Source organism: Cryphonectria parasitica (assembly GCF_011745365.1).
Source record: "Cryphonectria parasitica EP155 unplaced genomic scaffold M406scaffold_1, whole genome shotgun sequence".
NCBI lineage: Eukaryota > Fungi > Ascomycota > Sordariomycetes > Diaporthales > Cryphonectriaceae > Cryphonectria > Cryphonectria parasitica.
The window spans coordinates 6816234-7353898 of NW_024468909.1; the positions used below are offsets into that span (position 1 = coordinate 6816234).

Consider the following 537665-nt stretch of genomic DNA (forward strand, 5'->3'; position numbering starts at 1 on the left):
GGGACGGCACCGCTACAGCCCACCCACACAAATACACAGCACCACAGCACAACAACACTGCAGCAGGAAGCTCAGCACGGCGCAGCTCAGCTCAGCCCAGCCCAGCTCAGCTCAACCAAGCAAATAATCCCCTCCAAGCCAGAGCAGAGAGGCAGATCAGAGCAGGGTAGTATAGACCACAGCACAAGGGTTTGACGTTGAACAGACGCCGACACGGACAGCCTGACTGGCCTCGACAGCTGCTGTTGCTCCTCCTTCTCGTCCTTCTCCTTCTTCCTGCCGCCCGCCAACACGTCATCGGTTACCTTGATCAACTGCCACCTGCCTAGACACCGTCTCGACTCTGGCGGAGCCTGTTTCCGTCTCTTCCTCTTCGTCAAGACGACTGATAGATCTGGGCTCTCATCTTGAACCGAAGCCCACCAGGACAAGCTCGAACCGTTCCTTCCACGACCCCTGATTCTTTTTTCCTTCTTTCTCACCCTCGTTGACTTCCTCGACCTTGTTCAACCGCCCCCATCTTTTCAGATACACTCTCGCCTCTAACGTCGCGACCGTACACGACCCTTATTCCAAGACCGAACCCCCCCCCCCCCTTCCCCACGGCGCCGATAAACCTTTCGCTTGCGACAGCTCTCCCTCTACACAACATACATACCATTGTCACGCACTGGCTTAACTGGGAATTTGCCCTGCGCATCACCACCTGGGGCTCCGAGTGCCTGCGGCGGCCACCTTGTACAGCGCAGACCACACCTCGTCGCAAACGTCTTCTCAGGCTCAGAGCTGTTCCGATACTCCTAAGTGGTAGACATGTCTGGTAAGCCCCAATCCCTGATTTATACTTCTGTCGGCAGCCCAGTTGGACTTGGTACACGTGCCCGTCGACTGCAGGTTTCCTCTCCCTTCACGATTACGAGTCGGCGTCTCCACGCCTGTCTTGAGCAACACCAAATGGACCTCTCCTGCGCGTGGACTTGCCCGCGATTTTCTCTGGTTCTGGACGGACAAATTCATTATTGCTGTGGTCCTCGGATTGACTGGAATTGCAGGCCTTACAAAGAACGATGATGCTTTCATCAACCAATTCGTCGCGTGTGTAACCCCTGTTGTTCCCTACATAGGTGTATACCGTCCTGCTCTAAGTGTTTACCTTGCTGACGCTCGTCATTCGTTGTGTATTCAGGTCGGGCGAAGTCTCCCAGCTGAGGGAGAATGTTATCGCCGTTGACGCGACATACTATCTTGCTCGCATCCGCGAGAAGGAGCCGCTCGTTACCGCCCTGGGTGGCCTCTTGGCTGCCGAAAAGAACATCAACGAAGACCTGGATCAGTGGAAGACCAACGACACGACGCCCTTCTTTATATTCGATGGTTGTCCTGTCAAGGGCGAGTATGAGCAGTCAGCGAAGATTGGCCGTGAAGCCATTGCGGGTGCCGACGCCGCTTGGGCTCTCTACTCCAACGGCGAGGCGCAGCCAGCCGTCGAAGGCTTTGGCTTCTGGTCTGGTACGGAGACTGCTCGCCCCTGTCCTAAGGCGCTCGCTGACGATTAGCGTTAGGTGCCTACCCCTTGCAGTCACTCTATCCTCTCCTCCAGTCCATCCTGAGGAAGCGCGATCTCCACTTCATGGTAGCACCATTCAAGGCTGCTGCACAGGTAAGGGTTCCGTTTAAGTACACAGTGACCCGCAGATCATTCCCTCTGACCATCGCCAGATTGCGTACTTTTCCAAAAACGAAATCATGTGTGGGGCCATCATGGGTTCTCGCGAGCTTCTACTCTACCCCATCAAGGACCATGTGATACAAGATGTCGACTGGGATGAAGGAAAGTTCAGTGCTGTCGCCAGAGAGGTGTTGATGGGTCAGCTGGGCGTCGACGAGTCAATATTCGTTGATGCGCTTCTCATCACTGGCTCTTCCTTCCTTCCCCCCTTCCCGGCCCGCGCTCAACCCCAGCAGCCCTCCAATACTGTGCGGGACGCTGTTAACATGCTCAGGGCCAATGCTAAACATGTGAAACAGCTTTGCAGTTCTTTCGACGATGTCCTTCTGAAGGAACAGCCTGATTGGTTTGAGAAGTTCTGCAAAGCGCGCATGATTGTTAAGCACTTCGTCTACATCGCAGAGAGTGGTGCTGTCGAGGTTGAGAGCTATGATGCCCTGACCGCGGATTCGCATGAATACTTGGGTATCAGGCTTCCCGAAGAGCTTTTCCACTACCTCGAGTTCGGTCTCGTTGGGCCGCAACTGCCCAGCTGGATCGTCCATAGTCAGACGACAGTCCTGCCGACGCTCGATGGGATCGCATCGCCCGAGTACAGACACCTCGTCCTGAGTCGCCTTTTGCCCATCAGAGAGCTAGCATTAGGGCTTGTGGTGCCCCGGCTGAACAGGGGACTGCATTACAAGGATATCGAGGTGAAAGCTTGGTTCGCAGACGCGCAGCCGACGACCATACGCAACAGTACCTTCCGGGCTCCCAGCCCAAAGGTCGCCACCTGGGATATCGAGGAGAAGGTGGTGGCTCAGCAATTCTCTACGTGGGGCTTCACAGCACCAGCTGCTAAGGATCGTGCTGGGTCCCTGGCGTTCGAGATCCTGTCACTCCAGAAGCCCGAGTTCGCCAAGAACACCGTCGCTACATCTAACAGCAAATCAAGGACGGACTCGTCACATCATCTCGTGTCATCCGTCATCTGGCGATTCCTTCATCTCAGGGACTACATCAACGACTCCCACGAGTTGACGTCGTGGGGCAAGGCCCTGGCCACGGCCATGACTGAGGTTGAGCCAACCGTGAAGAAGAACCCCAAGGTACCGGGTTTATACGAGGCGCTCCTGCTTGCCTTCGAACTCATCAGGTTCGACCAGCTCAACGCTCGGCCGCGCCAGGATGAAGTGGCGAACGGCGACGTGGAAGGGCCTGTGGTGCTGGTCAGCCGCTGTGCTGTCCTGCTTAAGCTGAGACACCAGGCTATCGGCTATACTGGTCCCCTGCGGAAGGATCTGCTCGCCTACCTGTCGCAAATGTCTGCTGTTCGAGAAGCAGACCGAGATCTGGTGGATGCTATCACTGCCCACCTGCTCCTCAACAATAAGTCCGAGAGACTTCGAGAGCCGATGGAGTATTTCGACATCGGCAATGCGTAAGTTACAACTCAGCCCAGAAGTGACTGCTGCACAGCAGGTTCCCACAGATACTGACGGCTGCGCGCAGGCTCCCCTTCGCCAACAGAAATTACAGCGCCGCTATGGGTGTTGCGGTCAGAACATACCTCGAGCAGAAGGCAAACGAGGATGGTGATTTCCGCGACATCGACTCAATCTCAAAGGCGTACTTCCCAAAGGCGACCAACTTCCGGGAAGACATCGAGATCTTCCGTGACTTTTTCGACGCCCTTGTGACTGGCATCAAAACCTTGGACCGTCAGGAGATGAGTACCCAGGATGCCTGGGTTGAGGCCAACGAGTATCTCCAGAAATTGGCGTAGAGGCCTCGCCTGGCAGGTACAGTGACCAGGCATCTAGAGCAACAGCTTCGGCGGAGCATTTCACAGCTCTAGAATAGTTCATACGGTTTTCGTGCCCTGCAATCGCTACGCACAATGAATGACGACCGAGACAGCCGTCATGCTGGCCACGGCATTGGCAGAAGTGGCTAGCAGCGAAGACTGAGAGCCCTGAACGAAGAAACAAACCAAGATGATGAAGCATTCGAAAGAGATGAGAGTTATTTGTTGGCGAGGGCACACTTTGAACTTAACCAAGTTCCAACATTTGGCAGTTTTTTTTAGCGAGTGCCCAGGTAGACGGTGTCTTGATTATGGTGGTGAGAGCTCAAGGCCTAGTTGTTTACTGTGGTGTAGTGTCTGCTAGACGAACCTGTCTGATGGGATGGTTCATTGTCTGCATAAAGACTGAACGAACACTCGCAGTGGGACGTATGGCCACAATAGCGGCGGCCGCGGCGGCAGCAGCAGCAGAGCCAGATTATCCCCAAAGAAAAGATTATTTTTTGATGGTGCTGCATGATTTTGTTTGTTCCACCTCTCTAACGAGGATGTCAATGCCAATCGCCGTCAAGGAGACGTTGTCGAGTGACTCATTTGGACAGTAATCATATATATATGCGCGGATATGAATTGATTTGTTGGGGTCCGAGCCACTATTCACCCTTCTAGGGAGACCAGTGGCGTACAGAAACCCTCCCTGCGGATCCGGATGCCCTCCCCAATCCTCTGTACCCTTTTCAATATGTCTGGGGAGGTCCACTGCTGGGTGCCTGCCCTTTAAATAAATAGCAGTAAAGTACGCGCAATAAAAGCTTCCGCTGGCTTGCGCAAGTCTGTTCATGATCCACCCACCTACTTGTAAAACGACAAGAAAATAGAAAACGATAGTAAGGGGTGTGCAATACGACCTGGCTACGTCCATAAGCATTCGTTAAATCAGAAGTCGTCGCTTAATGGGTCTGGGAAAATTTATTCCATCCGAAGAGCTCTGTTCTTCGTCCCTTTGAGAAGACTCGCCGAAGCTGCGAATTTTATCGAGAAGGTGACTGCGGAAATAGCGTTGATCAGTTAAGCACGACTTTAGTTTGCATATACTCAGATACTGTCGAAAAAGAATAGGGTAAACACAAATATTTGTCTCTCTCTCTCTCTCTCTCTCTTTTAATTAAAAAAGAAAAAGCATATTTCTATATGCTTTTAACACCCACCCCCCCTAGAAGAATAAAAGGCAGGACAATGGGGGAAATGGGAAAGATGAAAACGGGAGAGGGGGGGTGGGTGGGGGGAAAGACATCCAGAGAAGGGGAGGGAAAACGGAATGGTAACAAAATCACAGTTCATTTAATAGTATGAACAAAAGCTGCGAGACATGGCTGCTATCCGGCCGAATAGGAAGAAAGAGATGAAATATACGTACTTGATAGGCAGGTGACCTCTGGTTCCTTCAGTAAGGGCGAGGTTCACTTTCTCAGCGCGGCTCTCGTGGTCTTTGAAATGCTTGGCGATCAGGTCCCTTCCATCCGCCTCTTCAGCGGAGCGAACGATATAATTACAGCCGTCCTCTTCGCATTTCCAGGTGCCATTGGGACCACTCGGAGACATGGATGGTATCTTGTCGGTATGAACAACAATTTTCATAGTCTCTTTGAAGATTGACGGTGGTGGACGCGAGGTTATCGATACACTCGGAATCTCTGACTCATCCTCTTCGCTGCTATCGATGACTGCGTCCTCCTCTTCATCTTCGTTCTCGTCAGTGTCATGATAATTTGAAGTTTTGCTCTGTTTGGGGGGCCGGCCCTCTTCATCGTCGTCGTCATCACCATCATCGTCGTACGCGATTGGCCTCTTGACACCAGTAGTAGGTCGCAGGCCAGAGATCCGAGGTGTTCCAGGATAGTGCTTGCCAGCGTGGGACGGAGACGAGGCGACAGGAGGTATGCGAGCCTTAGGAACTCCCGAGTGCTTGCTCTTCTTCCGCCGGACAAGCTTGGATGCCACGTTCTCTGCTGTCACGTGCTCGGGTCTCCAGGGCTTGTCGCGGTGCTCCTTAAGCCACAGGAAAAAGGGACTCTTATACCACTTAGAAGGAAGACTTGCGGCAAGTTGCTTCGCATAAAAGTGAGTGACTTCGCTGGCCATGGGGTATAGCATAGAGCATTTGAGATACAATTTCGAATGCACGGTGTTATGCTTGACTTTCCTTACATCCCCGCCAACGTCCGCTAATATTTCCTCTACAAGCTCCTTGAGCTGGTGCACGGGATCCTGTGGCACTTCGTTCGATGGTTTATCAGCTTGTTCGATCGCTGAAGGAGTGGTGCTTTCCGCTGGAGAGATGGGGGGCGGCGGAGTAGGGGCAAACGGTACCCGCGCTGGTAGAGGGGGGTGAATAGGTGTTTCAGTCCGAGTGGTTGATGACGGCCATCGAGTCGCAACCTGCCCCTTGATATCAGCCTCTTGGCTCTGCCTGCTTGCGCGAGACTTGCTTCGTCGGGTACGATCTGACTCTATTGGCGATATATGCAGAGGGAGCTGATGGGTATCGTCTTGGAGCTCTTGTTTGGTTATAGCATCTGGGGAGGAGCTTGGTTCCTTAGCAGATGGCTCGAGCACCTTCTTCGTAGCCACATCCACTAACTTCCTGACAATATCCTGATAAACTATTAGCAATGCTATAGCAAACATGCGAGAGCGGCGTTCGTACTTTGTTCATGCTAGACATCCATTTCGCAAAAGACGTTCCATTCCATTGAAAGTCCAAGGCTTTGGAAAAGTGGGCGAGAAGGAAGGATGCATGTTTTCGACAGCGGTCTTTGGCTTCCAAGAGCGTAACACCATCGCCCACTTTAACGGCGTACTTGTTCGGGATCAGTATCCTAGTAAATACTCGGTTGGACTTGCAAAATACATACCTGAAACAATAAGTCATCAATAGGCAACTGCTGCCATGTAGCCCGTTTGCTCTTGGCCGCCCACTTCTGTGCGTCTTCATAGGCGAATAGCACCGAGTAGTAGAGGTCTATCCCCTCGCAGACAGTCTCATACATCGATTCATACTCAGGAGCAGGGTTGATCTCGAACCACCCCGTCTTCCCAGCTGCCCATATGCTCGTCGGCCCATTGCTGATGGCATACATCGTGCTCGATGGGATTTCAATATAAGTATCCTTCAAAGCATAATTACGCACTGGAAAGAAGAAAAACTGCAGTTAGCAAAGATATAGCCAAATATATCAGTATCTTCGGAAGAGGAGGCACATACAGCATTGCTTTTGATCTGGCTCTGCCATATCGACATCAAGCTTTCCTCGAATAACAAAAGGGCCCTCGAGATCAACATTACAGACGTTGGCAATGTCAAGCTGACCCGTTGTCTCGTTCTTATGGTAGACGACGGCATCGTTCAGCACGAAGCAGATCCAACTGTCGGAATGCTGCCCAGGCTTGACGGGTTTGAGCACGTGTGTTTCAGGAAGGTATTGAATGTGACTGAGGTCGACTGAAGCGACAGTGGAATTCGATGCGCGTCTCGGACGACCTCGAGGGCGCCCTGGACCGCGCGGACGACCTGGACCGCGCGGACGACCTGGACCGCGGGACCTCCCTGGCGGACGACCCATGGTAGGTGAGGCTCAAATGTGCGAGATCAAAGGCGGCGTCGGCGGTGCGGCGTCGGCGGTAGGCACGGTTTAGGATTGGAAGGCAAGTCGACAACCGATGAGATGCGAGAGAAAGCTTTGGATCCGTGGATGTAGCAATGAAGAAAGGCGCGGTTGGGGAGTGGAAGGCGAAATGGGTTGTAACGAAAGAGGTGGAAGTTGTGTGTGTGTGATCACAAGGTGGGAATGGGGAAACGCGACCGCGAAATGTAGCACCGCGGCAGTAAAGAGGTCCATATAGTGGGCGGTTGCTGCAGGGAGTCAGTCTGTAGTACATGCCTTGTTGTACTGAGTACCTGACTTGGAATCCAAATCCCCCCAGGATTAAGCAGCGCAGTAGCCTTGTACCCCACATTGTACAAGTACATACTACTTATGACAGAGTCTCCACTCCTAACGGTACCTTGCACTATGTAGTCTTCGCAGCTTGAGACAGGCGCCCAATCGATAAGCAGCCTCCCTGTCAACGCCCGCGCTCCAACAATTCAATTCCCTGCAAAGAAAATCCGCGCGCAGAACTGCAGGTCCTGCAGGTGGCTGCATTCCCTCTCTTCTTTTCCTTGCCTCCTCTTTTCCTTTTTCTTCTTTTTGTCTTTTCTCTCTCTCCCCCCCAGCTTTCCTCTCAGTCCTATTGTCGCCTTGGCCTTTCCTGTTCATCAGTCTTGTACTTTGACTCTCTTCTCGCCCCGAGAAGGGTAGGCTGAGCCTTATGAAGGCAAGGCGATTTCTCAAGATGGCGACAGAAAGTGTTCTCGACGGCGTCTTCGGTAAGCCCAGCTCCAAGCTCCCAAATGGGATCTTCTCGATTCTCTATCCCACTGCCAGGCTCACTACCAATGACGAATGTCCCAATAAGCCACTACTGACCCTGCTTCGCATCTTGGGGGGGAAACAGCCATCAACAAGCCCTACGGCATGTCCTCCGCCCAGGTCATCCGTGACTGCAAGACTTACTTCAACCCCTCCGTCCTCTTCCAACCCATGCTCGCGCAGATGCGCGCTGACCGCGCCAAGGAGGACCGCTATCAGCAGCGCCGACGACGAAAGGTCAAGCAGGCTATTGAGGTCAAAATGGGCCACGGCGGCACCCTGGATCCCATGGCTACGGGCGTGCTGATCCTGGGTGTCGGCAAGGGCACCAAGGCCCTACAAGGCTTTCTAGGCTGCACCAAGACGTACGAGACGGTGGTGGTCTTTGGGGCGTCGTCCGACTCGTACGACCGGTGCGGACACCTCCTCAAGAAGAGACCGTACGATCACATCACGCGCGAGAAGGTAGAGGAGGCCCTCGACTCATTCCGCGGGACCTACCAACAGATGCCCCCCCTCTTCTCGGCCCTCAAGATGGAGGGAAAGCCCTTGTACGAGTATGCGCGCGAGGGCAAGCCGATCCCGCGCGAAATCCAGACCAGGGAGGTCACCGTCACCGATGTCGAGATTTTGGAGTGGTATGAACCCGGCACGCACGAGCACCACTGGCCTACGCAGGAGGCCACCGCCGCGGAGAAGCAGTACGCCGAGCAGCTGTGGCGTGTCGAGAAGCAGCAGGTCGAAGGCAAGAAGATGACGGAGGAGGAGGAAGAGGCCGACACCCAGGCGATCGCGGAGCACAACGATCTCAAACGCAAATTCGAGGAGAGGCAGGATGAGCTGGTCGTTGAGCGCCAGTCCAAGAAGAATAGGAATAAGCAGCAGAATCAACAAGCCAACGGCGAAGCCACGTCCCCCGTTATGTCCGGTGCCCTGGGCGAGCTGCCGCCCAAGGGCAAGGGTTCCGACCTCGTCCCGCCCGTCACCCCCGGCACGCCACCGCCATGGAAGGACAAGGGCCCCCCAGCCGTCAGGATACGCATGACGGGTACCTCTGGCTTCTACGTCCGGTCGTTCGCGCACGACCTGGGCGAGAAGGTGGGATCGGCTGGTCTGATGGCGGAGCTGGTGCGCAATCGGCAGGGCGACTTCGTGCTGGGGACCGAGAACTGCCTCGAGTACGACGACCTAGCCAAGGGCGAGGACGTGTGGAGCCCGAAGCTCAAGGACATGCTGCGGAGGTGGAACCAGCCTGGCGGCATCAAGGGTGGGGAGAAGGAGGCACAGCAGAAAGTCGGCGAGGAGGAGGAGGCGGCAGCGGCAAAGAAGGGGAAGAGCAGGGCTGAGAGCCCCCAACGGTCAACATCTCCCAAGGCTGAGAGCACCTCTAAGCAGGCAGAGGAGGAGGCCGGAACCGAGACTACGTCACAAGCAGCAAGCCCCAAGGCCGACAGCAGTTCCAAGACGGAGCCGGACGCTGCGCTCCCTGCTTAGGCGAGTGATGAGTCTTGGGTGTCTCTCGCATGAGCGGCGGCAGCGGCAACAGTGAAGTTGCCCTATTTTATGACAACGATCACCCCCAGTAATCTTGTTGAAAATACCACCAAATTCCTTAATGCACGCACTTCTCCTCTTGTTGGGCTGGCAGCGAAGGAAAGCTAATCTTCTGCTTCCACAATACTTCGCAAGTCTTGAACAAGAGTGCAAATTGAAGAAAGGAAGAAGGAAGCCCCCTCGACTCCGGAAATGCATTCTTTTGCTACATGACCAACTGATCGCGTAGTGTGCGATTATCATCCATTGTCCTAACGTTTTTCCAACTCCATTCAACGCCTTGATACCATGTATCCAATCTATGCAAGTCTCGTCACGTCGTAAATCGTCGGGGCCGCAGTAGAGGTATCAACCCAATTCGCGCTTGCTGGGGAAGAAAGGGGGGGGGGGGGAAATAAAGGTAATGCAGCTGAAGCATCGAAAACCAAAACCATCATCTTCTCATCATCACCACGACTCCCACCCCCGGTCAAATTATAATATCATCTGCGCTCCTCCAGCTCGTTTATAACGACCTCCTCTTTCAGGAGGTTTCTCGCCCTCTCGATCCTCCCCATGGCGCTCTCCAGCCTTTGCAGCCGGCGCCCCTTGTCCTTGTCCCTCCTCTCCAGCTCCCCGACTCTCTCCTCCAGCTGGGCGCGCGCCCTCCGCTCTGTGGCGACCATCTCATTGGCCTGCTCAAATAGGGTGACGCTCAGCTCCTCGACCTCACGGCTCGTGTCGTTCAGCTTTCCTTCCGCGGCGAGGCGCATGCCATGCTCCCTTGTCAGGGCATCCAGCAGGTCATCGGTGGAGGGGGGCGGAGAGGCGCCCGGCGTGTAGGAGAGAGTCTGGCCGCTCGAGAGGGACAGGGACAGCGGGGACTTGGGGGTCAGCAGGGCCGAGGTGCTATAACCCTTGGCGTGGCTCGGAGCGACGCCTCCGCTCGGGGGCGGGGTCGGGAGTAGGTTGGAGGTGCTGTAGCTCTGCTGGTGGCCCGGATTCGGCACCGCCTTCAGGTTGGGTGTGGACTTGCGGCTCAGCAGGGCGGAGATCCTGTTGGTGGCCGCGGTGGCGAAGCTCGAGACGCCGGCAGAGGGGCTCCCGGTGATGAGTCTTGGCGGCGAGGTCGGGGTCTGCACTGTGGGTGTCTGTGGTGTGACGCTGCCTTGACGCTCCCTCTGCAGGTCCCTGCGCAGCGTCGATAGCTCGTCCTCATAGTCGGCCCAGCGGTCGACGGCGGCGGTGGCCTTGGTATTGAGCAGGCGGATTTGGGCCTGCAGCTCGTCAATCTGGCGCTGGGCGGCGTGGAGAGCGGCTGCGGTAGTCGTCTCGTCGGCGTCGTGACCAGCCAGGGAGGAGTTGGCAGTCGGGTTGAAGGTGAGGGAGAGGTCGTTGCCGCATTTTGGACAACACGGAATTGTGCTAAGCCGTGGTGGTGGTAGGACCGGCATGGTAAGGGTCATGGTGCTTGACATCTTGTACGTGAAGAGATAGATGGTGTTGCTGCCCGTGGGCTGGTCGTTTGGGTGATAGTAGATTGGTCGAGGGCCCGCAAGGGGTGACAAAGGAGAGGGGGTCTGGGTATTATGGAGTTGCTGTCGATGATGGTGGTGTTTCCCCGGCTGGTTTGCTTGTTATAAAAGGAAAAGGTGAGACTGTCGCGTGGCACTGGCACTGCGGCCGTCCAGACTCGGTCTCAATTTTGTCTTTGGACGGTGACGGTGGCGTTGGCGTTGGAATGAACATGTGGGTGTAGTATTCTCCTGTGCTGACGGGGCCTCACCCCCTCCTTCGCGTCACTGGTCGAATCGTGTCGTTTTCGTCGCTGCCGTGGCTGCTCATTCACCACATCATGGAGTAAAGGACTGAGCAGAAGAGGACGAAGATCAATTGCATCGTGTTCGTTCGTGCGTTGAGTGTGTTTGTCGTCTTTGGTGCCTGACCGGAGGGACTCGGACCAACTGGAAGTTGGAGATAAAAATAAAAATAAAGAACAAAAGGGCAGCATTTAGGTTGTCCAGGGGTTGAGTTAGCAAGGCTGGGGAGGCGGAGGGAGGGCTGCCCTGTGTAGGGATGCCAGGTGCTAGGCTCTTGGATTCTGGGGCCCTGAACCCCAAGGGTCTACAGGGGTCTGTAGCGCCTGGCGAGATGCAGGATGTACGCTCCACGCTCCGTAGTCATCATCCAATTCAGCGGAGAACTGCGCCCCGCACCCTCTTTCTGGGCCTAAGCCCCTGGTTCCCTGCCCCTGGCGCGTGTGTGCCTTGGATAGTACTATGGTGTTGCCTCTGCTGTACGTACTTACCCAGTGACATGTATGGCATATATTTTGGGGCTCAAGCCCTGTCATTCAACTCTGGACGATTTCAAAACAATTCAAGGGTCAAGATGTGCCCACCACAAACGGAGACAACAACAGCATCGCTTTCGCGAGCAAAGTGCCGACAATTCTAATTTTCTCCATCCGTGGTCCATCAAAAATCTACATGTCCAATTGACTGGTCGTGTGGCCACTGCCAATTTTTCTCGTTGCAAGGGATCAGCGCTGCGGCTTGATTATCAGCCGTTGATCTTCAGGCACAAGAATGCAACCTTGAAAAAGGGAGAGAGGGCTCAGAGACTCAGTCAGTCTCGGTCTCGGAGTTTAAAATCTGCGACAAAGCCTTCCCCTTCCTCTCTTCCTCTCTTTTCACACACAGGAAGGGAGAGCGCCACGCTGGCACCAAAGCTGGCACCAAGCTGAGGCCATCACGTCTATCTCTTCTCATCTGAAACCCGAACCTGATCATGCGGCTGCTGCTTGTCCGTTCATCGTACCATTCTTGCCCCGACAGGGCACCATTGACTACGGGTCTGGAACAGCTGTCATTGTTTCACAATATTCCTCGGCTCTGAAGGGAAAAGACAAGTGTGAGGGAGGCAGACAGCAACGCAAGAGAAGATGGAGAAGAGACGAGTGTAGTCAAAATAAGATGAGATGCGATGTCAGGTTCACTACGGAGGAAGAAAAGACGAACGTGTTCATGTCCAGGCCATAACTGAGCAGGGACACAAGCAACTTTTATCTAGCCGTTCAGCTGAGCCTCAAGGGCGCCACCGTACCGAGCCCCAGCAACCGGTAAGGCGTCCAATATCTTTCGAATCTCAGCCAGGTCCTCCTCGCTCAGCTGCACATCTGTGCAGTTTTGGACCACCTGCTCGACCTTGCTTGCACCTGGCAGCGGGAGGATCTTCTTTCCCTGGTATTTCGTCCACGCGATCGCCACGGCAGCGAGCGGCAGCCCTTTGCGGTCGGCGATCTGCTTGACCGCATCGACCAGCTTGAGGTTCTGACTGAACACATCAGGCTGAAACCGTGGGAACCGGAGGCGCGCGTCGGTCGGATCCATATCCTCCCGCCTGCTGATCTGCCCTGTGAGAAAGCCACGGCCGACGGGGCTGTAGGCGACGATGGGAATGTCGACTATGAATCCTCTTGTCAATATTGATTCACCAGCAGTCGAGAAGAGCTTCTATCCATCTTTGAAAAGGGACAGTCACACTTACGCTCCTCACATGCATCTACGATGCCGTTCGTCAGGGGATCTGTTGTGAATAGGCTCAGCTCGATCTCTACCGCCGCGATCTCCGTGATCTTTGCAGCCCGGCGGATCGTCTTCTCGCTGACCTCGCTCAGCCCGACGCCCCCAATCTTGCCCTCCGACACCAGCGCGGCCAGTGTGCCGACGCTCTCCTCGATGGGCACCTTGGGGTCCACTCGGCCCATCTGGAACACGTCAATCTTCTTGCACCCGTCAAGGACCCTGAGCGCGGTGTCGACCGCCGCGCGGATCGCCTCAGGGCTCCCCGTCGGCGTGAACGTCGACATGTCGTACGCGCCCTTGATGGAAAGGACAACCTTGTCTGCGTCCTCTGGGTACTGGCTGAAGTAGTACTTCAGCAGGTGCAGCGAGTTGTGGTCTGGGCTGCCGTAGAAGAGGCCCTGGGCAGAAAAGAAACCTGGTTAGAGCTGTCTGTCTCTCTGCCTCTGGGTGTGTGTGTTTATGTGTGTTTATGTGTGACACAAGAGGGCCTGCTCTCTTACCCCGTTCCAGAAGTTTGCGCCATGCTCGAGCGATGCCTTCATCACCTTAGCTGCTGCTGGGAGGTCCAGCTTCTTCCATGGAAAGGTGAGACCTGCTAGTGGTGTCAGCTCGTGGTCATCATCATCAGAACGTTACCAAGGCCACCAGGTAGGGTGTGACTTGCTCATCATGCCAAAGCCGACGGGGCCGACCGCCTTGCCGGCGATGGTGATCTGGGAAGCCATGTTGGGATGGGATGTGTTGTGTGGAGTGGAAAAGTGCCAGTTTGTTGTTAGAAATGATCCAAGTGCTGTCTCGCCTTGACTGTTTGAAGTCTCATCTCGTCGAGGGTGCTCATAATTCCTGGAAGATGCTGTCTATTTATCCTCCCTCCTTTCTCGAGCATTGCTGCGCGAGACTGCAACACACCGCACGATGGCCACTGTTGATGAAGCTGTTGTTCCCTCTGGTGTCTGGAATTAGGACGATTATTTGCGCCTATGTCCATTTCGCGCCGAACAGAAGGTCGAAGCTCTGGGCAAAAATAGGACGCCGTAGGCTCTTTGACTTCCTGGCTGACGCTTCTTGACCCCGAAATCCATGACAGGATGGGAATGGCTTATGGCATCAATGCGGGATAATTAATTACACCTTGCTGTTAATGCACTACTGTGAAGCATGCCTGCTCCCACTATGGTAGTATGTTCGTAGTATGTCTCTCTCTCTCTCTCTCTGAATCCGGGCAACGGTCATGGACCCGGTTGTGGACTTAAGGGGGGTTGCCGTGACGTTGATGGTGCTATCTCCGGGAGCGAACAGCGACATCGCTTGGAGTCCACTCCGAGCGTATAGATTTAAAGAAAAGGGCGAAGGGGAAGAGTTCACAAAAATCAAAGACAGTTCCTCTTTCTTTTGCTATGGGGTGCTTTTTTATCTGTGTCATCGCCTGTTATCATTACTGATCAGTAAGCAGAGAGTGTTTGCGAAGCAAGAACATGGAATGATCAAATGCAGTCCATCTGCAAAGAACTTTTGGAGATTGCCCAACATCCTGTTTCATACTTGAAGGCAAATACATTCGCCCTCTTACAGCGTGTTTTGTTTCTGGCTGAAGATGAAGAAGAGAGGTTTCTTGAAACCCTTTGGTTTATGATATAGAATACTATAAAATGAGAGAGCATTAGGTAACAACAACATGGCAGAGGCACATAGACATATTTCCACAAGGTGACTTGACCGACACTCCTAATTGATAAATCAAAGTCGGTAATATAGAAATGCGAACCCTCCACGACCAATGTGAAGGCCGTTTGCCTACGCCCCTCAAAGACACGACTCGTATTTGTTGAAAAGAGAAGATCCCATCATACGCACTGTTCATGCGCGCGCTTGCTTGTTGGGAAAGCCGGTGCTTAGCTGAAAATGTCGGCCGAGTCATTGGGGCTAAGGTTGACGACGAGTTCGCGATCGGAGGCGTAACAGGGTTAACAGGAGGGGGAGTCATGGTGTGCATTGATTAGTGTGTTTGCGTGTGTGCGCGCGCTTCGGAGTGATGCGACGCCAGCATGGAGATTTGCATGTCACACAATAGCACATTGATGCATATGGTGCATTGTGTTGTAGGGGTGAATGAGGCTGAGTGAGGCGCCCTGGTTTCCTCAGCTGGCCCAGGGCTGTCTAGTGAAGGTACTTATATAGTATGTAGTATTTACAGTAACCCCTACACGTGGAAAACCCTTGTTATTGCACACGGATCATCTGTGGAGGCCGGTCCACGAGGCCATAACAAGGTACCAGGGCCTTTTCTCGGGACTCAAACTTGTCGGCCCTTGTCTGTTCGGATGCGAGGACATCAATAATACTGCGCATAGTTAAGGAAAGAGTCTACGCAAGCACCTGGCCCCTGGCGCGACCAGCTGAGCGCCATCGCCGCAGGATTTTGCCTCACCAGGGCTTAGGCCCGCATGCTTAGAGTAGAGGCGGATCTGTGCCTTGCATTGCTAGTTGGGAAACGGCCTGACCGGGTCTTTCTAGAACTCTTCTTTGGTGTCAGAGATGATTGGAGCTTTCTTGGGAGCTGTTTTTTCTTCACTGTGTTCTTTTGTTCTTTTGTTCTTATTGTTTCGTTTCGGTTTCTCCAGCTTCTGAATACTGGAGCATCAGTGTTGGATGGGCAGCCAGGGTAATAACTCCCGTGTCTATTTGTAAATACTCTTCAGAAGTATGACAAACAATATCTGAGTATGCCCTCTGGCTGATTGAGTACTTCTGCCCACGTCAGAACACAAGTCTGAGGACGCTTCTGTCTTTCTAGTGTATTCATTCAGACTGGTCTCTGTTAGGGCCTTATTCTAAACAGAGTTGGGAAGTGGGCGCCATCGATTTGGGTCCCGACAGACTACTGTAGTACAGACTACTGTAGTACAGCAGCATCTTCAGATGCCCCTGACACTAGGTAGTACTTGGTATGGTATATTCGAGACAATTTGTCAATTGTCGTGATTCTCCGTGCACTTCCTCGAGTCACGCAGGAACGACTAGAGCAGCTTGTACTCACATTGAAGAAGAATCTTCTCGATCTTGAGGAGCCTTGAAGTGTCCAAGCGCAAGGAGACGAGTGGAGTCTAACATCGTCCATGAGGCCCAGGCTGGGCAGCAGAAAGCGAATATATAAAAGAGACAAGCTTCAGCCTTGATCATGGACAGCATACCTAGCCATCTTCAGTCACTCACTCCAGAGGGGGAATAATAACATACAATCTTTTATCCATACACCGTCACTTAGACACACTCGTGCCTCATCGGCAAGCACCACTTGACGCATCTACCTACCGGCAACGCCGTTCACACCAGCACTCACTCCTTCACAAGACCAACTTTCACTCCAGATCCAACTAAAGTCTCTTCCTCTCTCTCTCTCTCTCTCTCTCTCTCTCTTTCAATCTCAAAAAAGATACCTCTTCAAAATGAAGACCACAATCATCGCCATCGTTGCCGCCGCCACCCTCACCTCGGCCGTCCCCCTCCTCCAGCCGCGGTCCAACTCAGGCAAGATGACCTACTACGCTCCGGGTCTGGGCGCCTGCGGTGCAACGAACACCAATGCCGACATGATCGTTGCCGTCCCCTCGATCGTGTACGGGACTTACGCCAACCCGAACTCATCGCCGGTGTGCAAGAAGACGGTGACCATCACGGCGGGCAGCACGTCGGTGAAGGCGGCCATCACGGACCGGTGTGCGGGCTGTGGGGCCAGCGATATCGATGTCTCGCCTGCTGTGTTTAAAAAATTTGGGGACGAGAGTTTGGGCAAGATTGCCGTCACCTGGGTCATCAACTAGAGGAGGGCCATTCTTCTTTCTTTTGTTGGTTTCTCTTCTTTTTTCTTCTTCTTCTTTCTGGTTCATTGCCTTCGGGCGTTTATGATGATGATGACAATATCTATGACTATGAGGGAACAAGAGTTATTGATCATAGACATGCGAATTGTGAAACAAGGGTGTATACTTTACTTAGATATAGTACATGGATATTTATAGAGGCGCAGGCGCGCCAGACGATGGAATGTTGCAACACATATACATGTCTAGATCGTATATGACATGATCTCGGCGCCGATATACTTTTGACAAGTACAACGGTGTTTTTATTTTCTATTGTTCCTGATCTAGTTATAGAGAATAACCATTCTGATCCTTACAACATAATCCTCTTTGTTAATGATCTCGAGAAAAAAATGTGCCTGACGATCCTCCCCAGATATGTATGCACAATAGGGTATGTATAAATATTCTTATGATTTACGTATAGTATTATGCACCCTGGTCCACATCGCCGAGTCCATACTCGGTATTGAGATTACGCAATCCGAGGACGACGCTTCGCCGAGGTCCTGGCCGTGATTGAACAACACAGGCTGCAAATAAAAAAAGGGGGTGGAGGGGGGGAGGATCACAGAGTCGTTTTGTTTATGGATATACTGGGGAAGGGAAAAGAAAAAAGAGAGAAAAGAACGAAACAAAAAAGAGAGAAAGGCCAGGGGAAATGGTAGGGAAAACAGTTCTGGCGCTGTTCGCAGGACCGATCTGGCCCTTTCGGCCGACGTTTTAGCTTCAATGCGCTCAAGCCTCAAGTTCGATCCTGGGGGGAGGATGGCCCTCCGCCTCTCTCCCTCCCACCCCACCTGTTCCGTTTGGATCGGAAAGGCTCGCGTGATAACCTTGTGTGAATCGCACGGTCGGCCAAGGCCCAGGGTGATGGGGCAGTGGATGGGCCAACCCCCCCAGGCGACGTTGCAGGGCGCCGATATCTCGGGCGAGGAATCGAATAAATGAAGCACAACGGTCTCCTGACCTACGCCGGAACGGTGAAGGGCTGCCGCGTCATGGCCCTCCTTTTTCTCCCTGCTCCCTTGCCGTTGTGCCGTTTTCCTCCACGGTTTTGCAGCTCTTTTATTCAAGTACTGCGAAGGGGTAAAAATAGTCGTTGGACGGATGAGTCTTTTTCCTTGATTCGTTTTTGATGTGTCTTGTCCAGCCTCCTATGTACGCGTTCACTCCGCCACTAAAAGTACTGCAATGACTTATTCCTTTTTTCTACGATGTAACTAAGTTTTTAGTACTTCGGCAGTTCTCATAGTAAAAGAGCAAGGAAAAGCATGGGGCGTTGTGGCCAAGAAAAAAGTTTACCTTTGTTTCGCCATGACTAGCCCCCCCCCTATCCCCCCCCCTCCGCCCATACAAGCCCCGTTTTCCATGGACCGGCACGATGGGCTAAGCAGCAGATCCACATCTGGAATATGTGGGCGTCAGGTCGGAATAGGTAATGACATGCTGGTGTAGCTCTCTATGGTACAGAAATAACATAGACTACGTACTATACAGTATATACTTGCAGTCTCGGATCTCCGAGGCTTGCTTGACCAGAATTGCAGGCATGCCATTCTTACGTTTTTTTTCGTTGTTTTGTTTTGTTTCTTGTCTCTTTCCGTCTTTCTCTAATCTCATCAGCGTCATGCGTGGCGATCAATGACCAGGGGGGATTTTTTTTCTTTCTTTTGCTAGTTGTAGGTAAGTAGTTGGGAATAGGTAGGTCGTGACTTGTAAGTATAAAATGTTGGTGATCCCCTCTTGTCTCTCAAGAGAAGATCGTCGGGCCATGAGTCTTGCTTCCTTCCTCCTCATCCACCACCCTCGCTCACTTCCCTCTTCCTCTCTCTAAATAAATACAAACCTCCCCACGGTCATTACTGCAACGACAACGACGACCGTCATGTCGTCCACACCCTCTGCGGCCCGCCTGGCCCTGGGTGTGCTGGGTGCGGCCCTCGTGGCACCCACCCGGGCCCAGCTCTGGAACAAGACGATCCAGACGACGTACGGCCCCGTCTCGGGCTACAAGTACTTTGACGAGTCGGTGCTCGAGGACTTCTTCGGCACGACCGAGTCGACGGTCACGGCGTTCCTGGGCATTCCCTTTGCCGCAGACACGTCGTACCAGAACCGGTGGAAGCCCCCCCAGCCGCGTGAGGTCTGGAACGAGACCCTCGTGGCCGACACCTGGGGCGCGCCGTGTCCCAGCAAGGGCACCGCCGGGTACAGCGAGGACTGCCTCAACCTCAACATCTGGACGTCGGCCAACTCGTCCGACGACAAGCTGCCCGTCATCGTGTGGAACCAGGGCAGCGACGAGACCTCCAACGACGCCTGGTGGTACGGCGGCGGCATGGCCCAGCAGCACGACGTGATTGTCGTCACCTTCAACCGCCGCGACGACGCCTTTGGCTACCTGGCCCACCCGGAGCTCAACGCCGAGTCCCTGGCCGAGAACGGCCACAACTCGTCCGGCAACTACGGCGTGCTCGACCACCTTGAGTGCCTCAAGTGGGTGCAGAAGAACATTGCCAACTTTGGCGGCGACCCGGACCGCGTCACCATCCAGGGCCAGAGCTTCGGCTCCTCCCAGGTGTACCACGCCGTCAACAGCATCCTCTTCAAGGGCCTGTTCCACGCCGCCATCTCCGAGTCCGGCATCCACACCCCCTATAACCCCTGGGTTGCCGGCCTGGCCACCTCGTACGTCAACATGAGCATGGCCATCGAGCACGGCCTCAACTACACCACCTACCACAACGCCACCTCCATCGCCGAGCTGCGCGAGCTGTCCGTCGACGACCTGCTCGACGGCTCCCAGGACCGCATCCCCACCGACGAGCTGTGGTGGGTCACGGCCATCTGGTGCGGCTACCCTCTCATCTTCAAGCCCGTCCTCGACGGCTATGTCCTGCCTGAGAAGTACATCGAGCAGGCCCTCGCCGGCCCGGCCAACGATGTGCCCCTGATCACGGGCGGCACCAAGGACGAGAACGGCGCCTCGCCCACCAACGACTTCACCCCCGACGAGGTCACCCTCTGGAACACCCTGCGCATGGGCAACCTGAGCACCGACTACTTCCGCTACTACGCCGTCGGCAACACCTCCACCAACGCCAGCGAGACCTTCAACGCTGGCACCACCGACGCCGGCACCGTCTCGCAGTGGCTGTACGCCCAGGACTGGGTGCTCAAGTCCAACGCCACCTCGCCCATCTACACCTACGCCTGGGACCACGCCCCGCCAGGCCAGGACTCGGGCGCCTTCCACCAGTCCGAGATCATGTACACCCTCAACGCCCTGTACGCCAACAATGACACCTACCCCTTCACCGAGTACGACTACTACGTCCAGAGCATGATGTCCGCCTACTGGGCCAACTTTGCCAAGACCGGCAACCCCAACGACGGCGGCTCCTACAGCAACGGCTCCTACGAGCTGCCCTACTGGGCCCCCAACGACGGTGTCACCCGCCAGATCATGCGCCTTGGTGATGGCTTTGCCAACCGCACCCTCACCCAGGTGGATGAGCAGGTCGACCTCTGGATCGATTACTACGCCCAGCAGGTTCCCTTCTAAGGGAGTGGAGCGGTGGCACTGGCGTTGTTTGGCTTCTCTCCCCACCTTTTCTTCTGTCTCTTGTTGTGGTGCAGATCGAGTACTTGATTGTCTGTTGTCTTGGGGCGTCGAATTTCTTTTTTTGGTGTAGATAGTAGAAGATGAGAAAAATCTGTGTGTATATGCTACCGTCAATGTCGATACCATCTTGTTGTCAACAACAAGAAATATCTGTTTCTCACATCGTGAAAAGAAAAGTAAATTTTCCCCCACAGTGTCTCTCTCTCTCTCTCTCACGTCCGATCCTGACAGGATAAACACACGACACACAAGACCTGCGTCCGAAAGGTAGCAGTTGCACGAGGCCAAGGTGCTGCTGCTGTTGCTGCGGCCGCTGCTGTGCCTCACGCCGCTCAGCAAGATGGTGTCTGTTGCCGTCGCCATCTCGCAGCTAGCCACCGGTGTCGATCAAAAATTGAGTCCTTGTTGGGAGTTATGAGAGAGAACAAATGATGAATGCTGTTGTAAGAGAGAAAAAGAAGAGAATGGAGGATATCCATTGATGTAGCAAAGGTAGCAATATACAAAAAAAAAAGAGAGCACGTTCATACGTACTCAAGAAAGCAATCAAGCCAAAAACTAAGGAAGAACCGTAAAGGTTTCTGTTCCCAATCTCCCTGGTCAACTCCGTTCTAATGCCCAAGCCTGAGAAGGGCAGTGCCTTGAGAGGGTGAAAACACGCCAGAACCTCGTCAATGATGGCCAAGAGGCAGCAAAATTCCAACCCGCAAACTCCAGCCAACTTGATCACGTTTTCCATCACAACACAGCCTCCACATTAATTAAAAATGCAGTTACCTCTGCGTATCCCGCGCCTTCTTGTCCTTTTCCTCCTCTTCTCTGGGTTTTAATTTTACAGGGTCTCATGTTCCTGACCGTCCCGTAGAAATTTAGCCTCATGTGTAGCACGAGACTCGCCGCTCCACTCCGAAACCTTGGAGAGCTTGGTCTCCAGACAAGGATTCATCGGGTCCAACTAGAACCGGCCGCTCTGCCGGTAAGGATGGTTCGGGTGGGTGGCGTTGGTAGGCGTCGGCGTGCTCCCTGAAGGTGGAAACATCTCGGGATTCTCTGCGAGCAGGTCATCCAGGTAGGCGCTGGGCGCCCGTCCGCCAGCCGGTGCGTTGAGATTGACACTGCTCGTGCTGTGGCCCATCGGTGACCGCTGAGGGCCAAAGTCGGGTGACTCGGTGAGGGGCTGAGCCGACAGCCTGTGTGCATGCCCTCGCGAATCCGGTCGCAGGTTGTTCAGGCTGATCGAGGAGCCGTCGCCGCCGTCGACATTGTGCGGGGAGGACGATTGACCGGCGGCGTAGAACCCAGCGGGCAGGAAGCGCGAGTCTCGGTAGGTCGAGTTCCGGTTGGGAGCATCACGGTACGTCGAGTCGCGAGGATTCGCGCCGGCCACAGCGGTAGGCGAGAAGAACAAGTTCGTTTGAGACGGCGTCGCCGACGGGACGGGGCCTCTGTTGGTCCTGCGCACGCCTCTGCCAGAGCCCACGTTCTGTGCCGAGCCGGATTCGTGATCGGTATACTTGTAGAAAGGCGCGGGAGGGGTCGGAAATGGTGTCTTGTCGTTGGCAAGGTGTTGTGCCATCGCAGCCTTCTCGACCGAGCGGTGCAGCAGACAGGCGATGATGGCGCGCCAGAGCAGGATGGCGAGACCGAATGCGCCGAGAATGGCGCCCACAGCAATGAAGACGGTACCATCGGGCATGGTGGACGTCTGCATGTATGGGGCATCCTTCGTAGGAGGCACGCTCGGCGCGGGATAAGTGGGAATGGCAGTTCCGTCGCTGTCGGACCCGCTCGAGGTGCTCAGCGTTGGCATGTCAGAGTTCGCAGAAGCTGTGGTGCTTGTGGAGAGGCCAGGCATGGATGCCGACGTCGTGGTCGTGTCATCGTCGCTACTGGTAGACGAGGTGGATGTTGTGGTTGACGTTGTCGATGTGTCGGTGCTGGTGGCGGATGTGGCGGCTGTCGTTGTTGCTGCTGCTGCTGTCGTTGTATCTGCATCGGTAGCACTGGTCGTCGTGGTGTCTGCTGCGAAGGATCCCGCAGTGAAGAGTGTCAACGAGACAACGGTTGAGAGAAGCAGCGAGCGCTTCAGGGAGAAACGTGAGGCCCTCATCTTGCGGTGGTTTTGGCCGGCTTGCCGAGATCTGCCTGAGGTGAAGCGGAGAGAGAGGAGGCCAATCCTTCCTTAGCAACAGAAAAAGCAGGTTGAGTGGTTATGACGATATTCACACAGCCCAACACGAGAAAGCTGAAGCACGCTGTGAACGCCCCAGAGCGGATATTTTTCTTAGTCGTACTCGTGTCGCGTGGCTGGGGGATGGTCTCTCTCTCTCTCTCTCTCTCTCTCTCTCTCTCTCTCTCTCTCTCTCTTTTTCTGCGCTTTGCAAGGCAGCAAGGCAGCCGAGGGAAGCGGAAGTCTAAAGTGGAGTGTGCCTTGGCTCGTCCTCTTAAGTGGTACGAAGCAGGAGAAGTGGAATCAAAAAGAGCGTAATGCTGATGCTGTAGCTAAGTCACCACGAGTCACGAACAAAACTCCAGAAATGCCGAAGATGATGATGATGATGTGGTCGTTTCAACTCACGGCGCGTGTTCGAGAGCGACTTTGTGGATGCAAAAGGGAAGGAAATGAGAAGGCATGAAAGAGCTGGATGAAGTCAGGCGAAGGAGGAGGACCAGGAGGATCGAAAGTGGAGGAAGAATTGAGATCCGCAGAGTGCAGACGCCCAGATCTGCGCCCCAGCATAGCAACAGCCCTGACATGGCAGAGACAGACACTGCAGGGACCCAGGGCAGACAGAACAGGACCCCTCTGAACTTGAAGGGTCACGAACAATACGGGGCCCATGACAAGGCTAGATTCGTAGTAGAAAGGGGGGGACGATCCTTTCAAAGGGTCAAATTTACCCCTGTCAGCCTGCCAGTGCGAACCATCCTAGATCTGGGTAGCGCTGCATCTTTTTTCTCCAGCAACACAATACGGGAAAATGATACATGGTACTTTCTTCCTGCAAGCCGCTAGTCTTTCGATGGTTCTGTAGAAGATGTACAATAGATCAAGGTACTACAGTATATTATTCGTTCTGAAGTGTTGTGTTGTAACACATAGATGGCGAAACTCACTTTGGATACATCATATACATATATATATAGATCTATATGTCCTGCATACGTATGTTATCATGAGAGGGGCTAGGTTTGTCTATGCCGCGCGTTATGCCATCATGCCGGGCCGAGGGTACACAAGGGCTGCGTGGGTAACCTCACTTAGGTATGGACAGGCTGGGCAGTAGCAGTAGCAACAACAGCGCCTGACCTGCCCAGAGGGTTCGCCTGCCATTAGCGCTTGCAGCTGCCACTAAACTCTTGGCCCTCTTCCCCTCCCCCCACACCTCTCGGCCCCCTGTTCCCGCTGCCTGCCGCTGCCCCGTCAAAGTTGGAATTTACCGGGGGTGAATTTTCCTTGAGCTTTGCGATTTGGATCAAGCCCGTCACTTGGAACAACATCTCAAGTGACAACCAACTTTGCACTCAAAGGATCTTCGCGATACATATGCAAAATGGGTGTCGCAAAGACGACCAGGAAATTTGCTGTCAGTGATTTAATCTCCCATGCTCCCCTTTCTCCTCTCCCTTGTCGTGAAGCATCGTCAAACTGACCCAGCTTTTTTGGGCCCCTCCAGCAAACTAAGCGCATCATCGGCAAACGGGATGCACGGCTCAAGGAGAATAAGGACAAGGCCGACATCGTCCAGGAGACCAAGAAGAAGGCCACCGCAAATGGCGAGCTGAGTAGGTTCTCCACGGTTCTCTTGGATAGCCGCCGGAGCCAAGGTCTATGCTGACGAGAGTGTCGAAAAGTCCGCGAGGTGCCCCAGGCACCGTCGTCCATGTTCTTCCAGCACAATACGGCCCTCGTACCTCCCTATCAGGTCCTCGTCGATACCAACTTCCTGTCCCATACCGTCTCTCGGAAGATCGAGTTGCTCGAAGGCATGATGGACGCACTGTACGCAAAGTGCGAGGTTCTGATCACCTCGTGTGTTATGGCTGGTACGTGTTTCTTTTTGTTGTTGTAAGTGCTCCAAAGCACACAAGGATACTGACAAGATCGCTGCAGAGTTGGAGAAGCTTGGGCCCAAATATCGGATTGCCCTTCGTATCGCCCGCGACGAACGGTGGAAGCGCCTCCCCTGCGAGTCCGTCCACAGCGGAACCTACGCCGACGATTGCATCGTCGACAGGTGCATGAAGCACCGCATCTACATTGTCGCCACAAACGACCGAGACCTGAAGCGTCGTCTTCGCAAGATTCCCGGTGTGCCAATTATGAGCGTCGGCCGGGGCAAATATGTCATTGAGAGACTGCCAGATGCTCCTTCAACCTGAGCTGCTCGGCCTGCGGTCCAAGTTGTCAAATCGTTGGCATTCGGCTTCAAGACGGTATATCTTGACGCAATTGTCATATGACTTCCACACAGAGCAGTCATCTCGAATATCTCCAAGGTCCTCGCTGGCAAGTGGGCATTGCCGACGTCGAGAGACGTGGTCCGAGGGTTGTGCCAAGGGACCGGGTACTGCGCCCGCCCACCTGGCTCCTTCGCTTTTCAAACACACCGGGTTCTGCCGCGACCGCCCTTTTCGCGTAACACGTCTAGCTATCAACGGAAGTTAATCCAGCTGGCCTTTCTCTGAAGTCCTCGAAAGAAGGGCGGCGGTGGTAGTGCTACTGAGCAGAGGGGCCCCTCCCTCTGCCTGCCTCTGGTCAGGATACCTCACAGGGATTTTGAAGACGTCTATCGCTCTATAGTTAGGGATGAGCAAGTTGATGGCTTCGTAGACGAGGGAGTCTGGGAACACGACTGCTCCACTAAGAGTTGTTCTCTAACACTGTCAAATAGCAGGCTCCAGGTACGAGGCGAAGAAAAATCTATTAAAGATTTCCAGTACACAGCTCGGGCTACGGCAGCTGAGGAAATTGAGTTAATCTAATTCGAAAAGCGCTAAAGAACGTGCATGTTTTTGATTTTGGTAAAAGCTGGTCAGCTGGATAACAACCAAAATACTCCCCTGTTTGTAGGCAGAACGTTGAATCCAAGCATTCCTACTACTGCGTCAATACTGCGGCTGCCTGCTAGGCACTATATGACTTTAAATTAGCAGCTGACTAAGAAAACTCTCCACCCTCTCTCACATCAGGCTCACTATTAAAGCCTAACTTGATTCTGTCTCTTCATTAACGTTGAGATCCTTACCACTAACACTCGGAGACTCCAATCGCTCAAGAGAACACCCTCTCTCGGAAGAGAACACAGTGTACTCGGCCAAATTGTCCCGAGGCCATCCATATATCTTACGCTGCATACTGTTCTCGGACTTCTCGACAACAAGACTCCATGAGTCTTAGAGACGACGCATCGGACTCTCACGTTTATATTCATCTTCTTATTTTTATTTCTATAGATATATGAGTGAACGACTAAGTGACTGACCGACTGAATGTCTTGATCACTTCACCGACTCGAGGGAGAGAGACTTTCCGTCATGGAGATAGACACACCCATGAGGGTATCGCCTGGCAGCTCCGGCCCGTCGACCTCGAACACCGATACCGTCCCAACCACCAAGAGGTCGAGGGTGCTTCTCTCATGTGCGCCATGTCGGATGTCGAAGCTGAAGTGTGACCGGGGAGTGTGAGTAGTAATGTCTTGGTTCCCTCGCCTTTACTATCTCTATAGAGACATGGAAAGGAAATTACTGTGGGATGACCATGTTTTATCGCGCTTGTGGCCAAACGGATTATTACATGATAGTCCATACCTCCCACGCCAAAAGCCCAAAGATCATATCCCTCCTCCTCCTCATCAATTCTCATAATAGAAATGGCTTACACAGCAAGAAAGAAGAAGAATTGACTAACAAATCCTTCCAACAAAAAAGTCCCTGCTCCCAATGCCTCAAGAAGGCCCGGCCATCCGCCTGCGTCTATGCCCCTAAGCCAGTGCGCAATAGACCCCCCAAGAGCATGTCTGCGCGGCTCAAGAGACTCGAGGGCATGGTGAGAGGCATGATCGACGAGGAGGGCAACATCACCACCAGCGCCCCCACCACTACCACCAAGGTCTCGCCGCAACAATCATCGCGAAGTGCTGCCGTAGCGGGGCCACCCGAGAAGGAGGGCAATGGTGCCGGTGTAGGCACGACGGCGGACGAGGCGGCCGGTGGCATGGTCGTCTCGGCCAGCGGAGCGCGGGGAGGCAGCATGGCTTATGTGGGTGCTACGCACTTCATGGCCATGCTGGACGATGTCTGTAACCCCCACCCCTTTTCTCTTTCTCCTCCTCCTTTGTGGCTTCATTTACGAGAGGAAAGGCCCCCGTCATGTTTATTTTATTTTTATGTAGAAAGGTTGGCTGACTGAGAATTTATCCTTTTCTAGATCGAGGACCTCAAGAGCTATTTTGACGACGACGACGACTGGCCGGTTGAGGATGACTCGGCGGATCCCACGCCCGAGGCGGACTCGCCCGAGCTGTTGATGGTGAACACGGTGGCCCCGCGGAGCAAGCAGGATCTGCTCGCCCTGCTGCCGCCGAGAGGCATTGCCGACAGGCTGGTGATGCGGTATTTCAGCTCGGGCTCGGCTTCTCAGCGTACGTTGGGGACTTTCATTTTTGGCCGTCTTGTAGGGAATTGTTTTCTCTTCATGATACTGATTTGGCAGTCACGTACAGATATCGTCCACAAGCCCACCTTTGTCAAAAGGGTAAGGTCAAATACTATTTCCCTTGGATCCTGAATACCACTAGGACTGGGAAGAGACCGAAAGCTGACAACGGGGCACCAGTACACCGAGTTCGCGAACAATACTGCATCTTCAGCCATAGACATGGACTGGCTTGCTCTGCTCTTCATGGTCTTCTCACTCGGTATCTTCTTCTCGTCCTTCTCGGCGCCTCAGTAAGTTTTCCCTTCTTCTTCCTCTGCCTAGATTACACCAAGCTTGGTGAGCGTAGGACCTACACACCTTACGAGGCTCGCAAAGGGGATCACGGCTACCCAACCGCTTTTTCTAGTCGGAGTCTCACACTCATCAGTTGCATGGATAATTGGCTCATCAAATTCAATAGCGAACTCGCCCTCGATGACACCCCGCTCACGCCAACCCAGCGGTTCCGCCAGTATCGAAATGCAGCAGGCTGGGCGCTGACGACGTCCTCCCGCAGCGATGGCCGCTACAGCTACTCCTCGCCTGCGACGTCCACCTGCGCGCCCTTCCTGCTTTACGTCGAGTCCGAGTTCCTCATCAACCGCGTCTCGCACATGAACTGCTACCTGCTGTCAGGCGTGTGCATACGTATCATGCTGAAGATGGGCCTGCATCGAGACCCATCTAAGCTGCCGGGGGCGCAGCTCAGTGCATACGACGCCGAGATGCGGCGCCGGCTGTGGAACCTGGCCATCCAGATCGACCTGATGGTGAGTTTCCACCTGGGACTGCCAAGCATGATCCACGGGATCGAGAGTGACACGTTGCCGCCCCACAACCTGCTGGACGAGGACTTTGACGAGGACACGGTCGAGATGCCGCCCGAGAGGACGTCCACCGACTATACGCACATGACGTACCCCATTTACAAATCCTCCATCTGCAAGGTATTTGGGGAGGTGGCGCGCCAGGCACACTCCCTGACCGTGCCGACCTATGCAGAGGTCATGGAGATCGACGGCCTGCTGGAGGAGAGGTGGGCGGCGATCCCAAGCTTCATGAAGGTCCGCCCGCTGGACACGTGCATCACAGACTCACCGTTCCAGGTTATACAAAGGTTCGGCCTCGGAGGTCTATACCAAAAGGCCCGCTGTGTCCTGCACAGGCGGTACCTGGTCGAGAAAGACCCGAAGCCAGAGCACGATTACTCGCGGCGGGTCTGCGTGCTGGGTGCGCTCGCGCTCCTCGAGTACCAGAACACCTTGTTCGAGGCAACGAAGCCAGGCCGTCTTCTGGCCCAGAACGGCTGGTTTGTCTCCAGCCTAGCCATGCATGATTTTTTGCTGGGTGCCATGATTGTCTACCTCATACTGCAGAACGAGACGTACAACGAGCCCGGTGGAGAGTACGACCTGAGGGATAAGCATACGCCCCTGCCGAACAGGCAACAGCTGCTGGAGCTGCTCAAAAGATCACACAGCATATGGAAAGAGGTAGCTCTTGAGAATCCAGAGCTGAAGAAGGCACCAGAGGTGCTCGAGACCATGTTCCGCAAACTTGCGCAGAGCCCTAGGGCTCAAAGAGGGACGTTGTCCCCGGCTGACGGCCGGCGGGAGCCAACCACAAGGCCTTGGACAAGAACTGGATTTGCGGTGGCTAATTCTGGGACAAGCGGTCAGTTGTGCCCCCCCCCCCCCCCAAAAAAAAAAGACAGATCTCATGCGGGAAACCGTCTGTCCCTACTCCAAAGCTAGAACATATCAGCACGTGGTGCTGTGCCAACCCCCGTAGGAACCAAGGCTGACACAAAGTGAAAACCTCAGAAATGTCCTCATCCGCAGCTCTGTCCAGCGCGGTGCAGAGCTCGCCCGAGTCGCAAGTTCCATTATTAAGGGATGGCTTCATACCAACCCCTACAATAGCAAATGCTGGGCCCGACGCAGGCTGGCTTCCAGGAGCAATGGAAACAGTAGACTGGGTAAGCAATGAAAATCCCAGACACCCTCGACACATGGGCGAGGCCGACAGAGCAGCGCTGCGAGCAATTCCGCTGACCGCATCTCACTTGGCAGGCTTCGTTAGAAAATGCCATCCGGGCCAACGCCAATGTGGAGCCGTCATCCACTACACAGTGGCTTGGACACGACATGTCCTTTGACCAGATCAATTTTGCAGACCCTGACTTTATGGACGGACCCTTCCAGCCGGGTCCATAATTCGAAGTGTGTGGCCTGGTGGCCTGCGGGGCTACTGGATTTCCAGGCCACCCACTTGGCCAGCAGAGAGGGATAGATCGTATTTTTGACGGCGAATTGGGCGACCTGGCGATGCTGGAGCATGGCCGACGGGGCGAGAGGCGTCTTTCTGACCCGAGGATCCTTCCAAGTAGGTTAAGTCCAGGAGTAGTCGTGTGAACCCGATCGGAAGGGAGCTTGTACGCCAACTGGCTTGGGGTTAGAGCTCGTTTACTATTATTTGATTGCCATGTCAAACGTGAAGGAGCCGCAGTGAAGAGCACCCAAATCACTTCTTTGATCGAACGCGATATATACCAGAATCCGGGGGTCGAAGCCTGCCTATACGTGGACCATAGTAGTCGGAACGACGCGTAGAACTGCCCGAAGACGTTACATCCAGCCCACAAGGCCCGGCAGCAGCAGCAGCAGCAGCAGCAGCAGCAGCAGGAGCAATAGCACTAGAAATTCAGAGTCCACCTTGCCAGTCGTGATCTTAGACGTATCGCGCTGCCCAAAGCTGTGGGTGGGTTCAAGCAAAAATTGGACTTAGTTCTCTAGGCGCGCAAGCAAAAACCTTTGTCAGCCTCCCCCACGGGGGGAGGTTCGGTAGGGTCAGCTATTCGAGCAGCGGCTTGGCCCCCTGAACAGTATAGAGGGGGAAGAATTGCTGCAGTCCCATGTGGTCCCATGCGGTCCCCCAGGGACCAAAGCTTGTTCCCTACGCCGTGGTAGTGGTAGCAGGGCGGTGGAAAGAATGTTAGTTGTGGGCTACATAGTATCTCAATTCTTACCTAAGTTCCAAGAGCGACAGACGATCGGTCATTGCAGTCTGAGGGCTACGGCTATCGCACCTGCACACATCCGCGGAGAAGCAGAGTGCGAGTTTTTGCCGATAGATGTCCCATGACGGCATGGGGTTTCCGCAGTCCCTGCTTGAAAAGTGCCATAAATGGCGTTACTTCAGCCGACCTTGTACGTAACAGAAAAGAGGGGCTCGGGGGAGGGGGAGAGGGAGAGGGGCTCTCGTCAGGCATGCTTACCACATAGCCACGGTGTGCAATGCGCTGTAGAGGTCCAGAATGGCCCTCCACTAGAGGAGGAGCCCGCACTAGCAGTGTTCCAGCCGACTAGACCTCTCCAAGTCTCGAAGTTTCCGTCCCGCTGGGCCCCAAGGTGCCCGACGGTTTTGGATGCTTGGGATGGCGGCCCACGGGCCTGAGAAGCGAGAAGGAAGCTGCTTCTGTTTTTCTCCCCCTTTCGCATTTGGTGCCAAATTGTCAATAGTATGAGGGTCTCACACCGACGGATGGTAGCTTGGGGCCAATGCGTTCAGGTGCGGTAAACAAGGGTGAGGCTGAGACCCTTTACTCGTGTCCCTGCCTTGGTTGTGATGGTGGAGGGGGAGCAGCAGCAGCAGCAGCAGTAGGAGAAGGAGGAGGAGGAGGAGGAGGGAGGGAGGGAGAGGTTGGTCGTGGTGGTATTGTGCAAGATTTGACACTTGAAAAATCTCTCGACGAGAGGAGGTACCACGCGCAGTGACGTTGGGATGACGAGATGCCACCCACCTTTTCTGAAGTTTACTGTCGTTCTTTCCTTTTCTCTTCCCTGCAGTAACTGTTGAGGTGGGGTGCGGAAGGTGCGGTTGGCCACACAGGATGCCAGGTGGTTTGGATAGCCCGTGCGGTTCTGCTCCTACATAAGGTCAAAAAAGCTTGGCGGGGCTTTTGCTCCAGGGCCCCCAGCTGGGCGGCAAATCAGAGAGAGGCTTGGTACTCCCTAGGCGCCCGAAGAGGAAACATTTCGTTAGGTAAGATATGTCCTGGTCTGGCATATGTCACCGAAGTAGGTGCAGTTCCAATGGTTACAAAGTTGACGAGGGTACGTGCTATAGTATAGGCCGTCATTTGGTACCACGGCATTCGCATGCACCATCAGTTTCCGATTTATGACAGACACAGGAAAGCCCTGCCCAAACAAAAACTGCCTGGCGTGCCTTAGCCTGTCTTGCCTGATTTGACCTCAATGCAGATGGAGCCAAATAGAACAGTAATAAAAGAGTTGAGATGCGAAAGAAAACGTTCCTTTTCAGGCTCTCGAAATCCGGTGCCAATGACAGCGCGTCCCGAGGCGCATGGAGACACAGAAAATTTTTTCGTCTTTTCTCCAAGTACGATATCAATCAAAATCCGAACCAAGCCCCTATGACCAACGGCTGGATTCTTTTACCTAATGACCTCGCACTTTGGACAAGTGACTCAACTACCATGTTTGGTGCTTTCATAGCTGCTTCGGAACGCCGAGCTCGCAGGTTTTCGCTATCATCTAGAACGAGCCACACGGCCTGTGTGGCGGGATATAATACAATTTGTTGGCCAATATTATTGAGCACCTTGACAGGCGCAACCAACAACGGTGCATGAGACGGATTTTGGCGGGCACAAACCAGTCTGCATTTGTTAGAGCATAGAAGTGCTGACCACCTCGTGTACTTACATACCTACTACCTGGTAATTACGCGGTGCTACTGCATGTCCTGTATTAGCCTGCAGCCCCAAAGGCTCAAAGGGGTCCCTTCCCTCCACCTCACGCTAGGGTCCAACGAAGAACTAAGACAACTACGATGGGCAGGAAAGAACGAGGCCATTCTCCTTCCGTCGATTTTGCATTTGATCACACCGGTGCTTATCTTCCCCTGCATTTGGAACACAGCATGAATTTTCTTATCTTGTCTCACACTACCTTCTTCCCTGCTGCGGCTCACCAGACCAGACCAGCGCCAAGACAGACCAAACACCACACGACCTCACACAAAAACAGGCCAAAAAAAAAGAGAAAGAAACAGAAAAAGCGATGATCTCGACTGACAACATGCACCCAACACACAGCAACCCAGCATCGCCCCCCCTGCGGACGGACTAACCCCGACTTCGACAGCCGGGCCTACTTCTCTACTAGCTAATCATGTACGATTAGCATGACACCTGCTGCTGTAGAAAATGGCGGCGCGCGGAGTACCCACCCCACTGCCCACTTTAGCTTATCCTTTTCCTTATCCTCCGCATTACGGAACTCTTGAGTCGCAGGGTGCATGGTGGTTTTACCACTATGGCATGTACGTACTTGGTCGCAGCAAAAGGTACTTGGGTACGACAGTACTTGCAGCACCTGTCCTATTGTACTTTTATATGTACAGTACTTAGTACGCGCAGGCGTCGCAGTACCTTGACGGATCATAGTCCACATCCCGTCCTTGCTCCACGTTTTCGGCGGATCTTGCCTTTGAAGACCCTCACTCGCACGGGAAGACTTTTTCACTTTCTTATGCTATCCTGTTTTGCTCCCTCTCTTATCTCTCTCTTACTCTCCCACTCTCTCGCCTCGTGTCTTTGAGTGTTTCTCTTCCTCCCTCTATAGCTTATGACGGAGGCGCCGTGAGCCGAGACACCGAACAACAAAGCAGAAGGAAAAGGACGGATCCAGACCAGACCATTGCGCAGCACCCAACTCTTACAACTGCTCGTCACCAGACCGTCAACACGAGGACGACCCTGGCCAACGACCGCCTCGTCTCTTATCTTTTCTCGGCTCCTCGTAGCCGGATCTAGAGTCGGCCGACTACCTCGCGCATACCCCTTGCCGGTGTCCGTCCCCGGCGGTCGACATCACTAATAACACAAAAAACACAAGACCATTGGGAAACACCCCTGGAAGGCCAGAACCAGCAGGCCAGACGCAAGCACGAGCATCCGCAAACCATCAACAAATAGGCAGGCAGATCGACAGCCACTTTTGCCCCCTCAGCTTTCCCGGCCTGTCAACCTGCACGCTCCTTTGGGGATCCCTCACCGGTCCCGGCCGGATCACCGCGAAATCTTCCGAGAGGACGCTGAGGACCAGCATCATTCGCTGATAGCGTGGCCCCAGCACTCTGTGGCTCCTGACGACCTGCCCTGCACCGCATAGTTGCACTGCACTGCGCTTCGCTGCATTACGCTGGATCCTCTTGAGATAACGCTCCCTATTCATCCGGAAAGCGTCCTCCTGGTCCCCAGCAGGGCCCCAAGCCAGCCCCCATCCCCTCGGACCACGCCTATTCTCTGGACGTCCCGATTGGGCTCTTCCACCAGGTTACCGTCGCCAGTGGATCTGCCGTTTGTCTTCGTCGTTAACCCTTTTCTCTTACCCCATACTTTTTAACGGGGTCTTCCGTTGGCTGCTGTGGACCTGCGAGTAACTAATTGTCCGCACTCGCCCTGTCACCCTCCTCGCCCTCACCTTACGCCTACTACTAATACCTGCCGTATCTGCCCCGGCCACCGCATTGGGCGCCATCATCCGTCCTGCTGCTTGCTTGCTTGGCTTGCTGCTGTCGCAAACCATTGACACTGCCCACGGCTGCTCACTTTTGTGACCTGCATATAATCACCCTTGTTGTGCCTGCACCCTCCGATTGTACCTGACCTGCACGGGCCTCGAAGAAGTAATATAGCTAACCTACCTGGTACGTGACAATCCCTTGCAACCTTCTCCCTGACCGGGCACCTTTCCCCCTCTTTCGTCCTTCCTGCAGCTATTCTTTTTTTCTTTTTCTTGTTGTTTGTCACAGGTGACATCAGCCTGCACCTCTTATCTCGGTCCTTGTTGTGCCCCTGGAAGACGCCGGTCTCCCTACGTTACACAAGGAGGCGTCTGCTCCCCCTGATCGATCTGATGTGATCTCCTCCCCCCCCCCCCCCCTTTCACCTTCTTCGTTCCTGATACCCCAAGCTCAAGCCAGAGAGCACTGCCAAGGCGGTTACTGTTCCCGTAAGGGCCAAAGTGTGTGCACCGTGGCAGAATTATCCCCAATACTTTTTCTCCCTTCCATTCATCCATCCATCCAGGCGGTGCTTTCTCTTGCCCCGCATTCGTCTCCAGATATCACTGGCCCGCTAATGCGCACTGCAGGAGAGGAGGCATTTCGCTGCAGGACAGCACGAGTCCGTATTAGACATCTTTGGGTGCCACAGCCCGCAAATCATCAACCCACAAGTATCAGTCTAGATCCTATCAGGGTCTGTAGGTGTGTGGGCGGGTGACAACGGGACGTACGTACTCTGTGTGGTAACAGGGTCACTTTCCGGGGTGCGCTAATAAGCTTTCGGCCGCATAAAGCATCTGGCGTTACCTTATCTTTCCCTTTCTTCGCACGTCGCTCGTCGACCCGGGACTCTCCTCACGCTATATGACCTGCCCTGCTCGGCTGCTTTAAACCTGGGGAAAAATCGCCTCCCTGATTGCCTCTCAACAAGCCTGGCAACTAACTCTCTTGCGTCGATCTGAACTTACTCGACGGGCAGGTCACAAGACGTCTCTCACGTCCCTCTGTTTCTTCCCCGCCGCAATATTGCCATTGGCAAAGTTCCCTCTCATCGCCGAGCCACAGATACTAGCGCTGTCCAAGCGAGGAATTTCTTGGGATCGTGGCAGATAGCCAGTCGTGCCTCACTGGGCTGAGAAGGGTGCTGGGCTTGGTTCCTTTCAGGAATGGCCATCTGCTCAACAAAATCCGAGATGCCTCATGCAGAGCTCCCCGTGAGGCCTGCGCAGCACAACACCGCCCAGCCGCTGAGCATCCCCATAAGGACCAAGCCAAATGACGAGCGGAGACACAAGCACTCGAGGTCGTCCTACTCGGACGCAGGGTCCCTGCTCAGCTCGCGGAACAATTCCCTGACGTTTCACCGTCCTGCGAAGCGGTCTATGCCTACGCCCAACAAGACAATCGCCATCATCAATGCCGGTGGTCGTCAGGCCGCCTCAGTGATCCGCGTGGCCACAGCTGTCGGGTATCATGTTCGGGCCCAGATGCGGAACATGGACGGCATCATTGCGACCGAGATCGCAACAAATCCAAACGTTACCCTGTTCCAGGGGGAGCTCTACACGAGACACGGGCCCAAGTCTGAAGGCGCGGACCTAACACAGGATGGACCCATCTCCGGCATCGGGATCAATCATGCTCTCATCTCGGAGCTGTTCCGTGGTGCCCAGCTGGCTTTCATCAACACTACCTTCTACGGCAACGAGGTGGAGATCGGACTGTGTCTGGCAGATGCTGCCAAGAAGGCGGGCATACAGCACTACATTTATTCTTCCATGCCAGACCACCACGCCTACAATGACGCCTGGCCTAGTTTACCACTTTGGGCGTCCAAGCACAAGGTTGAAGAGTACGTCAGGAAGATCGGTCTTCCAGCAACTTTTGTGTACACGGGCATTTACAACAACAACTTCACCAGCCTGCTTTTCCCCCTTTTCTGCATGGACCTGCAGGAAGACGGCTCCTTCGTGTGGCAGGCTCCCTTCCACCCAGACGTCAAGCTGCCGTGGCTCGACGCAGAGCACGATATGGGCCCTGCGATACTGCAGGTCTTCAAGGATGGCGTGGGGAAATGGGGTGGGAAGCGTATAGCACTCGCCTGGGAAATGCTGTCTCCACGAGAGGCTTGCGAGCAGTTCGCCAACGGCGTTGGTCGCAAGGTCACATATGTCAGGGGCGAGATCGAGATCAAGGTCAAGATCCCAGATGGCTACAGGGTACAGCTTGAGGCTCTGGAGAAACTGTTCCTCCTCGGCGGTGACGATCCTGCGAAACAACCACCGTACTTTGGCGACCGTGCGCTGGAGGAAAGCTGCCCAGCCGTCGCTATGGAGTTGTGGGAAGGTCCTCGAGGCCTAGAGGAGTATGCAAGAGAAACCTTCCCGTTAGAGGAGAGCGCCAACGGCAAGACCTGGATGGACAGTGCTGCCTTGGGTCTTGGCCAGAGCGAGGAGGATTTTGTACTGGTCGGGTCGCCGACTAGGGGCCAGCCAGACGAGGAGTATGACAGCGAAGAAGAAGATGACGGCCTCACCATGAGGGTGTCTGCGAGAGGTGATCAAGAATGGCTTGCGTAATGAAACTATCTTACCGAACTTGAGGCAGAAACTCGGAAATCACTCACTGCACCTCAACACGCAGATAAGAGTGGCAACCGCGGGGGTTCTGGACTTAACGGCAGTTTGAACCTCAGCACAGGGGGTCTTCTGTGCATCACGCATTCCGTTCTTCACCAACAGCCCCCCTCCCCCCCTTCCTCTCCCCAAACCCCCTTTGAGAAAGCGGGCGGGCCGCAACGGAACGTCGGAAATGGCGAGGATGCTTTATGATTCCTGGACGAAGTTCAATGACGATCGATACCCAACAAATCTGAACGGCATTCTACGCACAGCCTCCGCACTAGGTCAGACGGACAAGGTGTCACACACCACAGGGAGAAAGACGAAGAGGGTTTGCTGGTGATGCACCACAACACGGCGCATGCTCACCCATTCTGATCATCACATTTACAATCATGGCGGACGGCGTTTTCAGAGCCGCGCGCTCGGCATTCGGAAATTATGGCTCTCCAAAACAAAAACAAAAATGGTGTCGGGGCTGGCAAAAAGATTTAGGAATCGGGCCGGCGGGTATAGACTTCGGTCGCGACCTTGGACGAAGTTTAATTGATTTAGGTCTTGTTTCTATCTGTCCAAACAGCTTACAGAGATATCTGCTCCTATGATACTGGTGCCAGGGCCAATTTTAGGTATTTGTGTAATGGAAGATTATGGATATCCATTCTTGTCTAGACCATGCACGAGCAGCAATGTTTTTGAGATAAGCCATTCCTCTTAGTATAGTATCAATGCCTCAGGAGCATGGCTCGTGGAATTCAGGAACAGTGTACTCAAAAGGGCCCGCCTCGAGCTGTGATGAGCACCGCCGACGACCCTTGTCTACCCAATCAATGTTTATTACAAGCCGTACTTGCGGCCTATGTACGTGGCGTATTAATTGCGCGCAGCAGCACCAAGCATGCCAGGGGACGTATTGCCACCCTCTTTTGTCTAAGTTTGTTGGTATCAACCTTTGTGTTCCCCAGCGCCGCCCCCCCCCCCCACCCCCCTGGGGCGATCGTCACAGAATTATTAAAGATTTTCTGAAGCAAGCAACCTCCAATCCGAGGAATCCACCAGTATGCCTGTCCGGTGTTCAAAAGGGACCAAATCTTTTCACCACATCTTAGGGTGCGTATACAGAGGTCAAACCCCCCCCCCCCCCCCTCTACAGACCAGTCCTTATTTAGAACTTCCCGATGGCCAGGTTCCCGAGCATCTCGCGGCCGGTGACCCAGGTGGTGCGCCACAGGGTGGGGAAGTCGAGAGTGCTGCTCAGGCCGTCGGCAAAGCCGAAGAAGAGCATGGGAGGGATCCAGCCGCGGGCGTACTCGAGGGCAAAGCAGCCCTCGGGCATGCGGTACTGCTTGGCGGTGCCGCGGACAAGGTGGTGTACGCTGCCCTGGGGGTAGACTTCGGGCTCGTACTCGCCGGGGACGTAGGCGAGCTGCTCGCCTGAGAGGATGTGGAAGTAGTCGTCGGCTGTGTGGCGGCCTGTGTGGCCTTCTGTTCCTACGGCGGTGCCGAAGATGATGAGGTACTCGGTGACGCCTGATAATCTTGTGTTATTTTTTTTATTTTTTTTTGGCCGAAATCAAGAAGAAAGAGAAGGAAAAAGAAATAGGTTTGAAGGTTTGGTTTGCCGCGTGCTCTCGGGGATGGGGGCCAGATAGGAAGAGAAAGGTAGAAGGAGGAGGGAGAGAGGAAGATTACATACTCGCGTGGATGATGTACATGGCGCCCATGGCACCGCCGGCGTTGTTAAAGACCCATTCCTCGTCCAGATTCACATGGGCCGCGGTGCTGGGCTGGGTGTGCAGCTCGTCGACAATGTATTTGACGACGGAGCGCGTATCGTTGCCGTGGGCCGCGATGCCGCGGCGGGCGAGATCGTGCAGGTGGTCTGGGTGGAAGATGTAGAAGGACTCGAGGTGGCCGTCGAGGAAGTAGAACAGGGGGCTGAGCAGGCCCACGAGGAGGGCGAGCAGGGTGAGGACGCGAGCCATTGTTTGGTTTTGTTTTCTATGGTAGCACGTTGTTGAATTAGCTTTTACTTTGGACTCGGTCTTTTCGTCTTTTCTTCTATTTTGAATCCTCTTCTTTCCTCCTTTGCTTTCTAACAACCTCTTGAAACGGGTGCTGTATGTCGTATGGAGGAGAATAGGACAAGCGACTAACAAACAATTGGTGCGCCGCGGTGTGATCGTGCAGGAGGATACTGCTTTGGTAAGATGGTGGTGGTGGCGGTAGTGGTGGTGTACTGATGTGGTGGTGTGTGATGGGCAATGTAGGATGGGCGGTGTGCTGCTGTGAATAAAGGACCCCTACAGATTTTTGGATTTTTTGGCGTCATCTCCTGCTTGTCCGGACAGGGGAGAGGTACCAGAGCTTCTAAAGCTTCTTTCCTATTGCAGGGTCCCTACAGTCACCCTATCCTTATCTAATCTGTTGCCCTGGCGGGTCAGGTACACTGACGTGGTACCAAAGCCACGGGAATACTTGCGTAGCGCCATAGTAAGTTAGTGGTGGTTTTCCTCGAGGGCCCCGCTAAAATTTCCCTAGCTGCTGCGTTTGCCAAACGACATCACTGTTTTCGACCACCATCTTGGAATCGTTGTACAGTTCGGTCTCGTAACGTCCGTCCTTTTAACGCCCGGCTTGCGATCACAGAGCACTACATCTCTACGCAAACCAATTGCACTCCTCATCAATGGCAGCGACCGCCTCGATCGTGCTGCCAGGCCAGCTCCTCGGCCCCGCCAACAGATATCGCCCCGGCCCAGGCGTGCATCTCCACGAGTCCAACCTGTACAGCTCCCTCCTCGGCGCAGTTATTGTCTCTGAGCCCGACTCCTCTTCGAAGTCGTCGGCAACGAACAGAGGTCCCGCAAAGCGGCTGACCAAGATCACGGCTTCCCTCCACAGCAGCAGCGGTACTGGCGCCGCGGCAAGCGAGCTCCCCACCATCTCAGTCAGCCGCTCCGTGACGCCCAAGAGGCAGCGTGAGGTCCTGCCACAGGTCGGGAACGTGGTGCTGTGCCGTGTCACGCGCATCACCCCACGCCAGGCCGTCGCTTCCATCCTGGTCTGCGGCGAGACGGTCCTGGAAGCCGAGTGGCAGGGCGTAATCCGCGTGCAGGACGCGCGGGCCACAGAGAAGGATCGGGTCAAGGTTTATGAGAGCTTCAGGCCGGGGGACATTGTGCGGGCCTCGGTGGTGAGTCTTTCCCACTTTTTTTCCTTTATTCAATGGTTGTTGTGTGTGGGGCAGGGGCGATTACTGATGATGGACGTATGGGGGTGTGTGCAGATCTCCCTTGGTGACCAGGCAAATTATTATTTGTCTACGGCGAGCAACGAGTTTGGCGTCATTATGGCGGTTAGTGAGGCTGGCAATGCCATGTACCCGGTCTCGTGGAAGGAATACAAGGATCCGGAAACCGGACTGAGCGAGGCGAGGAAGGTCGCGAAGCCGTACTGAGGCTGGGACGAGTCATCAGGAGACCGAGACTTTGACCGTCAAACGAGTTCGTCGAAGACTGGCGAGGACGGCGAAGTGCCTTTTGTGTAGACCAAAGCATCCTCGAAAGACCACGCCGCCGTGTTGAGATAGCTTCCAACACCCCTTCGATTGGCGTACACGCTCTGTGCGGCGCGGGTTGTGACGCGGCCGCAGAAGGGGACAAAGTGAAGCGCCCATCGCAGATGTTGTCTGGTCTATAGTCCCTGGCACAAGCAGAGGCTTTGTCGTTGCCGCCGTGATTCAGAGAATTCAAAAGGTCCCTGGGGCGGAGGGCAGGACAAGGTCCATGTCAGCACTGCTGCCAAGCAGCGAGGTTCTGATTGTGTGATTGGGGGAAAGCATTCAATCCTCATCACCTCACCTCACCCACTAGCTACTTCTGGTTGTGTACGACCGGCAAGTGGCTTCGGACTATGGACTCAAGGTGCCAGGGCGGCATAGAGGATATGCCCTTTCTCGAATCGCAGAAGAGGCGAGGATTGCATGTCACATAAGTCCAGGGGATATCTATAGATCCACCTCGAAAGGCAGGCCTCCCCATAGAGGAATGTTCAAACGTGCAGACTCCAGCAGGAGAAAGGGCTGTGGACTCCAGACCCTTAGAGCAAAACTAAAAGTATCAACATGACCAATTTATACCTCGCTTGCTTTTTCTCCGCTTTCGGCCGGGAGTACATGAGATTGAAGGCTGTTCGATATAAGGGCACACCGTCAACGGAAAATATGAATAGACCTTCGTCTCAAGTTCATTCTCAAAGCAACAAGAACATTACTTATCGTCTGCTTTCTAATGGAGTCTGTTATAATCTTCTTCGGCATCATTTGCGTCTGTTAACGCAACAGAAGATTGCTATATTCAATCCCATTCAAATGAGCTTGTCTAAGACTGCCTATATCCCTGGTACTTACAGGGGCATTTTAGGTTCAACTGGGTTTACATGCGATAGCTTGTATACTGGTTGGCTTTCATAAGCAATGCACGAAATCTGTTGCGGAGACTATGTTGAGACCCTTACTACTCTTCACTCTTATACATTTACCCCCCCCCCCCCCCAACCCTCCCCCGGACTTCTTTTGTGATTAGGGAAAACAGCTAAGAATACGAACCAAAAACCAAAACCGTGAGCATCGCATCATCTGACACGTCGACGAATCCTCAGCATTTCCTTACGAACTCCGTCTGACACCGCACTTTGAGAAACGGAAATGAGACTAGAGTTCCGTATCTTCCATACATACCGACTTCCGGAGAATTCGGTGCTGACACGGAAGCGGTCCAACAAGTACCGAAATCTGACATGCAGCTCGAAATCCGTTCCGACCCTGGAACAATGCTGGTTCGCTTTCGCTTGTGGGACTAGAGAAATTCGACAGATCCCCAAGTCGGATCTCGGGCCTGACGTTGGGATCCTGCGTGAGTAAGACTTATGGCGGATCTGAGACGCCACCCCGGGCCTTGCCTGGAGCGGGTCATAGGTCTCGTATCTTGCGGTCTGGCTTTTTTCACGCACACACAAGACTTGCTGTTGTGACATGGGGCAAGCTGGCTGCTCAGTCATACCATGGTGATGACCAAAGATAAAGAGTTGTCTGTTTTGGTTAGCAGAAAACTACGTTACACATCCATATAGTGCTGATGATTCTTCTTGTTGGTGTTACTGAGACAAGGTCAGATGTTCGGTCTATTCATCCGAACCTCTCCTTGCATGTATCCCTCTCGGGCGTGTGCAGACCCTGTCTAACACGGCGTGTTTTGTATTCTTTGGATGCCGTCTTAGCCGATCGATAGGCCTTGTTTCGCTGATTACTGTAGCAGTCGTCAAGGGAGATAAGACAGGTAGAGAACTGAAGCTGTTCATTTATTCATGTCTGCTTTTCAGTTTCGAGAAGAGGCACGGTCGTAAGTGGCTGGTAGGTAACGATGGACAAGATTGATTTTCATCAGGTTAATCTGTCTGTCAAACACGATTGGGAAAATGATGCAGAAGGTGGTAGATAGTAACAGCGGCAATATTCAATTAGAGAGATCCACTGTCTAACGGCTTTTGACTCTTTTTTTCTTTCTTTTTTCTTCTTTTCTCTTTTTTTTTTTTTTTTGACTGATAACAACAAAGTCCACGCCCTTGTCAACGGAGACCGGCTGGCATCATGGACCGGATCCCGATTCTTGAAGTTGACCAGGAAGCAATCCTCCCTCGCTCTCGGTCCCGTAATGTACAGGGAGGATTTCAAAATATTGAAAGGCCCAGAACATCTTCTGAACTTATATCCACCCCCTCCCCCTCCCCAAAGTCCTCTTCCTTCTTTCCATCCGAAGTTTGCTTACTACTCTAAGTCAATCGTACTATCTGTACATGCGGCTTTACCGGAGATATACGCAGGATCCTAGTTCCTAGCTCGGATCGGTACAGACCCGCTGTGGATCTCGCCCGAGAGACAAGAAGAAAATGTCTTGGTGGTGGGAAGCCAAGTTGAAAGCCAAGTCTGCACAAGGGCAAATGATTATGTATGCATCGAGCTGGCGGTTCTTCGTCCCCTGTTTAAGTCAAGCCACAGATTGTCCGACGGAGTTTATCACAATTCAAGTCGAGTAGTGATGACAGACCACACGCAAGAACCACTTCGCCATTGTCATTCTATGCATGTGGGTTTCTTCTTTGCCATGGAGTTACTTCACCCAATCCGACCTCCGTTCCACCCCTCAAGTATTGGTCCTCACACCTTGAGAGAAGGAAGGGCAGAGAGCACAACCAAAAAGACTCTGGGGTGAACATTTGAAGTTCTTGTAGCATGCTTTAGATTTCCATGACTTTTCCACTTCCTTACACCCATGTGGGCATCGCCACACTTACACAACTTTCCTTGGGCGTCATACATGCATAGCTCCGAGAGGGTCCCTAAGTCACAAAGGGATCTAGGCAGCGTACGGGAATACCACAGCGTCTTTGGGGGGGGGGGGTGACCGCCTTCTCGCTAGCCACTTTGCCTCTTACATTAGCGCGCCAACGACAACGGCAGGAGAACATTTGAAGCACATTTCGACCGGATTCCGGGGTTTACGGAACATAAGTTCCTATATACGGCCGTGGGGGAAACAGAAGCGTCAGAGATTCTTCCAGTACCGTCATTTGCCATCCCCGCCACGACTCCCTTTCCCCTCCACTCTCCATATCAAACAGACAAGTCGGTGAATCCGATCTGGCGGTGGACTTTGTTTATCAATCCTGCGAAGGAAGACGAAGCTTTATTTTCGCTTTCTCGCTCTGCCCATAGTCAATATATTGTATCCGCATCGGCACCGAACACACTTTCTTTTTTGAACTGCATTTTCCGAAGGGCCTATACTGTCCTGGTTCAATACACCGACATCCATTAACAATTTCCGTTTGCCTCTCCGCTTGTCGGTCGCTCGTTTGCTTCGGTTAAGTAATCTTGGCTTTTTTTTTTTTTTTTTTTTTGCTCTCTTCTACATATTTTTCAGAACACCAAAGCTCTCATCTGATCGCGTGTGTCTCGAGCCTTGCCGATCTGAATTGAGCCCTGGATGAGAGAGCCCAACGTGCTTTGATCGATTCCTGGCAAAGGCGAAAGGTGGAAAGGAAATCGCCGGCCACATTGACATTATTGCGCAGCATTTTGGCATCCACCCAAATACACACATCATGGCACCGTCAACACCTCCACCACCACTGAGATCAAGGCCCAGCGCGGCGAGTGTGGCCAGTTATGACAGGTTCAGACAGCCCGACGACCCTCTGGCGCGGGTGAACTCGCAGGGGTCTGAACGGGACGAGATCGAGGACGAGGTCGCGGTTGCCGAGGCAGCATTCGAGGGACGCACTTTGGAAGGTGCCAACAAGGAGGATCCTGCTGCTGCTGCTGCTGCTGCCACTGCTGCCACTGTTGCTGACAATGACGACTATGACGACGGGTTCCCGGACAACGATCGTTCTGAAACCGACAGCGGGTTTGAAAAGGAAAAGGACAGAGTGGACCAAGACATCGAGGAGCGACACAACGTCCAGCGCATGCAGAGCTGCGCAACTGATGTGACCGCCACCACCCAGGCGACAGGACATGCTGTTGGGGAGGACGACAAGAAGAAGACCTGGTCCCAGAGGCTCAACCCGCTGAAGTGGGGCGCCATACCGCCTGTGCCCGAGGAGAGGGAGGTGTCACACGAATACCAGGCCAGCTTTTTCAGCAAGCTCTTCTTCACGTGGCAAGGGCCGCTCATGCGCACCGGCTACAGGCGGCCCCTGCAGCAGAACGACGTCTGGAAGGTGAACCCGGACCGCACTGTGCAGAAGATGACCGATGCGGTCGAGGCAGCCTTCCACAGACGCGTCGCCAAGGGCCAAAAGCACGCGCTCGTCAGGGCCATCAACGAGGTTTTTTTCAAAGAGTTCTGGTTGGGCGGTTTATGTCAGCTCTTGGCCACCCTGTTCCAGGTCTTTGCGCCTTTTACGCTGCGGTACCTGATCGCCTATGCGACCGAGGCCTACGAGGCCGCGGCAACGGGGTCACCACAGCCCAATATTGGCAAGGGCATTGGCTTGGTCTTTGGCGTCACCTTCATGCAGATCTGCCAGACCCTTTGCACCAACCACTTCATCTATAGGGGCATGTTGGTGGGCGGTCAGGCCAGAGCGGCCCTCATCAGCCTGATCTACGCAAAGTCCATGGTTGTTTCGGGGCGGGCTAGGGCAGGAGGACTGGCCTTGGCCGACAGCCCTGGGAACGCGACGAACGGCACAGAGGAAGGGGAAGCAACAGCCCAGGACAAGGCGGGAAAGAAGAGCAAGAAGAGCAAGAAGGGTGAGAAAGGTGGACCACCAGGCAAGGCTGGGGTCATGGGCGATGGCATCGGCTGGGGCAATGGTCGTGTCGTCAGCCTGATGAGCGTCGACACCTACCGTGTCGACCAGGCCTGCGGTCTCTTCCACATGGTCTGGACGGCTCCGATCTCGTGTGTCATCACCCTGGTTTTGTTGCTCATCAACCTATCCTACAGTGCCCTCTCCGGCTTCGCTCTTCTGGTTATCGGACTGCCGCTTCTCACCAAGTCTATCAAGAGTCTGTTCCGCCGTCGACAGGGTATCAACAAGATCACTGATCAACGCGTCAGCCTGACCCAGGAGATCCTTCAAGCGGTCCGCTTCGTCAAGTATTTCGGCTGGGAGAGCTCGTTCCTCAACCGCCTGAGCGAACTACGCGGCAAGGAGATCGGCATGATCCAGAGGCTCATGGCGATCCGGAACGGCATCATGGCCGTGTCCATCTCGCTGCCCATTTTTGCATCCATGCTCTCCTTCATCACCTTCACCCTGTCGCACCACGGCCTGGAGGCATCCACTGTGTTCTCGTCTCTAGCCCTGTTCAACGGCCTGCGGGTGCCTCTGAACTTACTGCCCCTGGTTATTGGACAGGTCACGGATGCGTGGAATTCCCTGAAGCGCATCCAGGAGTACCTGCTTCTCGAGGAGCAGACAGATGAGGCTACATTTGACCCCGAGGCTGTCGACGCTGTCGAGCTACGGCATGCTTCATTCACATGGGAGAGAACACCGACACAGGATCTAGACAAGATCTCTGCGATGGCCGGGCCAGGAGGAAAGAAGAACGGAGACAAGAAGGCCGAGAAGAAGGCTGCCAAGGCCAAGAACGCCACAGCGCCGGATGAACAGGGAAGCGTGGATGGAGATGGCGAGAAAGTCATCGAGGACCGCGAGCCTTTCAAATTGAAGGATCTCAACTTTGGCATCGGGAGGAACGAGCTCGTGGCTGTCATCGGCACAGTCGGCAGTGGCAAGACTTCGCTTCTCGCTGCCCTTGCAGGCGATATGCGCAGGACGAATGGAGAAGCCGTCTTGGGCGCCTCGAGGGCCTTTTGTCCCCAATCGGCTTGGATTCAGAACTCTACAGTCAAGGAGAACATCTTGTTCGGCAAACCCATGGACCGCTCGTGGTATAAGCAGGTCATCAAAGCGTAAGTATTTTTTCCACTCCCCACATCTCCCTGGCCAGTCTCATTATTCTACTTTTCTGGCCATATCCCATCCGCTGCCACTGACTGATATTCGTTACAGGTGCGCCCTCCAACCTGATCTTGACATGCTGCCCAGTGGCGACGCTACCGAGATAGGTGAGAGAGGTATCACGATCTCTGGTGGTCAGAAGCAGAGACTCAATATTGCACGTGCTATCTACTTTGACGCCGATATCATTCTCATGGACGACCCTCTCAGCGCCGTGGACGCCCATGTCGGTCGGCACATCTTCGACAACGCAATCCTGGGCCTGCTCAAAGACAAGTGTCGGATCCTCGCCACTCATCAGCTGTGGGTCCTGAATCGGTGTGATCGCATCATCTGGATGGACCAGGGCAAGATCCAGGCCATCGACACCTTTGACAATCTGATGAGGGACAACACTGGGTTTCAACAGCTTATGGAGTCGACTGCCGTCGAGGAGAAGAGGGAGGAGGGCGAGGGAATAACCCAGGCTGTCGACGCCAATGACACCAAGGGCAAGAAAAAGAAGAAAGCCAAGGGTCTCATGCAGAGCGAGGAGCGTGCCGTCTCTACCGTTCCGTGGTCTGTCTACCTTGACTTTTTACGGGCATCCGGAAGTGTTCTCAACGGACCGCTCGTCCTCGGGGTCCTCGTGATCGCGCAGGCATCCAACGTCATCAGCGGCTTGTGGCTCTCCTGGTGGACCTCGAACAAGTACGACCTCAGCATGGGAACATATATTGGCATCTATGCCGGCCTGGGTGCCTGCCAGGCAACCCTCATGTTTTCCTTCATGGTCTCCCTCACCGTGGTGGGCACCCGCGCCTCTAAGACTATGCTACGCCTGGCCATCACGCGAGCCCTGCGCGCCCCCATGTCCTTTTTCGACACAACACCCCTGGGCCGCATCACAAACCGCTTCTCGAGAGACGTCGATGTCATGGACAACTCCTTGTCGGATGCTATGCGCATGTACTTCTTCTCTGTTTCGGGCATCCTGTCCACCTTTGCCCTTATCATTGCGTTCTTCCATTATTTTGCCATCGCCCTGGTTCCGATGTTTTTCTTGTTCCTCTTTGCGACGTCTTTCTATCGTGCCTCTGCGCGCGAGATCAAGCGGTTTGAAGCTGTTCTTCGGTCAAACGTGTTTGCCAGGTTTGGCGAAGGCCTCAGCGGTGTAAGTGCCACTTTGAAATTATATCATTCTTTGGAAAGTCTGTTAGGAGGGGGGGAGAGAGAGACAAATAACTGATTTCCATCATACAGGTGGCGACCATCCGTGCATATGGCCTCAAGGATCGCTTCATCGAGGAACTTCGTGTTGCCATCGACGAGATGAACGCAGCTTACTATCTCACCTTCAGCAACCAGCGGTGGCTGTCAGTGCGGCTTGATGCTGTCGGCAACGCCTTGGTATTTACCACAGGCATCCTCGTGGTCACGTCTCGGTTCAGCGTAGCCCCCTCGATCGGCGGTCTCGTGCTTAGCTACATCCTGGCCACCGTGCAGATGATCCAGTTCACAGTGCGACAGCTCGCTGAGGTCGAGAACGGCATGAACTCTGTGGAGCGGCTGCGGTACTACGGCACGCAGCTCGAAGAGGAGGCGCCGCTGCACACGATCGAGGTGCGGCCGACGTGGCCCGAGAAGGGTGAGATCGTCTTCGATAATGTCGAGATGCGCTACCGCGACGGCCTGCCCCTGGTCCTTAAGGGGCTGGACATGCACGTACGCGGAGGAGAACGCATCGGAATTGTCGGCAGGACGGGCGCCGGCAAGTCGAGCATCATGTCGACGCTGTTCCGCCTCGTGGAGATCAGCGCCGGCCACATCACGATCGACGGCGTCGACATCTCGACCGTCGGGCTCAACGACCTGCGCAAGAGGCTCGCCATCATCCCTCAGGACCCTACCCTCTTCCGCGGCACGGTGCGGAGCAACCTGGACCCATTCCACGAGCACACCGACCTCGCGCTGTGGTCCGCGCTCCGCCAGGCCGACCTGGTGCCCAAGGATGCAGAGCTAAGCGGCGCCTCCAACACGGGCCGTGATCCGAGTCGCATCCACCTCGACACCGTGGTCGAGGAGGATGGACTCAACTTCTCCCTGGGCCAGCGGCAGCTCATGGCGCTGGCCCGGGCCCTCGTCCGCGGCAGCCAGATCATCGTGTGCGACGAGGCCACCTCCAGCGTCGACATGGACACCGACGACAAGATTCAGGCCACCATCGCGAGCGGGTCCCGCGGCAAGACGCTTCTGTGCATTGCACACAGGCTGCGCACCATCATCGGGTACGACCGCATCTGTGTTATGGACCAGGGCCGTATTGCTGAGCTAGACTCGCCGCTTGCCTTGTGGAAGATGGAGGGGGGCATCTTCCGGGGGATGTGCGAGAGGAGCGGGATCCGGATGGAGGATATCAGTGGTGCGAGGGAGGATCTTAAATTAGCAGAGGGTGAGAATGGGGAGAGTGCTGGGACTGATGATGTGGTCGATGAGAAGAAGGACGAGTGAAGGAGAAGATGGCATCAAGATCATTCTCAACGAAGGGAAAGAGCAGACATGCATAATGATGAGGGGAGGGCAAAGAAAGAGTATGTGCATAACGTGACCTAAACGGCCCATATAAAGCTCGAGGTCCGATCGGATATACATAAAAGGATATTGTCATGGTTCATAACTGGCACTTCTGGGCCCGGAGGGGAGAAAACGCATTATAGGGGTTTAGGAGGGAGATGATTCAGAAATCTAGGAAAGGACATTTAGCCTTTGGTCAAGACAGAAGGTCGAAAACGAAGTACATATATGAATGGGTTGTGAATCCCTTTTTGTGGAGTGCATTCGTCAGTCCGTTCTCATGTGCAGCAGATAGCAGTGATATGCAGAGCAAGCTGGACACCGAAATTGATAGCATATTCTAGCCAATGGGTGTGATTTGTATCAGCAGGATGTTGCTAGTTCTAGCTGACTGAAAGAATGGGTGTTCCGTCTCTACTATATGATATTTTCCTTTGTACGTAATTATTTGTTCGCGCAGTTACTGTTATGTTACTCACTCCATTCTTAGATTCAGCACAAGAGCAACAAGTATTGAACCCTGAACATTATCGTGAAGGTCCCTTTTATCACTCCTATTTAGTATGCTTGCCTCGAGAAGTCAGCTTGACTCGTTAGGCGCCCACGGAAGAAGGCATTCCATCCCGAGTAACAGTATCCGAGTCAGTAGGACGTAGCTCGTGTCTCTCTACTAACTTGAAACCAGACCGTATTTTAGGGGTCTACCACATCATACGATGTAGTTTTTTTTTTCCCTTTCATCGGTGAAGGGACTGGGACTCCTGACCCTGTCGACTCGTCAGTAAACATCAGGGCTGACCAGCTTCACTCGCCGGGATCACCATGGAATCCATGCTACGCAAAGGGTTGGGTGGTTTAAAGTTGCCCCATGCGCAACCCCACAATGCAGCCTCACTGGCATCGATCTGGGATTCTCGCGTTGATGCCCATCAAGTAAATATCCATTCAAGGGTTGCCGTTTGTGTGGGTCCAAGTCGCATTGAGTATTGAGAAAAATATCGAGAGATCGTCCTCGGGCTTCATGCTCATCTTGCTTGGACATTCATGCCCGGCCGGCGGCGGGGGGGGGGGGGGGGGGAAACACCCCTTGTGGGCAGGGAAGGTCAAACTGGCCTGAATGGCGGTAAAGGGATCATCAGTTGCGTAAAAATCATGGTGGGCGAATTCGGCATTGTTGTTTGTGCAACGGCTGAGATGTTTAGGTATAAGAGGGAAGTGGTGTTCTACTCTGCCTTTCTTTTGACCGTGTGTAGACTTCAGGAGTCTGCGCCCACTTGGAATCACTTGTATCAATTATTACATTGTCTCTGGAACCACCGCTGTCCCTTTTGCCATGGCACCAAACACCTTCCTCAAACACGTGAGGCTCCACGCCGTCGAAATCTCTGGAGAGTTTGCAGGAACATTTCTGTTCCTGCTGATGGCACTCTCCGCGGCGCAAGTGGCCAACTCTGACACTTCTCACGTGGGGGACGGCGTCCATCCTGGGGACATCAATCTCACGCAGCTTCTGTATATCAGCCTTGCGTTTGGGTTCTCCCTGGCCGTCAATGTTTCCATCTTTGCCAGAGTTAGCGGTGGCCTCTTCAATCCCGCTGTAAGTCTCTTGAGAAGGTTTTGCTGATTATCAGCATATAATTAGTTCCCTACAGGCTTGTTAAACTCAACTGGAAACATCTTGACTGACATGAACTATCCAAGGTCACCCTAGGAATGTGCCTTGTGGGCAAAGTGGCCTGGATCAAAGGCATCTTCCTAGCCGCCGGCCAGGTCCTCGGAGCTGTCGTCGCATCTCTCCTCGTCAAGATCATGTTCCCAGGCACCTATGTCATCCAGACCAAGCTCGGCCATGGCGCCTCGCCCCTCCAGGGCCTGCTCATCGAGGCTTTCCTTACCATGCAGCTGATGCTTGCCATCTACTTCATGGCCGTTGAGAAGCATGAGGGCAACGCGTTGGCGGCACTCGTCATTGGCTTTGCACTTTTCGTGGCTGAGTATGTCTATGCCCCTTTGGAAAACTCTCTCTCTCTCTCCGTATGAAAATGGAGTTTCGGACCGTCTTGCTGATTTCTGAAACTTCTTTCTTTTCCTTTACCTAGATTGCCTGGTATCTATTACACCGGTGGCTCTCTTAACCCGGCAAGAACTTTTGGCCCGGACCTGGTCATGCTCGACTTTGGCAGTACTCACTGGATCTACTGGCTGGGCCCTCTTCTAGGTAAGTAGTGTTATTTATCTCGACTAAGATCCGCTCGGGTCCGCACTAAGCCAAATGATGCTAATATCTATTTCCCCCAGGTGCTACTCTGGCTGCTGGATTCTACAGATTCATCAAGCTTCTGCAGCTTGAATCTGCTGAGGCATATGAAGATGCTGAAAGAGAGCCACTCTTGCCTTAGAACACGTCAAAGTTTCTATATGGTGGTACAAACTAGAAGGACTTCAGATTCCTCGCCGTGCTATGTTAAAGGATTGGAAGGAATACTGGCACTGAGTACTCAGACGGTGACATCTCTTGCAAGTGGCTTTATCGCTTTTCTCAGAGTGTGCAGGTTTAACAAGAGAGAGAGCAACAAGAGACATAAGTGGTACGAGGTGACAATGTAATGTTTCAAGTTTGGTATCTAGGTACTTAGTAAGGAAGATTTGGTAGACGGAATTTCTTCTTCTCCTGGTAGTATTGGAATATACAGACAATGTGCGTTGCTGTGTTCAAGGGTTCTGCGTCCCAAGACTCCTTGAGGCCTATTTTCCCCAATCAGTTTATCTTGGGCAAAAGAGAGAGAGAGATACGACAGCTTTCCTGCGAACGTGTTAGCACAACAATTCAGTTATCCGTTGTGCAGCAATGGTACTCACATTGACCCTTAGTTCTCGTTGCTTCTCCTGACAGCACATGTGCATTTTAGGGTCTTAAGACTGAAACTCTATTAAATCCATCAAGAGGCTAACACTATGCATAGTCAGATCTTTTGGCTCCTGAGACTGTATTACTTCACGCCAAATAAGGGTTTGCTCCTTGCCTTGGATGTTTTACCAGTTCCTAAAGCATTGACGAGTATAAAAACCATGACCTCTGCTGCACACCCCTGAAAATGACCCTTGACATGTCTGCCACAGCAGGTCACACATCCAACCCCCCAACATCTCAACACCGCTCAAGTCCTCCCAATCTAGATCTTGACCATGCCTGTTAGATATGCCCCCACCGCTGCTGATCAAAAGCTGATGACACCGTGCGTCATGCTGTAGTGAGGCGCAGCAAGTGAGTAGTTGAATCTTGTGAGTCACCAAAGAGATCAATTTACACAGGTGTGAGATTCTTATTATGCGACAGCTAAAAGGAGTGACCACTCCCTGCTGACTGGAAGGGACAATGGCCTATATAGCTGCGTAGACGGTCGGACTCACACACTTTATCATCTTGTACATGCATGAGCCGCAGCGTCCACATTCGGGTTGGGTTGAAGGCGGACAAAGGGAATCAGCCACTTCGTTTATATTCTTCCTGTCCTCTGAGGAATTAATTACAGTTCAGCTGAACATTTGTTTCAGGGTCTGCAATTTCATTGCATCTTGAAGAATTATTAGTGAGGTCACAATTCAAGCGTAATCAATTACTACAAGATTGTGACTTTCTCCAGAGCAGACACCTCCCCTAATCAATTTACTTGATCCTCAACTGCATTAATTGATGATGAAAAATATTGGGAGCTCCAGCACCACCAAAGGCACAACAATAAAAGATCAATAACACCAACAACAATGCACTTCCTGGACTGTCCAGCAGAGCTACGCCAGGCCATCCTGTCTCACCTCCTACCCAACGAAGTCCGCGCCACAGGCTCCATCTCCAAACCCTCAGCCGTCCTCCCCCTCCTCCTCTCATGCAAGACGATCCGGTCCGACGTCCAGGAGCTCTGCGCCTCCTGGACCCCGACCTTCCGCGTCGACCGGCCGCAGGACATAGCGGGCGTCCTGAAGACCTGTCGCCAAGGCAATGGAGGACCTGTCGAAGCAGCACCAGACACGATCCGGCTCCGCCTCTTCGCAGAGACAAAGATCAAGTATAGCAAGTACGGGAATAGCCACTGGTTCGCAAGCACCGGCGAAACGATCATTGGGCCGTGGGTCGAGGCTGTCGACGACTGCCTCGTGCCGAAGACGACAACGACGACGACGACGACAACGTCGAAAGCCCACACCATCAAAACCATCATCATCGACTTGACGCCCGCACCGGTGTGGATGGAACAAGACCGACCCGACTGGGTCCGGGCCACCGTCATTGACAGGCGCTGCAAGCTCCTGTTCGGCACCTGCGCGTCTCTCATCGCGCAGCTGTTCGCGGCGCTGTCCGAGAAATTCGACGACGAGGCCGGCGTCACCATCCAGCTGGGCGGCGAGGTGGGGTGGAAGTGCCGGTCCGAGGTGGACCAGATCGACGCGCTGGTGGGGGTCGATGGGGACAAGAGGTACGACGCCAACGAACTCGACATGATGAAGCCTCCGGGGTGGCGCTGCGCGAGGACCAACAGGAGCGTGACGTTTGCTGGGTCCTGGCTGCGCGGGGGAAAGGACAACCCGATCCACTTGTCTCTACCGCACATCAGCCGTCGCTGGGGCGTTCCGACGAAGCTGGGAGGGGGAAGCAGCAGCAGTAGTATTAATATCCCAGGGTCGGAGTGCGAACTCAAGCGACGGCGCAGGCTCCTGGCGAAGAAGGATGGTGATGGGCTGGAATCCCCTCATCTTGGACTGGACGCGTGCGGCGTTCTGGAGCCTGTGGACTGGAGTCAGGACTCGATCACGTCGTATTATAAGGTGGCTCGTGAGGACGAGAGGGCAGCGAGGGATGTGTTGGGCCGGGTACTTGCCCTTGCTGTGGAGAGCAAGCAGCTGTGCGGCGGCGACAGCATACTTTGGTATGATTTCCCGCGGGCGGTGAGAGAGAGGCGGAGGTTGGTCCATCTTCTTGCTAGTGACTTGGGACTGGCGAGTGAGAGTGTAGACGAGCAAGGGGAGAGGTTTGTGAGAATCACTCTTTGAGTGATCTGGGATAAATGTCTTCTAAGTCTATTCTATTGGGGGGGGGGGGGGTATTGAGTCTACTAGGTCCCATCTTGTTGTCTCTCTTCTGTGTCCTGTTGGGTCCAAAACTATCCAATCTGTCCGTCTTCAGGCAAGATGCCTTCCTCAAAAATAAGAAGCAAAAAATAACCAAACAGCTTTCTAAAGGATCGTATCAAGTACTGTCTGACCCCCCCTTGCCAGACACCCGTACCCGCCGGACAGCTAATTTCCGACAGCGCCATACAAATACCAACATCCTCACTTACATATTATTTCCTCAATATTGAAGCTATTCAGAAACTGTTTTGATAGATAGATAGCCCTTTAATTGACGAATCTATTGATATACTTATATCTATGCCTGGACGCCTTATGACGCAATTCTGGCAATGCCGGAAGCTAATATCTGTTCCTTCCTGTCTTCATATCCATGATCCTTTTCCTTCAACAATCTTCTACCTCAAGCAAGCCACAATGCCTTCCCACGCCTGGAATGAGGAGAATATGGCTGATGCCCTCTTCGATATTATAGATAACCATTTATCTTTACGAAAATCAGCCAAGAAACACGGAATCGCCCCCCAAACGCTGTCAGATCGGCTGCATGCAGGGTCCTCAGTTCAAGAAGCAAAGCAACCTCAACAACGCCTTTCTACTACTGAGGAAAAGAAGATATCGAGATGAATCATCAAGCAGGAGAGCCTAGGATATGCTCCATCAGCTTCTGCTGTGCGTGGTGTTGTAGGAGCCCTCCTCAAGCAGAAGGGAGATCTCAATGCCCTTGGCTGCAAATGGATAGAGGGCTTCAAGAAGAGAAATCCTCAAATTCGCCATAAAATAGGCACTCGCCAGGAAGCCACCAGATACGATGCCTTCACCCCGAAAGCTGTTAATTAGTATTTCGACATTCGCGAGAAGGAATATGGGTGGATTGAGCTACAGCTTACAGTGAATGTGGATAAGGGTGGCATTATGACTGGATATAGTAAATTTCTATGGAATCCTCATCTCAGAGCTCCTGAACTGATACTTTTGATAGGCCTGAACTCGCTGGTCCTTGGATCCTCTGAAAAAAAGAAGGCATTCCTCAAAAGCAGCCAGGACAGAAGCTGGGTTACTCTCATTGAAAGCTGTACAGCTACAAGCCAGCTTCTCAACCCAGGCATCATCTTCAAGAGCAAAGATCTTTAAAAACAGTGGTTTTCTGAAGACATGGAGCAGTCTGTGCCAACCTGGCGCATGATTACCGATCAAAACAGCTGGACAAGCAATGAAATCGCAGTAGCATGGCTTGAGGATCTTTTCCTTCTTCAGATGAATAATCTCCGTGAGAATGATATATCTCGAGCTATCCTCCTTATTCTAGATGGCTATAATAGCTATACATCAGTAAGTTAAGATCTTTTGAAGCTCAAGATAGTATTTCTCGAGGATAATGTGCTGATATAAAACAGCCGGAGTTCATAGCTTCTTGCTACTTGAATAACGTTTTCCTTTGCTTTCTCCCCGCATACACCTCCTACAGCCTCCAGCCACTAGATAACAGCATATTTGCTGTACTGAAAGCAGCCTATCGGAAAGAACTTCAAAAGTTGCAAGATCTCACAAACTCAGCCCCTGTTAACAAGATCAACTTTCTACAGTGTCTCATTACAGCCAGAGCAGCAATTACTTCTAAAGTAGTAAAAGGAGAATGGAAACATAGTAGCAATTATCCAATTAATCGCTATAAAGCCCTATCTCATGAGGAAATCCAGGAGGATAAGCAAAAACGAGGAGCAGATGAGTTGGAGGAGAACGAGGAGAATGAGCCCATTTCCCATGAGTTTATTACTGCTATAGGCCGAGACCGAAGCTACAACGAACGCAGCAAGTTGAGGAGGATCGCAAATCACCTTGAAGATCTCCAAGCTGAGGTTATCTTGCTCCAACAGCGAAATGCCTCCCTTAAGGCTTAGAACGAGGCTATTTCGAAGACCCGAAAGCGCAAGAAGATCCCCAATCCTAACAAACGCTTTATGACTATTTCAGAGGCACTTTCGGCTGGAGAAGAGGCCAACACAGCCCAGGAAGAGGATGGTTTGCCTGCTGAGGATATTGTGGAGGTTCAAGACGAGGTTGACGAGGAGGACTCTGAGGACGATAATGCAGACATTCCACGTAAGGATTCACCACCAATTCGTCGATCTTCTGGGCGGACTAGCCGTATGCCAACTAGATATTTGGAATGAGGAAATTTAGATCATTTCGATGATATATTTATTATTATTATACGATTTGAAGTGAATTATTTCTATATACTTGAAAAGGTGGCAATTGTGTGGGCCATTTCGCATTTTAGTGTCCGGCGGGTACGGGTGTCCGGCAAGGGGGGGTCAGACAGTACTCCTGACAAAAACACGTTCGTATAACCCAACGTACGCTTTTTCGTTGTCTTTGTTTCCCCTTCTCCGAGTCGCTGAATATAAAAGGAAGGGAAAGGAAGAGGAAAAACAAGGAATAAACCCGCTTCAATCTGTCACACACACACACACACACACACACACACACACACACACACACACACACACACATCCTCTCTCACACTCAACACGCCATTATACTATACTACCCCCAGCATCACTCCTCTGCCCATCCCGAGTGGCGCTCCTCGGCCGCCCAAAAATCCTCCTCCTCTGTGTAGAGTTAGAGTCCATCGTCCGGCTCCTGTCCAGCGGCCCCAGCATATCCACGCTCGAGGCATGAGAGCTGCTGCTGTTCGCGGCGGCCTCCTCGCGCAGCACCTGCAGCCTGGCTAGGTTGGTAGCGGCGGGGTCCTTGCGGGACTCAAACACATCGCCAAAGTCAGGCACCCTGTTCTCGTACAGCCTGGCGCGGGACTCGGCACGGCGCCTGCGGGTGGCCTCGGCCGCATCGCTCCAGTTGGAAGACGACTGCGACCTGAGCTCGTGGATGCTGCCGTTGTCCCCTCCCCTGGGGAACCCTTCGTTCTTGGGTCCGATCACAGGGCTTTGGCCTTCGACGGCGGCCGCATCGCTGCTGGGGAACGGCCCTCCTCCCGTGGTTTGTTGTTGTTGGTTGGGCGGGCTGATGGGGACATAGTAGAATGGGTACTCCTTGGCACCACCAGGTTGGGCCTTGCGGGGGCCCTCGATACCCAGTTCCGTCATCTGGTGCATGAGCTCGGCGGCGAATTTGTTGTGGCGTTGGAGGCGGAGCAGCTCGTTCTGGAAGTTGGACTTGTGGAAGAAGATGATGTTCAGGGTGACGGAGTAGACCTCGTCGATGGTGCGGACCTCGCTGATGATCTGGGGCTGGTAGTCGCGCTTGTTCTCGAGCACAAAATCCAGCATGCGCGCCTTGAGTTCGTCAACCAGGGCGCTGGGAGTGCCGAAGCGCAGCTTGAGCTCGATGGGGTCCGCGAGACCGCTGCTTCGTCGCTGGTTGAGGATGAAGAGGGTGTTGAGCAGAGAGTTGGGAGCTTGCACGACTGGAAAAAGGGAGGGTTCTTTGTGTTAGTGATACCAAGAATTATATATATATATATATATCGTCATGAATCCAAACAACTTCTTTTTCAGGAGGGTGCAAGTACTCACTATGTCCTTCCATTTTCTTGAACTCGGTGTAGAGAAGAGAGATCTCCATGACATAATAATCATCACCAGTGCCCAGGGAACCGGTGTTGCCGTAGACAGTAACGCGATCGCCCACATCAAAAGGATGTTTGACAAAGACGAAAATGATGGACTGCAGAAACTCCTGCGCCGTCGCCTGCAGCATCCAGGACAGACCAAGAATCGTGGTACCGCTCGTGCCCAGGGCCGAGGCCGCGGACCCGGAGATGATGGAGATGAAGACGATGGCGGCGATGATGAAGATGATGAAGAGAAAGACCTGATCCAGCTTCTTGATGACCGAGTCCAGGTCCTTGAGCGAGGCGGCGATGGCCTTCTTCTCGAGGTGGATCTCGTTGCACACCAGCTCGAGCTCCTCGACCGAGATGTCCCCGTTCAGGTCCTGGTCAAAGATGCCAAAGCAGGCCTCTGCGTCCTCGGGCGCGGCAAAGGCCTCCTTGAGGTCGTCCAGGGTGATGGTCTCGGCACCGTCGCGCACAAAGGTGCGGTAGATGCGGCGCGCCAGGATGTGCGAGTTGTGTGTGTTGCGCATCAGCTCCAGCACCACCTTGCGCGGGTGCCCGCTCGCCATGACCTTGCGGCCCGTGAGGTCGCCAGCCACCCTTCCTGCCGCCTTGCCGATGTTGTTCAGGGCCAGACGGGCATTCTGCTGCACCATCCTGAGCGGCGTCTTGGCCCCAGACGGACCGCCGTTGGCCTCGGTCCACTCTGGGTCGTCTGTGACCAACTTGAGCTTGGAGTACTCGTACAGGCGCACCAGGTAGTCGATGTTGATCCTGTTCTGCTCGATCCTCGACGCGTAGGTCCGCACATGGAACGAGGTCGCGATCCACTGGATCAGGATCTTCTCGGCAAAGTTGCTGGTGGCCAGCACAAACAGGGCAATGATGACCTTCCAGACGACGTCGATCCAGAGGATGTAAGGGGGGTCGTCGCTGGACCCACCACCCCCGCTGCGGTGATTGTCGGTGATGGGCTTGAAGGAGCAGATCAGTCCCAGGAGCCACAGGAAAGCCGCCGTCGGCATCTCCATCTGTCTGCCAATATCCTTCCACTTCTTGTGGTTGCTCGAGCCAATCACCTTGGCCACTGTGCCAAACGACAAAGGCATCGTGGCTACGATGATACGGCTTGCCCAAATGCTGCACCACACAATCTCGAGCCATATGCCGAACCATAGCAGCTGGAGGCCGCCTGCTCCTCCAATGGTTGTGTCGCCATTGAGTGCAAATTTGGCCAACAGGATCGGTGTGAGAAGAATAGCAGCCACAGGGATGGCCTATAAGAAGTTTTAGAAAAGCGAATCCTCACCAATAGAAAAAAGTGTGTTTGTTGTGGGAGGAGGAGGAGGAGAGAGAGAGAGAGAGAGAGAGAGAGAGAGAGAGAGAGAGAAAACTTACATAAACAAAATATCGGATGATTCTTGGAAACCTCTTGATCTCGTTAAAGAGCTTGCGCACAAGGGTCGCCTTCTCTGGGGGTTTCGTCGTAGGAATTTGAGGCTCCCTCGTCAGAGTGTCAAAGGCATCCTCTGGCGGGGCCTCTGGGCGATGCCTGCGACTCAAGGACTTGGATCTGCGGCGCGAGCCCTCCCGCTCTCTCTTCTCCTCGTTGCTGGCGAGACGCTCGGCCCGCAGCAGCTCGAGGTCATCCATGAGACGGGTCGCATTTTCCTGCGACTCGGACTGGTTCAAGGTGTTTGTGTCTTGATAGAAAGGGTCAGCCGAGTCAGGGCTCTGGCGGGCGGCCATGGTAATGGGAACAGTGGTTTTGGTGACGAGGAGGATGGCGAAAAGGAGAAAGAGAAGGACGAGGAGTAGGACAAAGACCGAGACATGTATCAAGACAAGGAACGAGAGCAGGACGTAGTTGTGCAACCTCAGGAGGTGAACAAGTGAGAGAGCATGAGTAGGCGTGGTGTGAGGTTACTCATTTCTCCTGGGATGATATAGATACTGCTATAATAGAATAGCCAATACATGGATGATGGGGGTGGGGAGGGGAGGTGTGCGTGAAGGATAAAGACACGCGCACGACACACGCACACACATACACACGGGTTGTATGTGGAGCGTCCTCTGGGACGGGTGGGGAATTGAACTTACGGCTCATCAGAAGGCTCGGATCAGCCTTCTCGCTGGTGTCGACGTGTACCGGGGACGTCATGGCGGGCGAGGTTCAACCGGAGCCAGACGGCGGTATACTGTGGTACTGTACAGTGATAGTACAGTACAGTACAAAGAAATTGTATGTCTCGGTTGCAAAGAAAACCCTAGACGACCGACCGACCGACCGCCTTTGGGCTACATGGGCCCGATGTGTTGATGTGTGTGTGTGTGTGTGTGTGTGTTTCGTAATGCTCTCCCCGCCAGTCGATAGAGGCTCCCACCCTCTTTTCCTTTCAGATTCAGGTTTAGACCATAGGCAGGACAAGAGCTGAGACCGACCTCAACAAGCAAGGCGGATGACGATCAATTCCAGACGCGATGAATTCGACACACAAAAGGGTCCACGTCTCTGGCGGGTCTCGACTGTTGAAAGCTCCACAAGTAAAGGACTGGCCTTATGAGCGAGGGACTCGAAATAGATCCAGTTTGTAGTGGAGAGAGCGTTTCCCACTGGGCTGGGATCCGTTGTGTTTGTGTACTGAGTAAGTTGAGAGAGAGAGAGAGAGAGACGGAGTGTGTGAGTGACGTAGTTCTTTTCGGGAAGCCGTCAGTCGATATCATCAAGATGAATTCTGAACAAAATGCTGAGTTAGTTGAAGTTGTTCTTCTCTTCTTTCCTTAGTCACCTCTCTCTCTGTATGATGGGACTTCGTGTACGCTCACACAGTATCGGAAAATAGATTGGAGCTTACTTACACAGGAGACACTGACAAAAGGAGAAGAAGAAAAGGCAGGAAGATGGGTTCGGGTGGATCTTCATGTCGCAAGTTGAAGCAGGACGAAAGAGCTGCATCCATCCCCAAAGCACCGAAAACCCATTTCACCAGTCAACTATGGTCTCTTGCCTCCCACCTGAAATTTAGTACGCAGATCAACCAAACTAGAGACCCTTTTTTTTTTCTTTCTCTTCTTGACAAGATCCATTTCCTCTGGGCAAAAGTCTTGGTGGCTCCTTCGGCTGGTAGTCCAGCCCTGCATATTCTTTTCTTCTTTCTTTTCTATTTTTTTTTTTTTTTTTTTTTTTTTTTTTTTTAATTTACCCCCTGACATCCAAGATTCAGGGCCAGTAAGAATGCACGAGTCGATCACTTGCTGTTATCAAAGGAGAAGGACTGCCAAGGCCGGAGACAAAAAGGTCGTAGTTCGCCTTGGCATGTGTGAGTGTGGGTGGCGTCCAGTAGGTGCGGCCCCTGCAGTGGTACGGCCATACCTAGAGCAATAAGACCAAAAACAAAATAGCAAGACCAGGAGGAAAACCCTTAAAGCATTCTCTCTCTCTCTCTGCCGCGTGGGGGTGCACACACATATAAAACGGTCCACACGCGGTTCAGGATCCGAACCTATCCGGCCCTATTATTCTTCGAGGAGAAGGAGAGAAGATTTTTTCTCTTTTTGGCGGTGTGTGTGAGAGTGTAAGTGTGTGTGCGCGCAACGAGTGGCGAGAGCCGTATGTAAGTAATGGCAATGTTGACCAGGAAATTGTTTCAACAAGCACAAAAGATACAGTATCGAGATCCGCTCCAGGCACACTCAGGGCAGCCAAGTGACGTGTCAGAATGTCGTTATTCAAAGCGTAAAAGCTCAGGATATGGGCAAGGGTGGGGCGAGGTGGCGGCGGCCTCTCGACAGGTTCCCCCAAGCGAGATATGAGATAAGCGATAAAGTTACTCGAGATCGACCATCCACACTCTGCAAGACATGTGATTCACCGCCCAAGATAATCCCTCCTCCACTTTGCAACCAAAAATCAAATGATGGGATGTGGACGTGAACACTGATTTACGCTTGTATGATTGTTGATAGAAAAACTTCGGTACGAATGTACGTATGTATAGACACTTTTCTTTCTTCTCAGATCTTCTTTCTTGCCCTTCATTTCCTCGCCGTAGGAATTGTTTCCCCGAATACGCACGTCTTGATCCGATCTCTGGATCAAAACCCTCGTATCTCCTAACGGTACGTACAGTACGTACAGTCCGCCTCCCAGGACCCCTGCCGCGGCTGACGTCAAGTGGACGACGGCGCTCGGAACGACAAAAAGTTTCTCTGGAGCCTCTGGAGCCTCGAATCCAGCCGCTAGACACTTTAGCTGTCTTGGCGTTTCCACGGGTTGGCCAACTTTGAGAGACAGAGAGAGAAGGTGCCCCCTTAAAGAAAAAAAGACACCTTGTCAAGTTGGTATTGTTATTAATCTGAGTGATTGAAATTGACTGTGGTGGGAAGAGGGAGAGAGAGATAGGTATTGTGACATTCTCCTTTTATTGCAGTGAGAATAGCAATTCAGGTGCAGCAGACATGGCAAATCTTTCATGACCCACACAGAACAGAGAGAAAGGAAGAACGAAAAAAAAAAAAAAAGAATACCAAAATCTGGGGACTCCAAGATCCAGGACGATGTCTTGCTTCTATCCCGCAGTTCCAGAACCCTCTCGTTCTCCAGAGGGTGGGTCTCGCTGTAAGCAGAGAATCAGGAGTATCTACCACCTGTATGTACTCTGATCGGAGCTGGAAAAGAGAGAGAGATGAAGTTGATCTGTGGTTTTTTTTTGGACAACGCAGAATATTTATCGCAACTTAAACATGTAATAACTTACAAAGAAGTGAACCTCTGTTCTTTTCCCTCTCTTTGAAGTGGTAACACCCAGACTCGCAACCAAGACAAAATTGATCGCGTCAGGTTGGTATTCCCCGACGGTCTGGAATGGATAGTGTGCGAGACAGCACAAAACACGCCACAACACATACGCGCGCCCAGACATACAAAAACGCCAGCCGGCCAAGTGTGTCTTTGACGATCTCCATCCAGCCGGAGGATCGTTACCGGGAAGAGATGGGCTGCCACGGATCCCCGGCAGCAAGTGCTGTTGTCACTGAGTTGACAAGGGATCCCCCGAGAATTTTCAGGTGCCCAAGGTTCTACTCGTGATGCCGTGCCTACTTCTCTTCTTACATGAGTAAAGATCGTAGCTTCATTCTATGTGCGCTCCAGAAATTTAAAGGCCACACCCACACACACTCTCTCTATGCACGGTACAATACAATCCATCCATCCACCCACCCAGAATGAACATCTCGATCAGTCTTGATCATATGCAGAATGTCTCCACAGAAACCAAAAGGCCTAGCAACACGCCGCCGTCTTGCCAAGATCCCCCTTCGGAGCACTCGACAGACGCAAGTGTCTAGGACTGTTCCTCATCTGTGTTCCGTTTCCATGCAAAGACTTGTTGTTGTTACACGACCTCCCAACTGTCTTGGATCGCGGCGCCTAAGACAATGATATTCCATTTCTTCCCCCCTCGCTCGTCTACTCAAACGAGACGCTCCAGTCCTCCCCAATCGCTGCACCAACCCTCCTCACCACGGCGAAGGCAGCCTTACCCTTGGCAGCTGCGGTATAGTCCACCTGTGCGCTCCAGGTCTTCCCGTCTGCCCCCGTAATCGTGACCTCGTTCTTGCTGGCCCAGGTCGCTGGTGCGCCCACGACAATGATCTTGTCCACGGTCACGTTCTTCATGTTCTTGAGCCACTCGCCTGGCTTGATGGACTTGGTATCACGGCCCTCCGCGTCCTTGGACGTCAGGCTGTTTCCATCAAGCACGAAAGTCCGATGGATGTATTGGCCCTGCTCAAAATCAAACGAGTCACCGTCGTCCGTATACAGCTCGCCTGCAGCCTGGCCGCCAGACTTGGGCATGGTGATGACGAGGGTGTAGTCGTCCCACCTCATCAGCGCAGTGGACCTGCGAGGTCTGTCGCGGCGCGCAAAGATGTGGCCGCCCTGCATGAGTAGGGGGATCTTGTCCAGTGGTGCAGAGATCGTGACTTCCTTGCCCTTGGAAGTGGGTACGATCTCGTAAGTGAAGTAATCGTAGTAAACTTCGTCGTCCGGAATGTAGATATTGGTGGACTCCTTGTCCTGCTCGACAATAGGCTTGACGAGCAGGCCCGTGTTACCAACAAACATTTGATCATCAATGGCCAGACCACCCTCGTCCGAGGGGTGGGTGTAGAACATGGGACGCACGATCGGGGAGCTATCCTTGTGAGCCTGGTAGAAAGCTGTGTACCATGATGGCAGCAGGCTGTACCGGAGGCGTAGGGCCGAAGTGACCATGGCGGTGTAGGGTTCGCCGATCAGGTAAGGCTCACGGCGGCGTGCATCAATGTGGGCGTGGCCGCGGAAGAACGGGTAGAAGGCACCGGCCTGGAACCAGCGGACCTGAAGGTCTGCATCCGGGTTGCCAAAGAAGCCACCGACATCCGCGCCTGCGAAGGGGAAGCCAGAAATACCCTGGGCTAGGATCATGGGAATTGAAGCACCGAGATGGTCCCAGGAAGCTTGGTTGTCACCCGTCCACATGGCACCAAGGCGCTGCGAACCGGCATAGAAGGAGCGGGTGAGCACGAATGGTCGGCGCAGCTCTCCCTTCTTGCGCGAGAGGAGGGCCTCATATGTGGCGTTGTGGAAGGTCATGCCATTGATGTTGTGCAGGTCACGATGCTCCCAGCCTCCGTGGTGAATGTTGTCCTTGGGCATGGTGACCTCTGGTCCGTTGAACACTGAGGGCTCGTTCATGTCATTCCACACCCATGTGTTCTCCATAGTGCCCTTGAAAGCGCTATATTGAAAGAGCGACTTCCACCATTTGATGGCCTCGGGGTTGAAGCAGTCGACCCAATGAGAGGAGCCAGGCCAGCACCAGCCCTCATAAATGTTGCCATCTTTGTTATGGACGGCCAGATCCTTGGACTTGAGCTGGGAGACCACCGAGTAGTCGTTCTCATTCTTGATGTGTGGGTCAATGATGGTGACCAGCTTCCGCCCACTGGCGTCCAGCTGCTTGCCCATGCCGATAGGATCCTTGAACATATGGTTATCCCAGGTGAAGTACTTCTTGCCATCAGTGTACTCGATGTCAAGCCAGATGACGTCGTATGGGATCTTGAACTTGTCCATCTTACGATCAACGTCCTTCACATCGTCGTCGGACACGTAGTTCCAGCGGCACTGGTGGTATCCAATGGCAAATTCCTGAGGCATGGCGGTGGTACCAGTGAGCTCGCCGTAACTCCTGGTGAGGTCCTGAGGAGTCGGGCCAAGGAAGACGAAGACATCCAGAAGACCGCTTTCAGAGATCCAGTGGGTATTGGTGGTCGTCTTGGAAGGGGCGCCGATGGCGAGAGGGTTCTTGGTCCCTTTCTCCTTGGTGATGTCGACCCAGGTCTCTGCACCGCTTAGCCAGAAGACGCCGACCGATGAGTCCTTCTTGTGAGCCTGCATGAAAGGGATGGCTCCGTAGAGGGTCATGGGGCTGTTGAGGATGTACTCAAAGACATCCGAATTGTACAGCCTGTACGGCTCCTCGAAGTTACCCTCGCCACCACGGGTCTCCCTCAGTGACAAGGGTCCGGTATGCTCTGGAATGCCGAAGACGTGGTCGTAACCCACAAAGGAAATATCAAGAGCGACACTCTCCGGGCCACGAGGCTTCGAGTCGGTATTGCCACCGAACTTCTCGTCCCACCAGGTGCTCTCATCCTCACCCTTGGGCTCTTCCTCTTTCTTCTCGCCCTCTGCATCGGTCTCGCCCTCCTTCTTCTCCGGCTCAGGCTTGTCGACCTTGGGCCTCCAGTGCTCCAGATTCAACAGACCCCGGTCGTTGAGCTTGACCTGGGAGCTGCCATCCCTCCTGAAGTCGACACTGAAGGGAGAAAACTTGATGGCGGCCTCGAACTTGGCGTCAGGTCCGTACTGGACGGTCGTCTGCGTCTTGTCCTCGAATACGACCTTGGCCTCCTTGTCAAGCGCCGTGCCACCGACGATGGCCCACTTCTCGGCTTCATTGTATCGTTCCTTGCGGGCTTGGCTGTTGTGTCGGAGCTCGATCTCCCCCTTTTGCCTCTTCTCTTCGTCCACTGTAACGCGGGCGACCCCGGACTGCAGGAAGGACACGGTAATGGGCAATCGGACAGTGTCACCCTGTGCGTTGATAGTCTTGAGGATGACGGCCTGCAATTGACCATCTTTGAAAGATGTGGACTCGGGGAGGATCTTGTAGGGTGTTTCCCAGGACGCCGATCCTAATGCGTTATCTGCGTAGGCTCGATTTCGTTTGCAGAAGCCGGACTGGTCGCATTTCTTAAAATCATGTTCCTTGACCGTGACTGGAGGAGAGTCGTCTTGTCAGTCGGATCACATCAAGCAGCTCGGGTTTGGGTTACTGAATATAGAGATCATACCGGCAGGGGCGATCAAGGAGCAGATGATAGCAAGGAAGCAGAAGTAGGCTGTCCACCTTTGGGACAGCCGTGGGACGAGCATGGCTGGCAAGTGACGCCGTCAAACGGCACTTTGTCGAAAACGCCCCAGAAAACCGACGGAGGGGAACCAGAGCAAGTAAGTTAAAAAGGAAAGCTAGGCTATGCGACACTGCACTTCAAGAATCGTCTCCTGTCAATTGTCTTCTAGACAATTTGTCACAGGAGGTTTGGAAATTGGTCTTGAATTGAAGAGATTCTCTTCCAGGCAACCATCAAGACTTGGTGCCAAGAGAGGATAGATGTTGTTTAGTTGTCGAGGTTCAAGCTGGCCGTTATCGAAGGTCCGTGTTCAAGCTGTCCTTCCACTATTACGGTACGTAGCACAGGGCAGGCAAGAACCTAAAACCCTTGGGCCCCTGCTCTGCTGCTGGCTCCAAGACCCTAACCCACCACCGCCATTTACCGTTGCACCTAGAAACGGTCGCTCACGCCCGCCAGTCGATCGAACCTCTTTTATTATCTTTATGGACCGAGTGGAGGAATTCTTGGCTTGCTTCTTGGAATGTGACGTGGTTGAGCTACTACTGTATGCTCATGGACACTCTGAGTTGTTCTTGAGTAATCTGTAACCATTCTTCACGAGGTCCTGCTGTCCGGATTCGAAGCCCAGCCTTGGATTGCTTCCTTCCTCTCTTCCAACACGACTTCGCCCCTCACACACACATACACTCTCAGGTTTGGTAGCTTGGCACCAGGATAGCTGCGTGGGCAAGGAGGCCATGGTGAATCAACCCGAGGTGGAGGATTGGCAGCATAGAGTCCAAGCCTCACATCGAACCAGCAGTGGTGCAGCAAGCCTGGAAGAAGGAGGAGACATGCAAGGCCAACAAAGCCCTGCAGGGTCCAGGGCCAGGCCGGGGGCAGCGGCTGCTGGTGCCCGTGGCAGCGACAACAACAAGCCCACTACTAGGCCCAGGCCCAAGCTGGTGCCCCCACCTCCACTGGTCGCCATGCTACTGGCTCTCGTAGCCGGTGTCCTTTTTCGAAATTTCTTCTACAGTTCTGGCACATCCCAGGTCTTCAACCTCTCAACCACCAAGCCACCCACTTCTGTTGTCTTCGAGACTCTCACAACTACCGTCACCGAGACCTTCTCTTCTGTTCCTACTACAGAATCAATCCAGAAATCCACAATGTCTGCCAGCGAGCAAACGTGAGTCCCTTTTGTTTCACCAAGTCTTGTCATACCAATTCCTCCCCCCATCCGCCTTAAGCGCCTACATGATGCTCTGCAGCACCTTGAGGAACACACAATTGGCTGACATACCTTCTATAGCTTCATTGCCATCAAGCCTGATGGTGTCCAGGTATGCATATTGAACACTCACCCAGCTGTCTAGGGCGTTGTGTCGAAACTAATACCATTTTCCGTAGCGTGGCCTCGTTGGACCCATCATCCAGCGCTTCGAGCAGCGTGGGTATGTTATCTCGCCATACTACCTTGACTGAAGGCTTCAGTCCGATTGCAGTGACATTCATGTACTGACAGCATTTGATTTCCAGCTACAAGCTCGCTGCCATCAAGCTCGTCACTCCCTCCAAGGAGCACCTCGAGACTCACTGTCCGTGAAAGCTGCCAAAACCCCTTTGCGAAGCTACCCCGCCATCGCCGCCCCACCAAAAGGTTTCTGCTGACCGCCTTTCAGACGCCGACCTCAAGGAGAAGCCCTTCTTCCCTGGTCTGCTGTCCTGTATGTCTATATTGCCAATTACACCCCTATGGAGGCTGCGTGCACAGCTAACAATGCCGAATAGACATGATGAGCGGCCCCATCTGCGCCATGGTCTGGGAGGGCCGTGATGCCGTCAAGACTGGCCGTGGTACGTACAAGGATCCAACCCATCCCTAAGAGCAGCTATTTGTATACTCCTGAACTTTGAGACTTGTCTAACAAACCACTCGTACAGTCCTCCTCGGCGCCACCAACCCCCTGGCTTCCGCCCCCGGCACCATCCGTGGCGACTTCTCCATTGACGTCGGCCGCAACGTCTGCCACGGCTCCGACAGCGTCGAGAACGCCCAGAAGGAGATCGCCCTCTGGTTCAAGGATGGCGAGGTGGTCAGCTACAAGGCTGCCCAGTTCGACTGGGTCTATGAGAAGGCTTAAATTGGCTAGACTGTGACGATCTAGTGCCTTCTTAGGAGCCGGATAGAAAAGGGACGGGATACAAAAAAAAAATAACAAAAGAATCTCGAAGTCATAAGCAGGACAACAAACAACAAGATTTTGCTGGGAGCGTAATGATATTGTCCCAGTCTGCCTGTTATTTTCTGGATGCAACACCTCGTATTCTGGCAAACAACCCAGCAAACCAGGGTGTAGCCCAGAGGCTGCCCACTATTCGTACCGGCAGTAGGGCCTTCGTAATCGCATAAGCCAGCGCCACCTCGACGACGATCTTGTACTTGCCATCCGGACTCTCCCACCGGTCCATGACAGTCTCCTGCTCCTCCCCCTCCTCCCCCTTGCCCAACTGCCGTCCCTCCTCCTGTTCATCAAATCCAAACCAGCCCTTCCGCCGAAAGTACCGCTCAAACCGCGCCATTCCGTCCCGCACGTAGCCCCCATAGTGGCCCAGCATGTAGTCAAGCGGCACATAGTCCGTGTAGTGGAACAGGCCGAACAGGGCGAACAGCGGGACGATGGCGGTCAGCTCGTGCAGGACCAGGAAGGCGGCGACGTGGGAGACGGGGGCATTGCGCAGGGCGGTTGTGTAGCGCTGCATAGAGCGCGGGAGGCGGGCCAGGACGCGGTTGGCGCGGTCGGAGGTCTGCGGCGAGGTGGGGGGTTTGTTGGTGCTGTTGTTGTATCTTCTTCTTCTTGTGAGCATGTTGCTGAGGCGGGTGCGCGGGGAGCCGTGGGAGGAGAGGGTGGGCGCGGTCGTGGGCGGGCGTAGAGATGGTGGGAGGCGTAGCTTTGGCATCTTGGTAAAGGGGGGTTCTCTAGAATTGACCTTCAAGACTTTCCCAAGATGATGGGAAAGGAGGGCTGGACGAGGGAAGGGAAGGGAGGGGGTTGACGTTTGTCTGTTGCTCTGCGGTGGAATTGAAAGGAATAGCTGCAAGTTTTCCAGCATGCGCTGTAGTGGATTAGCTGTAGTACTTGGTACTTACTTCTCAGTAGTACGTAAGTAAATAGGCGCTACGTGGGGTCCAGCTCAACTACAGACATGATGTCGCAGGCGCAACTACGAGGCTTGGAAATGATTGCATGAAGAAGATTCAGATTCAGAACGAGGTAGAAGAAATGATTTTCTTTGTTGATATTCGGACTTGTCATCTTGAGCTACAGTACGTTGTCGCGACTAACGATGGGGCTCAGTCTATAACAAGGTCAATGTCGGCGAAGATTGCCTCAACTGTTTCCGACCCGCGGTGCGAACGGAGCTCAAGTGCAGTAGACAGCCTCGGGAAACATCGCTCAGCGCTCAGCTTGGTATAGATTGAGATGGGGCAGAGAAAGAATATAAAGGGGGGGGAAGGAAAAAAAAGGAAATACGAAAGCTTATGATTATACGCATACCATAGTCCTGCCCGTCTCCCGAGAGGAGTCAGTGTCTCCACGCTCACCTAACTTACTCAACTGTGACTTTGGCTCACGATGGCCACGCCGGCTTCACCTGCTCCCCAGAATAATGCACGAGAAGACAACGAATGGTTCTTTGCAGGGCTAGCCTCCTCCTATCCAGACATAACCGACTCGAGCGAGCCCTACTTCAAGCTAGCCTGGCCCCAACCGCGCCAACATCGTCAAAGAGGAGGGACAAGGGAAGGGGAAGGAGGTGGTGGTGACGATGGCCCTCCTCCTCCACCCCCTCTTCCAGGCTGCAAGGTCTTCCACCCAAAGCAGAAGCATTCTCGCCGGGAAGGTGGAGGCGGAGGAGATGAAGGAGATGAAGAAGGATGCCCCGTTGTGTCAGCACAGGAGATCGACCTAGACGCAGCAGCAGGCGAGGATGCCTGGGTCATGAGGGAACAGGTCCTCGTCTTCCAGTACAAGGGCCGCTTCCACGCCGTCGACCACGCCTGTCCGCACCGGGCCTACAGCCTGTCGTGGGGCCGGCCGTTTGACATTGAGGACGCGGGGAGGGTGCTGGGGCGGGGGATCCGGTGTCGGGGCCACAGCTATGCGTTTGAGCTGTCGACGGGGGCGGGGGACCGGGGGGATTATCGCCTGGGGGTCTGGGAGGTCCAGTTGCGGCGGCCTTGTAGGACCAGGGCTGCTGCTGGTGACGAAGATGAGACGGGGGAGGAGAAAGAGGTTTGGATTAAGAGGAGGGGGATGTGAGCCTTGAGTTGGGCCTGTAAACTGGCTAATCTAGGAACTTGTGTGAAGCCTCTCTGGATATGATGCTGGTGAAAGAACATGTCAATATTGACAGGTCCATCGCAAGGGAGCCAGAATAACGAGTCAGTTGAGCCCTTTTAGGAAAGGACAAGATTCACATAGTTCACAATAGTAAGAATAGTCCAAGCATGTATGCAATGCCTTGGGTAAGTAAGTAGATAATCTGCAAGCCGACTCTGCTATTCTTGTCCGCTCAGCATCAGCGGAACAAGGGGATACTCACAACCGACCCCATGTCACGGAACGAATTCCGGGACCCTCCAGAAACGACATGGTCCTCTCATAGTTGTCTTTTCTAGGAATGGCAAAAGGACGCCATCCAAGAAACGTGGCGTCCCCCCCGTGTGCGAATGGAAAAGAGAGCTGAGCCCAATTCAGCCGCACACGATGCCAAGTTCGGACCCGCTCTGCACCCAAGCCCTTTTACCACCATGATAATGAATGCCGAAACGTTTCTTCCACTTCGTGTGGCGGTGTTGTCACCTTTCTTCTCCTTTTGAAGGTGATGGTTGAAGCTACGAAAGCCATACTCACCTTGTCTCTGCGGCGAGCGCTGATGATGATCATGCGGAATTGTTGAGAGCCTGGGAATGAGCTGCCTTCCGCCCACCCATCTTTGCACTCGACTCTGATTTACACAAACCAAAGCAAGGGGAGGGAGCTGAGGGGAGAGAACTCGTGGCAGCCTTGTTTCAAGAACAGCAGTTTGTCCTTGCGCCCTTTCCTAGCTGTATTGCCCCTTTCTCTACTTCCGGCTTTTCGAAGCCCCAAGGTGGAAGAAAGGCATGGCCACCCTCCCGCCCGGCTGGGTATCCGACTACGACGGCAAGCGATGGTTCTATATCTACGAGGCGACCAACCACACCCAGTACACCTTCCCCAAGGAAGGCGACGAGTGGCCCGACTTTGCAGGCTTCAGCGGCATCGCTCTGGATCATGTCGTGATACCCACCGGCGAGCTGCTACCGGAGGAGAGGCTCGAGAGCGAGAGGCAAGTGAAGAGAAGCGGGACAAGAGAAACGACGGTCGCTGCTTCGGGAGGCAAGAGCACGAGAGAAAGGACCCAAGAGAATGACGATGAATGTGGCGGGACTATCGACTTTTGTAATTTTGGGTATTTTGGTCCTGGTGCTTGGGACGATGTCGCTAGCACGGCGCAGCAGGAAGAGGAGCAGGGAGACGATTCAGTGGCAGCAGCAAGGGCTCGAACATCATTGAGCAGCGTTACTCCTCCTACAACAAGTGCTGGGGTGGTCACCCCGCCTCCTGCCTCTGTCAGCGAGCTCTCCACGGGGACCATGACATTCAATAAGAGCGACATGTCCGTGCCCGACGGTGCAGGACCGCAGAGCTCAAGGACGAGACGCCCAAAGCACCCTGCCGAGACAGAGCCGACCAGGCCGTTCGACCAGACGGCAGACAGCAGCCAGGCCCACGATGACGAACCGCAACCACAACTACAACCAACACCGGACAGCATCCCGATGCTAGACGGCAGAGAGGTCATACCACCGCCCCTCGGAAGGGTTCCGGAGCTCGTGAGTGAGTCGACGGCGCTCTGCGCGGAGGAGACCAATCCGCCGCCAGTGGAGCTGCCCGACACTGCGGCGACGTGGTTGGAGCCTGTGCCAGTGCCTAATCTGGAGAATCAATATCCTGTTGAATTGCCGGCTGCTGAGAGGAGCCCAGGGGACGAGAAGGATTTTCCAGTGAAGGAGCGAAGTTCGCAGAGGGGCTCTGACGAGCATCGTACCGTGACGGTTCAGGCTGAGCTGGAGGGCAGGCCTCTCGACGCATACCAGCAAAAGTCGTTCGGGCCACCTGTAGGAGGAGGAGTGCCTGGTGGTCGCACGTCTGAGCCACCGTCAAGAGTGAACACTCGCACGGATCTCCCATCACAACGAGCCCAAGTCCCCATGATTCCACCAAAGCTGCCACTGGAGCAGGAGCCACCCCATACGAAGCCAGCCCTCTCTCTACATACACAACACGGGTTCCGACAGTCGACATTTCCCACAGCGGCGCAAATCAGCCACGTCCCTTCAGTGTTGAGACCCGGTCCTCGGCGGTCAAGTCAACCACCTGTTCCCAGCAGAGGGTCGACAAGTCCACCAGCAGCAGGATCAGAGCCCACACCCACTCTGGCCCCCTCAGGACTTGGCGGCGATGAAAAGTATAGAGCCTTTCAACCCTCTAGGCCACCGCAGGTCCCGGCTGGGAGGAGAGGACATTCTCAGTCTCTCGTCGTGAGTAAATTTGAGGGAGAAGGGTTTGTGATGCCGAGCCCAGACGACCATGTGCGACCACTTCGTTTACCGCAGCGTACTCACTTCTCTTCGGGTGAAAGCCCGCCGTTATCGCCACCTCAGCCGCTTGGTCTTACGCACCAAGCCTGTGTCTCTGGTACACCAACAGCAAGGATGTCCCTGAGACCCGGGCCTCATCCACCCTCACAGCCGTGGAATGTGCCGTCGATGGAGAAAGAGGGAGGGCAAACCTCACCAGAGCGCTATGTTCTGGTGAACAGAGCGCAGGTCCCTCCCGCGCCCGTCGGGATCCCACAGCGGCCCTCTGGCTTTCTCAAGATGTCTTCAGAGCCGTCGAGAAGCAAACCTCATGTGCCAGCGGAGCTCTCGCCTCCGTTGCATGCCGCAGCATCCGAATCTCCCTCGGTACTCGATAGTCCTCGTCAAGCAGACCAAACTCCTGCAGCAAGGACGCCAGACGCCGAGAACGTTGCCCCCGAGCCCTCCCCAAAAACATTCACGTCCTTTGCAGACCTTGATCTACAGTCCCCGCGCACCAAAAAGCTGAAAGACGTGTTCAGCCGACAGGCGTTGAAGCGGATTGTGAAAAAAGATAAGGAAGCTCGGGAGGCAGAAGCAGCAGGGCCCAATCAAGTGCTGGACGAGGCAGAGTCTAGCGATTCCGCGCATGCGTATATACCACCAAAAGGGCCACGGGAGGTCGCGCCGGAGTGGAGCTGGGGACACGCAGAGTAGTAAGCTTTGATATTAGCTAGAGAGGAGGGACTTGGAGATGTCGCATTGCTGCCGCGCGGGACGAAACAGTCGACAAGGGAAAGTAGGGCTGAGGAAAGGGGGGAGGGGGGGCGTATGAGGCTGAACTATAAAGCTGCGAGCTCGGATGCAAGCTGTATGGGTATCAATTCAGTTGTCAAGAATCTATGCATCTAGGGTTTGGGCTTGCCTGGTCTCTTTCGAAGGCTGCTCGGCCTGAGCCGTCATCATGCCATCTTCATTTTTGCCTCCTGCCGCCTTCGCCCGACCCTTTGCTCTGCCGTCCTCCTTCATCTTGTTGTTCTTCTGACGATTGCCGTGCATCTGCTCACGCTTCTGTTGCTTACGCGCGGCCCGGTCCACAGCACCAATCACCTTTTGCTCGTTGCCAATGGGCCACTTCGCTGCTGCAGCAGCCTCGTCCTCCTCGGTCCACTCGCGCGGCAGGATCGCAAAGACTAGGTAGGAGGTGTGAGCCTTGATCTCTGCCTCGCCGCGGGTGACGAGGCGTCCTTGCATAAAGGGCTTGACGGCTGTATCCTTGTTTTCCTCCTCGACAGCTCCGACCTTCCCATGGGTCCCGTTCACATGGGTCGCTGCAGATTGCGTTCTTGCGTCACCCTTCTTCGTACTGACTTCATCATCGTCATCATCGTCATCCTCAACCTTCTTGTGACTATGCTGGGCCAGCATCTTGGCATTGTGCTCCGCAGCCTTGACCTCGATCTCCTTCAGCCTCTCCAATGCCTCGGAGACATCCTTAGGCGCCTGTTGCATGCCCCGTTCAGAAACGATATTCAGGCCGATCTTCTCACGGAATACCTGGACGCGTTTGTGCGAGATCTCAACCATCTCAATGTCGACCCAGCCAAGCTTGCGCATCTCCGACACCGTGCGCGTGACTTGCTCGATGCAGGGCGAGAACGTGCAAATATAAGCGCTTTTGTTGGGGTTGAGAGGGGAGATCCACTCCTCCTGTCGACCTTCCACGCCCTCCATCTCATTTCCCGTCTTGGGCCTTCTTCTTGACAAGTGAGGCAGCGCCAGCCATGGTGCCGGCAGGTCGAGAAACACTGCGTCGGCCTCGGGGCTCTTGCCGTCCACCAGAAAGCCTTCGTTATAGACGTCGCGGTGGTTGAGCTCAACCAGACTGCTCAGTCCATGCTCTTGCAGCTCCTTTTTCATCTTCTCGAAGCGCTGCTCATGAAACTCGAAGCTGAATACCTTGCCCGTGGGCTGGGGCTCGTCGTGGTAGCCGGTGCAACCATCGTAGACAGCCCGCGCCGACGCGTGCGTAAAGCTGCCAGAGCCGGAACCCGCCTCGATGAGCCTCGTGCCCGGCCGTGCCCGTATCCGCTGGAGAACATAGCTGTAATCGGGGGTGTAGACAACCTGTGTGCGGTGGGGAAGACTGCTTGTCCATATCTCAGGCGTGGGCGGGAGGATGTGGATGAATCCGCTCTTCGCGGCGGTTGTATTGCCCTTCTGCTGCTGCTTTTGTGCGGGCACCTGCTGCATCGTTTCTTGTTCTTGTTCCTCTTCGTCTTCCTTCTCTGCGGTTGCTGCTTGAGTCTGTTCAGTTGCTGTGTGGTCCTGGGCCTCAGCCGCCTTGGCTGGCTCGTCTGGTTCGCTCTTGGTTCGCTTCTCACCCTCGTCACTGGCGTCTCGCTTGCGCTTGAGCTCTGTATATCCACCTTCTACGTGGCCATTCCTATTCTCGGAGCTATGCAGTGCAGAATCTTCTCCCTCCTTTTTGATCTGCTGTTGGTCGTTCTTCTTCTTGCGGCCTCGCGAGCCCGTGTCGACATTGGAAGCGCGGACCTGGGAGCCCCATGGGATACCAATCAACGTCGAGTGCGGAAACGAGCCGAATCGCGTGTTGAGGACGTGTCCCTCCTTGTAGCCATCGTGTTCGCCTTGGGACTGCCGAAGGTAGACGGGGACGAGGTCGTCTTTGGCGAGCTGGACGATTGCCAGCGTATTCGCCCTGGTTACGGAACCCGGGTGGAGGAATGGAGACTCCTTTTGCAGCATGTCGTCTGCCTCATTGGCAAGTGCTGGTTTTGTAATGGATGGTTTTTGCCTTATTTCTTCCATGGTTCCAATTTGCGCATGAATAGGTAATTCGATTAGGACAGTCCAGTCACGAAATGATTACTTGGTATTCGACCATGTTTGGAAGTCTTATCTGAAAATTTTCTAATCTGCGATAAGGCTGCAAGGTAGCACAGGTACTTTACATGCAAGGCTATTGCGGGGTAGCCCCTCGAAAAGCCAGGGGCGGGGGGGGGGGCTCGACTGCCACTTCTCTCTTTGCTGTGTAGTACCTTCCCGAGAGTTTTGCTCTCAAAGGAACCTTCCAATTCCTCTTTCTCATCTACCGTTTACCAAAGTCAAAGGGAGAAATTCTTCCAGGCAGGATGTACACCAAAAGAGACAGCACATCATCAGTTTCACAGACGTGCTGGCTGACGCCTGTCAGAGGCCACTGAGGAATCAATTGCAACTATTCTGAACCATCGTCAAACTTACGCAAAGATGCTTACTTGATCTTAACACGCTCAATTAAGATGTCAAGATGCGACATCCCTTCCATCCTTGGCGCTGTTTGACACTTAATGGTTAGCAGCCTTTTTGACTGTCACCACCACCCTTTATTGGGGGGCATTGTTCTTTTTTGGAGGCATGATTGCAAATCATGGACCTAATTTGAGCATCGGAAGCTGCAGGTGTGCAGGATTCTAGGCTTGAATCATGCGATGCGATGCGACCTTCGATGCGACCACCACTCTTGGGGCATGGACAGCGCTTCCAGGTCAGCCACAGACACATATCTATCAGAACCTAACCATGCAGCAGCTCCCTCGCTCCGCTACCGTTGTGGAAGGGAAAATTCCCGGTTCAGAGCAGCATGTCTGGCCCTTTCTCGGATCTTTTTCACTACGAAGCATGATCGACGATCGTCAACGGCAAGCAGTCTCTCTTCCTTCCCCAGGAACTCTTGTTCCAGAAGGCTTGGCTAGCTTGGCCAAGTGTCTAACCAGCGGGTTGCTAACGTTGCGGCGGGAACCAAGACAATGCCAAGTTGCTGCCAAGCTGCGGAAGAAGATTATCAGCAATTGCATCAAAGGGACTTCAGCATTGATTACCTGCGTATCAATACAAAACATTGGAACGTCACACTTGTGCGATCGTCCACAGCCTGTGGAGCAGCATCCAGTGTACAGCTAATACAGTGTGTATGGCTGAGCTCTGCTGGTGGCCTCTCGAATTTTGATGCCGCCCATGGCTGTGCATAAAACGGGCGTCTGCGGCGAGTCAAATATTGGGCGATCCTGCAAGTCACATAGCTCTGCAACATCGGTGCTCGGTAGCCCCTGACTGCCGGTACCCAGCAAGACAAGCTCGTTCGCCAAGGGGTATTTTCCTCAGGGGTCCAGCGGCTGCGTGGGGCCAACAACTAGGCGACCAGCATGACATTGATTGATTGATTGACCTCTTAGCCCTCTCTTCTATGGAACCCACCTGTTCTGCTAGAGACTGGGGCCTCCTACCCAGCACAGGGCCATCTGGGGCCACGGATTGGACACCCACATCTGCGCGCAGCGGCCGCCCGCCCCTCCTCAACTCTGTCTCCCTTTAGGAGCATGACGATGACATAGTGTCGCGTTGCACCTGGGATTTGGTCCCGCGACGTTGCGTTTTCGTCCCGCATGAAACAGCCGCCCAATCCATCACCTCATGTGGAGGGGGCCAGAGGAGAACCAGAGAGCTGAATCTGGCTGTGACATCAATCACGCCCCCTGGAATCTTGCTGGTGTCCAACGAGGTCGCAGGAAGCTCAAATGAAGCTTGTCACCGCTATTCGACCCCCCTCCACATGAGTTCCCCACGACGAAGCTCGTCACATATGCGGGCGCAAACTGAGCAAGCACGCCAGAGAGCCAACCGACCCGGGGCGCGGCGACCAAGTGGCAAAGCCTAAGAGGCCTCATTCGTCCACGTTGAGGATTGTGTCTCCTTGATTCACATACCTTGTTTTCTATGCATGGTGCATAGAGCACCAAAGGCACCTAACCACGTCTGTTGCTGCAGCAGAATATGGATCCATGCCTACGACGGCCAATTGCCTGACTACCAACTCACTGAAGCTCCCTGGTCCCTGCCCCAGATTATTCTCGCGGGTGCTACTACTTTGTCGGGTTAATACGAACAAGCTACAACATGGCGGGAAATTGACTATGGCTAACGGATCATGTGTGCCGTTCGGGTAAGTTCGTGGTTGTGGTCGTGGCAGTCCTGGTTGGCCTGTCTTGGTTCCCTCCCCGGGTCTTCTCATTTGATCTTGACAGCCACAATGTTTCAAAGTATTATCTATGGGCAGGCCCAGGAGACGCCAGCAAGGCGAGCTCTCCTGTGAGCTTCTGCCAGCCAGCCAGCGTTGCCAGCGTTGCCAAATTGGTCCATCACTCCAGGCTAGGACTGCATGCTGGCTGCAGCAGCAGTCATAAGCCCCAGTGGATTTAGACTATACCATAATTCAATACACCTTGCTTGATGCAGTGCGGTCTAGAGCCAGCATGTTCCAAGGGCCCACCATGGTGGAGAGCTACCCCTCCATGGCGTGGCTCGGCTCCTCCACGGGCCAAAGCAAGCTTCACGTCAACTTTCCTTGGAAAGTGCTCAGGAAACAAGCTCCCCCCCCCCTTTGTGTTGTGTTTCTTGTTGCCACAGTGTCCTGCCAGGGTTGCGAAAGAGAGGAGAGGAAGAAAGAAAGTAAACAAGTTTGGGTCTCCACTTCCTGAACTGTTCACATCTTCGACAGAATACGAGAGCAGCGGCAATTGTCGGTCCCCCCCCCCCCCAAAAGTACCATAGTATTGAGTTTTGGGGGAGGGGGGCCGATGGCGCGGTTGTAGGAGGGGTTCGCAGAGCGAGGCCTATGATGGCATGGTCTGAGTTCCACGACCCTTCGAAACTCGTACGGCTGCAGATCTAGATCCATCCACAGCCCCAGGAGGAGGGCACAACAGGCACCGGGCGATCAGTCCTGTCACCGTCTACCGAGCCAGGCGAGCTTCGTGCTCTCCTTGTATCCCACTCACACACGCACACAATGACAATGCACATACGATCAACGGCCGCGTCAAGCACGCTTGCACACTCTGTAACCGCCCCAATTGGCCCCCTTCCCCCCTTGGATCTTTCAGCTCTGTACCATCAGGCCATTGCAGCCACTCCCGCAGGAACGCGGGATGACGATGATGTGTGTGTTAAACTTGGGAGGGTGGGAGGAGTGGTAGGTCAAGCTCTCCACGACCAGTGGACCCGAGGGTCCGTCCACGCCCCCGACCCTCAAGGTGCCTCGTTATAGGTTCTGGCACGGCGCGAGGGGTTGCTCAGAGTGGAGCCCACATTACGTCTTTCAACTGGCTGGGGGCCACTGCGGCGTCATCCCTGGATCTTTCATCATGAGCATGAAGCTAAAGCATGATTGCCCATCCCCAGCGTAGCAACTAGAGGGGCAGTGCTTCGTGTGTTTACACCGACCAGGTCCCAAACCAGGGCCTCCACTCGAGCGTCTCACCCTCCAAGGAGAGAGGGAGACACACACAGGGTGCCGCACATGTCAGAGGTGGTGGGGATGCAGCTTAGGTAGTAGAAACAAGGGCAAAAAGGAGAAGAGGGGTCGTCCCTCCTCGGAGAGGACTTTTGATTATATATAGCTCCTTCCCCCTCCCTCCTCACCCCTCAGTATCGTTTTCTTGACTTCTCATCCACCCTCATAACAACAAAACTGCTACCAAATCTTCTACTTCTTCATCCAAACTATCATTCAAAATGGGTTTCTTCGACTTCGGTACGCTTCCCTCCCAGCCCTCTTCATCCTCTATCGACGCCTCATCCACCCCTCTCCTCTCCTCCTTGCCCCCTTCTCCCACCCACCCACGCACCCACCCACGCACAAGAACATGTTACAACCTCCTCAGTTGGTGAGGGTTGGATACAGGAAGCCCAGTGCTGACAACCCGCAATAGGCAGTGCCAAGGAGCAGAGCGATGCCTGGGAGAGCGGTGAGCCCCCCAAGCACGAGGCCTCCCTCCTGAACGAGTCTCTGGGTGCCGCCGCTGGCTTCGCTGCCATGCGCGCCTACGAGAACAAGCAGCGTTCTGAGGGCAAGCCCGTCTCCCACGGTGTTGCCAAGGAGATCCTCGCCGGTCTTGCTGCCGGTGAGGCCGAGCGCCTCATCCAGACCAAGGGTGCCGACTTTGTCGACACCGAGAAGGCCAAGTGGGAGGCCAAGCGTCACGCCGAGAAGCTGTACGACTCTCAGTACGCTGACAAGGACGAGTGGCACCCGTAAGTTTAAAACCCCAAGCCTCGTCCCCTTTTACCACTGAGTTGTGAATCATCGCAACTTCTTTGTGGTTATTGCAATATCAGTCATGCTGACCAGGTGGTGTTTCCCCTTTACACAGTGACCACGACTCTCAGTTCAACTACTAAGCGATCCACTCGATCGCTGCGCCGATGTAAGCCGATGAGTGGAACAAAGAGAGAACATCTTCCCACACGCCCATCGCAGTGGCGCTGATGATGCGGACGCAAGTACTTGGAAGGAAAATCGTTCCTGAGATATGGCGGAACCTCGATAGCTAGCGCGGAGCACATCAAAAGCAGGTAGAGAGAATCCAAAAGAAATGATCTTTCCCCTGATATTACTTTGTTTCGAAAGAATGTCTTGTGCTGTGACTTGTGTGCGTATGCTGGCCTCTTGTCATGAATACTCCATGAGAGAGTTACGCTCTGCCTATAGTTTCAGACACTTTAAACCAGTCCCGTTATATATGATTTGAGCATGAATAAAGGTATGATAAGAAGGCAGTACCATCAAATGCCACACGACTTGACTATATATATTAATGGTCTATTTCCTATTTCCTAATTACGACCTTCTTGCTCTCATCAGACGAAGATAGACCTAGATCAATATTATCCCATTGGCTCAGACCTGCTCTCCAACCACCAACCGTCTCGGCCGGCCACCACACCACAGGTAACTGCAAATGTCCACTCCACACAAGTAACAATGCTGTGGTCTCTCGTTGAAACTAATCACCTCATAGAAACAGCACACGGCTAGGATAAGCAGACATGTACCAAAGCCTCCCAGGAAGAGGGCGGCCATATCTCCAGCTGCAGCAGACATTGTTAGGACCAGTCGGCAAGCTTTCTTCCAAACGCATGAAAGAAATCCTATGTTAACGGGGGGTTTACCGAGGAATAATTATGATAATGTATTCACGATTGTCAAGTTGAGAGTGGGCAATACGTTGGCTTGGGTTTTTATCTTCTAGGAGACAAGCCAGCTTGTGCTAATTATGGGTTATCTTGATTCCAGTGGTTTAGAGAGCTCATGAGTTAGAGAGCTCATGAGTCTGCAAGAGTCACATACTGGGTTTGCTCTGGGAGAATCTGACTCGTCTTGACGGTCTTTACTGTCAAACAATTTAGATGGGTCCTGCATAATTAACGTCGATATGACCAAGGACAAGCAATAGCTCTAGAACATCAGGACAGTCAGGGTCAAAATGTACATGTAGCTGGGAGACAGCCCTACATATCACACCCTCTATGCTGTTGTCGTTGACTGCCTACTTGAGCACTTAGCTATGGCTGTTTCCCTGGTGAACGCTGTTGTGGTTAAACACGATCATCCACGGATTCTTTCAGTTGTTGATTACACATTGTGAATACTGCTGCAATATTATTCTGAGAGAGTGCTTCCCACAGCTTATGGATGGATATCAGTGTATCACCCAGCAGATCTTCCAAGCCAGGGACGACACATACAGGTTGTTCCCCAGGGCCGACAGACAATGCGGGTTTGGTCTTTTATGACGAGCAGGATGCAGCAATATCAAGCGGTTCAAACATCCGCGCTGAGTCCGGCTGCGCCTCTTGACCCCTCATCGGAAAAAATGTTTATAAGCGCTTATCTAATATACTGGCATCATGGGATAGTAGAGCCTGGCTTTTCGTAGACACTATTGACTTTTGTATACCTTAGTTGCTACTTATCCATCCAAGTAAAACGGCAACCAAGCCTCCATTTGACAGTGACAGTGACAGGTATTCATATATAACGGTATGCTTCATTTCTTGATAACAATAATCCTTTGTCAACTGCATATTGCTTTACCTACTTAGCTACTCACTCATCACCACAGACTCTATGAAGGAACTCTCGTGCACTCAGTATCAATAGTCAAAACGGCTGGGACAAAGGGGAAAAAATGGCCCCGCTGGCATATCTATCCGAGTATCACCATTGTCAATTCTGCCAGGGCATGGTCATAGATTTCGAAAATACCCACCACCCCTCGTCAACAGACCTGAAAGCCCCACGGGGAACCTTCTTCTTCGAGCCCAACCTGGCCACCTTGCTCGCCGCGCAATCCGTTTGTTCGCTGGCCAGGTGGCTGTGCGGAACATGGTCAGCCTCCAACTCATATGCGCGTCGAGACCGGTGGGAGGAGCTGCAGACTCGCAGCGCTGACATCCTCCTCATCGGCGGAGGGGATCTGGAGGAGATCTATGTCGGCCTGTGGTACCCCGGGGTGTCTGTTGATGTTGGCGGGTACTTCACAGGCATACGATCTGGCTACATGTCATTGTTTGCCGCCGTCGGTGAGGATTGTTATTTCTTTGACGTGACAAGGACCCCGGGCAGGATTTATACGGAGACATGGCTGAATGAATCTGAATCACTGCTAATAAATCAACGTTTCTCAAGGGAGTGGCTCTGACAAGTTTGTCACCTGCCGACCTATCAATCCATCTCCAGGATCGGACGAGACGCTTGCTCTCTCACGAAGCTGGGCAGAACAATGCTTTGAGCACCATGAGAAATGCCCTAAACCAAGCCCATCATTCATGCCCAGAATGATACTAGAAGTAAGTAGAGGGAGACGCTTTGCTGTTCCTGCCAACGAAACTGGTCATGTAATGCCCGAGGTACTCCAAGCTGACCGCAGCCTGGTGAAACGATGATGTCCCAGTGTACGAGGACCACCGCTGGCTACCAAGCAGCCATCCGCTTCCCATCCCCAACAGCCCCAGCGCCCTATCTCGCCCTCAGCTACTGCTGGGGCGGCGACCAGCCTCACAAGACAACACGCAGCAGGCTGGCCTCGGAGCAAGTAGGCCTGCTGTGGGACACCCTGCCGGCCTCCATCCAGGACGCGATCGTGGTCACCCTCAGCCTAGGGTACCGCTTCCTGTGGGTCGACAGCTTGTGCATCGTCCAGGACGACAACCTCGACAAGCAGCGGCAGATCGCCCTCATGCCCCAGATTTACCACAACGCTGCCATCACCATCGTGGCAGCGCGGGCCGAGAGGGCTGTGGACGGTTTCCTCCATCCACACCCTTCTTCTTCTTCTTCTTCCTCTTCTTCTTCTTCTTCTTCTTCTTCTTCTTCCTCCTCCTCCCCCTCGTCTTCCACCACTGCCGCACCGGAACAACAACAACAAGAACTGGCCGTCAAGCTCCCCTTCCGCTTCCCCAAGGACTTCGCCACGACAGACGGCGCCAGAATCGGCCCCGTGTACACAGCCAACGCCCAGACGGCAGACCGGCCAGAGCCCACCGACTACCGCGGCTGGTGTCTCCAGGAAGCCTTCCTCTCGTCGCGCGTGCTCGAGTTCGCCACCAACAACGTAAACTGGTGCTGCGCCACGCAGTTCGGCGCCGACAAGCCCACCGACGGCTGGAAGGCCTCGGGCCACGAGCCCCAGCTCCGCGCGCAGTTCAGCATCCAGCGGCTCCAGCAGCAGTACCCCGGCCACCAGCAGCAACAAAGCCACGGCCGCGACCGCTGGCTGTTTGGCCTCAGCAGGGGCGAGCACGAGTTCTACCAGCTGGTGGAGAAGTACTCGCGGCGGCACCTGACGGACCCTCGGGACCGCATCCTGGCCATCTCGGGCATCGCCGACATGATGCGTGCGGCGAGCGACGGCGGCGCCTACAAGGCCGGCCACTGGACGCGCACGCTGCAGCGGTGGCTGCTCTGGCGCATCGACGTGCGGGCACGCAGGGCGCGGCCCGGTGCGTACCAGGGCCCGTCCTGGTCGTGGGCCGGCGTCAACGGCCCCGTCGAGTTCATCCTTGCGCGGTTCGAAATGGACCTGGGGGACGAGGCCGCCATGGGTCTCGAGGTGAACGTCAGGCTCGTCGACGAGGAGGCGCCGTGCGGTGCGGTTCATGAGGGCCGCGTCACGGGGTCGGGGAAGATGCTTCGTGCTTTGTGGTCGTGGCGACAGGCTGAGCCGCGCCATTCCCTGCACAGGGTGTCGTTGTTGCCGGCAACACGAGAGGGATCGTCTTGCACAGACGGACACGGCGTCGAGCAGATCCCCATGCTGCAGATGTTTCCTGACGCTCTCGAGAGCGACAGGCCCGACGGCAACGTGGTGCTGCCTGGCGCGCAACAAACCCAGAACTTGGACGGGGACGACGCCTCGTGGTTTCCTGTCCATCTTCTGCTCCTCGGCACTATCAACGAGACATCCGGCGCCAACGAGCTGAACGGCCCGCTGGGGCTCGTCCTTCGCGGGCTCGATCCACCTTGTACTCCTGCAGCAGCAGCTGCTGATGGTGGTAGTGCTGCCCCTGTTGTCAAGCGGTACTCACGCCTTGGGGTCTTCACCACGCACCGCACCAAGAACCCACATGGCATGCCCAAAAAGGGAGCACAGGTCGACGAGTATCTTCAGGGTCTATTCAGTTCCCTGGAACCAGAGAAGTTTGAGATCGTCTAGAGTTTTAGGTCAGTACCGGTGGCCTCTATGACTGGGTTTGTATCAAAGATGACAGTGTGTCATCAACGGGTTTGGAAAGTTAGTTGTAGCTGAGCACAGTCAAAGGCACTTTTTCAAAGGCGTCACTGTGCGTGGTTCAAGCTGTGGTCAGGTCAAGCAAATCCGAAGCAAAAAGGAACTTGGACAACCGTGGTGCAAGATGGATATAAGAGAACTTTTCTCGTTTGCATTCGACAGAAAAAACCCGGCACAAGTCTCGCTATATACACACCTTGACACGCTAGCTAATCCAATCTACTACCTATGGATAGACATGAAAGACTGTTGACAGACAGATAGACAGATAGACCAGACGTAAACCAGTGGTGACATGACCTGGAACAGATGCCACAGACCTTCTCCCAACCCTTGAGCCGACAAGCAGCGCGCATGATACCCGCTCTGTCGACGAGAACGAGGAGGATGACGATCTGACATCTGGCAGCAGGCTTGCAGCAGAGATGCGGGCACAAAAACAACCACCAACAGACCCCAGGTACAGAATCAAAAGAGAAACTACAGCGAGCCCCGGTTTTTACACCGGACTCGAGGGATCCTTGTTGCTACCCTGGCTGCTTCCGCTTCCGCTGTGCATACTACCGCCAGAACCAGAGCCGGACGCGAACCCAGAACCACAGCCAGAACCCTTGCGCAAGACTCCAGCGCCTGACGAAAAGGGCGGGAATCCAGGAGGACTCCGCATTCCGCCGGTGGGCTTGGAATACTGCGCGAAAGGGCTCGGGTTGCCAGAGTGCGACTGCGGAGGCAGAAATGGTGGAGCGTTGACGTTGATGGAGCTGCCGCCCGACACGTTGCCCGTGATGTTGGCCCCATTCAAGTTCCAAGTACTGGTGTTCTTGGAGGCGCCACTGTTATTTCCGCCCTCGTCATCCTCATTTGTCGACTGAGTGAACCCAGAGACGTCGCTCAGCATCGATGAAGAGCGCCCTCTAGACTTGTGACGCATCGGCATGCCACCGGGAGGACCTTGATACTGCTGGTAGGGGGGCTGCGCGTACAGTGGGTTGACAGTCGTATTCCCAGCGAGTGTCGCTGCGGGAAGAGCGGCTGCAGGCGATGGGGACCAGAGAGGATTCTGCGCATACTGCGGCCACTGCGCTGCAGCAGCAGCAGCAGCATTATTATTGAAGACCGCAGGATCCTGACGCTCGTAGTAAGCTGGATAGTCGGGCTGCTTGAAGGTCTTGAGAACACTGTCAAGCATGGCGGACAGGTTGCCCGCCTCCTGCTGCTTCTCCTGGTTGCGGGCGAGCGCAAGCGCCAGTCGCTGGGCAAAATCCTTTTCTCTGCGGGCCACTTCTCCCTCGAAGCTGGTCGTGTCCTGTCGACGGCGCTCGGCCTCGTCGAGACCCCGGGCATTGGCGTCTGTGATCCGTGCATGTTCGCCGTCGACCTTGGTGAGGCGAGCAGCGATCTTGTTCCGCTTGGCACCCAGGCTTGTCTGCTCATCGTCCAGAGACTTGGTCTCGTGTTCCATGGACGACTTGAAGCGCTTGAAAGCTGTACGAGCCTGGTCGAACTGGCCCTTCTCCGAGTTGTACTGGCCCTGCTTCTCCCGATATCCGGCCAGCACCTCCTCCGGGATCGTCTGCAGCTCCTTGAGCAGTCCCTGGAGCTCCTCCATAGCCTGCTCTGCCTGCTTCTGCTGCGTCGTGTTCTGCGCCACCTTCTGCCTCAGCCTGTCATCCGAACCGCCGGCTGACTGTACCTGCGAGGTCAACCTGTCAATGTCCTTCTTGACCGCATTCGTCTTCCGGTTGTTCTCCTTCCGGGAAGACTTGAGCTTGGCCTTCTCGTCGCTCAGCTTGGCCTCCAGGCCGGCAATCGAGGTCCTCAGGGTAGTGGCGGGAGACTCGTGTCGATACTGCGAGCGTGGCGCTCCAGCAACCTTGGCCACGTCGGCGTCCTTGGTCTTAGCTGGTATGGTCCTAATACTAGTCGAGAAGATCACCTCGTCCGTACGTGTGCTCACGAACTCGCATTCGTAGTTAGACATGGGTGTCAGCCCGTAGATGTCGCCTGTCCACCTCGTACCCGCTGATCCGTCCTCCTCTCCGCTGTCCACCGGGAGGATGCGTGTCGGCTGCCAGATAGCATGATTCACCCTGACATAAAAAGGCTTGGTCTTGTCGATATAAGACGGGCCCTTTCCACTGACATCGTCCTCGCTGTCTTCGGGGGGAGGCAGATCGGGGAAGTGACTGGTGTTGAAGCAAAACTCGTCACAGCCAACATAGCAGATCCAAATCTGTCCAGACTGCGTGTAGAAGGGTGCGTTGCCCAGGTTGTGAATGTCGGTTGCGTTAGAGCCGGCAGACTCCTGCGTCGCTTGTGACAACTCGTATTCCTTGACCATGACGATCTTGGTGCTCGCCAAAGCTGCCCAGAGAGGCTGTCGAATGCGTACTTGATGACTCTGTTTCCTCCGTTTCTTTGTGGACGCCGCTGAGCTCGCCGCCTGCCTATTCGGATCCATCTCTGCTGGTGTCAGCCCGCCCTCGGCGGCAGCCTGTTCCACCACAAGAATGGGTGTTTTGGCAGCTTCTGGGTCGGACTGACTCTGGGACAGCAGATCGCGCTTCTCCCGCCGCAGATACCAGTCCCTCACGTAGCGAACGAGTCCTTGAACGAGTATGTGAATAGCCAAAATGCTCCGAAACAGACCCCTTGGCACCTTTCTCCCGTACGAACTGGGTGCTGCAGGCTCCAGGGGGTCGTCGCTGTCGGGCGTGCTCCATGACGTCCCCAGCAGCGTCCTGAAATTGGACGAATACCTGCTGAGGGCCTGGTGTTGACCAAAATGATTGAATAAGATCACACCGACGCATAAGAATATCTTGTGTGTGGTCCCTCCTCTCGAGCTCGCCCCGCCCCCCAGGGTCATGGCGACCACCACCTGCGCGAACTCCAGTATGAGGTCCTGTAGTGGCATGAACGCAAAGACGATCAGGAAGAACAGGTCAAGCCCAACAAGGGTCCACAGGTTCGGGGCGCCGAAGCCATCAAAGATCTCGGTGACGCTCAGGCCAGAGTTTGTGGTGGGCGGCGGGACAAAGGTCAGCAGGGTAAAGAGGGTGTAGATGCTGGAGAGGGCGAAGGGGGACAGCTGCATGAGGATGATGAGGATAGCGATGGTGTCATGCAGGGGGCAGGACCGGAGGACGCTGAAGGCCAGGTCGATCGGGCCCGTGTCACGATGGACATTGGTGTTCTTGGCGGCGTTGACATCGATACGGCGGTGGGCGTCCTCGGCCGCTGCGGAGGAGGAGGTGGTGGTGGTGGTGGAGGATGGGATGGCGGAGATGGAAAAGGAATCGGAGGAAGAGGTCTCAGAATAGGCAGCTAGAGAGGGGCGCCTGAGGCTGTCGGCGGACATGATGTCGTCGGTACTGTGGTTGTGATGCTTTGCGTAACCGTTGACATTCCCATTTCCGTTTGCATGAGCACTAGGGATCGACGGCAAGGGGGAAGGAGGCGGCGGGGGAGCGGCGCTGTCGAGAGAAGACAGAGACTGGTGGGCAGCGGTGTGAGGCTGAGGCTGAGAAGCAGAGTTGGAGTGGAGGTTGTGCCTTGGGGGGCCATCGAGACGGATCTCGTTCCTGCTCTTTTTCTTGTTGATGATGCGCTTTCCCGGACCTACCAGTCCATTCTCGTGTCTCTGATCGCGATTGTTGGCCGCTCCCTGCTGTCGCTTGGCCGAGGAGGCACGAGGCATACGACGTCCTGCCCTCGCCCTTCTTCTGCTGGAGCCCAGAACACAAGAGTCCCGAGGCCAGCAAGAGGCAAGATCGAACAAGGAGCCTGGTCCTTCGTCCTGTATCCCCTCCTTCTTCTCGTCGTCTTCCCACCACCAGCAGCGGTGGCTTCCAGGGAAGGGAAAAGTATGGGCTAGACTTGCTTCGCGGCAGCAGGAGGAATGTGCTTTCCCACCTCGCTCAGCTCAAGGCCGACTCGGGTTGGCACAAAAGAGGGTGAGCGGGATGGTGCGAGCTTAGACATGCGATCTGCCTGCTTCGTCTTCGTTTCTTTTTTGGGGGGGTCGGTCCCGTCACCAGCCGGTCCACTCGAGTTTCGTGCGTGTCTGCTTGTATTCCTTGTGGATGTGTGGGTGGGGGTGTGCTTGTATATTTGTGCTCGCTGGTTGTCGGTGTTGGTTATTGTTGATCGACAGGTAAAAGGAGAGACAAGAAGAAGAAGAAAAAAGGCGACAAAGATTAAGGTTGATTGCTGAACTGAAAGCAGTATCGATTGCGTGTCGCTGCAGTCGTAGTAGAAGGGAAAATCGGGAATCAGGGGTAAAGGAAGAAGAGGTGAGGTGAGATGCGTAAGACGTGATGGAGGGAAAGAAAGCAGTGCAAGCTGCAAAGGGCGTGCCCTCCCCTCGAGAAAAGCGTTGTGAGATTTTGGGAGGGAGGATTGGGGCGTATGTGCCTTTTGGTTGCAGGTACCGCCCTGAGCCTTTGGTGGTTCAGTGCTTAGGACTAAGTTCGGTGGTTGAAAAAACCAGAGGACGAAACGTTAGAGTAAGCATGAATGGCACATGAACTATGGGCAGGCGTGACGAGGAGCCTGGGGTTGGATTAGGGGATACGCAGGTACACGCTTCGTACAGTGTCAGGTCGGCAGTCCTCTTTCAGGCGGCCGTGGTGGGGCTCAATGGTCCTCTAGGCGGGGTGGGGGCCTGAAGATTCAGAAGGGGAGACCCGCCACTCTCTCTACTCTCCCAGAGTCAGTCGGTTTCTTAGGGCGAATGCCTCCTCCTCAAGGATCTACCAACAAAGCTTTTTATGACGATCGCTTCATCACGATAACACTACTCTATTTAGTCTATTTATTGATACCTACTATGTATGATATTTATTTCAGCATTGGATGATAAAATGAGACAGGTGGTCAAAGATGATTGCTTTTCCTTCTGTTTTTTGTCAGTGAAAATCTAATTTTCCCCTCGGGACTGCTTTGTCGTCGTTGTCCTGCTGACAAGGTGGATTAGTACCATAATCATACTATAATAATAGCGCTGTACCATGTACCTGTGAAGTAGCTTAAACGGCCATGTGAATTATAGGGGAGGGTATGCTGCTAATTCCGTGCGCTCTGGCGCTTCCTCTTCAGTGGGTCAGTCATCTCGCACTGTCCCCCTCGTCCCTTGCTAACATGGCCCTGGAAACGGCCATCCATGACAGCTGGGCGAGCGCCGCACGGGAACGCTGGTAACGGCATTCAATGCCTTGATGGCCGCCCGCCCTGTGCTGGACTGGGACTCCATAGCCATGACTCGATATTCAGACATGCACTCACAAGCTTTTGGGCAACGTCGGCAGTGGTTCAAAGATTGCATAATAACGTCACAGCTAACACGACTAGACTTGAAAGGATTTTCCCCCCTTCATTGCAGACTTTTTTTTCTTCACTTTTCCTTTCTATTGTTCTTTGTTTATATCTTTTCTGCTTGGGTATTATGACTTCTTTTTTTTTTTTTTTTTTGGGACATTAGTTTAGCTCCTCATCCACCTTTTTCCCTTCTTTCCTGTGGTTGCTGTTGCTGTTGCTTTGGTGATTGCATGTGACCACTTGTAATCGTCGATGCCTGAGTGTATTCAAGGCACAAGCGGTCGCCTGGTGTCATCATCCATGGATTTTGACTTGGCATTCAAGCCAGCCACCAGAGTAAACACCTCGGATCCAGCCGGTCGTACTGGCTGGAGTGTTGGAGAGCGGGGACGGGAGGAGAGCATGTCTAATGGATGGGACGGGGTGCTCACTCATCCTTAAAAGCACACTCAGACCTTTGCGGTCGCGTCTTGCCCCATATGGTACTCACCACTGTCTATCAGTATTCATTGCAGCAAGATAGTGTCCAATGAACTGCCAATAGTTGCCTGCATCCCTCTGTACTCACATAGTTAGACACACCTCCTCGTGCACACACCACTACGTCGTGGGTTGCCGTTGAGCCTCAGCTTTTCCAGGGTCTCGCTACATGTGTAGCATTCGTGTTTACTTTGTGTGTGAACCGTGTTGGGGGCGCAATGAGCGAGAAGGTAGAAGTTCCCAGGTGAAGAGAGAGGGTTTATTCTTGGTTGATTGCCGCGGACAATTTAGCCCATGAAGCGCCAGCCAGGCTGTACTGCTGCTGCTGCTGCTGCGTATGTATGTATGTACATACTATAGTACACTACTTCCTGCAGATAGGATGATCACTAACCAGATTCCCCAGGTTTTCGGCAGGGGTACTTTGGCGTAACGTTTTGTGGTCCTGTGCCAACCTTGATTGAAAGATGGATGGACGGGTGTGGCAGGTGAGGGGGGGGGGGCCGTGGAGGGGGGTTGATATTTACAGCACTAAGATTCCTCTATCAGCGGATAAGACTGGACAAACCTGATGGATTGATGCTGGAAACAAAAGACGAAAATGAAAGACAGAGAAGAGCTCACATGTCACCATGGAATAATATTACTATGGTACATGAATGTTCTGGCGCTAGAGGAGAGACGATATCGACTGCAACGCTCCGGAGGCCGACCAGTCGCGGATCAATGGCTTCTTCCAAGTTTCTTCCCACCCCCAGTCGTCCCGGCCTCAAGCTGTAACCTAACTGGGCCATATCACACAAACACACATGGTCTAGACCAGTGACGATCATTCCCATGCCGTCTTACGCTTGGCTGATGTTGACAAGTGATTGCTGGGTGCTGACGTTACTATACTATGTTGTAATCAATGAACGGGGAAAGGTCTCTCCTGTATTATCATTGTCAATGTGCATATTCAAGCCATGGGTGATGCCGAGAGACATCTGGTTCTTTATCTCTGTAGTCTCATACAATCCTGCGTTCCAAGATCTGCAGAATTCTCACGACCCCGCTGCATCTCCATCGAATACACATGCCCCTCCTGTCATAGTATATATACCTTTAATTAGACTAGGTTGATAAATAAATAGAATCAATAAAAAAAGGTTCAAATATTCCCGACGAATGTCCGCCGGGGCCAAAAAAAAAAAAAAAGGAAAAGAAAAGGGCCCAAGCCCATGAACTCCCCATTCTCACAAAATCCCCACAAATTGTGACATGCCCAGCAAATCATACACTTTGCCATCAGTGGGCGCTGCAGGGACGATCTCTTGGTGCTCGGCACTTGACCGGGCCCAAAAACTGTGGATGAATTTGGTACAGTGGTGTGGTGGTGGGATGGCCGAAAACGGGATGTGCATAGTACGGTGTCGAAAAGAAGCGGTACTACCATTGGTACGTGCCGTAAAAGTCATCAAGAGTTATCGTCCCCATGGGTCAATGCACGTCTCTCTGGCACACGCACGCATGCACACACACACACACACACACACACACACAACAAGCTTTCCCATTAGACTTACCTTGGCGTGGCCTTGTTCGCCATCTTAGTGTCATCCTCCCTGCCACACTCACCCCCCGGGCCTTGAGTACAACGGTTGGTTGGCTTTTGATCGTTGTCCCCCAACCGTCGGACCAGAGACCAGAAAAACAAGGCTTCAACCAGGCGCCAATGTGTATACTCAATTGCTTAGGCGAAAACGAAATCTCACACCGCCACCAAGTTTGTACAGTATACTATGGTACCAGGCGCCCCCTCCCCCTAGATGATGGCCAACATGTGCCCTGATGCAAATCGACCAATGTGGGCGGTGACGTCTCTCATTTTCCCTTTTCTGACCCTCCTCAAACCCAATTTTTCGAGCAGCACTCGCTCGACTGCTCCAAATCATCCCAGCATTGCTCAACAGCCGCCCTCGGCGCGTGGGAAATCAACCCTACCTCCCGTCAGTAGCGTCGCAATATATGGTTTTCTGTAGGTACTATGGTAGTAAGCCCTGCACCCCAGTACCATTCTCTCCTCGGTACTGGTGCCCGCCCTAATGCATTCCCCCTTCGATTGCAGCAATCTGACAGGCGCGGCAAATACTTTTCTCTGCCTCTCTCTGCCTCTCTTTCTCTCCTTCTCCCTTCTCTCTCTCATCCACCTTCCTGAAGGGAACCCTCTCATGCAAATATCTACTGGTTCTTGTCGTGTTTCTTTCCCAATCGGCTCCCCTCCCCTCCACACCGACCAATGCCAAGCCCCTCCCCCAAAAACCGAATCATCACGCGCAAAAGTTATTTTTCATATTGTCTGTCTTTAGACATGTCTGATAGGCGCCCTCATCTATGTAAAACCAGCCGTGCCATCTTTCCACTAGGCAACGGTGCCCTCCCCCCCTTCTCTACTACCCCTGGTGTGAAGTGATTGGTCTTAGCCAAGCTGGCTGCGTCGTCATCTCGTGACGATAATCCCCCATATGCACCATGGCGATCAAGACCTCCGGTGTCGCCCTTATCAATTTTATATTATATGAGTCTTCCTTGAGCGTAAGCCTTTTCCGCGGGGTAAGGGCCCTGCCGCCTCCGGGTTTCCTCTCACTTGCTTGGCCAGCGAGAGGGAGAGGCCCACCACAGCAATAGCAATCACATGTAACGGAGGTTTAGGATTCCCGGCCGCCCAACCCGTCGATCGCGTTGGAGCCGAGGATCGGAAAACATCCCCGCCGGCACTTGTATCTACATGGCGTATAGTATGTATTTCTTCCTCTTCCTGGGGTTGGGATACCGTGGTCCTATTCTCATCTTTGTGTGCTTTTCTGGGGTGGTTGAGTGTGCTTGCATCTTGAAGGATGAGATGGGCTCAGGACCAATCGATTGCGCCTGCAAAGTGTGAATCAGGGCCTCGTAGACGGAATTGTCCTGGAAGTAAGGACTGACAGATCCCGTGTTGATTCCAAGGATATAAGAATCAAGATATCTGTAACTGCATAGCACATACAATGCGTTTATAGCAGTAGACTGACGCGAAGAATGCAAAGAGACAAGGAAATCAGGGTTAGTCAGTGCTCAATCAAGCAAGTAACTGACGCTTTGGATCGAACATCATGGTTTTGGTTTTTTTTCGAGGATATCGACAACCCTCCTCTGCTGTTCTCTCTTTTGTTTCTTCCAGGCATATACCATTATCAAGCTGAGATGTTACCGTCTCCACCGTGTCTGCATGTCTCACACCTAGGATCCTACCATGACCCATCTATCCCGCCCCAGTCAGACATATATGAATAGACATCTACCTGACAACTTGCTCTTGAAGACGCCACTTTGCTGGACGGTCGTGCGCCCTTATATCTTCTTGAACCAGTCAGCCGACCTCTAGCAACAGCAGAGAGGCCAGACGAAGAGTACAATGACTCCCGCGGTGGGTACATGTCGACCCTGCTTCCTTTCTCCTCTCCCGCCACCGATGTTTAATTTCCCTGGCTCAAAAGTCCCATTGGATCGAGGTATGTATGTATGCATATGTATGTACTTAAGATGTGATCTGCACCCCCCCCCCCCCCAAGAGGCGAGACACACCAAAGCATGCACCGTCCATTTAGTTGCAACCCCACAAGTCAGCCACCTCCGTCCGCCCCCGATCGGCAGTGCGAGCTGAAGCGCAAGGCCCTCTCCTGGCCCGGCATGGTTGCTTCTAATGCACTCTCTATCCGCTTCTGTGGCGCGATGGGGGGCCACTCGCATCTCCTCTTCCCACCCCTCATTCTGAGACAAAGGACGACGATTATGTTGCAAGGCCGCTTGTACCCTTCAGCTTGAGGAAGGACGCCAATGCACGTCTCTCGTATCCACACGGGCAGAGAATTGATCAATCAGGCTCTCCCGCCACCCACGAGCGGGGGGATGGTTGAAGATGGCAGTACGGCGGGCGGCATGTATGGTACGATTTGCGAACAAGGGACCGTGACCCCTTCTCTTCCTCTTCCTCTGTTTTTCCCCCTCACCATTCGCTGGCTCGTCATTGCGTCCACGAGAATGAAGGCGACGGAGAAGCTGGGGGGGGGGGGGTTGTGTTGTTTAGAGACAGGAGGTGATAGGGTAGTACCATACCAAGACCACTCTGGCACCACATAGACAAGAGACAAGTGGGAAAACCCTGTAGGGACAAAGAAGAAGAAAAAAGAAAAGAAAAAAAACGACCAGAGGATAGACAGTAGAAAAGGAATAATCAGATGCACATAACTGAATGATAGCTCACCAACAGCACCAGAGCCCGCTGGTGCTTCGTGACCTGAGCCCTCGTCATTTTGTCCCTCCTGCTATTCATGACCACTATACTGTCAACTCTTGTATGTCTGTCCTCACCTGTCCTGTTCAGACCAGAACCCCCCAATCTGGCTCCATGGTGAACTCTTGCTTTCGAAGATTGACACGAACAAAAAAAGATATGCCTGTTTCTTGACGAACAAAAGGCGAGTAGATAGACAACCATAAATGGGAATATATTCCTACAAGCAGAACGACAATGGCCCCTCTCCCCCTTCATCCTCTGCTCCCGGTCCGTTGAAGGCCTGCTGATTCTGCTGTGTCGTTTCCGACAATAAGTTAAGTGACAAAGTGTTCCAGAACTTCAGCCAAACATGTGATCATGTGATGATTCTTAGTAGAAATGATTGGGTCCAGAGCCATGTCTCTTACGCCTCCATAATCAGACCCTGTTTCCACCTTCAATCAGCATCGTAGATCCACCCCCACCAACCCCGAAGGAAAAAGAAAGAAAGAGAAAACCCACGTAACGAACATAGGAACCACGCATCCGCAAGATGGGCATACGCACTCCAACCAACCAGCCTGTCGCCGAAGGAACAAGATCTCTTTCTCCCCCGCCCCCCCTTCTCCTCCTCCCTTAATCACATCTCGCTTTCGTTTGTAAGAACCAGATCCAGAACACCGGGTTTGCCACCCACCAAATCCGACAACCAAAAGTAGCGCAAGATTCCAAAGCAGCGCGCCCACGCCAAAACCGACTGATGAAAGTGCAAAACGACTTTATCGACCCGAGAATTCGGATTCAGGCAATGCCTTCTTGTCCTTCCGGGCCTTGATAGCCACCTCCGTCATGAGGTGAATGTGGTCAGATGGGAAGTGGTAGTGGGGGAATCCAGGTACCCTCCTCAGATATTCCATGTCAGGTGGGCCCAAGACCGAGATGACCTCCAGACAGTTGCTTGAGTACCAGATGTAGTCAATCACGCCGTTAAATGTGGGCACGTAGTTTGTGAACGGTATCTCGTCTGGTGTGCCGTTCAGGGCCGAGTATGACGACCTGAGGTGGAAGGGGTGCTCAATGCCATCACGTGTAAAGACACCATATTGACGCCCACCAAAGTCTGCGTGATCCGGTGCGACCCGCCCCTTCGACAGAAGCTCGTACACAGAACTGTCGTTAGGAGAGTTGTAGTCACCACAGATCAAGACCGGAAGATCGGTGTTGTTCCGGTATTCCTGCGACGGTGCTGGCTCGGGCATCACATCCTGCTCATCCTCGTCGGCTGCGAGCTGGATGAACTTCTTGTCGCGGCATGCCGGCCACCGAGCATACTTCTCTCCAAACTTGGTGACATTCTCCATGAGGATAGCCGTCTGGATGAGCTTCACATCTGCCAGCTCGGGCTCCCAGGCCAAATGCGCATTCGCCACAATCATCCTTGCTCCAGTCTGCCGGCTCTCGAAGAAGCAAATCATGCCGATGTTGTCCTTGGGCATGACACGGTTGAAGATGTCGTGGTGAGTCTTCATGTCAGGCCGGTTGATTGCGATGGTAGAGAAATCAATGACCTGCTTGTCTAGGAGGATGTACTTCTTCGCCTTGTAGAAGACTGCACAACCATCGACCGCGTTGGCCTCCTTGTCGTACATGACTTTAGCCTTAGTCCTGGAGAATTGCACCCCCTTGTAGCCGTCTGCGGCGAGCTCCGGGCTCAAAACCTCCCGCATAGCATCGACAGACACCTCCTGCAGACACACGATGTCGGCATCGCGTTCCCTGATTTCTTGGAGAATGCCATCCTTCCGAAAATCCCATGCAAGGGCTCCGCTTGGAGTGTATCCATAGACGTTGGTAGTAGAGTACTTCTCGCAGAGGATGTTCCAGGTGAGGACCTTGATGCGTTCCAGGGAAGGCGAGACGTCCTCATTGAGGACAATAAGTGGTCGTGGGTTTGGCGGAAGGGGTACTACAACAATCATAAGTGTTAGTAATTTGATGTGATACTCTTTTTCCTCTTTACTTTGTGCTTACCCTTTGCCTGCTCGCGAAGGAGAGAGATCAAGCTCTTGGTGCCCTTCTCCATCAGTTCCTGCTTCAACTCTGCCTCAAGAGGGTTTCCTTCAATGCCGAGGATTTCCAGGTTGAAGAGAGAGCCCAGTTCGTACGGGAGCGTTTGAATTTGGTTGTCAAAGAGTAAGAGCTGTTTCAGGGAGGTACACATGCCCAACTCAGGGGGGATTTCTGCAATCTGGTTGTGTGACAGTTCCAGCAGGGTCAGTTTCCTGAGCTGGCCCAGTGCTGGGGGCACGTGCGAGAGCTTGTTCGACGCAAGATAGAGCTCCTTGAGGAAGGCGTAGTGATCAAACAGCTCAGGCGAGAGATGCCGCACACCCTGGCCGCTCAAGTCCATGTTGAACCACTCCTGCCGCTGGTCTGTCTTCTCGACCATATGAGGGCGCCTTACGCCTTGCTCGTCATCAGCATCGACTACGTTGTTGGTAGTGGTCGCAGCAACAGAGGGGCCTATGCCTCTGTTCTCAGCCGCCTTTAGCCGTGCAAAGTAGTGGCCACTGTGCTGCTCGTTCATGGCTGTGTGCGCCCTCTCCGCCTCTTTGTGTAGCCGGAGCTGCAGCGCCCACTCCTCGTTGATCTGCTGGGCCTGGCCACCTCTTGTCGTGCCGGGGTGGCCGTTGGGAATGTTGTTGGACGAGTAGGGGCTCGCATTCGGTATTATGCCACTGGAGTAGCCGGAGGCATGGCCCATGGATGCACCATGGCCCGTGTGGTCGGGCTGGATGCCTTGATGGTGTGACGGATGGGTGTATTGCGTCGAGGCATTGGAGGGGTGGTTGTAGAGCATCTGCATGGAGCGTGATGCGGCATTGGACCCGCCATTGAGCCGGGAGTTGGGCCCCGGCTGGTGACCGGTGCTGTACATGCCTTGGACGGATCGACCTGGCGAGCCCCGATCGGAAGGATTGGAGCCTGGGCGGGGGCTTGGGGAAACGTGGCTGAGGAGGGTGTTCAGAAGAGTCTGGTCGGCAAGCGAATTCTTGGGGGGAGGCTGTGCGTAGAGGAAGTTTCCGAGGTGCTGCTGGAGATATTGATAACCATCTGCCATCTAGCTATCGTAGATGCGAGCTGCGGGTCGGACCAGGCAGGTATGTTTGGCAGCAGGGTGGTGGGTTCTCGTCGTCTTGGTAGCTCTGCAGCTCATGTAAAGTGTGGATTGAGCAATGCTGTGGTCGGCGCCGGCGCATGGATTTCGACGAAGGGAGCCTCTAGCGTGGAAAGTCGGGCAAGCGGGCAAGCGGGCGAAGAGCAAAATGACGATCTTCCTCTTCTCTTGATCAACGTTTCATCGATGCCGACGCGAGGGGCAAGATCGAGCTCCGAATATACAGGGCCGACCGAAGGTGGCCTGTCGAGAAAGGAGGGGTCGGGGTGACCGAGTCGCTCGGGCGTCGCAACAGCTGACTGACTTGGAGAGGCAAGCTGGGCAGTGCGGTGGAGCTTCTTGGGGACAGACGCAAACGGGGTGCGGGTACACCAAGCCAACAGCAGTGGACGAACGGGTCCCTCCGAGGAATTTTTTTTTTTTGGTTTGGTTTTCTGGACTGGGTTGTGATCGTATCACAGAACAAGAACTGTGTGTGAGGAAGAAAGTCAGTCCTGGTCTGGGGTGGAACAAAGGGATCATAAGGGGGGCCTGGAGAAGGTCTTGGGCGGGTTAAGGGTCGGGACCAGGGCGGATTTGTTGACGAGGATGGAGGGGCTGAAGACGGGCCTGCTCGAGCCCAGGGAGGGTGATTGAGGGTTGAGGTATGACTCACCCATATGAATGAAGGGGCACAGTGACCGAAAATACTGTATGAGATTGTCAATGGATACTGGATGCGAAGGATATGGAGGGGATGGTTGTTGATGTTGGTGGTGGTGGTGGTGTGCTATGCTCTGGCTGCCATCACCTCTATCTGTCGATGGCAGGGGTTGGAAGCTCAGGAGGTCCGCACGCAGACATGGTCCGTGCGCCGAGGCCCACGTGACGCTCACCCGTCTCGATGATGCTATTTGACCTGGATACGGCAGAGGCGCTCTGTCGTTCTCCTCAAGCTCTCTCATTGACTGCAGAGGTAGAGACTCGCAATGCTGCAAGATGAGTACAGCTTTCTCAGACGATGTAGTCCAAGGGCTGTCGCAAAGATCTAAGGCGTAATTGAACCTGCGTTTTGGCCTCAGGTATTAGTACAGAATCAATAGCAATATTCACTCCGCTACAGCTCTCTAATTGTCTCTGCACCATCCAGGGCGATAAGATCTTCTCATCTATACACTGAGAGACAGGACACATTACAATTCCATGCTGGGAATTTGGATCACGATGCTGACGGCGGTCTCAGCTAAAAGTGGAGAGGAGGATCGCAAAGGAGAGAAGAGGATCCTATGGCCACGTTTCTCAAAGCCAGTCAGGTACAGTCAGATACTGCACACCATGAGAGGATGCTGCTCCCGCAGTGACTGCAAGTGGTATATGAACCCCCTACGAGGAGCCCTTTTTATTTTACTTTCATGGTATGTATATATTGAATAGGAACTAAGTCCGTCCTAGCACTGCCATGGCCAACCAATGCCTGGCCACAGTTATGCATAGTACACACTATTCTAGTAGTACTATGGTATGTACTATAGTATTACATAAATATCCATGGTGGCACTCACATCACCGGATAAGTACCACTGTAATCTGGAGTATGTTTTTGTACACTCCTCAATAAGGCTCAATTGGGGAAGATCAAGGCATATCTAAGGAGCTACATTACTTCAATCGGAGGGAATCTTCATTGTCTCCGTTCTTATACCGCAATAGTACAGGCGGCAGAAAGGGAGAAGGGAGGGGGGGGCCAAGGTTCCAGTCACCTGCCAGACTGCAGGCTGCAGTGAGAGAGCGCCATAAGGCTGACGCGGCCTCGACGGATGGTACATCATTAGCAAAGTGTCCTCCTGTGTGGTATGTGGTAGGTTGTATAGTACTGCATGGAGTAGTATGTATGCATGTAGTAATTGATCAGTTTTGCAGTATGTCTGCGTCGGGGCGCCCGTCAATGGGCACCACCATGTAACGCAATCTACAACAGAGGAGTCATGTCTGCTCATAGCCGGCTTCTATGATCGGGTCTCAAGGAGAAGTAATCACGTAGGTATGCTGCATCGTGAGCATCTTTGTCTTCCTGTAGCCGTTCAAGCCTGAATCTTCAGCCGGCAGTAGTAAAATACTAAGCCTAGCCAGGCTCGGTCAGCAAATCTCAGTTTGGGAGAGAACATGGGAGATGTAAGAGGGGTAAAAGAGAAGGAAAAGAGATCGCTAATGCGGGGAGAACTTGCACAGGTTGAACCAGATTCCTGGGAACCCCAAGAATGAAAAGTCCAAAACAAACGGCGAGGAATTGCACGTGTTTGTCTAGGACTAGGACTCACTAGCTGTAACCGAAGGCTGACCATCCGCTGATCTAGGCTGACCTCCCTTCGGGCACTAGAGCGAGACTGGTAAACTGTCACGGATCAACAGGCTCAACCAATGCTTGGACCGGTGGCCTGGAACGAGAGGGCGCATGTCCAATCGACTGGCGCAGGCCCTTGGGTCGTGGTGTTGGGGTGGCTATTTGACAGAAACAACCCTGGGCAAAAAGGGCGAAAAGAGCAAAGAGAAAGATGCGCTACTGTGCCATCATCTGTAGCCGACCGCCTCTGCCAGGGCGGCGTACGCCTCCCCCTCGTCTCCCCCCCACCAACAGCATCTGCCCTGGGCCCTTGTTCCACATGTGAGTGTTGCTTCTCCCCCGCATTACTCCGTAACGAGCTCCCATCTCGATATTGGCCCGTTCCCCCCCAGCCACAAACGGGAAGAGGAAGAGGGCAAGGAGGGAGGAGAAAAAGGGGGGGTTGCCGCCGAAGCTTCCTCGCAGGAGGACGGAGGGGTTTACCTGGGGCGGATTGGGCAGGAACCCATTTAGTGAGACACCGAACCGGATGGCGCGTGAAAACATGGTCGCGCCTGCGTTACGATGTATAAAAGGCAGTAGCCGTCGTTCTTGCCCTCCCTCCAGTCTCGCGGGGTCTAAATTTTGCAACTGTTACTGGGGCCATTCCTGCCCGTCCACTAGTTTTCATCCCGTCATTTTTTTTCTCTCTCCTACTACTCATTGTCAGTGGAGCCGGACTGGGTCGAGCCACTCCGCAGCCTGTGGCTGTCTATCAATCTATTTTTCTATCCGTCCGCCTGTCTATCTGCCCGAGGCCTGTGTGGTCTGTGTGTAAGAAAGAGAAAGAGAGAAAGAAAGAGAGAGAGAGAGAGAAGAGAGGGAGAGAGAAAGAGAAAGAGAGTGTGTGTGGCCGCACAAGAAGCGAGCGAGCGATATCGGTTGTCTGCCTTCCCCTGTAACGTTTCAAATCGAAGCAGATTGCGACAGCCCGCGAGTCGAACACCGCAAAGGGGACATCTGCAGGACTGGACCCAACAAGAAGGTCATCACCCGCCCGTCATCTCGATAGCATGCAGGCCGCGCGACTCGCAGGGCCCCCACACAGAAGATCGCATCCGGGGAAGCAACCCGCATGTCGAGCATTTGAGCATTGAGCATCCAAACAAGGACAGGGTGTTCGGGACATTCTATTCACGACACCACGGCCCGTGGATGAAGGGGGCTGCCTCAATCCCACACGACTCTACCCCCTGGCTCCTGCGCGCGAAATCGTCTTGTTTCTCCGTCTCATCGAAAAAAAGCCTTCCGCAGGGCTCGAGCGGCACTTTTAGGTAAGCAGCATCTGCAAATTCGATCTTACTGAGTTCTATCACGTGCAAGCAGTCCGAGTACGCATTCTCGCCTTCTTTCTTAAGACAAGCAGGCGGTACGGTCAAAGGGTGGCGCATCAGAGGTAGTCACTCGGTCGAGGTGCACCTGATGGGCGATCCTATGTACTACTTACTGCCTTGTGGAAGAATGCCTGCTCTGTGCTGGCTAAACGACGTGTTCGAAAACCGAAGGTGGACATTTCCCCAATCTTAAAAGGAGTTTTAGCCAGGCGACTGTGTCCACACGCCAGCACTTTTACAAGTGGGTGTACTGTGTGTGTCTGTGTCTGTGTGTGCCGTCTGTGTAGGATTGACACCTTTGACACCTCTGCACCTCTGATTACTGTACTAGGACATATCCGCACCCTCCCGTCCTACCGTCATATTATGTCTCATCTACTACTACTATTCCTCCTATCTGTCCCTCGTCCTTTCTGCTTGTCTTTTCTTCTCTTCTCTTCTGTTCTATTCTATTCTCTCTCCTGCACACAGCACAGATCCACCTCTAGAGCCGAAGTGGTCGCTATCCCCTTAGTACTGACGCCTCCTAATAGTACATGACTCAGGCAGTATAGGTCGTAAGGTGCTAGGTTGCCTACTGTGTCGTCTATCCATCCTAGACGGCCCCCACGGAGATGGTCCCAAGGCGGGCGCTTGAGGGGACCCATATGGGCACCGAGATCACTATTGGCCCATCAATTGTTGGCTCGCTTAAGTCACGTCAGACCCAGCGGTGGGTGGAGAGACAGAGAGAGAGAGAAGGAGAACAAAGAAGACAAAATAAAAAGACGATAACAGGAGAAGGGGGTTAAGAATGGAATACGCGTGGGGCTTTGCAGCAAGTCGGCGGCCATTTCCGGGCGAGATCGCAGCCAGTTCGAGATCCAGAGCGACCCCCTCACAGGCCCTCTTCCTCCCAAAAAAGAACAAGAACAAGAACCAGCAGCCCCAATTGAGGGCATCGAACGAGGAGGGCGAAATGGACCCTTCAGAACACGAATACTGCACATGTAACAAGGGCGAACACGAGGGAGAGAAGGCAGATAACGTGCCACGAAGCGCCGACGCAGCCTCAGCATCGCCTCCAAAGGAAGGAGAAGGAAGAGGGGAGGAAGGAGAGGGACAAGGAAGTGACCAGGTAGTCAGCACCTATCCTGCCCCGCCCGACGGGGTGTCTCGTGTCAGACCCCCCTTGCCAAAGGTCCCTGGACCTGGACCTGACCCTGAACCTGCAAGTCCTGCTGCCTTGGTCGGCGGCCCTGCATCCGCTTCCGCTGCCGCCTCCTGTCTGCCATCTTCTGGATCTCCATCAAACTCCACCCCGGTGTGCGCCTCCTGCAACAAACCACCTGCAGACACCGGCAGCCTCCTTTCCGCCTCTACTACTACTACTACTACTAACACGACTACTGCTGCGGTCTCTTCTTCCTCCTCCTCCTTCTTCCACCATCCACAGAACCAGGCCCAAGCCGGCGATGAGCAGCGACGGAGCCAGAGGCTTGAGAACCACCACCAACATCACCCACGCCGCCAGTCTCACCCAGATCCTGCCAGGGACCCCCGCCAGCTCCTCATCCCACATCCTTATCCGCACTCTGGTGCCCCTCTGACCCCTGTGTACTCTGTCAGGGAGTATCGAGCAATCCGTAGGGCTCAGCGCAGCAACAGGCTCAGCGCGCCGACGGCTTTGCCTACACTAACACCGACGCTGACATCGACATCGACATCGACGACCACGACCGCATTCCCCTCCGCTTCTGGATCCTTGGATCGCGAGCGCCTTCGCAGCCCGAGACAACAGCACAATGCGATGGCCGGCGACAGCACCTTACGCTCCCAAAGCGTGAGCGCCACCACCACCTCGCTGAGCAACCGCACCGTCAACGACCTCGCCTCCGCCTCGAGGGATGACGATGACGCCTCCACCAGGTCCCGCCAGGGCTCGCCCAGGAAGCCGTTTGTCACCAAGAGCAACGGTCGCACCTACCTCTCCGACGAGACCCTACCATATCCCCTCCCCGTGGACCTCCATGAACTTCATCGCCAGTCCCTGCGCACCCTCCTCCTCTTCCAGCTTTTTGGCGGGCCCGTCTGCTCTCCAGCTCTTGTCAAACACCCGCCCACACGCGTGCTCGACCTGGCCTGCGGGTATGGTTTCTGGAGCATGATGTGCCACTCGTACTTCTCCCGCAAGGGCTATTCCAATATCTCGTTTACCGGTCTCGACATCGCACCCCTTGGCGGGATAGCTGGCGTACCTGGTCCCGGCAGCGCGGTTCCTCCGACAATGCTTAAGGACAGGGGCTCTGCATCCTCAGCAACTGGCAACTGGGCAGAACAGCCGCCAGATAAAAAGATGAAGTGGGAATTTGTCCAGCACGACATGCGCATCCTGCCACTACCGTTTCCCGACGATGAGTTCGACCTCGTCATGTGTAAGGAGCTGTCTCTGGTCAACAAACTGACCCAGTTCCAAGATCTCATGGATGAGTTCCAGCGCATTCTCAAGCCGGGTGGCGTCCTCGAGGCCTGGGACTGCGACCACCCCATTCGTATGCTCAGACCACACGTGCCAGACACGCCCACGACGACTACGGGGCCCAAGGCCTTTGAACACGAGCCGGGTTCCTCGACGAACAACAATGGCAGCGACTCATCCAACGGCGGCGGCAGCAAAAAGAACGAACAAGAGAACCAGGTCACCGAGCTCGGCGCCTACTTCCTGGGCAACAACACACCGCTCTCAGGACCACAGAACAACTACCTGATCGAGTACAACAGCTGGATCAACAAGTATCTCGAGTCGCAACAGCTGCTCAGCTGGCCGTGCGCCAACATCGGCTCGTACTTCCTCCAGGAACCTCTGCTCACCGGGTTCGGCTTCAAGCGTCTGGCCATCCCGCTCACAGAGGTGCGGTGGGAGCGGGAGGGCGTGGGCGGTGTTGTTACCAAGGACGGCAAGAGCTACGTCGACACGGGCAAGGCTGTAGGGCGGGCCACAAGCAAGGCCCACAGCGGTGACAACTGTGACGGGGACAAGAAGGGCAGGATCCTAGGCTCGGCACAGCTGGCACTCAGACAGACCGCGCTGCAGACGGTGCTGGGCTTCATCGAGGGCATGGAGCCGTCGCTACGGAAGGTGAGCGGCAAGAAGCAGGACGAGTGGGACACCTGGATGGGCAAGCTTATGAAAGAGCTCGTCGAGAACGACGGGGCGAACTGGGGCGAGTGTCTTGAAGTGGGGGCGTGGTGGGCTATGAAGATGAAGGACCCTCCGGCATGAAAGTTGCATCACATGCCGCCTTGTGATGCTAACGTTGGTGTGGTGCGGGCGGGTCTATCAACCATCTCTCTGGATTTCCCCATCTATCGCCTATCGAGCCCCGTCCAGCGGTTTTCATCCCAAGCGCACGTGTACGCCTTGCAGACTTCACTTTTGTTTCCTCCCCCCCCCCCCCCCCATCACGACCATAAATGTCCGCCGTGACATTTCATACCCCATCATAGCGCTTCCTCAGCGTGCGATACCTTTTCAGGTAATACCTGTATATATTGAGCACACATCTGTCAGCTACGTTGAACTCATCGCCGCATTTCATTGCAGCCATGCGCGCATGTTGGATTCGTTTATTATTAGAGAAGGACCGGTTCAGACTTGGGTGGTCAAGGGCATTTTGGAATTGTTCTTTTGCATGAGTTTCTTTTTTTTTTTCTTCTTTTTTCTTCTCCGACCGTCCCAGGCATTGGACAATTCATTTGGTACTACTCGTAAAACGTGGCGTCGGCTCTCGCTGTCCACAAATACCCCATCATCACGAAAGGGGAGAACGGTACACTTGCTCATGTGTGTATGGAGAGCTTTCTCCTGAAGGTGCACTCGAAACAATGACCCTGTACACATGCTTGCGGCACACACATCGTAGCCCGCCGTCGTCGGAAACCTGCAGCATGCAATATGCACGAGCCAGCATAGTAATGCAGATCCTGTCTCTGCCGTGGTCTCTGTGTCACAGCGGGAAGGATCTCGGGGCGGGACCGAGCGACGAACGTGCTTTTTTGGTTTTGTCTCGGGCCCTCCAGGGGGAGAGATAAAGGGGGGAGACCCCCCGGGGGAGGGGGGGGCAGGCCGAAGCAACGCGACCTGATCCACACCTCAGGAATTCCGCATTCCTGTTTGTGTATACATTTGTGCTTTTTTTTTTTTGCTTCTTCAATCGGTCGGGATGGGTCGTAGTGCTTGTTGCCGCGCAGATGAATGTGACCGTGTGATCGTGGAGGGAGAGATGGAAGGAAAGGGGAGAGGAGAGATATATAAACAGCCTAAGTGAGGGTCGCAACTCACAGCGCCTCGATTTCTGCCGGATTTCGCTGTCAGTTTCGACATGTCCAGCATACTTGAAACAAGCCATCGGATCCCTGGTGTTGTGTGTAAGGGGAGAGAAAAGGGGGGAAGGGGTGGGGGGGATGTGGATAGACTGACCCTTTTGCACGAACCTAGCCCTTTCAATCCCTTTCTTGATAGCCTCCTCATCGCGGAGTCCAGCATTGGCCATGAAGGCCTTGTGTAACCGTGGACGGAAGTAGTCGAAACCCTGGGGGTATTCTCTGCCAAGGTTGAGGAGCTCTGCAAAGGGGGTTGGTTCCATGGCATCAGTCTCTATTCTGCTCCTTGACCTTTTCTTATTATTCCTTTCCTCCTCTCTCGCGCGTATCGCGGTTTGGTGGTGTCTCGATGCGACTCCTCAGAAGTGCTCTGGGCCATGTCGAGGGAACCAGAACTGTTTGCTCTGCGGGGGTCTCTATACCTTTGTAGACTGCGATGACCTCGTGCCTGAGCTCTGGGTTGATTGGAGGAGGCATTGTGCTTGTCACGGGTGCACTGCGACAGGCATTGTTCATTGGGAGATGTCAGGAGAGAGAGCAGGTAGATAGAAGGTCAATGGACAATCGTACAGACGATGGTTTGGGCTATGACGCCACAGCTCTTCTTATCTTATCGGCCATAATTCCCAGGGTCTCTGGGGAACCTTCTGAGAGCCGAGCTCGCATTTCCTATTTCGCCATCTACTACTTACTGAGTACTTCACTTCCCAAGGGACGGTCTCAAACAGCGACGGTCAACTTGTATATATGCTACTCGTTCAAGCCTGAGGATTTCCTTTTACGTCTTATTTAATTGGCAGCTTCTGTTTTTAATTCATTAAATATTGCCATACCAGCAGGCCTCCCTCACTATATCCTCGTCCACGATGCCCCCTCGAGCGGCCCTCCCGCCCCTCCTCCTCCCCCTCCCGACCCGGGGCCGGATCACGACACCTGCCTCCTCCGCCACCCGCGCCCTCGTCTCCACCCTCAAGAACACTCCCAGCTCGACGATACCAGACCCTCCACCGCCACCACCGTCGAGATGGCTGTCTGACCTCCGCGCACGCATAGGGAAATGCATCATATTCGGCTGCTCGCCGGCGCAGGTCGCCGATGCCGGCAAGGTTCTGGGCGCGCTGGCGGCGGAGTGGAGGGCGCTGGTGGCGGGGAGCGAGGGGTTTCTGACGGGTGGGAGAAGGGGCTTGGAGGGGCAGCAGGTTGTTTGGGGAGAGCAGGACAGCTTTGTACGTTGCACAAAGAGAAGAAACCAAAAAAAAAAAAAAAAAAAAGCGAGGCAAAGAGAACATCGATGGATGACCTGTAAGAACGAGCAAGATGCTGACAGTTGTGTGCGCGCCGTTCCAGCAACACGTCAACAACGTAACCTACATCCGCTACGCCGAGTCCTCCCGCGTCAATTGGGCGACTAACTTCGCCGTCCGCGTCGACCCGGCCCACCGGCGCCAGTGGGCGGGCCTGATGACCCCTGACGGCATCGGCCTCATCATGAAGAGCATCAAGGCCGACTTCAAGTTTCCCCTCACCTATCCAGACCGCATCTCCGTCTACCACAAGCTGCGCCACCCGCCTTTGTCGTCATCGTCGTCCCTGGTGCTGGACGCCGTGGTGCTCTCGCACAAGCACAGGCGGGTCGCGGCGCGCATCGAGGAGGACGTCGTCATCTACGACTACGAGGCTGCAGGCAAGACGGCGATGCCGACGTTCATGCGGGATGTGCTGGAGGAGACGTTTGCCAGTCAGGAGGCGGAGCGGGCGAGGGTGACGAGGCGGATCTGGGAGCTGATCGGCGCCGTGGAGAGGCTCGAGAAGGCGACGTGGGACAGACCAGATGCGAAGGAGGATCTGGGCGCAGCCGGGGGAGCGAAATGAAGTCTGGAGACGAGACATTATAGGCTGCCGTGCCCCGAGCACCAATCATCAGCGCCGGCAAGAAACGCCTGGACCTGCTTCATGTCCTCACGACCATTCCTAAAATCATCTGTTTGCTCGACCCTGTCCCTGGTGCCAGACAGACTCCCACACTCCGTCGCTGCTCCAGTCAAGACTGTTTGAGACTTGGGAGACCGCAACGACATTCTCATCTCTCACCAATTCACAACTATTCGATTCATGGTCCTTATACGTGTGGAACTACAACGTCAGTTCGGCGAATGGTCAGGCTCGTGCTCGTCTGTTGCTGCTTCAGCTCACAGTGGACAGCATACGGCTCTTGCCTCTGCCTCTGCCTTGACCGACTGAAATCAAAGTGATAGGGGAAATGAATGCAAGGACGAAATCGACACGGAGAGCCTCTATGCGGATACTGAGTCTTTTGCGCCATCGTTCTCGTTTCGAATTCTTTTGCCGTTTTGGCTCCTACCCAAGCAGCAAGTGCGTACACAATAGCGAGCGTGCAAAGAAACAGGCAGGCGCAGCTACTGTAGGACCGTGGCTACTGTAAGCGCTAAACAGAGGCAAAGGCCGGGCCGATACTGTACGGGGGCAACTGAGGAGGGCCGTACCTGTCGTGAGCCTCGCTCCGAAGTTGGACCCAACGTAGTGTTGGGTGCTCAGACGACGTCGTTCTCGTTTCGTTGCTACGTCATCGCGACCATGGCAACCGTTGCGATAATGATGAAAATAGCTGTCTCTGGCTCGCGGATCATGGACCTTGACGAAGTTATGTAGAACCTGCTATGTAGAGCCTGCTGATGTCGTCTATAGAAGGAATATGATCAGAACTCACTCATCCCTCCACCACGAGCACGGTCTCGCGCAAACGCTTTCTGTTGCTCCTTCGCACCCCCTCATAGCCTTTTCATCTCGAGTGTCTATGCCAGTGGACCCATCGATGCCCAATTTGAGTCCCCAATGTTCGTCAAGTTTTTCAGCTTCTTGCCTCCTCCCACCCCCTTACATCTCGGAAGCCCCCGCCCGCCTTCCATACACTGGTTCTCGAGCCGGGCCGTTATGCCAGCGAATTTGTTGTAATCATCGCGAGTCCTAGCGGGCATAGACTTTCAAGACATGGCCAAATCAGAGCATATAAGAGGACGCATCATCCTAGAATTGTCATGGTTGACATTTGACCAAGAATTGTCAAGAAGGCTTGCAGGTCCTCCGTCATACTCTCCAACTGTCAGACAAGTCAACTACACCAAGCTACTACGACTTTGTTCTTGTAGAACTTGACGTGGAGGATATCATTGGCTGGCCAAGACCCAGCTCGAAAAGCCAAATATGTAACTTGGCCTGGCAATGCTGATTACCAAAGATAATACCGCTACTACGCTACTACGCAGACTTTGTGTAACAATCTGATATCGATATATACGTTTATCACTGGTTATCAAGATGTTATGACAAAAGCTTATCGATGTGCTCAAAAATAAACTTTTACCTGACAGCATCTAACAAAATCCACTAAATATCTATACTCAATGTTGCTGGATGCTATGGTACTTTCCCATCAGGTTTTTTCTTAATTTCGGCTTAATCCAGGTGAGTTTCTGGCCATGCTGGAGGTTTACATAATCGGCTTCACGACAGTGGTAATATCACATTGCAGGCTTTGGTACTTTTGGCAGCGCAGAGTCGTTACCAAGTTGGCGAAGACAACATACCCCTCAAAAATGACAAAACATTGCGTTTCTTGCAAGTTGTTGCAAAGACTCTAATTCCTTTCGGCTTGCCCGGGCAGTAAGAGATCTTGGAATGTTCTAGAACTCATAAGGCTGAAGAGAAAAGGGGCAAAATGGTACAGAAATACTCGCAAACATCAGTTGAGGCTCTGGTGTTCTGAAGGATAGGAGGAGATGCACGCTGAAAGTGCAGCTGAGAAGCTACTCAAGGTGAGATAATGCGAGGATCTGTGAGGATTCGGAGAGTCTGACTTACTAAGTTCTGAATAATTATGTCAAACTTTTCTGTGCTAGCTCTAGATGCATCAGCCAGTGCATCCAGACTCTCGTCCCAGGCCTGAAAGATGTAATTGGGTTAACCCGATCCATCGAAGTTTTGAAACGGGCTCTTTGTCTATGGAGGAGTGAATGGTAGAGAAATAGCAAATTCTGTTTCATTAGGCTTATTAATTAAGCTGTAAAAGTTCCAAAAGCCACAGAGGATTTCTTTTCCTACCGAAAGGCTCATTATTGGGTTAATTTGAGAAGCATGAATTCTGTTGCCTATTGCCTTGCGGCTAATATCTATGTCTAAGTCTAATTCTATGTCTATATCGGTCCGTGAATGCTGATGGCACCCCTCCTCCCGAGCTGACATCCGTCAGACCTCTGCTCACCCTCTCGGGCCATCTTGCATCCGACCCCCTGAGCAGACACCAAAGAAAAGTAAAGGAGGAGAAGAATGAGGAGATAGAGGGAAAGAAGGAAAAAAAAAAAAAAAAGGAAAAAAAGTGCAGGTATCCTCTGCCAAAAATCATGTTAGGCACCAGAGTGGTGGTAACCGCCGTCGGGGTCCCATTCAGGAGCCCAGGTATCCTGTCCCCACCCATAACTGGTGCCGCCCGTGTCGTACTCGGTCCCTGCCGGGTTCATATGACCAGCAGCATAGGCGGAGCCCGAGGCAGAGGCAGACTGACTGGCAGCATCTCCGTAGTACTGCTCCTGCATCTTTTCGGCCTCGAGCATGTCCATCTCGGCCTTGAGCTCCTGGTAGGCGGACGTCAGGGTCTGGTTGAGCAGCTCGGCCTGCTGCACCTGCTGCTCGAGCTCCCGCAGCCTCTGCTCGCGGCGCTCGCGGTATGCCCTCTGGGTGTTTCGGTTCTTGGCCCTTCGCCTCTGGTGCTCTCAAGGTTAGAATTACTGCAGTAGAATCCTGAAATGTCCCACTGGAGGAGGGGAGAGGAGAGCGTGAAGACTCACTGAGTTTTGCTCTTCCTCTCGGCTCGAATCACCCTTCTTCTTTTTGGGCTCTTTTAATTTCTTGGACATTGAGTCCGAAGTAGAGTTCTTGAACGGATCGCTGCCGCGTCCAGAACTACCCCCGTACTTGCTCGATCCGGGCATGGTGGGAGGTGCAATAATAATAATAATAATGATACAGATGTATGCTGTCGACTTGACTCTGATAAGTCGGGTTGTGTCTTGTTTAAAACAACGCAGGCAGGCATGTTTATGCTCGACCACCTTGTCTTTATAAAATAATCTTTGGAACGTCGACGTTGAATGCTTATATACGAAAATATCGACATCGAGCCATCCCTCTCATATGACGGACGCTACAAGAAGACGGAATCCAAATGTTCGCCGAGCTCTTGACATAATTATCCAGATGGCTCCGGCGAAGACCGACGACTGACTCTCCTTGTACAGCCTCAAACCTTATTGACAAAACACTAACACTATTCTCTCTCTCTTGTCTCTCTGTTTCGCAAAAGGTGTCGGGGGGATTTGGGCTATGGAGCCATGATGACAACCGCAGGGCGGGCATCAACCCAAAAAGGACTGCAAAGCCCCGTCATACTTACTACTCATCAGGAAGAGGGGGGGGGGGGTGGAGGAGAAGGAGACCTTGTAGAGGATGATTTCTCATCTTTCGGTCTGGGCTTTTCTTTCTTCCTTCTCCTGCTCTATGGAATGCGGTTCTCGACGCGGAACAACGGAAGGGAAGAGGGGGGGGGGGGAAGGGGAGTAGTTAGAGCCTGCGCCTCACATGTCATTATACCCTGTGGGCTTGAATGCCCTCTCTTGCTTAAGAGTTTTTGTGGGGAGGGTTGACTTAGGTATGAGAAGATGATGACCCATCACCCTACAAAGAGACCGTTTGAATTCTGCCTGGTGATTCAGCTGAACGGCGTATTGGTCTGGGGAAGACCCTAGAACGTTATGCTGCTGATGGAATAAATTTCCATGTTTGGCGGTAGCTGGATCGAAATACTGGGGAATAACGGAGAATTTTCGGGGCCTCTTACCAATATTAACACCCCTGGCCGCAGTATGGCGGCTTTTGGGCGTTTTTTTCTTTTCTTCTTCCAAAAACTTCAATCTTCCCCTTTCCTTGGGGGCTAACAATCACCCTGTGCCTTACTAATGCAGCCGAAGCTGCATGTCAACGCCTTGTGAATTCTCCCAATGCCATGATTCCTTGGCAGAATGCATATGTAATCAATTAAAAATTGACAGAGTCGGGAATTGGAAATGATATTCAGCCCTGGTGGTGCCACACTTACTCTTTTAAGGATTTTTCTTGGAAAATAATTATGGCGTATCGAGTTTCCTTAGTGCTCGCTGAATATTTTAGTTCTGACGTGCGGAAGGGAAGGGAAAGAAGAAGAACAAGACTAAAAAGAAGAAAAAGAATAAAAACTGAAGGGACACAGCTCACATGGCTCTCACAAGGTTTCCAATCCTTTGTAAGACCTGACCGATCATCTCTATGGGATCTAGAAGATCGTTATTGGTCTGAGCCGGCCCGTCGTGGTGGCACTGCGTCTGACATTCAGGTCTGTGTGACCAGGCGGGCCCATACGCGGGCTTAACACGGAAGTAAAGATCATTCTCTCATACTAATAATGTGGGGCTCTAGGGAAAATATAATCATTTTTGTTTCCTTTTTGGTGTTTCGCGCCTTTCCTCTCTCTCTCTCTCTCTCTCTCTCTCTCTCTCTCTTTCTTCGTCGTCGGCACGGGAGGATTAGAAGGAAGCAGGGCGAAGTTGACAAGTTGAGAGAAAGCCATCGTGTCTGTCTGCCTTGATCATTATCTATGTGCATTGCCCTTTATTTTCTTTCCTTTTTTTGTGACCCGGTCGGTCCGAATGGGAATGTCATGTGGGTCGAAAGCGTGTTTGATATAGTACTAAAAACAAAGTCTGGCCTCTCGTCGACAACATCCCCCCTCCCCCTCCTTTTCGGATTTCTTGGATGATTCCATCAGGGGCTCAACTTTGTCGTCATGGGGGTATAGAAGTGATTACTGTAACTTGTGTTGTCGGACGAGAATGCACCTTGTGGGGGCCCTCCATGTCAGAGTAAATTCCCGTCCCCACGGCACTGGGCCTGCAGCCGCAGCCGCAGCTGCAGTTTCGTTCCACACGCGAGGCTTCTCACCAGCCTCATCTCAAGGCAGCAACTTAGATGTGGTCTAAAATAACAACAATTCCAGACTATAGTCGTAAGCCAGATCCTTGGCGGCACACACTACGTACTTGTCATGCACTTGGAGAAACTAGTCCCGTTGAGATGGATTTCCTCCAGATGTGTTTGGGGCCGTGTTCTTATTCGATCGATCATTGGGCTTTTGTTTTATTCTTTTTCTTTTTCTTGATGCCCTGATCAGGAGTAAGCCTGATGATGACGACAAAGAGGACGAGCATGGTTGTTTTGAATCATTTCTCAATTCCCCCCCCCCCCCCTCCCCCTCCATCATAATAGTTTACACACACATACACACATGAAAGTATACAATTCTTCCTCAAGTCACAGACCATCATATCGTCATGCTCATGCACCACCTCGTTCAAAGTCAAGCCAGCCAAAGTCCGGCTCCCCTGCAAGAAGGGTGTTCATCTCAGCCTCAAACAGCTCATTGGAGAAGGCCGCCTCGGCGTCTGCGTGGGATGGTCCCCCTTCATGTGCCTTCCAGAATGGCCCGGCCCCTCCAGCCATTCCTTGTTGTTGTTGTTGTTGTTGTTGTTGTTGTTGTTGCTGCTGCTGCTGTTGCTGTTGATGTGCTGCCTTGTTATTTTGCGCAGAAGAAGACACTGCAGTGAGCCTTGGGTCGATGACAGCGTCATCCACCACATCCGACAAGTGTATGCCATCGGACAGGTCCATGTACGCCGACACGGACGCCCTGGCCAGAATAGACGAGGCTGAGGACGAATCGCCAGGGGTGAGCGGGCCGTCGCCCGAGCTGCTGGCGCTGTCGCTCCCTCCAGACCCTGCTGCTGTTCCTGCGCCTGCTCCTGCTCCCCCAGCAGCGGCGGCGGCGGCGGCGGCGGCGGCAACTGCAGCAAGAGGCCCGGCGTATTGCTGCAGGCCCTGGTTCCACCTCGTGCTGGTGGGCCAGGCCTTGTGCAGGTCGCCCAGGACCTGCAGACACCGCAGCGACATCTCCTCAGCCCTGCCCGCGACGCGTGGGCACAGCTGCGGGTACCTCGTCAGGTAGGCGGCGAGCGAGCCACAGATGTACACACAAAAGACGAGGATGGCGGGGAACCCCTCGCTGCCGCTGCTGCTGCCGCTGCCGCCGCCATCGCGAGACACGGCGCGCACGGCCGAGAAGGCCTCGATCTGCTCGTACAGCTCGAGCACGTTGGAGAAGAGCTCGGCCGACATGGTGGCCCAGAAGCCGTCGGGGGCGGTCTTGGTCCTGGGCGAGACGGTGCCGTGCGGGTTGTTGACGCTGAACAGGATCTCGTCCAGGTAGATGCGCCGCTCCACGATGGCGCTGACGCGCAGCACCATGGACATGCTCAGGTAGGCCAGGTGCATCTGCTCCTCGCGCCAGCCGCGCAGGTTCCAGAGGGACCACCTGTGCCGCGGCGGGAGGGAGGCCTCGAAGGCCTGCAGCTGCTGGGTGAGGACCTGGTACTCGCTCTCTGGCTCCCAGGGGCACGCGCCGCCGGATTTTAGGTCGGAGCGGCATGCGCGCCTTGCTACGTGGCCCCAGAGGTTGTGCGCCTGAATCAGGCTTGCAAAGAGGCATTGGTAGTTGTTGTTGTTATTTTGCTGCTCCTGTTGCGCTTCTTCTTCTTCTTCTTCTTCTTCTTCTTGTTGTTGTTCATCTCCTATGTCCATTGCCGTTCCCTCATCCTCCCTTCGCCTCTGTTTCTCTCGTTGTTGTTCCTCTTCCTTGCGAAACGGAGGCGTGCCGGGAAGGGCGGACCTTGCAGCAGGGTGCACCCCAAAGGCAAAAGCATGCTCGTCGCAGGGGAGCCGGGCGGTGATATCCTCTGGCGGGAAAGGCATGGGCGAGCTGTAGCCGGCCTGCAGGTTCTCCTGGCTGTGGATCATCCAGAAGGTTCTCCTGGCGGACTCGGCGCGGATGACCTGTTCGGCTGGGGCCCCTGGGGGCAGGGCGTAGGTCTCCTCGCGGTGCAGCTTGAGAATCGAGGCCATGCGCACGGCGACGCCCATGTCCATGGAGCTGCGGTCCCTCTCGCCGTCGCCCCACTCCGAGATGGCCAGCAGGAAGAAGGCCTGCGTGCGGTCCAGGGTCGGCCTGTACATGTGCGAAGGAGCCATCGCCCTGGCCATGTGCAAGAAGTTCTCGGTGGCAAGGGTGGAGCCTCCATAGCGGCGGACCAGGCACGGGGTGAAGCGGGCCGAGATGCTGAGGATGCAGCTGAGGAGGAAGGGGCTGACGGTGTTGAGGTTGCGAGACACGGACTCGAGGAAGATGGACTTGGGGAGGAAGCCCAGTTGGAAGTAGGACGAGACGAATACCCGGCACCCAGCCACAATTTCCTGGTGTGGTGGGAAGGAGGAGGAGGAGGAGGAGGAGGAGGAGGATGCGGAGGGAAATGCATCCGGCATCACCGACGGCGCTTGTTGATGTTGGTGGTGGTGTTGTTGTTGTCGGTGGTGGCTGAGACTGACGTGAGCCGGGAGGCTGTTGTTGTAGAGGTGGTGGTGTGTAGTATTACTCAGAAGAGACGATGATGGGTGGTGAAGGTGGTGAGGATGGTAGCTATTGCTGTTGCTGCTGCTGCTGCTGCTGCTGCTGCTGCTCCTGCTGTTGTTTGTGCCTGTCGTGCTACTGCTATTGCTGTGACGATTGTTTGATCCGGATGACCCAGTCATCGATGCTGCTGAAAGAAGTTTCGTCCTCCCAGGATCAAGAGGAGAATCAAGAGGAAGGGAGGATCCGGTCGGCAGTCCATGAACCTCAGCAGAGGAGGAAGGGCGCATATGGTGGTTTCCAACACCGTGCAGCCCAGGTGTGCCTCTAGACGAAGACGAAGACGATACACTTAGCCTGTGTGAGGCTGGTCGCCTGCGAAAGTCTCTGTCGACATCCTTCTCTCCCCTCGTTGGAAAGGTACACTCTGCAGCAGCCTTGGCCCCGGAAGAGCGACACGCCTCGCAGGGCGCCTGGCAGTCAGGTCCGTGTACACACTTGGTCCGCAGTCTCCTGCATCGTCGACAAGCCACGGTGCCCCGTCGTCGTGGAGGAGCAGTGGCTGCTGTTGGCGTTGCTACAGCGGCAGTAGATGATGGAGGACGAGGAGCAGCTTTGTGATCGCTGGGTGTTGTTGTCGTCGTGGTTGTTGGTGTGACGGGAGACTGGAGGGGGGAAGGGAGCGAGTTGGCCACGAGGATGCTCCCGGCCATCTCTGGGGACGAAACCCCTTCCTGAAGTTCTAATTTTGCCCTCATGGCTTCTTTTTCTTTTCCTATTTTGCTTTTCTCTCTTTTTTCCTTGATGACGATATATGAAAGTAAGAAAGAAAGTAAGGAAGTAGAAACAGCAGATGGTAGGAAGGAGAAAAGAACCAGTCAACGAATTACCACCCACTTTCTTCGAGATGAATAAATTATTACAGTTGAATAAAACAACTAGGTATAGTTGAGAAAACTAGAAAAGAAGAAACGGATTACATGTTCCCATTAAAGAGAAAGGACGCCCCCCAATTCTGCCCCCCGCGCGAAGGGTTCCCGCAAGTGAAGCCGAACCGGACCGGGAGCAATACTGCGGAGTGATAGAGTCGTCGATGGTGGAGACCGCAGGTAACAAGCGGAGCGCCGCCGAGGGCACGTCCATGCGAAAGCAACGATCCGGGGGTGCCACTTAATTTCCCCACAGCGAGGAGAAGGGAAAGGTTACCCTCCCCATGCCTCCCCCCTCTCTCCTTGTCTATAGACTATCATCGCTTGTCGATCACCGATATCAGGAAGAGGGGGTAGGACGTTATCTTGATAGCGAGAAACTGCGTAGTTTGTGCTCACGTAACCTTGAAACTCGACGACATGATTCGTGAGGGTCGGTTCATGATACGAAATAACGCTTGGGGGGAGACCTTGGAAACCGGAGGCGGCCGGGAGATTTAGTGAAGCCCACATTTAATCAATGACCACATTTATTGATTCATAACCTTGAGGAATCTGCCAGTAAAAAGAACTGCTTTTATCGACAAGGGCGTGTTTTGGGGTATTTCTATTGTTGCATCGGGGCGGCGGCCTGTCGTCCAACTTGTCTGGTGGTTACATTCTCTGTCCCTCTCTTTCTTGTTTCCCACACCATGCGTGAATCATTAGTGGCCTCGGTTTCTGGCTGGTCAGAGTAAAGTAGTGGCTAAAGGGCTGACCTTCGTCCTGTTTCCCCTCCGTGATCGCTTTGATCGCTATCGTACTCCGCGAGTTCATCATCTTATCAACCAAGTTTCTGATTGGCACGCGGGGGCTCTGATTCGAGCCCGAGGAACCGAGCAAATTGTTTGACTAAGTGCATGACTACTTGAGCCATGGTACACAAGTAAAGGCGTTCGTCATTGGTGATAAGCTCACAGCCAAGACATCTCCCGTTTATTCTCGCCGATCCGGCCTCTTGTTGTCTTTTCTCTGTCTATTTCCTGCTCTCTGTCTCTTCTTCTTCTTCTTCTTCTTCTTCTTTTACCTCCTCCCCCTCTCTCTCTGTCCGCAACTGCGCAACAACAGGGAATGAGGGAGGAACTGTAAGCTGGGTTCATTCTTATTATGTTCACCACAGCCAGGATTGGATCAAAAACCCAGCCAACCGGCTCCACATACCATTCCTGGACCCTCGTCTTCTACCTTGCTTCTCGATCACGAGCTAAGACTCTAGTGCGGAGAAGAGACAAGCGAGCGACATCGCAACAGTGCTAGGCCAGGTCCATGTCATGTCATTTCTCACCCGCGCCAGGGGATTCTTCAGTTGTTCTGCCAAGAGATTCCACACAGCCCTGCGAACTACTGTAGGCACTAACTAAGACCCCAAAGCCAATTCCCAGTTCCCCCCTTGCAACGCCCTGTCAGCTGTCAGCTGAATGGTGGAATCAGCATGAGGGCGCCGTTGAAAGTCGTTGACCAGGGAGTAAGAAGTCTCCATCAAACCACATTCACAAAAAAAAAAGGTGAGAGAAACAAGAGGAAGGATAGATGATGTGCGAGACTTTGGGGCGAGAGAGAGAGAAAGAGAAGACATGACCTTTTCGAGAGGTTGGGTTATTAGTTATTTTATCATCTCACGAGGTCTTCCATCTTTCGAGCACACGGATCCTACTATCTACATGTTGGACAAAGAATAAATGCATATGTACAGCATTAAGTCAATTTGCTTAAACTTTGCACAACGAAGCGAAACTACATAGATCCGTATCTCGGTCGACATCGGAGATCTCCTATCTCCAATCCATTCTTAATAGCTCACGCAGGACGCTATCGCCATGAACCAGACCGCCCACCCGTTGTATAGTACTACGCGTACCGCACTACTTAAAAGGTGTACTCAGGGATGTCGATGGTACCAATCACCCAGGTAACACCGCCGTCGCTGGAGCTCATCGAACCAGTGGCTCCTAGGCCCAGGTACAAGGTGTCGATATAGTCAGGGTCCGCACCGCTCAGGACGATCTCGGCATTGATCCACTCTGGTGTGAACGAACTGGTCAGTAGCGTGTTTCTCCTTTCTTAACTTGGCCCTTTCATATTTGTTCAACGGAGTGGATGCTGTGGCGGAAGCGGCTTGCCGCTGGAGGCACGGCAGGAACGGAGAGTTCTAAACTGGGTTCTACTGCAATAATTCCTGTACGGGGATTGGTCGAAGGTCACGTGAGGAGGTACCTCCAGAGAACTACCCCTGTTCCATAGCGCTTGATGAGGAGGAAAAGGAGGAAAGTGTAGCATCGTGCCTTCCTAATCTGGAAGGAAATCGTAGAAAAGGTAGTTCAGGCAAGAGCGCTGCAGGCTACAGCGCTGCAGGCAGCGCTGCAGGCAGGGAGGTCCAGGGGATCTCCCCCTGGTAGTTAACTGAAGCTCTTCAAAATGAAGATCTTGAATAATGCCTTTCAATATAAATAAACTGAAGCTATTCAGATATTTCTGTTAGTTGCTCTTATCATTAGTTCTATTAAGTTTGCTGAATAGCCTGCTACAGTAAATGCTAGCTATAGTAAGTACTAGCTATATGCCAGCCGAATGTGCCTGCTACATATATATTCACTCACCTTTCTTTCCATCTAATAGAAAAATCTGCTATGAAATAAACAAATAAACAAACAAACAAACAAACAAATCTACAAACTACTTAGCAGAGCTCTTAAACTATCATTGCTATCAACATCTATTCAAAGTATATTTCAATGAACTTATTGCTTAGCTAAGTCTAGAATACACTCTATTTCAGTATACCTATTATCTCTGCTTATTATGAGTATACTCAATTTCGATGCACTCTTTACTAGCTTTCGTTACAAGTGCACTTAATTTCAGTATACTCTCTACTAGCTTTCGTTACAAGCGCGCTCTGCTCGAGTATATCTATTACTGCTCTTAATTATGAGTGCTCTTTCAATAGATCCTACTAATATTGTGATAATATATAGGCTCAATATATTAGCTGCTATAGGCCAATGCTCATCTAACCCTCCTCGCCCTCCTGGCAGCAGTGAACAGAATCCTTTCCAGCCCTATCAGGCTGATCAACCTAATATTACCAGCTACAATAGCAATCAGGAAATAATTTACAATTGCAAGGCTTCCGGAGCTACTCAATGATGCTGCAACTATAGCAAGATCAAGTCTATTGCACGCTTTCAGAAGAAGAAAGGCTGCAGAGAGCCAGCTATCAACTATCAGAAGTATTGTAATAAACAGAACTTCTTACAGATTTGGTTTCTATGCTATATTCCCCATCCACAGATTTCTAATATTTTGATAGAAAGCATCAAACACTGTATATCGAGTTCTTTCTGCTATTATCAGGAGAAGCACAGCAGCAGCAGAGCTATTCTTCCCAGAGAATGCTAATTCAGCATTCAGGCTGCTTATAAGGCCCCTTCATCCTATCCAAGAAGAGATTGTAATTGCACCTAGTTCTCATTCTCTTTCCCCAACCCCTTCTCCTCGAGACTGAGAACGGAGCATTCTACAGGCTGCTTCTATGAATTAGCTAGGTAAGCAGCTGCCCCTTTCTCCTGCACTTGCTTATTCTTCTGCACCTGCCCTTCCTCTTTCTCAGTCTAGCCTGGATCATCCCTCTGCTATGAACCAGCTAAGCAGAATATTTCATTGCTGTAATCAGATTGAGAGCTATACACCAGCTGAGCAGCATGCCCATAATCAATGCATACAAGATCAGCATTAGCATCGGGTTCAGCGCTGCTAGAGCAAGATTCCTGATCTCACTCCCTCTTCACAGGAATATCTCTTACAGAAGCCTGCTCCAGATAGAAGCTTAATAATCAGCAGCGCTAGCAATAATAACAAGAATCCATAGTTTGAGTATTCTATCTGCAGCCTTTATTATCATCCCCAACTCTGCTGCTCTAATAAGCTGAATATCTGCTGTATCTGCTATAATTAGAACAAGGATATCTGGAATAATAATACGCCTATAGTCTGTATTCAATGCAGCAGGGAGCTTCCCTTGGTAGACTTTCTATGCTATGAGCAGCATATGAATATCTGCATAAAGTATTCATCTTTTCCTTTCTCTCTATCTGCAGATTCAGCCTTTATACTATCTTCTAGCGCAGGCCAGCTTATTTAGCTAATATCTGCTGCTTGCTATAAACGCTCTCAAGCCTCTGATCAATCCTTTAATCAGCCAGAAGAGATATCTCAGTTCCTTCAATGCAGCGATCCGAGATTTGATAATAATCTTGCGCTGCTTATACTCTAGCCCGAAGAGATAGATCTCATCCAAGCCTTCCAGAGTGCAATAGATGAAGAAGCTTAATATAAGATCTGCAGCTGCTGTAATTATTGCTAGTTTTGCTTCGAGATTCAATAGAATAGGATCTATAGAGCTTGCTATAAGCTTGATAATAAGAAAGATGATAAGCTGCTCAACTTCTTCTTGCATGAAAACAGCTTGAGCTTTAGCATGGTTTCTGCTAATCTTTCTGAAGCTATGCAAGTTGAGAAGTAGCTATTTGCTCGGGTTTATATCTTTATTGATTGCTATTTGATCCAGGGCTAGCAGTATCGATATAGCAAGCACTGCATCAGCTTTCTTCAAGATATTACTCATCTCTTCCAACAGCTCCCTCATCTGCTCAAAAAGGCAGATCTCCTAATCCTTCAGCCTTGCAATGCTCAGAATAAGCTTCATGTTATGCAAGCATATAAGAAGGAAATGAGAGTCCGCTGCAAGGTAGTGGAGATCTGGCTGCAATTCCTTATAGCTAATTATAGCAAATATAGCAATCTCCAGTTGAACTACAAGCAGCTTGCTCAGCTACTCAAGAATAAGAATGTGATCAATGAATGTACAATCATTGAGATTAATAATGAAACAGCTGTACTACAGCTATCTAATAACGAGAAGAAGAATAAAGAGAAGGCTTTTGAGAAGATTGCTGCTGCTCCTAATGTTATTGCTATCCACTCGAATCTGCACCATCTTTATCAGCAGCTCTCAGGCCGAGATTTGCAGCTCAAGCAGCTTCCTATGCATCCCGAGAAGCCTTCTATGCAGAATTTCATCAAGATGCTAAGCATCCAGTCCATCTTTTTAAGCAATCTGAATTATCGTATAGCTCTGTTCAACCTTGCAGTGCCTATGCTTTTTCCAGAAGCTAAAAGCGAGTTTACTAAGCTTCGCATATGCAAGTGTACATTCAAGCAGTAAGCATACTATGCAATTCTCTACAAGAATGGATAGTTTGCTTAGTATTCTTGTTTTAACTTTATAGTTTTTAATATACTAATAAGAGCAGATATCAATAAGAAGAGCAATTTCTTTATTAATTGCTCTAATTATATCTTGCTAACATTTAATACTATTGATATATTCAAGAAGGCTCTTAAGAGAGATGGATCTAAGGCTTGTGTTATTCTTAACTCTATTATTCGCTCAGCTAATAAGCTAAAGAGCACTTGTTTCTTCTGGAACCAGGCTAGGAACGAGTTGCAATTTCTCTGCTGTGCGCTCAAGTATCTGCATATCTTCATCACTGCCTCTGCAGCTGATCTGCACTGGGAGTTGCTAGCTCGTATAATGCCACAATATCGAGAGTAGCTATAAGCTGATAATAAGAGCAAGATGATCATTATGCATCAAAATCTAAAGAAGAACTCTTATATCGCTGCTTACTACTTTCATATCAGATTTCAGATCTTCTTCAATAAGTATCTGTTCAAGAAGTTGAAGATCAAAGCTTACTAGCAGCGCTATGAGTAGCAAGGCTGAGGAAGTACTCATATTCACAGCCTTTACTGAATCAAAGCTATAATACAGGCCTCTAATAAGGAATTTCTCAGCAATATCCAGAAAGAAGAGTTTGTAAGAGCTTAAAGCTTTCACATTACTGCCTATAACTCAGAGCCTGCTCACTAGCTATCCCCTTACAAAGCTAACCCCTTAGCATTCAAGCCTAGCAAGGATATTATATTCAGCATACTTTCTCGCATTATCAACCATATACAGCAATACTAGTGCTCTAAAGCTTACTGCCTCCGCTAGTATAAGCTTCCTGATAGCAAGTAAGCAGAGAACAAGCTCTGCTGCTTCTACTACGAATGCATTCTCTGCAAGATTGCTGCTATAATTACTGAAATCAATAAGCAGAAGAATCCGCCTTAAAAGGTGTTTAACAGCATTCGAAACAACAGCTGCATAAACAATTATATCCGGGGCATTACGATAGCCTAGCTAGCTAATACAGATATAGCGCCATGCACTTCTTTGCAAGCTGTAATCAATTACATCGCTAAATACTGCTTCAAAGCTGAGATAAAGACTTAGCTATACAAGAAAATAATATTCAAGTTGATTTCTAAAATCAATTATGCAAAGCTTATAATATCTCTAATTGCTAAGATAATGAATAAGCTTCTCTCTGAATAAGACTAGCTAGCTATAAAGATTACTCATCACTTGCTCAGCCTCTCTCTCATTCAGTGCAATCACTAGTTCATCAATATAAATTGCTATTCACCTAATCAACATAAGAGCTCCCTTGCAGTCCTTAATGCTAATAATCAGATCTGAGATTTCAAGCTTCTCTATTAGAAGTATTATAAGCGCTATACTATCTGAGAGAATCTTACATACTTTGATTTTCTCTTCAAGATCAACTATATTAGAGTACAGTAAATATAATTCAGTTCTACAGCTAAGCCTTGAGTTTTGAACTATTTCCCTTAGTATTCTCTTAAGAGCTTCTTGCCAGACTTCAAAAGCTTTGCTTGCATCAAGCTAATGCTTAACTATTCCTTTAGAAACTACTATTATCTCAAGAAGATCGATAGCATATCCTTTCCAATCTTCAGCAAAGCTTTCGAGCACTGCCTTGCTATCTACAATCACCCTAATAACTACTATAGCACAACAGAAATAAATGCATTGGAGAAGAGCTTTGAGAAGGATCCTGATGCTGCATAGATGAATCTTAAGGCTGCTGATTGGAATATATTAGCTGCAGAGCTTTCCAACTGTGCTATTGAGATTAACAATATCGAGATTCTCAGCAACTGCTCTATTGATCTCAACTATAATTGGAGTTCTTATATTGATTGATATTCTAATCTCTGGAATATGCAAACTAACTTCTGAAAGAATCTTCAAGCTATCTTGCATATTCCAGCATCAGCAGACTAATTACAATCAGAGTTTGCTATCCTGAATCTAAATACTTAGCAGCACTTGCTGTATACTATTATTATAGATTACTAGAAGGAATGCTTTGAGCATGATTATTATGGGGATAGCATGATTTGCAATTCAGATTATCAGCTTCTATTGTAGGTTAATGAACAAGAGAGCATAGAAAAGTTTTACACGTTGAAGGTTATCACTGCAGCTATGCAGAGAGCTTTGAATAGGTTCGCCTATCCTTACAAGATAGTTATAAAAGCTGCATCTACTGATATTGCTGCTAATGCTATCAATGGCCAGACAATTCATTCTCTCTATCAGATTCCTGTTACAAATATAATAGAGCTTAATAATCTTACTATTAGCAAGGCTACGAATATCTGTAATAAGCTTCGCTATATTGAATACTTCATTATTAATAAGAAGTTAATAATCTTATACAAGCTTTTAATATAGATCAACTACTGCTTTCGCTAGATCTTCAAGTGCAATCACATCTTTAGTAGCTGCTATATTATCCTGTTAAGCAATTTCTATCAGCTATCTCCAGTAATAGCGAAGCCTTTCTTTTCTTACAAGAAAAATCTCTCAAACTTTATAGATAAGGCTAGCTGAATAGCATATCTCGAGTTCAAGAAGATTATCAAATTAATCGAGATTATGCAGCAAGCAGGCGCAAGCTAGGCTTCTTTTCATAATGCGCTCGAGAGCTTCCGAACTAACAAGCCTACTGAGAAGAACTGGAAAACCCTCTTATTCCGCATATCTACTTCTCTGTCTCTGGATAAGGTAAAGCGCTTTAATGATGCTCTGCGCATCTATTTTACCAATGCTGAGATTGTTGAGTACAATATGATTCATCTGGAACATCTCAATAGGCTTGTGATCCAGAGTATTGCTATCAATACAGAACTACAGGCGCATACGGTTTCTTCTTGAGATGCTAGCAATCTGCACAACTCTTTGCTGCTCTGTATTAGTGCTAAAGTTATACTTATGGATAATATATGGATTGATGTTAGCTTAGTGAATAGTGTTATCAGCACTGTTTATAATATTATTTAGTTTGCTGAGATTGAGGATTCTTGCAAATACCAGCCTTTTGTTATACTTGTTAAGATGAATAGCTATTCTGAGCTATGCTGCTTCTCAGAGAATCACGAGATCCCTTTCAATATAGTTCTCATCTTTCTTGCTTATTAGGACTTTCTCAAGGGAAATGCTTCTTGCTTGTATACTCAGTTTCCGTTAATCATTGTATATGCTATTACTGTATACAAATTGCAGAGCTCTATGCTGAACTAGGCTGTGATGAATATCTCTTTCAAGAACTTTGCGCCTGGTCTGATATATGTGGCAGTATCTTGCATAACTTGTCTGAAAGGGCTGATGTTTGATGAGCCCTTTTATCTTTCTAATCTCTGTATTAAGAAGGACTAGGTAGGAGCTTGCTGTGCTAGGGATTATCAGAGACGAAAGGATGCAGGCTAGCTCTTCAAGCCTCGCTTAGCTGCTCACTCTCAGCAGTTCCAGCCCCAGCAACTGCAGTCTTCCCAGTATAGTGGCAGCCTAGCAGTTGATGATGCTCAGTAGAGGCTGGAGAATCTTTATAACTAGCTTAGGTAGCATATATAAAGGTTTTGAAGCATCTTAATTGATAATGCTTTTCTCTAATACTCTGAGCTCTAGATCTCATATTAAGATTATACCAAAGATAGTATATATATATTTGTACTCGTTTCTTTATAAATTTAAGGCTGTATTGCAACTATATGCATTTATAACTGCTTCATATCATGCATATACTAGATTTAAGTATACTTATTACTATTTTATATTATAAGTATATTAGATTTCAGTGTACTTGCTACTGCTTCATATTACAAGTATACTAGATTCCAGTGCACTCTCAACTGCCTTATATTACGAGTGCATATAGCTTGGAAGCTTTCAAGCCTTGCCAAGTGGAGTAAATAAACACCCCTCCTCCTCTCTCTTTGCATTTTTAGAAATCTTAGTCTTTCCTTCCTTTCTTAATAATAATACCTATATTAATGCATTTATTTATTATGCTTTTCAGATACTCAAATTATTAATTATTACATTGTTATCAGATTGATTATTATATCTTTATTACAAGCTGCATCAGAAGCTGTTTTTGGATCAGCTTAAGGTAGTATGCTTCTCTTAATGCAGCTTCCTCTCTCTTCGCATCATTAAGCTGGCTGGCTAATGCATTTCTGTCTGCAGGCTTAATTGCTTAGGAGGCGATCTATGCTTCTCTTGAAGCTATACAGGAGTAGTTCTCTAAGGGCACCCTGCTTATCAATACTCAAGTTGTTAAATTGATAGCAGCTACTGCAATTAGACTACTTATAGTCAATTCGATGTATTGCAAGAGCCTGGAAGGCTTTAGCTTCCTATATAGCACTTCAGCAGTAATGAAGAATTTGATTTCAGCTCTTATCCAAGCTTCTAGCATATTAGCTTTGATTCTGTATTAATGCTATACTCAGAGATATAAGCTCTGGATGGATTGTATGGTTGTATTCTGCAGCATAGTTGATTCTATTCCTCTCTGTGCTAACTGCTACTATAGCAGAGGAACGGATTGTTGCTTGTAGGATCTACAGATGCGAGATGATTCTCAGGGATCCCAGATTCTATATGTAACAGTTGCGCAAGCAGAGGCTCTCGAGCTTCTGGAGGAGGATTAATCATTCAGCGAGACTCAATCCCTTGCTGGATAGGCACTTGTAGAGCACCTCTGCTGTTAGGCTGAAGCCCTTAGTAATGGAGACTGTGGTTATCTGATATAGGCGCTGGTGAGGAAGATAAAGCTCACTGGGAAGGAAGAGGATGATCATACAGCGGTAGAGAGGGAGGAGCAGCAGCAGCAGGAGGAGGAGGAGCAGCAGGAGGAGGAGCAGCAGGAGAAGAATGTTGCAATGCTAGATATAAGCTGCAACCTCTTCATGGGAGACGAGAAGAGCTAAGGCGAGAAAGGAGAGTCTTCGGAGGCGCATGCTTCTATTGTTCGCACATCTGAACTGCCTGCCTGTAAAGAGGAAGCATATCTTAACAACGCTTCTGTGAGGAACTCAGCTGATATTGAGCTTGAGATAGCTTCTCTCCAGCTGGCTTCTCTTGAGAAGGCTACTTCTCAGCCTAGCGATGATGAAAGCTGGTTGTGCAATCAAGATGATAAATTTGCTGAGTTATCTATCTTTGCTTCAAGCTTAGCTCTGGTTCTCATTTACAGCTCTGGCTCTCTTCCTCCTTTCGAGATCAGCTCTATGCAACCTCAAAGGAGGCTAGGCTAGATGTTGCTTGCAAGCTAGATGCGGAAGGAGTGATGCTAATATCAAGAGCCTGTATATCATCAGTCTGTATATAGTTGCTTTTCTGTTGTTGCTTTCTATTGTTGCTTTCTGTTATCTGCTTTTCTATTTATTTCATATATTCCACTATTATGTACTCTTTGAAGTGCTAAGTAGCAAGCTGAATGAGATTGCTAAATGATGATTATTGCACTATTTCCCTTGAGAAGATATATGAAGACTGCTTAATTGATAAATATCATCAGAAAGGGTGGCTATATAGATAGCTATGTGAGCAGCTATCAGAAAAATAAGCCCTATTTGCTGGAGAATATAGAAAAAAAAAAAGTTGAATCGAAATCGAAATTTCAAGTCCAGGATAAGTTTGTAAGATGCATTCATCATTCGATCGTATTAAGAGTGCACTATAATAAGATGCACTCATCACTCGATCATATTAAGAGTGCACTGTAATAAGATACACTCGTTACTCGTACCAATCAAGAGTACATAGAACTCTTCCAGTCCAGCCGTACCCTCCAGTAGCAGGCTGCTTTCGTTACAGCATCCACTCCGTTAATCCCTTAACCATTCCAGCTGGCAATTAAATAATAAAAACAGGGCTGGCAATTGAATATAAAAACAGTGGCTGGCAATTGAATGAGCCCCCTAGGATATAGATTTAAATATACGAAAAAATTTGGTGTACTCCCCAGAGCGTGCGGAGGGCTGTAGTATACCAAATTTAGTGGAACGGTTTCGTATATTTTATCTCTTTCCCCTCCGTCTTTCCCGTCGGAAGAAAGATAAGATAATGGGCACCATTTATAAAGCAGACATGGATCCGTAGATATGGATAACGACAACTTACGATGAGCTGGCACCGTACCGCAGTTGGTAGCGGCACACTCCACGGCTGAGCCCCAACCCTCGGCGTACCCGTCGCTGGTCGACAGCGTCGACACGACGGCGCCGTTGAGGGAGACTGTCTGGGTGTAGTTTCCGGTGGACGAGTCATATTGGTCTAATCGTGAGAAACGGTCAGAGTGGGTTCCGTGAACTACGTATGAAAGACTCGATACAGCCCGGAGGGTTTCCGTTGCTAAACAGAAGAAAGAAGAGAAGATTACTCACAGAGCATGGTCACCTCTTGGGCAGTCGCGGCTGCGTGGGTTTCTCCTTCGATCACCTCTTGCGATGTGGCTGTAGTAATCGTTCAAGTCAATTCAGCGCACGTTCAATTTTGTTGACGGACTAAAGGAGAGAATCACGTACGGCTAGTCTCCTTGAGCGTATAGGCAAAGACGCTCCAGGTGGTATCTGTGCATTCCTGTAATAAGTAGCAATTGTTAGTCTTTTCTCTTCTGATTGAGTTATGACTGTCTGACAAAGATAAAAAATATTGGCCCGATAGAATATAAGGTACGAATATATAAAGCCAGGAGGACAGGTGAACATACATAACAATCCGCAATGCTCTGAATCAGATCGCCATCGGACCTGCATTAGTAGTGTCAGCACTCGAATCTCCCTGCGGTAGTTCATTAACCATGAGAAACACTGGACCAACTTACGTTCCCATGCCAACCCACAGAGAGAGGTCCCCTTCGTTGCCTGACGGGGCATCGGGCAGGATGAGGGTGGCCGTGGCTGACGTGATGTATGTGCCCGAGGACGTGGGCCCAGTGCTGAAGAATGGTCCGTCGGCAGCCTTGACGGCCACTGCAGCAGCCGCGAGGACGGAGAGAACTTGAGCACGAGAAGGCATTGTGTTGTATGTGTGTGCGTGTTGCTCCTTATTGACTGTTATTAATTAGTGTAAAGATTGGGATGTTTCAACCGTGTTGACTAGACTGAGAGAGAGAAAGAGAACAGAAACCACTTTACATTTATAGACTGGCGATCCCCTCTATCGAATATATGTATATGCTCAACAAGCATCGATGACGTCTAGCATCAGAATACAGGAGCCCCTTTCTCTTTGATATCATGCGGTTCCCAACATAATCTACGTGTTAATCAACCCCAGCCCGATGCTCTCCATTGGCGGCAATTCCTGGTCTGCCTCACACGCCTCGCTATGCGTCTATCGTTCCATCGTATGTCACAACTGCGGCGAGAGGTCGCCCGTGGATGGCTCAAGGAGGCTAGATGCTTCCTGACCTGGTTGGTGGTAGTGGATTACAGCTATAGCGCTGTGCCCATGTATACTCTTATAAGAAGCAAGATTTTATTACTATATACCAACAATGTTGCTTTCTGGTTCGCATGGATGCCCGGAAGCCTGGGAGCCACACAGGACGTGTTGCTCATGGAGGGGGCAGCAGCCACAGCTACTGTCGGCAAATGCAAAGCTGGGGAGGATTTCCCCAGATCTGCATGCATTAAGCGAAGGAGACGTTGCAGCGCAAGTACCGCCGACCCCTCCCTCCCTCCCTGAAAGGGGGACAAGTCAAAGTTACAAGAGGTTTAGTGCTATTTTCCCTCCAATCGGACAACCAACGTTTTGGCTTAGTCGGGCCATATTTGGTAAGTTATGATTTTCATATACAGTTAAATGCTGTTTGATTCTGGATGTGCAATGCGACATGCTGCAGTGATCGGTCTGCGGTACATGATTACGAGCGAATCCAAACGCTGGCCATCCTGGACGTACATGGTAGATATGCGCTTAAGCCCCGTGGACTGGTCCAGCCCGTTGAACAGTCACTCTCCAGGCGCCAACGACCTTCGCCGTTTGGAAAAGATCAATGCCATTCAAAGGACAAGACTCCCTTTAAAGTACATCATCCCGAAGGCTACTTAGCATTACTACCCAGTCAAAAGAGAAAAGGAGTTGAGTTCGGCACAGGATGCTCGTAGTGGTCGAAGGCAGGGGGCGAGATTCACGAAGGATTGTACCTAGAGTACGAAAACGAATGCTCGCAGGTGAACATATCTGCTCCATATAGACCTTATCCCATCTTTCTCAAAAAGAGGGAGAGGTACAAAGGTTGGAATGCAAGATGGTCAACCAATTCCAGAGCAAGTAGTGCTTTTTCATCAATTGAACTCTTCTATCCCCACTCCCTGCAGAGATGGAGTAAAATTTCTGCCCAAAAAAGGCGAATTTGGTCTAGTTATTCGTGCAGTGACAAGCCGCATGTTTGTCGCCACCAGCTTGCGATTTTTTGATGCCACTTACAACCATCCTCCAGGCACATGAATCTCGCTCAGAAGGACATCTCATGGAGTGAGCCAGATACAGATATCGTACGTGGCAACGTCGTCATAGGTTCCCTTCCCGTCGTCCCAGGAGGCACAAAGCCCGGCCTCTTGGGACCCGCGGCGCGCTCCCATGTACTCGAGATCTGATAACACTCGCTGTCCGTGCGCGTCCGACCCCAGCCCGTTCTGTCGACATGGAAGATGGTCTTTTTCAAGAAGTGGGGGTTCCTCCTGTCTTCTGCATCCTTCGTTACCTACCTACCTGGTGTCCTTTGATGTGTCCAGCGAGGTCTCCCGGAAGCTTCTGGATAGTCTCCAAACGGAAGCACTATGATGAAAGACAAATGGGGCTTTCAAGACAAGCCAGAGGCCAAGTTTGATCCGTGGCATCGAGAGCCGAATCTGAGTGCGATCGGCGTGGTTTCCTTCTGATCGAACATGACCTCTTAGATGCCTTGCATCCCACTCTGGACAGAGAACAGAATCGCGAATCTCACTTTCAACGATTGTATGAGCAGCGATTTAACTTTTGATGCCTTACCGCAAATGGAAACACCTCTTCGATGGGTAGGTATTGTTTCCTTCAAGCATGGTCATGAGTGAAACGGGACGGCGTGTGCAGAACCTGCTGAGTGCGCAGACCACCTTGCATGCGCAGCCAAGACACATCGAGCCCAGCGACGAGCTTAGGGAAATATCTCTTGCTTGGATCTACTGTCATGAGCCAGAATTATTAAGAAAGAAAAAAAGGAGCGCAGGATTTAACATCTCGAAAGAGGGGGGGGGGGGACGACGCCTCGACGTCACCCTGCGCAATATCTCAAACCTTGAGACCAATCACCTCATGGTTCTCAGACAACGTGCAAGACATCGTCACGACCAGATAGGTCTACATTTCTTGAGGAAGCTTCCACTCTTTTCAACGTACAAGAAGGGGCCGCATGGACTTCTGTCATGGTTTGGAAATGTTGCAATGATATAGCAGTGAGGAAAGCTGACCCCTCCCACCCTCCCTCTCCTTACAAAGCAAAGTTGTGTAACCAAGTCGCCTTGATCAGAGTTTTAGGTGCTGAAGAGTGACCGAGCAAATATTTTGCCATGAGGTTGTGACTTCTCAGGTTCGGTATTGAGTACCATTGTATGATACGTTTTGTTTCTTTCAGTCTTTCCCTCCCAGGTTACTTAACAGTCCTTGCCCAAGCAGAGAGGTCCGTCATACTCTCACTCTTGCCCCGCGCACAATCTTTCGACAACTTGTTCATATTTGAGCAGCCTCTCATGCTTTCAATGTATTTCCTACTGCATATTGCAAAAGACATTCGAGCTGGCACTCTTGCCTTTTTCTTCTTCTTCTTCTTTTTCTGCCCCTCTTTTGTTCTTTTGAAGAGGGAAAAGAGGGGGTTCTGCCTACAGGGCGTGTTATCGCTTATCCGCCGTGGTGGTTCCAGTGGCACATCGCGTCATGAGCTGCTGTAGTTGCGTTACAGGCGGGCCGGCCCTGGAGCTGATCCTCCTACTTATCTGCCTACAAGCTTTATGCCAGAGTGCTGACAAACTCAACGTCGCAAATACCTCCACTGGGAATCATTTCTCATCGTCATCGTCATCTATTTTGGCCTCGAACCTGGTCTTATTCTTCCGGTCCTCATGCTCAGATAACCTCACTCTCTGAACTCGCTCATCTGATTGATTTGATTTGCCTTTTTTTGCTCGGCTGCTGCGATGACTCTGGTACGATACGACAAGTTCCCGCCCAACAGGACCCTCAAGGGCCACAAGCTCCTCACGACCCTGGGCGAGTCCTTCAAACCCTCGGATGAGGAGGTGGCTCTCATCAAGAAAAAGTATCCGGACCTGCAGGTCCAAGTCGGAAACACAGGGAAGGATCTCTCCAAGGACGAGTGGAAGGACGTGACGATCCTACTCACGGGCTACAGCCGCGAATTCCTGCCGGAGAAGGACGACGTGCCCAAGCTGCAGTACGTGCAGCTCTCGTCGGCCGGAGCGAACGCGATTGTCTCGGATCCGTTGTATACGGATACAGATGTGGCATTCTGTACTGCGAATGGGGTTCACGGGTGAGGCTTGTCCACTGCTAGAGAGGGTTTTGTTGTTACTGACGGACGGGGAATACCCGCTGACTGATCAGCCCCCAAATATCCGAATGGATCATCGCAACATTTTTGTCTTTCCAACATCACAGTGAGTGAGAGTGAGCCTCGAGATGGCTTTTCTTGTTCCTGTTTCTTCGCACAGTCAGCTGATCAGCGAGTCATTTCCAAGTTCCCGCCTACCTGCACAAGCAGAAACAAGGCAAGTGGATTCGAGGCACTGAGCCCATTGTTGATGCAGTCCAGCAGAGAGTGTGAGTCTTGACACCGGCGTCTCCAAGGATACACGAAAAGAAAATCCACACGAGCCGTTGACTGACTATTCGCACAGAGGCATCTTGGGCTACGGCAGCATCGGCCGCCAAACGGCACGCGTGGCTAAAGCAATGGGCATGGACGTCTACGCATACACGCTGCACGAGCGCAAGACCCCGGAATCCAAGAAGGACAACTCGTACACACCGCCTGGGCTCGGCGACCCGGACGGCGCCTTACCCTCCAAGTGGTTCTACGGTGAGAGCACCGAGGAGCTGCACGAGTTTCTCGGGTCCGGCTTGGACCTGCTGGTCGTCGCGCTGCCCCTGACGCCCAAGACCACGGGCTTGATCGGCACGCCCGAGTTTAAAGTGCTGTCGGCCAAGAAGACCTTTGTGTCCAACATTGCCCGCGGGCCCATCATCAAGACGGACGACCTGATTGAGGCGCTGGAGGGCGAGGTCATTCGCGGGGCCGCGCTGGACGTGACGGACCCGGAGCCTCTGCCGAATGGACATCCTCTCTGGAGCGCCAAGAATGTGCTCGTCACGCCGCATGTCAGCGGTGCTTCTACCCACTACTTTGATCGGGTCTGGGGCATTGTGAAGCTGAACCTGGAGCAGCTGAGCCAGGGTAAAGAGCTTACGAATAAGGTCAACCGGAAGGAGGGATATTAAGGGGAAAATGAGAATCATTTTTCCCATTCTCATTTCCCCCCTCTTCTTTTCCTTAGAGTGAATGATAGCTGCGGAGGAATGGAAAGGATGGGCATTCCATGTAGATAGGGTCTCTAAACTACGGTGTGCGACTTGGGCGTTGGCCCATCGACAGATAAAGGCCCTCGGCAATTATAGCAAGATCTACTGAGGTGCATCCTTGAGCGCTGGATCTGGGGTCTGAGCAATATGGCCTGAAGACACCACTGCAACCGCACGGGGGTGTGTCTGTGGGCAGCAGTCCAAACCACTGCAATTCGTTCGCTGGTAGGTTCCATCAATTCTCGGAACTGGCCTTGTCCATCGGATCACTGCGCAGCCTTCCATGAGCAAAAGAGGTTTGCATTCTTGGATTTTTACTTTTGCACTTCTTAGATAGACTTTTGAGCAGAAAAGCTCGAGTATTCATCCTACACGCTCTTTGTATACAGACTTGGGACCGGCCGGAGACGGCGAGAACGATTCGGAACCCGCGACAAAAATGCGACAAAAAGTGATTCGGCCCGGACTTGAACCGAGGACCTATGGTGTTGACAATGGACTACATTTTAATGTGGATCCAATGTTAAACCATTGTGATAACCAACTACACCACCGAACCAGGTTGGAACCATTTCTGATGTCTCAATTTCGAATTCAATAACTATATTCTCAATATCAACACCTACGAAGTATCATGCAGTGAGGCTAGTGAAAAATGCCAGAAATGATTTACGATGATATGAATCCTGCCAGTTTGCGCTTGAACAAGGCATGTATTCCGGTAGGTCAATTAACCCTTCCTTGGATCCCAGGCTCTGCTGCCTTTTGTTACCTTGATCTTTGTTTTATTCCTCAACAACGACATCGCGAAGGTATATCACTTCTTAGCCTTACGAAAGCTCTTCCTCGGTTGCTATTTTTTCATGTAAGATTTCCGCTTGCGATGTTCTACACGGATGACCCATTCCTAGCCTGTGCAAGAGGGAAAGGAGGGGGGGGGGGACGTAAAAAAAAAGGAGAAGCGCGGCAAGGTGAGTTATTCTGACTCGACCCATTGTACAAGTGCTAATAGTGTGTCTATTCTCGAAACGGCGCTGATTATCATCGTCTAGAAGACGAAGGGCCAGGATACCGAGATGGAGGACGCTCCGGCCTGCTCCGGCCGCCGCCGCCTTGGCCCCGCCCGCCGGGGCCGAAGAGACCTCTCTCTCTTCCCCCTTCCTTTCGCTTCCTATCCTTTCCTTTCCACTCCGTTCTTCTTCTTCTTCTTCTTCTTTTCTTTTGAAAAATATTAAAAAAAATGAAAGAGGAAGATGATATCATTGACATTGTTAGTTATTCTCCATGCAAATGTTCTAACTTTGAGCCAACATTCAAGTGACACAAGAGATGGACCGAAGTATAATATTGCCTTCCACTTTCCCCCCCTCGTTCTCCCTCTCTATCATTGTAATATCCGTATCTTGGACTGATGTAGAAGGTGGCTCATGTTGACCCTCAGACTATTGTTCATCTTGCTATATAAATCATTTTTATGATTCCGAGATAAGTTGAGTCTGCATTCACTCGTACCTGATCTTATATGTTATGGTTGACCCTCCATCATGTGTAGCTTCTAGTCTTCCTTGATAACCTTACATACATTCGGCTTTCACGGCCGTATTATCCTTTCTGCTCCACCAATGTGACTGCTCAAACACTACCATCCAAGTGTAGCAGCCCCTGAAGACTGCATCAGCAGCATCCGTGACCATGAAATGAGGGCGCTTTCCGACCTTCATGATACGGGCATGTCTAGTGTCCCTAGTACATTCATGCTGTGGTGGTCAGATGATCTGAACGGGACCCTCGGCCCCTCTTTTCTCACCTCTTTCTACCGTACGACTTTAGCTAGTCCCCGACTCTCCGTTGAGGTTCTGACAGAGGTGGCAACATGGCGCTCGACTGCCGTCTCGAGTATGCAGTCCCGTCCCTGCATTACCACCCCCCCATTGTCTTTGTGTTCAACCCATTCATGCGGGTTGACCTGCAGGCGATACTCAACTCGCAGACCGACCCGCGTCTTGTTCTTCCTAACCCCGACTTGACCCGCAATCCGGTGCCCTCTTCAGTTGTGGGGGGTCACGGTTGTCGGGAGCCGATGGAGGGGGGAGGGGTGGTTTTCCTTAAACTGTCCCAGTGATACCACACGATTACTTATCTAGGACTGGACGCTTACGCGGTGCGATAAGTCTTTCATTCATACTGGCGTTCCAGGAGGTAATTAAGCCGTTTTCGATGTCAACGGAGCAGCAGATGTTGGCAAGGGCCCTCTTTTTCTTTCATGCTTCCCGAATGATTGATGTTGATGTTCCTGTTGTGGGTCCATCTGTCTGTCTGTGGATGGGTGAAGCCGGCTATCTCTCTGCACATCACCATTTCTTGTGCATTTCCGATGCAGGAACCTGTGTATGTGTATACGGCTCTCTCGGAATTTGCCATTCAAGCCCATAATTCATCTGCAGGCTGTGCTGGGACATTCGGGTCAAGTCGGATATTACAGCGGATCAGGTAGACATCTCAAATCCATATTCTCAAGACCAGAAACAGAATAACCAGGAGGGGGGAATAACAATAATGAAACTTCACAAATCAAAATGGAAAATACAAGATTCGTCACGCTTGTTTGCTTCAATTTTTGGAAGAAAACTGGGTATCGTTAAATATGACAACAAGCCGCCCGTGGATGTACGCCAGATCCCAACATGTGAACAAAAAGAAGACAAAATAACCGCCGGCCTTCCTCACAAATGCATGGCTGCCAACAGAACAGATGAACCCTCATGATGACCTAAACATCCTCCTCCTCTTAGTCGTCATCGTCGTCGTCGTTACACCTCAAATTTGACCTCGTTCGAGACACTCCACTCCTGCTTCACCACGATATTGCCATTGCCACCACCAACACCCGCTGCTCCTCCTCCTCCTCTACCACCTCCACCATCACCACCTCCGCCCTCGACCGGCGATATGGCCATGTCCGAATTGGGATTGCCTTCCTTGGTGCTCTCGTCCGAGTCACGATTCCCACCGCCCGAAACCTCCGCCTGGTACTGATAATCATTGTACGTCGTGGCGATCAGCTCCTGGATATCAATCGGCATGTCGTCCTTGGAGCACAGGCCCATCTCGTAGTGGTACTGCAGCACCGTCGGCGGCACGGCAATGGCCGACGACCGCCCGCGCTTCCGCCGCGAACTGCGCCCCACGGTCGTGGACTCGCTCGTGTTGTTGTAGACGCCGGCCTGCGGGGACAGCGGGGCGATGTTCTCGCGGGTTCCGGTGGAGGAGTAGCGGCTGGTGCCTTTGCCCAGGAGCGGGCGGAGCAGCGGCACGCAGGCGAGGGTGACTGCCAGGGAGGGCTCGACCACGGACATGAGGATGAAGGGGACGCCGCTGTAGGTGATGTCCTCGTAGTCCATTGTGGTGAGAAAGGCGAGGCGGACGACCGAGGCGATACAGGTTCTGATAGGAGGCTTGTTAGCAAAACTGATATCACAAAGCCAAGGTGTTTCCAATAAACGTAGGAACAGTGAAAACAGCCTGACTTACAAGAATCCCACAGCAAAAGTCGCCACCAGCCCGGCCTTCCGGAGAAAAGGCAGTTTCAGCCCGGTCAGGCTGGGAATGGGCAGGGCCAGGACCATCAGGTCAGTCACAAGATTCAGCACACCGTAGATGCCAAAGACGGCCTTCTGGCTGCCGCAGTGGCCCGGTATGTCCAGGTACCAGTTGTGCTGGATCGGCTGGCAGATGAGGAGGGTGCACAGAACGGCCGAGAGGGCGAGGAGGCCGACAAAGGCGCAGGTGATTTTGGAGGCCACGGTGAGGCGGGAGAGGGGAAAGACCTTGACGTAGAGGAGGAGGAGGGACATTTTGGAGACGCTGATGCTGAGGGTCCAGAAGATCTCGAGAGGCATGCTGATCTAGAGAATGTGGGCAGTCAGCGGTTGTGTTTTGTGATATACAACATGCAAGTATTTCTACTCAACTCACAATGTGATAATTGACAATGACTTGTTCGCCAAATGCGGCGACGACGTCTAATCGGTGCCACCCGAAGCCGCCATATAATGTTTCTGTAATAACAATGCACGTCAGCCTCGTTACATCCGAACAGGCCATGGAATACATCCTCGCTCTCTCTCTCTCTCTCTCTCTCTCTCTCTCTCAAACTCATTGATCACTGACCTAATATACCTGTTGTGGCCATACCAACAGTCATAAGCTGTGCACATGGAAAACAATTAGCTACCATCCATTGATGGATCATCTAAATTTGGTGAGGTCACATACCCATGCGAATAGGATCAGGTAGTCTGCCGCGTCCAGCTTCCGGTTCGCGATCCTCCGTGCTGCCAACCTCAAAATAACAGCAATGGTTGGTATGATGGCAAACACGACCGAGCAGACCAGCAGGGCGATCTGGCCCGTCTTGACCAGTGGTATCCGCAACATCTTGACTCTCTTCTCCCCCCCAGCAGTCGTCGAAGGGGAAAGGGTGATTGAGAGAGAAGTATGTGTGTTTGTGTGTGTGTGTGTGTGTGTGTGTGTGTGTGTGTGTGTGTGTGTGTGTGTATGTGAGTGAGTAGGCGAGAGGAAGGAAGGGGTAAGAGAGAGCGAGGGAGAGATGGAGGAATAGAGAGAGAAGGAAGTTGTTTTGAGCCTCTCCACCAGGACACCTTGCGATCCTGAAGATCCCAGGTGTCAAGGCTTCATCGACAGGAGAGACGTCAAAGTATTCAAGGACAGACAAGGAACGAGAGCTCTGGCCGCGATTTTGTACATCTTTGTGAGCGGCACTCTATAATGGGGGGGGGTGGCGGGGTGGGGGGGGGGGTTACAACCAGGGGAAGGGAAAGTAGTTCGAACGAGCCCCGATGGTAAATGCGAGGAGATACGTATATGACGGTAATGTGAGCACACATATAACACACATATGCATACAAACTCTCTCTAATATGTTGAGGCTACTTGGAAGAATAGCAAGTCGTAACATGCCTCGGCCATGGGCTCTGCAGGTGTCAATCGTGACAGGAGACATACCCCCACGGGGGGGTAAGGGGAGCCACCACCTAATTACCCTTCGGCCCAGCCCCCGTTTTGGCAGGATGGGCAATGACTTGCATACGCGAGCAAGATATTCTTTTACTGTGTGACGCCGCGCTACCCCTCCTTCAACCAATACCTTTGAGCATCCTCTTTCGGTAGCCGAAAACCTGCAGATTTAGTTGAGATGGGTTGGGGTTTAGGGTGGACACATCAGATCATCGCTTGCATACTGAACCATAAAGTTTGACAGAGACAGAGGACGAGATTGTGTTGTTGGGGGAAATGTATATGATTACTTAACATGACATGGATTTTCTGGATCATCATCGACCCTCTCTCAGCACAATAAATAATGATATGAAAAGTTGCCGGGTATAATAAACCGTGGCCCCCCTCCAGACCCTTGAATTCATGAATCTGGACACGCCTGGCCATTATCTACCGTGTGCCTCCACAAAAAGGGAAGGTAAAGTCGGCTTCTTGATAAAGACAACGCCGATATCAAAACCCCAGCACCAAAAGCGCCTACGTACTCACTCACCCCAAACTGTCCCTCCTCCTCCTCTTCCTCTTCAACACCCACTCATCCACCCACTCATCCACCCACCATCCCACTCACACTCACTCCATTCTTTCTCCTTTGCAATAGCGGAAGTTACCACTAGCACTATTGCGGCCAAGACTTGCCCCTGGGGCTACTTTCGGCATGTAAGGTCGATCGCGGGGCCGGAGCACACCACACACAACGGTCGCCTGCGAGGTCGATCATGCAGTCAGTTAGGTGCGGTAGATATGCTAACTAGATTCGTTAATTCATACACAGATTCGAGGTCGACACCAATCAAGAGTCACGATACCATACACGGGCAGCTCGGGAGAATTCGATGAAAGGGGACAATGTGGTGACCGTGACCCAACCACATCAAACACCACACGCAACACGCAGGTGTCCTGTAATGGTGGCAATGCGGCGACACACTCAATCAGTTAGTATGAATCTTTTACTCTCATGCTGCTGGTGGTGGTGGGACTGGAAATTATTCTCCTCCTCCCTCTTCTCTCACATTCGAAAGATCCAGAAGTGTAACCCTCCCTCCCCTACCTTTTTTTTTTTTTTTTTTTTTTTTTGCAGATCGTCCTAAACATAGAAGAGGTAGACATTGAAGACGATTCGGCATGTAACCGTGATCCTCCTCCCGCTTTTGAGTCAGCAGTTCAGTGGGCACTGGGTGTTGTGATGAGGTATTATACGATAAAGAAGCACTGCAAGTGGGTCTTGTAACACCAGAGAGCAGGTTCATAAGCGAGCGGTGTGCTGCAACTGTTTGGCTGGAGAACCGGAGGTATGGTACCGCCGTCAATTAGTCAGTCAGTCTCTCTCGCTGTCTCTCTCTCTCTCTCTTTCTATCTCTCTCAATCTCCTCTTTGCACACAAGTGGTCGCGCGCGCGCGCGCATAAGTCTCTCTGCCTCCCTCCCATTTTGTAGAGGAATACTACGGTTTCAATATTGATAGCGCCGAGCCGCCGTCACTTGCAGGCCCAGCCAACCAGCCCGGGCGGGCCCCAAGGCAAAAAGTGGATTAGAACGTCCCCAGCCGTCTATCTTGGATGGTACTGTAGGCGGGGTGGCAAGGCCTTTTCTGGGCGTCGGCCGGGTGCACCTGCTCGTATGTGTCTCCTCTCTCTCTCTCTCTCTCTCTCTCTCTCTCTCTCTCTCTCTCTCTGTGTGTGTGTGTGTGTGTGGAAATACCATCGTACGTACTATGGTACAGCCGCGTGCTGGCCCGTCTCGGGGTGGGGTTCGTTTTCTTCACTTCCTGAAAGATGTTTGGGGAAAAGAGCGCGACTGGTCACGAGAGGCGGAGGCGAGATCGGAGGCTTCTGAGTTTGCGAGTTCCGGTGTGTCTGCAATGAGTGATCCACTTGGGGTTTTGGGATATTGACGATACTATTGCCACAGGAGAATTGATTCACAGCACATACGCGTCTTATGTTGTACCTGCCTGTGAGGCCCACACTGGGCTGGAGGAAACTGTCCGCTGATCGACGTCTTCTTGTTCGGAAAAAAGCTGTGGCTGCATCTTCTGCATGATGAGATGTCATAACTCATCTCTTTTTTGTTTTCAAGCGCGCACACCCAGCATCAAGAAAGAAAAAAAGTCGATCGCAGCTGTTTCAGGAAATTCACCCAGAGACTGTCGAGTTTTCCATATCATCCGCCCATCTGTCGTTGCTGTGAGCCAGCAGCCCGGCCCTATCAGGGAATAACATGAATGCCTTCCATTACCACCTTCTCAAGTCAGCCACGGCCGGGCTCGCAAACTGGACGCAAAGGAAGGACAGTTTGGGTAGATTATTCACTGCGTGGTGATGGCACATCCATTCCTTCCTCTCTAGACCTCGTGTGGACTGATGCTGCACTCTAATCGTGTCGACACTGGGGCAGCTCGCCACCGTGTGCTTTGTACAACAGGCCCTCTCTCTCTTTTCTTTCTATTCCCGCTCTGGATTCCTATGCCACAGCAGAAAGAAGAGATACCCCAACACCCACACACCAAGAAGAACCAGGGCCTGCGCAGGCGCAAAGACAGCCCCCCGCACCAAGACGAAGCCGCTGACCAGAGTGAAAACCACAGGGACGAGCAGCAGCGGCTTGTAAGGGCGGCGGAGCTGGGGCTCGCGGAACCTGAGGACCACGGCGCCCAGGACGGTGAGGAAGAAGAAGGTGTACTCGCCCAGCCCGTTGAAGGTGACGAGGGAGCGGAAGTCGCCGAGAAAGATGAAGAGGGCGGAGAGGAGGGTGTTGAGGAGGATGGCGTTGAGAGGGGCGTCGGAGCCTGACTTGTCTGTGTGGTCCTGAGCCTCCTCCTCCTGCTCGGTCGATCCTGCTGGGCCTATCTTCCCCACGGCGGCGAAGAGGCTGGGGAGCCAGTTTGCGTTGGCTGCTGCGACTGCCATCCGGCCCGCAACGAACGAGTTGCCTAAAAGAGAGCCGGCGACGACGAGGCAGATCAGAACAGCGGCGACAATGCCGAACCCGCGACCGAGGAGACGAGCGATGGCCGTCTGCAGTATTCTCCTTGTCAGCAAACATGTTTGAAAGATCCTTGTGTATACATATACTTGTATATTAGAGTTATTCTTGCAGGCTTAGTTCAAGACGTACCACGGCAACGCTGTCTGTGGTGGACACCACATCCCACGGCAGCAGGATGTAATACGCCGCATTCGCGGCGAGAAAACACAACACAATCGTCGGTATGGCGGTGTTGATGGCAAGAGGCAGCTGCTTGACGGGGTTGGACAGCTCGGCAGAGACGTAGATGCCCTTCTCCCAGCCAGAATACGCCCAGAGCGCCCCGTACAGCGCCGCCGAGAGGTGGCCCAGCAGTTCCCAGGTGCTGACGTCCTGCCAGTGGATGACGAGGCCGCCTTTGTCGCCCGGCGTGATGACGGTGTCGCGGTCCGCAAACCAGTTCCTCTTGTGCCAGTCGCCACCACCTACGCTGTTGTTGTCATCCGGGTGGGCGAGGTGGAGGAAGAGGACCACGATGCCGGCCAGGACGACACCGAAGATGCTCAGGAACTTGGTGCCGACGAAGAAGTTGTTGAGCCGGGTGCTGGCTCGGGTGCTGATGGAGTTGGCCAGGTTCATGACGGCCATGATCAGGACGGACAGGAGCTTGTGCGAGAGGCTGGCGGCCTGGTCTGTGACGCCGGCGGCGGAGAAGATGCTCTCGACGAAGACGATGCTCAGGATGGCCAGGGTTGCAGGCTGTGATGATGATTGTGTGAGTATGTGTGAAGAAAAAAGGGAGAGATGTTGTCCTTGTTTCAAGGTTGTGTGTATATACACATAAGATATGTACATACCATGATGGCGACGACCCAAGTCCACGCAGCCAAGTGACCCCAGACGTCACCGTATATATACTTTAAGTAAGGTTGTACACCTCCTGTAGGGGATAGAGAGAGATTAGAATGCCAACATCATACACACATACATACTCCTCACACACACACTCTCTCTCTCTTCCAGGACAGTAACATACCCTCACCAGGAATCGCCGTCCCAAGCTCCGTCATCGTGCTCGCTCCCGTCCAGGCCAGGATCCCGCCCACCAGCCAAACAACCAGCGCCACTCCAGGCGACGGCACATTGGTGTCGATGGACCCAGGGGATGTGAAGATGCCGCTGCCAATGACGATGGAGATGATGATGGCGAATGCATCCAGCGCACCTAGATTCCGCGCGAAGGGGGTGGTGGTGGTGGTGGTGGTGGTGGTGGTGCTCCGGTCGGTCGGCGCGGCGTCGGCAGGGGGTTCTGGGCCTGTGCCGTAGTGCGCGTCTCTGCCTCCTGCTACATCGCTCAAGAGGGGCGTGGATGATGGGTCTGTTGACGCCAGGCTCGACGCCATTTTGTGGGAGAGGAAAGGAGAAAAAGAAAAGAACCTGGCTCGATGGCTCGCAGGGCGGCGTGGTGGCTTGTGAAGTTGTGTTGTGTGTCAAAGCTACCGTGCCATCTTTTCATGACGAGAGAGAGATTTTATTTTCATCAGTCTCTCTCGCTGAGGCCGCGGTCCAGGGCTGCAGGGCTCCACGTTCCAGGAATCCCGCTCCTCCGGCCCGTGGGTCGTCTCAGGTGCCCTCGAGATAATTCAACTTCATTTGAGTCTATCTTTGCTATTAGAATATAGATGGTGAGCCAAGTTCTTGTATTGTTGTTATATTTGAGTTTTACAATGCATTTCAATACATCATCTGCAAGCCGTAACATGACCTGGGAATGTGTACCCCATGCAACTTCACCATGTGCATTGCACAATAGCTCCAACGTGTCTCCTTCTGCTCACGACAGAGCTCAAATGAGAAGATAACAGGAAGATGAAGAGAGAGGACCAAATAACAAACAAATGAAAAGGAAAAAGAGAAATAGAGAGAAATAACACAGAGACCAAAAAAAAAAAAAAAAAAAAAAAAAAAAAAAAAAAAAGAGGACAAAAAGAGGACAAAAAGAAAGAAAAAACACGTACAACACTGGGTATTCGCCAATGGTCACCCACTTGACTACTAATCCAGCCCTTAGCGGCTTATTTAGGGGAGAGCAGACGGGATCCCAAGTTCTCCGCTAGGTATGGTCGTACGTGCAAATAAATGTTGGTTCATGATTTATAACAGTGGCCTTCTTTCCCTCATCCTTTTCTTTTGGTTGTTGTCCCATTTAACGGCACACAGTGATATGTGAGGTCGACTCGGAAAGAATGCGATATAAGTACGACTTTTGACATTGTCATAGGCCACTTCAAGTACTCACACAAGCTCTTAGTCTCGGCTGTGAGATCAAACCCACTCTTCCTAATATATATGCATTTGACAGCAAACCGTACTTTATTTCTTACTCCACTACCAGGACCCTGTATCCCATTCCCTCTCATTCATCTCTCCTCTGCTGTCGATTGTCCTCGCTCTTCCTCCCCTGCAGGATTTTTCAAAGTTCCAGCTCAACTGCCGCCTTATTCTGATTCTCACCATTGGCAGACTCGTCGTCAACGTAATCAGCCAGCCTCTCCATAAGCTCTTCAACACTAATTTCCTCGTCCATCTCCTCTGCATGGTGCCTCCCATGCTTATGAGGCGGGATGAGGACACGGGCAGGCAGGTGAATCGCACCGTTCTTCGCAATTACATCCTGCGTAGCGATCGGGATATACCCATTCACCTTGACCCGGATAAAGCCACCAAGCCGGGCTACATCGATAGCAATATTCTTGTCGCCCAGCAACGTCGGGACGTCAAGGTGGGTGTGACCACGGCCGACGTCCTGGCGCGCGCCGGCCTCCTCGTCGCTGTCGTCGTCGTCGTCGTCGCCGCCACTGTCTGAGCTCGAATAGTACGCGTCTGAGTAAACAATCTCGTTGGGGACGACGTGGTACTTGAGCAACGCCTTGAGATATCCGAGGCCTTTGTGCGTGTTGAACAGGAAGGCATTGGCGGCCGGGCCGAGCTTGGCGAAGGCGCCGTTGTCGGGCGCGAAGACAGTGCTGCCGGTCAACTTGATGCCGTGGATGTAGCTAGTGAAGTTGGTCTTCTCAAATGCCAGGAGAAGGGTCGAGAATCTTGAGGGGAACAGCGTGAGCGCCCGGCCGACATTGGGTGGAGGGACCAGAATACTCTTGACTGCGTGGATGACTCCATTCGTAGCCGGCTGTTGAATTTTTCCCCATCCTTATTAGCAGGCATGTTCATCTTAGAAGGGGAATAACAAGTAGTTTTCAGAGACAGATACGTACAAGGTTCAAACCGACAACCTTGCTGTAGAAGTTCACCCGGATACCAGACAAGATGCCGACGCTCGTCCTCAGCCTCTGGGGCTTGTCTCCAAGCAGGGGCTCCTCCAGAGCAGTCGGCAGGGTGTGCGTGACCAGTACCCGACCCGCTGGATACAGGCCCAGCCCGATATGGTACTTGAGCACCGCCTCGACAAAGTCCTTGGAGGGCTTGTGGTCCTCGGGGATGTGCTCAAAGGCCTTGTCGATGGGGACGAAAAGGGTGTAGTTTGCCGAGGTGCTGTTGAGGATCTCGACAATGTCCTCGTAGTCGTCAACCAGCGCCTTGAACTTGGTCGTGTACTTGCTCTTGCTGATGAGCTGGTAGATGGTCTCGTTGGGCTTGTGCTTGTGCCTGTGCCCGCCGTGGTGAGGTCTATCCATCATGGCATCGAGGCTATACTCCTCTTCCTCATCGAAAAGGGATTCGAATTCAGTCTCCAGGCGGCCCTTGATATCGTTCACGGCATCCTCGACACCGGTGGACCATGTGTCCACCACATCGTGGATGGACGAGGTGACTGCATCTGCCGATGACAGCCAGTCCAGCCAGGAGACGTCGTCGTGAGACTGCTCCTCATGGACAGGAAGCTGGGCAAATACTTGAGCGTCGGGGACGACGAAGCCGCTGGCCAGAGCGGCGAACGGTAACAACGTAGCGGTCTTCATTGTTTTTTGGTCAGTTGGTCGGTCGGTCTGCTGGATGACCTGCAGAGATTCTCTGTTCAGCAGAGACAAACAAAGGTGTATGTAGCTTCAAGACTCCCCTGTGAGAGTCGAGTCGCAATGTAAACCCAATCGTGTGTCAATCAGTTTCACTGTCTGCATAAGTACTTGAGTAAGTACTTAAAGAGGTGCAAGAGTGGTCTGACGTGTACAGTGTGACGTGACGTCAGGGGCAGTTGCAGCCGTACGTTCCGGGAAGGATGAATGTTTGTTCTTTATTGCTTGGCTCTTTCCGCAATCAAGTGTTTAATGGATTTTATGGATGTGTTGATATCAATGCGACCTCGACGCTCGGAGACATAGCAAGGAACTTGAGAATTCAAAAATGGGGTGCATGCGGTGGGCCGTCCTTTCAGTGGTCTACCATCATGCCTATGTCTGCGGCAAGATAATTGAGACTTACGACAGCGATGATGGCATCACTCTCAAGCTTTCGTGAGCCATCGATTCGTTTCACCTTGTCGGGCCGCGCGATTGGACTGCACAGCTCAGGCTAACAGCCGCCACCTGCTCCTCGGGGTGATGAATAGCCCGGCCCCGAGGTCTTGTCCCAACATCCTTTGATGCGTTTTTGATACTGATGGCGTTAGAGAGCTCACATCCCTCCATCAAGGTTTGCCTGTCAGCATTGCATGGGTTGGCTGACGCCTGTTTATCTTTATACGCGTAATTTGCAAATCTCTCTGGCTGCCTGGGTAGTAATCATATGTTCAACTATGAGTTGATAGGTATTTGTATTCTCGATATTACTTGCGTATCTCAACTTGAATGAAACTTTTGAAGAATAATTGCAATGATAATCCCAAGATTATTTGTACCTGTCTCCAGTGCTGCATTAATACGCGCCCTTCTGTAATGAAACTTTCAATTCAATTGTATAATTATGGGTTATTGTCTTGCGTCTCTCCGAAACCGAAAGTCGGCATCGTGTTCTTAGGAATTGTGTACAATATGGCTATCCTTAGAATCAGCCATTTCATGAAAGATCCACCAGAATATCCTCGTAGTATTCGTCCTTTGGTATCTATATTTATTTCCCAATCTCTTCCAATCCTTGGGTCTAGCATAAAGGTACAAAAGTAATAATCAATATCCCTAGGTGCCATCTACGTGCTAATCATAAGAATGACCCCTCATTCTCGCTCTCCCACCATCCCCTGAACACCTTGAGCCTCTCTGTCCGCTCCCTCGCAAGCCTCCTTCCCGTATCCGTCTTCATCATCCCCTCCAAGAGCTCCAACTTCTCAACAAAGTGCTCAATAGCCCCGTCCAGCCCGTCGTCCCTCCCCTTGGCCCCCGTGTAGGCAAAGCACCTCGCAATGCCCACAGCCCCGATGGCGTCCAGCCGGTCCGCATCTTGCACGATGGCCAGCTCCGGGATCGCGGCGATCTTGTCCAGGATCTTCTGAGGGTCCTTCTTCTCGGTGGAAAAAGACACGTGCAGCACGAGGTCCTGCACGCGGTCTGCCAGGTCTGCGGCCGCGCCCATTGCCAGGAGCTCGTCACGGACCAGAGTGGTGGGGTCTTGGCCGGGCTGTAGGTACTTCTTGTCGCCCACGTCGTGGAGGAGGGCGCCGAGGGTGACGAGGTTGTCGTCGTATTGGATCCTCCTCATGCCTGCTTGGTTCTGTGCGGGTTTGGCGCTCTGCTCTTCTTTCAGGATGAGCCTCGCCAGGTTCAGGACCCTCTGGATGTGCTTGTAGTCGTGCGACGCGTCGTATCGGGACATGTAGACCTCAACATATTTCTCCACTCTGTCAGTCAGGTTTTGCATTGATATCGTTGCCTTGTCGTCGTTGGACGTTGACTGGATTTGGGATTGACCCGGGGCTTGACTGGTGCTGGACATCCCGTGAGCTGTTGCCCACAATTCTCACAAATTGATTGTTTCTGTGTGGGATCTTGTGATGTTGAGCCACTTTTTGTATTTGTGGGAGTAATCTCCTTGCAAAAAGAAGTCGTGGGTGAATCGGATGAGCTGTGAGTATAAGGGAAAGCTTTGACGCGCCGAGCTCGCATTTGTGATTTCACGGGCAGCAATTGAATTCTGCTCGGTAGGCGCGATGCTGTAACCCTAGAGCAAACCCTGACCAATCCGTGTCACTACTTTCATTCCAGCCCTTTCTTCATCCAATGTTCATCTATTGCGATATCTTATAAATAAGAGAGGTGTAGTTCCGTAAAATAGGCGAAACAGTTTGAATCTTGTTTCCTGCCTTCCTTGGGACTTACAGAGTGTCTCCGTGCCACTTCCCGTTCTCTTCGGCGGACTAAACGTACTCTCAACCTCTTCTCCTGTCCCCCCCCCCCCCCCAATTTTAGTCCACCCAGCTCATTGCTTCTTGGTCCCAGCGACAGCCTCGTACTCACCCACTGGTATCTTCATGCCATGTGCATCCTGGTACTTGGAGACCTCAGCTGGCTTCCATCCTCCCCTGGCCAGCATCTCCCCATCAGCCAGCCGGAAGACCTCGACCTTGAGCGGCCGGCAGCACTTGATCATCTCCTTCTCGCTGTCGCTCCCGAAACCCCACAGCGACAAATCTCCGCCAGGACAGGTGCCTTTTGGTTGTTTTGGTAAGCACACGGTCAGCCCACAGAGTCTAAAGATGATCTCCACCCGCACAAGACAGGGAGAATAAAAGGGACAACACCGTAAGTGGACAACATACTCAGCGCCATAAGAACGTCTTGCTCAGCCAGGAATTCAATAAAGTCTCCTTTCTCCGCAGGACAAGGGCTCATAAAGTACCGCCCCTTCTTGTCCAAGCCGGTCACCTGAAACACATTAAGCACATCATGCACATCCGACTCGCACAGGCCAAACGGCAGCACGGCCCGCGTCAGGTTCGAGTGGCAGTGGAAGTCGTACGTCTGGCCGGACAGGACGGTGTTGATGTACGGGTCGCAGCGGGTGCCGAGCAGGTCGTGCACGCGCCCGCCGTGCTCGTCTTCGCCGTACCAGGCGAGGCTGTCGGCGAGGATGGTCACCAGGGGCCGCACGTAGGGCAGGCAGGACCAGAGACGGTCGTGGGTTGTGACGTGGGCGGCGTGGAGCTGTCTGGTGCGGCTGGCCCAGAAGCGCTCGCGAGGGTTGTGGGCGTTCCAGATGTTGAGGTCCCCTTGTTGTTGTGGGTGGTCAGTGTGAGTTGATGTCTTTATTTTCCACTCTCCTTTCCGGCCAGCGGCATCTCAATAATGCTTTCCTTCTTTTTCTTCCTCCTCCTCCTCATCATTCTGCCGATACAAGGTAGACTTCTGGTAATCTGGGTCTTTACTCACCAACCTGCGCACCCTCGGGCGTGCTGATTCTGATAATGGATCCGGCTGGAGCTTTCCACGCCCTGCCTGACCGGATCGGGAGCGTAAATGTCTCGATGAGCTCTCGAGGGGCCTTTTGCACGCTGTTGTAGAGAACCTCATCCACGGTCAAGGGCGAGCCTGCGGAGGGCAGATATGCCGGCACCGGCGTAGGGACGGGCTTCCTCGATCGGAGGCGCTCTGCGTCGTTGCTCTTATTGTCCATGATTGCTGAACGTGGGGGTTTGCAAAAAAAGAGCAAGAGGAAAACTTGAGAATGGCCGTACAGTAAAGTACAGATTCTATCTACACAAGAAAGAGGGGATGGATGTGAGAAGAGCAGGCCATGTCAAGCACTGAGAGTTCCGAAGAAGAAATGCAGAGAAAATCAACATGACTCCGGCTTTGGAAACCGGCACGAACATCGGTGCGCAATGGTCTCCTGCTGAGCGCCGTACCTAGCCGCGGTATGGAGCTCTTGACAAATAGATATTCATGAACCCACCGAGTGAAAACCGCCTAGAAGATGGCTCAGCTCGGATGGATGGTTTGTTAATCATACTCATCAGTATCATCTGCTCCCAGCATTGACTTCTGTATCTGGAACCTGGGTTCATGAGGTACGTAGCACTCGGGACAGGGACATGCTTAGGTGAACTCATCGTGGTGGGTGCTGCCATGATTAGTGATCAAAAGATGTCAGAACCATATCAAATTGAGACGCAAATTACTTGAGATAGTACAGCTAGACGGCCATGTCTCAGCCTTGGGTGTGAAGGAGTGAAGAAGATAAGTAGATTAAGAGTCGTGTGACTTCTGCAGGCGTGCAGTAAGTGGTCCGTCCCAACGATGAAATACGTGCAACCAGTAGTGCAGTGAGAAAATGATCCCGTTTAGGTGCTGTCAGTACTGTTTTAGGGTTGAGGCCGGGACGGGCTTGCTGCTGTTCCCGTCGGCTAATAGTGGACGTGCCCCTACAAATATCCCACGTCATAGGTGCGCTTAGGGGCACGTTACCGGGGGTTTCTAGAAGGTAATACATAAGTAATTTTCTCTCTCTTTGTTTCGAGATGGATGTCTCGGAGCTTAAAGCGTTGCGCTGTGTGTGTCAGAGCAGAAGAGAGTCACGACCTTTGAAAGAATTAGCTAAAATAAAAATTTTAACCTCGTCCCTACTCTCTATTCTGTCAGAATCTCACCTCCGAGTACGGAGAACTTTTACTTGTCACATGTAAGAGCATCTCTTTCGTACAGTAATCTTTATTTACTAAAGAGCAGAGACACAATACTTTATTTGTTTGTTGTCACCCTCAGTACTTGGAAAAAGAAGACCAAGAACAAGAAGCCACAACATTATGGCATCACCTCGTCCCCTGCGAATAGGCTACGTGCCAGAACACTTCTCCACCCCCATCCACTTTGCCAAAAAGTACTACGGCCTGGATGCAGACCTCGTGCCTTTCCCCTCGGGGACGGGCCACATGATCACCTCTCTGCGCTCAGGCGAGATTGACGTCGGCATCGGCCTGACTGAGGCCTGGGTCGCCGGCTTGGGCAAGGAGGATGTCCAGGGTGATGGCGGTTACAAGATTGTCGGCACCTTTGTCGAGACACCACTCTGTAGGTGATATAATTTGTCAACCCTCCTTTGTTTCTTTCTGGCCGAGTATACTTGTCTGGCTAACCTGGCTTCTCTTTCCCCTCCTGCACAGGCTGGGCTGTTTCTACTGGCGCCGCGAGGACCGACGTCACGGATGTAGCCTCGTTGAAGGGCACCAAGATCGGTGTCTCGAGGCTTGGCTCAGGGTCCTACGTGATGGGTTTCGTCCTCGCAGATCAACAGGGCTGGCTGTCGTCGCCACCCTCGTCCTCATCATCCGCTGCTGCTGCTACTGCTGCTGCTACCACCGGCCCCTACTCGCAGGCCGTCGTCCTGAACACCTTTGAGAACCTGCGCAGGGCCGTCAACTCTGGCGAGGCCGACTTCTTCATGTGGGAGCACTTCACCTCCAAGCGCTACTACGATGCCGGCGAGATCCGCAAGGTGGGCGAGATCTACACGCCCTGGAGCAGCTGGAAGATTGTGGTGAGCACCTCGCTCGTCCCCACTGCTGCCGGCGATGACGGGCTGGATGAGCGGGTGCGCGACTTGTTCAGGAGGCTGGACCAGGGCATCAAGCACTTCAACGAGAACGGGGAGGAGGCGGTGCGGTACATCAGTACCGAGCTGGACTACTCTGAGGAGGACGCACGGGAGTGGATCAAGACAGTGCGGTTCCCTGTGAGCACGGAGGGTGTGGATGTCAAGGTTGTTGGGAACACGGTTGGGGTGCTGCGGAAGGCTGGAGTGCTCTTTGAGGGGAGAGGGATGGAGCCTGGCGTGATGATTGCGAAGCAGCGGTGATCGAGGGGGACAGGGACAGGGCAGGGCAAGACAGCACACCGGATGAGAGGGTGCAAGGAGGCGCGAGCCGTAGTTCAACGACAACTTATTTTTTCTTGAGCCGAGTCAATGTGAATGGCCTTCATCAACAGCCAGTTGTCATGGCCACCAACCTCTGTATTTGGCTACACCATAACTTTCGCATCAAGAAGAAGGTCCCACCAGCCAAAGGGTAAACCAGTCAATCATCGCTCTAAGGCTTTGCTCCTTGCACCACCCTACACACACGCCATCAGTCTTCTGTAATGTCTGGTCTCAAGCACCACCGCGGTGGGATGGATGAACAAGTAGATGGACAAGATAACTCACTCTGGTAGGGGTCTTCAGGGTCGCCCTTGACAGCAAAACCATGGCCCACGCCATAGAAAAGCTGAATATGATACCGCTTGTTGTCCCTCTGGAGGATACCCTGCGCCTTGTTCCTCGACTCGGCCGGGAACGCATGGTCATTCTCGGCGCACGACAACAAAAGCGGATCTGTTATGTAAAGTGAAAAAATAAGCACACGATCAGCATAGACTCCCGTCGATCTTTCTGCTCACTTCTCCGAAACAGAGGCCAGGGAAGAAGCAAAAGAAGGAAAAAGATCAAGCGTACGCTTTAAGCTTGTAAAGTGCTCCTCCTTCAGCGCCGTGGGGTGCGCAAACGCCCCCGCAGAGACGCGGTCCCCAGCCAGCACGTCGCATACGAACGGCGCGCCAAAACAATAGCCCGTGCATGCGTACTTGGTCCCCTCGCCGCCGTACTTGGTTTTGACCGCGTCGACCCAGCCGGGGACGTTCTCGGTGGCGAAGGTGAAGTGCTTTGAGCGCCAGGCGGCGTGGTCGAATCCTTCGGGGAGGGGGTCATTCTTGGTCTTGCGGTACTTGGAGATGGGGTCCTGTAGACTGGTTAAAATGGCTTGATCTTTTTCTTCTTCTGTATATAGAAAGAAAGGGGGGGGGGGTCCTGGTTATACGCCTCTGAAGTAGTCCATTCCCAGCGTCAGAAACCCAGCGTCGGCGAAACCGTCCATGAGCAGCTGGGCATTGTTTGACATGCCCCAGACATCTGGGAAGTACAGCACCACATGACCATTGGCCTTCTCTGGCACGGGCGTCGCGATGTAGGTTGGCGTCTCGTGCAGGGTCTCTATTTTCCCGCGGGGTGTGCCCTTGTGGATTGTGCCGAGCCAGCAGCATGGCCCGGGGGGTTGGGCCAGGTAGCCCTCATCGCCGCCTTTTGCAGCCGACATTTTCCGTCTGTTTGTTCTTTTGAGCGTGTCTTTTCTTTATGTCAAGTATTTCAAGTAGTTAAGTGTTATCAGGCGGTGATGGTGACGAGGTTGAGATGATCTTGAGTTTGATGCGGGGTTCGGTTTTCTGGCTGGGGCAGTGGATTGTGTGCCGTCATTCCGGGCTTCAAGCACGATAGGCAAGGCGTTCAACACATACTTACTGCATTTCATTATTGGGCTTGTACGATACCCAATATTCTCACTTTATCTGACCTCCTTTTATTTTCAGATTTGATTCAAGTTATAGGGGAAGCATATCAGCCTTGGTATTTCCACCGGTATTACAGTGCTGGCTCCCAGATGCCTGCACGACAATACCCTCTCTCATTGCTCGAATAGACGTGATGCACAGAAGATAAGAAGCCATTGCTGGTAAACATCGAGTAAAGCCTCTGATTATATTAGGCCTTAAGAAGGTTATCATCTACTCGAATCACTTTGATACTCTTTGGAAGAAGAATGGCTCTTTTTCCCAGCTGGGTGTCGAGATGTAGATGGAAGGAGTTTCATCACTGCCTCTCATCTTACCAGTCTTACATAAAACACTCTCCATATGGGGCTATCTGTTGACATGGCTCCTCTCATAAGCTTATTGCCATAAACAAGTTTTGATCGCTGCAGAAGTTGTTCGGCCCATAAGTTAACAGAGGTGGCAGGAACTGCATGATCTGTTCTCTGTCCAGCTTTTTGGAGTGGATTGTATTAGAAATCATACACCTGGAAGATCTATGGCATCAAGGCATGAGATATTTTATGCGCTGGAGCATAGAACCACTAATATAAGCAGATGTGTGGATATTTGTCTTGTGTGTAATAGTTTTACAACCTCTCGCCTGTATGATTTGACCACTCCCCTCAGCCATCACTTATCATGTTAGAAAGCACATGAGAAGAGGGATGTTCTTCCTAACTTCCCAGGAAATTGATCATAGAGACAAGATATTCATCTTCAGAATGAATATTCTTTCTGACTCCTTTCTTCTCTTTCTTTGTTGTTGGTTGGGGGTGGTGGGTTTTTATACGAGATTCGACTTGGCTTCAAGGTTGGATCCTGGTACGATAATGTAGCGTTCCAAGGTTGGGACGCCGTTTTATCTTGGATCTGGAACACAAACCGGGTCAAGTGGGAATTGAAGCGAACAAGGACGAGAAGACGGATTTCAAGAAATAACAAGGAAAGAATCGAATTAAAAGCAGATTTAAGAGATCGTGTTCCAGCATCAATCAATCATCACCAACAAGCCCTAACCCTGTTGCTGACATGCTTTTCCACATACCGTATAAGTGGGCAGTCGCCTTCTCAAGGCAGCCAGCGCTCGCTGTTCCCAAGCAGTTTAGGCGATGACAACAACCAACAACCAACTAAGTCAACCGACCAACCTCTCACAACAATTCACAACCGTGTGTGCCTCTCTTTCTCCCCATCTGGGGCCATGGCCGACCCCGAAAACGCCGGCTATCGCTTGCTCTCTTTCGAATACAAGCAGCCTGTCAAGGAGGCAGAGCCACTCGGACCTGTGGACATAACCGACACCACACCCAAGAGTGCGACGACTACTCCTCCACCTGCAACCAAGGAATTGCCCTCTCTATCTTCCCTCATGGCATCTCTACAAGAGATTGACGGTTCCATCAATCACGAACAAGAGACCAAGGTCAAAGCCACTGCAGAGGAGCCCACCGCTGCTTCTGCTGTTGTTGAGGAGGGCTCAGATGACTCGGGCGTGGCCCCCCCAGCTGTCTCCCTGCTGACAGAGTTCCACCTTTTCGGAGACCTACCCACCGAGCTGAGGCTCAAGATATGGGACCTCACCTTCCTGCCCAGAGTTGTCGAACTGCGTCCGACGCGGCCCAACTACTCACCAAGCCACGACGATGGCCGACGCCCACAGGTAAAGTTCTCTCTCTCTCTCTCTCTCATACACATACACTCACACATATTCAACTCTTTCTCTTTCTCTTTTGCAGTCCGCGAAACCCCTTCGTGGATGTATGTATGTATGTATGCACGTATCTGTAAATGAACTCCCCTACTAACGACTACCACCAACAACCAACAGTGGCAGTCCGGTTGCTCCAACCCAGCTGCCCTGTCCGTATGCGCCGAGGCGCGCGCCATGGCCCTGGAACACTTCCGCACCGCCTTCCCCCTAGCCTGCATCACCTCCACCCCAGCCCAGTCGCCAGACCCTCTGAACCCCTACCTGCGGTACTCCGCAGGCGGCGACACGGGCCACTACAGCTTCACCGGCCCCAGCGCAGACGGGCGGGCACGCCTCCTGCGGCGCACGCTGTATGTCTCCCCTGACGAGGACACCGTGTGTCTCCTGGGCCAGGACTCGGACTTTGCGCGCCTGTCACATGTCATGCGCTTGTTCCAGGAGGCGGACCCAAAAGGGTTGGGCATCGCGCGCCTGGGGCTGAGTGTGCGGGGCTGGGGCTACGGGGGGTCGGCGGTCATGATGAAGGGGCTGGGGCGGACGATCCTGCGGGACCTGGAGCAGCTTGTGCTGTTCATGTACGGCGAGCACAAGCCGCCGCCCGAGTGGAGGGAAAGGGGGGCTGCTTTGGGTGGTGAGCAGCTCGAGGCGTTCAGGAGGACGGGCAACTGCTGCGAGCTGGTTCCCTGCGAGGGGAGCAGCGCGTGGCTGGCGTATAAGGTCTGGTCGGGCGGCAAGGGCAGGCAGTTTTGGGACGATGACGGGAACATCTTGCGGGTGGGGAGGAATGAGATTAGGATTATGGATTTGGAGTTCAAGGATGGATGGTGATGAGAATGAATGATGGCAATGCATTGTTTGGTCAATCCTATTTTGTTTAATTTCATTTGATACGTATTTATGTAGCAAAAAGCGTCAGATAGCATGATTCCACAGCGTCGCAAGCACGGTCACTTCATCCTTCAATTCGTTCGATATGTCATCTCTTTTTGGAAGATGAAAAGACTAAGAGTTTACGATTTCCACCCCCTTTCTTAGGGTTCTTGGGAACCTGTCATGATGAATACCATTGAGGAACCATGCAATGTATGTAGGCTGTAGTGCATTGGAGTTTGGTATTCTTTTTTTCTTTTCTTCTTTTTGCCCATAGTCATGGTCCCTCAGTAGACTGGCTCGTCGGTACATATCGTACATAACATCTTTTAGATCGTTTTTGGTGTCATCCTTGCTAGGATCTTCTCGCGAGCAATCCTGCTTGCAACGTCACCACCATGCTGCAGCGAGACGGCCCCGACGATGGCAAACAGTGTCGTTGCAAGGACGACGTCGATACCGGATGATTTCAGATTCTCAGGCTAAACAAGGAGGCACAGCAGGTTAGTGGAGGGGCTGAAGAAGAAGACAACCGGAGGGACCACAGCGAGGAAGAAGGGGAGGAGGAGGCTGAACGAACAATTCTAGGTTTCCACCGCATAACCTTGTCCAGCTGGGTCTTGATGCCCACTCTTGCCAGTTCATCCACAGACATGAAATCCGTCGGCCTGTTCACACTGAGCTTGTCGACGTTCCGCAGGGCAGGTGACTCGAAATGGTCCCGTCTCCAGGGGTCATCAAGGTATTTCTCCACCGTCCCCGGTCGGGTCATGATGGTATTCATGGTCTCGACAACCAATATCTGTCGACCTGTGTCAAACAAGAGAGATTCAAAGTCAGCACACGCGCAGACACACACGCATTGCCAATCAGAGCACAAACTCCCCATCCCGAACCAGCCCGCCGTCATACACGCGCAAAAGGTAGGTAGGCCTTACCAAAGAATGCCAATCTCGTGTTAAATCCTCTCCGACCGTAGTCAAAGCTCTTATGTGTGATGGCCAACCACCTCAGCTCCTCCGGGAGCATCTTGGACCCGTTCCTTCCCAGAAAGCGCTCGTAGAAGTCGTCCAGCTTGGCCGGGTCATTGTTCACGTGCCATATCGCTCTGCGCGGGTCCCTGATCGGATTGAGGGAGAAGCCGTGTCGGCCCTTCAGCCTCTCTGGTGTGTAGGACCATCTCGGTCTCGCTTCCTGCAGGTCTGCTTCGGATACTGGCTCGTTGAGAGGATCATCTCGCTCTCGTAGCGCGGTGGGTGCGCGGGCGAGGTCGTGGCTCGCCCGACATGCTGGTCGTTGATTCACTGCCGAGACGCGCAGTGGTCGGAGGCATTGCCTGGTTGTTGACCAGGCTGATCGTGAAGGATTGAGCGCCATGAAGACTGTGGGCTGGTGCAGGAGAGAGGTGGGCGCATCCTCTCCTGGTCGGCGTTGGGGGGGGGGAAGGGGAGGAGGAGAAAATGGAAAGCAGAAGCAGTGACATCTTGAGACGAAACTGCTCGACGATTGGGATGCGCCACAAGTAACTTTTTCAGGTGGGTCCCTCACCAGCCTTGGTTAGCTCCAAGAACAGGGGTGGTGACCACTCGCTGTGGAGGCAGCAGATAGCGCCCTGGAGGAAGCACTGAGCACTGAAAGAGAACCACTAGACCATTGGACCACTAGAAGCACGGACCAATCAGCCCTGCAGGCCTGGCACATAGCGGGACCCACAACAGCCACAGCAGGCCTGCAAGCCTCTTTCTCACATCTCTTGTCGCGATGTGACGCGCCTGCAACCTAGCCGTCTCACTGCTACCGCGTCGCAGACTGTCAATCAAATCCTCCTGGCATTTCCCCTCAACAAAAAGACCAATCCAATTCTTGATGGATTTCAGTCTATTGCTAATATTACAGCCACCATGATGCACTCATAGCATCCTATTTTTTGGGCTTCATATCACGAATTCTCTTTATTGTCTTGCGTCTTGGTTGCTTTCTTGTTCTTGGTGTCCCAATGATGGCTTCTTCTGGGACCTTTCCTGGCTCAACGCCCACCAAGCAGCAATGCAGTGTGGCCCTTCTCGACAAGCTTGCAGGTGTGCTCCCAAAAGGTTACAAGTTCACTGTTCATCACCTCTCGACCCCTCCTACCAAGACCGACGCTCTCTGCTCAGCACCACCGGGCGCTCGTCCTGACCGAACGTATCGCGAGTCGCACTTTTTGGCCGTCAGCATCGATGCCTCAGCGAAGCCCCGAGACCGATCCATGCCCTCGAGTCTGCCCTCCTCACCTCTGACTCCTAGCTCGCCGAGCGACAACAACCCCAGACAGGTTCTCGTGCTTGCTCTCGAGGTCTTTATCTTCACTACAGCCTGGTCCAGCACCTTCTTTGTCTCCAAGGCTGACTCCACCGGCTACCTACACCTTCTCGATCTGCCCAAGGGGACGCCCTCTCCGATTCGCGAAGTGAGCTCTGCTTTCATATCATGCCTTGTCGAGGAGCGTCGGCGCAACAATGCCCAGACTGTCGTCAGTCTATTTGCTCGAGCCCAGAATCAGTACTTATTTCCTGGAAGCGTGGACAACAAAGGGAAGCACGTCCTGGACGACCGGGGACTTGTGAGATGGTGGTGTCGCGTGCTGGATTCAGTGATGGAGGGGCAGGGTACGCATGAGGACGCCCTCTTTCGCCCCTCCCGTAGTAAGAAGGGCAGCTGGGAAGAGAAGAAGGCCTACCTCGTCGTCCCTGGGCTGGACAACTACGAGTCGCGTGCCTTCCTACCGCGAACACCGAGCGCCGCCTCCAATTGGTCTCTCTGCCACCCTCTCGAGCGCATATCACATTTTGCCAGGGAGTACGACTGGGTGCCCCCTAGATGTCTGGTTCCCAAGTTCCCCGATGATCCCAAAGCGCGATACTGCGATGAGCTGGACCTCGAGGCCTCCAAGTCGGCGCAATATGAGGACAAGGGCCTGTGGCGGAGTGTGACGACCATGGATCGGTTCTGGGAGATGATGGCGTTCCGGCAAGAGTGTTCAGGCGGACACATGACTGGTTTTCTCTGGCTTGTACTCGAGCCGAGCGGCTGGGGCGAGGCGAACGGAGTCGCCTCTGCTGCCGAGTCCCTGCTCACGCCGAGAACCTCGTTTGATGGCTCGGTCCAGCTTCCGGTGACACCACCCAGGAGACGGGAAGGGATTGCAGCTACGACACCTAAATCGAGCCCGTTGAAGATGGAAGCTACGCCAAAGTCAGGGCAACAGAGCCTATCCAAAGGTGGCTCGTCTGCAAAGCCATCCAAGAAGACCTCCCTCAGGGGGCCAATCCGGTCTCGTCTGCCGCGCATCAAGAAGCATGCGCGCAACTATGTCCCAAACATACCAGAGTCGACAACTTACTACTACTGGCCGCCAGAAGGAAGAGGCACGCGCATTGTCGCTGAAGCCGATTACAAGCGATCAGTCGATCTGCTCACAAAGCTGGATTTCGAGACTCTTGAGCTGGCAGTTGCGAGCTCCAGGAGGTGGACCAGCGAGGTCGGTGGCGGTCAAAAGTGGGCGCTGGACGTCGTAGGCCAACGGCCGCTTCCTCCCGCGGCCAACGCACCAAGTGGAACCGTGCATGATATGGCCGGTCTTGTGCGTAGAAAGCCCAAGGCCCACGACACACGCAGCGCGGTCGAGACCGTCCATGCTGAAGTTGGAGCTGGTGGAGGCGCTTCGGGGTCGTCCCCTGGATCGGCGGCTGTCACCTTGCTCACTGCTAGGAAGAAGTCAGAAAACAGCGTGGACAGTTCTGCACTGGGCCTAACTACTCCTCCTACTCGGAGAACCAGTGCGGCTGCAGACTCGGATACCTCAGCAGTCAGTGTTCTTGTGCCACGCAAGAAACGCAAGGAGTCCCTCCCTGACGAGCCTGCGCTGGCTACTCCTGCTGCTGTTGCTGGCGACGCAACGAACACAGAAGTCTCGCGCAGTGAGACACCAGCTGTGAACATATTGGGTAGTGGGTTGGTGCGCAAGAAACCCAAGCTTGCATGAATATGTGATCGTCTGCATAGGCGTCACGTACCTTTTGATGGAAACTGGATTGAGGAAAGGGGTTTTGGATTTCCTTACTAGACCAGTAGAGATACCCAACATTAAACTGGTAGTCATAAGTAAGGGGAGTTGCTACAATAATTGGCGCTGGTTCGTACTCAAAAGAAGAGAACAATGCTTTGTCCTGGAAGAGGCTCATTGAATCTCATTTGCTAATGGCCCTTGTTCTGTCTTGTGTTACTTTCCAACCTCTCTATATGGGGTATCTTGAGCCGCGATAAACATAACTAGAGATGGACCGGAATCTCGCCCTTATATCCTCCTCCGCTTGGCGCTCCGTCCATCGCCATCCCTCGCCGCCGCAGCAAGCTCGGCCAACCTAGCCCTCACCGCATTCTGCACCTCTTTCAGCAGCACCTTCTCGCCTATCCTGACATCCAGAGCCATCATCTTACGGTCCAGGGACCCTCCTGCCGCCATGCCGCTCTCCTCCCTCTTCCTGCTCTTTTCCTCCTCGTAGAGCGCCACGTCCTGCTCCAGCGTGGTGCCGTACTGCCGCGCCCTCTCGTCCAGCGCGGCCGCGAGGGCCGAGTAGATGGCTTTATCCCTCGCGACCTTGTCAGGCACGGCGGCGGGCCTGACCTTCTTGACAACCTTCATGACCTCCTTCATCTGCCCGAGCAGGTCCTCGGGCACGGCGGCCGTGGTCGTGACCTCGGCAACGCGGCCCTCGGCGTCCGGGTCCGCGGCGCCGCGCTCGAGCACGAAGGCGTCTTCCTCGACCAGCAGCGCCTCGTCGTCGCCCAGCTGGGCCAGGACGCCGTCCCAGTCGTCGTCGCTGGCGAGCGCAAAGCCCAGCTGGGCGCGCAGGGCGGCGAGCACGCGGTCCCAGGCGAGGTCGACCAGGTCCCAGCGGCGGTGGGCGGCTGTCACGTAGCCGTACCGCCGCAGCAGCTCGCCGTTGCTGAGGGGGCCGTAGTAGTTGAGGATCTCCTCGCCGCGGCGGATGGGCCGCAGGGCGGTGGCGGCCAGGGCGTCGTCGCCGTGCTCGATGTGGGCGTTGAAGGAGGCGTCGGCGTTGAGGATGTCGGCCATGGGGACCATGCCTAGCAGGGTGCGTCCCTCGCGGTCCTCGACCCAGCCGTCGTCCTCCTCCGCTGCTGCTGCTGCTGCTGCTTCGTCATCGTTCCCGTGTTCGTTTTCGTTTTCGTCATCGTCCTTTTCCAGGTCGAAGGCGTACGCCATGATTACGCTGCCCATCCTGAACCCGAGCTGCACCAGGTCGTCGTCGCTCAGAAGCCTCTGCTCCGGCCCAGGTGGGAAGAAGACGTCCTCGTGCGCGCGGATGACGGGCAGGATTTTGGTCCGGATCATGTCCTCTGCCTCCTCGCGCCCTACTTTGGCTGCCACGGGGCTCGCCTGCAGGGCCGCCAGCTCGTCGGCCGACCAGAACATGGGGGTGCTGAAGGCGGAGGGGCCTGCGGGGAGGACGTCTAGGTAGGGTTTCCAGGTGGAGTTGGGGCCCTGCAGGTGCTCGTGGATCAGGATCAGGATGAGGGTCGTCCACGAGTCTTGCTGGTGGGCGCCATCGTCATCAGAAGAGGAGTCAGAGTCGTCATCCATGTCGTGGTCCTCATCGTCCTTGGCATGGGCCTGCGTCGTTGGGTCGAATACCTCTGGTAGCCTCTTGACCAATGAGGACGTCTCCCTGCTGATGATGGATGCGCGGGGGATTGTGAAGAGGGTCGTATCTGCGGGAATGTCTGCAGTCGCGACTGTTTGTAGGTGAACCTGGTCAGCTAGATGCGAACAAGAAGTCTCCGTTTTGTACTACAAGTTTGCCACTTACTTATGCCTCGACCTGCGCCCCTGCTCCTCAGGTCCTGAATTTCGATGTCATCGTGGAAAGTCGTGCCTGGCTGGCTCTTGAACCAAGCCAGAAAATTGACAGTCTGCTTTTCAAATAATGGGTCTGTCATCTTCGAAATGGAGAGTGAGAGGCCCTAGCCTGTTCTGTGATTCCCGATAATATTGGCACTCTTGTGGATTGGGAAGAGGGAAGGAATCATGACCTCTCAAGGCGGTGATGGTTTTTGAGTGTGGCGATGAGTGAGTGACTTTGGGGGATTGGGTGAGCCAACAGGGTTCGGCCGTTTGAGAGTTTTTGATGTTGGCCCGTGCATCTCCCCCAACAACAGGGGTTTTCGTTCCCATTGAGTGACGAATGTTGATCATGATTGATTCTTTTTCACGATCTTGTCAACAATTTTTTCTTTCTTTTTCGCCTTTTCTCTGCTATATCATTCCATTGCGAATGATTTTAATAATATATAGTTCAGTTAATTTGAATCTGATGTGCTGCATTGCAAGAATGTACTGACACCTCCCTCACCTTACCCCCCAAAAAACAGCCTTTCTGAGTGAAGGGTGAGAGGGAAGAAGTGAAAGAGGAACACGAAAAGACAGAAAAGAAAAAGAGAGAGAGAGAGAGAGAGAAATAGAAGCTTTCCAGAATGCCGGGCTCAGGGAGTGACAGTTTGGAACAAGTAAAATGTGCCATGACCCGTTGTGCCAGTCATACGATGCGTATTTGGTCATCCAACGCTAACAGGGCGGCGTCCACTGCCTTATCTACGTCTGACCAAGAGGGCTATTCTGTGGTAATCGGATAGGCTTCAATCCTCGCATTGCACAGGTACGGCATTCAGTATGATTTCAGCCACTCTCTGTGGTCCCTCATATCGAAAATATGTGTATTGAGTTTTGTGACCTAGAGCATGGTATGATTAACTCGGAGACGATCTTCAACACGTAGAACCTGTCCCTTATTCATTCTTAGAACGCCCAAAAGGAGGCTCTGGCATCATTCCCTTCCATATCCATGACGAATCCTCTCCAGTGTGTGGTATCTAACCTTCTTTCCCTTAAGGACGTCTGGCTGGTGATGAATCTCATCACTCATCCTTTTCAATCGTGAAGCTCCAGGTTGTTCATCTCGACAACGAGGTCCTCAACACCTGTGCATCCATCATCCATCTCCATGTCTCCATCAAGATCTCCCTGTCCCTCGTGATGAGTCTTGATCTCACCATCTCGGGCAACCTCCAGGCCATCCTCTGGAGCGAAGCGGACAAACCAGGTGGGAGTGTCGTCCTGGTCCATCAGCATCGATGCATCGTTCTGCATGTTCTCGTCTTCGCATCCGTCCATGCCAACTTTCTGAGCCCACAGAGGGTAGCCATCGATGTTATCCAGAGCCTCCCTAGACTTGGCCAACACGAAGGCGCCCGCCTCGGCACCTTGCATCGAGAAGATGCGTCTCAGCCGCTGATCGGCCGTGACCATGGTCGGCACTTTGGCCAAGGCTCTGAAAAAGACCACGAGGCAGGGGAGCCTGCCATCGAGGGCGCCGCTGCGGATGCGAAGGGCGAGACGCAGGACAGAAGGGGCACAGCGGACACGGGGGCGCTGCATGACAATGGCAATGAACGCCGAGATGACATCCTTGAGCTGCTTCTTAACGTGCTCGTTCATGTGGAAACCGCCCTTTCCACCACGGCGGAGCAGCTCTTGAAGCTCCTCTTCAAGCTTGATGAGGCTGTCGATGTGTGCGTCTGCAGAAGTAGATGAGGGCAGGCTGGTGGTCGTCTTGGGCAGCTTCACCTTCTTGTCAAAAAAAGGAGTTCGAGCGTGGTGCTCGCGACGGCTGTGGCCTTGGCCTGAGGCCTTGCGCGTGTTGGGAGCGGGCTTCTTGACGCGCGCCATTGTTGATGTCTGTTTTTTGGTGTCTTGTACACTTGGTGTCAGATGGGGCTTGGGAGCGATGGGGAAATGCGTTACTTACGGTACAGTTTAGAGAGATGTCTGTTGAAGGGTCTCGATGGGTGGCTGAGGAGGAGTTGTGAAGGCCAGAAAGTGGCCGAGAGAAGGCGGGAGGCTGTTTGAGAGAATGAGAGGGGATTTTCTGAGGGAGAAAATGTGGAAGGGAAGGCGAGAGCGTTCCAGATGAGAACGGCCTCAGTAGGAGAGATGTTCTCCTAGTAGGAGGAATGTATGAAAGAGAGAGAGAGTGTGTGTGAGTGACCAGTAGAAAACAGATGGGTTGAGCAGGAGAGGTCGACTGAATAGAAGAAACGTGCAGGCGGTTGAATTGGCTTACGCTGGAGAGGAAACAGGTGTTAGGTAGGCTCCTGAAAGGATTCAAAACAACGGAATATAGTGTAGTTGCTCTGAGGGCGGCTGGAGGCGACAGACAGACAAGCCAGCCAATGATGTCGATAGCGATGGTGTCGATGACAACGACTGAGGAGGCTCCCAACAGCACCTCATGAACATCTCACACGTCTACCAAGCCTCTGGAATCAACGACATACTAAGACCCTAAGCAAGCCAGAATTTGGAGTCTTGATACCTACCTTAACCTCTGCGGCCCCCCCGGCCCCCCTCCAAGAGCTGTAGGTTCACTCCTAAGGGTCATAAATTAGCCTGCTTGGCTATTTGAGCACTACCTAGGCATCTGATGCATGAGATTCATCTTGGTCTTTACCACAATTCTTTAAGGCTGTGGTAGCCTGGTCACTACTTCAGAAGCTAGGAGATGGGCAGTTGCTTCGTCTGAAGAATCTAATCAATGTCAATTCAATGCCTAACTCTGTGAGTTTCATTGTGCATGATTCTCTGCTTCCCTTTTGTCTCCATCTCCATCTCTCCCCGCCCCCCTCGCTCTTCCCTTTCTCTGTTGTAACAATCTGATTCTCGGTCTTCTCTCAGATGCAGATGTGGCCCTTTTCGCTGATAACCTCAATTTCCAAAATAAGCATGCCACATAGTGTTTTGAAGTTTCAGGAGTGAACATTGAAAATAATGAACGTGTCCTTGTGTCTGACGTTTTTGCAAAGTTGGCTTGAACAATCCCAAAACTATTCGATCTGAACGCCTCAACGTAATAGCGGATAGTCGCACATCTCAACTCATTCATTTTGACTCAGAACATCATGGTGTCTCCTGGAAAGGTGTCAGTGCGGCAGGCCACGAGTAAAACGTTTTCATTCCGACTAAGGAATGTGCAAGTCTTTTGTAGAAAATTGATGCAAACTTCTAGTAATTGTAGGAGTGACAGGAATTGTTAAGAAGCAGTTTCGACTTGAAGTTTCCGGGTGAACAAGTGTCATTGGTTACTTGTCGGGCTTGTGTGCGCCAGCTCAAGGGAATCTCAATGCATCGTGAAGTCAAATTGAAAAGACCCCATAACCCTCAGTGGCTGCCCATGTGACTTGGCATGCATACGTACATCATATGCACGGTCAGTATCACTGCATACGATGCTTGTCACCCTCAGATCTCTATTGTTCCGATAGGAAGTGATTTGCCAAGGTTTCGCTTTGGACGTGCGCTTGCCAAGACTTGTGTGGGCTCTGAGTCTTGGCGGCCTGGGACTTTTCCTCTTCTTCTACAACTAGCAGCATGCGAGGATACTTCGGAAAAAGAGCAATCGCTTTATCTGAACATTTTGGCCCTGATTATTTGTGTGTTCTTTCAATGTCGTTGATCTATAGCTGGTATTCCCTGAATTGAGTGTACCTGTCACATTCTTGGCGTGTCGCCCAGACGTTACAACGAAAAGCTTGACCTCACATGCGAGGGTCCTTGGGGAAAAGAACAATCGCTTTATCTGAACATTCTGGCCCATAATATTGCATGATTATTGTGTGTTGTTGATCTACAGCTGGTATCACCTGGATCGTGTATACATGTCACATTCTTGGCACGTCGCCCAGACGTTGCAACGAAAAGCTTGACCTCATATGCGAGACTCCCCCAGTCTTGGCCTTGTCACAACACTCAATTTTCATGGAATTGAAGGTTTGCTAAAGCTTCATCTGACTCGGACTCGTAGTAATTACTATGCCAATGCGGTATGTGTAAGGACCAGCTCTTGAGGTATCGGGCCTATGCCTTGCACAGACCTCTCGTCCCGTGCTCAAGATCAATGCCGAGCTTATGCCGCGAGCAAATTCAGGACGAGCTTTTGCTCGGTAGCTACTAAGTACTAGTAATGAGTTTGTTAACATGCATAGTAAACTATAGTAAACTCCTTGCTAGGATGTTTCAGTATGGCATGGCGTTGAGCTCAGATATGTTCAGACGAACCACTGCCCTAATACCCTACCATCTTGGGAACCTTGTTCAATATTCGGGAAGCATTCTCAAGTAATATGTGTCCAATTTCCAGACTCATCTAACTATGTCTTTTCCTCCTCTCTTTCTCTCTCTTTCTCTCTCTCTCTCTCTCTCTCACACACACACACACACTCTCTCTCTCTCTCTCTCTCTCCCAGCTAGGCAGCTCAGTAAAACAGATAGATCTACAAGGCTCTCTTACCTGGCAATCAGCTGGCAATCCTCCCATCCAAGATCTGTCCACGTCGCGCGGCAACGGTGATCTCGAGAGGTCCCACTAAGATTCGTCATCTCCTGTCGTCTCGATGAGGCAATGCAAAGTTGCGCTGTTTGTGGGGTTATGAGCAAATAGTAGCTGTCAAATGGCCAGTCGGATGAATACCAACTAGGAAGTTCAGCGGCAAAGCTCAGTTAGCCTTGCGGTTTTCTCCCCGCAAACAACAGGAGAATTCAGGCCAGTGTAGGGCATAATCTCGCCATCTTTCGTTCCTTGGTCAATATTGCAGCTTGCAGGAGGAAGTGGGGGGGGGGGGGGAGGGTAATTAGTGTGTGTGGAAAGGAGGGGGGACAGAGAGGGGGGTTTAGAAGGGCGGGTGCCGTGCCGTAGGGTGGCAAGTACAGTAATTATAGTATATTGTGTGGACGGGTTGCAGAAGATCTTCGTCACATCCCGCATATCACGGATTCTGATTTGCATAAATGTTTGTGTGCCATATGACTGTCACACCGCAGGCCGACATTGAGCGCTTGACACTTTCTCGATGCCCACCTGGGAAATTCATCAGCAAACCGTAACGTTCTCCAAGCCGTGTGTCCGAAGCCTCCAGCCAGTCTATCCAGCCGTAGAGGTGTCGTCCTCCAGCCTGCGTCCTACCCACCCTACTTGGGCAATCAACTCGTACCACGAGATCAGGAGTTGTTGGCCATCTCGGCATTCACTCGGACAGTGCGGCAAAAGCGGCACTAAGAGGAGGGATGACATGCACAACACGGTCTCGGCATAAACGGCGTGAGAATAAAAGTTGTTGACCGCATTTTTAATTTATGGGCCATAAACAAAAGCATTTTGTGCTCTGATGGGATGGAATTTAGACTATTGAGTTCTTTCGGTTCGGAACATACGGCTCACATGTTGTACCGTCCTTTTCAGTGGTTCACCCGTCTAAAGTAGATTCTTCAAAGGGAGAAGAAAGAAGGAAGAAAGATAAGGGGAAAAGGCATAAGAAAACATAAAATTACGAGTCAAGAAACTTGGATCTCCTTTACTGACGTAATGCAATTCTGAGATGGATTTTCATTCCAGGAAAACGCCTGTCAGTGGCCTATTCTGGAGTATGGTTGCAGTCATGACGATCGAGCGTTGCAGTGCCTCGATGGCCTAGTTATTCTACAGTAGCTGCTAAAAGTCCACGCGGCCAGACCACAACAACCCGGCCAACAGACGCTCAGGCTTATGCAGTAATTAAACTGCCTTCGGCCGACCGATGGAGTTGGTCCACCACCTCTTCGCCTTGATTATTGTGTGCACCCTAAATACCCCCCCTTTCTTCCCCTTCTCCCCCCTGCTTACTTGTCTTCATGGGTTGTCCTCCTTCTTTGCGGGGAATAAGGAATATCCTCTTTAGCTTCCGCAGAAGCTGAGTGCCCTGGTCCTAGTCTGTAAACCAAACCCGAGCCAACTACAATAGGCACGATCTCCTCAGGTACGGTCCGGCGACTTGCAAAAGGTATCATCGGCGCTTGTACGCCTTGAGCACTTGAACACGACGCGGGGGGGGGAAGCAACAAACGTCCTATAAATAAGTCCCAACATGAAATCGTCACCTGACCGGTATACATAAGTACACCACGCAAATCACTACCCAAATCGAGCAGCTCCCCAGACCTTGGACATACTCTATTCAACGCCGAGATATTTGCGGACCTAACTCTTTTTCTTCTCTTCTTGAGAGATGCAGGATTCACAACTCCAAGGGGTGGCCGGCTGGGGCTCATCGTGATCATTTTCTCCACGAATAAATCACATACAGCAGATTTGATCGATCCCCCTTTGTGATTAGCCACCGTTGCAGTCTGTGACATCATGCTGGGTTCTCCACTATTCGACTTAGACCTTTTTTTCTTCTTTCTGTTCTTCTTTTTAACATATTATTACGCGTGTTGGTTATTGTAAACGAGGTGCACGTCTGCGGAGCTGCTGCACCCTGTGAACCGAGTTGGGCCGACTTCTGGTTCTCTGTCCATCCATCGTCGCACGGACATGTCTTGCTTTTCATACCCGCCCAATAACAGACAGGGTTTCTCCATTCTTTTCTCAAGGAAGGCGAGTCTGCGATAATTTACCCTTGTTCTGCACCATAACACTTCATCTTTGGCGTCATGCCCATCCCATGTATGTACCATACTAGTGGATGGATGGATAAGACGGGATGGGTGGACACGAGGGGACTTGGCCTTGGGTAGTAGGAGGGCGGCTCATGTCATTTCCTCTCGTGTCGTAGCAAATCCACCCTCCTTCCATCAGAACTGATCATCCCGCTGGGACCGGACTCTTTCTGCCGAGATGAGTGACTTGTTGTTGTGTTACAGTGTCTCTCCTTTGGGGTCACTGCTCCCTGTTAAGTGACTGACTATTTACCATGGTCTGCGAGATTCCTTCGTGAGTATATAAAGACTGAACATCTCCTCGAGAGTTCTCGTTTTCGTCCTCTCACCATATTGCCCGATGTGCTGCCCACCTTGCCACTGCTCAGCCCTTCATTCCACAGCAGAGCCAAGCTCCATCACCTCTTGTCGTCGTCAGTCCTTGTTATAGTACAATACTATAACAGCCATTGCCATGTATTCACAGGAAGCACTCTTTGCGTTGGGCCTGCTTCAGGCAGTGCCTCTTGCCCTGGCAGCCCCTGCTCCTCAGTAAGTTCCTTCTTTTGATATAATCCGTAGGTGTCTCTGAAGCAACAACAAGCCTCGACACCTTGCGAGAAGAGGAAAAAGAAACCAAAAGAAGACCCGATCTAGCAAGCTAACCATACTCCTCCTCTAGGATGGGAGACTATGGTGAGAACTCGGGCTCGGTGGGCGGAGTCGACCCGCCCATCCCAACCGTGACGGCGCCGACTGGCTCGCTGTACGGCAGCTCAGACCTGCTGGGCGGCATCGCAGCCGAGCCAGACACCAGCTCGTCCGCCGAGTCGGCAGAGGTGGCCAACCCAGAGTACGTCAACGGCCAGGGCGCCGACAACAAGCTCGGCCTGTACCTGGACTTCAACAGCGTGGAGGCGCCCCAGCCGGTGCGAGGCGGCTACGGCGCCACGGACCCGGGCCCGCGCACGTACTACTACGAGCGCATCAACCCGGACGTGTACGCCATCCCGGGCACCGACAGCGGCGACGTGGCGCAGGCCATGTGGCCGCTGGGCCTGTCGCACAACCGGCAGGGCTCGGACGTGGGTGCCGGTTGGGCGCGCCAGGAGAACATCGAGGTCCTGCCCGGCGCGACGGCCATGGCGGGCGTCGACATGCGGCTGGGCCCTTATGCCTACCGCGAGCTGCACTGGCACACGGCCAACGAGTGGTCGCTGGTGCTGCGAGGGTGCGTGCGCGTCTCGTCGGTCAACACGGCCGGGGCGAGCTTTGTGGATGATGTGTGCGAGGGCGATGTGTGGTATTTCCCGTCTGGGGTGCCGCATAGCATCCAGGCTTTTGACGAAGGGGTTGAGTTCTTGCTTGTGTTTGACGACGGTGCGTTTAGTGAGGATGAGACGTTCTTGGTGTCCGAGATGTTCCTGCGGACGCCCATCAGCGTGTTGTCCAAGAACTTTGAGGCGGACCCGAGTGCCTTTAACGACATCCCACAGGATGAGTTATATGTAAGTGATGCCACTGATGGCGAATTGCTCTGGATTATTTGTGGAGAGATTGCTAACCTTTTGATTGTCAAAGATCTTCAACGGAACACCTCAGCCGACGACCATCGATGACACCCAAAATATCACCTCTTCTGCCGGGTCTCTAGACGGCACCAACATGTCTCAGACCTACCACTGGTCCCAGCAGGAACCCTACCAGGTGCCCGGAGGCTCCGTCAAGATCATTGACCCCACCACATTCCCTGTGGCGTCCCAGTTCTCCGCAGCTCTGGTGACGGTGCAACCTGGCGCGATGCGCGAGATCCACTGGCATACGACGTCGGCCGAGTGGAACTACTTCCTACAAGGGTCGGCGCGCATCACCGTGTTCCAGGCGCCCGAGGCAGCACGCACCTTTGACTTCACGGCTGGCAGCGTTGGGTACATCCCACAGGCGGCATCGCACTATGTCGAGAACACGGGCGACGAGGATGTCATCTTCCTCGAGGTGCTGCAGGCCACCAAGTTTAGTGATGTCAGCGCGGCGCAGTGGTTGGCCCTGACCCCGAAGCAGGTCGTGCAGGACCATCTGCACCTGCCGGAGAGCGTGTGGGACAATCTGCCCAAGGAGAAGGCGTACATCAAGCAGGGGCCGACCAACATGACGGCGCTGGCGACGGCTGTGATTGGTGATGGGAGCAGCTCGAGCTCGAGCACGGCGGCGTCCACGGCCACGGCCACGGCTACAGCTTCGGCGGCTGCCAAGGCTAGGTCTCTTGAGGATGGAGCGGTGGAGGAGACGAGGAGGACGGTTACCTTCTTTGCCTGATTAATGACGGTGGTCGTTTTGAAGGCTGGCTGACTGACTGACACATGGTTGGCACAATAAGATTATTAGCAACATATATTGAAACCGGTTGTATTCTTGGCGAGTATGGTATACCCTTTTGTACATAACTATTTATGAACATGAAATTTCATTTTTTTCTATCTTATAACTATTTAGGCATTCGTCCTATAAAGACTAGGATTATGCAATATGGATTATGTCTCCTAGTCTGTCGTGTCAACCAAAAGCAACAGACTTGAGAGTACAGTGCTCCGCAACAATCAAACAATAAAAAGCAACTGTCTTATCTCGACAGAAGAAGAACATGTGTAACGCCAAGCCAACTTCTCAAACATTGTGGTAAACCACCAACTTTGTTTGGGTTACTAGAGTCTAAGCCTCGTTAATTGTCTTGGACTGACTTGTTGAGAACCTACTTCTAGTTAATATATGCAGCCAAGTTCTGAGAGACTGGCGATCCTCTTTTCTTTTCGCACACGTAGCACAGCTCCACTCTGGAAAGTTACACGTTATCGCTTACAGTGTGCCCCAGCCTGCAGTGACCTGCCGACAAAGGAAATACCAAGATAAATGAAGACATTGATTTCCCTCTTTGGCTTCGTGCATGGTTGGCACATTCCGAGCGGATCATTTGTGTGTGCAACCCCATTTTAATTTCTTCATTTTTTGAAACTTTCACACTATATAAGGAGCCAGCTCAACCCTCTCCTCCCTTCCTCCCCAAGGAATCGTATTTAAATGACAAGAGATAAAAAAAAATCCTTAATATCAAGAGGAAGAGGAAAAAAAAGGAGAAGAGGCCCCAGCGAGGACCCTTTCTCCCGTAGCGCGCACCCCACAGACGGGTTGCCCCGCGCTAAAGAAGCCTAGCAAGCCTAGGAGCGAGCTGAGGAGGAGCCAAGCAGCACTAAATTGAAAAAGAAGCTGAGAGCTTTTCCTCATCAAGCTCGATTAGGCTTGATAAGAGCAGTGTCGATCGTCATCGTCAAGTCAGTCAGTCAACCCTCACTTTTTTCTCTCTCTCTCTCTCTCTCTCTTTCTTGACACCCTTTCCCAACAAACTCATTTTACTTGGTACAACATAAAAACCACAATCATCACTAGACACTTTTGCCAAGTGCCATGATAAGAGGACGTCTCTACTCTCACATTGCTCAGCTCTCACGACCTGCCACTGGCTTGATTCGGTCCCACCTTGTTGACACCACCAACAGCAGAACCAATAGCAGCAGCATCAGCAGTATCAGCGCCATCAGCAGCATCAGCAGCCACAGCATCATCCACCTCCCAATCAACGCACGACGGGACTGCAGCTCGCACTCACACTGCCACAATAAAACCAACCCTTCCTCCAGCTCCACCACCACCAGCACCCTGCAAAGTCGCCAGCTCAGCACCATGAGCGAGAAAGAAATGTCGCAATACCTCAAAGAGACGCACGATCGCGTCTTCGAACACAACACGCGCTGGGCCGCCGAGAAGCGCGCAGCGGACCCAGACTTCTTCTCGCGCCTCACGGCCGGCCAGTCGCCCGACTACCTCTGGATCGGGTGCAGCGACTCGCGCATCCCCGCCGAGCAGATCACAGGCCTGGAGCCCGGCGAGGCCTTTGTGCACCGCAACATCGCCAACCTGGTGTGCAACGTCGACCTCAACGCCATGGCGGTGCTTAACTATGCCGTCGAGCACCTCGGCGTCAAGCACATTGTCGTGTGCGGCCACTACGGCTGCGGCGGCGTCAAGGCTGCCATGACCCCCAAGGACCTGGGCCTGCTCAACCCCTGGCTGCGCAACATCCGCGACGTCTATCGCCTGCACGAGAAGGAGCTGGACACCATCGCCGACGAAAATGCCCGCTACGACCGCCTCGTCGAGCTGAACGTCATTGAGCAGTGCAGGAACGTCATGAAGACCGCCGCCGTCCAGAAGAGCTACAGCGAGAAGCAGTTCCCTATCGTCCACGGCTGGGTCTTTGGCTTCAAGGATGGCCTGCTCAAGGACCTCAAGTTTGACTTTGCCTCCACCCTCAAGGACATCCAGAAGATCTACAACCTGACCGACTAGGCGTCGTTTGAGGGGTGTGGGTCGGCTGGCCCTCCTGCAGGAGAAGAGAGAGAGGAGGGGGCCACAACAGAAAAAGAAGGAGAAGAGAGGAAGAGCAAAAAGAAGAAGGAGGGGAACCGGAGGACGATAACAATCATTGTTTCCCGAGTGAGGACGTATTTGGTTGGTAACTGACAGCAGAGATAGAGAGAGAGAGAGAGAGGAAGAGAGAAATGGTTGTCGCCATCAGGCAGATGACAAGGGATTCTCCCGTTGTGGGACCTCCTTGCCCAGCGATACGATCCGGCCATCGGGCACCGAAGATGAAGGAGGGCCACCACAGGTTTCTTGACATGGTCCGAATAATCAGGCGAGGCTTTACAATTCGATAGATCAGTTCAGTGATTTCAACTGCCGACTAGTCCAATGCGTACTGCTTGCAGGCATACACACACCACCTTCACCTGACATTTCCCGTGACTCGCTCCAACAGTATCAAAGAACAATATCCAAGATGTTCACTCCCCTGATAATTCATGGCCCTTTTTAATCCTTCTTTTTCTCTTCTTTCTTGTCTCCGCTATGGTCGATATTTCCGATCTGGAGCGTTTGAGCTGAATTACGCAGTTGAAGGTTCCCTATGTCGCAACCGCAAGGACAGAGAGCAGAGAGGGTGGGGGGTGTTTTTTTTTTGGGGGGGGGGGCATGGAAATAGGAAAAAACGAACGAATGATTTTCGTGACATGAGAATTAAGCCTGAGCCTCGAGTTTATTTGGTTTCGCTGTTTTAATGGAATTGATTAGAAATATGATATAACAGCTAGAGGATCTGTTACTGTCTTATACTTAGTATCTTCCCACGCCGTATACGCCCCTTTATTCAATCCTTGCGAAGAACTCTGCTTAAGCTCTAAAGCCTCACCTTCCAGCTGTTTGTCCACATAGCGCCTTCCTCGGGGAAAACCAAGTTTTGTAGCGTCTGCTTGAGGCAGTGCAGTGTGCATAAGTAGCGCATCATACGTGGCGGCTTAGCAAGAAGAGGGGTTCTTCTGCAACATATAAGCGAATAACATTCAGCCAGGCTCAGGGATCGAAATGCCTTCCACAATCTTACCTGCCACATCTACTCGGCTTTTGCATTTGCATTCATCTGAAAATCAGCCTTACATCTACTCATTTCTTGCATAAGCTCATTATGGACATGACCATCTCGGATAAGGAGATCTCCCTGGCTACAGCTAGCGCCTTGTACTCAGGCGTACCACTCGAGCTCAACAAAACCAATTCATTCCGTCTGCTCGAAGTCCTGCCAGGCGGTCCCGGTGACCCTGTCGCCGTCCATTTACTCGAAAGTGATCTCAGCAAAGGCCCCAAATATGAGGCAGTCTCTTATACATGGGGCGATCCGTCCACAAAGCAGGTTATCCAAGTTGAGCGTTCATGGACGAGCAGCAACACAGACGCCTTGCAACCTGCGACCACCAGCTTCGAGGTCACGGTCAACTGCTACAATGCCATCCGCCGCCTCCGCAGCGCCGCAGAGAAACGGGTCCTCTGGATAGACGCCATTTGTATCGATCAGAGATCCACCCGGGAAAAGACCCATCAGCTTAGTATCATGGCGCAAATCTATAGCAGTGCTTCGCAGGTGCTGGTACATCTTGGGGAGGCTGCCGATGATAGCGACGCGGTGATGGACTGGATCAATGAGCTTTATGAGCCTTCTGACTACGGTCAATTGTCAGACAGCTCTAGTCGCTATCAGCCAGATAATGAGCTTATCCACAAGTTCCTATGTCGCCCTTGGTTTCACCGCATTTGGGTGCTGCAAGAGATCGCGCACGCGACGTCAGCGACTGTGTACTGCGGCAGCAAGGAGTCGAGCTGGGCAAGTCTTCAGAATTTCAAGCAATGGGGTATCTCGTCAGGTTCCTTTTCGACAAATCCTTTTATCGATGGCACATTCAGAAAAGATAGATTTTACAATCTTCCCGCAGCGTTCCGCCACTCCAAGGATATTCGATATGGCTCGTTCTCGCAACGTCTAATGGGGAAATTGGCGGAAACCAGACACTGCCAGGCCTCGGATCCCAGGGACAAGCTATTTGCCATTCTGCCACTTCTGGACCTAGAAACAAGAGTAGCTGCTGAGACGGAGAATTGGCGGTTGAAAGATCCCGAACAACAGCAGAGTGACAGGAATAAGCTGGCAGACAAGAAAATACTTGATTATCGTCTTCCGGTGTCGAAGGTCTTCACAGAATTAAGCCTGTACCTGCAAGAAAATCTCGGCGTGGCCTCTATCCTTGCAAAAGCAGGAGGGTCATATCAGTTACCAGGGCTACCTTCATGGGCGCTGAGCTGGGAGATGGGGAGGCAGCCAAGAGCTCTGACTGATACTCGCCACTACATGCCTCAAGGTAGGCAGGAATGGACTGCTTCGTGGCTCGAGGATGATGGCTTGACGAGCCCCACCAAACTCGAATTAAGGGCAGCCCGCCTCGGCACTATATGCGCGGTGGGTATTAAATGTGACATAGGAGAGGGCATATTTCCTCTGGCACAATGGAGAAGGCTGGTGAGGGAACACAAGCCCGAGTATCTCACCGCGACCTTTGCCTCACAGTACACTCGGCGGCCTTGGCTCTCGGCATTCACACTGTTATTATCTCACGATAACGCCGTCTACGATAAACCTCTCATGGCAGTCCTTGATGCTGTGTGGAAGCACTACGCGAGCGAGGAAGAAGGTGCTGATTTTGTGGAGATGGAAGCGAACCCAACCGTGCTAGGGAGAAGAGGAGGGAGAAGGGACAAAGGGCTTGATATGGGACAGCCCGCGGAGAAGCAATCCCTGATCGCCAAACTTAGGTCTATAGTGGCGAGCGGAGGAAGCCCTGCACAGATTTCCAAAAGGATGATCCTCGCCTGCGAGGGCCGAAGTCTGGTGCTCACGGACACGGGGCTCATGGGCCTCGCTATCAACGACGCAAAGGTTGGCGATGTCCTTTATGCAGATCTAAAATTGCATCGCGCATTTACATTTAGACGATGTGAGACACCACGTGCGGTGGATCCCCTAAGCAACAACTTTACGCTCGTTGGCGATTGCTATGTTCATCGAGCTTCGTCGGCAGATCGTTTCTGGCCCTCGGATGGCGACGAGACAGAAGTTAGAAAGCTGGTGAGAAGTTGGATAGATCAGGAGGAGAAGAGGTACAGCAGAGAGGAAGACATCGTTATTTGGTAGTTGTTCATGCACATGACTGCTTGTTTTTAGTGCCTTCTATTCCAAACAACTTTTGACAAAACCTCATCTCCATCTGAAATGGGAAACATAATATTGAAATTGATCTATGTCAGTGGCATCCAGCAGTACCCAGGTCATATCATGTACCAGGAAGCAGGCATAGTATAGGACTCAATGATGCTGATCAGACATGTCCATTGCTGTGTCAATCTCCTCCTTGACTTACTGATCAATTTATCCTATCTGTTATCTATACTTTAAATTTTGGATCTAACTTTGAGTTTCTTTATGTTTATATTGCTGATCAGCAGACCCTAAGGTGCTGTAAGAGGCTCCTTCATTAGCTATTTCCGACCCGCGCTTATACGCTATCGACAGCCACTTCTTCATCTCCTTTCCGTCCATATTGCTATACGCATCTTCTTCCAGGCCAGGGCCGCTGTACGTTATTAGAGGCTCTGTTATAGGGTCTTTCTGCTCTGCAGTGCTGTGCGAGATGGCCCAAGGTGGCCTAGCCGATGTGAATGCGGGCGCACCATGACAGCCCCTCGCGTGATTTTCGCCTCAGCTTCGTTATCTCATCAGGCCACCTTGGACACCATTCACAGCGGGGCCAGCCCTCACCGAGCCGTATCGCGCGCAAGACACAGGTAGGGAAGGAAGAAGTCCAAAGTACAAGAAGGGGACTCTGGCGAGGCGAATCCATTTTATATTTGCGGGATATCGGGCTGTTCTACAGTCAAGTAACCACTACACCACACGCCCTCGGATCATAAGCACAGGTTCTGGCTAGATCTATAGAGCTAGGTCAATATATTCATCCTGATTCGCATGGCATCCACCCTATATCCATTAATTGACAAAGAGCCATAACCTCCTAGCTCTTGCAGCCACCATGTGCAGGTTCATTGTCAGAGCGGGACCAAAGACTCCTTGTCAGAGTGTTTCTCTGCAGCCCCAACATAATGCCTTTGTGGTTGATGACTATGATCTTTGCTACAGAGCCTAATACAATAGCCACTTTGTTCTCCTCAGCACACTGCAAACTTGGTGGAGTTCATGATGCAATTCGACCATAGTACCAGATGCACAACTGGTGCATGCCTCAACCTCGACCATGGTATCCTTGAAAGACAAGCCACACTAATAAGAGCATTGTGCTTTAGGTTCAATGTAGATTGTGAGAATACTCATCCTCAAAATGCGCTCAGTCCCTTACTTCTGTCATCCTCGATCCTAAAGACTTGCTCTCCTTGTAGCTGCATCTCCATTGTCATTCCCTCGTCTCTTTTCCATTTCAGTAACAACAGTCTGATAATCTGTACCAAAAAACCGGTCGAGAGCAGGATCTCTCTTGTTAGACGCCTAAGACTCTTCAGGGATTTCAGATTTCGACCAGGGCGCCAGGTTACTTCATAACTTCTATACAGCGCTGGCTTGCCTGTGTCAGACCTGGCAGCCTCGTTTTCTCTGAATATGGCATACGCAGACAGCAACAGAGATATGCCCGAGCAAGATGTAAACAAACCAATGAACATGGACATCTACAAGGACTTCATGCAACTCCCCTCGAGAAGGAACTTCCGACCCAAGACTTTGGAACAGTGCACGTACCTCATCGCGAGCGACCATAAGGACCTCCCCTTCGCAGAAGTTGAGTACTGGGGCCACTGCAGCGACTTTCTCCACACGGACAAACAGGGTCGGAGGTGGATCTCGTCCCTATCCGAGTTCATCACAAGGGCACTGTTCGAGCTGCGCATCCAGACACAGGAGGGGACGGGGACCTCGTACGAGTTCTATCACTTGTTGGTCGCGTACGGCGTGGAGGGGCGCTATGAATGCCTGCACAGGACGGACGAGGCCTTTCACAGGGCCGTCCGGGCCTACGAGCGCGCCTGGCGCCTCCAGCAGGAGCAGGCGTGCGTGTTGCAGTTCCGGTTCCAGTGGTGCCTGCGCCCAACGCTCTTCCACGTGCCTGGGCCGGCGCAGAATGTGACCAGCTACCTTCTCGACCGTTCCCTTCGCGGCAAAGGCTTCAGCATCAAGTACGATGATGACGACTTGGCGATCCGCCATAATGCCCTCGAGAATGATTTGGAGAGGAGTGAGGTCGACGACTCAGCAATAGGCCCCAAGATGCCCACGCCTCGACGTCCAGCCGCAGCATTGACAGTCAACATGGATGCCGTCACCCCTTGGCCAAATAATATCACGCCTCCGAACACTGCTGGTGTTCTTCCGAGCGCGTTACCAACAATACCCACTAAGGGCTCCGCCAACAGCAGTTTCCTTCCCAAATACGCCAATTCTTTCGGCAAGAACATCTCCAAGATCAGCAGCAGCGTGCGCTATGCCGTCTCCAGCAGTGCCCGTTCACACAGAGACACGGAGGCGGTCCTGCAGAGTCTCGGGTCCGAGATCAAGTATGGCGGTCTTCACAACCTCGACGGCATGTTGCCGGCCATGAACTCGCCCTCTGCAGACGAGTGGGCGGCCTGCTGCAGTATTTTCCCCCACCTCGTGCCCAGCCAGCTCGCACTGGAGCCAAAAGCCCGCTCGATCCGGTTCCCTTCCTCCAGGCTCGCTGTCACCCCGCCTCAGTTCTACAGCGCGGTCAGGATCCTCCAGGGCACCGGCGGGCTCCTCAGCCACGACATGGGGCTTGGGAAGACGCATACTGTCCTGGCGGCCGTGGCTCTCAAGGCACTGGTCGCTGCGTCCAAGGGCCGTTGTCTGCGCGACTGGGGGTCTCCGTTTGCACACCATCACCTCCCCATGGGCGCCAAGGATAGAATGCAGCAGCAGCAGCAGCAGCAGCAGCAGCAACAACAACAACAACAACAACAACAACAACAACAACAACAACAACAATGTCCAAGCCAGCGGGAGCGTCCTGGTGATGTGGTGTGCTACTGCGTGCCGGACGGGCTTACCAGGAGGATCGCGGAACTGCTGCGGCCTGGGGCGTCTCTTATTCAGGTGCCTGGAGCGATGATGGCGGGCTGGACCAAGGCGATCGAGGCTGCCGAGTTCAGGCCCTCTGTCTACAATTTTGTCGTCGTCTCGCAGGGCGCTGAGGTTTCATCACACCTCAAGCGCAGCCTGGACAGCTTCAAGGACAAGTTCAAGATGGGCGCCGTGACCAAGAAGGAGGTGGTCCGGAACACGTTCGATCTCGAGTGGACCAGCCATGCGACGCTTGAGTCGGTGGGCTCGATCATTTTTCTTGTATCGCACGGCGACGAATCCTTTTTTCGGACTTTTCAGCATCGTCCTAATAACCTGCGCCCGCGCCCGCACCCCAAGTGTGTTTTCGAGCGCGAGACTGTCTATGCAGCTCCGGTGGGCTTGACTCTGATCGATGAGGCTCATCTTCCTGGCATTTACGACCGAGGGCGTGCTCCTATGATATTGGCAATGTAAGTAGTTTCTCATAAGCGAGAAGACGGTTCCCTCCTCCTTTCAGGACTGAATACAGATGGAAAAAAAGATGTGTTGCTAACTTTCTTTGTTCTTTCTTTCTCTCTCACAGGATTCACAAATTCATTCTCGACGCCAACATTTGGCTTGTCACAGGCACCCCCTTTGGAGATACAGGTATTGAGAACATCGTGTTCCCAATGCAACTTATCGACGTCTTCCGACACTCTCGCATGCCCAATCTCGTCACGCTCTACAACAAGGCACTGGAAAAAGGAGACAAGAGACACACCCGCGCGTTCGAGGATGAATTCCAAGCCATTTTCAGCCCGGAGATGGTCGTGCGCTTCTCACACAGCTCCTTGTTCCTCGGCCAGCCCGTCTCGAGCATCCAGACCGTCCAGCCCCGAATCGTCTCGGCGCCCACACCCAAGGCCTTCAGGGCGCACGTCCAGAGACTCGCCGACACCGCCAGACAACACAGCAGCACCGCGAATCTCGGCCACGCAGGCCTGCTCGACAAGATCCCCAAGCGGCTCCTCGACGAGCTCTACTTTGTCTCCCTGTTCCCAGCCGCGGCACGGCTCCTCAACGACGGCACGCTCAAAGTGCACGACGCGCACATGCGCAGCTCCATCCGCGCCCTGGACGACAGGACCCAGATCCTGCGTCTCCCCGACGTGCAGCGGTTCTGGAAGACGGTCGGGCGCGACAGCCCCAAGCTGCGCCTCCTCCTGGCCGAGATCGACCGAGCCAATGCAGACGTGCGCCCCCGCCCTGCACCAGCCAGCACCACGCCCGCCCGGTTCCAGAAGGGCCCTGTCGACCACGACCTCGTGCTGAAGAAGGTGGTCGTCCTGGCGCCCACGGTGGCCAGCGCGGTGTTCCTGTACGCGTACCTCAGACAAGAGCCGGCGCTCCGCCCCAGGGCCATCGAGCCCGTGCTCTACCACGAAGACCTCTCGCGCGGCCAGCGCGCCCGCGTCGAGGACGACTTCAACAGCCTCGACCGCGGGCGGAGCGCGGCGCGGCGGGCGCGCACCTTTGTGGCGACCATGGCCGGCGCCGCGGCGGGCTTGAACCTGCAGGTGGCTAACTACCAGGTGCTGACGAGCCCGTGTGCCGGGGCGGCGCAGCTGGCGCAGGCGTTTGCGAGGACGAACCGCGCGGGCCAGCCTTTGCCTGTGGAGCACTGTGTGCTTGTTTTGGATGATAGTCCTGTGGATCGGGTTCATCTGGCTGGGCTGGCGCAGCAGGAGATTGGGTCGGATCCTTTTGATGTGGCGCAGGCGCTGGAGATTCGCAAGGAGGGTTGAGGAGGAGGAGGAGGAGGAGGAGGAGGAGGAGGAGGAGGAGGGGATGAGGAGGGGATGAGGTCTCTTAGGTTGAGAAAAGAAGAGTTGTTGGAAAGGATAAGCTGAGTATCGGAGTTTCCTTTGTTATTCAACTTTGTGTTTAGTTGAGTTGCTAACATGAATCTTTCAGTCTTGACATTGATTATACGTTATAAGTCTTCCGCCTTTTGAGATTTCCAGAGAGGAATAGAGTATATTGACTTTGGAAACAAGAGTAGTGATTGGAGAACAACACAAATTGTTCAGTCTTCAGGTAAGCCTTTTTCATTTTCTGCAAGAGTTACTACAAGTCGTGACAAGATATACTGCACATCATACTATATTTTATATATACAATATATACATTGTTTTCTTTCATGAAAAGAACATTAGACATAACTCTTAGTTAAACTACTTCTTGCAGTCCAGTTGTTGAAGCAACACACGGTCCAACATGACAAGCCTAATTTAATAGACGGGCAGCAGGAACGAGTCCAGGTCATAATCCCAGAACTCAATACTGGCCTCGTCATAGACACACTCCATGGTGGTGCCGTTGTTGGCCCAGTAGGGGCGCAGCGGGTACAGGCAGATCTGCTGGTTCTGGCCGACATTGTCGCCCTGCAGCACGGTGGCGTTGAGGGTGTCGGGGGCGTTGCCGTTCTCGACCCAGTCGATGAGCACGGCCAGGTTGGTCTGGGGCCAGGGCCCGTTGGGCTCGTAGGTGTTGGGGGCGCAGTGGGAGCCGCCGGGGACGAGGAAGAGGCGGTAGAAATCCTGGGTGGCGGCGACGCTGTCGTTGTACGAGGCGCCGGGGTTCATGACCTGGCGCACCGAGTTCCAGTAGCGGATGGACGAGTCGGTGGGGATGCTGTAGTCGGACTCGCCGTGGTAGTGGATGATCTTGGTGCCGGCGTTGTTGATGGGCGACAGGTCGGGCCAGTTGGTCATCAGGCTGTCCTGGTACTCGTTCCAGCCCTGGTAGATCCAGTCGCGGAGCGTCGAGTAGGTCACGTTGTCGAGGTTGGGCAGGTTGTCGCCGACCGTCAGCTCGAGGAGGACCTCGACAAAGGAGCCGCCCAGCGAGGTCACGTCCAGCTCCCACTCGCCCGTCTCGGTGTTGTAGGTGGTCTCGGCGTCTGTGTAGGTCGAGGTAGGCGTGTACGAGAAGTACACCCGCTTGCCGTCGTCGTCGTGCAGGCCGTCGATGATCTTTTGCGCCACGGCGATGCCCTCGGCGGACACGGTGCCGTTCTGGGCCGGCGTGCTGCCGCCGCCATACTGTCTCTTGCCGAAGCCACCGCTGGAGGCAGCACAGTAGTAAGGGAGACCCAGGGTGGCGCTGATGTTGTAGTTGGCCACGCACAGGTCGTTGCGGGACACGACGCCGTCCAGTCTGCCGTCGAGGCCGTCGCAGTTGGCAATGGTCTCGTTCATGATCTTCTCCAGCTCGCAGGGCGGAGGATAGTAGTCCAGCGTCTGCTCGACCACGTTGGAGTACAAGTGCTGCACCTGCTGGAAGGCGAAGCGGAAGGCCGGGGCGCCGATGGCTGCGCCGTCGTAGGCGTCGCCGAACCGCTGGCCTTGGCTCCAGCCCTCACGACCACCCTCGGAGCAACCCTGTTTGATGAGAGAATATGTGTCAGTAATCATGTATATATTTATAACTAAAAGAGAGAGAGAGAGAGAGAGAGAGAGAGAGAATAGGGAATAATTTACCTGGTAGTACGTGTACAGCTTGGTACCGTTCATCTCAAAAAAGTTCTGGGTAAATGCTCTCCCGACCAGACTCAACTCCCGGATGGCCTGGTACCCAAACATGTACACATTCTGCCAGTCCACAGTGCCGTTCTCGACCAGGAACGTGGAGATGGCATTCTCCTGGTAGATGCCAAAGCCACCATCCGTCTGGCCCGACACGGCGCCGTACATGACGCCACCGGGCAGAGAGCCCAGGGCGGAGTTGATGGCATAGCCTCCTCCGCCCGTGGACAGCCAGCGGTTCTGGAAGTTGGCGGGCGACGGCAGCCACAGCGTGAGCAGCACAGAGTCGTCGCGGCCGTCGTGGCTGTAGGTGAAGGTCACGTTGCAGTAGTCGAAGTTGGCGGCAGGGAAGAAGTTGGAGTCGGTGGGGCCCACGGTGTAGTTGGTGACCGGGTTGGCGGTGACGCTGTCGCTGTTGATGGTTAGGCCGACGTAGTCGTAGAAGCCGCTTGCTGGGAGGTGGGCTGCGACGTAGGACGAGGTGCACACGTCGTCGAGGGTGGCGACGGCATGGGCTCCTGTCGCCGACATGGCCAGCGCCGTGGCGACCACGAGGGCCTTCCGCGACATTTGCCGTTGGCTCATGGTAGAGAAAGTGTAGAGAGCAAAAGAGAGCCACACACACAGAGAGAGAGAGAGAGGGTAGTGATGGGATGAGCGAAGACGCAATAACAACAAGGAACGACGGAGCGTTCGTTTGAAAAGTGTCGTTATCGTGGACTTGAGGGCCTCTTGGTCTTTCTTCGTCTACTCTCTCCTACTTCTCTCTCTCTTTTCTCTTCATTGGAGATGGAATCATCCTGCAGAGGGCATCTCGTTTATATACTTCTGACCGACACGGAACCCAAAAAAGGTTGGACAATCCCCATGCTCGGTGTAAACAGCATTGCCAGGCCCCCAGCTCGGCCGAGATGAGAGGGAGAATGACAAGAGAGGAGGGGGTCCCATGGATGGTGGGTGCAGTAGCACCATACATTTTGCCATCAAAGTATACTGTACTATACCACGATATCATGCAGTACTTGGTATTTCCTTTTACTGCGACGGAGACCAAGAGACGAGGATCGACAGCCCGACCCGTCTAGCTAACGCGTCCACCCATGTCCACATCCTTGACGTAGTGAGGAACGGACCAGAGACCCGCTTCTGGTGGTCGACGGCAGAGGAAGCCCTGCGTAGACAGCTGCGCCGGGGCGGAGTCCAGAAATACTCCCCTGAGGTAGTCCTTCCTATGATGCTCTACCTGTTCCTGCTTTTCTTTCTACTATGGCATTCTTCTCTTCCGATTTCCCTGCAGCTGCCATCTTGCACGATGTCATGTTTCCACCCCCCACGGGGAACACGGCAGAACGGCATGATGGACAGGGAATTGGGGGCGAGGAGATGTCCACTTCCCCCCTCCAACTTCCAGGTTTGGGACATTGCCGAGCGGTATCACTTCTGGTCATGACAAAAGCAATCAGGCCTCTTGGTCTACATCATTCTCCTCCTTGTCCTCTCCTCAAGAGCGCACGGTCAATGTCCAGAAACATCCAGCGGCGTTGTCTTTTAGATCCGAAGCCCAGCCAGCTTACACATGCGTGCCGGAAAACAAGTTAGCCTCTCAAAGCACGTGCGGACAAAGGCGCCCTTCTAGTCTCCGTTCACTATGCCAGTATAGTGTGTAGTATGGTTTGGACACTTCTGCCAGCCTCCGAGGCCCCCTTCCAAGGGTCACATAGCTCCTCAATCTCCGCTGTCCCCTTTCCCCTCCGTCTCCCCCAGATGTAGAAGCCGAAATCGTGGGGTTTTGCTGGAAGGAGATCGTGGGGAGAGGGAAAAAAAACATGGGGAAGAGGACCTGGAAGAAGTGCTAGAAGGCTGTCAGAGTGGATAATAAGTTGGTGTGTTGGTGGTTAGTTCTGCGGCTGGAATCAATAGTGTGAGGATTGTTGAATCATTTTCGAATCGGAGTTACTGCAGGAATGGCCAGCTTTGGAGAAGACGGACGACGGTCTGGACTTGAATCGTGGTCTTGTCCTGCAAGTCCTCCCGTCTTCTTGGCTATTTGGTTCGCCTCTATCCTCGGTGCGGGTCGTCCAAAGGTTGGGTCACATTGCAGAAGGGGTTCCATACCCAGGCAAGCAAGAGCTTAATTACTGTATCCCCAACAACGTTCATGCGCGCGCTCGCCCCCAGTGTTTTGCCCCTACCCCTTTTTCTTTTAGAGTTATTTTTTGTTTGTCCTTTTCTCTCTCTGTCAAAGCTTGGCCCCGATGTTTCCGTCTGTTCTAATCTTTCGTCTTTCTTAACTTTCTTTTTGTTTGTTTTTTTGTTTTGTTTCTTTTTACACCGACCATTGGGTTCCACTATGGTCTATCGCAGCGGAGACGTCAACTGGTTTCTTGTTTCTCCACCTACAGTAGAAACACTCCCCGTGTGGATGTCTTGTCGGTCCCTATCATTTCACCGTACCGCGCGCTATAACTATGGTACACTTCTTGGTGACACATGCACATATCCTTACTATGTTGGAGCGTGCAGATCTTCGTCCCCGCCCCCCTTCCACCTGTCTAAACTGCATGTCTGCAGGCGATAGAGCGTTGTTCGATACTATTATAAGAACTCTGAAGCCGTCACCACCTGCTCAGAACGTCGTGGTCGATACTACCACACCTTTTTCTGTGTACATGGGCTCGGCTGAGATGAGATGCGATGTGCATGCGGTGCCTTGCAGCCCGCCACCCCTCACCCCTGGACTTATAGCGCCCTGCACATAACATGCGCATTCGGAGATCGTTGTGCCACATAGAGTACTACCTTAGCATACTGTGGTAAGTTCTTTGTGTGTAATGTAAAGGAGAGATAGCAGGGTATCTCAACTGCCTCTGCGTCTTGCACTGCAATGCTGGCTGCAGGTAAGGCGTGGTGAGCTGGCTGGCTAGCTGGTTTGATTACTTAGGTAGTCCTCCTCTCATGGGTGGACAGGGTGCATTCATTCCGTCTTCCGAGCCACGAGATGTGATTGAGACTTCACCCAGTACATATCAAAGAGTGCAGAACATAAAGAGTTTGGTCGTTTTATTTGGCGAATCTTGATGTTGTGGCGCTGCTCGATGATTCGTCAATACATACGCAAATCTGACCTCGGAGTAAGCACAAACTATACAGGCGACTGTTACACAAGAGAGACAAGTAAGAAAAAGGGTATACACGATCTAAATGGATGAGTTACGTACACCTCATCTTTACGACTCCCCTCACTGGCTGGCCACAGGTGAAAAAAAAAAAAAAATGCCACAATATCGAGTCGCTGAGATGACATTTGCAGTGCACTCTCCAATCCTTACTCCTCCAAGTAACAGTAGATCCACCTTACTCAGCCGTAGACGATACCAGACCAGCTTCTCCGCACTCGCGAACCAGGTAAACCACATGGAGCACATGCAAACAATAGTATTCACAAAGCCCGACGGTGTTTTCGTCCTCCTGATATCTGAATGTTCAACTTTTGTATACACCAGCCCAGCCCAATTTATCCAACTCAAGAGCCCTCGTTTACTCTCCTATAACTCCCAACCAACCGAGGCTCCCCCCCCCCCTCGACGGACCCTTGCTCCCTCCCTCCTAGACTCCCCAACATCAACATCATGGCCGGCGTAGACTCTCAAGCCTGGAAGACCCGTGTGGCCGAAAAACGCAGACAGCGTGACGATCTGATCCCCAAGGCATGGAGGCTGCCCTCGAGCGCGGTGCAGGACCTCAAGCAGCCGCTGGAGACGTCGAGGAACAACCTCATCGAGCTCGACATTGTGCGCCGCTCGGGGCTCCTGACGGCGAGAGAGCTCCACATCACGGAGGCGTACAGCGTGTCTCAGCTCCTGCAGGCGCTTCGCTCGGAGGAACTCACGTCGCTAGAGGTGACGGTGGCTTATTGCAAGAGGGCTGCCATCGCGCAACAGCTGGTCTGTCTTCTCTCTCTCTCTCTCTCTCTCTCTCTCTATCCTGGCTAACATGACAACCAAAATGACAATGCAGACATCCTGTCTCACCGAGATCTTCTTTCAAGAAGCGCAGGAAAGGGCTCGTCATCTAGACAATACCCTCCGAGAGCGAGGACAGCCCGTGGGCCCGCTGCACGGCCTGCCTATCAGCATCAAGGACTCCTTCCAGGTCCGCGGTGTCGAGGCGACGCTGGGCTTTGTCGACTACCTCGACCATGGGCCCTCGCAGGAGAACTCGTGCCTGGTTGACGTGCTCCTTGCGCAGGGGGCGGTGCTATTTTGCAAAACGAACATTCCTCAGACGCTCATGGTTTGTGTTTTGGTTTTTACTTTTCTTTCTCTTCTCTCTCTCTCTGGCATCCTGCTCTCCCTCATGTGTCTGTTTCTGAGAAAGAACCCCCTCATATTTACTGATCTTTTTCTGTTTCTCCAGACGGCAGACTCGGACAATAATGTCTTTGGGAGGACCTTGAATCCGTGGAATACCAGTTTGACCGCAGGAGGCTCGAGTGGTGGCGAGGGTGCCCTCGTAGCCTTCCGAGGCTCGCCACTTGGTGTTGGCACAGATGTCGCTGGTATATACCCACCCTTTTCTGTCCCTCCTCTTCCCTTTATCCCTCTCTTCTCCCTCTATATCTTCCTGAACTGATACATACACATGTACGCACCAAAAAAACAAAAGGCTCCATCCGCATCCCCTCTTTATGCTGTGGTCTATACGGCCTCAAACCCACCGCCTCCCGCGTCCCCTACGGAAAACAAGCCCCCCTCGGCGACCCAGGCCTCCACACCGTCACCGCCTCCGCAGGCCCCCTCTCGCACGACCTGAACGCCCTGGAGATCTTCATGCAGGCCGTCCTCGACGCCAGGCCCGCCCTGCTCGACGCCACAGCCCTCGACATCCCCTGGCGCCACGCCAGCACGATTCCCCCGACAACAAAACAGCCCCTGCGCCTCGGCCTCCTCGCCGAGGACCCTCTGTTCCCCTTGCACCCCACCGTCCGAAACACCCTCGCAGAAGCAGCCGACCGTCTCCGCCGCGCAGGCCACGAGATCGTCCCGCTCACGTCGCAGGAGGGCCTCGTCGCCCCGAGCTACGACGCCGCGTTCCAGATGTTCGGCCTCGACAGGACCGCCATGAACACCGTCGCCCGCGGCGGCGAGCCCTTTGTGGGGTCCATCGTGGCGAGCAGGGGGGTTATGCGCGAGGTCCAGTGGGATCGGACGGTCGTGCCTGACACGAGGACGATGAGGAAGAAGAAGGAGGAGGAGGAGGAGGAGGGTGGGAATGGGGGCGGTGGGGGGACCGAGGACAGGCTGGGGCGGCTGGCGGTGCTGCATGTGAAGCGGGCTGAGATGCAGGAGGCCTGGCGGCGGGTCTGGGTTGGGAGGAGGTTGGATGCTGTGGTTGGGCCGGGGGCGCAGAGCACGGCGGTCGAGCATGATCAGTATGGGGCCGCGCCTTATACGGGGCTTTGGAATTTTCTGGATGTGAGTTTTTGGAAGGGTTCATGGTTTATTCTCGTTCTTTTTGGTTTTGGTTAAGATTGCTGACTTGATGGGGGCCGTCGTGGTTTGTTTCAGTATCCGGCTTGTGTGCTGCCTTTTGGAAGGGCCACCAAGGCTCATCTTTCAGGGACATTTGAGAAGAAGGCTGGGTCTACAGGCCCTGCATGTGAGTCTTTCCTGATTTTATTCATTTGCTTTCTCTTTTGGAAAGTTCTTGTTTGTTCCTGGTAAGCAATGCTGATGTCTTTTGCTGGGCAGATAACCTGGACAACCTCCAAGGGGCACCGCTCTCTATCCAGATATCGACCACACGCATGCGGGACGAGGAGTGTCTTGCCATTGCCAAGGTGATTGATGAATGCTTGAACGGCAGAGGCCAGAATGGTAGTGTCAAGGTGGCCAAAATATGATCATGTTCTTGCTGTATTTGGTTCCATGACAAGTTGTCTATGTTTAGATCAACACTACCAGGGCATATTTCTCATTGGAGCAAGACTATAAATGGATACAAAAGACATTATGAACAGCAATCTGGGCATCATATTCTTGCAGTATTGAGTTTCGTCTCTTTTTCTAATTCATAAGTGGAGTATGAACATCCTATCTAGACGAGGCCGTGCCATGACGGCACTACAAGTTTCACAGTATCAACATGGAAAGGTTCTTTCTACACAACGCCCCATCAACACCAAAGGAAAAGCTTCCTTGCAAAGGCTGAAAAATGAATGCCCTTCCTCCCCCTCATTTCCTCCCCCCCGGTCCACCAGCACCAGCCGCCTGCATACGAGCCATCATCTCCTCCATAAACTTAACCATCCCTTGCGCCCCATCCGGCCCCAGCATCACATTATTCATAGCCACCGACTCCGCCGCCTCCTTCTGCGCCCGCGCATGCATCCCCTCCTCACACTTCTTCAGCAGCGGGCTCAGCGCCGCCTGAAACCCCTTCCTCCGGCCGCCCACCGCCGTCCATGCCTCCCCCACCGCCCTGGACACGTCCAGCGCGTCCAGCATGGCCAGGTTGACGCCCTCGCCCGACGGCAGCATGACGTGGGCCGCGTCGCCGATCAGCGTGGCGTGGGGCCGGTGGTCCCAGCGGTGGTCCTGGGGCAGCGCCACCAGCTGCGCAGCCTGCAGCCGGCCCTGCTCGCCCTGTGCTTTTATCTGCTCGTCAAAGGCGAGGCCGACAAAGTCCTTGATCTTGTCGCCGTGCGCCCCGAGCAGCGCCTCGTCGCCGAGGACACGCTGCTTCGCCTCGGCCAGCGGGATGGTCCCCAGCGCCTGGGCGGCTTCGTTGCCCGCCCGCGCGCCGTTGATCGACAGCACCACGTACGCGCAGTCGCGCACGCCGCGCATCGAGCACAACATGTGCCGGTTGCCCAGGCAGAGGAACATGCCGCGCCCCGTGTACTCGGACCACTCTGGGAACCGGCTGCTGAAGGACGGGATCACGAGGGGGAACCACTGCACGCCGCTGAGCTCGACCTTGGCCTGGCTGAGCAACGGCCGCACCTTGGACCACGCACCGTCGGCGCCGATGACGAGGTCGTACCACTCCGTCGTGGGCGTGGTGTCTTCTTCTTCTTTCTGCAGCCCTTGCTGGCCGTCCTTCTCGGTTGTTCTTGTTGTTGTTGTTGTGTGTCTCTTCTGCGTCGTCACCAGAACCGCCTGACCCTCCTCGCCTGTCGTCGTGCCGTCCACAGGCGCGTTCTCCACCTTGACGACCTTGGTCCCCCACTGCACGCACCCCTCGGGCAGCGCCCCCAGCAGCAGGCGTGTGATGTTATTGCGTGCAATCTCAGGCCGCCACGACTTGTCCTCTTGCGATTTGGCCGAGTCAGAGTGCACAACCGCACCGCTCATGTCTGTGAGGACCATGCTGTCCTCGCAGTCTGTGGTGTAGGGCAGGAACTGGTCGAAGAGGCCACAGGCGCGGATGGCGTCCAGGCCCGACCCATCGTGCAGGTCGAGGGAGCCAGAGGGCTCGTCGAGCTGGGCCTCGGTGGGCCGGGGCCGGAGCTCGTAGATTGTGAAGGGAATGTTGCGCTGGGAAAGGAGGACGCCGAGGGTGAGAGCGCCAGGGCCGCCGCCTGCTATGGCGATCCTAGGTTGGTTGGCTGCGGACGTGTTGGTGTTGGTCTTGTCGGCCATCTTGTTTGTGGTGTGTGTGTATTTGTGTGTGTGTGTGTGTGTGTGTGTGTGTGTGTGTGTGTGTGTGTGTGTGTGTGTGTATATTTGTGTGTGTGTGTGTTCAGGTAATCATGTGTTGTGCGTGGTGAAGGCTTCTAAAGAAAAGGTTGGTGAAGAGTAGTAATCCTTGTGTGTGTGTGTGACTGTTTGATGAGAACATCGAGGTACGAGGACCAGATCAAGGTCGAAAGCAACATCTTTATACAAATTCTGGAGCCATCTGCCTAGTTTCCATCATGGTCAAGACTATTCATTTCATCACAGGCTTATGCCCCCTCGGGGGAAGCCGGCCAGGACGAAGGCCCCGAACCGCAAGCGTTGTCAGCCGTGCATCACGGAGGTTTCGGAAGATTCGGTGGATTCGGACAATTCGGGTACTTCGGCAACGAACGCCTCCAAGGTCAACACATAAGCGAGCTGCCGTGTGATTGGTACAAGTGTTTCTTGTGATTGCTAGAGGTCCCAGACGTCGTAACTTAAGAGCTCCTCAGGTGTGGTTTTTTTTTTTTTGCTTCAAAACATATTCTTTCTCTCTCCCTCTCTTTTTCTTTCTTTCCCTTCTTCGAATACCACCTCTTGACCATGTACTACCACTACCCCTCATGCCTGCTTCAGCCGTCTTCTCGCTGTGAGGAAGCTTCAACGAGGCGCCAAAGAGCCTGGTCCGTACTGTTTTTACCCCACGTTCCCTCCAGATGAACGCTCACTGGCGAGGTGCCATGTTCCTTGTGGTTGTGTGTATGCTTTGGTATGTGTGTGAGAGAGGGAGAGTGTGGCCTATCCCGTTCGTATTCGTAATGGATCGATTGGCACCCCTGACTCCGGACTTATACGGAACAGCGAGTTTCGCCGTCTTAGTGTTGTTGACTCATTAGAAAAATAAAATAAAAATCATAGTCGGGCCCGACAGTTTTTACTTTCCAGTAAAGCAAGGCAAGCCGGAGCTGGGTGAGCTCGGCAGAAACGTATTTATCCGAGAGTTGATGTTGCTAAAGAGACAGGAAAATCAGTTGCAGCAAGGCAACGCTTGTCGCTTCGTCTTACATCATATATTAAAGGCCATCTGGCTGAAGATGCCTCAGCAGCTCTCCGACCTCTGTATCGATCTTGTTGACATGGTTCATCAGCAAGGCCGTCTTTGCAGCAGCCGCCTCGCGCTTTTTCTCCTCTTCTTTGATCGCTTGTTTCAAACTCGCAAGCTCGTCGTTATTCGGGCATGGTGCGACCTGACCGCCGCTGGCGGTGTTGGGCCTGTTGATCAGTTTCGTAACGGCGCCTTCCAGCCCCTTGATGGAAGCGCTCCACTTGTCTAACTCGTTCGTATTTTTGTTCAGTTGCTTGTTGAGCTCCTTGATTCGGACTTTGGACGCGTCGATCTCCTTCTCCGCCGTGTCCAAGCGCGCGTTCGTGTCCCTCTGGTATGGGGTGAACATCTCTCTGAAGCTCGTCTCGATCTGGATGACCTTCTCAGTCACCGAGGCCATCGTGGGGAGGCTCTGGATCTTCTTGTTGACCATGTTCTCCATGTTGCGCTGGATCGTGGCGTCGTGTGATGGGGACGGGCTCTTGGGCGTCTGGGGCGCGTCGAACGTCGTCTTGACAAATCTCGGCCCCTGCGCCTCGAGCGCGCTGAGGCGGTCCATGATGTCTCTCGTGGAAGGAGTGTTCATGGCTGTAGACGCGTATAATGTGCCCTCGAGCATAGCGAGGCGATGTTCCACCCGTGCGATGGCTGGCTCGGCCCCGACACTCGTTTCCCCTTCTCCCGGCGGGTCTGAAGGCCTCCCCTCGTGCTCGAGAGCTGCCACCCTTGCTTCCAGCCCGCGCAGATCGTCTTCTCCCGCGTATGGCTTCGTTACTGTTGAACGGGATGGCACCTCGACGGGCGGAGCGGTCTGCAGAAGAACCAGCCTGTTCTCGAGAGAACCAAGTTTGGCCTGTAACCCCTGCAAAGTCTCCGTGTAAGCAGCTATCGTGGACAGTTTCGTCTCTAGAGACGCAATCATGGCTTGTGCATTCTCTGCATCCCTTGTCCGCTGGGTTTCTGTCTCTGCCAGCCTCTTCTCGAACGAGGCCAGCTTTTGCAAAGGGTCTGTGCTCGCAGCAGCCTTTTCCTGGATCTCGGCTCTCTGTAGCGCAGCATTCTCCTTCTCAAGCTGCTCAATCCGTTGCCGCAGTCTCGCTACCACGTCCTCCTCCCCCCCTGCCAGGAGCTCCCCGGGAGACGGCGTGGGAGTCTTGTCCTGGCTGGCACAACTGCGGATTCTATACGTGTTCTCTACAGAAGGGGCCCTGCCACCGTCCGACGAGGGAGGAACACGCTGCGCCTTGGAAACGTCCTCGGCCTTGCCTGGTGTCTGACCTGCCTGCCTCGCGGCCTCCACCTCAGAGTTGACCGACGAAGCGGCCACGGCATCGAGCGCGGCCGCAGCACTACCACCAGAAGATGGCTCCCGCCTGTGAGAGGGGCCAGGGCTGGGTGTGGGCACGTGCACGGACGTACGCTTTGGGCCCGGTTGGTCTCCGTCCCAACTGCCCTGTGGAGATCTCGACCTCTTGCGCGAGGGTCGCCAGGTAGAGGCAGGAGGACGCGAGCGTGGGCGGTCGAGTATGGCGGCCGAGTCCATCTGCAGAAACGTGCCAGCCGCGTTTGCGAGGTAGCTCTCCACCCTGTGGAACGCCGCGGAACCTCCTCTATGTGGGCGCGGGGCAGCTCCTCGGGTCTCGACGTAGTCGATCCAAAGGTCGGCGGCCTTGGTAGCCCCCGACCGCAAAGCAGGACCGTGCTGCTCAATGTAAGCACTGCGCGCACGGCTGAGGATCTTGACCATGTCCTCGATCGCCCCGGGTGTTGTGGAGAAGCCGCGGGCCATGGATTCCCACAGCGTGGCAGACCCGTAGAAGTCGCTCAGGTGGAAGCAGAGCCGGAAGAGCAGGGTGACGTTGTTGCCGTAGCAGACCTCCTGGAAGAGTGTCTCGGGGGACCGCTGGCCATCTCCTCCTCCTGCTCCTCCACCACCAGCACTGATGCAATCTCGGACCCTGTCTCGGACGCTGTCGTCTGTGTATGTCCTTCGCACCCAGATAGCTCGGAAAGACGCAGACCTGACATCCAGCTCCAGCTGCAGCCGAGGAGCGAAACCTGGGAGGATAAACAGGTCACGGGCTGGGCCTGGTGCCCCTACAGGTGGTCCTGGTGCTCCTCCTGGTGCCATGCTGCGAGTGTTGGCATTGATAGCTGCGGTCTCAATACAAGACGGATGACGTGACTCAAGCTAGATCTCGGTGGGATCGCGTCTTCCCTCGTGTTTCTGTCACGTTTACGCGGTGGGCTGAAGGCGTTGGGTGGGGACAGCTTCTCGGGTTTTGTTGGGGTGAGGCGGGTTTTTGTATGATGGGCCTTCAATCTCACTTGGGGGTAAAGAACAAAGAGTTAAACATCTAAAAAATTAGCAAGTGATGTGTCAGTTGGCGACATGAAAAGAGAAGAATTAATGATTGAAACTCAAGAATGATGGAATCAGAATGCGTAGGCAGAAAACGATTAGTATTCAGAGCACATAGGAAGAGAGGGGAGAGAAGGAGCAAGGAGGGGGTGGGCATCTGTTAGTGGGAAAAAAAAACAGGGGCATGATAGCAAAAGACAGGGCAAGAGCGTCTGGCGATGATGCTGGCGTGAAATTCCGTGCAGGGATACGTGCACCCGGCCTAAAGAAGCACACTTGGAAAATAATCTGTCACATTGCCCTGCAAACTCCACAACAAGCCTTTGAACCTCTGATTTGGACATGGAGATTTATTGTGGATCATAGACAATTTCAGACAGTGCTGCATGTATCCATATAAGTCCTTTGCAAGCGGTATCTGGAAGTTCCGATTAGATCAGTCTGTTACAAGAATCATAGGTGTCTTGGAGTGGGATACAGATTGAGCAAACCTAGCCTTCGGATCAACTTTTATTTTGATTCTTGAAGAGACTACTTGAAGTATGCTAGCAAGGATAGATGCAGGCCTTCTTGGCGTGTGCAGAGAAGAAGGAGCAGGAGGGGGGAAGGCGTGCTGCATGAACTACTTCAGACCTTTTTTTTTTTTTTTTTTTTTTTTTTTTTTTTTTTTTTTGACATACAACAGAGAGAGAGAGAGAGCGTGTGTGTGTGAAAAATATTCAAGGGAGAGAGGGAGAAGGAAAGCAAGAAACGGTCTCAGACATCTCAAGAACAATTCATACAAGACTGCTTGATGAACGAAGTGTGACCCCGCTTACTGATGCAGTACTTACAGTGCCATGTACAGCACCCTTTCAGGTCACCAACTACTGTTGCACTACTATGGTAGTAGTGTAGTTGCTTCTGCTGCTAGGCGCCCCCATGAAACATGTTACTGGTGGGATCTAGAAATCCAGACGCCACATTGGCAGCCCTCTGTCGCACTGTTGGGCCGCTCAGGGGCCTTCCGGGCCTTCTACCATCAGAACGTTCAGTGAACCCCTGCTTCATGCAAAGACCCACCACGAAATACCATCAACGGCTCCTTCATCCAACCTTCGATTCTAAATGATCCTCCCGCCCTTGCGCAACACTGACGACAGATTCAAGCACACACTCTATTTTTTTTTGTTAATTGTTCCTTAGAGCCTCCCAGAACGCTCTCTATGCTACACATGTAGTACACCCTACAGAAACATTGCACCTCATTTCTTCCGCCTCTTCTTCCCCAGCCGAGGAAAAAAGTGCGACAAACAAAATATGGCAGACAAATTACCACCTCAAATATCAAACCCCTTCCTCTCCTCCTCGTTCCCCTCCGCCTCTTCTTCACCAGAGAACGACAACACACCCTCCGCACGCTCCGACCCGCCCCCACCCTTGCCCGCAGATCTCGACAACCCAACCCCCCAAGAGGACGCCGCCGTCGACGACTGGCTCCGCCGCAACACCTCGTACATCACCACCATCCCCTGGTTTCGCTACCCGGCCCTCCCCGCCCTCAGCCTGCTCTGGGGCTACTCGGACGCCGATTTCCGCGACGAGTGCCTCGAATCCCTCCTCTTCTACACCCGCGCCGCCGGCCGCCGCCTGTCCCTGCGCGAGCGCGACGCCGTCCTCGAGCCCATCACCCGCACCGCCGTTGCCGCTAGTTATGATCGCCCCGTCGCACTCGGTCTGGCAGCCTGGCTTATGGCGCGGAGCTGGGCAAAGAGTGGGCACAGGGCTGCTGCTGCCGCTGCCGCTGCCGCCGCGGCGCACGCGCAGCAATACCAGCAGTATGCAGCAGCAGCAGCAGCAGCACAGAGTGCGACGATGGGCACGGTCGGCGCGGACGGGCACATCACACACTTTTCGGGCGGCCAGACACATCATCAACCCCAAACACACTCACAAATACACTACGGCGCTGGCGGCGCCAGCAGGAGCCAGGTATTAGGCACCCTGGCCAGGCGCGTCGTGAGGACTGGCTCTGTCGGCCTGTTCTGCGCCGCGGGGTACTACGTGCTATGGACGCCGTGGAGGTTTATGCTGGGGAACCAGGAGGTGGACTCGATACGGGAGGACCTCCGGCTGGAGAAGATGTGTCAGGATATGGACCGTAATATGAACAGCAAGGTGGCCGAGATGTTGAGGCGTCATGGGGGTTCGTGAAATGAGGGGAAAGCCAGCTGGGCAAGGGAGCAGAGAGTAATAACTGTCTATCGGACCTGGAATCATCAGGCCTGTTGGATTTAGGAGGGGCGGCAGGGAGAGCCCAAGGTTCTTAGGGCTGCCTGCTTACCTTTTCTGGGAAGAGGTAGTCAGTCAGCCTGGTTGGTGATATGAGCTCCATTTGCAGGACACAAAGATGCAAAGGCAGAGTTCGTCAGCATAGCGTGAGGTTATAGCGCTCAGCAAGACAGACAGGTGAGTAGAGATACACGTTAGGAATGTCTCTTGTCCAGTCCAGGAGCGTGGAGCAGAAACTTGGCTGCCCAAACCAAACGGATACGTTTCAGGTTTTTCTACCTCTGCTGAATTTCACTTCATGTCTGGAGGATTATCTTATTCTCGAGTTATAAATCATAAGCAATGAAGATTGTCGCATTCTAAGAATGCTTTGTGTCGAATTCAATGCTTGAGCTACTACTGGTAAACAGTCTGTCTGCTAGCGGTGCGGGCAAAGCATGCACCGTCTCTCAAGTCCAAAAAGCAAGCGTAGTACATAGATTGTACATTTCATTTGTCGTACAGCTCCCAGTTATGTGTGGGGTGTTTCCTCCCAAGATCATAGATTGGCCTGTGTCAGTGTACCGAGATCTCTCTTTGCCTTTCTCCCTTGACGCCGTGTGTTGTTCAATTTCAACCCTTTTATCATCAAACATGTCATGTCCAGTCGCCCGGCTGGAGGTTTATCAGGCCGGCCGACACCGCTCCCCGAACGCCAAAATGCAATCATCAACAAAAGTGTATCGAGCCCCATGGTGGTGGTTGTTGTTGTATGTAGTTCCAACGTCTCTCTCCCTCTCTTTACGCGTTTGTGTGTGCGCGCGCGCGTGTGTCTTAGATGAAATCACGAGTCTCCTCTGGCTTGGTCCTAGGAGGGCTGTTATATGTCTCAGGGTACTCGTATCGTCCTCCGTATGTGCCCAGGTCTGCTTCTTCCGCTCGGTAGGAACCTGCTCGATACGGGGTGAAGCCGTCGGCAGCGTACGCGGGGTTCTGCGCCGTGCGCGGCCTGTACGCCTCATATGTCGGGGGCGATTGTTGTACCGCATATGTGCTGCTCCCATATGTATCGCTCCCCATGTCGTTGTCCTGGTGCTGCTGCTGCCACGCCGTGCCGCCAACCACCGGCGACGAGGTCTGTGCCGCATATGCGTTGCTCATGTCGTCGTCCTGGGGCTGCCATGCCCTGCCATTGGCCTGCTGCTCGTTTGTGGCCCCCTGGACATCTGAGGAGTGGTAGCTGTTGTTCCTGGCCAGCGCCCGCTTCGCCTTCCTCTGTTCCTGCTTCGCGAGCAAATCCTTCTTAATGTTGATCATCTTGTACCAAATCCACACACCGGCCCCCACGGTGACGACACCCGCAACACCAAACAAGGCAAACTTGACGAGAAAGTCGGATTGACCGCCGACGAGCAGCACGCCCAGGTACACCAGAATCAGTTGCTTCGGAAGGGTGAAGAAGGTTGAGACGGCGAAGTACCAGAATTTAACATCGCAGGTGGAGAAGACCGCAGTTGACATATGCGAAGGGACAATGGAAAGGCGTATCACGAAGACAATCTAGATAAGTGTAACAAGGCCAAGTCAGTTAAATGGAAACAAAAATTCTCCGGTGGGGAACGGCAGGGCTGTGAAATGTACCCAGAAGCCACCATCACGACACATTTTGGCCATGGCTCCATATGTGAGGTTGGTCCTCTCCATCTTCTCTGCCTTCTTCCGCAGAAACCTCTTGAACGCAAACCAGGTTCCGACTGCGCAAAATCCTTGTCAGCGAGCCCAGTGCAAAACCTCGGAATAGAAGAGGAACATCTTTGCTCAGAAGGAAACGAGTCTATGCTTACTTTCGCCAATGAAAGTGCCAGCCGCGACGACCGCAAATCCTATCCACAGGCCGTACACAACACCAGCCAACAGCGCAACCAGTTCATGGCCGAACAAGGGCGGGAACGAGATGACAAACAGAACCGCAACGAAGATCAGCCACCCGGCGGTTATGTCGCGGACCTTCTCTGCGAATGGGCGCAGGGCTGCCACCACCTGGTCATGTTTCAACGTTATTACGGCCGTGAGGACGCCGATGATGATGAGGACGATCCATAGCACGATGTATTTGGGCGTGAATAAAAGTCTCTTCCAGTTGATCGGTTGGTAGTCCGTCTCTGGCCCGTCGTCGTCTTCGGAGGAAGGCTCCGTCTTGGTGAACTCGTTTGCAGAGCTTGTTCCTGACGTGGTCGATGTGTTGTTTGTCCGTATCCTCTCTGCCCCGGCATTCATCTCGATATCACCACCGCCGGGTCTAAACGCATTATAATCCCCCATCTCCGCATGTGAAGATCTTCTCGTGACTCGTGCCTCGAGCGGACAAAAAAAAAAAGTAAATGACGTCTGAATTTGGTTCAACAAGAATAGGGGTGGGTAGCGCTCCGTAAATCTCAGGTCAAAAAAGGTACCCAAGTCTCTAGCTGTATGCAAATGATAAGATGGCGACTGAAATGGCGATCAATGGTTAGAAACTGGTAGGGTTAGGAAGAAAAATGTAGAGGAGGGGAAAGAAGAAGGAAAGGAAAGAGTTCAAGGTATGTCGTCGATGGTAGAAAGGAAGGAGGAAAACAGGAAATTAGCAGCCAGCCTACGAAAGTTAACGACAAAGGGTGTGAACAAGATGCAACGAGTAAAGAGACAAGGGGGGGCAGGGCAAGTTGATTCCATCATATGGGCGCGGATTTGCTTGAAACCCAAGATTCCATTCCTTTTGACGGGATTAAAAGTCTGGGCAGAGACATGGGTCTGAGATCAACAATATGAAACCGAAATGGGGGGTGGGGGGGATCAGAGTCTGGGCAGGTGCAGAAGTTGCAGTAGTGAGGAGTGGGTGTACCATCATACTATAGTAGACCAGGGTGGGGGCAAGGTCTAGGATGAGCCTCTCCAGAAATTAATTCCTCGTCAAATTACCATCGTCTGTTGTGCATTTCCTGACGTCGACGGCGTTTCTGCTGTAGTAAAGGTGCAAGGGTAGTGGGGGCTGACTGAATTCCATCCACTAAAAAGGCAGAGGAAGGAACATAGGGGGGGGGTCTCTACCGGTTAATGACCTCACCCCTGCGCCTGGACAGGGTAGATCACGACCTGGGGTGGGGGAAGGGGCCATCCAGCCAAGGGGGACAGCACAGCGTGCGGCGTCCTGCCTCTGAAGTCATCAATCTCCGCTGATTTGCACAAAACGTTACTGCGTATTTCTCACGGTGGGCTGCCAAGCCAAGCGGAGTAGCATCGAGCGTCTGTCTTCATTCCTGCTGCAATTTGCTTTTTCTCCTTTCTGCTGCTTTCTAGACTACACATGGCAATAGCTGATAACCTTAATGTACAGGCTGTCGCGTCTCTCCTCGCTGTCTACCACTCTTTTTCTGCTTTCGTTTCTTTTGCCCACATTCCTGGGTTGGTGATGGTAAAAGGAAGCAGTCCTCAGATCGTCACAAACGAGGCTGTTTACGACTGACTACACTGCACTGCCTTATTCCTGATTACTGCTTACCATAGTACTGCAGGAAGGATGCGCCGTCCTAGGACAATACGGAACAATGAAGGTTCATAAGAAATCACGGTAGCTCGGAATGCTGAAAGGGATTAAATCCGATGAGGACGACGGCGATGACAGTTGATGGCCCACGAGGCTTTGTGATTGCGCAGACGGCGTGGATGGATGGGTGCGCACAAGGTGTAATGGATTGGCGAGTTGTCGTATTAAACCGAGCACTGCCTCAATGCTGGCGCCGGTTCGTTTTGCGCCGATCAATGCACCATTCGTCTGACCCGGGATTCCAGTGCCAGTGGAATTCATGCTTTGCTCGCCACACAAATACGACCAGCTGCCCCTTGGCAGCTGAGGGTCTGCACAGAGCGGCTTGCAGACAAGATAAAATAATGGGTGTCTGGTTGTCCTTCAGGTCAGGCCTTCACTACCGGACCGATTCGCTGGCAATGGTCCTGGCCACCCAACGATCACAGTGGCCCGCATCACTCGGGCCAGCCTCGAGACCGCCTTGCACCTACACATGAGACCAGGTTTACGTACCATGTATACGACAACAGGAGGATGTGTCGACAAATGATACGGATTTTGTCTGTTCAGCCTCCACTGCAGGCGCAGCAACTCAGCCCTGTCATCCTAGGAAGCAGCCTTAAAGAGAGACTGAAAGAGTGAGAGACATGCTCGTTGCTCAAGCAATGTGGGCCCACTGGCTGGTCACAGCAGCCGCCTGTGTCTTCGGGGTCCTAAGCGCCTGTCGAATTGGTCTCCACAAGGTCGGTGCCTCGGGGGCCAGCATCCGCCGACTGCAGCGTTTTGCTGAGGCACCTCGCGTGTTGGAATACTATGTACAAGAGACCCTTTCCTTTAGAGAAAGGCTCATCTGAAATGGTGATTTGTCTTGTGCCCCCGATTGAAACGCAGTGGAAACCATCGGCACCAATGCCTCCCTCTGAGTATAGGCAAATGGCTCTCCAACTGGGACGGCGTAATATACTAAACCCTCTCGGCCTCTGTACTATAGTAGTACAATAGGTTCTGACTGGTGATCTGTCCCAGTCAGTAGTAGCCCATCAAGGTACTGGCCTACCTGCAAAACAAGAAAACCCCGTCGACGAATCTCGAGGAGGATTCCAGCTTTCGTGGCTTGTGTGGGGTTTTCACAAAATATACCCATGATGACAGCCGCTGTCAACCAGTGCTGATCACCCACGGGCCACACTGCACAAGGGCCTTTGCACGCACTTCACAGGGCGACCAAAGGCTTCCGATGTGTTCACGTTTCACCTCTACCAGGCCATCGGCGTTGCTGGATGTGGATCTTCCACTTGATCTCTTACTAGTACTACTTCATGCAACTGGCTCGGCCACAATCATCCCTTTCTCAATCTCAGAAGATGGGATGAGTTTCCTCAGCAGACGCACTGGCCTGGCGCCGTGATGCCATGAAGCCATGGAGCTATGGAGCGAGCCACAAAGTCGAGCCCAAGCTGGCCCACATAGAGCCAGAGAGAGGCACGTGGGAGGGTCTTTTGGAATTTGTGAGGAGACTAAATTCTGCCTACAGTTGTATACACGAGAAGACTATTGAGTTTTATCTCGGTTATTAACCTTTACAAGCCTAACATTTTGGCCGACGTCTTTCTGCAGAAGGGGGATTGGTCTTCGAGACGTTGCAGTGATTCCAGAAGGGGGATTCCAGTTTCCGATAGTGCGCCACAACACAGACCCCATGCACAGCTTTGTTTACGTTCAGCGGCAAGGCGCGACGTCTCTCTTATGCTGTCCGCAGAACGTACGCACCCACAGGTTGGGGTCTGAGATTATTGATGTCATCTAAATTTACACAAGGCTGTGCAAAGCCTCTATGGTGTCGCACAACAGATTCGAGCGATTGTCCTCCCAACACAGATATGAAGACGAAGGACGAAAGACGGATCCACATCGCCCAGGTGCGCACAGCCGCTTTTCATGGGTCCTCAATGTGCCGACTCGTGTTCCAGTCTGGCGAGCCGTGTGGAGTGAGTGTCCTTTTCTTGGCTCTCGAAGGGCAAAGAGAGCACTTGAGGTATCACCTGGCTCATCGTGCGAAATACTGACAGCAGGGAGACCACGTGCGACGAAAGCTGGATGTGGTTCCAGCAAGTCCCGACTCATCCAAATGAAAATGTGAGGGGCCGCCAGTCTCGCATGTTGCCAAGCTTTCGCTTCTTTAGCCGAGTCGAGGCGAGAGAGTCACGTTGACAGTGACATTTGAGGCTCGCGAGTCCACTCTTGTATTCACGATCCCCTGGTGTCTCCTTATACGCCGATCGTCAAGAGTCTCATCTCATCTCTCGTGTCTCACAAACAACAAAAAGAAGCTCCGACAGCGCGACCGGCCTTCCCTTTGTTGTCTAGCCCAGCTCGATGGACGGCTGAGAGAAAACCTAGCCGCTCACTGCGCCCTCCTGCCGATCAACATCTTCACCTCGGGACACCAGTCCTCGATGCTCTCCATATGCGCCGCCTGCCACCTCTGCGGTTGGTGATAGCCCAGCGGGGTCTCGTAGTAGATGGTCTCGACCGAGAACGTCTTGGCCACGTTTTGGTCGGGCAGCTCTGCGCCGCGCTTCTCGAGCTCGGCAAAGAAAAACTGGTCCTCGAACTCGTGCCCGCTCGTGGCAAAATCTGTCTCCCGCACAATCTGTAGGAACATGCGCGGGTTGCGGATCGACAGCCCGCCGTTGTATCCGGAACCGTACATGGGGGCGATAGGGGCGCCCAAGAAGTCGTACTGGAAGTAATCGTCGACGGCAGCCTCGGACTTGGCGCACAGGATGCTGTCGGACTGGAAGAGGAGGACGCGCTTGGCCAGCTCGACCTGCTGCCAGATCCACGGCGAGGTCAGAAAGACGGAGACGGAGTGGGAGTTGCTGAGCTCGGTGTCGGCGGGTAGGAAGCGGATCTCGATGTGGCCCGAGGTCTTGAGACGCTGGAAGGCCGGGGAGAGTGGCTCGATCCAGTTGTCCTGGAGGGTGAAGAGGATGATGCCCCAGCTGGGGCCAAGAATGGTCGTAAAGTGCAGCATCAGCGGGATGAGGTTCGGGATGATGGACGACTCGATGATGACGGCCCTGGGGCTGTACTTGGTCAGGTACGCCGGGCTTGGGACTGCTACACCGCCTGCATCATTGCTGCTGCTGCTGTGGCCCTCTGCTTGCTCGCGTCCATCGTCGCTGTTGTCGTCGCTGCTGCTGCTGCTGCTGCTGGAGCTGGAGCTGTCGGAAGAAGATGATGATGAGGATGAAGAGGAATCATGGTCCAAAAATGTGGTATCAATCTCGGCCGTCCCAGGCGAGATTGGTGATGATGGTGGTTCTGCCGCAACCGCGTCACTGATCGGTGGTGGTGTTATCTCTTTCGGAAGAGATGATATTGCCCGAGTGTCGGATCCTTCCCTCACGTAGAAGTAGCATGCTAACACAAAGATTGCAGCAAACAGCGCGAACATGTACTCCTTGTTTCGCAATCTGGCCCTCGTCGGCGGAGGCGCATACATACTGGGAGACGGCTCTCTCGCCATCTTGGGCGGCGAGGATTATAAGCCTCCTCCACAGACAATCAAGATCGAACAACTTGGTTCTTCATACGTCGAATCTCACCGTTCTTCTCTGGTCATCACATGACAAACAAATTAGAAGGCGACAGGTGAGAATATGGAAATAAATTGCAGGTTAGAAAAGTGCAGAGAGAGCGAGGGGGGAGAGAGAGTCAGTCATGGGCCCGTAGGACGTTCCTTCAAGAGCACAGCTCCGAGGGCCAGACGACGCCACTGTGGGTCTTCTATGTGTACGACCCCTGAATCAGGCATGCCCTCCCTGAGCTGGCGTGCAGCCACCCCTTCCATGCTTCTTTATCTACGATAGTACAGCAGAGCGTGTGCCAAGGTGCGCGCGAAAGTAGTCCGGCGCGGTAGGTGAGACATTGTCTTACTGCTTGGTGGACGGGGAAACGACGTAAAGCAGGCAAAGACTGTCCTTCTCACGCAACGAAAATACTGTCGGGCAATGTAACATCTACTACAGTATTCTCTTCTGCTTGGCGCCTTTTGGCAGATCTCCATTGCTTTCTTTTGGCTTGCGTGTTCCGCTACACACCCATGCAGGCTCCATGTCACGTCTTGCGTCGAGGACGCGAATGCTGAGGCTGAGACCCCCACCCACTTTATCATCCTCCCTTGCCCTCCCTCATTCGGCGTGCATAAAAGTCGATCCTAAGGAAACTAGTTTTCTTGTGTGCTACCTACAAATGCGAGTAATAATGCTTTCAGGTCCAACAAGTTGCTTTTTTTCTTTTCTTTCTCTTTTTCTTCTTTTTCCTTTTCTAGAGTCGGGGTTAGTTGCATCAATGGTCAGAGGCGATGCTGTCCTTGGGCAGGCTTGATCGGTGGGTGAAGGCATGACTATTTCTTGTGGTTCAACTCTCTTCTACCTCGTCTACCTTATTATGAAGTAGGGTCTTGACGTCCTCGATCGTTGCGCGCACATCATACTACGCATATAGACGTTGCTACTCTCCCACTTTCTCCCTTTCCTCGCGCTGCAACCTTCTACGTCGTGGAATGGCTTTCACGTGGGCCGCGTTGTTCCCATTACCGTCGTGCGCATGTCGACAATCGAGAAGGTATTTCCTGTTTCAACCACACGTTGGGATAGAAGAAGAAAAGAAACAGCAGTGCTCGTTTGACCTTCACCTTCTGCTGTGTTGGCTGGCTCATCTTCCAACAGCATAACTATAAATAAATACAAACAAAAAAAACAGCTCTTCCACATTCATGGACCAGCAGCACCCACTGTCGCCATAGGAGGGGATGGGGACCCACAATGTATCGGGGTACTATTCAGGGCCTTTACATAGTACATATGCCGGATCAGTCCCGCGAGCTGTGGGGTACTAATAGTTCTGCGGCCCCTCCCTCTTTTGCGCTGTCGTCCCGGCTAAGGTGATCCGGACCATGGCCGGAGAGGATCGAGGGTCGAGACCACATGAGCTGCATCGTCTGCTGGTGGCCTACGAATGAACGGATGAGTGGGTGGGATCAACAACGAGAATTACGTGCGTGACTGTCAGTCTATCGGACAAAGACTGGCCATGTTATTGTATGTGTTCAACGTAGTCGCAAGGCTGAGTGTAAGTTCCCAGACAAACACTATATAAAAGGATCTTGTCAGAACGGTGATGATACGCTGAACATCAGACGGGCATGTCACGTTTTATAATTCACTTGATGATATTCTTTCCTCTGAGCGTACATTCCTCCTTGTCTTTGCCCCCCATATTACTAATTCGACTTGTCATGCAGCAAAAGTTCAAGTAAGTACTCACAAGTATATCTAGCGTGGAATCACCCTCCCTTGCTGAAAATGTGTCTTGTAGCATCATAATATGCTAAAAGAAGGGGAGAAATGACACATATTGCATGTACATGTACCAAATGATGAATATGATATGTAGCAAAAGAAAGAGGAACAAAGCTCACCATTCTCGTTCCCCTTTGTGTTCTTTCCTCCCCTCCTACCTTTCCTCTGCCACATGCAGGCTGCTGCTCCTCCTTGCTGCTGTGAACAATGAGTGTCGTACATCTGCCGTGTGTGCGTGTGTGTGTGTGTGTGTCTCCCAACATGACGCATGGCGCGCCAACTTGACGTTTGTGTATGAGAGCCGCGCCGTGGGCATGGATTTCAGAAGCGCGACCGTCGACGGCGGCGACGAGGGCCCCCTACAGGGAGGGTGAGGGGTCTAACATCACTGTCGACGAGTACGTCGCGTCGTGTCGGGAGGGCTTCGATCTTATTCCTGAGGCGTTCAAGGGCGGGCCTCTTCTGCAGAAGCGAGACATGTACGAGTCGATCCTGGATCGTGGCCAAGACAGTTCGCCGCTGGATAACGTCCTCGTGCTGCAGGATGAGTACATGGCCAGGCAGTTCCCAGTCGATCGTATTTGATGGACGCCCTTGTTCTCTATCGACGACGCGAGAGCAAGACTCCTTCGCGTCGTCGAGAGTTATGAGGATGGTGTCTGGACCGAGGGTGGTCTTGTCACACCTCTCACTGTTGAGGTTGCAAGGAGAGTGTTGAATGATTACGGTAGTACGTATAATGAATTACGAGATGAAATCACAGCGGGTTGATTAATCTTGGGGCTTCTTCCTTTCTTCTTCTTTGGTAGGAGTTCATCGTTCAGCAGTTATGATGTCTACTGCTCTTTTTCATGACAAGATATCCAGAGTCCTTTGACAACAGGCAAAGCACAACATAATCTTTAATCATCATCGTCGTCGTCGTCGTCGTCGCCATCATTCTCCATCTTACTCTCCAGATGGCTCACTATACGCATGCGAAAAGTCCACAGGGCTCCCAAAGTTAGGCGAGCCGTCCGAATGCGTGCCCAGCAGCTGCACCATCGTATACCTCGTATCATCACACGCCCCCGCCGCATTATCCGTGGCATGGTACACGATCCAGGTCTGCGAGGCGTCCGGGCTCTGGAACCAACCATTGCTGGCCGTCCCGTAATTCCCATTGGCGCTTGAGAAGACACACCCGTCCCTCTTGGACCAGGCGGACGCCTCGGCCGGGTTCGTCGCGCCGTCCCAGGTCAGCAGGCCGATGCAGTAGTCCGGGCTCCAGCAGTAGGAGGCGGCGTACGAGATGTAGGTGACGCCGTTGAAGTAGAGGGCGGCGGGGGCCTCGTTGACTGGGTACTCGTTCTCCTCGAAAGCCTCGGTCGGGGTGGAGATGACGTAGATGGAGCCTGTGAGCGCCGTGTAGGTGGACGAGAGCTTCTGGATGCAGATGGACTGGTACGTCTCGCCGTGCATGCACGAGAACATGAGCCAGTTGCCCCAGTCGGTGAAGCGGAGGACCGAGGCGTCGATGGACCATTCGGTTGTGAGCTGGCCAATGTAGGTGTAATCGTCCCATGGTGTGCTGCCACCTATTTTGGTAGCAAGGCACGTTATTAATATCTTATTTCAATCATATATAAGAGAGAGAGAGAGAGAGAGAGAGAGAGAGAGAGAGAGAATGGCAGCAGGATAACGAGTTCTGGATAGTATAATGATGGAATCATTACGTACCCTCCAAGACGTGCAGTCTCTGGCCGTCAAGATCACTTGCATCCCCAGCAGTAAAGTAGATATACCACTTGTCACCCAGGTAGTGCACCTCGGGGCTCCAGACGTTGCAGCACATGGAGGCTGTGGTGGTCGAGAAGACCGTCTTGGTCTCGGGGCTTGCCTTGAGGTCTGTGATGGTGGTAGACCGCGAGATCTCGACATTGGTCCAGGTGGTTGTCAAGAGGTAATAGTAACCATCGCCTGAATAAACGAGAAACGGGTCCGAACCGCCTGGGTCTCTGATGGGGTTGGTCCATGCCGTGACACTGCTGAACAAGGTGCCTCCGATGCTGAAGAAAGTTGCGAGTCCCGGTAGAAATTGCATCTTATACGTTGTTTTTTTCTTCCTTCCTCTTTTATGCCCTTGTCTTATTATGTTTCTAATATATTGCTTGAGCTATAACCAGGCAGCTCGAAAGAGAAACCCGGAACAGACCAGACGAGAGAAACGAGAAGAAGCCTCTATTAATAGTCCACTATGGATCCTATCAGTAACTGGGTTGTTCTCTCATGATTATAATTTAATTACTTGTTTCGCGACACCTGCGGTGCTCAGCACATATTACATGAAGTAATTGCAGCATTCTCATTCGTGCGGTTACATAGGGAGAGATAACAGGATCGAACCATGTCGTTATTCAGAAGGCAATATTCAGATCAGAAGAGACCAACAAGCTCACCTGCAGTGCATGGATCGAGGAAAAGCCATCAAGTCTTGCTTGTCATTTGTGGAATTGAAGCTTCAAATCGGAATGGAGGGGAAAACGAGTGAGTGGACCATCTCCTCTTGGCACGGCACTTGTCCCAATAAAGGACATGATTCTTCGGAGTTCACGGGGTGCCTCTCTGTTTCCCTCCCTCCCTCTCTCTCTCGCTTTCTTCTATTTGTATCCAAGCATATCTAGGGTGGTATGGTACCATTATCTTGGCGGACTGTTGAAGGAGGAGGAGAAGGAGGAACCTCGATGGTCTCGTTGTCCAGCTATTCCCACGCCCCGATTCTTCTTTACCAGAATGATGATGATTATTACTATTACTATTCCACATCCACCACGGTAAACTTGACAAGCAAAGAACACTTTGTCTCACGGCCCTTCAAATCCAACATGCGTATAAAACTCCACCCCGGCGCGGCATACAGGATGCGCACCGTGGAGATGGCAAACACAGGGTTCACAGCAAACGCATCGTCGCTCTTGATCAGGATGCGCAGAAACACCAGCTCGCTGTCCTCGTACTCCCACTCGAGCGTCTCGTCCCACACGGGATCGGTGCGCGGCGGGTTTTCGCCGTGGTGCAGGAAGCCCAGCTTGTGCTGCCGGTAGGCGCGGGTCCTGCGCTTGCTGGCGGCTGCGTCGTTGCTGGCGTGCGCGTCGCTGGGGTGGTACAGCGTGGCCGTCACGTAGGGCTTGATGTCGTCTGCGGTGCGGCCGTCTGGCAGGGGCACAGCAGTGGCGCCGGCAACGTGCACGCGCAGACGCTTCTGGCGGCCTGTCGTGGCGGAACCGTTGCCGCCGCGGCGCAGAGAGGCGGGCTTCAGCACGTAGCCGTCCGTGCCGGCGAACAGGGCCTCGTTGAGCTGCAGGCTCAGGCCGAACGTCTGCCAGTTGAGGGCACAGATCTGCGCGCCCAGACCCCAGAAGGGCACGGGCTTCATGTTGTTGGAGGAGATGCGCGTGCCCTTGGGATACACCCTCATGAGGTGGTGGGCGTTGTGGGCGCCGATCTTGGGGGTGTGTTCTGGCATGAGGGACAACAGGCCCGTCTCGGACATGTTGATGAGGTGGTGGCGCGGCCCGTTCTTGAGGGTGATGGCCTCGAACCAGGTGTTGTCGATGGGCTTGACGGACTGCGCGTAGACGCCCAGCTCGGCGAGCTCTGAGATGATGGCACCGGCGCCTGTGACCTTTCTCTTGTCATTGTAGGCTCGAAGGGCTTGTCTGTCCACGCCTTCTTCTTCTTTTGACGGGTCGTCGTCGTCGTCGTCATCGCTGGGGCTGGAGTCGGACATGTCCTTCTCGCCCTGCATGTGATACTCGACAATCAGCACAATCTTGGACCCGAGGTCTTCCAGTGTGACGTGCTCGCCCCCTTCCTGCTCCTGGTGGCCCTTGGCCCGCACGGCCTGGCTCAGCAGGCGCTCGCCCCAGACCTCTTTCATGATCTCCACCAGCCTCTGCTGGCCGTGGACGTCGCAGTGGTTCTCCAGAGACACTAGGACGGGCGCTGGACGGCTTCCTCCTCCCGCTCCCCTCTGCTGCTGCGCTTCTCGTTCTTCTTCATCGACCATATCTCGGATTGTCTCACACACGGAGCGGAACGGAATGTGCGAGACCAGCGTGTAGCCATGTGTGACTTTGGGCTCGTTCGCGTCGGTCTCCTCGTCCCAGGCGTCAATCTCGACGCATCGTGCCCCAGCCCGCAGCGTGTTTTCGTACGCCGCTGCCGACGAGGTCCCGTACAGCTGGTGCGCCATCAGATAAGTGTTGTGCGATGAGCTGATGAAGTACTCGGGCAGCGGGTACGACCTGTCGACGACCTCGTCCGGCACGTTGATGTGCGGTTTGTCTGCGAGCGCCTGCAGGACCTGGCTTGGATTTTCCTCGGTGTCATCTTCCAGGTCGTCGGGGCTGAGTTCGCCCTCGGCCAGGAGGAAGGACTTGAGCGCATGGCTGACGCGGAGGGGATCGCGTGCGCGGATCGAATGACCTCCTCCTGCAATGGTCGTGTTGTCGACCTCCTCGCCGCCTTCGTCCTGGGCTGGACTGGCCTTCCTGAAGGGGTTCAGGCTGGAGAAGGCCGAGGAGAGTCCTTCTGACATGTTTTGAATTGGACCTTGATTTGGGCGAATGAATGAGTAAGGAAGTGAGTGATTGAATTCTAAAGGCCACTCACACGCGCAACCACTCACTCACAAAGAGAGAAGGGGCACAGCAATTATGAAAGGGGGCAGATGAGAGTGTAAAGTGTCATCTGCCCAGGAAAAGGATTTGCGGTCTTTTCATGACTATTTATATAAGACTATGTAATTTCTTAGTAAGTAGAAATCATTGAAGAAATGCCGACATGATCTGGCCTAAATGTGCCGTTCTAAGCGGTGGGGGGTTGACAACGCTGTCTTGTTCCTCTTCACCACCCACCACGTCCTTGAGCTATCACGGTTGAGTGAGAGCTATGCCTGGACCCCTGTTTTCTTCCCTGGCCTACCCGCCAATAGAAGTTTCCTTAGCTCTGGAGGTTGGGTGGGGTCTCTTCTGCCAAGGTGGGTGTCATGGTTCTGAGAGCCTTCTGCCCTCACCGCCAAGTTCTTTTCTATTCAGCTCACCAACAAAAGAAAAACTGGGCACTCCACTTGTGGTCCGGTCCGTGGAACTTTCTCTCTCTCTCTCTCTCTATTACTTAAGCTACTAGCTTTCTATGTTCTAGAATGAGTCTACAAGTTTGTGTTATCTAAAGGTCGTGTCCGCATCACTCGAATTGAGCGCACCGAGCAATTGTCAGCTGCCTGCCAATGGGAAGAAACGCGTGTATACTATAGTGTATAAGTACTTAGGTTGACCGGCTCTGATAGGGCTTGAGACGGCCTTGCTACTAAAGGCCATATTGCCTGCACCAAATTGGCCTCCTGTATGGTCTCTCTTTCTCTCTTCCTTTCCCATTTTCCGAAGGTGTGTTGAAAATTGCTCGCAAGCCCATTCACAAGTGATGGCTCGAAGCATCAATTATGCCTATATTGGTAGCAACAACATCGATGATAGAGGGACAATGGGCAATTCGGCTTGTGGCGATCCGAAGTCCTTGGGGAATGGCACATGCACGTCACGAGTGAGTGACCGTAAAGGAAGATGCTAGTCAGGCGTAAAAATGACGATCAACAGGGACCAAACCGGGTTCATCCTCCTCGAGACCCTCCCCCAGCCGAGCTAAAACCAATATCTAGAAAGATATAGGTTTAGCAAACACTAAATTCACATATGCAATCATGCTACCTTTCTCAATTGCCGGTGTAACAGGCCCCGAGCTCCACAGCAAACAAAGTTGATACTCTGCAGTGTGACCTGACTGGGACGGACCGGTCCATGATGGTTCATCCCCCCCCCCCCCGCCTTAGAAACTTCAGCCTTTTTTTGTGCTCGGGTTAATGAAGATGGTTGACTGGGGAATGCGGAGATGGGGCCCCATCACGCGTTGTGTCTTGCATGCTCACTAGTTCATGTGCTGAATTCTATATTCAAGTATAAGTACATGGGCCGACCCCAGAAGATTTGTAGGCATGCAAGCATCTCGTGAGGGAAAAGAGGATCACCACAGGCTGACCTGCCAAGTTTCTTTCCTGCCATGGTGAGCCATCGTCGCCGTCGTTCCACGAAGCCTCTGGCCCTGGCTTCTTCTATCCTCGCCCTCTCTTGCAGCCACCTCATCAGCGCAGCTGAGGCCGCAAGACTGTCCGACTATGTGGACCTCCTCATCGGCACAGAAGGGCCCACACCAGGCTCGGGCATAGCCGGTGGGAATACCTTCCCAGGCGCTGCTCGTCCCTGGCAGATGGCCAAAGTCGGCATCGATACCAGCTACATGGGCCTGGGAGACCTCGCCATAGACTGCAATGCCGGCTACAGTCCTCTGGGCAACGTCACGGGCGTGTCGATGATGCACGTCACGGGCACAGGTGGGAATCCGACCTATGGACTCATCTCGCAAATGCCTCTCCTGGGAACGCTGTCGTCCGTCAATCTTGCCGACAACAACACCTACTCGCAGAATCGCTCACTGGTGAGCGAGACTGCCGCCGTGGGCGTGTTCTCGACAACCTTGCTGGATGGAATCAAGATCGACGTTACAGCCTCGAACCACACCGGCATTATACGCTACACATTTCCCTCCTCATCTTTGTCTACGTCTAATGTCAGCACATTTGAGACTATGGGTACTACTGCCAGCACCACGTCCCAGATGAATGCCAACGACGCCCACATCTTCATCGACCTAACTCATGTCCTCCCGGCTCAGAACCCCACCACCCAGAGCTATACCCAGCAGTTCATCCGTGGCGATCTGCATGTGCGCCCTGGCAGCAGCAGCAACAGCAGCACTTCCTCCTCCTCGTACTACGGCAGCGTCACCTACGCCGGCGGGTGGGTCAACGCCGAGGAGGCCAAGTACTTCTTTTGCGCCAACTTCAGCGTGCCATCGGGGTCAAAACTGGTGCCGACGAATGCGTATGTGCAGCCTGTGGGGTTTAATCGGGTCGAGGGGGCTGGCACGTTGAGCTGGCCCTTTGATCTGTTTGCTCCGGCGTCGGATAGACCGCTGGTGCAGTCTTCTATGGATATCAGGTCGGGGCCGGGGAATAGGATGGGCTTGGGAGCATTGTTCAGTTGGGCGCAGACGACGACGGAAGGGTCCGCACTAGGGAATGCGACGGCTGTGCTGGAGTCGAGGGTGGGAATCTCTCATATGAGTGTCGAGAGTGCCTGTGGCTACATCGAACGCGAGATCCCCTCGACGACGACCTTTGAAGACGTGGTAGAGCAGGTGAAGCAGGACTGGGAATCCAACGTCCTCAGCGCTGTCGAGGTTGTCGACGACGGCTCCGAGACAAGCCAGAACAGCACGCTGAAGAAGATGCTCTACACGGCGCTGTACCAGACTGCCCTGATGCCCACCGACAAGACGGGCGAAAACCCCATCTGGACCTCCAACGAGAGCTACCCTTACTACGACGACCACTACACCCTGTGGGATACGTATCGGACTCTCTTGCCCCTGTACCATCTTCTTTTTACGAACACCTACAGCCGTGTCGTCAGGGGCCTCATCAATATCTTCTCTTTCGAGGGCTTCCTTCCTGCGGGCCGCGCGGCGAACTGGAATGGTCGTGTGCAGGGCGGCACACACGCTGATCTCGTGCTGGGCGATGCCTTTGTCAAGAGTGTCTTGTCTCCTGTGGCTCCCAGTTCAAATAACAACGCGACCTCCACTAACATCACCACGACTGGCCTGGGTGAACTGGGCGACATTGACTGGGACGAGGCATACAGGGCCATGGTGAAGGATGCAGAGGTTCTTCCCGTGCGCAACGCAGACTCAGTCGCCTTCGACGGCGCGACTAAAGAAGGACGAGGAGCCCTGGACGACTATCTGCATCTCAAGTATATCACGCGCAACCACACGAGGAGCATCTCGCGGGGGCTGGAGTACCCTCAGGACGACTTTGCCCTCTGGGCTGTGGCCAAGGGCCTGAATAGATCGGCTGAAGCACAGGCTCGGTATCTGGATCGTGCTGGCTGGTGGGAGAACCAGTGGAATCCAGAAGGGAATACATCTCTTGCTGTCAATGGGAGTGAGTCGGCTAATACCACCTTTACCGGCTTTGCTGGCCCGCGCAATGCAGATGGAAGTTTCAACTTGTAAGTTTGTTATTACAAGTTGCCTTCTTTCCTCATATTTCTTCAACTCGCAATCAGAGGCAAAGATAGCTAACAATAGCAAACCTGCTCAGCACAAACTACAATCCTGTCGTCTGCATCCCAAGCTGCGGCTGGGGCGACGACATTTACGAGGCCCGCGTCTGGGAGACCTCCTTCACAGCCGCCCCCCACGACATGTCCCGTGTCATCCACCTCATGGGCGGCGACGAGGCCTTCGTCCGTCGTCTAGACGCCTCCTTTATTCCAGGTCTAGCCGATGCAGGCACAGGCGACGCCAACAACGACGCCGGCACCGCCCTCTTCAACCCAGGCAACGAGCCCTCCTTTCCCATGCCGTTCCTGTACAACTACGTGCCAGGCCACCACTGGAAAACCGTCAACCAGACCCGCGCCGTCGTCGATGCGTTCTACAGCGACGCGAGGGACGGCTACCCCGGCAACACGGACGCAGGCGCACTGCCCAGCTGGCTTGTCTGGAACCTGCTGGGCGTGTATCCTGTCGCGGGCCAGGCGCTGTATCTGCTGGGCGCGCCGAGGTTCAGCTCGCTGCGGGTGAAGCTGTTTGCGGGGACCGGGTTGGAGAGGACGCTCGTGATCCGGGCGGACGGGTTGGCGGAGGATCGGGTCTATCCGCAGAGGGTGACGCTGGACGGGGTGGCGCTGGACAGGGCGTGGTTGAGCCATGGGGAGCTTGTGGGGGCAGAGGAGCTGGTGTTTGAGATGGGGTCTGAGCCGGTGGCGTGGGATGTGGGCGAGAGGCCGTGGAGTTTGAGTGGGTGGTCATGAATGTAAGCAGAGAGGTAATAAATCAACTATATGACACTCGTGTCTTCATTCCGAGTATGTACGAGTATGGTAGTAAGTCATGAGAACCCTTCCATACTTCTGTTGATCATGAAGAGTCCTGCTCTTCCAATGAGTGGATACTAAGATTGATACAAGTAGCCACACAGACAGCAAGTCAAAGAGGGTACCTCAGTTCTGGAACCTGTCGAAAATACAACACCATTTTAGTGAATGGCCGCGATTCTATTACAGATGTGCTGTGTTAACTAACAAAAGGATTGTAAAATAAAGTATTTAAATTAAAATCACTATGCCAACCCTTCACAGTCAGTGAAGGGCATTTTTGAAATTTGGGAAAAGTGACAGAGCAGGAAATATACAAATACAATACATCAAATGTAAGAGCCTGTCAATCCTCCCTACATTGCTTTCAGATCTTGTTGATTTAATTCTGAAGACATCTCCAAGGCATACCCTCTCGATCACAATGTTGAGCCCCATCTTTCCAGACGACATGGACAATCTTCCAAAACATCTGGTGGTTCTAGCGACGACACCTATGCAACTTGTATCGATGGAGTCTACCAACCCAAGTGGATCATCCAGCGCGCTGCCAACAACACCAACAGCCCCGTCTACACCCTCAGAGGTGGTCTCATCTTTCTCATTGCCGTCCATCTCGAGCTAGAGGCCGTCCGCCTCCTCCGCCAGACCTCCCGTATCTTCAGAGACAATGTCCCGGCCTGGCTAGCCGAGCCCCTCTGCTACACCGACAACAGCAGCAGCAACGACAACGACCCCAATCTTCAAAAAAAAAAGCAGACTGAACTGTTGTTCACCAACGACACCCTGTGCCAGCCCTGCCGCAACTTTAGAGACGACGGCCGCTACAACAAGGCCCTCCAGGCCCTGCACAAGGAGCTCTGGTGCAGCGGGTGCAGCGAGTACCACACCCGCGCCATCTTCTCGGCCAAGCAGGCCCAAAACAAGTCCAACGCCACCCGCGTCTGCATCCTCCACGAGGGCCGCGTGCGGCTCTGCGCCCATGCCTCTCGTGACTGGGCCCAGCTGCACGAGAGCGCCGCAAGGTTCCTGCGCTTCGGAATGCCGCAGCGGCTCGTCTGCTGGCACTGCAAGTACAACGACGAGGACTACGAGGTGCCCGTGCTGCGGGTCATTCCTCGCCACGAGCGACTTTTCATGGGACAGGCTGAGGACGATCTGGAGTATGGCATTGTTCCTGTCTCCATAAACACGCGGAATCGTGTGCTCTCACTTGATCATGCCGGCCCCGTCACCCGGAAGGCCCTCCAAGACGCCCTTGAAACTCATCGTGATACTTTGGGCTGCATGCTCTGTCCACATTTCACTATTGATGACGACCGCCTCATGCTGCTGTCCTTTGGCCCAGACACGTGTGCCTGTTTCGACCCCGAGCCACAGAATGCGCACGACTGCTGCGGGTTCGAGCACGGATGCTGCAGATGCCGGGCGAACAGGAACGACGGCCGTAGTGGCTTGTTCATGCCTGCTTTCAAGGTAGAGAAGGGCAGGCTGTGGTACGGTGGGGGAGAGGGAGGTGATCACCAGTGGCGGTGCCAGGACTGCGACACGGTCTACTGGTGGGAGCGACAGGGCAAGGATGTCTTTGTCCACGTCAAGAGGATGATTCCCTTGCGCTCTGAGCGCGAGGGGTGGGATGGCTTTGCGGAGAATCTTGACCCTGTGTCCTGGGGTGCTCATGAAGACGAGGCCCTGCGTGGTGTGGCGTACTGTGAGGACGACAAGTGTGCACGGCGGCGGGGCTGGGCTTGTCTTACCAAGCTGGGGCGGAAGAGTACCCTGGAGGCCTGGAACCCTATAGAGTCTTGGTGGTGAGTTATTGCGGAGGAAGAGAGTGGGGGAATCTCATCTGATGAAACGTATATCGTGGATTGTGATGTGACTTTGGACATGCGGCTTCTGACGGTGTATGAAAGCGGAGAGTGACTTTGTTTTGATAAGAAAAGGATAGTACATAGAGATGGTACTTTGATACTTCTAGTTGACGATGAATCAATCTGGCGTCAGGCCCCTAAACTTTTTGATGTTCTACTTTTATAGCGTAGTTAGTGACTACGTTACAGTTTCACTTCAAGATCGTTACGTGACGAGATAGCTTTTTAGAGCAGGTAGTCATATTTCAGTGGTACGAAAGAGAAAAGTGGAAGCATTGGTAGTCCAATATCACACAAAAGTTCAGTGATGCGATTTTGGAGAGGCCGTTATATTCATCATTCAATCATACTACACTAAATAGAAAGGTAAATGCGGAACCAGCCTCGAATCTAATATGCTAATCATATCTCTTCAGACACCACAGCATCTTCATCCCCCTGACAGCCAATAAGAGACCACCACCACTCTGACCATACACTTTCACCCCTGTTTCTCTCTCCTATCCCCCAAGTCCTGCTCTCCAAGCTCTCCAATTAAGCAGTGAAGGAGGTGGAGCGCTTGGTGCGGGCGGCAGTGGTGGAGTTGGGCATCTGGACGACAACGACACCGCCAAAGGGGCCGTTGGCGTTGTTGTTGGAGACCTTGACCAGGCAGAGGCCGGTCATGCCGTTGATGGTACCACTGCAGACGGTTCCAGCAGGAATCTCAACAGAGTAGGACTGAAAGAAAGATGAATGATTAGCTTGTGTTTCTCTCTCTCAAGGTGTAATAACAGATAAAGAAAGATCAAAACTCACGTAGCTCTTGTCAACATTGTTGGCCCTCTTGGACAGGAGACCCATCTTGACCAGTGCGCGGCGGAGGGTCCTCTTGATCTTGTTGTCGACACCGCTGTCGAGCGAGGTAGGGCACTCACCAGCCGTTCCGGTGGTGGGAACATTGCTGGTGACCTGGGCGTCGACGGCCTTGCTGAAGAGCGAGGTGGCCGTGGGGTCGACGACAGCCTGGAGGGGACCGCAGCCATCGTCGGTGACGACGTGGAAGACACCCGAGACGGAGCCGCCGCTGCTGACCTGGGGCAGGGTGGAGCCGCTCTGGGCCATCGAGTACTGGACGTAGTCGAGCTGGTTGTTGCCGTTGCCGGCCACGCCGCCCTCGGTGAAGCCCAGGTCGTAGTCGGTGTTGATGTCCTTGGACCAGAAGACGGTGGTCTGCACCTCGGTCTCGTAGTTGGGGCCCTCGCCGGGGACCACGGCGCCCTTGATGCCGAGGGCGGTGCCGTTGCCGCCGAGATCGCCGACTGCGGAGAGGATCTCGCCGTGGGCAGAGACAAGAGGGGTGGCCGCCAGGGCGATGATGATGGCAGAGAGCTGGGCGTACATCTTGAAAGATTTGGGTTTGGTTTAGTTTGGTCTGGGTTTGGAGTTGTTGGGTTTGGAGAAGACAAGGGAGTGATCCGATGATGGAAGAATAGAAGATTGTGGTGTTTGTAATGGTAAAGACAGTTGTCAAAACTTGAATGAAGTTGTAAAAAAAGACTTTGTTATTGATAGTGAATGAGAGAAGAAAACGAATCAATCGTTTGTCAGTTGGAAAGGAAAGAATGTAGAAGGCTGAAGATGCTGTTGATGCTGATGATGGTGAGATGAGATGAATAGAACTTGAGGTGGAATATCGTCGATACTTTATAGTCGTCGGGTCCTCAACCCAACTTGCCCATCTCAACGTCTCGCTGCCCTCAAGAGACGAGAGGAGGAGGGAGGCTATGCCCTTGACGACATTGCCCCAAATTTCCATCTCAAACCATTCTCAGTCGTCATTTGGGACGAAGACCCATGGCTGCAAACAATGTTGAGACGAGACTGCATTGGTAGAGAACGAGAGATGTTTCTCGAGTTGGGCGAACCAGAGGGCCGGACGACGTGAATGGTGATGCCGTGACGCCGAGCGAGGAAACGAAAAAGGCTGTACGTAGTAAGTGTCTAACCAGAAGCCCCGTCACAGGAGGTTCGTCTATGAGGGGTAAGAAGGAGTCCAGACGTTTTGGAGATCCTCAGATCCTGTTCAGGGGAGCTCATGCACGATGGGCTGTGCTGGCTAATCCCTGGTGCTATGCCCATGCGTGGTGGTGGGGCCTCTTCTCTCTCACTCTATCTCTTCTCTTCTGACGCCGTAGATACTGCATGGTTGACGCTGAGGCGCAGAAGAGGAGTAACCTTGTTGTTTGAGGCTCTTTTTGGAGGGGGCCGGGGGGATGGTGGGCAGGCTTAGATACATTGCCGAGTACCGTGCTCTGATAAGCAGCGTATACTGGGTAACATCAAGCAAGTAGGGGCGACGAGAAGGCTGAAGCAGGGCGCTTGCTGAATACCAAGACTTGTTGACGGCGGTGATGTGTGCCGATCTCCCGTGGAATGATCTCCCAAACGATCCTCAATGATCTCCCTGATCTCCCTAATCCCGGATGGGTCATCTGCCGTGGCTTGCCTGGGCTTGGGCCGTTTTCCTCTTTGCTTGTTCGCTTGAATGCAAACTTTTCTCGCTATTCTTTGGAACCGTTTCGCAAATCAACTTCCCCTTGGCTCGGTGCTGTGCTGTGTTGGGATTAGTCAGGAGGCTGTGTAAGCGAGTTTGATGCAGTGCACAGCGGGACTCGTGTGGGCGCGTGCTGAGGGCTCAAACCATCTGCGTCTCATGATTGCTACTAAATCCCCTGTCTGTCCCCCGTCCTGTCCCTTTCTGCCCTGCCGCCCCCCCCCCCCCCCCACCCTCTTCTTTATCAGACAAGCATGTCGCCATGCATACATTCATCCCTTTTTTGTCCTTGCGATGACTATTCGACACACGCACACACCCACACTGACCGCCAATACCACATCTACTACTACACAACTACACACTCACCCAAACTTGGGTAGCGGCAATGCGGCAACTTTATGCATATCAATAGTCTTTTCATAGCATATGCTGTCATTTCTTGGCATTCGTCAGCAGTCACTACAATAATTTTCGTCAATATGCAGCCATCTCCAAGTGATCTGTGTGTTGTTTCTCATGGTGGCATCAAACCAAACGATGCTTACTACTATGACACCACGCTTGTTCACAACCACGAAAAAAAGGTGGACATTCAGTTTGTTGGTTTATGAATATGATTGTTACTTATGAATATGGCGATAACATGTTATTACTGAGCTCCAATGGCTTGTAGACCAATGCTGGAAGAGTACATAACATGATATGAAAGTGGCTGCTGCAAGGTCTTGTGGTCTAGTGGTAAGTGTTTTCACCAAATTATCCTTCACATACCACTCAACTCAATCTAACATCAATCTCAGGTATGATTCTCGCTTAGGGTCCACCCTAATCATCATTGCGAGAGGTCCCGCGTTCGATCCGCGGCAAGACCCAACTCTTTTTTTTCTTCCCTCCCCTTCAAAAGCAAAAACCTTCATTCCTCAGCAAATTTTTCCCCCCATTCCAGGCCCCTCCCAAGGTCTCGGTAGGACCCTGTGGCCTCCATGGCGCTAAAAGTAAGGGTTTGCCGGGTTCCGGGATCTTGGCTTTAGCTTGGCGCTTGCATGTAAGACGATTGGCTCAAGGTGCGCCCCCTGATACACGCACGCACTACTCCACACGCCCAATTCTCAACCTGGGGAAGATCCCTTTTTGGCGATATCAGACCAGATGAAACTTGACCTCGCGCAGCACGCGTGGATGTGGTTTAGTCACTGGTGTCAGTCAGGGTTGGGTTGTCTTTTGTCGTCAAAGAAGACCTGTCGGAATATTTTGTCATGCATAGAGGGGCACGCGTCCTAGTTCAATTGGTCTCATGAGATGGGGCGTCTAGGGGTATTGGACCAACTGGTGCCAGAGAGCGACAACGACGTCTTTCAGTCGGGACATCAGTCATCATCCTATGATCAGGCGAGCCCGCTCGGTATCTCTCCGATGCCCCTACTTTCGAGAGTCGACTCACTCCCATTCTGATCTCCTATCGTCCTTCATTCTTCTTCTCTCTCTCTCTCTCACACACACACTCGTCCCTTATGTGCACCTCTCACCGTCCTGGCGAACAACATCAGCATCTGTCAGGCACAGTGCTATAGTCAACCTGCTTCAGGAGAAAAGCACGCATGACCTTGCGAGAGAGAAACTCTCAGAATGCTGGACAGGAAAGCAGATTGTCTTTGCATCTTGAACGATGAGTATTTGCCAACTACCTATCTGTCATCCAGCTTCTGCCTTACTTCCTTGTTCTTTAACTTCCCAATCAGCAGTGTATTGCTTTGCCATGCTAATAGCATGAATCTGTCAGAATTCTCTAGACGACTAATTCGACCGCTTTACAGAGATGATCCCCCACTAAATAAACACCACGAGACGTTTCTGAGGTGTTTCCATCCAAACATCAGACTACAGCACGATTTCCACAGTGTGGCCTCATCTCCATCCCTGATAACGCAACTAGATCTCAGAAAAAGTCTACTGGGCTGTATCAGTCAGTGTTTGTGGCTCCCTTAAGCCTTCTTCCTGGTCAATTTCCACGGCAGGAAAGGAGTTGCTAGCAGCTCATCAGAGTGCACAGGACATTCTGAATCATTGTCTGGGTAATGGCCAGCGTCTCCTCACAAAACTGATGCAACTATCCCCAATTTTGTTTGAGTTTCAGACGAGCAACGGAGAGCTGTTGCTGTTTTTAACAAACCCAGTCAACTTCATCCCAAGCGAGCAAGAATCCTCGAGATCTCATTTCTGCAAATGCATCTGGTGATGCGTATCAAACTGTACGCGAGAACCAACAAATCATTAGGTACTTAAGCATGCATGTTATTGTACAGCCTCCACCGAGATTGCCACAGTCAGATTGAGCCATGGCATTTCTTTCTTCTTTTTTTTTTTGTCTTTCTAGCGCATCCTTAATACATGACCCGTCCCGCAGGCCCAGATGTCTGGCAGACAATGCAGGAAGCATCTAGTCACTTGAGAGTGTGACAAGGGTCGTGCTCATCTTTCTGATGCAACATGTTATGTCAGGACCAGAGTTACGCGTCCAGAAATGGACTCAGTCAGGTGCAAAGATTATAACAGAATGAATGGCCTCTACGCACATGCAGTTTTCAGATTTTATCAGACTATAAATTCAGACAACAGATTAGTCTTTGCCAAGAGTAATGTTCAGCCCGTTGTATAATGCAGTATCGCTCTTGGAAGATCTTCAATACATCTTGTGGACATGCCATTTTTCTTTCCTGGAGCATCCTACAACTGGACTCCATCTGTCTGACTGGCCCTTTTCATCCTTTTCTTGCTTATTGTTCTCAACACGTGTCCTAACCTGGACCTTCTATAATACATTTTGTGAAACTTTTCATCAGTGCAAAGATCAATCAAGAATTTTTTTATGACCTTTACAAATAAACTCCATGCTGCTCTATGTAGCTAATCATTGTTCACTTATCTTCAAATCTATGTAGAACAATGTGGTTGTAGACATGCAAACTGGATGAGGGAGGTCAAGTCTAATCATTCAGTCAAATTGAGGTGACAGTGGCGACACTGGAAATTTGACAACAAAGCTTGCTATTCACAGAATATGAACTCAAGGCAGCCAATAAAACAACTTGAAAGTTAATCGTCAAATTTTGTTTCACGGCCAGATAGCTCATACATACACGTTATTAACAGACAGCATTGTTCAGGTAGCGACTGAGGGTTGACTGGACGATCAGGGACACGGGATAGAAGCAATAAAGGATGAGGCGAATAGCATATCCCCTTTCCCAAATTCACTTCTCGTCATCCAAAGCCAGGCAAAAACATTGACGTTTTTAGTCAACAGCATAATGTGTTGCCTAAAGCTGATACCCTCGCAACCTCTATTTAATCAACTTTCAGACTCTGATTTCCTGTCCTTTCCCGATCCAGCCTGACAACATCTGGCCTCGAGGAACCACAGCAAACCATATCTTGATACTACAATCATGGTATCCATTTTCACTGCTTCGACACATTCGCAAACGGACAAACGAGCAATGGCGTGTCCCAGTCAGGTGTCGGCGTTCAAGCCACGCGGTCTTCGTTTGACACGCCTACCGCTCGAAGTGCTGTTCGAGGTTCTCGAGGAGGTCACTAACTTCAAAGACCTCCTGTCGCTAATCTCAACATGCCGGGGACTCTACCACGTATTCCTGTACAATAAGCGGTCCACGATGCTACACGTCGCCTGCAACTACTACGGTCTTTCCACCATGAACATGGCCCTCGGCATTGTCAAGTTTCCCATGTTGTGCGAGCATTCAGCTGAGGTATGTCCACCAACTCGGCTCTTTTCAAGTTTCTATGAATATTCACACATGACTAATTCGTACATATCACAGGAACGTACTTTTGACGAGTCCCTTCAAGACATCACGCGCGTCTTGAACTCATTCACGATGTCGGACACCTGGAAAGCCGATTGGGCTCAATCTGAGCCCAATGCTTGGGAGGTGACCGACAACGTCTACAACCAGCCAACGTGCAACCAGCATTGTGATGCCGTGCTTGAACACCTCCACCTGTGGCAGACCTCAGGCGCCTTCGTCAGCCGCAACACCAGTGCGAGACACGTGAAGGCAGCGATGCATCTTCTGGCCACGGCCAGAGATTTCATCGATGACTACGCCCTCAAGTGTCAGGCGCCCAACGCCAGGGGCGCAGCCTACCTGTTCCCCAGGTGGGCCCACCGCGCTTTCTTGCCAAAGACACCTAACCACGATGCCTTTGCCACCTTGTCCTCCCGCGAGCGTCGTCGCTTCTACCGGGCGACCCTGCAGGCCGAGCTCTTCAAGCTGGTGTACATGCACACCGGCTCTCAGGACCTATGCGTCTCGTTTCTTACGAGCATTCCGATGTTCCAGGCAGAGGAGATCAGATGCATCCTAGAGCAGCAAGAACGCCTCTGGCGCCTGGTCATCTATTGTTTCTTTAGATGGCCATACGACCTCCAGGAACCCAGCGTAAGTCATTCACCCTTTTTTGGTTCTTCCCACGAATTCCGTTGCTAACAAGCTCACGCTGCTTTCATTAGAGCTTCTCCTTCCGTGTGGTCAGCTGGACCCAACCCGACGGTGTCGTGGTCGTGACCAGGACTCGTTTCAGTGATTTCGTCATTCTCCGGCATCTTCAGATGCCCGCGCTCTGCCGACTCAACGCAACCAGCCTGGGCCACCTCGTGCGGACCCTCAAGGCGCGCCCCACCGTCGAGAAGTGCAGAGAGCTGCGCCGGTTCCTCAGGACGCCTCCCACCACCCCGCTGCGAGCCGACCAGGTCTTCAGCATCCGCAACATCGTGTACTACAACTTGGCCGTCCCACCGCACGTGCGACGGCTCCGTGTCGTCTCCCACACGCGCCCACAGGGCAGCTCGGACCCGGTCGACTACCCGAATGCCCTCTGGCAGAGCTGGCGCGCGCACCGCCCGTCGGCCCAGTTTCCTGGCCTGGCACACTCGCTCCCCTGGTGGGACTACCCTTTCCGCAGGTTGGGCTATGTGTTCTGGGATGCTGCTCGTGTGCCTGGGGCTCGATTTGTGAGCCGCAACAGCCTACAACAGCAGCTGCCAGTGTGTCTGGTGGGGTGGCCTCGCGAGGGCCATATGGTGTCGGATATCTGAGCCAGATAGGCTGCGGGCACCATGAAAGAATTCTGGGAAGGCTATTGGGTGCTGTTGACAAAGAGGGGGGGGGGGGGACGTGTTTGCCGGGTAATACAGAGGGCAACGTGTTGCAATAAAAAAGAAAAGGATCAATGAGAAGAGCTAGGTAAACTGTACAACATAACCATACTCGTTGATCATAGCAAAGAATGATAATGAGTAGAGGCCAGGCAAGACAACAAGATCACCAGAAGCCCAAGATGTCATTAAGTATTCTTGAAATACTGAGATGAAGACTAAGTCACGAATGGTACGAACTGACACCTCATATTGCGGGTACAGATTTGTTTCCAAAAGAGCTAGCTTGACGTTTTGACATGAAATAATGTGCGATGCCTATCACGAAACATGTATAAATACAAGAATCAGATCACTTGCGCGTCGGGTGAAGACCTGTTATATTCATATGTTCGAGGGCCACTCCACGGCGACGTGATCCACAATTTGGTAGCTTTTGTTCCCCGCTGCTTGAACGTGTTGCTGTGGGCTGTGAGGAGAATTCCTTGGCCTGAGGGGGGACTGACTGACTTGTGACCTCAAGAGTGCATTCGGGTCAGAGTCGACCCCCCACCGCACGATCGTCGTGCTCGGGTCGACATCAACCGCCGCCCTGTCCTCTTGACAAGACTTTTCGTTTACGATATGTTTTACTGATAGTGCAGCTTTGACAAAAGAAAAAGACCCCTATAGCCCATCATCTCACACACGTCAAGTATAAGTATCTACACGCTGTCCTGTGAAAACGAAACAATACTGTACTCGCCAGCCCAAAGCTTTCTCACCACCATCATGGCCACTGTCACTCCTCAAAGCCCTCCTCCACCATCGGCTCCTTTCAATGTTGCCGGCAAAACCGCGATAGTAACCGGCGCTGGATCTGGTAAGCACAAGAAAAATAGACAAAGAAATCTCTCCGACTTCCTATTCCCATCCAAACAAGTAAAATTCTCCCCTGAACGCAAACAGCTGACAAAAAGACCAAGGCATCAACCTCTCCTTCGCCGCCCTTCTCCTCAACCGCAAATGCAACGTCGTCCTCGCAGACCTAGCCCTCCGGCCCGAGGCAGAGGACCTCGTCAAAGCACACAGCGACCCCAACAAAACAACCACCTCACGCGCCGTCTTCGTCAAGACAGACGTGACCTCGTGGCCTGCGCTGGCCCACATGTTCGACGTCGCGCACCGCGAGTTCGGCGGCGTCGACATCGTCTGCCCTGGTGCGGGTGTGTATGAGCCGCACTGGTCGAGTTTCTGGCACCCGCCCGGCAGCGCTGCGAGCACAGACGCCGTCGACGCGGGCCACTACGCGCTGCTGGACATCAACCTGACGCACCCCATCCGAGCGACGCAGCTGGCCATGTCGCGCTGGCTGCACCCCGCCAATCAATCGACGATGACAACGACGACAACGACGACACCCAAGAGGATCGTGCACATCGGCTCAGTGGCCGGGCAGATGGCCAACCTCAACGCGCCGCTGTATGGGGCCTCCAAGTTCGGAATCACAGGGTTCGTGAGGAGTCTTGCGCCGCTCGAGGCCAGGCATGGGATCCGTGTCAACGCCGTGGCGCCTGGGGTGGTGCGCACGCCGCTCTGGGAAGAGAATCCGGAGAAGATGGCGTTTATCGACCCTGCGCAGGACGGCTGGGTGACGCCGGATGAGGTCGCTGTCGCGATGTTGCGGTGTGTCGAGGAGGAAGGGCTCGTGGGTGGGACGATCCTCGAGGTTGGCAAGGCGCGCACGAGGTGCGTGGAGATGCTGAATGATCCTGGGCCTAGCATGGACCCGAGGGATGGGCTGGTGGTGAGGAATGCGCACGAGGGGAATGCTATGGTTTGGACATGGCTGGAGGACAGGACCATCTGGGGACAGCCACCATCTCAGTCCGAGTCTTGAATTGATCTGTTGATCCTCTATGTATCACTTTTCACATCTTCCTCCCGTTCTGTTTTACATGTAGACATGCAGTAATTATTACTAAAGATTAGCTGGTCTGCTGATCCGTAGATTGATTAATAGTCCAAAGATCTTCACGCTCTTTCTTGAACTTCATCACTATGCTGTGTCGGTGGCGGGCGCCACATTGCGACCTAGGGATCTTGTCGATAGTTACTGATGTAGACATTGCGTCTGCCAAAGCAAGTTTCCTAGGTTCTGCTGTTAAGTTCTGGTTTTTCTGGTTTTTTCTAGGGTTCTTACTCTTTCATTTTCATTTCTTCAAGGTTACATTGTATACTGTAGAGTATCAACTACAACCTTGTGACGACATGGGGTAAGGAACTATCCAGGATCAAGGTCCAGGTTGGCCGTCTCAACACCGAACTCTCATGAGGGCATTCCGGGCTACATTGTCACGAGCCCCCGAGGAACGTAACATCGGTACCGAGACGTCCGTGCGACGGTCAAATTTTAGGTGCAGCTGCACGGAGACAGGGACCTTTCATATGATGGTCGCGGTAAGAAGAGCACGATGATCTTCTGGTCAGGTGTCACTGCATCCTGCGGTCTGCAAGAGGGTGGGTTTGCGGGGAAGAACGCACGTTTAGGTTTTAGTATAATAGCTATTAGGAGAAAGCCCCCTCCTTAGCCATGATCAATACTATCGTCATCGGTGGAGATCTTAGTTATGGTAAACTGTCGCTCAACCTAATTTAGTGATCTTGTTCTTCATCTACCCCTCTCGACATCCTGTGGTGCTGCCTCTGGCCGTGGTGACTTACATGCAGATGCCCGACGCCTGAAGCACGACAACAATTACTCACAGGAACCCTGGCACTCGTCCATACAACCATTGGCTTTCCAATATACTACTTATTCATCAATCATCTCATTGGAAGAATGTCCTGGTCTGTAACTTCCAAGATCACCGCCCTTGTGGTGGCCTTGGGTCTCCTCGTCCTTGAAGCCTCAGCTCAGACAAATTATTCTCAATATGTAAGATTGACTACCTGCGTCCAGCATCTTCATTAGAACTCCTAATCAAGGTCTTATATACAGGTGAATCCGTTTATTGGGGGCTCTGGCCCATATCCCGGTGAAGCATGTTAGTCACGACCCAAGAAAAGACGTGAGGGCTGGTTGGCGGTGAGACTGATAGATCAAATACTGTACTTTTCAGATGGAGGCGGTGATATCTTTGTCGGCGGCGCTCTTCCTTTTGGTGTGGTCAAGCTTGGAGCCGACACATGGGAGCCTTTTGGGGCAGACTCAGTCATCAATGGAGGCTGGACGCCAGAGGGTAATGTCAGTCCACACCTGGGCCGAAAAACTTCCTGCTGTTTTGAAGATTCACTACTGTACTAAAATCTTGAGCAATAATCAGGTCACAGCTTTCAGCATGATGCACGAGAGCGGAACCGGAGGGGCTCCTAAATACGGTTTGTCAACTCTATCTCATGCTCCGGACGAAGCAATAATACCTATTCCAAGTTTGAAGAACTATAAAGCTGACTTCTATCCTAGGCATAATATCTCAAATGCCACTGACAAGCGTTGCGCCTCCAGTCAACGTGCTGGACAACACCACGTACTGGCAACGCCGTGTGGTGAACGACACAGCTAGTGTCGGATACTACAGCACCGAACTTCTCAGCGGGGTCAAGGTTGAGCTCTCGGCCGCGAGGCACTCGGGCATCTTGCAATATACCTTTCCTGCGGGTGAGAAGCACGTCCTGGTCGACCTTTCCCATTACCTACCTTCTGAAAACGGTGGGTACACTAGCCAGGTCTACCTAGGAGCAGTGGTGGAGGCAGGGCAAGACTCTGCCACCGATAGCAATACGACCCAGTACAAGGGCCATGCGACATATGGTGCAGGCTGGAACGAGGGGGCACCCTTCGTCGTCTATTTCTGCGGCGAGTTCGATACAGAGCCAGCCGAGATTCAATACTTCCGCGGGAGAAACACAGAGCCTATGGTCAGATACCACACCTTTGACCAGGGAGGAACTCCGCAGGCTGTCTTCTCAGATGCCACGGATAGCAATAGTAGTAGTGTTGGCATCTCGTCCGAAACTACAGGCGGCCCGTTTGTGCCGGGCGACCGGGTCGGGGTGCTCTTCTCCTGGGCGGACAGCACAGATGAGAGCACTATCATCAGATCACGAGTCGGAATCTCCTTCATGTCGGAGGCGGACGCCTGCCAGCAGAAGGATGATGAGATACCCACTTGGGATCTCAGCAGCGTCGTCGAGACCGCTGTAGAGGAGTGGAATGAGGCCGTCTTCAGCAACATCCAGGTAGCTACGGATGATACGGCCAACACGATTTACCTGACACTGTTGTACTCGTCGCTGTATTTCATGCATCTTATGCCTTCGAACAGAACAGGTCAGAATCCGCTTTGGGACTCTGGAGAGCCGTACTGGGATGACTTTTGTAAGTTACTTCCTCACTTGGTCATACATGCAAATGCTAAACACCTGAAAACACAGATACGCTCTGGGACATCTTCCGCTGCACGGTCAGCCTCTACCACCTACTGCAGCCAGCCGCATACGTAGGCATGGTCCGCAGCCTGATCGACACCTATGTCTGGGAAGGATACATGCCAGACGGGCGCAGCGGCAACTACAACGGCCTTGTCCAGGGCGGCAGCAACGCAGACAACGTCCTGGCTGACGCCTACGTCAAGGGTCTCGGGCAAAACACAAGCGACCCTTCCATGTCCATCAACTGGACAACAGGGTACCAAGCCATGCTCAAGGACGCCGAGGTGCAACCGCAGAACACATTCAGCATCCTCGACCAGCTGGGCAGCGTGAAGGAGGGTCGCGGCTCGCTGTACGACTGGATCCCGCTCGGCTACGTCTCGTTCGACCGCAGCACGAGGCCTGTCTCCAAGACGGTCGAGTATTCCCTCAACGACTACGCGCTGAGCGTCGTTGCTGCGGGCGAGGGCTCCGCGGCCGATGTCGACAAGTATCGGAATCGGTCTGCCGGGTGGCAGAATATCTGGAACGCAGACGTCGAACATGCTGGTTTTACTGGGTTCCTGGCGCCCAAGAACTCTTCTGGCGCCTGGGAGTCGCCTGATACGTACAACCCGGCGCTCTGTGGTGCGTGTGAGTGGAGCGCCATCAGCTACGAGGCGGTGCCGTTCGAGTATAGCTTTGTCGTTCCCCACGATATGGAGACACTTATCCAGTTTATGGGAGGAGAGACCGAGTTCGAGAGGAGACTGGATTATATTGTGCGTCCAAATGAAAATCACTACCTCCCGAGCTTTCGAACCCAGCTAACTTTGGTTGATAATCTCCAGTTCATGCCAAACACGTCAGAACAGAACCTTGATGAGAATGGTGCCGGCATAACAACCATCATGAACATTGGGTACGTCCTTCTTCACTCGGCCATTCAGGATGTGGATTGGGCGAAACTTCCAATGATAATTGACTGACAAGACGCACAGTAACGAGCCAGACTTTGCCACGCCGTACCTATATCACTACCTCAACAAGCAGTACAAGTCGGTCAACCAGTCTCGTGCCCTGGCCAATGAGTACTTCCACGACGCCCAGTACGGTGTTCCAGGCAACAGCGACGCAGGTGCTCTCAACTCGTGGCTCATCTGGCAGATGCTGGGCCTCTACCCTATCGTCACACAGCCCGTCTATCTGCTTGGCTCGCCCTGGTTCACCGATATCAACATGACCATCAATGGCGACAAGAACCTGCGGATCATCAGCCACACCACGGGAGATGGTGCTCTCCTTGGTCAACAGGGCTACTTTGTGCAAAGTGTCAAGATCAACGGTCAGGACTGGGACAAGAATTGGTTTACTCATGAGGATGTCATGGTCGACGGCGGGACAATTGAGTTCTTTGTGGGGGAGAACATGACAGAGTGGGAGACTGGGGATGTACCGCCGAGCCCGGCACACATTATTCTCGATGAGACGTCTTGAGGGGAACAGAGGGGAACTCAGGCTATTGACCTCAGGGTACATCAGAAGGGCCATAATGAATCTCAATACTCATTATGAACTTGATGTGATTAGTGGAATTGTCAGAAAATGTTCGAGGACTCGTATTTATTCCAACCCCGGCCAGAATCCGAGAAGTCTATCCAATACCAAGTCTCTCCGCAAAGCATCGATTGATTCCCTTCAACACAATACAGTACAACAAGAACTCTTCTCTAATTACTCTCAATTCGAACGGGTGAATCTCATTGCCTAGTTTGGTATTCCCCTTTTTGCCGAAACTTGAGCGTCTAGAAATCCAAGAGACCATGTTGAAATCTCAATTGACAGACTCCATCTATGTTTAACGTCCTACTTTGCTTGTATTTAGTAGGTGGCCCACTGAGGTGTGATATTTACAACTGGAGGAGGAAGACCAGGAACGCCACACTTCGGGCTTAAGTATATAGCTAATCGTTAACTCCGATCCTACCAAAACTCCTTGTCAGCCACAACAGGATCAACTGCGCCACACTGACAGGCTATCAGCCTAAATCTCATTCCGGCTTGTTTGAGTGCCTGCTGAATTCACCACTCACACACCACCACAGCTCATAGTCAAGGAAGAGCATCTGCAAGAAGCCGCGATATCTGCAGTATCCCACCAGAACAACAACACCACCAACGCTGCACCCGTCCTCCCTCTCATTTTTGTGTTTTCTCATTCTTCATAGGAAATCGAGAGCTTTCTCACCATCGACTGACTCTTCGGAGTCAATCCTCATTCCCTTTCAAACCAACCACCTCGAGATGGACCATTCTACGCGCGGCCCGCCGCCTGGCGCCGCTCCTTCGTCATCCTCCCACATGGTCTCTGGTGGTCCTGCTGCCGAGATCAAGAAGACCAAGAAGAGAAAGGTCCTCCTGATGGGCAAGAGCGGGTCGGGCAAGTCAAGTATGAGGAGCATAATATTCTCCAATTACCTTGCCGTCGACACGCGACGCCTGTGAGTCCTTTCTCTCTGAACGTCCACTGATAATGCTTTGCTGACAAAGTATGTCACATGTAATAAAAAAGTGGTGCGACCATCGACGTCGACCTCTCGCACGTCAAGTTCCTTGGCAACCTGACGCTCAACCTCTGGGACTGCGGCGGCCAGGAGGCCTTTATGGAGAACTACATCAACCAGCAGCGGGCCCACGTCTTCAGCTCCGTGGGCGTGCTCATCTACGTCTTCGACATGGAATCCCGCGACATTGACCGCGACCTGGCCACCTACGTCTCCATCGTCTCCGCGCTGGCCCAGTACTCCCCCTCGGCCAAGGTCTTTGTCCTCATCCACAAGATGGACCTCGTCATGCCCAACACCAAGGAGGCCGTCTTCAACGAGCGCGTGCGCCTCGTGCGCCACAAGACGGCCGAGGCCCTGCAGAACATGGCCTCCACCGGGCCCGCCCGCATGGACATCCAGCCCTTTGCCACCTCCATCTGGGACCAGTCGCTGTACAAGGCCTGGTCCAGCATCATCCACGACCTGATCCCCAACCTGGCCATCATCGAGCGCGAGCTGGGCGCCCTGGGCCAGGCCATCGAGGCCGAGGAGATCTTCCTGTACGAGCGCACCAGCTTCCTCGTCGTGTCCACCTGGAAGTCGGACGAGGCCGCCCGCAACCCCCACCGCGACCGCGAGGAGCGCCTCAGCAACGTCATGAAGACCTTCAAGAACCGCCTCGCCGCCTGGTCCGGCACCAGCCGCAACTCGGACCAGTTCAAGGAGTTCCAGCTCACCCTCGGCACCCTCTTCAGCTTCGTCATCATGACCTTCACCACAAACACCTACATCCAGCTCGTCCTGCCCGCCGGCGAGGCCCGCCTCAACGCCGCCAAGCTCAACACCAGGATCGCCGCCGCCCACTTTGAGCGCCTCGACTCCCCGCCCGCAAAGGATCACAAGACCCCTGCCGCTGGTGCCGGCGCCGCTGCTAAGAGCAGCCTTGCCGCCGCGATGGGTGGTCTGGACTATAGTGGTGACGAACAGGGGCCTGCGCACGGTTACGGCGACTTCGGCGCCAGAGATGGCGGCTCCGCTGCCGCCCCCGCTGCGTGATAAGGGGGAGATGTAGGAGAAGGAGGACGGTGAGGACGGCTATCGACGGGCGAGACTGTAACATTTAACTTTTCAAAGGATTTACGACATGATGATGAATCAAGGAGGAGGGAAGAGTACCAGCCTCCACCATTGAGAAAAAGGCTCTGGGTCCATGGGGTCCTCTACATTTCGTATCGTATCGCATGGCATGGCATGGCATGGCAAGGCGATGTTTTTTGGGTTCTGGATGATATCCCTCCTATTTGCTTTTTCTTTCAAGGACCAAGTAAACCCAACGTAAGGCGTTGGAAGGAATCAGGACTTCAAATATGCTGCTGCTTTTTATCTCCCTTCTTGATTGTGATGCTATGACCATAGCATGAGTGAATAACAAAGCAGAGGACTAGTGCACCTCATTGGATCTCCTGAACGTGCAAGTTGGTAATATCCTACAAACACTGACAGAGACGAAGAGAGAGAAGAAAAGTGGTGGGGGGCCTGCAGAGGAGAAAAGTTTCATGTTCTGGCCACTCGGCAGAGAGCGTTGGCATCTATGCATCGTGAGCTTCTAATTCCGACGGGATGCCCCGTATCCGACAATTTTGTGCCATGCTCCAAACTCCTGTTATCATCGATCCGATCGAGACGTCCTAACCCCCTGGCAGGATCTCGAGCAGAATCCCAAGCGAAAGGCCAATCGTATTCGTGAAGAGGTGGGCGTCACGACCCTAAACCTCGTATTGGTTGAGATCACAACAAACGCTGCCTTATGCGTGCAGTTCGTCTGGGCCTGGTCAATAGTCCTGTTCCTCCGACGCTTCGATTGCGATCGACCTTTGCACGCCACTGACGTCTTGCTTGCCTGCTAGTTCGAACAAACGGTCTTGTTAACTCCATATGCATGCGCTTTCGGACGCTTTCCGATCGCTTGCACGCTTCCACGTTGATTATCGATGCCACAGCCCATTTATCGTCTTCGTTTCTGCCGCCATCCTTGTTTTCTGTTTCTAGACCACACCTCCTTTACTTGCTGGCGAGGTGTTTAGGCCCACTTCACGACGGCAATTCCGCCCCTCTTGAAGGCATCAATGTCCTCCAGCTTCTGTTCCCGATCGATATGGTCCTTGCTTGGGAAGGTCGACTGGATGATGAAGCTACGAGACCTCATCTCAGGTGATGTGTTGCTAGCAAACTGGTAAAGATCGTCGATGGTGTTGCTGAGGTTGAATCGGGCGGGAAGACGGGACCCGTCGGGCAGCTGGAAGCGAATAGCAACGGTAGGCTGGCTGTTGTCGACGTTGGACGGGGCTGCAGGTGCAGCAGGGGCCGTCGCAACGCTGGGGGCGGGGGCAGCCTCCGCAGGTGTCGATGGGCCACTACCAGCACCAGGTACGGGGCTTCCCAGTCGTCGCCCCTGGCCTGCGAAGGGTCGGTAGATCCGTGGCAGCTGATGCCAGTCCTCCTCGTGTTGCTGCAGCCTCACATCGCACCGCTGACCGTGCTCAACATCCATGAGGTGAAGCGGGGCTCGGCCAGATCGGATCATCTGGAGGTCCATGGCGTGCTCAGGATCCGAATAGCGGCGCAGAGGGCCATCCTCAATAGAGAAACCATCGCGCCAAAGATGAAGGGTTCGTGTCACGGTAGGAAGCTCCTCCCGCGCTGGGGGCCCGCGAGGATCGGGGATACGACGAGATTCAGTACCCTCGCCACCGACTGTGACACCTCCGCCGCGGAAGTTGGAAGAACGAGATGGACCGGGGGTTTCCTCCTCGCTGGTCGCGCGCTTGGCATTGCTGATTACACCTCGTCAGTATATACACGCACTCAAATACATGTGTATATATACATATATCTTCTGAATAGGTTGTGGCTGTGTTACGTACGCCTTTGCCTTGGCTAGAATATCCTTGATGACGCGCTCAGGATCGGCACTGTGGCGCGCGGGATCTTGAACAGCCAGACCAGACTTCTCACCACCAGCAAACAAGTCGCGGGGGCCCTTGCGATCCGAATCATCATCGTTGTCGTCGTCGTCATCATCTTCATCGTGATCATGGCCAGAACCACTACGCAGGGAGCCCAGGGTGGCCAGACCCTTCTTCTTGACGGGCTTCTTAGAGGAACCGGAGGGCTGGACAGCGGACTTTGGGGCTGGACGGCCGTCGAGGGTTCGGGGGCCAGTGTAATCTTGGGGGGCGGTGGCCTGGGAGGACGAGCCAGCAGCTGGTTCTTCGGCTTCTTCCTCGTCATCGGCGAAGAACGAGGCAACGGCCGAAGAGATGTCCCATTTGCTAGCCGTGAGGTATTGAGTAGCCTGCCCCGAGGATTGAAGAGGTCAGTACAATCGTGCTCAAAGGCTGGCGAGAATTCTAGGATGTAAGTCACCCTGTCTGCACTGGCTCCAGTTAGCTCGCAGAACTGCACCACCAGGTCGTCGTGATCTGCCATCCTGGCGAGTGTGGTTACTGTGGTCGGTAAGGTGAGTGGTTGCAGTAAGTTTCCTCTTGGGGTACGAGACCAGGGCAAATGCTAGACGGGCCCAAAGAGGGAAGTATCGCGGGCCTGATTTGTGTTGAAGAAGAGAAATGGAGAGGGACTGAGGGTTCTTGCTAGGTGGAAAGAAAGGGAGCTGGCCAGTCTGAAGCTGTGATGACTGAAGTACTGTATGCCAGCAGGTTCACTAATGCAGCGGCTCTGAAGTAGGCGTGTTGGGCGAGCAGTAGGCAGCTAAAGGGCGACGACTCCCCCGCAATGGCCCGATTTTAGCGACCGCCCCGCTATGACGGAAGCTGTACGGTGGAGGGGGGATGGAAGCTAGTGCCCCCACGCCCAAACGCAAACCAAACCGCAGTGCCGCGTCCCTCAGTTCGGCCCGGCAGGCAGCTAGCTCTACACAACAGCTAGCGACGTAACCTCCCCAGGCACTTGGGTTCCACCACCAACTTGACCTCCTCTTCAACAACAGCAACACCTCCACGCCCACATCCTCTATGATACGCTCGTCTTAATTGACACGTCTGAGCACTGTCTTCCTCCTCCTTACTCCAGTATTACCTCATCCACAAACAACTTCCAGGCTACAATGGCTTCAGATGAACCATCAAACCCAATGGCTGAGTCCGGCGTGACGATGCACTCAGACAGCGAGCAGTATTCTCCCGAAGACATCGCGACGTCGCCCTCCTCAAACTCCCCCCCTCTTATACTCTACCAACCTCCCACCCTATGGGGCCTCATACGAGGCGCCGCAATAAATCTCGTCCTGCCGTTCATCAACGGCATGATGCTGGGCTTCGGCGAGTTGTTTGCTCACGAGGCTGCCTTCAGGTTAGGTTGGAGCGGAACCAGGGTATGTCACCTACCTGCTATAAGCTGGACAGACGGTTACTGACTCGAGAACGCTTGGCCAGGTCTTCCCAGCGTCCAGAAGGCAACGGCACCCCATCGGACCGGGCATCGAGGTGCGTGACAAGCCGCCCCACCCGATGCCCGGCTTGGACGACATCGCCAGCTTGGAGTGAGAGAGGAGGACACCAAGCATCCTCGAAGGGATTGCCGAGCATTAGAGTGCATAATTCGCCACCAAAGATTGCCACATGGGCGTACACAGGCTTTGCAGGACGACCGCATAGATGGGTACGAGGCGTTGGAAATAGAAAGTGACCGGCTGCACACACGACACAAATTGTCCACGATGTGAGCACAGCATCTATGGTCGAGGACTTTGAGTTTCACAAAAGAAAGCGAGATAATCCACTGGTTCCGCAGCTACGATTTGTTCACACCATTTTGTTCTACAGCCACAAGATCTCCAAGGATTGAAGATGTTGTATGTTGAAGATGTTGTAGGTTGAAGATTTTGTAGGTTGAAGAAGTTGTAGGTTGAAGATGTTGTAGGTAGAGACAGTTACTATCTCAAAACTAAGACTGACACATCTGTCCCGGCCATGCTTGATTCCAACCCATGATCCCGCATACCGTGTCATCGATACGAGTGTACAATGTACAGTGCCAAGAAGCTCTACGGAGAGTGTTTAATACTCGTGCCCCTAGCTCAAGTCACCAGTGTCGCAGTCACAGAGCACCACAGAAGAAATGAAAAGGAGTGTGTGTACATTATATAAGGACTGAATATGTACTATAAGTGTACAGCGATCATCATTATTATCAACAAGCCGCAGCAGCAGCAGCAGCAGCAGCAGCAGCATCAGTCTCAATACCCAAGCTTCCATTACCTCCTACTTCCGCGCCTGACGAAGCCAGCGTCATGACCCGTGCCGTCGGTACTGGTAGGGTTTTTGATTGTTTAGAACTGCACGACCTTGGGAGACCGGCGGGCGGCAGTGGTCGTCGAAGAGTTGGCACCAGCCATCTGGAAGGCGACGACACCGCCAAAAGGACCTGCGGGGTTGGGGTTGGCGAGCTTCATGAGGCAGACGTTCGTCATGGTGCCAACTGTGCCGGTGCAGGTGGTTCCAGCGGGAACTGCGACCGCAATGGGCTGCAAAGGAAAGACAAATATGTCAGCACCAAATTCCTGGATCGGGTCGAGAAGTCCAAAGAAGGATTGGGGGAAGTTGCAAACTTACATAGTCCTGGTCAACGTTCAACGCACGCTTGTAGATTCCCATGTGCCACAGCGCCCTCTTCACAAAGTTGTTGCTCAGCGGGCCGGGAGCAATCTCACCGCCCGTGCCGGGCACTTGGGTTGTCACGTCGGCCTCGGTGCCGGACTCAAACTCGCCCTGGCCGGTGGGGTCCACAATAGCCTTGTAGGGGCCGGCGCCATCAGTGGTGACAATGTGCATGGTGCCGGAGAGGGTGCCGCCCGTGGAGGAAACCTGGGGCAGGGTGGAGCCGGACTGAGCGACGACGTCGGTCATCATGTCCAAGGTGTTGTCACCCTGGCCCTCGGTCTTGCCCAGGCCGTTGGATGCGGCATTGAGCTTCTGGAAGATGGTCGTGTCCACCTCGGTCTTGCTGTTCGGGCCGGTGCCGGGAACAGCTCCACCCTGGATACCCAGGCCAGTGGTGTTGCCGCCTGCATCACCAGTCTAGAGAGCGGTTGGTCTTGTTTAGTATCTTGTCTCTGATGATTGTTGCCTTGTGCAGAAAGGAGAAGGGGGATTGCTTACCACGACGGCGACCTTGCCGTGGGCAGAGACCATGGAGGCCGAGGCGAGAGCGAGGATGAGAATGTTGGTATACATGTTGATGGATGGAATTATGGCCGCGTGGACAAGAATGTGTGTTGAGAGAAGTAAGACGGGGCGTGTCAAACGCACAAAGAAGTGAAGTTAGGAGTTGGAAGAAGAGGGAGTTCACAGAACACTAAGACTGATTAGAGGATGATGATGATGATGATCTTTCAAAAACATCTTCTCGTAGAGGACGGCGACCTCGACTTATATAGATGAGATCACATTTCATACTCGTGAGCCTCTATATCCTCTCTCTCTCAGCCTTTTTCATAGCAACACATGGACCAATGCCGAGTTTCCCGACTGAATGTTTGAGAAAAGACCAAAGATACAACCCTAGATACAGCTCATCAGCGAGGAATCACCACTCAGGACAGCCTCTACCCCCGCACCAGACTCAATAACAACATCAGACAAATATCGTGAGGCACAAGGGGCGGCCATTGGGGACCGTGCCCTGCGATGAGTGGCTGAGGCATGAGGCTATCCCCAGTGCTTGGCCTGCTGACGTCGCCCCGAGGCACATCCGAAGGGGCTCCGTCTGTTCAGAAAGATGAGGTGGAACGCCGAGCCACAATGACAGTGCCAAGGCACACATTTTTGGGATGATGGGTGCCCAGAGATGATTGCCAGAAAGCACGGCCATTCAACCGATCATGTTTACCGATTCGCGCCTTAGAACAATCTTCTGCACATCTGGCCCTCTCTTTCTCTGTGGGAAGTTTCAGAGAGGAGTGAAACGCTGGGGGGAAAAGGAGGCGTTAAGCTCTTGGTTAAGCATAGCCCTGCGCCCGCGCCTGGCCAAATAATCACCATGATCTGCCAAACAAAGTAACCATAAACAACGCTCCGTATTGCGATTGGAGCATCACCTGCTTGAGCATGGCGACAACGGCAAAGACGGCATGCTGTTGTGTATCATATCCAGCACCAGCCCAAAAAAGGTTCATGAGGCTGGATGGAAACGTTAGGTGGGCAATGGCGAAACCCGACCACCGCCTTCGGACGGAACCAACCGAGCACCTGCTGTTACCTTTCGGTAGTAGACCATACTACCATGGTAGTAGTACATAGGACAACGAAATCCCATGGAGAGAGTCAGTGCGCAGCGTCAATTGGCATAGCCCCTTTGTGGGTGTTCATTCGAAACACTAGATGCCAAGAGAGTTGTCAGGTGTGCTTAGTAGGGACGAAGTCAAAGCTTGTCCCAGTGCAGTGACTTTGTCTGGGAGTGCCAAGGCCAGGGATGCCTGCCGCAACAGCCAGCCAGCCCAATTGCCAGCCGAAGTGTGCGCTGCAGTGCGCCTTCCAAAAAATCCAGTCCTCACTACCCAGCAGCATCCGAGGCAACTCTCTTTTACGGACGACGACGCGTACTGCTTCAGGTTGTGAGTCATTAGACCCTCGACTTAACAAAAGCAGATAGCCCGTCATGCTACCAAGTAGAGGTCTGATACAGGCCAGTCGTGGCCTCGTGTTTCAAAGACAGGTACATACTCGCGCCCTCACCTTGTCTCCAATGAGAAAGAAGTCATGGTTTAACCAGTCGGGGGCGTAGATTCTCTCCAGAGGTCCTCCTCCTGTTCGCTCAATACCATCACGAACAACAGCTGTTACAACCGCAAGACAATTTAGCACAGTCCTTCGAAGTCATGGCAGGCCATCTGCTCCTCTCACATCAACCGCTCCTGGCCTGCTCCGAGGAAGCAGGCTAGGCCCCGCCAGCATCCTCACCTCGCATACCATCCTCCTCTCCTCGCGCCGTTTCGCCTCTACCGAGACCACCAGCGCACCTAGTTCCCTAGCCTCCCCCGCCGAGCTCTCGTCCGACTTCTCCGCCTTGGCCGACCTCGATGGACCCTCCCTTCTCGACATCCCCGAGCGCGTGGGCTACCTTGCTCAGCTCGGCCTTGACTATGGCTGGGGCCCAACCTCCTTGTGCCAATGGGTTCTCGAGCACCTACACATCACGGCTGGCTTGCCCTGGTGGGGCGCCATCGCAGGCTGCGCCGTCGCCATCCGCATAGTCATGGCGTACCCAGCCCTCATCGCGCAGTACGAGTCCGTCAAGTCGCGTGAGATGCGCCAGAACCCTCTTTACAAGGAGACCCAGCAGAAGTACATGATGTCCATGGCGCAGGGTGCCAAGATGTCGCCATCCGAGCTCATGGAGATGCGCATGCAGATGAAGCTGCTGCAGCAGCAGGCCGGCGTCAAGATGTGGAAGATGTTTCTGCCCATGCTGCAGTTCCCCCTCGCCATCGGCATGTTCAAGTTGTGCCGTGGTATGACAGCGCTGCCCGTCCCGGGCCTGGAGAGCGCGGGCACCCTGTGGTTCACCGACCTGACGGTGCCGGATCCCTTCTACATCCTGCCCTGCGTGAGCGCGGTCATGATGGTCTTCAGTATGCAAGTGAGTATTCAATAAAACCCACCGTCCTCTGCGCTCGCCGCCAAGCCTTTCTTGTTAATACTTGACCAGCGCGCCTTGCCCTTCATGGCGGCCGAACAGGCCAACATGATGAAAAAGCTTCCCTGGATTCTCGGCCCCATTGGCATTATCGTGACGCTCAAGATGGCCGCCGCGGTGCAGCTCTTCTTCGCCATGGCAGCCCTCATGCAGTATATCCAGACCACCCTCTGGCACATGCCCATCATTCGCAGGCTGTGCGGCCTGCCACCGCTGGACATCATGATAGAGAACGCAAACTATCTGAAACAGTCTGGCCCCGTCCAGACGGGTCCTGGTGGCGTCCAGTACCAGCCACCTCGGACCATCAAGACCACCGCGAGCGAGACGACGCCCGCCAATAAACCCAAGGAGGCGAGCCCCCAGTTCGAGAATCCGCTCACCTTTTTCCGTGATATGAGGCAAAAGATGAGCGACAAGGTTAGCGAGTACCAGGCCAGTTCCGGCGTCACCGACGAGAAAAAGGCCGCCAACGAGTACGAGGCCAGGAGGATGAGGGAGGAGAACGAGAAGTACTGGGCGAGGAGGGACGAGCAGAAGTGGAGGCAGGAGCAGAAGAAGAATCAGAAGAAGAGGTGAAAAATGAAGCAAAAAGGGCTAGGAAAAAGGGAAAGAGGACTCTGATGAATGCTCATCTGATCAAACGTCCTTTGTGCAGCGGATCAACTTGACCTGCCTTTTGTGTAAAAATTAAAAGAAGAGAAATAAAATGTACAACTCGTAGCTTTGGGTCCATCGCGAATATTCCTTGCAGTCTCCGTCCAGGTATCGCACCTGACATCAACATTGGATCTAAAGGAACGTAGAGAGAGTAATAGAGTAGATACGCTTGTTCTGCACACGGTCCTCTTGGAAACGTAACCTAAGTTATTGTACTCACTATATGCGTACCAGAAGACTTTTACACTGCGGTGGGCAACCACGAAGCATCAGCGTAGTGCCTCCCAGGCAAACACACATGGGCAAAGACTCGCATATTCGATGCTTTTGATAAAAAATAATTACTAGACAATACAATGATCCTTGATCCTCATTCCGCGGCCGTCCATTTTATTTCTTTTTTTGCCCTGCCTCCTTTTTAAGTAGTAGTGGTATTGGTAGTAGTAGTTGTGTCCCATGATGCAGGGTGGAATGGCAAGTGTGTGTGTGTCTTCTCCCTTCCCCATGACGCCAAATGATCCCTTATTCCACCAAGGGAAAAAAACACCCTTCAATTATGCGCAGCAACCGATGCATCTAAACTGTCCCTTCGATGTGTGAAAATTTCTCCCCCAAAATGTAGTTGCGGTATGGGAAATCATATCAGGGGAATGAATGCTGGCTTCGAAGCCAAGGAGAATGCAATTTATATTTCTTCCCTCAACTTGTTGCCTCTCACCACAACCTTTGTTTTCGGACAGGCGTAGGTGATTGTGTATGTGCCAGAGTGGTCGTCTTGGGACCCTCATGTGTGTGCGTCTGTGTGTGTGCGCGCTTTTCAAGAGAAATATGTGGTCTCACCACACAACTTTCAAAGCATCAGATTCTGTCTCTCGCCTCTCATCCCACCTATGACGAGGGGTAACAAATGACGAAGGCGCAGCACTAAAACACCGTTCCGTCGCTGTCAATGAGAATTGGTGGTTCCCTCGTATTCGGCCGGTTAATCTCGGCGAGTTCGCGTCCACCCTGTAATTCGAGGTCAGTCTTCGAGGGAGTCCTTTCAGATATAGTTGGAGTCAGGGGGCTCTTTCTTACCTTCCAACTTCCCGCCTCGAGCACCTGAGGCAGGGTCAGCTGGTTGCCGCCGAGCTCGGCCCTCAGGGCCTGGTTTACATCCGTACACAGGCGGTCCAGGAGGCCGACCGTTACACCACGCCACTCAACCACGGCATCATCGCTCGGCTCGAACATGGGGGCGACCTCGATGCCCCTGGTCTCCGTCCGCAGGCAGTGTTCCTGGTATTTCAACAGGCCCCTCTCCATATCCTCGGGCTTCAGCGTCAGGACGCCCATATCGATGAAAAGACCGCCGTTGCGGTACTCGGGGAGGCCGGTCAGCAGCTGCTGGCCGGCGAAGTGAATTTTCATCAGCTGCTGCATAGGCTGCATGAGCGAGTAGGTGAGCCACTGCGTCAACTTATGGAAAGGCAGAATCGACTCCCAGGCCGCTGCAGATCCGGAACGGCCCGACGTAGGAAAGGGGCTGAAGGTCGGGGTAGCAGGTGCAGCCGTTGGTTGTGGCATGGACGAGCAGGGCCAGGCATCGCCGAGGGAAATTCCGTTAATGGCCGTGCGGGAGGGGGGCCAGATAGGCGCGAGACCTGTCATCAGCACGTCCCAAAGGGTCGGCAACAGGACGATGGGCATTGACGAGGCCTGCGTGGATGGGTGCGACAAGAGGTAGTCTTTGAAAGGTCAAATGCCATTAGTGTCTTCATCATAACTTGTCACTTTGCCACTAGAGCCGCAAGACGAACCGAGCATATTTCCAGGGCGTCCATCCTCGCCAAAGAATTCCTTGTTGCTGTCGAGGGCATCGGCCAGTCGGATGAGCAGTTGTGTCCGCCCTTCTAAGCCAGCCATCTCGTTGCCTTCCCGCGATTGCAGGCCCTTGGCAATCTTATCGACATTCAGCTGTCGAAGTCCGACCTTGTCAACCTGAAACTTGTTGCTCTGGTCGCCCGAGAAAAGACCCTATCAAGGAAGACGATATTAGCATTGTCTAGGCATAGCACTGAGCGGGGAATTGTGTGGTGAACATACGGTCTTGAACATCTCCAGACTTGCAACGGCGATACCCTCAGACCTCTTGTAGATGCGGCCATTCTCAACACTTTTGTAGCTCCACTCCGTACCGGCACCGGCGTCCAGCAGCACGCTGACCAAGAACAAGTCGATGAGGCGGCGGCACTTCTCGGCGTTCTCGAGGCTCTCCCAAGTGGCCAGCAGATGCGCGATCCGGTCTCTGCCGCCCACACAAAAGTGCTGGTGTCTGCCGTGTGCCGGTATGGTGGTGAAGGGCGCGTCGTAGTCTCTCTGAGGTCAAGATTAGCCATCCTGCACACATGCATACACACGCGCATGCGCGAAGAGAAGCAAGAGACCACAACTTGGGGCTCGCTGCGCTTGCAGAAAGTCCCTTGCATAGTTTTTATGCAGGAAGGACCCGCAGTAGGAAGTTTGTCCATACCTTGATGATGCTGGCGACGAAGCTGACCACCTCGGGGAACTTCCCCATGTCGACGTCAAAGTGCTTCAACTCATTTTTGATAGCCTTGGTGGTGACGACGCTGCACCTCTCGCGGACGGCGCCAAGGCTCCTCAGATATCCGGCAGGATCCAGATCCGGGTCTGGGGGCTTGGGCAGGTCGATGTTGGGGACCTGGGGGGAGAAGGGCGACAGTGGTGTGTTGGGGGCCGAGGTGTGATTTGTTCCTGCAGAGGATCGGTTCATGGCGCGGGAGCTGAAGGTACCTGCTGGAGACTTGATGCTGGAGTGTCCCGACTCGATGCTGACCTGCGACTGGACAGTTGTGAGGGATGGTTTTTGGTTCTGGCTCTTCTGAGCTTTGTCTTTCCTGGAGAAGAAACCCATTGTGAATTGCGTGCGTGTGTATACGTGTGACGTGGACCAGTAGATATCTGGGAGGGGGCGGCTCGACACAGAGATTGGCGCGGCAGCGATAGGCAAATTGGAGAGCTGAGGCTCGACTAGGCGGCCGGCGACCCGTCGAGGTGGTACCGTTTACACCGCAGGACGGTAGGGGGGAAAAGAAGTAGAGGGGCACACTCTGCGTATGCGGGGTGGGATTCGGTCGGTCGAGACGCCAGGGCGAGTGGAAGCTTGTTGTTGGTGGAGCGGGTTGAGGAGGGCTGAGGAGGGGCTCCACGCACGATCTGACCTGGCTCTACTGTGGTTCGTATAGTGAGCGATCCTTGCAGCGCGCGGCTCGGGCTCGGTGCCGGCTAGTCTATCTGCAATCTCTCACAAGGTTTATCGTGCAGAAAAAGTCCCTTGCGTGACCGTTGGATTGGATTGTGATATTGTTGATGGAAGGGGAAGAAAGGATGGTCCGAGAGGAATGAGAGCAACAAGTCTCGGCCTTGGCTGTTGTCGTTCGTGTTTGGCGCAGTGTGCAAGAACGCAACTGCAACGTCGTCGAGAGACCCACCGCTAGATTGGGACGCAAGCTTCAGGGGTGTAAGCTGGGCAAGATGATGATCTCCTTGGCCCAATCTTTGGCGGCTGTGGATTTTTGGGAACCCAAGGATCGTCGTCGGTCCCGAGGAGGGCACAATAAAGAAATATCTCTTTCTTTGCCAGAAAGGGCAAAAAAGTTTCTGATGCTTTCTGGCCTGATCTGGTCTGGCCTGATCTAAGCCAATTTGGTTTTTGTGTCTCGTGTATGTCTTGTGGTGACTATGAGCTGATCTGACAATACTATGAGGCCGTACAAAAAATTCGATCCTGGATATCAATTTTGTGGAACGATCGTAGAATTTCGTCGCCTTCCGTCTCGCCTCGTCTCGTCTTGTCCTCGTGATCGTCGTGATGTGAGCCCAGACTGACCTGACCAGGTAGTATCCTCGCAGTACAATGAGAGTCGGTTCTGTCCTTTGGGTCCAGATCAATCAAGTCGTAAATAGGGCTGATTCCGACGACGGTATCGAGTGCTCGACTCTGGTCAAGACTGACTCCAGGGAGAAAAAGTATGGAACCTCGACGTCATACGGTGCAGAGTTTGGGAATAAATAGGCGTTGCCACCCAGAGGAGGAGGAAGGAGGAGGAGGAGGAGGAGGAGGAGGAGGAGGGTGTAATGGGGCTTGAGGGAAGAGGGAAGAATAAATAAACCCTCGAGGATGATGGGAGGAGAAGCTGAAGAAAAGAAGGGTTTAAGGCAAGGAGGAAAGGGAGAGTAATCATCCACAAAAGAACATAAAAGTCCCCAAAGATTCAACAAGTATCTTTATCTGGAAACTAAAGCAGGCCTGGATCTCCAGGGTCTAATATCGAGAGGAAAAAGAGGCGGGCGGGGGGTGTCAGTCAGTCACAACCCCCTGTGATGCTTAGAAGGACTTTACAAGTAAGGCAATCTGAGCCTGTGGTACCATGCAAGCCACGCGGTTGCGATAGGCTGACATTGGGGTGTGGGGTGAATGAGGAAGGGCTTTTGTGGTATACGAAGACGAGGAAGGAAAGAAAAAGAAGGGGAAAAAAGAGTAGGGGGGGGGGAAATAGTGAGAAAGAGACAGACAAGAGGAAGGAGGTCAAAGTTCAGGGTCCCCCCTCCTTTCCTTTCCAGGCTACCACGGTCTCAAGGTCTTCTTCCCCATCAATGGTCAAAGGGGGAGAGATTCCGATCAGAGCTCATAGCACTGTAGCACAGACTACTTACTGGGAAGGGCCCTGCACCGGCAGCGGCTAAGCCCGCTAGTGATAGAATCAACCCGGATGTATAGCGCCTAGCACCAAGGCCTGGATATTACTCTCTAGTGGGCTATTTCAAATGTTCATAGTACGTAGTACTTATTTCACATACTATTGTAGGCCTGAAGATGGATACTTAGTACCTGCTTAGTAGTTAGGCAGCACAGTCAGATTGCTACCATAGCATGTACCAGAGAACCACAGTATTCGCGTACTAACCGTTTAGTATGTACTCTTTTTTTTTTCTCTCCCCGTCTCTTTTCTTTCGGTCCCGTTCTTGACTGTGGTCCCCAGAAATTTCAAACAGTTCCCACCTAAAGCGGCTATCATTCCTCTATACGACTTATCCCGAAGCGAACCCTTCATCTGTCTCACGGTCTCATTGATCACACCTCGCAATTGACTACTAATACTGTCCGTGTACTACACAATATACACAGTATGCGATCACGATCCAGCAAGATGAGATGGCATGCCATGCCCAGAAGGACTAGTCATGGCCCCTTCTTTCCTATGTCCCAAGCTAGGGGCGCGACTCATGTCACGGGCAGCTTGAAGTGATGGTTCTTCCTTCCTTCATCCTCCTCGTCCTATCGTTTGACCCTCTGATTCTCTCGCGCTCGACCTCTGATCTGCAGCGACAAACAACAGGTAAGGCTCTCCAGTACTGACATCTTCAACTTCTCACACTCCAGACAACAGACAGCACTTGAGTCGGGAGAGACCTTCACAGGGCAGAGAGATGACGATCAATGTTTTGATCATCAACTGGTTTCAGAGCTGCCACCAGGTGGAGTTTGTTGGTGCACCATGTCCTTTCTGAAATGATGGACCCCAGAGGAACCGAAATCCCACAACCGGCTCGATTATCCCTCTCGCCTCGCCTCGAGTTCTAGTCCTTCAAAGTGTCCACCCCACTGGATCCCGTCTCCTCCCGACTAGGGCCCGCCGGCTGTTGAGGGTCGAGGGTTGTTGGGCCAGCCTTGTTGCCTGCCTTGTCGACACGACTGACTTCTCTTGGGGCTTCGAGAAGACTCGTGTCATCTCGCATGTCGCCTAGTAGGGTCCCAAGGGGAAGGGTGGAGGGATGTTAAACATATCGGTCGGAGGGTGCAGACCGGAAATTGGGCTCGAGAAGCTCAATTTTGGCCGATGCTTTACCGAATCCTAACTCGTTCGCGTCTCCAAAAGAAGGGTCCGGGCCTCAGAATATGGCAAAACGCACACGCACCCTCATGTACTATAGTACATTACCTGCAGAACGGCCCGAAGAATTAGGGCTTATTACCTTCTGCCTTCGGCCTGACCCTGTGCGTGGGATGCTCGGCTGTCGAGAGCGAGAGGCGAGGACATACGTGCATGTACGTATTCCTTTATCTACTATGGTATACACCTTGTATGGCCTGTCTGCCTGTCAGGTATCGTTCGTGAGGAGTCAGCTTGCATGCCTACGACGTCAACGGTCACCTTCCTGCAGCCATATGCCGTGTAACGGTCACTACATCCTCCAGGAGCACCTTGCGTGACATCGAGGAAGCCCATGATCATGGGCCCGCGGCCGTAATAACGGCACCAAGGCTCCAGTTCCGTCCAGCTCTGTTCCAGTCCTGTGCAGTCCCCCCTTCTGTGCTGGGTCGTGCCATGCTCTCCATGGTGACATCGACCGACGAAAGGACTCCCTGCTGTGCTGTGGGCTTGGTGCAAGGGTCTCATGCACCAACATGCAAGGTACCGCAGACAACCGACCCCCACCCCCCTGCAAGTCACATCCTCTAGATATATCCTGTCACTTACCAGAAGCAGTTGCTGGTCTATGAAGACGGTGGAGTGATCTGGGCCGACGGGTGCTCAGATGGCTACTATGGCGTGTATGATTACAAGCCCTAGCACTGCAAAAATCTGGACCTGGTCTATGCAAATAATGTGTACGTTCTCCGGTAATGCACAACAGGGCCCAGGAACCTCAAGCAAAACCTTACACACACACACACCATCCCCCCTTCCTTCTCGCCCCCATAAGTAGCCCATGCAAAAGGAATTACCATTGCAGTGGTAACCTAATCTAGCGTAATATTTCACATTTCCGCTTGTCTCTGATATAGATTAACGACGAATTCAGTCAAGGATATGCAGAGAGCATACAGTCGCATGCTCTTGCCTCTCGATTCTCGCTTCTAAACAAGTGCCCAACAAGTACAGAGTACGGCTCTCGTACAAAATTTGGTAACAAATCTCGTACGGACTCCTTTCTTCCCCCGCTCCATCCACTGTCATTTCTGGCTTAACTGGTGTTGGCTGAGGCTACCATTTTCAGCCGGCCAACACGACCTGTCATAAAAGCCTGATTTGCAAATCACACAACCGCAATTTCGTGGAACTCGGCAGTGCGATCCGTTTCAGCGATTCAGTTAACTATTCGCACCAGCTCCAGTACTTGACTCTTACATAGTTCAATGAAGCTATGGTCCCTACTTCAGTCGCATACGAGTCACCGCAGATCACACCACCAAACCGATGTGGCGCTCAGCCTGAGATTCATCGAGGAATGAAAGAGTTGTGGTGTGAGAGTGAGAGTGAGTGAACGAAGGAGCATCAGGACCAGAGGATTCCTGGCCTTGCTCTGTCTCGAAGAGCACTGCAAATGCTACTGGGTCTGCTTGGTCCGGTGGCATGGCATGCTCGTTTTGCCACCACAAGCCGGCCCAAGCACCCACGTGCTATCATGACCACTTCATGGACCTATTTCGCGCAAAAAAGCGGCATTCACAACCTGGTCATGCTCGATAGCCATCTTTGTTTTCCAGCGTTCTTGTTGTAACGGCCACGACGTGTTACAGAATGTGAACCTACCCTTCTAGCTTGCGTACCCTGGATAGTTCCACCTCCCACACGTGTCCGCTACCGCTGGGCGCCCCTCTCGTCAATCTCCGGCTCGGTCAGAGAAGACACACCATGAACCCGGTTGTGCGAGTGAGATTCACCGTATCACATCGTAGGGAGACCAGGGTTGAGGGATGATGAGGGTGATTTGAGCTGCAGCTGTCCTGCTGGGGGGCGGATTTTCGAACTTTTGACAGCTCCTGACAGTTACCCACACGGCGGGGAACGCGACCTCATCACAAGCAGTCCAGGCCAAGCCGTGGTCTGACTGCACCTTACCAACCTTGACCGACTCTGGGATGTAATCGAAGGCGCTCTTCATCTCGTCTGGGGGATTCTGTGCACCAGGTATGTGAACAAATCCACCTGTCCGTATGGCAATCTCACTCTTTGTCTCGCGTGGACGCAGGGATGATGACGAATTGGTTTAATGATGTTGGACGACCGCCATCACCGACACATCTTCCGAGATGAATGCTGGGGAGAACTATTCCCACCAGACAGATCAACTACATCCTAGCGACGGAGCTCGACCATGTTACCGTGCCGCTCTGTCTGGGTTGTGGTCCTACTACATAGTACAGTATGGATACGCTCGGGTGCCTGGGCCGAAGGAAATCTTCCTCTCTTGCCAGACTGGCTGTCCTATTCAGGCAAAGGCCATCCTTCTTGGTCGAAGGATGCTCGATGTGCATCCCACGAATGACAACAGACACGTCGTCGGGAACACAGGTCAACTTCATGAACCCTTCTTACGTTCCTGCTGAGCACAGACAGCGCCGGAGTTCAGGGTCTCGCCAAATGAATCGGTACACCAGTCATCCCTTGTGATGGCCAGCACTCTGGGTCAGCACCTTATTAACTGGCCCTTCTTTTGTGATTGCGAGCAAGCTGACGAGATTGGCATCTTTTCAGTTGAGATGGTAGGTACATTATGAGGCATGCAGTATCGAATGACAGACAGCCTTTCTCAGGAGATTCTTTGAGCAGGCTTGTTATACGCAACCCTCTTGATGTCAAATGTCAGTGACCAGCGGACGAAAAGCGAGTGGCAACCTGCCTCGTACTACTCAAGCTTCTCAGCAATGCTTCAATAGCCTTGTGATGAGTAAATCAACCCATCAACTTGGGCCGGAACTGGATAGTCCTCTCTATATCTCAGCTAGGATGACTACTGCAGGCGAATGACCAAAACTCCAATCGTTCGTTGCACGACCTAGTAAGCTGCGGACTGTGGCGGACTGGCCGTCGTATGCCTGCAAATCTCAAGCCCCCTTCAATCGCATGGGAACCGACCGCTTTCGGACAGTCAGGTATACTTGTTGTACTGTACAAAGCAGGCAGTGGTTCGATGAAGACCTCGTATGCGGATCATCTGTCCTCGACTGAAAGAGAGAAAAGAAGACGAAAAAAAAAAAAAAAAAGATGAAAAAAAAGAAGGGGATAAAAAGGGAAAAAAAAAAAGAGGGGGAAAATAATAGACCCACAGTCGAGGGCGGCGGCAGATTCTTGCATCAGCCCCACTCATGACACAGTCCAGCTCACTGCATTCCCCTTGGACATCATGCCCTGTTGGCCTTTGACGTTTCTGACAGATCGGTTCTGTCTGCTCGGCATGCACGTTGACTGGCCTCCTTGAAACTGGAGATAAAGTCAAGACTGGAGAGCTTATGCAGCGTGGTGGAAGGCTCTTGCATGCCACGGAGTTTCACTGTTTCATCATGTCCAGGAGGCCTCTCCGGCGCTTCATTGGATATGCCAGCAGTCCAATGAGGATGCACACAGAAGCCGTACCAGGCGGAGGCCCAGAAAATTGTCCCTCCGACGTGGCCACCAAGGCCAAAGGAAGATCAAGCTCTGACTGGAGGCGCCGTTCACGACTGGCGACTAGGCCCTCTGGGCCTCTAAAGACCTCTGGTCTGGCACATAATGATACTTTCATGACTTCAACATCCCAACACCCCCTGTCTGAGTGCTTCGCCATGTGGGTAAATCTCAGGCGAGAGTTAGCGAGCCACTCGAGCCACGTCCCAGAGGTGCAAGTCTTATCCAGACTTTCGGGACGACACTTTTGGGCTGCCGAGGTCGACCATCGAGGGGTTGCATTGCTACATCTTGTCGATGTTGTCAGAACAAGCCATTCCTCATAGACGAGGAGCTTCACTACATCTGCTCGTCATGATTTTCAATTACAATTGCCACAACCAGCGATTCAACAAACAACAACAACAACACCATCAAAAAACCGAGGGAACGAGTGCCAAGCACCGAATAAACACCCGATCGCCAGGCCCCGTCGCCCCCCCCCCCCAGCCCATGTCCTGGCCTTCCTGTCAGTTTCCTCTGCGTGCCGACGCTCACGTCGGGACCCCTCAGGCAGTGGTGAGTGGTGGAACCCCCAGACTTTAAGAAAAACCGGGGGGTGTGGGTTCGTACGTGGTTGCGCTGCAGTGTGAATCCGCCAACATCGCGATGGTGTAGTTGACCACTCGGAGGCCCTCCCTCGAGGGTCCATATCTGCACGTGCCTTCTCACCGACTGGTGCTGAGCGCACCCATGGCCGACAATGTCTGCTGTGTTCTGCGCGTCCCGGTTTGAATGGATGGTGGCGGTGTCTTACCGCCGGTTTGAAGAATAAGAAAATGATTGGGATGCGACGGTCTGCGCTGTGAAACGAGGAAATCTTGACATTGAACTTTGCAAGGGATTTTTGCTTTTGTCTTTTTTTCGTTTTCTCCCCTTGTTCTCCTCCCATGCTTTCTGTCTTTTTCCCTCCTTCTGCCTCTCTTTTGCTCTCCCCAGCTTGCTTCAATTGATCGCTTTTGCAAGAACTTGCATTGCCTTCCCTGCTAATAATAATCACCATACCCCAGACCCAGAACTGGTCCCCCCCTCCCCCCTTTCCCCCCCCCTTCCCACACCCCACACTCTGGACCGTCGTATACGAACTATTGACAAGGACGACCGCTCGGATCACTCGTTCGACACCGTCAAGCGTGTTTTCCGGGCCAAGACGATCAAGAATACCATGGTGCCGTCTTTATAGGTCGTCGGAGCCAGAACGGAGGAGCCTGGGGGAAGAAGGAACAATACAACACGAGCCGGACGGAGGCCCGAGCCATGTCCAGCAATGGCACCAGCACGGGCTCGTCTGTCGACCTCGATGCATCCTGGCAGAAGAATATTATGGCTTGTGCCGTGGCGACCTGGGTGATAGCAGCGGTATTCGTCGGGCTGCGATTCTACTTGAGGGGGCATATTTTACACGTCCTCGGCTGGGAGGACTGGGTTATTCTGCTGGCGCTTGTGTTCTCGGCTGCACATTCTGCTGGTTATATCACCGATGCGTACTTTGGGCTGGGCAGGCACGCGGCGTCCCTCTCGGCGGCGGAGTTGCAGACGGTGACTGAGGTGAGTCCGTTCCCATGGAAGACGGGGATTCTTGTGTCTGTGATGGTTATTCGACAATCTGCCGGACCAGAGGCTGACAAGCATTGCTAGATATATTGGTTCGCCCTACTGTGGTTTGCCATCACAGTCTTTGTGACGAAAGTCTCAATCCTGTTGCTTTATATGAGGACATTGACCCATACTTGGGTTCAAAAGACCTTGAAATACTTAATGGCCATGGTCGTCCTCACGAGCATCACTGGCCTTGGCCTTATCTTTACATCATGCATACCACTGCAGGCCTATTGGGACGCGAGTATAAAATCTGCGTATTGCCACTCTATACAGGCCTACTACGCCATCCTGGGGATTCAGCTAGGGATGGACTTCTTCACCTTTTTACTGCCACTTCCTGTAATCTGGTCCATGAAGGCTCCCAAGGACCAGAGGGTTATGTTGCTCATGCTGTTCTCGTTTGGGTTCTTGTGAGTAGCCCACCCATCTTTATCTACTTTTTCCTTCTGTTATTCTTTCTTTACACCGTCACCTAACACACGAGACCACCAGCATCTGCGTCGTCTCCATCATCCGCCTGACAGAGCTCACCTCGACCCGACACGATGTAGATTACACCTACGACAGCGCGACCATCGACTACTGGTCCATGATCGAGGCCAACACGGGCATCGCCTGCGCGTGCATCATGACCATGAAGCCACTCTTCCGGCGCATCGTGCCAGGATCCACGACGAGACGGGGCGAGACCACCCAGGACCCCTTGGGCTTCGGCAACCAGGGCTTCCAGAACACCATCAACCCGCCGACGATCGGGTCCAAGCCGTCGCGGCCCAACACCACCATCGTCAAGAAGCAGTCGTGGTTCACCGCGCAGCTGGCGCGCCTCGACCGCTCCCTGCGCACTCTCAACGAGTCCGAGGCCGGAAGCGAGAACCTGCCAGGCCTCATGGAGGCGGGGCTCCAGCTGCCGCCCCTCCCGGCCTCCGTCTTCCTGCTGCCCGTGCCCGACATGCCGCGCCGCAGCCACCACTCGAGCTCCAGCATCTCCACGCCCATCGAGCACGAGGTCGACGAGGGCCCGCTCGAGGCGCAGCGGTGGGCGCGCAGGCCCAGCTGTGCGCCTAGCTCCCCTGGTACCGTACGGAGACCGAGCATCGTGCCGCCCCCGTCGCCCATCACCATGCGCAGGCCGAGTGCTGCACCTAGTTCACCGCGGACGACGAGGAGGCCGAGTGTTGCGCCTAGTTTCACGCCTAGTTCCCCGGGAGGATGAACAGAGGAGAGGGAATGCAACGGGTGGAAGAGACACAGAGAGAGAAAAGGCCTGTGGAACAGGACAACAAGAGAAAGAGAAGAAGAAGAAGGGAAAAAAAAAAAAATTTGAAATATGAATATTAATCAAAAACAACACTAAAGCCAGTATGGGTGCATCGATCAGCGTGGAGCCGAGCTGAAAGGGGGAGTCCTGAATAACAACACAAGACGAGCGGCACGAATAGTGAGCTACGCCAATAGGAAAGCCCTCTCTGCTCTTTTGCTCAAAGGACTGTGGAGGTAGACCAGCTTCAGCGAAGAATCCTCCTGTACCAGCCAGGAACAGGATTTGAATCCAGAGCAACGCGCCTGGGGCTGCATGTGCTGGAGCTGACCACGCGTTCATACCCGTACGTCAGGATGGAGATATATGTGTATGTATATGTATGCATACAAATATGTATATCGAACGATGTCGAGTCGTGTGAGGATGGAAAAGTCCGGGGCGCAGACAGAGCATCAATTATCATGACATGCCGCAAAGATTACAGATGGCCAAGGCTGGGAAGAAACAGTCTTGATAAAAGTAGCAGCGTCACACGGGCAACATTAAGCATGGGCAACGGCGTCACAGGATCATTTGGCATACATTTTAACACATAATGCAGAGAAGAGGTTGAGAGGGGGCTCTGTGTGAGAGAGAGAGAGGAAGAGCACAACCTCCTGTTTGTATCAGAAATTTTGAGTTTCATTAAACCAATCAGGTTGGGTCTCGTAATATTCATGGCCCGTAACCCCCTTCCTGGGCCTGGGCTGTGAAAATAGTTGTATCTTGAAGAATCGCTTGGTCAGCCTAAAAGGATCGTTCTTCTCTCGTTCTCGTATGGCCCCCGAGACCAAACTCACTTTGAAGGCAAGAGGCCCTTTCCTCCCATAGTACCATCATCGCGTCGCATTCTTGGCGCCAATCTCGTTTGCCTGCGCCTGCAGTTGCTGGTCTCGTTCTCGGACGATACTCCATCAGCTGAACTCGTCTCAGGGCGCACGGATGTTGTTGGACGTCCACCGGGTCATCCATCCCACATCGGCTGCTGCTGTCTCAAGAGATCAGATCCGCCACGTTCATGGGCATTTCATCGATCTGGGTGGAGTAGTACACTGGCTCAATGTTAGTGGTCATCCATGGCTTTTAACAGTTCTTGAATTGGTTAGTACTTACATTCGATATCTCTCAAGATGCGCACATCCTCGCTGGTAACAAAGTTGATTGCGACACCCTTGCGACCAAATCTGCCCGAACGACCGATGCGGTGGATGTAATTCTCACGGTTGCTGGGCAGGTCGTAGTTGATGACAAGGCTGACCTGCTGGACGTCGATCCCGCGAGCCCAGACGTCCGTCGAGATGAGCACCCGGCTGTTGCCCTGCCTGAAGTCCTGCATGATGCTGTCTCGCTCCTTCTGTGGCATGTCGCCGTGCATGCTGCTGACGGTGAAGTTGGCCTCCCGCATCTTATCAGTCAGCCAGTCGACCTTGCGCCGCGTGTTGCAGAAGATGACGGCTTGCGTGATCGTGAGGGTATCATAGAGATCGCAAAGCGTATCGAACTTCCACTCCTCCTTCTCCACAGCGATGAAATACTGTTTCAGGCCTTCCAGTGTCAGCTCGTCACGCTTGACGAGGATGCGCACTGGGTCGGTCATGAACTTGGTCGTCATGTCGAGCACATCGTACGGAAGCGTGGCGGATACGACCACGACCTGCGTTGCGGGAGGGAGATATCGGTACACGTCGTAGATCTGCTCTCTGAAGCCCTGGTTGAGCAGCTCGTCTGCCTCGTCGAGCACGAGCATCTTTATGTGGCGCGTGCGCAGATGTCGGCGCCGGATCATGTCAGCCACGCGACCAGGTGTTCCCGAGACGATATGTTGGCCATAGTCCAGCTTGCGGATGTCCTCGCCCACGTTCGTCCCTCCAATACAGGCGTGGCACTGCACGTTCATGTAGTCGCCCAGCGCCATGACGACGCTCTGGATCTGGGTCGCGAGCTCACGAGTCGGGGAGAGTACGAGCGCCTGTGTCTCGCGGACGGCGGTATCGATGACCTGGAGCATGCTAATCGAAAAGGTCGCTGTTTTACCTGTACCGGATTGGGCCTGGGCGATGGTGTCGCGGCCTTTGCAGACCTGGACGATGGCGCGGGACTGGACGGCTGAGGGGGACTCGTATCCGTATGCATAGATTCCACGAAGAAGGCTCTCTGCATCGAAATGGTTAGTATCAATGGCGCATATGCTTCAGAGCTTCGAGGAAAAGGAGAAGGGGGTCTCACCCTTCAAGGACATAGACTCGAAGGTAGGGTGGACGGTGACCTCTTTGGAGGTGTTGAATTCCATCCTCTCATCCGCCTTGCGGTCGATACCACCACCTTCAGCCATGTTGAGACTTTGTCGAAAGAGGATGCAATGATAATTTCTGGTGGGTCTCGATTGAGGACGGCGCTCGCAGAGCACTTTGTCGTAGTTTGGGAAGGTCGTTGAATTGAAGTCGAGGGAGAGAGATCACTGAGTTCTAGTTCTTAAAGTTGCTTGCGGCTGCTGCAAATGCCCCCAAAAAGTCTGACAGGGGTGCTACTTGGTGCTTGGCTCTGGGGCCTTGATCCCTGACGACCGCTTATCTTATCTGCTGGGACCATTCTCGCAGGCCTGACAGGCGCAGCCCGTGCTTCTTTCTCTCCAGAATCTTTTCCACTATAAACAGCCTCTCAGCCGCCTTCCACCAAGGTTTCATCAACCCCAGGACCCCATAGAAAGATCATATGAGCATTGATCATCTTCAGAGTTCAAGATGCTTCTTGAAGACCAACGGTTCATCTCCGAGGACCTCGAGCGTCTCGAGCAGGGCATCGCTGATCGTATGGACGATGAACCCAAGCAGGTTTGTTTTGCCTTCATTTTTTCTCCTCCGCCCCCTCCCCCCTCACCTTTCCCCCTTCTCTTTTCTCTGTCTTTCGTTTGGCTGAGGAACGTATCCAGCTGACACGCACCCTTGCGGCCAGATTCGAGACCGCCTGAACCGAGACCATGAGGTATCGCAGCTCCTCGACCAGATACAGAAGCAGTCTACCGAGCTGTTGTCTTTGTATCGTGATGCTAATGGCCTCCGGTCAAAAGAGGTCCTTCAGATTGGTAGCGGCGACCCCTTCGAGGAATTTTACAAGCAGGTGAACGAGGTTAGGGAGCACCACGCCCGTTACCCTAATGAACAGGCGGAAAATTCGGAGACCAGGTACCGTCCGCGCAAGGGAGGCGATGGCGAGCCTGTACCCTACCTCGTAGACGCCATGTTCTCCGGCGAGGAGGCGTTCGGGAGACACTTTGACCTACACGCGTGCCACGAATCTTACATCAACCTGCCAAACGTCAAGCGTCTTGCCTACCTGCAGTATCTCCAGATCTTCGACAACTTTGCACCGGGATACGGTGGCGCGAAGAGGGCAGACAAGTTGACGGATCAATATTTCAAATACGTGGGCGATGTAGCGGAATATCTGGAATCGTTCATGCGGCGGACACGACCCCTTGAGAATGTGGACAAAGTTCTGGCATCATTTGACCAGGAGTTTGAGGAGGCCTGGGAGCAGGATCAGGTCGAGGGCTGGCAGAGCGAAACAGCCCCAGCCGGAGCTGAGACTGGATCAAAGAACCTGAGCAGCCCCGATGCTGTCTGGTGCGATGCCTGTGAGAAGGAGTTCAAGAACGAAAACGTCTATAAGGGTCACCTCAACGGCCGAAAACACACCAAGGCGGCAGAAGCTCTTGCACAGAGGCAGCAGAGTGGTACAGGTGATGCAGGCGCCGGTGGAAACTCCTCTGCCCGGCGATTGAAAGAACGCGCCGTTGCAGAACGAGAGCACAGGGTGAAGCGTCTCGCCAGCGCGATGAGCACAGAGAGGGACGACACCCGAGTCAATGTAGAGCGGCGGCAGGGCATGACAGAGAGGGAGAGGCAACAGGAGCTTGAGAACCTGCTCAGCATGTCGGAGCAGCCTCCACAGGTCCACGAGATGAGGGAGATCGAAGGAGACGACGGGGAGGAGAAGATCTACAACCCCTTGAAACTTCCACTGGCCTGGGACGGCAAGCCTATTCCGTTCTGGTTGTACCGTCTCCACGGTCTGGGCGTCGAATTCCCCTGCGAGATCTGTGGCAACTTCGTCTACATGGGTCGTCGTGCGTTCGAGAAGCACTTCAACGATGCTAGGCATATATACGGATTGAAACGGCTCGGTATCAATGATACCCACTTGTTCCGAGATATCACGGGCATTAACGAGGCGCTGAAGCTCTGGGACAAGAGGACACGGGACAAGAAGAGGGACAAGATCGACGAGGGCAGCATCGTTCAGATGGAAGATGCGGAGGGCAACGTCATGCCTGAGAAGGTCTACTACGATCTCCAGAAACAGGGTCTGCTTTGAAGGCTGTGTACGATCGGGAAAACATTTTCTTACCTGTATCATATGGATTATGAATTTTGGCTTACTTGCTGAGTAGGCTGGTCATTTTTCAGAGCCCTAATTCTGTTAATATCAGCAAGATATCCAGATGGCTATCTATGGCTCCAAGTCAGCGAGCCTCAGCAAGGGGTGACTCGAAGAAGCACCTGGTTTAACATACTCTCCAACATAAGTTGTCAGAACAAACATTGATAATCGAGTTGCCAACCTTTCGCTCTCAAACATGGGCCTCTCCTTGTTCTTCTTTGCCACTTGTTAGTGGTTCTGAAGGCATACACATGCTGAAAGGAACCAAGACTTTCTTCATTGAATTCTCATTCATCTCCCAATTTTGAATTTTGAGGCTCAATGGTGGGAATTATGGGCATTGTAAGCTCCACAAGGCCATGCTCGAGGCGTGTTCTTCCATCTAATGTTCACGCGTCGCCCACTCGTTCTGATTATCGATATCACCTCCATCAAAAAGCAGCAGTCAACCTTGGCAGTAGGTAGGAGAGCTTCAACAACAATACTTGAAGCCGATTCATTGATTGAACAGCCCTCCCTATCAAACGAGGGCCTCTTTTCACCTGACTACCTGGTATGCAACAAGTTCCCTTTCTCTACTACCTGCATCTCTCCAGTCTTCTCACTCGACCCTTTGATATGCTAGGCTGCTCAGTCTCGAAACCTATCAACCTGTCACGAACTGACTCTTCCAGTCTAACAAAATGGATTCGATGCAGTGCATAGACTGCTGCTCAACACCTTCTGATGCAGCTGAGCCATCACTGGAGAATGACCTTAACAATTCTTCCATGACACCTCCTTCTGTCACCTGCAATGACACTCCTTCAGTATCCTCCCACGTCAATGAAAACACTATGCGTGGAACCAAAAGAAGCTTTGACACCATGAATATGGATGATGGTGATGGCAAGGTGCGTATACCGTTTCTGAGGCTCCTTGTCACCTTTTCATTTTCCCCCTGGCCCCTACTCCTCGTCCTCATGAACAGGCCTGATATTGCTGCTGACTGAATTGGGTTATTCTCAAAAGGAGGCTGCCCAAGTCTCCGCAGCATCATCTACCTCGTCAAACATCTGGGACGATCTCGAACTGCCCGACCTGCCTGGCATGCCCAGCGAGCTGTCGGACCATGCCCCTGCCTACCTCATTGACTCTGGCCAGCATCTCGAGGCCATCAACACCTCCCCCGTCTCCAACGAAGCACAGACGCTCATCGGTCAGCTTGATAACACGTCTCTTATCAACCCAACCTTGCTCCCCTATTCGTGGATGATCGAAAACCCAGGACGCGAGGCGACTCTTCTCAGTGCCGGCAGGTCATCTCGTCCACCTCCGACAATGTACACTGCGAGAGGCGAGCTCGAGGTGGAGGATCTCATGAAGGCGACTGTCTTTGACCCTGAGCACTACTTCTTCCTTACCAGCGCGTTCAGGTGCATTATGAACTGCCGAGGCCTCAAATAGTAAGTTGAGATATACACACACACACACACACACACACACACACACACACACACCTCTTTCTCTTGCAATCAGCTGACAGGGCTATTTGATACCCGCATAGCATCACGGAGCAGACCGCCGCGTCCACCATCTGCCGCCTCTTTGAAAAGTACCCCCAGTTCTGGATCGTCTACCACCGATACTACATCCCCAAGCAATTCAGGTTCATCCCCTTCCCCCAGAAGCGACGGATCCGCGGCAGGGCGGCGTTCCAAAGCCGCAGACCGCGAAAACAGCACGGGGAGGAGCAAGAGGAAGACGTCAGATACCGCCAGCACATGGCCATCTTCAAGAAGATCACGGCGTACCTCGACCCCAAGCTGCGCTCGGACGGTCTGCTGTGGTACAGGGCGACGGCTCGCAAGGTGCCGGAGGACGTGTATGCAGAGGATGGGATGGTCTTTTCAGCGGGATTCATGCGGCGGAGGGGCCCTGCATGGCCTTTTTCTGGGGTTGCTGCTAAGGACGCGGACAGGCTGGGATTGCAGAAGGGGATTGGTCGGCCTGAATGGATGGTTTTGGAGTGATTGGGAAAGAAGTAAGAGAAGTCATTGGCTACTTGAAGGAAGAGTTATTTGGTGGTTCAATCAATGTAGCCTCCGACTGCACCCATCCACAACCTGAATTGACGAGTTCCCCCCCTCAAGGACGCCGAAAAGTGTCGATAGAATCATGACTCCGTCTCTTGTAATTTCTTTTATAAGTTCGTCTTCCTACAGGGTGCCACACAATTTCTTATCCTAGCAACCTCAAGTGCCACCGTTGTAGCCGAGGAAAGGTGCAACAAAACCATCGTCAGTAAGAAGGGCAACGAATAGGTACCAGTAAAAGTAATACCGGTGTCCTGATCCTTGTCTAACGCAAAACTGTCAGAACCCCATCCGGAGCAAAACATCCTTTCACTCACCCACCCACACAAACTAAGGATTGCAGCACTTAAAGCAGAGCAGCACGGCTAACTTACAAGCTCGTAGCAGCCAGTCATATTATTCGAAAAGAGTAAGGCTTTGCCACGGTCCTCGGTTGCAAGGAATAACGATACAGTAAAGTCTCAGCCGAGACAGTGTCGTTGGCAATTGATCGGCACTAGAAAAAGGAACCCACAACCTCTTGAGCCAATCAAGGGGTCTTGAATGTCATAGATGATGTTTTCCTATTATTTGTAAGCATAGGAAATAATTCGGAATCTGCCATTTCTCGTCTGTAAAATGCCCTAAATTGCTGGTTTCTCGGATCCAACTATTGGAATGTCCCAGGCCCTTACTAGTTGCAATTCATCGGCAGGTGGATAGCCTCCCTGTTCGCACCCGTCATAGACTTTTGAGACGTCATCGCTGAGCCGAATAGGGATGCCTTCCATATGCAACGAACTTTGCTGAAGGAAATTTGGAATTGAGCTGGTGAGAGGCGAAATGCAGTAGAGTACATCAAAAGTCTCTTAGTGTGAAGGTATGGAGGCAAAACTACTATAAATCTTGAAACCTGCCTCTTTACCTACCTGCGTGCTGTTGCTTGTCGATACTCAACTTTTGAGGATTGCATAATACGATTACCTTTTTGACCAACCACATGGATACTGTTCAAAGAGTAATTCAGCATCCCATCCAGACAGTCAGCGAGACCCTCACCAACATGGCCCCCTCGGCAGAGACCAGCTTCGCCGCCCACGCGGCCGAACAGTTCGCCTCCTACGAGCAGGACAGGCAGAAGACATCAAAGGACACCCTTTACGCCACCAGCAATGGCGTGCCTATGCCCCACCCCTACGAGACCCAGCGCGTGGGCGAGAATGGCCCCCTCCTGCTGCAGGACTTCCACCTGATTGACCTGCTCTCGCACTTTGACCGGGAGCGTATCCCCGAGCGCGTCGTCCACGCCAAGGGCAGCGGCGCCCACGGCTTCTTCGAGTGCACGAATGCCATTCCCGAGTTGACGTCTGCAAGCATCTTCTCTGAGACGGGCAAGAAATGCCCCATCACGGTGCGCTTTTCGACCGTCGGCGGCGAGGCCGGCTCCCACGATTGCGCGAGGGACCCACGTGGATTCTCGGTCAAGTTCAGGACGGAAGACGGAAACTGGGATCTTGTGGCCAACAACACGCCTGTGTTTTTCCTGCGTGACCCGGCCAAGTTCCCGCACTTCATCCACACGCAGAAGCGAGACCCTTCAACACATCTCACTCACGCCGATGACTCTACCATGTTCTGGGACTGTAAGTACTTTTCTCGAGCATCAACAGGCCGTACTGGGTGACTGATTCATTAACTGACTTCTTCGCTCTCAGACCTTTCCCAGAATCCGGAGTCCATACACCAGGTTATGATTCTCATGGGCGACCGTGGAATTCCCGATGGTTACCGTTTCATGCACGGCTACCTCGGGCACACCGTCAAGTTCGTCAATGCGGACGGCGATTGGCGATACGTGCAGGTGCACCTGAAGTCGCAGCAGGGCACCCGGTTCATCACCCAGGAGGACTCTGCTAGCTATTCGCCCGATTACTCCCAGAAGGATCTGTACGAGGCAATTCAGCGTGGCGACTACCCAAAGTGGTCGGTGGAGGTGCAGACCATGACGCCGCGCGAGGCCGAGGAGCTGTGGGAGAAGCAGCGCATCAACGTGTTCGACCTGACGCACGTGTGGCCGCACAAGCAGTTCCCACTGACCAAGATTGGCGAGTTCACGCTCAACGAGAACGCCGTCAACTATTTCGCCGAGGTTGAGCAGGTCGCCTTCAACCCTGCACATATGCCCCCTGGCATCGAGCCAAGCGCCGACCCTGTGTTACAGAGCCGATTGTTCTCTTACCCAGATACACACCGACACAGAATTGGAGTCAACTATCAACAGTTGCCCGTGAATGCTCCTCGGACAGGCCACAAGTTTGGCAACTTCCAGCGCGATGGTGCCATGGCCTTCTATAACCAGGGAGCTCGCCCGAATTACCTGTCGTCCATCGACCCAATCCAGTTCCGCGCCCGCACTGTGGATATCGACAAGACGCACGGCCATTTCACGGGTGAGGCCATCACGTTCCTGTCCGCCATCCGTCCCGAGGACTTCGTGGCGCCGCGGAAGCTGTGGCGGGACGTGTTTGACGACGGTGCGAAGGAGAGATTCATCAACAACGTCGCCGGCAAGATGGAGTTGTGCAAAGACCAGGAGATTCTCAAGAGGCAGATCGCCATCTTCCGCGAGGTTGATCCTGAGATTGCTCAGCGGATTGAGAAGGCGACGGGCATCAAAGGGTATGATGGTATCGCCAATATGAGGTTCAATGGTACCCACAACGGCTTCTCAAAGGACCCCAAGGTACGATTCGCGAATGGTGTCGATGTCACCAAGTGCCAGAGCATCACTGAGAACAACGGTGCGCCTGTGTCTGGAACGCACAAGACCAATGGTTGCAACGGTACGAATGGGGCCTAGAGAAAGGTTAGACGATTTCAAGCAAATGTTTATTTTATGGGTATAATAGTTTTTTTTTTTTTAAAAAAAAAAAAATATAACAAATGTAATCACGACACTTGAATGGATTCATATGCTTTGAATGTGAAGGCGTTGCCGTTTTAAATTTGGTGAAGTGGTTCGACAGTGGCAGGAGTGACTGCTGCACGCCACTACACAGTAAAGGCGCACTAGTACTTAACCCTCAGGGTTGGCACGAGCCATCCCACCCCTACGTCATGCAAGGCATCACCTCGGCGACCTGACATTTAATACGGCGCAGCCTTGTGAGCGTCAACAACTCAAAAAAAAAAGCACCCCTGCTCACTTTAACTCTACAAAGTGCCAAACACCACACACACTCTTTTCCTAACCAACAACCATGTAGCTGCGATACTCTCTCTCTCATATCATGGCTGTCCAGAGCAAGCCAATCCCAGCGCTTTATGTTGTCTACGTGCTGCGCTCGACCGTGCGCCATGGCTCCATCTACATCGGTTCGACGCCAAACCCACCGCGCCGGTTGAACCAGCACAATGGGCTGGCCAAAGGTGGTGCTGTTCGGACGGCCAAGAAGAACCTGCGCCCATGGGAGATGGTGGCCGTCGTCTCGGGGTTCCCGAGCATGGTGGGGGCGCTGAAGTTTGAGTAGGTTCACTCATGCATGCGTGCGCTGAGTTCCCATAGTCCTTTATTACGAGTCCAGCTTTGATTGACGAGGAACCCGGGGTTTAAACGGGTAGATGGGCTCTGAATAACCCGCACGTATCCCTACACATTGCGCCCGAGGACCGCCTCACCATCTCTACGCAGCGCAAGCGCAATAACCAGCCAAGGCGGCCTCCGCATAATTTAACATCTGTCCTTTCGAACCTGCACCTCCTGCTCCGCGTCCCGAGCTTCTCCCGCTGGCCTCTCAAGCTGCACTTTTTTGACCGCCAAGTCTTTACCAAGTGGAACAAGTACTGCTCGTCGCCAGATGTAGAGACGTTGCGGGAGACGATTGAGGTAGTGGCCGACTTTGAGCCGGCTGATGCGCAGACCGCTGCTCCAGCACCAGCAACAACCACCCCAGCCAACTTCTTGGAAGATCATTTGAGTGACAGCGAGGAGGGGGACGAGGATGCGGAGGACTCAGCCTCTGAGGCGGAAAGCGAGGATACGACTAAGCCGGCCGGGCCAAGCTGGGGAATTCACGCCCTCCCTCTGGACCATTCCACCTTAACCCCTTACCTAGAAAAGGGCCAAGATATTTCTGTGTTTGAGCGTGAGGGGAACTGCGTGGTTTGTCACCAGCATCTAGACCACGACAAGGGGATCTACGCCATCTGTTCGCAGATGCAATGTGAGGGTGTGGGCCATCTGGACTGCTGGAGTCGACACCTCCTGCACCAGCAGAGAGAGGACGTGGACAGCACCGTGTTGCTGCCAGTGGAGGGCCGATGCCCGAAGTGTGACGGAGTAGTCAGGTGGGGTGATATGATGAGAGAGTTGACGCTCCGGAACAGGGGGCAGAAGGTTGTCGACAAGATCTTGAAGAGGAGCAGAAAGGCTGCTCAAGTGAAGAAGCCCAAGGTCAAGAGCCCAGCGAAAGAGAAAGGTAAGGGCAAGAGCAAGGAGAAGGAGAAAGCCAGAGCAAAGGCTGCGGTCAAGGCAGCGGACGATATATGAAAACTCCTAGAGAGACTTGGGAAGGCAAAGAGAAAGAAAAGAACATCAACAATAAATACCCTTTTGAAGTACTTTTGGTGAGAGCAGTCGTGGCACATTGGGCACGGCGTCCTGGTGCTGAGAGGCGCTCAGTCATGGCCCTTGCAACGCTTGGAGCAGCCTGTACTCCCGAGGCGGGGTGAGCTCTAGGTGAATATACATGAGGACATGGGAGACTCCCAGATAGGTCCAACCCGTGACGGGCAGATGTTGAAAAATCCACTTGAAATAAAGATGCATGCGGCCCAAAGGAGGAGATGTCGTCCAGGTCGGGGGCCGCACTCCGAGATCCGTTTGACGACATGTCTTTGCTCATTGGCCGCCCGGGCGATAATCTTGGCCAGGCCCCTGCAGAGGCCCCTGCCGATATCAAGCTGGGCTCTGACCTCACCTCCCGACCACGCATGAGCCAGGCCACCCCCACCCCCCGGATAGATTCTCTCTATCCAAAGCTTGCCCAGCTGAATTTCGTATGTATTGCAATTTGAGATTTCAATTGCATCAAGATCAATCCGAATCTTTCTATGCATTCCGATAATTCGTGTTGTGAGGTCCCAAGAACATAGGTTGGTTTGGGTTTTTGGGGTAGGTTTTTTTTCTCTCTCTCCTCCCCTGAAAGTGCGCCCCAAAAAGTTGGAGGTGGCACAGTCCTGGCGGACCCCCTTCCCCTCCTCCGCCCTGACCAGTTGGACCGCCCACCGCTGAGACGTTAGTGGTGCTTGTCCAGGGGTGGGTGGTCGCAAGTCAATTTCATGTGTCTGTGGGATTTTTTGGGCACGCAAGCAATAAGTGGCACCTGATCATGGGCATATGCAGCGACATACTACGTACTCGGTATCTACAACCAGCCAGCATGGAAAGGCAAACATGGCAGTCTCTGAAAGACAAAATTTAGGGCTCTCCAAACCGAGGTGTGTGCAAGGATTTTTTTTAAAAAATTTTTTTTTTTGGATGAAAATCAAATAGGAAGACTGAGGTAATACTGTCAGCATCATATGACATGACAATGCATTACTGGCGTCTTGATGCGCAAGCATAACGAGGCAGGGGGGTTCGGGTGAGGCGTGAACAGAAAAGAGAAAGATGGTTTAGGTTATGCCGCCGGATCTGGCCAGACCAGGGGGCCTCTCAAGACGGAGCTACTAACTCGGTATGTACTACTCTACGTAGCCCAGTACTACAAATACTATGGCGCCACTATAGAAGTACTGCTATGGATGTACTGGCATGACCGGGTAGAGCGTGTGGACCCAGGCACCCAGCCTATTCCCGCCCTGTACGAAAGTACCTCAGTGCCACAATACATCAATCGGCATGGTAGATGTACCCTGGTACCTGGGATATCAGCCTCCAACTGTAGATGGCACATGGCGCCCATCCTCTCTTGTCCCCAGCTCTTTCTGTCGCTCTCCCTCTCCTCTCGAGCTGGACTGGATTACTCCTAGTATCTCTTTCCCTTTCTGTCCCTTTTCGCCTGCTTTCATTTTTACTCTTTTTATTTGTCCAAAAAAAATTAAATTTAACATTACAGCTGATGTAGCCCTGATGCATCCATCATCGCTCTTGCCTTCATTACATGCGCTTCCCTTGCCGTCAGTAGTCCCATACACGCATCCGTGGTATGTCTTTCGTTTTCTTTTTTGCTCCATCCGTCATCCTTGCGCCCTGTCCTCTTCCCTTCTTCTTTTCTTTTTCCCTTCCCACACACCCCAAACCCCGTTTCCACTTCACCCTAGGACGATCCTGCCCCACAACCACCTTCCCTTTCTTAATGCCCACACGCTACAAGGCACTGTACCGTATGCTCTCGCTCGCTCGTTCCATTTAATCATTACCTAGTGGCGAGGTGTACGCTACGAAAACGCTACAACTGCACACTACACGACACGACGTCGACACTAGTACCTTACCTCTGCCGATGCCACATCTGATCCCCTCCCCACCCTTGAGCGTTCTCTCCCGCACATTACCCATCCCCCCCCGTCTTTCCTCTCCCTCCTCACCTTTTGCACGTGTGCACCACTTACAACATCCTTCTCGACCACCCGCACCAGCCCTTACAGCCCTTGTCTAGACCCAGCATAGAATCCTCTCCGGATTATTGCATTCTGTCTTCTGCTGTTTGGATCTGAACTTTTATTAAGTAAGCGCAGGGGACGTGGTTAGTCCAGCCAGCACCCGTTTGCCTCGTCTTTTTACACTCCCCATTTCCAAGTCCAAGGCCACGCCCACACCCGCACCACCACCTCCCACATCCATTCCTACTACCGAGCACGGCAATCCCACAGCCTCCCGACACTATTTTCTTCTGGGTTATTTCTCGTGTGTTCATAATCTCAACCCCTAGATGTTCATAGCCCGGTAGATTCAGCCATAGAGACCGGATTCGGCGGCATGCACTGCGATGCCATCGTCTCTACCTGCACACGGCTCCCCAGCGTTGCGTGACGGACTGCGACACCACTCCACCACGCTCTACTTCCGACTCTGAATCTCTCTCATAATCTCGAATACTGCTTCTCGATACCCAGCTCGTCCTCGATTGCCCTCTCACTATGCCCTCCCCCACGCCAGCGTCCGCCCCGGGCGGCGGAACTCCCAGCGCCAGCGCACGAGCCTCGCCTGCCGCAGGCGCTTCCACGAACCAGCAACCCTCCACTACCACCACCAACACCTCCTCTTCCTCCTCCTCCAAGACGAAAACCAATCCGAACGGCACTGCGATACATCCTCAGACGGCATTAAGTTCCATGACCAGCCTGCCGCTGGACCTCACCTCCGTTGAGCGCCGTGGCCAGCCTACTGCCGTAAAAGAGCCGCTGAAGAAGACAAGCCGTATCTACGACCTGGAGGAGGCGCCCGTCTACCAGCCCACCGAGGAGGAGTGGAAAGACCCAATAGAATATATACGAAAGATCACTCCAGACGCAGAGAAGTTCGGCATTTGCAAGGTTATACCGCCAGATTCGTGGGACCCAGACTTTGCTATTGATACCGAGGTCAGCAATTATGCCCGCCCTTTCTTGCCTTTCTTGCCAGTCTGGCTCCCTCAATACTGAGACGATGCTGCACCTGCGCCGTCTTTTCTTTCCCCCCCTCTTCTAATTCGGTCCATACTTTAAAAACGCCCCCTTACTTCTTCTCCCTTTGAAGATGCTCATGCCTAACATTTTTGGTAGAAATTCCACTTTCGTACCCGAAAGCAGGATTTGAACTCTGTCGAAGGCAGTGAGTCTCCCTTTTCCCCGATCCGGCGGAACCCCTCGGCCGCAGCAGCTAAGCGCAGCGAACCCGCTATAGGCAGCAGGGCCAACATCACATATGTCGATGCCCTGCTCAAGTTCCACAAGCAGAATGGCAACCAGCTCACCCGTATGCCTTACGTCGACAAGCGGCCTCTGGACCTTTACCGGCTCAAGAAGGCTGTGGAATCTCGCGGCGGGTTCGACAAGGTCTGCAGAACCAAGAAATGGGCCGAGATCGGTCGTGATCTGGGCTACAGTGGCAAGATCATGAGTTCTTTGTCAACATCTCTCAAGAACTCCTACCAGAAGTGGCTTTGCCCCTATGAAGACTTTTTGAGATTGGCAAAACCCGGTGTTCATCAGCAGCTGGAGTGGGAGAATGGCGGTCCGCTGACTCCAAGCCCGGCACCAAGCCCGATGAAGCATTCCAACGTCAACACGCCGTCTAGCCTTCGAGGCGACTCGCCTGCACGAAATGCGTCGAGTGCACTACAGGCATCAGTGAACTCTGGACGGTGTACACCTGCTGCTGATGCGCAGCAGCCACCGCCACCGCCAAAGCCCGTCACTTCAGGATTTACAGCCATCAACTCGGGTGGTTTCACCGCTGTCAATTCTGGCTTTACGAGTGTCAATCGTCCAGTCGTTCAAGATTCAAAGACTAGCACGCCTTCGAAACAGTTTGCCAGCCCTCTGGCATCCGCTAAGAACACACCAGAGTACCGCCCATCTGGTCTGGGACCATCAGCGTCGGCGCTGAAGCGACAGCTCAGCACTGACAGCCTTGATCTCAGCCGTGACAATGGTGCCGACAAGGACGACGACGGTGGCAGCAGCAGGAGAAGCAAGCGGCTCAAAAAAGGTGAGTCTTTTTCGTCACAAGCTTTTCCAGATTGAATATTCCCCCCATCACCGCAAAGTAAAGGAAAAGAGAGAAGGAAAATAACTATCACGTCATCTCTGTTGCGATATTTGTCAGCTTATGGTGGTGGTTGGGCTGCGATCTGACGGCAATTGGCGTCCTGGTGCGACTTAGCCCACAGGCCCTTTTCGCTTTGGGCCCACGGACTCTGCCGAGGCCGCACCTTTGGAAAGACTTTTGAGTTTGGCTGAGGGCGATCGGGCGGGAACAGCACAGCAGAATTCGCTCGCAGGGGTTGAGCTATTCTTCTGCTTTTCTTTCTCTGCGCCGAGTCATGCCGTTCCTCTCAGATCACAAGGATACTTGTTGGGGTTGCAGCAGGGGCCTTAAAGTGGCGTGGCCTCTTATTGGTGAGAATTCGTTCGGCTAACGTGTACATCGACTTGCAGAAGCCGTCCCGACTGTCGCCGGATCACATATGTCCATGTTTCGGCCGATGCCCAGGTTGCCCAGGGACGATACCTCAGTTGGCGAGGTAAGTTGGCGCCCCACGCTCTCTATCCTGTCTGCCTTTAATAAATCCTTGATGGCTGACAGAGAGTTACAGAAATGTGCGCAATGCGGTAAGGCTGAAGAATCCAGCTTCTTTGCAGTCTGTGAGTCGTGTGACAATGCGTATCATGGCACCTGTTTGGATCCGCCCCTGAAGGTTAAGCCGGAGCCCGACTGGAACTGTCCCCGATGTCTTGTGGGCGATGGCCAATTCGGGTTCGAAGAAGGTGGCCTGTACTCTCTGCGGCAGTTCCAGGAAAAGGCTGCCGACTTCAAGCAGGGCTATTTCGAGAAGAAGATGTCGTTTGATGCAGCGCTGGGATGCAACAAACCTATCACGGAGGATACTGTGGAACGTGAGTTCTGGCGCCTCGTGACGGACGTGGATGAGGAGGTTCAGGTTGAGTACGGTGCCGACATACATTGCACGACCCATGGGTCGGGTTTCCCGACAATCGAGAAGCATCCGACAAACCCTTACTCGACCGATCCATGGAATCTCAATGTGCTCCCCTACCACCAGGACAGCCTCTTCAGGCATATCAAGTCGGACATCTCGGGCATGACAGTGCCCTGGGTCTACGTCGGCATGACCTTTTCCACATTCTGCTGGCACAACGAGGACCACTACGCCTACTCGGCAAACTATCAGCACTTTGGTGCGACCAAGACGTGGTACGGCATTCCGGCAGAGGACACTGAGAAGTTTGAGCAGGCCATGAAGGATGCTGTGCCCGAGTTGTTCGAGACAAACCCAGACCTCCTGTTTCAGCTTGTCACCCTCCTTACGCCCGACCAGTTGAAGAAGGCTGGTGTTCGCGTCTTTGCTGCGGACCAGCGCGCTGGTCAATTCGTCATTACCTTCCCCAAGGCCTATCACGCCGGCTTCAATCATGGATTTAATTTCAACGAGGCTGTCAACTTCGCACCGTGCGACTGGGAGCCTTTCGGCCTCGACGGGGTGGAGCGGCTGCAGGCTTATCGGCGCCAGCCCTGTTTTTCACATGACGAGCTGCTCTGGACGGCTGCCGAGGGGATGACGGGCAACGGTCTGACGATCCAAACAGCGAAATGGCTTGCGCCTGCGCTAGAACGCATTCACCGTCGAGAGCTTGCCGAGCGCGACGCTTTCCGCCACAAACACTGCTCTTTGCAATCTCACCAGTGCAATTTTGGAATTGAGGGCGAAATGACATGTCCTCTGGCGTTCAAGGTCGACGACAAAGATGTTCCCGAGGAAGAATACTCCTGTGCATATTGCAAGGGGTTTGCCTATCTGTCGCGGTTCAAATGCCTCAAGTCCGGCAAGGTTTACTGTCTTTTGCATGCTGGAAGTCAACCGTGTTGCGAGGTGCCAGAGGCGCAGCGATTCTATGGAAAGGATCACGAGCTCGTCTACCGAAGAACAGACGAAGCCATCTCTGCAACTGGCAAGAAGGTCTCGGAGAAGGCAAGCGTGCCTGAGATCTGGGAGGAGAAGTACGACAAGGTTCTCGAGGAGGAGCCGACGCCTTCCCTGAAAACCTTGCGCAACCTACTCAACGAGGGTGAACGCATACCGTACGAACTCAAAACCCTCCCCATCTTGCGCAATTTTGTTGACCGTTGTAATCGCTGGGTCGAAGAGGCAACCAACTACACGATCCGCAAGCAGCAGAACCGCCGAAAGAACGAGAAAGTCTGGCAAGCAGGACTACGCAAGTCGAGCATCGCCCAGCAAGACGAACGAGAGCGCGAGATGCGAAAGCTCTCCAACATATATCGACTCGTGGATGAGGCCGACAAGATTGGCTTTGAGTGCCCAGAGATCCAGCTCATAAAAGATAGATCCAACGCCATCAAAGCCTTTCAGGAGAGTGCCAGGAAAGTGATCGATCACCCGTCCATGCACCAGGTCGAGGCGGTGGAAGAGCTGCTTGAAGAGGGTAACAACTTCAATGTTGACCTGGACGAGATGGATAAACTGGCCAAGGTGCTTGACAAGTTGAAGTGGAACCAGCGGGCCAAGGAGAGCCGTTGTACATTCATGTCCTTCACGGAAGTCACCGAACTGATTGACGAAGCTAAGCGCATCGGCATCGAGAGCTACAACGATCATCTCGCCTACTATGTGGAACAGCTGACGCAGGGCTTCGTGTGGGAGAAGAAAGCCAAAGAGATCATGGAAAGCGACGCTATCCACTACCAGCAGCTTGAGGCCTTATCTCTCCAGGCAACCCAGCACCTGTTGCCCGTGTCCCTCACGACGCTGGAGCAGGTCGACCAGATCCTGCACAAGCATAGGGAGGCACTGCGGCTGATTGTCGACCTGAACACTCGTTCACGGATGCATGATAACCGCAAGCGACCCAAGTATGCTGAGCTTGCTGAGGTGATGAAGATGCTGGACGATTTGCAGTCCAAGCCTGCAGGGACTCTGGACTTGGAAAAGGAACAGCGCCGCCACGAGGACTGGATGCGCAAGGGAAAGAAGCTCTTCGGGAAGACCAACGCACCGCTGCACATTCTGAAGAGCCACATGGAGGCTGTCCTGGAGCGTAATGTCGACTGCTTCGACATCTCCAGAGACAAGCCGCGTCTACCAGCCGAGCCGGCCTCTCGCGAACCCTCACCTGATAAGGAAAAGGCAGGAGGAGTCTATAGGTGGGACGATCCCAAGTTCCGAGAGGTGTTCTGCATCTGTCGCAGGGTCGAAGCTGGTATGATGATCGAGTGTGAGCTGTGCCACGAATGGTGAGTTCCCCCTGCCCTCCGGGGTCCTTTCTTTTCGTTTCCTTTTTCCTCTTTGTCCTTTGAGGACTTTTTTGTAGTTATAGAATTTCTCTGATAGGCAGCTGACTTCTTCCATTCAGGTATCATGGCAAATGTCTGAAGATCGCCCGCGGCAAGGTCAAGGAGGAAGACAAGTACACGTGTCCTATTTGTGACTGGCGAGTGAAGATTCCCCGTGACGCCGCAAGGCCGAAGCTCGAGGATCTGATCGATTGGTACGATGAGATACCAGGGCTGCCGTTCCAGCCGGAAGAAGAGGATCTGCTCAAGAAGATCATCGACAATGCACAGGCCTTCCGAAACCATGTTTCGTCCTATTGCAACCCGGTCCTGTCAACCAGGAACGAAGCCGAGACGCAGCGATTCTACTTGCGGAAGATCGAGGGCGCTGAGGTTCTCCTCGCTGACGAGACCAACTTCTTCCGCCAAGAGTTGCACAAATGGAGTCCTGTGGCCCCGGACCCACCGCCCATCATTGAGGTGTCCAAGAGCACCCGCAAGCCTCGACCGACAAAACTCGACAGGCTGCTGCTTGCACATGGCGTAACTGACGTCGAGGATCTGCCAGAAGCCGTCAAGAGCAAGGGGCTCAGTCTCAAGCGCAAGCGTCAGAATGCCGAGATGGCCGCGCAAGCCGCAGCACAACATGCTGTGCAAGCTGGGTCGTCCACAGGTGCTCAGGCCAACAGCCCCCCCAGTGCCCTCACCTACGCCTCGTACTACCAGCGCGGAACGTCCTCACAGCCGCAGACGCCAAACCTATCGACCACAAGCAGCTCGCACGCCCACCCGCCACGCGGGCCCGGATCAGCCGGCTCGTCGTCCCGTCAAGGCCACGGGCCGATGCTTCGAGCCGAAACGATGGATATGGAACAAAACGCCCCCAGTATTCACCCGAGCTTCTTCCATCATACCCTACCGAGCGGACCCCAGCTCTTGCGAACGCCAGTTGACGACGGCGGAGCGCTGAGTAATTACATGTTTAGCGAAGCGAGCCGCCAGACGACGCTCGAGTACTTGTCCAGGACCAGTGAGGGGCGCAAAAAGGCCGAGGAAATATTTGGGCCGAATCCCTTCAACCAACTTGCCGGGCCGGCAATGTCCAGCGCCGGCGGTCAGGACGATGCATTTAATGGCAGTGTGGATGATGGGGATGTAGACCAGATGTTTGCCGACATGGTGAATCAGGATGAGGATGACGAGAAAGGCAAAGGGGTTGCCAGTCAGCACTCGGATCAAGAGAAGATCACTGCTGACAGCCTGGACAGGGAGAGGAACGGGATAGATGCGTTGTTGGACGGTGATTGAGATTATGGGGGATGGTCCCCACGTTGTTTATCACACTTTTCAGCTCGCGTTGCTTCTTGAGCGACGACATACTGTTCTGGAGGATGTGTCATGTTCCAAGACTTGACAGGATCACGGCCTACGGACGGCCCATTTATATCTGGAGTTGGTGGAAATTTGTCTACCAGGACTTGTTATTACGGGGGAGGGACTTGAGTATGTGTGCACATGAAGTAGACATGGCGGGTTGATTGACAACGGCGCTTGGTGGAACGTCGGACTGGTGCATAACAAACAGTTGCTGGTTGAGGTTTTTTTTTGTCTTCTAGCTTGCTTTTTCTAGATGATGGGTCGGCCTTTGCTCTGGGCTGTGAAACTCAAAAAATACCCTTACTACTGGGAAAGAGAGGGAAAGAAAGGGAGAAATAGGCGTTTGCGGGGCGGTGAGCCTTGTGCCACGCATACAGTAATCGATCATGTTTGTTATTTTTGCACTTGAAACGTTGGCTGGCGAGTGTTAGTTCTGAGATGCACGGGGCTCTCGGTGTCGGCATTTTGTATAACTAGATCAAAAGTCCTACTATATTTCTTATTTGTAGACTGCAATAAGTTGACGGCCGCTAGAATTGATCAAGCATAGAAGTGATGAGATGGAAGGGTTTTTTCGAAGAGGTGCAAATACCTCGCATACTTTCGTAGCCATGGTGTTGCAGTGGGACGGTGCGAGGAGGCCCCGGGGGGCCGAGAAGGCCGGCGGGGATGGTAACGAGAAATGGAAGCAAGGACAGAAAGAAGACTGCTGGTGTTTTTTTGTTTTTTTTTGAAAGGGTTAGGGCTGTTACAGTAGGAACAAGGTTATATTATTTGTTTGTTTAATGCGAGTTGGCTCGTTCCCAGACAGAGTTCTCTAAACCCCCGTTCATCTCGAGCCAGGCACAGCGATTATTTGGATGAAAAGACACGCAGTCCAATCACTATTATACATTTTTTGATTGGAAGAAAATAGGAAGAGAAGCGAGAAGAAGAAGAAGAAGAAGAAAGAAAAAAAAGAAGAAGACAAAGATGCAGACTGGAGGCACCTACGCTCCCATCAACGCCTATCTCATCGGCGCAGCCAGCATCGGGCTAGGTCTTCACGCCATCTTCCGGCCCCGCGAGGAATACGCACGATTCGGCCTCCCGCTCCCACATGCCTCGGCACGGCGAGGACCACCTGATACTACCAAGAACCCCTCGCCTCTGGATGAGCAGCGGAACATAGCACGGCCGGATAAGAAGGAGGAGGAGGAGGAGGAGGAAGAGGAGGGAGATGTCTCGCCGCTAATGTACATCAAGGGCATACGGGACATCACATACGGCCTCGCGCTGGTGGGGCTGCAGTACGAAGGACACAGCGCCGCGGGGGTGACCTTGGTCGCTGGGGTAATGGCGCTGGCGGGACTGGGGGATGGGATTGTGGTTTGGTGCTCTGGTGGGGGACGAGAGGGAGGGCGGCGGCGGCGGCAGCGGCAGCGGTATCAAAAGGCTATTGGGCACTGGGTTGGCGGGTTTCTTGGGCTTGGGGGGTGGGCGGGCTGGAGGGCTTTTCGGGCTTATGGAGAGTGGGCGGCGTTCCATGCGCTTCATTATTGAATGTCTGGAAAAAAGAGGAGAGGGGCTCACTGCGTTCTGTTGCATGCTTCTCTCTTTTCTGCGTGTGTCTCTCTCTTTTCTACCATGTAGATCATTTGTCGTCTGATCATGATCCCATATGATGAGTGCTGATTGGTTTGTGCACCCTTCTCCAACCCCAGACCAGCACCACCACCACTTACTTCTCGGCTGGTTGCATTCCCGGATCGTTGGCGTCGGTTTGCTCTGCTCCGCAGACGCCAACTCCATGTTACCCTTTGATTAGTCCTACTGACACAGACAGACCACTGCACTTGGAGGGTCAAGCCACAAAACGTTGCACGGCACACGACCTGATGTCATTACATTACCGCCCCCCTGTTTCTCTTTTCTTTTTTCCAAGAAGGAGAGGCGGGGAAGGGGCATTTGTCTCACCTTTTTCTTTTTTTTTTTTTTTGGGTCGCCATTAATGAGAAGCAGATCATGCTTCGGTAGCATGAGATGAGATGCTAGTGCTCTCCTCTTTCACTCTGCCTTCAATTCAATCTTGACTTATCATGATATCTACTGGCCCAAAGTTCAATCATCTCATTGTATCTACTTGTTCACCAAGAGCCCACTGTCAGTCCTGTTGATAAAACCACAAATCAAAGAAAAACATGGCGACAGCAAGCGCCATCGCCATAGCGGCCGCCTTCAACAGCGCCGACCCGCGAACTCACCCTCTCGCAAGAAACGTCACCCTCGACACCAGCCTCTCGACCCCCGACCAGTACGAGGCCCTGCTCGGCCGCAAACTCCGCCCCACGCCATCCCATCTCACCAGCCGCGTGCTCTACCTGCCCAGCCACAACGATAAAGTCGCACACCTGCCCGTCTACGACTTCACCGCCGAGTTTGGCGATGTGGTGCGCGACGAGCCTGTCGGCGGGAGCAGGTTCAAGACCAGGCTGGGCCTCATGGCGAAACCTGTGGGGGACGGGAGGGGTCCGAGCGAGGTCTCGTATCTGGTCGACTTTGAGCCCTTGGAGGCGAGGAGGCCTTCTCTGCCAGGCGGGCCGTCGGACCCTGTGGGGATGGGCATGGGCGTCGGTGGTGGTATCGGCCACGGCAGGCGGAAGAGCAGTCTCACCACGATGACGACGGGACTGGCGACCAATGCCACTGTGCAGAAGCGCAGCCTGTACGGCGGCGGCGCCGAGGTCGGGCTCGCTATCCCACCGCTGGCTCCGCTTGGACCGGACACCGAGGACGGCGCCGTGGCCTGCACCCTGGCCCCTCGCTCGACGACCATCAACATCCCCCTCGTCACGTTGTTCCCTGTCGAGCCGACCACCTCGAGATTCGGCTCGAGCCGCAATCCCTGGTTCACTTTCACTGTCCCCAGCCTGCTGGACGACGAGCGCACGCTGCAGTGGCAGATCCACCCGGTCGAGCAGGGCTCCCTGCGCTACACCCTCGTTGAGATTCCACACTCGTCGTATCACTACTCGCCCAGCAGCAACAACAACAACAATAACAACAATGCTGCTTCGCAGGACGAGGAGAACAACAAGACGAAGAAGCCCCCCTTCTCTGCGAGCGAGGAGGAGAACGAAGGCCGGATCCGCGCCATCTATCACAATGTCGGCCTTGGGTTTTCACTTGCTCAGCCTTTTAGCGAGGGCGCACTGCTATTGCAGGACGGTCTTGATGCTGAGCTGGAGGCTCTTATCGTTGCGAGCCTGTTGGGCTTGCTTTGGCGGGTGCGGAATGAGACGGCTAGGCCGCCGCGGAAAGGGTCGAAGCCTGATGTTGGTGGTGGTAGTGTTGGTATCAGGATGGGAAGGAAGGGCAGTGTTGATGAGGAAAGACGAGGGTTGGGCAGCCCTGGGAGTAGCCCTGTGAGTCCGGGCAAGAAACGATTCTTTGGCAGGATCCTGGGTAAGAAATGAGGGCGTGGTGTCATTCGCTATGTATGGTTTGATTGAATGGGCGTTGGACATGGGTTTTTACGGTGGGGTTTGCATTGTCGATTCTTTCTTCTTATCACCCTCTTTGTGTCCCTCTTTCTTAGTATTTGGCTTTTCTGTTATACCCAGCCTTCGTTTCTTTCTTCTGCTCCTTCATGATACCCTGGGTGTGTTTGGCAGCAAAATAACATAATGAAGCTTTTCTTTCGTCGATCAGATTGAAATATCAGCTGGTGGTTTCCCTTCTTCTTCTCTTTTTCTTTCTTCGTTGGATGAGGACTGGTTTTCTTTTTCCGTTTAATTTCTATGGTTGTCACGTGTGGACATTAATGAAGATGTTGAAATTGAGATGAAAAAATCAATCACTAACCAATTATATGGATATCAAGGCGTATTCATGTGCAAATTGAAAGTCTCTTGTGCAAACAGTAATTCAGTGCTATTGCACAAATCATAGAAGTTGATGCTGAGTCGTAGCAAGTGCCTCACTGCCAGCACCGTCGATGGCAATGTACAACGAAGGTAATGCCGAAAAGTCTCTGTAAATACAGTTCTCCATAGTTAGTACTTACTCAGGATGATCCTCTATTGACGGCAGGCTGAACAGCATGCAGTAGAAACCAGCTACTACTGCGACATCAGCAGCCTTGCCCACAGCGATGCTATCATGTGTGAGCACTGATGTTACGTGACAGAAAGCATTCCGAGTTGCTCGAGCACATTGGAGGTAAATGAATCAATACACATGAACGCATACATGCACACAGGCCCAGACCGGGGAATCTTGAGACGGCATTGAAGATTAATCAGAATTCTTTCTTTTCTTTTCTTTGTATTGATCGAAATAACTGGTATGGGTATCTGATACAACATTATGCAACATGAAGAACAGGTGCAGTTCAAGGGGGTAAAGTGACTATAGGTAGGTAATTATATGTGAGCTTTTACAGCTGACACACACAGGCGCTGAGAAGAGAATGAAACTACTATCCATAGCATTCCTTGTAATCATTGCCCTCCCTCTACACCATGTTTTCAGACCCCGTAGCTGGTCCTGATGCGACCGGCTTGCGTGAGAAGGTGCCGTTGTTACTGCTGGTGCCATTCGAAACACCATTGTGGTGGCCATTGCTAAAGGCTCCATGCTCACTACCATATGCTCCTCCTCCAGACGCCGCCCCAGCCCCAGCACCGCCCCAGCCAGCGCGGCGGGTGAAGGTGGCGCCAGCAAGTTCCGGGCTGGCAAAGTCAAAGGGGACGCCCCTGTGGAGAGGGATATGGTTGATGCGCCAGTCCCAGATGGCGGCATAGGTCATGCGGTAGGCGGAGAAGGCCATGACGGTGCCGATGCAGGCGCCGGCAAAGACATCGTACCAGTTGTGGAACTCGTCGATGGTCAGGGCGCCGCCGATCAGCACGGCGCCGAGGACGGGGGCGTAGATGGCGACGAGCTTCCACATGGCGGGGTGGTAGTTGGCAAAGACCTTGAGCTTGGCGTTGAGGTAGAGGTACAGGAAGATGAAGCCGCCAAAGGCCGCGGTGGTGTGGCCCGAGGGAAACGACTCGAGGCTGTCGTCGATGGTGTCCGGGTCGCCGGTGCAGATGTCGCGGGTGAAGTAGATCTGCTTGAAGCCCGTGGCGTCGTACTGGTTCTTGATGAGCGAGGTGTCGGGCTGGCAGACGGCCAGGAAGTGGGGGCGCAGGCCGCCGATGAGCCACTTGAGGAAGACCTGAAAGACGGCCGCCGTGATCAGGGAGTAGAGGAGGCCGATGATGGCGTTGTTGGCGTCCCAGAAGGAGCGCACGCGGATCTGCATGCAGAGGATGACAAAGATGGGCACCAGGCTGCCCAGCAGGGCGGCTGCCCAGATGGGGACAATCTCCTTGCGGAGGGGATAGGCGAATTGAGGGTAGACGACCTCGCCGTCAGAGAAGGTGACGGGGAAGGATCTGGTTGGGGCAGGGTGCGCCTCGTAGACCTGAAGAAGAAGGGGACTGGTTAGTATTGAGATATAGTCTTGCATTAGAGCATAAAAGACTGAATAAACTATATGCAGAATTTATGTATATATAGACGACTTACACCAAGGCCAATGGCTCCCAGACAGGCCATGGTCAGAATGTCGAGCCATGTATACTTGAGCCACTGCCCAAAGGAAGGACGAGTAGCCATCGAGTAGGTAGACTGGTTGCCACCATGGCGGTTATTGTGGTGACCATGGCCTTTGGTAGAAGAAGTGGTGGCCGCTGTTGGACCATCACGCTGTCGACGGTTGAAGAGACCCATCTTGACTGTCAAATTGGGAGTGCCGTGGGCCAGGAAGAGCGTGAGAGCCCCTTGGGATCAGGCAATATAATTACTGCCGTATTAGTAGTGGTATTATTATACAGTTGTAAGGTCGAGGATGAAGAAGAGAGGGAGAAGGAGAGAGCACAGGAAGCAAAGAGAGCAGACGCTGTACTCTTTAGATATAAAATTGAAGTCTCACGATCTAGCCCTTCTTGACGTCACTTTCAAGTGGAACACTACCTCTTTCTTTATGTTCAAAACAGTGACACTCGTCACCTCCTTTTTAGGCATGTGTTACCATACATTATCAATGGAAATAGAAAGGCCCCATCTCGATCATTCTTAGATTCATAGTATGTCTGATGACCCGCGGTCGGACCAGAGCCAAGGTCCGCAGCGGCACGGGCTGTCTGATCGTGAAGAAACGAAAAAGAGCCAAGCATCAGCGCCAAGTGACATCAGAACGGGTTGGAAACTTGGCTTTCGGTCTTGGCATTTGCTGCCCCCTTGCATTTTCGTGTCCACCACGCCTACGCGGGTCTTTTCCTCCGCTGAAAGTAGCCGTGTTGGGTTTGTAGCACTTTGTGTTAATTATGCACCTGGTGCTACTGCGAATGGCAGAGGTGATGAAAGGGAAATAAGGCAGACGATCTGTTCAGGCCCATGTGTTTCAGGCTGGATCGATGTTCGGGAACATCCGTCGGCCATCGTCGACCTCACCACCCACCCTGTCATTTTCTATTGCAGCAAGAAAGAAAAAAATTCATCATGGACGCGTTTAGGCTACTGTACCGTGGAGTACTGGTACGGTACCTTCACGTGTACGGATGGAACTGAAGAAAAGAAATGAAAACACTAGACCATCACTATTATGCACGTCTCATTTATGAGGTCTCCCCAATGTGTGTCTTAGACATGATGATATCACAGCGACAGCGTTTTCCTCTTTTCTTTCTTTTCTTGATCCAGGCTCCAAGTCCTCTCAGCATCGTACTTCCCGTGTTTCTTACCAGGTCTATATCGATCTTTGTAGATGGTCTGGGGATGAATGTGCGACAGTTCTAGGTCCAAAAGGATGAACACCTTGCAGCGAATGATTTTGGGTGATTACTTAGCAGCTTAGTTCCTATGAAGTATTTGATCGCGTACGCTAAGCCTGAGAGTGAGACAGCGGATGTCTATGAAGATTGTTGGATAGACATTTGCAATAAAGCATTACATCAGTCAATGCGACATTTCGTCTCGTCAAGCAATGTCTCATTGATTTAAGACGCCCTACATCCCATTCTTTTCCTGGCTAACTTGAACATTTGGAAATGCATTTCTTTCCCTGCCCACACTCTCGCGTATCAAAGCCCAGTGCTCTGCAACCTGTGTGGGGCATTTTGATCTGTCTGTATGTGAGTATTTTCGTCCAGAACCTCTTTTCAACAACGTCGCTGACAAACAAGATGGTCACACACAGACTGGTCGAGCGAGTCTGACTGTTTTCTCAAAGTTGAGAACACACCCGCCTACTGCACAGACACCCGTGAAGACACGCACAAACGCAGCCGGAGATTTGTGTCCGGCGCCGAGTTGCAGTTGGCGCCGAGGGATCTCCAGGGACACAAGCCACGTGCAGGGGCTTTTTATTTTCCCCAGCCCACCAATTTACTCCAGTGCCATTCATGGCCGTCCTCTACGCCGACAAGCTGACAGCTAGGCCCTGAGCAGGCAAGCGGTAGCGCCTCCTCCAGCTTTCGACCACTGCAACGGACTGCAGCGTTGCCGGAGGAGCCAGAAATGAGTGGATACGGATCACCTTTTGCTGGCCCAGGGTGGCATCCGCTACAGTAGTGGCGATCGATGGGTCTCCAGCATGGGTGTGGGGTGATGCACAGGCCAGTGCTGCGCCGGTGATGCAATGTGGGTAAGGCGTTCGAAACCTGTTGTTGACCGGTTTGTACGACAGTAATGAGTTAATGAGATGCTGGACTACGGTGAATCTTGTTGTTTTTTTGGTCTCTTCAACTCGGATCGAGAGCCTCAAGTCTGCTTTTGATTTGGTCTTATCCTGTACTGACATAACTGCTTCTTCATAATTATGTGTTTTCTTCGTTATTTTTCTCCTACATGAGTGACCCAACTATCCTCTACCTCTGAAGCGTGGACACCGGAGACTGAAGACGCTCCAATCGAAAGAAGGTTCAGCCCGTGAGACGAACACAAATACGTAAATACGCACATTTGGTCTTCCCTCTCTCCTCTTTTCTTTTTCTTCTTTACCCATGGCGTCCTATTCGACAAGCACAGGCCCACTCTGGGGTTCAACAACAATGACATCGTCATCCTCAAAGCAGGGGCGCGGCCAGGCATGGGCATCTGCGACGTGGGCAACGGGCCAGAGCATTATCTCAGGCATTCTGTACCAGAGGAAAGACTACGATGTGGCCCAGCACCATCGCGCAGAATACACGCATTTTCGTGATGAGATCTTGATGCCACCGGCCTACGACAGCATTGTGCCCGCTCCTCAACAACAACAACAACAACAACACCAGCAGCAGCCACAGAGCCAGAGTCTACTGCTACAGCGCCCACAACTGCGATTTTCCTCCTCTACCTCCTCACCATCTTCCCTCTCTTCTCCTAAGCCCTCTCCAGCACCTTCTGCTACTGGTACTGGTGCTGCCCTGCGACATCAACCCATCGACCTCCCCTGCCTCCCACGTCTTTTGGGCCTCGAGAATCTGGACGAGTGGGACGACATCCTCAAACGCACTCTTCGCTTTCATGGCCTAGCCGACTACGTCACTGGGCCCAACCCGAACACCCAGGACCCGTCACACAACAGCAGCACCAAAAACAACATGAATAGCAACAAGACCCATCTTCTCAACCCCGACCAGCATACCGCCAACTGTGCTGCCATCTGCCTCCTCATGGTGGGCTCCTTCTCGGCCGACGTCCGCGACACCCTCCTGGCCTACGGCTACGACCCTTCCGAGGAGGACCCGCGCGCCCTCCACGACCTCGTCCTCGAGGCGCTCCCCAAAGCCGCAGGCGAGGACGTCTCCACTTGGATGGCCGAGCTGAGCAACCTGAGCCCGACAGACCGCCGCTTCGACGGCAGCCTGCGCGAGTTTTGTCTGCGGCTGCAGTACCTGCGCAGGAGGCTGTACCAGGCCGAGCCGCAGCCGAACGATAACCTGGTGCTGGTCATGGCCGTGCTGGGGCTGGCGCGGTGTGATCGGTACGAGGGCCTGAGCATGACGCTGGGGAGGGAGCTGGAGAGGGGGGGTCTGACCTGGGCGAGGCTGATGGGGGATCTGAGTACCGTGCATGGAAGGGAGGTGAGGGAGAGGAGGAGGTTACGGGCCAAGGAGGTTGATGATGAGAGCGGGTCATGAATGAGGGAGGGAGAAGAAGAGAGCGAAGAGCTCTGAGGCGGGGCTGTCTTTTGAAGGAAGGGAAAAACACACACAACTGGGTACACAGAACCGGGTTTTGGGAACGTTTTGATAATGAGAACATGAGCATTGTTAGTTTATCTTGTATTATCACATGCAATAGTATATAATGATGATGATACGAATACATAAATAAGTATGCATTTATACGTACATTTGAACAAGGATCTCCTGTTCATATGTCTCTTCTTCTTCTTCTTAGTGAGGGTAGGAATGAGGTGTCTGATGATAACCCTATACTCTCACCCACGAAAAGGGAACCTCTCCCGCAGCCAACCACCTTTCCAGTAGAACAACATAGGCGCCGGCATCAAGACCAGACTCAGACCTCCCAAAACACTAAACCCAACTCCATACCCAAGTCTCTCAAACATACCCCCTACAAACAACGGAACAATCCCGCCCACCATGCTCCGCAGAAACGCCCCAGCCGCCAGCGCCGAGGCTGCCCTGTCCGCGAACGCATCGATATAGTACGTCTGCACCGTGTTGAAGATGCTCACCTGGCTCGCCCCAAAGAGAAGCATGGCCGCCAGCGGGACCTGCCAGGCGCGCTGGTCCTGCAGTGCCCATCCGAACCAAAACAATGACGCCGGCAGAAACACGGCCCCGATGTTGGCCATGGGCAGGCGGTACTCGGGCTGGCCATCGTCGCCGTGGCGCCGGGCCAGGTAATTGTACAGCCTGTTGTTGTAGCGCACGATGAAGACCGAGGTCAGCACGAAGCCGAGCATGGGTGCCAGATATGCCCATCCGAGCTGGGACTGGTCGAAGAAGTACGGGCTGCCGGACCAGATGTTTGAGTACTCGGCGTACAGGCTGTACATGGAGGTGAAGATGAGTGCCTGGTATACAGACATGGTGAAAACGATGGGCTGGGTTGTGAGGATCCGCACGGCGCGGGTGCTGTTTTGTGCAATCTTGCGCAGGATCGACGAATCGGACCCTGGAGGACAGCCCTCGACTGTATACTCCGTCTCTGGATGTTTCTTCTGCAGGCGTCTCTTGCGATCTTCCAGGATGGTGACGGCCCGCGTCTCGTGGAGAAAGAAGTAACACATCCCGGTGACCAGGCTCGACGCAACCAGGAGAATCCAGAAGATCCACCGCCAGCTCAGGTGTGCGACCACCAGACCACCAATGAGAGGTCTTTGTAAATATAACGGTGTTGTTAGCACGAATCAATAGTAAAGAGGCAGAGCTGAGTTCAGTAAAACTCGAGCTCCCAAACAATTATGAACACTCACCCGACTGTGGGACCCAAGACAGGCGCCACCAGGTACACCCCCAGCACCTGGCTTCTCTCCTGCGTCTCAAACAGATCCGAGATACTCCCGCCGCCGTTGGCCACGCTGACGCTCCCAAAGAAGCCCGAAAGCGTCCGGAGAACCACCAGCCCCGCGGCCGATCGTATGAGCGCCGTTGGGATCTGCAGCAGCGTAAACACCCCAAAACAAAACACAAACAGCCGCCGCCGCCCAAAAGTCTCGCTCATGGGCGCCAGGAAAAGAGGGCCCACGCCGAGCATGCACACGAACCCGGCCTGGCTGGCCATGACCAACCCCTGGTCTGCCCCCAGGTCGGCGGCGATGGCATCGGCGGCTGGGTCCAGGATGGACGATGCGGCGGGGGACAGGAGGGCGAGGATGAAGATCTGGAGGACCTGGGTTGCTTTTCTGGCGCGCGACCATGCGTACGGGTTGTCTGGATCGTCTGGGCCGAAGGAGATGGTCTGTTGTTGGCTGTGCTCGTGACCTTGAGGCGGAGGGCTTGAGGGGAGTAAAGGCTGGCGTTCCTCGTCACCCAGGCGACGAGGGCTTTTAGATCTGTCTGGAGACATTGGTACAGATTGGTTGGCCAGTCGAGTTGATCAATGGTCTTTTTGGATGGGCTTGAGATGAGCCCGTTTAGGGACTGGCAAGACCTATACAATTGCAGGCCAATATCAGACCAGAGATGAACCACATGCAGAAGATGTTGGATCTCACCGTGTAATTAAATGGACATCTTGTTTGACACAACGTACCAAGGAAGGGCAATTGGTTCATGGAAAGTAACCGATATGACCTGGCCAATATCAGTATGGATGTAGTGAGAGCTTGATTTTTCACTGATAACAATCAAAAGCCTGCTCAGGAGGCTGGTTGTATCAATCACGATACCCCGCAATCTCTCTGCCCACGTTTGCGGGCTGCGAAGTGTGCACTAACAGAGTTATGACATATTTTTGTTTGACATTTATTAACACGCTCCGTTTGGAGATGAATAGTAACAGTATAACGAGTTCCTCAAAGATATGTACGATATCTATATCCAGTTGAAGATTGGCACAGGAAAATGCAGTTGAATATGTAAATAATACTTGCAGTTGCTCAGAAAACAGAAGACATGTTGTGGTGAATCCATTGTGAACCTTGGAAGGGGGTATAAACAGCATCTCGCATGGTACGTCATAATAATGAACCCACCACGTCATCGCAATAGACTCTAGCGAGTGGTGATCATGTCCGTTCTTTGCTGAAACTATTCCCACTCTCAAATGAGCTGCAGGAAATAGAAGATCAAAAAGCAATTTTAATGAGTTGTAGAAGGAGGCAACTGCTGAAATTGAATAATAATTGGGTGCTGGGCTAAAACGGCGGACAATACAAAATGGGAATGAATTACAATTTCGCATTCGCCTCTCAGCACTCCGAAGGCCAGGCCAGACTATCAACTCAGCTCATTGACAACCTAATTGCCAGAATAATTCATGATGCAAGATTTAGCTTACAAAGCCTCGATCTACACGCTTTTCAACGATTCCATCACACCAGGTAGATACTTAGTATGCACACAACATCACCAGCATCAAATTGTTCTGTGTTTCTTGCCTTGACTCCAACTTCAACAGAAACTGTTCTTCTTCGCATGACAATTATATCATCCTGCTCCCAGCGAATCAGCACCTATTCTCTCCACCAAGTGCCATGTGAAGTAATGCCGAAAGAAGAGGGGTTTCATGGTCAGAGGGTCAACGTGATCATGATATCTCAGCACGCCATAAACCATGCATCCTAAAAGTACCATGCTTAGACCGCTTATGGTCCAGTGAACTAAGTACATGGGCTTGGAGGATCACCAGTGCCACTATCCCTAAACGAGACCACACATCACCCAAAGGTGAATGCAGTGACAGCGATTAGTGTACCTTCTTATTCTCGTTATCGCGGATGGGCAAGATGCTGCTGACCGTGAACAAGTCTTTTCTCTCTCTTCGATCTCCCTCTCCCTTCTCTTTCTTTCCTTCTTGCGACCACATGGCAGCCTGCATGCAAGAACAGTCTCCGCACGCTCGGATTGAGCGGCAAGCAGAGACTTAATGAAAAAAAAGAAAATAGCTTAAATATGTGGGCTCCCTTGTTCCTCATCATGCGTAATGATTCCGTATTGCGTCCAGGGAGGATCACGCTATCGAGATGCACCTAGCTAACCATGACAAGAGGCAGTCGTCAGTCTTCCAGGCAGAAGTATTTATTTCCATTTTCCTCTTTTCGTGTAGGATCGCGGCCCGATTCACAATGGTGAACAATTTCATCCCTGTGGAGTGGCGTTGAAAGAGTAAAGTACATTCATATATATATTATCGTTATTATCATAATCTTAAAATCTCTATGCCATTGTTACCCCTTGACTATCACTTGTCCCGAGAGTGACGGCCATCTTTTACGTTGGAGGTTTTACAACTTCAAGCTCACAAGCAAAGCCAAAATGCAGTCGAGCTGGGCCCTCAGGCTGCTCTGCAGCGCGGCTGCTTTCACAACATCGTGGGCTTCCACAGCGAGCATCTCGTCTTACCCACTGGCCGTCCGCAACCCCTATCTCTCCGCCTGGCTTCCAGGAAACACCGCCAGTAACGCTCCTACAGCCGAGCCTGAATTCTGGTATGGACAGATATTATACTGGCCTGTGTTCGCCCGCGTTGCTGGCACCACATACTACCTCTTCAGCGAGGTGAACGGCGTGTCCAACGCAAAGGCAGCAACCCAGACGGCAATCGAGTTCACCTCGACGCATACCATCATCACCTACACCGCCGGATCCGCCACCGTCATTCTTGACTTCTTCTCGCCCGTGTCCCCAAGCAATTACATCCGCCAGTCTCTGCCATACTCATATCTCACGGTCAACGTCACCAGCTCGACCGCACAGGATGTCCAGATCTTCAGCGGCATCGACGACTCGTGGTCTGGCTTCTCGGGATCCCTCGACGCCGTTGTGGACACGGGCTCGAATGGCGAGACAATCTACTGGGACCTCTCGGACCCGGGGCAGACCCTCTACGAGGAGGTCGACCAGATGGCCGCATGGGGCTCCGTCGTCTTTGGCAGCAAGCCCGCCACCGGCGCCACGCTGACGTACATGTACAATGTGCGCAGCACCGTGCAGCAGGACTTTGTGGCCAGCGGGACTCTCGACAACACGGCCACGGCGTACGGCGAGGACTACACTTTTGGCATCAGCCAGGACTTTGGCAGCACGACGAGCGCCTCGGCCACCTTTGCTGTGGGGTATGATCGTGCCCACGCGCTGACGTTTCTCGGCGCCTCGTACAGCGGGTACTACATGTCCGAGTACTCGACGCCCGCAACGGCCCTGCCTGCATTCCTGGCCGACTATGAGAGCGCCTACGACGAGTCTCTCACTTTTGACGCTCGGGTCGTGGCGGCTGGTAGCGAGTTCACGCCCTTCAACACGGACTACACTGATCTTCTCGAGCAGTCTGTGCGGCAGATCTACGGTGCCATGGACGTGGTGATTCCCACGAGCACGTATGACACGGCGGACGTGCTGGTGTTTCTCAAGGAGATCTCCAGCGATGGGGATGTGTCGACCATTGATGTGATTCTTCCAACGTTCCCTGCGCTCTATGTCATCAGCCCGGACTGGATCAAACTTCTCGTTGAGCCGTATCTTATCTATCTGAATACTGGCGACTGGCCGGAGAAGTACATTCCGCATGACCTGGGAGGTACGTAATTACTTGTCAATAACAACTTTTGGCCTCATAGAAGATGAGATGGTCAAGATCAGGAGGATTTATAAAAGAAAAAAGAAAAAAGAAAAAATAGAAAGGCTGACACACAAGCCACAGTCTACCCACAAGCGTCAGGACACAACGACGGCGGCGGCGAGGCCATCTACGTAGAAGCCACAGCCCCGCTGTTCACCCTGATCTACGCCTACACCTACGCCACAGGCGCCTCAACGGCCTGGCTGGACGAGTACCGAGAGAAACTCTTCGTGGCAGGTGACTGGACGGTCGACAACGGCTTGTACCCGTCAGACCAGCTCAGCACCGTCGACGCCATCACGGAGAGCGCCAACCAGACGGGCCTTGCCATCTGCGCGGCCGTGGGGCTCAAGGCGCTGGGCGCCCTGTTTTCTCTGTCCAACTACACGACGTACGGCGAGAGCTTCGCCGACACCATCTACACGACCGAGGGGATCGGGCTGGACAGCACCTCGGCCCCGACGCACTTTACTTACAACTATGACTTCCCAGACAGCTGGGTCACGGCGTTCCACCTGTTCCCGGACAGCCTGCTGGGGCTGTCGACGTTTCCCGAGGAGGCGCACATCATGCAGGCCGCGTGGTACGCTGAGCAGTATGCCGCGCTGGCGTCCGTCAGCGGGGGCACGCTGTATGCCGTCCCGGGCAACGGGTACTCGGTGGACTTTATGATCTCTGAGTGGGCCGTGTGGGTGGGCGCGACGAGCCGCAAGTATGCCTCGAGCTATGGGGTCGGCGAGTCGGCCGTGGACGCCATGTTTAAGTTTATCACCAATGGGTTGAACCCTGTGCCTATGCCGACCAAGTTTGTTGTGAGCGGGTCTTCGGATCTGGGGGAGTATGTGAACAACAAGGCGAGGAGCACGGTTGGGAGTGTGTGGTCTCTTGTGGCGTTGGACGGGACCTGGTGAGATGGAATAAAAGTAATATATCTGGCCGGATTGGACGAATTGATGAATATAATGGTGGAGAATAGTATAAAATGATACTAGAATTGGTATATCTGTCTATAGTACTCTTATTTGTAATAGATTGACAACATTGAACATGAAGCAGTCTCACCAAGGGAGGCCATGTTTCTCAAGGCGACTGTTTCCCATATTGCAACTTGAAAATGAGCCTGAAGAATGAGGGAAGGCTTAAGAACGTTGAGAGGAAATAAGACTTGAGCCGAAATATACTGACATTTGGTTTCGGATATATACATGTACACATTAGGTACTGTCTGACCCCCCCTTGCCGGACACCCGTACCCGCCGGACACTAAAATGCGAAATGGCTCACACAATTGCCACCTTTTCAAGTATATAGAAATAATTCACTTCAAATCGTATAATAATAATAAATATATCATCGAAATGATCTAAATTTCCTCATTCCAAATATCTAGTTGGCATACGGCTAGTCCGCCCAGAAGATCGACGAATTGGTGGTGAATCCTTACGTGGAATGTCTGCATTATCGTCCTCAGAGTCCTCCTCGTCAACCTCGTCTTGAACCTCCACAATATCCTCAGCAGGCAAATCCTCCTCTTCCTGGGCTGTGTTGGCCTCTTCTCCAGCCGAAAGTGCCTCTGAAATAGTCATAAAGCGTTTGTTAGGATTGGGGATCTTCTTGCGCTTTCGGGTCTTCGAAATAGCTTCGTTCTGAGCCTTAAGGGAGGCATTTCGCTGTCGGAGCAAGATAACCTCAGCTTGGAGGTCTTTAAGGTGATTTGCGATCCTCCTCAACTTGCTGCGTTCGTTGTAGCTTCGGTCTCGGCCTATAGCAGTAATAAACTCATGGGAAATGGGCTCATTCTCCTCGTTCTCCTCCAACTCATCTGCTCCTCGTTTTTGCTTATCCTCCTGGATTTCCTCATGAGATAGGGCTTTATAGCGATTAATTGGATAATTGCTACTATGTTTCCATTCTCCTTTTACTACTTTAGAAGTAATTGCTGCTCTGGCTGTAATGAGACACTGTAGAAAGTTGATCTTGTTAACAGGGGCTGAGTTTGTGAGATCTTGCAACTTTTGAAGTTCTTTCCGATAGGCTGCTTTCAGTACAGCAAATATGCTGTTATCTAGTGGCTGGAGGCTGTAGGAGGTGTATGCGGGGAGAAAGCAAAGGAAAACGTTATTCAAGTAGCAAGAAGCTATGAACTCCGGCTGTTTTATATCAGCACATTATCCTCGAGAAATACTATCTTGAGCTTCAAAAGATCTTAACTTACTGATGTATAGCTATTATAGCCATCTAGAATAAGGAGGATAGCTCGAGATATATCATTCTCACGGAGATTATTCATCTGAAGAAGGAAAAGATCCTCAAGCCATGCTACTGCGATTTCATTGCTTGTCCAGCTGTTTTGATCGGTAATCATGCGCCAGGTTGGCACAGACTGCTCCATGTCTTCAGAAAACCACTGTTTTTAAAGATCTTTGCTCTTGAAGATGATGCCTGGGTTGAGAAGCTGGCTTGTAGCTGTACAGCTTTCAATGAGAGTAACCCAGCTTCTGTCCTGGCTGCTTTTGAGGAATGCCTTCTTTTTTTCAGAGGATCCAAGGACCAGCGAGTTCAGGCCTATCAAAAGTATCAGTTCAGGAGCTCTGAGATGAGGATTCCATAGAAATTTACTATATCCAGTCATAATGCCACCCTTATCCACATTCACTGTAAGCTGTAGCTCAATCCACCCATATTCCTTCTCGCGAATGTCGAAATACTAGTTAACAGCTTTCGGGGTGAAGGCATCGTATCTGGTGGCTTCCTGGCGAGTGCCTATTTTATGGCGAATTTGAGGATTTCTCTTCTTGAAGCCCTCTATCCATTTGCAGCTAAGGGCATTGAGATCTCCCTTCTGCTTGAGGAGGGCTCCTACAACACCATGTACAGCAGAAGCTGATGAAGCATATCCTAGGCTCTCCTACTTGATAATTCATCTCGATATCTTCTTTTCCTCAGTAGTAGAAAGGCGTTGTTGAGGTTTCTTTGCTTCTTGAACTGAGAACCCTGCATGCAGCCGATCTGACAGCGTTTGGAGGGCGATTCCGTGTTTCTTGGCTGATTTTCGTAAAGATAAATGGTTATCTATAATATCGAAGAGAGCATCAGCCATATTCTCCTCATTCCAGGCGTGGGAAGGCATTGTAGCTTGCTTGAGGTAGAAGATTGTTGAAGGAAAAGGATCATGGATATGAAGACAGGAAGGAACAGATATTAGCTTCCGGCATTGCCAGAATTGCGTCATAAGGCGTCCAGGCATAGATATAAGTATATCAATAGATTCGTCAATTAAAGGGCTATCTATCTATCAAAACAGTTTCTGAATAGCTTCAATATTGAGGAAATAATATGTAAGTGAGGATGTTGGTATTTGTATGGCGCTGTCGGAAATTAGCTGTCCGGCGGGTACGGGTGTCCGGCAAGGGGGGGTCAGACAGTACCTCTTATTTCTTATTTTTGAAATGTAGTCCTTCTTTATAAAATAGCATCATCAAGACTAGGAGGGACAATGAGCTTACTGACAAGAAGTCTGGATGATAGATAGAGGATTGCGATACCCCTCATTACTTTTAGCAGTCTGAAATGAACGAATGTGGTTGCTGAGATGGGAAGGAAACGACTTAAAACAAAGGAGAGGCCCAGCAACATGGTGCTATTCATAACTATTCCATCCTGTTATAGAAACTGAGAGGAGGGAAGAAAAATAATAAGATGGATGAATATGAAGTGAGACAGGCTAAACAGTATGTGAACAATAAATTATATGGTCAAGTAAGTTGGCATTGATGCTTCAGCAGAGGTCGCCTCGTTCATGTACAGTAAGTAAGTAACCTACAAGTCCACTAGAGCCTGCTAGGTAAGTACTCTTGGCACCCCGCAATCTGCCCAGCTCCCCTGCTGCCCACAGGGCCAATGCGGGGCCTAGAACCTTTTGCGGCTCTACTTTGGATTGAATCGCATCCATGGATTTTTGGCCACCTTCTTCGCCAACCTCAACCTCGACATCGCCTTCGACACCTGCTACACACTTACAGATCCACCCTCCACCACCGACCAAAACACCGACCACTCCTCGACCTCAACCTCTGTATCGGTACAAGACTCAGGCGCCATGGTGCTTCAAGACCTCGGTCGCCGCATCAATGCGGCGGTGTCCGACCTCAATCGGGCGCCAAATCTCGACGAAAAGGTACCAGCTGCCTCCCCCTTCTTTCCCTCCAGCTTCACTACCCCCACGCCCAGGCGCAGGGGCGTCCTATACAGCGCGTCGGCCTGCTTCCTAGGTATGTATGGTTGCGCTGACTCTGTTCACCTTCACAGGCCTTCGAAGCTATGATCAAGGAGATCTCCTCGGCCCTCCTCGAAGCAGACGTCAACGTGCGGCTCGTCCAACAGCTCCGCAAGTCGATAAAATCAACAGTCAACTTCAAGGAGCTCGCGCCAGCGGTCAACAAGAAGCGCCTCATCCAGAAGGCCGTGTTCGACGAGCTAGTCGACCTCGTCAACCCTCACCACGAGGCGTACAAGCCCAAGAAGGGCCGGTCCAATGTCATCATGTTCGTCGGTTTGCAGGGTGCCGGAAAGACAACCACCTGTACGAAGTTGGCCAGGCACTACCAGGCGAGAGGGTTCAAGGCCTGTCTAGTGTGCGCAGATACCTTCCGTGCGGGCGCCTTCGACCAGCTGAAGCAGAACGCCACCAAGGCCAAGATCCCCTACTACGGCAGCCTAACGGAGACGGACCCTGCCGTGGTCGCCAAGGAGGGCGTGGACAAGTTCAAGAAGGAGAAGTTCGAGGTCATCATCGTCGATACATCCGGCAGACACAGGCAGGAATCGGCACTGTTTCAGGAGATGGTGGACATCCAGAGCGCTGTCAAGCCAGATGAGACCATCATGGTGCTAGACGCCAGCATAGGCCAGCAGGCAGAGGCGCAGGCAAAAGCCTTCAAGGAGGCAGCAGATTTTGGCGCCATCATCATCACCAAGACGGACGGTCATGCGAGCGGAGGTGGCGCCATCTCAGCCGTCGCCGCCACACACACGCCCATCGTCTTCATCGGCACGGGCGAGCACATGCTCGACCTCGAGCGCTTCGTTCCCAAGCAATTCATCTCCAAGCTCCTCGGCATGGGCGACATGGCCGGGCTGGTGGAGCACGTGCAGTCTCTGAAGCTGGACCAGAAAGACACCATCAAGCACATCACCGAAGGCGTGTTCACTATCCGCGACCTGCGCGACCAGCTGCAGAATATCATGAAGATGGGTCCCCTGTCCAAGATGGCAGGCATGATCCCCGGCATGTCCAACATGATGCAGGGCATGGACGACGACGAGGGTAATGCCAAGCTCCGCCGCATGCTCTACATCTGCGACTCTATGACCAAGAAGGAACTCGACTCGGACGGCAAGATGTTCATCGACCAGCCCGAACGCATGACCCGCGTCGCCAAAGGGTCAGGAACCAGCGTCAGGGAAGTCGAGGATCTGCTGACGCAGCAGCGCATGATGGCCGGCATGGCCAAGAAGATGGGCGGCAACATGAAGAACATGCAGCGCGCCCAGGCTGCCATGGGCGGCGGTAATAAGGCACAGCAGATGGCAGCCATGCAGAAGCGTCTCCAGAGCATGGGTGGTGGCGCCGGCGGTGCAGGTGGCATGCCAGATCTCAGCAGCATGATGAAGATGCTGGGTGGTGGTGGTGGCGGCGGCCCTGGCGGCGGCGGCGGCATGCCTGGCGGGATGGACATCAATGCTATGATGAAGCAGATGGGTGGAATGATGGGCGGTTTGGGACAGGGCGGCCGTGGTGGGCGCAGATAACCAACCACGCTCCTTGCAGGTTACCAGTTGAATACTTTGGGGCGAGGGATCAGCATGGGTCGGCGTTTTTTTTGGGGGGGGGTAGAAGGCGGACACACCACACATCCAGTTTGTAACAGCAGGGCAATTGCTCAAGACACCTTCTTTCTCAGTCCTCGATGGCTCAGCATTGTCATCTACTGCCCAGCCCTCTTGTTGCCCTACAAGACCACAGGCCAATGCCTCCCGGCGCATGGCTCTCTTATACAGGGCTTCCTCCTACACCCCCGCGCACTGGTGCTAACCCGAACCCGTCGAAAGCTGTCCTGCCCTGCGGCTCTGCCTCTGCTCGCCTCTCATCATTTTGCTGTCGTAATGCTGGCGGCTTCCATCTCCACCAGTGCCAGCACGTGCAATTGCACCGCTCGTCTTTACGCACCTTCATGATGGCGAGACCAATTCGGCACAACGTCAGGAGCAGGCCCGCGGAAAACATCATGACCAAGGTCCAGAAGAAGAGCTCGGCGCCTGTTGATTGCCATGAGGAGAGGGCCGTATCTGGGATGCTGGTCTGGGTTGAAGGAGAAGGAGGAGGGGCGGTTGTGGCGGGGGTGGGTATGTACATGGTGTCGCTGTGCGTAACGTGTTACGGTTTTATGTATTGTTGTAATTGGTCTGGGCGATTGGTTATCTGAATCACGAGATAATTTCTCGAGTAGACTCAAGGAATGGTATGAAGTCTGGAAAGCAAACTCATTGGTTTGCTTTGATGATAAGTAGGCTGGCGGAGGAATGGACCTGTGCCCGGCTTCAGGGAGGCATTATGCAAATCCAGGCTTAATATTGTTTGGAGTTTTATAAAGACTACAAATCCTTGCTTCTAGGTACTTAGAATTAAAGAGTGATAGAGAATAGAGGCTTGACTGCATTACTGAGGCCTTTTCATCGCGCCTGAAGTATCACACACAAGCTAAACCCTCTTTCCACTCGCAACTTGACTCACCGCCTACTGCCAGTGTCTTGCTCGAATGGCTCACCCTGGGCTGGCTGTGCCACAGTTTACGCCTCGCATACGCGGAGTATGTTTACTGCGCTCGACATCCGTGGGCGGCGTAGGCTAGACACACGAGAACGCGGGCTCAGAGCGTGCCCAATTTCGACAGTACTTGGGTGTGTGTCTATCAAGAACGCCAACAATCATCAAGGGAGAGAATTCGGGTTTGAACTAGGGTGTAAAGTCGTACGAGAACAACATCAATATTTGACTAAGCATGTCCTCCTTGTGAAACGATGGGATGTCAGACCAGCAAGCGCTCAGCCTTGAGCTCCTCTGCGCACATGGCTTCCTCCCATCTCCCGTGATTTTGTACAAACAGAGAGCAAAAGTCAAGTTTAATTTCATGCCGCCCCGAACGCCAATGTCCTCCGCCTCAGACCCTATTCCCGGATGCGGCCCAGTCCTATGTTCGAATGATTACCTCTGTGAACAGAGAATGTATTAGCCTTCGGAGACGTGGTACTCTAGATGACCAAAACATCACCAAACTCACCAAAGATGTAGTAATTGTTACAGCACCACTTCATCTCCGTTACTCAACGGGCGTGGTGACATATGCAGCGCCGACACCAGACAGGCCGCCAATCAGGCCCACTGATGCCAAGAAGGTGCCCTTGGACATCTTCTCAGGCTGCAGGTTGGGTGGTTGTGTTGCGATCATCCGACGCTGAACCTGCCTGGCGGACACAGGGGCTCTTGAGCGGAGGGTGGAGAGGACGAGGCGGCGGGCGGCACAGTATTGACACATGTTTGGTAATTTCTCTTTTCTTTTCTGGGGAAGGTCTCAAGGCGATAAGTTATCGTTGATTGGTTCTCAGAAGTGAGACAAGCTTTTGTGTTGATTGGCGTGGAACTGTGAAGTGACAAGATGTAGGCGAAACAGAAAGAAGAGGTGTGTGCACTGTTACAGAAGTGAAACTCTTGATATAGGGTTGGTGAATGTGATTTTTCCTCATTGTCAGGTTATTACTTTTGGGATGCTGGGGCTTGTTATATTTGCAAAGGATTCGTGGTGGTGTGACTGCGGGTGCTTGTGAGTGGCGTGTTCGTCAGCTCATATTTTGTCGCCAGCCGAGTGTTAGCCCGTAGAATCCCGAGGACAGATGACCTGCCAACTCAATTGCATTGTCCAAACTTAGAAATTATTGGTGCATATCATATGTTTCCATATCCAAGAACTTCCGGACACCATTTGTCTTTTCTTGCTTTTCTTTTGAGGGGTGGGCGGAAGGAATGATGTAGCAAGTTCAAAAACCCCACTGCGGGACTTGCAGCCAATAATTTCTTCACATGTGCTTCAGTTAGCATTTGTAGCAACATCTGCCGGTCAACCAGTTCCCAAGAATTACCCCATGATAGCACGTCACACTTGATTCAAATAAATCTCGAGTATATCGACGTATTCATTTCTGTAAGTTTGTAATCTCCTGCTATGTGAAGCCAGCTGCTGCAAAGGAGAGAGACTTCGCACCACGGTGGCGCGAGCCAGCATACTTGAGGTACAAGAACCAGGCAATGAACACAACGACCGTTAGTGAAATAGTGACGGCAATGTAGATCTTCCAACTACTCGAGGATTCGAGCTCAAATAGACCTGCTGACCAGATCGACTGCGCTGCATTAGTTTTCGGTACTTCCTTGGCTCATACAGCTGGTAGTTAGAACTGAACTTGCTCACAGTGATTAAACTCGATGGCAGAAAGAGCAACGTGAGAACCGTAATGGTCTTCATGGTCTCGCTATCCCGGGCTGCCAACATCGCGAGATGGTTGGAGTATTCTGTCACCGCCAAGGTAAGTTTGCTGTCCTTCTGCGTTACCAGACTGAAGGCCTTTTGATGAAATCGTAACCATGATTAGTAAATAATTACCACAATTTCAGAATGCAAAGGGCTGGTCAGGATTATGTTGCTTACCACGTTGATTTGTCCTCGAATTCTTGCAAGCATTTCCTTGGTCTTAGCGGCAATATATTCGGACCTGGCGAGGGTGAATTGTATTCTCTCCCGCAGAGCCACATCGTGCCTCTTGGCCATGAGCGCGAGCCCGGCCTCAGCTCGAAGCTGTTCCAAAAGATCTACCGACTTCAGTAAGTATAGCGCCCATTTGATATAAAATGTGCCAATGTGCTCGAAGTGGCACATCTCCGAGTGAGCCTCGTGAAGCCTCTTCAGCAGATTGTCATAATCTGCGAGCCACTGCAGTGTCGTGTGGGGAACTTGTAATTTCCAGGATGGCGCGGTCATTTCTGTCGCACTCTCCACTTCATATACTTTAAGAAGAGTTTTCTGAAAGATCTCGTTGTTCTCGCGCGAGCGGACCTCAAAAGCCAAGACGAGAAAGTATAGCGGATCGATCGAGATCAGTCTGCCTCGCTTGGATAATTGGCTCTCGATCGTCCGGCCCGTGGTCTCGGTTAGAGCAGACAAGAAACAGACAGTCGAACGATCGGAGAGTCTGATGCGCATCGAGATGTTGATAGAATTGCTGTGTTGTGGATTCCGGAGGAGCAAGACTGGATAGGCGTGTGCTCAAGGGTCAGAATATTCGTTTACACCAAGGTGGCCTCTGGAGAACACTATAGCTTCTTTAGACTTACCCAGCGCCTCAGGAATATCGCTATCGTCGTCTCGATATTGCGTATGATGCGACATGTGGAATCCCGGGAACCTGTCAGCGCCGAGAATGTGCGGCGGCAACCGGCATGCTTCGATGAGCCTCGCCAAAGACGCTTGTGAGATTTCCATGGGGGTTTCCCTGAAATTTCTATGGGCAGGATCGCCGGACGTCGAGCTTCAGAAAGTGTCAGTAGTAGTCATACCCTAGAGTAATAAATAATTATATGAATCCGGACAGGTCCATGTGCACGTACAGGAGAACAAACTCTCCTCCACCATCGCTTATTTGATCCACTGATGGGCTGGTTATTGTATCTTCGATGGCTCGCAGCTCGGTCTCAAGACCTTCGTCGGTCAAGGTTGTTTGGCTTGAAACCACATGGTCGCGATACCTCAGTCGTCGCAAACGGACGTTTGTTGAACCGGTCGTACGGATGTTCTGTAATAGACTAGGTATATCATCTGAGTCCATTTTTTGGCACCGTTCATGCTACTTCACGACGGCCAACTGATGAAAGTACACAGATGCGTTTCAAATTTGAATAGTATAGGAAATTCAAAGAGGGCAACAGAAAGAGATGTCACAACTTGATGAAATTGCGAATTGTACCTCCAAATTCCAGTAAGGATTGGGAGTCACAAGTATCTAGTCTTCGGGCTGGTGTGCCTTGTCTACTTATGTATTGTTGGTTGCTTACACTGCCACCGCCATGCATGCGCAGCGCAGGCATCCACATGCAGGTCGGCGGCTAGACGCATTATGATTTCAATGACTTCAATATGAACCAGTGATTTTTCAATAATGATATTGATCTATGCGAGAGCGCCAAGGCATGTAAGACCAGACCATGATTGCAAATAAGTATAACCATTGCCAACCTGTTTAACTCAAAAGCATCTCATACTTCAGCTCTTCCTGTGGCACCCCACTGAACTTGATACTCGTAGGATGCTTCCTCCTAGCCGGCAATACTCTCCTGATATAGAGATCTCCAACATTGATACTCTCGAAGCGGGGTTTCTCCCCGGGGTCGACACAGCAGTCGAGCACTTCCAAGTCAACATCCGGATCCATAGTCAGGAAAAACGGCAGAGAATAGCGCTGATTTCCCGTGCGATTGCGAACCCGATGGACGGTGGCTGGAAACTTGCCGTTCGATTGCCGTTCTAGGTACTGGCCGACATTACAAACAAATGTGCCTGGCTGGGGAGGCGCATCGACCCACAGACCGTCTTGGTTGAGGACCTCCAGAGCAGGCACAGAGTCTTGCAGGACCAGCGTCAGCCCTGGGGCAGGATGGAAGAAAAGTGTTAGTTGAGGCTTCTGTGTCCTATTGTCACGTCTCAAACCGTGCTTAGATGGGCAGAGGTCTATCTTACATGAAAAGTCAGCATGGGCGCCAAGGCCAACACTGGTCGACTCCTCGTCCATCGGTGTGGGCGGATAATATAGCGCTCTCATGCCGGTGATTGGAAACGTAAAGTGCTGGTCGAAAGCCTTCTCGTCCAGATCAAAGGCCAGGGCAAAGATCCGGACCAGCTTCATAGCCAGCACCAAGATGCGGTTGTAATACTTGTAAAGCCCTTCCCGCCACCATGGCGCTTGGGACGGCCAGATATTCTGAGGCTGTGTGATGTGAGAAGGTGGCGCATGTCCAGTCTTGCCCTGGTAGTCCTGCTCGGGCTCTATCACACAGTCACCCATCGTGAACGCTTCCTTGATATCTTCAAGTCAAAAAAACTGTTAGTGTTGCGACTAAGGTGTGTTTTGGGGATCTCATTGCTCTGCGACTTGCCTCCTTTGCTCCTTGGATCGAGTCTAGTCTCAAGCATTGGCTCGTAGCCTCTGATGGCGGGATTTCTCTGAACGTGCGCATCCATCTTGGCGTCTAGATCCAGTGCAAAGAAGCGCTTCAGCAGGCTGAAGGTCTCATCGATGAGATCTTCCGGGATACCATGATTCTTGATGTAGAAGAATCCGCAGTCATGACAGGCGTCGTAGATGTTTTTGGCAATGGCCTTCCTGGCCTCAAGAGAAGGGCTGTCAATGTCGGACAGGTCGATGGTTGGGATCGAAGTGAAGGAGGATGGTTTCTCTGCTACTTTGCGGTAGGTTGTTCCGGATCCTGAGTGGAAGTACACATATTGAGTATTATCCTGCTTCTTCTGTCAATATATACTATCTCGTCTAGTATTGATTTTGACACTCATGTGTGCTCCTTACATCAATCACTGCCTCTGTCTTTCCACCACTCGGAACTGCAGAGATGACGTCTGTCATTTTGCTATCAAATCGGCCAGCTCAAGGTCTACAGACGGCGTCGACTTGTGCAGTGCCTCTGCTATCACAAGAAGCTAACAGTATTTCCAGACAAAGTGATGATCCAAAGAGAGTATGTATATCAAGACCGTCACTCATTATGCTACGTTGCAACGCAAAAGTGGTTATTACCGGGTTCCGTCTCCCCGCACGAGGATCCGGGCTCCGCCGTGGTGAATATCCGGGACTTGTATCCGGCTTGTTATCACACCTCGTGATACTGTATCAGATAACTCGGCTCACCACCGACTGCCGAACCTGAATGCATTGGACGAAAAAGAAAAGCACAAGGCTTTATGCGCTTGTTATCTACATGAATGAGTTTGTGGAGGTGTGGAATCGCGCTCGACTCGGGGAACATCTTTGGGATGGTCATGATAAGCGCATGTGAGGGCATACCTCTGCGCTGCCCTAGGCCTCTGGCCATTATGTTCTTGAAAAGAAGCACTCATAGAGGGGATAGAACAAAACGAAAGAACCAGTCTGCGAGAGAATCGTCCCAGCTCCTCACAGCAGAAGTTGCTCACCCCATCGGAACAGAGCAATGGCGTCTCTGGCGTACCACGCGAAGCAAATCTTTGCGTCTTCGTATGGCAAAGACAGGCCTGAATTCTTCATCTGGTACCCCAAGGGACTCGCATCTAGCGAGAAGAAGCTCCTCTTCAAGATTGACCTGTTCATCCTCACCTACTCCTGCTTGGCTTACTTTACGAAATGGCTAGACCAAGCCAACCTGAGCAACGCCTACGTCAGCGGGATGAAGGAGGACCTGAAAATGTATGGAACCGAGTATAATCTGGCCGTGACGTGCTTCTCAGTCGGCCAGATTCTAGGCCCTATTCCAGCCAACATCCTTCTGACCTGGATTCCACCGCGCCTGCTACTGCCTGGGCTGGAGCTTGTCTGGGCTGGACTGACAATCGGAACGTACGCCGTCAAAGATGTGAACCAGGTATGACGAACCTCAAAGACTTTGCTCTTTGCTGTTGTTAAAGCGGGCCTGTTGGGACCATTCACGTAATTGATATACTTTATTGGATCTAGTTGTACCCCATACGTTTCTTCGTCGGCTTTCTTGAAGCGTCCACCTTTGTCGGTGTCCAGTACGTCCTCGGAAGCTGGTATAAGAAGACCGAACTGGGCAAACGCACAGCCATCTTCGCCTGTGCTGCCTACGTGGGCACTATGATCTCGGGGTATCTACAGAGCGCAGTGCTCGCGGGCCTGGATGGCAAAAATGGCCTTGCTGCATGGAGATGGGTGTTCATCATCGACGGCATCATCACCATCATTGTTGCCATGTTTGGCCTGTTCTTCTTCCCCGACACGCCGAGCAGCACTTCTGCCTTTTACCTGAACGAGATAGAGAAGCGACGTTGCGTGGAGCGCATGGTGGAGGACGAACGGGAGGAGTCCAACAACTTCACCTGGAACTTGTTCCTGCGGGCGGTCAAGTCATGGCAGCTCTATGTCTTGACGATTCTCTGGATGTAAGCCAGCCGTTATTGTGATTCCTGCTTTAGAAAAACCAAATATTTTGTGATATTGCGTTAATTAACTAATTGATGCTCGCTCAGGTTCTGGAACACGACCGTCGGCAAAGTCTCAAACACCGTCATGCAGCTCTGGCTCAAGTACGACCCAGACCACACCTGGTCCGTCTACCAGGTCAACAACATTCCCACAGCCATTAACGGCTGGAACATCATCCTCGTCCTGCTGCTCAACATCTACGTCGACGCCACCGGCTACCGCATGCGCGCCGTCGCCTTCAACCTGACCATCATGGTCTTTGGGACCATCTGCCTCGTGGTCTGGGACATCCCACTGGGCCTCAAGATCGTCTCGTACATGTTCGCTGGCCTCGACGGGCCTCTGTCGCCCATCTACTATGCGTGGGCCAACATCCTGACGTCAGGGGACGCGCAGGTCCGCGCGCTGGTGCTGGCCATCATGAACTCGTGTGGCGCGGCTACCACGACGGTCATCCAGCAGTTCCTGTACCCAACCACGGACGCGCCGTCGTTTGGGAAGGGGTTCAAGGCCAGCTTGGGGTTTGTCTGTGGAATGTGCGTGTGGGTTGTCGTGGTGAGGCTGTTTGAGTTGCGGGCGCAGCGGAAAGATGCTGCGATGGAGATTGAGGCGGTGGATGAGGAGAGCGTGGGAGAGGAGGCGGTGTCGCCGGTTGATTTACAAGTGCAACTGAAGAAGTGAATAACGTTGTGTGTATATTGTGGGAACGGGTAGTTGGAATTTCCTGTGCTGAGGAATTCTTGATGATTTTATCTATATAGTCCAGATGAGGTTGAGTGCATGAATTGAAATTGTTGTCTACAAATGATATTACTGGTTATACTTATTAATAATATCCTGGATTTTTAATTTCATTCTTCGAAACGAAACTTTTGTGTCAGGTCAAGGTGGACAAGGATTGGCTAAAGTCTCCCTTGTAACACAACATGCATATGCATACATGAACCATTGCTCATGTGGTCTTGGCTGGCTGCGGGCGAGGAACGTCACACTGACACACCACAAGTACATCAACAGATTAATATTACTATCGACCGGAAATTTGTCAATCTGTCAGTCAGTCAGTCAGTCTGTCAGTCTGTCTGTCCATCCATCTTTCTACCTAATTTCTCCCCTTCCCATCCCATCTATGCGCCCTTGGTATCATGCATTGCCTTGACTCGCTTCTTCACCCACTCCAAACACCCAATCTCGTCGTATTTCTTGACGCCATCCGCGCCGACACAGCTGTCCAGAACTCCACAGCTCTCGTTGAGATTGAAGCCAAAAAAGAAGGGCATGCTCACCCGCTCGTGCCCGCTATGGTTCACCGCCCTGTGCACTGTGCTCTGGTATTTGTCGTTTGTGATGCGCTGTAGGTAGTCGGCAATGTTGACCACAAATGTCCCCGGTATGGGCGTCGCCTTGATCCACTGGCCCTGGCGGTTCAGCACCTGGAGCCCGCCGGCGTCGTCCTGCCAGAGGATGGTAAAGAGCTGAAAGTCCGTGTGCGAGCCAATCGACACCTCCTTTGTCGCACTCGCACAGTCGTCGCCAGCGGAAGCGGCTGACGGTGGGAGGGGCGGGTAGTAATTCAGTGCCAGCGCCGCATCTGGGTGGCTAAACTTGTCGTCAAAGTAGCCCTCGTCTAGGTCCAGAGACAGAGCAAAGGACCGCACCAGTGCCCTCGCGAGCCCAAGACACGAGCGCCAATACTCAACCACAGCAGGCTGGAAGCACGGCACGCTCTTTGTGGCGGACCAGGGAAAACGGTCATCCTCATTGCCTGGGGGCCCGTCGGGCTCGACCCTCAGAAACTGGCGGATGTGCTCTGGGATGCTGGCCAAATCGCCCACCGAGGGGTCTAGGCGGGGATCGTACGTCCAGCTAAACGTCTCGCGGACGTCGAGGCCCTCGAACGGGTTGATGCGCTGTGTCTGGGGTGGCTTATACCCATTGAAGTAGGCCGACTGTTTTGCATCGGCCTGCAGCTTTGTCTCGAGGTCCTGGCGGAAGAAGTCCACACAGGCCTCATGCGCAGAGTCTGTGACGGTGCTTGGGATGCCGTGATTGCGGATGTAGAAGAAGCCCGTGTTGGTGGCAGCCTCACGGATCTGTTTTGCTACGGAGAGGCGTGCATCGAATGAGGATGAGGGGGATAGAACGGGCGAGATGTCGATAATGGGAATTTCCTCCGTGGTAGCGTCCCGAGGAGGCGCCAGGAGAACGTGTCTCGTCACCGGGCCATTGCCAGATGCAAGGCGGAGAGGTACGGTTGTTGTTGATGTCATGACTCAAATTTTGTTGTCGCTCTTTTCAGGAAGCTATTTTGAGTTTTGCTCTTGAGGATAGAGGGAGAGATTGCGTGTAGACTTGTCGATACTACGCCAGGAAAGACCCTCCATGTTCCATTTTCCCTCAGGGCTCTCAAACTTTTATACTATTCCGGCACTCCGGCAATTGCACTTAACTGCGGCACAGACCCAGTGAATAACCTTACCTTTTGTGACAGAAAAGAACGATAACGTGAGACTGATATGTCGCAATGAAGGGTCTGCCCTTTCACTTGGTTCGATGAAGCATACAATTCATCCAACCGGAATATTTGTCTGACTGGGTCGAAGCCTGATGGCGTCGCTGCGTTCGATACGCTTGTGACGGCCAGTTCCGATGATTGACCAAGCCTAAGGTGAATGAAGGAAAGAAAAAAAAGGGCCACTCCACCCACTCCCTCTCTTTAGAGGGGTGCTATCGTGGTGGGCCGTTCGCTTGTCAGCGATGCCGCCTTCGCAAGTGACCGATACAACTCAAGTTGTGTGTGTCTGTTTGTCATATCTGACCACCTAAGGTTCGAAGTAGGGAACTCACCGGAGCAGAGGGAGAAAGGGGGGGAGGGGAGGAGATACATCCTGAGACTCGGGAGGCCTATTTTAGGCTGAATAGATCTGCTGTGATATGTCGACACTTGATGTCCAATTTTTCCTTTTCGTGACGTGCTGATGTCTATGAGCTACTTAGGTAAAACAATGGCTCTTTCTCCAGAAAAGCGCAAAACAAGCTTTTCGCTACGGAGCCTTGTTCTACTTCTTCTGTTCACGGCTCTCACCCGTCTTTCCCGTTGGGATACAGAACAGAATCACCTTCTGCTCCTCTCCGTCCTTGCAGTCGGGAATGCCCTTGTCTACACGGTAGTATCCCCTCCTCTCCAGCTGGATAATGTCGTCCTTCTTCAGGGTTGCGACCTCCTCCTCACACCAGGCCTCCTCCATGGTGGACGTGTTGGGGTTCAGGAAGTCCTCGAGGTTGTCGTCTTCCTCCAGCTTGTCCTTGGTGATGAGGTAGTCGAAATCCCACAGCTCGGCACGGACAAGCTTCGCGCCCTTGGTCGACAGCCACGTCACCTTCTTCTCGGTCTTCTTCACGTCGCCAGCCAGGTTGAGCTCGACAGTCGCCGTATTAATAGGCCCGCTGCCGTCGATGGACCGCACGAAGGCGTTACCCCAGGTCATCAGTGTGATCTCCTCGTCCGGCTTCATCAAGGCCAGATCGGCCTGGTCCAGCAGGAGCTCGTCTGACAGAACAACCTTCTTGGTACCCACGTCCTTGTTCTTGGGGTGCTTGGGCTTGTCAATTGATGTTGGCTCGGCCGGCGTGTCTGTACCTGTGACCTTGACCTTGACGGCATCCTTGGAAGCGATAGCTGTGTACCGGGGCGCGATAGGGTCGATGACCTTCTTGTTGTTGGCCCAGAATGTGGTCCAATCCATGGTGGTGACATTCCGGCTGGGGCCCTGCTTGATGATGAACTCACGCAGTGCCTCAACAGTCATGCCTCGCCGGCGTACACCCCGGATGGTGGGCATGCGGGGGTCGTCCCAACCCCAGACGCGGCCGGTGTCCACGAGCTTGGCCAGCTTTCGCTTCGAGAGGAAGGTCTTGATGAAGTTCATGCGCGCGAAGTCCCACATGTGCACCTGGGGGAGCTTCAACGTATCAATGAACCATTGGTACTGCGGGTTCCGGTCGGTATACTCGGTGGAGCGGAGAGCGTGGGTGACGCCCTCGTGGCTGTCGATGACGGGGCATGCGAAGTCGTACATGGGATACATCTTCCAAGTTGAGCCGGTCCTGTGATGAGGGACGTCCGTGTTGCAACGGTAGATGACGGGGTCTCTCATGGCTTTGTTTGGGTTGTCGGACGAGACCCTCGCCCGGATGCAGAACTTCTTGCCTTCCTCAGAGCCCTGCTTCATCTCCTCGAAGATGCGCAGCGTTTCAGCGATAGACATGTCACGGTGCTTGGACGCAATGCCCTTCCAGCGCTCATCCCGCATGGTCTCCTGGTCTGTATCGTCGGCGTACGCGTGACCCTCGTTGATGAGCCGCTTGCACATGTCGTAAAGGTAATCGAAGTAATCGGAGGTATAGGACAGCTTGTCGGGTGTGATGCCCATGAGGGCCAGATCCTCAATGATGGCGTCTTGGTATTCTCCCTTCTCCTTGGAAGGATTTGTGTCATCGAGACGTAGACGCAGGGTTCCTTTGTATGCTACATGGCCGAAGTAGTCACTCAGCAGAGCGGCCTTGGCGTGTCCGATGTGCAAATATCCTCTGGAGACGCAACATCCGATTAGTTACGCTTCTTCCGAAAGCCCTGCACGTGGCCATTGGGGTGGCGAGGAAGGGCAACTCACGAAGGTTCAGGCAGAAAACGAGTAACCACACCCTTGTCAGCATCCTGAAGAGCAAGGCTGTAGTTTCCTCCAGCTTTGCTTGCGGCGGCCACCTTCTTCTTCTTCTCGGCCTCGGCGGCCTTGATGGAGTCCTGGATCTCGGGGTGGGTTGCCTCGACATACGCGAACCACCGCTGCAGATTACCCAGGGCGCCCTTCAGGATATACGACGTGGCAGCTCGGTTGCTCCTGAGAGCGACCCAGATCGCCTTGTCGTTGTCGCCCAGCTGGTAGCCATCAAGGTAGGTCCTGAGAATCAGGTGCTTATCGAGGGCGAGCAGGTGAGGCTCGATGGTCTTGAAGTCCTTATCAAGGACAGGTGGGAGAGCCTTCAGATCTTCTGTCTTCATGGTGTATTTCTTGCTCGTGACGCTCAATTGGTAAAGACAATGAACAAGGCAAGATCGTTCAAAACGTTGTCAGGTGAGTCAAACGTTGGAACGTAGCGTCAGAAGGGAGTAGTAGCTCGGACACACAAGATGTTTGGTGGGGTGAAATTTCAAGGCGAGGAGGGGTCAAAAATTATGGAGTAAGTACCTAGCACAGCAAGTACCCATGTACCTAGAGTATCCCTGACAGCACCAAGCCTTATCGTGATAAGCCCGACCCTGGTCCGCCCTGGAGGTAGGACCGGACAAGAAATTTGATGAGCTTCACGGCCGCATCGCATTTGCACCGCCGTCCAAGCTCCAGCACACCACTTCTAACCCCCTCCCCCCCTCAACATGGCCACCACCAACCAATGTCTCGCCTCATTGGCGAGGCTCAGTCTAGCTACACCTTGCAGACCACTACTACAGACCCCAATACCACGATTCCTCGCACCAGCTGCGATAGCACAACAGGCGCGCAATGCTTCCGGGCGACAGAGCGGCAACAAGAAGGAGAAGAAGAAGAGGCGGCAGTTCAAGGCATACAGAGTGGACAGGCTGGACAATATGCAGCAGTTCTCACTGTGTGACGCTATACGGTATGCAATGTTCCCTTGACGGGTGTCCAGTTGTCCTGAGAAATCGCATCCGCGACTGACGTGACGCCTCCTGCCTGCAGATATGCCCGCGCGTTTGAAGTAGGCCAGAACCCTACTCTCGTGAAATACGACCTCGCTGTCAACCTCAAAACCCTCAAGTCTGGCCCCGTCATCAAGAGCCGGATCCGACTCCCCCACCCCGTCCGCTCCGATCGCCGCATTGGCGTCATCTGCAAGGAGAACTCGGCCCTCGCTATCCAGGCGCGCAATGCTGGCGCCGTGGCCGTCGGCGAGGAGAGCCTATTTGAGATCATCCGGAACGGGAGCATGACGTTCACCAGTATGATCTGTGACCAGGCTAGCGCCGACAAGCTCGCCAAGGCCAATTTGGGCCGGCTCCTGGGACCCAAGGGTCTGATGCCCAGCGTGAGACAGAAGACGATCACGAGCAATGTCCTGGGCCTCCTGCGAGAGATGGCGGGCCAGGATAACTATCGCGAGAAGGCAGGTGTGGTGAGGATCGCCATCGGGCAGCTGGGCTTCACACCCGACATGGTGGCTGCGAACGTCAAGGCTTTTGTCGCGCAGGTAAAGGAGGACTGTGCTACGGTGGGGGAGCAGGTGAACAAGGAGGTGCACGAAGTTGTGCTCAGCACAACACATGGCCCGGGCTTCAGTCTGAATGGTGGATTCAACCCTACTGAGAAGGGAATTACGCCTGCTATGTTGCAGTCGCCAATGTAAGAGACGAAGAGGGTTGGATGCAATGGCATTGAGGCATGTCTGCACACCATAACTCACACACTTTATGACATGTACCTATATTGGAGGGGAAAACATACTCTGCGGCCTTGCAAAGATTATCGCGGAAATGGCCTGATGATGCTTGAATCGATCGCATTTTTTGCTTGTAATTAAAAATGGGGTATCTTTCTATCTTTCCTTCAATATCTTGACGCTTTCTGCATGTGCCCCAAGTAGGCGATAAATCCCAAGAAGCTTTAACACCGTGTCGCGCTTCTTCTCACCGCCCTTGCGTGCCTCTTTCATGGATGCGCCAATTTCCAAGAGCAGTGTGTTCCTACTCCGCGTGATCCTCTCTTCTATCTTCTTGACGTATGGCACATCCCTCCCGATTGCGTCTGCAAGCTTGTTGATCGCGTCGTGCTCCCTCGCCATCTCCATCAGCGACGCAGGGGAGCGACTTCTAGACTGAATCTCGTCATCACCGCTGACATCGTCTTCCGAGTCCTCATCAGATGCCTCTTCTTCCAATCTTCCAAGTAGGGCCTCGAGCCGTTCGTCCAGCTCCAACATCCTCCTCCCCTGCTCGACCTCCCCCCGAACACCTCTCAGCTCCGCTCCTACCTTCTGCACGTCTTCCTTTCGCCCCCTCACCCGCCCCTGGATTTCCTCTACCTGCCTGCGGAACCCCAGCAGCGAGACACGCACATCCTCGACCCTCTCCTCCCCGCCCTTCAATTCATCTCCGAGGCCCAGGAACGAAGTATAATTTGCATTCACCAGCTCTAGCAGTTCTGCGCTGATTGCCGAGCTTCTCTCCCTCAGCTCTGTCCTCAAGTCCTCAAGCGTCTGGTGCCGCGTTCCTAGCCCTAGCCCCTGCGACGTCTCGTCGCCGCCGGGGAAGAGTGAGGACAGGTAGCTGGCGGCATTGAAGCCGGGCGCGAGAAAGTCCCGCCGTGACAGCTCAGTAGGGAAGGGGAGGGGTGCATCGTCATCGTCGCCGTTGTGGTTATCATCTTGGAGGTCGTCTGGGTCCGACGAGGTGTCGTTCGTGTCGGGCGGATGGTGGGGCGAGGGCGAGGAGGAGCTGGAGGAGCTGCTGGGGAGCTGGAAGGCGGGCTGGTGGCGGGGGGCGCCGGTGCTGATGCCGAGGCCGGTAGACATTGCGTATGGGGGTTGTGTGTTTGTGAGAGTCTCGCGTATCGGAGCTAGAGATTCTGGCAGACTCTGGCAGGGAGTATGTATCGCCACAAGGACGTATTGGATGTCTTGATGCCTTCCTCGTGTCTTTATGAAGCTACCCTTGGAAGAAAAAGGCCGCGAGAGAGCCTCTGCAGTCGATAGAATGGAACCTTAATAGTACTAATTTAGCATCGTGTCTCTAACTGTCACGTAATTGCACGTCTTGAACATGCATATGATGTGCAGATGTTGGCTGGCTGGCAGGGCGAAATAGAAGTTGAGTCGAGTTGTCCATGGCCACTACGAGGCCCCTGTGGTAAAGTACAGTATGCACTAATCACGGGTGCCACAGCTCAAGCCGTCATCCTGGTCTCAGGGTTAGCCCGCCTGAACCCAAATGGGAAGGCTAATCAAGCCCTGGCTACAACCCTCGACTAAGTTGCTCAAGGCACAACGACATCTTGCACTTCTCAACGACCGGTCAGGCAAGTGACTGTTGGGCAATTACTATGGCCTGAAAAGCGGACTGTAATGTCCTGTTAGCATAGCATGTACCATGTACTGTTCGAATGTCCACTCGCATGGATAATCCTGACATCATGTAATTCAGACATGCTCCCCTCGTCCGCGAGCGCCGAGCGGATAGCCTCGGATGACCGAAGGGTAAGACTGACTGCCATGTGCAGCTTGGCTTCCAGCTCAGTTGCTAAGTACCTTGGAGGGGACTGTTTTCAACACTTGGCCGTCGCAGCATGTGGGCATTGAATTGTGATCCATCAGTGGCGGTGGTTGCCATCCCACGGGGATGGAAAAGTGGTTCGACGACACAGAACTGTGCGGGCGGCCCTCCGTTGTCGGCTAGTCCAGCGTGGGGACCATTAGTGTCGTTAAACAGTCATGATGTCTGCCAACGGGCTCTTGAGACATGGAATAAGCTGGATGAGAGAAGGATGATGTGGTCCTCTCCAATGTGGTTCAAAGAGACGTGTGCCGGAGTCGGTGTGCTGCTGGATGAAGTAGGGAGTACTTGCTGCAAAGTATGCCACTCCTAGAGTTTGTATAGCGCCAGGCGCTGTTCAAAGGGTCGCGGATCGCGATGATGATCCTTGGACCCCTCAGCGAGTGCAACACCTTCAAGAACGAGGGAGGGTATGTTTCGGGGCGGCACCTTGAGTTATGAAGATGGATCAGAGATGGTCATCTAGTCGGCGAAGAGTTTTTCTTTTTTTCCTTGCTCCTCTTGCTCATCCAATGCCTTGTCAAGATCTTCTCGTGAATGTCAATGAATTCGGGACTTGGTACGGATGGTGTGGAACGCCATGGCGCAAGCTTGGGTGGCGCTAGCCATGATTGGCATAGCCCATGAGCAAAATAATCTTATCAGATCATCAGTGCCCTGACAGGGGTTGTCTCTCGCCGCTCCGCGACTCAGCATCGTGTCATTTCCTGCCAAGGCACACTCTGCCCTCACCAGCGTAGGAAGAAGAGCTTCGGTCGTTGAGGAATCCGTCTCGAAGAGCAGGGGCACCTCGATTCTTCTTACCAAGGACTCCTCCCTACCTCCTCCCCACCGATCCAGGAGCCAAGATCGTCCATCCAGACAAGGCTCTTGGGTGAAGAGTTTTTTCTATTTCCCCCTCCGATTCGACCATCAAGCTTGGTCTTCTTCACCTTCGTCACAGTACATCATCTCGCCCTTCCTCCTTTTTTCTTGTCCTGACTCACCCCCTTTTTCGTTGTTGTCGTACGATCTCCATGCATGCAAGAGCAGGCTGGTAATCCCACCCGGAGCTACCAACCCACATCCCATCTTATCAGATCTTGCCCCCAGTCCTCCAATCCGGTCCCTTGCATCCTCTGCCACACCACCTATTTCCTACCAACCCCGTGGGGGTGTTCGACAGCGCCACTATTACCAGCTCGACAGCCATAATCGCTCTTGGACAAGCAATTACAAACAGTGAGGAGCACGCGAAGTTGCAAAGAAAGCGAAAAAGTAGGAGAGACAGAAAGAGAAGGACAGACTTCTTGACTGTATGCTAATTGAGGGAATGATGGAGATTGGAGTCGAATGAGGCCTAACAGTCCCGAAATTCAGCTCAGTTTCCACAACAAATGGCCACCATTACGTCCTCCAAGGCCGCAGCAACAGGTGTTGGGCTTGCCCCCCTGAGAATCAGTACAGTCAGTTCTCCGACGAATCCCGAGGCGCCCCCAGCAACGTCTCCAGCGTCAGCTCTACAGTCTCCAGCGGCTTTTGTTAGCGCTGCCACCACCCCCACTTCAGCGCCCAGCCCGTCCCATTCGTCCGCCAGCGCCCTAACCCCCTCCTCCAATTCTCGTCCCCACGCAAACCAACAGCAGCAAAGTCACTCATCGTTCCACCAACACCAACAGCAACAGCAACAACCAGCAGCGCGCATAGCCATCCAGCCAGCGCCGGCTAGGAAGTCCCTTCCCAACTCCAGTCTTGCTACTGCTGCTGGTAGTCACCACGCTGTTCCTTCTGCTGCTGCCTCTTCTCCTCCGGTCGATAAAATGTCCATGGCGTCGGTCATCTCGCCGATGCCGGGGCCACCCGCGGCAAAGGCCCCAATCTCTATGACAAGCAAGGAATGGGTCATTCCCCCAAGGCCCAAGCCAGGCAGGAAACCAGCCACTGATACGCCACCGACCAAGAGGAAGGCCCAGAACCGCGCTGCACAGAGGGCATTCAGGGAGAGGAGGGCTGCGCGTGTGGGTGAGCTGGAGGAGCAGCTCGAGGCCGAGAAGGAGGAGCACGAGTCATCCCAGCGTGCGCTCCAGGAGAAGGTCCACCGCCTCGAGATGGACGCACAGGCACTGCAGTCACGGTGCGAGGTTCTGGAGAACATGCTGGACAAGGAGCGGGCAGAACGGTCCAAGGAGGTCGAGGCCCTCAAGGCGCGGCTGCAGCAAGCGACTGCCCAGGCTCAGCAGCACCCACGACAGCAGAGCCTCCCGTCCTTGGCATCTGTGCCACCGCACACCTTTGCGCCACAGCCGCTCAGACACCACCGCCCTTCTGCACCCTCTCGGTCCCACGGTGGAAGGGCCAGCACATCAAGTCTCACCAGGCTGACGCCCAACGCGACCCACCGCCCTGCGACAACGCACTCGTTCTCCATCTCACAGATCATCAGCCCGCCCGAGGACATCGAGCAGGCCCCTACCGGGTGCGGAAACTGCGAGCCCACTGGACCTTGTGCGTGTGCCGAGGAAGCCATGACCAGCGTTAACGTCGGCTGTGGTAATTGTACACTCGGCTCTCGCTGCCAGTGCCTCGAGGAGGTGCTGAATGGTGAGCATACTCACAGCAACAGCAACAGCGAGCCAGGGTCCAGGATGAACTCCCTGAGCGGGACCAAGCCTACAGCAAGCAGGACGGCGAAGCGGACTATGCGCTCCATCTCACCCAGCTCTATGGCCCCTGAAGAGAAGCGACCGCGTGGCTCGCTGACACTCGCCACCGAGACGGATTTCACGGCCATGTTCTCCCGCAAGGCACAGCATGTCACCACGTCCATGTCACAGCCGCAGCTGCCCACGCCCGCGGCAATCAACCCCGCAGCGAATCACCAGATGACCGGTGCTGCACCTACCCCTTACTCTCTGGCCACCCTCGCCCCGATGGAGCCACAAGCTGTCGAATCTCCTCGTCCAGAGGACCGCTGTGGGTTTTGTGAGGACGGGACCTACTGTGTTTGTGCCGAGGCTGCCGCCGCCGCCGCCGCCGCCGCCAACAATGCCGCCGACACAGCACCGACAGAATCGTTGACGCTGCCGGCGATCCACTCGTCTACCTTCTCCGTCTCACGACCTGGTCAGCAGACTCGTACCCCTCCGCCGTCCGAGGGTGACGCCATTGGATACGAGATACTGCCAGACGGTTCGGTCAAATTGCCCAGTCTCAAAGGCCTCCATGCTCGCAATAAGGCTATGGCCGATAGCAACACGCTGCCCAGGCCTTCAGGCGGCGGATGTGGTTCCGGTGGACCGGGCACTTGCGCGCAGTGCCTTGCTGACCCCAAATCTGGGCTCTTCTGTCGATCTCTCGCCGCCAACTTTAAGAAGAATGGCGAGTCTAGCGGTGGGTGTTGCGGCGGAGGTGGCGCTGGTGGGTGCTGCAAGGACAGAAACAACACCAGTGCCAATGCCGACAAGCCAGGCATTGGTCTCAGCCTGTCTTGTGCTGACGCCTACAAGACGCTATCGAGCCACAAGCACTTTAGTGAGGCTGCGGATGATATCAACACGTGGCTGCCTCTCTTGAGAGCGGCCCCCAAGCCGAGGGAGCCTGCCCTTGGCAAGGACGGGAGCAGCAGAACGCCTATTGAGGTTGAGGCTGCTAGCATCATGAGTGTACTCAAGGGCTTCGATGTCAGATTCGGCAGAGGGGAGTAAGACCCCGTCTTCTGGATACGACTTCTGACTCATCCTGAAGACGCCATTTCTCCTGGCAAGAAAGCCCGGGGTACAACACCGGCCTGTCTACTGGGAGGCTAATGAAAAGTCGGTATGGCAATGGCACCGAACCTCGAGCCCAGAGCATCCACCCTGTCTCTGTCCAACGATCTTGGGAGCCATCACAGCCTCAACAGCCACCGGGCCCCGCGCCAAGTCATACGTGTCTGGCAACCTGCCGGGCTCCGTACAGTGACTTGACACCTTGCGGACATCATGCCTGATTTGGACATATATTGTCTGCAGAGCTTTCAAGCTCGCAGCCTCTTCGTCGGAATAAAGTGCCAAGAGGCATTCCGAGTGGAGCAACAATGGATTCCCGATCATATCAGCCGGGCATGCATGAATGCGCAGGCAACGCTCCATAGGTGACGCTAAAGCAAACCTTTTAGGACGTGGCACCGCGGGACACGGCGGAGGACGAGCCACTTGTCCGTGGTGTCAAGTATACCGCCTGTTTTCGAACGATTGGGCATCAAGACATGCGGCTCGCATAACTTTGACTGCGCAGATGGCGCAGACAAAAGGTGAGGGGGGGGGGGGGGTTGGGAAAGCATCGAAGGGGGGAAAACGGAAAAAGGAACGGTGGAACAAAGACTAGTTTGTACATTATACTGTACAAATTTGGAGTAGGCAGGTTAGGAAGGATGATATTTTTGGTCTGTTTCTTGGATCAGATATCACAATCATTTTTTGAATGGTCAGGTGGGTGGCGGCCAAGGATTAGAAAAAGACGCACATCTACATACCTGCATCTATTTGCATTTCAGGAGTTGGAGGCGGATTGTTCGTTTTACTACCATTCATTAGGTCACAGGTATAAGAGCTGCTAGCTTGGCGGTGTCAATAAGAAGTAAAAGAGAAGAAGAAGAAAAAACCTGTATTCGCTTTTCTCCACCAACCTCTCTGACCGCACTTTTCTTATGTCCCTGTCTCGACCTCTCAACACGGACCCCTCCTGTGAGGTGAGCCTCGGGAGCAGGTATGCATGTTTGTATGTACTATGTATGTACCCAATAGAATCAGGCTCCTCAGCAGTGCAAGATCCCCCATACCGTTCGTTTCACAGAACGCCACTAGTCAGTTTTTGGGTCTATGAAACAATACGGCGTCGATCATGTGTTGTCTGTCCGCTGTCCAGGTGCCAGCGTCGTAGATATGGACGGGTGAGCCTTGGTCTTCTGATTGTCTCCAAACACGCAGGTGGGGAGTGGGGATATGAGAGACGTGCGTGCGTACAAGTAAGTAGACGAGGAACCGCACAACGCGGGATGCTTAGTGACATTCATCATACTTTTGATTTATGTCCTGTGCGCCGTTGCCGGACAAGAGGTAAGTAGTGAAAAGCACTACGTAGGCAGGCCTGATTGGCAAAGTCACTGGGTGAGATAGAACGAGAGAGAGAGACAATGTGCGTTGGCCTTGGTTTCGCTCGTGGGCTTGTGTGAGACGGGCCGAAGCGTCCCTTGGGGTATGCTTTCGTAGAGGGCTGCTCCGGCTGGTTGCCGACTTCCCAAGATCCCTTCACGGGACCGGTTATCACGTACTAATTTTGTCACAGGAACCGTGAGTGTAGTAGAGGAGCGTCAATTTATGATCAGTACTATTTTTATTATTATTGTTATTCATATATGTATATATTAGAGGGTCGTACAAGTCAGGGAACCAGAGTGGCTCTCTTCTAAGCGGAGCTGCTGAGAATATTGCAGGACGCGCAAACTTCAGCTCCCGCGCTCATGCGTCCTACGCGCATGTCGTGAGGATCAGTAGCTGGTGCAAGCTGACAGCTTAGCCATGGGTAGAAAAACAGGAGGGGGGGGGGGGGCAAAAAAAAGGAAGTGGCAGGGTCGGATGTCTTGTCTAGTGCATGCATGTACTATGCTTGAGTCTCGTCGAGGTCATTTTGACTTTGAGAATCTTGCCGAGGGTCACACCGCATGGGTTACGACCCGCCCACTATGGTTAACGGAACGTATAGCCATTGGGAACTTTGTTTGAGACAAAGCCTCTTCCGATGGGAACGGGCGAAGAAATACGCCCCGGTTTGTACACCCTTTGAACTGCCACTGATGTACACGATATGGAAAAGAAAAAGAAAAATAGGGACGCGTGTATAGAAGGCAGGACGGCTGGCTGCCAGTGGTCACAGGCCAGCAAAGGCAGCTCACAGCTCACAGCGTGTGTTGATCAGCAGTGAGTGATCATAGTGAGGGGCCATCTAACCCGCCCGTAGGGCAGAAGAACCAGGCGTCTATCCGTTCGCTACGCACCAGAAGGTTGTATCGAGCGCTGGCTCGGCTGTGCCGCATCTGACGTGCAGGTGGTGATGATCTGTGGGTGACTTAAAAGACGAAGTACGGAGTACCGACTGGTACCCAGAGTATACAGGTGATGTGGGAGGTGGAACTTGGACAGCAGACCAGTATGGGAGGCAAAGTGTATTGATACACACAAGTGCAAGAGCAGCTGCACCGTCTTGATCTTCGGACGCGCCCTCCCCCCCCCCCCCCCACACACACACGCCTTGGTACAGAAGTAACTGTGTAGCACCGAAGCGCTGTAACCCCAAAGTTGTCAGCTTCATGAGCCAACAAGATGGGAAACGAGGGCTCGAGGTTCGCAATGCATGCCATGCTGTCAGGCCAGTATCCGGAATCACTGGCCGCCACGAGGCATCATTTCCCCCCTCCTCTCCAGAAATCCACTTGGGCTTCCATGCATCTTCCATGACGTTGACAGGTAGTCCTGGTTGTGTCTGCTGAGCTCAAAAAGTTTTCTCGGTGCTGGGTCCGTGGCGCAGTATCTGCCCCCCTCTGTACTGGTCCATGTGACCAAGGGACGGCACGATCCCCACAAGAGGATCTGGTGGGAAAGGGTTGGAAGACACGGAAACGAGCAGGGGCCTGGTGTGTGTGGGCGTGCGGTGCCGAGTGCTGGCAAGGCGTCGTCCCATCTTCTTCATGCCTGGTGTGGAGCCCGCCGTCAATCTTGCTTGAGGGCGGCAAGGACTCAAAGGAGGGGGCAGGTCGGACAGTGATTGGTCTGGACCATGCATCATGCACGGTAGTGCGTGACCGCAGGCAACCCCCCCCCTCAAACGACGGATGAGTTGGCAGAGGACGCCTGCCTCGGTGCCCGCTCGGGCCTGGGCTCGTCGTAAATCTCGTTGATCGATTGGCATGGCCCAAGAAAGGCAACCCTCTCATGGTATGCGACTGGACTTCAGCCTGTAAGTGGATGGTTGTTCACCGGACCAATTGGCAGCAGACACGCCTCCAACCGTGGAAAGGCTGATGGCCGTTTCGGAAGGGCGGGTCCTCAGGATTTGTCAAATAAAGCGTCGACAAATCGAGATATGACTCCTACTAGGCCCTCTCCCCACACTAGCGAGTATGTGCTGTGGTAGTTCTCACTCGAGACTTCTTACTGCCGTGTCGCGCCATCGAGAGACGCAGCGCAGATTGGTGGAAAGGAGACCCTGTGCGTGCATTATCAAAGACAATGCAATGCACTGCCAAGTCATCGACACCTGCCCTTATGCCATCCCATATTTCCTGTTCAGACAAGATAGGAACAGACATCACCAGAGGATCAGCAAGGTCCCCAGCTCAGCTTCGTTGAATACGAGCTGAACCCTCTCCCTCTCTTTTTTACCGACCGAACGTGCCTACGGTCGGCCGCCGAACAGCGCGAGGAGAATGCAACTCTGTCCACAGCACGGACGCCTGGCACCCTGGAAGAGCTGAGGAGGTTCGCCACGAGGACGAAGGTACGGCTGAGGAATAGCAGGGCCGAAAAGGCGGTAGGCTTGATGACGACTAGTCAGGAACCATCGACAACGTGTCGATGCCCCGAGTGCGAATCCAGTTCCGAGGTGCTGGGTCACAGGCTCGCGGTAGTTTTCAGTGTACTTTGCCTACACACTGCCCTGCCCTGTACATAGTAGATCATAGTATAAGCATGACAGAGTGCACAGTACCATGGATAGGAAGGCATCCGCCCAGAAGATGATGGCGGAGACAGACTGAAGAGACGTGCATGTCATGGCCCATAAATCTGTATCGTTGAGGGACAGGATAAGTCCTTGCTTTTCTGGTCTCTCTGTCTTTCTTCTTCCACCTCTAGCTGGATGGATGGCTTGGATGGCACTGGTTTGCCGCCTAAGGAGAAGCAGTATTGACGCTAGAGAGACCGACGGCGATGTCCACGATGTCGGGCTGTCGAGGGGGCTGTGACACACATACTGGGAAAAGGGGAGGGAGGGAGATCCTGGCGTGCATGTCTCCTCACTTGCCAACGCATCAACTTAACGGCGGTTCCAAGTGAAGCAATCAAGGGTGGTGGTTGGCCTGTTGGGCTTGTCGGGGCGGGTCGCGGAGAAAAGAATGCGTGTTATGGGGAGAAAAGAGGTGGGACATCAGGGCGAAGAGAGAGGGGAAAAGTCGCCCTGTACCTTGCTGACGCTAGAGACACTGTGCCCGCTATTGGGGCATGCCTGGTGATCCACGCTTCCTTCCCGCTGGGAGGGTTAGAGGATTAGAGGATGTATCCGTACACTGCTGTAGTGCTATGTACATAGTACTATGATAGTCACCTTACCCCACGTTCAACAGCCAGCGAGCTGCCCGGGCCAACCAACCCGCCCTGCGCCGGCCCTGCTAGTACGGCAGCTCTTCTAGTGCCACAGTACCTGTACGTACCGCTGGCCTGCTCAGCAACAGCTGCTGTGACCCCTTGGTGTGGTACCACGGCTGCAAACGACTACTGCAGACCACTGCTGCGTACCTCTACCCTGCTATAGGTGCTTCCCGGCGCTTCAGTGGGTGCAGCGCTTGGGAAGATGATGAGTTGTGCTTTTTTTTTTTACTAATGTACCTCAACCCGCCCCAACCCTGTCATCCTCTCGTCTCTGCCTAGTACAAAGTAGTAATTCCACACATGCTCGAGGCCATCATGTCGCCGTTATCCAGTTGTTCGCCTCGTCTCCTCCACCTCCAGCCCTAGCAATACATGTCCTAGCATTCTTGATGGCAGCAGGGCACGGACGACATTCTCTTCTTGTTGTCTTCTATCCTGCCTCCTTCATTTTGCTCTTCCTCCCCCGTGTCTCTGTCGCGGTGGCAGGTGCAGCCGCGCGTGTTGCTGGACCGTGATCTTGATCCTGGTTTCTGATATTGGTGGTTCCTGACCGTCTCTTCCTCCTCGTCTTCCTCCTGCTCCAGCCTCACCAGCTTCAGCCCAGCATTGGGCCCTGACGACATATCCACTTCCTGTGTGTGCCCAGCTGTTCACCGAGTCCGATGACGGCGGCAGCGGCCACCTAGCATTCGAAAACGACGACTACTCCCCGTATATCATCTCTCCTTAAAGCCTCCTACACGCCCTTCCAGTCAGCTTCGATCGCGACTCCTCTCTTATATACATACCCCTGCTCTTCTCGTCCTCTTCTGCTCTCACTGTTGGGCTGCTAGTTCTTGTCATTACTGGCCAGATCTCCCGCTAGCATTGTTTTCGGATAGGTGCTCGATTCTCTGAATGGCCTCACAATGTTCTCCATGCAGCGCTCCCTCTCTTCGCCCTCGCCAGTCCAGGTACACTCGGCTGGTTCTACCTGTATGTTCTTGGCGCCCTCTGACTGTGGGCCTCTTGTGGCGAGGATCTGCGCATGACAGCAGCCATCTTCGCCTCCTCAGATATTCAGCAGCTCGCTGACAAGCCCTTTTGGGACCAGCTGTAAACACGACGAGGGCCCCCACCCCTCCTTCGACAGAGTGCCATGGCGAAACCTCCCAGCCTCGACGAACGTCTCCTCCTACTCCTTCGTATCCCGACCCTCCTGAGACCATGCCGAGCGCAGAAGAAGTACCTCAGGCGCTCCCTGTGCGCCGTGTCGAAGCGATCCAGCAGCAGTCACAACAGCAGCAGCTGCTCCAGCAGCAACAACAGCAACAACCTGCAGCAGCTGCACAACAGGCGCCGAGCCCAACAGTCAAGAAGGCAATAGTTGCGCAGCCGAGCCCACCCTCGGCTACTTCATCTGCCCAAGAGCCAGTCGCGAGCGCGGCTGCAACCCGAGATACAGACGAGGATCGTACGCAACAGATAGCCAGACCTCCTGTCAAGATGCCACAGCCACTCATCACCGACGCCTCGTTGTACACCAATGCCTACTTGACCCCAGGAGACGAGGCTGAGAGCACTTCATTGGACGAGCTGGCGCACTTGGTCCGCCTGTCAAAATACCAGGAGCGCAAGCGCGCAAACACTAGGATACGACTGCAGCGCACCTTGGTCTCTACTGCCCTGTCGGCCCGCCTAACTCGCTGTGGCGAGATCGCCCAAAGGAATCTTGCCGAATGTTTCCGCACCGACGACAAGAAGACCTTTGCCAGCCTGTACGGCGCCATCCAAGACGTGCGCAAGAGCTGTGATGAGGTCCGAAGATATGCCCTCCTAGAGCCCGAGATGGAAGCCATGCACCACGCCGCTATGGTGTCATCCGAAAGTTTGGATACACCCACAGGCTCCGTTATTGGTACTGGCCCTATGGCCGGCTCAACCATTCCCTTTCTGCACGAGATCTCAGCCGATGCCCGCGAGACCTTCCTCTCCTTTCTGTCCAAGATCAGGAACGACCCGGATTATCTGGCCACGCGCATCTGCGCCTTGACAAACTCGGAGCGTGCCGCCATCACCAACTTCCACTCCAGCCTGGAGCCCGTCGAATCTGTCTTGCCTCTGTTCAACAAACCCCACGGCCGTGGTCCAGGGACTGGATCTAACAGGCATTCCTCTTCCAACCCAAACCCGGTCGAGCGCCTGCTCTCCTTCCAGAGACACGATGCCCTGTCTGCTCTCATTCACACTTGCTTCGCTAACTCAGCAGGCCCGGACAGCGCAGAAGATAAGCGCCGTACAGATATCTGGGCCACAGCATGTGCTCGCCTCATTTCCAAGTCGGCCACCGAGTCCAAGGCCGGGAACGAGAATGTACCGATCGAGCCCGTCCTCATCCACGTGCTCAACGTCTGGTCTGCCATGCGCGACTGGTCTGGCCGTTCCAACATGGAGTGGTACCTGATGAAGATCCTGGAGGGCGGCGCGTTTCTCCTGGATCGAGCCGAGGATCAGCACGGCACCAGGTTCAACATATCCGACTGGACCTCCAAGGACCAGATCGCTGCCGAGGAGTTTTATGACCGGGCCACGGACGAGCTTTTTGAGATCCTGGACGACGAGGATGCCACAGGCCTACCAGAGGGCGTCATCGAGCTGGGGAACCAAATCCTCAGACGACTGGACCACAAGTACGTGGACGGCACAAGAAAGTGGTTCATCTACAAATGGGTCTTCTCGGTCTGGCTTCTGGGTGTCGTTGTCCATCCCGAAAGCCACGGCATGATGACAGACTATCACATCACCGAGTATGGTCGGCAAAAAATCTTGAAGCAGGTCGCCACCAAGGCTTCCAGCATCGTGGTGGACATGCTGTGGAAGCAAGGCCCTGTGTCCACCCCGCCAAAGATCAAGGCGCACGTCGAAAACCTTCTTGGTCGTTTCAAGAGCTCTCGCATCAAGCCCCGGCCCAGGCTCCTCAAGGCCCGTTCACTCACCTCCCTCAGGGAGACTGCGGAGGTCCACCCATACCTGGTCGTCAGTCCGGCTGATTTGGTCACTCTGGTCAATGCTTTGTTCCCCGAGCGAAGACCCATGTCTTCCCACTCCATTCGTTCTGCTCCCTCCATCTCCAACATGTCGGCCGTCTCGCAGCCAATGTCAATCCTCACCCCCAGAAGCAATGCCAATTTTGAGACAGCATCCATCATCAGCACGAGTGTGTCTTCTGTTCTGAGCGACACAACCACCGCCGCAGATGCACTCGAGCCGCAGGCAACAGGAGCATCCGCCCGATCCTCGCCCCCGCTCGGGGAGCGCCTTAGTCATGAGCGCCTAGGCCATTATGAAGATGACGGGTATCGTCTCCGCCTTGCTTTGCACGAGCTGACCCAGATACTTGGACCTGACTCCCTCCAGGGGTCTTGCCACCCCTGTGCAGAGCGGTGGGCCGTGCTGTTTATATCCTCTGACGGGAGATCACTCTCCACCCAAATGACTTATGATCCTGACGATGAACCCGAGGAGGAAAACTCCTCATCTCTCAGCGACACGGACGAGGATGACATGGACGATGACCGGCCCGAGCTTGACAAGGACTACCACCAGCTCCGTGACTCTATTTTGAAGCTGGTCGAGGATTTTGAGATCCCGCAGACCTCGGAGCAGGACACTGGAAAGTTCAGCAACCGGACTTCGGTTCTCAAAAAATACCGCTCGAGGACCAAGATCATCACCACCGAGAGGATTAGGGAGGTGAGAGAGCCGCGGCAGTCGAGGCAGAGCCGGCAAGCACGAGAGCCAAGTCGTAATCCTTATCGCCAGAGACTGATGGGCCAGGAGGGTTCACATCGTGACAACTCGCCGCGGCCGGGCAGTGACAAGGGCAAGGAAGCCGCTGACAGGGCGCAGGAGCAGGCTGAGCCGACGCCAACACTCATTGCCATGCTCGAGGCTGCTGTCTCGCAGGCCAAAGCGCAATCGGACTTTGTCGCATCTCTCTCGTACTACAACACACTGTTACAGCTTAACGCGCTGGCCTCTTCCTCTTTACGCGCAGACGGTTTCGCCACGCTCTTGAACATCTTCAGCCGGGGCCCACGTGACTCCATCCGACGATCAGCGTCCGCCATTGAGGACTATGATGCCTGGCTTGTCTGGTTGAAACAATCGCAGGAGCGGGCGGAGGGCCTCTTGGACTCGATGATGAAGCGCCTGCGAGCATTGCGAGATAAGATGTGGTACGTTACGGATGTCCGCAACTCGGCGGCCTACGAGCATTCTCGAAACATTGCGGCTGCCCTCAAAAACATGGGCATGCGTCGCAGACTCAACGCATATCAGCGCGGCCGGAACATGCCTCGTGGCGGCCCCTCTACGTACCTCTACCGCAGCGAGTCCCAGATTATGGAGCTGCTCGCGGCCGCCGAAGACCAGGGAGGTCCGAACAAGCTGTCAGACGATCAGGCTGAAAAGACGTCACGCTTTCTCAAAGATTTCGGCATTGAGAATTTCTGCCGCGGCGAGGAACGGATCCATCGCTTCTGTTGTGAAGTCGAGGCATGCATTGGCAAGCTAATTGGGCAGGACATGATGGATGCACCAGTCCTGTGGAGCAGTGAGCTGTATCTTCGTGACAAGCGCCAGCTCGAGGCCCCATCCATCCGCCGAGACATACCCATCTCGTCCTTTTCAAATGATGACGCCAGCAGCGTCATGAGTGAGCCTGATCGGAGGTATGCACCGTCCTCCAGCCGCACAGGCTCGCTTGCGGCGAGGGAGCTGAGGGGTATCACGGGACTCAACGCATCAGCTCTGAGTCTCGACTCCACCCGCTACGGCTTTTCTACGCGCAGCACGTTGTTGAGTGACGTGATGGACTCTGGCGACTATTTTGGTCACGCCTCGCCTGTCCACACCATCGACAGTGCCTCCACGTACTGGTCGCCCTTTCAATCAGCCGCATCAGCCGCAAGTACCACCACTTCCCGTGCTCACAGCCCTACCACGAGCATCACAAACTTCAGCGGCTCGATGCACCTGCATGCTGGCCATGGTGGTCCCGGCCGACCCGGGACCGCCATATCAATTAGTGACAACACCCAGCAACAACACCAGCAGCGCCTGAGCGAAGAGAAGACACGCTTTCTCCAGGATCTACGACAGACGCTGACGAGCCTGCTTCTCAGCGACCTGGGCAATCTCGTCTTTTCTCGAGGTTCCGAGACAGATGGGTGGTTTGAAGACCTGGGCCAAGATTGCATCGACCGCCGCAATGCAGCGGAGCGCAAGGCGAAGAACAGGCGCTCGAAGCCTCGTGTGATCGAGAAGAAGAAGAGCTTCGGCAACCTACGTGACGCCAAAAATACTGCCGATGGGACCAAGGCAGTAGCAGCAGCAGCAGCAGCAGTCGACAGGACCGTATCGGAGTCGCCGTATCTCGCTTCTGGTAATTCAGGACGAGAGAACGACAGCTCAGCCGGCACCAGTGACACGGTGTCCAGCAAGAAGTCATCTCAGTCCAAGAAAGAGATCATGCCCGAATTCCCCTTCACAAATGCGTACCAGCGCCTGCTGCGGATGTTTTGTGTGCATCCCAACCCGTACGCCAAGCTGAATGCTCTCCATGAGCTCGAACATCTCATCATCGCCTCCTTGTCCTCGGGCAGTTCACGCCGTAGGCTGGCATGGCTGGCCCGGACAGCAGAGATGGAAGCCGAGAACTACAGCCAGGCGGGCCGACCTCGTCCTTTTGAGGAGGCCATTGACAACTTGAGAGAGCGCAGGTCTCACACTATGCATCTGCACTCGGGCCTTGCTCGGATGCCAAGCGGAAACATCAACTCTGAGACGAGGTCTGTGATCAACACGACAACGAACGCGGCGAACAATAGTGACGCGATTGCCACTGTGCTTCAAACTCTCTTCCGCAATGCTGAGATCCGACCCAAGACTCTGTTCCGAGACTTGCAGTTCATTGCGAGTTTCGTGCCGGCCCATATCCTGGATAAGACAGATCGCGGTAAGGCCTTCTGGGACTGCGCCATTGCTGCCCTCGGCTTGAAGCAGGAGGTCTGCAGGACGATGGTCGAGATGGCTGATGAAATTGTGGACGTCCACACCACCAAAACCACCCGTAAGAGGCACCCGCCTGCCCCGAGCAGCACAGCCAGCGACTCTATCAATGGGGAAGAGCCGCAACGTCCTTCACCCAACGCCGAGGAGCAGGCAATGCGCACCACATCGGTGTCGCCACCCACCCCTCCACCTCCCAGCACATCGTACCGCCTCGAGGATGCGGCTCGGATGTGGATCATCACCGCCAAGGAAGGCGATCCTACCTCGCAGCGCGAGCTTGCTCTCTTTTACCTCTCCAACCCGGAGCTCGTCGACCGCACCACACTGCCCCTGTCCAAACCTCGTGAGGTTTTCAAGCAGGCTGTCATGGACAAGTTCCGTGGCGCCAACAGCGGGAGCGGTAGCAGCAGTCGCTACAGCCAGTACCATGAGCGTATTGGTGCAGGTCAGCTCCATCGCCCCGGCAGCTCTGGATCAGCAGCCGGCATGGGCGGCGGAGTGGCAGACAAGTCGGATGTGCGGAGCGATCCTGCGCTCATGTGCGTTGCTATCCACTGGATGGAGGCCGCCGAGCAGGGCGGCGATGAGGTGGCCAGGACGTTCCTGGGGCAGAACAACGAACTTGTGGGGTTCTGATTTTCTGACGTGGCGATTTTTTCCCCCCTTCCTTGACACAAGAAAGAGAGCAAGTGAAAGAGAGAAAGAGAGGAGAAGGGGAGAGAGAGAGAGAGACAGAGAGAGAAGAAGGGTTCCCTATCTTGTCTTGTTCTGTGATGATTTATGATGCCTCTGATTTACCATTTCCATCTTCACCTTGCATCTTTCATATCATACAATACACATACCCGCAATACCCCGGAGGAAAATGGAGGAGCCGGCTACTGAGGCAGCGGATGATACCTTGTACTCCGATGAAACGATGTCATGATACTTTGTTTCCTTCTTTTCTTTCTTTGCTCTAGACCTTGGAGAACTTTGATTTTCATTTGGTCTGTCGCTTGAGCACAAACCTTTTTTCTTGTTTACCTTTACTTATTATTAATACTATCTGCTATAGCTGTCTGGCGCAGCTACGATGAATATAGTGTTCATTTCCCGCCCGAATGTCTCTCTTTGCAATATATATATATATACCCATATATAACAAGCATACGTGGAGGAGTCTGAGCTTGAACTAGCCGGACATCAATTTCTGTGTTTGCTGTCCTGTCGTCTCTGTTGAGGACGATATTAATCAGGGTCAAGTATAGCCACCCAGGGGTCTCGTCCATCTGATAGCTCACTTTTTCCTCTCTCTCGTAAGAAGAAGACCAAGGCCTGCCACATTACCTTCATGTCTCAAGGGCGAACTGGTCTGCATGCTCCGCCACCCATCTAGCAACTTCATTACATGGGGCGAGCCACAGGTCGCCATCATTGCTGATGCGCTCCAGCACTTCCTCCAAGACCTTGAACTTTCCTTGGCTCGTCTGTAAGAATGGGTGGAACAGTATGGAGATATATCCGCCCTCCCGCTTCACGTCTTCGATTTTCTTGTACAGATAGTCCCTAAATTGCGTGGGCCCCGCCTCATCCTCCTGAACGCCGTGCGCCTTCCTGACCGCCGCGAACTTGTCCATGTACCAAAAGGCATCGACAGTCTCCCACTCAAACGGCAATACCACGACACCACTTTTCGCATCAACCCCGAACCGACCGAGTGGCGAGACGTACCGCACACCGTACCGCCTGAGCAGATCAAACGTCCGAGCCCCATTGATGTCACCCCCTGGGGGCCGGAACCCCTCGTACACCACGCCGTGCTTCCCAGCGGCCTCAAAGCTCCGCGCAAAACTGTCCTCCTCATCGGCACCAGATAGCACCTTCCAGACCTCGTGCTGGTACCCGTGCCATGCGACCTCGTGGCCCCTGAGTTGCAGTTCTGCCACGGCGGCGGGGTACACGGGCAACGACCAGGACTCGGCAAAGTAAGTGGCCTTGACCGGTGCGTGGCCGGCGGCGGCGGGTTTGTCTAGGAGATCGAGCATCCGGGGCAGGGTAGTCAGCACGGCGGGGGACTGGCCTATGGGCTGGGACGAAGGGTGGGCGCCGGTGCGGACGTCCTGGGCCTCGCCTAGGTTGTCCATTGTGAAGGAGAGGGCGGCTTTGGCGCCGTGGGGCCAGGCGGCGGTGGCGGAGGCAGAGGCCATGGAATAAGTATGTCTGGGCTAAGGTATGAAAGGGTTTGAGATTCTGACGATGTGTGATTGTTTGAGAATTAATGTTGTGATGAATAGAGAAGAAGGTTGGACTGATATCATGAATTGGAGACGTCAACGCGGAGATCCACAAAGCAAAGTTGGCTTGATTGGAGAAATGAACGGCTGCAGTGACAAGCTTGGGTTCGGCAGATGTGCCGGTTAAATCAGTGTTGAGTTCGGCAGCGATGGGTTATGAATACAACGCCATGCTTGCCGTCCATCTCTGGAATTGAATGCAAGGCTGGTCTAACCTGAGACGCGTTTTACAGGTGCTCTTGGCCAACTTTGTTGAATTGGATTTGTTGTGGACTTATAGATTATGGGTCGAGCCAGCCACATTAATATAAGCGGTCATAACTCACGAGCTAACATGAGTTTGTAAATAATCGAGATAGGCATGTTGCCAAAAACAAAAACAAAAAAATATTTTCTTTGCTGGTTGGATATATTTTTGGGGGGGGCTGAAGTAGTAATAAGCTTCAGACTCTCCTACCAGGGCTGAAACCCAGGTGGAGTAGTAGATGGTGATGAAAAGCAGAGGACCAGATGACCCATGCATGGCTCGCTTCGAAGGAGCAATGAAGGAGGGGCCACTCTCATCTTGCTGCAACATCGTCTCCATCCTCACTGCGTACTGTAGCAGCCTCTTTTGTTCCCCAACTCCCATCGAGCGGATGATCTGCGGCCCTGTCTGTATCGCGGGCGTACGCGATCCTCGCTGAGATTCAGACTGTTTCTGGCCCCTTTCAAACCTGCCGACATGGTCTCCTGCATCTTGCCTGGTGTCCCCTGCTCGTACGGTACTGACTGTATCCCGTGTCTCCCAATGCGGTGGGGTGATGTCGGTGGTCATGCCAGACTTGCTCTTTTCCCTTGCCCCTTTGGCGGATCAGACGCTCCTCCATAGAACCATCTGGCCAATTCTTTGTTTTCCCTATTCGGACCTTGCTCTTTCTTTCCATTCTCATCTCATCCGAAAGTCAAACGTCGACATCTCGTCATCCTCCTCGGGTTCTCTCTTGAGGATATGCATCGGGACAGACTTGGGGTGGTATTTGGACTGCGACGACATGATAGAGCCGGTGGTCTTGAGAAGAGACGTGATGCCGGTGGTCATGACGGACCCGGCGGCTGCTCCGGATGCTACGCCCTGTAGCTGTTTTCCTTGGGATTCGAACTGTTTCATGCGCGTGAAGGCGATGGGCATCGAGGGATTTCTCAAGTTGTACTGTGGTTTCGGTTGTCAGAAGGAAAACAGAAAAGAAGGAAGCAGAAAAAAGAGGGAAAAAAAAAAAAAAAAAAAAAAAAAAGAAAGAAACAAGGCAGAGGGGTTAAAAATAATACGAACCTTGGCCAAAATGGAAGCCTGTCCGATGCCCATCTCCTCCGAGATGAACTTCAATGTCCTCTTCAGAAACACCCTCTGCGACTCGGTGGTGAAGTCCGACGTGGCCGCGGCAAAGACAGGCCACATGCAGAACACGCCCGCCAGGCTCGGAGGAGGGTATGGGCCCGACGCAGCAGAAGACGCCTGCTGGTCAACCGTTGCGGCGCCAAAGACATAAGGCACGCTGGCCACGATGTCGCCCACGAGGGAGACACCGAGCTCGGCGGCGGCGGCGTACTCGGGGGTGTCGCGGTAGTCGAGCTGGGGGCCCAGCAGCCAGGCGTGGCACCGGAGCGAGGCGTAGCGGATGTACAGGCGGGCGGCGCGCGACCAGTTGAGCAGATAGCAGATGAACATGTCGATGTAGGCGTCGACGCGGCCAACGTAGGAAATGCCGCCCATGATAGTCGGGTCCGTGGCGGTCAGGTAGCGCACGGTCATGGCCTTCCATGCCAAGGGGAGGGATCGGATGTGGGCGTCGTAGTCGGCCTCGAGGACGTCGGCATCTCGTTTCAGGGCCTCGACCTTTTCGCGCGTCGGCGGGTCTCCGGCTGGGTGCGATGGGCTCCAGCCGCCCAGGAGGCGCTCTGCGGCGACGCGGAGGTCGGCTGCTCGGAGGGAGAGCACGGCGAACCGATGTTGGTCCGGGTGTTGCTCGAATTCTTCGGTGAGGGTGTGTAGTTCAGGGTCTAGAGGCGTGCCGTAACATAAACTTCTTGAGGCCTGAATGAAAAGCAAAGAGAAGAGTAAGAACCTAGTCACGATATGGGTGGTGATGGACGCAAGAATAAGGAAAGGAAGAAGAGGACGTACAAGGAGTGATCGTAGAATCTGAAAGATCTTCCGACCTACGACGGTCTGGAAGAGATCTTTGCCTCGCATCTTTAGTAGGGCTACTGCTCCGTCCAGATGGCTTCCAAACGCCTCGGCCTTTTGATGTGAAGGCCTCGAAGGTCGTAGTTGCTAAGAAGTCAAGAAAAGATATATCAGTATATTGGTGGTGGATGGATATCTCGTGGGACAAGAAAAATACCTCAAATGTGGTCAAAAGTGTCACGCAGGCAAGAGTGGAGTTATCCCGTGCCCGTTTCGCGTCCCCAATCGCCTCGAATGTCGCCCCCAGCGCCCTCAGATACACCGACTCGGCCCTGGGAAGCAGCTCTGGCACCTTTTGCCGAGCGGCAAAGGCGATCATGGCGGTGGCGGTAAAGGCCATCGGTAAGGGGTTGTGCTCGTGCCGGTCATGCGAGATGTTGGCCAGCAGCGGGAAGAGGAAGTCAAGGTAGCCGTGATGCCGGAGTGAGCTCCCAGCCACAAAGTTGGCGACGAAATACGTGTAGACCTGCTCGCCTACGGGCGTGCCGACGCACCGAGGCACCTCGTCCGTGTACGTGTACTGGTAGCTGTTGGATTCCCGTGCAGAGTCTGGGGACGAGGCGTCAGAGACGGGAGAGGGATATGCGTGTGCCCCTGTTGGGCTCGTCCATGATGAAGATGACGACGACGTCGATGACGACGACAATGCAGTGTCTCGTCTGGAAGGAGGAGGACCAGGAGGACCAGGAGGAGGAGGAGGATTGCTCTGGCGCACGATGGTAGTCCTACTCGGGCCAGCGACTGGAGATGAAGCCTCATCGACAGAAAAGCGCGTGAATTGCTTCTGCGTCTCATCCACAATCCTCAGCGCGTTGAGGTCGCGGTAGCCAGGACACTTCCAGCCTCTCTTCCGACATTTTCTACACTCGGGCCTCGTCGTGTCACACTTTGCAAGTCTCTTGTCAGTAAAATATGGTCTTGCAAAGAAAACAAGGGATCATGCATATACTAAGTCATGACCACCGTGAGAAAAAAAATGAAAATGAGCAAAAAGAAGTGCACTGATTGGTGTTGAGTAGTGTTGGCAGTGATGTGTTCTCTCTCTCACCTTGATCCTTCGTGACCGGCAAGCAAAGCAGCCTGGGGATGGTTTGCCGGTGTTGACCATGATCGTCGCAGGGCCGTGTTCCGAGTTGGTCCACTTCAAGTCAATGTCAGTAGCTAACGGGGACGGTACCCAGAATACTGCTTGCACGGCTCTGTCTCTGTCTCTGTCTCTCTCTTTCTTTTTGGTCGCCTAAGGAGGAAAGGGGGGGGGGGGGGGTTTGCTGACAAGCTTTCTACTCGGAAAACCCGGTTTCTACCCAGGTCTTTTTGCCGGGAGATGAGCCTCGTGACGGAGCCCCGACTTCCGGTGGATCAGGACGCCCTTCCGCTGCGGCGATCAACAACTACCGGGCCAAGCAAAACAAAAACCAAAAAAAAAACCCCTCTGGATCCTGAGCGTTCTCGCTCTTTCTCTCGATAGCAGCTCCGTGATCCAGAACAAGAAGAAGAAAGATACCGCAAAGGGTGCGATACTTGTTCCTTAGCTCTTGGCAAATTCAAAGAAACAGTCGTGTGACGCAAGCTCGTGCGGCGATTGTTGTGGTTGAGCCGAGATTTCGAAACAGAGCCAGCCCCCCTTCCTTGAATCAAAAAAAAAAAAAAAAAAAAAAAGGAAGGGAACAAAAAAGAAACCGGTTGTCGTTTTTGCTAGCCTTAAGAGGGGGGGACCCTGAGGTAAAGGGTGTTTCTCAATGGGCGATCGGTCGAGGGTGGCGACCAAGTACAAGACATAAAGTTGCGTTGCTGTTTCTCGACCGAAAATGTTCGGTGGCCCTGGGCGGCTGGGGTTCGTGTGTTGGCAAGGAAAAGAGGAGGAAGCACGGATTCCTCGGAGATGGCTGCCCAGTCGGCGCGATGTTCTTGTTCTTTGACCGGCCGCGGTAATTTCGCCTCATAGATTGCGCGTTCCCACGATTCTTATGCAGGACTTGTCCATCAGCATCATGTAGAACGACGGTCCATTATCGTTAGGGTCGACAACTCTTCAGGATTGTCGTGGAGGGAGAGGATCCGGAAGGGAAGGGGAAAGGGGGGCGGGGTGGGTTAGGAAAGAGAGAAAAGAGGAGTTATCCTGAACCCGTCCCCGTCAGTGGCGATGAAGAAAGGTGTCGCTGGCTTGTTAGTGAGCAGGGGAGAAAACAGAGGGTTGATTGTTTGAAGATGAAGATGTCGTCCTCGATCAAAGCTTCACAAAGAACTAGGTCAGGAACCTGGCGCTGCTGTCTCTCTCTCTCTCCGCGACCGTGGTGAAAAGAGAGGCGTTCCAAAGGCCAGAACCTAAGAACCGGACCAGGACCGGGTAATTTCCACGTGCATCAAGTGGACCGCCTTCAGGGCAGTTTATCGCCATCCTTGCGCCAGGCCCCCTGGTGTCCCGAGTGGGTTGGATTAGGTTGGGAGGAGCGCATCGAAGGGAGAGGGGGGAGAGACTCCACCACGCCAACGATGCAGATGCCCGACATGGCAAGGCTCGTTGCGGTAGGGCATGCTTCATCTGGAATGTCCCGTCTTGCTGTGTGCCTTTTTCTTTTTCTGGACGGTTGAGAAAGAGAGAGAGGATCAAGACGCAGATTTGGCAGGACGTAATACCGTTCCCCTTTCCGCCCCCCTCTTCTTTGGTTGATTATCCATCATATTTTCTCAATCCGAGACATCACAACAGATCTATCGACCAGCGTTTCACTTTAAGATCTCGTTCTGGCCACTTCGTTCTGGTCCCCCACCATATCATATGACTTGGTCCAAGGATTTCCCTTTGCTCTGATGGGGTTGCAATACTATTTTATCACCCGCTTCTCTGGCCCTCCCTCCGCCCCCACAAACCGTCTCAAGCGTCGCTTCACATTGCCCGAACTAGTCTAGAATATGGGACCGTTCCCGCTCTCACCCTGGAACCGGAAGCACAGTGCCGGGGCTTTTGACCCGTACAGGCTTCGCGAGTTACCTACTGAACAGGTACAGCACAGGGCCTTGTGGAGGGGCCGCAATCCTGTTTGCCTGCAGCGCTTTCACGTACTATGTCTGAATCCGCATCCTTTTTGTCAATATAAAAACAATATCTCGGGAATCTCATTTCGAGTGGAGCTGCGACGAGAGGCATGCTTTCACCTTCCTTCATAAGCTTCAATGGTTCGGAGCTGAGTCCAGGGCCATACGAGGCTCGTGCGAGTCACGTTGATAACCTTGGCAGCAGGACCTGTAGATCAATTTAGCATGTGATGGAAGATTCCGATCGATGGATGGGCAGAGAGGTAGGGGTTCCCTATATCAAAAGCAAAAAAAATCTTAGGAGACGAGTAGAAGAAGAAGAAAAAAGGGTTCACATTTATTCTCCCAGTAATTACGTGACCCGACACCCATGAAACGTTCAAAGTAATTAAACGATACGACTTACTTATTACTCCTGTATTATGGACACGTCTTCCAAGGTCGGTAACGCACCATTGTCTTTACATAGTGGAACAAACGTCTTACATGGCCAAAAGAAAAAAAAAAGAAGGGAAAAAAAGGTGGGGATATTTCTCTAAGAAAATTGGCATCGATATTTTATTAGCGCAGAATTGCAGAATTTAAACAAATTTCTGCTCTATTCCACAACATTGATCAAGTTCGGAAAGCATTCATTCAGAAATTTAGTCTTCTCTTTGGGCCAACTTGTGGAGACGGGCATTAATCAAACATTTGGACCGCGTCCTCCTCCTTGAACTGCACCGCGAGCAAACACTTCATCTTGCAGGTCAAACATCCCTTCTCCTTTCTTACAATACTATCACCTAGATAGAGAAGCTAAATGGCCTGTGCCCCCTCGGTGACATAAAGGGGTTGCGCCACTTCGTTATCAGAGACCAAATAAGCCCGACGGTATGGATCTTCAACACATGCAAAGATTTGAAGGTCATATTCTCATATCCGATGGATTGATACTTGCTACATATCACGATCTGTCCCCTCTTCGCCCTCGTCATCCTCCTCCTATCTCCCCACTCTAGTTCAGACTTGACCGCTTTTCGTCGAAAGGTAGTGGGTTACTGATAGAATTAGACGCACCAGCCTTAAGAGCGCTCTAAATGAGCAGCGGTCAGACTCATTGAATAGTGGACTAACAATTCAAACGCTGACTCACAACTGTGGTACCATAGTACGTACTCGTTGAACAAGATTAGCATGAATTTATTTCTTCTTCCGCTGAGCTAGAAACATGTCAAAGTGCGCACAGGGATCCAGCACGCGGAGTTTTCCGTCATGCATATCTCCCGCACGCGCGCGCACCTGAGATCAAAGTAATCATTCAGTCGCTATTTACAGTGGGGGCTCGGAAACCGAAGGGTATAGTCCTCTGGGATGCTACCCTGCTCAAAATGACGTTCGTGGCAATATCATACTAAACGGATGGGGGTAGTAACTGTGTACACGGACCAAGTTGTCTGGCAGACAGGGGCGACAGTACTGAAAGTTTTGTTGGGAGCTGTTGGGCGCTCTAACGGCTTTTCTTTTATATTGATACTAGCACTGCAGACCGAACAGTGTGGCTGCAGAGAGGGATAACCAATTCTGTTCTCCATGAGCGGTGACCTCTCGAAGCAAAAAAAAAATCAGGTACATTATGGGCACCGGATATGGTCACAGCTCCTCTTACATAGACCTTCATGCAATTCTGGGTGACAACGCCGGCCAAGTCTCGACTAGAACAAGACTAGATGTTGTCAGTTTGATTGCAAGACGCTGAGGGAGATTCTGTGATCGGGAACGATGACTGAGGCACAAGGCCACATGGCGGAAACGACTGATTGCCAACTCCCATATTCACACATACTGGTGGGTTCAATCATTTCCCCATAGATCTGAACAAAAATACACACATCTCAAAGCCTATGCATATTTTTCGAAGACGAATATCGTGTGTTCGTCCACAGACTTGTCTCTGACATTGACGGCTCGTCAAAAGTCCTCTGTCTACCGTACAATTCTCACCATCCTCAGAACTACCACTAAAAGACACGCAGGTTATGCAGAACTGATATAAATTGACTGACAATGAGACTTGGTAGGGTGGATTGAGCTCGAGCACCATCTAGCATCCAATATTAATAGAAATTTGCGTTGACAAACGCGGGGATATTATAAACACAGGCATGATTGAAAGTCTTCTGTGGCCAAGGTCTTGTATCTTTTTCATTCATTTTTATAGAAATAAATGCAGCTTTTAACAAACAGACGCAACCATGACTTGCATTGGTTGTATAGAAGTAAGGTTCTGAAGCTCGCCCGGAACTCAAGGCCCTCTACAAATGCATGGCTGTCAACACTCAAACGGGGGTAAGCAGCAAAGGGCGCAAAATGTCTTGGAAGGGCGCGGTTACTACAACGACTATTAATCACTACAGTAGGCCCCATTAGTGTTGGTGCAGGTTACATTGTTCTGTGCTGTACGAAATGGTTTCTAAGATCGCCTCAGTCAGGATCCCCGTTTTCTGTCGTCCGAAATCTTGGTTTGTCGAAACCTACAAATCCAATTCTCTGGCCTTTGGCAACAATAATTCGATTAATCAACCAACTACACAGACTGCATCAACTCCGAGCTCCGGAAATGTCGACCAAGTACTTCACAGCTGAGCCAGATCTCAACCTAAATGCCGGCAGCCCGTCTCAGAATGCATCTTATACCCTCGCCTACCGCACATATGGTTCACCGGGCCAGCCCGCGATTCTGATACCCACATGTTACAATGGAACACTGGACGACACGCTGACGTTCCTCTGGACTGCTGGGGCCGATGGAAAGCCACCAATCATCGCATCGTATCTGATAATCCTATGCGGCCTTCTTGGTGGCGGTGAATCATCCAGCCCGTCCAACGCACACCCATCTATGAGGGGACCAGCCTTCCCAGATACAACGTATGAAGACAACATTCGCTTGCAGTATGCTCTATGCCAAGCACTGGGGGTCAAGAAGCTTGCAGCATATATTGGCTTCTCTATGGGCGGCCAGCAGGCTTTCCATATGGCCGTTCTCTATCCTGACTTTGTGGAACGTGCCGTGGTGCTCTGCAGCTCGGCGCGCACCTCGTCGCACAACTGGTCTATCCTTCACGGCTTGGAGACTGCCCTTGTGAGCTCGGTGGACTGGCATGATGGACAGTACACGCAGACGGCCGTGAAAGGCACGACGGCCTTCTGGAGGATCTTCTCGACGTGGGCACTAAGTTCGGCGTGGTTTCGCGAGCGGCGCTGGGAGGGGATGGGCTACAAAACTCTACAAGAATACCTGGAGGAAATGTGGAGCGGCGGACAGGATGCTCATGACCTGCTCTGCCAGCTCCACACGTGGCAAAAAGGTGACGTCTCGCTCTATGGCCCGGAGAAGGGGGATCTTGCAGGTGCACTTGCGGGCATCAAGGCAAAGGTCCTGGTGATGCCTGGACGCACGGACAGCCTTTTCCCACCCCAGGACAGCGAGGAGGAGGTCAAACATTTGAAACACGGTGAGCTGAGTGTTATTGAAAGTGTCTGGGGTCACGCTGCTGGTGGTGGGGATGGGGGAAACGAAGACACCCAGTTCATCGCCGGTGAAATTGCACGATGGTTGACCAAATGAGATTACTTTGACTTGATTACAAAAAGTTCTTCAAAATTAAGGCAGCTGGTACTTGAATTAAGTTCGGATGAACCGGACAGGGCAAAGTCAAAATCGCATGCACAGCTCCCCGCCCCCCACCCCCGGAGCTCGATGTTCGCATAATAATATCAACATACTCTCCCATCAACGAGAGCGATCTCCACCTGGGCGGCGGCGCAATCACTCCACAATTGTCCAGGCTGAAGACAAGGTGACGTTCGATGCCTCGTCTGTATCTCGAACGTAGAAGGACTCGTTGGTAGGGCCACCCCGGAAAACGTATCCGTACCAATACCTGCTTGCTGTCAGTCCTGGCGCGTTATTCATTTCACAAGTCTATGTGAGACCACGAACCTGCCACCGTCCGAGCCGCTGTTCGTTCCTGTAGACACAAGGGTCAGCATTGAGCATGGATCGAGCGTACACAATCACAACGGTTCACACGAACCTTGCCACGAGATGGAGGAAGTGCACGCAGTGTAGGTCTCGCACTCGGCGAGGACATAGGCATCCCAGGTGGCGTCAGTCCAGTCGGTGTCATCGACAAGAGCGTTGTACCCAGCAATGATCTCCGTAGGCCACAAGTAGCTTCCTACAACCCAGTCGAGAGGGGGCTCGAGATCGACAGACGTGAAATTCTCAGCTGTGGCAAATGACGCTGCCGTGGAGGCAACAATCGCTGAGGTAAGAAACTTCATAGTTAATGTTTGAAAATAGTGTTTGATGCTGCGTTGACAGAATTAGCGAATGGCGATAGAAATGTCGAAAATTGAAGAGAAACAAAATGTTTCGTCAATGAGAGTCACTGCTCATAAATAAGAGGTCTCGATTCTTGGTACCACTCCTGTTGGACATCAATAATCATGGCAAGTAATCTGGGTTTAAAAGCGTGCTATGGTACAAGGCGGTATCCGTACCTAGACAAGAAGGTGGTTTCCGGTATGGGGACGATAAGCTGCCATGCGAACCATTTTCGACATATTGTGGCCATATATGAACGAATTTGGTGGTTAATGCGGAGTCCGGGGTAATTTGCAAGCCCGTGCTAACCGCACGTAATAAAGCAGCTTTAATTTTAGTAAACCCATTATCCGTCCTTTTAGGGAAGACAAAAAGAAAGAAGAAGGAAAGAATAAAGAATAAATCTCGACTACGTCTTCAATCCCCTCTTACCCTCTCACCTATCACCAATTGTGGGGGAGCGGACGTAAGTTGGGCTGAGTTGTAAGCCGTGCTGCCCCACGCGCTGGAAAGCGTCTCTACTTCCTTCTTTCTAGAGCGGGAACAACTACAAAGCCATTTCTACACGGTCCTCGGGAGAGCAGCGTGACCTCGCCGGGGGCGAGGGGCTAGATATGTATTTTGGCCTTACTCTTGATTGTCTCGCATGTCTGGTTCCACGGAGAAGGCCAGTGCTGTTGTGATGCTCAGCAACCTAAGCATCATTTATTTCTCTTTCTTTCTCCCCATATTCTCCTCTTCTACCATCCTCAACGCCAAAGGCGAGGTGGGAAGGCGATCCTTGTGCCCCCCCCCCGGGGGAAGGGGGGCCCTCCAACATATAGTGGCACAGTTGTTGCCAATAATGGCTTGAAATGCCCTTAGAAAATGCTATGAGGGCAATAACACCTACCAATTGTGTGATCTTATTCTGTTTCTTCGCCTGACATGAATATGCCCAAACGGCTGGCGCCACCTCGACTCTTTTTGGTGAAGGAGTTGTGAATCAAAAAGGTTGTGCCAGTCTCTTCTCTCGGAAAACCAAAAACAATAGGCAAGCAACTCAGCAAAGAAGGACAAGGAACAAGGACGACCGAAAGTTGAAGTACAACCAAGCTTGTATTTGCGAGCATATGAATGAGATGAATGATTTTATGGCTGGCAGATCTAGCTTAATTATGCTACATGAATGATATTAACACAATACGAGCATCAAATAGACGATTGCACCAAGCAGAAAAAGGCAAAAGTATAAACTAAGATGACTTGTGCCCTTAGACATTGCTATAATCATTCTTTTCATAGATTCATAATTTGTATGTATTATTAAATTGAAAACTCCTGCTGGTATGGACACCATCATCTTGCCTACTCTGTATAGTAGATGAAAGCAATATTGAATAAACTTCATTATTCTTGTGAACTCAACCATGCCTATCAGCAAGCAGCTTTACAACGCCCTCGAGCTTATGATCTGCAGCATATTCTAGCAGCGTCTTGCCACCAGAACCCCTCCAATCCATATCCACCTCGCCTGTCCCAAGAAGCAGTTTCACTACACCCTCATTTCTAGACTTGATAGCAGATAAGAGTGATGTGCGACCCCATAAATCAGCCCTGTTTATATCCACCTTGCCTGTTTCCAGGAGCAGCTTCACAATGCCTTCATATCCCTTCTCTGCAGCACATGTGAGTGCTGTGCAATTCTCTGAATCAGCCCTGTTTACATCCACCTTGCCTGTTTCCAGAAGCAGCTTCACAATGCCTTCATATCCCTTCTCTGCAGCATGCATGAGTGCTGTGCGACCCAATAAATCAGCCCTGTTTATATCCACCTTGCCTGTTTCCAGAAGCAGCTTCACAATACTCTCATGCCCTTGCTCTATAGCATGGAACATCGGTGTGTAGTAAATGTGATCTCTCGAATGAACATCAACCTTTCCTGTCTCAAGAAGCAAGCTTACAATACTCTCATGACCATTCTCTGCAGCCAGGGAGAGTGGTGTTTTGCCATATTTGCCTTTCGAAGCAACGTCAACCCTGCCTAACTCAAGAAGCAGCTTCACTATACTCTCATAACCCTTGCATACAGCCCATTCGAGCAGTTGTCGGTGTTTTGAAGCTGCAATCTTCTGCTTATGCTCTGATGGTTTCACAGGGGTATTGCCGTCCCTTGAAAGCTTCAACTCCTGTTGCAAGATTGCTTGAACTGCATCTTTATGATTGTTTTCAAAGGCAGCGAAAAGAGGATAGCCATATCGCTGTCCTTCAATATCGAGAATTGGATTGTGTTGAAGTTGTGTGTTCAATAACCTGATCCAGTTGCCCTCTGCTAGAAGATACAGAAGACTCGCGGTTGGCGTGTAACGGCGGATTTCGCGCTTCTCGACCAGGTTCTTTAGATTGATCCAAGCTCCGAGGGGAAATTGCTCCAAAAAGGTGCCTTGTGGTAATCCAGCCGCTGCTTCATTGGCATGATAGAACACCTGAAGGGCGGCGTATTCGAGAAAGGGGTATTTCTCCGTAAGGAGCTGTCGCATCGCTTTCGCTTCGTCCGAAAATGCCTTTGGCAGTGATGCACCTGTGAGCACACCACGCTTAGCCAAGTACCCGGAGATGTCGAGTCCGAGGTAGATTTGGCAGCACTGTTTCAGTCTATCATGGCTCGAGCTCTGAATGTCTTCTCCAAGCTCACGCCATAGATCATGGAAACCGTGATCCTTGATAAGGAAGTCTCGCACGGATTCGTGGATGAACTGAACCGTTCGGTGCTTAGACTTTGTGACTTCTGCAAGTCCTTTCGAAGAGCTCAGAACAAAGCGGTCCATGCTGTCTGCGTTCTGATACTCCGGATCCCATTCAGCCAAGCTCTCTGGGCATATGCCGGACACGACTGCGAAGTAGAACTCTTCGCGCCTCAATGGTTGCTTTGCGTAGAGTATCCATTGAATGCATAGCAGCAGTTCGGCCATGTTGTCGCTATCCCTCCGCAAAATGTCTTTGAACAATTCGCTCAGTTGATCGGGTATCTCTTGCAACCTTTTCTTCACTGCAAAGATCCGACCTCGTTCAAATTCCTTGTTGAGAATGTCGACAACGAGGACAGTCCACATGAAAACGCCGGCCGCCTTCTGAAGGACTTCATCTCTGATCTCTGCAAGCAAGCGGCCTGTCCCCGCTCTGAGACGGCCTCGCACGTATTTCTCCAGGTCTTGTCCATGACCCAGCTGGTCTTCCAGGACCAATTTCCGGCCATGCTGGATTGCGATGTAAGGGTAGTGACGACTGGAAAAGCAAATATAGAGCTTGCTTCCGTTTTCGCTAGCACCATCACCCAACGCCTCGAAGAACTCCACCATAACTCGCACTTGCTCCTCGTCACACTCATCAAGAGCGTCAACGAAGCATGTTAAACGTCGCTGGTTGAGTCGTGCTATTGCAGAGGAGAAAAGATTCTGGAGCACCTCGGCATTCCACACGAAAGATTCATTGAGACTCACAGCAGTGAGACAAAGGTCGTCCAAAACCTCCTGAAGATCTGGGAGCTTCTCCAGTAGCTGGAGTAGAATCGATCGGTACATTCCAACCACTGTCTTTTCGAGAGTATCTCCTCTTGCGTTGAAGAAGAACGAGATGACAGCCGCATCATCAAACGCATTCCATTTTGCTTTTGCGAAAGCATACTTCATCAAGGTCGACTTCCCTGAACCAGGCTTACCATTGATCCATAGAAATCCCCGATGGCTGTCAAATTTGGCAGGATCCAGCCAATCTGTGTAGTCTGGATGTCTGAGCAGCCACTCGCATGTTTTATAATAGGCCGCTTTGATGTTGGAGTATCGGGAATCAAGTTGGTCGAACCTCAGAGAACCCAACAAAAACTCTCGGTGTTCTCGCAATTTCGCTTCTTATATGAACATGTAAGCGAGATACAATTTTCTGTGCGAGGCTTTGGTGCTTACCAGTAGCAGGGGTTATCACATGCTTTGCTGTCTCAATGGCTGGTATAACGTGAAGGAGTTCCTTGGTGTATGCTGCTGCTGTTGCAGCTGCGTATCGTTGCCATTGTTTGCTCTTGTGCGAATCCGAATAGTCGCAAATTCCACGAATAACCAGGCACGGGAAGTGATCTGTCAAGCCTGCCGCCTCCATCTCAAAGCAAAGAATCCCCAGAACTTGGGCTGCCTTGTCCCGTGTCTTCCCATGTTTCATGACCTGGTTGCCGGAAGCAATGACCCCATAATGGATCTCTGGGTTGTTGTTCTTTCGGGGGGATCGTAGCAGTAGTTTTGCGCGATCGCAGTGCTCGCAGTCGTCCGTGGATTCTTGGTGATCGTATGCGCTATCAAATAAAAAGTCTTCAAGCTCACCATGACGAGAATATTGGGTCATTGCCGGATTTCGCTGAAGCATGTCGGAGAGAAGAGCAGGAATTTCGCTAAGCTGCCGTTCGTGTCTTGCTCGTAGATTGGAGACGGCCGTCATAAGCTCGTGAGGGGGCTTGTACGGAGTGCTTGTCCGCTCAAAAACACCATCTCGGACAGTCTTGCCGAAGTCGTACTGGATTACTCGGTCGCCCACCACGATATCCCCAAGACGCACATCAGCCTTTCCAGGCACTCCGCCACCAATGCCGACCATGAATCCCATCCGTATGGAGGGAAAGCTCCGAAGCATGTTGTTCGCCACGGTTGCCGCGTTGGTGGTGCCATACTGTCCTGATGGAAGGCATGCAATGATGATGTTGTGCATGCCAATATTTCCGAAGGTATAGGTATTGCTGTCATTGGGACGACTACATGGGCTCTCATGTGTCTTATCCAGCATAGCCTGCGCCGCGGCCAACTCAATGGGAAGTGCGCAGATCCAACCAAAGATGTAGTCATCTGGTGAAAACTTCTCCGAGATCCGGTTTTCCAAATGCGCACGCGTGTCATCATGACTGCGGCGATTCGGTTTCGAGCGTTTCGAGGCAGAACCCAGCCGATCATGCTCAACAAAGGCGCTGTCGCATGACCTCTTACTATTGGTGGCGTCGTTCATGGCGGCTATACGAATTGCTTGAAGCTCGGGGGAGTTCACAGCATCGGGAGCTGCACCTGCATCAAACCCACATCACCAAGTGAGTTGATGACACTCAGTCGCGGAAATGGACTGTGGAGATGGATTTCTCCAGAAGAAGAAGTTCGAAATGTGAAAGGCAGATGCGTAGGATAAAGTTGTGATGAAGCAAGGTTTCATCAGGATGTGTGGAAGAAAACGATGAGCGAGGTTAGCAATTCCCCTCACAGGTGCTGCAAGCAGGCGGTGGCAGTGCAATACGTAACATGCAGTCAGCAGCATAGCCGCCAACTCCGCAGGCAAACTTTAACCTATAGAGACTCGAAAATACCACTGAGGTGCAATTGAGGGACCCACGCTCACCCGTCGTGGCCGTAGCTAACACGCGCGCGCAAGGAGCAGCTTGTGGCATCGGAAGGCTTCGTCGAATGGACATGGTATTCATGAATCACACTACGATATTGCGCAGCACATTCTCATCAATTCGGCCAAAGCCCTTTGCCGATACCAAGAACTCGTTGATCTCTGATCTGGAAGTAAAGAGCGCGAGGCCGGACGTGGCACAAATGTCTTGGGTGCATATTGCGCGCAATACGACAGTAGCACTCGATGCGCCACTACAACTCACCCTCGTTTGGTTGACACGTTTTTTGCTGTACAGGGGTCCTGTTAGCATGGTGGGTTGCAGTAAGAGGGTCTCAATGACAAACGTTGTTCAGCCGCTTTTTCAACGCGCAAAGCGTACTTAAGATGGATTCTGCAGTCGACGTGATTATTTGTCCAGTTATCTATTACATATCAACCTAGTGTTAACAGGGTAGTCACCAACGGCGAGTTAGTAACCTCAATCGACCCTCCCCCCTTGACTCTGGGATACCTCACCGTTGTCATGCCCCGCGCCAGCACTCAGAGCTGCCCGAGTGTAGATGTCTACCATTGGAGAGACGGTATGTCAAATTCCCTATTAAGACAGGACTCATCACTAAATCACTGTTCAGTGGCAGGTAGCCGCCTCTTGCAGCGGCAGAGAGCATGTTTAGAGGACTTCACTGGCCTGCATGATCTGCCTGGAGGGTCATTTGGGGACTTCAAAGTTCATGTCATGTCTGTCGAGTCTGCCCGCCGATGCCGACTACCAGCTCACACGTTGTAGCGTTGCAAGAACAGATGATATCCAGGCGTGCCAGGGTTGCCGACGGTCCCTGACGGAAGCTTTCTCTATACCCGAGCTATGGTGGTCCGCGTACCGCCGGAATCTGAACGGGTATTTTGGCTGCGAGGTGACGCAGGACGCCAGTAGGTGCCCCAGCATGTTCTTGATCGTCATATGAATTAGCTCTGATATTAAAGTGAATAGATGCTGTAGACACGTGGGCATTATTCGAAGTGAAGATGATCAATGGCAGTCTCGACTACAAGTGGTTGAAGATCGATATCTTTACGCGCTGGCTGCGTTCCGCGGGACACACGGTCATTCTGCTGTTCGATATCCAGCAAGCTGTCCTTGATCAACTGCTACTGCTGATCGGTAGCATAGGCGCGGGCTGTCTTGACGACCCCTTTTGGGCCTATTCACCTGTCTTGGAGGCAGTCTTGGGCCTTGAGGACTCCGCGGTGTGGGCTGTGCGCGACCAGGTCAGGGCTATCGAGAAAGATGTTCTGTCCAGAGGTGCTCCGCCCCGGCCAGCATACAGACACCTGCACGATCTAGCCCGGCACGCTATTCACGCAACAGAGGCATTGGAGGTAGTGAATCAGACAGTAGACCACATACTGGCGCGACACACCGAATACGCAAGGCCAGGACCTCGCTGCCCTACCGCCGTATCAGGCCTCCATTCTCGTCTGCAATACGGCAAGACCGTGCTCAGCAGTCTACGGCACCGGTCTATATCGAACGAAAAGCGCCTCCAAAATGAGATTCAGCTTGCCTTCAACACTGTCGCACAGTATGACGCAGGCACATCCGTGGAGATCAGCCGCGCGGCCCAGGTCGACAGTGCGGCAATGAGGACCATTTCTGTCGTCACCCTCGCTCTCCTTCCGCCTACCTTCGTGTCTGCTATATTTAGCATGTCTTTCTTCGACTATGAGGCTGGCGGGGACTGGACTGTGTCTGAAAAGTTTTGGATATACTGGGCGTTTGCGATCCCAACTACCTTTGTCGCCCTGGCGATGTGGCACTATTGGGATAAAGTCTCTGGCTTCTCCTGTCATCGCCGTTGACCAACGAGCCTTCCATTGGCAACGCCGCCTCACCAACAGCTGTGCCATTTCTTTCGGAACCATGATGTCACGGGAGCAGAACCGGTGCGGACGCCGAAGGCTTAAGCACCAATCAAATCAGTGTTCTTTTTGAGTCTCTATTGCCCTTAGGCATATAGGCCCTCAGCATCCCACATCCTCAGAATCGTCAAGATCAGAACCAAATATAAAGCATTGCCTGATACAGGGATTACAGCAGTCCTGAATTTCTTTTTTGGCACTCCAAACCTATATAGAGGGCCTCGATGAGGGTCCTCGAAATAAATTTAAATAGATGATATCAAGCTTCTAGTCATCCTTTCAAGAGGCATCAAGAACAGTCCCAGAGATCCTCAAGATGTCCTCAGTCTTGCCACCTTTTCAGCTCAATGGAGAGGCAGCGGAATCATTTTGCAAGGCGCCAGTGCTCCTGCTATTCACCCATAGCTAAGTAGTTATCCTCCTGCTGGGTATTCTTGCCCCTTCTCTGCTCTCTCCCTTCCTCCTTCATGTCTCTGAACTTTTGCAGAGAATTTTCTCCAAGACCTGTTCCTTCCATATTCTTCCATAACACCTGACTTTGCCAAATTTGTTTATATACATTCACCATGAACTATATGATAACCCTTATAGATATATGACATGTACCGTCCCTGGCATGTAGAAGTGGGAAATGACTTCCATACCATAGTCAGTAAATCTGAAGAAGGTGCATACAAGGTGTAGGGTGATCCCAAGAACAGAAAATTTGTGCTTGAACAGGTATATGCTGTGCAACCCAAATGTCGAGTCCGGCATAGGCCGTCTCCGTTTCCGAGCCGCCCAATCAGTTCACCTGCGGTCCAGAACTCCTGGCTACGAAAACAAGATGGTGGTAGCAGAGGGGTGTGGTATCGCTTTCAAGAATCTAAGTCCTCATCTGTAATTGTGGCGCTGCTTTAGCTGGCCTGAACTAGGGAAAAGATACTCCTTGCCTTCGAGCTTGGCATGATGACCGAAGCGTATTATTGCATGCATCCGACGGTCCCAGATTATCAGCGCTTCACCTTACCCAGATGAGAAATACTGCTGACTGGCTACTAGATAGCGCCACAACTTGCATGAGGTCTCAGACACCTAAAGCGGTCGTATTCTGCCGTCAGTGTCTGCAGATCTGATCGGTACCGGCCGGCCATCCTTCCTTTCTCGGCTGGGAGTGAACAGTCAAGCGCATGGTTGTGAGTAAGCCCACGATCAGATCACCAAGATAAGGTATAAATGGATATCGTTAGCAGCCATGTGTTCTCATTTCCTTTCTCAATCTTGATCATCAACTCACGTAGTTGGATCTATCCGCTGCTGTAAAGATTGCAAATGGCTTTCAGGCTCCTCAGTCCAATAACACTTGCTACTTCCGTAGCTGCACTGGTTTCAACCGTGTGGAACGGGACGTCATACGCTTGCAAATGCTACCATGACGATGCCTGCTGGCCCACCAGAGATGAATGGTCCAAACTGAATTCCAGTGTTGCCGGTCGACTCGTGGTTGACGTTCCTCCTGGCAGCGTGTGTCACGATACCTTCGAAGGTCCGCTTGGCACATTGCATACATATAATGCAGCACAATGCACCAATGTTTCGACACTATTCTATGAAGAGCAATGGACGTAAGTGAGATATGCAGCAAGAAGACTTGTTGAGAAGAACGTCAGAGAGCTGACAGCCATTTAGGACCGATCAGCCTGCAGCCGAGCTTTGGACTTATTACACGAACGAAACCTGCCGACCGACGACTGACCCAAGCGATCCGTGTACGTTGGGCTTCTATGGAGTATATGTGATACTGGCTACTGAGTATGAACATATCAAGGCTGGTATTGATTTTGCACGGGAACACCAGCTCAGACTCATCGTACGAAATACGGGACACGATTTCCTTGGCCGCAGTACCGGATGGGGAGCGCTCGTCATAAACACCCACAGCTTCCAAAATGCCACATTTTCGGTGAATTATGAAGGACCTGGAAACTACACGGGTCCATCCGTGCGCGTGGGAGCCGGCGTCCAAGGACGTCAATTGCTCAGACAGGCCAACGCTGAGAACCCGCCTCTGGCACTTGTGGTCGGAGAATGTCCAGTAAGTCATCAATCTCGGTCGAGACGGACAAAGAGGTCTGACGAAACAATGTAGACAGTTGGGCCATCTGGTGGTTTTATCCAGGGCGGCGGTCATGGCCCAATGACCACGATGTATGGGCTCGCCGCAGATAATGTCTTGGAGTTCGAGGTACTCACGGCCGACGGTGAGTACAAGGTCGCAAATTCAGAGTCGAATATAGATCTCTTTTGGGCTCTGAGAGGCGGTGGGCCTGCAGCCTACGCCGTCATCTTGTCGACCACATTCAGGGCTTACGAGGACGTGCCGTCCAGTGGAGCCATTTTGAATATCAATTCGACCCATACCACGAACGAGACACTCTTCTGGGAAGCTGTGTCTATATTTCTGGGTTACTCGAACCACTTCGTGGACAGTGGTCTGTACGTGTACTACGAGCTTACGGACTTGAGGCTCCACATCCAGCCTTTTGTAGCCATCAATCAAACGACCGAGCAGCTCGATACGATCCTCCAGCCATTGTTCGATGACCTGAACTCCATAGGCCTGTCAAACTATTTCACAACAACAAAAGGCTTCGATACGCTCTTTGATCTCTACATTGATCTCTTCGAGGATGAAGAGGCCGGCGTCTCGGCGGTCACAGGCGGATGGGCGTTCGCACACGAGGATGTCGCCAACAATAATGACGGCATTGCTGCCGCGTTCCAGAACGCCATCGCGTACGGAGCTGGCATTATTGGGCATATCTGGGACCCAGGGCACAACATGCCCATTCCGAACAGCGCCACCAACCCGCGCTTCCGCAATACAAGCGACTTCGCCATCATCGCCCTGTCCGTGGCCACAAACGCAACCTGGGAGGAGAAGGAGGCTGCCCAGGCGTTGATGACATACAATCTCGATCAGGCATTCAGAGAGGCTGGACCAAATGGGTGTGGATATGTCAATGAGGTACGAAAAAAAAACTTGAGTTTTGTTCTTGTGGTCATTCAGACGTCTCGTTGCTAACGACCTGGATAGGGAGACCCAAACCAACCTGACTGGCAAACACACTTCTACGGGACCAATTACCCGGAGCTTTTGACCATTCGACAGAAATGGGATCCCACTGGTGTATTCTACTCGATCGCAACGCCTGGAACCGAAGATTGGGAAGTCATAGATTATGGGACCCGGCTGTGCAAGAGAGTTGATTGAAACTTGGTTCCAGTCTCGCCGCTCGTGAGTTCATTGGAAGAGACACGATGCTTCTAAGTATTTTGTAATATTTCGCGGCAAACCTCAAGTACATGATAACATCGAAGAGTCCGAAATCTCAACATGATTATGTACACATATGCACAGGAACTCTCCATATCTATATTGGTTGTCTCATACCTTCGCACATCATCGCCAAAGCGGAGGCTACTTACGTCAAGGGCAGTGCCGGCAAGCAGACTGACCTGGAAGAGACCAAGCAGAAGAGCTAAATGCCGAGTTCCTTGAGTGGGATGCGCATGAGTCGGGGAAAGACAGATGACCCAGTTTTACCCCGTGGGGAAACAGCGAGACTAAACCCATCCTGCAATGGTGGGTCGACAGGAAGAGGCGAAAGGGGCGAAGGGACGAGAGCTTAGAGTTTAAGCTCAGACTTCGCAGTGACGGAGGGTTGAAGCTAATTGCAGCAACATCAATTAGCCTGCTTGCTGGAGAGACCGCGTGTGCTTGTCGGCTCTGTCCGGCTATTTGACCTACTCTCATGTGAGGTTTTGAGACATCCAAACGCTTCTAGTCGACAGCAACCGAGCAGACAGCACAGGTGAGGGGAAACTTACAGCGCGCTCGGCTTTGTGTTCACAGCTTCTCTTTCTACCCCGGATTAATCCTCACCAAACTTATCGATCTAACGCGCAAAATGTCCGAGCCATCTGGTGCAGGGCGCCAGGTTGACCCTGCGGTGGGTGTAAAGCGGCGTCGAGCGGCGAGAGCATGTCTTTCGTGCCGGATGAGAAAGGTCCGCTGCGACGTGTCGAGAAGTGGACCTCCGTGTATGAACTGCTCCCTGGATAGTATCGACTGCGTCGTGAAGGCGAGGAAGTAAGTCACTGAAACTTCCTCATTGGAGACTTGTTGCTGGCTGACATGACGCGCTGCAGGGCGAAGTCCAGTGCTCGACGGGATCGTCAGCTTAGTCCCCATGAAGAAAAAGTCGTCGACCATGTGGCGTTTCAAGATAATTCCGTTCTAGAGGCAGCACTGCAACAGGACGATGTTCCAGTAGCAGCAGACACGGAGTTGCAGGCATCAGACTTAGGACAGCTCATCATGTCTGATGACCAACTAGTTGTCCCTGAAGAACAAACCTCAGACCCTTTATTCATGATGAACGGTATTATCGGAGGTCTCGAGGACGGGTTGGCTAGCATTTTTTCTAATGCAGCAATTCCAACTCAGCCAGGTGAGATCGAACCTCCTCTGCACACCTTATGAGCAGCGAGTATGTGTAACTTACGCAAAGAACAAAGATTCTCTACTTGCGAACAACTGGCTGTCCGCTTCTTCCATTCAAGAAACCGAGGCAGACTGTCTCGATTTGCCCTTACCAAAGCGATCGCACAGGTCTCACCCCAACAGCGTTGTTTATACGTATTATTCGTTCCTGACACTAGACAACCTACCCAACTGCTTGTCGCGAGACGTCGACTTCTTGGAAGCCGAAGGCTGTTTTCATCTGCCTACCCGGGCTATCATGGACCAGATCCTGCAGCAGTATTTCCTCCACATCCACCCATTCCTACCATTGTTCAACGAGGGCGACTTTTGGGAAATGTACTACGACACTCCATGTGGTCGCCAGGACGCAAAGATGTCCCTGCTCGTTCTGCAGGCTATCATCTTCGTATCGTGCAACGTAAGTGACGAATTCCTGCAATATTCATACTATATATATTTCTTCTTTCTTGGAGAACTAACGTCGTATCTCATGAAGTTCGTGAACTGGTCAATGGAAAGTGTAAGCGCTTTCGGCTACAAGAGCATTCGGGGCCTCAGAGCTGCGTTCTACCGAAGAGCCAAGGTTCGCATTCCCCTCCGTCGATCATCCTGTGAGATCTCACTGCTCATCAAGACTCCCTAGTTGCTCTACGACTTCGGAGCCGAGTCTGCAGCGGTACCCGTCTCCCAGACTGCGCTTCTTCTGTCCTACTGGACACCACCTGTGCGAACCGAGACGAAGCCCAATAGTGTCTGGCTCAGTATCGCCATCCAAAATGCAAAGAATGCCAGTGCGCCCTACTATGCGACATTGTCTCCGAGTCAGGCTGGATCGTCCGCAAACAATATTGCTGAAGCGAAGCGGATCAATATTCTCAAACGCCTGTGGTGGTGCTGTATCATACGAGATCGGATACTGCCATTGGGATTGCGAAGAGGTATCCAGATCACCAGGGCCCACTTCGACTTCGAGAAGCATCCGCCGCTAGGGCTGATGGACCTGGACGACGAAATCCACAGGTCCGCAGTCTACACCCCTGACGCGAAGCGAGAGCTGATTCGCATCTTCTCACGCGTCCTGGACTTGTGCGTCATCCTCACAGACGTTCTTGTTCTGGTTTTTCCACTCGACGGAGCCCTGGACCAATTCCAGAGACGACCAAGTCTTCTTCCGTCCGAAGAGGGAGAGATTCGTAAAAGCAAAAATGCTCTGGTGCATTGGTATACAGCCGCAGTGACAGCATCGACTGGTGCCGAGGAGTGTGGAGGCCAGATCAGCTCGACCAAGCACGAATCTGTTGCTCTACACACACACCTGATGTATACGTACTATCAGTCAGTCCTCCTTTCTTTTTTATCTTATCTTTCTTACAGAAAAAAAAATGAGTCGTGAATTGTTGATGTGAATCTGACTTGTCATTTAATGAGTAGCTCCGCGAGAATGGCTCTGTACAACCATGAACTCCAACACTACCTGGCGTTGACGGCGGCCAATCCCTCGGAGGACACTGGACGGCTCCTCGACACCAGAGATGCCATCCAGAACGCCTTCTCCAACATAACAGAGATCCTCAGGGGGTTGAATCAGCGGCACTTGATCCGGTGGCTCCCCATTAGCGCGTATGTTAAACTCCCGCCTCCACGTCCACAACGAGCGGCCTCTCATGGCCTGAGCCTACTTGCTGACCGCCATGTTCACAGCGCCGCCTACATTGCGTTCCCGCTCGCGCTTCAAGTCCTCAACACCCACCTCTCTGCAGCGCGACAGGCCCCCAACCACGCAACACTGATCGAGGTGATCAAAGTGTTGCACATACAATACGATGGGGTTGACTGGATTGCTAGACTAGTACGGTATTTGGTGGACCTTGTGCAAGCCGACCCAGCTTTTGCCAACGGTGAAAACGTCACGGACTGGGCGGAACTTCTAGCTGTGAAGCCCGAGTCGTATCTCCGTTTTTCTCTTGCACTGGACCTCAGCATGAACAGCGGCAGGTTCCCAGACAAGAACGAGTTCCTCACAAGCGTAGACGAAACCAAAACGAGCCGCTCAGGGCGATTGGAGGGGTCCATCCCCGAGCCTGGGCAGTCCTTGAAGATTCAGGAAGAGAACCCTACACTCCTCGCTGAGACAGCAACGATGGTCGATACGTCTCGAGCCGTTGACATGTCTTCTCCAAACAACCAGAGGACAGCTTCCGTCACGGCTACGAGGTCGGAGGCCGTGGAGAATTCAGATATGCTGGACGAGAGAGTGGAGGAGCAGGTCTCAGAGATCCTGGCTCGTGTGGAGTCACCTTGTCCTCCGTCAGAGCCGAATGCGAAGACGGACGGGAATCTATTATCCCCGCTGCCAGATGATTTGGACGAGTTTTTGGATCACACAATGGGCGAAGCCACGGCGTCCGAGGACTCATTCGGCGGCATCGAGTTTGCGGGCCGCGGGGAATGACATTGAGAATGTGCGGGCCAATAGGTGCTATGATTTGTAAACTTGAGTCGGTAGGGCAGGATTTTGCGTGGCTCATCACATCCACGCTCCTGGAGTCGGAGATAAGTGATAAAGTCAGCAGTCATTTCAATGGGCCAGCGCAGGACCCGAGACTGAATGTAGGCATCAATGGAAATACAAGCACTAGTACTTAGTGCATGCAGCCTATAATTATAGTGTCTCCTTAGGCGTACTAGACTTGTTACGCTTTGGGTAAACAATCTCCAAACAGTTATGGTGATGGCTTACTAGATCTCATCATGATGGGTTTACTCGAGAAAATCAGTAGAGGTGCATGTAATTACGTTGCACAGTCTGATGATTATTATAAAATACATAAAGGACAGATGGTTTACACCATATGGCAGATTGTTGGAACATTGACTTCAAAATCCGACTGCGGCCATAGTATCAACACGTTACTTGACTACCCCCTTTCTTTATCCACTCTTTAGATATCAAACTAAAACAACTGAAGACAAACTCAAGGCTTCATAATGTCTGAATCAAGGTCATTCCAGCTGGGGCCTCCCAAAAAGGGACCACTGGGGCTCTTCTTACATTCCCAATTCTGCAACAAAGCCGTCTACCCACCTTCAACCACGGATCTCAACGGGAAAACAGCCATCATCACGGGGGCCACTGCAGGTCTAGGGTCTATCGCATGCCGCCAATTGCTCTCTTTCCGCTTGTCCCGGCTGATACTAGCTGTTCGGTCGGTGAAGAAAGGCGAGGATTTCGCCGCACAACTACGGAAAGACTTTCCCCGGGCGACCATCGACGTCTGGGAACTCGAGATGGGTTCCTACAACTCCATCCAGGCATTTGTGCGGAGGGTCGACACCGAGTTGACGCAACTCGACATCGCTGTGCTGAACGCGGGCCTTGGCAAGCTGCACTTTACTATCAACCCCAACACCGGCCATGAGGAGGTCATTCAGGTGAACTACCTGTCCACCTTCCTCCTGGCCATCCTCCTGTTGCCAGCGCTGAAGTCCAAGTCCCCTCATGGCACTCCGGGCCGCCTGACCATCGTCAACTCGGGCGTCAGCTACATGGCAAAATTCCCCAACCGCAATCAAGTCCCCTTGCTCGGCTCCTTTGACGACACAAAGATCACGCCATGGGACGTAAGCGAACGGTATAGCGTCTCGAAGCTCTTGGGACATCTATTCATGCTCCGACTCGCCGGTTACATCAACCCAGAAGATGTGATTCTCAACCTTGTGGACCCGGGGTATTGCAAGGGTTCGGATTTACACCGCGATGCGACAGGTATCGTGGCCGCGTTGATCAGCCTGTCAAAGTCGCTGGCAGGCAGGAAACTAGAGGACGGCGCGTCGACGTATATCGATGCGGCTGTTGTCAAGGGAGCAGAAACGCATGGAAGTTTTGTCATGGATTGGGGCATCAGACCGTGAGTGGCTTTTTTTTCTTGTTCTTCTTCTTCCTTGTTCTCCCTAGAAGACTCGGGGATGCCTCGTACAAAATTTGCTGATCATGTCCGTTATGACAATCAGGTTTGCGGCGCCTGCGCATGATCCTGAGATGCAACCTGTTATCTCGAGGCTTTGGGATGAGACGATGCAGGAATACGAATTTGCTGGTGCGCAGCGAATTTTGAACGAAATGGCAGGACAAAAGTGACGGAATGTGTCACCTTACACGCGCCCCATTGAAGCCTGGATCCTGCTGTGTATTCACTGGCATTCTTCCATGAAGTAGATGGCGATGTGTCCAAGAATGCCTGGAAACTCTTCAATTCTGATGGCAAATAGGGGAATGGGCTTACTCTGAAAGATAACTTGAAGAATAGGAGAAAGTGGCCACTGCGGTGAGGAATATTGAAAGCTGAGCGGCATTCTGAATGTCCAATTAATCAAGAGAACGCATGTGCATAGTACATAAGTCTGCTACAACGGGCATTCAACTCTACTCAGAACTTAAAGATCGACAGTACGTATAGGGAAGAGATGAAATGATTCAAACAGATCCTAAACTATTACTTGCAGCTACAAACTGAGCCATTGCAAGTCATGCCTTGAATTGTGTCTCCAGAACGATGATCTTGGTCTCAAGTTACACGAGAACTAGCAGGAATGCAGTATCTTCCCGGCATCATTTCTTCAATTTTGTGATGGTTCAAATTCTCGAAGTATCATCATGCCCCATAACTGGATTGAAGGCTCCACGAAAGGTAACTTCTTGTCTTCATGACAGGTTGCTGTTCAAAATGTGCTAGATCGGAGTATCCAGGAATATTGAAGCCTTTGACCCTTCCACACCACCGAAGCTAGGGTCGGAGCTCATTCTGTCGACCGTGGCATCCGAGAAAGTCATCGACGAGGCCAGAGTACTAGTCAGGGGCGTCTCAGAAGGCAGGGTTGGTTCGTCAAACAGGGGAGCCATGATGGGCACCGAATCGCAACCAGAAAAGCCACAGGGAGTGAAAGCGCCAGTCTTGTTCCGATAGTCCTGACGCACAGCGCTGTAATCAACAATGCTGCCGCTATTGTTGCCGCCATTGTTGCTGCAGCGGCCGACGCGGGCTCCTGGCGTCAGCCAGCTGGATAGAACCACTGTGCCAGCTGACCTCGCCGCGTACCCTGAGCTTTGCGTGTCCTCGTATGCGTATGCTGAGGCTGGGTAGTAGCTTCCATTCGACACACCCGTGGGAATGGAGGGTTCCGTAGGTGCCGCCAGGTAAGCCGGAAGTTGCTGATCCGTAGTTCTTGGCGCCAGAACTGTTGCCTCTGGCTGAACGGCAGGGCCGTCCAAGATCGGGCCGGCGGAGGACGAGGAGTAGGAGAAGAAGGGGTCGAATGGTTGGAGGAGAAATGATAATGGAGAGTAGGCAGTACTAGGATCGAAGTGGTCGATAGCGTGTAGCTGGTCGTTGGTGGTGGTAGCATTCTTGGTGGTGCACTGTGGCTCAGATGGGCCGCGAGAGAATACTTGACCTTGTTGGTTCTCAGGTTCGTAGGCCAAAAATGGGCACGGCATCATGTTCTTGGTAAGTTCTTCCTCCTTTTCATGCTCTTGAGAGCCTGTGGAGCCTTCGAGGAGGCGGTCGGTGGCCGAGAGAAATCGCTTCTCTTCATCTGCACCACTGTGTCCACGGAGGATAAAGAAGTACTCGATAGGTCGGCCTCGGTTAGCACCCTTTCGTGAAAGTGAGCGCAGGATACCCTTCTTGACTTCCTCATCTTTGGCGCTTGCGAAGTGGTAATGGTACTGCTCCCGCATCATGACGACGGTCCATTCACGCCCGTACCAGAGGTTAGAGACAGAGGTTCTACGGGACTTGAGGAGGTCATTCAGCTTAGCCTGCACCGGGTGGGGCAGCTTTGTGAGGCGCTTGTCAAGACCAGACTCGTAGGACTTGGCGGGGCCGCGCAGCAGCCGCAAGGGAAGTGAGCGTTTGTTGGCGGCTTTGTGGGAATGAACGGCTTGAAGTGCCATGTCGGCCAACTCTCTTTGCGTGTGCTGCTTCTTGCTCTGGCTCACTTCAGGAGCCTCATGAGAGTGGCGCGTGAAGACATTGATGCCGAAAATCTTGGCGCTCTCAATGAGGTTGGACGTCTGAGAGCAGTGCAAAGCCCAGCCCTCATAGATGGGCTTGGGAACAGACTCTTCCTTGAGCGCACCACTTTATTTTGTCAAGTCAGCTACTCTGTCTATTTATCAATCTTTCAGATAATATGGATGAATATTTACTACAGTGGCATCTTTTCGCCATCTTCAAGAGTCGTCATTTGTGATGACTCGTAACAGCCCACACTCTCCTGGTCTTCGCCGAGTTTGGTAGTGTCACCACAGTTGAAGGGCTGGTCGCAGGGCAGGTAAGGTAGGCCAAATGGCACATCGTATACACCACTGGTGGATGCCCGGTTACCATCGACACCAAGATTCTGATTGGGAGCCATGATTGAATGTAGTGTGCAACCCTACAAGGGGGTGAAGTTTGGACAGACTTGATAATTGCTCCTGTAGGTAAGAAATTACCTGCGGGGGGTAGATTGGAAAAATTTGAAAGCGACAGATATGATTGAGTTGGCATTAGCTTTTTATATTATTTAGAAGAGTGAGAATGGTGAATACTCAATGAGAGAAATACACAAGCCACTACGCATGGCCAGGAGATGTGGGCGAAGCTTTGATACCTGGTCTGCTTGGGCAGGTGTCCTGCCTAGTCTCCAACCTCACCAACAACAAACAAGACCAGTCACCCGCGGAATTGCCAATGAGCTCAACATAACGCGAGCACTTACTTTTGCAGTATGTGCGTGCGCCCCCGTATCAGAAGCAAACAGCACAGGACCAATCGTGATAGTTCAGCTGACAGACTATTTGAAGATCTGCTACCACTAATGTTGTGTAGCTTGTGTGCGATATCGCAAGACGTAATAAAGAACTTTCGGCGTAGCATCTTGTCCCGTTGGTTTGTGATGCCGTAGTATTAAACATTTCGCGTGCATATCGTTATGCAGGTGAGTCTCGGTGGGGCGAGTGCATCTTCCCGATGGAGGGCAGCAGAGAACGAATGAGATAGCACCGTTTGCTCCAGACCCTCATACAGTGCTTTGGGCAAAATCGACACTGATCAACCAGTCTTTACCCCCGTCCTGGATCCAGCTCAAGTTGTAGCCAATGGCGGTACGCTATTTTCCCGAAACCTGTGGGCTTTTGTTTCGTATGATGAGTCTACTGCAGTAGACGTAAGTAGGACTTTTTTTCCCCCCTCCTTTACGGAAGTCATGCATTCATGATATGTCCCACTGCATATGCATGCACGCAGTTTTGAGGCATCACAAGGCGACAAATGCAGGATGCCTATTTGACGAGATGGCCCGTGGGAAGGACCGTCGGGAGGACTTGCATTCGCAGCTGGACAATCGGATGTCATGGAAGAGACAGAGAGGTGGAGGGGAACGACGTTGGGAATGGCCCAGGTTGAAGCGTTCAAGCAGTCCAGGCTTCCCCAGGCCATTCCCTTGAAGGATTTTCGCGTCTTTCTTGGAAACCTCATCCTCGGCACTAAGATCACAAACGTCGATAGCATCACACCACCAAGAGCCACATACCAGAGCTCTAGAGTACACAGGTGACACTACTGATTACAGAATGCTTTTAAATTCACACGTATCCTGCGCATATTAGCCATCAAAGAAAAGAAATAGGAAAGATGAACAAAACAAAAGTTCTTGGCTCAAGAATGCAACCTGGATCGCCACAGTGTTGTTGGTATGCAGCCTCCCCTCATTAAAGACCGCTCTACAAGGGCCTCGGCTTCTGCAGGTGTCCAAATCAAGCAATCCCAGCTGTCGTCATCCCCACAAATCACTTTCACAGATCTGCCTGAGCGTGCCAGACGGATCATCTACCGGTATCTCGGCATCATTGCTCATGAAGGCTGTCGGGCTAGTAGTTCCTGGTCCCTGAGCGGGACTGGCCATATCAACCAAAGCCCCTCTCAGCAGCTAGATGCACAATCCGAGAGCAATTCTCAGCATAGCCCCAATATTGCAAGCAATCAATATGTCTTGGTCGGATACGTTGGGAGATTCAGTGTCTCTCGTGGCGAGCAAGACACAGACACAAATGACCCTGGGGGAGACGACAAGCGCCTATCCTGCCGCGCGCTGTTTAATCTATTTCTCGTCTGCCGAGCCTGGTCTGAGGATGCCGTATCCACCTTTTACGCAGAAAAACCATTTCCCGCTGTTTCATCGGGAGCATAAGGGCCGTGGGCCTCTCCTCCTCGTTGCTTTTTCGACAAGGCAATAGAAGACATAAGCAAACATCCATGCAAGTACTATCTCAGTTTCATATTGAAAATGCTTTGGCCCCTCTCTACACCCCTGTCTTTGCATATGCCATGTTGTCATCCGTGCTTCCCCGTGCCGTCTTGTCTCAGAGAGCTAATACGAGAGAAAACCAGGCGGTGCCAATCCTCCTTCACCAATGCACACCACCACGAGCGAAAGGGATCGAGACATTATACGTGACTGGTCACATCTCTGCCGACGCCTAGCCGGTGCGATTGAGACAGGAAGGCTCCATCTCACGTTGATAGCGAATACGAACGACGAAGATGTCGCCGCGTCTCTGGTGGCGCCCATGCATGTCCTGCCGGAACTGTGCGTCTGTTCCGTTTCCCTCTCCAGGCAGTATCGTCCAGAGGTTGCAAGAATTGCTGAGGCAATCTGTCTTGAGACCATGGGATATCCCAAGTCTCGTAGAAGCCATTCCTCTTCCTTGTTCTCCTTCCGGGATCTCCCCGACGAGCTACAGCTGATGGTCTTGCGGCACACCGGCCTGAGGGCACCCTACCATCTTTGGACTGAACGTCTCGACCCAGCCATCACCACCACCGAGCATCCCGACCGTAGCATCTCTACCCAGTGCGTCTATAATGTTGGCGTGACTGAGAAAGGTGGCTGCGTCATGTGCTGCACAGGCGCCCACGCCCACTCGGCATCGAACCCGGCTTGCCGCTGCTGGACCCTCTCTCTGGCGCCACTGCAAGTGGACCGCAAGATGAGACGCATGGCCGAGACCATCTTATACCAGGAAAACACATGGGTCTTGGATCTGCGTGCGTTTGTCGACCTCAGGCTCAACAACAGCAACGACCAGTTCCCGCCCTGCTATGACGGCCTCCTGCAGCTCGCCAAGCATTTGCAGATCCGCGTGTCCACAGGCGATATGGACGAGGACGCCTATGAGCCAGGAAACAGATGGCACACCCTCGTCAGCCACCTCAAGAAGGTCCACCACGATCCAGGCCACCCTCAGCCTGCCCATGCTGCACCCGCGCCATTCCAAGTTTGCGCTGGGTGGTGCTAATGAGTCGGCCTCGCCATACATCACAAGCAACGGCTGGTTGGGCCACTACACTTTTGCCAAGCGTGCGCAGAGGTGTGCCGTCCTCGTAGGCTTCCGTCCCAAGGATGTTTTTGTGAGGGTCCTCCGCCGCCACCACTGCATCGGGGCCGGGAGCACCTGGTGGGATCTGCAGACCAAGCATGAGTCACCCGTATGCGACCAGCGAGACTTTTGGCCACAGGAGCGTGACATTGAGAGGATGATTATGCATAACCCGGTTTACGACAGCAAGGCTAGGGGAAAAGCAAGGGCATTCATGAGCCTGTTGAAGATCTCCCCAGGGAGGAGGATGACCTGGGAGTCCCACTGAACTCTTGGACTCCTTTCTCTCATGTCGCAGCGTGTTCACAGTGTGGCTGGTTTGGCAATACACTTTGCATCAGCGGGAAGTAAGTCATTGGCGGATGGATGGAGTAACCAGTCCAATAATCTCTTTTTATCGGTTTAACTAGTTAGTTATCACTTCTGGTGTATCTCTTTCTAACATCTATTGAGTACTTTTACAGTACATTTTTCGACGCTATAATCGAAACGTGTCCAGACATATATCCCAAGCCAACATTAATTAATGAATTCCCCTGTTGGACACCCTGTTGTAGCCTGCGCCATAAGTATGCTCCTCCTCTCCGAGCTGAGGTGAGGTACCTGCAAGCTCTGATATAGGCCGCGCCATCTCGGCTCCATCTATCTCCGACACGGCGCTCAACTGCTGCTGCTGCAGTTGTCTCTGCGACTGGCTGAAGAGGGCGTTGAGACCACCGTGGCTGCCTATCGAGCTGATGGATGCGTGTTGCGTATGATGGACGTGTTCCGAGGATGTGCCGGACAGCCATGTTGGAGAAACTGACGCAGGCCGCTGATCAAATGGCGCCTGGCTCGGAGAGCTCTGGTGGTGAGTGACTACTTTTTCTGAACTGTATGGGGGAGATCCTGGGCCATAAAGAAATTGGGAATTAGGGAAGCCTGCAGTAGAGTCTTTGCCAAAGTTGATTAGTAATTATAAAAGCAGCTGGAACGAGACACCTGAACAACTGGGCGGACTTTCTTACCTTGATATGGACTCTGCGTATACAACGTAGGCGTCCCGACGGGCCACGTTTGACTTGGAGTCCCATGCTGTTGTTGTTGTTGTTCTCGTTGTCTCTTCTTCTCACGTCGCTGGTAGAGCATAAAGAGTACAATCCCAATGCCCAAAGCAGCCAGCGCACTTCCAACCGCAATCCCAACGATAGCACCAGTCGACAGCGCAGATCTCGAGCCGCCCGAGCTGGCCTCAGAGGTCATGAAAGGGCTCGCGTCGGTGACATTATCCGACAACCTGGCGGCAGTGAGGTTCGCGCCGAAGCAGCCCCCGTCCTGGCACGGGTTGGCTTCGCAGCAGCCCATGAAGGGCGGGTTCGTGGCGGCACATGTGTACCAGAGGCTCGATGCCACGCAGGCCTGCTCTGGGATGGAGTCGTAGTCCGCTGAGCTGTAGCTCGCGTTGCGGAGCGCGGCCTGCGGACAGTCGCCCGTCCCGTCGGCGCAGGGGTCCTCAGTGCAGCAGCCTAGAAACTGTGTCGTGTTGCCCTGGCAGACGTAAAAGTGTCCGCCGTTGGGACAGTCTAATTCCAAGTTCATACTGGGCGGAAGGATTTCAGATCCAGCGGCAAAACGAGAGACAGACAACGAAAAAGAAAAATAGGGGGAAAAGGAGAACATCGAATCGGAAGAGAGAGGGTGGTGAAAATTGGAAAGTACGAGTGGATGGCTTCGGGGATGGGTCTGCAGAATGAAGGGCCGGCCATGTTGCCCAGTAGAAGCTAGGGCTGTGCATGTGCTCTTCAAAGTATCCTGGTGTTGCTAATGCACGTTGGTTGTCGTTGGTTTGCGCCTTGCAGCAAACCATGCATTCAGGGCGTGAATAGACCGATGGAGTCACTCCAAATTTGGTCCCGAGCCCCAGATATCATGTCTGTAATCTCAAACATGTGAGGCATGGTCCTTTCCTTGCAGCCATGTGCGGGTTGCAGGTATGAGAGCTCTCGCTGGCACTTGCAGGGCTTCAAGGCCCAGGCAGTTGTGAGACACTCCTGAGAAGATGTGATGAGTCTATTTGTTTTATCAAATCTTGCTAGTCCTGCCAGCCTTGCACAGTTGTGCTAAATAAGTACTTTTGTGGAAGATTATGTAGTAATTATGAAGAAGACAACAATGGCTGCTGCTCATTGTCAAGCCCTGCAGTACGGATACTGCCCTCTCTGAATCTAAATTTGAATTGTCAGCATCACCATTTGGGAAAGTGACATGTGGGTCAGTGTTGATGTAGCCCACCTTGTATATCCGATAAAGGAAGCAAGCCAGAACGACCCGAGGTATGTTAATGTCCATTCTAGATATCCAGCTGGCCCATAGTTGCCACCGTACAAGAGAATCACAAACGTAAGGCCAATGCCCGCTTGGCACAAGACCAGAAAGGTATTCAGGAGGCACCTAAGTTGACAGATTGAATCTGATAAGCCACAACATTCTAGTTTTCGTTAGGAATAATTGAACCACTCACCACTTCCTCAGACCAGGGAAATCAGCTGGTCCCCAGGTCTGATCCTGCCATACCAGCGAGGTTAAAACAGCACTGATGGCCAGAGCACCAAAGGCTCCCATCAAAAAGTACCGGTGCTCCTTGTGATTGTCAAAAGTGTCAAAGATGCTGAGCAGGATAAGACACGCAGCAGCCACAAGGCCAGCAAACAGGGCAAAGAAACTGGTCATCTGTCGCCATTCTGCATCTTCGGTCAGTCCGTAGAACCTGTCCGAGTATCGAACATGGTGGACTGCAAAGACTGTCCCGGCGAATGCGATGCCTGTGATGGCACACCCAGCCACAAAGACGGGCTGGAATGTGAAGGCTGCTATGTCACTGATGAACGGGACTTCTGGGTTGACTTGGCCAGGATACCGAGGCCGTCCGATTGCAAGCCAGCGAATAAACAGGATGCTGAGTGTTGTAAACCAGGCAGATCCTGCTATCAGAGGAAAGATCCAGAGTTTGTGAGAGTATCGAAGGTCCTTGCGAAAAACCTTTGCCCAGATGCCCGCCATGTTGACCAGAACGCGTGTACCGTGGCCTAGGATATCGTCGAGTCAACCTCACGAACCACTCGCTGCGGTAGATTAAGTAGATACGCAGAACAATGTTGATACTTCGAGGTGAACTGTTTTCTCTTTGAGAGCAAAGTCCAGCGAAATTCCAAGAATGACTTTCATTCATCTGACCTCGGCCCATTCCATCTCTGAAAATGGCTGCAAATACGTCATCTGTGGGTCTCGTGCAACCATAAACGATAGAGTATCACGATTCGCTCACTTTTCCGAAGATAACGAGCCAAGCAGCGCATGTAAGACTCGCAAAATGCCCATATAATCCCTTTCCTGCCCCTGACCTTGCTTTCTTATCCCGATCTGGTCGCCAGGACACGATCCCTTCATCCTGTCGAACGCATTCAAGGAATGAACCCTTGTCTTGCTCGTCCACGTCTCAGATGCGTTGCTACGTGCAAGTATCAACCGCGCAAGACGCCCCTATCGTTCCTACGCGCGCCCCTCCTTCGTGGGGTTTGCAGCAGTGATCGCATTTGGGTTGATGCTCAGGGGGTTCGATAGATGCGGTGAGTTTATCCCCCCGACAGCGGGGGCGGCTTACTCGAGCAGCCAACCACGATGCTGACACCGTGGCGGTGATGTGTCTATGCTGGCCCCACCGGACCAGGCCAGGGCCAATGAGGTTCGGCACGTTGGGGCCATCTGCACCGCCAATGAAGCCATACTTTCATGCGTCTTGACAGCCCTGGGTTGCTTTTACGGTTCAATCTCGGGTCATCCGTACGTTTTCCTCGCTCGTCTGTCTGTGGGGGTTCGTGCAGTCCCATTCTGGGAAAGCAAGAGGAGTCCAGGTATTTCTACAAGGAGTTCCCTCGTGTGTTCAGGAGAGATGGGGTTTCTGTGTCCCTCGAGCCCGCCGCTTTCTCAATATATTATTGACTCATCGCTTAGCTCTGCAAAACTCCTCTGCTTTTACTGTTTTGTTTTATTTTGTTTCTTGAGCAATCACCACTGGCTGGTGCAATTGACTCCCTTGCGATACTACAACAACAACAACAACACCACCACGCTGCACTCGGCAGTATTATTCTTGATATTTGAGATATCACCATGCCGAGAGACCTCGTCAAGATTTCTTCTGTGAAGAGTCGGGAGCGAGATGAAAAGAAATCCCTGAACCAGCGGGAGTGTGATCAAGTCTATACTGCCATCAAGCGGTGGAAGGCTCATGATGGGGCTGTCCTGGTCCCGGTCGTCCGAAAGGAGGTCGTGTCAGAGCTCCAGGAGAGGGCTAAGCCCAAGTGGTGGAAGATGAAGAGATCTGGTAAGTGGGCCTTGCTCTTCTTCCTTCCGACCTATATTTCATGATATGTATCAATGGCTCCTCGCTTACACAAAACAACAATTTTTAGCCAAGTCGACACTCTGCATCACCACTCCACAGCACCTCCAGCGGGAGATCAACAGTACCGCCAGCGACGGCAATGTGAAGGAGCTCTTCCTCCTCATCAGCCGCCAGGTCGACCTCCCGCAGCTGAAGTTCGACGTGCCCTCCGGTATCGACAACCTCTACATCATCCGGTGCGGGCACCAGACGAGCAGCAGCGATACCACTACTCAGCGCAACGGTGGCGGCATGGAGATGGTCAGTCCCAACGACAAACTAATTCTGAACGGGAGCTCGACCTTCTGCGGTGTGAGGCTCGATGAATGGCAGGCCAAGCGGGTCGGGGAGCACAACCTGATCCTCGGCCCGGGCGTGGTCATCCAGCTCGCCATGGGTATCCCCTGGACGGCACGCGAGGCCCTGGGCAGCATCTCCAAGAAGCAGCGCGAGGAGGTCTGCAAGCACTTCCGAGACATGTGCGAGGCCAAGTACCAGGACACCCCGCAGTGGGACAAGTGGAAGGACCCCGTCAACAAGCTTCTCGACGTGGCAGCCGGTTCTGCCAGCGTCACCCAGGTCGTGGAATGCTACGCCAACGGCATCGTCGTCCAGGCCGCCACCAAGCTGACCGAAGTCGGCGTCGATGGGCTCCTCAAGGTCGGTGCCGGGCTCCTGTGTGTCTCGGGCCCCGGTCAGATGGCCCTGGCTGGCGTGGGTGTCGCTGCCGCTATCTACTTTGTCCCGTGGGACACAGTCTGGAGTTGGTTTAGGGCTTCTTTTGGCGCCTTGCTGAGCTGGCTCATGCGTGCGTGGGAGAACTTCAAGTCTTGGGTCCGCACCACAGCCACTGGTCAGATCACCGCGGCCGCAGGGAAGCAGGGCCTGGAGATGACAGTTCGCCAGCTCCAGGCTGTCAGATGACGAGTCTCTCACAGCCTCTGCGTGTGATTTTAACACAACCACTATCAAGGCTGGAATTATTCGAGCTTCTTTGAACATTGCTATCACTAGGATTGTTAACATTCGTTTCATGGTCGAAAGACGGCAGATGGTCAGATGCTTCTATGTGCACTACTCCCACAATCGTTGATAGCCCATAATTTTGATACCCTCGTTTTGATCAACCCTTGGTCTGAACACTTGAGCTTCATGTTAGAAAAATTAAGTTGCCTTTTTGCGTTGCATAAGTAGGCTCAACCTGACGTTTTTCCAGAGTTGCCAAGCAAAACCAATAATGCTTGAAAGCTCTTTAGGCTTATGTTTAAGCCCTGCAATAGCTCTCAATCTCTCGGAGAGAACCGCCGCCAGTCATCGCCATTCAGAGTCAATTCTGATGATTGTTTCAAATACAGTTTTCAACCCGACAACTCAGGAATTGAAGGTGTTCACCCTGGGCAAGGCGTCATACCCGAATGTAACTCGAGCTCAGCCCCTGCTTGTTACAATGGTGTCGGGTATGTCTGCATACTTCAATGTATATATGGAAAAGAATGAAGAAACAGCGAATTTTTTCTTTCTCTTTCTCAGAGGTATTGAATTGATCAAGTATTGACTATTTGAATATCGACATCAGGCCAGCCCATTCAAAAGACAGCGTCTGATTTACATTTCTACCGCCCTCGTAATCAAGTCCAGCGAACTTCTAACATGGACTACACCAGTCAGATTCTTCGCTCTTGGAGACATTTGAGGATTGGTCTCGAGAAACATAGGTGGTGAGATGTGATTAACCCAGCTAACGAATGTCGAGGATGGCTTGCATACTTAAGAACCGTGCAGGATTGCCATTGATAGACCTTCATGTCGCCTCAACCCTAAGTACAGTTTCAGTATAAGTGACGTGTCGTCTTACTTGACTAATACGTGCCCAAGACTTTCTAATTGCTTCCCTTAATCTCCATAACAGCTTCCAGGGTCCTCAAACTTGTGGCGATGTGCAACTTGAAGCTGACGTGACAGTCAACGGCAAGAGCGTCACACTCATAATTCAGTCCTACTCTTCCATTTCATATGGTCTTGACTAAGCTGGGTGTGGGAAAGTTTGTTCATAAATCCTCACCGCTGGCTTTCTGTGCTGAATGACCACTGGCGCCGGCCGAGAATGAAGTCTTGATAAGATGATCCATGGCTTCTCAACAGCTTTGTTTAAGACCTAAATGAGAGAAGATTGGTATTGTCGGCATCATATTTTATCATCACTCTTACAAGTGACAATGCCATCTAGCTGGGCAGGATGATTCGAAGACAGCGACGCAAACACCGCGAAGCTGGAGACAACCACCTAGCCACATGCCTCAGACCGAGCCTTGAGGAGAATAATACTTTTTCACACCCTCCAGGAAGACTCCCAGGCCTAATTTGATCTGGTTCATCGATTTAGTTTTCTATTAGAAGTGAGGGATGAAGGTGCCTTGTAGAAGACCAACTGGAAAAGAGCTCCTCAATGGCAAAGCATCTCAATAAGTGTTTTCAATTACTACTCTTCGGAGATGCACCAGTTGCAGCGGCATCTCCACAAAAGCAGATGAGTTCGCCCCAGAAAGCGAATTCCGACAAAGCATACCCGCAACTGACTACCCCAACCTCAATTACTTGCAAATCGTTCAGCTGAGATCGGATAGCCCTGTGATCCAAGCCTGATCATCAGAATCGTCCGCGATCCAATCCTTCGGTATGTATGCTTTCTGTCGACGGATCAGACCATGCCAAGTTCTACTGCCCGTTACTGCCCTCCGAGGTCTGCCGAGAATTGCTTCATACTCCGCCAGCTATGATGGGGTTGGACACGCGGCATCTGACGACGATCTGCGACAAGGTCTTCTTCCATCACCGGAGGCCCACCACTAAGTGTAGCCAGACGATCACCGTTCAGGCCCATCAGGTTCGAAGGTATACTATAGTACAAGTGTTTCAAAGACCATGCGGCACATGAAGCCTACGAGGTCCAGCCATACAAGAGCTTTCAACTCCAAGGTGGTTCCCCCTTGGTTATTCCGTCTATGTCAAGCTACAACATAATTCTCTACACGCAGGCTAGCAACGCCTGACACGCTCCTACGCCTCCTTCTCGAAGAAAAATCGGGAATCAAAGATCACCATAGGGTCTATGCCAGGGTCATGTCGGGAAACTACTTAAGTACTTTATCTACCCCACACGGAAAATATGGCCCCAACAGCAAGCCACACAGTCAAGGTAGAGGGAGGCGCAACGAGGTCTGGGGCTGCGTCAACCGCTAGATCTCTGATCCCTGCCCGTCTATAGTTGCATCGTACTCAACGGTTTTCAGCTGTTTTGATACCTGACTTTGGGGATATTTTGCCCCAATGTACGTGGCCCGGTGGCGTCGATCACGATTCGCAACAGCCATTGGTAGAAATCCTACATGCAGTTGCTTCGGCTGTAAGGAATGGTCTGAGAACGAGAACGTAAACATACAAAACCTCGATGAATAATCTTGTTTTTGGCACGACATTGATTTCCCGATGTGGTTCGTGATCAAAGGAGAGCTTGAACCTCTTGACGTGTCCCACGACTTGGGGAGAGAAATGTGGGTCAGGACCCGTAGGAGTTACGAAGCCATATATGGGCCCAAGAAGCGCAATATAGAGTCATTCGTCAGCTGGGCCCCCTGACACAGGGGTTCTCGGTCCAAGCCGAGCCGACATTGGCGACGATTGCGGGCCTCGAAGGAAGCAAAGGTCGAAAAAAGGGTTGTGACCATAGAACATAGTTACTGTACCGTAAATCTCTGTTATTTTCAATCAATGCAGGCCTGCCATTAGAATGCTTTATTGTGCAAAAAGTCAAGGTGCCACTGCTCTCAAATGGTCATGCTTCGTCCAAACCCGGTCCAACTTGTGTTTTTGACGTTCGGTAATACGTAGCAAGCGATATGGACCGTGGTCTAAAAACGGATCCCCAGATCTCTTCTCTACAGGCCCTGTCTAGATCGGAACTCAGAGCCCCATTTAACGCGTAACGAGGCGGTACTGCCCCCTTTCCCTGCCCAATGGCCACCATCATAAGGAACAGACTCTTCCGATTTTCTTTTCTTCTACTCTTGCCCGTTATGATGATGACGCTCGGCGATCATACAACCTCTTCAGGACGCTTGGTACGGTGGCACCCTACTTGGCCAGAATGATGCTGTTCAGCAGTTCCACACCAGCGTCCTCCATTCTTTTTCTCTTCCTTGGCCTTGCTCACATCGTATTCGGAGAGTTCATCTCGACAGACTACGATGCATACAACGCAGGAGACCTGGGCCACCGCCCATACCACAGCTTCTACTCCAGCCCGGAACACGCACCTGTGCTGCAGGCCAATGTCTGGAACGAGAGTGACATCTCCAAGGAGGGATCTCACATTTTCCTCCGCAACGATGGACAAAATGGGTCATCGCTCTCGTCGCCCCTGATCATCGACGCCAACGACCTCACCACGGTCTTCATGAACCGGTCCTTTGAGAACATCTTTGATGTGCGCGTCCAGGAGAACCTGGGCAAGAAGTACCTGACGTTCTGGGAGGGGCGCAGGGGCGACGGCATAAGTGATGGGTACGGGCTCGCATACGATGAGAATTACCGCCTGGCGTACAAAGTCTCGGCCAAGGGTCTCCGGGTCCGCGCAGATCTTCACGAGTTCGCCTTCACGGGGAATGGGACGGCTCTGCTCCTTGCCGTCGACCACAGGAAGGTCGATACGTCGCGATGGCCCGGGTGGCGATATGGCAAGAAGTTTTGGGTCCTAGATGAGGTGTTTCAGGAGGTGGACCTGGAGACGAACGAGGTCTTGTTTAGCTGGCGGCTTATGGATCACATCGATCCCATGGATTCTTTCGAGAGGGTCGCCCATGACTGGGACACCTATCATATGAACAGCATCCAAAAGGTAGCCCTCACCAGCCGCCTTGCAGAGAGACTGGGCTTCGGGCTAACACGTCATGAATACCTAGACCCAAGATGGAAACTATCTGATCTCGATCCGGCATCTCCACTCCATATATCTCATCAACGGCAAGACCGGCGATATTATGTGGACGCTGGGCGGCAAGCGCAACATCTTCAAGGAGCTCCCATCGCCCGACGGCTATGATGAGCCCCTCGCACCCCTCCTTACGATGGGCTGGCAGCACCACGCCCGCTGGGTGCCCAACACCAACGAGACCGAGATGACCTTCTTCGACAATCACCACAAGATCACCACGCACGGCGAGTGCAGGCCCGGACAGTGCTCACGCGGCCTCCACATCCGCATCGACGACACCGTCTCGCCGCCGACCGCCCAGATCCTGCGGGAGTGGTTCCACCCATCACAGCTGCAGGCTCAGAGCCAGGGCAGCGTCCAGCCGCTCTCCGTGACTGAGGACGGCAGCTTCGACCGCGTCTTCATCGGCTGGGGCAGGTGCCCTACATTCACGGAGCACGACGCCGTGACGGGCGAGGCGGTGATGGACGTGCAGTTCTCACCCTGGCACAGCGAGGAGATCCCGGATGCGCTGGACAATTACCGCGCGTACAAGCAGGACTGGGTGGGCAAGCCATGGTGGACCCCGTCTGTGGTGCTGCGGGAGGGCGAGCTGGGCGAGGAGGGCGAGCTGGAGGTGTACGTCAGCTGGAACGGCGCGACTGAGGTGCGGAACTGGACCGTGAAGGGTCTCGTGGGCCGAGACGAGATCGACGTGAGAAAAGGTGAACAGAGTCTGGAGATTCTGGCGAGCTCGCGGCGGACGGGCTTCGAGACGAGGATGACTGTCAACAGGACTGCGCTGCAGTACCTCTGGGCTGAGGCGCTGGATGGGCAAGGGAATATCCTTGGCTCCACGGAGACCCTGAACCTCGTCAGTGGGAATGTCACCATCCTCCCGTTCGGGATGGATGATGGCCATTGGAAGGAAGGGGAAGAGCTCGAGACGACATCGCCTGTCGTCACATGGTCTCTGGTGGGTGGTGGTGCCGTCGTCGGCCTTTGCCTGGTGTTGATAGGAGGAAGAGTCCTTTGGCAGCGCTACAGAGAGTACGATGCGCTGGATGCAGACGACTTCGATGAGGATGTCGGGTCGGATATGGATATGCAGTCAGTCGCCGAGTTCGACTTCATGAGAGCTGATATGGCCCCTGAGCCATGGCAGGACTATTCTCCTCTGGTTGGCTCTCGCATCAAGCAAGAAAATGATGCATTAGATGATGGAGATACATCGGACTCCGACTGAAGAAGGCGAAGCCGAATTTTCGATGTGTTTGGAAAAATTATTTGCTCAACTTTTTACGTATTGGTTTAAGGGCGGAGTCTGTCTTGCAAGATACCCACAAAGAAAAGCAGAGGCCATGAGCTGTCTTCATTCATAATCGCAATGAGCATAGTATTAGGTTGCATAGAAAGCCAAACAAAATCTGTTCGAATGTGCTACGAGCGAGCGAGAGAGATAGAGAGAGCTGGGCCGATCTGTACGCCCGTATCTTCATGCCCGTGTCGACAGGCGCAGAACATGTCCTTATCCATAAATCGACTGTCGGTGGGACAAATCGCTGCGTACAAGGTTCGAGGCTTGGCTGTGAACTGTTCACGTCATACAGGCTTTGCAGAGATGCGAGCTTGTGAAGCAATTGAGAACGAGGGACCAACAAAGAACTGATTGGCGCGGTCGGGGTGGACTGACTGAGTCGAGTTCGCTTTGAAGTCGAAGAATAGGTGGTACTGTATTTACAGTAGTCTTGGAGCCCCGCCTTTTCGTGCTAGTTGCAAGTTATTGATTGGCTACAGAGGCACAGCAGCGCTAATCCTCTCTAGGCACCCCCCTGTCCACGTAGCCTCGAACTCTGCTCAGTGCAGCCAAGCAAGAAAAATTTACGGCCGGCAATATTCAATTTCCTTCGTTTGTTCTGCCTGTACGAACAACCCACGCGAAAGCAAAGAGAAACGAAAACCCCGACAACAGCCATACCAGCCTGCAGCACAACCACCGTTTCAAGATCCTATATCGCAAATAGATCGCCAAGATGCATCTCATGTGCAACGTCGACGGCTCGGGCAAGCGGGTCTACACCCTCAAGAAGGTCCTCGAGGGCAAGGTGACAAAGTCGGCGCACCCCGCCCGCTTCTCTCCTGACGACAAGTGGTCCAAGCATAGGGTCCTGCTCAGGAAGAGGTTTAACAGGCTTCCCTCGGCCAAAGGTGGGTGACAATACCAGACAGACTCTGCTCGCTCTTCTGCTACCGGCGGTCCGCTGACCGTCAGCTTGCGATACAATAGCGGCCGCTTAAATTTGCACCCTTGACTTTCGAATGCCTAACAGACCAATGGCTATACGAAAATACGATCCGGGCCACGATGACAGGCACGCGTACTGAACGACTCGCCCAATTGGACGGGAAGACTCTCAATCGGACTCACGACCAGAGTCGTGCGCAGGACGTTTCTGTGGTGGAGGACAACAATCAATAAATCTCTTTTGGGTCACGGCGTGGCGCAAGAGCTAGTTTTAGAAACTGGCAATGGAAGTCATGGGATCAACATGTCTTTGGTATCAATTCGACCACTGGATCACGGCCTCGCCGGCCTATGAAGCTGGGAGGCGCTTTAGCACGCTACATACGGGATCGAGGGAGGTGATGAAAAGTCTGATTTGGAATATGCAGTCTGCAACATTTCCACACATAAATTGAGGGTGTGGAGTTTATTCGACTTGATTCGACTTCGAACGGCGTTGGTGGCTAGCTGAGGGTCCGGGGAAAATACACCTTTCTCATCATTTCCTGTCATCAACAATGCAATACAAAAGAAAGCCATCATAAATCATCTCATTCCATCGTGGGCACATATCGGTGTCGAGTTCTATCGATGGCCTGTGAGAGAACTGAACCGGGCACCAGAGGCTTGGATTCACTTGCTGGAAGGAGTTCTCTAATCTCCCTCTCTATCGCCTCTTCTTCGCATTCACGTTTCGGCCGGCGCCTACCCTTATGCGCCCGTGTCCGCCCGTCCTCTCTCCACTGACGAGGTTAGGCAGGTAATCCTCGTCCATCAGGTCACGCTGTCTTGACCTGCGGTCCGAGTCTGCCTTGCGCACATATTCCTTCTGGTCCTCCGCCAAGATCAGATCCGCGCCCCAGTGGTTCTTCCCCCCGCCCTGCACGTTGGCCTGTTTGCCATTGGCACTGCCGTGAACAGGCTTTGGTATGCTGTAGACATTGCCTCGCTTGTTGTACTGGAAGTTCTTCTTGAGATGTAGACGCATGTTGCCTGACGAGTCAGTCGAGCAGCTGGTCCGCGTCAGCGTGGCCTGTCCGCACTTGGGACAAAACTGCCTGTCCATCTGCCTCGTCCAATGGAAGCAGCCGTAGCACCGTAGCACCCATGTCTTCAGCTGTTTTATGCGCGAGAGGTTGGAGGGCGAGACAAGACTACATGGTGCGTTAGCATTTGGTCAGGCAACAGCGAGTTTGGGAGAGGTTCATCGGTATGTGTAGTACGTACTTGAGGTTGATCCGCAGGGCCACATTCTGCATAGCGAAATCAGAGGTGAGCAGGGCTGCCTGCAGAGTCTCCTGTATGGCCTCCGAAGGGGCTGCCACCTGGTTGTCCTTGGCTTGGTGTTTCTTGAGATTTGAAGGTGTGATCCAACCATCACTATCGTCGTCTTCATCATCAGGAACCACCTCAACGGCACCAGGATCCTGGCTGTCATTCCCTTGCTGATGTTGCTCTGGCTCCGGATCTAGACTAAGCTGTGCCACTTTCGATTCCACAGCGTTGTCTCCCGCATCAGCCACTGGAACGTTTTGATCTTCTCTCGATGCACCGGTGCCCTCTGCCGCGGCGTCCTCGATAGGAGGCGTCGAGTCAGATGGAGGGCCTTGGTGTTGACGTGTGACCTCAGCTGTCTCGTCCACTGTCTCATCCTTGCCACCGTTCTCTGTTGTGCTGTCGTCATTGGCGGCAGGAGGCTTGCCATTGAGGCTCTTCTGCCCCGGATCTTTCCTGATCCTCCAATCTCCGCCATTTCGCTCGAGCTCGAGCTCATAGCATAATGCCAAAAGGTGTATGTCCGGCTTGCTGAGGACCTCAAGATCACCGGTACGCCTCGAGAAGTCGGTGATGAATTTGATCGATTCTGGTCGCGGGCTTCGGAGCTTGAGGAATGGCAGGAGAGTCGTCTGTACTCGAGAGCGCGTGGCCTCGTCCTGTAGTGGTTGGTAGAAGTCAATGGTTAGCAACAACAATAGTCGAGGTAGGATCTGCGCTTCAAAGAGAGGCTTACTTTTATCTCAGCAAGGACAGAGGGGATTGTGTACAGTTCTTCTGCTTGGGAGAGAAGCGTTGACAAGGCTGGCTCGTTCTTGATCAGAGGACCTGTGTCGACGATGAGGCTGTGGATTCTCTTCCGCTGCGCAGCATCGGCTGCCGAGGCAGTTCCTAGGCTGGCTTGCGAAGCCATTGAGGATTTTGACAGAGTTCCTCGGAAAAGAACAATGCTTGTTATTTCCAATAATCTCGTGGTCCGTACGCTAGAGAGATGTTGCAATGAAGAATCGGGCAGATGAGTTGGCTGTCTGATTGTGTTCAGAGTGTCCGTAGGCCGGCAAATGCCCCATCATCAGTTGGCTTGATTTGCGGCTGCATTCACAGAAGAAAAAAAACGACCTTATCGTTATCAGTCAGAAGGTGGGGTATGAGAATTGTGTCGTACTGTGTACTTGGATGTTGGCGGCAGAATCGCCTAGAATGTAAGTACATAGTCGACATCATGGCAGCTTAGAACAGATACGGCAGGCGGTCACTGCAAGGGGCTAGCGCGATGGAGAGCATCGACTTCTACTGTGTTAGTAGACCCAAAGCCTTCGAATCTCATCTCGTCTTTTCGTCCAAGATCCCGCTACCAAGACGCTTGTTTGTTCGTGAAACACTTTTAGACGAGTCGTCCCTAACCGCAATGCACTACTCGCTCATGGCTCACCGTCTCTTATTTCAGCCAGCCACGCGACTGCCCCAGCTGGGTTGCTCAGCAAAAGGCCAGACGCTCGTTCGGATGCATGGTTGGTGCTGACTTCGTTGTCGTGAGCCGCGGGTCTGGACCTCGACCGCCTGCAGGTGCCATTTCAGGTTGCTGTTCGTTTACAATATGCTTCTGCAACATGCTTCTGCTTCCTCAGGAACGTCATTGTGGCTTTCCTGGTTTCAAGATTCGCCCGCGTGAGCGTCTGTGACTGATGAGTTGTCCATCACTAGACACCGCCTCAGTCAGTCAATCACTTCAGCACGTTGTGCCTGCTCTGGACTGACTTCTCCCGAGGTCCTCACGCCTTCTGACATCCACGAATCGCTCTCAAAAAAGTTTCGATACATGTCTCAAGGTTTTCAGAGGTTGCCACTTGGTCACACAAGGTTCTATCCAACAATGTCCCAAGCTCACTACGCCCGAGACCGGGGGTTCACATATGACCTTTGGATCCTTTGTTCAGGCAGTCGTTGTGCGTGGTGATACCTACGCTACATCCAGACAAGCCACTTCGTTTCCCATGGACATCGACAGGAGGTCAGGTGCAGGATCTTGGTCAGTATGGGTAGTTCAAATGCTACCTCGCACCGAAAACTTTGAAATGGCTCCGGATGTGCTACAGATCGCACCTGGTCTGCTAGAGCGAGTCCTTGGGAATACTGGTCTTCGGGTCTGACAAGCGCCAAGGCTCCACGCCACCGGTATTTGCCTTTTTTCTTCTTTTTTTTCCTTCTTCCCCTGTCGGCAAAGGCGCCCTTTGTTGTCCTTTACTACGTGTGTGGCGGTGAATTAAGGGGTCTGGGCTGGCGAATAAGTACGCTTGCGGACCATGAGAACACCCATCCAAACACATCATTTCTTCACGGGGTATTGTCTGAAGCGAACGAGAATATCAGCGAAGCCTGCCGGATAGTTACCTGTGCTCGTGTAAATTTCTTTTCCCCTTTTCTTCAAACACACTATTGAAAGTCGACATATTCTGCCATGTGCCGCGCTGCGGTTAAGGCTTAAGTCATGCCCCGTTCCAGCTGACATTCTAGCTTGTGGCTGCTTGACTAGGACCGTGGGAGCAATCTCTTACCTCTCATTGCTGGGTTGTCAGATTCTCTCCCTTCCCTGATTAATTTTTGCTCGAGTTTGCTCTGTTTGAGGATCCACAGGTATCAGCTGAATCGCGACCGCCATAGCGCCAAGATGGCGCGGACAGGTACGCGCAGGAATGCGAGCGCCAACGATATTAGACCCGGCGGCAACGGGGCTCCCGCAATGACGCTATAAAATGAATACCGAAGTCCCCTTTCTCGGATAATGTAAGGGACGCACAGATGCCAGGCTTGCACAGGAGTCAGCAACACCGTCACAAACTCTGTGGACGACGAGAAAAGTCTGTGCTGAGATGCTCCCCGGGCTGGCGAAATACACAAGGCAGACCAAGGAGTGGGCACATACTTGCTAGACCAGGACTATTATTCTGATCGCCACCGGCCATTTCACACGTCCTTGAGAAATACGAAAGAAGAGGTTTACTACATAAATGGGCTACTAGCTGTAGTCCATCAAGCCTGGAGATTTTTCTCTCCGTACGGTCGTTACCAATCGCCACAGTCCTTTGCAATTTTCCAGGCACAGTTCGGCACCAATAGCCTTTTATTTATCAAAGACAATGCTAGGCGTAGTCCAGCCAGATCTGGAGGAACTCTTACAGAGACTCAACTCTCGACAGCTGTCGCCTGAAGAGGCGTGGGAAGCTCTCAGACTCTTGTCCACCTCACTACAACAGAGCCAAGACTCATGGCGAACGCTCGACCTGATCCGTTGCCATTCGAGGCTCGGTGCTCTACATCGGGGACTCGGACCATCTGGCAGCTCAGAGGAGTCTAAGGCATTGCTGCAGGACACGGCATGCCATATCAAGCAGACATATCGGTCTCTCGCGGATTTCATACCGCATAAGCCGGGTGCAGCGCTCTACAGATCGGATACGGCAAAATATATCTCCCATCAGTATCTGCAGGAGTTTGTTGAGCAGTTCGCCCTTCCAATCGAGAGCCAAGAGAAAAGCAAGCCAGTGGTGTCCATCGCGCTTCCGAACGGTCCACTGCTGGCGGCCGTGTGCGTAGCAGTCACAGCTCACTATGTGGCTGCACCTATCAACCCAGCAGCCGGCGCAGAGCAGTTCCAGGCAGATGTATTGCAAGCTGGGGCCAGATGCATCCTCACAACACAAGAAGGCTATTCCAAACTCGACATGGGAAGCGGTTGGATCCAAGCCAACAACATAGTCGTTCTTCTTGTGGACTTGACCGAAGATATGAGGATCACAATCTCGACACTCGCTGGTGCTCCGGCTTCTGTGGAGGCGCCAGCACCGCCTAACACAGCTGACGATATTGCCTTGGTTCTCTTCACTAGTGGTACATCGGGGAAGAAAAAGGTGGTTCCAATTACGACGCATTCCATTATAGCGGGCGTGGCATTTGTTATTGAGAGTTGGCAGTTGACGCCTGAGGATGTCTGCTTGAACATGATGCCCCTCTACCATATGTAAGTTTGGCTCCCCTATTGGTGCTGTCACAGTAATTAACAGATGCTCAAGTGGTGGTCTTGTTCGGAACATATTTGCGCCAATATTCTCCTCTGGATCAACCATCTGTTGTTCAGTATTCGACCCCAGCTCCTTCTGGGACATTGTGGACACATCTTTACCGACCTGGTACTACGCATCCCCGTCGATGCATTCTTTGATTCTGGCCGAGTCTACAGTCAGGTCACGTGCCTTGGAAAACAGCAGAATTCGTCTGGTCTGCAATGCCGCTGGCGGTCTTCTTCCTTCCCTGGCGATTCAGCTTCGCGACACCTTCGACGCTGTGGTTTTGCCCAGCTACGGCATGACGGAATGTATGCCAATTTCCACGCCTCCTGTCGACTACAGGCTGAGCCGTCCTGGAACTTCGGGTGTCAGCACGGGTCCTGAGTTGGCCATTCTCAATGATCAATTCAAGGCGGTTTTATCAAATACGGTCGGCCGTATCTGTGTTCGTGGTGAGCCACTGTTTTCTGGATACCTACAGCCGGATGGATCCATCGATCGATCTGCTTTCACCGACGATGGCTGGTTCGACACGGGTGACTTGGGATATATGGACAGTGATGGCTATTTGTACATCACGGGCCGCAATAAGGAAGTCATCAACCGCGGGGGGGAACTCATATCACCAATGGAGGTCGAGAATGCCATCATCGCCGCTGCGCTGAAGCCGAGCTCGCCGCTGCACGAACGCGTTACTCAAGCTCTAGCTTTCTCAGTTCAACACGATGTCCTCCAAGAAGTCGTCGGTGTGGCTCTCGTCACTCCTTCCGGTGTCCCGCGACCGGACCTCCGCCTCCTTCACAGCTCTCTGAAGACATCTCTCCAACAAGTCAAGTGGCCGGCCCTCATTGTCTACATGTCTGATCTGCCAAAGAAAAACAACAAGATTCTAAGAATCAAATTGGCAGAACGCCTCTCCTTGCCGCAGCTTACGGACCAGACCATCTACATCGCACGTCACTGGGAAGCCGATTGCCCCCCGCCGGACCAGGAAGTCTCGGTGCCTATTCTTTGCAAAACTTGCAAGATCAACGTCAACGCCCTCTGGAAGGAATTTTCGTGCATTCTTCCTCATGACTGTTCCTTTTGCATCCGCATGAGCCCCAAAGATAGGACGGTGGGTGTCATCATAGCGCCGACAGACCCAGATCGTCTTCAACTAGATGAGACATTTGCAGCTCACGTCAAGTCAAAATTGGAGACCAGCCTGCCAGGGTACATGATGCCTACGAGGATTCAAACCCTCCAGGTTGCTTTGCCAGTTGATATCCATGGCAAGCTGGATGATAGGGCACTTCGGAGATACCTCGCCCAGGTTGAGGCATCCTCGTCCGGCGAGAACGGCTCATCTGTGGAGAGAAGAGTCGCCAAGGCCTTCTCTTCTGTACTCAACCTGAACACGGCAGATATTGGTGCCAATGCGAACTTTTTCGACTTGGGCGGCGACTCTCTCCGAGCTGGCAGGTTGCTGTCCCTGCTCAGGGCCGAATTCAACTCGCACATAACCATCGACGTGATATTTCAGCATGGTTCCGTACGCGAATTGGCGGATTATATCGGGAAGAAAATTTCTGATGGAGAATGCTCCAAAGCTCAGCAATCGGACGAGTCATTTGTCGCCCAAGGCTGTGAGGAGACTCACTCATCGACTCGGTGGTCGCTCATGGCCTTACAGCTCTTACCCATGTTCGTCTTCTATCCTGTGCGCCGCGCGTATCAGTGGACTATTTTCATGGTCTTTTTGGCATATACCCAGACGTGGGTGACTACGAATTACGTCCCTGGCCGGTTGCTCAATCTCAGCATCTCCATTCTTGTCGCCCGCCTCGTTACAAAGGCTGTTATACCATGGGTGGGCATCGCCGCCAAGTGGCTCATCATCGGCCGGTACAAAGAGGGACTGTACCCTATGTGGGGGTCGTACCACACCCGATGGTGGATGGTCCAAAAGATCGTAGACATATGTGGCCATGGTCTCTTTGCCCAAACGAATTACACTTCGTGTCTCTACCTCCGCCTCATGGGTGCCAGAATTGGCAAGAATGTCTCCATACGTGGCGTCTCCACCGGTGAGTGGGATCTCATCGAGATAGACGACGATGCCGTCCTCGAACGGTGCACAGTGCGGCCCTTTGCTGGAGAGAGAAACACAACGATGTACCTTGGCCGTATTCGCATTGGACGTAACGCTACTGTGGGCATTGCATCCATCGTGGCTCCCTCTACGACAGTTCCTGAGGGCACGTGCATTGGAGCCAACTCTTCCAGCCACGAGCTTGATGCTGCCGACGAGGCCAACCGTGATCTGATGCTTTCGAGCATTCCCAGCACACACTGGTCTCTTGATTGGCTGGTCACGAAACCGCTGGCGACCATCGGTTGGATGATCTCACTGAGTAAGTCGTTCAGAGCCGTCCAGGCCCTTCTTCATCTATCTATTGGGGGAAATTTGCTTGATCCAGGACTTCCGGGAAATCTTTGAAACTCTGAGTTCATTCCCTCTTGCCCTCCCATCGAGCAACATGCTAACCTGGAAAAAAAAAAAACCAACCAGTTCCCTGGCTTTTGGGCCTGTCTGGCTTGATCATCACGGAACCCATTTCCTTCCAGACGCCAATGTATAGTATTTGTACGTACTCTGATTTGAAAAGCTACATTATTCTATTAAAGATACAGAAATGCTTTTGATCTTTTTGGTAAACACAAGCTAATAGCCCTACCATTTGTGACAGTACAATGGTTCGCCGGTTCACGCCGTGTAGGCTTTCACTATCTCGCTTTAGTGCTGCGTGCATCGCTTAGCCCATTCGTTCTGTTTGGATATATGCTGGTGCTGAAATGGGCCCTTGATGCCTTGTTTGGCACCCAACAACCCACGTCCGCCAGAGGAAGGAGTCACTTCGAGAAATGGAGGATGTCCTTGGTCAAGACCATATACCCGGCCAAGAGGCTGCACGAGATGACCGAGCTGCTGGGTCAGCACTACGAAGGAACCTCGATCGCCATTCGCCTCCTTGGCGGACGTGTTGGCAAGCGTGTCTACTGGCCCGGTACTGGTCCATCTATTGGCGATTATCATCTCCTGGACATTGGCAACGATGTTGTCTTTGGCTCGCGAGCTCATCTTGTAACATCTGATGGCACCGGTTCTGATATCATCAAGGTACAAGACCGCGCCATGATTGCTGACAGAGTTGTTCTCCTGCCTGGTGTTCACATTGGAGAGAAAGCAACCATGGGTTCTGGCGCTTTGACACGACGCAACAAGTCTTACACAGGTGGCGGGATCTATGTCGGCTCAAAGAATGGTGATGCTGTCTGCCTCAGCACTGGTTCCAGCCCAGAGTCCGTGCAGCAGGCACGTGAGGACTGGGAAATGAATTCTTCTGACTGCGAAGATCTCAAGAGTTTGGATGGAAACGGAGAGAATGGAGTCAAGGTCTCCTCGAAGAGGATTCGGAATCAGGACGACTTCGAGGACAAACTCACCCCAGACGATGCTTCGCCATTCGGCCGTGCTTTCTACCTCAAGCAAGCGCCGTTTAGGGTTTATGGTCTGCCGACGATCATTATGTACTCGTCAATCATCACCGTCTTTGCGGCTTTTTACTGGAATGTTCCTTCGATAAGCGCCATCCAGATCATCGCTTTCATATTCCGCAAAAAACACGAACATATCGGCAACGGGGATTGGTATGATATTCCAGTGCTCTATTCACTCTTCTTCGGGTTGATCAGCGTCATCACCACGGTACAGGCCGTCCTGGCCATAGCTATCACTATCGGCGCAAAGTGGTATCTTCTCGGCCGCCGCCAGCCTGGAAATTACGACTGGGATAAGAGCCCGTACTGCCAGAATTGGCAACTGTACCTCACCATCGAAAAGTTGCGTCGTTACTGCTTTCGAGGGTATGGCATCCTCGGCATGTTAACTGGCACTCACTGGCTCGTGCTGTACTTTCGTGCCCTGGGTGCTGAGATTGGCGACAACTGCGCGCTCTTTGCCAACGGCAGGCCCAGCTTGATGTTCACCGAGCCTGATCTGATCACCATCGGAGACCGCACGGTGATCGATGATGCGAGTGTGGTAGGCCACATCAATACCAGGGGCAAATTCGATCTCAACCGCCTGTCCATCGGCCAGAGGTGTGTCCTGCGCAGCGGCTCCAGGCTGCTGTCAGGTGCTCAGATGAAGGATGACAGCGTCCTCCTCGAGCATACCCTCGTCATGTCCGGGGACGTGGTGGAGAAGGGCTGGACGATGCAAGGATGGCCCGCAGACCGTTTCAAGGGACGTTCGGTAAACCTTGCAGATGGGAAGCAACCACAGCAGGAAAGTAGGAAGAACCTCTCCAGATCCAACTCAGCCACAAGCAACGGCACGGACACTTCGTGTAGGGGTGGAGGATAGGGACTGAGGCATGATTCAGGGCAGGCTGGCGACTTTTGAGTCACAGCTAGACATTGATGAATGGCGTGAATGAACATCATTTGGGGATATTGAATCACAAACTTTACTAGGCAACGTGGGCACCGTATTATATATCTTATATATATTTAGGTTGTGGAAATACATATCCGTATCTTTTTTTTACCCTCGATATTTGTCAGTAATTCATTACTCGCAGTTACTGTTGAATACCAGCCTACGGCGTAAGTAATGGAAAGTAGGTGGTCAAATCTTACACTCGCCAGCAAGCAATTAATCACGTACAACCAAAACATATCAATGCTGGCCACCGTCACAAACATGGGCTATGGCTTCACAGAAGATAGGATACTTTAAGTATCGTGAAAGTTTGGAATTGTTTTATAAACGTGTCTGAGCAACATAAGCTGAGGAACACCAACTTCGCCTGCAGCGTGGCCCGATTCAAGTTCTTAATAGTTGCAGTAACGAGCCAAACCTCCTCAGAGGATTAGGTCGTTTGTTGATAATACAACCTTTATCGCATCTACGGTGTCTGCATTTTCTATCCTCACAGTCCAACCAGCGCAAGGAGGTGATGCCTCCGCACTTGCAGCATGTCCAGCCATTCCCTGGCCCATTGAGCCTCAGTTGACTGAGGGATACATCCGATGTAGAGGATGGTGATGAGTGCAAGGCCATGTTGTGGCTCTTTTCAGGCGAATGTTTTGCGCTAAGAGTGATTTACCACAGACACGCAAAGTAAATTAACATTTCTCCAATAGCCAACACATGGCCCAACATCAATATTGCACATCCAGGCCGTTTTATGAACCTCTTGCGGTGGTCCTTGTATATGGCCTTTGTACCTCCAGGCAGCCTCCCTGTGCTCCTACAATTTTGCTGTTCGGACAATGTAATACCAGACGCCAGAGGCGGCACCGGCGGCACCTGCTGCATTGTCCAATGGCATTGAGCCAGGAAGCTGCTACGTAGCATGTGCGTGGCGACGGCCAACTCGCCAGCCTTGAGGTGTGCGTGGGGCTGTACCGAACCATTAGAAAAACCTATAGACCATGGCGCGTCGAACCACAAAGACAATAAAGATTGATTTAGCGCAACACCACCTTACCGAAAGCTGCTGACGAAGCCGTAACTATTAATGTCTCACCTGGAACAATAAGACCATCAGCCGAACAAAGGAGTAGCCTGGCGGTGGCGGCTGAGCCTTTCCTCCCGGGCGACGTGGCGATCCCATCTTTAAATAGAAGACGGGTGCGAACTATGCGAGTGAAGATTCTGTGCCCAAAAAATGTGGCAAATCGGCCCATAGTTTCAAAGCTATATTTGGTTCTGGTCTGTAGTCAGGTTCTCAATCTTCGGGACACCGTTTCGGCAAACTTGACTACCAGATTTGCTTCAGCAGTTCTTAAGTACATAGTCAAATGTTTTTTATTACAACCAGGTCTGCGGTCGCGATGGTCAGCCCTATTATGCTAGCTGGACTCAATATCCCGTCGCCTGTGAGGCAGTCTGGATGGAATTTACATCGAGATGCTGAATGGTATCTACGTTGTAGAATCTATATCTCGTGTGTAGGGTCAAGCAATACGTATTGATTATTCAAAGTTGAAAGCCAAACATATTTCGAAAACGTCGTGATGGGCGAGGTAATTATAGTGAAGTGGTCAGGTTGTGGATCGTGGTAAGGCGGGAAAGAGAACCACGCAATGCGGCTCCAGAGCGCACAGCGGCACGTCCTCCTCTTGTACAAATCAAACCTGAAAGGCGTTTGGACGTGAGCCTAGTTACACATTCCTGATGGACGATGGTTGGCCTGGTTGAGGCATGAGCCTAGTTAGGGCATGAACATTCCACCAAACCTTTTACCGAATTGTGTGTGCTTACCTATGACTTGTATTGCTTGCACAGCAAATAGTCAAGTACCAAGAAGGTCCTCCAAGATGCTCCTGCATATGAGGAGTTCCATGAAACACCAGTAAGGTATTCGCGAGACAGAGCCGACCTCTCGTTCTGCAAGTATCACGCCTCAGCAGCTCCCATGTGGGCCATATTAGAGCAGTATCACGCCTTTCCACCAGTACAACCGATTCGGGAACCCAAAGAATTGTGTCATCAGGTGGTGCCGCAATTGCAGGTTTCAATACACATCATTTCCACTCGGTACTCAATAATCATAGACTAATAGAAATGGGCAATGAGGTCGGAGCAAGCAGCAAACCAAACAGAGCCGTTGATAAAAGACAGCATGGACCATTGACTGCAGGCAGGCCGAGAGTGTGATATCGGGGCCCAGTCAGCCAACCATCCAGAGTCGTTACCCCGAGATCTTGAAGAATGTTAACTTGACGGGATGATATAGACTATGATATCATGTTCCGATATCGTAGCCTAGAAATGCTGTCACATTCATTGCCTTAATCGGAGTTTGGAAACAAGGCATTTTCAGCAAAATCGCCCCTGTACCATAGTAGCGTCGGTACACGACGTTTCAGTCTCGGAAGAGCCAGAGCTGAACGTCCCCGGATGCCCGAAGGGGCAAAACCAGCGGCATTGGTGAAGAATGGCCACAGACAGCAAACTGCTGTCAGCCGTCGTGAATGAAGTCCGAGGCTCAGGGGAAAGGCGGTGTATACCGCAAGGGCTTGGTGGCGCAAGGCCAGCCAGCGGAGATGTGGTCCTAGGAAAAGATCCCCGGGGATCGAGAACCCCCCCGCCCCCCGCCCCCCCTTCCCCTCCGGAACTGCCGCGACGGGTTGACTCGGTCCTCCATGGGGACCATGGACTGCATGGGTGCGTGCATGCACAGCTGGGACTGTAACGATGAGTTAAGGTATGTCCGTCCGTGGACGACCGACAAGCCAACAATCAGGATTTTCTGACGGCGGCAAAATATGCCGGTGTCCGCGGCTCACAACAGCAAGAGTTGGAACGTCAGTGAGGGATAAATGCTGACCCAATTGCAGCGACCCACGTCTCGAACAAACTCTTTTGTCATGAAGGACAGACCTTGAGGGTTGGCTGCAGGCTGCAGGACAAGTTTTGGCTCTCATCCAGTTGTTACTCTTTAGCAGCTTTAACCCTGTGGTCTCGAACAGTCGAGCACTACCGTAGCGAAGACTTTAACACTGCAGGTCAGTGGGTGGGGCGAACCGGCCCGAAGGCTGACAATTCCAAGATTTTAGTGGTGAATTTAGGAGACGAAGAAGAAAAAGATTTTAGAAGGGAGGAGGGGAGTAGGAAGGAAAGAAAAAAAAGGAGGTCCACACTCTCTCCACGTATGCCGTCATCTTATTGCGATATGGTGATTGAATGCTGATCTTCAGTTATTGAAAGAGAGAAAAGTAAAAGTAGCTGCTTGGAAATCGAGTCAAGAAGCTGTTCCTATTAGGTGATGAAGATTTGACTTTGTACGTGGCCAGCTTGCATGTGACATGGATTGTGCTGATGTGTGATGAGCGCGATCGTCAGGTACACGAGGCGAAAGGCACACAGATTTGCGCAGGGATGCAGAATTGGGTCCCGAAACAAGAAAGGGCCCGGCCGTCACATGTGTCTGTGAGAGAGAGATGCGTTGTTCAAAGAGTAACCTCAGCTCGAATCCTCACACAGGGGAGGGTGCTCAGATGCATCAATATCGGGTAGCGACAGCGATGGACACGTGTTCAGACGTGTAACGAACGAAGAGGTGTGACGACGGAGAGCATGTTGTGGGACAAAAAAGTATTACACACCTGCAGTTGTGGGATCAGTATTACCACGAGGACCTCTTTGCTTGAGGAAGAAGATGCAACCATCTCTTTGGCGTAATGATCAGCATGGCAACGGAGAGAAAGACAAAAAAGAAAGAAAAAAGACAGAAGGGAAAACTGACCAACCCCCCCCCCCCCAAAAGAAGAAAAAAAAACCAAAACCAGCATTCTCTTCTTTTTTTCATCCGAAAGCCTTAAAACTTCTCAGCAAACACCAAACACCCCAAACAGACTTTGCACAGGTGTCCAGTGCCCACCAAGGTTCATCCCATAGGCCATGACGAGGTAAGGCTAATCTCTTGTGGAGCCTTGCCCAGCCGCCGTCGAGTCGCTGAGTCGAGGCCAAGTGCAGCGCTTGTGATTTGTCGGTCCTGCACAAAGCCGCCGACAACCTGTCTACTACATCTCCTCTAGCTGCTGGCTTCTCCCCTCCCCATGGGTCTGTACCAAAACAGCGCAACGTAATTGGATTGACCGATTAATTGAGTGAATTGACTGACTGGCTCTGGGTCTTGGCCTGGTTTTGATGACTTGTTCACGGCGGCAGTCCAAATCTGCAGGGTTCGGCAGGTCGGCAGCTGGACGAAACAACCCGGGCATCGGAGACTAATGCAGGACGCTGTGCGCACTGAATCGTTTGCCCACGCTTTGACACACAAAACGGTCAGGACAATTACAAACGGAATTCAACTCTCGAGCTATGAGCTATTACGCGCCAAAGGCTGTGGGCTGTATCATCTATCAGCTGTAGTAAGATGTGTGCTGTGCAGGTGTGAGTGAGCGCTCTCTCATCTGTGAAGTCCTTTTTTTTTTTTCTTCCTTTCGCTTTATTGTGTCGATCACTGCCTAGCAGCTGCCGTTCGTGTGGATTCCTTCGTCTTCGTTTCTTTCTTTCTGTCTGTGTCTTTAGTTCTTCCTAAAAGGGGGTGGGGGACAATCCTCGTGGCCATCACCACGTAAGCCTGGGGCTTGCGCAATGAGGATCCTTACAGTGTAAACATAATACTACGTATAGTGCCGTGTACACTAGATTAGGCATGGGATCGCCAACCTGTAATGAGGGACAAACCAGGACGTGTTGTTGTACGGGGATTTTAGGACGACCCTACCTGACCCTTTCTCTCTCTCTCTCTCTCTCTCTCTCTCTCTCTCTCTCTCTCTCTCTCTCTCTCTCTCTCTCTCTCTCACACACACACACACACACACACTCACACACTCACACACTCACACACAGAAACTCAAGGGCTGTTGTCTGTGGAGATTTGACAAGAGACATCGCTGGATTGCCAAGCTAGGTAGCCAGCATTTAAGGATTAATCTCCTCCTCGACCACGGGGAAAAGAGGGGGAAATAGGGGGATCTCATCTAATGGCTCGTGATGGCGTCGAGGGGATTCGGTACTGAAAATGAGGGCGTGCGCATGGCTGGGCAAAATACGGCTCCAGTCATCAAAGTGATGATCCATTCTGGCCATCGGCATGTGGGTGTGGACGTGGACCACTGGGCTGCGTCTTCCTCAGTGTGGATGATGAATTGATGACCCCATTACGGGGAAGGAAAGCGAAGGGAGTGGACGCAACCACTCTCCAATCAGAAGCCACTTTTGACACGCGCAACGCCTTTTGCCGGGCCGCCCTGCGCGATGCGACCTTCCCACACACCTGCAAGGCAGGGGGTTCCTCCTGAAGAAGTCCAGTCCCAGTCTCCAGTGAGGAGTCTCCGTTTCGGTGACCGTTGGGTGACTGAGGTGAGAATGGACCCTGATTGTTCTCGGGGAATAGAATAAAGATGGCGAATGGGCCTGCTTCTTGTTCATTCCTCTATGCTGAATGATTTGAGTAAGTCTTTGAGTCGTTCATGAGTCAGCCCAAGGGCATACGATGAAGGTGACAAGATGGAGGGGAAAGAGAGGGGAACAAGGAAACGAGAGCCAAAATGGTGACAAACGAGTCGGCGCTACGTACATAGTACTACGGTTCCTTTGGTCTGATTTCTTCCAATTTTAACTTGTGTGTACCGTTTCTTTGCCTGGGCGTCTTTATTGGTCCATGATTAGCCCTGCAGCCCTGGAAGGACCCGCTGTCACCTTTTTCTGTGCCTGTCAGGAACAGGCAAAGCGTCGGGCAGATCCTGCCACTTAACCGTGTTGGTAAAAGTCCCGCAGCAATAGACCCTTGACCCCTGCACAGTTAATCTCCTTCCCTCTCACACCTCAGCCCCTTTCCTTTCGTGCCTTCCTCCCCCTTCTCGTCGTCGTTGCTCCTTCCTACACCACCTTGGGCTCCTGCTATGGGCAATATGGGCTATGGCACGTTGTATGTGATGGAGTGGAGACACACACACGTCCCCCCTCCCCCCCCCGGTGGCTTCTGGACTCTCCCAAGGACCCCCCCTCCCCTCCTCTCTTCTGATGGGCCCCATTCTTTCCCTGTTTTTATTGTGTCCACACCCCCTTCTCCCCCTTGAGTCGTTCTTGATTCATTTTCTCTCCTCTCTCTCTCTCTCTATCCATCCTTGGTTCCAGGTCAATCTTTTTTCGGGTCTGTCCTCCGCTGTGTCAAACCCACCCACGCTCATTTGCAAGAGAGAAAGAACCCAGGGAACGAACCAGGAACAGAAAAGGCTTTTATTCCGGCCAACCCCTCCTTCACACCTCTTCATTTTAACAAAACCCGTCGCCCTTGGCTCACCCTCCCTTCCTTTTCGTGTTTCTCCTGCCACCCGCTCTCTCAGTGACAACTCACCACGAGATCACGACTCACACTCATTTATTTTGGAACATTCCTTCCAAAGACATTCTTTTTAAAGAAAAAGCAAGAACCTGTTGAACAGTTTCCATTGTTAAACACTTGCCATCTATATACCCTCATTCGCAATGGCTCGTCTCGCTGCCCTCGTCCTTCTGGGCACCGCCCTGGGTGTCTCGGCTCACCCCCGTCATGGTCACCTGCACAACAAGCAGCGCAACGCTGAGAACGAGAAGCGCGATGGACAGGTCATCGACGCTGTGATCGACGGCGTCGATGTCTCTTGGACCATGTCTGGCAGCTACTACACTCCCTCCGCTGCCGCTGACGTTGTTGCTGCTACCACCGTCGCCACCACCCTCGCGACATCCACCACTGCTGCTGTCGTCGCCGCGTCGACCTCTGCTGCCGCCTCCTCCTCCTCCTCCTCCTCCTCCAGCAGCTCCAGCTCCAGCTCCAGCTCTGGTGTGACCTCGTACATCTCCTTCGAGGACCACTGCGCCTCCTCGTCCAAGCGCGCCACCGTTGAGCAGATCGCCCAGGTCGGTAATACCGGTACCGAGGACGGTGCCTACGGCTGCAACTACATTCTCGTCTCCGCCGAGGACGTCGCCGAGGCCTACGATAACTACGTTCAGTTCTACGGCGCCACCGAGGACATGACTTGCTACTACTGGAACAAGATCGCCAAGGATGGCTCCATTGCCGGCTGGTACACCAGCGAGGACTCCTACTCTAGCTTCAGCCTCCCCGCCGGCGCGACCCAGTACCTTGCTATCCAGAACGGCACCGGTGGCGCTGGTACCTGCCAGCCCTCCAGCGTGGCCCCCGTCACTGACGCCGACTCGGCCCTCCTGTACACCTGGATCGAGTGGGATGCCGTCGACGTGACCACCACCTGGTCCGCCTTTGACGTCTCCTCCATCATGGCTCAGAACGCTGACGGCACCGTCAACGGTGTGGAGGCCTGCACTCTGGACGGCTCCACCTGCTCTTCCATCTCTGCCGGTGCCGCTACCGTCACCAACGCCTTCGATGCCGCGCTTGCTGCCGCTGACGGTCTCGGCTACAACACTGCTGGTACCCTCAAGTTCAAGGTCAACCTGGGCTTCTAAGAAAAGGATATACCCCCCCGGGATTGCACTGGTTCTGTTCTTTTTCCTTGGATTTTGGTTGACGGTTTGAAGTAAACGGGATTGGATCGAGAGACCTAGAGATTTGGGACTCGTGCACAGCTGGCGTATTTTTATATCTCGCTAGGTCTCGAGGAGAGAGGAGAGAAGGGAATTTCCGGATTACCTTCTCGACACAAAGTTTTTTCAAGGCGTACAAACTACATCGGCTGGCTGGTTCACACGTGGCAGGCATGGCAAATGCCTTTTCTTCTAGTGTCTATTGATATCAATTGCTATTTTCTTGAAATTTGACGAAGCCAATTTTTCAAACATATCAAGTCTCCCCGTGTGTGTTGATGGGTCCGTCTTCCATCGCGACGTGATAGTCCTCCTGGCATCTTCCCCGTCAAAGCATTTCCAGCTGCCGCCGCTTTGAGGCGATCCTTGTTGGTGAGTTGGGGGGTGGGGGGGGGGGGGGAGTCGGCACTCTGGGCCAAGGCACGATTCACTACGTGTGCCAAAACAATAAGATGATGGTGCGGTTAGAGGTCATGGTCCTCATCGCCTGCCCAAGAAAATGACGAAAACGTATCCTCATCCCATCCCATCCCAACCTGCCTGGCAACCAATTGCTTCGGTGACGGGCCGTCAAGATGCTCGGGCCTTTCAGACCTCACCTGACCATGACATCCGATGGTCGCCCAGCTTGCACGGGTGGTTGTTGCTGGGTGATCTCCCCCCATTCTCCCACCCCTCCTTTCCCCTTCCGGTTTTGCGCAGAGAAGAGCGAGGCTGTGACATTCCAGTCCGACTCGGAGTCTCTGTCAGCCGGCCTGGACGTGACGACACCACGTGCCAGAGCAGAGGCAGAGATACACATCTGGACCCTTTGCCCGGCAGGCAGACTGCCGCCCTAGCAGGTTCAAACGTTGTGGATAGTGGTCGTGATCATCATCGTATCACCTGCTCCCGCACGCAGCGCGCGGGATTCACCAAGGGCAAAGGAAAGTCCCACCCCCAACATGAAGTTCCTCTCATTCTCCTCCCCCCCCCGCACTTTGCAATACGAGATTGGGGGAGGGTGTGATCCTGTCTGTGCGGTCTTGGGTTGGTGCCGCGCGCTCTGACGCGCTGTTAGGACCGCCAGGCCATCTTGGGATTGGGGGCCGGCGCGGGTCTCGAGGACGGTCGCCCAGCTGCGGTTTCAGGTTCCGCACGGATCGAGAGGTTTTTGGTTGTGGCGGCGGGCTGCTCATTCCAGTCCTTGGTCACCAATCGATATTACACGGTTCATACCTTATTTTGGGTTTACTATCAAGGCGCGCCACAGGATTGGACCACGATCTGTTGAATGGCGGTCGTGGCTTGTGGTCAAGCGGTGATTGGGGGTCCAAGCCTCGATCCAATAATAACCAATACTTGGGCTGATTGTTTCATCTAGGAAAGAAGGCTAGCCAAGTAATAGCCGCGATGGCAGATTGATGGCGGCTAGAACGAAATTATTTCGCTATGGAAATACGAGGAAGATGGCGAGGGCCGCCTACGTCTGGACCATATAGGAACGACGTTGCTTTCGAAGTCCTCCACGTGCGGTTAAACAGTCAGTCAATAAGAATTGTTGTTTACTCAAAGTCTTAGAGCCAAACATGAAGGGCTGTTTGGTGGGGTTGCAAGGTTGATCCACGTACACATATTCTGCTTAGCTAAGCGTCCCTCCTCTAGCCGAGGTAACTTGCACCACCATGGACAATGTCCAGATCGTACCACGAAGGAACTTGATGCAGTAGTGGGCTCGGACCTTCCTCTCGAGTCTGTAAGGTTGATCTTGCGCCTTCCGATGCCTTGAACAAACGACTAAGCAAAGCATCGCAGTGAGGAAGGAGAGAAAGAGAAACGAAAGAAAGAGAGAGGAGAGACCCGGTGCTAGTGCTGCCCGGCACAACTTTTGAGGCAAGCCTGTCAGGATGAGGTTCAACATCACACATGCAGGCAGTGCCAGTAGGGCTTCCAATTCTCTGCTGCGCATAGACAGATGTCTACAGTCACCTGCACAGGTTCCTCAGCGTCCTCACCATCTTCGACAGGGACCCTCGCCGTTCTGGGGCCAGCAGCAACGTTCACTCTCCCGCAATATTACTCGCCCTTGTGTGCGCCCTGCCCTGCTGCAGGCTGGCCCTCCACGCCTACCTGCAGCAAGAGCCAGATACTTCACGCAGACCGCCTCTGCTCAGAATGAATCATCTGAACACCCCTCCTCAGGTCTGAAGAAGAGGTTTGAGGATCTGGGTGGTTTAGTCAGCGCCGTGGCAGACGAAGGAGACATCAGGCTCACTTTTGCGAGCAGCAGCCCCGATGGACACGTTTTCCGCCTGCCAGCCTTGTGGTTTCGCGACGCTTGTCCGTGCAGTGTCTGCGTGAGCGAGTCCTCAGGCCAGAAGAGGTTTGTGACCTGTGACGTCGACGCCAGCCCCGAGACGGAATCCTGCAGAGTCCTCGAGGACGGCTCTCTCGAGATTGTTTGGGCGCACGACTTCCTGCAGGGTGGCCAGCACCCTTCCGTCTACGACACCGATTTCATCCGGCGCCTGCTTCAGGAGACCATGCTGCCGGAGCTATACACACCAGCGCGGCTGCTGTGGGATCGGGCCACCTTCGCACGCGATATGGACGCGAGGGCAATAAGCTACTCCGACTGGATGGGAGGCGGCCCTTCTTTCGCAAGAGCTTTCCGGGACCTCATGAGGTGGGGTCTGGTCTTTGTCAAGGGCGTCCCCGAGACAGAGGCCGCGGTGCTGGACATCGCCAGCAAGGTCGGTCATCTCCAGTCCACCTTTTACGGACTCACCTGGGACGTCGTATCCAAGCCCAACGCCGAGAACGCCGCCTACACCAGCGAGTTCCTCTGCCTGCACCAGGACTTGATGTACTGGACGCCCGCGCCCAGGATTCAGCTTCTACACTGCCTGAAAAACGAATGTGAGGGCGGTGAGTCTCTCTTCAGCGATGGGCTGCGGGCTGCGGCGGAGATTCAGCTCAAGAACCCAGAGCATTACCATCTCCTGCGCACAGAGCCCGTCGCCTACCAGTACTCCAAGAACGGGAACTTCTACCGCCGGACTCGACCAGTGATCAGGACACAGTCGAGCGCCTTGGATGCGCCCCCGAAGGATGTCAGCTGGTCGCCTCCCTTCCAGGGCGTGTTCCCCCCCGACCGCCCTGAAGAAGGGTATCAGGCCATGAACCAGAAGAACTGCCAGACCCTACCCGCCTGGCGTAGTGCTGCTAGGTCCTTCAGAGACAGCCTGGAGGCCGACAAAAACATGCTCCAGTACAGGCTACAGCCGGGCGACTGTGTCGTGTTTGACAACAGGCGCATTCTGCACGGACGCACCAGGTTCGATACGGCGAGCGGACATAGGCGCCTGCGGGGCACCTACCTGGACACGCAGACCCTGACAAGCGCGCTCACAAGACTGGTCAAGGAGGGGCTTCTCTCTGCGTCGAGCCTTGGTGAGCTTGAAGACGAGCATGTTCAGGCTCTGAAAATGTACGGCCATTCGAGGGACGGCACGGCAGGAAATGGCGAAGAGTCTACTAGCTAGAAATGGCGGGTTGCACGTGATTCAATGGAAAATATTCATCATCCGTGACAAAAGTCCCCTCCAAATGCTGTGCTTATTTTCCTTTACCTGCACGTTCTACGGGTGCGGAATGATAGTTGATCCGCTTATGAATGAGGCCAAGGCATTCCGTCTGACGACACCAAGATGGGACACTGCCGGCAAAATCATGCCTGGCTGGCCGTTGTATAGACTTTGCAATCCTGTAAGACGTGCATGGGCAATTTGCGTCTGCCAATGACGTGTCTATGTATCTCGAGTGACCACAATGACCCACGTATTCCGTTGAATGACGGAATTGTTTGGTCAGACTGCGTCGGCGAGCGGATGGGGAGAAGCCGAATTATCTGCATGCATACACGCATGCATGCTGCGCTGATATGGCAGTTAAAAAGTATCCTGGAGAATGATTTGCCATTGGAATATATGGATGAGCAAAACATGCCTGTAGGACTAGACACTACGCAATCTGGTGAAAATATAGTCGTAATTAGGTTACGACATGGTATTCCCAAAGAACCTGGATATAAATTGGCCATGGCAGCTATTATGAGCACATCGAGATACGTTGAATCATCAGGAGAGAGTTTGGGTTGTCATGAATTGATACTACTGATCTAATTGATAGTATAAAGCACTCAAGTATTTACCCCGAATTGGCCACACCGGGTTAATTCAACCCCAGCCTGCGTCTTTATCACCCGAAACCTTTCGACAAGAGAAACAGAACTACTTAATTGATCCGTACCAGGCATTCTCACCTAGGCAATGCAGCAACAACAAGAAGGACAAACCCAGAATTCAGAAGCCATGGTGACCAAGACGGTCGCACCGTACGGCGAGTGGGAAAGTGAAATCAGTCTCGAGGACGCAACAGCCGGGACAAAGGGAGTATCATCTCCCCGCAGCGATGTTCGTGCCATGTTTCCCCTCATCTTCTCATGATATCACGGCAACTTTTTCTCTCTCTATCCCCCCCCCCACCCCTACGCCTTTTCTCCTTGGCTATTGCAACCAAAATTTGACCCATAATGTCCAGGTCGAAACTGGGCGTGTCTTCTATCTAGAAGCCAAGCCCGACGGGGCGTCTACCATCGTCGAGGTGGTCAGGCAGGACGATGGCTCATACAAACTCGTCCACGTCCTGCCAGAGCCGCACGGGGTAGGCACCGCCGTGTATGAATACGGAGGCGGCGCGTATGATGTCCTCCCCTCCTCCGCGAACGCAAATGCCCCCCAGCGCATCATCTTCTCGGACGCACAGGACGGCAATGCGGTCAAGATCCTCGACGTCGATGCTGGGCGCGTCACCACGCTGGTCAGCAACACGCCCTGGCTCCGCTATGCCGACTTTGGCCCAAGCCGAGACCCAGGCGCCACGGCCAAGTGGGTGCTCGCGGTCGAGGAGGACCACACGCACCCTGCGCCTCAGGACGTGAAGAATTATGTCGTTGCTATTAACATCGACACAGGCGCAGTGAAGAAGTTGGTGTCTGGTGCCGACTTCTATACCGGGCCGCGGTATAGCCACGATGGCCAATGGGTTTCGTGGCGCAGGTGGAATCATCCCGACATGGCGTGGACCAGGTCGCAGCTGTGTGTGGCCGAGGTCTTGGAGGTTGAGAATGGCGCGGAAATTCATCCTGAGCACTCGTCAGTCATCGCTGGAGGTAAGTTTGGAGAGGCCGTGGGCGATGGCATGTGGGCGCCGGACGGGGCAGTCTACTTTCCACACGAGGTGGAGGGTAGCGACTGGAGACACCTGTATAGGTTCTACCCTGGCCATAAGGACGCGACTGCGGAGAAGCTCAAGCTGAAGGGTCTCGATGAGGTGGAGGTAGGCGACTGCTCCATGTCGATCGATCAGTAAGTCGAACCAAGTCGCCAGGCAGCCCTTAGAAACTGACATAAGACATGTGCTAATCTGCAAGAAAAAAAACCAGGCGCACATTCTGTTTTCTTTCTGAAAATTCGTTGGTCCTCGCGTACAGCAAATACGCAACCTATAGCACGATCCACGTCAACCTCAAGACACTCGAAGTGACGCCCCTGGACGTCCCGCTCGTCGAGACGCGCCGTGACCCCATCGCAGCCGTGACCTCGAACTCTTTCGTCGTCATTGGTGCTGGTATCACGAGGTCGCTGGGCGTCTATGTCTTTTCTCTGGACGATCAGATTAAAGCTACCATGGTGCAAGTCGCCAAGGCCTCGAGCAAGGAATTTTCAGACAAGATCTTCTCTCGTCCTGAGCACATCCACTTCACCTCCAAGAAGGACCCCAAGCGCCCCATCCACGGCTTCTACTGGCCTCCTCACAACCCCAATTTCACCGCACCCGAGGGAACACTCCCGCCCTTGCTCATCATGCCCCACGGCGGACCGACAGGCCATACCTGCCCGGGTCTCCAGGTCGGGACCCTGCCCGGCACCAACTTCCAGCTCTACACGAGCCGCGGCTTTGCCTACTTCTCCATCAACTACACGGGCAGCTCGGGCCACGGGAAAGCCTACCGCCAGCGGCTGGACGCGCAGTGGGGGATTCTGGACCGTGACGATGTAGTCGAGAGTGTGGACTATCTCTCCAGCACGGGGCGGGCCGATAGGGCTCGGGTTGGGATTCATGGGGGCAGCGCCGGTGGGTATAATGTCCTGCAGAGCCTCGTCTGGTATCCTGATGTCTTTGCGGCGGGCGCGTGCTACTGTGGCATCTCGGACGTGCAGACAATGCGCGAGGGCACGCACAAGCTGGAGTCACGCTACCTCGACGGCTTGTTCTATGCGCCGGGGCTGAGCGATGAGGAGAAGGAGAAGGTGAACTACGAGAGGAGCCCGCTGAACCATGCTGAGAGGATTACCTCGCCGCTGCTGCTCATCCATGGAGATAAGGACACGGTCGTGCCGGTGCAGCAGAGCTACGACATCGAGAAGAAGGTGAGAGAAAACGGTGGGGACGTGGAGCTGTTGGTTGCTCCTGGGGAAGGACACATGTTCAAGAAGAAGGCTAGTCTGGAGATGGCGTTGAAGAGTGAATTTGCGTGGTTCATGAGGACTCTGGTCAGGAAGTAAAACTATCATACTCTTTCATATTGGATGGAGAAATAAAGTATGTCGTATAAGGGAGAATACCATGTACTTAAGCGTGTACGATACTCACTGCCTATTATTCCAATGGGCACGATCCACCTTGTGCAAAGACACCAGCCCAGATATCCTCACTCAGTGTCTTGTTCGAGATAAACCATTCCGCCAGACCACCATCTTCTTTTTCTCCTTCATGATCATGCGCAGGTGGTGCTATTGTCAAGGCTTCCTGGACACCAACCTCGGGCACATGGCCCAGGAGCAGATCCGCAACCATCCGCCCAAAGACCACGCTACCCCACGTGTTCAGGTGCGTCTCGTCGGTGCAAGACAGGTCATACGTCTGGGCAGATGCATTGCCGATGGCCAAGAGGTACTCGGTGCTGGCCTTGTTCAAGTCGATCCACCAGGTTGAGGTATTTTGAGCTGCGTAGATGGTGTATGTCCGCTGGTCGATCAGGTTCTGAGTCAGATTGGTCTCGGAGGTGAAGTCTCGTCGACTGAGCGGGGTGACAAGGATCTGTCCAACGCAATTCATCAGTGAACACAGAAGCATTCGTTTCATGGCTATGATCAATCATATGTGATGATACTGATATGACGGGTGGGAAATTGAATTTGACTTCATACAGGCGTGGCCCCTGCTTCCTTGGCCTCTTCAGCGAGGTTCTGAAGGTTTTCCTGGTATTCAAGTAACGTCTCGTTGGCCGCTGCCTTTTGGTCGTTGGCCCCAAACTACGCAGGTGTCCTATTAGTACCAGCTTCTTCTTTCTTCTTTCTCGTATATCAGCGGCTTTTGTGTGTGTACAATTCCTTACCATGATTGTAACAAAAGTGTTGTAGTCAGCCTTGGTCGCGTTGACCGACCCAATCACCTCTGCCCAGGCTCCATCCTCTACAAAAGACACCGTCGTGGTTCCATCCACACCATAGTCAATGCCTGTGGCGGGACTTCGGAGGAAGGAGAGGAAGCCGACGCCCCAACCTCCACCGCCGGAGCTTTGTACCGCTGTCATCGAGTCGCCGGCAAGGTAGAAGGCAGGTGGCTTCGTGGTGTTGTATGTCCTGCGGGTTACATGGCTGCTCATAGTAGCTGGAGCTGCGGCGGCGAAGTGCCCGCCAGCAAGGCCGGAAAGCAAGGCAACGGCGGAGGAGAGGAGGCCCATGTTTACAAATTTTGTGGTAGAGTATGCGTTTATGCGATTTGTGTCGAGAACAGTTCAAGTTCAGATGTCTTGGATCTTTGAACGCCCATTTATCATAATACAAGGACCTTCAACGTCTGTCAACGATATGATGTTCTTCCGTTAATGACAAAAGAGCGAGTCCTTCGTTTGGACTTGGAACGACGGCCGAACGGATCCATCAGGAAGACCCAAGCCTACTTTTTCATCCCTTTCTTTCCTTCGTTGCATTGGACTAATTAGTCCTACCCTTGACGTCGTCGCCGCCGTCGCCCGGAGAAGCGGAAGGGATTGACAGATTCTGGCGTCTTTTTCAAGCGAGCTTAGACAACTACGAGATAATTAGTGACCTGCAGAAGCCCCGCATCGTGCGGCCCTGTTGAATCCGTGAACGAAACGGTGACATTCTGCGGGGGAGTATGAGACCCTGGGGCGATATGCTCGGGGTAGATGCAACCGAATAAATTTACAGATCTAGCCAGCCTTGCTTCGAGTCCCGGAGGAAATATAGTAGTGGGAAGAGACATAAACGATGTATGAAGCAGGCCCCAAAATTCCCGAAGCATTGCGAGAAATTGGGCAATAATTTTCCAAACTTAGGTCATCTCAACATTAATACTGTCAACTATGTACTTTACCAAGAAGAAGAAACGTAACCCAAAAATTTAATCAGTTACGGTAAAATTGCTCGACACGGTCGTGTTCATGAAGCTGGCCCCAACCACATCGATCAGGGCAGTCCTAAAGGCGGCGAGGCCTTCGTCGGAATAGATAGACGACAAGACCGGCGGCACGGCAGATGACTCGCACGCGTGGTCATCGTGTCCATTCTGCACCGAGCCATCGATCGTATCGTCCCTCTTGCGCTTGAGGTTGATTCCCGGCGACACGGCCACGCAGTTGTACTGCGCCTGTGCCGCCCTCAGCTGGCAGATCTCCTCGGTCTTGCAGTCGCCCGTGCAGGTAGCCGTGCTGTAGTCCCTTGTCTTGCGGGCGTAGTATTGCTGGAAAGTCGTGTCGTCGGTCTCGAACAGCTCTGTGACGTTGTGCCAGAACCCAGGCGTCAGCTCGGCGGCGGGGTCCGTCACACCCAGGAGGGCGCCGTAGGTTTCCTTGACGCTGTACAGCTTCTCCCAGGTCGGCCCGTCGGTCTGGTACGTGGGGGAGGAGATGTTGGCGTAGTAAGTCGTGGAATCCAGAATGCCAAAGGTGACGGGGTCGACATCGTAGACACGGAATGTCGGGTTGCCCGAGGTGGGTGTCAGAGCGGGTGCAATATACGACATCATCGTGGCGGTGTCGGCCGTCGGGTTTGAGTAGTTGGTGTAGGCAATCTCCCACTCATCCTTGTGGGTGTGACCGTAAAAGACAGCAGAGATGGTGCCCGAGAATCTCTGGATAATGGTGTCAAAGTAGTAGGACTGGTCGTGGAACGTGTCAGAGGACCCCAGAGGCATGTGGCCGAGGAGCCAAACGCGCTCGCCAGCCGTCTCTGCGGTCTCGAGCTCAGAAGCCAGCCAGGCAAGCATGCCCGAGGGGTCGTACTCCATCGTCTCCTCGTACATCCAGTAGTTGGACTTGTACCAGAAATTCGTATTGATACTGATAATCCTGAGGCCTGTGGTGCTGTCCACAACCGAGTAGCTGCCATAGTTGGATGACACCTCTGCAGACGCGGTGCTGCCGATCCACGACTCGATATCAGACGAGAGCGTGTCGTAGAAGATCTGGGTCTCGGCCGCGTAGGTCGTATCGACCGCAGCCGGCGGGAACGAGTCCACAGGGCAGCTGTCGTGGTTTCCAACGACAGCGTAGGTCTGCCCAATGCTCACCATGCGCCCATAGGCATCGTTGAGACCGGCTGTGACCTCCTCGTCGGTCGTCTCCCAGACGTCGCCCTCAATCACGTCGCCAGTAAAGATGGTAAAGGTGCGGTTGGGGATCAGATCCACGATGGCTGCGTACATGCTCTCCTCGAGCGACACAGGGCTGTCACACTCGGGATTGCCATACGGACCAGCAGGGTAGTCCGTGACGCCGACAGCATCGTCCGCATCGTAGGCACGGCAGCAGATGTTCTTGGTGCAGTTGTAGCTGGAGCCCGTCGTGTAGTTCCGGTCCACGTGGATGTCGCTGATGTGCACAATCTGGATGGGCGTTTCGCCGCTGGGTTCAGGGCGCGAGGCGTTGGCTGGCTTAGCAGACATGGACACGCTGTACGAGGTATCCACGGCAGGCCACTGGCACAGGCCAAAGATGGTCAGGCAGAACAGCTCCGCCGTCTTGCTCGGAATGTCCATGTTGCGCAGGTCGTGGGCCAGGATGGGGCCTTCCAGGCCGATGGCCCCAGCGCAGACATCGTCGTCCTCGATCTGCAGCGCTACACAGATGGCCACAATGGTGTCTGTGAAGGCGTCATTGCCCAGGTGCGCGAGAGCCTGGAGCACCACCAGCAGGGCTTCGCAGGCTGAGCACTCGGCCAAATCTTCAATGTCGTCTAGGATTTCGGACACGATGTCGCGCTTGCTGTGTGCATAGGCAGAGACTGACTTGCTCAGCGCGTCGTTGACCGTGAGCGCTGCCGTGAGGGTAGGGAGTACGACCGAGAGGACGGTCCCGAGAAAGAATGAGAGCCTCATGATGATGGTGAGCTTGCTGTCTTCTGGTTCAGATCAACAATCACAACAACAACATCTCGGCATAGCCTTTTTCCCTTCCTTGGTCTCTCTTTCGTTCTGCATGAGTGCACGGCCATCCGCAGCTTTTTTAAATCTTTTTCAACACTCTGCCGAACCCCGAGCGCCTGTGCATCGTCGGCAGTGGCATTGATTGCTATCGTTCATTTCGGGGGACCCAGAACCACGCGGATCATTTCCCGCCTCTGAATGGCTCCACGGGATGTGGTACCTGCGTGTAAAATGCAACCCTCTTGATCGTGGGCCGGGCCCCCAGAAATGGCCCTCTTTGCTGGGTATGCGGGCCCCTCTCTCGGCCTGGTGGTCCCAAAGAGGCAGGTCAGCCACGGTGTAGGCCTTCAATAGTTCTCCTCGTGCGCGTTCTCAATCCCCTGCTGAGCGCTGGGAATTCGCCTTTTTCGGTTGGATTATGGCCAAACTGGGAAGTTCAAAGTCAATCGTAAAGCCGTGTAGTGTATCAATGACAGCCCTCAGTCGTGATGTGGTTTGACACACAGCATTAATTGGTGGAGTCGACTGAGAAAAGGTATCTGTAGCCAGACCCAATGGCCAAACACGCCACGTGAGAAACAACTTACAAGGGATCCGGGTGCGTGGCTCGGAGCACTCGCCTGCATGCGAGTCAAGATGACCCTGCCCCTGCGCAACACGAGTCTTCTCGCTGTCTGATTTATATATTGTGATTCACGTGCAATCTGAGAATATCAATCGTTGCTTGCATCGCGCATGGTATGGAGATGTGGGGAAGACATTGTGTTCACATTGTTCGCTATATATACCGAGTAACATTGTATATATTTATCAAGCAAGGAACCTAACAGAACTCGACCAGGACTCAAGCACAAAATGCCCTGGTGCATACCCTTGCAGCCGGCAGTTTCATTCCGACCGGTGGCCTTTTAGCCAGTCACCTTTCTCTCAGAGGAGTGCGGTGTCAGTAGGAAGCGATCGTTTTGTTCTTGTCCTGGACGACGTGATAAAAGGATTTGGAAACCATTTGAGATCGCTTCATGCTAATGGCTCAATCAGATCTCATGAGTACTCGTGTCTTTGGCTATCATTGTATTTCGCAGCCTCCATAGTTACGAGAACAAAGTATGATCTTACATTCAGATTGCAACCAGCATACGATGCTACCAACAAAAGTAAACCCCAGCTCTCGAGCGCCTGATTGTTTGCGGGGCCTGTAGCCAATGAATCAGCAATGAGATCATGGTGTTACAGGGCGGGAAATTGCAGCTACTACCGCTAATTAACCACAATTGGGAACGATCGATCGTGCCATCATAGACGACCTCCCCAATGTTGAAGTAACCGTTCCCGCAGGACGATCTGCTCTACGTCATGGGGACTCAAAGCCGTTCATAGTTTTCTACGAGGTCCGCGTACGGTTATAAGCAAGCCCTTTGCAGGCTTCAGCACTGACTGTCTCACAACATTTGACATTATCCTATACATTTCGAACACGTCTCCAGCCAGGTTCATCAATATTCACGCCGTTCCGTCACCATCGCCATTTCCAGTCAAAATGCCGTCAGAGACAGCCAAGCAAAAGTTCGAGGAGGCTGTGGACAAGACACGAAACTCCGTAGGAGGTGCGTCACGATCCCACTTATCGGTTGCACGCGGAACTCCGTCCAAACCATCAAGTGTTCAGCACTCCTAACAAGATTTCACCTTGCATAGACGCGAAAGGCCCACCCTTGAAAGTCGCCCAGCCCTCCACGAACGATGCCTCGATCAGTAACAAGTTTGTGAATCCGGGCAGGACAGCAAATGCGCATCCTGACACAGTCGAAGCCGAGCAGAAGACAGCGTCCAATCACACATCTTTTTTCAAGGGAAGCACCTCCTAGAAAGCCGCTCGAGTAGAAATTTTCGATTAGACATTTCCTAGAGTCAACATCAAGGATATTACTGGAAAATGTGGACGGTGGACTAGGCGGCGTACTAGAAAGCATGTCGTGATTCTCCTAGGCCAAACCCTATAGGATTCACATCATTATCACTCCTGTCGTAAGTTGCGAATGCTGTGCAACATGAACTCGGATAAGGAAATATTATTTCTAAAATGAGCCTCATGAATTGAGCTTTTACTGGGTAGTGAGATGCTTGCTTGTTGCTCGTTCTTCCACTGGGGTCTGTGTCTGCTGTAAAACTACATCAGTTTGAGACATGTTCAGCTTCTCAAACTTACGTTCCATATGAAGGTCCAACTTCTAAAGATAAGGCTCGAAAGTAGCGGCTTATTTTATACCTCACATCTGTGGTTGTAGTCCCAGACCAGCTACCCTTGACAACCTCTCAACACCACAATCCTTGCAAAGCATTGCCGGATCAAGAGTGCCCAAAAAAATGAAACTACAGCATGCAAGCGGCCGTGAAGGCCAACAGCTGTATGCAAAGTTGACTGCTGGTCGCTCGATCAAAGACTAGGTCTCGAGAATGCCAACAACTGCAACTGAAGACATCTCAACAAGGAATTGAAGCAGTCACTGTATTTTCGGGCATACAAAATCAAGGGAGAAATAGAGAGTCTGTCAAGTTGAGCGGGCTCAAGCCGATACCTCAGTTGAAAGAGCAACTCTAAGAGTCGAAGCATTAGGTGGCGACCACAAGTAGTCAGGCATACTTTTTCTTCTCTAAAATGTACATCGTCCTTTTGCACAAGTATGTAGTTCAAGAAAGTCATCGCTATAATTTCTTGATGGACAGACAAGAAACATACCCTCGAGCGGCCTAAGAAGAGACGAGAAGTAGAATCGCTTGTTCGTGGACGGAGATGACGCAGTATGACTTTGCACTTTGCAGCCACACTTGTACTGAGAGTCTTGCGGGAAGAACAATATTTTTGTTACCCCGCAGCTAGAGTTTCCGGTCTTGGTTTCTATACTCCCTATAAGGGTTGCATTTCGAATTTGTAGTTGACTTTGCATAGAGCGAGAGATTTGGCTTCGTCAGCGGCGCGGAATGACAAGACAAGCCCGAGACTCAGTACGCTGAATGACGGCGCCCATACAATAGTGCAAACAGAGTGAATTGAATCGCTCTAGCTGCCCTGCAAATACTTACATGGATAATATTCAAAAGGTACAAAGCTTGCTTGCTCCGCCCGCTTCATCTTTGGCCTCACTGCATCATGCTGCACTGCCCCCCAGCGCTCCAGGTGTTGTGTAAGATGATTCGCTGCGCAAGACCCACTCAAGACAACGTGAGCTCGGTATGACTCTTTAAGGCTCTGAAGGCAATTGACTTCTTATGCCCCCCGCCCCCAGTGTCTTTTTTTTCTTCTTCTTTGATTTGGATTAAATCCACGGCTCGAAAAACACCATAGCACACAACAGCATTACACGAACCAACCTGGAAGTCGTCAGCAGCACAAATGCACGATCCATCATGGCCAGCCTGTACGTTCTTGCACCAGAACCAGGCGGACCTCACGACCGGGAAATCTGTACTGCGATCATGACAATTGAGTCTCACTTGGTCACGATTGTGGCCAAGGGGGCCGCGGCAAAAAGACTTTGAAGTGACCAATGGGATGCAGACTACGACAAGACTTTCCTCCTCATTCCCAGCACACTTGCGAACCCAGTAGGCATCCCACCCACTTGCGGTCAAAGAAAATCTGCGCTTTACATCTCGACTTCAACTCTCGCCAAAATCTCAGAGTTCCCTTCGTTTTCTGCAGATAACTTGTTCAACAACATTGCCCGATACCTGGAACTTGCATCCGCTGTCAAACATGACAACCGGTACGGCACATTCCCTCTTAAGTCGTCAATGCAAGTGTGCTCTGGAGAGCACACACCGAGCAACACTTCCACTCAAGCCGAAACTCCTCAAACCGAGTGTGGGACGGGAATGTTCACTGTACAGAGACTTGCCCGTGGCCTGTCGCTGTGGTCACCTGCCTCACTAGTCTTTGGGATCATACACCAGAAATGGGCACAGAAAGAGTGTCTATACGTCAGTGCAGTAAAGATCATAAAAATATGGATTCCAGGAGAATTGCACTGCCCTCTGTCTGTCTTGAAGGGAGTTTTGAGCTTTTCAGCCAAAACCATCAGACAATGGAGATCGCCACGCGGGAGACACAACACAAGGATGGGCAAAGAATGTAATTTGCAAAAGCCTTGCATGGAAGCATTGGCTCATCATGTTGGACATTGTACAGTCTCTGCGGTATCATGGCCATCAGCCTGGCTTCGCTTCGCTCTGATGACGGTCTGTTCCCCCCCCCCCCCCCCAAAAAAAAAGCCTTCCTCCTGGGTAGAGTCGAAAATGGCTGATAAAAAGGATGCAGATGCTATACTCATTCCAGACACCACACTTGTTTTCTACGGAAGCCGACAACTGGAACTCGCCTCACTGGGCTCGCATTATAACGGCCGTCCTTCTCGGTACCATGGTTCACCTGGCAGCAGCCAAAGTCAATTTGCTGTCTGCGGATTTCTTCCACCTCCTGGAAGAACCCGGGTAACAACTTGATTTGACTGCCGAGGCAGGATATTGATAACAAAATAAAGGCATCGAGCCTTAAACAACCACTCATCTTTCGAACGACCAACACAAACTCTACTTCCAAGACATCCCGCTCTCCCCACAAGTCCGACGTCCATGAGGCCGTTCGAAATGGAGGGAGAAAGCAACTTCCTCACGGAGGATTTGACACAAATCGGTGCTGATCCGGCTGAGATCGACCTCATTTTACGGCAGTTGGAAGCAAACGATCTGCAGGATGATTTGCCAAGCGACGGGAATATCGAAGCTTGCGACGCTCCGCATCATTATGACTGGGGAAACAATACACAGAGCTCTACCTCCAACTCAGGCTCGTCCACCCTCTCACCGCTCGACAGCCCACAAACAAGCGTCATGACCTCCAGCCCTGCAGATCAATATTACGACTTTTCACTCTTGAACGTCTTCGATACTAAGTTGGATGGGCAGCTTACGTTTTTGGACCCTCTAGAGCTGGATCTGTCAGTAGAAAGTCTGCCAGACTATGAGAACTTGACTCTTCCTGGAAACGAGTTCTTTAACCCCATGGCTCATCCAACCAAACATCTGCACGTGATAGAAAGCAACGAGATCGTGTTCGACCAAAAAGCCAGCACCCATCCCACTGAACCTCAACCATCGACTAAACCGACTCAATCCTCCCTTGCACCTTGTGAACCCCCGTCCGCAGAAGCACCGTTTGACTGTCCCTACTGCCATAGGAGCTTTGCAGATAAGACCAAGTTCAAGATCCATACGAACAAACATACCAAACCTTTCAGGTGCAGCGCTGCCTGTTGTGACTATGCAGCTGCGGAAAAGAAAAGCCTGCAGCGACACTTACTGGCGAAGTCAAAATGGGACGAGGAGCACCGGCGAGCAGCGCAAAGCCAAGGCGTTGAAAACATCAAGCATCGTTGCCCAAAACAAGGGTGTACATACTCCACGATCCGGGAAGACAATCTCAAGAGACATATGTCAAAGTGCACTTCTTGAGCAATATCGGAGCAGTATCAAGATTGTCCTTATTGAGAGTATAATACTTGATAACAGGGGCGTTATGCGAAATTCTTGTCTCTGTCTTCTGTAAAGTTTTAGATGAGGATAGTTCTAAGTAGAGAAGCCAGAGCATTTATACTGTCGGTGTTGTCATCTAGCTCGCCCCCCCCCCCCTCCCCCCGCCCCGTCGAGTAAGGAAAAGAAGAAAAAAGAAAGAAAGAAAGAAAGAAGAAGAAAAAAACAACTTTGTCGCCACTTGGCCGGTGGCCTTATACTAGGCTTCGGTCCAGCGTTATCTGGCCTCACTCATCTTTGAGGACGTCTGGTCTCCAATTGGCTATTGAGCCCAGAACCTTATACACGGGGCGGCCACGGACCCAAGAGGCAAGTTTCGGTTTTTACTAGATTTTAGGCAAGTGAATCTGGGGTCCCTCCCTCTTTGCACAGTGGCGAAGCAAACTATGCAGCCCATAGTGCAATATATTGATGAAGAGGCAGGCCACGATGAGTCACAGGTTTTTGACAAGAGGGAAGAGTAGGTCTAGGCAATCTGGTAACTTACTTCATTGCACTCTGGTTGAGACCTTGCTTTCATGATTGTAACATGCCTGGGGCGTGCTGCTAAACTTATGACAGTACATCTCACTTCGTCGAATCGAGAGGACTTTTGGAAAAGGTGGTCAGACATGTGGAGTCGCTCGATTTTATGAAACAGCCCCAGGCCGTAATCGATGCCGTTCATCCTTTTGATGTCGAGTTGGGGGCTGCATGCGACCATCGGGCCAAACCATCAGAGCTATCCACACGATCTGACAACTCACAAATGCGTAATGAGATGAATTGGTAGGATGCGCCCCATTCAATTTACCATTAAAACAGCAGAAAATGTACCGTACTAATCACTGTTGGGGGGGTTTGTATTTGGTCGGTGAGCACTCTTAGCACGGGTTGTCTGCAACACTGACGGCAGTTTGATCATTCCCGCGCTTCCAGTTTGGAGCGATGGCAGCAACAGTATCTGTCACTATCGCCAGTGGCACAACCACATCTTACCTTCCACTATCGACAACCTGGACCTCAGCAGGCACGGACTGTGCCTCTGCTATCTATCGACCCATTGACCAAAGTTTCTTCGCCTGTAAGTGACAATTCTGGACCTATGTAGGGCTCATTCACAACACGTTTTGTCCTTCCACCTGGAGCATTGACTGAACCTTTCCACGTAATGATCAGGGGACCCCGCGTATGTAGACAATATCAACAAGGACTTCTCAACCTGTTGGCCGCCACAGGCAACGTCATGGTGGTTTCAAACCAAGAACTCGGTGTCGACAACGATCCTAGGTCCACGTTTCGTCTGTCCGGGCGCGTATTACGGAGTCCTGACTTCTACTTTCAATGCCGAAACCACACAGACATTCTGCTGTCCTTCAGGCTACCGCTTCTACCACGAGATTGATGACCTACGCACAGCAGTTCTGCCAACACAATGCACATCGACTGTCACAGCTGGCGAGACTCTAAAGTGGGAAGGCCTTTCCGCAATTTCGAGCTTGTCAAGTTGGACCTGGGGACCTTCTTCATCCACCGTACAGAGTGGTACGGTCACGATCTATGGTGTTCCGATCAACGGTTTAAACGTTGCCACGTCCAGCGACACCAGCACTGTTTCTCAGGCTCCTGCAAAAGCTGATACCATCTCAATTACTGCGCTTGCCTCTTCAACCTCAAAAACAGCTGCTGCTTCAACCTCGAGTTCTAGAATCGAGCCCTCTGGTTCCAACAGCTCGTTTGCAGGTGTCACGGTCGGGATTATTATTGGCGCGGTGATGGGCGTGTTGTTATTGGGGGTTGCAGGATTTTTCCTGTTCAGTTGGATCAAGAGGAACCCTGTGCATAAAGAACGGAATCCACGGGAAATTCATCAGGCAGCGACGCAGAGATTGGCATTGGAAGAAGCTGTTAATCGGGCCAATTCTGTAGCCTACCGGATGCCTGGACCTCCAGCTGAAATTGGGACGAGTCTACACTTTGAAGCTGCTGAGCTGTCTGTGGATGTGAATGATGGCCCTGGGCGAGGGCTTCGGCGCAAAATTTAGCAAGTCGTAAAGGCTTATGAAATGCCCTGAGCCATGGGAACCACGTCAATGCTTTGAGGGCGGCGGCGGCGGCTGGAGTCAAAACTACAGTACCATTTCTTGATGACTACGGCGCTGATGTATATCGGTCGGAGAACTTAATGAGATAATTAGAGAATGGCAAGTAATTAGGAGATAGGTGTTGTTATTCGGGTTAAGATTCTGATTGGAAGAGGGTGAGTGGACTGCGAAGTTAGTCGTCCAAGGTTGCGTTGGTGAGATAATAAAATTAGATCCGAAGATGCATGCTAAGCAAAAGTGGTTGATTACATGTTCACTGCTGACGACCCAAAGCTACATAGAAGCAGATATCCCTAAATTACCAGGAAGAGATTGGCATTGGGTACAGGTCTATGTTATGATCAACCACTCCCGCTAAGCACAGTCCATAGGGTTCAAGAAGGCGTCCTCGCACGCCTCACAATACGAGGTAGCCTGAATTGGGTGGGAAGGGGCCCGGGGAGACGTGATACACATGATCATTGTATTATAGATGGGACTCCACTGACGTCGCGCTATACAGATTTGGGCATATTCCTCGAAATCTGGGCTCGGCTAGAAGAAAAAGAAAAAAGGAAAAAAGGAGCAGTCACGGAAGATTGGCAAAGAATAACTCACAACAAGCCATTGCTTCGTGACTTGACAAACTCCTACATCATCACACTCTAAGTGGGCGGTTTGCTTTGTGTCTACTACTTTCAAGTAACAATCTGTAACGTGTGGTGTAATAACTGAATCGACTTGGGTAAACCAGCAGCAACCAAGACTTGAGCCGCTCTCAGAACCTCTTTCTGGTCACTGAATGGGCGGACATGACCTGTTATAGACAGGCTTTACCCCTGAATAGAGACCAGCAACTTGTTTTTGCAGAGCCGTATTGTTACTAGTTAGCGGCCCGGGAGGATGGGGATCGCTCCCACGGACGTGGACCGGGTTGCGATCAACTTCTCCACGTAGCCATCCTTCGTGGAGGGCCTGTCTCCTTGGATAGGTACAACAAAAGATAGCAGGTATATTCTTGCCTCTATTGATGCGGTTAAAGTCGTCCAAGAAAGGACATGAAGAGGTATGTTCAGCTGGGCAGCGCCAGGTAAAAACCTCACAGCCACATCTGGCAGACGTCACTAATTACCAACGGAAAGCCTTGACTGAGTTCCTAGAAATTACAGCGACTTATGAAGTAATTTTGTGGAGGTAATTAATTTTGTGATCAGTCAAAAGATGTTCATTTCTCTTGTTGTTCGCTCACGCGTCTGAGGGGCTTTTCCGTCGTCCGCGGGCGGATCAGAAGCCCAGGTAGAGAGGCCCAAGCCCGGAATAAGTAATTGCTGGCATCGTCCCTGTAGGCTTCACGGGGTGTTGTAGGACTTGCTTTCCTAAGTATATTTACATTTTGGGAACTTGTGACTTTGCGACAAGACTCTGAATTTTCTCCTGCCTGCTTCATGTCACAAGAGAGGCATCGTTTCCTGCCAACGCCTCTTGTGGTGATCGACAATCTAGCATACTACTTGGGCGGTGCAGATTTTTAAAGCTATGCGTACTTGGGTACAAGAATGAATGTTGGTGTGGCATAAATACTTATGCAGGTACACGCAAATAGATGCTGTTGGGCATAAATACTTGAGTACATGCAGTGTGTTAGGTCGTTGCCTAGATAGTGTAGCAGCGACACAAGGGAGACCCCACAGTCCGACGCTGTGTTATAAGTAGGGCGAGAGCCCCCAGATATCGTTAACCCACCACAAGCCACCCACCTGCAACATTTTGCAGCATCACAACAAATGCCAGAACAATCGTACAAAAATATCACTTTCAACGATCTACACTTTTTCATCACAGGGGGAGATGTGTGAAAATGTCTAGTCGGTATCAAGTTTGATTTCTCAACATTAGAATTTACTATGGCCTGAGGCAATCGCGCATTTCACCCTTCTCGCGATTCTCCCACTATCGAGACGGGGCTCGCCTCTCCTCTGAAGAGGATACTGAGCTCACAGTTGCACCCGTCGAATGTCGATTCAGCGAGTCGAAGCTGAGTGGTCGCCCGCCGGATGAAGCTATGCTGCCGGTAATGGTCGCCCTGCGGTCGCCCTGTCTATCTGCCACCGGCGACTGTGGCTCTTCAACTATGAGCAAGGAGTCAATGCTCGGCGATCGATCCGATCCTCGAGCGGCTTCTTGTTGTCGTTGCTGCTGCTGCTCTTGTTGTGGAGGTGTTGCGGTACCATGACCCGCCTCCAGGTCTCTTTGATGCTCTGTCCTTTCAGCCGGACTTCTCACGGGCATCTCATGTTCCTCGTCGACCAGAGTGACCCCGTCATCGAAATCCAGACCCTCCAGCGTCCGACATGCATCGAATACACTGTCCTGCCAGTACTTGAATTGCCCACGAAGACCCAAATTCCCTCGGCTACCGTTCCCACTCTGCTGTGGAGTCCGCTCGCTGCTGTTTGGGCCGAGATACTGATTGTAGCCACTCCTCCGCCTGAGGGCGGCCGCCCGGCGCTGAGCCTCGCCAGACACCTGCTCGCGATTGTGCATGAAGAGCGAGCGGAAGGAGACGAGACACGCAACTATGACGGCTGATATGACAAGAACCAGAGCGAGTCAATTTTTGATGGCCAGAGAGCGAAGTGGTGCCCGTCTCCCAACGGGATGGTGATGGGAGACACTTGGGGGACTCACATATGCACAGCTCGATATGGAACCAGAACCAGATCCACGGGATATTGATCGTCTTTCCTGCTTCCGATTCCTCAAACACGCTGGTTAGGATTGCGCCGCGAAGAATCGTCGCCACTATGGTCAGGCCGACGAGCGAGAAGATGGCGCCGAGAGCCACCTTCTTGCGCGTGGAAATTTGTACGCCCCAAAGGATCCAGATGGGAAAGGCGATGACTGGGTTCCGTAGGTATTGGTCAGTCTGTACTCTCAAGCTGCTCCCTCTCCTTTGCCTCTCCTCTTTTTCTTGCATCTCATTTTACTCGACGCCCCCCCCCCCCTCTTCCCTCTCTCCTCTCTCTTCCGGATGCAACCTGGTCAGAACGGACGGCAGTGCACTCACTTATTGCGTCTGTGATGATGTCCAGCGCCACCGTCACCTTGAAGTAAGTGAAGTAGACGTTCTGGTCCGCGTCCGACTCGCAATTTTCAAGCGTATAGACGATGCCATTGAAGAGACAACGGAATGTCTGAATGCCCATGCAGAGGCTTACAACGCCGCATGCCATCACGATACCGAAGGCAATCCACCATAATGTGAAGAACAATTTGGAGCCCCGGCTGCCCAGCCGACGGAAAAAGAACATGAAATTGGCCTTGATGACATAAAGGGCTGCAAGGAAGAAGATGATGGCGGAACCGAGAGCCTCTGGACGTTCAGGTCGAGTACTAAGTCAGTCTATTTGCTTCCATATCAAAGTTGGCTACGCGATGACCAGGGATGCTCCCCTGAGAAGGACCGTAGCTACTCGTCTGGGAGCACAGGGCTCAAACCGCGGAGTTTGGGGACCGCGCTGGAGGGCAACAAGGTGGATGACTACACGTACTCAACATGGCGCTCGCCGCGTCTAGAAAACCAGTCAGGTCAGTGCCATAGGATTTTGTTCCGTTGAGCACGCCCATGAACCAATAAATGGTGGCCGAGAAACGTTGACCAAGAGCTTCATCGGCGATGAGCAGGCACAGGGTGGCGAGCATGAGAAAGTCCTCGGCGATGAGTTTACGAAAGACGGTGATCCGGATGTAAAGGCGCGAGGCGAGGGCAATGACCGAGAGGGAGAAAAAGAGCCAGTTGATGCCCTGCGTTGGAATATTTTGTTCGAAATCAGCATCAGCAGCACCGACGGGGCGTGTGTCATGAGGGTGAATGAATGAGCGAGGGTGCTTACATCGAAGGCGCTCTGCGTCAGTTGCGTGGCCGTCGCCGTGCTGCCAGCCATCTTTGTGGAGGCACCTCAGACCGCTCCGCTGAATACCAGTCTGCGCCCTTCTTGTCCCTGATGATTCTCGTCGGGTTATTCCATCACGAATCGGCATCGTTTGATGGCAAAACCACACGGCGGTCCTGAACGCTGCGATGACGTTAACGAAGCCAACAAGCCCTCCCTCCTCTTTCGGCTGAACGCGAGAGGAAACAGAAAGTAGCCAGTCGGGACCCGTAAGCACGACACCGCCAGGGTGGTGGTACCCGTTCCTCACACGTGCAGCCCTACGGACGCCCAGCCCCAATAGTAAGACGCAAGTGAGTCCCCAAGACTTGCAGTGCTGCGGCGCTGGGCGTTCTGTGCCAGCCTCTGAACTTTGAATCCTGACTAAGGCCTACAAATTCTTAGTAAAACTGCGTGTCCCATACCTTGATCGCAACTGCGGATATTAGGACTGTCGCGCGAGTGCGACACATCGTGTGATTGGGTCGCAAAGAGACCCATACCTCGGCCAAGTCCCAATAGAGCACCCAACCTCCGCTGCACCAGGAGCTCAGCCCTTCCATTGACTCCCCGGAAGATTTCTGTAGTATCGCCTACCGCCATGGTAGCATTGCCAAGGTACAGCAGGGGGATAGAGTTCAAAGCTTCACCGCGCTGTGATCCGTGTGAACGTAACTCCTGACAGGCAAAATACATGGGGTGATAGCTACGTACTATGTATGATACCTCGCATCCGCGCTACTCATGCAATGCAGAGTTGGATCGCTGTGGATCAGCAAAAGATCCCAGGTCCGCTCCGCTGAAAGAAAAAGTCTTGTGTCCCTTTCGCGACCAGAGCGTGTGTTGAAGGCGGTTTTAGGCGGTGGATGCCGGAGGTTTCCTTGATATAGTCCACTTATTTTGAACGGGAAAGGAGAAGAAGAAAGAGACAGATTGCCTGGAGCAGTATAACACATTCACTGGGCACTATTGAGTAAGATGGGTTAAACCTTCCCATCACTGCGATCGAACTGAATTGATCACCGATGGGATGAATAAACTCTCGAGCACAACCGCCGATCAGCTATCAGGTCTTCTCACACCCCACATGGACCTTTCGCCCGGGGCGGTGGGCCCACTCTGGAAGGCCGAGGAACAAGCAACAAAACGGCCCAGCCCTCATCACTTTTCAGCATTCATTCCGACTCCGCTCATGATTTTGTACGACTATGCATATGCTGATCTCAAACTCTTTTAAGTGCACAGAGGAAGCTCGTTTCTGATTGACCGAGTTTAGTATAGCAGAGGGAAAGATGAAGTCTCGCCCCCCTTTCAAGCACGTTCTGCAATAGATAAGCCCCATATGCCGCAGCTGTGGGAGATTGCGTCTCACGTGTGCACAACTGTTTGTTCCACAAGAGATCATGGCTTAGCGATCTCGGTTCGGCGACCATCGCTTGATCATCTGCTCCCGTATCTGATACTGTTTGAGCAAGGCTGCCATGCTCATTCGAGGTTCACCGTCCACATTGAATGCAGTAGGTGGCGGGACATCGACGTAAACGAGCACCAAGCTCTTGAAGACCTTGGACAAGACTCTATTCACACCCATGAGCCAGTGCCAGGACTTTTGTGACGCTTGACGACCACTGGCCTTCCAGTGGGGGTGAGCATAGGATGGAAGCACCAGAAGACCATATTCGGCGTGATCAAAAACAGGCCCTCGGTTATAGAGAAGCCCTATCGCGTTCATACGTCAGCAAATCTTGACCACGTATGTTTCGTAGTGAAGACCAAACCTAGTGCGACGTACAAACCAGGCGAGACGGGAAGGGGATCGAGGTACTCACAATCAACACCGAACTTGATGCCAGGCCTTGGAACCCACCCAAGGGATCGGAAATGGTGGTATACGGCATAATGGATGAGGAAAGGGTCATCAGGTTGCAGAGGCTGTGACACCCGAGGGGGAAAGTACGAGTTCTGGCGCAGCAGAGCAAGAAGATCCTTGGTGGAGAGTACGCCTTGTGTAGCGGCGTCTGTCACCTTCAGGGCACCCAGAGCAAAACACAGAAAGAAGGCCTCCTCTGGTGCAAGTTGCAGGTGTTCCTTGTTCCCCACAACTACTTCAGCCGGCACATCAGACTGGACAGCAGTGGTGCTTTGAGCCCCACCCGTCCTGTTATTTTTGGTTGACGTCTCATCAGGGCGTGGCACACCATCTGGCTTGGTGGTACGCTCATTCTCCGGCACGAAAGATGGCAAGGAACGAGATGGACTCGGTGGGTCGGTGAGTTGGAAGATAGTCGACTCGACCTTTGGCGAAAAGCGAACACTCTTGGCACGCTTGAGCGTTGCGGACCCGGAGGAGACAGTCGTGTTGGTCTCAGCATCGTCATTGCCAAATGAGCCTGACCCATCCATCGAACCATCCGTGCCGTCCATGCTATCTTCAGAGACCCTGGCGTGATTGCGCGAGGCTGCCACGAGATCAAACTGGGAATTGGGAAGGGCAAGGAGCTCTGCGGGTCCGACTGGCGGCCGGGTTAATTTTGCTGGGCTCTCTACGACTGCTTCTACGGCAGCTTCAGCCAGGGTGCTGGCCTCCTCCCTACGTCTCTGCTCGAGTGCCTCTTGTTCAATGCGGGCACGCTCCCATTTTGCACGAACGCGATCCTCTCGCCTCTTTTCCGTGGCCATCTCACTGACCCTGTCGCGGGTGGCACCCCGCCGTGAGCTTTCCCTCTTGAGCCAGTTGGGCTCGCTTCGGCTTAAGCTGCCCTTGCCGTAGAAACCCTGTTGCCAAAGGTCCGCCATGGCCTTTGGGTCCGTAACGACAATGGACCGGGTGCCATTGTCCCAAAAGGCAGTGTGGATAACAGATGGTTCGGGTGTGGGCGGGAAAAAAATCTGGCCCAGCCAGGCGACGGCAAGTTGCACCAGAGACACAGGGTTGTCGGTGCTAGCGAAAGTTGGGAGGGGAAAGACACGAAGAGGAGCAGGTTGCTTGTAAAGCTCATGAAGTGGAGGCTGTCTTGGCCGTCGTGGAGTGGCCAAAGCGTTTGCAGATGGCATTGTTGAAGCAGGAGGAGCGGTGGGTGATGTTGACGGCAACGAGACCGCTGCAGCCACCAAATGGGCCTGGCGATCGGGAGAGGGGAGGGTTGGGAGCTCGGCCATTGCTATGTCAGGTCATGTCGGCCTGTAGGGAGGTGATGAAGTCAGCAGATGGCGCGTGGAAAACTCTGCCCAGAATGCGAAAAAGGTTTGAGATGTGTCATGATTGGTCGCTCAGATACCGTTATAGTCTTATTTTGGGCATTCATCGAGAGACAAGACTCTCTAAGCACCGAAAAAAAGTAGTTGTCATCACCGCGAGATAATAGGTAGAATGTGAAGAAGGACGCGAAAGGGGGAAAAGAAGAGGGAGGAGAAAGGTTGCAAGCTAGGACTTTTCTGCCGAACTCACCGTTTGGAGGGACATTGTGAGCAATCCAACGAAGGTCCAGCCATGCAATACGAGAAAGATCATGTGATGTACTGCTCAAACAGGATCCATTAGGTTCTCATCGGAATCAGGTAGCTCATATCACCTGAGCCTGGGAGAGGGAGGCTTGATGAGTGGTGGAATGATGGTGTGGTGTAAGAAGTTTCGTTTCTCCAGCAGGATGGCATAGAAGTTTTGCGCTGGGGGCGGGTCCAGTGTAGGTGGATTGCTGTAGAGCCTGGCACCCTAAACACCTGCCCCTCCATCGCCCGGCAGGCAAGGTCACCTTCTGCTCTGCCGGTGATGCCGCCGGATCAGCGGCAAGACAAGAAAAAAAATTACACCCAAAAAACCAAAGGAGCTCCACGTAGAGGGCCCATGCCACTTGGACACATCGTCATCCGACTTCTGGTCGACTGCTTGTGCTCGTCGGGAGGCAGGCAAGGAACATCTTCCGTCATGGGCCACTCGTGATCTTCTCGTCGTCCTTCCTTCGTCACCCTACCCTGATCTTCACCGTCGTCTTGATCTGTCAACGAAATTGTCATTACAATCGACCAACCGACCAACTACATAACTTGCCCAACCTCATCCCCTCTAGACTGCTCGGTGCTCGATGGCATATCTACAATAACATGCTCAGTATGGACAGTGTAGCGGTGTATGCCGCGGTACCTGCCTTGCTCTGGAGCTCGTCTATGTACCTGATCCAGAGCATCGGCATCCTCATGGTGTAGGTTGTGGCTGTCTTTTCCATTCCGGAGATTTCAAGCTCCATCTGACTCTGATTGTGCAACTAGGTTCCTATATTACTCCTACCCCCCACGCAAACCTACATCCTCTCATCTGCCCGAGGATCAGGTCCCGCACATAACCATCATCCGTCCCGTCAAAGGTCTCGAGCCTGAACTTTACGAATGCCTCGCCTCTACCTTCCGCCAGGACTATCCGAAGTCGAAGTTGTCTATAAGAATCTGCGTTTCTTCTGAGGATGACCCAGCATACCCAATTCTCGACAAGATCGTTCAGGACTTTGCCGACTTCGATGTGCGTATCTTGGTAGAGGAGTACGATCCTCTGATCTCAAGTCTGGAGGGCAAGACGGGCGATGAGTTGGGTCCCAACCCCAAGATCCGCAACATCAGCCGTGCTTACCGTGAGGCTAAGGGAGAGCTCATATGGATCATTGACTGCAATGTCTGGATATCGAGGGGTGTTGCGGGTCGTATGGTGGACAGGCTCATGGGCTTTCTCCCAGGCGGCAAGAAGACGACGCCCTTCCGGTTCGTCCACCACATGCCCTTGGTGGTCGACATGGCTGTGGCCGACTGCGAGACCACCGGCAGTGTTGGCACAACAGAGCCCTTCTTGGCACGCACCTCGCGTATCGGGGGTGGACGACTCGATGAGATGTTTATGGCCACCAGTCACGCCAAGTTTTACGGCGCCATCAACACTGTAGGCGCTGCACCCTGCATCATCGGCAAGAGCAACATGTTCCGCAAGTCTCATCTAGACGCCTGCACCGATCCAAGCCTGAACAAAAACCTGAAAGCCTCCGACGCGAACCGGCGCCGCGGTGTCGACTTCTTCTCTCACAACATCTGCGAGGACCATCTCATCGGGGACCTGCTCTGGAAGGCTGATATCCCCGGCTACAAGAAACACGGTCTGGTCTGGGGGGATATCGCCATACAACCCATGAGCGGCATGTCTGTCGCGGCCTACTGTGCCCGCAGGGTCAGGTGGCTGCGTGCCCGCAAGTGGACAGTACTGATTGCCACCCTCGTCGAGCCAGGTGTGGAGTCCCTGCTGTGTAATCTTTACTTTGCATATGCCATCACCACCCTACCCTGGTTCCACAAGACCTTTGGTATTCCTCACTCCTGGACTGCCATGGTTGTGTTGTGGATGGTGGGTGTCACCATCTGGATGGTCTGCGACAGAGCGGTATACCGCCGCCTGCATAAGTGTCTGACTGTTGAAGTGGACGACGTAACTCCGGCCTTTGCCAGGGGCCCTCAGAGGCCCGGCGGATTGCAGAGGAAACCTTTGTGGGCATGGGTGCCGGCCTGGATCGGCAGAGAGTTCCTGGCTCTGCCCATCTGGACCTGGGCGGTGCTGCTTGGTACCACCGTCACCTGGCGCGGGAGGACATTCAGGGTCCATAGGGATATGAGTGTTGTCGCAATTGAGGAGACGGGACCTGAGCGGAATGGAAACACCATAGGTCCTAGCAGGGTGATACACAATGGTAATGTTGAGTATGAGCACCCCGAGGTTCAGGACGTGCCCAAGTGGCAAGGCCGTCCAACTGCTCGCCACAGACCATCTCATTCCAAATCATAGCGAGTTACTACATTAGCGTTCTAGAAGTTGGGCTACCATCATCGACATAAACACTGTTTCAACCAACCCAGCTGTCTCTTTGTCGGTGTTTTCCTCTTTTCTTTTTTTTCTTTTACAAGCACAGATACTTCCTTTGGAAGCGTTGTTTTGGTGAAGCCGCAGTTGTTGACACTACTCATGACTGATGATCAAACTTGACATGAACTCGGAACAGTGAAGAAATATATGACGGGCTTTTGGCAATTTTGAAACCCCTGGACTCCTGGCTGCGCTGTAATGATTAGCTATTCATAAGTCATCGAGAGCAACGAGAGGTTTGCGGCCTCTTGCAAATGAGCCTTGATCAACTCGACCCCCGACATCCCATCTGAGCTCAATAGCAGAAAATAGAACGATGCTGATCTCGGGAGCTCAACTTCTTTTCGACCTGGCCTCCTGCCCGTCATCAACTGCTCATTACTTCCTCTCCCCTAGGTTCATTTCTATCAAGATGACCACTTCTTAGCTACGACGCCCTCAGGAGGGTTGGTCTTGACCGTCTCCTTGCTGACTGTGGCCCAGTCAGTACTAAGGGTAGTGCCGTTGCTCTCCTGGAAGCTCTTCATCATGGCACGTTGCTGATCGGGGGTAGCGTCCTTGTACAGCTGCTTGAAAAAAGCATCGACGTCCTTTTCATCGTCATCGGCTGAGATGTGGTCCCAGTCCTTGGGGCCGCCCTTGGCACTGGTCGGGTACACGGGGGCCTTGGGTTTGGGGGGTTCCTTGGGTGTGCTGGCTTGAGCTGCAGCAGTATTGGAACCCAGAGTGGTGTGAATTGCAGTCTCGTCTGCCTGGGGCAAGGTGGACGGGCCGGGCTGGCTCAGCTCCTCGCGGCCAAAGCTGGGCCATTTTCCGGGTTGTGCCTTGGCGAGGTTAAACTCGATCTTCATCGTGGCAACACGGTATGTAGACTTCGCAGGGTTGATCGCAGCGTGGGGGACGATATAAGCGGTGGAGGGCTCGCGAGGAACTCCGGTAACGGTGATCTACAGGAGTTGTCAGTATACCTATGTATGAACAATTCGCGTAGGACGACAGAATCGCTTACCAAGTTTGGCTGCAGCTCAACTTGTACTTTGGCCGTGTCCTCCTTTGAAGCGAACTTCATGAAGAGTGAGATAGTAATGGAGGCGTCGGACTGGTACATTTGGCTGCGGAAGGGGCCATTGGAGAGCTCTGGCTTGGACCGCACCTCAGCAGGAGAAGCTTTGGCCGCTTCGATCTCCGGGTCGGGCTTCTGCACGTACTCCCCCTCCTCTTCTTCAAGCGATGGTTTCGCGGGCACAGGCTTGGCGGTGACCCTACGGGCTGGGTCCTCGGCAGGAAGTGCCTCGAGAAAGCGGATGATGGTGGTACGCCAGGACTGGGTCCTAGCCCACTCCTGCTCGTAGGGGCCGCTGGAGCCTTTGCTGCCACCGAGTAGGGAAGAGACCTGGGCAAACCTACCAGCGCCACCGTCATGCTGCCCCTGGCCTGGGGCAGTATCCCGCCGTGGCTCAATATCGGCGGCGGTGATGTGGTAGAAGCCCTTGTCGTCTGTGTTATCAGCAGTTTTATCGGCAGCCTTGACGGCGACGCCCTTGGCGAGCTGCTGCGACCAGGAGGCACAGGCATCGGCGTTGGCGTAGAGCTTCTTGCGGAAATAAATGACGGAGCGGCGGTGCTGGGCATCGATCATCTGCTTACGAGACTTGTCATTGCCTCGCTCGGCGGCAGTGCAGTAGGCGAAGTCGGCATCTCGCAGGGCCTTGTCAAGATTCCCGGTCTCCATAAATGCTTGTGACCGCGACAACAGCCACTGTGGAGATTTGGACTGGTCGATCGCCTTGTTCAGATTTGTGATGGCCTCATCCCACTTGTGTGCCTGCGCAGCGGCCATGCCCGTTTCTGCGTACTTGACAGCAGACATTGTGGTTGTTTCTGATGTGTCTATACTGGTGACGGGTTGGCTGGATGGTACAAATTGAAGGAGGTTAGATGTCTGATAAAGTCAAGGTTCTTAGATGACCTGGTCCAAGATGAGGGAGACGTTTCCGTCAGGCAGCCTGATGAAGAGGCAAGTCGCTCCACTTCGTATGACTGGCAGGTGCCTTAGAGGGGTAGCTGTGATTCTGCCAGTTGATAGGAGTTGTTATCAACACCGCCTTTGATATGTACCAGGATCAAGCTACTTCCCTTTAGTCTCGTACATCGTACTGCAGGGCTCCGTTTCGTCTACAGTTTACTACATCTTCATTGCGTTCTCATTGTCACAACCTTCTTTTTTGTTCTTTCCTTGTTCTTCTTCTTCTTCTTCTTCCCCGATTAAAGCTCGCGTCTGATGAAAAAAGCCGCTTATGCATTGGTCGGCTCATGGATAAGTTATAAAATGATGATTATAATTAAAGAGGCCAACAGATCCAAGGGCCGCTGTTGAATAACGGTCTAATCCGTGATGCAGATCCTAGATTACATAGTTTCATATGGATATCGTTTCGCAAACATACCCAGCGCCTTGAGGGTAAAGGTAAACTTGTAGTTTGGGTACGAGATACAGCAGCTCTTGTTGAACACGCCCTCGATAGCTTCCTGCTTCCACTCGCCGTTCGGCTGCTGGCGGTCCATGATGAGCCTGACGCCCTTCTTGAGCGGTTCGACATGCGGATAATTGGCATTCATGAGACCAATTAGTGCCCAGGCGGTCATGACCACTTGCGATCCAGCGGGATGCTCAATATACTTGTGCTGTTCGCATGCCTATCACAAACGAGGGAGTGAAAATGGTCAGCCGTCTCCTGGGGCGATGCAGGTATCCCTGGAGTAAATACTGACCTGATATGCCTCGGACCACCCACCGTCCTCGCGCTGCTTGGAGATCAGAAAGTCACAGCCCCGCCTGGCGTGCTCGCTGTTCTCGTATGTCTCATCTATCGTTGCCAGGCTCTCCAGGGCAAACATGGTCGCATACGTGAAGCAGATGGCCCAGCTTCCATACCATCCTCCATGCTCGTACTGTGCCGTTTTTATCCAGCTCACCGCACGGGTGATGAACTGCGTGATCTCATCCGTCCTGTAGTCAGGCCAGTGTTTTTGGAAGAGCGACAACGTCGTTACAGCAGCGGTCGTGCATTCTGGATACAGGTACTCGACCATGATGTTACCAAAGACCTCCGCCGCGTTCAGTGCCTCCATCCATTGGTCTCCTCGCGGACGCTCGTACGAAGCACACCCGCCGGTCTTGGGGTCTTGGTATGTCAACAAGGTATCAACAGAATCGAAGATGCGACGATCGTCCAGAAGTTGTGGGTATCCTGGTGTCTTCTGCAGCGATATAACCGACTTGAGTGCCTCGGATACGCAGTCGCTGACCGCGTAGCCCTGGATCTTGTTGCTGAATGCCCATGCACCTTTTCGTGGGTGACGGTAACATTTTTCCATGTCTTTGACGTTCTCCCGGATCTGCTGGTCGTCGAGAAACTCCAGCGCCTTGGTGAGCATAGGTCGCCAACGCGCATCCTCAGCGAGGCCGGCGCTGATGACGGCCTGGATGGCAAATGCTGTGTCCCATGACTGAACACCATTCGTCCCGCAGACCATCAGGCCCTCACTGTTCACCCAGAGAGCATCGGCCATACGCTCCCGTAGCCTCCGGACCGAGTATGAGTCGGGTCCGTCTCGGATATAACAACAGAGAAGGGTCATGGGCTGGCTGACGGGTGCGAGGCAGGCGTAGTCTGTGTTGTCCATTTCCATGTTCAGCAGTTCGCCCACCCATGTCTCGGCTCTGTCCTTGAGGAAACCTGGCCTAACGTAAGGCTCCCAGACATTCGCCAGGAACCAATTTGCGGTGTTCAGTAGCCATGATTTCGGGTGGTAATTGTCGCGGGGACAGATGGTGTTCCTGTGCGCTGCCCAGTTGATCGACTCCCACGGCTCGATGAATATCTCTTTCCGCAGATCCCGGATGAGCTCCGTCTCATCACACGCCCACTTCTTCGATGCCACGTACGACATAGGAAGAAAGACCATCCTGATATGGATCCACCACCGCCAGGGAGCGATAGGTACCCAGTCCGGCAGAAGCCACAGCTCGGGCGGCGCAGGATTGACCATTTCGTACTTGCAGAGACCCAGAGCGGCCAGCCAGAACTTGGTCCAGTGGGGTGCCTGGGTCGCACCGCCCAACTTGTGCAGCGTCGCCCGCGCCTTGACTAGAACTGGGTGCTCGGAGTCCATGCCCACCATCCGCAGTACAATGTAGTTGAAGGTGGTGCCCAAGACCGTGCTTTCACCCTCAATGTGCAAGCCCCATCCCCCATCCTCAGGATGCGCCCGCGCAAAGAGATAATTTTTGATCTCCTTCTTCTGAATTTCGGGGATCGGGGTCTTGGTGGCATAGCAGCCGAGGACATACATGGGCAGCAGGAACATGGGCCCACCATACTCGCAGCCCCAGTGGCCAGGCGGTAGTTGCAGGTGTTCGAAGAAGGTCAGGCCGTTGCTAACAGCGTCAATGGGAGCTTTTGGTTTGGGCAGGTCGGGCAGGTCCTGCGAGTGCACGCGCATCGTCAGCTTCGGCGCTTCGTAGGGATTTGGAGACATCACCTACAAGGGGCAAGTCGAGGTACCACTTGTCTGCGTACGACTGGGGCCATTTTCTTACGGCCTCGTCGTCATCGAGGTAGTGCCAGGTGTGACGCCCGCCGTCAGCGTTCAGGCGCCATCGTGTCTTGTCCACAGGTTCTGCAATTTTCTGGCGCTTTGCCTCGTGGCCCAGTGCATCGCCATTGCTCTCTCCACCGCGCTTCTTGCTGATACCGCTGCTGTTGCCATTCGAGGTCGAGGGGCTAGCGACAAATGAGAAGGCAGGTGGTGATGAATCCGCTACCCTTCGAGTGCTGCTGCGTGTTGAAACCATCGTCAAGGCCCAGTGTCCGATGCACGCATCAGTGTGCGTCGGTACCTGGTATGATCGAACTGGCCTGACGCTTATGACGGGTGGAAGAGACGTGAGGTCTTCGGCTACGCCAGACACCCCGGTACCGAACTACACCCCTGGCACCCCTGTACTAGTCCCAGTACTGCCCCGTTGGCGCTAAATAAAATCGAGACCCCTGAAGGATGAAATACTTAGTAGTGCCATCATTGTACATTAGTACTTGCTCGGGTGTAGACCGCCAACTCTTGATGCAGCGCCACCTACACTGCAAAAGAAGGCACCATGAAGTATGTCTTGCATGTTGACATCTATCTAGCATGACTGTCTCCCTGCGGGCCGAGTTCTCTATCAATCTTGAATCTTGAGATCTTTTTCGCTCGGCGCTCAGGCGGCCTCCATCTTCGTGTTTAGCCAGCTTGACAGATCACCCATGTCGTCGATGGCCTGAATCTCCGCCTTCAGATTGAGCACAAGCATAACCTGCAACTCCCGCACCTGCTCCAACTCCTCGTGGTCACTTTCAGCATCCTGTGCCTCTATAGACTGTAAGACTCTCTGTGCCGTTTTCCTATCGTTCGCCGTGAGACTGATGAGCGACTCGACTGCTCTGGGATGCCTCCGCGGCCTAGTACACCAGTGACCTTGTAATCCTGTCCGTGTGTCAGCGACGTCTTTTGGAGTAGTTGTTGTCCACAAAATAGCCTGACGCACCTCCTCCCACTATAGTTGGCGCTGTGGTGTCGTCATGCCGGAAAATGTCGTCCATCTTGACTCCTAGCCATTGCAAACCGGGAACTCGGACGTCTACCTCGTGGGACAGCCCTTTGCTGCCATATTTGTATGTGCGTAGGATGTCGACCCCGTGTGGATCGCAATCGACAACGCACAGTACGGGAATCAGTGGCCGTAGGGTGTGTATGAGATTTAGAAACTTCAACGTCGCCAGGTCTGCATATCCTTTACCCTTCTGGCGCTCAGCTTCGTGTTCTCACAACCTGGATCATGGACGATTACGTACGGTGACAATGATACCTTGACCGTGTATGCAATTTCGCCAATATCCAGAGGCGGCCAGTGTTCGAAACGTGGCCTTTGGAGTAGCAAAGTCAGAAAAGGGAATCATGTGTCGCGACAGTGCCAAGGGCACATACTTCTTTTTCGACCACCAAGATCCATCTTGTCGCAGCGAAGTCGATTTGCTGGATTGTGTTGATGGGGGGGATGAGATCGTCGTTGTCGTAGCCCAATGAATAGGACAGGACAGAACCGCCCACGGTGGTAAGACTTAGGGGACCTGTGATCAAGCCCTTGGAAGCAGCAGCCTGTTTTTGTTAGTGAAGCTCAGAAGCTTTCCAGGACTTTCCATGAACGCTTACAATGTTGAGCGCATTTCGGCTGACACCGAGGGTACAGGCAAGATCATCCACCAAGCGATCAACGATCGTCTGATTCTTGAAGAGGTCCGGATTCTGATAGTATATATTTCTGCAGCTTTGTCAGCCTCAACTCGGGCGGTGTCTCCGATTGATCACGCCGCAAACCTCTTGGTGATCAGCCGGCCGGAGGCGAGAGCCTCCCGAGACAACTCCATGATTCGCACCATTCTAGCTACAGGATCAACCAGGGTCAGGTTTCGGACTCAAGTGCAACTCAACTGCAACAGTAAGAGCCTAAAATGACGAAACTGACTGAACTTGATAGCCTCATTTACAGTCCTCCCTGGAAAGTTTAGTGCGCCGCATGGTTGCTGGGGTGCGGTCCTGCTTTTGTACGGGATGGACATGCTGTCGCCACTGTGGGCGAGGCAGTGAACCATGTCCTCGAAGATGCCATCGATCTTAGACAAGATGAGGCTTGCCGTGCTGGCGGACTCGGTATGTGGGACATGCAGGATTCTTGAAGACTGGGACGAGAAGGGTGGGCTTTCGGTCTGAATCTCAGGCATCCCACTGCCCACCGATGATGTCAGCGAGCTAGACATTGTGTTCCAAAAGGGGACTCTGGAGGATGTGAGGTCGGATGGCCAGCGTCCTCTAGATTGATTGGGGAGGATTTGGAGCCGAGTATCTCAACGAACGGGGGATGGCCTGGAGGTGTTGGGGCATGGCGAGGCTTGTGGCTCACCAAGGCACTTGCTATACTACCAAGAAGATGTAGGGGCACACATGTAGAGAAGGCACTTGCCCGATCAGTTTGTACCTGCCCCGACTCATTGTCATTAATCAGAATTTGTTGGGTGCTCTTTCCTGTTGCTGGTCGCACATCCAGACAGTCGTCCCCAAGAAATGCTCAGCTTACACCATGGGCGTGTAGCCAAGACAGTGCCTGCCACTGAACTTCCTACAGTAGTTGCCATGGAACCCTACCGTACTAAGTACCTGTTCCCTGTATGACGTTGTTCACGTTTTCGATGGCATCTCCTCCAACCCAAAGTTTTGCTTTTACCTCAACCATCACATCTAACAAGTGAGAGCCTACAGCACCAAGGGAAAACATCCATTTTCATCCTCATAATAAGGTATTTACTTTGCAGCTCAATTCCCAGGTCCCTCCTTTTCCTTGCAGCACCAATCCTGTCCCCCTGATTGACGCTAACAGCCCCCCCTCACCACCATCCAACACCTGGCAGCAACCGGGCACTATTTTATCACTAACAACAATACCAGCATCGAGCCACAACACACCAGATCAAGATGTCTTCTACCAATATCCCCACGTCCACTTCTGTCCTGGAGAGCGTTGTCATCAAGGCTCCGCTCTCCCATGTCTGGCACTTCATCAAGCTCCAGGACTTCAGCAAGTTCTGGTCCTCTCTGTCCAAGTCTGAGGTCGTCAAGGGTGCCAATGAGGAGACTGATGTCTTCAAGTGGACCTTTAAGGATGGCACCGTGTATGAGGTGAAGCAGGAGGAGCACAGCGTATGCCCTTGTCCCCTCATCCCATCCACCTACTAATTATATGCAACTCGCTGATACTGTTGAGCAACCAGTCCATCAACCACATGATCACCTACAGTGTCATCACCTCTTCTCCTGAGCTCACATATTCCAGTGTACTCAGCACTATCCGCTGCCACGCTGTCACTGCTGGCTCGCATAGTGAGAGTACCTATGTTGAGTGGAGCGCTAACTTCTCCAGTGATGCCAATGCTGGTGCGCTGCGCCCCCCCCCCCCCCTATGTCCGGAACTCAGCAGGCTTCTTTACTAACCTGGATATGACCATAGGCGTTATCTCTGATGCCAAGTACAAGCGCATTGAGGCTCTGCTGGATCTGGAGAAGGCTGCCACTAAGGCTTGAACAGCCTGCGGAATGCTCAGCAGTAGGGTCAGCACGGGTCACTGGCCACAAAAAAGGATGTGGTTTTCCAAACAGGAGAGTACTCCCTGGAGGCTGAAGTTATACGGGAAGATTGTGCCTGAGATTGGTCATTTCGAACCTGCTTAGTATCAGAATGAATAACAATCAATCGTCACATGCCAGCCTTCAGCAGATTTGGTGTATCCCGCAATGTTGAAGTCACCGACGTTCTGTCTGGAAATCTTTTACCTTTCTCCCCACACAAGTGATACATGAAGGGACACTAGATTGACAGCAGCTACCTGGCCTCAGCGCACAAGATGATGGCCTAGGAAATTTCAGTATTGACAAAAATGGCTCAGGCTGACTTTATAGCCATTACGAACTCGAACAATACTTTTTGTTCTTTTTCCTTTTTTTAAATTTTTTATTTTTTATTTAACGGTGCCTGTTGAGTGAAAAACAGTGCAAGATAAACATCAAGGCCAGTGAAGGGTCTTGTGGGCCACTTAAACAGGGGTTGCCTGTCTAGTCGCTCAAGTGCTAGTAGCATCCCTCGCACTGTATGTTTGGCACTGTATACCACCTGAAATTTTCTGATACTGCAACCTGCTTCCAGAGCACAGGCACGTTGCGACTGCACCAAGAAACATTCTTCTCCCAGCTTGTGCTCATCACAACCTCAACACCCTCACCAAGGCACAAAACGGTTGCAGCTTGGGCCCACATCATCAAGATGGCGCCAAATCTGAGCGAGGATGAGATCGATGACATGATCTACTTTGCCCGAGCAGGCGAGGCCTCAGATTTGAATGATGCCCTGACAACGTTGTCAGCCAGGGAAGGCGTCACACCTGCGCAAATCCTCCAGGCTGCCAAAGATGAGGGCAAGTCAACCTGTTTGCATATGGCAACGGGAAATGGAAACCTGGGTGAGTGTGTCTCTGTCTGGCTGTAATAATCCCTTGCCTGAGAGCGCTTAATTAACGTCCAGCCATAGAGATTGTCACAATTCTGGTACAGGCATTCTCAGACCAGCCCAAGGAGGAGAAACAGACTTTTCTAGATGCACCTAATGAGTTTGGCAACACGGGACTGCACTGGGCTGCGCTAGGAGGTCATCTCGACGTTGTCAAATTTCTGGTCGCAGAGGGTGCATCCCCTGCCCTAGCCAACGACAAGAACTACATTCCCCTAGACCTAGCCAGCTTCAGCGAGAAGATGAATGTGGTGGATTTCTTTCTATCCCAGATGGACAACCTTGAAAACCAGAATCAGGATGATGGGCTTGGCAGTGCGGCTGCTGCGGTGGACCTCGACGGAGATGAGAAGGATCAAATTGCAGACCAGAAGACGAAGACAGAGGAGGCAGAAGAGAGCAAGCCGAGCAACTCGTCATGACGAGGAGACGAACAACAAGGGGCCAAGCGGGCGCGCACACATTAGTCGCACACGGACGATCGCAACCCCGAGGCCACGAACGACGCCTCACTTTCCAAACAACTGGAGTATGGCTCGCCCCAATATTATGGTGGTTTTCGAATTCTCTATGGTACCCTGCCGATATGCGCATCTCTTGAGTGAGGCGGTAAGACCCTTTTACCAGTCCCATCGGCGATTGTCCGACATGTCGTTGGAAACACCACGCATTTCAGACGAATGAATCACAGACACTCGGGTTGCCGTTCACAAATCGAATCGACAACATGCCCGGCAGTCGAAACTGTTGAGATGCAATGCGGCAGCCGAACGAAATGCAGGGGCACCTTACTGGTGGATCAAGAAATCGGACAAGCAGATAAAGCAGGCCACGGCGCTTTTGAGCCCCGAACTTCCTTGGCTCTACTCATGGATCTTCAACTTCGATAGACGGAATCGGACGGTCTGCACTCGCGACCGATTCAGGGCTCGAGCCCTCCGACTCGCCAGAGTCTAGCCACTGGCCAAGACCCAGACCACCGTAAGCCTCGCCTCCAAGATCCATCTCCATCTCGCCCTCCATCTCGTCCTCCATCTCATCCACCTCGTTCATTTCGTCTCCATTTTCGCTGTCCATGGTTCCATCGAGACAGGTGCGGTAGTAGAAGGCAGCAAGACAATCATTGGCCACACCCAGAGAAGCGTAGTTAGATCGATCATGCTTGGTCAGCCAGTCTGCCACAATCCTGAATGAATTGGCCCGTTTCTTTTTCTCCAGTCGTTGCTGATGAGCTTCGCGGGCGGCTGCCTCCTCATCCGAGTCAAGCTTCCAGTCAGAGAAGCCAGAGGGGGTGCCGGAGAGCTCCGTCAACTCAGAAATCACACTCGCCACCGTGCTCTCGTAGTCCTTCATGGCTGGGTCATCGTCCGGGCCCCAGAACTTCATTGCCACTTCCTCGGGGACGGGCCAGCTCCTGATTCGCGGTTTCATGATCATAAGGAATCTGGCGTTCGGATCGCCGACCAGGACACAGTTGCCACCCATGCCTCGAGTAACCTGTTTCAGCTCGCTCAGAAGTCCTGTCATTGCCTTCAGGTGGAACTGCTGGTCTTCCTCCCACTTGTCGTAGGAAGCCTGTACGTCGACCAGCTTTGCATCCAAAACGTCTAGCTGAGGCGACACAACTGCATCAACCACGAGAGGGACACGTCCAAACCACAGTGCTGCCGTACTGACTTTAGACGGCTTCCCAGGATAACGCGCGGACGTAACGCCCGACATGGTCGTCTTCTTACCGTCACCGCCTTGAATTACCGTCGTTTTCCAGGTCTTGATGCCTCTGGCCTCTGTCTCAGTCCCATCTTCCACGGTTGGAATAATTTGAGGTTGAATACCGCCAAGCGGATCAGGGTTTTGCTGGGTATCAGCGGATTGCTTGCATGGCTGGAAGACAAAGTCAACCTTGCCACGCACCACACAGGTCAGCTCCCCCAGATTGTATCGCACCACACGATAGTGGTTACCAGAGAACGGAAGCTGGACGCCATTACTGCCGATACGGCCCACGGCATCTGCAGCCCACTCGGGTATGTCATCCCTCACGCGGCCAGCTTTGACAGTGTGGCCTCGGAGGCGATGCTGCTTGAGCGAGATGAATAGGGTGTTACGGATGGTGGAAAGCTCCAGGCGGATTGGGCTTACCACTCTGCGGATCGCTATGAACTCATAGAGCTTTCCGAGCGAGTTCGAGTCGGAACAAATGTCGACAGCACGGAAGTCTACATGGTCCTCGACCTGATCCAGGGCACGGAACATGGGCTCGTAGGGGAAGTTGGGCTGGCGCGCTGGGTGCTCGTCGCCCATGATGTGCATCTGGCGCTCGGCATGCAGGTTCACATGTCCGCGCTCGATGCCTCGCCAGATGCGCGCATTTCCTGTAATCATTCGCGTCAGCGCCATCGCTGGATCAGGTGCATGAGAACAATCATGTTGCCAGGCGGACTTACCTGGGACGTAGATGGCAGGGAATCGGAGGCGACTGGCCTCCTGGCTAGGAGTCACCTGAATCCAGGTGTACTCGCCCAGAACCTCGTCGTCACTCTTCGACTTGATGAGTTCATGACTTGCAACGATATGATCCAGATACAGGTCGCGCCGATGCGACTTGATGCCCTTGAACAGCCAGCTGTCGGTCTTTGGGAAATGACTGGGCTGTTCAAGTCGGGGTTGGTTGTAGAGGCCAGGGAAGTCAATAGATATGCTGGACGACTCGCTGCCATCGTCGGGCCTTTGCATTGGTATGTGCTGAACCATATGGGAGTTGGAAGACAGCTCAGAGCCGCCATCATATCCGCCCACCTCCGTCTGCTCGTCTGGAGTCTTCCATCAGCTCTATTGGCTTCCACCTGCAGCAATCTAGTGATCGACTCTCACCTTCCTCGTCGTAATACTCCTCAGAGTACTCGTCATAGTATTCATCGGCATAGTATTCATCGTCATACATGGTGCTGGAATTGCGAAGCTCATTGTCTAGGATCTCGTCGCCCTCCTGGCCCCGCGGTACCTGTCAGCCTGGTCGACAAAGGAACGCTTGTCGAGTTAAAGAACTGTACCTCTCCGTCGCCATCGCCGAAACCCATCTCATCTTCTACGTGGACTTCATCCTCAGCTGCCGCTTCGGTTCCATCAGAGATGTCCTCACCACTTGACTCGGACGATGAGGGGGATGGATGTCGGCGCATCCATTTCGGACGTAGTTCATCTGGCCACAAGCCGTTGACAGGCATCTTCGTGGCTTTGCCGATATTTTCGAAGTCAATCAAAGAAAGAGGTGCTTGGAAAGAAAGCAATACGTGATATTCCTGGGTGCTGCCAGTTTGTTGGAAGTTTGTGTTGTGCTGAGCGTGTAACAAGAGGGTGGAAGTTGTTGTGATGCGGGGCGCGTTTGAAAAGTTTGAGTGTCGAGAGTTGGAAACTTTGTAAACAACAGAGGCTGAGAGAAATTATGGCTAGCAGCATTCTATTATGTTCAAGTGAAGTTCTGGATGAAAGATTCACAGTTACAATCCACATGGTGTCTTACGAGTGGCTCTCATACGCAGTGCAACTCACCTGCCATTCACTTTTTTGGAGCAGTGAATTAGTGGATGACCTCATGTTTAATTTAATATGCTCGAACACTGGATTCTTTGGTCTAATTTGGCTATGTTGAAGCCAAATAGCTGTACCAGTTGCCTTGTATCACACCAAATCTAGGAGGAGCATCCCAACATAGCCAAAAAGGACGCTTTCTCAGCTTCACTGACCACTTTCCTTCCACCTGAAGTAAGCTTCCACTTGAGGTAGACGTGAGAATTGCGAAATACTTACAGATATGACTGCAATTATTTGACAAATTCAAGAGGGAGGAATCACTTCGATCTATTGTACAACCCTTTGTGCACACTTTCCAATAACACAGTGCATGCAATCTCCAAGTGTGTCCTCTTGGTTATTCGAAGCCATCACGCCTCAAATTATTGAGGTTTCTGTTGGGCAACTAGAACTAAAACACATATAAAAGTCTAGACATTCTAACGTCTACCATCTAGACGTTGCAGTTGTGCAATTTCCTGGGACTAAACCCTATGTATAGCATGACGGTGAAGACAGACGTGTGACTGTCCCGACTAGCAATAAACCATGGTCAAGTAGGAGTGAAGATGGATTGCTTCAGGACCTGACAAGCGACGCAAAAATCTGCAGCAGTCCAATTCTGACTCTGCCGGTCCGAAGGGAAGGCATGGCCGCTCAACAAATCTCAATCTGAAGTAAAAGACTACTTACACATGGTCCAGACATGTTGCATCCCAAGGTTATGTATGTGTCAACTCGTAAAAGACTGACTGTTTGGCTGCTTGAGTACTCGTGTGTGTACTTACTTGAATAGGACCTCTATTTAATTGATATTAGGTTTCATTAGATTGATTGAACAGGGGTAAAGAGTGGCTGAGGTCTGGCGATTCCACGATGCTTGGATTTTATTTTGGACGGCGTTAAGATCCATGGGTAGCCCGGGCCGTTCATAGAAGATATCCTTGACATCAAGAACGAGTCGCGCTGCCCATCTTGTGTCGGGGAAAGGTACCATAACATTCTTTTTATTCGTCTAGGATATGTTTCTAACGCCTTCGGCACGTGTGGCTCGAAACCTTGTTTTTTTCTCTCTTCTTCCAGGGGGCCACCCTTGCTTGTTAGACACGGTGCGGCGTAGCAGCGAACGTGTGTCGTCTTTTTAGACGCCGTGTCTCAGGAGTGCGTGATGAGTCTCCGCGGCGTTTTAGGCTCAGAGTGTCTGCTAGTAACAGCAGCTCCACCTATTTTTCAATACCGGCGGGATCGAATCTCGCAGTGGTTGACAGAATTTGTAATTTCTGAAAGACAGCCATGCAAACATGCTACTGCTTCAGTTCTCGAGCTTGTCACGAAGCGTCACATTGGAAATGATGGTGCGAGCAAAGTCCAATTGGTGTTGGCACGCTGCAGCCTTTCCTCGGGCACGAGCGCCGTCACACGGACGTCACATCTTCATCTGGATCCTTGCCTTCATGCACGTTCATTATCCGTACTGCCCGTTGTATCATACATCAGGCCAAGTGGGGCCCCATTGATACTTCTGTGCATACCTAACCTTTCAAATTCGCCTCTCCAGCCACGACATTCGCTATTCCAGCCTACTAACACCGACGGACTCCAACCTAATTTGAACCTCACCACCGACTCAGTTTTTGGGCGCAAGCAATGTTGATGAAAGCTGATCACCTCTAACCTTATTGACCCTCTTTCCACGTCCCTTGTTGTCTATACTTGATCAGCCCAGCATTTAGGCGAATGGCGTATACTGTGCGGGTCTCGCTGATGTGCTTATGATGAGGCAACGTCTGCCAGTAATAGCTAATAAATGGATCCTCGGACCAGTGAGCAAAAATCCTTTGCCAGGCGCACAGATTCGCTCACCCGTTACACCGACAAAGAAAATGCAACAACGAGCAAACTCATTCGGCGGCGTGCCTTCCCCACTGTGGCACTTCTTGGGTTGCTCGCCCTTATGACCTCGTCCTCTCTGGGCATCACAATCAGCGTTCTCGTCACTCGATTCGGTCTCAAGACGGGCCCAGCGGGTCCCGAGAGCCTCGCCGCCCGTATTCTCTTGTTCGGCGCCAGCTGCATGAGCGTGTCCTACGTTATTCTGCATGTCTATGCCTCTCGAGAGGAGTATGTTCGAAGCAAGGGCAACCCTCAGATAAACGGGTATCTGGCAGCGGCGGTAGCAATAGTGCTGTTACGGCTGATCGTGCCAGTCTGGGTTGGGGCAGTCGCACTGAATGTGATTGTCACAGCTGAGACGGGTTTCGATCCAGTGGGGGGTCTGAAAGGCAACGTGGTGTGGATACAGTTGGGCATTTGCTCAGCAGCCTTGTAAGCTAACGCACCCCCTATGTTTTTTGATTCTCGTCGGTCTCGCCGTAGCGTGACGTCTCAACCTTTTCAAATGTTTTACAGAACTCTAACAATGCTTCAGATTATCCACGATCGTCATCCTGGCGGTGATCGAGACCACGAACCAACCATTTGCAACGTCAGGTTTCTCCAAAAGAACGTTCATTCAGGGCACAGGCGAGCTACGAGATGGAAGAAGCACATTTGATCTCAGTGTCTCGAGGCAGGGTCACCGTGAAATCACTGAGAACACTAAGAATGTCAAGTTTTCAGACCGAGAGGGCCAGGATCTTGAGCGCTCATTCGACAGGTCCAGGATCAGCACGCCAGAGTCGCCCGACGCGGAGGCGCAGATTGCTAAGGAGCCTTTTACAAACCGTCCAGACAAGTCACAGAAATGGACGATGCTTCGACAAGATCACCTGCGGATTCAGCTCGTTCCCACACCACTCGACTCTGTCTTTGCGTCGCAAGACATTCCATCCGAACTCCAGGTTCCTTCCTGGAGAGATGAGGCTTATTTCGCTTGGCGTCCACCTGCAAGGGCCGCCTCGATTTACGCAAGGCAGGACCAAAGGATGTCAACAAGATCCAGTCTCAGCTACCACACTTTCAAACAGGATGAGTCTACAGAGACCGAGGAGCGAGTATCAAGGACGATAGAAGCATCAACACTCGACCAGCGTCCGCTTTCGTACCAGCGTCCGCTTTCGCGCTCTTTGAAGTCGCAGCAGGAGCCGCTTGTTGTCCCAATAACACCACCTGCAGTCCCTCCAGAAACCACAGAAATGCAGTCGACCCTAGCTCTGGAAGTACCACTGCAAAGTCCAAAGTTCGCTGCCAGCCCTGCACCCCCGAGCCGTGCAGATGTACTCGCGCAATTATCTAAGCGCGCAGCGGCTCGACGGCGGAACTCACTGCTAATGCGACAAGCTCATATGCTTGCTCAAACATCAGCCGAGGCGATCCCAGTCAAGTTCCAAGACCAGGACCAGACTCCTACGACCCAACAATCCACATCAGCTCTGGCCCCCGCCTCTGAGGTCTCACTGAACGCTCAGGTGACGGATAAAGGCGAGAAGGAGACACAGGTGTCGCAAGTGGTACCCGAAGACAGCAACAAAGACACTGCCGGGCTTGCAAGAAACTTCTCTCGACCTCGGGTGCGCCCTATTGACGGCGATGTCAGACCAGTCAGCTCAGATACCAAGAAGAGTGGAGTTGATGAGACCTCAACCCAAGAGCGGATGCGAGGCCGGGCTCGCAGCGCTACGAGACGACCTACCGAGGGAGAGCGTGAGCGCACTATCCCATTGTCTCTGCGTCCCCATTCAAATGGGGGGAGAGCCGATGGTGCGACTACGAAAATTGGCATACGACACGAGAACGACAGGCCAGGTTCACGGAACTATCAGAGACCGACAGCGAGGGTCCAGGAACCACGTCGTGCTCTACTTCTTCCTAATAGTGATGTCAAGTTAAAAGGATTGGGGCAAGGATCTAATAGAAGGTTACATGATAGAATTACAATGTGGCGGGATGGTCTCCAGGTCCAGGACCAGGAGACTGGAGAACAACCAGGTCCATCAATTTCTGATGATGGTATAAGTTAGGCTGCGTTGATAGAGGACAAGCCGGAAAAAAGAAATCGGATCTGGCAAGGGAGGAAAATCCACATGTCGATTAAGGGAAGTAGAACCTCTACTGAGGGTGAACTCAAATCCAAAAGGACATCTCTGAATATTATCCTGGAGCCTATGTGACTTGTCTCCCGAACAGTCTAAAGCCATTGAGGGCATTTGCAATAACTGTCCGATCATGTTTCATTAAGTAGACCATCTGCCCACCATTTCATTTTCATTGATACATCTTACTCAACCCTGCATCAAAGTAACAATAGTGGCACTGAGAATCTTGAACATTTCCGTGTACGAATAATTGTCTCAGTCCGTCTCGTGATGCGTGCATTGGGGTTCTGAGTATGACGATCAAATCGCAGAAAGGAAGAACAGGGTCTTACACAAGTGTAATCACATGTTCATCCTTTCGAAACCCTGTCTCGTCTTCAAATTTCTTGTGAAAATCTGCCCTATAGATGTGAATGGATCCGAGTTGTTATCGGTGCACGCTGCAATCTGCTCCGTCCCGCTCGCGTGGCCTCTTCACCATGACGTCTCTCTCTATGCCCCGAGGCCGATCTCTGACTTCGAATATGGCAGCCATGTGGTCCATTCTTCGTCGCTCTTTGGTCATGAGCGCTCACAGTCTCATTCCAGGACTCGAAGCAGTTCTTCAATCTGGCAGAGAACGATGGTTGGAACCAGTTTCTGTGAGTCGCACTCGGTCAGTAGAATAGTTAAGAAAGTGATAGTAGCGAATGCCAAAGTGGAAGGTTTCATGGCCCCTCAAAAGGGCTGGCGAGTAAGGGATAAGACGCTAGGTCATATCTCATGTAGGATACGGCACTGGGCGTCTTGGCATCGTCAAGGGGGCTTGAGGTCGCGTCGGCAGAGAAGTTGGCAAACCAGCACGTGAAGTACCCATTCGCCAAGACCGTTTATCATGCGAGATTTAAGGGGGCGAATCACACACCGTCAACGGCGGCAAAATAAGGTCTGATATAACCTTCTTTGCAGCGCCTGACCCGCGCGGCGGCGCGGCTAGACTTGGGTGTCATTCCCATCCTATTCTACATCGGGTAGGTCAAAATAACAACTTGTATCCGCCATCAGGATAGGTCTACAAAGATTGTAACGTCACCGGAGCCGTGTGGCCCTTCAGGCCGCGGTTCGTGTCCAGGTTCAAGAACATCTTCGGTATATAAACCAGCTATGAAGCCTGTATTCACCCTTCATGTCGTCCTCGTCACTCGACAACCCACTTTTGGCTCTCCTACAGTCTCGTTTTCTTGAATTCACTAAGACCAGTGTAAGAAGGTCACTATGGCTTCATACCTGCTTCTGACCGTTGCCACATTGCAGGGGGTGAGGGCGTGGGGCACACTTGGGCATGCGACGATTGCATACATTGCCCAGAACTACGTGACGGACGAAGTTGCGTCGTGGTGCGTCTATGATCAACGTGTATCTTCTGGCCAACATATCTTCTAGCAAACCGCTCACTTTTTCCTTTTGTGTTCAGGGCGCAAGGCATCCTTGATGACGACTCAGACTCGTACCTCGCGAATATTGCTTCGTGGGCTGATACTTACCGTGCGACGACTGCCGGCGCATGGTCAGCGCCATTCCACTTCATCGATGCCGAGGATGACCCTCCGAGTGACTGCAATGTCGATTACGAAAGGGACTGTACCACAGCAGGATGCTCTATCTCCGCCATCAGCAACTATACCTCGCGAGTCACCGAGTCGAGCATCGGAACCGAACAGATTGCCGAGGCCTTGAAGTTCATTGTCCACTTCGTGGGCGATATCACGCAGCCGCTTCACGACGAGGCTTACGAGGTCGGTGGTAACGATATCGCCGTTACGTACCAAGGTTTGTTCATTGTGATCCAAAGTGACCTCCTCGTATCGTCATGTGGAGAGATGTTCTAATCTGTACGGGAACAGGATACTCGGACAACCTGCACTCTGATTGGGACACGTACATGCCTGAGACCTTGGTGGGTGGCTACGCGCTGACCGATGCCAAGAGCTGGGCGACCGACTTAATCAAGGAGATCGATTCGGGTGATTACAAGGCCTTGGCCGCTGATTGGATCTCCGGAGACGACACCTCCGAGGTCATCGACACTGCCACGACCTGGGCAAGTGATGCAAATGCCTACGTCTGCACCGTCGTAATGCCAAACGGCGCAGCAGCCCTCGAGGATGCGAGCGACCTCTACCCTACATATTACGACAGTGTCATCCCCACGATCGAGCTTCAGATCGCCAAGGGCGGCTACCGACTCGGAAACTGGCTGAACTTGATTTACACCAACGACCTCAAGAAGCGTGAGAATGGCGACGTTTCGATCACGAAGAGGGAGGCGAGCACCCCATTTGCCCTGCCTGCAAACAAGCCCATGAGCAGGGCGCAGATGGCAAGGGCCGAGTCTGGCTACAAGTGCAACCACAGCAAGAGGGATGGCCACCACCATCATTAGATCTCGCGGAGATATCACCTTCCCGAGACTACTACAAGACGGGCCACGGACCCAAGGACAGACACAGTTATTCCTTCTGTAGGGATGGCGAGGAAAGAGGACGCGGCCCGAAATGTACTTAAAATGGTGAAAGTCTTCACTTATCATCGGGAAGAAGCTGCGCAATCTTATTCATCGTCTGTCGCCTTGACCATATCTTCTTTCCAATCACGTTGAACATCTTGTGCGAAACTATCATCTTGTAAGACCTTCCATGCGACGGAGGCCATGCCCTTGCCACACTCGATGGCTTGTTCAAAAGACTCGTCCGTACCAGCAGCCGCTGCAAAACCCTTGGTGTGGTTCCCTTGCCCGATTTGGGTATCTATACCAAAAGCACCGTGAAACCCGGGACACTCATAACAGACATCGCCCATGTCCGTGGACCCAGCCAGGAAGTCGCTTGGTTCTGATGGGTGTACCGTACCGGCGGGCATGGCATCGACGTAGGCAGCACACAATTTTTTGCTGGCTCGGACATCAGCATACGAGTTGAGTGTTTCTACCTCGAACTCGCAACCGGTCGCCAGTGCGGCCCCCTCGAAGCACTTGAGGACCCTCTGCCATAGGGCTTCTGCGTGGGCTTTGGTGTCGCTCCTAACGTAATACTCAACACAGCAGTGCGCTGGAATGACATTGGGCCGGTCACCTGCTTCCCTGAACACACCGTGAAGACGCTCGTATGGTCGTATTTGCTGCCGCAACATGGCGATGGCGTTGTATGAAAGGCACACGGCGTCCAACGCGTTCACCCCCTCCCAAGGAGCGATGGCGGCATGGGCCTCCTTGCCCGTGAAGGAGACGCGCTTCTTGACATTGGCCAACATAGGGACATAGGACACGCCGCGAACGGGGGAGGACAAACGATACCCGGGCCCCGGGTGGACCGTGAGGCATGCCGAGCAGTTCTTGTAGGCGCCGGCCTCGATGAGCTTCAGCTTGCCTCCACCGCCTTCCTCCGCAGGGGTGCCCAAGAGCCGCACTCGGCCCTGGACACCGGACTTTTCGAGGGCCGCAGCGACACCCAGAAAGGCAGCAAAACTTGCCGAAGCGATTCTAAAATCCTTGTACATCAGTGGATATATTGATGGTATGAGGATCCCGCTGCGGCACAGCGACCGTGCTTACAGGTTGTGACCGCATGCATGACCTATGCCGGGAAGGGCGTCATATTCAGCATTGAAAATGACTAGACGGCCTCCTTGCCCTCGTTCAGCACAGAAAGCAGTCTCAAGACCGAATGCATGCTGCTCGACGGCAAATCCCAGGCCTTCTAGGGCAGAGACGATGTTGTCGTGAGCCTGTCTCTCTTCATAGGCTAGCTCAGGAGCTGCGTGAATCTGAACAGGCCATAGTCAGGTTTAAGGAAGTTTACATGCGCTACTTATCCGGTCCACTCACCTTGTCGTTGATGTCTTTGATGTACTCGAGCTGGCCATCAATTGCGCCATGGATAAGGGCAGACCAATCTGAGCTGCCTCGCGACTCCATGACTGAAATTCAACACTTCTGAAATCTGTAGAAAGTATCGTATCGAAGTCCTGATTTTGATAGATGGAACCAAGCGAACAACATTACTATGGTACAGCCCTGATATCTGGAGGCAAAGCTTTTGGCCCGCAGCCTGTACTATTGACCATACACAATCACAGTAGGCGAATCTCTACTCAATTAAGTGGGGTCTCGGCTCCGAGTTTCGGACCTCCCCACGCTTATAGCACGGGGCACAGCTCGGGGTAGGACTTAGTCTGACCCAAAGCTCACACGGCCAAGGACGACGAATAGCGCACCGGAGGCATGATCTATCATGACAACCAACATGAGGGGGGCTAGAACTCAATCTCCAATGAAAAGGGCAAGGCCGCACCGCCGCCAGCACTGCCTCTTGAAGTACTGTGGAGGAGCTGGGCTGCAGCTCAGCGGGTCTTTGCCAACAGCACCCCGCCCAACCTCCAACATGATTACCGCTATAATATCTAGGTACGTGGCCAGCCTCCTGATAGCAGATGGGCTCCATAGTAAATCAGATCTCTGCAGCCTGATTTGCCCTGACATTGCCAACTGTCTGCGCCCTCAACTCCCAAACTTCGTACGCGTCTTCGCTTTGTGTGATTTCTTTTTTTCGTCGCAAGCAAAGGAGTGTTTGTACCACCACTCTCTCGGAAACGAACAATGACCTCTTAAAGGTTCATATCCTCTGCACTATTTCAGTCAAAATGCCAACGATTCCAGATGATGTCCTTAGGCACATCTATACTTTACTCGACTACTCGACTCTTTTGAACTGTCGCTTTCTTAGTCGAGACTCCGCACTTCCAGCCACAGCACTTGCTTTCCGCCATGTTCGACTCGAAACCAGCGGCGACGTCTTGCCCTTCATCAAGATCTCCAAGTCTGAGCACCTGCGCTGCTGGGTGCGCGAAGTCACAGTGGATGCTTCGAGGCCGCCCCAGGCCTGGCAATGCTCGGGCAGTGAGGAGGCACTGCTGCAGCATGGACTCTTCATTTTAACACTTCCTCGATTGCGGCTCTTTTCAAGAATGTTGGTTTTGAACGTCAGGCTCCAACTTGACCTACCCGAACGGTTCCCTCCTCCAGACAATCTCGTACACGAGACATCCGCGCTGCTCCCATATCAAAGCTTGCAGTCCAGGATACTCGATACAATTTTCAAGTGCATAATTGGACGGTGGACCAAACTTGCTCAAAAGAACTGGCAAGATTACTGGCTAGCGTGGTTCGACTCGAGGGCCAGTCTTTTTCAACCAGAAAAGGTACAGAGGCATCGCTTGGTTGACGTCTTGGAGCCAATGTCGTTCCCGGATCAGTCAATTCCTCTCACGACACTGACATTATCGAATTTACCTGATATTGTCGAAGTCGATCTCCATTCGTCACAAATATTTCAAGATTTCCTCAATAGCCAGACTTTAACAGCACTCAAGATTCTCGTCGCCGTTCGCGAAGAGGACAGGCTAGCCGTCGAGCCCTTCTTACAGCCAGAGAAATTTGACTTGTTCGAGAATTTTCCGTCTACGTGGCTTGCACCTCCACTCGCATCAAATCTCACCAACTTGTCCCTCTACTGCCACGGGTATTTCGGATGGGCACCAAAGTTAGACCTTCGCAGGGTTATGGCTGGCCATACACATAGTTGCGCCTTTCCGAATCTCAGAGTTCTGGCCCTTGGCAGGTATGTACTGAGCCACGAATGGCAAATCACGTGGATCGCCTCGCTGGGGGCAGAGAACGGGCATGGCGGGCTCCAAGAGCTCTACCTCGACGACTGTCCCATTATATGGCGAGGGCGCACGCGGGGACCAATGGACGAGACCATTGACACGCTCGGCAGTCTGAAGCTGGATAATCACGGGTACCCCATCAGAGGAATGTTGACCGGGGAAAGCTCCTTGGATAATATTTGGGACATGGCTACCAAGGACTTCGGCCTTCGTTGGAGTACTGTACTGGGCAGATGGGCGCGAGAGATGCAGTTCCTCAGAGCTTTCAGAATGGGAAGTGGAGACTGGAGTGGAGAGAATGCTGACTTGGTGGCCATGGCGAGAACCAAGGATCTCAATGTGGACATCAACCGCACGACAACAACATACAAGGCTTGGAAGCGCCGCAGCTACGACACCGTGCACCTGAACTACGACAAGCCGTCCTTGCATGAATGCCTCCAGCTAAATCGGGGCCCACCCGAGGATGCTACCTCCCTGCTCCGACACGGCGTGGGTATGAAAATGCTGAGAGAGTGCGTGCTACAGTATGTTCATTTTGACATAGGACTGGGTCCTGAACCGTGGATGGAGCGTGACTTCAAGCGCGAAATGATGAACGAGTACGAGGATGGGTTGGATCGCTACGAAGCGACCAGAAGAAGTGACGAGAATAGCTTAGAAGAGCTTCTCGTAGCCATTAGGTCCCGAGCACGAAGAGGCAGCAAATTTTGATAACGAAATCATACTTGTTTCATAAAGACGACGACGATCTGCGTGTGACTTGTGCCAAGTCCTGACTCAAATCATTCAGTCAGTCCAGGTTTTCAACGTCTCTGTCAATGTCTTTCCCTCCCAGAGCGGCGTCGCATCCCCCTTCTTGGCCAGCCCAACACGATTGTGCCATACAACTTTCATACCCGCGTCAGTTGCACCCTGTACATCGCCCGCACTGCCGGCGACAAACAGAACGTCGCCGGCCCCGACATCCATCTCTGCCAGAATAGATTCATACGCCACTCTGTGCGGCTTATAAAAACCGCTATCCTCTGCCGTCATGGCGGCATCGAATCGAAATCCTCTGCCAGTATGCTGCTCCACGTTGTGAATTGCAGCAAGTCCCAATTCGCGGGAGCAGTTTGTCACTACTCCGATTCTGAACCCCTTATATCTGAGCCGGGCAAGAACTTCAGGCACCTCAGGCCAGAGCTCCAGCTGACTCCACCTCCGTAATAGTTCATCGGGTGCAGACTGTGGCAGGTGGACGTCAGCTGCCGCATCTCGTACTAGATTCTCGTAAGAAGTAGTAGTTGTGTACGCTCCAGCACCAAAAGTGAGGTCCAAGTACCGCCCTCGCCAGGCCCGACTCTTTTCTGTACCCTCCAGAGGGGTCGACTTTGCCCATGTGTCCCACGAGTTGAGCAGCGCGGTGAGGAGATCAAAGATGATCGCGCGGGGGCGCCACTGGTTGTTGATATCCGTCATCATGAAATAACTTGGCAGGACTAATTAAAGTAGATGATCATTAGGGTTGATCCGTGAAGTCGATCGCGCTCGAAAGTCAATGAAGCCAATCCGCGAGGCACATGGGATTGAATATGGGTTGGTAGTTATTTCTATGCAAGATTGAATATACTACATGAGAGATGTACATTGCGCCCTATGCAGTCCGATGCCGGCTCCCTCGGACCAAAGGGCATTTTGTTTATGTACTTTTGTCTGACTACCGGCTGCAATTAATCAGCTCACTATAAATTTTATTAGACTCTGTCAAAGTCGGTTTCGGTGATCATTCGCTCTCTCACTGGACCTCGACTTGCTTTCTACATCGTATTCCAGTCGCGGATTCTTCTAATGTTTTCAAAAGTGGTAGGTACAAATGATCCCTATCCCAAAGGGATAAAATGAGAATACAAGAAATTCCAGGGCATGAATGCAAGGCTCGAATATATATCAAGACCTGGTTAATCTGACCTCCGTCGTCACTAGGATCTGCCCGCCATATGATGAGTGACTTGCCTCCATACTATGTTTCGAGGGACTGCTGGAAGCCCCAACTTCTCCTTGTGAATAGCCCTTAGACGAGGATTGGCCAGACCGGGGCGAGGACAGCGAATAAGTTGAGTTCAAGTTCCTCCCATTCACATGAAAGGAGCTTCGGGCACTTCCTTGCCTGGTGAGTTCGATAGTGTCTTCATCATGCCTGCCGATGGAATGACCGTTGTGACTGGTACCCCTTTTGCTGCTCGCCAAGGACTTTGAGTATTGACCTGACCGCCCCTTGGAACTCGACCCCCGGGAGAAGCTCCCCAGGGCGTACTTGACAGCTCTCTTGGCCCATGTTGGCGTATAATGTGATACCAGAGGTCTAAGGTGTGGTAGACAGCCTGTGATTATGTAGACGCTCGTTTCGATGATTGACCATCCCACTAGATCAACGGAGGCCCAGGTGCGGTCGTCAAACGCAGCCGTGTCGAAGAATACCGTAGCTCGCACAATAGAGGAGACAATTCCACTGCAAAAGTCAGCCCTCCGCTCGCAAAGTAGTGTGAAACAGTCTGAACTATCCAAGTTCACGGCTTGATACTTACAAACTGGCAACAGCAAAAATGCCAATCAACGCGAGTCTCTTGATGAGTGGCATTTCAAGATGCCAGATCGTGCGCAGTGGCAGCACCATGATGGCCACATCCAGGATTAACCCTGGGATAGCTTGAGCGTGGAAGAACGTCTGTATCTCAAAGCAGGATCCGCCAGGAATTGTTCTGTCCCACCAAAATTGAATGGGTCTGCACTGAAAACAAGCAGCTACCACAAGCGACACCGAGGTCATTACCGTCAGAGCAAGGATGGATAACGCAGTGTTCCTCATTCGCCCCGTCCAGTTGAATATTCGTAGATATAAGCAAAGAATGCTGAGCTTGGGCAGTGCAACTGATGTGAAGTAAATGATTTCGAAGGCAAAAATGCATTGTGCCCATCCCACCAGCGCTTCTGGCATCTCTTCCTCGAGCCAAAGCACATGTCGCCCCACGCCTCCGACTCTTGTCATCACTGCAATATCAAGTTATGTTGGCTGCGCTCTGGAGAAAGACATGGCAACAGGGAAATGTTTCGTGGTTCGCAGAAGAAGAAAAGAAAAGGGGGGGTGGGGGGGTTGACTGACCAATGCCCAGAGCGCACATGCCCATGTTCACGATATATGCTGATAATAAAAAAGCATCATCGGAGAAGAACCCGGCGCCTTGGAAGCGTTTGGTGTAAAATCGAAGAATCAGGATTATGGTCGTCAGTATCATAAAGATGATGGATATTAGAACTAGTTGATAACTTCGGTTCTCTCCTGAATCGGTGGACAACAGCCCGTCGTCCATCGTGGCTCGATTGAACACCAGCAGGTAATGTGAAGCTGTGTCTTGGGAACACTTTATGTTTTGCTGTAGGCAACTGACCAATAGTCGTGTTCGTGCTCCAAATGCAGCTGATCTGGCCGGTCATTGACGGAGAAGGTTGGAAAAAAAAGTCGAAGCGTCTAAAACAGTAGCTTCTCAACGCATGCATGTTAAAGTCACAAAAGAATCCAAGAAATGGGTCAGAGAAATATATCGAAATGCAGCTTCTCAGACCCCTTATTAACAAAGTCGGGATATACATGTACTAAGCTGGCGCGAGATTCAGCCCAGTCGTTGAAACAGGACCATTTGGCGTCTTTTTTTTCATGCATTATGCGGAATTCGAGTCTCGAGCAAGTTGACTAGGGAGTTCCTTGTTTCCCCGTTAGTCCGGCATGGGGGCTGCCTAACTCTATTTCCATCGTCTGATACGATTTTAGTAGCCTGACTCTGAGTGACACCCTTCAATCTTTTTTTTCTCATGAGTTCCTATGTCCCTTTCATCTTCCCGCGACCGCTCATTGCTGTTTTATTCCTCTGAAAAATCTCCAATCCAAACTGTGGACAATCCGTCTGCGAGCCTTTCCAACACGCCTTGCCTGGTTGTATATCCTCCCCCTTTCCCCTCCTCCAAGGCAAGGTCATATGCCGTCTTGCCTTGTAACTGGATTGATCATTGACTCAGGACGAGCGGAGGGTATCGGATAACAATCCCATATCCTTGCGAGCATGGGAATATTTGTGGCTCTATGAAAGGGCCCGTGCAGAAGGAAAGGCAGACAAGAAAAGTGTTCGCCAAGTCTCTTGAGGATGCGATTCGTCTCAAGAAAGTGCGAATTAATATCAATGATTCAAGACCCTACCTAGTGCTAACGGTAGTGGATGTGTCAGTGACACCGAAAGCTGCTATAGGTATAAGCTGCGTGTATGCCGCCTGTCAAGCCTGACTCGCAAAGCTTCCCGAGAGAGTCCCACACAGCCTTCGACGACTGGATGGTGATTCGTATTTACGTTGACGCCCTATTGGCTAGATGCTGGGCTCCGCAAGACAAGACGTAGCAAGCATACTACCACGGTTCCGAAATTGAAATGAGTTAACGGAGCCGGATTACATAATTAGCGCGGACGATACCTCGGGATGTCAATGTGTTGGATGGACAGTCGTGGCCACCAGCAATGCACCTGGGTGGGCCTCGCACGCCATACAGGCCCTCAGGGAGGGTGGTGACGCAATTCATTACTATATATCGTACTAGGGCCGAAGCTCTCAGAGTCGATATATCTGTTCAGTGATAAAGGGATTTGAATTTGTCATCAGCGGGAATCTCTGGTGTCCTGAAGCATATATATGTTCAAAGTCCAACCCCTCAATTCTTTACCCTATTACAGCTGAAGGACACCCTCTCCGTACGCCCAGGCAGGCGCATTGTACAAAAGCACATCAAGATGAAGGAAGCTATTGTTGCACCAGGTAAGCAATCCGACCAGAATTTGGGAGCAGTATTTAGATTGTATGCAAGTGCTTAACGAAGCGCCAGGTCCCAAGGTGTCTTTGGTGGACTCCCCTATTCCTCAGCCAAACGATGACCAAGTCCTTATTCAAGTCGTGGTGAGCGGATCAAATCCGAAAGACTGGAAATTACCGGAGTGGTTTGGAACGAATGATAATCCGGGTGATGACATCGCTGGCATCGTCCATCAAGTCGGGAAAAATGTCTCCGAGTTCAAGCCAGGTGATAGAGTTTTCGCATTTCACGAAATGGTGAGCTTGACCTTACCTTTTTCAAGTTCCGTTCTTGTTCATGATTCAAGAACAGCAGAGGTCTGGTCCGAATATCAATAACGGACCCTGGACGCACTCCGGCCAATGAATTATGCTCTTTAACAACAATACTTTGAAGCGCTGACTTATTGATTGATAGCGCACACCTGGCGGAAGTTATGCCGAGTATGCTGTAGCCTGGCAGCACACAACAGCTCATATACCCGCGAACACGAGCTTCGAAGAGGCGGCAGCAGTTCCGCTCGCCGCTCTCACTGCCGCAGTAGGTCTGTACCGGCACTTGCAGCTTCCACAGCCCTGGACGCCTGCTACTGATACCACCCCCTTGGTCATCAACGGCGCAGCATCCGCAGTTGGGATTTATGTGGTTCAGTTGGCGGCACGAGCGAGTATTCATCCACTCATATGTGTGGCGGGCAAGTCAACGGCGCATGTTGAGTCGTTCATCGATCGGTCCAAGGGAGATGTAGTCATTGACTACCGCGAGGGCGATGACGCTGTGGTTGAGGGTATCAAGAAGGCGGCACAGGGCCAGAAGCTCCTTCATGCTTATGATGCCGTGTCAGAGAATGGGAGCCATATCAACCTCGGCAAAGCCCTGTCTCCAGGTGCCACTATCACGACAGTCCTTCCCACTAAAGACGACGATGTTTCCAGTAACGTTCGCATCAGTCGAACCTCGGTCGGATCGGTGCATCAGGACGACAAAGACTTGGGCTATGTCTACATGCGTTTTTTCGCGAAGGGCCTGCAGGACGGATGGTTCAAAGCACAACCCCAAGAGATCGTGCCGGGGGGTCTTGAAGGAGTCCAGAAAGCCTTGGAAAACCTGAAGGCGGGCAAGGCTAATGCTGTGAAGTATGTTTTCAGGATTGCTGACACAAAGTAAACATGTAAGGACTTCTCAAAAGGTCTTCTGCACGTGGATGGAATTTCTCTGTCCACCGCGAATCCGGAAATTGTTTTACAGAGGACATTAGGAACCGAGGACCTTTCCTGAAAGTCTGCATTGTGTTATTTTCGCGGTCTATCGACGTTTGTCTTGTGAGGTCCCTATTTTCTGCAATATTGTATCTGTTTCATCTTGTTCACAAGCTAGTGAAATAGATTCCAAACCAAGACTGTGATAAATACAAATGAATTAAAGCATCACACCCGCTCGAATATTAGATATTTTCATGACTGACGAGAATTGTGCTTGGGGGAGAGGGCGACCACCGGACCAGGAGCTCGTCGGACAAGTCATCAGGTATTGCTGCTTGTTCAGTGCGATCAGAACGCGAACACGATGTGTCGCGACATACATAAATAAGTAGACTCGCCTTTGTAATAATGAAAACTCCTTGATTTATGATCGTTTATATCTGGCTCCATCGTGAGGTATACTCTTGGCATTTAGCGCCCCCCGAAATTCAATAACGCATTACCCTCAGTGAAGGTCGGGACAAAAGCTTAGTAGAGACCGACCAAGATATCACCTCTCACCCGCGCAGATAGGTGCACTTCAGCCTCCAAATCAAGCTTGATTCCAACAGTCAGAGCAGCAGCTTTCAAGTTTCCCTCCTCATCCACAGGTCCTCTCAGAAGGTTTCCTGTCTCAAATGTTAGCACGCTTTATATCAAGCCCAACTTCTTACTTTCGGAAGATCTTACCAACTGGGCCGTTACCCTTGCCCGAAAGTCCTGGCAAAGGCAAGCCATTCCCCGACTGAGCAGTCAGTTTCGTGTTACCATTGCCAACAGCAAAGTCAAAGCCTCTGTTTCCCATGCCAGCGTTGGTCATGGCGGCAGTCTTCTGGGCATCACTGGTTCATTGTCAATTTCAGGGCCCGTCAAAAACGCTCAGAACGGGCAAGCTTACGGGCTGCTGGCTGCGGAAGACATTTCGTGAGGAACGGTTGTGACGGATTGGGAAATTTGTGCAGAGCTTTTGCTGGGTTCTTTATGCTGAGCCGGCTGAGGACTCGTGACAGTGTTGTAAGCCGGGGGAGAAGGATCCTTTGGTGTTGATGAGGACGGAGATGACTTCTTGCTATCGTCTTGCGAAACAGAAGCTTGATTCTGGCTTATTGGTACAACCGTGGTCGGTCTGTACGCAGGAGGAGGAGTGGATGTTCGTGTTGGTGAGTCCTTTGGCTCAGACTTATCGTCGATCCTGCCGTCTTCTTCCAATTGATGGGGCAAAAGTGATCGCGAGGGACGTTTTGTGTCGGAAGCCACACTGACTGAGCGGCGTCTGGACTCTGGGCTTGATGAAGATGGCGTAAAAGACGTCTGTGTTCTGGAAACTCTGACAGGAAGTCTGAGTTTACGGGAGGGAGAGGCGGAAGGGTCTGAAGTTGTTGGCGATGCAGAGAGGACGGGGGAAATGTTGGAGGTTGAAGACCAAGAGAAACGATTAGATGCGCGTCTTGAAAGTCTGTCGTAGCCCGTTTGAGTGGGTTGGGTCTGAGATATTAGACTGGACCTTCTTGGAGTTGTAGTGTTGTTGTCCGCCGGCGGAGAATGTAATTGCGCTGTTTGAAGAGGTGCTAGAGTTGTTGCCATTTTCGCTTTGGCATCAACTGTCCTTTATGTTCCATCCCATGGCTGCATTTAACACCAGATCTTCTCCCGTATCACCCTGCAGAGAAAGGTCCATGTCTCGGCTGTATCATTGTACGCGCTGATCACGAATACACTCAGGGTCCTAGTTTAGCCCGAGGCTGAAACAATTTCCTCTTGCAGTGTGCCTGATCGATCCAGACATCGAACGGTTCAGGCCTGTTCGTTACAGAGATCAAGCGACTGTCGCATTCATCTTGCCACCAGCTAGACCCTTAGAGATTGTGGGGGTGAATTGATGTGACAAGGTCCTTCAGGTACGCGTCGGCGAGCATTTCTAGATTCTAGGCCCCTCAACCCGCAGTGGCAAATGATTGAGATCAGATGTTGTTTATCGCCCTTGCATGGATTCTGTGACAATAACGACAACAAAGAGGCGACGTGCGCTTTTTGGATCGTACGTTGCTTGTTGGGGGTTGTGGTTCTCTTCGAGACGAGTTTCGGGTAGCGTTTCATTCTGACCCACTCTTTTCAGTCTGTGCCACCCGATGTCGAAGTTGCCGTGTTAGATATTCAGGTGGGTAAATTTTTTTTTTTTTTTTTTGGTTTGTTTATGTACTGTCACTGTTAGAGACGTCCGAGGAAGAATTCAATAATTTGAAGAAGCAAGAAAAATCAGAAAAACATGGTTCTCACTGTCCTTATCGCATTTGGTGCCGTCACGGGCGCGTCTGAAGGGCTTAAGGCCTCACAGTCTAAGGCCCGCAGAGAGGAACACAGAAGCCGGAAGAATAACCTCGTTGTGCATGTTCCAAAATCATCAGAACACAGCCAGGTTCTCGAAAGCCGACATGTGGTATTGTCGGGAGACAAGGTATGTAGGATACTGAGCTACGGGAGGGAGAAAAACACAGAATCCAGCCCTAGAGTCTATCTATTTTATCACAAAGAATCTGACAATGAATAATAGCTGTACATTGACACGGGCCTTGATAATAATGCCCCTTTTGGACATCCATTCGAAGGATATTACCTCGCGTATCCTGGAACGAACCATGCCGGGCTGGTGTCAAGCATCACAGACGAAGCACCGATCATGAATTGGATCTATATGGATGCTCTGACCTACGAGATCAAGTTTGGCACACGACAATATTCTGAAGGACATCTTACAGGGCCATTCGACTGCACAAGGCAAGATCGAAGATTAACATTGGCAGGGTACGAAGGGTTTGTAGCTGTCAAGGAAGGAAACTTCTGGGCGCTATATTTCGATTGGGACGGAGATCGTTTGGAAGGCAAAGTGGGACAAGGAGTCACAGTTGTCGATGTGGATTTGATACGAAAAGAGCTTCGGGAGCGGAAGCCTCCTCGACAACCACAGCAGGAGCAACCTGAAGCAGAGAAGCAGGCAACCTAAATGATCTGAGCGTGGTTAGTCCAAGAGGACCGCAAAGTAGACTCATCACGAACAAATGGGGACAGAGGCATGTTTCGGCGAATATTTAATCATACAGCCTGGTAAAGTCGACGTCTGTTATTAGGTCTGGGAGGCCTCCAGGCTATTGAGGTGACAGTGAGTCAACGAAGTCACAGGAAAAAGGCCGCCTACGTACACGGCTGTTAAAGCTTATAACGGGAACGGCAAGGCCTTAAAGTGCTGAATAAATAAAAATAAAAGAGATAGAGAGAGAGAGAGAGAGAGAGAAGATCAAGTCAGTGGTCGCCCAACTACCTTCTGGCTCGTCCAGCTTCCCCTCCTTATTGTGCCCCCTAGAGCCTGCGTCCGTATTCCTCCTTGAACTCATTGCCCCTCCAGCTACTGTCCTTGCCACCATGGTCTGGTGCGTACACCAAGCCGCGGCACCTGAGGGCCTGTCATGGCCGAACGCGCCACTATCACAGGAGCAGACAAAGCCCAAATTTCTTATCCTGGTAACTTGTTTATCTCAAGTCTCTCCACCCGAGACACTCCTAAATTCTCTTTTTATCCAGCTGCTCTTCGTCTCAGTTACGGACGTCCGTACTGAATCTGGATCATCGGCAACCCCACTGCCGCCGTCACGAATAGTGTCGAGCTGACCTGGAACCTGCGGCACATCGATTCTACGAACCCTAAATCATGACGGGATCAAGTCCCCGTGCGGTGAAATTTCTCTGCGGTACCGCGTGGGCGCTGTCGGCGCCATAGTTGATAGGTTAAGAGTACTGCCTCTATTTGCGTGTAAGTCGACAGCTGAGACATAAAATTACCTCTAGCCTCTCCTTGGCTGTTGATTTCGAAATCGTACTGTTTTAAGGGCCGAACTAATTGTCTCATACTCTACAAGTGATTAGGAAGTCTAATCCAAACAGAGCACAGGGCGCACAGAAACACGCGCTTTACGTACGAGTGGACAAACACAATGACACCTTGGGGTTTGCATGCTACTAAATAAGAGTTCCTCGCTGTTGTCGGAAGAAACTATTTCCCAATTCTGTCACTCTTTCCGTACTCAACGCTCCAAAAAGTCTTACACTAGTGGAACTTTCTAAATATTGGGATCGAGTATCGTCTGATATCTTGATAGGTCTGCTGCAGTCCCTGCAGACAGAGCCTAACCAGCCGGTGGTTCTAGACCATCTCGGTGACCTTTCCTATAGAGATAAGCCTATGTCGCTCTTTATTATAGAAGATGCCTTGGACACTGTCAGATTGGCAACGATCTGAACGATTATTTGGTGGTACTGTGCCGGAATGTGGGAATAATAGCTGCGCTTTCCCTCCCGACAAAGCAAAGTACTCGGAAAACGCTTCCTGATAGTCCGTGAAGTCGTCCTAGTTGATTCCCTTGTACTAGCCCTTATCTTGATAATTCGCGCTCTCCTAGATCTGCTGAGCGGTCGTGGCGCCCATCCGCTGCTGTGGATTTGGATGCTACCCAATTGGCGATGCCATTCCAGACTTTCCTGTCCTGGTCCATAAAGACCTGAGGGAAGAATTCAGTTTGTATTACCTGGTTCGCCTATGTATATAATCAAGAGGTTCTTGGAATAGACTTCCCACTCCACAGAGTTGAATCTGACTTTCCGAGCTTTCTACAAGCTCCAAAATACAGCCATTTTCTCCCCAACACAAGAATAGAGACTTGAATTTGGCGGAAAGTCCTGTTGTCCTCATGCCTGGTCGCTTATTTTCTTGGTTATCGTTACCATTACCTGTCACTTTGCACAACAGAATCATCACAAAAAGCCAATGCACTCCTTGAGATTGCCAAAAATGCAAGATTCAGTGCGCATGCCGATCGATGTCTTGGAGTGGTGCTACAGTGCTAGGCTTCAGATCGACAAGTCACACGACACAGCGAATGCTGGTTTTCTTCACAATGCTATGGATGCAAAGTCTGAAGCCGTATGAAATATACTGCTCGCTCTCGGCTTCGGCCTCAACGCATTCCATAGTGAGCCGGCACGTGACACTTTGATAGGCGCGGTGTACGAAGGTAATGTGAGTATGGTTTCGTTCCTTTTAAAGGCTGTATCGAAGCCTAATGCGGCATCGGGAATGTTGAATGAGGATCGGGAGCTGGGCATGTGTTCGCTGGTTGAGAACGACCCTTCTCGTGCTATGGAGATACTACGTCTCTTGCTGAAGCACGGATGGACCCTCCACGATACGCGAACACATCTTGCCGCCGCTAAGCTAGGAAACATGGACAAGTTACGGCTAGTGGTAGAGCATGGAGTCGGTCTTGAGATGGTCGGGCCGTGAAATTATAGCTTTTTTTGAGGACGGGGGAAAATGGGGCATGGGATTGTATCGGGCAGCTTATGAGGACAGAAACAGGCGGTGTCCTATTTGCTCGAGAGAAGGGCGAACTCGGACTATAAACATGACAGCGGCCGTTCGTGCTTATAGCCTGCTGAGCAAGGAGGAAATGGGAAAATAATTGAAACGATAAAGCAGAAAGGTGTTGCTAAGTAGATACACGCAATTGATTAAACAACGGAATTTTGCAACTTTTTAATATGCAACCGCAAACCGGCTATAGAAAACGAAATTGCGGTACATGGCTTGCTTCACTGAGCTAAGAAGATTATGAGCCGATGAATTTTTATAAGACCGAAAACCGGCGAAGGGACATGATGCTCAACTTTAGAGTTGGACAGTTGTTCACGCATGTGTCTGGTAGATCCCTTTCCAAGCCTTACGATCTACCTCTTATTCTTAATTACTATACTCAGAGATGATTCTGTGACAAGCCCTCGCCCAAGACCCGGCTTGCAACCCATTCTAACGCGGAACACTCCTTGGCTTGCAGACTTCATGATTTCTGTGTTGGTCTGAAATATCTTCTCAAACCGCGTATCCGAGCTTTGTAAGGGCAGAACGACAATAACTGTCAAAACATCTGTGCTTATCAGGAGCATGTTCGTTGCGGATATCCAAAGTTTCAAGAAGTGTCGTAAGCGCTATGCAAGAGAAGACAGATCAGGATCGATTCGGCTCATGTCTGCCATGATTTCGACCCAGAGTCTATCACTAAAGTCTTGACCAATAGCCTCATCAAGCCAAGCGCAAGCCTTACTGTACACAGAAATCAGTTTAGTCACTTCCAAATGATGTTTTTCAGTACATAGATAGGTCTTTAGAAGAAGAAAACGAAGAAGGAAAAAAAATAAAAAATTATAGTAACTGTGGTTGAACAGAGAACTTACTCATCGACCTGATTATGTTGCAAAAACTTCCCATGCGTTTTCTGGTTGGCTACTGCAGCGGCGTAAACAAACGTCCTGGCTCCTCCGTCCACGTCTCTGCCCTTGAACCTGCGCGTCATGCCTATAACCAGGCCTAGCCAACTAGGAAGGCTTTTGTCGATGCCAGTTGGCTTGAGGAAACCGGGACAGAACGAATTGATGATGACTTCCGACGGCGACACTGCCGCTGCCAAGCGGCGGACCAGGAGATTTGCAACAAACTTGTTGTCGGAGTAGCGGGTCATGTAGTCGAAGTTGAGCTCATCATCCAGGTGAGCCAGCACCGAACTACCAGCAGGAATGGGTCTCTTGGCGAAAGAATGTGTTGCTGAGGTCCCTGAGCTCACCCAGCTGATATGTGTCGGCTGATTGCGCAGTCTGGCAGTGCGTCTAAGAAGTGGCAGAAGGGACAAGGAGATCAGAAGATGTGTGTAGCAATGCACTGTTGCGACCAGAAATCAGCGATGGCAGGACCCAACTTGATTGGATTTGAACCGAGGGATGATTTTTGATCATTTGCACGGCAGGATTAAACGGGCTAGCCTTACCTTGAAAAGTCCGCTCATGGCCACTCATGCTCTTGTGGTATTTCAAGTCCACTATGCCGGCGTTGTTCACCAGTACATCTAGCTCCTTAACTTCTGACTTGACCCTTTGGCAGAATCGCTCCCCAGATTTGTAGTCGTCCAGGTCGAGCTCAAAAGCCTCTACCACCGCCTCGGGGTTAACCTCCTTGACAGCGGGATCTGCCATGAGGGCAGACACGGCATCATGCCCGCGAGCAGGAGAGCGGACAGCAAGAATCAAGCGAGAAGCACCAAGGACTAGAAACTCTCTTGTGGCCCTGAAACCTACGCCTGAGTTACCGCCCGTGATGATTATTGTTTTCCCCGACAAGTCAATGTCAGGCGGTGTCGGGGGTATGGTCGGCTGCCCCATTGTAAAAGCAACCACGAGGTGATCACAATGCTTTTTGACTGGTTGAGAGTGAGATGAGTGCGGATGTACATCCCTTCTCAAAGTTTCTGGACCACATCGAGATGCGCTGCCTTTTATGTAAAAGACTGCGATTTGGTATTTGCTACATTAATATCAAGGCCAATGCGACAGAAGCTGAGGTACAAATCGACGCTCATCTCGGCCGAGAACGCAGGTGTGGAACCAGAATTACTGTCCCTCGCAGAAGAAGAAGATAGAAAAAAAGCCGAAAAGGCTGTCTCCAGATGCATGGCAGGTAACACCATCTTTGGTGATACTCTCTCTCGCCCGATATTCCCCACATCGTGGCAATATTGGTAATCATCCTCTCGGCCGAGAAGAGGGCTAGGGAGACGCCTTAGAATCCACCCCCGCCCCCCCTTATTTTTTTTTGTTGAAACCCCCGCCCCTCCCCCCAAAATAAACACTCAAAACCCCATAGCAGTTCTCACCGGGCTTCTAGCCTGACAGCGTGAGTTCATATCCGGGTATTAGATCCCAAAGCCCTTCCCCCTGCTCTTCCCCCTGCTTTCGCCATTGATCGTTTCTGTGCGAGGGCCAGTGAGTCACTGGCCCAGGGCCGTGCACGGCCCCAGCCAGCCAACAGCCAGACCTGTTGATAGCCTCAGATAGCTGGCCTCGTGGCGTTTCTCTTCCTTTCTCTTTTCTCTTCAGCGTACTGCAATGCAATCTTTTTGCCCTCACACAGTTTCTCTTCCCTGAGATTGGTGTCCATGGAAGAAGGCAGTGCTCTTCTCGTACGACCGATTTCTGGTACCAGCGCAGGCGAGAAGCTTTTCAGCAGTCATCACTGTATGCATTCGTTCCTCAGGCAGATCAATGTGGCGTTCATCGATCTGACACAGTAGTCGTCCTGGTTCGCATCTCGTTATACCGCTGTCTAAAATCGTTCCAGATATCCAGGCTACCACAAAACTGTAATTTCGCACTTCCGTCAGGCTCAAGAAAGATATCAAACATCTCTTCGAGCAAATAACTCGCCTGCTGAAATTCAGGGCATCTAGGGTTCTGCTCCAAGTGACAAAGTAGAAGCAAGCATGCCTGCAGAGGCTGGGTTCTGTTCGGCATGCACCAGCGGTAAGGCCAAAACGCCGGAAGGCTGGCAAGACGATGATAATTAGTCACAAAAGACATACAGTGCTGGATCAGAGCAAAGCTGAAGTTATTCATGTGACAGATTAGCCACTATTCATTTGCGAAAAGCCTCTGGGTCACGCCACATACCTCTCGAATATCTCGGTGAGTTCGTTATCGTGGGGATGTTTTGTACCGGCGAAGCACAAGGAGAACTGCATCGCGACATAGTCCTTAATCAGACTGAGGCAAATGCGAGCATACGCATTGAAAATCGTTTCCTCGAGGGGGCTGTCGTTGTGCACAAGATCCTGCCGGGGATCGCGGGGTACTAGCAGCTGGCTTGAGATCTGCCCATCCTCAGGCAAGCCACGAACTCTGAGCCTGGTGGCTCGCACGTCCAAGATGTCGCATAGGGACCTGATCCTGGCCGCAATATCTCGCAAGTCCTTTTTGGTCGGGGGTTGTGGGCCGTAGCACCTCTTCATGATCACTCTGAAGAGACTGAATGCTTCGAAACGACTGACGTTCAACATCGACGATGACGCAGTGTTTTCAGTCTTGGCTTGTAATTCGGTTCTTGCAGTCTCTATCTCAGCGTCACTGATATCAAGCGGAATTCGCGTGTCGTAAAAGTCGCCGTTGCTGGACGTGGAGTTACCAGCAGAGACAGCAGCGAACCCCTCCAGATACAAGACATGATACCAGAGACGTCGACAAATTTCAGCCTCTACCTTGCCCCTTGACATGATTACCTCCTCCCGGTGGAGTCCTAGAGCTCTGGCTGCCAGGAAGGACTGCGATACGAGCGCCCTCGTATCGAGAAGCTCATCCACCTCGACATCACACTCATGAACGAGCAAGGAGGCCGCGAGGCCTTCCAACGTTGGTAAATCTGATTGTCGGGAGATAGAGTACGTCTCCTTAAACATAGACTTGAACCAAGCTGCTGACACGGACGAGACAGACCCAGACAGGCTGGCCTCGGACGAATCTTGAAAGCATGTCTTCGCTGCAGCTCCACAGAACAACACTGCCCACAGGAGACAGAAGAAGGCTGCCTCCTCCATGGCTTGTTGCGGTTGAGGCACGTGCCAATTTCTATGGTCTCTTCCCCAGAAGGCCTCATAGTCCCTCATTAAGGTCGGGACATGGACGATGCAGACTATCGGCCTTACTGCGTAGAGGAAAGACTGCAGCAGCTCGTCGCAGGCCGACCGAGGCGGGAGCTTTTCCAAGAGACCACAGAGCTTGGACCATCGTGTCTCGTCGAAAGTCGACTGAACCCTCCGTTGTTCGGACTGCTGTAGCAGTTTATCATCCATCATCTGCTCGTAGGCTAGTCAGTCATCGGCTTTCTCGGCAGACATGAAAGGCGGCCTAGGAAGAAGCGTGGGATCACTGAGCTGTGCAAAGTTATGACTCAGCGGCTCACACCCGTGCTTAAATCCGCGTCTACATTGGCTGTCTTTGTGTCATTCCTTTTAATTTTGCTGTGCTGTGAAGGCTAGGGAAACCGAGGTCTTACCCTATTGCCGGCCAGTGCCCAAAAGGGACCGCTCAGCTGACGTAGAGGCAGCCTCTGGTGAGTATTATCACATTTGCTTGTATCTGCCGCGATTTCCCCGTGCTTCTCGCGCACACTAGGTTGTACTGCTGGGGGCGTGGGGCCGGGCTCGCATGATGACTTCAAGACTGCAGATATGCTAGAACCTTCAGCATATGCCACTGGCAAAGAGTCTGCACGAACGCCTGCCTCTGGGTCAAAAAATAACAGACTGTCTTCGACTTGGAAATTGTCAAGGTCGTTTGTGGCGGACAAGTAAGGGAGGTCCAGCTCAAGACCCGGTTGCCATGCCGTGGTGTGGTTCTCCAGTGGCAGTAGGGAAATAGGTGATAATGATGGCATCAGAGACTGTTCATCCGGGCGCGAAGAATCCCACCAGTGCTCCTGGCCTTCGGACGCCACAATAGTCTTCCTTATCAGTGATTGTTCTCGCCTGCGGGTGGAGGCACCCTGCGACGAAGGGTCAGGTTCGTAGGAGCACTGGACGTTAACCTTCCCGCATTGAGAACATGCAGGCTTCTGCCTGTCACACCTGACCTATGCCATTCCCTCGTTAATCAGTATTGAAGAAGTCGTTGCCTTCCCATTCAACCACACATACGACTCACCTTTCTTTGCCTACACCGCCCGCAGGTGGTGGACGGTCGAGTGCGGGTGATACGACCTTGGGGGGGCATGTCTTCAGGACAGGTTGGTGGATTAGTACTCTGTTGCGCAAAAGAGATCCCGTCTTCTCCTTCCCTATGTGTCTGCGAGTGCAATTTATGAGGTTGTTGCGTGCCAGTGTGAACGCTCTCGGTAAGACGGATGACAAATCCCAAACTTGAGGCCGAGTTACTTACTGTATCGTCGCTGACCCTGAGCTTTGACCACCCTAAACGCTTACCTGTGGACCCTGGTTAGTCAGTCTACTTCCCACCCACTATTGTTACCGACGGAGGAATGCTGCAGTGGAAAGGCGCCAGAGGCTAGCACGTGGCTAGGTCCACGGTAATCAGTTTTCAAAGGTGCATTTCACTGCTTTCTCGACGGATTGCCAATAAAGGGGACTCTTTAGCAGCTCCCTTCCTATTTTCCATCTTCGTATACAGCAGTATTGAAACCCCTCTTGTCAAGTTGCCCGTACTTACTGTGGGGTATTATCCTTGAACTATGCATGCTTTCATCGAATTACTTATATTTGTATATAATACTTCAACCTCTTCTTTGTTTACTCCAAGCACGGATTTAATATGCGGCCGCTGGTTGTCGTCTCAATAGGCGACGACTTGAGGCAGAAGATGCTTGCATCGCTGGTAACCTGAGTTTCCAATATACGCGACCGAGCCAAGAGATAACACTAGGTTGCAGGTTCCTAATATAAGATGCACAATAGTATTCATATGTATATTTCGAAAAAGCGCTTAGTTATAGCACTACGCTCAATACTATCGAAACCTCGCAATATTTACAATGTAATATAATACATCTTCTGTCACCAAATGTCCTCAAATCGGCCCTCTGCACTTACATTTACATGCGAGTTGAGCGATTTCTGAACGACCGCGGAACCCGAGCAGAGCGCTTTGTGCTGGAGCTATCCATCTCGGCCACAGACTCGGCATAGTCAGAAGTCCCATTGTCCGGGTCGGCATCGGTAGCAGTGCAAGTAGGCTCATCGCCGGCGTTGCCCAGATCACCGTTAACAGCGTAGTAATGATACTTGTACTCGGCAGCGGTTGCCAGAACCATAGTTTGTGCTGACTCCTCAGTCCAACCCATGATACTGCATGAAAGTGTCAGTTATAATCAAGTCGAATCGTTTCCCATTAGCAGGGGGCCTGATCAGGAGGATAGCTTACAAGTCGCCATGGCTTGAGTATGCATTGCCGCTTGCCAGCTGGAAGGGTGCAGTCCCGCTCCACCCATCAGGCAGAGCATCGCGCAAGTCGTACCGGATAGAGAAGCGCAGCTGGGGCATGCTGTTGTAACCCTCGGGGCACCAGTTGGTAGTACCGTAGCTTGAGCTCTTATACTCGGTCTCGAGGGTGTCGACGTTGACGCACTGAGGGAAGTACAGGAGCGTCTGCAGGAATGTGCTACACGTAGAGCTGGGGAAGCCGTTCTCGTCTGCGTCGATGTCATCGTCCTCGCAGAACCACTGAACCTGAGCGTCGGCTGGCGATTCGTCGGCCGTTGTGGCGGTGGCAGAGCCGGCGACCATCTTCAGGTTCTGCGGGATGGGGACTTCGGCTTCCGTCTCGCCCAGATTGTAGTAGGCCGAGAAACGGAAGAGGGGAACGTAGTCGTAAGTTGCCCCATCATCAACGGTGTATACGAGAGAAGGAACCCCTAGGTGAAGTTCGTTAGAAGCAAACTAGATAGGCGAGGTACCTGGAGTAATGAGTCTTACAGTAAGCAGACAAATCATTTGGGTTGTCTGTTGTTCCACAGCCGGCCTGCAATTCAGCGCTTGAATTGGTGGTGGCTGTAACCCCATCGGAACCGAAGAAGCTGTGCATGTGCGAGACTCCGTATTCTCCGGGAAACTTGATCGGGTCGATGTTCTTGTACATGAAAGGATCATAGTAAACGTTGGCTTGAGTGTAGGCGTGGGCTACTCGGGCAGCCACACTGCCGACTAGAGCGGCATGAAGAGTAAAGTAAGGCATCCTGTGCTCTGAACGAATGGAAGGGGTTGAAAGAGAGAAGAAAACGGGCCTCAGGAGGTGAAGAGAAAGTCAACAGTAAACGGAACAAAACGAATGAACGAATGACAACGCTTAACAAACACAGAGAATCTTTTGAGGCGCTACAAGTCATATACATATAGCAAGCAGACACACTCGTATTCTCCACGAGGTATTTTTCTGGGTATAAACTAAGGCACGGTCAACACTATAGCAATCTCAATATCGAGTATTAAGGCTTGACATGAGCTCTTGGCAAAGTTTCGATGTGTCCCACTATCTTGCCTCAGATAGGAAATAAAGCCGTTGTCATCCTAGCAAATGTTTACTGTGTATTAAGAGCAAAACAAAATAGTGGAGAACTATTACTTTAGCCAATGTCCACCATCCGAAAGGGTGAAACAAATCCTCTTGAACCCCCCTCCCTAATCTGTTTCTAAAAGCAACTTGACAGGCGCTACTCTCTTGGAGCTCTCACAACCGAACGGCATCGCCGTTCTGCTTTTCAAGTTTTTAAATCTCAACTTTGCGCACGTTAATTTTAAGCTTAAGCATGATTGAATTTTCGGATGAAGGGCTACAAAGCCAACACGCAGATACCGTTTCTACATTTAGTGGAGTGACCAACGTATACCTATTCAGACGATCTAGGCCACTATACCTGTCTCCTCTATTGTTATAACATCCCAAGAACTTTATGATGCACTCTTTCTGGGGTGGGGTTCCGGAGTCCGTGGCGGGGCAGTCACATCTTTAATTGTGCTAGTCTTAGGAAGCAAAGTTCGCCGCAGCCTAATCATTCTCCCATGCATTGACTGGACCCGACACCGACGCATAGCTTTTGAGCCTCTACGCGATATATGCTATAGAGAAAGGGGCTGGCATAAGAAATCCAGTAAAATCATTGGGTAAGTTAGAACGCGTCAGACAGACGAAGAAACAGGATTACAAAAGGCATGTAGTGAAGAACAATGAGAAGAGAAGCATAGGGGCGAGCTAGAGTAACGAAAGCGGATTGGATGGCCTGGATACTCCGGCTAATTGATTCAATTACTACTGAAAATCTGTTCTTCCAAGGCTAACTTGAGCTTTGCAAAAAAGTAAATATACCGGTCTCAACAAGCCGACGTCAACATATTACTCCTTTTGCTACGCCTCTCAAGACTGCGTCCCGGGGGTAAGTAGCCCATTACCCGAAAGCGAAATAGTCCGATTTCCTAACCAAGCATTGAGCAGCGCACTTGAATTATAGTACAAAGTGTACCCGTTGCTAACAATGTTGGCCAGGGACTCATCCGCGTCCGTAAGGTTCTGGATGTATGACGTGGCCGTCAAGGTCCAATTGCTCGATGAGCTCAGCGCGACATCCACATATGATGTGCCATACCCCGAATAAGTGGCCCCAGACCAGGTGCTGTATTCAGTTAGGTTCCACGAGATGTATGACTCGTTGTATGGGATCAGGTCGCCGACAAGGGATGACTCGGACACGGTGATGTATACTTCGGCGGGAGATAAGTCTGTGTTGTCGGTGTATGAAGCGTAATAATCAAAGTCCTGCGTGACCTGTGAGTAGTTGGCGACTACTAGAACGCCGCTCCGGGTGTCGAGCTGCGTGTTGCGCAGATCAACGTCGGCGATGACGTTGCCAAACCAAAGTCCAGGCATGTTGGATCCGTTGGCTGCGATTCGACTGTCTGCAACACTGATGCTCGCGCCGGCCTCTCGGATCGAACTGCTGAAGATGACCATGCCACCTAACAGCCCCGCGGTGGCATCACAGTTCACCAGGGAGACGTTCTGCTTCCCATCCATAAAGACGACCGGACCCTGCTCGCTGACCGACACCACATTATCGGCGAAGATCTCGCCTAGAGCGTAGTAGGTGGCGGAACCGATACCTTGGGCATGCGCGACGCTGTCGCGGACATGGATAATGCCCTTAGGCGAGTCACCCGAAAATGAGGAGCTGCGATGCCCGCCCGAGAAGTGGGCCAGATTAGCGCCGTAGATGGTCCCGTTGCCGCTAGCATAAAGACCGTGGGAGACGGGACCGGATGAGTATAGCCACGCATCCGTCACGTTGACGATAGTGTCAGAGCCGTAGCTATAGATGTTGGCCGCGCCATTGTGTACCGTTATGTTGAGGTGGTTGAAATCCACAGTCGAAGCGTTAGCCTTATCACCGAGTACAATACGACGTTAGCATTTTCAAAGGTAGAGACAGGATGTTGGGTTTGACGGGGAATGTCGAGGAAGCAGGCATGAAATAAAGAGACCTTACCACGTTGATCGCAGCGTTGAAGCCCCAGAAACTAGCATCGTCCAGGTTTGAAGAATAGCCAAACTTGATAACATCGACATGAGACAGGGCGAGATCAGCTCCATCGGTCACGAGGATAACGCTTGTGTCATTTGCGTCCACGGTGAAACTTTCATGAGAGATAGAAGTGCTATTGTCATCGAAGACATACTTGGCGACGACTATTCAGATATCAGTATGTGAATGTGAAGAGGAAACAATGCTGGCGGAGAGAAGTTGTAGAATATTAAAACTATGAAAAATGTAGAGGGCAATGAAGGGGGCCCTCAGGTGGCAGGGGAGTGCGCTTCAGATGTCGGCCTTACTGTTGCTTGGCTGAACACTGGGGAAAGGAACATTGTAGTCAGGGACAATAGCGTTGTCTGCAGCCCAGTCGCTTGGAGGAATAACGTCGGAAGGGTCCCCGACGGAGACTAAGGCGATAACGCCTCTGGCGGTAAGCAGGCCTACCAGTGTCTGAAGAGATCTTTTGTGCACCATTTTGCTGTCTGAGACTAGTAAAGGCACTGAGAAAATGGAAAATAAAGAAGTAGATGAGCTTTACTTATTCATCAGAAAGGGGGTGGGAATACAACATGGTATGACACTCTACCACGTATAAAGCCAGAGTCTTTCCACTCAGCAAGCGTGGAAATCCAAAGGTATTTATATTAGCATTACACATTGCCCTTGTACCTGATCCCAGGCGAATATATGTCTATAGCGATCATTCAATGAAATTATGGCTTGGCTTGCATGAGCTCTCCCTTGCATCCGCAATATTTGCCGACGATGAGATCGACATGGTTTAGCATTTTGGTTCATCAACATCGCAGTAGCATCTTGATCGTGCTACATTGTCTGCTATGCTTCTATTGGGAGTTTGCGCAGCACTTACGACAGCTTATTAAAATGAGGCGAAGAGCAGTCTGTAGCTTTCCTTGGAGCATTATACAAATCAAACAGATGTTCAGAAATTTGCGGACGACTAATAGAAATGGTGCCCGCTAGAGACGATCTAATTAAACTATCCCCGGACTACCCCGCCTCCACATTCCGAAGTCCTCCACATCCCGAAACCTAAACCATACTTCCTGAATCCTGAGAAAAGGCTCGTTCCGTTGGTGGAGCAGATACAGGGAATAGCTCCCCCATGTCCAAAATAAAGCTAATCGATGAAAGGGAAAAAAGACTATATATCATTCTAGGATCGGTATATAGACATCATGCCTTAATACTGAGGTTGAAAATCTAAAACAAAACCTAGAGGAAAGAATCAATGTTGCAGTACTAGAAGGGGGAAAGGTGAAGTTCAAATTTGTCTGCCGCCAAGACAGCTCACATTTCGCTTCGAATAAGAAAAATCAGGAATTGTGTCAACAGCAACTTTTGTTTGCACATTTTCGCAATGCCGAGAACAAACTAAACAAAGATAAAAACATCATCCTTGTTGAAGGAATACGTGTTGCTCAGATCTATGAACAACGATTCATTTTTCCCGCCATGGAAGTCTGTGCTCTCTCTGAGCTCTTTGCAAGATATGCGAACTCCTTGGTATTTAGATTATGGGGTTCGTAGCGCGAACGAAGAGTATGAGGGAAATTCAGTCGGGTTCAGAAAACAGTTACCAGCTGACCACAGCTTACTCGATAATATAATTTGTCAGCAGTCTTCCTGGCTGCCGCGGCGCTACCACACTGCCACATGAATGTCTACCGACACAAACAGCTCCGAAAACGTGTTGATTTTACACATATGCGTTTCCCTTACTAACTCAGCAAAGGCTTTGTGGATAACAGAAATGTTGATGCAATGCAATAATTGGCAAATAGGTTCTGAATATTTGATCAGACTCTTTATCCCGTCGAGTTCGTCGCCGTCTGGCTCTAGACTGCGTTTCGCGACCCTTTCGCCTCCGGGTTGCCCGCGCCACGACCTTTATACGTGCGAGGGCTGCGCATGGCCTCGCCAGCCAGCCGACAACAAGGCCTGCCGATAGCCTCAGATAGTTCTGCTTCGTGATTTTTTCCTTTCTATCGCTTCTTTCCTCGGTCTATTGCAATACGAGCCCTTTCCTCCTCGGATATTACCGACAAAGTTCAAGGTATTTCCAAAACACATTGTCGAATACCGAGAGTTCCCTGAGTTCGCACGGAGATAATGCTTTCAAAAAGAGCAAACACTACTATTCCTTGGATACTAGCGACGTTCATATTGAGTTTGCTATCTCGGCAAGTAACTGGGCTTGGTTACACTCCATATGTTATCATCTGTCTATTTTGAAGGCCATGGGCACCCCAATACACGAACTGATACCATAGATATCACTCAGAGTTATCTGCAATATATATAGAGCCATGCAACGGCACTCTGCTGGACTACAACATTACTTTCAGTGCGCTCAGGGGCTCTGTCGAATCATCCCAGCTGCTTTGAGTCTGCTACGAACACGAGTTTTGTATCTATAATGACTTGACTACTGACCAACAGCTCAACTTCCAGAGTGCTCCAGTCATCTTGGGCCTTATGCTAACACTGCTGCCTTAAATGAGCGTGAGCGTTTCTGAAACCGCATTACTTTCAGCCCATCGGCCTGATCTCTCTCCTCTATTCAGTTTGGCGGCACCAATGGTCTTGCCCATAAGATGATTCGAGTACAGCGGTCCCAGTCTTCTCCTTACCTCTAACTGGATAATTCGAGATACCACGGCTGAGGATCTGGTCAGCGCGTGTGCTGAGTTTTCTCGATACGCAGTGAGCTTAAGGGCTACAATCAACATCTCTCTTGCTTGGGAAATGGGAAATAAGTCAATTCTGTCTTGGGTTTGCACAACTATGTTCCTTCCACTACTTGGACCTCGCTGGCAGCAGTCCCGCATATCACGGCTGTATTGAGTTATAGGATTGCGAGATCGAAACACCGATGGGAGGATAAGAACGACAATACCACGTTCTGGCACATATGTAAATCTGCGCTCGTGACAGAGTTCAGAATATGTGCACACTAAAGGGCTCCTACGAAGGAAAAGTTGGCCAAAGCTTCTATAACATCTGTCATTCTGAACACTGCTGCTGGAGGGTTGTCATTTGTGTATTTGTTCACCGGAGCTATTGTATTCTCTTCCCTGGTATATTTTTCCGTTTCAAGTGTGCTTAACTAAATCCGGTGGAGATTCGAAGTCTCTACTGCTGCAGCTAGAAGAATTCTCATAGTTGATTGAGCAGGGTCACGAGCTATAAAGGATCAGGTGGGGACAGATCTTGGGATGGTGTCAGAGGCTAGTTGTGATTGAAGTCTGCGGATTGACGGAGCGCAGTCTCTTGAATACGATCGTACTACCTTGGACGAGCTTGAAAAATTTACATCTCGAGCAGTCGACACCCGCGGTGGTTTCAAGGCAATTCAATAAAGCTTGCAAGCACGTGGTCCAATAACTTTAGCACAGCCTGCATAAAAAGTAGAGTTCGCCTTCCTTTTCGTGACTGCTTACTCGGGAGCGACAAGAAACCGGGGGGGGGGGGGATCGAAAAGAACGGTTCTACTCAAATAATACACAGATGTTCGAGAGCAACGATTATAAAATCAACTTGGCCCCAATTTTCAGGGACGGTGTTCGAGGGTCCATGTGCTCGAAAACAAATCAATCTTGCCTAGTGTTGGTGCATAATATTCAATGTTAAAACTGACTCTCCATCTCTCCATCCATTATCATATCGTAGATGTTATTTCTTGCACTCCACATAATGTTCTCCGTCGTCCCCTTCTCGCGAACATCACCTGAAGCTGTCTCATGAATATCGCTATCACCAGAAACGAAGCCTTTTGCCTTGTGGTGAAAGAAAACAGGTGGTGTTACACTGATGCACTTGGTGTCCAGCCCACGATCATTGTCAGGGTTCTCCTCGCCCACGGACGAGACCGAGCGACGGCATAGGCCAGCCAATGCATTGTCAAACGCGCCCGTAAGATGGTCGACTGAAAGATCGAAGAGTACCTTCTGAGCCCCAGACTGCGACAGTGCGTATGCGAACGAGCATATAGGAGCCGCACAGATGTGAACAAAACGGGTATACGGGTGAGCATGGAAGTCGATCATTCCAGTTGTCCTATCTGGCGGCGGGACTGTGATGTTATCTTCGATGGCGTATCTTCTCTTCATGTACTGGATACCAGGACGGTCCCCCGGCTTGTTCTTGTTCTCGTCTAGATACTCGGGGAAAGGCTCGCCGCAGTGCCCAATCCAGAGAATGTCCCATCCATCTCCATATGGCGAACTGGGACTTGATGCGCTGTTGAGAAGCATCCGAGATCCTTTCGCGATTTCCTCGAGCTGAGAACGCAGCCGCACGTCCCGATCCATATCGTCTTCCATTATCAGAGCAGACTCGAGATCTTCCTCAACAATCCTTCTTATAGCGTTCATATGGCCTCTCCAACTCCCAAGGTTACTCTCCGTCACACTGTATCTGTTAATTCCAAATGGTACGGCTTTGTCCGGTATAGTCTCCCCTTCAACGCCATCTACCCATTCAACGTGAAAGCCGGTAAGGGCTGCCGAGAGTACCAAAGCATCACGTTTGTCACTTCGTTCCGGTAGACCAACGACGAAGATCTCAGAAAAGCCAAGTGTGTCATTAGCCACGCGGTTTATCTCGGCAGGAGACGAGCGGCCTGTGTAGGTATTGCCGTATAGTCTTTCTTGGGAAGAAATTTGACTCAGCTTCTTCAAGGTCGTGGGTATGTAGGACGTCCCAAAGTCATTGTTGATTGTCATGTAGAGGATGGTCACAAAGACAAGAGCTGCCACACCAGCAAAGACGAAACGGGACATTGTAGGAGCTGTTCTCAATCGATGGTTTAGAGAATCCATTTGAGAAGCAAGCAAAGCCGATGCCGAACAAGTAACATATTCGCAAAGGATGGAAAACAGTATCTCGACTGAGTCCAGCTCGACGGGGTTCACGTGTACGAGCAGTTTGGGGAACAGGAATTCAAAGGAAATCAAGCGCTCGTCAGAGGGTAAGCTGAAAACATTGCAGGGTGATCCAAAGGATTTGCACTGCATGGCGGTACATGTACTCCATACCAGCCGCAAAACAGCCAACCATGAGGCGGTTAAGCCACCGTTGGAGGTTTATTAACGAGGCAAGGGCGGCATCATCTCAATCAGGACTAGTACATTATGCTATCTCAGTCAGAAAACTGCGGTAGCCAATCAGGGGGGTATATAGAATTGGCGAAATTAGACCCCCAACCCGTTCAGCGCTTCCCAAACAGAGAGACACAAATGGTGGTTTTAAGAGCCCGTTGTGTATCTGCCAAATCTTGAAATAGCTGAATGGCATCCGGAAAATCTTAGTGAGGCTTTAAGACGCTGAAAGCATTATGAGTGTACAGGTTCGAAATCCGCCTTTCAATGTTGTTTTTTGTCGAAAGCCTTAAACCAAGCTGTGAAGAAGGGGAGGAGAATCTTTGTCATTATACGAGCGCCCCTGCATTCACAGGATCAACGGGCGAATGCTCCTCGCAATCAGCGAAGGAACGCAAGTGGGGGCGTCATCATGCACGTTGGTTCCAAATTTACAACATGGCGGTTCCAAATGTGCGCAGACGTACTCTGCGCGTACCATACGCATTCTGACAAGTGCTTTTTGGTATTTTGCTACGTTCCGGCTTATTCGAGTACTCCTATATTCTTATTTTGTACAATATTGCAACTTTATTACGTTGTGCAAAGCTTTAGCAATCTTGTTCGAGCTGATTTAGTAACAGCCGGGTTCCTTATAACCTTCCTGGCCCACTTCCTCAACCACTTCTTGACCACTCAATATACTTCTTATTTGCATCGGATGACAGAAAGAATATCTAGAATTTCTCAGCCTAGGGTCAAGACTGTTGAGCTTCTTGAATCGGGCGATGTTTCCGTTATCTCAGCTCCTACTACTGACCCTTTGCGCTGCTGTATCACAACAATCTAGGTTTAGCAGCCCAAGTTATGTGACACCGTACGGCTCTGGAAGATACGAAAATGTCGAAGTCTGGTACGTCGGTCAGACCAAAAATGTCGCATATGACCTTACCGGAACCGGACTCGAAGACTATACAGTAGCGCTCTGGCAACTACACACATCTGGTCAAGGAGCCAGTGAAGGCCCGGTTGTGAATAGTAAGTGGTGTTGGCGGAAATTCCAGAGCCATCCGTCATAAAGCTGACCTTTTGAGCAAGGCACTAGCTCTCCAGAGACTCGAGACTCATTCGGTTGGACCGTTCAATTGTACGATTTCGATCTCGACGTTTCCAATGTCTTCTTCTTTTGGATATTCAATGGCTCTGCAGATAATCAGGGCAATACTGCATTTACAGACTTCCCGTCGGCTTATTTCAATATCAGCAACGAAGAACTGCCTGTATCATCTACTACGACATCATCCGCAATATCCTCAGCCGTGACTGCATCAGCCAGTGCTGCTGTTATGACGAGCACGAGCCGAGCAGCCACTCGGACACTGCATATTTCAGACATGCCATCAGCAACTGCGACAAGTGACTCGAAGTCATCATCTTCTACATCAGGTGGTATATCCACAGGCGCTGGCATTGGAATTGGTGTCGGAGTAGGGGTCGCTGGTCTTTGCGCTGTCGCATGTGCTATTATTGTCGTTCGAGCCAGACGGAGGAAACAGGGTCCTAGTGAGGATTCAGCAGGATTTGCTGAATTGCAAATCCTGCCTCGCCACAAGGGTATCAATTCAACGATCAAGACAGCGCATAATATGTATATGAGTGATGTTGATGTCCACCAAGTTTCATCAGCTGAGCTCGACAGTCACGGCACTGCGCTAGTGGAGTTAGATGCTAGCACAATCAGACATGGGTCATGAAGAGGGATGACTTTGGTAGAAATATATGTCTAATAATATTTTAATTCTTCTCGATGATGTCCTGTTTTCCGAGCATATTTACTATCTGTAAAGTTTTTATAATTGAGGAGAGCGAAACCAGGCCTGCGACGCGTGTCTACATCCCTTATGGAGATAATCCCGTTGCCGGGTAATTTGCACTGGTATTCAAAGCTATCCAAGACGCCGGGTTCTACTCGCACTTCTCTTTTGATCACACCTACGGCGTTGGTCCCTGGTCGGGAATCAGTAACAACAATCCCGACCAGTAACAACAACATTGGCTTGAGTGCCCTGGCAATGTTCGCTGTTATCACTACGACGGCCAGTCCATTAATCATGTCGACCTTCGAAAGCCCTGCTAACACCGCAGACTCAATCATGATCCAGGAGGAGACGGGTTGTTTCTTTAACCCTAGCCCGGAACGATTGTTTGATGGCATGGATGCAGGCTCAGCGCTGGCGGGTGACAGCATCGTCAACGGGTTTTAGCTGGGCAGCACGGTCCTGAGGCGACTGGCACATGACCACATACACGTAAGTTAGGCCGCATGCTGAGGCACTCTCAACGAGGTGCTCAAACAATGACGGAAATGCCGGATATACTGGATTTATACAAACCCGTCGTATCATCGGTTCTAGAGAAAGGCATGTCGACTCCAGGCCCTGGCGTAGGGCTGCCAAATATGATGCCAATCTCGCTATGACTCTATATCAACCCGTCGGGCTATAACTAAATCTGCGGCAGTTCCTATTCAGTGTCTGCTCACATCGCTTATGCCTCCGCAGATTCATTTTGTTATCCCCGGGAACGACTATGGCGAGTTCCACTATATTGGACATTTATATGACTACGCTGTGGAGGATGCCTTCAGCATCGGCAAGCCGCTATATTTATTGGAGTGCAGTATAGGCAGCTCGTAGAGCAACACTCCAAATGACTATATCAGCATCTATCACGGTGATACCACGACCGCCACCGTCTCTAGTGGATCCGTGATCTCCGACAAGCAGCGATAGTCACCATCAGGACGCCTGGGTCGACTCCGGTGATGGGAATGCGGTATGAGCTGCGCCCACTCTGGTGCGATCGGAGCAGACCATTGCCAATGGCACCGACATGGACAACGTCGAGGAGCTCCTCGATTTCGCTTGCGAGTATGGGTACTGCGTAATCTCGGCGTGCGTTACCGGGCAGGTGCTGGCGTCGGCTAGTCTCTGTCTAATCGGCATGTGCAGCTTCGGCTGCAAGCACGGCTTTTGCCCCACGCAGGTCTGAGAATGTACTGGGCAAGATGCAATCGTAGACTTGGATATCCTCGAGCTCGACTCAAGGTAGCCCTAGCTTCGGTAGTCTAAGTCCATTGAGTATCGTATCGTTGAGCCAGCCAATTGTATCGTCAAAAATGTACAAAATGCCATCCTGTTGTATTGCATTGTTTTCGTTTTGAAACCTGCGGAAGTTTCGGGCGAGAACGATTGATGATTTCAGTGTATTTTCCCAGAACACTTACGAGAAGCTTGTACCAACCTTTTAGCTCTCTTCTATATATAGCCGTAACGTCCCCGTAACTACTCCGTGACGTCCATATAGCCTCAAATGCATATAGATACTTGATAGATATGCAACGCAAGTCAAAAATCATTACCCCCTTTCTATGAGCTTACTCATGCTTACAATTCACCACCAGCATGCCAATGATTCGAGCAATACACCGTTCGGATACTCTAGGGTCTTTAACTTCTCGAATGCATTCCGCCACGAGCACCGCCTATCACATTAAGTATTAATAGCAGGTTGCTATCGACTATCCACTCTTATTCTGCATTTGCAAGAAAGCTTAATCAATTCTTAGCTGCTCTCACGTTAATGAGTGTGTATAAGCAAGCTAAGAAATTCGTAGCAAATCGAAACCCGGTTCAGCTTGTTAGTACCTGATTAATCAGCTGGTTACTTAAGTACACAAGCCAATTTTCAATCCTACTCAAGAAGTCCCTGGTCAGGCAACATACTTACCCCGCACAAGGAGAGCTGGGTTGTCTCATGCTGAATTACAGCTGACTTCATTAGGAAACCCCATTTAATTGCGAGTCTTGATAAGCATCAATCTTACAGCTTCACTATCATTAAATGAAATAATAATCCTAATGTTCGGAGTTAAGAGCCGGAGGCGGCTCAACACGCAACCTCTTTACAGCAAATTACCGCCCGGCACCATACGGCTTGTCCGACTGCTGCCGGCCACGTCGTCCGGTCTCGAATGCGAACTCTTTGAGTCGACTCTGCAGATTGCGAGGAACCACTACAATGCGTTGTCCTATACGTGGGGAGAGACGAATCCGGGCGAGAGAGCCATCATTACCGTCAACGAGACCGTCGTAGGCATCAAGGCCAACCTATACAATGCTCTGCGCAGAGTGCGACAGCGTACACAGCCCGTCGTCCTCTGGGTCGACTCGCTGTGCATCGACCAATCTGACGAGGCCGACCGTACGCAACAGGTGGGTATGATGCGTGATATATACGCGAGCAGCAGCGAGGTTATCATCTGGCTAGGGATCCGCGGCCGCGGCGATGACCTCGGCGAGTCCGTGGATCCAGGCGGGAGCAATAGCGAAGACGTAGGCAGGCGCATCAGGTTCACCGGCGATGAGAGGGATGTTGACAAGCTGGACTCATATTTGTCTCAACTGGCAGCGAGAAAGCAGAAGCTGTCACCTGACGCGATTGATATATATGGGGCTTTCTGCGTCATATCAATGTTGTCCCAAGGTGTGCTGGCCTCCAAAATCTGGTACCTGCGGCATCTCGATCACTCGCCACCTATCATTCGGGGTCTGAATGCCATTATGCAGAAGTCCTGGGTACGTTTCAGCCAAGTTGTGACTATCCAAACATCTCCTGATGTCAAACTGCTAACTCATGTGACATATATATTTAGTGGCGTCGGGTATGGGTTGTTCAAGAAACTGTGGTGGCACAGAGAGCAACGGTCTGCTATAGCGACATGTCGATCCCATGGGAAGCTTTTTCCAGAGCCGCAGAGTGTTATGAGAACGGTCGGGTCTCTGAGAACTTGGGCTCTATATCGTACCTGACATACGGAGGGCCTCTCGGGCATTTTTGCCGGATGGTTACCGAGATTGACAGCACGAGGAGAAACTGGACAAATCCTTACCAACCGCTCGCCCTGCTGCCAGCTCTCAGGAAATTTAGAGACCGCGATGCAAGCGATAGGAAAGACAAGGTATTTGCGCTCGTGGGCCTCGTCAAGGCCTGGGGACTACAAGCACCTCTACTGCCAGATTATGGACTCGAGACGTGGCGTATTTTCTGGGAAACCACTGTCCGGCTGATCGAGACTTCGAAATCTCTTGCCATCCTCGCAGGTACTCTGGGAAACCACATCGACATGGGAAATCCGCCGTCGTGGGTTACTGACTGGAGTCACCCTCCTGAGCCGCACGAGCACTACAGGCTCAACAACGCTACTCTGTACGACGCGTCCGGTAGCGTGCGAGAGCGGGTACGGCTTCACGATGGCATGCTACTGGAAGTGCACGGATATTATGTCGACCGCGTGGTCTTTTTGGGGAAGGACTCGCAAGAAATTGGGGCTGCACGATCGGAAGCTCAGAGCAGCATCCTACAAAGCACATTGACGGACGGCTCGGAAGCGCAGGGCAGCTTGATGCAGAGGACAGCTGCCGAGTGGGGTAGCAGCTTCAACTGGATGGACAACGACGAGTATGTGAACAGCGGCGATCTCGGAGACGCCTTCTGGCGTACGATCTGTGCAGACTCATTATATTTTGCTGGCGAGACAGGAGGGCCGGTAGAGGAAACTCGCGGCGAGTTTCGCAGAGCAGGCAGCGAAGGACTACGAGCATATCGGAGCTGGCGTCGTAGGGTTGATCCCTCCAACAATCGACGGACGTCAATCATAGGAGGCACTCTGCAGGAGAGCATAGGGGCGGATGATGATCACCAGCAGGGAAAGAATGATTTTCAGCTAGCGGTGGATTGCGCATCCAGCGGAAGGAAATTCTTCCGAACCCAAAGAGGGTATATAGGAACTGGGCCCAGGTCAATGAAACTGGGTGACGGCGTTTTCATCCTTGTCGGTAGCAGAGTACCCATCATCATGAGGCCATCTTCGGATATGAGGCGGTGCAGAAATACAACAGTTCGGCAGCTGATTGCGGCGGACACCGATGAAATCGATCTCAAAACGGAATCTGGGATCCAGAATCCCAAGCGAGCTGAGTTCATGATTTGCGACGAAGCTCATCCGGTTTGCTTCAAAGTGGTGGGCGACGCTTATGTTCATGGAATTATGGATGGAGAAATGGTGTGGGAAGACGAACGACGAGAAAGGCGCCGTGCGACAGAATCATTTTACTTGACATAAAGCCGCATAGCATTCTTTGTTGCATTACTTAGTTCGTTTCCAGAAGAACAAAATTACAATAGGACTTGAGAATCCGCGTCTTATTCGTAGCAACATTTCAAGACTTGTGCTTGTCAGGTGGGTCCGTTGAGCGATGATGTTGCGGTGTGGTCAGAGATGTCAAGGGGATTCCAGAGGAAGAATCGGACCAAAATGAGCATCTGTCTAAATGGGACGCAGTCGCAGCGCATCGATAACCAATATTTCGTCGTCCGATATAGCTCCCTCTTCCATCCAAATATATTCTGCGCTGAATGACAGCTTAAGGACAGTCCAACTCAACCGGCCACGACCCTGACAAGTATTTTAATCATATTCGGTCCCTCGCTACGAAGTGCTATAAGCCTATTACTTAGTACTATTACCAAGTCTAGTACCTCGTACTCGTCCTTGAATGATTCGACATCCATCAAGCCGTGGATTTAGCAATCTCCGATGATTTTATACGTACTGTCACTGACCTCTCGAAGAAGGAACGGGTACTGGCAGTCGTATCGAATGGCGGCACGGTCCGTAGAGCGGGTCCTGTCCACCCGCCAGCTGTATGTCTCGGGCTCGGAGATGACTGGAAGAATCGGCGGTCATAGCACCACCTTCGGTGGGTCGCGGTGACTTGGGGCATAAGAAGGCTGCTGAACTCCTCAGACCTTGTCTCTTGCTCATGCCATCCAGCGTTAGATGTAAGACTTGCTGTAGTAAGGCCTCCGGTCACCGTTACGCGAGGCGGATTATGTTCTGATTAGCATCGCGCCTGCTACGATGTGCTCTCTTCAGGTTCTCCCTCGTCTTGGCTCTAGGGTCCTTTTCGCTGTCGTAGGCTACATTGTTGCTTGGCTCAAGCTTGTTCACCGGGATCTGTGCTTCGTCGTTGATGATGCGAACAGTGTCGAGAAGGCGCTCCTTTGCGCGCATGGTGCTGGCTGCAGGATCGATGGACATTGCGGCTTAGTGTTGCTGGCAGTGCTACCCGGTAGCTCGCGGCTGTGGAATGGCCATGTTCACCGCGGCCGCGTCTAGTTGGGGGCAGGGGCAGCGACGCCTGGTGCGGCTCCCCCCAATCATATAGGATTGCTGACCAAGCCGTTTTGTAGACATCGGATGATAATGTCTGTCCAGAGATGCTCCGTACCTCTGGAGTAGTCGACCAGTGTTGACAAGATGCTTGGCTTGACTATGCGCAGTGACAACTCACAATAGCACAGAATATCAAATTAATTGTTGAATCTGCTAATAGCTTGAGTGGCTATAGCGTGAGTATTCTCCACTTTAGGCAACAGCAAACCCAACAAGCTTCAACTGAATTTTACAAAACTGATTTGAGCTTGTTCTGACATTTCTGATGCTGCTAAGCTCGTTTCAATGAGATTGAAAGTCCACTTGGATAAGTTCTTTGATTATCTCAAGTAGCCAACTCCCTCATCAAATCTGTTACATCCATCACAACCTCATCGGATAAGTGTTGGGATCAGATCACTCGATGGATCACTACTTGTCAGAAAACTTGCAGTTGCATGAAGTCCACTTCAAAGCGCAATGATTATATTCTGATAATACTAGTAGATATTGACAAAGGTCATAGCAATCGCAGCCACCTGCAGCTTCGAGACAACGTTGTCAAAGATGCCATTACATCTCTCTAAGTTATTGCTGGGGGATTAGTAACAAGACTCCTGGATATCAGCGTTCTCAAGCTCATCTCACAGGTACAAAACCGCTAGGAGTAGCTGTAACGGATGAGAAGAATGGAATTGAACTAGAAAGGCTACCACCGAGACGCCGTCCATGCTACCCGGCGCTTAGGCACCCAACACCCCTAGATCGACTCCCGCTACATTCTTCAGGATTCCCAAAAAGACTGAGAAGCCACGACTGGGTGTATGAGCCTGGTCTACATAGCCTCGTTTTTAACCTTAGCAGCAGATGGCTCTAAAGACATCGAGGGTGAGCTTTACGAAACTCGCAACTCAGCTGTTTTCAACCCCACTATCATATCACCGCAGTGGAAAAAGAGATTGGAAGCAAGAGCTTTCTTTTGGTCCCATCTGACTTCTAGAAGAACCTGGTCCCAGATTCCTATCTCAGGCGGCGAAGCTGGTGCCCAGAAGAGCGTTCTTTCTCGCCGGCGGTAACTTATTTTGGTAAGACGTAAGTTGCGTTTGACTGCCGAGCCTCAGAAGCCTGCGAGCCTTTCCTAAACGGCTTCCAAGCTCCTTACAGGATCACTACGCTCACATCAAATCAGTTAATCTCATCGACGCAGGAAAACTTCTCCACGCACGCGTTTCATATCAGTCGCGCAGGAAACATGACGAAGCTGGAGATGATTACTTGAATAATTAATACATGTGGAGCCGAGTGGTCGAGAACTAAAAAAAAATTTAGCGACAACTATTAACATTTGATCAAGCTAAGCAGTGTTATACTAATACTATCATTTTATTTCTTTCACTTTTCCTTCTATTATTATAATTGCTTGTATTTGGTGACTAATAGGTGTCTCGATTAGCCTCAGCATAGAACAGGACAGAATCTGAAAATATCAAAAATGGTTGATCTAGAATACTGAAGTCTAACCTTAGAAATCGTTCAATTTTGAAAATAAAGTCTTCATCTCGAGTTTGCATCGCTGCGTTTTAGGGAGCAATAAACGAATCAATCTAGTTAATTTGCCCAGTTGACATAGCTGTCGGCGGCGCCGTGACTTCCTGACTTGCTTGACTTCGCAGCCCCCCAGAAGCTCCATTCATCCCCTCCCTATAGCGCTTAGTTCGTACCGTTCACAATAGTCGTGCTATCCACAGCAATTTTCGGAATAGAATCCGAAAATTGTGAGGGATCATAGTCCGGCGCCTCCGTAAGATCGCACTCAGCGATTGATCTGCATAGAAGGACAGCGTCGACCTTAGCTTGCTCTTCCGAGGTGTGGGTACCCTGGTTCTGTTCCCAGGTGATGGACTCAATTTTCGCACTGGTGCTGCCATCGCTTGGCTTGATAGCAAGTCTGTAGAGCTCCCAGTTTGTCCAGGTTCGACGGATGGATATGTCACCAGCCTGATGCAACAAAGCTTCATCAAACAGGGGCGTCGTCGGTTCCTCCTCTAGCTCTTCCTCTATCGTCTCCTGACCCGTTGGCACTTCATCTGTCGTCGCTTCAGTCGTCTCTTTATCCGCCAGCTCTTCATCCGTCATGGCTATAAAGACCCATTTGTCATCCATATCCCGAGCCCTGACACCGCGTTTGAGCTTCGCGAAGTCTGCGTCGCTGATACTCAGACCCCAGAAGGCTGTCGCAGGGTTCTCCATAGCACGCATGTTGATCTGTGAACTGTTTTGCACAATCCATTAGCTACGAGCATTGAAACCTTCACTATGTTCCGAGGGTGGTACGAACCCGTAGAGCTGGGCCGAATCTGGCTAATAAAGAGGAGGTTTGCTTGAACGGCTAATGGAGGGGAAAGTCGAAGACACGGCACTCGCGAATGAGTGCACGAAAGCAAGTCGGAAGAATCGATGAAGAGAAAGACAAAGGCTAGCTATTCGAGTGTGAAATGGCGGGATGTTGCCAGCCTTTAAGAAACCCAGGTATGGATGACTCAGACTTTGCCTTTGCCGCCGTTTCATATAACATCTCCACCATACCCAAAAATACGCGCGGCTGACTTAGCCGCACCAACTCCTTTCGGCCTCATGTAATCACGTTGATCACAGCTTTAATTCTTGGCGCTTACGCCAAGTTGGCCTGGTTGCCCAAATCCTAGCGCGTGAGGCGAGATCTGAAACGTCAACTCTGCTTATATCAGCGATGCTCCTTCGTGCTCAAAGTTAAATGCATGTAAAGCAAGCTTACTTAGATCATTAGTTAGTCAGCGTCTAATAATATAGCGGGGAATGTCACATAATACCGAGTGGGCCAGCCTCCTGGTCTATCAACAAGGCTGCTGCTATCTTTCTCTAAGCTAGATCTTGTTTATTACGATTATCAAGGCAGCGAATGACAGGGAATTGATGTTAACATGGGGATTCGGCTCTATACTAAGCTTATAGCTCAACCCTGTAAGCAGGCCATGATCGTAGCCATAGCCCTCAATAGGCTCACTTCTCTTCCCACTCCCACCTCTCCATCTGACGATAATGAATTATAGCATTATTGTCTTGAATATGAGCATGACTATCATCTGGCTCGAAGAGGGAAGAAACCTGCTATAAAATACCAAGTTTCCGACCCTCTTAGACAGGATCTAGGACATTAATAATTCATCAACATCTTCCTCACAACCTCTTTCGGCATCTACAACCTATCAAAGAAATCTTTACAAACCTACAACATTCAAACAAAACAAACAAAACGTTCCAAAATTATTGAACAATGGCCAAATTCTCTTTCTTCTTTCTCCTCGCAGCGCTACTGGGTGTTGCTTTGGCTACTACCGTGCCAAACCCTGTGTATCGAGCTGATACTCGCAACCCTGACAAGATCAAAGCTGCTGGAGGCTTCAAGAGCTTCGGCACCAACTCGGAGATCACCCTCATTGAGCACGCGTCGAAGCAGTACGCAAAGGGACATAGGCAGGGGCAGGACCCGTGGATCTCCACTTCAGCCTTGACTTCAGTCGGAGAATCAAGCGTTGTAGACAAGCCCTGCTGGGTTTACACCATCGACACGAGCAGTATCGCATCAAGCTTCACCGAGGTTGCAGCAGCGTATAAGGCGGCAAACAAGCCGTATACGCATGCTAGTGAAGAGGAATGGGCAGCAAAACTCCAGATCCCTCTGTCATCCATCACCTCCTTCTACCAATTGAAGAAGGACGGGACAAAAGGACCATCCTACACTTGGACAACCTGGGAGGCAAAGGCGGCGAAGAAGACATCGCGAGATGAGATTCCCGTGATGAAGAAAGCGGGTACTCCAGGTGCTGCCGCATTCCGAGCGTTGGCTCAGGACTAGTTGGGCTGTGGATTTTCTTGTACGGGGAAGGGAGAGAGGCTGTCCAGAGATGATCGGCGGGACCGGATGTTATTGTGCTAAGAAGAGAAGAGGGTTGTTTAAGGATATTAGGCTTGACTAGATTTTCATGCAGGGAAACAAGGCCAAGTAGAGTTTTCAGACGTGTGGGATCTTAGCAGAGAGCATATGGCGTATAGTGAATCGTTGTACAGTATTTGTCGTTCGTTATGTATTTGGCGTTCAGGAGGGTCATATAAATACTGAGTAGCACAATTGATTGATATATCAGAGGAACTTTGCCTGCGAGAAGATGTAGCTTAAGAGAACGTAAGTGATAGCCCAAACTACTGAACAAAGCCTTTAATCTTCATCAAGCTATTTTACGGCGTTTATAGTGGAGACTAAAGTCGAGCGTATGATTAGATAATATTCTTACTTTTGAACATAGATTTCTCACTTTCTGTGAAATTATAATATCTTCTGTTTTCTTGCTCAAAGCTTGCATGTAATCAATTAGCACTGCAATATCTTGTAACTACTGAGATATATAAGGGACTCACATTAGAAAGAATAGTACTAAATACAGACATTGAGAATATGGCTAGGTAAGCTTGATTAATCACCAGTAGATTGTGCTTAGATAAGCGGGATGAATTATTCGACGTAAATGATTTCGAATTTTGACTACAGCTCTAAGAATGATAAACTTTCAAAAGGGAAAGCCGGACTAAGAATATATTCAGCAAAGGTAATTCTCATTAGAACTGAGGGAGACTGAAAATTCTTTGTCATCAGCATCCATTCCTAACCTTCTGATCAATCTGCTTATCCGGATCCATACATGCATCCGTTCGCACGTGGGCCATCGTATCAAGCAGGAATTGGTACCCACGCCTCCACCAACGGCCTTGCGAGTAGAAATGGTGAGAAGGAGCCGGTTCCGACTCGAAGCTTGAGAACAGCATCTCCTATCAGCGGCATGCTCATCCACATTGATAAAAGGACCCAACTGTAGCCAAGTATGGCACACAGTTGTTCGTCATATAGACTCCAAGACCCTTCAAACCATTGACGTGCCGCCCAAAGCACGAAATCCTCAATGGTTATCACTGCCGCCTGCCAAGCAAAGAAGAGCACATATCCTGAAGAGCACTCCGATGCTGTCACATCAGATGGGCGTGGCAAGTGTAGCGACCCCAAAGCATGAAAAATCCCCGATATTAGGAATGCGAGGTAGAGCTTTGTATAAGAGGACAGATTGCAGCCGTGCGGAATGCCAAAGAACGTTGCAATGTTCTCAGTATAGGACGTCAGCATCTGCAGTACAAAAAAGAACTTTAGTAATAAGCTTTAATCAGAAGAACGCTACACCAATAGTGGCCATGTTACTTGAGTTAGCCATAAAGTAATTACGTACATGCCGAATTTGGTGCCAAAAAGAGCCCCAGAAAGAGCGCACGGTCTTCAAATGTTGCAGTGATCCAAAAGCGGGAGGCCAATCCTGCGGAACAAATTAGCACAGGTAATGGGCGAGAGATTGTGAAAGTATTGGTTGAACCTCTGGGATACTCAGCCGGAGCAAAACAGACAGGAATGCACCAAGAGCGTATTGCATATTGAGGGCAAAATAAGGCAGTGCTCCAAATGAGACTGCTTTGGACAAACTCCAGACTAGATGAGGGTGGCGGAGGGTGGCTTGTTTATGGCCAAATGATCCAACGATATGTATATCTGGACTAGAGAAATTCATTCTTCGGTGTAGCTCGTAGAAGACGTCTGCTACGACGAAGCATATGATAAAGTTCGTGAACTTCTTTGTCAAAAAGCGTGACCTGCTTATACGTGGTGACGGAGGTATTTTTTGGATCTGGTGATTCCACCGAATTCCACGCTGGTTGAACATCAGAGCTGCTGCCCAGCGAATTTTTGGCAGCCCGAACGCATGATACGACTGTGCTTCGCGGTCCGGCTGATCGACTCTCCAAAAGTAAGCCCGGCCCCGCTGATCCCGAGAAGAGTAATTTCGAGAGTGTAGCCAAGTAGAAGGACCAAGCAAGCGAGAATGGTTGAGCTAAGTCGAAGTTCTCAGTGAAGTAGGGGTGAGAGTTGAAGTAAATTGCTAAGACGATGATGAGGGTACTGAAAAGAGCCCGCCGACCGCTGAATACTGGACCCCCGAGGGCAATGAGTTGACAGACCCATAGCAGGATATGCGGTATGATGGATGAATCTGGTTCCTTCAGAACATGACTAGAGATCTTGGTATTCATAGTGGTGGTGGTGACTGTCGGAAAATGCGAGCCTAGCAACCAATCTCAAAATAAATCTGAAGAATGACAGGCTATTTTCGCGGATATGACTACAATCCTAAGAGAATAATAAAGCCTACTGTCGAGTATTGATTTACTGGTAATAGAAAAGCCGGAAGGGGGCCTCCACACCGATCTTGGACATTGTCCGGTGCTGGTTTCCGGGATCACATTCTCTTTTCGAGACTGTGCTGACAAGGAGGTAACGGTCCGTATGAAAATCAAAGTGCAGAGAGAAGTGTAGAATGTTTTCTTGTCATCATCGTGCGCTGGATGTATGATTTGATCTGTATAGCCTGACTTGGTGACCGATCTGCCCCAAGTACTAAGTAGCATAGCCACCGCTGCGGTGTCACCGACCGGCTACTGGGTTTAGCGAATCCGGGAAGCCTCGAGAAATTGCCGTAGAACGAGGGGCAATCTCTTTGATTGATATCAGATCCCACCCCAGCAGTAAGGATGGAACTTATGAGTAACTTTTGCTGAATACAGACACGGTGACTACTACGAGGTCCCGAAAAGAATATGGCTCAGCAAAATCACTCATTCGCCGGTGACAACCCGAATTGCGCTTCGGATCTTGTACGCCTTTTGCGTGATTTCAATCAAGACCTTACACGCTAGTTTCAGCGCTTGGAAGTTATGAGGCCATATTTGACTGAAAGTCTTCACAGCAACGAAGAACTTCCTGACAAGGAAATCATGGTGCAGGCCGCCCGTTCTGTCGACCTGTTGCATAGGGTCCAGCTACTCTTGGACTCACCGACTTCGGTGCTCGCGGATCATTTTTTAGGTGAGTTTGAAAGCCGAGTATATCTTTTGAATCAATTACTTATTCTGTAAACATAGGTTATATCAGATCGCAGTGTTTACTGGGAGCAGTGCAGAGGCGGGTACCCGATGCTCTGGATGCAAGCCCTCTACCACTAGAGGAGCTGGCTCGAGCAACGCATTCTCGGAGCGATCGACTTAGTCAGATATTGCGTATACTCTGCAGCGCTGGCATTTTCAACTTCGATGACTCGACCGGTCTTTACTCAAATAGCCCGGCTTCTTCTCTTCTGCTCACAGCTCACTGGACCCAGTGGCACAATTGGGTTACGCTTTACAATGCCCAATTATATGATATTGCTAGGGGGATCCCTGCTTCACTTGGCAGAGATTCAGAGAGATGGGCTGCCCAGATCAATTACGATACTGATGAGGACATGTTTTCCTGCTTCCGACGCCAGGGTTGGGTGCCGCAGTTGCGTCGGACACTCGGAGGGGGAGCAGCTGCACAGATGCCAGGAATACTCGAGGACTACCCATGGGAAGAGGTTGCCAATGGTCTTATTATTGACATTGGGGGTGGCAGCGGCTCACTTATAGCCGGCCTGGCGAGGAAGTATCCCACTCTACAAGGGGGTATCTACGATCTGCCATACATCATCGACCATGCACGGCCCTTTTCCCGGGATGATGGCCCTTTCTCCGATGTCAAAGATCAGTTCGATGATAGTAATCTGATCGCCGGAGACTTCTTCAAGTCAATCCCTCCCTGTGCAGTGTACACCATGAAGTGGTGTCTCCACGACTGGAAGGAGCCTCAGGCAGTAGTTATCCTGAAGAAGGTATGGGAGAGCATTGTTCTAGAGCCTAAAAGCAGACTAGTCGTCTTGGAGTTTATACTGTCCAACGACCACTCAAGTCGGCTGAGTCAGTATGGAGATATCAATATGATGATGACTGCCAATGGCCAGGAGCGGACAGAAGAACAGTGGCGAGCATTGGCTGAACTTGCAGGCTTCCGAATAGAGAAGATCTGGGATTTTCGGAGGTCTTGGGTTAAAGCTCTGGATTTCAGGCCGATACTGGACAAAGATTGTTAGACTGGACTACCCTCAGGGAATCAGTCAGCGTGAGATCGGGGCCCGAAGCATATAATCAGCAACTATTTCCTGCTACACAGAAGTAGTCTCCACACGCTCCCCTACCTACTTACTAAAAGCAAAGCTACCACAGCATATAATTATGCAATGGCATTAAGCTAAGCAACACAATTCGAAACTTGATTTAGCTACTTGCGGGTCGCGACTCTAGCTGCAGAATGTCGGACACTATTGTTTACGAAGATGATACTGCAGCCCTCCTTATCAGCAGCGACGGATCACGCGTCGGTGACAGCTCCCCCCCGAGCAACTCTTCACCCAAGCGTGTTGTCCCGATTGCGCTATTTGCCGCCCTCGCGATGGTCTCAACAGCTGCCACAGCCTACTTTGCTTATGCGATCATTCTCTGCAGAGACCCGAAGAATTGTGAGAGAATGGAGATAAGCAAGTACACAAAGGTTGTCGCCGGCGCTACATGCATCGCCAATATCCTTGGAGTAGTCGCCTTAGGATATCTACAGAAGCTCGCAAGTGCCAATCTCAAACTCGGATTGATGCTCTGATCCTCTGCCGTTTAATGAGCCCAACAATGCTGCTTATCGGTGGTAAGTCCTTGTGTTTTCTTGCTGTGAAGACGAGCATTTGGGAGTCATAAAGTGCTGATATATGGATTATGCCAGTCCTGGTCGAAAATATTTATCTCGCACTCTCTAGTCGAATATTCGAAGGGATCGCATCCGACAATCTCCTCCATTTCAATTTGAATGCGATATATGCCCTCAACAGTGACAGGCAAAGCATTTCGCTCCTGATAAGCTACTCGCTTGCCTTTTACATGATTGGGATGTCTATCAGCCCTTTTATAGCAGGTCTTTTCAGGAGCTTTACTACTAGTATCTTTATAGCTCTCACCCTCTTTGCTTTCTGTATAATTTACCTGCACCTTTGCTTGGGCTCCAATACTGTAAGAAATGACCAAAGCAACACACAGATCCAGCAAGTGACTGGAAGCACGGAAGAAGGGCGTCAAAGCCAAGAAACCTGTACTGTTTCGAGTACTGAATGGCTTCCTATTCTGATATCACCACTGAAACCATTCCAAAAACAGCCTTCGCATCTTCTCATTAGCTTGAGTCTTCTCAGCTACAACCTTGTCCAGTCCTACATCTTTACTTGCTTATTGATCTACACATCTGTACGTTTTGGATTCACAGGCAAGGAGAATGGTTTCATTATCTCGATTGCCCATTCTATTGCAGCCTTGTACGTTTTCACTACTTTGTATATTGGGCCTAGAGCTATGGCATGTCTTCACTCAAGGTGTGGGTTACTTGCGGGCACGAAGCGGAGAGATCTTATTCTGGCCTGCATTTCACTTACCATCCAAACAGCATCACTAGCAGTTCTGGGATTGGCCAAAGAAGCTTTGCATCTTTATGTTGCTACAGTACTCCTATCGTTCAGCTTGCCTGCATCTTCTTTCATTAAAGCCTACTTCGCCAGCAATTTCAATCGCAAGGAAAGACCAATGTTCCTTGCTGCTTTAGCAGCAATGGAAATGCTTGGTAGTATTCTGAGCCCTCTTGTTTTTGGATCTCTCCAGGCTTACTTTACAGTGAATGGTGTTATCTTTTATATTGCTGCTCAGATTACTGAAGCGTCTCTGATCATGTTAATTGTTGGTTCACTTTTTGTTAACAGGTCGCATATTGTAGCAGAATAGTGTGCAAAAGAGACCTTGTAAAGGAGCTGAACAATTGATATAGATACTGTTTCCTATTCAAGGCCTGTACTTAGCACCACTCTTATTAGCATAAAACCCGTTGTGTACTTAAGAATCTTCGGATTACTGCAGCGCTAATTACACTATGGAATGACTAAGGCGTTGGGAGCATCGCTCTATAACAATCATGAAGATATTCTGGAGACGGAACAAAATTGTCATCATTTTCAGTTCTAGGAAACAAGCAATAGATTATCGGTCTGAGCTTGTATTTAATTACATGGTGCCAGGCCGCTCCTGGATGGTATGGTCTACCTTGCCGACCCCTTTCTCTTCCATTCCGAAGTCTTCATTCATGTCCATCTTCAGCTCCAAATTTTGCTCCAGAAATACCAACAAGAATGCTACCGCCGCCATTGCAGCAGCAGCTTCCCACAAGGCCTTGAGCGCTGATTCGTAAACCTCGATGACCTGCCCTTTCACAACGGGTGTGAGATAGTTGATTTCGCCAGTTCCGGCGTACCCATAAGCCCTTCCTTGACTCAGCTGCTGGCGAATGGAATCATCGTGGACCCAGTATAAGTTTCTGTCAATTTGTGCGTTGAATATGATGGAAGGAACCGTGATACCCCAGACGAAGCCGAAGTTACGTACAAAGGCGAAGGTGCTAGTTGCAGTGGCCAAGTAGGAATCAGGTACGCTGGCTTGGATAACAGGAAGGATGCTGATCATTGTGAAGCCAGCACCAATTGCTAGGATAAGTTGAAAGCAAACCCATTCCACACGAGACGAGTTCTCGCCCAAGATGGCGAGCAGTCCACATGCTAGTAACGTTGCGCCAAACCCCACCCAGTGTATAGGCTTATATGTCCCAAGCTTGGACATGAGGCCACCTGTTATCACAGCGATGGAAACATAGAAAACGCTGAAAGGCAGTACATCGATGCCAGAAGCCATTGGAGTTGCACCTTTAAGGGCTTGGAAATAGATGGGCAGAAAATTGACGATCCATTCCAGTAGGCTGTTTGAGATGAAGGTCAAAGCAAGGCAGGCGACCGAGGTTCGATTGCCAAAAAGCAAAGGCGGCATGCTCGGTTCCTTGCACATTGGAGAAGCCTGGTGGACATGAAATAGAGCCCAGCCGGCAAAACCTAGGACCAGGGGCACGATGATATGCCAGGACGACCAAGGATATTGTGTGCCACCCATGATCAACCCAAGTAATATAGCTGATATTGAGGTGATGAATATGGCATTACCGAGGAAGTCGACACGTACAATCGCCTTGGCCCATGAAGGCTGGTCCTTAGTCTTGAGGCGCAAGAATGGGACCATGATGACAAGCGCAATCCCGCCAAACGGTAGATTAACGAAGAAGACCCAGCGCCATGATGACTGGGCTAAAGCCCCACCCAACACAGGACCGATTATCGTTGATATCGTTGCAATTGCGATGCGAATGCCAAGAAATTTTGCCCTCTCCCGGACGGGCACCAAGTCGCTAATAATCAAATCATTCAAAACGAATATGCCGCCACCTCCAAGACCAGTAACTCCCCGGGCCGCGATCAGCATAGCTGAATTGACAGATGCGCCGGCTATGGCATTCCCAATGGAGAACAGAACCACCGAGAGGATCATGGGCATTCGACGGCCCACAATATTGGAGATCTGGCCGACAAAAGGCATGACTGCCGTACAGGCGAATACGTAGGTATTCGCAAGCCAGACGTATTCAGCCTCTCCACTGAGATAAGTAGTAATCCTGGGGAGGGCGGTCGTGATAATGGTAGCGTCTAGGGCTGTGGAAAAATCCATAAGGCATCCGGAGAGCATGATGAGCCAGAACTGCATGCCTCGAGATGCCTTTGAAGATTTGGCGATGACATCAGGTGGAGTTGCGAGTTCGTTCTTGGCCGGATACTCATTGGGTGAGGTCTGCGGAGTCTCGTCAGATTGCAGCATAGACATTATTAAGCAGTAGCGCAATGGGTCCGTGTCAACTAATTATGCAAAAGGAAGGATATTAGGCCGTGAACTAGACCAGCGACGATAGTGCAGAGTAGATTGACTTTGAAGGTTTTTCCCTAAATAAAATTGGTTCAACATCATCTTGGTCGAAATCCTGACTATGCTTGGCAAGTCTGATCAATAACCGGTGCCCGGTCGGGGCCCGGATTCCGGGCCCGGATGGGATGGCAGGGATAGCAGCGAAGCAGAGCTACCCTAGTATCTCTGTAAGTGGTTAGGTGTAGGGTTAGGACTTTCTGACAGCATATACCTGATTAGAGCATTGTCAATGATAGTGTCTCTTGGGAATCCACCACTAGTGAGAATTGGTATTATTTTAAAATCTAATTTTATTGTTCAAACTGAGCATTATTTAATTTTAACAGTAATAGATTTCTAAGAATCGTAAATTTTCCACAGCAGTCTGTTTCTAGTGATAGTGGATTTTTCCAGTGGTAGTTGTCCAGTAATGGTAGATTTTAACAGCTAGCATCATAATTGAAATTACATAATAGAATATGTTATAGGCCTGAAAATGCACTTAGTTCCACCTTACCAGGCCATAACTTCAGCTTAGAAAATACACGGCTGGTTCGCCTCTTCGGCTTGAATCTGAGCACAAGCTGCCGCTGCTGCCGCCGAGCCCGAGAAGAAAGCTTGGGGGGCAATCTTGATCGGAGACGCTCCATCTCCGCCAACAAAGACACTGTCGTGGTGGCCAGGGTGGTAGTCCGTAGGACATGGAGTATAGTGGGTCAAGGGTCCTCATACATATAAAGGATACCACCCACTTTTCAAATTCTTTAGCTATAGGCAACAATCAAGCATCCTTTTCTCTTCTTTTCAATTTTGAACCCTTTGAACAGGTCTAAGACAGGTTTTTCATCCTGTTCTTGTGCCCGTGTAGCCTTAGTTTGCTGTCCTCATCTGTACAGGCACGCTTGGGTTGCACGAGCTCTTGCCCATTGCTTCGGCAGCTGTTCGTCCCTTCTTTTTTTTCTTTCGAGGGCGACAGCGCTCTAGTTCTGGTTCAACACCCTTCCTTGAGGATTCACAGAACAAGGGTTTGATGACAGGGTTACCCATAGCATTCATGTCCAGGCCAAGTTGTTTGTGGAAGTCCCCCTTCGGCTCCGTGGAGGCTTGTGTCCAAGGAAGCCTTCCGTGACGCAGTTATCTCCTTCCAGGTGTAATACAGCAGCGGCGAACCCTGAGCTCTTCTCGATTCGTTTGATGCGACGATTGTCGATCTTGAATCGCTGTTTGTTGCCTTGCGCTTCGCGCAGACCTGCTACGAGTTCATCCGTGCCATGTGTGTAGATCGTGACAGACTTGGTGAACCTTGCCGCCGTCCGCGCTGCGTGTAGACTCAGCCGTACTGATCGACGAAATCTTTTCACATTCAAAATGGTAATGTTCGGAACTGCTCTAGAGTCATGAGGCCTAGACGCATAGTACAGGTATTTCAAACTTCATACACATCCAAGTTGGGGAAACCAAACAACTATGGGTTCTACAAAGGTACTTGGCTAAGGTACTTCCGGCCATTGGGCTCAGAAGCGGAACGGCTACTTATATCCCGGAACCCACGGCAACAAAGCAGGGCTTTTCAACAAGTTAACACTAACTCTCGCTTCTCCATCTTTCGACCTAGACTCTGACTCTACACCCGTACACAATCATCACCATCATGGCTTTCCAAACTCAACAGATTACCCAGTACCAAGCCGAGCACCTAGCCGAGCTCCAGGGTGATGTCAGTGAGCAGGCAATCAAGTTCATGCTGGGCTTGATCCCTTCTTTTGCCCAAGGCGAGGTGATCCACGATAATGCATGCGGTTCCGGAGCGGTTACCGAGACCATCCTGGCTCTGCCACCGCCGCCAGATACAAAGATCTTCGCAACCGATATTGACCCGCAGTTCGTCCAGGGAGTAACAGCGCTGGCGGAGAAGAACAAGTGGCCTGTCACAACCGCCACTATGTCGGCGCAGGAGCTTGACTTCCCAGAGGACAAGTTCACATACTCTTTCACTAGTTTCGCCTTCCACTGTCTCGGCGATCATGACGCTGCGGCTAAGGAGGTTTATCGCACCCTCAAGCCTGGTGGCACTGCCATCGCGTCTATCTGGATCTTCATGCCGCACGTCGACGCTCTTCAGCATGCCCACTGGCGCTCTCGTGGCCGTGACGGGCCCATGCCAACGTTGCTACCATTGGAGGGCTTCCAGGAAGCAGACCTACGCAAGGCGCTTACCGCAGGTGGATTCAAACCCGAGAATATCACGTGTTCAACCAAAGACTGCTATCTGAGCATTCCGGATCTCCAGCGCTGGGCGCAACTGGCTTGGAGCTACTTGGGCACGCTGCCTAGTGGATGGTCTCAGAATGATGAAGACAAGTGGAATGAGGTAATTGATGACATTGTCGAGCAGTTGAAGAGTGGAGATGGCATCTCTAAGAACGAACAGGGAGAGACTGTATTGAAGATGATCGCGTGTGTGGCTGTCGCTACGAAGTAAGCATATTGAAGCCGTGCTCGCTACTTGATACTTGTATAAAATATTCATTCATTTTTGTCTGATAAAGTCTTTTCGGTCTCGTGTTGAAAGCTGTGATAGATACATCATATTGGCTTTGAAGGTGGACCAACTTGACCCCATACAGCTACCATTTTGAAATAAGCACCCTGATTCACCAGTTCCTCTTTAGCCTCGCACAGAAAATTTTCCAACTCATTGCTATCTGACGGGCCTGATGTGATAGACACAGTCCCCATTAGCAATCTAGCTACAAACTTCCTGGGCAGGGGGTGGAACGGCCGAACTTACCATGAGTAATTTCCCAGAGTCCTTTGGAAGCCTTCATCAAGTGGGATATGCTCCGTCTACATACCTCCGGATCAGTACAAGCTGCCCTGTAGGGAACCATAAATACCTCCTCCCTCACAACGCCAACGCCGCACTGCTTCAGATGGGCCTGTAACTGCCGACCATACTCAAATCCTACGCCAACCAAATCCAGAAACTGATGCATCATGGCCTCGAATTTCTGTACAGCTGGTCCATTGGGAGAATCTCCGCTGAAGTCTGCCTCGACGAGCTCAATCCACCCTCCTGGCCTCACAAGCTGCACGAGTCCGCGTACGCAGTCGACTACGGGTGTGTGGCCAGCACCGGCAAGTATCAATCGTTGGTGCACGTAGTCGAAAGTGCCCAACCAGTTCTTGGACCAGTCTTGAGTGATGAACTGCGTCTGGAATACAATGCTAGTTGTAGATAGTTCTGGGAAAAAAGCTGCTGCAATACTTTTTTATTATTTAGTTTTAGTCAGCGATGCTCAACCAAAAAAATATATTGGTGCGTTGTATCAGGGAAATGAATATCTGATGATATTTTCCAAAGTACTTAGGACCAAAAAAAATACTTAAAATAACACACTCTGTTCCTATATACTGGTAGGAAAAGCTCGCAACAGAATCTTGAAGCTTACGCAGCTACAGATCTAGTTTAAAATGCAGCTCGTCAGTGATCTCTGTCTACTTGGGGGAGGGCATTTTGGCGCTGTACCGTCTGCTGTTCCAGAGTTTAAAATGCGTAGGCCGGGCGTAGAGAAGTTCACAGGGGCAAGTACCACAGTTCCCATGGCGCTCTTCAACACGGCGTGCTGATCACCGAGTCTATGAAGCTCGTCATCATCCTCACCCATCACATACCGTTTCTGAACATCCAATGTAGCTATATTAACGAAGGTTTCCGAGCAGAATCACACTTCTTGTAAATTAATTTGCTAATCTGTGCGGAGCTGATTACTATCTGTACCATCCTCTAGCGTGCCTTCTTGTTATGACCCATCCAACATGCAGGTCACAGGATAGGCCCCACCAACCAAGGAACCAGGTATCATAACCCAACGTTGGGTACCAATCAGGATTACGTAACCCGGGTTAGGGTTGCTAGCGCAACTATGTTGGCTATGGACATAGTCAACATATTCGGAGAAATGACTATGAGGAATCATAACATAGTCAGGTTAGTTAGAACTGAAGAGCTAGATATATAAGAACACATTTATTACCATTAGATGAATCCAGTATATAGCTCTTCAGTTGTTAATCTAAGTATTCAATCTTCTATACTGAGTAGCTTCAAAGGCAGTAAATACTTGCATTGTTCATTAGAACTTGTATAGTTCTATTGTTATGACTCATCCAACATGCAGGTCACCCGCCAGGACACCCGGAACAACTGTCCGGAAAAACAGGGAAGGATTCAACATCTCAAGGACTAAGGCTTACATAAGCAAGGATTAGAATTATAGGATCAGGATGGATTAATAGCTGATCCATGGTAATCCGAATCAGTTGGATTATCCAGGTAATTCAAGAGATCCAACAATCAACAATACTAACAGAACTGAAGAAGCTGAATATATAAGAATATATTCATTCCCATTAGATAGATCTTATATATAGCTCTTCAGTTATTAATCTAAGTATTCAGTTTCATATACTGAGTAGCTTCAAAGGCAGTGAATACTTGTATTGCTTATTAGAACTTGTACAGTTCCGTATTCAAGAACTTGATACTTTAATACTGCTCTTATTAGCATAAATCTCTTCGTATACTTAGGAATCTTCGGATTGCTGCAGTGCTTATTATATTTTAATAACTCTTGTTCAAGAATAGTTTAGTATTATCCCTTTGAGCAATACGGAATATGATAGCTTCTTCAGAAATCTCTTCGTTCTTGCACGCTTCTATTCAGAAAGAACTGATTAATCAGATGTACTAGCTTATTCAGCGTATTCAGGATCTGCGCAAACAACAGCAGGCTTAGAGCGCTATCATCGCTAACCAACAGGCCCAGCTAGCTCAGCAAGCTCAACAGGCGCAGTCCACCCCTACAGCTACCAATAGTGCTGAAAAGATATACAAGATGAATAAGCTTGCTATATACAATAGCAATTAGAAAACGCTATATGAATTCCTCATCTACTGCAGAGCATATTTCCTGTACTATAAGACTCAGTTTACTAAGGAATCTGAGAAAGTTATTCTCGCAGAAACTCATCTCGAAAAGAATGCTCTCATCTAATACAAGCTTTCTCTATACAACTACTTGAAGCATCAAAACAATTCCAATATACATATCCAGAGTATTAAGAATATATTTAATTCTTTTGAAAGCTTTAAGAAAGCTTTCAAAAAGATCTTTAGTAATTTCAATAAAGAGCATATTATAGCTTAGCAGCTTATAGATCTTAGGCAGACTAAATCAGCTTCTGCTTATATAGTTAGATTCAAGCAGCTCTTAGCAAGATTTTCATAAAAGAATAAGAATCTCATAAAATACTACTATAAGGAACTTAAGAATAATATTAAAGATAAAATCTCCAAGCAGAATTAGCTAGAGAACTTTGCAATATTCTCTAATCAAGCTATTCATATTAATAACTGTTTATATAAATGATGGATAGAGAAGTTTAAGAAGAAAGAAAGCTAGATTTAAAGATTTTCAGCTAATATAAGCAAGAAACTTCAAAACAAGAATAGCAGTCGATATAGCAGTACAGCTTAGAGCAGCATTATACATGCTGATTTCATGAAACTCAATGCAGCTAACAAGCAGTATAGCAAGAGAAATAGTATTACTTGCTATAATTATAATAAACAAGAATACATTGCATACAACTGCTATTAACTTCAGAAGAATAAATAGCAACTAGTTTAGAAAGAATGCTAGATAAATATTGCTTAGCAATAGGAATCCAATTAACTAAGCAGAAATACTTTCTTAGAGCAAGTATTGAATTCTATTGATTACAGAAGTCTCAGCTGAATATTCTGCTATAACAATAACTGCTTAATATATCTTTCGAGTAAGGAAGATTCAGAATGATTCTCTTAGAAGCCTCAGCGCTGTAAATAAATAGCAATAGCAGAGCAAGAATGCATGCCCAGCATTCTTACAAGTAATAACTCAGACTGCTCTGATATTATAGGATAGAGCATTCAGGCATTGAAAGAAGAGCTTAGTAACAATACTTTTCAATATTCTTTATTGCTTATACTAAGCACTATGATCAGGAATATGAATAAGAGATAATACTCTCTTAGCTATTAGTACGAATATCTAAGCAATATAGAAAACATCTCTCAGATAATAGAAGGATCAAGCTAGAGCAAACAATCTAGCAGCCTGCAAAAGCTTCCTGCAAATAATATGCTTAACAAGCTTAAAGAAAGATTTCCCTTCAGTATTAGATAGAATAAGAAAGCAATATAGATTGAATATCTCGTTTATGAAATAGAGCTAGAAGAGCTCTTTACTTGCATTTTCTTGCAGAATATCAAGACATAAGAAGATGAGAACTCTCGAATCAGCTTACTTCATGATCTACATTACGAACTAGCTTGAATCTTCTACATCTATTATAGCTGCAGAATACATTTCTCAGATAAGATATAATACAAATAATTCCCTATTAGAGAATCAGAACAAATCCTTTAAGCTATTAAAAAACAGAAATTCCGCTTTAGAAAGATTTTCAACAGATAGCATTATAATGCATATATCGAACTACTAGATAACTATTCCATGCAATGTATAAATAAGAAAATAAAATAGTAGCAGTATAAAACAATACTCTGCACAGTTCATATCAATAATAAAGTTTGCAACTAGTATTAACAGAAGAAAAACTAGGAATAATAATGATATAAGCAAAAGCAAGCTAAGAAGCTTGCTTGAGAAGCAGCGAAGCAAGCTTAGAAGAATAAACAGTTCTTAATGAATTCAAAAAAACAGAATTGCTTATAAAGGGATTGCAAATAATCAGATCAGAACAGTTTCTATATAAAGCTTCTAGAACAGATTATGCTTATATCAAGCTTAATATATACATTTAAGGATACAAATACAGCATACTATTAAACAGTAGCACTCAGGAAAACTTTATATCCCTATATATCATTAATCAAGCACAACTACAATAGAGATGGAAAAGATGCTCATACACTCTTAGTACTATGAAAGAACAATCTATTATATATAATCAAGAAGTAATCAATAAGAAAACTAATCATCTATCTATCTTAATCCAAAAGCGCATAACTAGAGCTTCTTTTGATATCACGGATATAGCATAGCATGAGCTAATTATAGAGCTTTTATAGCTCAAAGAGCACAATCCTTGAATTGATTGAACTACTAGCTAGATCTCATGAGAACAAGCTATACTTAGAGAGATAGTTACAATTAACAGTATAGGATCGAAGCTAGTGATTGAAGAATACTCAGGAAAAGAAGCTTTATACAACTTCATACATACTTTCAAACTAGCAGAGCTAGCAGTTTAAGAAGAAGGATTTAGTAATAAGCGAATCCAAATAGTGCTAGGATGCTAATAGGTTAACAAAATAACGAAAGCGAGATCCTTAGCAAATCAGTTCGCTCTGGAGCAACAAGAATAAGCTTCAGAATATGAATTGTAGATCTATACAGAAAAAACCTCAAAACCAGGCTCTCAAGCGCTCAGTTCAGCCCGGAGCGAACGCTTAAAGCTCTTAAAAAAAACATCACCAAAAACAATGAATGAAAAGAAGCACGCTCAACAGTATCTACTGTTCCTTCAGATAGCAGAAACAGCATAAGAATTAGAATCAATACTTGCAAACATACTACGAGAATATTACAAGTTCAAGAAACTATTCCAGAAAGAATTGAATATAAGATTGCTAGAATACAGCTTATACAACTATAAGATCCTACTACAAGAAGAGAAACAGCCCAAATTCTTTCCTATTTACAAACTAAACAAAGCATAGCTAGAAGCACTTAGGAAGTATCTTAATAAGAATCTTAAGAAAGAATACATATAATTATTGCAATTATCAGCAGAATATCCTATTCTATTTATATCTAAGAAAAATAGCAAGCTCAAGCTATATATTAATTACAAGCAACTTAATAATATTATAATTAAAAACTGATATTTATTGCTACTTATTAAGGAACTATAAGATAGATTGCAAGGAGTATAGTGATTTATAATTCTAAATCTGAAAGAAGCTTATAATCTAATCAGAATAAAGAAAGAAGAAGAATAGAAAACTGCTTTCAAAATATACTATAAATATTACAAATATTTGATTATACTCTTTAGTCTAATAAATGCTTCAGCTTTGTTTCAGGAAATAATTAATTATGTTCTATACAAGCATCTGAATCAGTTCATCATTGCTTATCTCAATAACATTCTTATCTACTCTTAAATACTTGAAGAATATAAGAAATATGTGAAAACAGTATTGCAAATGCTTTAAGATACAAAACTTCTTATAGAATCTGCAAAGAATTACTTTTACATACAAAAAGTTAATTATCTTGGATTTATAATCAAGCTAGAATATATTAAGCTATAGAAAGATAAGATAGAAGCTGTTAGGAATTAGCTAGTTTTCAGGAATGTTAGGAATATTAGATTTTTTCTCGAATATATTAACTTTTACAAGCAGTTTATTAAGAACTATAGCTGAATTGCACACTTTCTTACAAATTTTACTAAAAAAGAACAGCCTTTCGAATAAACTTTCAAAGCATAAGAAGCTTTTGATGAAATTATTAAACATATTACTTCAGAACTAGTTCTGTATAAAGCAGATTCCTACAAATCCTTTGAAATTAAAACTAATGCATTGGAATATGCATTCAGAGAATAACTTAGCTAGCAAGATAATTAAGAACATCTAAGAATTATAAGCAACTTCTTAAAGAAGTTAAATAGCTCGGAAATCAACTACAGAATCCCTAATTAGGAACTCATAGCAATATGTAATGAGCACTGCAGCAATCCGAAGATTCCTAAGTATACGAAGAGGTTTATGCTAACAAGAGCGGTATTAAAGTATCAAGTTCTTGAATACGGAACCATACAAGTCCTAATAAGCGATGCAAGTGTTTACTGCCTTTGGAGCTACTTAGTATATAAAACTGAATACTTAGATTGATAACTGAAGAACTATCTAAAGGAAATCTATCTAATAGCAGGAAATGTAAACCTTCATATACTCAGTTCTTCAGTTCGGATAGATAGGATTGATGTTGATTCCATCGATTCTCTTATCGACGGGATAGATATTGACTGTATCTATCCGCTAATAACCCTAACTCTAGGTTATGTAATTGATGCTTTATCAGGATGTTGAATTCTTAGCATCTGGTCTCTGTTACTCGTAATCTGTTCTGTAATCTGCATGTTGAATGGATTATAATATCATCTCCCTTCTATTAGTTATTGTTCCCAACGATCTTTTGTAAGTACTCTAGCAAATCTTCCATCTGTAATCTTGCCTTTCTAATCAAGATGTTGAACAGAGTTAGTTCTTATTGTATTGCTAAGCCTTATTCTCGTTCTTTGCAGAAATTGTTCTTTCTTTCTGCTGTAGCTATCTTCGGTTTTCTTTTGCTTATGCTTTGCTTATACTGCAAAGATTACAATCTTTCAGCTGAGTATAAGATTGCTGAGTTCGAATCTTCCTGCTATTAGATCTGCATGCATCTGAGTTTATCAAATTGTAACGTTTGTAGCCTGATGCCTGCATAATTGAATTGTATGATTGCTTAATATTGTTACCTGAAGGCGAAGATGAAGGTGATTGAAGAGAAGGCTGCTGAGCTGAATGCTAAACTTCTTAGGCTGTGCAAGCAGAAAAGGATATGATATGAAAAGATGATGTATGCTGTTTGTTGGGGAATTGATAATGTGGAGGAGTTGGAAAGAGTGGAGGCGGAGGAGCGGGCTTGCATTGCTGCTGGGATTCGTTCTGTGGTTGCAGAGGAATCTGCTGTGGTTGCTGGAGATTCTTTTTTTGAGGGTTTTGATTGGAATTCTGTAGATTTGGGAGGTTTTGTGGTAGATTAGTCGGGCTTTCTGGAGAGTAAGGTTCCTGAAGCTTCTGGATCTCGGTTCGGAATGGAGCAGTTGTCTTAGATACTGGTTTTCTTTCTTTTTTAATACTTAGCTACTCTTTTTTGAGCATTTTTAATATTTTTCTGCAGTTTTCAAGAATTTTCGCTTGCTGAGTAATCTTTCCATTTGATGAGATATTCCCTTGTATTGTTTATGCTTCTGTACTTGAGAATCTTCTCTATCTCATACTCTGATTTGTTGTTCTTTACTTCTGCTGCATTATCTATTGGTATTTCTTATGCTGCTAATTCCAGCAGTGAAATGTGAAAGACTGGGTGTATTCTTATTCTATGAGATAATGCTAACTTATAGTTAACTGGAGAGATTTGTTGCAAGATTTTGAAGAATTCTAATTTTTTGTAATCGAGTTTATTGCTGGATTTGGTTATTTTAATGTTTTTTCGAAGTAGATAAGCCTTATCTTCTTTCTATAGAATTAGTTTCTCAATTCTTTTGAAGTTTGCATATTATACTATTCGTTTCTGAATGAATTATAGTTCTGATCGGAGTTTCTTCTGAATTTTCTTAATCTTCTTAATTCTTTTATCCGCAGCTTCTGCATCTGCTTCTAGTAATACTTTGTAATAAGCTGTTAAGTTATATCTATAGAATATAAAGAATAGTGATTTCTTTGTTATACTTGTATTTGCATTATTATAAGCGAATTATGCAAAAGATAATAGATTAATTCAGTTATTCTATTTCTGATTAATATAGTATTGTAGATATTATTTAATAACTTGATTTATTCTTTCCGTTTATTTATTTATTTATAAGTAAAATGCTATGAATATTCTATAATATATTTCAAGCTATTTCATAAGCAAAGTTCAAAACTTTGAATTAAACTTTCTATTTCTGTTAAAGATTACTTCTTCTAGCATGCTATGATTAGCAATAATCGTTCTGAGAAATGCATATGCAAGTTCTTCTGCTATACTGCTTTTCTTATAAGAAAGAAAGTAAGCATATTTGCTTAGTTTGCAAACTACTACTAGAATGCTATTATATTGCATCTTAGTTAAGAATTCTTGTAAGAGAAGTAGCTTAATAATAAAGTTTAGACTGATGAATTGCTAAACAGTTATAAGTACTAATAAGGGATGTAGTAGTTCATAAAGCTTATATCTTTCTGCTTTATTCTTTTTGCAGCTATTGCATTATTATAGAATGCTTTCAATCCTTTTCCTAAAATCTAGTAAGCTCTAGTATCTTTTGATGCATTTATAGATTGTTCTAATTCTCTAATGTTTATATGCTAGTACATTATATACATTTCTGATATAGTTGTTTTGTTTGTTCGGAGTTATTAATTCTGAATTCCTTTCTAAGAGTTCGATTCTGAGAGCAGCATTCAGTTCTCTATATGCATTAATGAGATTTCCTGATTCATCTTAAGCAAAGATGTTCTATATATTCGAAGAGTTTGCATCTTAATAGTTTAATCTTTTGCTAAGAGCATCTGCTTATTCATTTTCCAAGCTTTTGCAGTATACAATCTTAAAGTTAAATTGTAAGAAGAATTCTGCTTATCTAATTTATTGCTTATTCAAAATCTTGATTATTATGAATGTAGTTAGATTCTTATGATTCGAATAAACTATAATTGAGTATTATATGCTAATGAAGTAGTATTGCTATTTTTCAAAAGCTTTTATTATTGCTATAAGTTTCTGATTAAGGATTCTGTAATTAATTTCTGAGCTATTCAACTTCTTTAAAAAGTTGCTTATAATTCTTAGATATTCTTGATTGTTTTGCTAGCTAAGTTATTTTCCGAGTGCATATTCCAATATATTAGTTTCAACTTCAAAGGGTTTGTAAGGATTTGCTTTATATAGAACTAGCTCTGAAGTAATATGCTTAATGATCTTATCAAAAGCTTCTTGTGCTTTAAAGGTTTATTCGAAGGATTGCTCCTTTTTAATAAGATTTGTAAGAAAATGTGCGATTCAGCTGTAGTTCTTAATAAACTGCTTGTAGAAGTTGATATATTCGAGGAAAGACTTAATATCTCTAATGTTTCTGAGAACTAGCTAATTTCTAACAGCTTTTATCTTGTTTTTCTATAGCTTAATGCATTCTAGCTTGATTGTGAATCCGAGGTAGTTGATCTTTTGTATATGAAAGTAATTCTTTGTAAGTTTCATAAGGAGTTTTGCATCTTGAAGCGTTTGCAATACTGTTTTCATATATTTCTTGTATTCTTTCAATATTCGAGAGTAAATAAGAATGTTGTTAAGATAAGCAATGATGAACTGATTCAGATGCTTATATAGAATATGATTGATTATTTTCTGAAATAAAGCTGAAGCATTTGTTAGATTAAAAAGCATAATCAAATATTCGTAATATTTATAGCATATTCTGAAAGCAGTTTTTCATTCTTTTTCTTTCTTTATTTTGATCAGATTGTAAGCTTCTTTTAAGTCTAGAGCTATAAACTATTATGCTTCTTGTAATCTATTTTGTAATTCTTTGATAAATAGTAGCAAGTATTGGTTTTTAATTATAATATTGTTGAGTTGTTTATAATCAATATATAGCTTAAGCTTGCTATTTTTCTTAGATATAAATAGAATAGGATATTCTGCTGATAATTGCAATGATTATATATATTTCTTTTTAAGATTCTTATTGAAATATTTCTTAAGTGCTTCTAGTTATACTTTATCTAATCCATAAATGAGAAAGAATTTGAGCTGTTTTCCTTCTTGTAGCAGAATCTCGTGATTGTATGAGCTGTATTCTGGCAATCCTGTATTCAATTCTTTCTGGAATAGTTTCTTGAATTTGTAATATTCTCATAGTATATTCGCGAGTATTGGTTCTAATTTCTATACTGTTTCTGCTATCTGGAGGAATAGTAAGTACTGTTAAGCATGCTTCTTTTCTGATAGCGTTTTCGAGGGCTTTGAGCGTTCGCTTCGAGCTGGATCGAGTGCTTGAGAGTTTGGTTTCGAGGTTTTTCTCGTATAAATTTACAATTCACTTTCTGAAGCTTTTCCTTATTGCTCCGAAGCGGATTAACTTGCTGAGGATCTCGATTCTATTGTTTTACTAACTTATTAGCGCTTTAGCATTATTTGGATTCGCTTGTTACTAGATTCTTCTTCTTGAACTGCTAGCTTTGCTAACTTGAAAATATGTATGAAGTTATATAAAGCTTCTTTTTCTGAGTATTCTTCAACTACTAGCTTCGATTCTATACTATTGATTGTGATTATTTCTCTAGATATAGCTTGTTCTTATAAGATCTAGCTAGTAGTTTAATTAATTCGAGGATTGTGCTTTTTAAGCTATGAAAGCTTCATAATCAGCTTATGCTATACTGTATTTGTAATATTAAAGAAAGCTCTGATTATATATTCTTGGATTAAGATAAGTAGATAATTAGTTTTCTTATTGATTATTTCTTGATTGTATGCAATAGATTGTTTTTTTATAGTGCTGAGAATATATAAGCATCTTTTTCATCTTCATTGTAATTATGCTTAATTGATGATGTATAAGAATATGAAGTTTCTCTGAGCGCTATTATTTAATAGTGTACTGCACTTGTATTCTTGAATATATATATTGAACTTAATATGAGTATAATCTGTTTTGAAAGCTCTATATAGGAACTATTTCAGTCTGATTATCTGCAGTTCCTTTACAAGCAATTCTGTTCTTTTGAGTTTGTTGAGAGCTGCTTGTTCTTCTAAGCCTGCTTTGCTGCTTCTTAAGCAAGCTTCTTAGCTTGTTTTTGCTTATATTATTATTATTCCTGATCTTTCTTCTGTTGATGCTAGTTGCGAACTTTGTTATTAATATGAATTATACAAAGTATTATCTTATACTGCTATCATTTTATCTTCTTGTTTATATATTGCATGGAATAGTTGTTTAGTAGCTTGATGTATATATTGTAGTGCTGTTTATTGAGAACTTCTCTGAAGCAGAGTTTCTTTTTCTTAATAGCTTGAAGGATTTGTTCTGATTCTCTGATAAGAAACTATTTATATTATATCTTGTTCGAAAAATGCGTTTTGCAGCTATGATAGGTGCAGGAGATTCATGCTAGTTCGTGGTATAGATTGTGAAGTAAGCTGATCTGAGGATTCTTATCTTCTTATGCTTTAATGTTCTGCAAGGGAATGCAGATAAAGAGTTCTTCCAGCTTTATTTCGTAAACGAGATATTCAACTCATATTGTTTCCTTATTCTATTCAATGCTGAAGGGAAATCTTCTTGTAAGCTTCTTAAGTTTGTTGTTCACGAAAGATTCTAGTGAATCGTTAAGCTGTTTATTATAGCTTGATTCTTTCATTGCTTGAGAAGCATTTTCAGTATTATTTATGTATTCATATCAGTAATCAAGAGGGTATTATTCCTTATTCATATTTCTAATTATAGTGATTAGTGTAGATAATGAGGAATAATAAAGAATATTGTTGCTAAGCTTTTCTTTCAATGCTTGAATGCTCTGTTTCACAATATCAGAGCAGTTTAAGTTGCTACTTATAAGAATGCTAAACATGCACTCTCATTCTGCTATTGCTATTTGTCTGCAGCGCCTAGATTTCTGAGAGAACTATTCTAAATCTTTCTTACTCAAAAGATATATTAAGCAGTTATTATTATAACAGAATATTCAGCTAAGACTTCTGTAATTAATAGAGTTTAATACTTGCTTCAAGGGAATGTTTTTGCTTAGTTAATTGAGTTTCTGTTGTTAAGCAATATTCATTTAGCATTCTTTCTGAATTGATTGCTATTTATTCTTTCGGAATTAATAGCAGTTGCATGCAATATATTCTTATTTGTTGTAATTGTAGCAAATAATGCTATTTCTTTTGTTATACTGCTTATTAGCTGTATTGAGTTCTATAAGATTGGTATGCATAGTGCTGCTCTAAGCTATACTGCTATATTAATTGCTATTCTTGTTTTGAAGTTTCTTGCTTGTATTAGCTAAAAATCTTCAAATCTAGCTTCCTTTCTTCTTGAACTTCTCTATCTATTGTTTATATAAACAATTATTAATGCGAATAGCTTGATTGAAGAATGTTATAAAGTTCTCTAGCTAATTCTGCTTGGAGATTTTATTTTTAATATTATTCTTAAGTTCCTTGTAATAATACTTTATAAGATTCTTATCTTTCTATGAAAGTTGTACTAAGAGTTATTTAAATCTAATTGTATAAGCAGAAGCTGATTTGATCTGCTTGAGATTTATAAGCTGCTAAGCTATAGTATGTTCTTTATTAGAGTTATTAAAGATCTCTTTGAGAGCTTTCTTAAAGCTTTTAAAGAAATCAAATATATTCTTAGTATTCTGAGTATGTATGCTAAGGCTATTCTGATGCTTCAAGTAGTTGCATAGAGAAAGCTTGTATCAGATAAGAGTATTCTTTTCGAAATGAGTTTCTGCAAGAATAATCTTCTCAGATTTCTTGGTGAACTGAGTTTCGTAATACAGGAAATATGCTCTGCAGTAAATGAGGAATCTATACAGCATTTTTTGATTGCTATTATATATAGCGAGCTTATTTATCTTGTATGCTTTTCCAGCGCTACTGGTAATTGTAGAGATAAACTGCGCTTGCTAAGCTTATTAAGCTAGCTGAGCCTGTTAGTTAGCGATAGTAGCGCTCTAAGCCTGCTGTTGTTTGCGCAGATTCTGAATACGCTAAATAAGCTGATATATCTAGTTAACCAGTTCTTTCTGAATAAGAGCGCATAAGAACGAAAGGATTTCTAAAGGAGCTATTGTATTCCGTATTGCTCAAGGGAATAATATTGAACTGTTCTTGAACAAGAGTTGTCAAAATGTAATAAGCATTATAGCAATCCGAAGATTTCTAAGTATACAAAGAGGTTTATGCTAATAAGAGCAGTATCAAAGTATTAAGTTCTTGAATACAGAACTGTATAAGTTCTAATAAGCGATGCAAGTGTTTACTGCTTTTGGAGCTACTTAGTATATAAAACTGAATATTTAGATTAATAACTGAAGAACTACTTAAAGGAAATCTATCTAATAGCAGGAAATGTAAATCTTCATATATTCAGTTCTTCAGTTCGGATAGATAGGATTGATATCGATTCTATTGATTCTCTTATCGATGGGATAGATGTTAACTGTATCTATCCGCTAATAACTCTAACTCTGAGTTATGTAATCGATGCTTTGTTAGGACGTTGAACCCTTAGCATCTGGTCCCTGTTACTCGTGACCTGTTCTGTGACCTGCATGTTGAATGAGTTATAACACAATAGTAAAAGCTTTTGAAAAGTAGCAATACTATCTTATTAGCATATAATATCTAATCATAGTTTACTCGGATTATAAGAATCTAACTACATTTATAATAACTAAGATTTTGAATAAGCAATAAGTTAGATGAACAGAATTTCTCTTACAGTTCAATTTCAAGATTGTATACTGCAAAAGCTCGGAAAACGAACAAGCAGATGCTCTCAGCAGAAGATCAGACTATTGAGATACAGATTCCTTGAATATATAGAATATCTTTGCTCAAGATAAGTTGGAAAACCTTGTTAATGTATATAGAGAACTGAATGCTGCTTTTAGGATTGAATCTTCGGAAAAAGATTCAGAATTAATGATTTCAGACGAACAAGATAATTATATTAAGAATATATACAGTGCACTAGCATATAAGCATCAGAGAGTTAAAGCAATTTATAAATGCATTAAAAGATATTGAAACTTATTAGATCTTAAGAAAAGAATTGAAAGCATTTTATAATAATGCAACAGCTGCAAGAAGAATAAAGCAGAAAGATACAAGCTTTATAAACTATTGCATTTCTTACTAATACTTATAACTATTTAGTAATTTATTAATCTAGATTTTATTATTAAGCTATTTCTCTTATAAGAACTCTTAATTAAGATGCAATATGATAGCATTTTAGTAGTAGTTTGCAAACTAAGCAAGTATGCTTATTTTCTCTCTTATAAGAAAAGCAATACAGCAGAAGAACTCGCATATGCATTCCTCAGAACAATTATTGCTAACTACAGCACATCAGAAGAAGTAATCTCCAATAGAGATAGAAAGTTCAACTCGAAATTTTGAACTTTACTTATAAAACAGCTCGGAATATATTACAGAATATTCACAGCATTTTACTCACAAATAAATAAACAAACAGAAAAAATGAATCAGATTATCGAATAATATCTTCAATACTATATTAATCAGAAATAAAATAACTGAATTAATCTATTGCTTCTTATACAGTTTGCTTATAATAGCACAGATATAAGTATAATAAAGAAATCACTATTTTTTATATTCTATAAATACAATCTAACAGCTTATTACAAAGTATTATTAGAAGCAGATGCAGAAGCTGCAGATAAAAAAGTTAAGAAGATCAAGAAAGTTCAGAAAGAACTCCAATTAGAATTACAATTCATTCAAGAACGAATGATACAATATGCAAACTCCAAAAGGATTGAAAGATCAATTCTACAGAAGAAAGATAAGGTTTATTTATTTCGAAAAAATATCAAAATAATTAGATTTAGCAATAAGCTCAATTATAAGAAATTAGAACTATTCAAAATCTTGTAATAGATTTCTCTAATTAATTACAAGTTAGCATTATTTTATAAGATAAGAATATATCCAGTTTTTTATATCTTACTGCTAGAACTAGCAGCATAGAAAATACTAATAAATAATATAGCAGAAGTGGAAAATAATGAATCAGAGTATAAAGTAGAGAAGATTCTTAAGTATAGAAGTATGAATAATACAAGAGAATATCTCATTAAATGAAAGGATTATCTAGCAAGCAAAAATTCTTGAAAACTGCAGAAAAACATTAAAAATGCTTAGGAAAGAATAGCTGAATATTAGAAAAGGAAAACTACTACTTAAGACCTCTCTGCCCCGGAACGAGAATCAGGCGCTACAGTTTCACTCTTCAGAAAGAAAGGCCAACCAGACATGCTAGGATCAAAAGCTAAGGAACTCCAGTCGATAATCTCAAGATATCTCTGAGATATCAAGCGAGTCTCCTCTTTACAAAAACTACAATCCTTCTCATCAGCAAACCCCTCCAAGGAATTGAAACTATAATGAATTATTTCTGCAGCACACTTCTCTAACAATCTTCGCTGTTTTCGTATACAATCAAGACAAGCTTGCAATGCTAGCAAAGCTTATAGAGCAGCAGCGTTTGCTAACTCTGCTTCAGCTTTCTCGCTCAAAATCTTGCACTTTTTACAAATCAAACATCCTGCTGAAGAAGAAAATCAGTAATCATAGAAAATATTAAGAAATAAAGAAACTAACTAGCAGAGGCTGAGAAACAACTAGTATTATAGCTCTAACTCAGAGAAACATACTTCTTACAATAAGAAGAGTTTTCAGCAAAACAACAGAAAGCCTCTGTCTCTCAATAATAAGCATAAGCAAGCATTTCGATATCAAAAGCAGAAATAAGCTTAGCAAGATAATAATGCTCTTAAGTTTTTATCGAATAACTAGAATACGATTTATTAATTCTATTCAATATCTCGATTAGAAAAGTATAATTATATATACAAATAACTTGCTAGAATACTTACAGAAAATCATTAAGAATAATAATCAATAGGAGAGAGATAATATTATAATTCATTCAATATGCAGATTATCTGCTAAAATACTCAGAATAACTGTTCGGAAAAACAAAGAAGGATTCAACATCTTAAGAATTAAGGCTTATATAAGCAAGAATTAGAATTATAGAATCAGAATAAATCAGTAGCTGATTCATAGTAATCCGGATCAATTGGATTACTCAGATAATCCAAGAGATCCAACAACTAACAATATCAACAGAACTGAAGAAGCTGGATATATAAGAATACGTTCATTCCCATTAGATAGATCTTATATATAGCTCTTCAATTATCAATCTAAGTATTCAGTTTCATATACTGAATAGCTTCAAAAGCAGTGAATACTTGCATCGCTTATTAGAACTTGTACAGTTCCGTATTCAAGAACTTGATACTTTAATACTGCTCTTGTTAGCATAAACCTCTTCGTATACTTAGGAATCTTCGGATTGCTGCAGTGCTCATTACATCTATATTCAAGGATTTGATACTTTAATATTACTCTTATTAGCATAAACCTCTTTGTATACTTAGGAATCTTCGGATTGCTGCAGTGCTTATTACATTTTGATAATTCTTATTCAAGAATAGTTCAGTATTACTCTCTTAAGCAATATGGAATACGATAGCTTCTTCAGGAACCCTTTTGTTCTTGCATGCCCCTACTCAGGAAGAACTGATTAATCAGATATATTAGCTTATTTAGCATATTCAGAATCTGTGCGAATAACAGCAGGCTTAGAGCGCTATCATTGCTAATTAACAAGCTTAGCTAGCTTAGCAAGCTTAATAAGCATAGTTTACTTTTATAGCTACTAATAGTGCTGGAAAGATGTATAAGATGAATAAGCTTGCTATATATAATAGCAATCAGAAAACGCTGTATGAATTCCTTATCTACTGTAGAGTATATTTTTTGTACTATACAATTCAGTTCACTTGTAATGAGCACTGCAGCAATCCGAAGATTCCTAAGTATACGAAGGGGTTTATGCTAACGAGAGCAGTACCAAGTACAGGCCTTGAGTACGGAAACACAACTGGGGTAATCGTGCAAGTGTTTACTGCCTTTGGAGCTATCAGAGTAGAAGAGTAATCTGATACTTAGATTGATAACTGAAGAGCTATATACGAGATCTATCTAATGGGAATGAATGTGTTCTTATATATTCAGCTTTTTATTGTAGCTTATTTAGCTTATTGTAATCCATGATCTGCATTGTGATAATCCGTAATCTGTATTGTAGTGATTCAGTAAGCAGCTTACTTATGTTATTATAATCCAATTCTAACTCTTGCTTATGTAATTCCTGGTGGTTGTCCGATATTGGATTATGATATCTGGTTCCTTGTTAGCGGAGCTTGTTTCGTGATCTGTATATTGAATGGGTTATAACATCATCTCCCTTCTATCGATTATTATCTCTAATAATCTTCTGTAAGTATTCTAGCAAATTATTCGCATATATGATTATGCTTTCCTAATCGAGATGTTGAATAGAATCGAAAAGTCTCTTTCTTGAAAATCCAAACAACGCTTTCAGCTTTCTCTAACTATCAATCTTTAAGATTTTGAAATTATACTTTATTCTTTCTATATCTCGAAGGAATTGGAGTATAAGATGATAGAAGATATCAAAAGATATTCCTGTTATATTCGCTGGAATTGTTTCTGCAATGGTTCCGGTATTTCAGTAAATGCTTGTAGATTTGCTCTTTTCTGAGTTATTTCTTATTTGCTTTCTAATCCCTCTAATAGTATCTCGTATTATTACCAAGCTTAATTGTTTAGATCGGAAGAAGTTGGATGCAGAGGAAGTTCTTCTCAAGCTTCAGTCTAAATTAAGCAAAGCAACAGCTTGTTTGGTGCATTTGCGAAAACAGAAACGTTTCCTGCATAATTGTAGCGCGAAGATGGTTAGTCAGGATCTACATTCTCTGAATGAGCTGGAGGAGAAGAAGCGTTGGGAGGAGGATGCTTGGCATGCTGCTAAATCTGAAGCTGTAATTGAAGCTTAGTCTTAGGGTATTCTTAATGTAGTGGATTGGAATAACGTTTTAGGTAGGATTGCAGCATCTGATTTCTGTTCTGAAGCTTCTAGATCTCGGTTCGGGGCGGAGCGATCGTCTTAGATGCTAGCTTTCCTTTTCCAATATTCTGCTACCTTTTCCTGAGCATTTTTAATGTTTTTCTGCAGTTCTCAAGAATTTTTGCTTGCTGAGTAATCCTTCTATTTAATAAGATATTCTCTCATATTATCTATGCTTCTGTACTTGAAGATCTTCTCCATTTTGTATTCTAGTTTATTGTTTTCTACTTTCGCTGTTTTATTCATTAGTATTTCCTATATTGCTAATTCCAGCAGTGAAATATAAAAAACTGGATATATTCTTATTCTATAAGATAATGCTAATTTGTAATTAACTAAGAAAATCTATTGCAAGATTTTGAATAGTTCTAACTTCTTGTAATCAAGTTTGTTGCTAGGTTTAGTTATTTTGATATTTTTTTGAAATAGGTAAATCTTATCTTTCTTCTATAGGATTAGTTCCTTAATTCTCTTGGAGTTTGCATATTGCATTATTCATTCTTAGATGAATTGTAATTCTGATTAGAGTTCCTTCTGAACTTTCTTGATCTTCTTAACTCTTTTATCTATAGCTTCTGTATTTGCTTCTTGCAATGCCTTGTAATAAGCTGTTGAGTTGTATTTGTAAAATATAAAGAATAATAATTTCTTTATTATACTTATATCTATATTATTATAAGCGAATTATGCAAGAAGCAATAGATCAATTTAATTATTCTATTCCTAGTTGATATAATGTTAAAAATACTGTTTAATAATCTAATTCATTCTTTTTATCTATTCATCTGTTTGCAGATGGAATGCTGTAAACATTCTGTAGTATATTTCGAGCTGTTTTATAAGTAAAGTTTAAAACTTTGAATTGAACTTTCTATTTCTATTGGAGATTACTTCTTCTGATGTATTATAATTAGCAATAATCATTCTGAGGAATGTATATGCAAGTTCTTCTGCTATACTGCTTTCCTTATAGAAGAGAAAGTAAGCATACTTGCTCAGTTTGCAAACTATTATCAGAATGCTATTATACTGCATTTTGATTAAGAATTCTCATAAGAGAAATAGCTTGATAATAAAATCTAAGCTAATGGATTGCTAAATAGCCATAAGTACTAATAAGAATTGTAGCAATTTATAAAACTTATATCTTTCTGCTTTATTCTTCTTGCAGCTATTGCATTATTATAAAATGCTTTCAATTCTTTTCCTAAAATCTAATAAATTCCAGTATCTTTTAATATATTCATAAATTGCTCTAACTTCCTAATATCTATATACTGATACACTATATATATTCTTAATATAATTATCTTATTTATCTGAAATCATTGATTCTAAATCTTTTTCTGAAAATTCAATTCTGAAAGCAGCATTTAGTTTTCTATACATATTAACAAGATTTCCCAACTCATCTTGAGCAAAGATGTTCTATATATTTGAGAAATCTATATCTCGATAGTCTAATCTTCTGCTAAAAGCATCTGCTTATTCATTCTCTAAGCTTTTGCAGTGCACAATTTTGAAGTTGAACTGTAAGAGAAATTCTGCTTATCTAACTTATTGCTTATTCAAAATCTTAATTATTATGAATATAATCAGATTCTTATAATCTGAGTAAACTATAATTGAGTATTATATATTAATGAAATAGTATTGCTATTTCTTAAAAGCTTTCATTATTGCTATAAGTTTCTAATTAGGAATTCTATAGTTGATTTCTAAGCTATTCAACTTCTTTAAGAAGTTGCTTACAATTCTTAAACATTCTTAGTTATCTTACTGATTAAGTTATTCTCTGAGTATATATTCTGATATATCAGTCTCAACTTCAAAAGGTTTATAGAGATCTGCTTTATACAGAATTAGCTCTAAGATAATATGCTTGATAATCTTATTAAAAGCTTCTTATACTTTGAAGATTCATTCGAAAAGCTGCTTCTTTTTGATAAGATTTATAAGAGAATATGCAATTTAGCTGTAGTTCTTAATGAACTGCTTATAAAAGTTGATATATTTGAGAAAAAACTTAATATCTCTAATATTCCTAGAAACTAGCTAATTCCTAACAGCTTCTATCTTATCTTTCTGTAGCTTAATGCATTCTAGCTTGATTATAAATCCAAGATAGTTAATCTTTTGTATATAAAAGTAACTCTTTGCGGATTTTACAAGGAGTTTTGCATCTTGAAGCATTTGCAATACTGTTTCCATATATTCCTTATATTCTTTAAATATTCGAGAGTAAATAAGAATATTATTAAGATAAGCAATGATAAACTAATTCAGATGCTTATATAGAATATAATTAATCATTTCCTGAAATAAAGCTAAAGCATTCGTTAAACTAAAGAGTATAACTAAATATTCGTAGTATCTATAATATATTCTGAAAGCAGTTTTTTATTCTTCTTCTTTCTTTATTCTAATCAGATTATAAGCTTCTTTCAGATCTAGAACTATAAATCACTGTATTTCTTGCAATCTATCTTGTAATTCCTTAATAAATAGCAATGAATATCAGTTTTTAATTATAATATCATTGAATTGCTTATAATTAATGCATAGTCTAAGCTTGCTATTCTTTTTGAATACAAATAGAATGAGATATTCTGCTAGTAATTGCAATGATTATATATATTCTTTCTTAAGATTCTTATCGAGATACTCTCTAAGTATTTCTAGCTATATCTTATCTAGTTTGTAAATAGAGAAGAATTTGAGCTGTTTCCCTTTTTATAGCAGAATCTTGTAATTGTATAAGCTGTATTCTAGCAATCCTGTATTCAATTCTTTCTGGAATAGTTTCTTGAACTTATAATATTCTTGTAGTATGTTTGCAAGTATTAGTTCTGATCTCTATGCTGTTTCTGCTATCTGAAGGAATAGTAAGTACTGTTGAGCATGCTTCTTTTCTGAGAGCCTTGAGCGTCCGCTCCGGGCTGAACTAAGCGCTCGAGAGCCTGGTTTCGAGGTTTTTCCCATATAGTTCCACAATTCACATTCTGAAGCTTTTCCTTATCGCTTCAGAGCAAACCAACTTGCTGAGAGTCTTGCTTCTATTGTTTTGCTAATCTGTTAGCATCCTAGCACTGTTTGAATTCGCTTGTTACTAGATTCTTCTTCTTGAACTGCCAGCCCTACTAGTTTGAAAGTATGTATGAAGTTGTATAAAGCTTTTTTTCCTGAGTATTCTTCAATTACTGGCTTCGATCCTGCGCTGTTGATTATAATTATCTCTCTGGGTACAGCTTGTTTCTATGAGATCTAGCTAGTAGTTTAATCGATTCGAGAATTGTATTCCTTAAGCTATAGAAGCTCTATAATTAGCTCATATTATACTGTATTCATAATATCAAAGGAAGCTCTGATTATATATTTTTGGATTAAGATAAATAGATAATTAGTTTTCTTATTGATTATTTCTTGGTTATATGCAATAGATTGTTCTTCTATAATGCTGAGAGTATATAAGTATCTCTTTCATCTTTATTATAGTTGTGCTTGATTGATAATATATAAGAATATAAAGTTTCTTTAAGTATTACTATTCAATAGTATACTATATTTATATTCTTAAATATATATATTAAACTTAATATAAGCATAATCTGTTCTGAAAGCTTTATATAAGAACTGTTCTAATCTAATCATCTGCAGTTCCTTTATAAGCAATTCTATTCTTTTGAGTTTATTAAAAACTACTTATTCTTCTAAGCTTGCTTTACTGCTTCTTAAGCAAGCTTCTTAGCTTACTTTTGCTTATATTATTATTATTCCTAGTCTTTCTTCTATTAATACTAGTTGCAGATCTTATTATTAATATGAATTATATAGAGCATTGTTTTGCATTGCTACTATTCTATTTTCTTGTTTATATATTGCATAGAACAATTGTTTAGTAGTTCAATATATACATTATAATACTATCTATTAAGAATCTTTCTAAAGCAAAGTTTCTATTCTTTAACAGCTTAAAGGATTTATTCTGATTCTCTAATGGAAAACCATTTATATTGCATCTTATCTGAGAAATGTATTCTGCAGCTATAATAGATGCAGGAGATCCATGCTAGTTTGTGATATAGATTGTGAAGTAAGCTGATCCAAGAATCTTTATCTCCTCATGCCTTAATGTTCTGCAAGGGAATGCAGATAAAGAGCTTTTCCAGCTTCATTCTGTAAATGAGATATTCAATCCATATTGTTTTCTTATTTTACTTAATGCTGAAAGGAAACCTTCCTATAAGTTTCTTGAATTCATTGTTCATAAGAGATTTGAATGAACTGTTGAATTGCTCATTCTAGCTTAATCTTTCTATTGCTTAAGAAGCGTTTTCAGTATCATTTAGATATTTATACTAATAACCAAGAGAGTATCATTTCTTATTCATATTCCTAGTTATAATGCTTAGTATAAGTAATGAAGAATGTTGAAGAGTATTGTTATAACTCATTCAACATGCAGGTCACCCGCTAGAACACCCGGAACAACTGTCCGAAAAGACAGAGAAGGATTCAACATCTCAAGAACTAAGGCTTATATAAGCAAGAGTTAGGGTTACAGGATCAGGATGGATCAGTGGCTGATCCATGGTAATCCGGATCAGTTGAATCACTCAGATGATCCAAGGGATCCAATAATCAATAATACTAATAGAACTGAAGAAGCTGAATATATAAGAATATGTTTATTCTCATTAGATAAATCTTGTATATAGCTCTTCAGTTATTAATCTAAATATTCAGTTTTATATACTAAGTAGTTTCAAAGGCAGTAAATACTTGTATTGCTTATTAGAACTTATATAGTTCTGTATTCAAGAACTTAATACTTCAATACTGCTCTTATTAGCATAAATCTCTTTGTATACTTAGGAATCTTTGAATTGCTGCAGTGCTTATTACATTTTGATAACTTTTATTCAAGAATAGTTTAGTATTATCTCTTGAGCAATATAGAATATAATAGCTTCTCTAGAAATCTCTTCGTTCTTATGTGCTCTTACTCAGAAAGAACTGGTTAATTAGATATATTAGCTTATTTAGCGTATTCAGAATCTGCACGAACAATAGCAGGCTTAGAGCGCTACTATTGCTAACTAGCAAGCCTAGCTAGCTTAATAAGCTCAGCAAGCGCAGTTTACTTCTGCAGTTACCAGCAGTGCTGAGAAGGCGTATAAGATGAACAAGCTTGCTATATACAATGATAACCAGAAAATGCTATATGGATTTCTCATCTACTGCAGAGCATATTTCTTGCATTATATAATCCAGTTCACTATAGAGTCTGAGAAGATTATTCTTGCAGAAACTTATTTCGAGAAAGATGCTCTCATCTAATACAAATCTTCTCTGCACAACTACTTAGAACATCAGAGCAATTCTGATATACGTATCTAGAGTATCAAGAATATATTCGATTTCTTTAAGAACTTCGAAAAAGCTTTTAAAGAGATCTTTAATAATTCCAATAAAGAATATATTATAGCTTAGCAGCTTATGAATCTTAAGCAGATCAAATTAGCTTCTGCTTATATAATTAGATTTAAATAACTCTTAATATAATTTTTGTAGGAAGATAAGAATCTTATAGAGTATTATTATAAGAGATTCAAGAATGATATTAAAGATGAAATCTTCAAGCAGAATTAGCTAAAGAACTTTACAATATTCTTCAATCAAGCTATCTATATTAACAACTATCTGTATAAACAATGAATAAAGAAGTTTAAGAAGAAAGAAAGCTAAACTTAGAGATTTCCAGCTAATATAAGCAAGAAACTTCAAAATAAGAATAGCAATTAATATAGCAGTATAGCTTAGAATAGCATTATATATACTGATTCCATAGAACTCGATGCAGCTAATAAGCAGTATAGCAAGAGGAATAGCATTACTTGCTATAATTGCAATAAATAAGAATATATTATATGCAATTGCTATTAACTTCAGAAGAATAAATAGCAATTAGTTCAGAAAGGATGTTAGATAAATATTGCTTAGCAACAGAAATCCAATCAACTGAGCAGAAATACTCCTTCGAAGCAAGTATTGAATTCTATTAATTACGAAAGTCTCAGCTGAATATTCTGCTATAATAATAACTGCTTAATACACTTTTCGAATAAGAAAAGTTTAGAATGATTCTCTTAGAAGCCTTAGCGCTGCAAATAAATAGCAATAGCAGAGCGAGAGTGCATGCTTAGCATTCCTACAAGTAATAACTCGAATTGCTCTAATATTGTAGAATAGAGTATTCAAACATTAAAAGAAGAGCTTAGCAATAATATCTTTCAATATTCTTTATCGTTTATATTAAGCATTATAATTAGGAATATGAATAAGAGATGATATCTTCTTAGCTACTGATATGAATATCTAAGCAATATAAAAAATACTTCTCAAGCAATAAAAGAATCAAGCTAGAGCAAACAATTTAGCAGCTTGCAAAAGCTTTTTGCAAATAACATGCTTAATAAGCTTAAAGAAAGATTTCTCTTCAGTATTGAGTGAAACAAGGAAGCAATATGGATTGAATATCTCGTTTATGAAATAGAACTAGAGAAGCTCTTCATCTGCATTTCCTTATAGAATATCAAGATATAAGAAGATAAGAACTCTCGGATCAGCTTATTTCACAATCTATACTACGAACTAGCTTGGATCTCTTATATCTATTATAGCTGCAGAATATATTTCTCAGACAAGATGCAATATGAATGGTTCTCCGTTAGAGAACTAGGATAAATCCCTTAAGCTGTTAAAAAATAGAAACTTCGCTTTAGAAAGGTTTTCAATAAATAGCACTACAATGCATACATCAGACTATCAGATAACTGCTCCATGCAATGCATAAATAAGAAAATAAAATGGTGTTGTGGTGGCCAGGGTGGTAGTCCGTGGGACATGGAGTACAGTGGGTCAAGGGTCCTCATACATATAAAGAATACCACTCACTTTTCAAATTCTTTAGCTATAAGCAACAATGAAGCATCCTTTCTCTTCTTTTCAATTTTTGAACCCTTTGAACAGATCTAAGACAGGTTTTTCACCCTATTCTTATGCCCGTATGGCCTTAGTTTGCTGTCCTCATCTGCATAGGCACGCTTGGGTTGCACGAGCCCTTGCTCATTGCTTCAGCAGCTGTTTGTCCCTTTTTTTTTTCTTTCGAGAGCGACGGCGCCCTAGTTCTGGTTCAATGGTGCGGTGAGTGTGGACTTAGCTGTTCAGGCTGGTAGCTCAGGGCTGTTTGCGTTATAGTTCGTGAGGATCAGTAAGAGCAGCAAGTTTACTCTATGAACGGGCGCATTCTTTTTTTCTCTGCTGAGCTCTTTTATTTCCTTTATCTATCACGCTTATACAACAGGCTGTGCATTATGTCTGAACTCTGGGTTATGCCTGAGACCTCTTGTAGAGAGGAGATGGATGGATAAAGAAGGAGTAGTATGAGTTCTGATTGTGAGCTGGTAAACGATGCATTGAGCCTGCAGGCCAATATTACGAAGAAACGAATTCCTTTTTCCAACATTTCCCATATTAATCAATAATCCTATACAGAAGCTGATACAGCTCAGATCTGTACAGACTGTAGCGGAAAGTTTAATCATATTGGATATAAGTTTATAATTAAATTATAGAGTGGGATACTTTTGATAAATAATACTCTGCAGAGAAAAGTAGTATAATTAATAAGATCTGTGCTTCTTGCAATGATCTGATCAGTATGCTCTATCTGAATACATCTGGCTATATTAATCCTTTAAATCAAAAGCTTGCTAATTGCATTATTCCAAAAGCGAAGAATATAGAGAAGTGAAGATAAGAAACTGTTAGTGCATATAAGAAATAGAAGTTGAGAATTATAACAACATCATCCAATATTAAACTTTAATCAACGCCTTACATCTGATCAGAAATGCTTCCATTAGTTAGCAGAATTATTAATAAAGAAAATCTTAGTATAGTATAAAATAGCTAATTCAATCTCTTATTGTTTATCACAAGATAGATCTTATGCATACTCCACTTACAGACTGAATCTCCCTCAAGCATCTGAACTCCCTCGATCTCCATAGTATTGTTTTCTGCAGAATACGGAAGGCATTCCAGCTGTAGCGCTCTCAACTCAAGGACTTCGAACTAGGAAGGCAAAGAAACATCAGAGAAAGCAACAACTAAGAGGGAAGATAGCTTCCACATCTGAGAGCTCTTTCAATCAGATATCCAGTTCGGCTAACTACTTAGCTAATAACTACTATAGTTAGAACTTCAGATTCCCCTTCCACAGTAAGCTTGCTAGTAGTGGATTAACATTATTTGCTTGTATAGAAGTTTCCTTATAGCTGAAGCAATTCGATTAATAGCATCAGATCAAAGAGATTAATGATATTCAAGTACTCAACTTCATAAAAGGCTTCTATACAGATACAATCATTGCTAGAGAAATGAAGAGATTCATTACAAGCGCTAAAACTTGGAATGAATAGAAGAAGCAACTATTGATTGCTTATTACCCTTGGAACTATCTTTAGATGTATATTTCTAAGTAGAAGCGCTTGAATATTATCAACAACTGTTTTATTACTGATGCTGCTAGCTTCTGATTGTTCATTGTAGACTATAATAACGCTCTTACTCGTCTTAAGATTAGAGATAATCAATCTGTAGCAGAAGCATAGATAAAGCTCTCTTTGATCTGAATCAAGCGCTTCCAAGCTGATTATGGTATTACTGCTGAAAGCATTAGCAACAAGAAGTAGCTTTATCTTATGGAAAAGCTGTTAGAGGTTCATTGTAAAGCATTTCAGGAGGAGACTCAAGATCAACTTGCTTCCAGTGCTACCAATCTTTAACTTTATCAACAAGCTCAATTCCAAGATTCTTCTATGCCTTTACCTCAGCTAGTTCTTAACCAGATACAGCTTGTTCCTGTTTTACATTCGATGCATAGTGCTTTTAGTTAATTAATAAACTCATTGGAATAAGCAGTAGAGCTATCGTACTATTAACTGCTTTAATAATTAACTTGTAATTAGCAAGCTTAGCTTAAACTAATTAAGTAGATCTTGAAAGCTGAATCTGCTTAGAAGAGCAACTAAGAATATAATCAGTTAGCTTTAATGATGAAGCAATTCTGCATTAATCAAATTGCAATAGCAAAATCCTTAAAGCTGCAGACTAATGCTCTTAAACAGATATGGAATATCTTGTATAATCAAATCAAAGCTCTACAGGAGATCTTATAACTGATTAAGCATTCCCAAACTGTTTCTGCAAGAAATCCTTCCCAGAGAAATGCAAATTCCTTGCAGATAAGTATTATTTATATAAGTCTGAAGAATAAGAGGAAGCAGTATTCTAAAGCATAGCAAGCAAAGATTAATGAAATTCTAAAGAAGAATGAAACTCTGTGCAGGTACTATAGCTGTGAATCGAAGTTCTATGAAGCTCATAAATGCATGAAACTCCATACTATTATGAACTGTAGCATTTGCTATGCTTTAGTATTAGCAAAGCTAGAGTAGCATCTTGGTAATCGCTTAGAATTTCTGAATTCTAAGTCAAAACTAGTATTATATAGCCAGATTATATCCGCTTGAGATAATTCCAAAAGCAGTATAATCCGTTTAATTCTCGGTTTCTGTAAGAATTAGCAGCTGAAGGATGTTGAGAATTCTTGAATCTCTTGATATATTAGCTTGGTTTAAAAGGATGAGAAATAGCATGGAAATCCTGAGATAGCTAAGAATAAGATACTATGAGAAGAGACTAACTTTGTTCTTAGATGCAATAATCAGTATAGAATCAACAACATTGAAATCCTTAGCAATGCTGGTAAGATTCAAGTAAGAAAGTTATATCTTACTTCAGCCTAAGCTGAACTGTATCTATCAAAGCTTCTCAGTATTAATGCTATGAATATTAAGCCTGTTCAAGCTCAGATAAATGCGGATAAAGCAAAGAAGCGCTGTATTAAGAAGGCTGAGTATAATGATGATAAGATTGAAAGAAATGCAAGTGTAAGAACTATTGAAGTTTCTATACATTTCGGGAATATTGGATTAGAGAAATCTAATAAGCAATTCAATAGTCTGAATAGAGAGCTAATAGTTCAAGCTATTAGTAACAAGCTTCTGAATTAGTTTCTAAACTACTCATTGAAAGTTTTAAGCAAGGAGATAATAGTTATATTACTAGAATGGGAAGCTTGTCTGATTTACAGTCTTTAAGAAGTTAGCTCTGAAGCTTGAAAAGTTATTAATCTCGATAATCAAATCAGCTTAGATCTGCATAAGATAGATACTGCTAGATTAGCTAATTCATTATAGCATAAACTCGGAATCTTGATGCTTTCCCAGCTTAAAGAGCTTATTAATAGTTAGATTATCAATACTTGGAATATTACTGAATATCTTTCGAAACTAGCTTAACTATCCGCAGTTCAAGCTTTGTTTCTTATTGCTGAATCTAGCTATGTTAAGCTTATTGTTAATATGATTCGAGCTTTCAACAAATCCTTATTTCCTCTTATAACAGCTTCTATGATTGCTTTTAGCAGCATCCGAGATAGGAGTATTGCTTCAGTAGCATACATCTTTCTGCAGCTGAGAGGTAAAGAGAATGAATCTATACAAGCAATGCTGAATATAAGTACTGAAATAAGCTTAGTAGCTTTCTCTCTGTATTCAAGTATGCGCTTGTTTTATATGCTAACATCGAATATTATCTTATATATATATAATGAATTAGATATAGTGCTTGTTGAAGTTCTTGAAACTGATATTTTCTGTAGCAGCTTTTCTAAATAGATAATATTCTATATTATTAATAATAGATTGATATTGCTAAATCATTCTATACTATTAGGAATGCTATTTGTAATGCAAACTAAGCTTTCCTTTAATTATTCTATCTCTGGATTTCTCTATACGAGCTTCGCCTTTGGAGAAGTATAACTGGTTACTACAATTAGCGATCAGAAACTCCTTGAAGAGGAGAGTTTATACAGAACTATACCAAAAAACTGAGTGCTAGCAGCTACTCTGAGGAATGCAGAGCTGTTAGCGAAGAAGTTATTCCAGAGTGAGTATTGTTAGAGGAAGGAGATATAGCTGTGATATTCATATCTGAATGAGATATTGCAGCTATTGTAAATGAGTTAATAGTAGAACTGATGGGAAGGAAGTTGAAGGAGGATTGCTCTATAGTGAATAAGGAAGAAGCAATTCGAAAGTCTTGCCTGTATAGAATGTACAGCAGCTAGCGCTATTTATGCTAGCTATGTTGTATGAGAAAGAAAAGAAAAGATGTTTTAAGCCTGATTAATACTCTTTATAAGCTCAAAAATAAGAAGATTAAGCTAATTAATAATTCTCAGCTTAATGATTCAGTACTAAAAGGAATGATTGGATGGAAGCTTGCTAAGGTTGAGGAGATGAGATGAGCTCAGCGATCTACAAAGCTTACTAAGTATGATAAGTGAATTAAATCCAAGTTCAGCAATCTGGATTCTGATTAGCACCTGAGATCTAACTGGTAAGCTGTTATGCAAGAGAAAAACTGTGAAGAGTTTTCTGAAGCTGAGAAGGAAATGTTCAAATATATATTGAGAAACAGGATTAAAGCTCTTATATAGGATTTTATTGAGATTGGAAAGATTATTGAGGAAGTAGCTTTCTTGCAAGAAATCAGAACTATATTCTATAAGATTTTTCAAGCGAAGCACATTCCAATCCCTAATGCTCTTAAGCTAAAGTTAATAAAGCTTCTGAAATAACGTATTAAGCGGGAGATTATTAAGAAAAGTTATGCATTATACAGAAATAACTAGTTTCTTATTATCAAAAAGAATAGTAGCTTATATCTGATCAATAATACTCAAAAGTATAACAAGCATAGTCTTAAGAATGCTTTCATGCTGCCTGCCTCAGATGAATTCTTGAAGAAGTTTGCTATATGCAAGATTCTTTTACTGCTCGATTTCTTTTCTAGATATAACCAAGTGCAACTGCATTCTAATAGCAGAGATATAATAATCTTCTCAATACTCTTAAGCTTGTTTAGAATATATACTCTACTCCAGAATGCTACTAACTCTGTTGCTCAGTTTATAAGAATAATAATCAAACTTCTGTATAATCTTATTTCTTATATATGCTAGCTTTTCCTTGATAATATTTCTGTTCGTGATTCTACAATAATCTATGGAAATGAAGAGGTTCCGAGCCTTTCTGAAGTACGTAGATATATTGCTAAGCACATCAGAAACCTTAATAAGATTCTTATAAATGCAAAGCTAGCTGAAGCTACAATCTCAGCATTTAAGTTAGAATAATGCTAAGTGAAAATCAATATAATTAATTATATTATCAGTTTCAGCGGATAACAACCTTAGAATAGAAAGATGGAAAAGCTTCTAGCCTAAACAGAATATAAGAATATTAAAGATATCTGCTCTTTTATTAAACTAATCATTTATTATACAGCTTGGATTTGGAACTTTGCAATCATTGCTCAATCATTCTATAATCTTCTCAAGAAAGATATTATATGAAGATGAGAGAAGGAATAGAAAGAAGCTATTGCTACACTTATTCAAATACTTACATCTTATCCAATTATCATTTCAATTAATTATAGCACTAATGCTAGAAAGATCGTTCTTATAGTAGATACAAGCTTGTTAAGCTAGAGCGCTATATTAATGCAGATAATAGAAGATAAACGAAAGCTAGCACATTTTGTTAGCAGAATCTGAATAATTGCAGTACAGAAATACAATGCTACTAAGAGAGAGTATTGCACTATTCTCTATGCTCTATAGTCTCTTCAGCAGCATTTCTATAATTGCTATTTCATTCTGAAAACTAATGCTCATATTCTAGTAAACCAACTTAATAGAGAAATGAATAATATATTCAATACTTTTCTAAACAGATAAGTAGCAGTAATTAAGATGTTTGACTTTACTATTAAATACATTCCCGGATTAAAGAATTCTATAGCTAATGCTTTTTCTTAATCTCTATACTTAATGCTATCTAAGGAAGATAAAGATAGTAATGTTGAGAACTAGTATAATGCTTAGCTTAATAGCATAAATTTAGATAGAGCTGATCTAGTACTACTGCTAAATCCAATTCTTTAGTGGATAGAATAGTTGAAATAATATGCAGAGTTCTTATACTATAGAATTATTTTACTAAAACTCTCTAAGAGGAATTGCAAGAACTTCATAATAGAAGTATTAAAGTATCAAGTACTTAACTAGGCTTTGTAGCGCTGTGCTAATGCGAAACTCTTATGCTGATGAGTAGTAGATGATTCTAATCTTCGTTGCTGAATTATCAGAGAATGTTATGCTAAGTTTGAATATCGAGATCGAGACTTTATAGTAGCTTGTATTAAGCAACTCTACTACTGGAAAGGTTTCTGAATAGATATAGCTAATATTATCTTGGATTGCAAGAAATGTATAAAGTTCGATCCAAAGATATGAAAGAAAGAAGTAATTCTGATCCTTTTAAGTTAATTCTTTACGAGAATCAGCATTGATATTCAATATATAGCTAAGGATAGCAGTTATAGATATCTTGCGAAAGCTTGCTGTAATCTGATTAGCTATGTGCTTGCAAGATCTCTCAAGAAAGCTATAGCTGTGAAAATAAAGAAGTTCATTTTGGAAGAGATCATTCTTATATTCAGATGCTCTCTCAAAATTACTATTAATAGAGAACTAGAAAACAAGGCTGAGATAGCTAAGATTATTAGAGCTCTTAAAATTCTGCTTATTCAGATCTCTAATTACAATTCTTATGCTTAAGAACAAGTAGAAGCTAATCATCTTTTCTTAGCAAGTACTCTTGCTAAGCTAGCTAATGCTCAATTCTGAAAATAAAAGCAGTACTTGAGACTTATATTCTTTGCTAAAAGGATTATAATCTGCTAGTTGTATGAATATAGCTCTTTCTATTTGATTTTCAGTTGAGAGCTGCTTATCTCAATTGAAACTGAAATCCTGATATGAAGAGTTCTTATATGAACTAAAAACTAATTTCCTTAGAAAGCATTTGAAATGCAATTGAGAATGATTGCAGCTAAGGAAGATGATATGCAAAAGATAATTGAAGCTATTTAAGCATATTATTAAAAGATTGCAGCTAAAAGTTAAATGCAGAATCTGATACAAAAATCTTGATTGAATATTGAAGATCTTATGCTTATCTATAATCATATTCGGAAAATGAGCTATTCGCACAATGCTAAGATCTCTTATAAGTAAAAGAATTCATATCTAATTGCTTAGATTCTAGATAAATATGCTTATAAGCTTAAGACTATAGATGGAGTTCTGCTAAAAAGTACATATTTAGCTACTAATCTCAAAAAGTTTGTATAAAATATGAATAGCATTTGGAAATCTGAGATATTTATACTCTGGAAAGAAAATATTAAGCTTTAATCTAGCTAATCATTAGCAGAAAAGCTGGATTCGATGAGAGCTCTCTAGCAAGGAGAACTAGATAACAATATTCTCGAAGTTTAGAAAGCAGATTCAAGCAACGATGCTATATTCTGAATTCCAGATATCATTGAGCATAACTCTATGCTTAGCTAGACCAGTTCTAATCCAGAGACTGTTAATCTAGCAACTGAAGCGGATGATAATGCTGAGAATGGAAATGGAGTTGATAATAATGAATATTTCATATGAGCAGCAGAGAAGAAGAGGTAAGAACAGAAGAAAGCAGATAGAAATGAAATGTTTATACTAATCCCAACTAAATTAGCATTCCTAGCTTGTAAAGAAGATTGATTTCTTTCTATTTATATTTTCTTTTTGTTTGCAAAACATGTTTTCTTTTCATCTTTTCTATTCCATCTCGTATATTTTGCTGGAAAAGGAGGAATAAAGTATTGTTTGCTATTACTTGCTATAGAATACTATAAATCCACCTAAAAATTTCAAAGCACTCAGTACAGAGCATGTTGATTAGCTTTGAAGCTATTTTCGTTATTTAAAAATTGCAGTATATTGGAATGCAATGTATGAAAAATGCAGAACGCTAAAGAAATACTGCAATCTATGGAAACTTCTTACTTTTATATATCATTCTTATTACTAGAATATCTGTAAATATTATTCAATAGCTTTCTTCTTATTCTATTCAGATCTATATTATCTGTATTATTTGCTGAAGAATTGTTATTAAAAACAGAGAAAGAATCTTGAGATTGAATGGATTTAGCTTATTTCTCAATACAAGATTTTACTACAGCCTTGCTCTTGTCTTTATTCTTGCTGCAAGATATAGATTGTAGAGCTGCCTGCTCAGATCCAGATATTCCCTTCTTGAAAGCAGAAGAAGCAGTACTTTTCTTGCTGATCTATACAGATAAAGTTAGCAGTAATCTTCTTAAGCATTATAATCATAATCAGTTATAAGACTTATAGTATTCTATAGATATTATTTTCTTAGTATAAGAGGAATTCATTTAATCTGATTATATGCAATATCTTTATTCTATATAAGCTTGTATTGAGCTTTGATAATATGCTTAATATTGGTATTAGAGTTGATTTGAGAATCTATCTCGATTATATATTGAGAGCTGAATTAGTAAAACGAGTACTGATGCTGCAAGAAGAATAATAATTAGTATATGCTCAAATCTGATTAAGAATATCAGAATAGAAATCTTACTTATATACTGCACTCTTTAATATAAGGAAAGTCTTTAATATAGTTATATCCAAACTCTGTATAATAAATGCAGTTGCTGCACTTTCTATTGAAGAAGCTCTTTATTAAGATGCATTCTAGGAAAAGCTAGTTGATATTGATCTGCTATCTCTGGATAAGCATGTAAGCAGTAGCATATTGATAAGAGTAGCAATTGCAAGAGACTAGATTATGCTGATTATAGGACTGAATAAGAAGGGAATTTATTTGCTTAAATTGAGAAAAGATGCAAGTAAGATACTTGCTAAAGAGCTTCTAACTAGCTTTACATACTACAATAGGATTCAGTTTGATAAAATCTTTATTATTCAGCTTTGCGAAATAAGCAGCAAAGCTAGAGCTTAGCAGTAAGTTATTCCAAAACATAATATTGCTTTGAATATTTCAAGAAGCATATATCAAGCTAAGATCTTTCTTGATAGTATTGAAGTTCGTAATATTAAAGAAATTAATATGAATATTCTTAAGCTAGTAGTAGTTGCTGCTCTGAGGAGGAGGAACTGAAGAAGAAAACTAGATTCAGATCTTGTTAATCTCTTGAGAAGCAGTGTTTATCTGCGAAGAGAAAATAGCATTAGTAATAATTCGAGATATCTTGAGTATATTGCAGAGCTAAGCAAGAGAAGATTGATAGAAAGAGAAGTTGTTATATAAAGAATAAATTGAAAAGCAAGATGAACTGAGAGAGAGATTGTTGAACAGTTTGCTGAAGATTAATAAGATAGCAATAAGTAATAAATACATCCAACTGAATCATTATATCTTCTATCTAGTCTATTGCTGAACAGCTTCTACCTAGCTAAGAGTAAAGCTGTTTGCTTTGTAACAAACGGAAAGCAGTGAATTATTTGAGTAGTTGCTAGATAAGATAAATTAGCTATTTCATTCATACTTGCAGCCAGCTATTCTTCTTCCTCTTTCAACCTCTTTACAATCATCTTTCTCGAGCATATATACACTCTTTTTCTTCCTTATTAACGCTGCTCCAGATCTATATACTAATATCAGAGCAAATTGTTAACTGCTCTGCTTATATAACATCACTTTCCTTAATAGATCCTTAGGCTAAAGCTACATTCTTCTCTACTTTTCTTTCTCAGTTAATACCCTCTCAGTCTCTTAACTTTATATCTTTGCAAACTCTTCTTGCAATTGCTCACCTTTCAACAAAGCTGTTCTTCCCTTTTCACTTTTCTTTCAACTCAGCAGCAATAGCCGAATTCAAGTACTCTCTATTCCTATCTATTCAGCATAGCTAAGGGAACTGAATAACTAAAGCTTACTGCTTTCAGACTGTCTTTCCCAGAGCGCTATACCCAACTGAAATAATCAAGAATCATCCGCTCTATTTTAGTCTAAGAAACGAAGAAAATCATCTAATAGCAGAACTTATTGAGAAGTACTTTCCAGAATTACCCCCTTGCAAGTTATACTTGCTTACAATCTTCAGCGCTAATCCTTCTAGATATCTTCTTAATATTTATAATCTGATCGGATTCTTAGATACAGAAATCTCTCAAGATATTAGTTTGCAGCATGCTGTAGCTACCTTTTGTTATTATGCTCAGTATAATTAACAAGATGTATTCTTGATGGAATGCTTTTATATTCCATTGATAGCTCATTTATCTAGCTCTTCTGATATTCTTAACAAGCAGGATCTGCTCAGATATAAAGCTAAACAGAAGCGCTTATAAGTTCTCCTCTCAGTCAATATAGCAACTTCAGCTTATACTCTGTCTTAGCTTAATATAAAGACTGAAAAAGGATTTTATATTGCTGTATACAAATCCAGCAATACTCTACTAGCTTATACAAGCAAGCACTATCTGAATAGTTAGCTCAGAAGTGCTAGAGCTAATCGGGATTGAGATTTCGAGAATATTCCAACTATGCTGCTGAATAACGATTCAAATGCAGCTCTGCTCTATACAATCGAACTATTTCGCCTTCGAATCCTGAAATCTACTGATTTCTACTAATCATCTAGTAGCTATTCAGACTGAAAGCAAGCTCTCTATCTTAATCATAGAGAGACTGTACAAAATGTGAAAGAATGGAATGCAGAGATAGCTATAACAAGCTTGCACTGCTAGGCCTTCTCCTATAAGCTGGGATACAGCAATTATATACAATATTCTGATCAGCTATTAAAAAGAAATACCTTACTTCAAGAATACAAGGCTATACAAGTAGAAGCTGATAGAATACTAAACATAATCTACAAGCTAAATATTACCTTCTTTATAAAAGAAGTTGCAAACTTGCTTAAACTATCTATTAAAAGCGATCTCAATAGAATAAGAAGAAATATATCAGCCTTTGCTCTGAAGGATTTCAGAGCAAGTAGAGCATCTAGCCTAGTTCCGTTAAAACAATAATCTCGAGAGAGCACAGCTCCAGCTAGCCCGATCTTGCGTTTATCAAGAAAATATAATATCAGCTCAGAATTAAGTCGATTCCTATCTGAAACTCCTATCGATCCTTATTCCTTTTTACCTCAAGGAACGCCTATCGGTTCAGAACTGATAATCAACCTGTCAATACAGCAAACAGCTAGGCCTGAACGTACTACTGAAGCCCCATTGCATCAGAAACTGAGAAGCAGCAATATCATGCCTCCCAGTTTTCCTAATAAACCTTAGAAGCCTCATATGCCTCTATAGAATAAGCTTTATAGCTTTAACCCTATCAAGCTCTCAGTAGGTTCTCCGAACTGAACAGGATTCGATCATGCTATCAAGATGAATATATATGAAGCGAACTGCAAAAGGATTCGTTGAGTAAGAATGCAGAATTAGAAGAGAACTGCTGCTGCTACTGCTGCTTAAGCAGAGTTTGAAAGCAGATAGGAATAGAAAAGAAATTAGCATTAGAATCTGTTCAGATCATACTCGTATTACAAATGAACTGAAGATAAATACTAATACTTCTACATTGATTTGAATGATAGCTCAAGCAATAGAGAGAAGTATAAGGATTGAATTGGAAGAATGATTTGATTTGCAATATTTCCTTTAGCAGTTTGCAATGAATTCTTTATTTCTTTACTTCATCTCCCTCTGATCAGATCTAGCACATCATTGAACTTGTTGCAACTTTGGAAGAAAGTTGCTAGGGGAGGACTGTTGTGGTGGCCAGGGTGGTAGTCCGTGGAACATGGAGTACAGTGGGTCAAGGATCCTCATACATATAAAGGATACTACCTACTTTTCAAATTCTTTAGCTATAAGCAATAATAAAGCATCCTTTCTCTTCTTTTCAATTTTTGAACCCTTTGGACAGGTCTAAGACAGGTTTTTCATCCTGTTCTTGTGCCCGTATAGCCTTAGTTTGCTGTCCTCATCTGCACAGGCATGCTTGGGTTGCACGAGCCCTTGCCCATTGCTTCGGCAGCTGTTTGTCCCTTTTTTTTTTCTTTCGAAGGCGACGGCGCCCTAGTTCTGGTTCAATGGTAGCAGTATAAAATGATATTCTGTATAGTTTATATTAATAATAAAGTTTGCAACTAGCATTAATAGAAGAAAGATTAGGAATAATGATGATATAAGCAAAAGCAAGCTAAGAAGCTTGCTTGAGAAGCAGCGAAGCAAGCTCAGAAGAATAAATAGTTTTCAACAAATTCAAAAGAATAGGATTGCTTATAAAGGGACTGCAGATAATTAGACTGGAATAGTTCTTATGTGAAGCTTCTAGAACAGATTACGCTTATATCAAGCTTAATATATACATTTAAGGATATAAATATAGTGCACTATTGAATAGTAGTGCTTAGGGAAACTTTATATTCCCATATATTATTAATCAAGCATAACTATAATAAAGATGAAAGAAATGCTTATATACTCTTAGCACTATAGAAGAACAATTTGTTGCATACAACTAAGAAGTAATTAATAAGGAAACTGATTATCTATCTATTTTGATTCAAAAGCGCATAACTAAAGCTTCTTTTGATATCACGGATATAGCATATTATAAGCTGATTATGGAATTTCTATAGCTCAAGAAGCATAATCCTCGAATTAATTAGATTACTAGCTAGATCTTATGGGAATAAGCTATATCCAGAGAGATAGTTACAATTAACAATGCAGAATCGAAGCTAGTGATTGAAGAATACTTAGAAAAAGAAGCTTTATACAACTTCCTGCATACTTTTAAGTTAGTAGAGCTAGCAGTTCAAGAAGAAGAATCTAGTAATAAGCAAACTCAAATAGTGCTAGAGCGCTAACAGATTAGCAAAACAATGAAAGCAAGACTTTCAGCAAGTTGGTTCGCTCCAGAGCAATAAGAACAAGCTTCAGAATGTGAATTGTGAACCCACATGAGAAAAACTTCAAAACCAAGCCTTCAAGCGCTCAGTTCAGCTTGAAGCAAACGCTTAAGGCTCTCAAAAACGTTACTAAAAACAACGAATGAAAAGAAGCATGCTCAACAGTATCTACTATTTCTTCAGATAGCAGAAATAGCATAAGAATCAGAACTAATACTTGCGAACATATTACAAGAATATTATAAGTTCAAGAAACTATTTCAGAAAGAATTAGATATAAGATTGCTAGAATATAGCTCATACAATTATGAGATCCTATTACAAGAAGGGAAATAGCTCAAATTCTTTCTTATTTATAGACTAAACAAAGTATAGCTAGAAGCATTTAGAAAATATCTCAATGAGAATCTTAAGAAAGAATATATATAATCATTACAATTATCAGCAGAATATCTTATTCTATTTATATCTAAGAAAAATAGCAAGCTTAAGCTATATATTAATTATAGATAATTCAACAATATTATAATTAAAAACTAATACTTGTTGCTATTTATTAAGAAACTATAAGATAGATTGCAAGAAGTATAGTGATTTACAATTCTGAACTTAAAAGAAGCTTATAATCTGATCAGAGTAAAGAAAGAAGAAGAATGGAAAACTGCTTTCAGAATATACTATAAATATTACAAATATTTAGTTATACTCTTTAGTCTAATAAATACTTTAGCTTTATTTCAGAAAATAATCAATTATATTCTATGTAAGCATCTGAATCAGTTCATTATTGCTTATTTCGATAATATTCTTATCTATTCTCGAATACTTGAAGAATATAAGAAATATGTGGAAACAGTATTGCAAATGCTTCAAAATGCAAAACTTCTTATAAAATCCGCAAAGAGTTACTTTTACATACAAAAGATTGACTATTTTGAATTCACAATTGAGCTAGAATATATTAAGCTACAGAAAGACAAGATAGAAGCTGTTAGGAATTAGCTAGTTTTCAGGAATATTAGAAATATTAGATTTTTTCTTAAATATATTAACTTCTATAAGCAGTTTATTAAGAACTACAGCTGAATTGCATACTCTTTTATAAATCTCATTAAAAAAGAATAGCCTTTCGAATGAACTTCCAAGGTATAAGAAGCTTTTAACAAGATTATCAGACATATTATCTTAGAACTAGTTCTATATAAAGCAGATTCCTACAAATTCTTTAAAGTTGAAACTAATGCATTGAAATATGCATTCGGAGAATAACTTAGCTAGCAAAATAACTAAGAATATCTAAGAATTGTAAGCAACTTCTTAAAAAAATTGAATAGCTTGGAAATCAACTATAGAATCTCTAATCAGAAACTCATAATAATAGTAAAAGCTTTTAAGAAGTAGCAATACTATCTTATTAGCGCATAATATCCAATCATAGTTTACTCGGATTACAAGAATCTAATTACATTTATAATAATCAAGATTTTGAACAAGCAATAAATCAGATAAGCAGAATTCCTCTTATAATTCAACTTTAAGATTATACATTGCAAAAGCTTGGAAAATGGATAAGTAGATGCTTTTAGTAGAAGATTAGACTATTGAGATATAGATTTCTCAGATATATAGAATATTTTTGCTCAAGATGAGTCGGGAAATCTCATTAATGCATACAGAGAACTGAATGCTGCTTTCAGGATTGGATCTTTAGGAAAAGATTTAGAATTAATAATTCCAGATAAACAAGATAATTATATTAAGAATGTATACAATGTATTAGTATATAGATATTAGAGAGTTAGAATAATTTACAAATATATTAAAAGATATTGAAACTTATTAGATCTTAGGAAAAGAATTGAAAGCATTCTATAACAATGCAATAGCTGCAAGAAGAATAAAGCAGAAAGATATAAGCTTTATGAATTATTGCATTCCTTACTAGTACTTATAACTATTTAGCAATCTATTAATCTAAATTTTATTATTAAGCTATTTTTCTTATAAGAACTCTTAACTAAGATGCAATATAATAGCATTTTAGTAGTAGTTTGCAAACTAAGCAAGTATGCTTATTTTCTCTTTTATAAGAAAAGCAGTATAGTAGAAGAACTTATATATATATTTCTCAGAACAATTATTGCTAATTATAGCATACTAGAAGAAGTAATCTCTAATAGAGATAGAAAGTTTAATTCGAAATTTTAGATTTTACTTATAAAACAGCTCAGAATATATTACAGAATATTCACAGCATTTTACTTACAAATAAATAAATAAATAGAAAGAATAAATCAGATTATTAAATAGTATCTTTAATATTATATTAACTAGAAATAGAATAACTGAATTAATCTATTACTTCTTATATAGTTTGCTTATAATAGCGCAGATATAAGTATAACAAAGAAATTACTATTCTTTATACTCTATAAATACAATCCAATAGCTTATTATAAAGTATTGCTAGAAGCAGATATAGAAGCTGCAGATAAAAGAATTAAGAAGATTAAGAAAGTTCAGAAAGAACTCCAATCAGAATTATAATTCATTCAAAAACGAATAATGCAGTATGCAAACTCCAAAAGAATTAAGAGATTAATCTTACAGAAGAGAGATAAGATTTATCTACTTTAGAAAAATATCAAAATAATTAGATCTAGCAATAAATTCGATTACAAAAAGTTGGGATTATTCAAAATCTTGCAACAGATTTTCCCGATTAATTATAAGTTAGTATTATCTCATGGAATGAGAATATATCCAGTTTTTCATATTTTACTGCTAGAACTAGCAGTATAGAAAATACTAATAGATAATATAGCAGAAGTGGAAAATAATGAATCAGAGTATAAGGTAGAGAAGATTCTCAAGTATAGAAGCATAGACAATATAAGGGAATATCTCATCAAATGAAAAGATTATTTAGTAAGCGAAAATTCTTGAGAACTGCGGAAAAATATTAAAAATGCTCAGGAAAAGGTAGCTGAATATTGGAAAAGGAAAACTAGCATTTAGAATGATTGCTCCGCTTCAGAACAAGAATCAGATACTGCAGTTTCACTCTTTAGAAGGAAAAGCTAATCAGATATGCTAGAATCAAAAGCTAAGAAACTTCAGTTAATAATCTCAAGATGTTTCTAAAATATCAAGCAAGTTTTCTCTTTACGAAAACTGCAATCCTTCTTATTAGCAAATCTCTTCAAGAAATTGAAACTACAATAAATCATTTCTATAGCACGCTTTTCCAACAACCTTTGCTATTTTCATACATAATCAAGACGAGCTTGTAATGCTAGCAAGGCTTATAGAGCAGCAGCATTTGCTAATTCTGTCTTAGCTTCCTTGCTCAAAACCTTGCACTTTTTATGAATCAAATGCTCTGCTAAAGAAGAAAATCAGTAATCATAGAAAATACTAAAGAATAAAGAAACCAACTAGCAGAAGCTGAGAAACGATTAGTATTACAGCTCTGATTCAGAGAAATACACTCTTTACAACAAGAAGAGTTTTCAGCGAAACAATAGAAAGCTTCCATCTCTCAACAATAAGCACAAGCAAGCATTTCGATATCAAAAGCAGAAATAAGCTTAGCAAGACGATAATACTCTTGAGTTTTCATCGAATAACTAGAATGCAATTTGTTGATTCTGTTCAACATCTCGATTAGAAAAGCATAATCATATATGCAAATAACTTGCTAGAATACTTACAGAAGATTATTAGAAATAATAATTGATAGAAGAGAGATAATATTATAACTCATTCAATATACAGATCATCTGCTAGAATATTCGAAATAATTATTCGGAAAGATAGAGAAGAATTCAACATCTTAAGAATTAAAGCTTACATAAGCAAGAATTAGGATTACAGGATCAGGATGAATCAGTAGCTGATCTATGATAATTCGGATCAGTTGAATTACTCAGGTAATTCAAGAGATTCAACAACTAATAATACTAACAGAACTGAAGAAGCTGAATATATAAGAATACATTCATTCCCATTAGATAGATCTCGTATATAGCTTTTTAGTTATCAATCTAAGTATTCAGTTTCATATACTGAGTAGCTTTAAAAGCAGTGAATACTTGCATTGCTTATTAGAACTTGTACAGTTCCGTATTCAAGAACTTAATACTTTGATATCGCTCTTGTTAGCATAAATCTCTTTGTGTACTTAGGAATCTTTGGATTGCTGCAGTGCTCATTACAAGTATTATTGCTAAGCTCTTCTTTCAACGCCTGAATACTCTGTTCTGCAATACTAAAGCAGTCCGAGTTGCTACTTGTAAGGATGCTGAGCATGCATTCTCGTTCTGCTATTGCTATTTGTCTGCAGCGCCTAGGTTTCTAAAGAAACTATTCTGAATCTTTCTTACTTAAGAGATATATTAAGCAGTTATCATTATAGCAGAATATCCAGCTGAGACTTTCATAATTAATAGAGTTTAATACTTACTCTAAGAGAGTATTTTTGCTTAGTTGATTGAATTCTTATTATTGAGCAATATTCATCTAATATTCTTTCTAAACTAATTACTATTTATTCTTTCAGAATTGATAGCAGTTGCATGCAATATATTTTTATTTATTGCAATTATAGCAAGTAATGCTATTCCTTTTACTATATTGCTTATTAGCAGCATTGAATTTCATAGAACTAGTATGCATAATGCTGCTTTAAGCTATACTGCTATATTAACTACTATTCTTATTTTGAAGTTTCTTGCTTATATTAGCTGAAAATCTTCAAATCTAGCTTTCTTTCTTCTTAAACTTCTCTATTTATTATTCATACAAATAGTTATTAATGTAAATTGCTTAATTAGAAAATATTACAAAGTTCTCTAGCTAATTCTGCTTGAAGATCTTATTCTTAATATTATCTTTGAATCTCTTATAATAATGCTTTATAAGATTCTTGTTCTCTTACAGAAGTTGTACTAAGAGTTGCTTAAATCTAATTGTATAAGCAGAAGCTGATTTGGTTTGCTTGAGATTCATAAGCTGCTAAGCTGTAATGCATTCTTCATTGGGATTATTAAAGATCTCTTTGAAAGCTTTCTCAAAGCTTTCAAAGGAATCGAATATATTCTTAATACTCTGGATATGTATATTGGAGTTATTCTGATGCTCTAAGTGATTATGCAGAGAAGATTTGTATTAGATGAAAGTATCTTTTTCGAAATAAGTTTCTGCAAGAATAACTTTCTCAGATTTCTTAGTAAACTGAGTTTCGTAGTACAGGAAATATGCTCTGCAGTGAATAAGGAATCTATATAGTATCTTTTGATTGCTGTTATATATAGCAAGCTTATTCATCTTGTATACTTTTCTAACACCATTGATAGCTATAAAGATGAACTGCGCTTGTTAAGCTTATTAAGCTAGCTGAGCTTGTTAGTTAGCGATGGTAGCGCTCTAAGCCTGCTGTTGCTTGCGCAGATCCTGAATACGCTGGATAAGCTAGTATATCTAGTTAACCAATTCCTCCTAAGTAGGAGCGCGCGAGAACAAAAGGATTTCTGGAGAAGCTATCGTATTCTGTATTGCTCAAGGAGTAATACTGAACCATTCTTAAACAAGAGTTGTCAAAATATAATAAGCACTGCAGCAATCCGAAGATTTCTAAGTATATGAAAGAGTTTATGCTAACGAAAGCAGTGCTAAGTACAAGCTTTGAGTATGGAAATACAACTGGGGTAATCATGCAAATGTTCACTGCCTTTGGAGCTATCAGAGTAGGAGAGTAATCTGATACTTAGATTAACAACTAAAGAGCTATATACGAGATCTATCTAATGGGAATAAATGTGTTCTTATATATTCAGCTCTTCATTATAGCTCACCTAGCTCACTGTAATCCGTGATCTGCATCATAATGATCCGTGATCTGTATTGTAGTGATCCAGTGAGCAGCTCACCTATATTATCGTAATCCAACCCTAACCCTTGCTTATATAATTTCTGGTGGTTGTCCGATGTTGGGTTGTGACACCTGGTTCCTTGTCAGCAGGGCCTGTTTCGTGACCTGCATGTTGAATGAGTTATAATATCACTATGGAATTTGAAAAGATTATTCTTGCAGGAATTCGTTTCGAAAAAGATGCTCTTATCTAGTACAAATCTTCTCTGTACAACTACTTAGAGCATCAGAGCAACTCTGATATACTGTAATGAGCACTGCAGCAATCCGAAGATTCCAAAGTATACAAAGGGAGTTTATGCTAACAAGAGCGGTATTAAAGTGCTAAATCCTTAAATATGGAACTATACAAATCTCAATAAGCAATGCAAGTGTTTACTGCTTTTGAAGCTATCAGAGTAAAAAGTAATCTGATACTTAGATTAACAACTGAAGAGCTATATACTGAATCCATCTAATGATAATGAATATATTCTTATATATTCAGCTCTTTAGTTCTAACTAATCTAACTATATTATAATTTCTTATAGTTATTCCTCCGAATATATTGATTATATTCATAGCTAATATAGTTGCACTAGCAACCCTAATCCGGATTATATAATCCTGATTAGTATTTAATATTGGATTATAATATCTAGTTTCTTAGTTAGTAAAGCTTATTCTGTAATCTGCATATTGAATGAGTTATAACATTATCTCCCTTCTATTAGTTGTTATTCTCAACAATCTTCTGTAAGTATTCTAGCAAGTTCTTCATATGCATGATCTTGCCTTTCTGATTAAGATATTGAACAGAATTAACAAATCCTGTATTTGCAAACCTTCTTCCGTTCCAAAGAATATCCAAGATCGAGATCTCTTGATTTCCTGCTTCTTGGAAAATTTTATTGAGATGCTCATCTATTCCTATTGCAAGGATTATAGTTTCAAGTTTTGCAAGGTATTTCCCGGAGATTCTTCTCATTATATCGAATACATTCAATTGAGCTGCTCCAAGTGTAATGTTATAAGCTCTTTCTCTGAGAAGCTTTGCAATATTGCTATTCAATATTGAAAATTGGAGAATGAGATTGAGAAGAGGGAGATTGAGCTTTTCTGTTTGTGCTAATAGAAGTAAATGTGATTCGAGAAGATGAAATATGCTCTGCGTTGTAGTATTACTTGTATGAAGAAATTGAATTATATGAAGGCTGAGGAAGCTGAAGCTGAGAGGGTGTGTATTGCTGCTGAAGTGCAGGCTGTAGTGGCAGAGGAATCTGCTGTTGTAGCTGAGGATTCTTTTTTTGAAAGTTTCGATTGGAACTTCGTGGACTTGGGAGGTTCTGTAGTAGATTAGTCGGGCTTTCTGAAGAGTGAGGTTCCTGAGGCAGAGCGATTGTTTTAGGTACTGGTTTTCTTTCTTTTTCAATATTCAGCTATCTTTTTCTAAGTATTTTTAATGTTTTTCTGCGGTTTTCAAGAATTTTCGCTTGCTAAGTAATCTTTCCATTTGATAAGATATTCTCTTGTATTGTTTATGCTTTTGTGCTTGAGAATCTTCTCTATCTCATATTCTGATTCATTGTTTTTCACTTCTGCTGTATTATCTGTTAGTATTTTCTGTACTGCTAGTTCTAATAATAAGATGTAGAAAACTGAGTATATTCTCATTTCATGAGATAATGCTAATTCATAATTAATCGAAAAGATTTGTTATAAGATTTTGAATAGTTCTAACTTTTTATAATTGAGTTTATTGCTAAGTTTTGTTATTTTGATATTTTTTCGAAGTAGATAGATTTTATTTCTCTTCTGTAGGATTAGTTTCTCAATTCTTTTGAAGTTTGTATACTGCATTATTCATTCTTGAATGAATTGTAATTCTGATTGAAGTTTCTTCTGAACTTTCTTAATCTTCTTAACTTTTTTATTTGCAGCTTCTGCATCTGCTTCTGATAATGCTTCATAATAAGCTGTTGAATTATATTTATAGAATATAAAGAATAGTGATTTCTTTGTTATGCTTATATCTGCATTATTATAAGCAAATTATGCAAAAGGCAATAGATTAATTTAGTTATTCTGTTTCTGATTAATATAATATTGTAAATATTATTTAATAACTTGATTTATTCTTTTCGTTTGTTTATTTATTTGTAAGTAAAATGCTATAAATATTCTGTAGTATATTCTAAGCTGTTTTATAAGCGAAATTCAAAACTTTGAATTAAACTTTTTATCTTTATTGGAAATTACTTCTTCTAGCATGCTATAATTAGCAATAATCATTCTGAGAAATATATATGCAAGTTCTTCTGCTGTACTGCTTTTCTTGTAAGAGAGAAAGTAAGCATACTTGCTCAGTTTGCAAATTACTACTAAAATGCTATTATATTGCATCTTAGTTAAGAGTTCTTATAAGAAAAGTAGCTTAATAATAAAGTTTAAACTGATGAATTGCTAAATAGTTGTAAGTACTGATAAGGAATGCAGTAGTTTGTAAAGCTTATATCTTTTTGCTTTATTCTTCTTGCAGCTATTACATTGTTATAGAATATTCTTAATTCTTTTTCTAAAGCTTAATAAGTTTCAATATCTTTTAATATATTCATAAGTTGCTTTAATTTCCTGATATTTGTATGCTGGTATACTATATATATTCTTGATATAATTATTTTATTCATTTGGAATTATTAATTCTGAATTCTTTTCCGAAAGTTCTATTCTAAGAGCAGCATTCAGTTCTCTATATGCATTGATGAGATTTCCTGATTTATCTTGAGCGAAGATGTTCTGTATATTCAAGGAATCTGCATTTCGATGATCTGATTTTCTGCTAAAAGCATCTGCTTGTTCATTCTTCGAGCTTTTGCAGTATACAATCTTGAAGTTGAACTGTAAGAGAAATTCTGCTTATCTAACTTATTGCTTATTTAAAATCTTGGTTGTTATGAATATAGTTAGATTCTTATGATTCGAGTGAATTATAATCGGATGCTGTATGCTAATGAGGTAGTATTGCTATTTCTCGAAAGCTTTTACTATTGCTATGAGTTTCTAATCAGGGATTCTGTAGTTGATTTCCGAGCTATTCAATGCTGAAGAGGAACCTTCCTGTAAGCTTTTTGAGTTCATTGTTCACGGGAGACTCCGGTGAACCGTTAGATTGTTCGTTCTAGCTTAATCTTTCTATTGCTTGAGAAGCGTTTTCGGTATTATTTAGGTATTTATACTAATAATCAAGAGAGTATTATCCTTTATTCATTTCTTTAGTTATGGTATCTGATGCAGATAATGAGGAATAGCGAAGAGCATTGTTGCTAAGCTCTTTCTTTAGCGCTTGAATACTCTGTTTTACAATATCAGAGCAGTCTGAGTTGCTACTCATGAGAATGCTGAGTATGCATTCTCATTCTGCTATTGCTATTTGTTTGCAGCGCTAAAGCTTCTGAGAGAATTATTCTAATCTTTTCTTATTTGAAAGATATATTAAGCAGTTATTATTATAGCAGAATGTTCAGCTAAGATTTTTATAATCAATAGAGTTTAATACTTGCTCCAAGAGAATGTTTTTGCTTAGTTAATTGAATTCCTATTATTAAGCAATATTCATCTAGCATTCTTTCTGAATTAATTGCTATTTATTCTTTCGAGATTGATAGCAATTGTATACTATGTATTTCTATTTGTTGCAATTATAGCAAGTAATACTGCTTTTCTTGCTATACTGCTTGTTAGCTGTATTGAATTCTATAGAACTAGCATGCATAATGCTATTCTAAACTATACTGCTTTATTAATTACTGTTCTTATATTGAAATTTCTTGCTTATATTAGCTAGAAATCTTTAAATCTAGCTTTCTTTCTTCTTAAACTTCTCTATTCATTATTTATATAAATAATTATTAATATAAATAGCTTAATTGAAGAATATTACAAAATTCTCTAGCTAATTCTGCTTAGAGATTTTATCTTTAATATTATTCTTGAGTTTCTTATAATAATACTTTATAAGATTTTTGTCTTTCTACAGAAGTTGTACTGAGAGTTGCTTAAATCTAACTGTATAAGCAGAAGCTAACTTAGTCTGCTTGAGATTCATAAGCTGCTAAGCTGTAATACGTTCTTTATTGGAATTACTAAAGGTTTTCTTGAGAGCTTTTTCAAAGCTTTTAAAAGAATCGAATATATTCTTAGTACTTTGGATATATATACTGAGATTATTCTAATACTTTAAGTGATTGTATAGAGAAAGCTTATATTAGATAAGAGCATTCTTTTCGAAATGAGTTTCTATAAGAATAACTTTCTTAGATTCCTTAGTAAACTGAGTCTTATAATGCAGAAAATATACTCTACAGTAAGTAAGGAATTCATGTAGCATTTTTTAGTTGCTATTATATATAGCGAGCTTATTCATCTTGTATGCTTTTCCAGCGCTACTGATAGTTGCAGAGATAGATTGCATCTGCTGAGCTTATTGAGCTAGCTAAGCTTATTAATTAGCGATGATAGCGCTCTGAGCCTGCTATTATTTGCATAGATTCTGAATATGCTGAATGAGCTGATATATCTGATTAATCAGTTCTTTCTGAGTAGGAGCGTACAAGGATAAAGGAGTTTCTGAAGAAGCTATTGTATTCCATATTGCTCAAGAGGGTAATACTGAACTATTCTTGAATAAGAGTTATCAAAATGTAATGAGCACTATAGCAATCCGAAGATTTCAAAGTATATAAAGAGGGTTTATGCTAACAAGAGCGGTATTAAAGTGCTAAGTTCTTAAATACGGAATTATATAAGTCTTAATAAGCAATGCAAGTATTTACTGCTTTTGGAGCTATTAGAGTAGAGAGTAATCTGATACTTAGATTGATAACTGAAGAGCTATATATTGAATTTATCTAATGGTAATGAATGTGTTCTTATATATCCAGCTCTTTAGTTCTGACTAATCTGATTATGTTATGATTCCTTATAGTTATTTCTCCGAATATGTTAACTATGTTCATAGCTAATATAGTTGCGCTAGCAATCCTAATCCGGGTTATGTAATCCTGATTGGTATTCAATGTTGAATCGTGATATCTGATCTCTTGGTTGGTGGGGCTTATCCTGTGACCTGCATGTTGGATGAGTTATAACATATACGTATTCAGAGTACTAAGAATGTATTTAATTCTTTTGAAAGCTTTAAGAAAGCTTTCAAGGAAATCTTTGATAATCTTAACAAAGAATGCATTATAGCTTAGCAGCTTATAAATCTCAAGCAGATTAAGTTAGCTTCTATCTATATAGTTAGATTTAAGTAGCTCTTAGCAAGATTTCTATAGGAAGATAAGAATCTTATAGAGCATTATTATAAGAGACTTAAAAATGATATTAAAAATGAAATCTTCAAGCAGAATTAGCTGGAGAACTTTATAATATTCTCCAATTAAGCTATCTGCATTAATAATCATCTATATGAATAATGAATAAAGAAGTTTAAGAAGAAAGAAAGCTAAACTTGAAGATTTCCAGTTAATACAAGCAAGAAACTCTAATATAAGAACAGCAGATAATAAAGCAGTATAGCTTAGAGCAGTATTATGCATACTAATTCCATAGAATTTAATACTGCTAATAAGCAATATAGCAAGAAGAACAGCATTACTTGCTACAATTATAACAAATAAGAATATATTATATACAACTACTATTAATTCCGAAAGAATAAATAGCAACTAGTTTAGAAAGAATGCTAGATAAATATTACTTAATAATAGAAATCCAATTAACTAAGCAAAAATACTTCCTTGAAGTAAGTATTGAATTCTATCAATTATAGAAGTCTCAGCTAAACATTCTGCTATAACAATAACTGCTTAATATATCTCTCGAGTAAGAAAGATTCAGAATAGTTCTCTTAGAAGCCTTAGTGCTGCAGACAAATAGCAATAGCAGAGCGAGAATGCATGCTCAGCATTCTTACAAGTAGCAACTCGAACTGCTCTAATATTATAGAATAGAGCATTTAAGCGTTAGAAGAAGAACTTAGCAATGATATTCTTTAACATTCTTTATTGCTTATGCTAAATACTATAATTAGAAATATGAATAAGGGATGATACTCTCTTAGTTACTAATACAAATACAAGAATGCTTTTCAGGTAGCAAAGGGATTAGATCAGAATAAGCAGTTCAACAGTTCATTAGAATTTCTTATAAATAATAAATCTAAGAAGCTTATAAGAAGGTTTTCTTTCAGCATTGAATAGAACAAGGAAATAATATAGATTGAATATTTCATTTATAGGATAAAGCTAGAGAAGCTCTTTATCTGTATTCCCTTGCAAAACATTAAAGTATAAGAAGATAAGAATCCTCAAATCAGCTTACTTTATAATCTATATTACGAACTAGCTTGAATCTCCTGCACTTATTATAGCTGCAGAATGCATTTCTTAGATAAGATGCAATATGAATAATTCTCTATTAAAGAATTAGAATAAATCCTTCAAGCTATTAAAGAATAGAAACTTTGCTTTAGAGAAATTCTCAACAAACAGCATTACAATACATACATCAGACTATTAGATAACTGCTTTATGCAATGCATAAACAAGAAAATAAAATAATAGCAGTGCAAAACGATACTCTGCACGATTCATATTAACAACAAAGTTTGCAACTAGCATTAATAGAAGAAAGACTAGAAATAATAATAATATAGGCAAAAGCAAGCTAAGAAGCTTGCTTAAGAAGCAGCAAAGCAGGCTTAGAAGAACAAGCAGTTCTTAATAATTCCAAAAGAACAGAATTGCTTGTAAAAGAACTGCAGATGATTAGATTAGAACAGTTTCTATGTAAAGCTTTCAGAATAGATTATACTTATATTAAGTTTAATATATACATTTAAGGATATAAGTGTAGCATACTATTGAATAGTAGCGCTTAGGGAAATTTTATATTCTCATATATCATCAATTAAGCATAATTACAATGAAGATGAAAGAGATGCTCATATACTCTCAGCACTATAAAAGAACAATCTATTATATATAATCAAGGAATAATCAATAAGGAAACTAATTATCTATTTATCTTGATTCAAGAATGTATAATCAGAGCTTCCTATTCTAAAGTCAAAGTGTTCTCAAGGTAGAAGATAGTTTTTTTGAGTAAGAAATTTTTTGGCGCTAGCAAAAACAGGGATAAGAGGATTGTTTTTTTCTTCTGTAAACTATCCTCAACTCAATTTTTAAGCTTTCTGTCTCATTTCAATTTGAAGTCTAATCGCTTCCCTTAAAACTCTATCATTTCTGAATTTCAAGTTCTCATCATCTTTCTTTCTATTTCAATTGCAGGATTTGTATTTCTAGGATAAAGGATTGAAGTGATCAGACCCGCATTTTTATCCGCATTAAAAACAACCAATTGCCTTGCCTTATTTCTAGAGCATACCCCTATTCTAAAGTCAAAGTGTTTTCAAGATAGAGAATAGTTTTTTTGAGTAAGAAATTTTTTAGCGCTAGCAAAAACAGGAGTAAGAGAATTGTTTTTTTCTTCTATAAACTGTTCTCAACTCAATTTTTAAGCTTTCTATCTCATTTCAATTTGAAGTCTGATCGCTTCTCTTAAAACTCTATTATTTCTGAATTTCAAGTTCTCATCATCTTTCTTTCTATTTCAATTGCAGGATTTGTATTTCTAGAATAAAGAATTGAAATAATCAGACCCGCATTTTTACCCGCATTAAAAACAACCAATTGCCTTGCCTTATTTCTAGAGCATACCCCTATTCTAAAGTCAAAGTGTTCTCAAGATAGAGAACAGTTTTTTTAAGTGAGAGAATTTTCAGCGCTAGCAAATGCAGAAAGTAGCAGATCGTTTTCTTTTCTGCAAACTGTTCTCAACTCAAATTTTAAGCTTTCTATCTCATTTCAATTTGAAATCTAATCGCCTCCTTTAAAACTCTATCATTTCTGAATTTTAAGTTCTTATCATCTCTCTTTCTATTTCAATTGCAGAATTTGCATTTCTAGAATAAAGATTGAGGAGATCAGATCCGCATTTCTATTTATATTGAAAATAACCAATTATTTAGCATTATTTTTAAAGCTTATTCCAACTTGCATTTCTAATTTGCTATTCTAATTAGAACTTAGCTATAGCTAATTCTATTTATTCTTTGTTTTTCTACTTTTTATTGCATATTATAATATGCAGAGAATGCTAATTTAGTATTATAGCTAATGAGATAGCAGCGCATCTAGCTTTAGCATGCTATAGAATGCTTAGAAAAGAGCAATAAGCTATTGCAAGCTATATTCAGAGCTTGCTTAGCATTTATTGTATTTAATAAGATCTGCAGCATTTCCAGTTTTCTAATCCAGCAAGCATTGCTATTCTGCTGCTTAGCAATATTCAAACTAATAGCTTTGCTTATTAAGAATGCTCTTTCATTATCAGGCAAGCTTATAAGATATAAGACTACTATCGCTTTTTGCATGAATGAATAAACTCTTGCATAGGTAGCTGCTCGTCTGCTCAGAAGATAGCCTTCCCTATCCCATAGCGAATGCAGATATGCTGCCAAAAGCTCTTTCCGAGCTGGCAGGCCAGCAGATAGTTCAAGGTTTAATGCTAGAGCAGGCTTGAGAACAGCCAGCTCAGCATTTCAGAGGACTCGAAGCAGCTGATTACAGCATCCTTCCGCCAGATATAGCAGCAGCTAGCCAATCCAACAGACCAAATTATTCAGGAAGGAAATAATTAGCTGAAGCTTAATCTCTGGCTCCGAAGGGTAGGCTGAGCAACTTATCTACAGAAGCTAAATCTAATCAGAACTAAGAAGCTGATCTTGCCAATCCGGAATAATAAGCTAACCCTGCAAGCTCTCTAGCAGAGCTTTCAGCGCAATGCTTAGCAGGCTTGCCATACTGCAGTTGTATCTGTTATCAGCTATTCTATTCTCTTTGAAATCAATCGAAAGAATAAGCATATCAAGCTTAGATAGCTATTCAATAGCTAATTCGAAAGCAGTTTATAGCAGCAATATACAGAGATCTAGCGCTGCATTCTAAGCTATATTATATAAATACAAGCTTTCAGCTCTAATTAGAAATCTCTTTATTGCTTTACTACTGAACAGAGCGCTCTTTATACTCGCCTTCTGCACCAGCTTGAAAATACAGCTGGAATTCCTCCTGCTATAGCTGCAGCGTGCTAGAATAAAGCATATCTAAACTTTGTAATTCAGCTTCTCAATCATTCTCTTTCAGATACTGAATATAAGAATGCTCTCCTCAGCACTCTTGCTATTCTCAGTATTCAAGCAGATAGTAGATGGAAAATACTGCTTAATTATACTTTTGTTTACTCTGCTATTATTAAGCTAGCTTGCATGCTTGTAATCCTTCAGATCTATCTCAAGCAGAAGAAGGAAATGAACGAAAAGCTAGCTATGCTATCTCAGGAAATCTTGCAGAAAGAAGCACTGAAGCATTGCTGCAAGCTCTTCGAACTCCTGCAGCTAAGGATCTCCCAATTTATAACAATTACCAGCTCTGAAATCAAGCTTACTCCTCTCAACTGGATCTTCGAAGTCAGATCTTACAGCTTTAAGATTCACTATACTACTGCTATTCAGAATAGAGTAGACTAGCAAGGGAATCTTATTTCCTATTATAATATCCAGCTGTATACTAATTAAATCTCCAATATAGTTCACAATTTTCTCAGCTTAGCATAGCAGAGCTTTGCTAAGATACTTGAATCGCTAGATCTGAAAGCTTTGTTCCAGATTAACTAGCCTTTGCTTCAGAATAATCATCATGAAAATCAGATCAGCTATTCCTTTCTCGCTAATTGCTGCAACTAATAGCTTGTAAACAGCCAGCAGTAGCTTCTGAAGCATATCCTGAGCAGCACAGAGCTGTATGCTATATAGTTTGATAAGCACAGCTAACAGCTTCAGGCTTCTGCTATCAGCCAGTTCCGCTCCTGAGCGGAAAGATTTCATAAGCAGATCCTCCTCCTTCTGCATTTCTCTAGAAGCCAGCTAGCCTGCACTACTGAAATCCTTAGGCTCCAATCAGAGAACTCAGCATACAAAAGCCTCCGAAATATCTTTCTTTACAATAAGCTGATCTATTTTATTATTTTTTATTACAAGAGCTACTAAGCATCTAATTAGCTTAAGATCATTTACTAATATCTGCTGCACAAAATAAGCGCTCTTCTTGTCTAGTATCTCTGGCTAGCTCTTCCCTTCTAACAGCAGATCGAAGAGCTTCTTGGAGCTAGCTAAGCAAGAAGCTCTCTGCTCTAAGCTAATCAGATCCTCCTGCTAGCAAACTCAGAAGAAGAGAGGAAATACAGCCCCTCAGCCCCTAGCTCCCATGTTATGACCCATCCAACATGCAGGTCACCAGCCAGAACACCCGGAACAACTGTCCGAAAGACAGGAAAGGATTCAACATCTCAATGACTAAGGCTTACATAAGCAAGGGTTAGGATTACAGGATCAGAATGGATCAGTAGCTGATTCATGGTAATCCGGATCAGTTGGATCACCCAGATGATCCAAGTGATCCAATAACCAACACTACCAACAGAACTGAAGAGCTGGATATATAAGAATACATTCATTTCCATTAGATAGATCTCATATATAGCTTTTCAGTTGTTAATCTAAGTATTCAGTTTTATATACTGAGTAGCTTTAAAAGTAGTAAATACTTGCATTGCTTATTAGAACTTGTATAGTTCTGTATTCAAGAACTTAATACTTTAATACTGCTTTTGTTAGCATAAATCTCTTCATATACTTAGGAATCTTCGGATTGCTGCAATGCTTATTACATTTTGATAACTCTTATTCAAGAACAGTTCAGTATTATCCTCTTGAGCAATACGGAATACAATAGCTCCTCCAGAAACCTCTTCATCCCTGCGCACCCCTACTCAGGAAGAACTGATTAATCAGATATACCAGCTTATCCAGCATATTCAGAACCTGCGCGAACAACAGCAGGCTCAGAGCGCCACCATCGCCAACCAACAGGCTCAGCTAGCTCAACAGGCTCAGCTAGCCCAACAGGCTCAGCAGGCGCAGTCCACCTCTGCAGTTACCAGTGATGCTGGGAAAGCATACAAAATGAATAAGCCCGCCATGTATAACAGCAACCAGAAAATGCTGCATGGATTCCTCATCCACTGCAGAGCATATTTCTTGCACCATGCAATCCAGTTCACTATAGAGTCTGAAAAGATTATTCTTGCAAGAACTCATCTCGAAAAAGATGCTTTCATCTAATACAAACCTTCTCTATGCAATCACTTAAAGCATCAGAGCAATCCCAACATGTATACACAGAATACTAAGAATATATTTAATTCTTTTGAAAGCTTCAAGAAAGCTTTTAAAGAAACTTTTGATAACTCTAACAAAGAATGCATTACAGCTCAGCAGCTCATGAATCTCAAGCAGACCAAGTTAGCTTCTGCTTATACAGTCAGATTCAAGCAACTCTCAGCATAACTTCCGTAGGAAAACAAGAATCTCATAAAGCATTACTATAAGAAACTCAAGAACAATATTAAAGATGAAATCTCTAAGCAGAATTAGCTAGAGAACTTTGCAATATTCTCTAATCAAGCTATTCGCATTAATAATCGTTTGTATAAACGATGAGTGGAGAAGTCTAAGA

The 537665-nt window shown here is 50.3% G+C and overlaps 161 protein-coding genes and 1 non-coding gene across 162 annotated transcripts; 83 read left to right on the plus strand and 79 right to left on the minus strand.

Annotated features, from left to right (window-relative positions):
- Positions 1 to 285: 285 nt before the first annotated feature.
- On the plus strand, positions 286 to 1509 carry M406DRAFT_286172 (uncharacterized protein; the record flags this gene model as incomplete). Its single annotated transcript, XM_040918660.1, has 3 exons — positions 286 to 820; positions 1053 to 1095; positions 1187 to 1509. Coding segments are annotated over exons 1-3 (372 nt in total), but the record flags the coding sequence as incomplete, so codon positions are not given.
- A 2537-nt stretch (positions 1510 to 4046) lies between these two features.
- Positions 4047 to 6658, minus strand: M406DRAFT_349625 (uncharacterized protein; the record flags this gene model as incomplete). The annotated part of the gene is made up of 4 exons (XM_040922481.1): positions 4047 to 4564; positions 4936 to 6173; positions 6226 to 6378; positions 6434 to 6658. 4 exons carry the CDS (start codon positions 6656 to 6658, stop codon positions 4450 to 4452), a joined length of 1731 nt encoding a protein of 576 aa, XP_040782231.1. The 3' UTR covers positions 4047 to 4449.
- A 1255-nt stretch (positions 6659 to 7913) lies between these two features.
- On the plus strand, positions 7914 to 9623 carry M406DRAFT_349626 (pseudouridine synthase; the record flags this gene model as incomplete). The annotated part of the gene is made up of 2 exons (XM_040922482.1): positions 7914 to 7947; positions 8076 to 9623. The coding sequence occupies 2 exons, from the start codon at positions 7914 to 7916 to the stop codon at positions 9482 to 9484; spliced, it is 1443 nt and encodes a 480-aa protein (XP_040782232.1). The 3' UTR covers positions 9485 to 9623.
- A 403-nt stretch (positions 9624 to 10026) lies between these two features.
- On the minus strand, positions 10027 to 10989 carry M406DRAFT_336747 (uncharacterized protein; the record flags this gene model as incomplete). Its single annotated transcript, XM_040921179.1, has 2 exons — positions 10027 to 10381; positions 10556 to 10989. The coding sequence occupies 2 exons, from the start codon at positions 10987 to 10989 to the stop codon at positions 10027 to 10029; spliced, it is 789 nt and encodes a 262-aa protein (XP_040782233.1).
- A 1602-nt stretch (positions 10990 to 12591) lies between these two features.
- M406DRAFT_59980 (uncharacterized protein) lies at positions 12592 to 13835 on the minus strand (the record flags this gene model as incomplete). Its single annotated transcript, XM_040924664.1, has 4 exons — positions 12592 to 12989; positions 13073 to 13508; positions 13611 to 13718; positions 13794 to 13835. 4 exons carry the CDS (start codon positions 13833 to 13835, stop codon positions 12592 to 12594), a joined length of 984 nt encoding a protein of 327 aa, XP_040782234.1.
- A 2751-nt stretch (positions 13836 to 16586) lies between these two features.
- M406DRAFT_32430 (expansin-related) lies at positions 16587 to 16919 on the plus strand (the record flags this gene model as incomplete). The annotated part of the gene is made up of 1 exon (XM_040919850.1): positions 16587 to 16919. A coding segment is annotated over one exon (333 nt), but the record flags the coding sequence as incomplete, so codon positions are not given.
- A 1942-nt stretch (positions 16920 to 18861) lies between these two features.
- M406DRAFT_286176 (alpha/beta-hydrolase) lies at positions 18862 to 20742 on the plus strand (the record flags this gene model as incomplete). Its single annotated transcript, XM_040918661.1, has 1 exon — positions 18862 to 20742. The coding sequence occupies one exon, from the start codon at positions 18862 to 18864 to the stop codon at positions 20539 to 20541; it is 1680 nt and encodes a 559-aa protein (XP_040782236.1). The 3' UTR covers positions 20542 to 20742.
- Positions 20743 to 21063: 321 nt separating this feature from the next.
- On the minus strand, positions 21064 to 22312 carry M406DRAFT_354754 (uncharacterized protein; the record flags this gene model as incomplete). The annotated part of the gene is made up of 1 exon (XM_040922992.1): positions 21064 to 22312. The coding sequence occupies one exon, from the start codon at positions 22310 to 22312 to the stop codon at positions 21557 to 21559; it is 756 nt and encodes a 251-aa protein (XP_040782237.1). The 3' UTR covers positions 21064 to 21556.
- Positions 22313 to 24116: 1804 nt separating this feature from the next.
- Positions 24117 to 24984, plus strand: M406DRAFT_349629 (Fcf1-domain-containing protein; the record flags this gene model as incomplete). Its single annotated transcript, XM_040922483.1, has 4 exons — positions 24117 to 24188; positions 24279 to 24387; positions 24457 to 24648; positions 24716 to 24984. Exons 1-4 carry the CDS (start codon positions 24156 to 24158, stop codon positions 24982 to 24984), a joined length of 603 nt encoding a protein of 200 aa, XP_040782238.1. The 5' UTR covers positions 24117 to 24155.
- A 1173-nt stretch (positions 24985 to 26157) lies between these two features.
- Positions 26158 to 29058, plus strand: M406DRAFT_245308 (uncharacterized protein; the record flags this gene model as incomplete). The annotated part of the gene is made up of 7 exons (XM_040916320.1): positions 26158 to 26288; positions 26536 to 26786; positions 26844 to 26902; positions 27035 to 27211; positions 27320 to 27361; positions 27443 to 27555; positions 27726 to 29058. 7 exons carry the CDS (start codon positions 26158 to 26160, stop codon positions 29056 to 29058), a joined length of 2106 nt encoding a protein of 701 aa, XP_040782239.1.
- A 4215-nt stretch (positions 29059 to 33273) lies between these two features.
- Positions 33274 to 35046, minus strand: M406DRAFT_320704 (uncharacterized protein). The gene is made up of 2 exons (XM_040919425.1): positions 34486 to 35046; positions 33274 to 34039 (listed from the first exon to the last, which is right to left on the minus strand). The coding sequence occupies exon 2, from the start codon at positions 33565 to 33567 to the stop codon at positions 33298 to 33300; it is 270 nt and encodes an 89-aa protein (XP_040782240.1). The 5' UTR covers positions 33568 to 34039; positions 34486 to 35046; the 3' UTR covers positions 33274 to 33297.
- A 57-nt stretch (positions 35047 to 35103) lies between these two features.
- On the plus strand, positions 35104 to 37290 carry M406DRAFT_272695 (uncharacterized protein). The gene has a single exon (XM_040918156.1). The coding sequence runs from the start codon at positions 35284 to 35286 to the stop codon at positions 36478 to 36480; it is 1197 nt and encodes a 398-aa protein (XP_040782241.1). The 5' UTR covers positions 35104 to 35283; the 3' UTR covers positions 36481 to 37290.
- Positions 37291 to 37687: 397 nt separating this feature from the next.
- Positions 37688 to 38507, minus strand: M406DRAFT_326669 (C-8 sterol isomerase; the record flags this gene model as incomplete). Its single annotated transcript, XM_040920115.1, has 2 exons — positions 37688 to 38052; positions 38219 to 38507. 2 exons carry the CDS (start codon positions 38505 to 38507, stop codon positions 37688 to 37690), a joined length of 654 nt encoding a protein of 217 aa, XP_040782242.1.
- Positions 38508 to 39211: 704 nt separating this feature from the next.
- Positions 39212 to 39982, plus strand: M406DRAFT_326670 (uncharacterized protein; the record flags this gene model as incomplete). Its single annotated transcript, XM_040920116.1, has 2 exons — positions 39212 to 39718; positions 39812 to 39982. 2 exons carry the CDS (start codon positions 39212 to 39214, stop codon positions 39980 to 39982), a joined length of 678 nt encoding a protein of 225 aa, XP_040782243.1.
- Positions 39983 to 44052: 4070 nt separating this feature from the next.
- On the plus strand, positions 44053 to 48552 carry M406DRAFT_248309 (uncharacterized protein; the record flags this gene model as incomplete). Its single annotated transcript, XM_040916523.1, has 3 exons — positions 44053 to 46013; positions 46114 to 47215; positions 47305 to 48552. The coding sequence occupies 3 exons, from the start codon at positions 44053 to 44055 to the stop codon at positions 48550 to 48552; spliced, it is 4311 nt and encodes a 1436-aa protein (XP_040782244.1).
- Positions 48553 to 49948: 1396 nt separating this feature from the next.
- Positions 49949 to 51014, plus strand: M406DRAFT_326672 (aquaporin-like protein; the record flags this gene model as incomplete). The annotated part of the gene is made up of 4 exons (XM_040920117.1): positions 49949 to 50212; positions 50317 to 50609; positions 50715 to 50833; positions 50914 to 51014. 4 exons carry the CDS (start codon positions 49949 to 49951, stop codon positions 51012 to 51014), a joined length of 777 nt encoding a protein of 258 aa, XP_040782245.1.
- Positions 51015 to 52380: 1366 nt separating this feature from the next.
- M406DRAFT_67597 (uncharacterized protein) lies at positions 52381 to 53664 on the plus strand (the record flags this gene model as incomplete). Its single annotated transcript, XM_040925073.1, has 1 exon — positions 52381 to 53664. The coding sequence occupies one exon, from the start codon at positions 52381 to 52383 to the stop codon at positions 53662 to 53664; it is 1284 nt and encodes a 427-aa protein (XP_040782246.1).
- A 3122-nt stretch (positions 53665 to 56786) lies between these two features.
- Positions 56787 to 59077, minus strand: M406DRAFT_245039 (uncharacterized protein; the record flags this gene model as incomplete). The annotated part of the gene is made up of 3 exons (XM_040916300.1): positions 56787 to 57178; positions 57288 to 58605; positions 58727 to 59077. Coding segments are annotated over 3 exons (2061 nt in total), but the record flags the coding sequence as incomplete, so codon positions are not given.
- Positions 59078 to 62443: 3366 nt separating this feature from the next.
- M406DRAFT_88086 (family 31 glycoside hydrolase) lies at positions 62444 to 66041 on the minus strand. Its single transcript, XM_040926114.1, has 2 exons — positions 65738 to 66041; positions 62444 to 65662 (listed from the first exon to the last, which is right to left on the minus strand). The coding sequence occupies exons 1-2, from the start codon at positions 65817 to 65819 to the stop codon at positions 62802 to 62804; spliced, it is 2943 nt and encodes a 980-aa protein (XP_040782248.1). The 5' UTR covers positions 65820 to 66041; the 3' UTR covers positions 62444 to 62801.
- Positions 66042 to 66864: 823 nt separating this feature from the next.
- On the plus strand, positions 66865 to 67988 carry M406DRAFT_78037 (uncharacterized protein). The gene is made up of 7 exons (XM_040925967.1): positions 66865 to 66971; positions 67095 to 67125; positions 67193 to 67236; positions 67322 to 67380; positions 67465 to 67509; positions 67574 to 67639; positions 67727 to 67988. The coding sequence occupies exons 1-7, from the start codon at positions 66952 to 66954 to the stop codon at positions 67924 to 67926; spliced, it is 465 nt and encodes a 154-aa protein (XP_040782249.1). The 5' UTR covers positions 66865 to 66951; the 3' UTR covers positions 67927 to 67988.
- A 95-nt stretch (positions 67989 to 68083) lies between these two features.
- On the minus strand, positions 68084 to 68650 carry M406DRAFT_247296 (uncharacterized protein; the record flags this gene model as incomplete). Its single annotated transcript, XM_040916458.1, has 1 exon — positions 68084 to 68650. The coding sequence occupies one exon, from the start codon at positions 68648 to 68650 to the stop codon at positions 68084 to 68086; it is 567 nt and encodes a 188-aa protein (XP_040782250.1).
- A 1136-nt stretch (positions 68651 to 69786) lies between these two features.
- On the plus strand, positions 69787 to 70107 carry M406DRAFT_246058 (uncharacterized protein; the record flags this gene model as incomplete). The annotated part of the gene is made up of 1 exon (XM_040916382.1): positions 69787 to 70107. One exon carries the CDS (start codon positions 69787 to 69789, stop codon positions 70105 to 70107), a length of 321 nt encoding a protein of 106 aa, XP_040782251.1.
- Positions 70108 to 73304: 3197 nt separating this feature from the next.
- On the minus strand, positions 73305 to 75221 carry M406DRAFT_78038 (uncharacterized protein; the record flags this gene model as incomplete). Its single annotated transcript, XM_040925968.1, has 3 exons — positions 73305 to 73739; positions 73824 to 74699; positions 74889 to 75221. 3 exons carry the CDS (start codon positions 75219 to 75221, stop codon positions 73353 to 73355), a joined length of 1596 nt encoding a protein of 531 aa, XP_040782252.1. The 3' UTR covers positions 73305 to 73352.
- A 3741-nt stretch (positions 75222 to 78962) lies between these two features.
- On the plus strand, positions 78963 to 79905 carry M406DRAFT_354766 (uncharacterized protein). The gene is made up of 3 exons (XM_040922993.1): positions 78963 to 79047; positions 79226 to 79547; positions 79667 to 79905. The coding sequence occupies exons 1-3, from the start codon at positions 79029 to 79031 to the stop codon at positions 79692 to 79694; spliced, it is 369 nt and encodes a 122-aa protein (XP_040782253.1). The 5' UTR covers positions 78963 to 79028; the 3' UTR covers positions 79695 to 79905.
- A 1681-nt stretch (positions 79906 to 81586) lies between these two features.
- On the plus strand, positions 81587 to 83644 carry M406DRAFT_272712 (HET-domain-containing protein; the record flags this gene model as incomplete). Its single annotated transcript, XM_040918157.1, has 4 exons — positions 81587 to 81878; positions 81985 to 82145; positions 82250 to 82686; positions 82786 to 83644. Coding segments are annotated over exons 1-4 (1479 nt in total), but the record flags the coding sequence as incomplete, so codon positions are not given.
- Positions 83645 to 83657: 13 nt separating this feature from the next.
- On the minus strand, positions 83658 to 88325 carry M406DRAFT_286207 (uncharacterized protein). Its single transcript, XM_040918662.1, has 3 exons — positions 87529 to 88325; positions 84861 to 87459; positions 83658 to 84764 (listed from the first exon to the last, which is right to left on the minus strand). The coding sequence occupies exons 1-3, from the start codon at positions 87783 to 87785 to the stop codon at positions 84585 to 84587; spliced, it is 3036 nt and encodes a 1011-aa protein (XP_040782255.1). The 5' UTR covers positions 87786 to 88325; the 3' UTR covers positions 83658 to 84584.
- Positions 88326 to 94390: 6065 nt separating this feature from the next.
- On the minus strand, positions 94391 to 98109 carry M406DRAFT_344569 (uncharacterized protein). Its single transcript, XM_040921990.1, has 3 exons — positions 98012 to 98109; positions 96210 to 97825; positions 94391 to 96144 (listed from the first exon to the last, which is right to left on the minus strand). The coding sequence occupies exons 2-3, from the start codon at positions 97297 to 97299 to the stop codon at positions 94958 to 94960; spliced, it is 2277 nt and encodes a 758-aa protein (XP_040782256.1). The 5' UTR covers positions 97300 to 97825; positions 98012 to 98109; the 3' UTR covers positions 94391 to 94957.
- Positions 98110 to 103006: 4897 nt separating this feature from the next.
- Positions 103007 to 104290, plus strand: M406DRAFT_16126 (uncharacterized protein; the record flags this gene model as incomplete). Its single annotated transcript, XM_040915404.1, has 4 exons — positions 103007 to 103282; positions 103385 to 103597; positions 103709 to 103960; positions 104036 to 104290. Coding segments are annotated over 4 exons (996 nt in total), but the record flags the coding sequence as incomplete, so codon positions are not given.
- Positions 104291 to 104790: 500 nt separating this feature from the next.
- Positions 104791 to 105888, minus strand: M406DRAFT_326685 (uncharacterized protein; the record flags this gene model as incomplete). The annotated part of the gene is made up of 6 exons (XM_040920118.1): positions 104791 to 104819; positions 104945 to 104969; positions 105181 to 105198; positions 105371 to 105444; positions 105509 to 105652; positions 105834 to 105888. The coding sequence occupies 6 exons, from the start codon at positions 105886 to 105888 to the stop codon at positions 104791 to 104793; spliced, it is 345 nt and encodes a 114-aa protein (XP_040782258.1).
- Positions 105848 to 107283, plus strand: M406DRAFT_336768 (uncharacterized protein; the record flags this gene model as incomplete). The annotated part of the gene is made up of 3 exons (XM_040921181.1): positions 105848 to 105935; positions 106411 to 106637; positions 106759 to 107283. 3 exons carry the CDS (start codon positions 105848 to 105850, stop codon positions 107281 to 107283), a joined length of 840 nt encoding a protein of 279 aa, XP_040782259.1.
- Positions 107284 to 109832: 2549 nt separating this feature from the next.
- Positions 109833 to 110417, minus strand: M406DRAFT_67610 (transcriptional activator FOSB/c-Fos; the record flags this gene model as incomplete). Its single annotated transcript, XM_040925074.1, has 2 exons — positions 109833 to 110189; positions 110274 to 110417. 2 exons carry the CDS (start codon positions 110415 to 110417, stop codon positions 109833 to 109835), a joined length of 501 nt encoding a protein of 166 aa, XP_040782260.1.
- Positions 110418 to 112621: 2204 nt separating this feature from the next.
- Positions 112622 to 114888, minus strand: M406DRAFT_349640 (uncharacterized protein; the record flags this gene model as incomplete). Its single annotated transcript, XM_040922484.1, has 1 exon — positions 112622 to 114888. One exon carries the CDS (start codon positions 114886 to 114888, stop codon positions 112852 to 112854), a length of 2037 nt encoding a protein of 678 aa, XP_040782261.1. The 3' UTR covers positions 112622 to 112851.
- On the plus strand, positions 114878 to 115660 carry M406DRAFT_354804 (uncharacterized protein). The gene has a single exon (XM_040922994.1). It carries the CDS (start codon positions 115011 to 115013, stop codon positions 115302 to 115304), a length of 294 nt encoding a protein of 97 aa, XP_040782262.1. The 5' UTR covers positions 114878 to 115010; the 3' UTR covers positions 115305 to 115660.
- A 2147-nt stretch (positions 115661 to 117807) lies between these two features.
- M406DRAFT_245797 (uncharacterized protein) lies at positions 117808 to 128221 on the minus strand (the record flags this gene model as incomplete). The annotated part of the gene is made up of 6 exons (XM_040916359.1): positions 117808 to 117962; positions 127325 to 127477; positions 127588 to 127656; positions 127729 to 127773; positions 127910 to 127953; positions 128028 to 128221. 6 exons carry the CDS (start codon positions 128219 to 128221, stop codon positions 117808 to 117810), a joined length of 660 nt encoding a protein of 219 aa, XP_040782263.1.
- A 3338-nt stretch (positions 128222 to 131559) lies between these two features.
- M406DRAFT_240378 (uncharacterized protein) lies at positions 131560 to 132703 on the plus strand (the record flags this gene model as incomplete). The annotated part of the gene is made up of 4 exons (XM_040916122.1): positions 131560 to 131738; positions 131810 to 131862; positions 131944 to 132025; positions 132103 to 132703. Coding segments are annotated over 4 exons (915 nt in total), but the record flags the coding sequence as incomplete, so codon positions are not given.
- Positions 132704 to 133236: 533 nt separating this feature from the next.
- M406DRAFT_t21 lies at positions 133237 to 133343 on the minus strand. Its single transcript has one exon. It is a non-coding gene; the product is annotated as a tRNA-Val (tRNA).
- A 2662-nt stretch (positions 133344 to 136005) lies between these two features.
- M406DRAFT_231203 (uncharacterized protein) lies at positions 136006 to 137212 on the minus strand (the record flags this gene model as incomplete). The annotated part of the gene is made up of 4 exons (XM_040915865.1): positions 136006 to 136228; positions 136316 to 136689; positions 136760 to 136902; positions 137056 to 137212. Coding segments are annotated over 4 exons (897 nt in total), but the record flags the coding sequence as incomplete, so codon positions are not given.
- A 2903-nt stretch (positions 137213 to 140115) lies between these two features.
- Positions 140116 to 142235, minus strand: M406DRAFT_326692 (amino acid transporter; the record flags this gene model as incomplete). The annotated part of the gene is made up of 5 exons (XM_040920120.1): positions 140116 to 140138; positions 140372 to 140882; positions 140983 to 141591; positions 141690 to 141772; positions 141869 to 142235. The coding sequence occupies 5 exons, from the start codon at positions 142233 to 142235 to the stop codon at positions 140116 to 140118; spliced, it is 1593 nt and encodes a 530-aa protein (XP_040782266.1).
- Positions 142236 to 143166: 931 nt separating this feature from the next.
- M406DRAFT_354805 (FAS1 domain-containing protein) lies at positions 143167 to 145223 on the minus strand. The gene is made up of 2 exons (XM_040922995.1): positions 144108 to 145223; positions 143167 to 144022 (listed from the first exon to the last, which is right to left on the minus strand). Exons 1-2 carry the CDS (start codon positions 144810 to 144812, stop codon positions 143306 to 143308), a joined length of 1422 nt encoding a protein of 473 aa, XP_040782267.1. The 5' UTR covers positions 144813 to 145223; the 3' UTR covers positions 143167 to 143305.
- Positions 145224 to 145986: 763 nt separating this feature from the next.
- On the minus strand, positions 145987 to 146718 carry M406DRAFT_59998 (uncharacterized protein; the record flags this gene model as incomplete). Its single annotated transcript, XM_040924665.1, has 2 exons — positions 145987 to 146623; positions 146672 to 146718. The coding sequence occupies 2 exons, from the start codon at positions 146716 to 146718 to the stop codon at positions 145987 to 145989; spliced, it is 684 nt and encodes a 227-aa protein (XP_040782268.1).
- Positions 146719 to 146993: 275 nt separating this feature from the next.
- M406DRAFT_354807 (uncharacterized protein) lies at positions 146994 to 148504 on the minus strand. Its single transcript, XM_040922996.1, has 3 exons — positions 148152 to 148504; positions 147542 to 147991; positions 146994 to 147431 (listed from the first exon to the last, which is right to left on the minus strand). The coding sequence occupies exons 1-3, from the start codon at positions 148393 to 148395 to the stop codon at positions 147202 to 147204; spliced, it is 924 nt and encodes a 307-aa protein (XP_040782269.1). The 5' UTR covers positions 148396 to 148504; the 3' UTR covers positions 146994 to 147201.
- A 931-nt stretch (positions 148505 to 149435) lies between these two features.
- M406DRAFT_286227 (periplasmic binding protein-like II) lies at positions 149436 to 150573 on the plus strand (the record flags this gene model as incomplete). Its single annotated transcript, XM_040918663.1, has 2 exons — positions 149436 to 149789; positions 149882 to 150573. Exons 1-2 carry the CDS (start codon positions 149525 to 149527, stop codon positions 150571 to 150573), a joined length of 957 nt encoding a protein of 318 aa, XP_040782270.1. The 5' UTR covers positions 149436 to 149524.
- A 75-nt stretch (positions 150574 to 150648) lies between these two features.
- On the minus strand, positions 150649 to 152054 carry M406DRAFT_105724 (uncharacterized protein; the record flags this gene model as incomplete). The annotated part of the gene is made up of 5 exons (XM_040915164.1): positions 150649 to 150830; positions 150922 to 151089; positions 151210 to 151492; positions 151571 to 151853; positions 152050 to 152054. The coding sequence occupies 5 exons, from the start codon at positions 152052 to 152054 to the stop codon at positions 150757 to 150759; spliced, it is 813 nt and encodes a 270-aa protein (XP_040782271.1). The 3' UTR covers positions 150649 to 150756.
- A 1196-nt stretch (positions 152055 to 153250) lies between these two features.
- M406DRAFT_354810 (uncharacterized protein) lies at positions 153251 to 154792 on the plus strand. The gene is made up of 2 exons (XM_040922997.1): positions 153251 to 153780; positions 153949 to 154792. The coding sequence occupies exons 1-2, from the start codon at positions 153322 to 153324 to the stop codon at positions 154657 to 154659; spliced, it is 1170 nt and encodes a 389-aa protein (XP_040782272.1). The 5' UTR covers positions 153251 to 153321; the 3' UTR covers positions 154660 to 154792.
- Positions 154793 to 155054: 262 nt separating this feature from the next.
- Positions 155055 to 155889, minus strand: M406DRAFT_18979 (uncharacterized protein; the record flags this gene model as incomplete). Its single annotated transcript, XM_040915434.1, has 3 exons — positions 155055 to 155183; positions 155282 to 155449; positions 155614 to 155889. Coding segments are annotated over 3 exons (573 nt in total), but the record flags the coding sequence as incomplete, so codon positions are not given.
- An 811-nt stretch (positions 155890 to 156700) lies between these two features.
- Positions 156701 to 158725, plus strand: M406DRAFT_336780 (uncharacterized protein; the record flags this gene model as incomplete). Its single annotated transcript, XM_040921182.1, has 3 exons — positions 156701 to 158354; positions 158463 to 158552; positions 158649 to 158725. The coding sequence occupies 3 exons, from the start codon at positions 156701 to 156703 to the stop codon at positions 158723 to 158725; spliced, it is 1821 nt and encodes a 606-aa protein (XP_040782274.1).
- A 312-nt stretch (positions 158726 to 159037) lies between these two features.
- On the minus strand, positions 159038 to 160719 carry M406DRAFT_245412 (SET domain-containing protein; the record flags this gene model as incomplete). Its single annotated transcript, XM_040916329.1, has 3 exons — positions 159038 to 159214; positions 159254 to 160500; positions 160575 to 160719. Coding segments are annotated over 3 exons (1569 nt in total), but the record flags the coding sequence as incomplete, so codon positions are not given.
- Positions 160720 to 161692: 973 nt separating this feature from the next.
- M406DRAFT_67625 (uncharacterized protein) lies at positions 161693 to 162490 on the minus strand (the record flags this gene model as incomplete). The annotated part of the gene is made up of 1 exon (XM_040925075.1): positions 161693 to 162490. One exon carries the CDS (start codon positions 162488 to 162490, stop codon positions 161693 to 161695), a length of 798 nt encoding a protein of 265 aa, XP_040782276.1.
- A 5462-nt stretch (positions 162491 to 167952) lies between these two features.
- Positions 167953 to 169527, plus strand: M406DRAFT_336782 (Bicupin, oxalate decarboxylase/oxidase; the record flags this gene model as incomplete). The annotated part of the gene is made up of 3 exons (XM_040921183.1): positions 167953 to 168777; positions 168851 to 169438; positions 169471 to 169527. 3 exons carry the CDS (start codon positions 167953 to 167955, stop codon positions 169525 to 169527), a joined length of 1470 nt encoding a protein of 489 aa, XP_040782277.1.
- Positions 169528 to 170405: 878 nt separating this feature from the next.
- Positions 170406 to 172105, plus strand: M406DRAFT_320764 (uncharacterized protein). The gene is made up of 2 exons (XM_040919426.1): positions 170406 to 170595; positions 170821 to 172105. The coding sequence occupies exon 2, from the start codon at positions 171005 to 171007 to the stop codon at positions 171668 to 171670; it is 666 nt and encodes a 221-aa protein (XP_040782278.1). The 5' UTR covers positions 170406 to 170595; positions 170821 to 171004; the 3' UTR covers positions 171671 to 172105.
- Positions 172106 to 172772: 667 nt separating this feature from the next.
- On the plus strand, positions 172773 to 174899 carry M406DRAFT_286239 (HET-domain-containing protein; the record flags this gene model as incomplete). Its single annotated transcript, XM_040918664.1, has 3 exons — positions 172773 to 173577; positions 173647 to 174356; positions 174393 to 174899. The coding sequence occupies exons 1-3, from the start codon at positions 172845 to 172847 to the stop codon at positions 174897 to 174899; spliced, it is 1950 nt and encodes a 649-aa protein (XP_040782279.1). The 5' UTR covers positions 172773 to 172844.
- A 5225-nt stretch (positions 174900 to 180124) lies between these two features.
- On the minus strand, positions 180125 to 181951 carry M406DRAFT_32974 (uncharacterized protein; the record flags this gene model as incomplete). Its single annotated transcript, XM_040920458.1, has 2 exons — positions 180125 to 181276; positions 181376 to 181951. 2 exons carry the CDS (start codon positions 181949 to 181951, stop codon positions 180125 to 180127), a joined length of 1728 nt encoding a protein of 575 aa, XP_040782280.1.
- A 3098-nt stretch (positions 181952 to 185049) lies between these two features.
- On the plus strand, positions 185050 to 187322 carry M406DRAFT_247693 (amidase; the record flags this gene model as incomplete). The annotated part of the gene is made up of 6 exons (XM_040916482.1): positions 185050 to 185364; positions 185438 to 185713; positions 185837 to 185978; positions 186086 to 186894; positions 186988 to 187078; positions 187171 to 187322. 6 exons carry the CDS (start codon positions 185050 to 185052, stop codon positions 187320 to 187322), a joined length of 1785 nt encoding a protein of 594 aa, XP_040782281.1.
- A 166-nt stretch (positions 187323 to 187488) lies between these two features.
- M406DRAFT_286241 (salicylate hydroxylase) lies at positions 187489 to 189063 on the minus strand (the record flags this gene model as incomplete). Its single annotated transcript, XM_040918665.1, has 2 exons — positions 187489 to 188466; positions 188578 to 189063. 2 exons carry the CDS (start codon positions 189061 to 189063, stop codon positions 187654 to 187656), a joined length of 1299 nt encoding a protein of 432 aa, XP_040782282.1. The 3' UTR covers positions 187489 to 187653.
- A 549-nt stretch (positions 189064 to 189612) lies between these two features.
- M406DRAFT_354815 (uncharacterized protein) lies at positions 189613 to 190903 on the minus strand. The gene is made up of 2 exons (XM_040922998.1): positions 190147 to 190903; positions 189613 to 190091 (listed from the first exon to the last, which is right to left on the minus strand). Exon 1 carries the CDS (start codon positions 190803 to 190805, stop codon positions 190155 to 190157), a length of 651 nt encoding a protein of 216 aa, XP_040782283.1. The 5' UTR covers positions 190806 to 190903; the 3' UTR covers positions 189613 to 190091; positions 190147 to 190154.
- A 913-nt stretch (positions 190904 to 191816) lies between these two features.
- On the minus strand, positions 191817 to 192606 carry M406DRAFT_272748 (uncharacterized protein; the record flags this gene model as incomplete). The annotated part of the gene is made up of 1 exon (XM_040918158.1): positions 191817 to 192606. A coding segment is annotated over exon 1 (501 nt), but the record flags the coding sequence as incomplete, so codon positions are not given.
- A 1241-nt stretch (positions 192607 to 193847) lies between these two features.
- Positions 193848 to 195174, plus strand: M406DRAFT_349652 (uncharacterized protein; the record flags this gene model as incomplete). The annotated part of the gene is made up of 1 exon (XM_040922485.1): positions 193848 to 195174. One exon carries the CDS (start codon positions 193848 to 193850, stop codon positions 194739 to 194741), a length of 894 nt encoding a protein of 297 aa, XP_040782285.1. The 3' UTR covers positions 194742 to 195174.
- Positions 195175 to 196055: 881 nt separating this feature from the next.
- M406DRAFT_232865 (uncharacterized protein) lies at positions 196056 to 196826 on the minus strand (the record flags this gene model as incomplete). Its single annotated transcript, XM_040915918.1, has 3 exons — positions 196056 to 196358; positions 196440 to 196552; positions 196643 to 196826. Coding segments are annotated over 3 exons (600 nt in total), but the record flags the coding sequence as incomplete, so codon positions are not given.
- A 3941-nt stretch (positions 196827 to 200767) lies between these two features.
- M406DRAFT_344582 (uncharacterized protein) lies at positions 200768 to 201895 on the minus strand (the record flags this gene model as incomplete). Its single annotated transcript, XM_040921991.1, has 2 exons — positions 200768 to 201575; positions 201795 to 201895. 2 exons carry the CDS (start codon positions 201893 to 201895, stop codon positions 200768 to 200770), a joined length of 909 nt encoding a protein of 302 aa, XP_040782287.1.
- Positions 201896 to 203195: 1300 nt separating this feature from the next.
- Positions 203196 to 204317, plus strand: M406DRAFT_326712 (uncharacterized protein; the record flags this gene model as incomplete). Its single annotated transcript, XM_040920121.1, has 4 exons — positions 203196 to 203262; positions 203489 to 203502; positions 203675 to 203685; positions 204032 to 204317. The coding sequence occupies 4 exons, from the start codon at positions 203196 to 203198 to the stop codon at positions 204315 to 204317; spliced, it is 378 nt and encodes a 125-aa protein (XP_040782288.1).
- Positions 204318 to 204680: 363 nt separating this feature from the next.
- On the minus strand, positions 204681 to 205815 carry M406DRAFT_326713 (family 43 glycoside hydrolase; the record flags this gene model as incomplete). The annotated part of the gene is made up of 2 exons (XM_040920122.1): positions 204681 to 205309; positions 205452 to 205815. 2 exons carry the CDS (start codon positions 205813 to 205815, stop codon positions 204681 to 204683), a joined length of 993 nt encoding a protein of 330 aa, XP_040782289.1.
- A 711-nt stretch (positions 205816 to 206526) lies between these two features.
- Positions 206527 to 208311, minus strand: M406DRAFT_246996 (1-phosphatidylinositol-4,5-bisphosphate phosphodiesterase gamma 2; the record flags this gene model as incomplete). The annotated part of the gene is made up of 1 exon (XM_040916439.1): positions 206527 to 208311. The coding sequence occupies one exon, from the start codon at positions 208309 to 208311 to the stop codon at positions 206527 to 206529; it is 1785 nt and encodes a 594-aa protein (XP_040782290.1).
- Positions 208312 to 209828: 1517 nt separating this feature from the next.
- Positions 209829 to 212707, plus strand: M406DRAFT_67638 (family 92 glycoside hydrolase; the record flags this gene model as incomplete). Its single annotated transcript, XM_040925076.1, has 2 exons — positions 209829 to 211900; positions 211993 to 212707. The coding sequence occupies 2 exons, from the start codon at positions 209829 to 209831 to the stop codon at positions 212705 to 212707; spliced, it is 2787 nt and encodes a 928-aa protein (XP_040782404.1).
- A 310-nt stretch (positions 212708 to 213017) lies between these two features.
- Positions 213018 to 214585, plus strand: M406DRAFT_67639 (uncharacterized protein; the record flags this gene model as incomplete). Its single annotated transcript, XM_040925077.1, has 2 exons — positions 213018 to 213033; positions 213165 to 214585. 2 exons carry the CDS (start codon positions 213018 to 213020, stop codon positions 214583 to 214585), a joined length of 1437 nt encoding a protein of 478 aa, XP_040782291.1.
- A 371-nt stretch (positions 214586 to 214956) lies between these two features.
- On the minus strand, positions 214957 to 216270 carry M406DRAFT_354816 (uncharacterized protein). Its single transcript, XM_040922999.1, has 2 exons — positions 215443 to 216270; positions 214957 to 215364 (listed from the first exon to the last, which is right to left on the minus strand). Exons 1-2 carry the CDS (start codon positions 216025 to 216027, stop codon positions 215179 to 215181), a joined length of 771 nt encoding a protein of 256 aa, XP_040782292.1. The 5' UTR covers positions 216028 to 216270; the 3' UTR covers positions 214957 to 215178.
- Positions 216271 to 220680: 4410 nt separating this feature from the next.
- Positions 220681 to 222302, plus strand: M406DRAFT_326717 (uncharacterized protein; the record flags this gene model as incomplete). Its single annotated transcript, XM_040920123.1, has 3 exons — positions 220681 to 220953; positions 221026 to 221646; positions 221718 to 222302. 3 exons carry the CDS (start codon positions 220681 to 220683, stop codon positions 222300 to 222302), a joined length of 1479 nt encoding a protein of 492 aa, XP_040782293.1.
- Positions 222303 to 223133: 831 nt separating this feature from the next.
- Positions 223134 to 224241, plus strand: M406DRAFT_245007 (NAD(P)-binding protein; the record flags this gene model as incomplete). Its single annotated transcript, XM_040916293.1, has 2 exons — positions 223134 to 223224; positions 223328 to 224241. 2 exons carry the CDS (start codon positions 223134 to 223136, stop codon positions 224239 to 224241), a joined length of 1005 nt encoding a protein of 334 aa, XP_040782294.1.
- A 942-nt stretch (positions 224242 to 225183) lies between these two features.
- M406DRAFT_67643 (family 92 glycoside hydrolase) lies at positions 225184 to 228251 on the plus strand (the record flags this gene model as incomplete). Its single annotated transcript, XM_040925078.1, has 8 exons — positions 225184 to 225279; positions 225343 to 225388; positions 225464 to 225588; positions 225668 to 225722; positions 225808 to 226722; positions 226779 to 227536; positions 227606 to 227676; positions 227756 to 228251. 8 exons carry the CDS (start codon positions 225184 to 225186, stop codon positions 228249 to 228251), a joined length of 2562 nt encoding a protein of 853 aa, XP_040782405.1.
- An 864-nt stretch (positions 228252 to 229115) lies between these two features.
- M406DRAFT_97137 (uncharacterized protein) lies at positions 229116 to 230372 on the plus strand (the record flags this gene model as incomplete). Its single annotated transcript, XM_040926355.1, has 3 exons — positions 229116 to 229255; positions 229327 to 230216; positions 230275 to 230372. 3 exons carry the CDS (start codon positions 229116 to 229118, stop codon positions 230370 to 230372), a joined length of 1128 nt encoding a protein of 375 aa, XP_040782295.1.
- Positions 230373 to 231380: 1008 nt separating this feature from the next.
- Positions 231381 to 232789, minus strand: M406DRAFT_244537 (SEP-domain-containing protein; the record flags this gene model as incomplete). Its single annotated transcript, XM_040916265.1, has 3 exons — positions 231381 to 232134; positions 232225 to 232655; positions 232727 to 232789. The coding sequence occupies 3 exons, from the start codon at positions 232787 to 232789 to the stop codon at positions 231381 to 231383; spliced, it is 1248 nt and encodes a 415-aa protein (XP_040782296.1).
- Positions 232790 to 237421: 4632 nt separating this feature from the next.
- M406DRAFT_33785 (uncharacterized protein) lies at positions 237422 to 238591 on the plus strand (the record flags this gene model as incomplete). The annotated part of the gene is made up of 2 exons (XM_040921298.1): positions 237422 to 237955; positions 238025 to 238591. Coding segments are annotated over 2 exons (1101 nt in total), but the record flags the coding sequence as incomplete, so codon positions are not given.
- Positions 238592 to 238972: 381 nt separating this feature from the next.
- Positions 238973 to 241512, minus strand: M406DRAFT_286259 (uncharacterized protein). Its single transcript, XM_040918666.1, has 5 exons — positions 241185 to 241512; positions 240758 to 241030; positions 240472 to 240688; positions 239750 to 240399; positions 238973 to 239680 (listed from the first exon to the last, which is right to left on the minus strand). Exons 1-5 carry the CDS (start codon positions 241446 to 241448, stop codon positions 239597 to 239599), a joined length of 1488 nt encoding a protein of 495 aa, XP_040782298.1. The 5' UTR covers positions 241449 to 241512; the 3' UTR covers positions 238973 to 239596.
- A 7959-nt stretch (positions 241513 to 249471) lies between these two features.
- M406DRAFT_31482 (uncharacterized protein) lies at positions 249472 to 250543 on the plus strand (the record flags this gene model as incomplete). The annotated part of the gene is made up of 3 exons (XM_040919320.1): positions 249472 to 249714; positions 249805 to 250178; positions 250261 to 250543. Coding segments are annotated over 3 exons (900 nt in total), but the record flags the coding sequence as incomplete, so codon positions are not given.
- Positions 250544 to 251694: 1151 nt separating this feature from the next.
- On the minus strand, positions 251695 to 253492 carry M406DRAFT_344588 (eukaryotic initiation factor 4A-12). Its single transcript, XM_040921992.1, has 4 exons — positions 253298 to 253492; positions 252185 to 253225; positions 251872 to 252123; positions 251695 to 251796 (listed from the first exon to the last, which is right to left on the minus strand). The coding sequence occupies exons 1-3, from the start codon at positions 253401 to 253403 to the stop codon at positions 252065 to 252067; spliced, it is 1206 nt and encodes a 401-aa protein (XP_040782300.1). The 5' UTR covers positions 253404 to 253492; the 3' UTR covers positions 251695 to 251796; positions 251872 to 252064.
- Positions 253493 to 253719: 227 nt separating this feature from the next.
- M406DRAFT_272768 (uncharacterized protein) lies at positions 253720 to 255696 on the plus strand. Its single transcript, XM_040918159.1, has 2 exons — positions 253720 to 253902; positions 254024 to 255696. Exons 1-2 carry the CDS (start codon positions 253813 to 253815, stop codon positions 255443 to 255445), a joined length of 1512 nt encoding a protein of 503 aa, XP_040782301.1. The 5' UTR covers positions 253720 to 253812; the 3' UTR covers positions 255446 to 255696.
- A 681-nt stretch (positions 255697 to 256377) lies between these two features.
- On the plus strand, positions 256378 to 257523 carry M406DRAFT_67652 (uncharacterized protein; the record flags this gene model as incomplete). The annotated part of the gene is made up of 3 exons (XM_040925079.1): positions 256378 to 256404; positions 256523 to 256956; positions 257058 to 257523. 3 exons carry the CDS (start codon positions 256378 to 256380, stop codon positions 257521 to 257523), a joined length of 927 nt encoding a protein of 308 aa, XP_040782302.1.
- Positions 257524 to 258628: 1105 nt separating this feature from the next.
- M406DRAFT_336802 (catalase-domain-containing protein) lies at positions 258629 to 260425 on the plus strand (the record flags this gene model as incomplete). Its single annotated transcript, XM_040921184.1, has 2 exons — positions 258629 to 259208; positions 259281 to 260425. 2 exons carry the CDS (start codon positions 258629 to 258631, stop codon positions 260423 to 260425), a joined length of 1725 nt encoding a protein of 574 aa, XP_040782303.1.
- Positions 260426 to 260855: 430 nt separating this feature from the next.
- On the plus strand, positions 260856 to 262018 carry M406DRAFT_231988 (uncharacterized protein; the record flags this gene model as incomplete). The annotated part of the gene is made up of 3 exons (XM_040915892.1): positions 260856 to 261091; positions 261187 to 261454; positions 261557 to 262018. Coding segments are annotated over 3 exons (966 nt in total), but the record flags the coding sequence as incomplete, so codon positions are not given.
- Positions 262019 to 264750: 2732 nt separating this feature from the next.
- Positions 264751 to 271500, plus strand: M406DRAFT_272779 (uncharacterized protein). Its single transcript, XM_040918160.1, has 6 exons — positions 264751 to 265191; positions 265333 to 266203; positions 266713 to 266786; positions 266862 to 269545; positions 269665 to 270402; positions 270472 to 271500. The coding sequence occupies exons 1-6, from the start codon at positions 264904 to 264906 to the stop codon at positions 270890 to 270892; spliced, it is 5076 nt and encodes a 1691-aa protein (XP_040782305.1). The 5' UTR covers positions 264751 to 264903; the 3' UTR covers positions 270893 to 271500.
- A 448-nt stretch (positions 271501 to 271948) lies between these two features.
- On the plus strand, positions 271949 to 272344 carry M406DRAFT_30348 (uncharacterized protein; the record flags this gene model as incomplete). Its single annotated transcript, XM_040919313.1, has 1 exon — positions 271949 to 272344. A coding segment is annotated over one exon (396 nt), but the record flags the coding sequence as incomplete, so codon positions are not given.
- A 917-nt stretch (positions 272345 to 273261) lies between these two features.
- M406DRAFT_232462 (uncharacterized protein) lies at positions 273262 to 274233 on the plus strand (the record flags this gene model as incomplete). Its single annotated transcript, XM_040915904.1, has 3 exons — positions 273262 to 273485; positions 273609 to 273962; positions 274065 to 274233. Coding segments are annotated over 3 exons (747 nt in total), but the record flags the coding sequence as incomplete, so codon positions are not given.
- Positions 274234 to 275266: 1033 nt separating this feature from the next.
- Positions 275267 to 276721, minus strand: M406DRAFT_344593 (acid phosphatase/Vanadium-dependent haloperoxidase; the record flags this gene model as incomplete). The annotated part of the gene is made up of 3 exons (XM_040921993.1): positions 275267 to 275350; positions 275627 to 276413; positions 276518 to 276721. The coding sequence occupies 3 exons, from the start codon at positions 276719 to 276721 to the stop codon at positions 275334 to 275336; spliced, it is 1008 nt and encodes a 335-aa protein (XP_040782308.1). The 3' UTR covers positions 275267 to 275333.
- Positions 276722 to 279552: 2831 nt separating this feature from the next.
- On the plus strand, positions 279553 to 280306 carry M406DRAFT_354826 (uncharacterized protein). Its single transcript, XM_040923000.1, has one exon. The coding sequence runs from the start codon at positions 279577 to 279579 to the stop codon at positions 280114 to 280116; it is 540 nt and encodes a 179-aa protein (XP_040782309.1). The 5' UTR covers positions 279553 to 279576; the 3' UTR covers positions 280117 to 280306.
- Positions 280307 to 280418: 112 nt separating this feature from the next.
- Positions 280419 to 282016, minus strand: M406DRAFT_35096 (uncharacterized protein; the record flags this gene model as incomplete). Its single annotated transcript, XM_040922589.1, has 2 exons — positions 280419 to 281325; positions 281424 to 282016. The coding sequence occupies 2 exons, from the start codon at positions 282014 to 282016 to the stop codon at positions 280419 to 280421; spliced, it is 1500 nt and encodes a 499-aa protein (XP_040782310.1).
- Positions 282017 to 284007: 1991 nt separating this feature from the next.
- Positions 284008 to 286131, plus strand: M406DRAFT_22508 (uncharacterized protein; the record flags this gene model as incomplete). Its single annotated transcript, XM_040915717.1, has 2 exons — positions 284008 to 285187; positions 285305 to 286131. Coding segments are annotated over 2 exons (2007 nt in total), but the record flags the coding sequence as incomplete, so codon positions are not given.
- Positions 286132 to 289328: 3197 nt separating this feature from the next.
- On the plus strand, positions 289329 to 291040 carry M406DRAFT_34501 (putative signal recognition particle 54; the record flags this gene model as incomplete). Its single annotated transcript, XM_040922029.1, has 2 exons — positions 289329 to 289406; positions 289538 to 291040. 2 exons carry the CDS (start codon positions 289329 to 289331, stop codon positions 291038 to 291040), a joined length of 1581 nt encoding a protein of 526 aa, XP_040782312.1.
- A 2466-nt stretch (positions 291041 to 293506) lies between these two features.
- Positions 293507 to 295165, minus strand: M406DRAFT_67662 (uncharacterized protein; the record flags this gene model as incomplete). Its single annotated transcript, XM_040925080.1, has 5 exons — positions 293507 to 293686; positions 293755 to 293907; positions 293992 to 294590; positions 294675 to 294868; positions 294948 to 295165. 5 exons carry the CDS (start codon positions 295163 to 295165, stop codon positions 293507 to 293509), a joined length of 1344 nt encoding a protein of 447 aa, XP_040782313.1.
- Positions 295166 to 295495: 330 nt separating this feature from the next.
- M406DRAFT_320778 (Clavaminate synthase-like protein) lies at positions 295496 to 296183 on the minus strand. The gene is made up of 2 exons (XM_040919427.1): positions 296074 to 296183; positions 295496 to 295980 (listed from the first exon to the last, which is right to left on the minus strand). The coding sequence occupies exons 1-2, from the start codon at positions 296123 to 296125 to the stop codon at positions 295577 to 295579; spliced, it is 456 nt and encodes a 151-aa protein (XP_040782314.1). The 5' UTR covers positions 296126 to 296183; the 3' UTR covers positions 295496 to 295576.
- M406DRAFT_19105 (uncharacterized protein) lies at positions 296150 to 296841 on the minus strand (the record flags this gene model as incomplete). The annotated part of the gene is made up of 2 exons (XM_040915436.1): positions 296150 to 296418; positions 296451 to 296841. Coding segments are annotated over 2 exons (660 nt in total), but the record flags the coding sequence as incomplete, so codon positions are not given.
- Positions 296842 to 298198: 1357 nt separating this feature from the next.
- M406DRAFT_336812 (MFS general substrate transporter) lies at positions 298199 to 299466 on the plus strand (the record flags this gene model as incomplete). The annotated part of the gene is made up of 3 exons (XM_040921185.1): positions 298199 to 298503; positions 298591 to 299122; positions 299428 to 299466. 3 exons carry the CDS (start codon positions 298199 to 298201, stop codon positions 299464 to 299466), a joined length of 876 nt encoding a protein of 291 aa, XP_040782316.1.
- A 207-nt stretch (positions 299467 to 299673) lies between these two features.
- M406DRAFT_249060 (Clavaminate synthase-like protein) lies at positions 299674 to 300816 on the minus strand (the record flags this gene model as incomplete). Its single annotated transcript, XM_040916581.1, has 1 exon — positions 299674 to 300816. The coding sequence occupies one exon, from the start codon at positions 300814 to 300816 to the stop codon at positions 299674 to 299676; it is 1143 nt and encodes a 380-aa protein (XP_040782317.1).
- Positions 300817 to 301477: 661 nt separating this feature from the next.
- Positions 301478 to 303608, minus strand: M406DRAFT_349667 (glutamyl-tRNA synthetase; the record flags this gene model as incomplete). The annotated part of the gene is made up of 2 exons (XM_040922486.1): positions 301478 to 303136; positions 303220 to 303608. The coding sequence occupies 2 exons, from the start codon at positions 303606 to 303608 to the stop codon at positions 301606 to 301608; spliced, it is 1920 nt and encodes a 639-aa protein (XP_040782318.1). The 3' UTR covers positions 301478 to 301605.
- A 375-nt stretch (positions 303609 to 303983) lies between these two features.
- On the plus strand, positions 303984 to 304972 carry M406DRAFT_246750 (ribosomal protein L1; the record flags this gene model as incomplete). The annotated part of the gene is made up of 2 exons (XM_040916423.1): positions 303984 to 304228; positions 304309 to 304972. The coding sequence occupies 2 exons, from the start codon at positions 303984 to 303986 to the stop codon at positions 304970 to 304972; spliced, it is 909 nt and encodes a 302-aa protein (XP_040782319.1).
- A 198-nt stretch (positions 304973 to 305170) lies between these two features.
- On the minus strand, positions 305171 to 305986 carry M406DRAFT_18350 (uncharacterized protein; the record flags this gene model as incomplete). The annotated part of the gene is made up of 1 exon (XM_040915426.1): positions 305171 to 305986. A coding segment is annotated over one exon (816 nt), but the record flags the coding sequence as incomplete, so codon positions are not given.
- Positions 305987 to 308548: 2562 nt separating this feature from the next.
- On the plus strand, positions 308549 to 310576 carry M406DRAFT_349669 (uncharacterized protein; the record flags this gene model as incomplete). The annotated part of the gene is made up of 1 exon (XM_040922487.1): positions 308549 to 310576. Exon 1 carries the CDS (start codon positions 308693 to 308695, stop codon positions 310574 to 310576), a length of 1884 nt encoding a protein of 627 aa, XP_040782321.1. The 5' UTR covers positions 308549 to 308692.
- A 5007-nt stretch (positions 310577 to 315583) lies between these two features.
- On the minus strand, positions 315584 to 316394 carry M406DRAFT_320780 (uncharacterized protein). The gene is made up of 2 exons (XM_040919428.1): positions 316368 to 316394; positions 315584 to 316249 (listed from the first exon to the last, which is right to left on the minus strand). Exon 2 carries the CDS (start codon positions 315895 to 315897, stop codon positions 315652 to 315654), a length of 246 nt encoding a protein of 81 aa, XP_040782322.1. The 5' UTR covers positions 315898 to 316249; positions 316368 to 316394; the 3' UTR covers positions 315584 to 315651.
- A 233-nt stretch (positions 316395 to 316627) lies between these two features.
- Positions 316628 to 322431, plus strand: M406DRAFT_272793 (uncharacterized protein). Its single transcript, XM_040918161.1, has 4 exons — positions 316628 to 319006; positions 319052 to 320659; positions 320717 to 321386; positions 321444 to 322431. The coding sequence occupies exons 1-4, from the start codon at positions 316760 to 316762 to the stop codon at positions 321962 to 321964; spliced, it is 5046 nt and encodes a 1681-aa protein (XP_040782323.1). The 5' UTR covers positions 316628 to 316759; the 3' UTR covers positions 321965 to 322431.
- A 228-nt stretch (positions 322432 to 322659) lies between these two features.
- On the minus strand, positions 322660 to 323517 carry M406DRAFT_244706 (uncharacterized protein; the record flags this gene model as incomplete). Its single annotated transcript, XM_040916275.1, has 1 exon — positions 322660 to 323517. One exon carries the CDS (start codon positions 323515 to 323517, stop codon positions 322660 to 322662), a length of 858 nt encoding a protein of 285 aa, XP_040782324.1.
- Positions 323518 to 324532: 1015 nt separating this feature from the next.
- On the minus strand, positions 324533 to 326939 carry M406DRAFT_67672 (uncharacterized protein; the record flags this gene model as incomplete). The annotated part of the gene is made up of 5 exons (XM_040925081.1): positions 324533 to 324796; positions 324917 to 325678; positions 325769 to 325918; positions 325989 to 326717; positions 326880 to 326939. 5 exons carry the CDS (start codon positions 326937 to 326939, stop codon positions 324533 to 324535), a joined length of 1965 nt encoding a protein of 654 aa, XP_040782325.1.
- A 4915-nt stretch (positions 326940 to 331854) lies between these two features.
- On the plus strand, positions 331855 to 332532 carry M406DRAFT_354832 (alpha/beta-hydrolase). Its single transcript, XM_040923001.1, has one exon. It carries the CDS (start codon positions 331860 to 331862, stop codon positions 332475 to 332477), a length of 618 nt encoding a protein of 205 aa, XP_040782326.1. The 5' UTR covers positions 331855 to 331859; the 3' UTR covers positions 332478 to 332532.
- A 146-nt stretch (positions 332533 to 332678) lies between these two features.
- On the minus strand, positions 332679 to 333196 carry M406DRAFT_246138 (uncharacterized protein; the record flags this gene model as incomplete). Its single annotated transcript, XM_040916393.1, has 3 exons — positions 332679 to 332796; positions 332853 to 332880; positions 332947 to 333196. 3 exons carry the CDS (start codon positions 333194 to 333196, stop codon positions 332679 to 332681), a joined length of 396 nt encoding a protein of 131 aa, XP_040782327.1.
- Positions 333197 to 334807: 1611 nt separating this feature from the next.
- Positions 334808 to 338063, minus strand: M406DRAFT_11270 (uncharacterized protein; the record flags this gene model as incomplete). The annotated part of the gene is made up of 4 exons (XM_040915366.1): positions 334808 to 335200; positions 335429 to 335760; positions 335812 to 337110; positions 337181 to 338063. Coding segments are annotated over 4 exons (2907 nt in total), but the record flags the coding sequence as incomplete, so codon positions are not given.
- Positions 338064 to 339472: 1409 nt separating this feature from the next.
- On the plus strand, positions 339473 to 340478 carry M406DRAFT_230562 (uncharacterized protein; the record flags this gene model as incomplete). The annotated part of the gene is made up of 2 exons (XM_040915845.1): positions 339473 to 339575; positions 339637 to 340478. Coding segments are annotated over 2 exons (945 nt in total), but the record flags the coding sequence as incomplete, so codon positions are not given.
- Positions 340479 to 341852: 1374 nt separating this feature from the next.
- On the plus strand, positions 341853 to 343927 carry M406DRAFT_286303 (FAD-binding domain-containing protein). The gene is made up of 4 exons (XM_040918667.1): positions 341853 to 342169; positions 342234 to 342639; positions 342694 to 343572; positions 343642 to 343927. The coding sequence occupies exons 1-4, from the start codon at positions 341877 to 341879 to the stop codon at positions 343816 to 343818; spliced, it is 1755 nt and encodes a 584-aa protein (XP_040782330.1). The 5' UTR covers positions 341853 to 341876; the 3' UTR covers positions 343819 to 343927.
- A 588-nt stretch (positions 343928 to 344515) lies between these two features.
- M406DRAFT_248577 (uncharacterized protein) lies at positions 344516 to 347545 on the plus strand (the record flags this gene model as incomplete). Its single annotated transcript, XM_040916543.1, has 6 exons — positions 344516 to 344697; positions 345064 to 345511; positions 345590 to 345676; positions 345737 to 346428; positions 346525 to 346713; positions 346795 to 347545. The coding sequence occupies 6 exons, from the start codon at positions 344516 to 344518 to the stop codon at positions 347543 to 347545; spliced, it is 2349 nt and encodes a 782-aa protein (XP_040782331.1).
- Positions 347546 to 348081: 536 nt separating this feature from the next.
- Positions 348082 to 349231, plus strand: M406DRAFT_336825 (NAD(P)-binding protein; the record flags this gene model as incomplete). The annotated part of the gene is made up of 2 exons (XM_040921186.1): positions 348082 to 349001; positions 349105 to 349231. 2 exons carry the CDS (start codon positions 348082 to 348084, stop codon positions 349229 to 349231), a joined length of 1047 nt encoding a protein of 348 aa, XP_040782332.1.
- Positions 349232 to 349822: 591 nt separating this feature from the next.
- On the minus strand, positions 349823 to 351510 carry M406DRAFT_67680 (uncharacterized protein; the record flags this gene model as incomplete). The annotated part of the gene is made up of 2 exons (XM_040925082.1): positions 349823 to 351233; positions 351302 to 351510. The coding sequence occupies 2 exons, from the start codon at positions 351508 to 351510 to the stop codon at positions 349823 to 349825; spliced, it is 1620 nt and encodes a 539-aa protein (XP_040782333.1).
- Positions 351511 to 353803: 2293 nt separating this feature from the next.
- M406DRAFT_67681 (uncharacterized protein) lies at positions 353804 to 354782 on the plus strand (the record flags this gene model as incomplete). Its single annotated transcript, XM_040925083.1, has 2 exons — positions 353804 to 354337; positions 354372 to 354782. 2 exons carry the CDS (start codon positions 353804 to 353806, stop codon positions 354780 to 354782), a joined length of 945 nt encoding a protein of 314 aa, XP_040782334.1.
- A 643-nt stretch (positions 354783 to 355425) lies between these two features.
- Positions 355426 to 356259, minus strand: M406DRAFT_326759 (uncharacterized protein; the record flags this gene model as incomplete). Its single annotated transcript, XM_040920124.1, has 4 exons — positions 355426 to 355435; positions 355522 to 355588; positions 355627 to 356093; positions 356213 to 356259. The coding sequence occupies 4 exons, from the start codon at positions 356257 to 356259 to the stop codon at positions 355426 to 355428; spliced, it is 591 nt and encodes a 196-aa protein (XP_040782335.1).
- Positions 356260 to 357010: 751 nt separating this feature from the next.
- M406DRAFT_326760 (uncharacterized protein) lies at positions 357011 to 357553 on the minus strand (the record flags this gene model as incomplete). Its single annotated transcript, XM_040920125.1, has 1 exon — positions 357011 to 357553. One exon carries the CDS (start codon positions 357551 to 357553, stop codon positions 357011 to 357013), a length of 543 nt encoding a protein of 180 aa, XP_040782336.1.
- Positions 357554 to 358073: 520 nt separating this feature from the next.
- On the plus strand, positions 358074 to 358985 carry M406DRAFT_320788 (uncharacterized protein; the record flags this gene model as incomplete). The annotated part of the gene is made up of 3 exons (XM_040919429.1): positions 358074 to 358333; positions 358505 to 358877; positions 358966 to 358985. A coding segment is annotated over exon 2 (185 nt), but the record flags the coding sequence as incomplete, so codon positions are not given.
- Positions 358986 to 359553: 568 nt separating this feature from the next.
- M406DRAFT_320789 (uncharacterized protein) lies at positions 359554 to 360007 on the plus strand. Its single transcript, XM_040919430.1, has one exon. The coding sequence runs from the start codon at positions 359637 to 359639 to the stop codon at positions 359859 to 359861; it is 225 nt and encodes a 74-aa protein (XP_040782338.1). The 5' UTR covers positions 359554 to 359636; the 3' UTR covers positions 359862 to 360007.
- A 3149-nt stretch (positions 360008 to 363156) lies between these two features.
- On the plus strand, positions 363157 to 364780 carry M406DRAFT_228104 (uncharacterized protein; the record flags this gene model as incomplete). Its single annotated transcript, XM_040915783.1, has 2 exons — positions 363157 to 363831; positions 363896 to 364780. Coding segments are annotated over 2 exons (1560 nt in total), but the record flags the coding sequence as incomplete, so codon positions are not given.
- Positions 364781 to 365939: 1159 nt separating this feature from the next.
- Positions 365940 to 366122, plus strand: M406DRAFT_246261 (nucleolar RNA-binding protein Nop10p; the record flags this gene model as incomplete). Its single annotated transcript, XM_040916402.1, has 1 exon — positions 365940 to 366122. The coding sequence occupies one exon, from the start codon at positions 365940 to 365942 to the stop codon at positions 366120 to 366122; it is 183 nt and encodes a 60-aa protein (XP_040782340.1).
- Positions 366123 to 366739: 617 nt separating this feature from the next.
- M406DRAFT_344603 (D-site 20S pre-rRNA nuclease) lies at positions 366740 to 368484 on the minus strand. The gene is made up of 4 exons (XM_040921994.1): positions 368202 to 368484; positions 367816 to 368124; positions 367418 to 367617; positions 366740 to 367344 (listed from the first exon to the last, which is right to left on the minus strand). The coding sequence occupies exons 1-4, from the start codon at positions 368376 to 368378 to the stop codon at positions 366858 to 366860; spliced, it is 1173 nt and encodes a 390-aa protein (XP_040782341.1). The 5' UTR covers positions 368379 to 368484; the 3' UTR covers positions 366740 to 366857.
- Positions 368485 to 370602: 2118 nt separating this feature from the next.
- Positions 370603 to 375940, plus strand: M406DRAFT_33731 (uncharacterized protein; the record flags this gene model as incomplete). The annotated part of the gene is made up of 5 exons (XM_040921241.1): positions 370603 to 371483; positions 371536 to 373925; positions 374084 to 374158; positions 374262 to 374878; positions 374996 to 375940. The coding sequence occupies 5 exons, from the start codon at positions 370603 to 370605 to the stop codon at positions 375938 to 375940; spliced, it is 4908 nt and encodes a 1635-aa protein (XP_040782342.1).
- A 7189-nt stretch (positions 375941 to 383129) lies between these two features.
- Positions 383130 to 383903, plus strand: M406DRAFT_354839 (uncharacterized protein). Its single transcript, XM_040923002.1, has one exon. The coding sequence runs from the start codon at positions 383151 to 383153 to the stop codon at positions 383346 to 383348; it is 198 nt and encodes a 65-aa protein (XP_040782343.1). The 5' UTR covers positions 383130 to 383150; the 3' UTR covers positions 383349 to 383903.
- A 608-nt stretch (positions 383904 to 384511) lies between these two features.
- Positions 384512 to 385119, minus strand: M406DRAFT_101251 (uncharacterized protein). The gene has a single exon (XM_040914949.1). The coding sequence runs from the start codon at positions 384826 to 384828 to the stop codon at positions 384607 to 384609; it is 222 nt and encodes a 73-aa protein (XP_040782344.1). The 5' UTR covers positions 384829 to 385119; the 3' UTR covers positions 384512 to 384606.
- A 774-nt stretch (positions 385120 to 385893) lies between these two features.
- Positions 385894 to 387054, plus strand: M406DRAFT_238413 (Clavaminate synthase-like protein; the record flags this gene model as incomplete). The annotated part of the gene is made up of 1 exon (XM_040916075.1): positions 385894 to 387054. A coding segment is annotated over one exon (1161 nt), but the record flags the coding sequence as incomplete, so codon positions are not given.
- A 948-nt stretch (positions 387055 to 388002) lies between these two features.
- M406DRAFT_336830 (alpha/beta-hydrolase) lies at positions 388003 to 390258 on the plus strand (the record flags this gene model as incomplete). The annotated part of the gene is made up of 3 exons (XM_040921187.1): positions 388003 to 388104; positions 388232 to 389058; positions 389136 to 390258. 3 exons carry the CDS (start codon positions 388003 to 388005, stop codon positions 390256 to 390258), a joined length of 2052 nt encoding a protein of 683 aa, XP_040782346.1.
- A 94-nt stretch (positions 390259 to 390352) lies between these two features.
- Positions 390353 to 391361, minus strand: M406DRAFT_248575 (family 12 carbohydrate esterase; the record flags this gene model as incomplete). Its single annotated transcript, XM_040916542.1, has 3 exons — positions 390353 to 390793; positions 390904 to 391008; positions 391092 to 391361. 3 exons carry the CDS (start codon positions 391359 to 391361, stop codon positions 390353 to 390355), a joined length of 816 nt encoding a protein of 271 aa, XP_040782394.1.
- Positions 391362 to 392047: 686 nt separating this feature from the next.
- On the minus strand, positions 392048 to 394156 carry M406DRAFT_272813 (sphingomyelin phosphodiesterase). The gene has a single exon (XM_040918162.1). The coding sequence runs from the start codon at positions 394094 to 394096 to the stop codon at positions 392123 to 392125; it is 1974 nt and encodes a 657-aa protein (XP_040782347.1). The 5' UTR covers positions 394097 to 394156; the 3' UTR covers positions 392048 to 392122.
- Positions 394157 to 398509: 4353 nt separating this feature from the next.
- On the plus strand, positions 398510 to 399807 carry M406DRAFT_320792 (uncharacterized protein). Its single transcript, XM_040919431.1, has one exon. The coding sequence runs from the start codon at positions 398789 to 398791 to the stop codon at positions 399650 to 399652; it is 864 nt and encodes a 287-aa protein (XP_040782348.1). The 5' UTR covers positions 398510 to 398788; the 3' UTR covers positions 399653 to 399807.
- Positions 399808 to 404100: 4293 nt separating this feature from the next.
- Positions 404101 to 405606, minus strand: M406DRAFT_220852 (uncharacterized protein; the record flags this gene model as incomplete). Its single annotated transcript, XM_040915576.1, has 5 exons — positions 404101 to 404201; positions 404274 to 404378; positions 404482 to 404694; positions 404861 to 405166; positions 405345 to 405606. Coding segments are annotated over 5 exons (987 nt in total), but the record flags the coding sequence as incomplete, so codon positions are not given.
- A 1527-nt stretch (positions 405607 to 407133) lies between these two features.
- Positions 407134 to 408779, minus strand: M406DRAFT_60049 (uncharacterized protein; the record flags this gene model as incomplete). Its single annotated transcript, XM_040924666.1, has 3 exons — positions 407134 to 407444; positions 407555 to 407850; positions 407914 to 408779. 3 exons carry the CDS (start codon positions 408777 to 408779, stop codon positions 407134 to 407136), a joined length of 1473 nt encoding a protein of 490 aa, XP_040782350.1.
- A 1047-nt stretch (positions 408780 to 409826) lies between these two features.
- On the plus strand, positions 409827 to 411540 carry M406DRAFT_336834 (family 21 glycosyltransferase; the record flags this gene model as incomplete). Its single annotated transcript, XM_040921188.1, has 3 exons — positions 409827 to 409924; positions 409992 to 411375; positions 411457 to 411540. 3 exons carry the CDS (start codon positions 409827 to 409829, stop codon positions 411538 to 411540), a joined length of 1566 nt encoding a protein of 521 aa, XP_040782351.1.
- Positions 411541 to 411689: 149 nt separating this feature from the next.
- On the minus strand, positions 411690 to 413556 carry M406DRAFT_286315 (SGS-domain-containing protein). The gene is made up of 2 exons (XM_040918668.1): positions 412628 to 413556; positions 411690 to 412565 (listed from the first exon to the last, which is right to left on the minus strand). Exons 1-2 carry the CDS (start codon positions 413486 to 413488, stop codon positions 412026 to 412028), a joined length of 1401 nt encoding a protein of 466 aa, XP_040782352.1. The 5' UTR covers positions 413489 to 413556; the 3' UTR covers positions 411690 to 412025.
- A 471-nt stretch (positions 413557 to 414027) lies between these two features.
- On the minus strand, positions 414028 to 416476 carry M406DRAFT_245866 (terpene synthase; the record flags this gene model as incomplete). Its single annotated transcript, XM_040916364.1, has 3 exons — positions 414028 to 414315; positions 414391 to 416138; positions 416164 to 416476. The coding sequence occupies 3 exons, from the start codon at positions 416474 to 416476 to the stop codon at positions 414028 to 414030; spliced, it is 2349 nt and encodes a 782-aa protein (XP_040782353.1).
- A 405-nt stretch (positions 416477 to 416881) lies between these two features.
- On the minus strand, positions 416882 to 418442 carry M406DRAFT_246259 (DNA topoisomerase IV, alpha subunit; the record flags this gene model as incomplete). The annotated part of the gene is made up of 7 exons (XM_040916401.1): positions 416882 to 417138; positions 417167 to 417461; positions 417516 to 417587; positions 417649 to 417819; positions 417874 to 417982; positions 418039 to 418101; positions 418183 to 418442. 7 exons carry the CDS (start codon positions 418440 to 418442, stop codon positions 416882 to 416884), a joined length of 1227 nt encoding a protein of 408 aa, XP_040782354.1.
- A 741-nt stretch (positions 418443 to 419183) lies between these two features.
- On the plus strand, positions 419184 to 419971 carry M406DRAFT_354841 (Bet v1-like protein). The gene is made up of 3 exons (XM_040923003.1): positions 419184 to 419415; positions 419487 to 419649; positions 419723 to 419971. Exons 1-3 carry the CDS (start codon positions 419191 to 419193, stop codon positions 419794 to 419796), a joined length of 462 nt encoding a protein of 153 aa, XP_040782355.1. The 5' UTR covers positions 419184 to 419190; the 3' UTR covers positions 419797 to 419971.
- Positions 419972 to 420532: 561 nt separating this feature from the next.
- On the plus strand, positions 420533 to 421197 carry M406DRAFT_336837 (ankyrin; the record flags this gene model as incomplete). Its single annotated transcript, XM_040921189.1, has 2 exons — positions 420533 to 420728; positions 420797 to 421197. 2 exons carry the CDS (start codon positions 420533 to 420535, stop codon positions 421195 to 421197), a joined length of 597 nt encoding a protein of 198 aa, XP_040782356.1.
- Positions 421198 to 421282: 85 nt separating this feature from the next.
- Positions 421283 to 421971, minus strand: M406DRAFT_354842 (uncharacterized protein). The gene has a single exon (XM_040923004.1). The coding sequence runs from the start codon at positions 421850 to 421852 to the stop codon at positions 421643 to 421645; it is 210 nt and encodes a 69-aa protein (XP_040782357.1). The 5' UTR covers positions 421853 to 421971; the 3' UTR covers positions 421283 to 421642.
- A 4184-nt stretch (positions 421972 to 426155) lies between these two features.
- Positions 426156 to 428307, plus strand: M406DRAFT_67701 (uncharacterized protein; the record flags this gene model as incomplete). The annotated part of the gene is made up of 2 exons (XM_040925084.1): positions 426156 to 426673; positions 426777 to 428307. 2 exons carry the CDS (start codon positions 426156 to 426158, stop codon positions 428305 to 428307), a joined length of 2049 nt encoding a protein of 682 aa, XP_040782358.1.
- Positions 428308 to 429570: 1263 nt separating this feature from the next.
- On the plus strand, positions 429571 to 431283 carry M406DRAFT_354844 (putative nuclease S1 precursor). Its single transcript, XM_040923005.1, has 4 exons — positions 429571 to 429758; positions 429836 to 430191; positions 430266 to 431079; positions 431176 to 431283. The coding sequence occupies exons 1-3, from the start codon at positions 429637 to 429639 to the stop codon at positions 430802 to 430804; spliced, it is 1017 nt and encodes a 338-aa protein (XP_040782359.1). The 5' UTR covers positions 429571 to 429636; the 3' UTR covers positions 430805 to 431079; positions 431176 to 431283.
- A 62-nt stretch (positions 431284 to 431345) lies between these two features.
- On the minus strand, positions 431346 to 432334 carry M406DRAFT_326781 (Zn-dependent exopeptidase; the record flags this gene model as incomplete). The annotated part of the gene is made up of 4 exons (XM_040920126.1): positions 431346 to 431440; positions 431511 to 431899; positions 431972 to 432183; positions 432245 to 432334. 4 exons carry the CDS (start codon positions 432332 to 432334, stop codon positions 431346 to 431348), a joined length of 786 nt encoding a protein of 261 aa, XP_040782360.1.
- Positions 432335 to 432620: 286 nt separating this feature from the next.
- On the plus strand, positions 432621 to 434581 carry M406DRAFT_105757 (uncharacterized protein; the record flags this gene model as incomplete). The annotated part of the gene is made up of 2 exons (XM_040915165.1): positions 432621 to 432823; positions 433055 to 434581. A coding segment is annotated over exon 2 (1521 nt), but the record flags the coding sequence as incomplete, so codon positions are not given.
- A 364-nt stretch (positions 434582 to 434945) lies between these two features.
- Positions 434946 to 435602, minus strand: M406DRAFT_354847 (HAD-like protein; the record flags this gene model as incomplete). Its single annotated transcript, XM_040923006.1, has 2 exons — positions 435383 to 435602; positions 434946 to 435315 (listed from the first exon to the last, which is right to left on the minus strand). Coding segments are annotated over exons 1-2 (456 nt in total), but the record flags the coding sequence as incomplete, so codon positions are not given.
- Positions 435603 to 436407: 805 nt separating this feature from the next.
- Positions 436408 to 437405, minus strand: M406DRAFT_24719 (uncharacterized protein; the record flags this gene model as incomplete). Its single annotated transcript, XM_040916454.1, has 3 exons — positions 436408 to 436579; positions 436656 to 437118; positions 437231 to 437405. Coding segments are annotated over 3 exons (810 nt in total), but the record flags the coding sequence as incomplete, so codon positions are not given.
- Positions 437406 to 438854: 1449 nt separating this feature from the next.
- On the plus strand, positions 438855 to 440128 carry M406DRAFT_286329 (GroES-like protein; the record flags this gene model as incomplete). The annotated part of the gene is made up of 3 exons (XM_040918669.1): positions 438855 to 438927; positions 438995 to 439218; positions 439379 to 440128. Exons 1-3 carry the CDS (start codon positions 438903 to 438905, stop codon positions 440126 to 440128), a joined length of 999 nt encoding a protein of 332 aa, XP_040782364.1. The 5' UTR covers positions 438855 to 438902.
- A 431-nt stretch (positions 440129 to 440559) lies between these two features.
- M406DRAFT_354850 (uncharacterized protein) lies at positions 440560 to 441374 on the minus strand. Its single transcript, XM_040923007.1, has 3 exons — positions 441101 to 441374; positions 440893 to 441044; positions 440560 to 440831 (listed from the first exon to the last, which is right to left on the minus strand). The coding sequence occupies exons 1-3, from the start codon at positions 441121 to 441123 to the stop codon at positions 440692 to 440694; spliced, it is 315 nt and encodes a 104-aa protein (XP_040782365.1). The 5' UTR covers positions 441124 to 441374; the 3' UTR covers positions 440560 to 440691.
- Positions 441375 to 442468: 1094 nt separating this feature from the next.
- On the plus strand, positions 442469 to 443203 carry M406DRAFT_248090 (uncharacterized protein; the record flags this gene model as incomplete). Its single annotated transcript, XM_040916506.1, has 2 exons — positions 442469 to 442657; positions 442754 to 443203. 2 exons carry the CDS (start codon positions 442469 to 442471, stop codon positions 443201 to 443203), a joined length of 639 nt encoding a protein of 212 aa, XP_040782366.1.
- A 1839-nt stretch (positions 443204 to 445042) lies between these two features.
- On the plus strand, positions 445043 to 445534 carry M406DRAFT_67710 (uncharacterized protein; the record flags this gene model as incomplete). Its single annotated transcript, XM_040925085.1, has 2 exons — positions 445043 to 445174; positions 445298 to 445534. 2 exons carry the CDS (start codon positions 445043 to 445045, stop codon positions 445532 to 445534), a joined length of 369 nt encoding a protein of 122 aa, XP_040782367.1.
- Positions 445535 to 446235: 701 nt separating this feature from the next.
- M406DRAFT_244856 (putative short-chain dehydrogenase) lies at positions 446236 to 447459 on the minus strand (the record flags this gene model as incomplete). Its single annotated transcript, XM_040916285.1, has 3 exons — positions 446236 to 446350; positions 446482 to 446962; positions 447069 to 447459. The coding sequence occupies 3 exons, from the start codon at positions 447457 to 447459 to the stop codon at positions 446236 to 446238; spliced, it is 987 nt and encodes a 328-aa protein (XP_040782368.1).
- A 740-nt stretch (positions 447460 to 448199) lies between these two features.
- Positions 448200 to 451318, minus strand: M406DRAFT_67712 (uncharacterized protein; the record flags this gene model as incomplete). Its single annotated transcript, XM_040925086.1, has 7 exons — positions 448200 to 448399; positions 448656 to 448675; positions 448744 to 449897; positions 450122 to 450697; positions 450769 to 450909; positions 451003 to 451046; positions 451291 to 451318. 7 exons carry the CDS (start codon positions 451316 to 451318, stop codon positions 448200 to 448202), a joined length of 2163 nt encoding a protein of 720 aa, XP_040782369.1.
- Positions 451319 to 451672: 354 nt separating this feature from the next.
- Positions 451673 to 452811, minus strand: M406DRAFT_67713 (uncharacterized protein; the record flags this gene model as incomplete). The annotated part of the gene is made up of 3 exons (XM_040925087.1): positions 451673 to 451925; positions 452002 to 452491; positions 452553 to 452811. 3 exons carry the CDS (start codon positions 452809 to 452811, stop codon positions 451673 to 451675), a joined length of 1002 nt encoding a protein of 333 aa, XP_040782370.1.
- Positions 452812 to 453987: 1176 nt separating this feature from the next.
- M406DRAFT_35990 (uncharacterized protein) lies at positions 453988 to 455632 on the minus strand (the record flags this gene model as incomplete). The annotated part of the gene is made up of 3 exons (XM_040923986.1): positions 453988 to 455007; positions 455114 to 455313; positions 455458 to 455632. The coding sequence occupies 3 exons, from the start codon at positions 455630 to 455632 to the stop codon at positions 453988 to 453990; spliced, it is 1395 nt and encodes a 464-aa protein (XP_040782371.1).
- A 3176-nt stretch (positions 455633 to 458808) lies between these two features.
- On the minus strand, positions 458809 to 459906 carry M406DRAFT_35977 (family 25 glycosyltransferase; the record flags this gene model as incomplete). The annotated part of the gene is made up of 1 exon (XM_040923984.1): positions 458809 to 459906. The coding sequence occupies one exon, from the start codon at positions 459904 to 459906 to the stop codon at positions 458809 to 458811; it is 1098 nt and encodes a 365-aa protein (XP_040782372.1).
- Positions 459907 to 460693: 787 nt separating this feature from the next.
- Positions 460694 to 462014, plus strand: M406DRAFT_67716 (uncharacterized protein; the record flags this gene model as incomplete). Its single annotated transcript, XM_040925088.1, has 3 exons — positions 460694 to 460734; positions 461111 to 461298; positions 461470 to 462014. The coding sequence occupies 3 exons, from the start codon at positions 460694 to 460696 to the stop codon at positions 462012 to 462014; spliced, it is 774 nt and encodes a 257-aa protein (XP_040782373.1).
- Positions 462015 to 464180: 2166 nt separating this feature from the next.
- On the plus strand, positions 464181 to 465517 carry M406DRAFT_248568 (HET-domain-containing protein; the record flags this gene model as incomplete). The annotated part of the gene is made up of 3 exons (XM_040916540.1): positions 464181 to 464624; positions 464745 to 464897; positions 464975 to 465517. Coding segments are annotated over 3 exons (1140 nt in total), but the record flags the coding sequence as incomplete, so codon positions are not given.
- Positions 465518 to 465751: 234 nt separating this feature from the next.
- Positions 465752 to 466516, minus strand: M406DRAFT_354851 (uncharacterized protein). Its single transcript, XM_040923008.1, has one exon. The coding sequence runs from the start codon at positions 466303 to 466305 to the stop codon at positions 466042 to 466044; it is 264 nt and encodes an 87-aa protein (XP_040782375.1). The 5' UTR covers positions 466306 to 466516; the 3' UTR covers positions 465752 to 466041.
- A 273-nt stretch (positions 466517 to 466789) lies between these two features.
- Positions 466790 to 467422, minus strand: M406DRAFT_326790 (uncharacterized protein; the record flags this gene model as incomplete). The annotated part of the gene is made up of 3 exons (XM_040920128.1): positions 466790 to 466810; positions 466945 to 467048; positions 467242 to 467422. 3 exons carry the CDS (start codon positions 467420 to 467422, stop codon positions 466790 to 466792), a joined length of 306 nt encoding a protein of 101 aa, XP_040782376.1.
- A 1523-nt stretch (positions 467423 to 468945) lies between these two features.
- M406DRAFT_354853 (uncharacterized protein) lies at positions 468946 to 469983 on the minus strand. Its single transcript, XM_040923009.1, has 2 exons — positions 469875 to 469983; positions 468946 to 469808 (listed from the first exon to the last, which is right to left on the minus strand). The coding sequence occupies exon 2, from the start codon at positions 469793 to 469795 to the stop codon at positions 469247 to 469249; it is 549 nt and encodes a 182-aa protein (XP_040782377.1). The 5' UTR covers positions 469796 to 469808; positions 469875 to 469983; the 3' UTR covers positions 468946 to 469246.
- An 866-nt stretch (positions 469984 to 470849) lies between these two features.
- On the plus strand, positions 470850 to 471431 carry M406DRAFT_67720 (uncharacterized protein; the record flags this gene model as incomplete). Its single annotated transcript, XM_040925089.1, has 1 exon — positions 470850 to 471431. The coding sequence occupies one exon, from the start codon at positions 470850 to 470852 to the stop codon at positions 471429 to 471431; it is 582 nt and encodes a 193-aa protein (XP_040782378.1).
- A 2951-nt stretch (positions 471432 to 474382) lies between these two features.
- M406DRAFT_32919 (uncharacterized protein) lies at positions 474383 to 475611 on the plus strand (the record flags this gene model as incomplete). Its single annotated transcript, XM_040920405.1, has 2 exons — positions 474383 to 474533; positions 474590 to 475611. The coding sequence occupies 2 exons, from the start codon at positions 474383 to 474385 to the stop codon at positions 475609 to 475611; spliced, it is 1173 nt and encodes a 390-aa protein (XP_040782379.1).
- Positions 475612 to 476446: 835 nt separating this feature from the next.
- M406DRAFT_33063 (uncharacterized protein) lies at positions 476447 to 477334 on the plus strand (the record flags this gene model as incomplete). The annotated part of the gene is made up of 1 exon (XM_040920547.1): positions 476447 to 477334. The coding sequence occupies one exon, from the start codon at positions 476447 to 476449 to the stop codon at positions 477332 to 477334; it is 888 nt and encodes a 295-aa protein (XP_040782380.1).
- Positions 477335 to 477610: 276 nt separating this feature from the next.
- On the minus strand, positions 477611 to 479188 carry M406DRAFT_33841 (uncharacterized protein; the record flags this gene model as incomplete). The annotated part of the gene is made up of 1 exon (XM_040921347.1): positions 477611 to 479188. One exon carries the CDS (start codon positions 479186 to 479188, stop codon positions 477611 to 477613), a length of 1578 nt encoding a protein of 525 aa, XP_040782381.1.
- Positions 479189 to 481034: 1846 nt separating this feature from the next.
- On the plus strand, positions 481035 to 481865 carry M406DRAFT_248648 (S-adenosyl-L-methionine-dependent methyltransferase; the record flags this gene model as incomplete). Its single annotated transcript, XM_040916548.1, has 1 exon — positions 481035 to 481865. The coding sequence occupies one exon, from the start codon at positions 481035 to 481037 to the stop codon at positions 481863 to 481865; it is 831 nt and encodes a 276-aa protein (XP_040782382.1).
- A 104-nt stretch (positions 481866 to 481969) lies between these two features.
- Positions 481970 to 483066, minus strand: M406DRAFT_34527 (uncharacterized protein; the record flags this gene model as incomplete). The annotated part of the gene is made up of 2 exons (XM_040922061.1): positions 481970 to 482088; positions 482886 to 483066. Coding segments are annotated over 2 exons (300 nt in total), but the record flags the coding sequence as incomplete, so codon positions are not given.
- Positions 483067 to 494543: 11477 nt separating this feature from the next.
- M406DRAFT_244960 (uncharacterized protein) lies at positions 494544 to 494696 on the minus strand (the record flags this gene model as incomplete). The annotated part of the gene is made up of 1 exon (XM_040916292.1): positions 494544 to 494696. A coding segment is annotated over one exon (153 nt), but the record flags the coding sequence as incomplete, so codon positions are not given.
- Positions 494697 to 499516: 4820 nt separating this feature from the next.
- On the plus strand, positions 499517 to 499964 carry M406DRAFT_248583 (uncharacterized protein; the record flags this gene model as incomplete). Its single annotated transcript, XM_040916544.1, has 2 exons — positions 499517 to 499649; positions 499705 to 499964. Coding segments are annotated over 2 exons (393 nt in total), but the record flags the coding sequence as incomplete, so codon positions are not given.
- A 26783-nt stretch (positions 499965 to 526747) lies between these two features.
- On the plus strand, positions 526748 to 527044 carry M406DRAFT_248713 (uncharacterized protein; the record flags this gene model as incomplete). Its single annotated transcript, XM_040916558.1, has 1 exon — positions 526748 to 527044. One exon carries the CDS (start codon positions 526748 to 526750, stop codon positions 527042 to 527044), a length of 297 nt encoding a protein of 98 aa, XP_040782386.1.
- A 69-nt stretch (positions 527045 to 527113) lies between these two features.
- M406DRAFT_248350 (uncharacterized protein) lies at positions 527114 to 527326 on the plus strand (the record flags this gene model as incomplete). The annotated part of the gene is made up of 1 exon (XM_040916525.1): positions 527114 to 527326. A coding segment is annotated over one exon (213 nt), but the record flags the coding sequence as incomplete, so codon positions are not given.
- Between the last annotated feature and the right edge of the window lie 10339 nt (positions 527327 to 537665).

Bases quoted from the DNA above. Each gene is read 5' to 3' on its own strand.
- M406DRAFT_320704 (XM_040919425.1), bottom strand. From the start codon at position 33,567: ATGAATAGGGAGCGTTATCTCAAGAGGATCCAGCGTAATGCAGCGAAG.
- M406DRAFT_272695 (XM_040918156.1), top strand. From the start codon at position 35,284: ATGCCTACGCCCAACAAGACAATCGCCATCATCAATGCCGGTGGTCGT.
- M406DRAFT_88086 (XM_040926114.1), bottom strand. From the start codon at position 65,819: ATGCTCGTCCCACGGCTGTCCCAAAGGTGGACAGCCTACTTCTGCTTC. The intron at 65,663-65,737 runs GTATGATCTCTA...ACTCTCCTCCAG, and splicing joins CTCCTTGATCGCCCCTGCCG to TCACGGTCAAGGAACATGAT.
- M406DRAFT_78037 (XM_040925967.1), top strand. From the start codon at position 66,952: ATGTCTGCCAGCGAGCAAAC. The intron at 66,972-67,094 runs GTGAGTCCCTTT...TACCTTCTATAG, and splicing joins ATGTCTGCCAGCGAGCAAAC to CTTCATTGCCATCAAGCCTG. The intron at 67,126-67,192 runs GTATGCATATTG...CATTTTCCGTAG, and splicing joins TCAAGCCTGATGGTGTCCAG to CGTGGCCTCGTTGGACCCAT.
- M406DRAFT_354766 (XM_040922993.1), top strand. The intron at 79,548-79,666 runs GTAAGTTTAAAA...CCCTTTACACAG, and splicing joins GACAAGGACGAGTGGCACCC to TGACCACGACTCTCAGTTCA.
- M406DRAFT_286207 (XM_040918662.1), bottom strand. From the start codon at position 87,785: ATGCCTCGTGCCTCCTCGGCCAAGCGACAGCAGGGAGCGGCCAACAAT. The intron at 87,460-87,528 runs GTCGATCCCTAG...TCACAACCACAG, and splicing joins CCGCCTCCTTCCCCCTTGCC to TACCGACGACATCATGTCCG. The intron at 84,765-84,860 runs GTGTCGGGCGGC...CAGTATTCCAAG, and splicing joins GGGCCAACATCACGGGCAAC to CCCACCGGCGGAATGCGGAG.
- M406DRAFT_344569 (XM_040921990.1), bottom strand. From the start codon at position 97,299: ATGGCAGATGGTTATCAATATCTCCAGCAGCACCTCGGAAACTTCCTC. The intron at 96,145-96,209 runs GTAAGCACAAAG...TGATTGTTGTAG, and splicing joins CCTTCGCGAGCAGGCAAAGG to TACCCCTTCCGCCAAACCCA.
- M406DRAFT_354804 (XM_040922994.1), top strand. From the start codon at position 115,011: ATGATGGGTGGTGAAGGTGGTGAGGATGGTAGCTATTGCTGTTGCTGC.
- M406DRAFT_354805 (XM_040922995.1), bottom strand. From the start codon at position 144,812: ATGAAGACCGCTACGTTGTTACCGTTCGCCGCTCTGGCCAGCGGCTTC. The intron at 144,023-144,107 runs GTACGTATCTGT...AAAATTCAACAG, and splicing joins AGGTTGTCGGTTTGAACCTT to CCGGCTACGAATGGAGTCAT.
- M406DRAFT_354807 (XM_040922996.1), bottom strand. From the start codon at position 148,395: ATGGACAATAAGAGCAACGACGCAGAGCGCCTCCGATCGAGGAAGCCC. The intron at 147,992-148,151 runs GTGAGTAAAGAC...CACAACAACAAG, and splicing joins GCCCGAGGGTGCGCAGGTTG to GGGACCTCAACATCTGGAAC. The intron at 147,432-147,541 runs GTATGTTGTCCA...AACAACCAAAAG, and splicing joins AGACGTTCTTATGGCGCTGA to GCACCTGTCCTGGCGGAGAT.
- M406DRAFT_354810 (XM_040922997.1), top strand. From the start codon at position 153,322: ATGGCCGACCCCGAAAACGCCGGCTATCGCTTGCTCTCTTTCGAATAC. The intron at 153,781-153,948 runs GTAAAGTTCTCT...AACAACCAACAG, and splicing joins ACGATGGCCGACGCCCACAG to TGGCAGTCCGGTTGCTCCAA.
- M406DRAFT_320764 (XM_040919426.1), top strand. From the start codon at position 171,005: ATGAGCGAGAAAGAAATGTCGCAATACCTCAAAGAGACGCACGATCGC.
- M406DRAFT_354815 (XM_040922998.1), bottom strand. From the start codon at position 190,805: ATGCTCGAGGGCACATTATACGCGTCTACAGCCATGAACACTCCTTCC.
- M406DRAFT_354816 (XM_040922999.1), bottom strand. From the start codon at position 216,027: ATGTACGCCCAGCTCTCTGCCATCATCATCGCCCTGGCGGCCACCCCT. The intron at 215,365-215,442 runs GTGAGTTTTGAT...TCTTTCTTTCAG, and splicing joins ACAATGTTGACAAGAGCTAC to TCCTACTCTGTTGAGATTCC.
- M406DRAFT_286259 (XM_040918666.1), bottom strand. From the start codon at position 241,448: ATGAACCGATCCTCTGCAGGAACAAATCACACCTCGGCCCCCAACACA. The intron at 241,031-241,184 runs GTATGGACAAAC...TCTTGACCTCAG, and splicing joins TCGTCGCCAGCATCATCAAG to AGAGACTACGACGCGCCCTT. The intron at 240,689-240,757 runs GTATGTTCACCA...CTTCCTTGATAG, and splicing joins GTCTGGAGATGTTCAAGACC to GGTCTTTTCTCGGGCGACCA.
- M406DRAFT_344588 (XM_040921992.1), bottom strand. From the start codon at position 253,403: ATGGCTGAAGGTGGTGGTATCGACCGCAAGGCGGATGAGAGGATGGAA. The intron at 253,226-253,297 runs GTGAGACCCCCT...ATTTCGATGCAG, and splicing joins CGAGTCTATGTCCTTGAAGG to AGAGCCTTCTTCGTGGAATC. The intron at 252,124-252,184 runs GTAAGTACTAAC...ACATTGAGCCAG, and splicing joins CATCTTGAGAGATATCGAAT to TGTACTACTCCACCCAGATC.
- M406DRAFT_272768 (XM_040918159.1), top strand. From the start codon at position 253,813: ATGCTTCTTGAAGACCAACGGTTCATCTCCGAGGACCTCGAGCGTCTC. The intron at 253,903-254,023 runs GTTTGTTTTGCC...CCTTGCGGCCAG, and splicing joins TGGACGATGAACCCAAGCAG to ATTCGAGACCGCCTGAACCG.
- M406DRAFT_272779 (XM_040918160.1), top strand. From the start codon at position 264,904: ATGACCAGCCTGCCGCTGGACCTCACCTCCGTTGAGCGCCGTGGCCAG. The intron at 265,192-265,332 runs GTCTGGCTCCCT...CATTTTTGGTAG, and splicing joins CTTTCTTGCCTTTCTTGCCA to AAATTCCACTTTCGTACCCG. The intron at 270,403-270,471 runs GTCGTCCCGTCA...AAACGCCCCCAG, and splicing joins GGGCCCGGATCAGCCGGCTC to TATTCACCCGAGCTTCTTCC.
- M406DRAFT_354826 (XM_040923000.1), top strand. From the start codon at position 279,577: ATGAATAGCAACAAGACCCATCTTCTCAACCCCGACCAGCATACCGCC.
- M406DRAFT_320778 (XM_040919427.1), bottom strand. From the start codon at position 296,125: ATGGACGAGGAGTCGACCAGTGTTGGCCTTGGCGCCCATGCTGACTTT. The intron at 295,981-296,073 runs GTAAGATAGACC...ATCCTGCCCCAG, and splicing joins CGCCCATGCTGACTTTTCAT to GGCTGACGCTGGTCCTGCAA.
- M406DRAFT_320780 (XM_040919428.1), bottom strand. From the start codon at position 315,897: ATGTCGTCAGGGCCCAATGCTGGGCTGAAGCTGGTGAGGCTGGAGCAG.
- M406DRAFT_272793 (XM_040918161.1), top strand. From the start codon at position 316,760: ATGCCACAGCCACTCATCACCGACGCCTCGTTGTACACCAATGCCTAC. The intron at 320,660-320,716 runs GTCGACAGGACC...TCAGGACGAGAG, and splicing joins TAGCAGCAGCAGCAGCAGCA to AACGACAGCTCAGCCGGCAC. The intron at 321,387-321,443 runs GTAAGAGGCACC...TCAATGGGGAAG, and splicing joins CCACACCACCAAAACCACCC to AGCCGCAACGTCCTTCACCC.
- M406DRAFT_354832 (XM_040923001.1), top strand. From the start codon at position 331,860: ATGGGCGGCCAGCAGGCTTTCCATATGGCCGTTCTCTATCCTGACTTT.
- M406DRAFT_286303 (XM_040918667.1), top strand. From the start codon at position 341,877: ATGGCTTTCAGGCTCCTCAGTCCAATAACACTTGCTACTTCCGTAGCT. The intron at 342,170-342,233 runs GTAAGTGAGATA...ACAGCCATTTAG, and splicing joins TTCTATGAAGAGCAATGGAC to GACCGATCAGCCTGCAGCCG. The intron at 342,640-342,693 runs GTAAGTCATCAA...GAAACAATGTAG, and splicing joins TTGTGGTCGGAGAATGTCCA to ACAGTTGGGCCATCTGGTGG.
- M406DRAFT_320789 (XM_040919430.1), top strand. From the start codon at position 359,637: ATGGCCCTGGCTGGCGTGGGTGTCGCTGCCGCTATCTACTTTGTCCCG.
- M406DRAFT_344603 (XM_040921994.1), bottom strand. From the start codon at position 368,378: ATGGCTTCGCAAGCCAGCCTAGGAACTGCCTCGGCAGCCGATGCTGCG. The intron at 367,618-367,815 runs GTCACACGTCAA...AATGACAGCCAG, and splicing joins CAGTGGACGAGACAGCTGAG to GATCCTGGTGCCGTTGAGGT. The intron at 367,345-367,417 runs GTACGTACTACA...CGCACCATGTAG, and splicing joins GCCCTGCGGATCAACCTCAA to TCTTGTCTCGCCCTCCAACC.
- M406DRAFT_354839 (XM_040923002.1), top strand. From the start codon at position 383,151: ATGGCTCCATTGCCGGCTGGTACACCAGCGAGGACTCCTACTCTAGCT.
- M406DRAFT_101251 (XM_040914949.1), bottom strand. From the start codon at position 384,828: ATGAGCAGCCCGCCGCCACAACCAAAAACCTCTCGATCCGTGCGGAAC.
- M406DRAFT_272813 (XM_040918162.1), bottom strand. From the start codon at position 394,096: ATGAGGCTCTCATTCTTTCTCGGGACCGTCCTCTCGGTCGTACTCCCT.
- M406DRAFT_320792 (XM_040919431.1), top strand. From the start codon at position 398,789: ATGGAGGGAGAAAGCAACTTCCTCACGGAGGATTTGACACAAATCGGT.
- M406DRAFT_286315 (XM_040918668.1), bottom strand. From the start codon at position 413,488: ATGTCTGCTGTCAAGTACGCAGAAACGGGCATGGCCGCTGCGCAGGCA. The intron at 412,566-412,627 runs GTAAGCGATTCT...CAACTCCTGTAG, and splicing joins TTGAGCTGCAGCCAAACTTG to ATCACCGTTACCGGAGTTCC.
- M406DRAFT_354841 (XM_040923003.1), top strand. From the start codon at position 419,191: ATGTCTTCTACCAATATCCCCACGTCCACTTCTGTCCTGGAGAGCGTT. The intron at 419,416-419,486 runs GTATGCCCTTGT...TTGAGCAACCAG, and splicing joins TGAAGCAGGAGGAGCACAGC to TCCATCAACCACATGATCAC. The intron at 419,650-419,722 runs GTGCGCTGCGCC...ATATGACCATAG, and splicing joins CTCCAGTGATGCCAATGCTG to GCGTTATCTCTGATGCCAAG.
- M406DRAFT_354842 (XM_040923004.1), bottom strand. From the start codon at position 421,852: ATGGACAGCGAAAATGGAGACGAAATGAACGAGGTGGATGAGATGGAG.
- M406DRAFT_354844 (XM_040923005.1), top strand. From the start codon at position 429,637: ATGGCTTCATACCTGCTTCTGACCGTTGCCACATTGCAGGGGGTGAGG. The intron at 429,759-429,835 runs GTGCGTCTATGA...TTTTGTGTTCAG, and splicing joins ACGGACGAAGTTGCGTCGTG to GGCGCAAGGCATCCTTGATG. The intron at 430,192-430,265 runs GTTTGTTCATTG...GTACGGGAACAG, and splicing joins TATCGCCGTTACGTACCAAG to GATACTCGGACAACCTGCAC.
- M406DRAFT_354850 (XM_040923007.1), bottom strand. From the start codon at position 441,123: ATGTCTTCCGCAGCCAGCAGCCC. The intron at 441,045-441,100 runs GTAAGCTTGCCC...ACAATGAACCAG, and splicing joins TCTTCCGCAGCCAGCAGCCC to TGATGCCCAGAAGACTGCCG. The intron at 440,832-440,892 runs GTAAGATCTTCC...CATTTGAGACAG, and splicing joins CAAGGGTAACGGCCCAGTTG to GAAACCTTCTGAGAGGACCT.
- M406DRAFT_354851 (XM_040923008.1), bottom strand. From the start codon at position 466,305: ATGAACTCAGCTCGCTTGGGATTCTGGATCCCAGATTCCGTTTTGAGA.
- M406DRAFT_354853 (XM_040923009.1), bottom strand. From the start codon at position 469,795: ATGCGTGCTATGGAGAACCCTGCGACAGCCTTCTGGGGTCTGAGTATC.